The sequence below is a fragment of the Diabrotica undecimpunctata genome, chromosome 2 (genome assembly GCF_040954645.1).
Source record: "Diabrotica undecimpunctata isolate CICGRU chromosome 2, icDiaUnde3, whole genome shotgun sequence".
In the NCBI taxonomy this organism is placed as follows: domain Eukaryota; kingdom Metazoa; phylum Arthropoda; class Insecta; order Coleoptera; family Chrysomelidae; genus Diabrotica; species Diabrotica undecimpunctata.
This window is the reverse complement of record NC_092804.1, coordinates 135934269-136407297: the sequence shown is the minus strand read 5'-3', so window position 1 is coordinate 136407297 and position 473029 is coordinate 135934269. Positions and strand designations below refer to the sequence as shown.

General features: G+C 32.6%; 10 protein-coding genes and 1 long non-coding RNA gene across 17 annotated transcripts; 6 read left to right on the top strand and 5 right to left on the bottom strand.

Moving 5' to 3' along the window:
- Positions 1-8700: 8700 nt before the first annotated feature.
- On the bottom strand, positions 8701-34168 carry LOC140434926 (uncharacterized). The gene is made up of 3 exons (XM_072523560.1): positions 33793-34168; positions 22500-22562; positions 8701-14918 (listed from the first exon to the last, which is right to left on the bottom strand). The coding sequence occupies exons 1-3, from the start codon at positions 33867-33869 to the stop codon at positions 12602-12604; spliced, it is 2457 nt and encodes an 818-aa protein (XP_072379661.1). The 5' UTR covers positions 33870-34168; the 3' UTR covers positions 8701-12601.
- Positions 24137-25037, top strand: LOC140433080 (uncharacterized). The gene is made up of 3 exons (XM_072521140.1): positions 24137-24501; positions 24604-24684; positions 24738-25037. Exons 1-3 carry the CDS (start codon positions 24463-24465, stop codon positions 25035-25037), a joined length of 420 nt encoding a protein of 139 aa, XP_072377241.1. The 5' UTR covers positions 24137-24462.
- Positions 34169-47556: 13388 nt separating the features above from the next.
- Positions 47557-65111, bottom strand: LOC140434927 (asparagine synthetase domain-containing protein CG17486). Its single transcript, XM_072523561.1, has 5 exons — positions 64955-65111; positions 61335-62516; positions 53834-54075; positions 48258-48436; positions 47557-47877 (listed from the first exon to the last, which is right to left on the bottom strand). The coding sequence occupies exons 1-4, from the start codon at positions 65015-65017 to the stop codon at positions 48259-48261; spliced, it is 1665 nt and encodes a 554-aa protein (XP_072379662.1). The 5' UTR covers positions 65018-65111; the 3' UTR covers positions 47557-47877; position 48258.
- Positions 65112-66769: 1658 nt separating this feature from the next.
- On the top strand, positions 66770-147023 carry Klp98A (kinesin-like protein 98A). 4 transcript variants are annotated; one of them, XM_072523555.1, is made up of 21 exons: positions 66770-66912; positions 73591-73660; positions 73736-73954; positions 77467-77720; positions 78080-78209; positions 78635-78899; positions 81720-81925; positions 85461-85637; positions 88145-88371; positions 92022-92147; positions 97994-98201; positions 103886-104023; positions 107104-107238; positions 109636-109752; positions 112688-112914; positions 119103-119349; positions 123429-123617; positions 130031-130192; positions 132890-132953; positions 138907-139085; positions 144423-147022. In XM_072523555.1, the coding sequence occupies exons 1-21, from the start codon at positions 66866-66868 to the stop codon at positions 144651-144653; spliced, it is 3618 nt and encodes a 1205-aa protein (XP_072379656.1). In that variant the 5' UTR covers positions 66770-66865; the 3' UTR covers positions 144654-147022. The 4 variants fall into 4 exon arrangements, with proteins under 4 accessions (XP_072379656.1, XP_072379658.1, XP_072379659.1 ...); XM_072523557.1 differs by lacking the exon at positions 107104-107238 and having other exon boundaries at positions 144423-147023; XM_072523558.1 differs by lacking the exon at positions 123429-123617 and having other exon boundaries at positions 144423-147021.
- A 22187-nt stretch (positions 147024-169210) lies between these two features.
- LOC140434924 (uncharacterized) lies at positions 169211-190480 on the top strand. Of its 3 annotated transcripts, XM_072523553.1 has the most exons (4): positions 169211-169481; positions 187544-189246; positions 189303-189505; positions 189672-190480. In XM_072523553.1, exons 1-2 carry the CDS (start codon positions 169241-169243, stop codon positions 188938-188940), a joined length of 1638 nt encoding a protein of 545 aa, XP_072379654.1. In that variant the 5' UTR covers positions 169211-169240; the 3' UTR covers positions 188941-189246; positions 189303-189505; positions 189672-190480. The 3 variants fall into 3 exon arrangements, with proteins under 3 accessions (XP_072379654.1, XP_072379653.1, XP_072379655.1); XM_072523552.1 differs by lacking the exons at positions 189303-189505; positions 189672-190480 and adding an exon at positions 178933-182281 and having other exon boundaries at positions 187544-187636; XM_072523554.1 differs by lacking the exons at positions 187544-189246; positions 189303-189505; positions 189672-190480 and adding an exon at positions 173232-174712.
- Positions 190481-194923: 4443 nt separating this feature from the next.
- kra (basic leucine zipper and W2 domain-containing protein kra) lies at positions 194924-258058 on the bottom strand. 2 transcript variants are annotated; one of them, XM_072523550.1, is made up of 8 exons: positions 257797-258058; positions 232415-232485; positions 219116-219292; positions 217160-217320; positions 213730-214044; positions 209674-209901; positions 201162-201488; positions 194924-195251 (listed from the first exon to the last, which is right to left on the bottom strand). In XM_072523550.1, exons 2-7 carry the CDS (start codon positions 232473-232475, stop codon positions 201162-201164), a joined length of 1269 nt encoding a protein of 422 aa, XP_072379651.1. In that variant the 5' UTR covers positions 232476-232485; positions 257797-258058; the 3' UTR covers positions 194924-195251. The 2 variants fall into 2 exon arrangements, with proteins under 2 accessions (XP_072379651.1, XP_072379652.1); XM_072523551.1 differs by lacking the exon at positions 257797-258058 and adding an exon at positions 239757-239775.
- Positions 258059-266865: 8807 nt separating this feature from the next.
- Positions 266866-279424, top strand: Stoml2 (stomatin like 2). Its single transcript, XM_072523549.1, has 5 exons — positions 266866-267011; positions 267065-267169; positions 269414-269857; positions 273935-274288; positions 279086-279424. Exons 1-5 carry the CDS (start codon positions 266970-266972, stop codon positions 279275-279277), a joined length of 1137 nt encoding a protein of 378 aa, XP_072379650.1. The 5' UTR covers positions 266866-266969; the 3' UTR covers positions 279278-279424.
- Positions 279413-281292, bottom strand: LOC140434921 (uncharacterized). The gene is made up of 2 exons (XR_011950095.1): positions 280201-281292; positions 279413-280093 (listed from the first exon to the last, which is right to left on the bottom strand). It is a non-coding gene; the product is annotated as an uncharacterized lncRNA (long non-coding RNA).
- Positions 281293-283757: 2465 nt separating this feature from the next.
- LOC140434919 (maspardin-like) lies at positions 283758-310811 on the bottom strand. Its single transcript, XM_072523548.1, has 5 exons — positions 310537-310811; positions 306035-306275; positions 298939-299168; positions 293166-293414; positions 283758-290190 (listed from the first exon to the last, which is right to left on the bottom strand). The coding sequence occupies exons 1-5, from the start codon at positions 310633-310635 to the stop codon at positions 290116-290118; spliced, it is 894 nt and encodes a 297-aa protein (XP_072379649.1). The 5' UTR covers positions 310636-310811; the 3' UTR covers positions 283758-290115.
- Positions 310812-312438: 1627 nt separating this feature from the next.
- Positions 312439-313853, top strand: LOC140433464 (uncharacterized). Its single transcript, XM_072521463.1, has one exon. It carries the CDS (start codon positions 312594-312596, stop codon positions 313788-313790), a length of 1197 nt encoding a protein of 398 aa, XP_072377564.1. The 5' UTR covers positions 312439-312593; the 3' UTR covers positions 313791-313853.
- Positions 313854-413827: 99974 nt separating this feature from the next.
- On the top strand, positions 413828-470084 carry LOC140434918 (uncharacterized). The gene is made up of 3 exons (XM_072523547.1): positions 413828-414072; positions 445001-445230; positions 462763-470084. The coding sequence occupies exons 1-3, from the start codon at positions 413967-413969 to the stop codon at positions 463216-463218; spliced, it is 792 nt and encodes a 263-aa protein (XP_072379648.1). The 5' UTR covers positions 413828-413966; the 3' UTR covers positions 463219-470084.
- Positions 470085-473029: the final 2945 nt, after the last annotated feature.

Below are 473029 nucleotides of genomic sequence, written 5' to 3'. Positions count from 1 at the left end.
CAAACTTGTTACTCGGTGGTTTTTGAGGTCGTTGAACACTTTTATCATGTCGGTGATGGTGTGCGATGCATCTGGTGCCCAAGACGGATTCGTCTCCTAGAGTTTTCTGTACATTCGTTACAAAATGAGTGTAAACTCGTTACTCGAGAGGTTTTGGGTCACTGATCACTAATATCATGTTAGGGATGGTCTCCGAGACACCTCGATGGCCTCGTATCTTGGAGTTTGTGCATCGGAGACTGATTGTGTATCGAATTTCCACAAAACTCTAGGAGACAATTTATGTCTTCGTGCATCATCGCCGACATTACGTTAGTCTTGCTGAGTAACGAGTTTGCATTGCTGTCATGATATTCGTGTTCAGTGACCTCAAAACCCCCCCGAGTAGTGATATTGAACTCTAATCCGTTAATCATTTCCAAATTACAAATTTATCATTGAGATTCATCCAACTGTAAAAATTTGGTAGGTTTTGGGCTTTTTACTGCATCATCGCCTCGCCTATTAGTCACACAATTGGAAGTTCATGGAACAGAGATAAATGCTCCCACAACCACAAAATCATATGAACTGCTCTGGAAAAATTTTAACAACCGACAGGAAACATAAAAAGATTGCATATAAAAAAGGTAAAGTAGAATTCTAGCGAAGAAAACTAAAAGAAAGGTTTATCAGGATAAAAAATGTCACAAAAACTTCTCTCAACAGAAGTGATGTTCTGGAGAAGAATGCCTAGTTTAACTCTTTTTTGCTAAGCTATGGTCTCTGACCTACTGAAATTTGCCGAAAACCGTCGATCCGTTTCGATCCAAAGGCGTTGCATCTTGCAACGCCTAGCTTCTTGGAATGACGTCTTCTGTTTAGTATAAGAGCGGTGTAGACAAAGTGTGCGTATTTTTACATTTTACAACGGTAGACGAAATGTTGTTAAGATTTCGTGGCAGATGTGGGTTTCGGGTTTATATGGCCAACAAACCACAGAAATATGGCATAAAAGTATATAAGTATATGGTCTTGTACACGGGAAAATGTTTTGTACCTCGTCAATGGAAGTATTCGTCGGTAAACAGTTGAATAGACCTTGTGAAACAGATAGTGCTAACATTGCCTTGCTTCCCGTTATGGCGGCACCACACTTCGATATGTGTTATTCGTTATGCACCATATTCGGCCACATAAGACGAAAAGTGGAGGGTACATTCGTTAATTATTTACTTTATTCCTACGCATAAGCCAATACCCGAATAGCAAATACGCCTGTCCGTCCACTTGTCGGTTTTTTTGACACATTTGAAAGGACACGAATAAGCCGAATGTATGTGTCGACTGCCCACACTTCGCTCGTACGACCATCAATACGTCCACGTCCAGTTTCGTTCTGGCAAACACGCATGACGCAAATATTTGGCATGTTTGGCCCGCCGGCACAACTGTGGCGGCGGGCCAAACTTTCTAATTAAATATTTTCTCTATAAAAAGGAATATCTTTTCGATTTAATTTAATTTTAAGAGGACAAGCTCTATATTGTTATATTGTCTCATATTTGTATATATTTTTCAATGCCATAATAGAGATATTGTACTCATTATGATTTTTGCTTCAGGGCTACTTTCTTCTTTAAGTGCCATTTCCGAGACGAAGGTTGGCAATCATCATGGCTATTCTGACCTTCGAGGCAGCTGCTCTGAACAATCGCCTTGAGCTACAAACAAACCACTCTCTCAGGTTCTTCAACCAGGAAACGCGTCTTCTTCCTACGCTTCTCCTACCCTCTACTTTTCCTTGAATTATGAGTCTCAAGATGTTGTATCCTTCGCCTCTCATCACATGTCCGAGATATTGCAATTTCCTTTCTTTTATTGTATTTTCCATTTCCCTCTCTCTGCCTATTCTCCTTAACACGTCTGTATTCGTGGCGGAGCTATTCGACACACTTCAGGGCTACCTACAAAAAAAATTAAAAAACACACAAAAAACGGCCTCGGCCACCAAAAAAATACTAACAAAAACCGGCGCAAGCCAACAAAAAAAAACTAATAAAAAACCCCAAAAACCCGGGCACATAGGGCTCAACACCTTGAGCACCAAGTCGCCGAACTGAGCCTAGCTCAGAGCGGAGACTTGAGGCCCAAGTAAGCAATTTTAGTTCGCGGATAAGCCACAACAATGCGCTGTCCTGATTTTTGAATTCGGTTAGGAAACCATGTTGGGGTTCTATTACCCAGGACCTCCACATGTAGAGCATTTTTCTGATAGTTATGCCCCTATCGAGCATCAGAGTGTTATAGGGAGAAAGGAATGGTCTGGAGCATTGGAGTGCGGTGGAGTGACTCCTGTTTTACTCGAGTTAATACACCTCGCTTCAATGAATTTTTACACCCGAACGTAATTCTTAGAACTTATGTAGTGAAGTTTAACTAGTATTTATGAGACCCCTCTCAAAGGGTAAGATATTCTTTATACCTTTCGTAATTCTTTTTATTTTTATCTTGTTTTCTTCACCTATTTACTTTATTTTTTATCTCATTTAATTAGGATCCGAGTATATCGTGGTCCAGAGTTATTTCCTAAGTTAGTCCTAAGTCAACCCAGAGTTAATTCGTAAGTAAATCCGAAGTTAACTCAAGTTAGCTCCAAACTTGGTCTCAGTATATCTCACATTTAGCCCTGATTGAGAATAAGTCTACACAGATTAACGTAAATTATTAATCAACAACAAATCTACGTATTTATTGTTTATTAATAATTTTAGAACAAGTCTCTATTAAACATGTTTAATCGGAATGGATTAACGAATCAGTAAATTTCTTTATTCTCTTTTGCGTATCTATCATTTAATATTAGGTTTTTATTTGCACAGTTAATCCATTGCAAAGAGAAGGTTAGTTCTCATTTTTCCTTACGATATTTGATATAAATTTATTGATTGATATATGCTATATTTGAATTAATTTTAATTTAGCTAAGTTTACCATTTTTTATTTAATGATATTTGTTGTATGAATATCTCATTTCTGTTTTTTGAGATTCAAACATCGAAAATCCCTTTTCTTTTGAAGTGTTGTTCTCTTCTCTGTTTTCTTTTTGTTGTTTTATATCTATTGTTTGTTGTGTTTCTCAGCTTTATGAACGACGCCACACATAATCTACCAGTACTCAGCACTGTGTTCTAAGTATACCGGTGTTCTAAGATTAATTTTTCATAATCTAGTTCACTCGGTATGGTACACTATTATATACCAACTGAACGATCGAGCAGATTTATATAAAAAAGTCCATTGTCGGTACCATAAAAAAAGTTAGATTAAAGATAAAACAGGTAAAACTATTTATTTTTACAATCTAGTATAATAAAGATGAAGTATTGTTTTAAGAAAACGAATACATATTAGTTAAAATTATGCAAGATTTAATGACAACTATTTTAAATGCTTTAATTACACCTAAATAATTTAAATTAAATCTACTACTTAAAATCAATGGAGAGACTATTAATAATATAATACATGCCGTCATAATGGTTTTCGCTAAACATTTGAAAACTTATAAAAACATATAGACCGAAGCAACAAGTAGTGGAAAATATCGGTTAACGGTAAATAATATAAAAAATAAATATGGTTATACGAAAACACAACCACCTACCTAATACGTGCACTAAAATACACAAACAAAAATAAATTACAAAAAATCAAGAAAGGAACTGTTAAGGTTAAGGAAGTACTACCAGTCTCAATAACATCGAGATACCGAGATATCTGAAGTATCTCGTTAATACTTATTAAAAAATAAAAAAGGAAGCTTGGTAACATGGTAACTTGCCACTAGGGAACATAGGGTGGTAAAATCACAAAAAGAACAAAACTGACAGAATAGTACCTATGAAGAAAATAGACCCTATGGTAGATGTCTAACAAAACTTATCGATAAAGCTCCATGTGCACCTCGTCATGAAAGATGTCGACTCATGAAAAGGTTATTAGACTTGACAGGTACTGAGAAAGAATCCTTTTATATCAAAAAATAAAAAATGAGTGGAACGCCATTACGGTTGGATAACTTCCTACATTCATATATGTACTGGTGTAATTCAGTGACGGCTGGTGTGGTAAAATTTTGGATAGGCCAAGCCAGCAAATTACATATTAATAGCTATGTGTAATCAGTAACGGATTCAGAGGGAGGGGTCACGGGGTCATGACCCTCCCCTAACTAATTTTTTAATGATTTTTCTGTTCATTTTAACTTCTGCGTTGTATCTAATTTTTGCGATTTTTCCTTGAGTGATTTAGTACATTTAAAAGTTATTTACATGCATTAACATAATATTTGAATATATGTTTTTCAATTTTAAAGCTCTTAAAATTATTGGGTAGGCCCGGCCTATCCTGCCTACCCCCAAAAGCCGCCACTGGTGTAATTTCCCGACAAAAAAATAGAGATTTCAAGGTGAAATTAGCCCGTCTTCCACGCAGGAAATCGAAGGGGAATTACGCAAACATCCAAATGATCAGGAGACCAAAATTTAGGGGATATGACCTCAGCAATAAAATTAATACTTGTGACTTTTGTTAATCTGATCTGGGAAACTAATAGAAATCCTTAAAGTCCCCATAAGAATGTTGGTGGCTTTATACTACAAGAAGAAGAAACGTCTCGGTGGCTCATAGGTGAGTATATGGGGCCTGTAATTCCGAATTATGTGGGTTCAATTTCACCAAAAACAGGAACCAAAAAGCAGTGGCGGCTTTTGGGGGTAGGCAGGATAGGCCGGGCCTACCCAATAATTTTAAGAGCTTTAAAATTGAAAAACATTTATTCGAAAATTATGTTAATGCATATAAATAACTTTTAAATGTACTAAATCACTCAATACATTAGCGTTCGTTAAAACAACTATGTTATTATATTACCACATAAAGCATCGAATCGTATTCAGGCATTTTAAATATCAATAATAGGCCCGATCGGAACTGGCCGACCCAGCTCACATAAGATCCCGTACAAAAAGCGTTTGAAGTTAAGCAGCTTGCCGGACAACGATTTATATTGTCGTGTTTATGCTAGCTGTTTAGGCACCAGACGATCGGGCCTAAGCCGACCATCACTGGCAACGTAATTATCGAATTATAATGTAAATTTTCTTTTAAATTATGATAAAAAAATATGTAACATAATCTATAATTGTAACATATTTTTAAACAAACAACACAATTGCAAACAAGTGCACGGTTGCCCAAATAAATTTTAAAAAATTCGTAAAATTCGAAAAAAAAAAGATTCCCACTCTCACACAAAAAAAATATGCATTAGACACACTGGCGGCTACAGAAATTTTTTTGGGGAGGTCATGGATCTTGAGGGTGATTACTTTTCTCTGATGCAAGGTCACCTTTAGTATTACCACGAATAGGATAAGTGGGTTTTCAAATATTTTTAAGGGGGAGTCATGACCCACCCCGTGACTCCTCTCTCTGGATCCGCCACTGATTACACATAGCTATATGTAATTTGCTGGCTTGGCCTACCCAAAATTTTACCACACCAGCCGCCACTGCCAAAAAGTATTGCCAGTGTCAACTCTCTGAAGGAAATAGCAAACATATAAGCTTATCTACAATATATAATATTCGATGGGTACGGATCACAATGCAAAATTATTATAATCAGTAACATCTGAAACAGATAGGACCTCACAAGAGGATAAAATAAAAAATAAGACATAATTTTTTAATCCGAAAAATAATTTCGTTTTCAGTGAGAACTCTTAAAATGGTCGAAAGCAGTAATAATACGGTTTCACGTTGTTATTGTTATAAATAGCATTTTTATGAAAAGGTTTGCATATCAATCTTTGATGCTAAGAATTATTACGGAACGAGGTCCACATACACATGCGATTAAATTATCCAACTAATACTATTGCGCATGTGCAATTGTACAGTATATTATGGTGTTGGATGTGCTGGCGGAATTCAAAATGTTTGAAATTAATTGCATAACGTGCAGCATTACGAGACGATGACCAACAATTGCAATTTATTTTGTATAGACATTGTCAAAAATCTTTTGCTTTGGTGACATTGCTTCTTTCTATATCTTTTTTTATATAATCCATTTTGCCAGAGCCATTAACTCATCAACTTTAATAGGGTTCAATTGTAAATATTTTTGTGTTCTAATCGTTAATTGGCGTGAAGTTATTAAAAATAGTTGCATGTGCACAGTACACGACAAACACAATGAGTTCTCATAAATATGGGTAGTGTATGGGTGGTCCGTTTGAACAACAATTTGTAGCGCAACGAGAGTTGCGTTGCGTTGCCGTCAGATAATTAGATTAGATTAGGATTGGTTATCCCGTACTGAAATAGAAGCATATATGTTTACTATTGAACTGTATTATTTGTTTATCTCAATAAAAAAACAGCATTAATTGTTTTTTAACTGTAAGTTGACACGATACGTATTGACTAAAATGATAGTAGCCATGCGACTCCATTGATGTGCTAGTAATATTTTGTCGGTCTAATGTTTATGTAAAAAAAAAATTACATTTATTTATTAAAAAAACTGGAAAATTATTCTCAGTGCAAGATCAAGTTTGGTTACCAACAAAACGCTTTGGTTCCAACAGGAAATCAAATTAAAATGCAACGAAAAACGAATATTTAAACAATGGACGACAACAAAAACCGGAAACTTACAATAAATACAATAAAATAAGGAACGAAACTAAAGCACTAGTACAGAAAACAAAAGATAAGTACTGCCAAGTTTACTCTTCAACAATAAAAGTCAATCCCTAAGGACTGCAAAAGCACATACGGTGATTTATTACAACACAGAGAAAAGAGAAATAACTGAGCAAATAAAATAGACTTTAATACACATTATTTTGTTTAAAATTTGCTGTACAAATCATACTTGTACGTCATGAATATTTTACGACGACACAGTACAACCAACTGCTTAGTAATTTCCTAACAATAATTTTGGAATTGTTGTAATTATGTTAATTTATACACCTACATTATCTTTTCAATTTATAAAAATAAAACGTAAATACTTAAAAAACAATAATTAACATTACATAATATCTTTTGAAAAATAGTAAGCAAAATACTTTTAATTTATTAAATACAAATTATAAGGTACGGAACTGTTGTAATTAGTTGCAGTGTTGCCAGGTACAATTTTTATTAATATTGGCAAGTTTTTTTAAATGTAAACAAACTGCGAATAAGCATTATCTAGTATTTAACAAACAAAATGATAAAAGAACTCAATCAATTTGTTTCTTAATTAATTCAATATTCTGAAAAAGAGCGTGCTAATGAAGGGGTACTGTTACCAGTAACTTCTGTGTTTCATTTTTGCAACTTTTCATAAAATATTAAATGAGAATTATCTCTACGTCCTACCAGCAACCCCATCTAAATGCGGGAGGTATGAATCAAGGAGACGGAAACACTACCAACTGCAAGAATTAAGCGACATTGGCGCTAATAGTCTCCCCACAGTTTCCGGAATGCAGTCACCCGAAGATAAACTACCCGCAATCTCAACTCTTAACTTTGTTCCTGAAGCTCGCCGAAGTAGGAGGTTCGCAGTTCCATGCTACCAAAAGCCGCCTCACGTGGTATAGTACAAAGTCATATACATTATATTGTTGCTGTTACACGAGTAGATTTACTTCAGCAAAATTGTTACACTATTTTACACTTATTCGTTACAATTATAAGTTTACAATTGTTGGTTACTGAGCTATTTTTCATTTGTGTTAGGTTTTTCAACATTTAATCTATAAAAGTGTGTATGAAATCTTACTAATTTAATAAAAAACTATTTATTCACTTAGTTTTGGGTACCTGATAAAAGGTTCACGGCCTGTGACGGTCATTATTCCTTTGTGGTTTAGTTTGATGCTTGTTATTCGTCATTGAAGATTTTACCTTTTTGTATTATCGTATTGACCCTAGTATATTCCGTTGGTTAATTGTCGCTTTGTATATTCACCTTTGACACTGCCATAATGGCAGAGAGTTTAGAAGATTAGATAACAAAATCCTGGTAAGGGTGGAACCCTTTAGATATCTGGGTAGTTGGATTGAATTGATTGAGTTGGAGAGAATTAAATGTATATGTGATATTTTCTTCTTTGATTTCACTTGTTATGTATATTTCACCACAGTCCACTATAGATGCCCCCATATGTCATATAGATGCCATCGCATGTGCTTAAAACAACAATCTGTGACTGTGAGAGAGATAAGTAAGAATATTGAGATGTTTAAAAATATGAAATATTTTGTGTTACACCGTATTGCAGCAGCCGTAAACTTGAATTTTTCTACTCTAGTTAATAACATGTTTCAAGGTAATAAAATACGGAACTCTGAAAGTCACCTAAAAAACGTTGACGCTAAAATAAAGTTATTGATCCCACAAAACTGAAAGTAATTGCTAGATCTTAAAATAAAACAAATTACTTCCAATAGTTAAAAGTTACTTATGAAAGCACTGCTCTGCCACGTGTTTTTTCATTATCCAAAACCAAAAGAGAGAGACACAATTACTTTCGCCACAGAAATATTAAAGTTAAATAAGTAAACGTCGCGTCGTACCTAGTAAATGTGACAACTGAAGTCTACTACTTTAGTAAATAAAGACAAAACATCTGAACAAAGGTTATTTTACAGAACAATGCCATTGACTATCATAGCATTTTCACATGAAACATTTTTGAAGTCACCAGCTGTCAAGAACAAGCCTTTTTCTGTGTTTTCCACAATCTGGAAAGTGTCTTTTGTGGTAATCATTAATCCACCATAATTTTTTTTAATTTACGAACCTGCTAAATTCTTCAACAGAAGCATATGAATGATCGGATTGTGGTTTAAATAATATTGAATACTATTTTAACACTTCAGTTTGGGAACGATGTTCCTAATAATAAATCCACACATATAAAAAGGAAACAATCCTTTAATTTAGATTTTTTACCTACCAACCCAATGTTGAATTCTTCCGGAAGCAGATCTATGCCAGTTTCTATTTCATTATCTTCAAAGAATATTCTTTTCCGTCTTCTCCACTCTATTTGGAAGACATTTTCCTCATTTTCAGTGTTATTTAGTTGGCAACAGGAGAGGAAGTAATATTATTATGATTTAAAATATACTAGTATAAGCAAAAATGATAATTTTTCGACCGGGAGATTATTTTACTGAAAATCAATCACACAAAATTCCATATAATTATCGCAGGAAGTGAAGTGAAATTTCAAACAATGTTTACATTTTTTGCCTCCCTAGCGGACAACACGCGGACTAAACTTTAAAAAAACAGCTTCACTTATTGTCCTCCTCTTCAATAGTTATAGATTATTATTACTACATCTATGATTGTAATACTTACTATTTTTTGTTTTATAATAATATATTATTTTATTCTTAAATTTATTACATAAAATATATTAACAAACATCATTACACTTTTAAGAGATTATTCATTATGAATAATTAGTCAAGTACAAGTTGGTTTTGTATTTAAATTTAATACACAAATTCTTCATTATAATTCATCTTCTTTTTTGTCGTTGCAATTTTTCATCATATATACCGGCACACCGGCCGCACGTCCTAACGACAAGATCTCTTGCGTTTGTATGATCTGTCTCTTTCTAGCGCAATGAAACTTCTCACTCTCTCTCTACCCACCAAAAAGAGATACTGCAATACTTACTTGATGTAAGACAGAGACACAACGAACAACGAAAAAAAGATGGTGTCGTCACTTAGTTCCACAGACTGCTCAGTCTATGTTAATATATACGTCTAGGATACTCTCCTGAGAATACGGCAATTCTGTTTGAAAATGTCAACGTCAAAATTACAGAAAGTGGGGATGGTCTGAAGAGGTTCTATGCTCTATACATTTAATCTAACAGCAAGAAAATGTAATATGGTAAATCAATATCAACAAACAAAACAAAATCTATGGTAACTTTCCAAAATCAAATAAAATGTAAATTAGAAGTGGATAACAAAGTAAATCTCTAAGTTTAACTACTTAGGATTACTGATGCACAGCTATGGAGATTAAAAGAGAAAATTGCCCCACAGATAAGTAGTCAACAGAATAGCGGGATGTCTAAATATACAATGTCACAGTAAATAACTACGAATAGAGATAAATGCCAATATTTACAAGGTAGTAGTAAGGCCGGTTATCGCCTATGACCCAGATACAAGACCCGATACCAAGCAAATAAGATCAGACATATCACAGGAAGAACACTCTGGGACAGACTGGATAATAGAGATCTTAGATAAAGTTGTAAAATACAAAATATAAATGATTGGATAAAATACACAAAAAAGGAGTGGAAACAACACCATAACTAGAATGAAAGAGCATAGACTAGTAAAAATAGCACGAGATTTACCACCAAATCACTGAACAAGTACAAAAAGGCCAAGAAACAGATGGTGTGATAACCTGTATATGCAATAAGAACGCATCCGAAAGTGTAACAAGCAAAAGCCTAACAGGGAAGTAGAAATAATTGTAGTTTACGTAGATTTAATATGGTAATAGGCACATATTCTCAAGCCAATAATGAAAAAAAAAGTGAGCTGATATGTTGATTATACATTGAGGATAAAAATAACGTCGAAAATTAGTTGGTCCAGTCAAATCTCAGTGTCAATCTCCGATAATAATCCATAAAACGTTTAGCCCATAAAAACTAGACTTCTCGGAAAAAACTTGACAATAAAATTTTTACTAAAAAATCCTATATAAAAAATCGGTTGCCTGTAAAGTCGGTTTTACGGGCGAAGATTTTACGTGACAACGTCTTTTTCTCGGTAGAATATTTATTGATATGAATATTATTAAATTGCACAATAGGAACAAGGAATTGAATGAAAATAAGAATTGCACAAATTTTAACTATAGAAATATATTTTGTTTACTAAAACATTGTACATGTAAACTTAAACTTAACTAATTTCTATTTGAGTGATTTTGTTGAGGATAGGACGATGATAGGAGAAATATGAAATGAAAGGAAGTGTTTCTGCTGTAATGTGTCTTGAACGCCAAGAACGCTCGAGAAAGACAGAGACACAAGCACGCACCGATTCAACGCGCCTAATTCTCTAATGCTGCGCGCGCAGCGGACCGATCATGTTTGAGTGGGAGAGAGACGCAAGGCATTCGCCGGTCCGGCGGGCCTCTCTCTCGTTCGGTGACTCATCGTAACAGACGTGAGCGGGCGTTACACTTTTTCATGAATGACTCCGAGCCACAACCTAATTTAAGACGTTGTCACGTCAAAAATATATTTATTTAAAAAGGATCCTTACGGGTTAAAAGCAGAACGGTTTCGGAATAAATATTCCATCTTCAGTGCTGCTATTAGGTATACACGTTTGAAGCCAATAAATGGGCGAAAAACCTTTAAATGTTTATTTAAATGGTATTAGATTACAGGGTTGCTGATAATTATGTAGGATGTTAAAATTTCAAGATTTACTGGCCAGGAGCATAGTCTCTAAAAGGACTTTAGGTAGCAACTAATAGCAGCACTGAAAATGGAATAATTATTCCGAAAACATTCTGTGATTGCCCGTAAGGGTTCTTTTTAAGCAAATATATCTTTTATAAAGGATTTTTTAGTAAAAATTTTTGTGATAAATGGTATACTGCCGACTACAGGAAATAAACTCTTTCCTTATGGAACTTAACAATAACTTGACAAGATAATAACAATGAAACAAGCTTAACTTACATGCCAAGTGAAACATCATTTTATGTGGGATTTAGGGGTATGTTAAAAGAAGCCAAAAAAGTAATTATACATGGATTTCCGGGTTTACATGAAACAGTTTAGTATTATATATTGTAGTATACATTATCAAAAGTGGTTTGACAACGGTCGTAATTGTCTACCTGACGTAAGAAATCATTCCAGACCATTATTCCGGTCTATGAAGCCGGAAAACAATGTATCATTATAATACCGGCTGTTTAAGTCTACACTACTTGTTTCGCTAAGAGTCGAAAGATCTTGTGATGCTTCCCTAGCTTCTCGTGGGTCAAGAATTGATCAAGAATTAACAGAAAAAACCGCGATGAATTTCAATGTTACAAAAATTAAGTAGCTGCTGTAACACAAGCAATACATTTTGATACACAAGGTATGATGGATTTAAACAGATACTATAATCAAATTTACCAAGAATCTGAAAACACTAAATCTAATTGTAGCATGCACATATTTTGTATATAACAGGATAAATGCTGAATCTTAAGAAACCTGAAGTATTCTAAATAGAAGATGATACGCTCAACCTGAAGGCATACACCATGTGGAGTTTCTGAATGAATAAACTAAAATAGAAAAATGTACCTACTGTAATCAATGACAAATTAGTAAAATACTAGCAGGGAATGGACTATAAGTATATGCTACCTAAATCTATGTACATGCTGACTAAGGTTACTCGAATCTTATAGAGATGAAATTTAAGTTCTTAGAAAAAGAGTAAAATGCCGACTCCCTTAAACCGTAAGTAACATCCTAATAAATTACTGACTGATGCTGAAATCACTATCAGATACTTTACTAACATTTTGTTGCAAGCTCTCCGTATCAGTATCGAGCATTTCTAAAACTTTACTTTTACTAGTCTGATTAACAGTTGCAGCATCTTGGTCTTGTAATGTATTGTCCACATTTTCGGGTAGTACCACCTCCCCGAAGGTTTTGTCTTCGTTATTTTGCTCTATGGGAGTTTCGGCAGTATAATTGGATACTGCTTGGCCGTTTTCATCATATTGTCCTTGTTCGTCGTACTGAAGAGGCTGCCCATTGTCATCATATTGCTGAAGTGGTTGGCCCGTTTCGTCATACTGAGGATACTGATAAATTGGCTGTCCGTTTTCATCGTACTGGAGAGGCTGACCGTTTTCGTCATACTGAATGATTTGACCATTTTCGTCATAGGCGATTTGCTGACCCGACTGGTCAAAGTAAATTGGTTGTCCGTTTTCATCCAATTGAGTGCTTTGTATTGGTTGACCGTTTTCATCGTATTGTACAGGCTGAATATTAGGATCGTATTGAATCGGTTGTCCGTTTTGATCGTATTGAATTGGTTGTCCCGTGGAATCGTATTGGATTGGTTGTCCATTTTCGTCGTATTGAACTGGTTGATTGTTTTCGTTATACTCTATTGGTTCAATTTGTTGGTCATATTGTATTTGTTGACCTTGTTGGTCATATTGTATTGGATGACCTTGTTGGTCATACAGTATTGGCTGACCTTGTTGGTCATATTGCACTGGTTGACCATGTTGGTCATACTGTACTGGCTGGCCTTGATGGTCATATTGTATTGGTTGATTTTGTTCGTCATAACGTAAAACTTGACTGTTCTCATTGTATGGAATGGGTTGTCCGTTTTCATCATATTGAATAGGCTGTCCATTTTGATCGTAAGATACTCCATTTGGATCGTATTGAGCAATCTGGCCGTTTTCATCATACTGAAGAGGTTGACCATTTTGATCATATTGAATTTCTTGCTCATTTGATTCATATGGCAGGGGTTGGCCATCCTCATTATAATGTGGTTGAGGGTCGTAGTTACATTCACCTGTAGCCTGAGTTTCTAAAGGATTTGAATTGGTTTCCTGTTGTTGCTGAGCAGATTGTGTACTTTCAGATAAGTCAGGGTTTTGTTCTACATATTCCTGAGCTGGAAGCTCGTTTGGTGAGATATCTTTAGATATGTCAACAGAAGACACATTGTCTTCGTTACCTGATTGATTATCAGCAAGACTTTGTTCAAAAACAGTCTTTTTATTTTCTAAATGATCTTCACCATATATTTTTTCTTCATCATTATCATTGTTATTTTCGTGTTGATTGTTGATAATGCTGCTGTCAATTTTTTTAACTTCAACAAACTCGTCAGTTTCATTAGTAATGGATAAATTGTTCGAAATATACTCAGGTTTTTGTTGGACATCTTCAATTTCGTTAAGTGTGGTATTATTTTTAACTTGACTATAATTTTCCTGTAGATTATTTTCCTGTTGTGTGTCATTTTGAAAGACTTTATTTTCTTTAGATATTGGTTTAAGCTGTATTTCCTGCTCATTCTCCACAAATACACGCTTTTCTTTCTTGTTGGCGTCCTTATCTATATTGTTCTGTACTGTATCGGGTTTAGTATGCTGTGTTATACATTCGGTACCATCTTTACTTTGAGTCAGGTCACTAAAATCTGATTTGTTATCATCATCTACATCACAAGAAAATTTCACATTTGCTTTTCTACTAGGTAGCCGGTCGTCTTGGTTCGGTTCTTTGTTATAATGTCTACTGTATATTGAATTCATAATATCCTCTGCTATGGATTGAGCTTTATTGGAATCAAAACCGTATTCTAATTTGTGTTTTAATACTTCCAATTTATCAAGTTCAGCATTTTCCATTTTTCGTTTTTCTAGAAGATCCTTACATTTTTGTGATGAAATACTTTGTAAATATCTATCAAGAATTTCCATTTTTTCGTCGTTAAGTTTCTGCTCACCCTCGCAATTATTATTAGTAGGGAAAACACCTTCATTATATGTAGTTGTGTCTTTTGGTATTGTACTATATTGTGGAGTATTTATAACAACTTTTGGAACTTGTTGACCGGAAACCCTTTGCAAATAATTGTGGTAATGTTTTCTCAAATGTTTAATGCGTTCCGTTTTCGATGTCAGCATATCGATGCGAGTTTCTATTCGTTCCAATGTTCTTACTATTTTTTCATTTCGTTCTTGTCGCTTACGGTCTTCTTCTAAAAATTTCTTGTACTGTGATCGTAGTCTTCTGTAGTAAACTTGTTCCCTAAAACAATTATCATTTTTAAAATATTTGTCTATTTTTGTATTAAAAAATAATCAATATTTAGACTTATTATTTATTATTAGTTCACTAGAATTAGAACAGCGGTTCTCAACCTTTTAGCACTGGCGTCCTCTTTGAACACTGAAGATAGCTCACGCCTCCCCTCCAGTCAATAACTAGTTAGTTCAAGTTAGAACAGTGAAATTATGAAACTGACGATGCTAACTCTACGTTAGCAAAAGCTGGGATGCAAAATAAAAATCCAGATATTTTTAAATACGAAAGTTTATTTGATGTCTCATTAAACTTAACATTGTTTATTTATTTGAGAACAAGAATAATCAAAAAATCAAATACGCATATAAAGTTGAAAGTCTTATATGACTGTTTTTGCACTTTCAATGAAAGGGTTGGCATTGTCTGTTCTTGACAAGGTTTTCGATATTCGGTTGAAACTGTGTCAGAGCACACCTTAAGTCACTTTCAACGACCAGCCTTGAACGGTATTTTGATTTTATATACGCCAATGCAGAAAACCCATATTCGCAAAGATATGTGGATGAAAACTGGACTAATAACTTCGCAGATACTAAAGCCACTCCTGTATAAACAGGAAAGTAAGTTAACCAAAATTCTTCCAAGTCCATGTTTGCAAAATCTGCTTTTGCTTGTGAAATACATTTTAGGTCAATTGCCTGCTCTTGAAGGTTAACTGGAAGAATGTCAACTTCGATATGAAAAGGATCTCTTGTCAACTTAAATTCCCAGTTTTCCGAGATAACATCTGGAAAGTACTTTCGAATTTGATTTTTCAGTTCTTCCAAATGCCGTGATATGACGTCTTTCAAATCCGAAACTAGATGTAGTGGAAGGGTTTGAATATCATCAAGGAAGTCGTTCAGTTTAGGAAAAGAGGAAAAGTTTGACTTGGAACTGTGAAGGCGGCGTTGCCAAAGCGATATTTTTTCTACAAACCCCTTAATTGCATCATAAGTGTTTAAGAGGTTCTTGTTTTGAAGTCATTAACAAAATTTCAACTTCTGACTTTAAATTGAATAATCTTGCAGGCATATTTCCTTTGGATAAACACCGGACTTCTGTGTGAAACAGGAGGGTTTCCTGATCACTATTCTAGTGTTTAATGCGCTGGATTTGATGTGGCTAACTATTTTAATTGCTAAGTTTAATGTGACGTTGAGAGGTTCAGGTAAAGTCTGACTAGCTAAAGCTTGTCTGTAAATAATGCAGTGAGAATAAATTATCCTAGGGTTCTTCTTGTTTGCCAATTTCATAAATCCAGATCGACATTCTGTCACGGCTTGGGCCCCATCAGTACATATGCCAATTACTTTCTCCCATGGAAGTTCATTGATTACTAAAAAATCTTCAAGAGCAGAAAATATATCAATGGCTTTAGTTGTTGTTTCAAGAGATGTTGAAAACAATATTTCCTCCAGGAACCGTTTTCTGTCAATAAATCGACAGTAAAACAATAACTGTGCATGCTTTGAAATATCAGTTGTTTCGTCACACTGCAAAGAAAAAAACGGTGAACCTTTTAATTTTTGCAATAGTTGACTTTTCAAATCCAGAGCCATGTCATCATGTCATCAATTCTACATTTTACTGTGTCGTTTGATAGAGAAATGTTTTCTACTTTCTTACAACTGTCTTCACTAAGTACGGTACTACAAGCAGTAAGTAAACAAGGTTTAATTAGTGACTTACCAATAGTATGTGGTTTCTTGTCTTTAACTATCAAAAGTGCTATTTTGTATGAAGCTTACACAGCTTTCTCATTTTCAACACGAAAATTTGCAGTAGAGTCAAGTTTCATACGTTTTAGGCTGATTTTTTTTTGGCAATAAAAAATTCTGGGCCTTTATCTTTCAAAGAAGAATAGTTTGTAACTGGATGCCGTTCCAAACGTACGGGGCGCATTGCATCATTACTAAGAACAGCATGGCAGTTAACACACTGAGGTAAATGACCGCCGTTTTTCTCCATAAAGGTAAAACTATACTTGATATAATCGTCTGAATACAATCTTTTCTTTGGAAGTGTCACTCTCTTATTAAATAACGATTACACTGATTGCTACCAATAGCATACAGACGCTGTCGACCGAGACTCATGCGTGAGACGGAGTCACTGAACTGGAGCCAAGAGTGCTTGCAATACAGTGTTGGTAAATATACTTTGCTCTCCTGTGATATTTACATAAATACTTACACGACAAGACAGTCGTGTTTAACTCAGGTTGTGTGTTTGAGTAAAACGATTTAAATCACGTTTAAATAAAGAAATATTTGTATATTGTACCCTCACGCCCCCCCGGTTGAGAACCACTGAATTAGAACATAGGTATGCTCCATTATCGCCATGGGCGATGATTAAATATCTATATAATATTTTAGTACGTGCTGATCATGCGCCGCAAAGAAATGAGTTTCAAATTTATTTACTGAGCATGATCTCGACGTTCTATAACGTCCTATAATAGTTTTGGCGATGAACGAACTTTATAAAGCACAACTGACTATACATAATGGAAACCAGTATTTTTTAAAATAATCCTTTGTTAAACAAACGACGCAATCTTAGATATCGTAGACGAACTACAGCAAATGGTAGGAATATTCAGAACAGCGGCGAGACATACAACATGAAAATAACGACGGAATAATCTAACAAGTCTCGAGATCCGAATATCTGGCAGTAGAAGTATCCAGCTACGAGAACCTTAAAGAGAGCAAATTAAGCTTAAATATGAGGATGTCTAAGGGATGCTATCTGTAAGAATAAGAATATGAGATTAAATGATACGTGTATATTATAAATTATGCGTAAGAGCAACAATGATATATACGATAGAAAAGATAGCAGATACTGCAGAAAGAAAAACAATACGTAGAAATGCAAAAAAATACAAAATATCAAATAAGAGATCTCTGTAAAATATCAGATATTGTACAATGGGAACAACAGACAAGAATGGAACTAGTACATTACACGAATGAATATTGAGTAACTAGCCCGAATAACAAGATATTTAAGTCCAACAGGCACCAGAGCACCAGGAACACGAATTGCAAAATATAAAAGTAGCTCGTTCCTCAAAATCTGGTTTACATAGGCGCTCAAAAATATTCTCGAACTCTCTGGGGAGCTGCAGTGAGTGGCTTATATCGTGCAAGTTCGTCCCAGGCTTCAATACCTTATCTACAAAATGTGAAATCGCACAATTTTTGGCCCCTTTCTTAATTAAAATCTTCCAGAATAAACTACTATGTGGCTCATCTACTTTTTTCTTCTATGTTACATTATTCTGCTTTAAATATTAATTGCTACATCGATTCAAATTTTAGAATAGTACCTCGATTAACATTTATTAAAACCGTTGTTAAGTTAAATGAGTCTATAAACCTATAACGCTCACAATGGGTGCGTTCAGACGACCTCAGCAGCTGACATAGACACAAAGCCGCTTAGTGGTTATAACCAGCTGCTTAGATCCAGCGGACAAAAACTTATGAACGTATTTGTCTCGACATTTTATTTCATATTTGACGTTTCGACAAATCTAACCTCAATACTTACTACTAAATACTATAAATTAGTATTATTAATTAAAATAATTAAAATAATACAACAAAACCGAATTCCTCAAGAATGGAGATCAATCATCCTAATACCTCTCTTCAAAAAGGGAGACAAATGGAACCAGGAAACTAATAGAGGGATTAATTTATTAAACACAGCACTAATATTAACGACCAAAGTGATAACACTCGATGGAACACTCAATGCTGCTATAAAAGACAGAAACATACAGGGTAGAAAAGCCATATCCATGATGAACGGCATTCTGTGGGACCAAACAATATCTAAAGCGAACAAACAACTCATATACAACACCATACTTAAAATTGTAATCACATATGGCAGTGAAGTTTGGCCAATGAAACAAAGAACAGAGAAACTGTTACTAGCAACAGAAATGGACTTCTGGAGAAGAGCAGCAGGCAAATCAAGAAGAGATCGGATACCAAATGAGAGAATACGAGAAATGATGGGAGTCAAGCATACAATAGTTGATGACATAAAAACAAAACAGTTAATATGGTACGGCCACGTACAGAGAATGCCAGATGACAGGACTCCGAAACATATTTTGACGTGTACACCACAAGAAAAAAGAAAAAGAGAAAGGCCGAGAAGAAGCTGGAGAGAGGGAATTGAAAAAAAACTAGAGGAAAGAGAAATCCCTCCAGGCCTATGGTTAAATAGAGAAGAATGGCGGTTAGGAGTCGGAAGGCGTCGGAGAACGCTGTAAACCGATAGTAGTAGTAGTAGTGATAACAAATAAACTGAATGAAATTATAACACTAGCAGAAGAATACCAAGGTTTTAGGTGTACACAAGAGAGATACCTTTAGGAATAATCAAAACGATCGAAAATATATTCTAAAACAACACAATAAAAGTAAAAGTAGAAGAAGAACTAACTGACCCTATTGAAGCTGGCAATGGGATAAGACAGGAAGATTGCCTGCGTCCTCTATTGTTCAACCTGATTATGAATGAAATATTAAAAAAAGTAAGAACTTAGCAATGATACCAAATGGGAGAAAAACAACTTAAAATAATCTGCTATGCAGACGACGCAATACTACTCTCTCAATGTGAAGATGATTTACAACGTATGCTGCATCAATTCAATATAAACACCAAAAAATTTAACATGTTAATTTCTCCAAAAAAGGCAAAATGCATGGTAATAACAGCAAATTTACTAAGATGTAAATTAGAGGTGGAAGGTCAGATAATAGAACAAGTGATGGAGTTTAAATTTCAGCTACGGAAAGCTCGAAACAGAAGTGGAAGGTCAAGTGAATAGAGTAAACAGACCCGCAGGTTCCCTGAATGAAAGAAATGAAAGACAGAATTTACAAAACTGTCATCAAACCAATAAGGACATATGCGGCAGAAACACGACCTGGCGCAGAGATGACGAAAAGTATGTTAGAAACAGCAGAGATGAAAAGAAAAATGGAAAAATGTAAGACTTAGAAAAAGAAAAAAGACCTAGAAAAATTAATGGTAAAACGACATAGATATACGACATAGGTGTAAGGTGGAGAACATCAAGGGCTGGGTAATAAATAGAAGAGTAGAATGGAACGATCATATAAGCTAAATGATAACAAATAGAGTAGCAAAGACGACAAGAGACGGTTCCCCAATAGGAAGATGATCAGTAGGAAGACCACGAAAACGATGGAACGACAACTTGCTGGAGGCATAATGAAAAACAGACAGAGCCATGTCTACATAGAAAAAAGAAGAAGAAGAACCAATCTGTACTTTCATCATTTCATTATAAATCTATTTTTTAAATCAATCGAAATTTTTAATTAAAAACTGTTATAAAATTAAAACTCATTATTGCGAACAACGCATGCCCAAGCAATTTCTGAGCTTATCCAGCGGAAAAAAAGTACGTAATTTTAACATGTAAATACCTAAATTTAACAGCGACTGACTTCCCGCAGCTTGCGCTTGTCTGAACGCTACCGCTTAGTTCACCGTCCAGCAGTTGAGGTCGAAACGTACCCATTGTTTTCTAACGTTTCCCCAAGTGTTTAGTGGCGACTTACTTAACCACCCACCTTCTGGGGTTCAGATCCCAAGTACATTAGTCGCCTGAAAATGATCCTAATTATCACTGAGCGTATCCCTAAAAGTTTAGTGTCAAAACTACGTAAACATTTTTATGTTTATGGCAAGTTGAGGTATGTGTATTCAGTCGGATAATGACCACTGAAGAGAGAACAATTGTTTGGAAGATAAAAAACATGGTATTATTTATAATAATATCAAAAGAAGTAATTTACTTATTTATAATAAGTATTACCATAAAAAAACAGAAAATTGGCTTACTTCGGCCACATCATGCGTAATGATAAATACCGACTTCTACAGTGGATTCCACAAAGCAAGATTGAGGGTAAGAGAGGCCCTGGACGTAGACGTATATCCTGGCTGGCCAATCTTAGGAAGTGCACTGGTCTAACGTCAACTGATCTATTTCGAGCTGCCGTGAATAGAATAAGATGGGTCAATGTCGTCGCCAACATCTCTAGAAGATAGGCACATTTAGAAGAAGATCAAAAGAAGTAAGTAACAAAATATATTAAAAGCAGGCTTTACTTCCTGTGATAAAATAAATCAAAACATATTTTTCATGTAACTTAAGTTGTAAGCACTTGATTACTATTTTTTTTTTTTCTGTGAAAGAAAAAAAATTTTTTTTCTTTTTTTTTTAATGAAAAAAATTGTAGTTTCCTTAGCGATTGTTCTACAGGGGTTTTACATAAAAAATATAAATTTTTCCTTTCCGCTCTCGAATAGCAGGCCTTTTTTCTGCGTTGGTTTATAGTAATTTAGTGAAAGTTTTTAATAAAAGTTGTAGTATACCTAGTTGTTCACGATTACCTTATTGTTTATGATTAACAATTCTTTTTGTACGATGTCCAAAAAAGCATACTCAATTAAAGACCACGAAAATATGAATACAGAGAACTTCAATAGTATCTTTGAAACAGATGACGAGCGAACAGTAAATTCAGACTTGATACGGATAGTGATTGTGAGGATTTCCGACATTTTGATATAAATGCAACATCAACAAGAAGTAATTCTGTAAATATATACTGGACTTTGACAGTAATGATTCGATTCACGATCCTGAATATGAACCTCATATTAAAAAAATTAAGAAGTAGAAAGTGATACGGAAGAAGATAGTGAAGACGAAATTCATCGTTTTTTGAAACAAGAAACAAACATTAAATTTGATTCTTTGAATATAAATATGCGTTTGGCACTACACACCTGTAGATGTGGCAAAGCCAATGGCGATATTCTTTACAATGATTGCAGTTTTTTTTAGAAAAAGGTACTAGAAGAGTCTAACTTATACGCATATCAAAATGGTATTCAGTTTAATATTAGTATGGAAGAATTCAAAGCTTTCTTGGGCATACTCATCATACTGGGGTTCCACTAGCTTCCAACACAACGATTATATCGGTCTGCTAATGAAAAAATTTTCAAAGATTCTTCGGATATTAAAATACTTACATTTCAACTACAATACAAAGATACGAGCTAAAGCGGAACCAGGATTTCGTAAGTGACCGCTGTCATTAGTCACTGTAACAATAAAGGCAGTGACAGATGTTAACGAAGCCCTGATTTAAATTTCATATCGTATATCATTAATGTTTTTGATTTTTTGTTTTGTTAACAAATACAGTAGGTGTTTTTCTTTCCATTTTTGCTTATTAACTATATTAACAATAATAGCACTGGAATCAAACTGTATATTACGTTGCATGGAGATACTATCCGCTCAGTTACCTGCCAGTCCTACCACAAGTTTAACGAAACTAATTCTGGTTGTACACGAAACATGTACACATAGCACGGATTAAGCGAATTCACAATAAATTCGTGTAACTTATCTTGATAATAAAATATATGCAACAACAATTTAATATTTTAAGATATACTTACTCTTCTCGAGACTTTTGTACCATCTCGTTGAACTTCATTTCCAATTTCAGTCTTTCCTCTTCGCTAAAAATAAAAGATATTTTTATTTACACTGTAAAATATTTAGATATACAAGGCGAAAAAATAGTTTTAGCAAAATGGGACCTGGGAACGACAAGTTATGGGACGTTTTAAACCGGACACCATGGATCAGAAAATAAGATGTCATCAGAAAAAGAGTAGAAGACTTTTTTATTATTTTCCTGATTTTTTTATTTGTTGTAAGAGATACCACATGTTTGCGTCTTATTTGGAGTATTGGAATTCTTTAATTTGTAATAAATGTTTTACTTCAAACTTATTTTATTTATTTATTTATTTGGTTTATGTGTGTATCAATGTTGTTATCCTGCTATCCTGCCCAGACCAATATATATATATATATATATATATATATATATATATATATATATATATTTATATATATATATATATATATTTATATATATATATATATATATATATATATATATATATATATATATATATTTATATATATATATATATATATATTTACACGACCCGACTATAGCTCCTCTTTTCAAAATGCGGTTATAAGTCGTCTTCTAGAAGGAGTGAATATCTTTAAAATATTATTCGTGTATATTAAATTTTTTGCAATTCTTATAATGTATCGAAAATAAAAACATTATAATTTTTTATACAATTACCAAATTAAAACCAATTGGTCTTCCATCTAAAATTACTATACATACCTCCTCCAATGTATATTAAATTAACAAAATAATTCTTTCTGCTATTCAAAATATACGTCAAAACTACATTACAGTGGTTTACTCCTCCAAATATAAATCAGAGACTAAACGACGGTGGATACGTAAACCAAATTAGAGTATATTTGGCGCGAAAAAATCTGTAAGCCTAACGATTTCTAACGTTTTGTTTTGTAGTGATAAAATATTCTTTATTCATATTACACGTGTAGTGCACTGGAAACTCTAGGTATGTACTTATATAATTTTTATTTTGTTACAGAACGGGTAATAAATACAATTTAATATTGTTTCAATTTAATAGGTAGTTGGATTGAACAAAACTACTAGATAATTATGCAAAATAATATATTTTCTGTCTTTTCCACATTACACATCAGATATTTTTGTACACTTTACAAATATATCTGAATGCATCTGACATTTCTTCCGTAAGTTTAACATTTAAGAGCATTTTATTCTCAAATATGAACGGTATGCGGCAAAATAAACAGTACTAAAATGCGTATGCCTCAGATTAGTATGTGTCATGCGCCGAAACGTATTAAGTGATTTCTGAACGACGTTATAACTTATGTGAATGACATGATAATTTTAGGTGCTTCAGGATGGTTCTCAGTTTTGCAGAAATTTTTTTTATCGTGGAGTACTATTTTCGATCATACGGAAAAGGTCGCGAAATCGGTCCAAAAAGCTTAAAATCAACAATAGTTTTAGCAGGACGGGCAATCTGTCACACGGTCAGTGAGTCTCTTCGAATACTGTTCAGTGATTTTCCATACCCATCGCAATTATCATGCCTAACCTAACTAACACCACATGATACGTACATGTATCTGTACATTCCGGAATAACAAACTCCAATTAGATTTTTTTAGTGCCAGAGGGCATCTTTAACATCTATTTTATCGGAAACGTCGTCGTGAATAATGTTGGTAAGGCTATATCATGTATACTAAATATATAGATATTCATATACATTTCAATATTTATTTCAGTACTGTTTATTTTACCGCATACTGTATTTCCCTACTTCAGTCACTTTTTACTATGAAAAATAATTTTAGGAAATATCCTTAAGTTCCACTCAATTTTATTGTTCACCTGACAGTATCTTCACACCTGAAGAAAGTGATAAAGATAACACAGATTCTCCAGACTTAGAAACTCCATCACCAGCTTCTGATAAAATGTTAGATTCCAATTATGTTCCCTTCGATGATTCTTCAGTAAGTGCAATAAAACTTTTAAAAGAATAAAATGTGTTGTGTACTCTGTAATATTGAAATGGATAACGGAAAAATATAATATTTTTTTAATTGGGTTTTTAGGAAAAGTCTTCAGGTTCTCCAGAAATAAATAATTCCCACTTTTGTCCAAAACAAGTTAACAAAGATGAGTTAAATATTGAGGTAAGTTTATTTCAAATATTTTAGCAATATAATTCAAAGCACATACTTTTTAGGAACAATCTAATTCACCTTCGTCTTCTGTCAGCCTAAATATCCATCAACATGTGGAAGAAACTTGCAATATAAATACGAAGTCTTTAAAAAAATCTGTTTTTTGTTACTTTTGTGAATCAGTTGTATTAAATTTTCCTAGACATATACTACGAAATCATCAAAGCAAATTAGAAGTTAAAAAAATTTTGGTTTACCCTCCAAGAAGTAAAACGAGAAAGCAATTGTTATTTGCTTTGAGAAAAAAGGGAAACTATTTGTTAGGTTCTGCAAATTTAAAACCAGTTAGAAAAGCGAGTTAGAAAAATGAGGGAATTACCTAAAATTGTTATCGAACTAAGAAAAAATAGTTCCTCAATCAAAACGCTTTTTGACTCATTGAAACCAGAATATTACGATTCTTTAGTTTTTGCTACTAAAATAGTTTCAAAATATGATAACGAGAGCAAAACTTTTAAAGCTCCATCATTTGCTAAAAATATTGGCACTACATTAAAACAGTGTTGTGATATAGCACTTATGCTTAATGCGAAAAAGTCTGAGTTTACAGTTAAAAGTGCCAGCGCTAAAGCTGACTTAAAATCTTTAATACAAATAATAGAAGGAAATTGGAAATATGATATTTCCAGTCAAGCTGCAAATGATTTAGACATGAAAAAATGGAACAAAGTGACGTTAATACCACTAGCAAGTGACCTTAAGCTATTGAAAAACTATCTCGTGCGAAGGGCAAATGAATCTTGTAATAAATTACAGAAAAATAATAATGATATTAGTCCTTACATGTTTCTGTTAGAAACTATATATTGCCGTCTAATCTTATTAAATAGAAGGCGCCCTGGTGAATTAGAAAGAATGACCATACAGAGTTACATTAGCGCTAAAGATAATCAATGTTATGAAGAATTTTCTGAAACAATTTCAGAAACCGAAAGAATTTTAATGAAAAGTTTTAGAAGAATAGTAATAAAAGGTAAAAGGGGACGTGGTGTACCCCTCCTAGTAAGTAAGGATGTACAAGAACACTTAGAAATGATTACAAAATGTAGAGATTTACTTTTAAAAACACCTAGTATTTACCTTTTTGTTAATCCAAAATTTGATAAACCAATTCGAGGGTATGAAGTAATGTCAAAATATGCTAAATTATGCGGAGCTAAAAATCCTAGTGCTCTTACATGTACAAGGCTGAGAAAACATCTAGCAACGCTAACCCAGTTGTTTACCATGTCGGAAAAAGACATGGAGTAACTGGCTTCATTTATGGGGCACACATTAGGAATTCATCGATCTTCATATAGACTCCCCGATGACATTTATCAAACTGTAAATATCTCTAAGTTGCTCCTGTTAATGAAGAAAGGTAAAGCAGGTCAATTCAAGGGAAAAAGTTTAGAAGAAATAGAGATAAATTTGGAAGAAGACATTATGGAAGATGATGATGGACATAATAACGAGGTATTTGGGGAACAAAAAAATGAAACCAATGATGTTATTGAATCAAAAGGTCCAAAAAGTTGTAATAATGAAAAAAGGGAATAATTGATATGAAGGCAAAAAATAAAAAAGGGTTTTAGTTCCGTGGACAGAAAATCAGAAGAAAGTAGTCAAAATGTATTTTAAAACCCACATTAAACAAAAGAGGCCCCCCAAAAAATCGGAATGTAAAGATCTGATTTTAAAAAATCCTGATATATTAAAAAATAAAAATTGGCTCAAAATAAAGGTCTTCGTTCAAAATGAATATAAAAAGTGTTAAATGTCCAAGTTTTTTTAGAAATTCAGTTTTTGCAATATATTCTGAGTTTTCGTTAAGTATTTTTATTTGTGTTTATATATTCAGTTTTGTTCATATTTTTATTATTTGTTTTTAAATATAAATAATGATTAAAATTAAATATTTATAACGACCATAGATACATGTTTTTTTTTCGTTAGCTCTTGTTAAAAATTTACAAATGATTATCAATAATATATAGCCCTTAAATATAATCAGATTTGTTTACAATATAATGTATATTCGTTTAAAAAATATATATTATATTACTTTAAATATTAAAGAAAGATTGGAAGACTATTAAGTAGTTTTCGAATCATTATTCCAGAGGAGGACTAAACCACCGTAATATAAAAATAGGAAGAACTAAGGTCGGTAAACTATAATTTGAATATACATAACGAAATATACGCCGACGCTGGCGACACAACAATTAATGCGGCGATCATATTGAACTAAAGTATTCAAACGTACAAAAACATGCAATAACTCATCCATCTGAAATTTTGCTCAATGGTTTAGAATGACGTTTAGACTTCATTTATAATGATTGCGATAAGTCCTCCGTATACGGAGGACCTACCACAGTGGAGGACCTATTATATGTAAATTTCCTATATAAGGAGGAGCTATCCACTGGTGCGTATATATATATATATATATATATATATATATATATATATATTATATATATATATATATATATATATATATATATATATATTTATATATATATATATATATTTATATATATATATATATATATATATATATATATATATAGAAAAGAAATTTAATCTTTGCAGATAAGTTAAATAGTAAACTCTTAAATATTGGGGAAATCTGCAAGAAAGACTCTAATGAGTATCAATTGTTTCGCCGAACGTTTTCGCCAAAGAGAATTAATTTGGCTTCAGGGCTGAAAGAGAATAAATTATAATTAGCTACCATATATTATCTATTAAAACATTATTGATCTTATCGTAACTTAGAATTGTAGAGTTAGAATATTAAAAAACTTTGCTAGTAACATAGTGGTGTTTTTTTGTTACTATGTGCAAAAAAAGTTTTTTAAGGTTTGAAATGTATGGTAGCTTTGAACTTAACACGCAGAGGTTTTTCGATTAACCTTGGGTAAACCTTTGCATGTTAAGTTCAAAGCTACCATACATTTCAAACCTTAAAAAAACTTTTTTTGCACATAGTAACAAAAAAACACCACTATGTTACTAGCAAAGTTTTTTAATATTCTAACTCTACAATTCTAAGTTACGGTAAGATCAATAATGTTTTAATAGATAATATATGGTAGCTAATTATAATTTATTCTCTTTCAGCCCTGAAGAAGCCAAATTAATTCTCTTTGGCGAAAACGTTCGGCGAAACAATTGATACTCATTAGAGTCTTTCTTGCAGATTTCCCCAATATTTAAGAGTTTACTATATATATATATATATATATATATATATATATATATATATATATATATATATATATATATATATATATATGGCCTAGGAGGACAAATTCATTAAACTTCCCGTGCTCGAATCGGTATCCATAAAGTATTATGAATCATTTCGGCCTATCCCAGCCTCATCAGACACTTGGGCTGATACAAATTCAAACTCGGACAGTACAACGAATGTCTTCTAAATCTTCACCACTTCAGTGGTAAGTGTACAGAGGCGCCACCTGCTTTGGCGTCTATGAACGAAAACGATATAATCTGTGGCGGCTCGTGGCTTTAGAGATAAGGCCGGCAAGGTATTTTTTGTCTTCTCAGATAGGTATACCGTGTAATAAAGACTTCAATCATCATAGGAAATTTTTGGTTTTTTTTTTTGTTTTTTTTTGTTTTTTTTTGTTTTTTTTTTGTTTTTTTTTGTTTTTTTGTTATAAATTTACAACCTAAACATGTTTGTAAATCAACTCCAGTCTACGTTGTTTGGAAGTAGCAAAATGGGTTAAAACGTCATCCTAAAATTTATTAGAGTTTTGGAGAGATTTTAATAGTTTTTTTTTCTATTGACATTTGAGACAAGCTTGACATTCTCTCTTGTTTCATGGTGTTTCGACAATACGTTTTGATTCTTTTGAGACAATAGAAATCTCGTTTATTTGAAGCAGACGTTGATGGTAATGAGAGAATTAATGATAATAATTTATTAATTTCGGTAAGAGTTTGTTGTAATGAATTGCAGTATACAAAATTATACATATCTTGTAACTTATCCCACCTTCCGAAAATATTTGGATAATTTTTATTTAACCTGTCTAATAAATATCTTGGAAATTCATTGATGTAACTTTTAAATTTTGAATCGTCAAAGAGGTAAAAATTTGCAAATCTTCAAAATTCGAAAAACGAGTATGTATTTGCATAATAATAGTATCCAAAATTTCAAAATATACTCGTTTCTCGAGATCTGTTTCTGTGTCATGCCTTTGTCTTTTTGTGGGGGTTCGGAAATACCAAGCGAGTCCAAAACGTCACTGCGTATATACTGGAAATTACTATCATTACGAAAATCTCTGAGATTTTGCACCAGTTTTGTTATTCTATTTTTGGAATGAATAATGTCAGTTAACTGATTTTGAACAACATTGAATATCAAATCGGTTTGGGTAAACACTTTCTTAAAAATATTTAAAAGTATGTTAAAAGAGTAATCATTTAATAAAAATTTTTTATTAAAAATCCTTTATAAAAGGTATATAATTTAAAAACCCAATCGGGCTATATCACAAAACGTTTTCGGAATCCATATTCCATCATCAGTGTCTAGGTATACATGTATTGAGCCATATACCTAGACACTGATGATGGAATATGGATTCCGAAAACGTTTTGTGATATAGCCCGATTGGGTTTTTAAATTATATACCTTTTATAAAGGATTTTTAATAAATTTTTTTGTGATATATGGTATACAGCCAACTACAGAAACTTAAATTCCTTGTGGAATTTAATAAAGTTTTCAAACCGATTGCTTCACGGATCGAGATATCATCACTTTAAAAATCGTAGCATTCAATAATAAAATCAAAAACTTTCAAAAGCTATTCACGAAAATCTGCTACAGTAAAAACTAACCGAGATTTAAAATTTCATGGCGTCTGACAAACTGTTGGCATTTTTTTCGAAACAAACCGTTCTAAAACATTAGTTCATTTAGGCGAACTTAAGAAAAATGAAGCAAATCCGCTTAAACTGTCAAAAAAGAAATGACATTCTTTAATTTTTTTACATGTATACTGCAAAACTAAATTCATTCTATGCACATGACAGTGAGTAAATAAAGCTTGCGGTGCAATAGTTTTAACTTTTTCCTGGAGACCATTCAATTCACCAGACAACACGGCACCGCCGTTATAAGTTTGCCCTACCAATTTATTTTTGATATCAAAAAATTTTGTTCTGTTCTTTAAAACACCAAACATTATATTCTGCCTTATGGCTTTTACTCACGTCTGTAAAACCTAAAAACCTCTCATAAATATTACCACGTAACGCGTATCGAACAACAATTGATAATTGTGAATGACATGATATGTCGGTAGTTTCATCTACTTCTAGTGAAAAGCAAATGGTTCTGATTTTTAGATTCAATAACGTTACTCAAAATGTAACTAATTGATTCTATTAATTCATTCTGGATTGTTTTAGATACACCGCTAAATGTCTTCGAATCAGACAGTAAATTAGAAAATTCCAAATCGTATTTCTTAAACATTTTTATTAGTTCTGTATAATTACCTTGATTTAACGAATGCTCCGATTCATCGTGTCTCCTAAATAATAATTCCTGACAACTTAAAAAAAAATTAAAATATCAGTTAAACGACGTAAAACTGCGTGATTGTTTTTTACAATTTCGTTATGTTTAATAGCATTTTCACGTTGGGCATTATCTAATGAAACATAGATATTTTGTTTTCCAAATAAATCTAATTTAATCTGGCTGTATGTATGATCTTTTGAAATATCATGTTTATGTAAAGCCCTAAATAATTCCTTTAAATTATCGTAACCAGATTCACACCACGGATTTTAATGTTTGCCCTATTTGTCGAAAATAAAATGCAAGGCCAACAGAAAAGTTTGATTTTTATTTCACTCTCGGTAAGCCATAGGTACTTGCTGTACCAATTATCTGAAAATGATCTATTACTTCCCTTATCCTCCGCACTAATATTTATAAGCCGGGACATTTTAGGTAAAGGATGCCCCTTATTTTTAATAACAATTTGTTCTTCGTATGGAATAGATGAAAACCCATTTTGCAAAATATAATTTACAATATCAGATTTATCAATACTTACACTTTCTTCCATAGCTTGCATTTTTTTGGTAAATTTGCCTGAATTTGTTTACACTTTAATTAAAAAAAAAACTTCTAATATATCAAAAAACCCTTTAACCTTTAACTATTTACGGCACACGTAACGTATCACAGTATTACTTTAGAAAATAAAAATAAATCCCAGAAAGAAAAGCTAGTTCGTGCACTCAATATCACTTCACTACTTAACTTCTACAGTACTTATCCATCCGGAAATAACATTTCATCCCGCGTAAGAAATGTATGTTGGGTTGCTCATCAACTAATATTCCGTTGATTTTTACAAGTAAGTCGTCAAGCTTGGGATCGGCATGCCGAAACCCCGAAACGTGTCTTTTTAGGAATTCACACAGGCGGATGTATGTCTTCGATTTCGGATCATTAATTTCAAAAGTGTCTTACGCAGGGATCACTTAACGCTCAGATTGGACGAATTCTTTTAAAAACCATGAATAAAATTTAGTCTTTATTATCTCACAGATATTTTTTTATTTCACAGAAACAAATGACATCAACTGATTACCTGCCACAATTAATTATCTAAATACTGATTAAATTAAATATTACAAAAAATCTATAATATCTATAAAAGTGTGGGTCGGCACTACCGACCCTGACCAGCCGCCACTGGATATAATAATATCGTTTCCTGCCCTCTGGACTATGCGAAATGTGTAAAAGATTAAATTTTCTAGCAAAAGCTGCTATCGCTTTGTTGAATTAAATGGCTAAATATATGGCCTAGAAGGCCATATATTTCTAAGGCAACATCTAAACTTCTCATAACAACAGTAAGCTCACCGTATGATGAGCCAGTTGTGGTGCGGTGTGTCTGGGGATTTGCGAAATGAACATGTAGCATGCGTATATGTGTATTTTGTGATTATGTATGTTTATGTGCATGTGTCATGTTCAATCGACTCTGCTATAATTAATGATATAGCTGCAGCTATTTCATTTTCTCAGTTGGCCTGTGAGATTTTATCTGGTTGTAGCTTATTCACACCTGCCTTATTGTTCTAATATCCATATGACGTTGCCTATTAGCCATTGGGATAAGGACTTCCAATTCTCATGCAGTTATTATATTTTATGCTACCCCAAATTAAAAAAAAAAACATTGAAATTGGTCCAGTATTAACGGAGATGTTGCAAATTTTTCTGGTGATGTGGATTTGAAGTCTTGCGTTCAACTTTTTAACATTTAATCTATTTTCCCCACTACGTTTCACACAAAGTTTTTATTTAAGGTCGCTAAAAAACTCATTATTTTTCTAAATATTCCACAATTTTTACTATATGTATAAATGTCATTGTTAAGTAATAGGGTTTTTCGATGTGCTCACGCAATTTCAAATGTTAATATTGATAAATAAACAAATTATGAATTTTTAAAGTTGAAAAAGCTATCTCGGCAAAAATTGTCCTAGAAAAAAACTTTTTTTTAAATGTGAAAAATTGTCAGTAAATACTAATGTAAACTAAAGGTGCCTACAGAAAAAATAAGGGCATAGGTACACTACAAGCAGCCACAATATATCCAAAAAATCACATATAAATAGAGACAGTTACATATTGGAAGTAGACTCTAACAAATACACTAGAATAAATACTAATGCAAATACAGACTAATTTTTTTAAGGCGCCTACAGCGGACAGGACATCTGATCAGAGCAAAAGCTCCCTAAAATTGTACTCTATTGGCGAAACTCAAGGCAACTGGACGACGGGGTAGACCAAGGTTGAGATGGACGAATGGTATGTATAAGGATGCCAGAAAAATCGGTGTGGTAAACTGGCCCCAAACTAGACAAAGAATCGGACTAAATACAGACTAATGAACAGCAATCCTAGTCTAAGAAGAAAAGAAAAATGTCTACACGGCTTACAGAATTTAGTTTTTGATTTATTTGCAAACTGTATTCTTTTGCTGTGTCAATTAGCCTATTATCAAATTATTCCAGGTCCTTTTTTTCCTCTTCCCAGTAGCACCACATCATCTGCATATGCTAAACACCTGTGGCTTTTGGTTAGTAATGTTCCACATCTGTTTGTCGCTTTTTCTTATGATTTTTTCTAATACAAAATTAAATAGTGTTATGGATAAGGGTCACTTGACTTGTCCGTTCGTCCAGTTAGGAATGTTTTGTCAGATTCATTACCAGAACCATACAACACAAAAATTCATACCGCCCACTATTAATAGCTCAAATAAACTACTGTTGGAAACGTTCCATTTGTAAATACTAATCTATAAATGATTATAAAAATTCAAAAATAAAATTTTGTTTTAATTTATGCAGTTTTATTTTGTTAATAAACTGATGTGAATATTTTTCTGTTTAAATATTAGATATGAGCACGTATGCTTATCTGTATAGTAATTTCCAGTCCGTCAAAGTTTAACTAACGTAGCAAAAACTAGCGAACCGAGTTTACTACATTTACTAGACAGTTGTGATTGGGATCAGCGATTTTATTAACTTCGCAAGTTTCAGATTTTATCCCTAATTTTGTATTTTTGATCTTTCTACTATTCAAGGTCGGATTAGTTATTACTAATACTTGTATGTATATTGTTGTAATTTTTAATTCTGCTAAAATAATTATTAACTTTCAAATTGTCACACATTTTTTTTATTAAGTTACCACAATTGGAAATTCTTTGTTTGAAAACAAAACATTATTATCCACTATTCAAAATAATTTCAAATTGATCGAATAAAGGGTAATGAAATAATTATTTTATTCAGATAGATAAAAAGAATGACTTAAAAATAAAAATGCATTGGTAAAAAAATCGAAAATGCATTTTTCTAGAACACCAACATGTAAAATTTATACACATATGAACGAATTATTCAATATATTAGTACAATACAAACATTGGAATTTCACAGGTTGAATTTCGATATAAGTATTAAAAACCTTACCTTTTTCTTAATTTTTCTTGTAATTCAATAAACTTCTCGTAATATTCAGCCATTCTAGCATTTACAGAAAAATCCATTTTGACTTGACAATAATTATTTTAAAAAATATTTGATCTGTTTTGTCAGCTACTACTCGATACAAACTTCCGCTCACTAATGCCGCAGCTGCAATAGTTTAATGTATTTTGAGTTGTATACTCAAAGGGGTAGTAATTATGATTTCTAATCAAACATGGAACTATTACCAAACCAATTACTTAAACGATTTCAATGCAATTTTCTTCAACATTAATCAGTGATAACACACGCACACGTGATTTAAATGTGTAATTTAGACCTCAGGAGGAGGTCCGAGATTTAATGCTTTTGTTTGTTTTCTAACGTCAGCAGACGAATGTGAATAATGGATTTTCTGGGCTCGATATGTTAGAAGGGATGATACTTGGAACATATCTGCAGACGTAATTTCATAACAAGGACACACGCGATTTGGTAGCGGTACCAGGATAACAAGGATACGAACTTGACCTTTCAACGTAAATCAGACGCAAAGTGTAATAATAATTTTAATCCGGGAGGTAGCATTTAAAATTTCAATGAATTTTTATCCTACTTCATTAGTATTGATAATAATTATTCTTCTCGAATATCTAGTTAAAGGATTCAACATCAACTTCTTCATTATTTTAAAGGAGCTAGTTATGTGCAACAAATAACAAATACCTACACACTAGAGAGTTCAATATATCTGTTTAAGAGGAGACACAGAAAATGCTTTATAGGAAAATTATAGAGAGAGTATAAATAAATATTTTAAAATTATTTTCAAATATACAGAGTGTCCCGTAAAACCAGAAAAAAACATCCTGAATATTATTTTAACTTACAATTCTAGTTTTTTTTCCGTTCGATAATATTGATTTTTATTAGTTTTCCAGCCTGCTGCTTATTAGTTTGTGTAGTATGGCGTCTTACTTCACTTTCCATATTAGTTGAGCTGGATGTCTTACCGATATGTACAAATAATTAAAATTCATTGTTTGCTCTACTACTTTACCATCAACTTTCAAATTTACATCATATCGGTTATTTAGTAGTAATCACCTATTTTGTTTTTTAAATTGCTATTACTGTATTCAAACTTTTCCCATTTGCATTAAAACGATGTAAAAGTTTTTAAAGATCTTCTACTAGGACAGTATCGATTGAGTAACATAGTATTTTCACGCTCATTTCCCCTTATATATCTTTTACCTGGATTTTATATCCTTTTCATTATTACTTCATCAATAATTAACTTCATCAATAATTATAAACAAACTGGAACGCGCAGTATATGAGGGTCCATTCGGAAATCGGAATCTTCTGTTGTTCCATAAAACATCGTTTAAAAGTTACACTGAGATGGTGAGGACTATTTAGGTCCTGTGGTAGGAAACAGACTTCTAAATAATATGCTCAATGATCCTCACTCGCGTTCCCGAGAAAGAGGCTGATAAAACAATTATCAGTACCCGTCTAAGGAAACAATTATCAGGACCCGTCTAAGGAAACAAAATCAAGACCTTAAGACGGAAGACTGGTTATTGAAAAATCTGAATGTCGGAGATGTCAAGCAAAACCTAGTCTACACGATAGACGAGGTCTCCTATAAAGCATTGAGAGCTGTTCATTTCAAGGCGTATTATAGACTTGAACAATACTAAAAAGGTATCCTTCAAAACCATCAGAGGCCTAGATCAATCCAATCGCAGTCCTCCAGGGAAACCTCCGATCTGTCAAAGTCCCGAGGACCTGTGTAATAGTCCAAAGACATATTGTTGTCATACTAAGTAGATTGAGTAGCTCAGTAACTACAAGTACCGGTTCGAGGCTCAGGTGAAGGAGATGGGTTTGCGTCTTTGCAAAAACCTTACTAAAACCATGAACTATACGAGACGAAGGAGAGAGTTGTTAGAAGTTGTGGGAAAGAGAGGTAGAGGAAAACCGAGGGGAAGATAGTGTGTGGCAGGAGACTTAAGAGAAAAAGTTTAAATGAAGGAAACACGATGGACAGAAATAAGTGGCGAATAATAGTAAGGAACAGCGACCCCTGAAAAGGGAAAAGCTGAGGGAGAAAAAGAAGAAGACGTTAAGCCAACATAGTTCATAGTTTTAATCTTTGCTTTATATATAGTCCAAATTCAATAGGTAGTCAGGGTATCGCTTTAAAATGATAGACTCTGGACGGGCAAATAAGGGAAACCATTGTGAGGACTAATTCGAAAGGAACACTTTACATTAGACTTCTTTAAACGTACTGATATATTGGAATAGTGATCTTATGTACCTATTGTTATTTTTAAAATAAAATTCGTATTTAAATATAAATACCAACTGCTTTACAGAAAATAATAGTAATAATAGACCCTGCAGCATAATGTAAACCTTAATTTTGAGAAACAAATTTGCCATAATAATAATAAGGTTATTAGATAAGTACTTACAATATTATAACCTCGTAGGACGAAGGATCTCACATGTACTTTTCGAATGGCAAAACAACAACAGCAACAAATTCACTAGGACTATATTCACTAGTTATTATTTAAAATAAATCTGTTTATGCTAATTCACTTCCAGATGTTAATTCACCATCACTACTGTGATTTGTTCTCGTTGAGTAATAACAATGGGCTTGATAAGAACATCAACACGTCTGTCTACATCCCACATTCTATCTTCCTCTTTCTGTGCATGTTTAATGCATGACTGCCAGTTGGAACCGGATATATTTTGTATGGTTTTTTCTAATAATAATTTGACATCTTTTAATTTGAAAGTTATGTTTTTTTGCGCTATCTCATTTTTTATATGTGCCCATGTCAGCTCGATAGGATTCAATTCACAATGATACGGTGGAGTTATTAATACGGTGATGCCATGCTCACGTGCCATTTCGTCTACTGCAAATCAGATGTAGGAAGTCTTATGTTTGCGCACTATATCAAGTAATTGAACTTTTATAATGGATTCATCAAAGTCTATATTTTTGCTTCTTAGCCAATCTACTATATCTGCCTTTCGAGACGCAGAAGTCGGTATTTTTTCCATACGACGACTGTGATAAGGTGCATTGTCCATTATAATTATCGATCCAGGTTCTACAAGAGTCAGTATAGAAGAAAACCACTTTTCAAACACATTCCAATTCATATCCTCATGATAATCGCCCGTTTTGATAGAGGTAAAGACATTTAAACCACCTTGTAAGAAACCTGAATCACTTCATATGTGCGTAATAAACGACGTCCTCTATAAACATATCTTGATTTCTTCTACGTAAACCCTCATAAACCGATTTAATCATTTGTTTTTCTTTCACAGATAACCACCTCCTTTTATCCGGTTTATTAACAGATGTACTGCACGTTGGTTTTGATGCCATGTTATAGGTAAAACAAACACTCCTGACCATGGAGCTGCGCGAAGGCGGAGTCAAATTCACGTAAAGGCAGAAAGGTTCTATTGTAAGTGGAATTATACAGTGCACAGTACAATGCGTTTTGCATGGAAGTGGGAACTAAACCAAATTTCGTCTACTGCGCCGTGGTCAGGAGTGCTTGCACTATCTCTACCCGACTGTGCGCTCAATTAATACTTCTGACCACCTGATTTTAATATTTATTTCCACTATTTGCCGGCGAGTTTTAACAATGTTGCCGTATTGCAATAACAATATTACTTTCGAAAAAGATAACCGCCTGTCCCTCTCTTGACATTCAGGTATAGCTCAACGACACTGAGAAGCTGCACGCGGTACTAAATAATAAATTTCGCAACAAGGCGAGTATACTTTATCCAGTTCGGACTTAAATTAGATGTAACCGGCAAAAATGATAGTTGAGAAGTAAATTTGTGTGCAATAGATAAATAAATATATAGTCGCTTACTATCAAGTGTTTACGAACTACAAAATGTCTGTCCTGACAATCCTATTGAATTTGGATTATAGATAGGTATATAATATTTAATCTCAAATTAGTATTTGGTTATCGAGCCCCTCAACTTTTCAAATTTATGTTATTACAAATGTACAACGTTGCCTAATCGTTGGAGTAGTAGAAATATGTAGAAAATTTTTAAAATAATAAAAATGTGAGGTTATTTTCTTGATATGGGGATGTATACAGCACAAAATGATATACCTAGGGTGACCAAGACACACCAATCCAAAGTTTTACCTCAAAATAATGGAATATTTTGGAATTTTATTTGTATAAAAAGAAATCTATCATTTTTATAAAAGCAGTGAAACATAAAAAGTAAATTTTGTTATAAATAAGGGTTTACCTTTGGTAAACATGAAATCACACATGGCAAATTGATTAAAACGTGTGAAAGCAAAACTGTTTAAATAACTAGCAAAAATTTAGTAGAAATATACTTCTAATACTTTGTAAAGAAGCGCTGCCTCCCAAACTATTATATTTCTACTAAAAAGTGAGAATATCGAAGCTATAAATATTATTTTGCGTTGGCTGAAACAAAATAAGGACTGCAGTTTCTTAGGTTTTCACAATAAATACTCATTGTTTTATGACTGAAAGCCATGAGTTAGAACATGATACGTCAGGTATTATAAACTTTATTTTATTTTTTAAATGCTGATAGTAATAATATACAAATATGTACAGCTGTGTCAATTTAATGGATAGTATAATAATTTAGTGTGCGGATAATGGAGTCAAATATACATATGTATGTATTTATAATGTAAATAATTTTCCTGGTTGTTCTAATGATCATGACTTGCTGTCATAGACAGGTTTTTGAAGTGTTTGTAATAACAGCTTTATCATCAATTAGCCCTGGCTTGTCCACTGTTGAACATCAGTCTCCTCTAGATATTTCTATCTTTTTCTGTTCTGCGCCTCTGTTATCCAGTTGATCACAATTCTTTTAAGGTCGCCGATCCTTCGTGTTAAGGGTCTTCCCTTGTCTGCCCGTAGTCTCCGCTGAAACAATTTTTTGTACATTTGTTGTTCTTCATTCTTGCAACCACTTCCACTTAATCCGATTTTGCGCCATCTGAATCCAATTTGTAGTCACTCTTTTTATGTCATCTGTTGGGGGTCGACCTCTATTTCTGTTAGCTTGTATTCGGGGTCTCCATTCCAAAATTCTTTTTGTCCACATAACGTCTGCTACTCCTGATCTTTTGCGTATATTAACATTGGGTATTCTATCACGTAGAAAAATCCCTAACATTATTCTCTCCATTGCCCTTTCCGCAACTTATAGTTTACTCACTGTTGTTCTTGTGAGTGTTAGGATTTCTGCGCCGTAGGTTATCACTGGCAAAATACACTGATTAAATACTTTTCTTTTCAGACACATTGGAATCTTGGACCTAAAAATATCCTTCATCTTTCCAAATGCAGCCCAAGCGAGGTTTATTCTTCTTTTCAGTTCGATTGTTTGGTTGTCTCGACTTATTCTGATCTGAGCGAATAGAGAATAAATAAGGTCATATTATGTTAAACATATTAAGATTGATAAAAATAAAATATTCATGTAACCATTAATACTTCAATAATGTAACTGAGATCATTTCGAACAAAAATGTTTATTAGCATTTTTTGTGTAGAATGAAACGTTTTCTCAGAAATAACGCTTGAAGCGATCGGCGATTTTGAATGTCAGTTACGCGTGCAAAATTAATTTTTTTATAAATAAAAGTTGTATCAACTCGACCGTAACAACTCGATATCTTTTGAGCAAAGTGTCCTATCGACCAAAATCAAAATGTCGGTTTCCATAAAACTGTTATAAATAAATAAACGTTGCGCGATTTTTGTCATTAAACAACTTTTTCAAACAGTATCTAAGTATTAAAAGCTTTCACCAATATAAACCACAGTAAACTTATCGATATTCTCAGAAAAAAAGTATACCAAATAATGATCTGAGATCCGAAATAGTTAATATCCAGAGATGAGTTCGAGAGGATTGTGCTTTGTCACTTTTATTGCGCAATATTTATTCTGAACAACTTTTATAAATAATTTCCTATATGCTAATGATACTGTTCTTGCTGATAGTGCAGAAGACCTTCACAGAAGGCAAGATTATTCTATGTAGCCAGCTAAGGAAACAGCAACACAGATACCGTTTTGTAAAGAGTAACGGTAAACTATAACCATTTGAAATGTCACTCGTTGCATCACTCACAATGGAAACAAACTTTGAAGAGGCAATTTCTTTTTTGTTTTTGATATGGTCCTGAGACACTGAAAGCATACAATCGAGTAAATAATTTTGAATGTCTTTTGGCGTTACTTTAAACACAGTGACTTGCGGCAAAAGGTCCAATTTGAGAGCTAAATCCAATTCGGCAGAAAAATTTATGAGACCTCTAAATATACCAGGGTTTAATGAATCCTTTCTTTCATCATGACCGAGAAGAGCAAGTTCAAAAGCACTACAACATTTGACACAGTTTATAATTTTTGATAAGACCTACAATTCTTTATTTATTAATTACGTGTTTCAATATTTACTCGGTATGTATTATTTAGTTGTTGCCGAATATCTTGTTTATCTAATAAATTGAAACCTAATTTAGCAGATATGTGTGGCTTTAAATGTTGCTTTTTAATTTTTTCGGATAAGCGAACTTTTTACTTTTCATTTTACTGATTCCTCATCTCCAAAGAGTAAACATGGAAAACGGCAAAGAGTATTGCTAGTAGCACACCCACACAACCAGTCAGTTTTTTTATAAATCTAAATTTTAAATGATCTTATAGAATCCTGACTGTTGCATTTTGTTACATTCGTAAATAACAAATTTGCTTTAGGACGACCGGCCCTTTTAATTTTTAATTTTTCTTCTAAAAATAATGAAGAAATTTTAATTGATTTTTCATATTCTACTCTAACATTCACAAATCCCTCCATTCTTAAAATATTTCGAACTCTATAAGCAACACAGCAAAATTTAAATGTATATGTGCCGTACACGTTACAATCACAATGGAAATGGGATAATGGGATCACATTAAATTTGTGTACACGGTGGGTGGTAATTGGACCTATGAGAATTCACTGCTAGCTGAGCAGTTCACTGGAGATTGTGTCTCATGTCTCGAACCTGTGTAGTTTTCGCATGTCGAAATAGAATAAAAATAAAATTACTTATTACTTATAAACTGCTCGGATCTGTGATTTCTGATTTCAAGTACTGTATAGTTAGATAAAAATATTATTTTTAGATAAAAATAAAATAATTGTGAGAGTACACATTATACCAAAGGAACCGCCACTGACTGCAATATTCTTGGTCCATCATTTACCTTCTTTTCCAGATCAAAGGCGTTATCTCTTTGGTCTTCAAATAGTTTCTCTAGGTATTCTTTCCTTGTTCTTATTTTAGTCTGTTTCTGTTAAAGCTTTTTACTACTTCAAAATGCTGTACTCTGTTAAGGCGATGATAATCAGCAAAAACCCTAAAGTTAACTAAATGTCTTTATAAACGAGAAACTAGAAAAAGTCCAAAACTTCACATATCTATGGTGCAACTTAAATGAAGATTTAGATCACTCTAGACTAATTCGTGTTAGAATTGAGAAAGCCAGAAGTGTTTTATACAATGAAAGCTGCTCTTTGTAATCTGAGCCTCAATATAATGGTTCGACTTCAAGTACTTAACTGTTACGTGTCCTTAGCTCTCTTATATGGAGTCGAGGTATTTACAGAAACAATCAGTAAGAAAATAACAGCATTCGGAGGGTGGTGATACCGAAGGATGATGTGAATCCTGTGGACGCATCGAGTAACCAACAAAAAGTTTTATAAACTCTCATAGTTTGGTCATGTGATAAGAAACTATAAATACCACATTCAACAAAATATCATGCAGAGAAAATTAAAAAGAAACAGAGGGCCGGTAGAAGACAAATCTCTTGGCTGAAAAATTTGAGACAGTGGACGGGTAAAATATCCTTAGAACTATTTAGAACCGTTGTACACAAACGTATGTGGGCCAGAATGATCGCCAACGTACAATGACAATATTACATGGGAAGAAGAAGATCAAATACTTTCAGGAAATCAACAAAAATAAGGACCAGGCGTCTATTATATTTGATCAAGTTATTTTACCCGATCGATTTTGCGACTATTTTTTTTATGCACTGCAGATGGTCATTTGTTTCGTGGCATGCTCGAAATCCGGTTTCTTTTTCTGATTGCTAGAGATCTAGTTTTGTTTTCAATCTGTTTGCCAGTATCCAAGTAAAGCATTTCTATGATTGGTTCAGTAAGCTAATAGGCTTATATTTTTCAAGATCTAATATATCTTTATGAAGTAGATGCTCGATTCGGTAACTGAATGTTTTCATTTACTTGAGATGTTTTCGTTATCCATATGTTAAGAGTTTGAATTCTTGACATCAGAAGTGGACCTACCACTTTTATTGCCTCAATTACTACAACATTTCCCCCAGGGCCTTATTTTGCGTTCAATTTTCTCCCTTGATATATCTGGTAAATCATATGGTTCTACATTCTGCAAATTTTGTATGGGCTGTTCGGTGAGCTCTGGAATAACTTGGCTTTGATATAATATTTCATAGAAAGTTTTTACAATCTGTGATATGCCTGATCTATCTGAAGTTTTATTTCTATTTTTGTCTTCAAGTTGGAAGATTTCCTTTCTGCTATTTGCGATTGTTCTCAATACTTTCATGATTTTGTTTGCTTCTACAGCTTTTTATAATTTTTTCGTTCTTGTATTTTCTGATTTCTCTTTCTATTGCTTTAGAGATTTCTTTGTTCATTGTGTTTATATCTTTTAGGTAAATATTTCCCCAGATTTGACCCGAACGTGGTAATACGTTCTACGTTCTTCTTTTTTTGTTTTGTTCCTTTTTCCGATTTTTTTCCTTTTTATGTTTGTGACATAAATTTTCTTGGGTTTGTGCTATTTCAGCTATTTGCTTGTGTCATTGTCGAAACAGAATGTCATCTCAATAAAACAAACGTTTTCACATAATCACGTTTCTCATTTTTTGATCTGACTCATCATCATCACTGGCTCGATAACACTTTTTGGGTCTTGGTCTGTTTCAGGATGCTTTTCCATTCTGATCTCTTTCGTGATTTTTTTCTTCAATTTTTTTATTTTTAAGGTTGTTTTTCATTTTCTATTTGTTTAATATATCTTAGCTTCGGTATTTCTTTAATTATTTTTCCTACATTTCTTGCTTATTTTGTTTGATATTTCGCTTTATTCCATTTTTTTCTATGTGTCCCACCAAACGCAGCCGTACCATTTTAATTAATTTAAGCCCTAATGCTGATTGGCTGTAAATAAAAGAGTGAAAAATATGTGCATAAATATTTACCCAAAAATAGATATGCAAGGATATAAAAACAATATAAAAAAACGGGATGTGGCACTCCGAGAGTGACCGAGGGAAGGAAGCGTGGCTTTCTTATCGTCAACGCAGGGAACGATGGTTTTTAATTTAATCTAATTTATTTTATTAAGAAACACACATATGACTGCGTTTACTACTCCACGTAGTGTGTGGTCGCGCGATCACTCGTTACAGTTTGTTTGTAGCCGCGATAAGAAAGCTATGCTTCCAAAGAATCTTAATATAATAGGTTTATTGAAAATACCCTATTATTATAAAATATCTTCTTATAATACATTAATTATTAAAATAATATATGGTTGAATGCTCGAATGCTTGAATATTCGAGTAAAGTACATTAATTATTATTTATTTCATTAATAGAGAAAAAATTGAGTAATAGTAATATAATAATTACGTAATTAAGAGATTAAATGGCATTCTCTAGAATTATGATTACATGTTCAAAATTTTCTAACCAAAAACTTGTGGTTTCTTCTTCTTCAAGTTTTATCTTTTATCGAAGGTTGGAAATCATCATGGCTATGTGGGTTCTGTTGACCGCCGCCCTAAATAGTTCTGCACTACTGAATTCAAACCATTCCTTCAGGTTTTTAAGCCCAAATATTCTTCTTTCCAAATTTCGCTTTCATCGAATTTTGCCTTGCATAATCAGTTGTAATAATAAGTATTTTAAGCTCTCATCATAATATGTCCATGTACTAAAGTTTTCGTCTTTTGATAATAATTAATATAATTTCCGCTTTATTTCCTATTTTTCTAGTTACTTCCACGTTTGACATTCTCTGAATCTATGATATTCGTCACTTGTTTTAGAATCCACGCTTTTTATATCCAAGCCAGAAAGGAGAGTAGAGAACACGTAATACCGAAGAATTCTTAGTTAACTCTAACTTTATATTTCGACTACAAAGGAATTTTTTAAGTTTAATAATTGATGTACTCGTACGTGCTATTTTAAGATTTGTGACTTCTGCTAGAATATATATAATTGTAAATAGAAAAACATTTTTCGACGACAACGGATGCAATGGTGTATTTTTCAAATTTATTAAAATATTTATCTTTAAATTAATGTTTTCGAAAATATTTCTAACTAGAACCTTAGCTAGTTCCGAAATAATCTAGAACCTTTTTTTTTTTAATATCTGTTTAAAATTTTTGGAAAATATCTTTCTCTATATTACCTAGAACCTTTTGTACTATAAAAAAAATTCTTTTCAAATTCTTATATAAACACTGTGCTTTCTGGCAATGGCAATTTTGATAATTCTAATCGAGTAATAGTCGTTTTTTAAGGAAACTATAATATAATTTTATAAATGAAAGTTGCTATTAGAGAATGTTATTTTTAGTAATTTGTATAGCTTCCAAAATAGATTGGGAACTCTTGGAGAAAAAAGTTGCCTCCTACCACGTTCACCATAGTGTTAGAACGGACTGTGGGTGAAATGGAATATGAAGAAGCATTTCTTTATAAGTCTTCTTGTAAAAAGCGTGACATCGATAAAACATTTTTCCTTACTTTACACGCAATTAAGTAAGATTTTAGTAAGATCTGATCGTTAAGGATTTTTTTTTGAGCCCTTCTCTCTATTCGGATTGCCGAATATAGGCCGCTCCTAATTCTCGCCATTCATCTCTGTTGTTTGTAAGACGTTTCCACATTGGTCCTGCAGTTCTTTTAATATCGTCGCTCCAGCGCATTTGCGGTCTTCCTCGTGGTCTTTTGGCTTCATATGGCCGCCAATTCCCGATTTCTTTATTCCATCGGCCATCCTTAAGACGTTCGTTATGTCCAGCCCATTTCCATTTGTGTTTAGCTGCCTGTTCGACAGCATCTTTTACTTTTGTTCTATTACGAATGTCTTCATTGGTTTTATGGTTTTTGAGTGAGATACCCAGCATCTGCCGTTCCATAGCTCTCTGAGTTTTTCTGATCTTCTCCATGTTTGTTTTAGTGAATGTCCAGGTTTGTCCAGGAATTAAACACTTTGGTTCGCAGTCTTTGAGGTATATTTTTATTTTTAAGTACGTATGAGAGTCTTCCGAAGGCTGCCCATCCCATTTTTACACGTCTGCTTATTTCGGTAGTCTGATTTTCTTTGCTTACCTTGACAATTTGACCCAGATATGTATATTTATCTACGTGTTCTATCTCTGTCCCTTGGATGTTTATCATAGGTTTGTCATCTTTGTTTGACAGTAGTTTAGTTTTGCTGAAATTCATTTTCAGTCCTTTTTTTAGGGATTCTGTGTGTAGCTCCTCAATCATCGTATTCAGTGCATTCTACGTGTCGGCTATTAGTACATCATCTGCGTATCTAAGATGGTTCAAGTATCTTCCGTTAATAGGGATTCCTATTTTCCCAGTCTATTGACTTAAAGATATCTTCTAGGGCAGCTGTAAATAATTTTGGAGATATCGTTAAGGATACCAATCAATAAATATACAATATATCTTGATGACGAATCAGCGGCTCCGTCAACCCATACGTAGAAATAATTATGTCTAATTTCGGTTTTTATATTATCTAATACTGACGAGCACAGTACGACCAGCCATATCATCTTCGCGTAAATTGAAAAGAAAGTTTCCTGACAGATATAATAGGCTTATAGTCATGCTTGACTGTTACAGTGTATATTAAATATTATTTTAGACAATATTCATTCAAAGGTTGTAGTTATGGTTGATTTTAAATTTCAACTTGTAGAATACAAACCGAACAGAAACTTAAAACCTTACTTCAAGCCAAAAAATTATTATCCTTGCGTGCTACATAATCCATCCCAGCTATTTGCTCACACAAACACAAACAAACGTATCCTCAATTGAAACGACTTTATCATTTTTTTCTATTATTTAACAGGAAATGTATCAAAAAACTCATAAGATAATTTCATAACAGCATTTAATTTTAAGCTGACATTTCTTGCGTCAACGAAATTTTTGTCCAGCGCAAACCAGTTCAATCGGATTTAAATCCGGACGGTACGGTGGCAGTCGTAATACTTCATGTACAAAACTTCTAATGATAGGGTCAATTGAACACTTAACAAATCGAGGCTTACGTACTTTAATCAATTCGTATAACTGTACAAAACATTTCATCATTGCATGCAATATTTCTTACCCTAAGCTATAGTTACATTCTACTTTTTTACATGTAGAAGTTGGATGTTTATCCTTTAGTTTATTCTGATATGCCTTGTCTAATATAACGCTGTAAGCAGGTAGTAAAGTGTCTGCTGAAAAAATTCTCAACAGACTAATAACAAGATAAGGAAGACGAATCGGGATCTGAAAAGGCAGGACTGGAAAGTACTCCACTATGAAAAATCTGGTCCAGAATACTTGGACTTTCTCAATAGATCAACTATGAAATCCTTGGAGAAATTAAACTTCAGGCCCTTCTGCGGATTTGGTCAGATCAGTATCAGACCAAAGGGTGCCAGGAGGGAGGAGATATCTTCTTCCTCTGTAAAATCAAGGCTGAAGAAAATAGAAGCAAGGGGAGAACAGTCAAACTATCCGAAGAGTTTAAGCGGAACGGAAAAAGAGAAAGAGGAAACATCCACAAGGCCAACAACTGCAAAAACGAAATGAGTGACAAATGATAACCTCTCTAAGGGCCAAACCTCCTAGAGGCAAAGGTAAAAGTGGAGCCAATAAAGATGGATCTACCAAAGAGTCTGGGGGGAAAGACCATCCAAGAGGGAATAGTGATTAAGTTCATACAAGCGAATCTTCAACATGCCAAGGCTGCTTCATATCCCATTGACAGAAGAGTCACAAATGAAGTTACATATGTAACACTAATCCAGGAACCTTGAGTTACTGGTATAGGCCGAAATGGCGGCTTAGGATCCGTCTCAATTAAGGTACTGTATTGCTCAAATGGGACAAAATCCAGAGCGTGTATTGTAGCACAGCTAAAATAACAATATAGGACTGGTTAGAACGGATGAAACGTGACCACTTGTACGAACAAATGGGTATCAAACAGTCGAAGGCTTTTATACATGCACCTTCGAAGAAGAAGATCTACTAGATAAGAATAGGAATGATCTGCGAATTATCGTAGGTCTCCTAACAGGACACTGTCGCCTCAAAGAGCACGAACAGAATCGGACTGACAGAAAATGCGAATTGCAGATTATGTCAGGCTGACGATGACACGGTAATAATAATGTTTAAGTATTTCCGCTATTCAAATCCTATTCCGCTATTCCGCTATTCATATCTAACATAACTTTGACTAACGATTTTTAGTTATCTTGTTTAATTATTGTAATTAATGTAATGTGTTTTGAAGTATGTATTAATAAATAAGTATTAACCTACCGCAAAATTGTTGTTTTTATTTATTATACAACTCACAACTGGAATTAAATTACATATTCATAAGTAAATCGAAAAAAGATTTATATGTTACAAATTAGCTAAAAAAAAGTTTCAATGATTACATCTCGATGGAGGCTTGCGATTACATCTCTTGACTTTTCTTTAGCTAGACAGTATCCCACCGCGTTTCTTACTCTAACTGTTGCTTGACGTCTATTTTGGAGTTTTTGCAACATTTTGAATAGATCATCTATTGCCGTGGGTTAGCGTTTTCTGTCTTAATTTTGTCAGCTAGCATATTCTCCAGTTTACCTACAACATGTAGGCAACATCACTATGATATCGACTACTTCTGGCTATTGCTACAACTTTAGCGACAACAGGTGGTGCTAAATCACCTATTATTGACTATTTTACTATTAAGGTGGTAACAGCAAACAAAATTAAATCAAACCTAAGTGTGTAATGAAGAACAGCGTACAAAATTTAATGAATAGAAAAGAGTTTTTTCAAGTTTTAAGTCTTTACTGTGAAAAAAGTAGTGTGTTCAAACTAATCAAAGCTAGTGCTAATTAAACAAAGTAAAACTTCGATTTGCCTTACATCTATAATTGTGGCGGTTAACAAAATAGAACAAAAAACTTACAAAAAAAATTTAAATAAAAGACTGGTATCTATAATAATAGTCTTACCTTAACATAATCTTGAAGACACTTCATTGGCGACTTCTTTACTATTTGCTATTCTGGAACCAAATTGTAAGGCTCGTTTTTTTAAGAAAGCTGCTTTTTTCAATCCCAAATGATATGCTAAAGATCTAAGAAGGATTTTGTCTCCAAACCCATGACGTAATTTATCAGATGGACAAGTTCTAAAAGGGCGTAAAATTACTTTAAAGTTTTTTGTAGATGAATTTATAAGCTAAACACAGGTAAAAGGATGGTTCCATCGGTTTAAAAACAACCGCACGTCTATTGACAGTGACCCGTACGGCTGCCCCAATGAAAAACACAGTATCTGCAGACATATACTTTTCGAAAAAAACGCAATTAACTTTAAAAGTTTCGCCGTATTTATCTATAAACACTATTTAAGTGAAATATTTTTTATTTAACTGTAAATACGTTCAAAATATTTTGTGAGGTTGCCGTTTTTACAAATTTGTAGTTTAACCAAGTTTAAAGAAAATACTGTGTTTTACATTTTACCGGAGGTTAAATTCATATTTAAAAAAATTGTACAAAACCACAGTATATATTTAGAAAAACTTTTATTTTCAAAAAAAATCATATTATCGTTCTTAGTAGTTAATCTTCTTCAAAAGACGTTATTAAATCTAATGAATCATTATTTACAGAAATATTTTCCCAAAAATATCTTAGGTTTATCGGCATTACAGGTACGAAAACCTTAAGGATAGCTTTTTTCTTTTCTTCTGGAATTCCCCTAGTAAGTGTTAGAAGTTCGGGTAAGTAGTGCTCAGCCGCATATTTTTTTTGCAAAAAGTCAAGTTCGGTGTGGTCTTCGGTAAAGTTTGTTTTGAAAAATAGTGTTTTTGATCTTCTTTTAAAATTCACTTCTACAACCGAATTTATTTGAAAATTTTTTAAGACATCGTTATTTTTTCTTGTGGCTCTTCTTTTTTTCTCCCATTTAATGATTTTTCGAACTTAGCTTAGACCGAAGCCTTTCTTGAGGATTTGATAACATCTTTCAAATCATTAAAATCGTATACGTTCTCAACTTTATGTATTTTCTTTTCAATATTTTCATGGACCCCTTCTGCTGACATATGGGTGTGACCTTTAGTTAAATATTTTATAGTTATTTCGTTTACTGATAAATCTGGACAGTTGAGAATCACAGTCAATGCCAAAAAAATCGTCCAATTTTGTTTTGAGCAGTACAACTGTGCCCAAAAAATAAATTTTGTAAAATCATGCTCTCTATTTATAACTGTAAAAATGGAATCAACGATGTTGTGTGCCTTTCGACCAGCCATTCCCTCGTGCCAAACTACGCAGTAGCTATTTAACCCAGATTCCTTATAGATAGGAGCAAATGTTTCGTTAAAACATACTAATCTTCTGGCAAAAAAAGTATCTTTAATCCCTGGCATTATGGGAAGCAAAATAACTTTTCGTAAGATCATTGAGAAAAACTTTACATGTGCTGGTGAGGTTTTTGCAAGAACAACATCGGATTTATAAAATTCGTTAGCCTTTTTTGCTTTATCAATGTTAGTTTTATAATTGTCTAGACTTTCCGGAGGTATTTCTTTATTTTCCTTGTCTGCTTCCTTTTTTAAGTTTTTGAAAACTTCACATTCTAGACATTTGTCCAATTTTGGCACTTTTAAAGAAATGTGCATTTCCTTAATGGTAGATCTATACATTTCTATCAAACAATAGCCAATTTTTCTAGAGAGTTTGAAAACATTAAAGTAATTGATAAGTCTCTGGGTAAATACCTTATCTTCGGTGCGTTATGTCGTCTATAATGACTTACAATTGGATGAAAGCTTTCAATTTGTGCTTTAATTATATCCAGGGGCGGCTGGTCCTATGAGGCAGGTGAGGCAGTGCCTCACCAGTATCAATCGACTATTTACGTTCTTTAACTACAATTTAACTTTTTGGAATTTTCTAAATAACTTTATTTTCATTATGATAAAAAATTAAAATATGTACACCCCTGATGTCTTATCTTTGTATATTTCTTCATAATCTACGGGCCGGACAAGGGACAAGCTTAAACCACAAAATATTAAATAAACAACGGCTCCATTTTCCGCGCCAGCTTCTAATATATCATCTGTGCATCTCATTCTCTCTTTAAAAATTATAGCCGCCGAGGCAAGCCTCACGGCATTGCTCTGTCTGACATATTAGACATCACATTATCTAGCGAAATTCAACATGATTTATTTATTTTCTGCCCACGATTTCACCGAACAAGAGAGGCATGCCGCTCTGGTTTGGTGTAGTTCTTTTAATTAGCAGCGTTGCCGTTTGGGTACAAAGGTACCCAATTCGCTACATTTTTTCCCTCGGGGTATAAAAGTACATTTTAAATAAAACATAGATTTTTATTTGAAAATTGTAACAACATTGTTATGTTGTAGTAGAGTATTTTCCTTTAGTAGATGGTACTATACATATTGTTCTATTGTTTTCCGATTTAACAAAAAATATTTTTTTTCTATGCATTTACCAGATTGGCAACATTGGTACATTTTGGAACATTTCTGCAAAATTGTTGTAGTAAGAGTAAGTAGTAGTTAAATTACTTCCTGTTGACCTCTTTGTGCGGCAGGATCACGTTTGACGTATCTCGTGTTGTTTTTCATTAAAAAAACAGTAAGATTACATGTTATATAATAAGTGCAATTCTAATTAAGTTTTTTTAATAATTTTGGTGGGTTTGTTTTTGTCTGCAGGATTTTCGACCATCGACCTTCCGACTAACATCTTACGACGAGAACGATCAATGGAGATATGCTAGACCGAAGCTTCAACTGAAGGGATATGTGAGAGCGTGAAGAAGATGGCACTAGATTAGCAGTCGCCATTTATAACACTTACTAACAAATCTCCCAGATAAAAAATACCTACTAACCCCCAAAAAAATATAAAAATCCCAAAAAAATTAATAAAAAATATAAAGATTAAAAAAAAATATAAGTCCTTCTCACGCCAAGTCATTGTTTGCTGGCGCGAGCAATGCCTCCTTAGCCGGGTATGACTGGAGCAAAGAGAAGCTAACCATAATAATAATAATTTTCCTTAAGTGTAGTGTGCCTCACCATCTTGTACTATCACGAGCCGCCCCTGATTATATCTCGGTCTAATACCTTTTGCCTCTATTTTCTTTCACTGCTGTACCCAAAGGAGCACGTTCCATTGCATTGCACAATTCGGTAATAACTGAATCATTTGTATAACCCAAAGTACGTAATAAAAAATTACGACAAACTTTAACAGTGTTTCCATCAACTTTGGGCAAATAAAACTGACGCGTTTTATTTTTTTTGTATATATTTTCTGTAGAAGTGACTGTGCGTCTATTAACTGTTTTGATACAAACATGTTTAGAGAGCCAAACTCGTCGCTGGCCATAGTTAGTCATGTTTCCAAAATTTTCGTTTTTCTTTTGTAGATTAAGAATTATCGGCCCGTCCTTGTATTTTATAAATATAATTATCCATACCTCATACATACTACATCTTAACTATTGTATATGAAAATATACCCTCTACAAAATACAATGTTTTACAGCTTGTGTCAACACATTAACTGTTTTAGGCTGAAGTTTACTGATAGTGATTGCCAGGCGGCTTAAAGTACCCACTTACCAAATCAAAAATGGTAAGTAATTGCAAGAATTTCCTTAATAAATTGCCACGAGACAACAACAGTTTTTAAAATGGGTGCCGGAGTATGAGGGGATGCAAGGGAAGAAGCAAACAGTCTCGATAGCAAAACGTGGCTCGTGAGAAATCTTTTGGTGCAACATAGGTTTCTGTGGAAGGACTTTAGACGCTGCAAGATAGGGGAATAAAAAGTGGCTGGAAAGAAGTCATAGAAATAAATGGAGAGGCACACAAGGGCAAATCCACATAAGGAAACTAACAAAAAAATTTCTAAATTTGCGCATCTCGATTTTTTTTCTCGTTTTTAACAGTATATATTTAATAAATCCATAGTTTTTACCCTAACTATTGTACGTACAAATATAAACTATAAACTACATTTGAATTGGAGTATGCAGCTAATGATGGTATGTGAATATAGGAAACGGCATTCTATGAAATAAGCATACATACGAGTACGATAACGTACTCGGTAAGCCGGTACCCGATTCCATTTTCGCTTTCAATAAACGTGCATTTATGGTTGCTTTTAAACAAAAATGGCCTTATGACAAGCATATTTTAGGAAATGCTATACGGGTTTCTTATATGGGAACAATTCGATTGTTTTGTGTATCTTTTAAAAATCAAAAAGTGAGGGACCACAACTGTATAGAAAAATAGGCTGCACAATTATCGCGCATTAGTTCATGATATTTGATCTAGAGTTTATACATTTTATATATACTATTTTATAAATATTATACATTTCAAGACGATACTTCAAACCAGCATATATGTGTCTGATAGATTTGAAGAAAGCGTTTGATAGAGTGAGAATTCGGGACGCGATACATTTATTATATGAAAAGGGAATATCACTGGATTTAGTAAAAACCATTGAGAATATATATAAAGATAACATAGCTATGGTAAGATAAAGGAAAACTATCGCAACCTATCAAATATGAAACTGGCATTAGACAAGGAGGTTCGCTGAGCTCATTAATATTTAATCTGATAATGGATGAAATCATAAAGAAAGTTAAAAAAAGAAGAGGATATAGAATGGAAGAAAAGGAAATAAGGATGATATGCTACGCCGACGACGCCATAATAACAACCGAAAATGAAGATGACCTACAAAGATTAATTAAAGATTTCGAAGATACGGCGCTCATATACAACATGGAGATCTCAACAGAGAAAACTAAAACGATAGTGATATCAGCGGAACCGAGACGATGCAAACTAGTCGTAAATAACAAAATAATAGAACAAGTGATGGAAACTGATTACTTGGGAATAAAACTGTCAAGCTACGGAAAAGTGGAAGAAGTACAAAAACAAGTGAACATGGCAAACAGAGCAGCAGGATGTCTCAACAACACAATCTGGAGAAACAAATACCTCACAACGGAAACGAAAACCAGGATATATAAATCAACAATAAGACCGATAATGACGTACACAGCGGAAACAAGAGCAGATACGGCGAAAACACAAAGACTACTGGAAACAACAGAAATGAAAGTCTTACGAAAAATAACAAATCAAACTCTAAGAGACAGAGTAAGAAGTGAGGAAATACGAGCGAGATGTAGTATAGAGAAAATAAACGCGTGGACCAAAAGAAGAAAAGTGGAATGGAATCAACACATCGAAAGAATGACAGAAAATAGAATAGTACGAATAGCAAGAGACAAATCGCCAAATAGAAGAAGATCATTGGGACGACCGAGGAAAAGATGGTCAGACAACGTCAATTGAAGCTAAAAACCGAAGTAAAACAGGCATTAAGCCTATTTATAAAGTAGGTAGAAGAAGAATACGATACTTATTGTTGTTTTTGTAGTTTTGAATTAAATTTACATTAATTTGTTAAGTAACGGTAAATAAATAACTTCAAATGCTTACTTTTCCCAACACTGAAGACCACGTACATAATTGACCACTTGTTCGTCCAAGTAAGGAGTACGTAGCTGTCTTCCATGGTCAGAAACCACCCTATCATCTCTACCAAGATTTCGGTAGGGTAAATTTTGCCAGTCTTCAGTAAGTATTTCGTGTAGACCTGACCATGACTCCCTTTTAAAAGCAGCTCTATGTTTTGTATAGCCGCCAAATAGTTCATCTGCACCCATTCCAACAAGCAGAACCTAAAAATTTAGTATTATATACTTACTAATCAGTTGTAAAATCAGTTGCAAGAAAAATCAATTTTGTAGTTATGGCTGAAGTTAGAAACCAAAAGAAGCATTTAGTTGGCTGTATTAGGTGAAATCACGATTCGCAGTAATGGTGTAATTTCAAATTGAGAAAAGTATGAGAATAAAGCCACTTGTGTCAAATATTGAGAAATATTACAAAAAATGGGTGAATCAATAGTTACTAGATACAAGACTTATTTAATCTACTTAGAATAGTTTTATAGAACTCAAAATATATAATTAAAGGTTATTATAATTTTAAAACAAAAGTTTTTAAAGAATTTTTTACACTTCATTTGGCATTGAGAGAGAGGAAATGCAAAATAGATGAAACCGATATATATGTCCTTTGGGAATGTGAATTGCTTAGCGGCATGAGGAGGGCATACACTGGCAAAACAATTATTGAGCAAAGAGAAAGCTCTTCTAAAATAAAAAATTGATAAGTCCTACTTTATTCCATAGAATGACAATTAAAAGTTAATATCTATACCAGCCCTAACAACTATTTATTGGAACAAACTAAAATACATGCATAATTCATATACGAGTAGTTGACTTTTTTCTAATAATGTTTTTTAATCTAATGCTATGTAATGCTAATTAGTTAACTACTAATAATATAGGTTCAATCAGCAACAAAAGACAAAATAGACTTACTCTAACAGAACCAATTAATAATAAAAAATGTTTATTTTGTTGACAAATAAATATTGGGAACAATATTTATTTTTAAAACGGAGTAGCATCACCCTTGACTTTATGACCACTCAAATTCGGTTGGGCATTTACTCAACTAAGGATCTGCACTATGCGTTCCATATCTGCTCTATTTTGGGTTTAAGTTCGTATAATGGGTTGCTCCTTGTGTTTTTTTCATTTTATGCCATATTGTTTCAATGACATTTATGTCATAACTTTTAGAATGCCAAGAAAGGATGTTCATATGGTGGTTTTCAAAGCAATTTTTGTGGTTCTGGTCGTATAACAGGCTACTCCGTCCTGATGAAAAATATAATTTTCGCAACATTTAATTTCACAATGCTTAGCAGAAGGCTGTTTTGAAATATTTGTTGATATTTCGCAGCATTTACGGTACCCTTAATAAATTAAACACATTTTAACCCTGAAACTGCCATAAGACCTCAAATAATCACTCCTTTAGGAAATTTTATGGTCTGTTTTAAACAGTCCTTGTGAAAAGCCTAATGCTTAGTGCAAATAACTCGTTTGTAGTAACCGTAGAATTTTAATTCACCACTAAAAATTACTCGGGACCAATCTTCTATTGACCAAGAAAGTTTAAATTTGGCCCACATGAGCCTGGCTTGCTTTTGTTTTGCTGTTAACAGTAGCTTTTCCTTAGCCTCTAAGAAAATATATTTTTTAAGATACAAATACATGTTTAAACTGTTACCTGTAATTCAACCTTATTAAACTTTAATCCGGAATTATGTATCCACTTGTGACAGTATTCCCTTGGCACATTTAATCCAGTTTCATAATTCCACTCAGCTATAACATGTCTTAGAGTATTTCTTCTGGCCTAATTTGCAAAATTTTTAGGAGTATTCTCCTATTCCTATCAGAAACTAGTTTTGAACGACTCGGGCTTTTACCTTTTCTATCTAAGATACTTCATGTTTCCCCATAATGCTTAATTATATTTCACACTGTAGTTTTAGAAATATTAAGTTCATCTGCCACTTTAAGGATTTTTTTATTGAGGCAATAATTGTTAATCTTGAACTGAATTTTTTAATTTCTAGAGATACCACGCACCATTTTATTGAAATAATACAGCGATTCACTCATTCACAATTCTGCTTGTTCGTTGGTGGATTAATACCGCTATGGAAGGTTGTCATTCCATCTTTTGCGCGGTCGCCCGATACTTCTTCTGCCGATTGGTGATTTATCTCTTCCATTTTGACGACACAGATCTCCCCCATTCTGCTTTTGTGCTTATTCCATCCTTTTTTTCTATTTAGTGTCCATTCGTTTATAAACTGTATGTTACATTTTCTTCTTCTGTATTCACTTCTCTAGCGATCTCTCAGCGTATTTCCTGTAATTCTTCTCAGTACTCTCATCTCTGACGTTTCCAGTAGCCTTTGTGTTGTGGCTGTGTCGGGTCTTGTTTCTGAGGTATATGTCATAATTGGTCTTACACTATCTTTATAAATTCTTGACTTCATCTCAGTGTTAATGTGTCTGTTTCGCCATATAGTGTTATTAAGGCATCCTGCCAGTCTATTTGCTTTTTGTACTTGATCTCTCATTTCCAGGTCCAGGTCTCCATAGCTGGACAGTGTAATTTCAAGATATTTTATTTCCATTACTTGTTCCATACTGATGCCATCTATTTCTATTTTACATCTGGTTGGTTCTTTGCTGTTTAGTATTGTTTTAGTTTTCTGAGATGAAATTGTCATATTAAATTTTCTATTACTAAGTTTTCCATTATATTCTGACTTCCATTTTATTGTTTTGTTATGTGTTTTCAATAGTTTTTATAATATTTAGGGGAACTTCTCTATTATAGATGTAATCCATCTAGAAGATGGATTACATCTTTGAGTCTTACTCTGTCAAATGCTTTCTTTAAGTCAATCAGACACAGAATTGCTGGTCTATTATACTCTAGTGATTCCTCAGTGATTTGCTTTATGGCGAATATTGCATCTGTACACGATCTTCCACTACGAAAACCCTGTTGTTCATCTGCTAAATTTATTTTCTGATTCATTAGTTTTTTTTTTTTTAATTTCAGTTGTATGTTTTAGGGTAGTAATTAACAAGTTTATACCTCTGTAGTGATAAGAAATTAATTGTAGAATATATTGACGTTTGTTGAAGAGTCCGGTTATCCGGCTACATTGTTTTCACAGCATACTTGTTTCATCTTATTTGGTTTTTAGCAATTACTTCATACTGTCCTACCATTTACTTGTCACTATTTTTTTTATATATTTTGATGACACTTAAGACAATTAATAGGTTATATCAGTTGTATAAGAAAACATTAATTTCATGACTACATTACATGATTATCGAACTGCTTATCACTAAGAATATGTACTGTGCACATTTATGTATACGATATTCTGATAGTGAAGTACCGGGATATTCCATCAGGATATCCACGTGGATATACTATTCAGGGCATCCCACTTTGTTTTGACAGGGAAATATAAAGAACGTCATTCCGATACCATATTTGTGTTTATTGGGATTCAGATGCTGTATATTGAATGTGTGACTAAAAACCGATATTTTAAAGCTTTGTGACTCAGAACAATTGATTTCTGAGTCTTAGAGCACTAAGAACTTTTGATCTGCATGACTAAAAATAACCTTTCTGCAAAATTTCAGCAAATTTAACTGAAACACTTTTACATAAGTAAATAAAAAAAACACCAGAAATATTTGCATGAATACAGCAACCAGAGAGGCTAAGAGTTACAACTTGAGTCACGTTTCAGGGAGGTAATTATGAACATTTGTTATAGCTGTGCGTCTATTTAAAATTATATTAGTGGTACTTTCTGTTATTGTTCTGGTTTAATGTTATAGTATTAGATAGTTCTTAAGAATGTAATAAAGGTATGAAAAGTATGTGTTACAATGATTTATTTTTTTGCATAAATAAATGGCGCCTCATAACAAAAAAAGAAGAAAAATTTATTGACAAAAATGATTTTAAATTTGAAAAATCTCAGTGGGGTATCATTTTTTTTTTTCTTTAAAAAAACTGAGACCATTATCTGTATGCATGCCAATGATGAATATAGAATTCCTAATTGTATGTCAAAAAATGTGCAATAACCAACTCTTAAAACTTACCAAATTTCATTTACATATCTCAACCAGTTTCAGAGCAATAAATAAAATGTTAGTTTGTAAGAAAAATTTCAACACCCCGATTCTTGGAAAAGGAAGCATTTGCGGGCCTTATTTTATATAGTAAACTATTATTATTGTTCAAGCAGAATCACTCCCTGAAGTTAGTTGCACGTATTTACTGAAAATGTATATTTTACAAATGAAGTGGATACAAAATTCACATTCTCCAATTTTTCATATTTTTAGTTATGTATATCAATGAATTCGTCTTTTAAAGGCGAATCGAACCGTAATGATATCTTGAACCAAAACTCACATTTTAATATCGAAAAACCATATTGAAAAAGACGTTCTGAAACATAAGTCACATTATCCAACACATGATTTGCAGCAAAATTAACATTCTCCAATTCGACCAATCAGACTGCGTAGGGCGCATCACGTGATTGTAGTCACTCTGGTGATGTTTTGTCAACGGTTTTTTTAACCTCACCTCACTTGTGGTATTTACATGTGCTTGTGAAGGTTGATTAACGCTTTTATGATTGTTGTTTAAATAATACGACTTTTATAACTAGTTAATAAACTAAATTATTGGTGTATAATGGATGAACTAGTAGAACCCTCGACTGGTCAAACAAGGAAAAAGAAAATAAGTCCCCAAAAGTGGAAACGAAACAAATCTAAATTAGCAAGGTTAGTTGTTAGTAGTCTAAAATATTAGTAGGTTAGTCTTATCAAAGTTGTTTTTAAGTCATTTTCACTACATCTAGAACCAAGAAAAATATTGTTAGCTCATTAGCTGTGAAAGAATAAAAAGCTAATAATACTTTTCTTGTGTAGGTACTCTGCGAAAGGTATGCCGGATTTTCCTTCTTGTAACCATGATGGAAGACAATTTCAATGCGCTATCGTTCCATTTCAAGACATTAGACGTTTTCATCAAAACTTCTACTCTCAAAAAGATAAGGTTTACCGAGATAATTTTATTCTGAAGTTTTCCTCATCAGTAGAAGTTAAAAGAAGAAGACCAACTTCTGGACGGTACAAAAGACAACCTATGAGGACCAAATATTTTATAGGCTTAAAAGATAAATCCATGATGCCTGTATGCCTTAACACGTTCATAGGTGTACTTCAGGTTTCACGATTTCGGGTAAATGGTATTTTAAAGCGTTTCAGACAAACCGGTCAGCTTAGTAAAGAAAACAGGAGGTGACAGGGTTTCTACTAAAAGTTTTCATAAGAAAACGCATGTAATGAATTTTATAAATAGATTCAAATGTTCAGAGCCTCACTACTGTGCCAAACACACGGGCAGAAAATATCTTTCTGCTGATTTAAATATTAGAAAAATGTGGAAAATGTATATCAGTTCACTCACAGAAGATCAGAGTGATTTGAAAGTAACACACTGGTACTTTAGGTCAATTTTCATCACGAAGTACAATCATGGCTTCGGATCCCCTAGGGTAGACGTTTGCTCTACTTGTTTGCAGTTAGATGAACGATTAAAACACGCAAAGCAAGGCAACGAAAAACAAGAGCTCATGACTGAAAAACGTGTTCATAAATTACGTGCTAAGGTTTTTTTTGAATCACTAAAATGCACTGACCCAAAAATTTTGATTTTCAGTTTTGATTGTCAAAAAAACCTACCCTTGCCCAAATTACCAGATCAAGCCACTTACTATAGTAGGCAAATCTACCTTTACAATTTCACTGTGGTCAAAGGGAATTCTAAAAGTAAACTGACTCCAGATAATGTGACATCCTACGTTTGGACAGAAAACGAGTTTAAAAAAGGATCTAATGAAATTGCTTCGTTTGTTTTTGATACACTTAAAACAACAGAAATGAAAAGCCCTATTACTACTGTGCGATTAGTAAGCGATGGATGTGGGGGTCAGAACAAAAATTCAATAGTCGTGGCCATGGTTTGTTTCTGGCTTTCTAAACATGCACCAAAAAATGTAAAAACGGTGGAGTTCTTTTTTCCCATAACAGGTCATAGCTATCTTCCACCAGATCGAGTATTTGGAGTCTCAGAAAAGTTTATGAGAAAAAAAGAGGTGATTTACAAACCATCAGAGTACATTGATATTATAGCCGAACATTCGAAAGTAGTAAAGGTTGGCCAAGACTGTGACGTCTTTGACTGGAAGAAAGAAAAGGATGTATTCATGAAAAAACCGGCACAATTTCATTTTCAACTGGGGACCTGCAAAAGAATTATTCTGACAAGAACTAAATATAAAAATGTTCTCGTTAGAGGTGAGTACACATACAAGTCAGACTTGGGCGTGGCAAAGTCTTTAACCAAGCCAGGAAAACTGCTTTTCAACATGAATCCAAACTTGATTCCTTTGTCAAACTCGACGAAACCAGTGAAGAAAGTTGACGTTAACAACTTGTTGAAGAAGCATTATGGAGACCAGTGGAGGGACAATGAGGATTTACTCTTCTACAAAAATGTCATCGATGGGGCTGATGACAATGTAGAACCCGAGTCAGTTTGTGAACATATCGAAGAAGTCAACATTCTTAATGTTTAAAAATACGATATTCTAAACAGTGTAAAACAATCAAAGCAAGTCTGATTTACAGAACAAATAACAATTAGTTTTAAAGAGTAAAACATTATATCACTGTAAACTAAATTTAATGATTTGGTAAAATTAAAATTGAAATAAAATAATTTATTTATTGTTTTTAATTCTAACCCACAAAAATCATCAATATAAATCACCTTATTTTTCTTGGTTTTAGTTTTTAATTTAAGGTTAAAATATAAATAAAGCAAAGTTCAAATATTTTGGATCATAACTAACATTATCCATGAGATTTTGGTGCAAAACTCACAGTTAACCATATTTTGGTACAAAACTCACATTGTCTGAATTTTAAATTAAATTTACAAAACAATCTTCATTAAATACACCCATAAAATTTGGGCAAACAGTTTCTATTACAACAAGGTTGTTACGCAAAAAAAATTGAAGCATTATTCCATGGCCTTCAATAGTAAACAGTTTTTCTCATTTTTCCGAAAGTTGAGAAACGTGGAGAATGTGAATTTTGCATCTATACCATTTAAATATGTATTATGATTATATATAATGAGAATTAACACAACTGTAAAATTGGAATTACTGTATGTGGCAGTTCAGCTTCCAGTTCACATCCCTTTTAAAATATGAAATGTAACAATACTACAATTTAATTAAAGATTCAGTTTCACATACACTATATTATTAGTAACACCTAAATGTAATGTAAAGATTATGTACATAGTCTCAAATGATGACTAGTGTTCCAAAAAATACCTACACCCACAGGTAAATAAAATTTAAATTACTTACTCGACAATTAGAATCAACAACTCCCCTACTAGCAAACCACAAGGCACAACCCAAACTGTCATCCAGTACACTTTTTAATGGATAAATTAAGTCTACTATAAGTACATGTCTCCTTTCATCCAATTCTAATTTAGTAATATTAACTTCATTAAACCTCCATTCTCTATTTGGACAAATATTTTGTAATTCTTGAAATGTTTCCAAACCTGTTAATCTATCAGGAGTTTTATAATCTTCAGTTTCATCAAAAGCTACATTAAACAAATCAATAGGTCTGTCTTTTTCAACAAACTGATCTGACAAAAGTGCCAGAATGGAACAATCTACACCGCCAGAAAACAAAACACCTACTGTACAGTGATTACAAGGTAATTTGTCCTTGATACATATTTTGCAAAATTTTGGTTGACTTGATATTCTTCTTTTAATGGAATCAGTTAATAATGAATGTAATGTTGTGACTTTTGACATCCAATCTTTATTATTAAGTAATAAAGAAACTGCATCATCTATGTTCATGTTCTCTAAAGACTTATACATATCAATGTGATTAGAACTAGGTTCATAAAATATTTGATCCTGAACAATCTCAGTGTTAAGAATGATAATGTTGTGTTCAAGAAATTGCTCTAACTCTTTTACTTTCTTTTTAAAATTATCATTTTGACTAAATGGATGCAGTGCAAATGAATTCGTTTTTAGATCCCATATAAAAGTACCAACTGATGGAAGCTCAATAAATTCAAAATCCTTTGTTCTTTGAGCAACACTGCATAATATTACATTGTTATTATTCTTCCCAATTAATAAGCTTCTTCTACCAAATTTGTCTCTTCCAAAATAAATCTTATTATTTAATTTATCGTAAAAGATAAAAGAATATGGTCCCTGTAATTTATAAAGTTCATTATGAATGTTGCCAGGTTCAACTTTTGTCAGCAAATCAAAGATATATTGGGTATCTCCTTCAGATCTACATTCATCTGGTATTCCCTTAAATATGTCTCCATTGTATATAAAAATTGCTTTATTATTTGCAATAGGTTGCTTGGTTAAAGTTTTTCCTTGAAGCCATAAAACACTTGCAGCAAAGAATAAACATATATTTTCAGCTGTGATATATGTTAGTGTTTCTAGTGAATCTGGACCTCTCCTGGAAATTTGTCCTTTAAAAATCTGAAACTAAACAATAAAATATGTAGTGCATATCTAATTGTGTAGACTGTACATCATATCTTGAAATTATTTTTGTATATGTAGTTTTTTGTACTGTGCCAATTTTGACTAAATGTATATTTTTCACTACAGTGTACATTTTTATGTGAAATTAAATTCTTTTGATTTAAATATATTCTAATCTTCCTGCATTTCTGATTCAAAATCTGGTTTTAATTGATATGAGCTCCACCCCAGTCACTTTTTTTTAAGTAATAGTATATAATCCAACTACGGTTTGCAACAGAAGTTGGAATTTGTTGCCAATCAGGTTGACCAATGGAAAAAAGTAAGTATGATGAGGTTACATGGTTAGGTGAAGATCATTGTAGATCACTAACACCAATCATGTATAATCTTTTGAATTAACTAGATAGCATGATAGTAATGTAATTGTAGCAAGGCAGTCACTTGCTTTATACTATACATGAAGCCTATGAATTTTTCAATACTTCTGGTATACTTGTTCTATTAAAAAAACTTCTACAAATGGTTAACTGTATATATATATATATATATATATATATATATATATATATATATATATATATATATATATATATATATATCTATTTATATATATAGTCTGTATGATCTGTCTTAAAATATGTAGGTATATATGGTTCACTATGTATGAAATTAGTATCGACATACAAGCTTGTTTATAACACCAATTAGATTGAATTCTTGTTTTGTCAAAGTGACATTAAGTTTTGATAACAGAAATTTCAAATATACATTTATTTTTTCATTAGTAACAATTCTGGTTTTATTCGCAAAAAAAGAGAATAAAGAAATTGATATTTCAAGTTGGGAAAATGGTAACCTATACAACTGAACATAAAATTCAAATTATTAAATGGCATTATTCTGGAAATAGTGCCAATGATATAATTGGTAGGTTTTGTTTTCATTCAAAGGCCCTGTACCAAGCAAAATCTACAATTCACAACATTATTTTTAAATTTGAAAAACTGGTTGTGTCAAGAATTGTAGAAAATGCACAGATAGTGATGAAGATGAAAATCAACCAGCTCATGTAATTAATGAAGAACAGGAACAGCGTGAAACTGGCCAATAAAGTCTAGCTGAAATCAATTGTACTTGTAGCAGCACCCTAATTTCAAGAGAAAATGATATTAGTACTAGAACTGTACGAAATATTTTTAAAAAGAAACAAGTACCATTGCTACACATTGCAAAATACTCAGGAAATTTTCCCTGTTGATTATGAAAGACAGATGGTGTTTTGTGAGGACATGATGGAACATACTAATCGTGACTAAGATTTCATGAAATAAATTTTGTTTACAGATGAGTCTTCCTTTTTCTTTAACTGGCTACCAAAATCCATCTGTTACCATAGGGTACTCTACAGAAAATAGGCACATAAGTGTTCCTTACAAAACACAATACCATCAAAAAGTCAATGTCTGGGCAGGTATTGTAGGTGACAACGTAATTGGCCCTTTTTTCATTGTGGGCACTTTGTGTCATCGTAAATACTTAGATCTCCTCTGAGAATCACCTAATTTCAGCAGTTCGAGCATTATCTATTAATATGGATGAAATTTGATTGCAGTAAGACATCTGTCCAGCTCACAATGCATGGGAGGTGTTAGATTTTTAAACATTACGTTTCCAGATAGAGTTATTAGTACAAAAGGTACCATAAAAATGCTACCTCGCTCTCCTGATCTTGTACCTGGACTTTTTCGTATGGGGTTATGTGAAGCAACATATTTACCAACATTAGCATGAACATGCCAGAAATTTAGACGAATTATGTCAAAAAAATCATTCAGGCCTTTCAAAGCATAATACTTGAAATGCTGTCGAACACTTGAAGGCAATTATACAATAGATTGGGCTACTGCTTGGCTGAACATGGGGGACTTTTTGAAAATTGAATTTAAAATAGTTTTAATTAAAATTTTAAAATTGTTATTTTTTAGAATAAATTGTTGCCATTAAGAATTTATGTTATTTTTTATGAATTGAGATTAAAGAACCTGTTGATTTAATCTAAGATATTAACCTGCTTTTAAATCTTGTAATCACATCCTTGAAATATTTCCCTAGACCATCTAAAAAATAAACTTTCTTTCGGCAACAATGTACAGACAAGACTGCCTATAGTGCTAATAGGGGTCTATCACAGACATGACAATATGGTTACATGATATTCTCTCAGACATACAAGTCTATATATTTTTTCTCAGTTCGTTGCGTGTCTTAATGCCCTATATTCAGATAATTTTTTTCCATACCTATATAAAATGCTTCTCTGTATGCATGCTCTGTCTTAAAATGTTCTGGAAGTATATTACCATTTTAAATATAATATTCAATCACATGTAATATGAGTCGTACATTTTTATATAAATATTATAAAATTAACTTACAATATCGCTCAAATTTTTATTTTGTTCCAATGTTTTACATAATATAAAAAGAATTCCACACATATTAGAATTTTACATAGTTCAAAATTTGAATTTAAAACAGATTTAAAAACATACATAACCTCTATTCTATTTTTCTTCTCTTTTTCTAATTTCTTCTTATTGTGATACAATTCGTACGACAAATACATACACGCATGAGCCTGATGTCAATAACAATAATATGGAAACAACAAAAAAGGAAATAGGAAAATATAAGTCATTTTGCGATTATCATATATTTTGTAAACTCATAAGTTATACTATTGCTGTGTATAATTTCTTTTTTACGGGCTGAGTGCCTTTGATATTTTGATAACTCGGTTTACAACAGAGAACACATAAAAAATATGTTGATCTACACAATAAGAAATAATTCTGTGATGATAAATCTATTTTTATACATGGTACAACATGATTTTTATATTTGTTCCATCGAGCAAAAAGACAAAAGAGGGAATCTAATCGTTATTAAAAGGCGACCAAAAAAGTGGCCTCTGATGGCGGACATATCCGGAAATGCGAATGCGCCAAAGTTTTCAGAATGTGTCTTAGACGAGAAAATTTTAATTAAATATTAACGATAACAGTCTAAAATGTGAAACAATTGTTAAAAAACTTCAATACAAATAAGATTTCATGTGACAGTTGGGACAAATAATAACATAACCCAACTAAATTTGATTTCTTAAACAAGGAAAGACTCTCTTTCGTTGTTTAATTTGGCCTCTCAAGATGGCACTTCCTGTCTAACAATATTTTTGCCCCCACTAACTTTACATTCCCTCTTTTGTCTTTTTGCTCGATGATTTGTTCAATGTAGAGTAGACTGTGTCCAAATTGTAACTGCGAGGGCTGTTTAGAACTGATCAGCATCAAAGATCCGGATCTTTATAATGATCAATAAAATTCAGTTCTAAAAATTATTTCGATACTAATAAAACCTGATACGAACGCGGCGTCTGTAACTATATCTAGAATAATAGTAATTTTAAACTAACTATATGTTGTGCGCGAACAATTTAATATTTCCGAGGTGGAAATTAAAACGTCTAATGTGTGTGTTTTTACTTATAATTGTGGTTTATTCTCATTAAATGTAACAGAAAATAGAATTAGTTTTATAACCGAAAGAGGTTTTATATACCTACCGAACAATTTTATTTTTTTAGGGCTTCTACCCAGTCGATCTGAAGGCTAGCACGAAATACATATAAGCGAATTGTAGAGGCACTATACGTGAAATTAAATCTTAATTCTCTTTTCTATATTTATATTTACTCGTATTTTTAGTATAAGAAACCAGTACACAAAAGGTTCTTGTCCAGATGAATCGATATGTCGTGGAGTACAATTTTAGATTCTCCATGTCAGTCCATTCATCGTCTGCTTGCTTTGAAAATTGTAGAAGGTACAGATTTAGGCACAAATCTGAATTTTAGTTTCGAACCCCTAAAGACCGATTTCTACTTTTTAATTTTATTTTTATTGCCCCTTTTACTTTTATTACATTTCATTTCACTTTCATCCACCTATAATCTGCCGAGACAATAACGGTACAGTACATTTGGCGTGGGCAATAAAGTCTTCATTTTAAAGTTGTAATTCATTCAGTAAAATGATCCGGAAAAAATATCTTAGTGATCCAGTCCCGTTCATCCGGATCTTCAAAAATATCTGTATGTCCCATGACTAGTTTTCGGATCAAAAACAAACAGTTCATGTAGATGTAACGATAACATAACGATGACATTTTGACATTGACGTTTTGAAAAAACCAAACCAGAAATCATATCAAATCAAAACAAAGATGGTTTAAGTTTTATGTTTATTTTATTGTGTTTCTAATTAAGTATAAATAATTTATGTAAAATGGCATCCGTAAAGGTAGCAGTAAGAGTGAGACCTTTTAATCAAAGGTAATTTTTGTTTTATATGGTTGAGTGCACAAAAAGTACAATGAACTTATTTAAGAGTTATACAATTTCCACTAATTTTAGAATATAAGCCTTTTATTTTGAATTAATACTCTATGTAGGAACTCAGTTTATAATTTTATCTTTTTATGCAATTTTTCTCCAAAATATAATAGTCATTTTTTTTTTAATATTTTTGCAAGTGATTGAATAGGATTATTAGTATTAAATAACAGTCCATTGATTGTTTTGAAAACTTATATCAGTATATTATAATGTTTTACTTTTTTATTACTTAATTAGTCAAGTGTTTATAAAACATATTATATAGCAGATCACTTAATTTTTATGGTCATAATAAGCAACATAAGGCAAACAGAATTAGATACAGTAATAGTACTATTTTAAGTTTTAATATGCAACTTCCATAAGATTAGGTTTTTTTTAATAATTTTTTATTAGTGAGTAAATTATATTTAATGTGTGTTTATTGTAATTTAAAAGCCCTTTTTATTGGTTTTCCATTGACATTCTTCAGTGTAATTTGCTTTTTTGCTATGGAAGCTGTCAGTTGTAAACGGGTTGTACTGCAACCAGTAAATTTATTGTATATCTTCCATTTATTGATGATACCCATTCCAAGATTCTGGAACCTTGTACCAGCTTATACAGGTCTATCTGATGGGTACCATATGTTTTTGGAGTTACTTGATAGTTTTCAAAAAGTGTTTGCTGCCTGTGCTTTAATGCTTCTCAGTCATGCAAGATATGGTTGACTGTTTCAAGTTCTCTGCTACAAAGTCTCTATGAAACAGTTCCATTATATGCAGGTATCTCCTGTATGACACTGTTATGTTCTGCCAGTCTGTGGAGTTCCTCTCAGTATTCCCACACTAGTCTAGAGTCCAGCTTCTGAGGGCCAGCATATATTGATCCTCTTCAGTTCCAAAGCCCTTATACCAACTTAATTTGTCTTGCATAGGTTAAGATTGCAATGATCTCTGCCTGAAATACAGAGTTATATAGGCCTAGTGGAATAGAAATAGAAATTTCCACCACTATCAAATACTGCTACAGCCTACCTTTCTACAGTTTTAGACCCTTCTATATACCAGCTGTAGTCTCAGTCAAATGATTCCTGTACTCCATACTTCTTGTGGGCAAATGTTTACTTGGAACAGTACTTTAGGCCTAGGTAAGGTTAAATATGAGCAGGAAGTTAACCACCCTTCTGCTTGGCCTAAAGAGGTCTATTATGGCTTATTTTTGGTGAAATTAAATTTCTTCTGATTTCTGTCCTTTGATTTCCAAGGTTGTCATTCCATGATGCTACTTTCCAATTGGAATATCTCACTATCTCACGACAGTTGTCTTTAAACACTGACATAACAACCTCTTGAAATTGTTTTTTGGTCATATCTAGATCCAATGTATGCCTTGTCATCCCTTTAAACCTGCCTAAACAATATTAATATGCTTTACAAATGTATAAATATTTCCTTTTCTATCGTAAAATTATTGTTTTTTTTTATATTCTTTATCTGTGATAAAAATAATATAGTATTTTTAATAATTGAATATAACTCCAAAACTATAAAATTTATGTATAGCAGACCCTTATAATTTTTTAAAGAATACAATTTTTTATATAATGAAATTAAACATACAGAAATTTGAATTCAGTGTGAGTACCTACTGTATTAGCATTTGAATGTGCACTGAAATCATTGTGGACACCCTATAATAGATATCTCATATATAGCTATACATATAGATATTTATAAATACATCAATATTTTCTTGTGTTGATTAGTTTATAAGTACACTCAGGTGCAAGAAATTTGATCCACGACTATTTTCTAGAGAAGATGACAAATTTTTTGAGATGCCACTTATAGATTGGGTATAGATTTAAGGAGGAACATTAAATGTAAATAAGAAACACAATTTATGCAAAAAGACTATTTATTTATAAAAACATGTGGCATTATTTGTAAATTGAAAAAATGAAAGTTGATATGAAACAATTATAACAAAGTAAGGTTTATGTCATTTGTTATTAATACCTAGTATTTCCTCCTCCGGCGCTTATGCATATGTCTTGGCATTATGTTAATTAAATTTTGAACATGAAGTTTGGTCCAAATCGTCCCATATTGTCTGAAGTGCCGCACTAATCACAGGCAAGTTGTTGAGGTGCAGTAGCTGAACTTGAATTTGTCTTCCCAGTAGGTGTTCAATTCGATTGAGGTCACAGCTGTAATCGAAGTCATTCAGACAATCCAGAAGTTTTCTAAGTATTTATTGGCAATTGCAGCACAGTGGGGACATACATTATCATCCATAAAAATAAAATTATGTCCTATGAATGGAGCAAAAGGTACCACATGCTCATCTACAATGTTTGTTATATACCTTGCTTTTGTCATATCCACCTTCATCTACAAGAACTAAGTCAGTACAGACATTGGAACTTACACTAGCCCAAACCATAACTAAGGCACCTCGATTAGGTTATTCTGTCAGCAATATTGCATTGAGTAAATGGTTCTCCCGGTCTTCTCCAGATTCATTTGCGACTGTCTGGTGACCTCAAACAAAGCCTAGACTTGTCTGAGAACAAAAACATTACCCAATCTGTGTAATACCAATTTTTGTGTTCCCTTGCAAAAGCAAGTCAAGCTCTGCAGCATTTCACAGATAGCTGTGGACAAATTGTTAGTCTCCAGTATAATAAATTCACTTCGTGAAGTCATCAATGAACTGTTCACCCACTTATATCCCCATTTTGGACTTCGTTCAGATGATTTGCCAGATCAATTAAAGTTAGATGTCTATTTCTTAAACACGAAGAACCCAAAACACCTAGAACCTGGGCAGCATGATATTGGCTATGACCATCTTGCATGGCCATAAAGCTAAGGCCTCTTGCATCAGAGTTGTGGAGAACAAAACCGCAATATCAAAATTGTGACTCTTAAAATCAGCGATTGAGTTTATATTCTCTTTTAAAAAAATATGATGCGGTTTCTAGTTTCAGGACATAATTTTGTGTCCAACAACTCCGAATTTGGGGATATAGAGTCAGTATTAAAGCTCCGAAATTTGTTGTATGCTCCAGATGATTATATGAAGGTTATTAAAATTTGCAGAAAATGAAACAAATTAACAGTTTAACTGATACAAAAAGAAGAGTTTAAAGAAGTTCGCGATATTATAAAAAATATTATAAATAGAAAAGGATAAATAGAGATTCGATTAACTGGCTTCAAACTAAAGAAATCAAGTTTTTTGTCGAACAGCACTTACACCTCACTGTTTATTCAAAGTTACCTGTAATCTTCGACGGAGAAAATATGACAGTGACACTTAGAAGAAATTCTGAAACTCCATCTTATACCCTGCCTTCAGACTCTCAAACATTCAATTTTTTAACAAGATAACGCAGGACCACATATTACGTGAGGCACCAGGGACTTCTTCAATTAGGCAGAAGTCAATAGGTCGGAGACTTCTTAAACCTCAAACTTTGGCAGTACTTTGGGAGGAGGTAATTAAGATATGGAACGTGATACCCTAGGACGATATTGACCACCTAATCAGAAGAGAGCACAGGCGCATTCAAGAGTGTGTTGCACACCAAGGTGCATCAACACATTATTAATTGATTTACCTCTGTTAGTTGTTTCATTCTATTGAAGTTTTGAACGTTTGTTTATTTTGCTACCCTGGTTATTGTACGAAATATTTTCAAAATGTAATAATTTATAATGGATGTTCGGATTTCTATGTCAGTATATTTAGATTTTACCATTTATTGATCCACATATCATTGATTAGACAAAATTGTATTATCATGTAAATAGTGACTCATCCTGTATATTTAACATAATGTAATTTTTAATTCGACATTATTGGCTAACAAGAAGAAGCATATAATATTATACAGTGTAGTAACATTCATTATTTAATAAAAAATGTTTAGTAAACAAATTAATAACAGTGGCTATTTGTATTATCCATAGAGTTCAATGTCAATCTCATAATATATAGATTCTTGTAGAATTTATTTTAAGTCTGCTTTATCTATCTTTAATTATAACATTTCTCATCATGGTCTAGATTGACTGTGATAAAATACAACTAAAAAACTGAATGGTTAAAATTAATATGAAAGGTCAAAGAGCAATTCTTTATAGATATGATTAAACTGATCAGAATCATGTATAGTTTATACTAGATATTTTATTTAGGACCAACTAAATCTTACTGTAGCTTACTGGATTTTATTTTATTTTACCTCCAAAGATAATCATTATTTAATTTGATTTTAAACATTATTCGTGATCACCAATCCTATCAAAAAAAAAAACATTTAATCAATAAGTTGGCAAAACAGTTATTTTTGTAGGTAAATTATTTATTTGTCCATTAATCATAACCATGATAGTTAATTTAATCAGATTATACCAGGAAATTGGTTCTATTTTTACAGTAATTCGATTACCCAGGAAATATTTAACCTTAATTGATATTGTTGCATATTTTAAATGTAAAGAACATAACTCCACAACACAAAACGTATTTTTAAATTATTTAAAGAAAGATGTAAAATAAATATTAAAAATTAAGCTCCTTACAAATGTCCAAATTTGTCCCTAAAATTATATATATATATATATATATATATATATATATATATATATATATATATATATATATATATATATATATATATATACAGTGAACAGCTAAATTATGGAATATTATCATTATTTCAAGAACCATCGAGTTTTGGGGGAAATCCCGAAACAGGTCGATTTTTGTTATAAAATACCCATCTTATAACGTAAATGGAGTAGGGATGACGTCACCGGTGTAGGTGTAGTGACGTAATCGATAATTTTTTTAAATAGAAATCGGTATAATGCGACACCTCATTTAAACGAGAATTTAATTCTCTATTTAACGACATTACATTTTTAACTAAAATATTTTTTTAGGGTTACAAAAACAATTTTTTTTAATTTAAATTCAACTAAATTACAACTAATGATTTAATTCATAATGTACTTTGAAGTAACCAAATTATGCATAATAATTATTTTAAATTAAATGTTCGAAATGCCATCCATCGGTTTCTGCCATGACTTTCTGAAGTAAATACTTAAAAAAACAAAAATAATTAAAAATAATAATGGACACAAAAAGTTATCTCATAAACACTGAAACATTTTGTCAAATGTTAATTTAAGCAAGTGATAGTGGCATAGTTACTGTAATATTTATTGACGTAAATGTTTTGGTTTTGTGAATTGTCATCAGTTGTCAATTGTAATTTTTACGTTTGAATACTAAATTATGGCTCACCTAAATGAATTTAGCTAGCATCGTAGTTTGGTTCAGGTTTATTGTATGTCCTGTGTTTGAAACATGTTGTGCAAGGGACGACGTTTTTTCTCTCTTTTCGCTGACATTTAGATGTTCTTCTCGCCCAACATTGATTCTTCGGTTGGCCTGTCCGATATACGATTTGCCATAGTCCCCACATGAAATCTCGTATACTCCTTTATTTTCTAACGATATTTTTGTTTTGGCGGATGGTAAAATAGTTGAGATTTTTCTGTCGGTATTAAATATCGTTTCTATTTGGTGTTTTCTTAGCATTCTCCCTATTTTCTCTGTTGTACCCTTTACATATTGTAGAATGGCTTTTGCAATCGGTTTTTCGTCATCTGTTAGGTTCTTAATTCTTCTTTGGGCATTTTGAGCTTTTTCGGTAGTATATGTTCGTCTGTCAGTCTTCCGGATCTTGTAATCAGGGTTTTAATGGCAGAATGTAATTGTGTAGATTGGTGATGTGAATCTGCGTGTAGATATCTGTTGGTATGTGTTGGGTTTTAGTATACTATGTATCCTATGTGTCCATTCTCCTTTTTATTAACACATCTAAGTCCTTCGAAGTAATCGCCCATGCTGCTTAAGTCACTGAAGCAGTTCCGACATTGTTTTCGTATTTACTTTGAATGCCTTCGTCGCTTCGATGTCGTCGATACATTACCATTTAAGTAGCAATTTCAGTTTTGGAAATACGGTTATACGGACACCGGGGAAGGTTTCTAACCATGTGTTTTGACAAAAACTGAATATGCTGGTACATTAGTGATTAAGAAACCAGTTGTCGCTCGCCCAAAAATGGGACCGTTTTCTTCTCATTACATCTCTCAATCGTACCAGAACTTTAACCTAACATTTTTTGTTGATTTCTTACCTCTTGAAGGATATTCATGAAGCCAAGCACCTTCGTAATCGAAAAAATAATCAAAATTGACTTGGTTGTGCTGCCTTTTATTTTTAAACCGATTGAACAATATTTCCCGCAACAAAGAGTTGTTGCATTATCTAAATATTGCTATATATAGCAAGCTCGTAAAGAGCTACTAATTATTAAGTAATGAGTAAAGTCGGATACTTTTGGAACGGACTTCCTATATCTAAGAGTATAAATTATAAAATATTGTTATATATCTTTAAAATAGTTTTATTCGGAACACTAACAATATTACAATACTTGTTTACAATAACTCAATGACATGACAACTATAAACTTCAAAACTCAAAATACTACTATTGTTAATAATTCTCAAGGAACTTCCGTAACAATATATTTTATTTTTTTAGGGAACTTGACATGGATGCTCAGTTAATCATACAGATGCAAGGAAAAACTACTGGGATTTTGAATTGTAAAGTAAGAGTAATAATAGACCCATTCTTAATTAACGATTTAACATTTACACAATTATATATTTTTAACCATTTTCAGGCAAATGCAAGAGACGAGAGCATTCGATATAAAGAATTTACATTTGACTATTCTTACTGGTCACATGATTCTAATTCTGACAATTTTGCATCTCAGGAACTAGTTTACAATGATTTAGGAAAGGAAGTTATAGATTGTGCTTTTGAAGGCTATAATGCTTGTGTTTTTGCTTATGGACAAACTGGAAGTGGAAAAACTTTCACTATGATGGGATCACCTGTAAGTATAAAATGCAGTAACTTTATAGAATTCCATTTTACACGTTTTCCTATTAGGTAATTAGTATCAACTGCTTTGTTACCTTATATTTTAAGGTTATACGACTAGAAACCGCATTGCTCTGCATCAGTGACCCCTCCTTTGTGCATTCAATCCTGCTATAACCTGCATTATTATGTAGAGTATAATACTTAGAATCCTACGTGTCAGCTGTCCTAGTGCTCGGTATTTAACGTAGTTATTCTGCTGCTGTATAAAAGGGATATCTACCTAAAAGAATCCATGGACATAGATATAACTGTGAAACAGTGGAAAATTTTTTAATTCCGGATAGCTGGATTTGGCAGATTTATAAACGTCAGCGAAAGGATACATCTTACAGGATCTTACATAGGTGTTTACTGTTGGTTCAGAAAAGGTTTCTTTAGAAAATACTTGCATATACTTGGTCTCCGCTATGTACCTGTGGATCCATGTTTCAACCAAGGTCACGAAACGACGCAGAAACTTTTTCGAATTGCGCTTAAACAGCATCAAACACTGCTCTGAAGTGGTTTCACAGTTGCGATTGTTGTAAGGAGTGAGTAAACACGGCACCCAGTGCGCCGACAGCTTTCTCATGCCCAAAATTTCATGCCATATATGACGCACGCGCATTTTTTAGATTCCTACTATCTCAGCTATCTCGCGCACCTCTAATCGATAGTCTGCCAATACGAGATCGTGGATTTTTGTCACGTTATTCTCCCTGGTAGACGTTTTCGGGGCACTTGGGAGGTGGATCATCAAAAACCGACGTGCGACCACGTTAAAACTCGTTACCAATTTTTAATGGTTACCATCAAAGAAAAAGAGTCACCGTACACATAATCAAAGCACTCTTTCATTTCTCTTTCGAAACCAAAAATCGAATCATCAACCGATATTGCTCTAATTTGGATGGTAGTCGTCTGTCCTACCAGATTTAAATGCTACAAGCATTGAAACTGTGCTTGGTTCATGAATTGCAACCCACCGATTTGGATCGAAGACTAACCTTAATCGCCATAATGTAAGTGATGATGCAAGACACTCATGACTTTTTAACTAGAATTTTGTAAAGTGATGAAGCTCGTTTCCATAATACTGTGATTGTAAATCGTCGTAACTCCCATTATTTGTCAGTGCAAAATCCGCACTGGTTAAGGGAAACTCGCTTTTAAACTATATGGGGAATTAATGTTTGGTGTGGGTTATTTAATGGGCGTTTAATAGTTCTATATTTTTTGAAAAATATTTAAATGGTCAGAGAAACTGAATTTTCAATGAAACATGAGCCACCTTTATTACTAAAGAATATTGTATACGTAACAACAGTATTGTAACCAATTACCTTAATGCCTCATTTCCAAACAGATGCATTGGAACTAATGGACCCGTCCGATGGCCTCCAAGATCGCCTGTGCTATCACCGTGCGACTTTTTTGTATGAGGCTATTTAAAGGGTATCGTTTATAACGAAGAACCTACAGATGTAGACGATTTAAAAACTAAAATTTGACAAGGGTGTACTCCGATTACACGATGTACACGTGAACTGCTTAGACGGTTTGACGCTTGTGTTGAAGCAAAAGGATGTTATTTTGAACACCTCCTATAAAATTATTTCACATTTTGAATGTTATTGATTATTGTTGAAAATAAACATTAAATTGAAAATTTAGTGTACTTATTTTAATTAATATCCTCATTGTGGTACACCGCTGAATTTGGGATAAAATACTCTTTCATCTGATCCAACCTTCACCCCTGATCCGTTTAATTTTTTTCATTGTAATGATGTCACAGTGTCCAGGATGACGTCACAGTGATTCATTGTTAATCGTCAATTGTTAGTAATGTAGGTCCAATTGACATTTTCCAATTTTCAAATAAAAATATTCATTACTTCATGAATTATAGGCTGTTAAAAACATCTTGAGACACCCTGTATATGGTACTAAGATATACCAATATATTCTCCTTAGACTCAACATCAATGATGCGAAGTTTGTTTTTTTTTTCTGTTTGTTTTTGTAGTATAGTTGAATTTTATTAAGCTTTTATCAGTTGCTGATGGCCTACAACATATTAAATATAGCAAGTTATCCCTCGGATTCAACTCATAAGGATTCATTTCCCTCGGTTGTCGTTTGTCTAATATTTACTTTGACCTATACTTTATGTTAAATGATCAGTTATGAAATAATGTTCCTTCAGCAGTTCTTTATTATGTTTTCTATCTAGTCACACTCCAGACAGAATTTTTCAAATGTTGTGGTATAAAATCCAAATTGGTTCTGCAACTTTGAGCTGGTAATTTCGGATGAAGCCAGTCGGCCGATGAATGAGTAGTAGATAAGAGAGATAGTCTCATAGTTCAGTGACGCTCATTCATTGTAACCTAGAAGCCAAGACTTCGAAAACCTGTAGCGTTGTTATATAAAAAATATATAAAAATTTCCTTCATTTTTTTTGCACTTTTGCGTTTCTGTTGTACTATTCCATCGACGCTGACAGGTACTTATGTGCAATATGAATGGCGTCTTGCTGTAGAGTCTGTTAGAATACCTCCATTTTCCTGTCATCTGTAAGTCCCTGTAATTCTTTCAATTTGTTTATTCTGTCAATCTCTTTCTGTATACTTTTAAAAAGGTATTTGTCAAAGTTTAACACAAAAAATGCAAAACAAGAATTGGAGCAAGAATAGCAACCTTAGGGTTGTAGTCCTACGTTGCCGTGAAATAAATTCCGTTTACCACTTAAACATCTTAGAATATTATCAGCAACAATGTAACTTCAATTTAATTTAATTATATTTAAAGGGTTTTTATTTTTACCCGTATATTTAGGGGCTTCAAACATGAAAACCTAGAAAAAGCACTGATGATTCAATAGTTATTCCTAAAAAGTTCTGTGATGTAGCCCGAAAGATTTCTTCTCTAAAGGATTTTTTAAATAAAATTTTTCCTTCCCCTAGCGCAATGTTAAAAGGGAGACACGGCATCGTGCACCCTGTGTCAGTCTACTGTTGATGTAGAATTCTTCAGAATAACTATTTTGGATTTTTAATTTTTGCCCTTTTAAAAATTGTTATCTTTACCAACCTGATCATTTTAACAGGAGTTCTGTTACGCTGCTTTGAAATGTACTAACAGGTGAATTGTATCAATATAAAATTCCCCAGTTCTTTCAAGGATGTGTCTTAATACAAATATCTACTATTCTTATCCGAGTAGGTGAATACACTTTGATATTCACCCATAATTTCTTCAGAGTATGAGGTCAGACCTGTGTAAATTATGTTAAAGAATATTATTATATATTGTATTCGAGAGGATTATCCCCCTGTATTTGATACATTCAAACTGATCGTCTTTTTTGTAGAGTTCTGCGGAGTTTGGCTAGTAACAAAACAATAATTTGTTTAATTAATAAAACATTAATTATTTCGTCTACTATTTCTTATAAATTAATTAAAATTTGAATTTCAGGAAAACCAAGGTTTGATTCCACGTATTTGTAAAGCTCTCTTTGAAAAAATGTCGGAAAATTCGAAAAGAGGGACTACGCATAGAGTTCAAGTCAGTTATTTAGAAATTTACCAGGAAAGAGTAGCCGATTTGCTCAGAGGTCGAGACAACAATTCACTCAAAGTTAGGGAACATCCTAAGAAGGGACCATATGTTCAGGGATTAACAACTTGCCTAGTAACTAATTATGGACATATTCAAGAGTGTATGGAAAGGTAACTGATTAGTTAATATTTTTGGCCCCCTCGCTTGTTCAGGAGAGAATTATATTTAATATTTTTTATTTGCATCAATCATGAAAGGTAGAAAAGGGGAATCAAAGATGAATTTGTATTGTATATTGTCTGTATTGAATAAATGCCTTATTGCTAAGTATGGCTGCTTCGCCATCTTTATAAAAGTGTAACTTATTATATCGGAACGACTACCTCTGAGGAGATTGATATTTTTTAAAGATTTTTACATGTAAATATTTATATTTTGTAGGCCGGTTAGTATACGCTGAAATTGTTGATTTGATCACTCTTGGGCTTTTTGTTATAAGCGTTTTGATTTTACCTTTTTCTTATTCTAGGGGGAATTCTCATAGGACAACTGCAGCTACAAATATGAATGATGTCAGTAGCAGAAGCCATGCAATATTTACTATTACCTTTGTGCAAGCCGGATATTGCGATGGAGTACCCAGTGAAACAGTATCAAAAGTAAGTTAACAATAAATTTTAACGTTTTCAAACCATTTCAGTTCACTGCGAGATATAATCATTATTCCCTGTCTTCATTGCTGCTCTTATCTCGATTTGCTTTCGATGAGTTCTTTAATCCATTTCCTATGATTATTTTTATCTTATTCCGCCATTTTCAGCCAAGCTGCACTAAACACTGAAGTCTACACTTGAGTTACTAACAGCTTGGAACTGCAAAAAATTGCTATTTGTTTTTCTTTTTAATTATATTGTATATAACTTGTTTTAGTTTATTTTCTTACTTCTAACTTTCTTCTTTCAAGAGTATCACCGTATTTTCTTGAACATGAAGCAGTTAGTTTGAACCATCACTGATAATACACAGCATATATTGATTCAATATGTACTTACATGCTTTTTAATTGTCTTCATTATGTTTGTAGATTCATCTCGTCGATTTAGCAGGTAGTGAGCGGGCAGATGCAACAGGTGCTACTGGACAGAGACTTAAAGAAGGAGCTCATATCAATAAATCGTTGGTTACATTAGGTTCTGTGATATCTGCTTTAGCGGAGTTATCAGTGGAGCAAAATGGTCAAAAGAAAGCTATTTTTATACCTTATAGAGACTCCGTCCTTACGTGGCTCTTGAAAGATAGTCTCGGTGGGAATTCTAAAACTATTATGATTGCTGCTATCAGTCCTGCAGGTAAGTTACTGGTTCTTTATCAACGCTAATAGAAAGAATTACTTCTGTAGATCATCACAGTATATTCTTTACCACTTTTATGAATGACGTATGAATCAGATATATACTGTATGTAAATTTATGTCTTATCACTAACGCAATGAACATCTTTTAAACAGTTTATTTTATCTTCTTACAGTTTCATGATCGTTATTGATCATTGGATATTATATGTGACTTTATTTACACAAGGTCTAAATAATGATGTCGATTTTTCGTACCATTTTCCTAGATTTTTCAGCTAGGATGTTCTTCCACCAAGATCCTGTTTACCTTGAATCTTTCCCTGAATGGTGAGATGCAACAGTTCATATTATTAGGTTGTCCCATAATGTGACCGAAGTATTGTCTCTTTTTATATTAAAATATCTCTTTATTATATTGCCAAGTTGTGTTGTTTGGTTCAGCCGTCTGTAGACCTCCTCATTTCTAACTCTATCGACCCATCTTATATTTAGTAGTCGTCTGTATACCCACATCTCAAATGCTTCCAATCGTTTAAGTATGGTCTAACGTCAGCTAAATTTAAGGAACTCAACTAGGTTGGTGGGATGTCCCATTTTAGTTATCGTCCTCAGATGGTTTCTCTCAACAAGCTCTATGTTTTCCGGGTTCTTTGTCTGCATGGACTAAATGCGATACTCCCATAGTCTCCAATATTGGTCTGCAGATGAATTTGTATACGTTCCTATCAATAAGTGTTTAGCAAGTCTAATAGGTTTCTGTTTAATAGTTTGGGATGTTTTTTGGTCTACTTTGGTATCGGATATTATTCCGAGATATTTTATATAGTTTTCTGGTTTTTTTTATTATATATAGTAACAGTAACGGTAGATCAAGTATCTTTTTGGAAGCATAGCTTATATATCGCGGGCTAAGAACGGAATGCATTGACCGATGAAATGGATCGCGCAGAGGTGTGAAAAAATAAAAATAAACGAAACGCGATAAAACGCAATGAAACTACAGATCGTACGACCACACACTACGTGGAGTAGTAAACACAGTCTCATGCATATTTCTGAATAAAATAAAATAAATTAAAACAAAATGAATTAAATCGAATCGAATGGAATCTAATGAAATCGAATCGATTCGAAGGGAATCGAATGGAATGGAATTGAATGAAGTCGAATCGTATCGAATCGAATCATAGACATAGAATACGAGATAGACTGATCGTTGCAATACCAGCCTACATGGCCAATGAGAATTTTACGTGGTCGATAAACCCAGCACATTAGAAAGAGATGCAGGGACCGCTTTGCGTCAGTTTTCTTTGGCGCATTGGGGAACGGGCTGGTATTGCAATGATCAGTCTATCGTGTATTATATGTCTATGAATCGAATCGAGTGGAATACAATCGAATCGAATGGATTCGAATAGAATGGAGTCGAATCGAATGTAATCTAATCTAATATAATCTAATCGAATGGAATCAAATGAAATCAAATCGAAAGCAATCGAATGGAATCGATGGATTCGAACTGAAACGAATTGAATCGAATCGAATTCAATTTAATTCAATTATAATTAAATTAATTTAAATTAAATTAAAAGCCATCGCTCCGTGCGTAGACGATAAGAAAGCTATGCTCCAATCCAATTCAATCAAATATCGAATCGAATCTCTTATCAAATCGGATCCATTGTCGAATCGAATCGATTATCGAATTGAATCGATTATCGAGCCAATTATCGAATTGATTATCGAATTGAATCAGTTATCGAATCGATTATCGAATTGAATCGATTATCGAATCAATTATCGAATTCTGATTTTTATATTTTTATATTTATATCATCTCTTTTTATATTATGTTTTACTTTTTTTAAATCAACATTTTTTAACACAGCAGTGTTCTGCTAACAATTGTAATTTTCTCTTAACAACCGGACATTGTTACAATTTTTCTTTTATATATAGACAAGTTTTTAAATCCATTCCAACAGGTTTTTTTCTCACATTTTTCAACATAAATTTAACTTACATTTTTAGTATATCAATATACAAAAGTAAATTGTAGGTTGTATAGTATACAATGTAAGTTGTTTGTAAAGTGTTGCAAACGACTGTTAGCAGAAAAACAATAAATACTCAGACTATTTTACAAATGCAAAAACTAGTTAGATTCTGTCTTGCTGTGAGACTGGACTCAGACTTCTAGTAATGTCAGATTTCATCGTTTCGTTCGTAGATTGACGCCGCCAAATGAGTCAGGCTCGTGAGATTTTGTAAGTAGGCTAACTGTATACATCACATTTTTCAGTTGAAGCTTCGTCGGGTTATCTTTCTACAACAGATGGCTCCGGAAGTAAAGATGACAGAATAAAATATAACTTGTTAAAACTAATCAATTTATACAAACCCCAACATTGTTAGGTTTTTTAAGTCGTGTTCCGGATTTGTTTCTGACGTTCCTCGATATGTGAGGTAGTATAGATTCCTCATATATGATATATGAGGTAGACGAGAACCCGCCTAGGTCGACTTCCGCATCACGCATTATGTCCGCATGTTCAAAGTTGGACATGATCAAAGTTGCTTCCGAGATAAAACATCGGGAAAAGATGCAGGGTTAGATCAAGAATACGTGAATTTCCCATAGTTAAGACAACCATTTATAATATTCAATTAAGTATGGCACAAAAAAGAAAAACATTAAAAACAACAGGGATAAACAGGGACAAAGTTCTGCCAAGTTCATTGCTAAAATTTTTATAAAACTAGAAAAAAATAAATTATAATATTTTTACTATTTATTATTTATTTCTTGTAGATTGTAATTATGGTGAAACGTTAAGTACACTTAGGTACGCAAATAGAGCTAAGAATATTATTAACAAACCTACAGTCAACGAAGATCCTAACGTTAAACTAATTAGAGAATTAAGAGACGAAATCAGTAAACTCAGGGCAATAATGTTCTGTGAACAACGAAGTGATATGTTAGCACAACTACAGGAAAAAGAAGCCCGAGAAAAAGTAAGTATACAAGAATCACCTTAAAACGGTAGATTTCATTTAATTCACTTTTTTTAACAGTTCGGGGATCTTAAAATAATTTTTTATGTTGTTTATGACTTCCACGAATTGTTTTATTATTCAAAGTCGCCTATGATGGCATAGTGCATATGATGGCATATCGAGTGTATTTCCGAATGCAGCCCACTTATTCTAACAACGGATGTATTAGTATATGCTAGTTAGTCGGTTTGTAGTTTCATAAAGGGTGTTCCGTAATGGAATTTAGTTTTTGAATAAATGAAACTCCGTTACCCTATATGTTAAAATAAGTTTAATTAAAAATTTTAAATCAAAAGACATGCGGATTTTAATGTTTAAATAAAATATCTTTTAAATGTTGACCGTCTTGTTCCTGGCACTGCTCCAATCTGGATCTTAAGCTAGCAAAAACTCGTTGACACATATTCACAGGAATGTTCCCAATAGCGTCTTGAATACGTTGTTTTAACTGTGCTGTGGTTGCTGGGGGGTCAGTGTATACCACACTCTTTAGGTACTCCCACAAAAAAAAGTCCAGCGGAGTTAGATCAGGCGATCATGGAGGAAAGGGGATATCACCGCTTAATGCGATGACGGTGCCTGGAAACAATTCTCTAACCGCGTTCATCGAAGGAATGGCTGTATGTGGTGTGGCACCATCTTGTTGGAACCAGGTGCCGTCTTCATTATAACCCGGAAAATTATATAGTTCGGGACGCAAAAAATGTCTTACCATGTCGACATACCGCTCGCTGGTTACACTTACATTGCGTTCATTTGGATCTTCAAAGAAATATGGCCCAATTATTCCCTGTGCAGACATGCCACACCACACGGTCACTTTTTTAGAATGGAGTTGCTTTTGGTGTAATTGTCGTGGATTCTCATTAGCCCAGTATCGCGAATCCTGCTTATTGACGTTTCCATCTAAATGGAAGTGTGCTTCGTCACTGAAAATAATGTTCTCCACACCTCCATTATCCCAAAACTGGTTCATTATGGTTTCGCAGAAGATGCGCCTCTTTTCGTAGTCTGTCGGCTTCAAAAGTTGGGTTATCTGAATTTTATAAGGATGAAAGTGAAGATCTTGGTGTAAAATACGGTGCAAACTAGTGCGGGATAAATTTAGTTCCTGTGCATGTTTCCGAAGTAATTTTCTAGGATTTTGATTTACAGCACGTTCGACTCTGTGAATATTCGCAGGTGTTCTAACACGTTTTGGAGTTGATGGTGCATCAGCTATTCGGCGAATGTTATAGTGTTCACGACAACGAGCTATGGTGAATGAATCATCGCCTTTAAAGTATGCCTCCAGCATATAAGCGCGTTGTTCACCCGACCACTGCGCCATGGCCATACTGACAATACTGACAATGAATTCTCTACAAATCCGCACGATCCTACGTGGCGACGGTAGTGGTACGACTTCATACAATTGCACAGGGTCGGCATAAGGCTCATTTGAAAACTAAATTTCATTATGGAACACCCTTTATAAAGTTAATAATGCTCTGATGCTTTTTGTGAGAGTGGGAAAATTATACATTATTCGGTTAGTCCCGTAGTAACATTACACAAAATTAAAATTTAGAATCCAATACAGTAAATAGAAGAAAAGCTTAAATAACACCTTGAATATATTTGCTAGACATATTATGTTTGTTGTGTGCGTTATTTTAAGGTTATCTTTCGATTTAAGATTTTTTGTCTTGCTTTAATAAAATGACAATTTATGCCTATGATGGTACAGTTCAGGCTATCCAACGATGGAATAGGTATGCCATCATAGAAACTGTTGAGTAAAACTACATATTTTTTCAGATATGTCTCAGAATAAACCATTTATTAAGCATAGGCAAGAATGGGAAGAAATAAATATGCATCAGGTAATACAAGCTGTACAAGAAAAACAATAGGATGGCAGCTAGCCGCCAAAACTTACAATGTTCCTGTCACGACTTTACGTCGTAGATTTAAACAAAATAACGCTACAAAGAGAGATTAGGGGGTCGTTGGACAGTGTTGCCCCAGAAAGTTGAACAAGACTTAGCTAAACCCATAATTGATATGGAAACGAGATTCTTTGGATGTACTATTAAACACTTACGGAAGCTAGTTTACGAAATAGCAGAAAAAAATAATCTTAAACATAATTTCAATGCTGAAAATAAAATGGCTGGAAAAAATTGGGCCAAAGGATTTTTATTAAGAAAACCTACAATTTCTCTAAGTATTCCAGAAAATGTGTTTAACGTTGACGAATCAGGGTTAAATACTGTACAAACGAGACCACAGAAAATTGTTGCCACAAAAGGAAAAAAGCAAGGTGGTACTTTTAGCAGTGTTGAGCGGGTAGACATTGCACTGTGGTATATGCCATGAATGCAATAAGAACTTTTATACCATCAGTTTTTATTCTCGGTCGGTCGGTCAGATAGCCAAGCGGGCTAGGCGGCCGATTCTCATTCTCTTCACTGTCGAATGGTTCAGTGGATGTGGGTTCGAGCCCCAGCTCGGTGTACAGAAAAATAAAAAGGCTAACGCAGCAGTTTAAAATTCTAGATGAATCTGCGGCTTAGACTAGAATATGCTGGTGTCTGATCGGCCTATGGTGGAGCAGTACGGCAAGAGATAAGGGCTTGCGGCTCGGTGATACTCCTCCATAGATCCCTACCGGAAGGGCGTGGCGCCTAAATACCGATATATATATATATATATATATATATATATATATATATATATATATATATATATATATATATATATATATATATATATATATATATATATATATATAGTTTTTATTCTCTCCAGAAAGAGATCCAAGATTAAACTTATAGACATTGCACCATTTGGAAGCAAAGCATTTTGCCAAGAAAAATGATGGATGACGAGTGAGTTATTTTTAAAATGGCTTGAGCACAAAATTCATACTTGGGTCATGTTTGGAGTGGTGAAAGATATGAATTGCTCCAAATCATATTGGAAGGTAAAGTCCCAGCAAAAGATCAGTTGGAAGTCGCCAGATCTCGTCGCTGATAGACCTGAGGAGATTGTTTGAATGCTCATCCGCAGAAATCTTTCGTGAAGCAGGTTCCAAAGCTACAATTGCAATTTGGATCTCCAGCCTTTAAAAGGAGACAGCGCAATAAGAAGAAGAAGAAGCAATTTTCACTGATATTCTGTTTCTGTATAAGTATTTCGTGGACTCTGTATTTAGTCCTTCAGCTCTGATATTTGTTTGTACTGGCGATAAAATAAGTATATTGTATCGGATAATAAACAATTTACTCTAAAATAGTTCTTTTACGTGTTTACTTAGCTTTATTTTGTATATATTTTTGAAACAATTACAATTAAAATTCGTATGTAGACGTATCTGGTACTTGTTCAATTTTTGGTGTAAATAAATAATACAGTTATACAAAAGTCTAACTCTTAACAACTTTTATAAAAACATATTTAAAGTTTATCAAGCTGTAGAAAAAAATATTGAGCTTATGAACTCTTTTAGGAATTGACAGAAGAATGGACAGGAAAATGGAGAGAAGCACAAGCGATTCTTAGGGAGCAGAGAGCTCTTGGTCTAAGAAAGGCAGGTCCTGGAGTGGTCTTAGATTCTGATAGGCCGCATTTGGTAGCAATTGACGACGATCCTTTGACTACTGGTGTTACTCTTTACCATCTCAAGGTAAGAAAAGCGTATAATACCCAATATAGTTAATTTCTAAGAGTATCGATAAGTCGTTTTGTTTGCAATAATGTAATCGAAACTTTAAAACGTATTTTAAATTCCTATTTAGTTACAGATTATTCCCATTAAATATATTAGATAATTTTAAAAAACTATAATTAATTTAAAACAAGTCTCATTCACTTCATGTTTCCTTTTTGCCACCTTTCGTTATTGGCAGGACAATTTAGGATTAATCCAGTTTTATTAGCAAACTACTGATATTACAATTCAGATTGCATTTATATATGATTCTCAAAACTGTTTTATCGTATTATAATGGGATTTTCGTGGTGGACATATACCGTAATTTTAATTAGAAATATAATTTATTTGCGTTAAATATAGTATTTATTATATTTCATTGAATAATAGTGGTAATGTTAAAAAACACACCATGTTATGTTAAAAAAACTGTTATAAGTTATGGATTCGACCGTTACTTGATGAAAATTCATTTTATGTAACAATAAAACACTGAAAACTTTGTTTTCGAAACTTCCACAAAATTTATTATAATATCTTATCACTACAGCAGTTTCGGCAGAGTGCCTTTTTCAAGTGATCTATATTTGTAATATGTTTACACTTTATAGTCTTTAAATAATTGATGGATTCGACCGTTACTTGATGGAAATTCATTTTATGTAACAATAAAACACTGAAAACTGTGTTTTCAAAAATTTATATTTATTTTTATCGTATATTAATTTACTTCATAGTCATATTGAATTTACAATCGAAACAGAACAAAATCAATCCATAAATTTTTTAGATTTAAAAATTATCAGACTTAAAAACAAACATGACTTCTCCATATTTCATAAACCTACCCATACTCACACGACTATACACAATTCATCATCCCATCCCACACAACATAAACTGGCAGCCTATCATAGTATGTTACATAGATTAACAAAAATTCCGATGTCAAAATACAACTTTGAGACAGAATTAATTATCATTAAGCAAATAGCAGTAAACAATGGATACAACGAACGAACAATTAATAAAATTTTAAATCAAAAACTATACTAGGAGTAAGTTATATGTGATTGTTTGTTAAATGAAAGTGATGTTTTATATTATATAAGTGTTATTATATGTTAATTAATTATATGTTAATATAAAACATCACTTTCATTTAACAAACATTCACATATACCTTACTCCTATTTCATTTGTTAACATATCTCCCCTCAAGAAACTTCCTCCTTAATTGTCAGACAGTTACAACATTAACCGAAGATCACCCATCATCAGCAATACAGGATAGTTTGAACTATTTATCACGAATCATTAACTAAAAATTCTTGTACCGGCATGTAAGTAGTATTTTGTTTCTTTCTCATTTATTACAATTCAATAGATTATCTCTTACCAATTTGAGGGTTTTCACTTTGTCTGCTAAATTAATTTTATGCATATTAATAAACACAGACATGTAATATTGACATAATTACTATAACTTTTTTGATCTTTATCTTTATAAGACAGCACCCTAAAATGGCCTTTTATAATTTCAGCATTTAATTTACTTTGTACCGTTTGACCTGAAGATGCTTTGCAAAGTGTAGAAAGCGAAACCGGTCGTTTTGGTAGTAAAATTAAATTGATTGTAAGTCTCATTTTATTTCTTTTACCTATTTCCTATTGACTATAAAGTCTAAACGGACACCAAAAATAGATCACTTGAGTATAGCACTCTGCCGAAACCTCTGTAGTGATAAAACATTATTTTCGAGTCAATATTTGATTCGATTTCACTTGACTTGATTCGATTCGTGTTGATATTCGATTAGATTCGATTCCGCTAGACTCGACTCGACTTGATTCGACTCGAATCGATTCCATTCGATTCGATTTGATATTTGATTCAAATCGATTCAATGTGATTCGATATTCGATTTGATTTGATTCGATTGTATTTTATTTTACTTTATTTTTTTCACACCTCTATGCTATCCACCGCTCCGTCCGTAGCCCGCGATAAGAAAGCTATGTTTCCAAAAATTATAACAAATTTGATAATAAAATAAATATAGGTAGACGGTTGCGTTTCGATTTAATTTGAGTCTCTTACCATTCTCTAACACGTGTTTCTGGGTCTACCCATCATTAGAGAGATTCGAGATTCGTAAGAAGACTCAAACCAAATCAAAACGCACCGACTAGTATGGCGATTATAGGAAAAATAATTACCAGAGTATGCTACTAGCGACCTCTAGTGAGGGAATATGAAGTGAAATGTCGATAGCAATTAAAGTAAACTGTATACCCAAGATTAATCTAGCCATTCAGAGCGATGCTGGGAATATTTATATTCCACTATGCATCAACAATTTACCCATATAAATTACCATCATTTTTGTACTCATTTCGTCGAGTAAGGACGATAAAAAAATAAATGTAGTATACATTTGATAATATTGTTTACTGATCATTTGCTTTTTTTCATTTAGGAAGGAAAAACTACAATTGGGACGGAGGAATCTGACGTTAAACAAGACATTGAATTAAGGGGTGCTGGAATGGAGCCACAGCATTGTACTATAACTTTCGAAAATGGCGTTGCGACATTAATTCCTCACCTAGGAGCGCAAGTGATGCTTAATAATACTTTATTGGAATCTCCTGCTAGACTTTCTCAAGGATGTATAATTTTCATTGGAAAGGCACATGTTTTCAGGTAATCTATTCTAATAAAAGGCTAGGACGACATGTCGCACGGAAATGCACTTTATCCGGGACGATAACTCCTAGTGCCACCTAGGAAAGAAATCTCAACTACCAACTGACATTCCAACCTTATTAATCCGTCATTGTTGTCTATTTACGCACCGCAAAAAAAATCAAGAATATTGTGTATTAGAAAACATTAAATTCATTCAACTTTTTTCTTACATAATATATTGAAGTATTTTCCTTTGGTTTTTTGTTAATTTTTCGTTATTGAACTTTGACATTATATTTAATCTTAAGGACGTACAAAGTTTGCCTGGTCAGCTAGTTTAAATATAATACATTGTGATATTCTTTTGGGCCGCTGACTTAAAAGCGAATTAATTAAAAGATCGAAACTCACAATTATTATATTATACAAGAAATTAAAGTTCGTGGGCGTCTTCTTGAAAATTTATATTAATGTTTTTGTTAGTAGATTGATATATTGCTACAATCAATATTCAATTCAATTCAGATCATAAAAAATGCATTTATGTTGCATTTTATAAGATGTTTGATGGTTTCTTAGGCTTATCTAGTTTTTGGTTGGGATTACTTGATCCAGAATGGCAAGTGAATTCGTTTCGTGAAATCTCTTTCCTGATCGATTCTTGTCTATTGTCGACATAGTCCTGGGTGACTTTATTTGGATTCTGCATATGTAGCATCCAAATAAAGTCAGCCAGGACTATGGTTTTTCCATTCATATGCGCATTTTTTCTTTATAAAAATGATGGTGTATGCGCATTTCTTGTCCTATCAGTGTGAGCGGTGTTGTATCATCTACTGTGCAAATCTTGCGATGTAAAGTAGATGTCGCAGTCTGCTTCTGAAAATAAGATCTTAAATTACTAACTTGTTTTCCAATTGCTCACCCATATACCATAAGTTCTCAGTCAAATGAAGAATAAACTTAATCAATCCCATTGTTACTTACATTGGCAAATGCCGCTAGCGAGATCAAGTGATATCCTTCTTTTATTTCGCTTTTCTCTCTCAATCCCACATTAATTGGAAAATCAAATCTGAATTAAACAACTAAAATGGGCGAGAGAATGTTGAAAGTCTTTTGCGCCTCAATAGAAATGTTACGTCAGGTTCCCCACCAAAATATTGAAGGTTAAGGGAATTCGCATCATAGCTAGGAACATTTTACTTTACTTCCGTTTAGATTGTCTTCGACTCACAGAAGCAGAAGCACAACTTTGTCAACATTTCGGTTCGGTTTCGGTTACTTCTTTACGTTGGGTTATTCTGACTCTGTAGGTTGTAAAGGCGTGCTTTGGTGTGATGATGGAGGTATGGCTTGGTTAAATAGCGACATTGCAGCTTGGCTAGTCGCACTGGTAAAGGATGAGGTTTGCATAGGAAACGTTGCTGTTGCAGTTTGTGCCGCCAGATCAGCTATAGTTGTAGAACTTGTGGAGTTTGTTGAATCGCAGATTTATTTGTAGGTTCGGTGCAGGCTGCTGCCGCGTGTTCTGGTTTCTTACATTTAAAGCAGACGTTCCCATCTTATGAAAAGAATATTGTGTAGTTTGGGTTTTAGGATGTTATTGTTATGGCGCTTGGGATGGTTAAATTATGAGGGCTCACAAATACTTGCCGTCAAAAGATTAGGATATGGCTATAATGGTGAAGATTTGCGGCGATTTTTATGGGAATGTTATGGGAGATACAAGGCGTAGACCGATTTTAAGTAATTTCCGTCTAGCCGTGGTAAGGTACATGCAAATTGGGTTGTTGGAAATACGGGAGGTTTTTACTAACTATCGGCGTATATGTTACTTTGACAATTAATTAAATTATTCAAAATAACGTTGTTATATACCTACTTTCATTTTTTTTAAATAAATTTCTCAATTATTCAATTTTTTATGTAGATAATACTTTTAAGTAGTATTCATGAAACGCCACTAATTTGCACTTTAATTTGCTAAAATGCATCATGAATATATCTGTTGTTACAGCTGGCTCACTGTAAAGGACCATATATTACCTATTAAAATGTTATGAACAGATATTATTATAACTTGCATTTTCTTAATAGGTATTAAATTAAATTAAAACGTATTTGATTTACCTTGTACCATTAATAGATCAAGTTACACTTATGCGTCACCCTCCCCAATTTCTTGTTGTACTATAGTCAGAAATTTATCCTAGTGTCCTTTGAGAAAGTTTCTACAGTTTTTAGTATCTGATTTAGATAGTTTCTTATGGAAGTCATTAGTTTCAAAACCTGAGTCTATGGAGTTCAGTAGCTGGGATAGAGGGTTCATTCATAGACATAACTCAGCGAGTCCCCTTGAAATAGACCTCGATTGATTGAAAAATTTTCAGTTTCGATATGGTTTTCATCTGTTATCTGAAGATGAATTTCCGTCTTCCAATTTGTCATTATATGTTCTATGTGTGGTAGAGGGCGTTAGTTCAGCGGCAAGATACTGGTCTTCTAAACCAAAGCGCGCGAGTTCACCATTCTTCGGAGAGTACGTTAAGCCATTCATCCCTCTGGGCTAGTATGCATCGACACTAGCTACTTTAAAGTGTTAAAAATATGCAATTGGCGCCGGAACCTGTCCGAATGGATGGATCTCCCCGGCAAAAATGCCATACGATATTATTATTATTATTATAATCTTATTACATGTTTTAAAAAGTTCAGTATCACCGACTTCCAGTGGCGCATCCATGGTGTGGGGTTTGGGGGGTTAACCCCCCCGGACCCTATTCCGACACTGTTACTCACACATTTTAAGGACTCAAAATGGAGGTAGCATCATAAAAAAAAATTCGGTGACCAACCAAAACCCCCCAGAGGCAAATTCTAGGTGCGCTACTGCCGACTTCATATGCTCATAGTATTTTATCTTGTATGTAGGATTATTAAAATATTCGGTAGGTTTTAAACGTTTATTACCAACCAAATTCTTACAGTTATATAGAGTGACATAAAGTTGCCAACTATCAATATAGTTCATAACACTTAGTATATTTATAAGCAATTCATGCGGCACAGAATTAAAGACTTTCTTGTAGTCATAATAGGCAGTAAAAGATTACTTTTCTTGTTGTATACCTGATTATGTCTAAGTCGATTATAAGTTAGCGCATAGCGCATTAGTTTTCATAAAGCTTTATGATATTTTTCGTGAACAGTGTTGATAGATGTGCTGTATTACATAGAATGTGACCAATTTCTATAAGTATTATTATTATTTATTAGAATATGCTGATTTTAGATAAACTGATTAGATTATATTTTAGGAAGTATTATTCAATACATCGTGTCGTTATAAATTAACAGATTTGATGTATTTAATTGACGGTTTTGTTTTCGTTCTTCGTTGATGTATAATATAGTTTTATATCACAGGAGACGTGATATTTATTTATTTACTTACTTGCATTTGTAGTTAATGTCGTAAATATTTATCTATAAATAACACAAAGTATCTCCTTCCCACCTTAATTTAATCGACAAATATAATTTATCTTTTTTGACTTCGGTCATCAACAACTTTATCTTTATTTGTCTCGTAAAGTGATCATTGATTTTTTTACAGTAAACATTGTATGATATGAATTGATATAGACTACTAAATATTTTAGATTCAACGATCCCGCAGAGGCAGCAGAGTTAAGAAAAGGCGAGAAAACACATAATTTGTCCAGACTTAGTCTTTTAAGTTGGTCTACTCCAGATTTGGCTGTATCAATGGAAAATCTACAACTAATGTGAGTATTATGTAGAGCAATAATTAGTAATATTAGAAATTAGTATAATCGGTCGATTTTTGTTTAAAATTTTCTTTTATTTAAAATAATAATCTAATATACAGAGTTAACTATCATCGTGTGATGGTGTGAGCACCAGTTTTTTATCATCTCATTTTTTTAAATTCCGGGATTTCCCTTGCTGAGCTGATTCCAAAAAGATTAAATGTAGTTAAGTTATAGGTTACTGTTTTCTGACATAATTAATGAAGAATTAACGTAATAAACAAATAAATGGCCTAAATATTGCAAATTTCTAAGTTTGATAGTATTTAGGACTTTTTTTTGTTTTCTTATTCTTTCCATAACTTCAGCTATCACTCCACAACAAATCCATTACCACATTATTACGAAGAGTCTACTATGTGTTGTGTTCCTTAAACGTTTGGGGTGGTTTAAATATTATGCCACAATTATTGGTTGTAATGAAAATCACATTTTTAACTAACTAATGTTTGACTTTTGATTTCCACTCCGGAAATCGTTTTCAAAAAAGATTATTATACAACAAATTCTGGTAAAATGTATAACCAAAGTTATTTGTTATTAGTTCATTTGTCATTTCAAAAAACTGACATAATTGACCTCGATCTTGTAGGCAAACAGCATGTAAATGGCTGAAAAAATCTGAGGATGGTGTTTTATCTCTAGGTATATCAGAACTGCTACATTCTGCTGATAAATTTGCTAAACATTTTTCTTCGTTGAGTACGATGAAGGCTGCTTCTTTGATGTTTCTCTTTTTCATGTCTGTTTCTTTCATGATTAGCTGCCTCCTTTTTTGTAAATAATTAGTTTCATCATCCTGTATATTGACATTATTTAAAATTGAAAAAACATTATACTGTATATTAATGTGTTAATAACAAAAGTTAAAATTAAAGTATTTACGTAATTGATATTAAAGCTCGTTATATAATATGTCAGTGTGGTCCAACCTAAGGCAGGCGGGCCGCATGCGACCCGAGGCTCGTTAAACTGCGGCCCCCGCAAACACATTTCAAAAATATTGCCATTGATATCTTTTACCCGTTCCAAGCCTGTCTAACTTTCCGTAATCTTAAGAAAGTAGTTAACCTTGAATACCCACTCCCGATGAGCGGGCAGTTAGCTTCAGTCAGCTGCACGTGTCAGTGGCGAATAAATTGAATGTTAAATTCAGAATGAGTAGTGCCAAAAAAACGCAAAATTTTCGAAGAGAATCGTACGTTCCAAGGAAAATGGGAAAATCCATATTTCTTCATCGAATTAAAAGGCAAACGTAGCAAGCCCTTATCTCTTGCCGTACTGCTCCACCATAGGCCGATCAGATACCAGCATATTCTAGACTAAGCCGCAGATTCATTTAGAATTTTAAACTGCTGCGTTAGCCTTTTTGTTTTCTGTACACCGAGCTGGGGATTGAACTGACATCTCTCGCAGTGAAGCGAAGGAGAAGCCAGCCGCCCAGCCCGCTTGGCTATCCGATCGACAAAAAAAAGCTTTTAAAGATGGAGAAATGATCAAGCGGTGTGCCGTTAAAATGGCGCGATCTGTGGAGAAGAAAAGATGGCCAAAAATTTTGAATATGTTTCAGTTTCCCATCAAACTGTATCTAGAAGAGTTGATGCGCTGAATACCCATGTATTTAAAAAAATGGTCGACAAAGTTCGTGATTGTTTGTACTACTCCTTAGCCCTGGACGAATCTGTTGATATTACTGACAAAAATCAGCTATTAATTTTTGTTAGATGCATCAGTGAAGATTTTTGTGTAACTGAGGAACTTCTAAAACTGCACCACATGGAAGACGGGACCAAAGATATAAATATATTTGAAGCAGTTAGTGACTGTGAAAAATATAGGCGGTTTTCAAAAGTGCTCTTGCGTTTGCACCGATGGAGCAAAAGCAATGTCGGGACGCATAACGGGATTGGCTGGACTTTTGCGGGAAAATGGTGTTAACTGTGTTATGTTTCATTGCATTATCCGTCAAGAGTCTATCTGTGGAAAGATAATTAAACTCAACGATATGAAAACTGTAGTGCAGATAGTAATCAGCTTAAGAGCAGGAAACAGAGCTCAGCGACACCGAAAATTTATCTCTTTCTTGGAGGAATTAAATACTGAATATAAGGACGTCCTCCTACATTCAGAGATACGCTGGTTAAGTGCAGGTAAATGCCTTAGAAATTTTTTTTCTTTAAGAAAAGAGATCTTACTCTGTTTTGAAACGGAAATTGTTATTAACACGGACGTATTTATAACAAAGCTTACGAACAAAACATTTCTTTATGAACTGGCATTTCTAACAGACATTACCTCTCACTTGAGCACATTAAACCTACAACTCCAGGGGAAACATTAGACAGTATCACAGTTGGTTGGTCAAATTGAAAAAACTTGATCTTTTCGAGAACTGAATGAAAATAAACGACCTCACACATTTTCTTGCGTGTTTCGAAATAAATCAAGAAGAAACCATGGTCGATTTCTCGAGGTTTGCAAAAGTTCTTACAGAAATAAAAAGAGAATTCGATGAAAGGTTTTCGGAATTTGATGCACTAAAACCCGATCTTGAGCTTTTTAACAATCCAATGGGAGTCAACATCAGTGTGAAGTACAGTCCGACTCGTTTTTTCAAGCAAAGAAAAATAAAGACATTAGTACCTTTTGGAAGTTAGTCTCCAAGGATCGTTTTCCTAAACTTCGTAACTTTGCGTTGAAACTATATTCAATGTTTGGTAGTACGTATATATGTGAAAGTACATTTTCTGCTTTGACCATATTAAATCTAAAACACGTAATCGCATGGAAAACGATTCTCTGGAAGCGTGTATTAGACTCACTACGACTAGCATAGATATAGATGTGCAAAAGTTAGTAGAGGATAAACCCTTGCCTCAAATATCCCATTGATTTTTTATTTTATGTTAAATTTTAAACGTAACATGTAAATTGTACACCATAATAAAATACTTGTAAATAATATTTCGTTTGTATATTATTTTTTAAAATAAACTTTTTTTGAACGAAACGAGTTCTCTGGCCCTTCATAATAATTTCCAATTTAATACGGCCCGCAACGTCTAAAAGGTTGGACCACACTGTAATATGTAATATGATTGCATTACATACAGTTGGTACAGTATAATTCCCGATGCACGTCATTATCTATGCGAGAGATTTAAGTTGACATTGTTCCCAAATTACAAAAAAATTCCTGAATTCATTTTAAGTCGAATATGTCACAATTATTGCAGAACTGGATTATACAACAAAACAAATTAATATTCAATGTAAATAAATAAAAAAATTAAAAATAGAAAACAAGAATTAAGTAATAATCTTACGTTAAAAACAATTTGAGCCGCTTGTGTGGTATAAAGCACTAAAATAGAATCAAAAAACAACACTTTTTTCATTACTTATTTAGTTTGAAATGTTTTTTTACAACTTGATTTTCAAATATTAATCAATCTTTTTTCTTCGACTTTATTTAAGTTTCAGTTTTCTGATGGTTTGTGCATATGATGGAATACATTGTGCACATGATGGTTTTATATAATTTGTAAACAATGTAAAAAAAGTGTGGTGCTTAAAAGTTACACACTAGTACATGCTTCTGTTTCCAGATTTTAGCCTTTCTTGGTTTTTTTAGAAAAACTTTGTTTCATCATCAGTTAAACCTATAAAAAATGCAGCCTAGTTTTAATGCCAAAACTAGGCTACCTGAACTAAACTCTCATTAGCGTACTTACTGCCCAAAAATCTGCAAAACCTCGTTTTTCAACATTGTCTCATTAAAAGGCAGTTTATTGTTAGTTAACCAATCTTTTATTTTAGGCTTGGTTGAAGACATGTTTGTTGCTTTCTCTAACAACATGCTATGGTATGGAGCGTTATCCATTATAATTAGGGATGGTTCAGACAAACTTTTTAATAATTGATTTTCAAAGGACGATAAAAAATTTGCTTGATTCAGTTCCCCATGGTAGTTGATTAAAGCCGATTTAGAGGAGAGCCTCTATACCCCATAGAAGCCATTTTCATTACCAGCATGAAGAATAATGTATCTACAAAAAATTTTATTTCATCACCTTTATGTTTTCAATATTACCGTTTTCCAACAGTTTTAGTAGATTTTACACTTCTTTTATTTTTATCTTGCCATAAGCGACATATAAATCCATTCTGAAAATCCAACTTTCATCTATAAAAACAAACTTGTATAAGTAGTTCTTCATGTTTATATTTTTGATACAAACATGGAGAACAAATATTCTGCTCTCTTCACAGCAATATGAGACTGTTTCATCAGTCCTCAGCCTTGGATTATCTTTTAGCCATTTAAAACCAATGTCTTTCAGTATAATACTGAGGCACATACGACAACCACTAAACAGTTCTTTTTCCTTCATTTGAATCCATAAAGAGGTCAAAGTCACATGTTCTTCTGAAATGAATTAAATATACACTTTATGATATCTAACGAAAAGTATACTTACTTCGTTCATACATACTATAAATTGTATTACGAATTTCGCTTGTATTTATTAGTTTAGTATTGGTCACTTCCTTAGTCCTAGTCCACTTAGACCTAGTACGTTTTTTGGGTGATAATGTTAGAAGTGTATTAGTTTTTACGGCCTGAGAGATAGAACTCACAGTCAAAATATGTAAATTTAAAGCTGCAGCTACATAAGAACGCTAAAACAAGAATGCATATATCAAGCATCAACATAAGCATATAAAAAATGCCTTATATACTTCCCTAACAGCAGTCAACGGTAGAATGGAGCCGTTATTACCACGTTCCTGTTCAAAATAATGAATCAAAGAAGCTAGCATCTCTTTACAACGACTATTTAACTTCTTATGGGACATTTGGGAATTAAATCACACTAATTTTGTTCTAAAAAGAAAAGAATTTAATTAATAGTAAATAATAAAAACAAATCTATGTCAACACCGAAACTGTCAGATAAGTGTTACCAGTTTAAGCCAAAATGTCATCTTCGTTCGATAGCGACTAAAGTGTGATCCGGACAAATGTGCTTCATAAAAACTATTTACAATCCACTTATACAAATTAAATGAAACAAGTTATGGTGTATTTCTTTAAGTTTACATTAATAGAAATCTTCAAATATTATTTTGACGCGTATTTAATAAAAGATACCTATCTAGTGGCTGTAATTCCAGTGTACTTGGCTAACAGATTCTAAGAGGGAACAGACCTACGACTTAAATATTTTGTGTTGGTATCATGTTAAGTACGTCACTTACTATGATGAGGATGACGTGCATCGGGATTTATACTGTACCAACTGTAGGTTAAGAATATAGATAATATTTTTAACTTAATAGTGAAAAGTGTAATACATATATGTTCTTTTATTTTATTTAATTTTATTAGTCATGCCTTTGAATCGGCTTCCTTTTGACAAAATTGTAAAACAAAATTAAAACAATTTGTCGTACATGATTTTCCAATGTTTGACCTTTAGGGCCCCAATTGTTTAGATATATTTCTAGTAGCGACAACATTGTAATTGGGTACCTACAAAAATATTTCTATCGTAATAATGTGAAAGGAATAGCACAAAGTTCACCAATATACTGACTGCCACCCTTCATCATTCTCTTTTTGCGAACCGCCTACTTAAGATTTGCGGCTTAAATCACATTTGTCGTATGGTACACGTGACGCGTTTGATGTTACAAAAAATTTCTAGTAAAATAAATATAGTTTGTCTAATAGTTTAGACAATTTACTAATTTGTATTATTATAGTGAGATTATTGGCTTAAACGATGTGTTTACAGGAATGCGGACGATGATAAAAATGAGATAAAAGTAGATATAGAAAATCAACGTCTGAATTTCGTAAAAGAAAAGGAACAGTTTGAAAAGGAGCAGGTTGCGTTTGAAAGGAAACAAGAAATATTTGAAAAAAGAAAAAAGAGTTTAGAGGAAGCTCAAGCGAAGTTAGAGGCGGAGAAAATGATCGTGAAAAAAGAATTTGAGGAGCAGGTAGGATGAGAATTTTTTTAATTCTTATTTAATATTTAATTTTGTAGGTGAATGTGCGGTTAATTTTAAAAAATAAAAAAAGTTTACTATAGAATTTTGTTCACTAGTTTAATATCTTATATACTAAAACGCTAAGCCCTTTTCTTGTCCACCACTTTACTCAAAAACCATATTAGATAATTAAAATATTTTTTCGGAATATTATTAGTATTACGTATGAGATTGTCAAGATATAATTTTGGTACAAAAATTCACTTCCGGTTTTGAGATGACCGGAAGTTAAAATTTACTTTAAGTTTTAGACCCCACAATGTATATATGGATCGAAAGGTCTCGTCGAGACGAATCTAAATATGTACTTCCGGTTGCGATCCGACACCGGAAGTGACCCGAAACGCGCATAAAACGTCAAGATAGAGCAAATCTGACACCGGATTCGTGATCAGCATGCAAAATTAACTGCTAAATGATATCCATGTCGACATTTGATGAACTAAAAATTGCATTCCGGTTTTGAGGTCGACTTCCGGTTTCGTTTTTATTAGTCAAATTTCATTTAAAAAACTCGATGTCGAGTTGGTCCGCTAGTAATATATTAATTGTTTTTCTACGCTTATCATAGCCAAAGCACACATTTCGTTCTTGACCCATCGTGATTTTTAAAAAGTATTTTATTATTTTTAATATTGACTGCTGTCTATCGACTTTAATAAAGACAATTGTTGATTTCTACCGCAGTTATAGCAACTTTTTTTATATTAAAATTATAAGATCTATCCGTACCTCTGGTTATCTTTGTACGATGTTGTTTATGCATTGCTTCAATTTTGATTTGTGTTTAAATTTCATTGTTTTGAGGTGGTCGTTATAAGTGTAGTTTTTTTTTTGTTTGATTTTTGAAACTGTCTATCTGTTTATAAAAGAAAATGTTTAGAACATTGGAAAAATCACCTACAGTTTCTCTTCCATGGTAGCAAGAGAAACCAAGTAGTAGTAGAGAAAGTGTAATAGTCGACAATCATTTAAGTGATATAAAAAACAACGACACTGAGACTTGATTGTAGAAAAGAGTTTACGACTTCCAAATAAAAGGATTGGTTTGAATGAATAATCCAAGAAAATTGATATGAACGTTTACAAAAATCTGCAAAATGATCCTGAAAATCATTGTAAAGGCAGTATCATAAGAAAAGCGTCCTTTCTAAGAGGAATACCTTATTCTACCATGCACGTCATTGTGAAGAGTAGTGTTAAAAAGAGAAGAACAATGGACTTTTTCGCCTACTCTCGTTTATTTTAACGATTTCTCCAATTGAGTACCTTCCACATTAATATTGAGCTTGACAGTGTAGCAGATGGTTATAATTTCTAATTCCATAGTCTTTTTCGTCGCTTGGTTCGTAAATTTAGCTAGTTTTTATTGTTTAGTATTTTGATTTTGAGTGCTTTCAAATCCAAAATTTTTGTCCGCAAAACAACTGGAGGAGGAAGTGGCACGTATTATGAACGAGGAAGAGAGTGATCCAGATCATATTGAAGATAGTGGTAGTGACTGGGGAGAGGACTCCGACAGCGAGGTGATGCAGAAAATAATTCGTCTGTTTCTCTTATTGGCCTTATCCAAGAGAAATATAACAGTCCAGTTCAGTCTGAAGAAGAGATAGAACCTAATTCAGATGAAGATGATATTACTTTATCACAAGTACGTAAACGTTCAAAATATGTAATATACTTCAAAAACAAAAGCCTCATGGGTAAAAATGGTCACAAATGGTTAACAGAGTTGCCTCAAAGATATATATCGGGTCCTAAAGGGACTGCAAAAAACTGTTCTACTCTGGATGATTATTTTTTGATTTTTTTCCTGACAATATATTTGATTTAATTCTGCAACATACAGTTCAAAATCGAAAATACAGTGGCCACCAGAATGTTACCATAACGACAAAAGACAAATTGAAAGCTTTATTTTGTGTTTTAATTATTTCTGCGACAAAGAAAGACAATAATTTATCAGCAAGGCATATGTTTGATGCCACCATTTCAGGCAAGTTTTACAGATCTTGTAAGAATTGTGATCGCTTTTTATTCCTGCTAAACTCTTTTAGATTTGATAACAAGGAAACAAGAGAAAAGAGAAAGATAAATGATAATGATGATAAATGATAAATATATGGTAGATGGGAAAAAAACAGAAAGCAACGGTTTGCTTTTATATAAAAGAGTTGACTAAATCAATTCACGGTACGCATCGCAACGTAACTATGGACAACTGGTTCACATCAGTTTCTCTTGCTGAGAAATTGTTTCAAGATCCCTACAAATTAACCGTGCATAAGAATAAGAAGGAGATTCCTAAGGAGTTCTTGAAAGTAAAAGACCGAAACTTGAATACGTCAGTGTCTTGATTCGGTCGAAAAAAACATGAGGGAGCAGAAATCGTAGAAGAAACCGGCAAGCCATCCATAATTCATAATTATAATGAAACCAAAGAGACACCTTCGACCAAATGTGTCATAATATGAGTTCCAGCAGAAAAACAACGAGATGGCCATTATGCGTATTCTATGGAATGATAAATATGGTCAGCATAAACTTTTACGTTATTTATACTCTCAATATGTTAAAGAAAAGCGAAAAACCTATCTCCAGATATCAATATATGATTGAATTAAGCCTTTGTGTTGCAAAACCATGGATGCTAAACACATAAAACACCGCGTAGCTGAAATCCTCAACATAACTAAAGATGATGCAAATATGACCCAGGAAAAGAAGAGGAAGACTTGTTTTTACTGTCCAAGAAAAATAGGCGCATTATTACCGACTATTCCAAGGAGTGCAAGAAGTCCATTTGCTTCTGGAGAAAAGAAACTGCCAACTCGGAGAACTACCGACTTTTTTCTATGTGTTTGGTAAAAACGCTCCCGTATTCTACGGTTAAGCAAGCGAAATTAATTTTGTTTCTACTTTTAAGGACAAAACAAGCAAGTTCATTAGCGGAACGTAATTCAAAATTATTCTGCACATTATATTTGAAGCATTATTTGATTAAAACGTCTCATATTTGGTGGTAAATAATATCTTAATCTGTCTGGACTAAAGGTGGTATTCGTTTGAATTTTCCAACGGACGATAGATTGCAAGAGGCAACTTTACAATGTACTTTTAACTAGACTAAACACAGACGAAATTAATTATAAGAGACCTGAAAATACGGAGTAGTTATACGAAATAAAAACAGTTTACGAAATAATATAGGCGTATCGTGGTACCATTAAAATTCAAGATAACTAGTTATTACTAGAAAAATGAAAACGCTACATTATATGGTACAGGTATTTATATTTGCGAAATTTTATGCTTATGACTAGTTCGCGTTTTGACGAAAACTAATCCTTATCTTAATTTTCATCGATTGGTTCCACTGTTCATTTAAATTTGCACCCAAATAGCGAGAGTTGTTGATTTGTTATATACGTTGTTGGTTAACTAATAATTGTCCTATTGTTATCGCATTTTTGCTTATAACCATGTATTTTACTTCTTTGATGTTGAAATCAAACCCAAACCTTATAGTTACTTTTGCTACCCTGGAGACAAACGCCTGCAGACCTCCCAGACTGTGCAAAAATGACAGTGTCATCAGCGTATCTTCTGTTGTTATATTGTTTGTAGTGTTTGAATTTATTGAATAAAATGACTGGGATACAATTTAAAGATTAGATATGTATCGTATATTTTGCCTACCACATAGGGTATTACTATAGAGGGTTGAAAATTGTGGACAGAAATTATTGGGGCAGAGATAGGACAAGCAAAATAAACGAAACTTATGCGAAAGGCGCTCAGGGTTTATTTGGAGAAGCTGGGTCGTGGATAAGTGAGTGAAACAATGGGATTGGATTGGGGCAACTACAAAAAAATGAAACAATAGGTACTTACATGAATCTCCTGGACAAATTGGCAAATAAAACACAAGAGGGTCCTCTAGCTATTTGAAATAGGTACGCCGCTTCGAGGAACTTCTTGCTGGATGAAAGAAACAGTTCTTCCGTCCTAAAAAACACAAGAAAAAGGGTTAGAATCTTTTTTTAAATAAATAGACAAAATAGTTTAGGGAAAAAATTAAACGTTTATTGATATCTCAGCACAAACAGTTACAAATATAGATAATACAAAAATATCAAAAACAGACTTACTATGTCCCATTTCTCATATATTAACAGTTACAAAAAATAAATAGAATAACAAAGAGAAACACTTACCATGTCCTATCCGTTTACAAACTCTATAAATTTGTAGCAGAAATAAATCATTACAATTAAAAAATTATATTTTTAAATAAAACTATGCATAACCTTTTTCTAAAAAAACAAAAACAATAATCTCAAATATGATTAGATATTTACCAGATGTCAAAAATAATAAAGCTAGCTGTCATATGTCAAAACTAAATCTTAAAACGAGAACAAATAAAATGACATGTAAGCTACGCCCTATGATCTACAATTTTAATTATTACTATTTTTTAAATTGTTATGAAAGCAAATTATTATTAAAAATGTTTATTCTTACTTTAAAAATCAAACACAAAAGTTACCTTGATTTCACTAAAATTTCTGGGGGTGGAAACTAGACTTACTAAAATTTCTGGGAACAAGAGGTAGGAACTGGACTTAGAATATCTGCCTTCTTCTTCTCATGGCGCCGTCTCCTTTCGAAGGTTGGGGATCCAAATGGCAATTGTAGTTTTGGAAATTGCTGCGCGAAAGATTTCTGCGGAAGAATCTCTGCCACACGAACAAAAACTGCATATCACACTGCGAATTGTGTTGAAACGGCTTCTTAATTAGGACAGAGCAAAATTTGAGGTTGAAAGATGTCACACTGGACGCAAACCTTGGACTCGGCTTCTTAAAACAACAGGAATGGGTACAACTGGACACAATGGCAACATGTGGTTATCCATCAAAGTTGTTGTAGACGCCGTTTCACAAATATCTCATATGGGAGACAGCTTACAACAAAAAATAGTGATTACTCGTTCAGAATTGACACATTACATTGAGTAAAATTCACTTTTTTCACAAATTTGCCGGTTTTTCCAACTAAACTAAACACATCTGCTTACGACGGCCAACTTTTCAAACCTCCTCTGTAACTACACATACTGCACAATTAACTGCCACTACACACTAGATTTCCATGAAAAGGGACGAAGAGCGAGAAAACATTACAAATTCGAAGTAAAATTTGGACTAACCTGAAGCCAACCGCTCTTGACAACGGCCTCAACGAGAGTGAGTAAATTTTTAAAAATCATTCGCTTAACTTGGTATAAACAAAACACTAAACGGGAATATTTATTTGAAACGCAGAATATTAAGCGTAAAACTGTAAAATGTTTTATTATCGACTCGGCGACGCAAAGAGGAATTGAAAGAATATTTCTGTGGTTTAACTTGTACGAAAGGAAATAGAAATACACCGAGATTATTCTTCGGTTGTTTAATACATATGCGAGGGGATTTCAATATATACCAAGGAATTTACAAATGCTACAGATACATAACGTAGTCTTCTTAATATAATATACATTTTTATAATGCAAAAGTCTCAGATAAGCTTTTGTTGCTTTCCAATTGGTTTAATCTGTATTCAACGCTTTATTTTATTTTTAGACTCGGCAATTGCAGGACGATTGGCGAAATCTAGCGACCCAGCAACGACAGAAAGAATTAGAACTAGAAGAGAAGGAAAAAGAACTTATATTTAAACGAGAAAAGTTGGAGAGGGATAGAAAGACTATATTATCAGAGGTTGGTCGAATTTTTTGTTTTATTTTTTGTACGTTTAATAATAAAACTAGATGTAAATAGATTTTTAGAGTTAGTTTTAAAGTCTATTGTGTATTTTTTACCTTTGTCTTACATTCGGAAATATTTAAGTGTTAGTGGTGTATTTTATAAAGTAGAGCAGCTTGTTTACCTTATCCAAAGCCATATATTGTATTTACCTCCTATTCAGCTTCATCCAAATACCTTTCCTTCGTGGCTTATCTGATTCCAGCTTCTTAAAATTTGTGCATTTCTAATTTTGTTTTTCCTGGTATTTTGTGTTACTTTAACATGCTTATGTCATTATTGGTATGTTAATCGTATTATATAGGTACTACTAATTTAGTTTTGTTGCTTTTTTCCTTCTTTCCCTATATTGTTTTATTTATAGTAGATTTTGTTGGCTTTCTTGTTTATCAGGTATCCCAAAATCGATTTTCCATCATTTGAAAAGATACTTCCTAGATATTGAAATATTGAGACCCCCTCTAGCTTTTGTCCATTTTATGTTATTGTCTTTGGATTTTTGCCGTTATCTTGCTCTTCTTGTTATTTGCGATTATCTTCAACCTCTTTATCTGTTCTATCCATATGTATAAAGTTAAAAAGTACTTTGGATGCCAATATTTAACAATAAAGCAACCACATAGTTGGATGTAACTATAAAACGACACTTAATGTCTTTGACAATTGACAGATGTCAATTGTATCGTTAGCTCTTTTTCAGGTGTAGATACGTCTTATCTCAATGCAAACTGTACAGTGAGAAATTTCTTCTTCTTCTTCTTCCTCTTTATAAGCAATTCTGCGTTTTCATTGGCGGATTAATACCTCTGTGAAAAGTTGTCACTCCATCTTTTGCGCGGTCGTCCGATACTTCTTCTGCCGATTGGTGGCTTATCTCTTACTATTTTCAAGACACGGGTCTCCTCCATTCTGCTCATGTGGTTATTCCATTCTTTTTTTTCTATTTTGTGTCCATTCATTTATACACTGTACGTTACATTTTCTTCTAATGTCTTCACTTCTCTTTTGATCTCTCGGCGTATTTCCTGTAATTCTTCTCAGTACTCTCATCTCTGCTGTTTCCAGTAGCCTTTGCGTTGTGTCTGTATCGGGTCGTGTTTCTGAGACGTATGTCATTATTGGTCTTACACTGGCTTTATAAATTCTTGACCTTATCTCAATGTGAATGTGTCTGCTTCGCCATATAGTGTTATTAAGGCATCCTGCCAGTTTATTTGCTTTTTGTACTTGATATCTCACTTCTTTGTCCAGGTCTCCATAGCTAGACAGTATAATTCCCAGGTATTTTATTTTCATTACTTGTTCAATACCGATGCCATCAATTTCTATTTTACATCTGGTTGGTTCTTTGCTGACTACTATTGTTTTAGTTTTCTGAGATGAGATAGTTATATTAAATTCTTTTGCTCTTACGTTAAATCTGTGGACCAGTCTGTGCAGACTATCTTCATCTTGGGCTATCAATATTGCGTCGTCTGCGTATAGAGTATTTTGATTTCTTTGTTTCCCATTCTGTATCCTCTTCCTTTGTTAACTGTTTTGATGATTGCATCCATGATCAAATTGAAGAGCATGGGGCTCAATGAATCCCATTGTCTTATTCCGCTTCCTATTTCTATAGATTCTATATGAACTCTGTTCTTTGACCACTTATGAAGCGCCATATTTCCTTTTGCAGACCGTAAAAATCATGTTCCGTTTCTTTCGAAAAGCGTTCCCAGTGATCATTTTTTATTTTTCTTACAAGTGCATGTGTTTCGTTTCTAATTGTCTTGTAATTATGGTATGCCTCTTGTGTTTTGGTTGACATGTATTTCAGGTAAGCTTTTTTCTTTTCTTTACATGTTTCCTTCACTTCTGTATAGAACCATGGAGTTCTTCGCCTTGGGAACAGAAACTGTGAGAAGTTTGAAAGGGACAAATAACAGATTATACTCAATAGTAATATTTATTAAATATAAAGACAACCAAAATTTAGTAGACAAATCTTGCGTAAGCTTTACCTACAATAAAATAAATGTAAAAATGTACTTATAGCTAATAGAGAGATACTTTCACTTTTGGAGAGAGCTGGTTGTAGCTCCACATGGAGACAAATGTAGACTGTAGTAGCAGCAGCATTGATGTTGATGTAATGGCAGCAGCTAGAATTGTAGCTTACTACATCCCTTCAATAAACAGTTGTGGTGAATTGGGTAATCCCACTAAGAAGAGGTACAACAAGAAAGACTGTTAAGTCTTTCTATATAGTTATGTTCTTTATTTAAGTGGTTTCGTTGTTTTTTCTTTTGTGTATCTTCTGTTCTTCTGTTCTCTTTTTCTGGTAATTCTTTACAGTTATTCTAGTTCATCGGGTAAGCATCTTTCTGTAGGTTTCATGTTTTTCCTTTTGTTGCATTCTTGCATTCATCGTCAAACCCTTGATTTTTACGGGTACAAATTTCTGTTCCTATTTCATCTTTTGCTGCTGCTTCAGTATCTTCCTTTATTCTGGTCCAATAGGAGTCTATATCTTTCTGGCCTTCTTCATTTACATTTTGATTCCTTCGACTGTTAGTGATGTTTTCCGAGTACTGTTCTGCAATTGTCGCATATCCCAAGTTTTCAACATTCCATTTCTTTTTGTCCATTTTATTTTCTTTGCTGATGTTTAAAATTCTAGATCTCAATGTTAAGATCACTAGGCAATGATCTGAATCTATGTTTACGTCTCCATAACTTCTGCAGTTTATTACGTCTGTTCCAAGTCTTTTAGGATACCAGCTTTTTGGTGTAAAATATGCTCAGTGTTGCCTCTATTTGAAGGAACAACATTCAGTCAAATGTTAAATCGTATATATTCAGATTATCGAATTTCGAGGCTGTAAGGTTTGTTTAAAAATATATAATCCTAACTTTGAAAGTATAAAATAGTGTAAAGCATTAAACAAAATAGTTATACTCGCTTCTACACTTATTTAACTGCTGTTTAAAATTTATTTAATTATAGTTTTGCACTGCTTTTATTTATTTTACTTTATTTTATTTACCCTTAGATAGAAAACGAATGTGCGAACCTGCAGGATGTTAAAAGTGACATTTTAGTTAAGTTAGCGGGTACTTGTGAAGTAGTTGCTTCAAATGCTAACGAAATATTATTTCCAAGTGCCAAAGCTAAGTCTGTATTTCAGGTATATTGTTTTTGTTTATTTTTTAGTTTTAGTTCATTTTGTAGAAAGTACATTTATTTTGTAATATTTCTAATAACATTATTTCTAATAATTAAACAAGTATGGACAAAAATAAACACAAATTTTAACAGCAACATTTAGCAAAAAAGGGGGTAACAAGAAAAATTTCAGTTAAAGCCAAAAACTAAAACAAGAGATCTTGTATTAGCGGCAGCATAAATTTTAAACATTTCCTTACCGTGAGGTTTTTAAAAAGAAAATACTTATCAGATGGCAAGAATTAGCTAAATATAATCATTATTAAAATAAATTAGTTAACGTAAATGAAAGATTCTACATACATATACAATTAATAAGGTTGAAAAGAAACGTGACTTGGAATTTATGTATAAAAACAAGTCAAAAAGAATATAAGAAAGATATAAAAAATTATCAACTACAGATATGAAACGATATCAATATCTACTCACCCCAAGATAGATTTACTATCAACAATATAAATTAATTTATAAAAAAATCCCACTTTAAATAGGTGAAAGATATTAAAAAAAACATTCCCATTTCTGCATTGAAGTAAAACTTGACATGACAGATCGTAAATCAGAGTTGCCAACTGACAAATATTTTATAATTATTATTATGGTCATCTTCAGCATCTTCAGGCTCTAGGAAGCGAAAGTACTTGGGCAAGATTTAATTAATAAAACTGTGCTCGATATCTGCCTTTTATTTGATCAAAGTTCATTTATTCGAGAATTCAACCTTATATCAATTTAAAACTTAAGTGATCATGCGTATCTCATTTATAGCAGGATACATGCTATAAAGTATTAAGTTTCAGTGACAGCATTTGGCCCTAACTCGTGGGAATAAAATGGACAGAGAGACAAACGAATAGGAGGCTCAGAAATTATTGACTTTTCTGAGTCTAAAAATAAAAATATAATGAAAACGAGAAGAGAGGTGACCCCAGTCGCGGAGCTGTGTCTCTACTGAGGCAGCTTCGACAAAATTTACTGCTGTGATGAGAAGGTTCAGTGTCACCGTAATACAAGAGTCCTGGGTATATTAAATAAAAGGATACATTAAAAACATCTGCTGAGAAAAAATTGAAAGAATATCAAACCGGTTTAAGGAAGGATAGACTAACGGGACAACGTATGGACACAAGATAAAGCTTCACGTGTTCTTCAAAGACAAAACAAAAAGTGTTATCATACAATAATCAAAAAAAAGTGTATCAAGCACTGACATATCTGGGTATACCTGAAATATTAATAAAACTAAGATGATTTTAACCAACACTACAAACAAAATTACATGGAGGGGATTAATTCAGAGGAAATTGAAATAAAATTAGTTCTAAGAAAAGCCGATTTCCTATTTACTATCCTGAGTAATATTATTCTGTAAAAAATATTAGAAGATGCAAAGTTAAAATTGAAAATACCATTTTCAACAACCAGCTTTACGATCAGTATTTTGCGGACAATGTAGCTATTTTAACTGCTTAAAAAAATTAAGTAGAATTTTAAAAAGATTAAATGAAGGATTTTCAAATATAAATAAATCAAGGAAAACAAAATATATGACATTGAGAGATACCCAACAACTAACAAATACACAACTAATAATTGTTAGAGCGACGGACAATAAGAGATAAAATCTAACATAGTTTTAAAGAATCTTTTTATCGCGTAAAACTATAACACGAATCTATAAAACTATCTTGAGGTCTGTTGTTATCTATGCTAGTGAAGCTCGGGTTATGAGAAAGTTAGATGAAGAATTTGACCATGACATTAGACCGATGGGAAAGAAACATTTTAAGATCTATCGAAGATGGAAAAGGTTGCTGGAAGTATAGAGGTACATAAGGAACGGGCTCTTAGTACCTGCATTAAAACACAAAGACTAAGGAGGATGGACACCTCTAAGGATGCCTAAAATGTCTTTACTGATATGTCCAATTCCCAAAGGAAGGAAGTCAAGATCAAGAAAAAGATGGTTAGAGAGTGTGCGAAAGGATTTATGAAATGTTTGCGGACTGGAAAGAGAAAGCCTGCACTATCATTAGATGTTTTGAATCCACTTTTTTATGTTTAAAAATTGTTAGATTTAATTTTATTTGTGAACTACAAGACCTGTTTGCTTTGCAGACAAAGATATGAAGAAAATCTAGGGATCTAAACAAATGGGAAGAAGACATAAACAAGCTTGTGGTGAAGGGTAGTTAACAGTTAGACAGAATTGTTTTAAAGAGTAAATATTGTAATGCTAACGGTGATTATGAAAAAGAAACTTCTATACTTAAATGATTCATATTTCCCATATCTCTTTGCAAAAAATATTTTACTTTTTAAAATACTTTTTATACGTAGATTTTATTGTTTTTAGGATCTGGTTACAAAAACAAAACAGGTTACTTTACTACCTCAAGAAAATGACCAACTTGTAGAAATATTTAATAGTGTTTCTGGATCTTCTATTATTAAAGATATAGTTGACAAACACGTAAGTCAGTTTTTTTGTTTATTTCGTTAATCATATACCTTTTCTTATATACAGACTAACCATGTATCTACGTAAATATACAGTACGCAAATCTTTCAGCTAGACATAGGGAATATACATTGAGGTAAGTGTGACCACTGCGCTTTCTCGAGTCTATGCCAATATCTCACGACACTAAGAGACAGCCTACAATTACTCTGACAAGAAATTAAAAAATGTGACCAATACATGTAATACGATATTCGAATTGTACGAGGTGTAAATCAAATACGCCGTTTACTAATAAGAAAATCAAAATAATATCGGTTCACAACATTTTTATAGCTCTCGAAACATTTTAATGGGTAATATGCGGTCTTTTGCATTGAGCCAGCTGTAACAACAAACGAATTCACGATACGTTTTAGCAAATTAATATTAGGTTAGCACAATTTATGAGAATTCGTAATTATTTACTGTTTATCCGTGGCGTTTCATAAAGACATCTACATCCTACAATAAAAATTAATTTATCTTCTGTGATTTAAAATTATTGTTATCATACCTAGCATAGTCTTGGATAAAAAATATATTACTACAATAAAAATATTTATAATAAACATTAAACTTTTTACTTACAGCTTGGTTTATAAATCATCAGAATATATCAGATAGATTTAATTTATAATAAAATAATTCAATTCTAAAAAAAATAATGAAAAAAGCGAAAAAGGGTTTAAGAAAGCGCAGTTGCCACAATTACCTCAATGTATATTACCTATGTCCAGCTGAAAGATTTACGCACTGTATCAAGTGAAATATATGCAATGAAATTCGAGACATATACGCTATAATCATGTGTCACAGGATATGTTTATGGCTCTATCATGAATTTAGGTCAAGTTGTTTCATTATTTTTTTGCGTATTCCAATACTTCTGTTTTTATGACCCGATCGATATAGTACGGATGCATTTTTAACAATATTTCCATGTACCTTTTCACTAAGCTAACGCAATACTCGTTAATTCCAAAACAACACTAAAAAAACTGTCGACTATAACCCCTCAAACAGAAAAATCAATAACCAGTAGGCAATACTAGTTAACACATAAATGTTTAAAATTGAACTGAATGTTAAATCCAGATCTTAAAAGCTAGAAAAATAAATTTTATGGCCCGCTTACCATTAAGGAATTTGTACCCTATTTATATGTCTTAAGAATGGTCGAATTTTATTGCCCTTTGAGGTTTTTTTATCATTGACTGGTACTAGGAAATTTGTAGGAGCTGGCTGTCGTTCAAGAGAATTGTCGGTATAAACAGATATAAAGAACGGTGATTTCCATTTCCAATGGCCGAAAATTAAGAATCGGTCTTTATAAGCAGGTGGTAACTTTATAGTAGTCCCTTAGAGATAATAAAGCTAAAACTAAGATTAATATTATTATAAAAATTAATATTAAACTCAAAAGGGTTGAACCGCGTCGATTATCACTGTGCCGATATCGTCGCCGACTTTCGTCATACTTTCTGGTGTCTTCTTTTGGGCTTCCTGGTTTTCAGTGTGCTGAGCCCCCAGACACTACTGTTCACTAATCACTGCACTATTGCTACTGGCGACAGCGGACGGTTCATTTATACGGTTTATGATGACGTGCTTTCGGTTGGCGCGAAGATTCTTGACGGCGGGATTTTGATCGGAAGGTGGAGCAGACTACATTTTGTTTATGAGAGATCTCCATTTCGAAGGTAACCGGATGCCGTCATCTCTTTTATCGAGACAATTTGGCCTTTTTTTTAAATCTCTATGGCTTGTCGGATAATTCTTGATTTATAGAAGGGGATGGGAGCTATGGTTCTGGAGTTTTCAAAATCAATTTTGTGACCTGTATAAAAATGGTGTTGCCCAAGTGCTGAAATTGATTCGAAATTTCGAACAGAAATGAAATGTTCATAAATCCTAAGTATTTTAGATTCTACGATTTGTTTGGCCTACATAAAATGGCACAAGGAATTTCATAAACTGTGTGTTGTTCATTTGGAATGTTGTCTTTGATTCATCGGACAAGAGATGAAAGTTTTTGATGTGGGGTAAATATTGTCTTTGATTTAAGGAAAAAAACTTTCGTATGATGAGTGTCTGAGTCTTTGGGTTGAGATTGAGTGGGAGATTGATGCCTATGGATGTTCCTATTGATGTCATTTGCGCAACATATATATATATATATATATATATATATATATATATATATATATATATATATATATATATATATATATATATATATATATATATAATATGTACGGTTATTGAAAAAAAAATTCTTGGAGAGAATAAGATGTTCTTGGCTTTTATTTTTATTATGTCCAATAGCTGAGATATATTATTGAAGTTTGATAAAGAAAGTGCAAACACTCCTGACCATGGAGCTGCGCGAAGGCGGAGTCAAAATTCACGTAAAGGCAGAAAGGTTCTATTGTAAGTGAAATTATACACACCAAATTAAAACGTTCTACCTTCGATTTTGCATAATACAGTGCGTTTCGCATGGAAGTGGGGACTAAACCAAATTTCGTCTACTGCGCCGTGGTCAGGAGTGTTTGCACTATCTCTACCATCTAAAGAATCAGATACTATACCTTGCTCTTTTGATGGAAAAGTGGTGGATTGTTTTTCGTGTGGTGTTTTTCGGATGTAATTTATCACCCTTCACCAACACTTTTGCTATCCTGTGATATAAATTTACAAATTAGTGAAACTTTTGGTGCTGAATAACAAATGTATTTATCGCACTGTAACTAAGATTGGTCGGCTATACTTCCATTATTTATTATTTTTCTTGTTTTTATATGAACTCTAGGATTTTATTATATGTGTTTCCGACTCCAAGATCAGTGAATCAATTGTATTAGTGTATGTGTGTTTTTTTAATAAGTTGTTATTAATATTTTAGCGGAAAGAGTTGGCAGAACTTCAAGCTGAACTAAATAGACGGGTAAAGACTTTATGCGAACGACAAAAAAGTGTAGAACTATTGGATAAAAAAATTGTCGATCTAGTTGATGAACAAAAGTCTTTATCAAAGGATGAAAACAAAACCGAAGAATTGGAAAATTTGAAACAAGAATTGTGTAAAAGAACCGAAGAGGAATTAAAAAAGATAGAAGAAAAGAAACAAGGGTAATTTTTATAATAAATAGTAGTATTTTTGGCTGATGATTATAATAGATACAAGTTTGTTGTGGAGTAGCAGTCAATGGTTTTCGCCTGGAAATTTAGAAAAATCTTGGACGTTTTGTCTAGCTTTCGAATTTATTTAATTCTTCTTCAGGGCATCTAAGAAAATATTTATATTAGTAAGTATATTTACTAATATAAAATTACTATGAACTTACTAGTGGTGATATTGGGTTTTAAGCTGTGACTTCTACATGTCTTATTAGAATTAAGTTTTTATTATACAATTTTTGCATCATTTTGGTTGCAGTTGAGCTCCAAAGTACTCATATTTTGTAAATATTTTTAGGTGATCATTGTATATTCATTGTTGTCCACAACATTCAAATGTTGTCAGAGGAAACTGATAAATGACCCACATTACTTATCATGATTACTGATTGCCTAGGTGTTCGCTACTTTTGAAAGGATATCATGTACCAGTAACTGTTATTTAATTTTTCGTGTCAAATTTCTTGTTAATACATTTTATTTATATATTTTCCATAAATAAACGTTTTTGTTCATTTCTTGCTTTCTGTAAAAAGATTGCTTCATAAAAATTAAATTCATGCTTGAGATTGAATGATTACATGATCTGTTTGTGTTTGTGTCACTTTTGTGTGATATAATGTTCTAGAAGTTTCTCCTATATATATATATATATATATATATATATATATATATATATATATATATATATATATATATATATACTAGACAATGCAACAAATAGTGTAATAGCAGGATTTCAAATCGCTACAAAAAAATGTTAACACCATCTCCAATTTTTACACCAAAACTCAAGATCCGTTGATACTTAATGAAATTTCAAGTGTTGTGTATGAAATACCATGCTCAAATTGTGACAAAATATATATACAGGGTGGTCCTTAAGTAATTGTACAAACGAAAACCGTAAATTCTACTCTTTAAAATATTACGATTTAAGCCAAATTGCTTTAATAAAATGTTGATATTAAGAAAGATACAGGGTGTTAAAGTGCAAATTTAAAATTCTATTTTTCGCTATAACTTTCATGTTTGTAAAGATTTATGCATACAAATTTACAACTGGGTACTCTTAAATATGAGAAATTATAATTTGATGCACACTTTGATGCAGCTGATAGAGGGCGCCACATATGTGGCATAAATTTGCACTTAACTTTTTTGCTATTTGAGTTACCTGTATTTTTGATAAAAAATATTAAAGATACATTATTTTAACAAAAAAAAGGTATACTTCTTAATAACTTCAAAACTTAACAGTTTTCGTGATAATCGCATTTTACAAATCAGCTGCATAATTCTGATTTAAGGCAATTACTCCAAGCAACGAATGAAAAATAGACAAAAACATTAATACATCTAAATTTTGGTATAAAATACCTTTAACTAAAGTCAATAGTTAACGAAATATTAAATAAAATAAATATATCAGCAGGATAATTAATAATAGGATTTGACAAAAACAGAATAATAGGGATTTTACATAAAACATTTTACGTTTTATGTTATAATAAATTAAAGTCATAATCAAAACATTTTGTTTACAAACCAAATTAAGAAATAGTTAAACTAAATAACATAACTTTTTGTCAACGTAAGTGTTCGATATGTCCACCATTTTCTTTAATTCATTTGTCAATATATTACATAAAAGATCGTCTCATGTCAAATAACATCATTGGTTCTAAAGAAACTGCTGCAGTATTTATTTCTTCCCATAGTTGGTTGCGAATGTTTATGGAATTCTTATAGACACGTTGTTTTAATACGCCCCATACACCAAAATCAAGCGGATTAAATTCTGGGCTACGTGGTGGCTATAATGTATAATGGATAAATATATTCTTTGGATACATATCCAAACCTTATGGTATATTATGGAACTACATCTTATTTGTGGCAGAGGTTAAACTGTGATGTATTTGATTCATTGGTTACTAACATAAACACAGAATGACCTATAGATGTCATTACTTATTTATATGATTACGTTACAGCTTACGAGTAACTATAATTACATCTCGAACAAATGGTCTATTATGATTAACTAACGAACTAATATTATGCTGAACTAAATTACCTGTGTGTTTACTATATTTATAACAATATCGGTTATTAGGCCAACGATGATGTTTTTGTAAATATGCTGAGTCTTTAAGGTTAGATTGGTAGCAAAAGTATTCTGAAACAAGACACATATGTGTTATTTAATACCTGGGCTTTAGTTTCTAATTGTCCTAATAAAAATGGTTAAATAATTTACGTAATAAATGATAAGTATTTTTGGGATTTTTTATAAATTAAATAATTATATATCATAATTATAAATAATTATATCAATATCTCACCACATTGCAAAGGAATATGACTGCCACGATAAATCCAACGTTCAGAACAGTTATATTTAAGTATGTTCTCACTGCCTTCTCTCTAGAATGTGGTGGTGTATCATCTTTCATAAACCACATATTTTGTTTTTTCAGCATTTTACAATAGGGAAAAAGTAATACAACTCCAGTAGGTATGGAAACTTAAGAAGCGATATAAAAGGGAAATTGTAAATATGATGACGGCCAACGTCTGAATACGGACACGGCACCTAAAGAAGAAGATAAAGAATATTTTCATAAGACATTTAGCAGCCATAACAAAAATTTTGTAATGTTATATTATCATCTTTGAGTTGTTGTAATAAGAATAAACTGTGAATTATGCTTATCTACAGGTATTCAGTGCTTCACCGCACAAATATTACAACTAAGAATTATTATGCAGCTGACTTATAAAATGCGAATATCTCGAAAACGGTTAAATTTTGAGGTTATCAACAAGTATACCTTTTCCTTGTAAAAATAATGTATCTTTAATATTTTTTAACACAAATAGAGCTAACTTTAAGAGCAAAAAAATTAAGCGCAAATCTATGCCACACATGTGGCATATGTGGCGCCCTCTATAAGTTACATTAAAGTTTTTATAAAATTATAATTTATCCTGCTTTAAAGCATCCAATTATAAATTTTTGTCCAAAAATGTTTACAAACGTAAAAGTTTCGTTAAAAGCGAAAAATAGAATTTTAAATTTCCACTTTAACACCCTGTATCTTTCTTAATATCAACATTTTATTAAAGCAAGTTGGCTTAAATCGTAGTATTTTAAAGTGTAGAATTTACGGTTTTCGTTTGTACAATTACTTAAGGACCACCCTGTATATATATATATATATATATATATATATATATATATATATATATATATATATATATATATAGGACAAACTTCTAGAACATTGTACAGTATGATTGATTATATCACATAAGTGACAAACACAAAAAAAATCAAAAACTTGTGCATTAACAGCTCATGTAACCAATCTCAAGCATGAATTTAATTTTTCTGAAGCAATCGTTTTACAGTTTCCTTCCAAAAGTAACAAACACATAGGCAATCAGTAATCATGATAAGTAATGTGAGTCATCTATCAGTTTCCTCCTGATAAGCTACATAACCTATCTGTTTAGAAAGCACATGCAGAGGTAAACAATGATCACCTTAAAGTTTTACAAAAAGATGAGTACGTTGGAGCCCAACTGCAACCAAGATTATGTCAAAATGTGTTTAATAAAAAATTAAATCTAATAAGACGTGTAGAATTCACATCTTCAAAGTCAACCTCACCACGAGTAAGTTCTGAGTCAAAGCTAGACAAAACGTCCAAGAGTTTTTCTAAATTTCTAGACCAAATCCATTGAGTGCTACTCCACATAAACTTGTATCTATATATACAGTGTGTCCAATTAAGCCGGCACCATATGGTAAACTTTTTGAAGCGAAGCTTCTATACTGGCGTATTACTTTTTTCTCCGCAGTAAAATTCTGAGGCAAGCGTCACGGAACTAGCGCCACAAGATGGCGTCGTCACGGGTAGCTTCATAGAACAACGGTTCTTGACATCGATGAGTAGAAACGAATTGATCGAGAGTAGTAAATCGAGCATGACAACATCGTAAGAAATCAAATTGATTTTATTGATTAATCAGAGATACAGAAATGGATTGCAAGGAGTAAAAACGTACCCTGGAACAGATATCGGATCTGATCACAATCCCGTAGTAGGAAAATTGAAAAATTAAGCTTAAGAAAATTAAAAGAAAATCCATAAAGAAAATTGAAATAAACAGCTTAAAACAGCCTAACGTTAAACTAAAAGTCACAGAAAAATTAAATGAGGCAATAGCGGATATGACGGCAAGATCTAAACAGCCGGCCAGTATAGAAGACAAATGGAATTGTATTAAAAAAGCTTTCGTAACCACCACCAAGTCTCTGATCGCTTCCCAAAAGTACAAAAAGAAGAATTTAATGACTGACGAAATATTATCAATGATGGACGACCTCAGATCATTTAAAAACAAAGACCGAAACAAACATAATCAGATTAACCGACAAATACGAAGAGTGTCGCAAAGCTAAAGCACAGTGGCTGCTAGACAGGTGTGCAGAAATGGAGGAATTAGAAGAAAAAATGACCACTTGAACATACATACGCTCGTTAAAGAAGTGACAGGTCATACAAAACCTTGCAGTTTTAACAGTATTTTAGCAGTTTTAACAGTATTGTGAAGGACAATAAATTAATCACTGATCCCAAGGATCTACTTAAACATTGGAGAAACTACACACATCAACTATACTCAGACAACACTAGAAGAAACTCTGAAAATGAACCCTCCCCCAAAATATTGAAGTCAGAAGTTGTAAGGGCAATCAAACAGAGCAAATGGGGAAAAGCACCAGGCCCAAATACCACAGGATTGGCTTCAATAAACCTTTATACCAATCCCAAAAAAGCCAAACGCTAATAGTTGTGACCAATTCCGAATTATCAGCTTATTGAGCCAGGTCCTAAAACTCTTCTTAAAGATAATTCACACAAGAATATACAACAGATGTGAAAGAGACATTAGCCCCACACAGTTCGATTTCAGACAAGGATTTGGCACAAGAGAAGCACTTTATAGCTTAACTGTCCTACTTCAGAAATGCAGAGATCAGCAAAAAGATGTCTTCCTATGCTGTATAGATTACCAGAAAGCGTTCGATTGTGTTAGTCATTCAAAATTAGTAAGATTGCTCCAGGAACGTTCGATAGATGAGAATGACCTTAAAATCATAAAGAACCTTTATATGAATCAAGTGACATCTGTGAGAGTAGGAATGGAATCTACATCATATTTCTCAATCGAAAAAGGTGTACGACAGGGTTGTGTTCTGTCACCCCTCCTTTTTAATCTTTTCTCTGAAACGATTTTCGATAGAGCCTTAAGTGACACTGAAGATGGAAACAATAAGAACATCCAAAAGGTCCCCAAGTTCAGATATCTCGGTAGTTGGATAACTGAAGATCTAGATCCAGACATAGAGATACGTAGCAGGATTGAGCAAACCAGAACAGCATTTAGTAATATGAGAACCTTGCTAAGCAACAGCAGCCTTAACTTAACGCTTCGATATCGCTTTGTAAAATGTTACATTTACTCCGTACTGCTATATGGTGTAGAAACCTGGACCATAATGGCCAATGTGATGAACCGATTGGAGGCCTTTGAAATATGGGTATTTAGAAGACTACTTAAAATTTCCTGGACAGATCACACAACAAATGTCGAAGTATTAAATCGAATGGGCAGAGAACTTGAATTGCTGAAAATAATAAAAAGAAGAAAAACTGCTTATCTGGGTCATATATTTCGAAATTTTAAGTACCAGTTCTTAAAGCTTATTATGGAAGGGAAGATAGAAGACGGGTCATCGGAAGAAAGAAATACTCATGGCTTAAAAACATAAGGGATTGGACAAACCTCGATGCCCATGCACTCTTTAGAGCCACACAAGACCTAGAGGAGTATACCAGAATTGTCGCCAACATCCACTAATTGGATTGGGCACCATAAGAAGAAGAAGTAAATCGATGTCAAGAAGCGCTATTCTTTGACGCTACCCGTGACGACGCCATCTTGTGGCACACGTTCCGTGACGCCCGCTTCAGCATTTTACGGTAGAGAAAAAAGTAATACAACGCCAGTAGAGAAGCTTTGCTTCAAAAGTAATATATGTGAATATTTAATATGTATTTTAGACTTACTCTTAATTTAAAAAGAGTAAACTCCGTTGAAAGCCCTGATTCGTGTGAAGTCAACTATACTAGTAGTCCGGAAGTTATTCCAGATACTTTAAGTAGTGACACCTACCACACCGCTCCAAACACATGTTCTCCTCGTTTTTCGGACACGAAATTGGATGCTCTTATGAGCGACAGTGGTGTAGAATTAAGGTCTTCTTCTCGACCCCAAGACGACAGCGATCTCTCTAGTAATGAAGATAAGGTATCAGTTTTTTTCTGTCTATTAAATATTAGATCAATATTTTGCAAAAGTTTATATTAATGTATTATAAATATTGCGGTAATTTTAGTTAAATTTATGACAAATCGAAGCGAAAATTCCTTTCATAGGGGTTAAAGTAAGGGGTAAAATTGAGCATTTAAAAAAAATCGATGACATTTTGCTTTATCTCAAGAAAAGAAAATATTTGTTAGGATACCATCAACCCGTACATTAGATGAAAATGATACTTTCAACTATAAATTTATCAAAAATCATCCTGTAGAGAATTTTCCTTTATCATCCCTCCACTCGCGGGGTCAAAGGTGAAACAATTTATAAACAATTTTCATTGTTTGCGAAAATGATTTTGTCAACCATGATATTATTACAATTACTATATACAGTGTTTCCGTTCATCGCCACTCCACTTCCACCCCTGGAGAGGAGGTGAGTCGCCTGAAGTCCAGAAAATTCGCTGAAAAACTTTGGAAATGTTTTTTGTGGGTGGTGAAAACAATTTTGGGATGAATTAATATATAAAAAATCATTTTGTGGGGAGTTTCTTATTATCATCTTACTTCAGGGGTGCAAAGGATGGGTGAGTAGCTAAAAACCAGAAAATTTATAAAGAGCTTTTGCGGGTGGTTAAAACGATTCTGCTAATCATAACATTACCACACTTACTATTTGTAGTGTTTCCCTTTAAAATCCCCTACTTTCACTCTTGGAGTGATGGCAAGTAACTGAAATCAAGAGAATTCACTGAAAAACTTTGTAAAGGTTTTCGGGGCTAGTGAAAACGATTCAGTGGACCATAACTTTATCAAAAATCATTGAGTTGAGTTTCTAGAGGGTGGAAAGGGTAACATAGTAACTAAAACCACAAAATTTACTAAAAAACTTTGTAAAGTTTATTACTGGATCAATCAAAAACTCAGTATGATAACATATTGTAAGATCTTGAAGTGTGTATACAAAAATATTATGTTTTTAAAACATGTATTTTCATGCTGTTTCAGCGTTGCTCATGTAAGCAGGCAGCATATCCCTCCAATGGCACTACAGCCCAAAACGAGCCTGGGCCTCCTCCAACCTTGTCGGTCCCGCGCCGATCTTCTCCAAGTTCTCATGTCGAGCAAATTTTGCGCGTCCTTCCTTTTGGTCTAGGGCTCTTTTCGACAATCTTTCGATCTCCATTCTCACTACATGATCCGGCCATCGGCCAAGTCTCTGAAGTTTAACAAATTCTGAGATCGGTGTGTCTTTAAACAATTGGTAGAGTTCATGGTTGTACCTGGAAATCCATAATCCGTTTTGGTTAATAGGTCCAAATATTTTTCTTAGGACTTTTCTTTCGAAGACTTCCAGCTTTCCTTTTTTATCTTTTGCCATCACCCATGTCTCGCATCGATAACATACTATTGGTCTGATTGTTTTGTAGACCCTGATTTTCTATCTCCAGTGTGTTTTTGGGACAGAACACATGGACGAGTGAAAAATAAGCTTTGTTTTTATTTACTATTCTTCTGTGAATTGCTGGTTCTTCTGTACTATCCGTGTTTAATGCAACTCCCAGATATGTGAAACTTTTTACAGTTTCAATATCGTCTTCTAATTCAACTGTGCGTCTGTTTCCCCTAGCTCTTGCCTGTGTTAGCTTTTTTGTCTATTGAATGTTTATTTCTAGTCCGGTCTCTTTTGCCTGGTTTTAATTGTGAATATGTGAACAATTAAGGCATGTATATATATACATATATATATATACATATATATATATATATATATATATATATATATATATATATATATATATATATATTAATCTCGCACTAACGCACACCAATTGTAAGCCATGTACCCAGTGGCTCGCGGCAAAGCCTTCAGGGACGTGAGAGTTGTTAGCAGAAGCCGAGTTCTATTTCTAGATCCTCCGACTCTTTCGTCGGAAACAGTGGACATTACTCGGAGTTTTACTACAGTATGAGCATCGGTAACCCATACTGCCTTCGAGATCCTTTACCAACCTTAAACAATTGAGTCATTTCTCCAGTGTTATGATTTATGGCCCTAATATTCTTACACATTTCTTAAAAAGGTGTCTACAATAAACCTTAAATTGCATTATTTAATTTATCGCATTATTAATTGTCGATCGGATTAGCCAAGCGGGCTGGGCGGCTGGCTTCTCCTTCGCTTCAATGCGAGAGATGTCAGTTCGATCCCCGGCTCGGTGTGCAGAAAACAAAAAGGCTAACGCAGCAGTTTAAAATTCTAAAATGAATCTGCCGCTTAGTCTAGAATATGCTGGTATCTGATCGGCCTATGGTGGAGCAGTACGGCAAGAGATAAGGGCTTGCGGCTAGGTGATACTCCTCCATAGATCCCTACCGGAAGGGCGTCGAACTCCTAAATACCGGGTATATATATATATATATATATATATATATATATATATATATATATATATATATATATATATATATATATATATATATATATATATATATATAATTTATTGCACACCTTCCCTAGTAAGTGGCGTGACAATTATATCGGTGTTTCAAAAAGGGTGACAGAGATAATGTAAAAGATTATAGGCCTATAAACTTTTTTAACTTATTCTAAACATATATCTCACTTGGCATTTTAAAAATATCTTGTATAATGAGTAACATGGAATTAGGCAGTATAAATCTACGTCTACAAATCTTCATAAAGGGTTCACCTTCGATTCCTATCTTGGTCAGTTCAAGGTTTCCACAAGGTTCACATGTGGGTCTTCTTTGTATAACTTGTTTATTAATGGTATTTCTGAAAGGTAATAAAGTTTTGACAATTTTTACTATTTGCTGATGACATTAAGCTATACTTCAAAATGTCAAACCTATCTGACTGTCTAAGGATCTAAGAAGACCTGACTTCCCTATATAATTGTTTTTTTCCAATGGTCTCCAGTTGAATGAAGTCAAATGTTTTGTTACATCCTTTAGCAAATCTAAAAATAATGTTGTGTCTTTAATACAAGCTTTCTCTCAAGAGTTACTGAAATAAGAGATTTAGAAGTGTTATTTGACATTTATTCCTTCCTTGTTCCTTGTCATTTATCCCGCAATCTCAAGTTTTATCACAAAAAACTCTCGAGATCTTTCAGTCCCCACATATAGAATTTTATATCTTGTTTGCGTCCGTATCATCCTGTCTTATGCTTCTATAGTATGGTCACCATACATATTCATATTTACACCCTTGAAACAATTAAAAAAAAGTTTCTCCAGATTTGTGCTTATAGATTAAACTTGGAGATCATGTCTTTGGTGGAACTAAGGTCAAGGTTAAATATCAGTTCCCTAGAAGGCTACAGAACTAAATGTGATCTAATTTTTCCCTATAAACTACTTGACCATATCACTGACCGTTCTTATTTTTCAAGTTTTATCAACTTCAGATGTAGTACTAGAATTATTAGAGACATACCTTTATTTTCTGTAAAACGCTATCACATAAACTATGGCAATTTAATACACATTACACAAACATTATTTAATATTGAATCATCATTTAATATGTAGGTTTTAGTATTTTTGTTATGGTTAGGATATTGTATTTTTGTTAAATTTTGGTAAAAATGGGAACATCTTGTGAATATATAAAATAAAATAATTTTATAACCAAAAATAATAGGGAATTTATTTTACATTTTGTGGCTTATGCCTAAGATATATTCAAAAAAATGGAAAGATTAAGGTACCTATTAAAAAATTTCTACGGTCTGATTAATACCTATCTATTTTTATCATTCTATATTCTAGTTTTTGGGTGATTTGTTTTCGCTCCTGAACTTTTTCGTTTACTACATTGATTTGTACGTTAAACCATTGTCAGGTTGTAATAATATAAAACACTTCCTACAAGGTTTTAGTGTTATAATTTCATTTTAAAGTTAATAAACTACGCGATGCATATATGATCTGTGTAAAAAAGCACGTAGTACTTCATGCTTTCTCTTTAGTTAATTCTTTTGATTTGCTAATCGTATGCAATATTTATTTATCTGCATTATGTGTTGTCTTTGCTAAAAGGTGGTGGTTAGTGACTCACAGTCTACTAGTTCAATAGAAAATAGATCACCGTCGAATAAGAAAAATAAACGAAGGGAAACGGAAATGTGTTTGAGAAGACTCGCCCAAAGAATAACACAGCAAAAACTTCTTATCATGAGAAATTTGGATGGAAATTGTTTGAAAGTACATATAGATAATCAAATCGCAGTAAGTATATTATTTTCTATTGACCTAAGAATGTGAGAAGTGTATATATCCGATTACTAATGTTAGTGTGCATGATTGTATAACGTTGTCTGGGTTTAATAAGAATGTGTAAAACATGTATAGAATCATTTCTTTGTTTACTTGATTTCATATTTAATATACTTACCTACTTTTTATTAGAAAACACCTAAACAAAAATCGTAGATGGGCACCGAATACGAGCCCATACTCGTATAAAATGGACGAAAGCCAATAAAAAGCATAATTTTATCTTTCACAATTAGAATTTATTTAACTACTAGCTGTACCCTGCGCGCGTTGCTACACCACCAACTAAAATAAACTTGAAGAAATCATTTTACAAATATTTAATTCATTTTGAGTCATTTTATTGATTCTGTTCATTTCGAAAAAAATGACATTGAGGCGTTTCGTTTCAATTCGATATTTATTAAAGTGCTGTAGGATACACAATATTTATTGTTTTTCTTTCTGGTGCGTAAACGAATAAATCAGGTTTCTCGACGCGTGAGCCAGCCACCTAGAGCTACCCATGTTAAAAGCATGAATTTTCCAAATTTAATCCACATACTTGCAACGATTGTCTTTGTGCTTTCATTATCTTCTTCTTCTTAAAGTGCCTATCCGTTCCGGACGTTGGCGATCATCACGGCTATCTTCACTTTGCTTATTGCAGCGCGGAACAGTTCAGTGGTAGTCGTGTTATACCACTTTCGCAAATTTTGAAGCCAGGAAATGCGTCTTCTTCCCGGTCCTCTCTTACCATTTACTTTCCCTTGGAGAATCAGCTGGAGAAGGCCGTAACGTTCTTGGTTTCTCATTACATGACCTAGATATTCCAACTTTTTAGTTTGGAAACTAGCTTTCTTCCAGCTTTCATTATAGTCATTGCGAAAGCTAGTCGCACCTGGAACTATAAACATTTGAATTAGAATGGCATATCTTTCGGGATCATTGGGATACGTGGCAACAGTACCTTTGAAGTTTCCAGTCAAAATTGTTGCCTCGATAACATTGTTCATCATTTTCTAGACTGAGAGTCTTGTTCCGTTACAAAGTCGTGCTGGATTTGTGTTTCGAAGAAAAATGATGGGTACCCCAATTTTCAATGTAAGAACGTGCGGTGGTATGCCTGGCAAATCAAACAAATTCAAGAATTCATTTGGTTAGTTGACAATTTCGTCTTGATTCACCACAGTATCTATGGACGTATATGTTGTCGTTCCGACGGGTATTCCATTCTGAAGTTGATGGTATTGACATCGATGTTTTTGGCCGCTAATATAGCACGCGTATTGAGCCTCTGATGATTTTTGTAGTTCTGTGCAATGTTTGAGAAAACTTTTTGCACCAATTCGTCTACGCTTTCTGTGTGATCTTATAGATGTTTGCTAGCAAGGTGATACATTACGTAGATTCATCAATTTGCATTCACACATTTCCAATATCCATTAATTGTTTTGCAAAATTTCCAGTCGATGCATCCCGTTGTACTTGTACACGCATGTGGGTTTTTAAAGTCAATTTCTGTAAATGACGCAATAAAACTGCGCGTGTTGAAAGTGATATAACCGGAAGTATTGGTCGAAAATCACTAGACAATAAAATGAGTGCGCCACCGAAGATCCGTGCGCTTCCTCTCAAATCTCGCAGTGTACGTTCAAGCGCTCTCAATGCTTTCTTGTGAGACATTGTACATTTGTTACATATGATAATTTGGCACGTTAGGAGTATTTTTTCCATTCCATCTTTAAAAGAGTCGTTGCAATTCCAGATGATGCAATGGCCAGTGCAATATTATTTTGTTATCGTATGGTTGCCAAAATAAAAGAAGAAAAGTCTTGCCTGTACCACCTGGATGTAATTCTGGCAGTTTAACTTTTCCACTGGCACAGCACATTCCTTGCGTTTCGTTTTTAATTTGAGAACGCTACAAATACATGCAAATTTTATCCATTTTTCCAATGACGACATTTAAATGAAGACTGTAATCATTATTACTGCCATAATGGAATGCACCAAGATTTAAATCAGCGTGCAGTGTTCGTCTTGATCTTCTTCTTCTTCATGTACCATGTCCTTTCAGAACGTATGTTACCATCATTGCTATCTTAATTTTATTCACTGCCACCCTAAATAGCATGCTTGTATCAACACCATACCAATCTCGTCTTGATCGAGAGATGCTTATTCGAATATCCTTCACATCCGAAACCTACAGTGTGTACAATCCAATTGAACCGGCTGTTCACGCACAGGATTGACGGTGATCACCAATTCGCTGAGAAAAATTTAAAATGAAAAAAATCAGCATTCGAGCAATTCGATTGAATTATTTATCTAAATTAATTTTACTCAAAGTAAAATGCACAAAACTAATCTAAAAACGCTCTCAAACGTAAAAAATACAATATTGTCTATTAAAAATATAATTCCTATGTAACCCACAACTCGAAACGTCATCAACGTCACATCGTCAATTCAAATCAGCATTAACTGTCATGGGGTCATGCACATTCAGACAAAATTCATATATATATATATATATATATATATATATATATATATATATATATATATATATATATATATATATATATATATATTTATCACGGATTTGGTGATGGTCCAATTTTTTCTGGAAATTATATTATTAAGTAAATGCGCATTGAAAAATAATTTATAACGGTAGGTGAGGGATTTAATTTAGTTACTTGTCAAAATGGTTCGCGAAAAGTGTTTACCTAACGATTTACAAAATTTCATTGTTGCGGCACATAACAAAGGACTTTTTGGGCATAAAATTGCTCAAAATTTAAGCTCAAGGATCTGCGAGAAATATAATTTCACAATTAAAAAAATGGAAATATTGAAACAAAAATTAAAATTCAAAGATTACCGAAAGAAATGAGGGTGCTGTTCGGCTCTCGGTGTAAAGCTCAAGAAATTTGGAATCATTTTCAACCAGATTACTGCCAAACATTAGTAGGCACTATGCCAAAGAGAATTGATGTCGTTTTCAAACTTAAGGGTGACTCTACACAGTGGTAACATACTACAGACTAAATATTTGGTTACTTTTTCTTTTTGTTTATTTTATAATCTTCTTCTTCTTCTTCTACTTCTTGGAGATCTTTCGATGTGTTTAATTCTGAAGCTGTCTCTGGTTAATTTCCAGGTAGATTGCCAACTATCCCTCCATCTTTTAGGTGGTGTTCCGGGAGATCTTGAACCTGGCGGGTTTTGTAGGGCAATTTTTGGGAGTCTATTTTATAATCATTGTAGGTAATAAAAGTATTAGATATTGTTGATTAATTGACAAAACCAAATAATATCAAATAAGCTTAATCGTATCCGTTTAAGTTAAAATAGTTAAATAAATTCTAATTCAGAAAAATAAAATTGTGTTGCATATTGGTTTTGGTCCAATTCATAAGCATTTGGGCCCGTATACATGTACTTTAAATTTATTGATTTGAGATGATTTTCCTACTTTTATGAAAGTATACCTAGGAATATATAAATACCTAGATTTATAATATATTCTCCAAAATGAAAAACCTCTACTACCGAAAACTTCATAACCGGCAAAAGCTTAACCTGATTAGAAAAGCAATCTGAGATATATGTAGAACCAACGTACAAAAACTGCAAAATATTATTATAAGATGCTCAAAAATAGAGATCCTCATAACTATTTTAAGCAAAAATTCAAGGAAAACACCTAAAAATCCATAAAAAATGTTAAACTTGTTACAAGAGATACTTATGTATTTATTGTTTGCTGGTTGTGTTTGATTTGATTGAGAAAGCCAAAAGTATGTTTTATAGAAGAAAAAACAAAGAATAGATCAAGACCAAAATACTGCGCAGTAAAACAGAAAACTTTCATATTTTGGACATGGGATGAGAAACGATAAATACCATATTCTACAAGTTATCATGCAGGGTAAATTAAAATAAAGCAGAGAGCCGGGAAGAGGACGGATCTCGTGGCTGGAAAATCTGAGACACCAACGGAAAAATTATTATTTAAATGGGAATAAGCCACAATTAAAGGTTAAAGCACGTTTATTGACGTTTCAATTTCCACTTCGGAAACCGTTCTCAAAATTTCCGAAGTGGAAATTGAAACGTCAATAAACGTACTTTAACCTTTAATTGTAGCTTATTCCCATTTAAATAATAATTACTCTAACATGTCACAAGAAAATAGCTTCAGAACAATATTAAGAAACCAATGGAAACTTTGGAGGAAAAGACTTCCAGCAGATACAGCAGTAAAGATAGTTCGAAATTAAGTAAATCGCATAACACAACCAAAAATTTAAAAATATGATCGTAACAGTAAAAAACATGCACGAATTAATGCTTACTTGTATTAGAGTCAAAAGGCTTCAATTCGATTTGTTCTTGAAGTTTTGGAAGCAATCGATATAAGGAGGGTAGTCATACAGGGAAGCATTTTATCTCCGCACAAATTTTACCTGTATTCGGAAACAAATGTTTGAACGGGCACTACAAGATAACTCAATTGAAATTAAAATTAACAGTGTCCTTATTAATAACTAACGAAACACAGATAATACTCCTAGAAAGTAGAACCGTATTGGACAATGACAATGACTTGTCATTAAATGTTTGGTTAGCCGTTAACAAATTATCAGATTACATTGCAGAGACATTGAAAAATTACTGCTTAGAATTATACAAAGATACTTCAAAACATGCATTAGTCTCAGAACACAAGAAATATGTAATCAGAGAGGCAGCACCAATAATCTTACATGCAGATATAGAGAAGGCTCTCAGCCAACTAAGAAACAAAAAATCCCCAGGGATCGATGGCATACTAACGGCGACTCTAAAAGCAATGGTCGAGATTGGCGTAGATGTAATACTGGATATGTATAACATGATATGAATCACAGGTGAATGACCTGATGAGTGGTGCGAATCAAACTTTATCCCTATTCATAAAAAAGGGTCAATAAGCGTATGCAGCAATTACGGAACTATTGCCCTTATTACTTACTCAAGCAAAATCCTGTTAGATATAATCAATTAACCGCCAAAGAACTTTCTACTTCCAGAGATAGCCGAAGAACAATGTGGATTCGTACCAAAAAAAAGGAACTCGGGAGCATATACTGGACACTAGATAGATAATAGAAAACGCGAGGGAACACAACATACCAATGTTGCTTTGTTTCGTAGATTACACAAAGTCTTTCGATTTAGTAAAATGGGATCTCCTCTGGAGTATAATGGAAAATATGGGAGTACCTAACCACCTAGTTAACCTAATAAGATACCTGTGTGATAAAAACTCAGCCAAAGATAAAATAGACGGAATATATTCGGATGGGTTAGAAACAAATAAATAGGTACAAAACAAACAAATAATGAGAAAAGTATTAGACGAATGGAACGGAGGAATCACTATAGGAGGCAGAAAAATCAGTAATAAATCACGATATGCAGATGACACACTTATACTTGCGGCGAATGAAGTCGAAATGATTACCATCACCGAACGGCTAAGCCGGATAAGCGAAGAATTAGGACTTCAGATCAACACCGGAAAAACAAAAATAATGATCGTAGAGAGAGCCAATAATCTACTACACATACACCAAGCGGCGAATTTCGAAGTGGTAGACAGATTTGTATACTTGGGCTCCCTAATAACCAACAATGGCGATTATAATCAGTACTCAGAAATCAGGCTTAGAAATCAAGCGAAGACTAGCAATTGCCCAAACCGCAAAAGCTAAATTGTTAAAAATATGGAAAGTAAGGTCGAAGCCTTTGAAGTGTGGATAAATACGCGTGTCATGGGCATAACATAGAACCAACCTGTCAATTCTAGAAGAGCTTCATATAAAGACAGGCTATTAAAAAAAGTAAACCGAGCATGCTTAAAGTACTTCGGCCACATAGTTAGAAGACCAGGAACCATGTAAGTATTGGTAGTAAAAGGAAAGGTAGAAGGCCGAAGATCAAGAGGAAGATCTTCAACGCGATGGGCTAAACAAATGAAGACTCTTGTGGTACATGAAGCCGTCCATATGACACAGGATAGCAGCAAATGCAGACAGCAAGCTAACAATATTTAAAGTATCACCATGCCTTGACAAGGCTCAAGAAATGCGGAGGAGGTACTTCTAGAGATTACTGACAGAAATTTTTACCAAAAATATCATTTTTCTTTGGTATTAGATTTGCTTTCGTTTGTATGCCTGCATTGTTTCCATTATCTATCTATAGAGCCAAATTTCATATTAGCTTTTCATCTATCATCCAAATCCATTACTGTATGATTGTTCTAATAAATTTATATTAATAATGATAAGTTTATAAACCTAAAATACATCCTTAATGACTTTTAGGTATTACAAGAACTGCAACGCCAATATATGTCTTTAAAGTTTGGATGTACCTCAGCTCTTTCTCCAACATCCGAACATCCTCTACAAGATATTGATAGTCCTAGTCCTATTAGGCCGTTACATACTGGGTCTACGTCTGCTTTATACTCTCCCACATTACAGGTGATTTATTGTATTATGATATGTATCAATAAATATGTTTTTGGTAGTTTGTTAATTTATTATGTTAAATATAACTACATGGTTTTATTTTTTATTATAATTATTTCACTACGCTTGTTCAGATTTTGTAGCCAACGAAATATCAAGAGATTGGTGTAGTTTATGTTATAATTTTTGTAAAAAATAATTATTTTTTAAATTAATATATAATAATTTTTTATACATTTGCAAATTAGCAAAGTAATTTAATATTCATATGGTCAATTACTCTTTTGGAACGTGATGTGTAAAGTAACATACCGGAGAAAGTTATAAAATAAGTTATTCGCGTTTCATTTTATACATTTTAAGTCGAAGAAGTCTGCAACAGGTACCGTTCCGTGTATAGATATAGAGATAGTAGAGAATTTTGGATATCTAGTATTTAGGCAGCATGTAAAAATTACCTTTACAGTCCATCTAATTTACTTACCGTTGCACGTCATTATCATTGAGAGAGATCGAAGTTGACATAGTTGCCAAAGTATAAAAAAATCCTGAATCCATTTGAAATCAAATAGGTGACATAATTATTGCAAAAGTGGATTATACAACAAAACAAATTAATATTTAATGTAAATAAATAGAAACAAAACAAGAGTTAGAAAATAATCTTGTTAAAAACAATTTGAGTCGCTTGTATGCGTCGTATAAAAATGTAAAATGGAATACTTAAACAAAAACAACACTTTTGCAACACCGTGTCAACACCGGAACTGTCAAATAAGTGTTACCAATTTATGCCAAAATATCACCTTCGTTCGATTACAGTTACAGTGTGTTCCGAACAAATGTTCTTCATAAAAACGCTTTATAATGCATTTATACAAATTAAATGAAACATATTATTGTGTATTTCTTTAAGTTAACATTAATAGAAATCTTTAAATATTATTTCTACGCGTATATAATAAAATATGTCTAGTGGCTGTAATGCCAGTGTACTCGGCAATGTGATTCTAAAAAAGAACACACCTACCGCCTAAATATTTCGTGTTGGTATCATGTGACCTCACGAGCTATGACGTGCAACGGTAAGTAAATTAGATGAAGTATAGTAATAATCGAAGATTCGACTAAAGTTTAGTGTGGCAATAAATAAGGCCGTTAATTTTATCGGATATAAAGTTTGGTAGATGGTTTCAAAATTGCATTCTGTTTATTTCGAAAAAATATACAGTAGGTCATCAGTAGCAGTAGTAGAATATACTGGTCCCAATATTTTTTGGAACTTTGGAAAGGTGTTTACTCATCTCTAGATGCATCCTCTCTTGTTTTTACCAACTGGGCCATTTCGGTTGCTCACAATTCTTGGTTTCTTGCAACTGCATCTTAGTTGACCTACTTTGTCATGAGTCTACCGATTTGAACAAGTGTTTCTTGGGTACCGTGTCACGAATTTTTTAAACCATTTCTTTCGTGCATTTATCGTTCCGTTCGTCTCTTCTCCAGAGATTCGAGTTTGCTTGTTCGAACCAAGGAGTTTTTGGTAAGTCAAACTCACCAAATTCATGCAAATTCTTGATTTCATGCTGGTTTCTACTTCACAGTTGTGATTTGTATATTCGTTGTAGCTGAGCATATTCATAGAGTTTTTCATTCGATTGAATAAGGTGTGATAACATACCTCTTTGACCTTAGAAATCGATTATACAATGTCTGGCAGTTCGAATATCTATTGATGTGTGGATTATTCTTTGATTCATTCTTTTCTCACTATCGGACCTGGATTTATTGCGTCACTTTCTGCCTCAGTTAATGGTAGTTCTGTCGTTGGGATCCAATTAGTTATAATAATTTGAATTTATCTTATTTTCTCTTCAAAACCATCTACATTTATCTGGATTTCTTTGACATTTTCTTTATTCGTTTTAGGAGATTTTTCGATAAATGTAGAATCTTCCACTTTGTTTTAATTAATCTTTCTAAAAAATTCTTCTAACTGCTTATCGATCTTCTTTTCTTCAAACTTCTGCTACTAGAGTTTTTTAGATGTTTCATCGATTTTTTTTATGATTATGTCATTTGCTGACTGAAATTCGTATGTTTCTCTGCCTTCTCCATTGTTGATGAGGACTTCCTGCAATCATTCGCAAATAATCACTTTAACATCACTTAAACTGTTTGCGTAACTGCTTTACGGTAAGAAGTTTTAGCTGCATGTTTGATCGAAGACCTCCTAACTGTAAAATAAGTCTTAAATAGTCTGTACCGAAAGATAAATAACTCGCGCACTGAACAATTATTGTTCGTAATTATTTTGTAGTGCCGAATATACTTTAAAATCCAATGTCTGTACTATTAAAATTTTAGTAACAATTTCTAATTAGTTTATAAATTATATAAACGAATAATCTCGCTTCTGACATAACTGCAACGTTATATTAAATGCACGGACCTATTCGTATATAATATTTACTTACAACGCTTTTTTATTTGTACCATTTCTTCTTAAATATATTTATAGACTAAATATTAGAACTAAAACCACACTTTTATGTATTCGATATATTGGCTGAATCACCAGGGTACCATGCCTGTTGGCTGGTGGCACACTGTGACGTAGGCGCTGATGTAGAACCTTTGAGATATACATAATTTAAAATATATGCCTGTAGAAAGTTTTGTATATTCATTATGCTCTTTATTAATTTTTAGGGTCATCAACGATTATCACCATTAAATCAAAATTTGTACAGATCAATGCCTTCCATTAATGTTGGTAAGTAGATTTATTCATATTGTTGCGTGTTTCAATAAAACGAGCCGTTCTAATTTATGTAAATATATTTATTTATAAGTTTACGGTACGATAATATCTTAACAACTAAACTTAACTCATAACAGCGCTTCATATATATACCAAAAGTATTATCCGAGAATCATCTGGAGTAGTCTATCTCTATTCGCCACGTCGTAAGCATCTCGAAGGCAGGCACTATTGAGCCATTGATTGTATATTCTAGATTTATCCTTCTAAGAATTGTGACACGTTTCACGCGTCGGAGGTGTGCTATTTCGTTACACTGTTCCCCTCTTAGATCTGAACGTCCGATCAACAACTTTACATAAGACCCAGGATGGCGGAATCTACAGGATTCTGCAGCTCCGCATAAACCCCTCAAAAAGAAATAACAGTCTACTGCCTTTGAAGGACAGGATCTCTTCAGGTTAATGCAACACACAGTAATTCGTACGCCGGTTTCTCGGATCGGAAGATCACTTCAAGCATGCTTCTGACAATCTTCCAATCCAGAGTCTCTAGTCCGTGGCCTATCTTGGGCCTAACTTAATTTTATTGAAATTAATGACAGTTAAAACAGACAGAAGTGTATCTTTGCACAAAAGGTTACTTGGAAAAAAGTTTAATGTAAAATCTTTTTACAAAGTCAGTATTTACTATATCTTCCATTTTGTCTTACTTGAATATTTCATATCTTTGTTTTAACTGTTATACAAATTTGATGCACAAATCCATGCAGAATTTAATCCGTTAATTAAGACAAACATTTAATTATATTTTAAATTTTTACAAAATACAAATTACATTGTAGATACAATTTATTCATCTTCTGAGGAACTTGTGTTACTGTCAGCATTGCCAATTGAAATTATGAACGGTTCTATTACACTATCCATGATGCCATCTAGTTTACACATTTCTTCTTCCACTTTGAGGATGTGATTAACACAATTTTGCCAACGTGTTGTAGTTACATTCTCGAGAGCTTATAACATAAGTTTTTTTTATTTCTTACAGTTTAAATGTTGTGTTTTTGAATGCCACTTCATTTTTCACCTGGGCCCAAATTATCTCAATGGGTATCAACTCGCTATGATATGGATGCAGCCGTAGGACAATTTGACCATTTGTTTAAGCCATCTCATCATTTAACATATTATACTTTTCTTTATTTAAACGTATCAAATGTAAAAGTTCTAGCCTAACCATCTAAAAAATAAAAAGGAATATTTTTTATTTGTATCTATTCTTGCACATCTCTCTTTTTTGATGTTGTTGTCGGATTTTTTTTTCTAATTTTCGGATGTAATATGATGAATTATGCATTACAATGAATTTTGATATTTTTTGCAAGATATTACTAAACCAATTTTCAAAACAGATGAATTCATTTTTTCATGGTACCTAATCTTCTGTCTTTCTTCCCTCAAAAAGTAAAAGTCCTTCATTAACAAAACCTAACTCTGATCCGATATGTAAAACTATGAGGCAGTTTCCTGTCCCTGATGGGTTCTTCAAACTAGTAGACAACCCCTTAATAAATGCCTTCTACGATTTTTTATGTCAGTGTCTACCTACACTTTATCTTTGGTATAACCTTCAGTTACCCATATTTCGTCAAGGTAATAAATGGGTTTACCTTCACCTCTGTACTGTTTCATAGAAGTTAGATAATTACGTCTTCATATTTTAATATCATCACGTTCAATGAGAATATTTTTTCGACTTCTCTTTAAGTACCTACAAAATAATAAAATGTACATTTGAATAAAGCTCTTAATCTTCTGATTGCCTAACTCAGACACAATATTAAGATTTTTGTGTTGCACGTTTTATTTATTATATATATATATATATATATATATATATATATATATATATATATATATATATATATATATATATGTATATATACATATCATCATCATCATCATCATGTGCAGCTTTATCAACCGTTTCCAATTACGGTGCAGCCTCCCTTATATATATATATATATTGATATGATATAGGAGAAAGAAAGATATTGTTTAAAAAATTAATTTATAAGTTATATACTAGATAATTTTAGATATAACAAGTATTTGGTTATTTTAAGAAGTTATATACTAGAGAATTTAATAAAAATATATTTATGTGAGGGCATTTTTAATAAATTAGCATATAATAATTGTAAAAAGTTGTATTTTAATGTTGTAAATATATTTAAGTGAGCCATGTGCATAGGCAACCAACTATACAGTGAGTGATAGACAGATATACATACTCTGAAGTGACGTTTAAGAATATTTACGAATATAAAGTGGGGTTATAATAATAATGTTAGTTTAAAATGTTTAATTTATATATATGTAATGATTTAAATGTTTATTCTGATCTGAAAAGCCTAAATGTCAACAAAATTATTAATAGAAAAGAATGGAATTCTCTGGATCACCGGAGATGGCCATGTTTGCGAAATGGTTTGTTCCAGAAAATTCAGACATGTATTAAATAGAACTAAATAGAACATGATATCTTACCAGATGATTCTAGAATATCCAAAAAGATATAAATACCCGTGATTTGGATTCAAGATGGCAGTTTTTAGTCAGAAGTCAGGCCAGTTCATTATGAAAGTTAGTAGACACATTTAGTTAGTGAAGTAAATTGTTCAGAATTTTCAAGAAGTCAGTCAGAAAAGTTTAGTAAGAAATATGAAAGTTAGTTGGAGTCAGTGAATCAGTTACAAATAGTCAAATTATTCAATATAGTGAGTTAAATGAAGATTAAAAATTATGCATATATTTAATGCACATTTATAATTATACACAAATAATTATTGAAGATTATAAAAGTATATTAGAAGAATATTGGATGGACATTGGAAGGAATTAAAATTATATTATGATTGGAGATTAGTATAAATCAACTTATAATAATTGGATATTGGTATATTGAAAAGAAGAATAAATATAAATGGTGTTTGCTGGTTTGCTTGGTGGTGTATAAATGCTGGTGAAGAAAACTATATCTTAAATTGGTAGAAGCTGATAATTGGAAAAAGTAATTCCACAAAAACAAGGATAACCGAAGTACGAAGACATTCAGTGGTGATTAGAATCTATATAGTGGAAAACAGTTCATTTAGGCATTCAGTGAAAGAAAGGTACAAAATTTTGTTAATATAATTTAGTTAATGTCATAACAATTTCAATTTTGAAGATAGTTTGTTTAAATTTTACATTGTCTATAGAATTTAATTAGTTTTATAAGAGTATCAATTTAAAGATAGTTTATTTTAAATTTACATTGGCTAGGTTAGATATATATGTGTGTTTCATAATAGTTATAATAAAGATAATTTAAAAAAGTACTTACAAACTAATTCTTTGAGAACCGCGATAAAAACCCTATATATTATATTATTAAAAATACTCATTGCTCATCATTCAAACAAAAAATACATCATAACAATATATATATATATATATATATATATATATATATATATATATATATATATATATATATATGGATTTTGATAACATTAAAATTTTATGTAGTGAAAGTAATAAATTTAAAAGAACTTTTTTGGAAATGGTTTGTATTAGCAAAAATGATAAGAGTTTAAACAAAAGATCTGAAATTCAAAATTTAAGCAAAATTTATAATTATATTCTTTCTTTATGATTTATATATAAAACTTGTAAAATGTCATATTTAATTCTCCATATATCTGTCACATTCTTTCAGACATTTGTCAAGGGTGAATAAATCTTCTTCTTACTTACTTTCGAACTTATTTATAAATTCAATTATTCTTATATTAAAAAAATGTTTTCAAAATTATAAAAATTTTTCAGGGAAACATTTGTTAGATAAAAACATTTTTGTATTAAATATTTTGAACATGTAAGCAGTGATTTTTACTTACCAAACTAATTTTTATGTGGTAAGTTAACAAAAATTGTTTTTTCTTTTTAGTTCAACCTTGTAAGTATTTTGTCTTTTTTAGCTCTTGATAATAATTGTAAACACAATTGAAAGCTCGAGAATAAAAAAATAGTTAACCAATAGCCCTATTATTGACTCCAACCCATCCAAAACAGTTATATATTTATATATATATATATATATATATATATATATATATATATATATATTTGTGGCTAACCCATATTGACTTATTAAAATTGATTTGCTTCAAGAATTTATATGATAACGAACGGGAAGATCTGGGCGGTTGTTAGTTTCACTTAAAATTTTATTTAAAGTGGGCATTTCATCCTTGAAAAAGAAACTGTGTACTATCTGTCATACAGATGTTTTTCATCATATGTTGCAAGTGTAGAAGGTCGACCGCCAGATTGTTTAGAACATCTTACTGTTCCAGTCTGCTTATATTCCTTAATTGTTCTATAAATTGTTAAATTTGCAGCTGCACATTACGTAAATCTTGATTTTAACAATCACTATTCTGCAAAACTAACGTGTTACCTGTTTTGTTTTTTCTACCCTGGCTACCATTTGCATTTCAGGATCATCAATTTGTATTTGTTTATACATGGTTATAATGCATTGTTTTTCATTTGATGATAAATGACCCAAATCCACTCGTCGTTTTTTAGGTGGAGAATACCACTGGTACTTAATATTGAATTCATATTTTTAGCTTAATAACAGTAATACGTCGTTATAGAGTTCTAAAAAGAACTGTTTTTTGATATAAATGCAGACTAAAAATTAAAGGAATAACGCAAAAAACAAAGAAAAAATCGCCGAAATAATTTAATTAACTTATGAATTTTAAATGTGAATAGTGTTACAATTTCATAATTTAGTTGAGTAAACTTGCCTGCGGTTCTACCAATTACAAATAAGCATTAGGGCGCGATAAATTTGAATTACTCCTAGTTTAAAAACGACGTATATACGTGTACCACTACAATTAAAAACGACTCTTAACAATGAACTTGACAAAATGTGTAACCAAAGGGCCATTGAATCTGTTCATGAACATACAGACTAGTATTGTAATGTTGTACTATATTTTTTTCTATTTATAGTATTGTAAGAAAGAAAAATGGGAACATACGCATCTGTGTAGATTTGTCCCACTCAAATAAGAAAAACATCGTATCTGTGCCACATACTTCGATACGATAAATACTCTCTTCTGTACGTCATCACGCAAGGAAGAGTACAGGGAAAAAAGGCGTGGGAAGGAAGAAGACATTTTGGCTGAGGAATATCAGAGATTGGACTAACCTCAGTGTTGAACAGATATTTCACTTTGCAAAAGATAGGGGATCGTTTAAAGAAGTGATCGCCAACTTTAATTATAAGACAGCACATTAAGAAGAGAAAAAGAAACAAAAACGTTGAACGCGAAAATTAACCAATTGATTATCTTGGGACAATTAGAAGGTACTATAAGCGCCAGAATGCATGTCATTAACAACATTTATTACACATTTTGGTGGCTATAGATTCCACAGATTGCCATTTGGGGTGACATCAGCACCAGATATTTTTTGTAGACAAGTTAGTCAATTACTAGAAGGCCTAGAATGAATCATCTGTCATTTTGATTGGCAAATTTGTAAAACTCAATATTGTTCTGAAGCTATTTTCTTGTGACATATTTATGCAATAACTATTTTTATTGGGAATAAGTCACAATTTAAGTTTAAAATAAGTTTATTTTTGACGTTTCGATTTCCACTTCGGAAATCATTCTCAAAATAAAAAAAAATTAATAAATTTATTAATGAACATTCTGTGAATGAATATTGTAATAATGAACATTACTGAGTCCTAAGTTAAGAGGAAGACGAAGAAAAAGATATTAAATTGTTAGTATCAATCATTTGTCGTTTAGAAAGTTTTGTTTTTCAACATTGTTTTCCGATTTTTTTTCTGTTTCTAGTCTCTATTAAATGTTTTTTTTAGATACCGACCACGACGCCATAGTGTCAATAACAAGCTTTTGTTTAAGAGGAGCTGGTAGTAAAACACATTATGAATATGAAGTTAGAATAAATGCAGTCGATGAAAGGTGGACTATTTTAAGGCGGTATAGTAGATTTAGAGATTTGCATATAGCAATGAAAGCTCGATATAGAGATAAGGTAAGTTGTAGTGTAATTTTTATTAGATAATTTAGTAATTGAAATATCTTCTTAGTCGTTAACCTGATGCAGGTATCGTGATATCATGAAGCTATTAGCTAAATTTCCCAATGTTCCTCCACATTTTTCTATCTTCTGCCATTCTAGCACATTCTGACAATGGAGCGCCAATGGTAGCAACAATATGGTCCGTGTATCGTGTGGGAGATCTACCTCTATTTCTTTTGCCTTCTACTTTTCCCTGGATGGTAAGTTTTTCAAGACCATTTCTTCGAAGGACATGTCCAAAATAGCTTATTATTTGTTCTGATATTTGTGTTCTTAGTCTTTTCTTTATGTTTAGCTGGTCCAGTATGGATTCATTTGTTCTTCGGGCCACCCATGGTATTCTCAGCATTCGTCTCCAGCAGTACATGTCAAATACATCTATGTTCTTTTTGTCTTTCTCAGTAAGGGTCCAGCATTCCGATGCATAAGTAAAAACTGGAAAAACTAGACTTCTTACTAGTCTCATTTTTGTATCGGTAGTTATTTCATGGCTTTTCCAAATTTTTGTTAATTTTGCCATAGCGCTTTTTGCGATTGCTGACCGCCGCTTTATTTCTTCAGTACAGCCTCCTTTGTTGGCTATTAATGAGCCCAGGTACACAAATTTATCTACAACAGCGATATTGTTTATCATGACCAGATGATTTTGATTGTTGTTAGCTCTGTCAATTATCATGATTCTTGTTTTATCTCTGTTTATTTTAAGGCCCATCGTTAAGCTTACGTCTTCTATCCGTTGTAGCAGGTGAATCAATTCAGCTTCAGAACTAGCGAGGATAGTAGTATCATCTGCATATCTCAAGTTGCAAATCTTCTTCCCGCCAATGGTGATGCCACCGTTCCAGTCCTCAGTAGCTTTCCGCATTATCCATTCACCATAGATGTTAAATAGAATTGGGTTTAGTATGCAGCCTTGTCTCACGCCCTTTGTGACCCTGAAACTATCGGTTAGTTCCCCATTTATTCTAACTCTGGCATAATTGTTATTCTACAGGCTTTTAATTAGCAGTATCAGATGATTGGGGACTCCCATTTCAGACAAAACCTGCCACATTTTACTCCAGTTGACCAAATCAAAAGCTTTACTATAATCTATGAAGCACAAATATGTTGTGATGTTAAATTCTCTGGATTTTTCTACAATCTGCCGTACGTTTAAAATTTGTTCTCTAGTACCACGTCCGGAGACGAAACCTGCTTGTTCCTCCGCAATGTTAGGTAGTAAAAAGGGCTTTATCCTCTCGAGAATTATGTGTAAGAGTATCTTACTGCAATGCGCAATTAGAGCAATTGTGCGATAGTTGCTACATAAATCTTTCGCTCCCTTTTTATGTATGGGAATATATAGTGATTGTGTCCAGTCCTCAGGCCATTTACCTGTCTCCCACACTCTTTGACAAATTTGATGTATTATATCCACTCCAACGTCATCTAGGGCCCAAATCATTTCAATAGGTATGTTATCTGGACCGGCAGCTTTCTGACTTTTTTGCCTCATAATTGCTGCTTCAACTTCACTTTTGAGTACGTCAGGTTCCGTCGCCAAACTGGCATCTTCTTGTTGTGATGGGGCGTCTGTGCTTTCCTCCATCATCAGTCGTCCACAGTATTCTTTCCATCTGTATAAAATATCTTTTTTAGAAGTGAGTAGAGTTCCGTTATCATCTTTGATAGCAAGGTAGTTTGGTGTAAAGGAACGTGTTATCTGCTTTATTTTTTTAAACATGTCTCTGGTCTCAGTTTTGATTTTATGCCCTTCTATTTCCATGCAGATTGCATGGAAATATAACTGCGTACAATTAAAAAACTTAATGGCCATAATATATCTGTATCTCTACAAGAAATCCCTGAGTTAAAACAAACAGTTATTCTTGATTCTGATTGACATTGTTTTCGGACTTTCTTGAGTTGTTTTGTTTCTATTAAAATTACTAAAATAAATATATTTATAATTCAGAATTGAATTCATTTTAATTTATCTACTGCATGAACATTGCAGATCAGCCAATATTAATCTATTTTATGTATATCATCTCCAATATACGTCTTTTGGAGATGATTCACACAAGAAAATGATCAAAATTCTATCAATATTAAGGCCGATATAAAAGATCTCTCCAATATATATATCATTACTTATTAAATTGATAGACAATTGGCAGATATTTAAAATACGACCCTGAACCGGTCGTAGTTTTAAGATAACTGCCATGTCGCTTTAGGGTCAAATATCACTTTTGCATTTCTTTTCAAACAAGAAAAAAGTACAGACATATATCATCCTCGTCATTCTCAGCATATTCGACCGATTATCGTGCAGACTCACCTACATAGTCATTCTTCATTTTTGCCCACGATTGTCTAATATTCGCTTTTTTATGCCATGTTGTACCGACTTGTTTCCTTATGTCATAGTCCCATCTTAAATTTGAACGTCTTGACGCCTCTTGGATACCACTGTGTAATTCTAGTGGACCACCTATTTACAGTTCTTCTCGCTAAATGTCCAGCCCACTGCCATTTTAGAGATTTAATTCTGTGGATTACATCAGTAACCTTGGTTTTCTGTCTGATCCATTCTATTCTTTTTATTTTTCTCTGTTATTATTCTTTTATTCTCTCTGTTATACATTTGTATACTTTGTATGCATACATTTTGAGTTTCGATATTATCTCTTTCTTTAGTGTCCCAAGTTTCGTAGCCGTATATCATGATTGGTAGTGTACACTGATCGAATGATTTTTGAATCGATTTGAAAATAACTGCATTTCTACCAAAGGATGCCCAACCCAGTTTCATTCTTCTGTTGATTTCTGGAAATAAGAAGCCAGATTTATGTATTAATTGTCCCAAGTATACATACTCGGCTTTCTCAAGTGCAGTGTTGTTTATTATTACATCTTGGACATCCACTAGTTCGCTGTACGTGGTTTTTGTTTTTTTCAAGTTCATTTTTAGGCCAACTTTATTGCTAGCTGCATTTAGGTCGCTTATAAGCTCTTGTAGTTCTACAGGATTATTAGCAATCAGAACGATGTCGTCTGCAAATCTTAGATGGCTGAGGTATTCTCCATCAATGGATATTCCTTTGTACTGCCAGTTTATTTTGCTGAATATATTTTCTAGAGTTGCAGTGAAGAGCTTTGGTGATATTGCATCTCCTTGTCGGACGCCTCTGGTAGTGGGAAATTCTGGAGTGTTGTCATAAATTTTTATCTTAACTTTTGCTTGTCTGTATATGTTTGCTAAAGTTTCTCGGTATTATAAATATGATCCTCGGTACTGAATCAACTTCTAAAGCCAGCTTGCTCTTTTGGCTGTACAGCATCTTATGCATTTGTTAATCTGTTGTTGATGATCTTTGTGAATATCTTGTATATGATTGGTAGTCATATATAGTTAAAAAAAACATTAGACCTGATTTATAAATACAGTAGTCTCTCCCTATAACGATTCCCTATATAACGATAATTCCTCTGTAACGATGAAAATAGTAAACGTTGGTTGGTTCGTCATAAGAACAATGTATTAATTCTTTCTCTATACCGATATTCTCTCTTTATAGCGATAACTTTTTAGCGTTCAATAGTTGATGACAAATGTGTTATTGTGTTTAAAGTTCAGACTACCTGAGTCACGAGTGGCAAAGTCATTGTTCAGCGGTTGTTTTGTTTTGCGCTTAAGGAATGCGGCCACCCATTCTACTCTTCAGAGAATTAAGTGACTCACGTTTATTGTTCGGGCGGCGTACCAAACTGTTATCACACAGATGTTGTCATCTATTGACGACTTTTCATTTCCAGTTTGAGTTGTGTCTTAGTGTGTCAACAGTCAACATGTTTTCGATTGTGGTATTTTACTGCATAACGTCTTAATCGTCCTAATCATAATTTAATCAATTACTATTTAAATGGGAATAAGCCACAATTAAAGGTTAAAATAAGTTTATTGACATTTCAATTTCCACTCGAGAACGATTTCTGAAGTGGAAATTGAAACGTCAATAAACGTACTTTAACCTTTAATTGTAGCTTATTCCCATTTAAATAGTAATTAATTTAAAATGCCACAAGAAAATAGTTTCAGAACAATACATAATTTAATGTGATCCAACTTACCCAAAGTTAAATGCATATCTGCCATTTCCTGAAATGTGTAGGCCATTTTAATATCAAAATTTTTAATATTAATCTTATTCACACAATATATGATAGCTTCAAATTATTGACTATTATTGATGGAACTATTTGTAATTATTGTATCCGTAGAAACTAATTGTAATTTTATGGCCAACTAGGAAAAAACTAGTTTTTCGAAAAAGTGGTAAGAGGCAAAAAAGTGGTAAGAGGCAAAAAAGTTTTAAAAATAATGTGTTAAACTAATGATGCCACAAAATTCATTTGATTTGAACGTACTCAAAAGTTTGGGGGGATTTAGGGCTGCACACCGCCCTTAAAATTTTTCTGTGCGCTTAGATTTTGTTGTTTCTTTTGTATGAAAAATGCTTTCAGAACAAGAAAGTAACGTGTTCATTTTTATTACAAAATGTCAAGTAGTTTAGGAGATAATGCAAAAAAACAATTTTTATTTTGTAACTTCAAAGGGCCGTAACTTTTTTTTGTGTACACTTTTGTACTAAGGTAAGTTGGATTCAATCAATGTATTTTTTGTCCTCGGAATGCGTGATTGAATTTATGACATACCTTTTTGAAACACCCTGTATATAATATATCATCACCAAGATGAACATCACTTATGACATAAAAACATAAAAATATACAGGGAGTTCCTTTGTTCCATTAAACATAAAGATGGTAGACATTGCTGGATTTGGGTGAATAACCCTAAGCATTTAAGCATGTTTAAAAAGCGAAAATTTTAATTGAAAAGTCTCCCAGCGTTTTTTATAATTTTCTAAAATACGTACACAAACCATTTTATTTCATACGTGGTTTCCACACTGTATAATTTCAAAAGGAGTTTGTAAAATAATAAAAATATGTATACAGGTGTCCCATTAAAAATAAAGCTTTTGGACTATGTTTTTGGCTTGCGTGAGTCAACCTGTACAATTAAATTTATGTTTAAAAGTGCATATTTATATATAAAAGTTGACGGGTTCCAGCAGTGTGTTATATAATTTTTTAAAACAAGGACAGAAACAATTTTATTCCATAAGTGGTTTCCACCCTGTGTATATTATATTTTGCCCATAGCCTCGACGATTTGTTCATTTTGCATATCGAAACTTCAGACTGTATATTATTATCTTTATTTATATGTTTTAGGTCTCGAACATACCTTTTCCTTCAAAAACTCTGTTCTCGAACACAGAAGCGGTAGCTCAGTCTCGAAAACGGCAGCTTGAGTTATATTTAAGAAGATTAATAGATACGTGCAAAAATCATCCATCCTGTCCATTAGCTTATGGAGGGCCTGTGACCAAAGTTGCCTTGATAAACTTCTCACCTTTCTTCCGAAAAGGAATTTTCGAAAACGGAAAATACGGCACCTCATGATCAAAGGTTCCAAGTAAGATGTTAATAATTTATTGTACATTGGATCCAATGTCGTTGTTTATTCAATTTTATTTTTTTATTGTTATTTCGTTCCGTGTAAATATTTTATTAGGTGTAGATTTAATTCAGTTTTATTTAGAGCAAAGCTCTTTTATTTATTTCACTACAGCTGCAGATTAATTAAAGTACTATTGTGCCGCTGAAACGAAATTAAAGCCGCTGGGAAAAAAAAGCAATAATATTTAAATTGTTTTAACTGAAATTTTAAAATTTTAATGTTAACATTTCTATATAAACTTTACAAATTAGAGTAACAATAGAAGGTTGTGTTAAATAATAAGGTATACGTTCCACCACAGGTCTGAAAAGTGTTTTATTAGCAGTTTACCATCGGGATATCCTGCTTTCTCTCTCAGCTCTTTTCATCTGTCTCTATCTTGTGTGGCTTACATCCAGTTACTAATAACACGCTATAGGTCGTCAGTCCATCTTTTTGGTAGGCATCCTCTGCTCAGTAGTGCTTCATGTCTTAGTTTCCACTCTGCAATACGTTTTGTCCATTGGATGTCTGATAATCTGGCGACGTGTCTTGCCCAATTCCATTTTTACGACGCGATTTTTTCGATAGCGTCTGTTGTATTTGTTCTAGGACGTATTTCTTCATTTGGTGTTCGGTATCTCAGAGAGACGCCCAACATCTGGCGCTCCATAGCCCTCTGAGTCACGCGAATCTTATTCGCTACTTTTTTGTGAGTTTTAATGTTTCCGCTCCATAAGTGAGTACAGGTAAAACACATGTCAAAGATGATCTATTATAAATTTTTACCCCAACAACAACTATAGTGTAATAATTCAGTAGCTGTCAATAAAACTATATTTTACTCCATGACTTCAACATTTTATTTTATCATCGTCGATCTAGAAGAATCGGATACAGGGAATTAGAAACAATTCGAAATTATAATTATATTCGAATTTGTCCATTGGTTTTGAGACTGGTCAGTCTCAAAACGATCCGAAAACGAAAGAGTTCTTTTTTAAATAAATTTTTTTGTTAGTTTTACTTTTTTCACGAGTTTTCATTTGCACGCTCTTGAATTTTTCTACTAATTGCACAAGCATTTTCTGATAGGAAGGTTAATTTGTGAAGATTTAATTCTATCCATTCTTGTCTTATATACAGTCATGTACAAAAATATCGAATATTTTGGAATTTTCCAATTTTTTTTTGTAGTCACTATTATTTCAAAATAATTTTAGATTACTGATAATACTCATATAGTAGGCTGATGTACTCAACTGGTTTAAAATATTTTGATGCTTATTTTGATGTTTATTCAGTGGTTAGTGTCATTCGTACATTTTATCATAAAAAGCCTTCACGTAAAGAAAAAATCATACTAATTCGGTTATTTTTAGTTTAATTTATTAAGTTTAATTAAATATTGTTTTGATTTAATTAAGTTTAAAACAAATATCCCACCAATTCGACACTGCGTTGAAGCCCAAGTAGCACATATTGTAATTTTGTACGAAGAAGGATATGCACAAAAAGATATCGCACGACGTCTCAGCAGAACTGAATCTATATTTTCGAATACTCTAAAAAGGTACCGCGAAACAGGAAATTTTGTACGAAGGCCTGGTCAAGGACGCCCAAGGTGCACAACCGCAATTGATGACCGTTTTGTGCTTCTTAATTTTACACGAAATCGTTCATTGACATCGATGCACCTCAGAAATGAACTAATAAATGTTAGACAAGTTAATGTGAGTTTACAAATAGTTAGACGAAGATCAAAAGAAGCAAACTTAAAGCACAGACGCCCCGCCAAAGTTCCACGTCTTCTCCAAAATCATAAAGCTCGTCGTTTGGAATTTGTAAGAACACATATTTAGTGGAATATCGACAACTGGAAAAACGCTCTTTTTACTGATGAGACCAGAATCCTATTATGGAAGCCAGATGGTCAAAACTACGTCTACAGAAGTGTTGGAGAACGATTCGCCAGCTGCAGTCTCGCCCAGACCGCTAGTTTTGGAGTTGATGGCATAATTCTTTGGGAAGGTATTAGTTGGGAGGTACGTACCGCACTTGTGGAAGTGATTGGACAGATGACTGGTGATTCTTACCTTTAAAACATCCTGCAAGATCATGTTTTGTATCACCTAAAACGCAGCATACGACAAAGAAATCCCGTTCCAAATACGATAGAGCAGCTTTGGCTTGCTGCACGGGATGAATGGAATGCAATTTCCCAAGGATATGTCCAAAATTTACTTGAAAGCATGCTGAGAAAGATGCAAGCAGTAATAAGAGCTAGAGGGGGGAATACTCGTTATTGATCATGCACTTCTTTCAGTTAAAACGACTTGTTTAAGCAATTTAAATTATCATTTAAGTTTCGAGTAAAATAACCTTATTTATATATATATATATATATATATATATATATATATATATATATATATATATATATATATATATATATATATATATCTATATATATATATATATATACCCGGTATTTAGGCGTTCCACGCCCTTCCGGTAGGGATCTATGGAGGAGTATCACCTAGCCGCAAGCCCTTATCTCTTGCCGTACTGCTCCACCATAGGCCGATCAGATACCAGCATATTCTAGACTAAGCCGCAGATTCATTTTAGAATTTTAAACTACTGCGTTAGCCTTTTTGTTTGCTATTCACCGAGCCGGGGATTTGAACTGACATCTCTCGCATTGAAGCGAAGGAGAAGCCAGCCGCCCAGCCCGCTTGGCTATCCGATCATATCCGAATAACCTTATTTACCTACTATTAAACATTGTTAAAATAAAATCTATTTTCCAATAAACGACTTGATTGGCCAGACTTTATTTTGAAAAAACAAAAATTAGAAAATTCCAAAATATTCGATATTTTTGTCCATGAGTGTATAATGCGAGATCCTTTAGGAGACATTACTAGAAAAATCTATAGGCTGACTTACTACGATCATCCCTCAAACAGATCCCGACTTAACTAAAGGCATAGTATCTCCTCTGTTGCATTGACCTTACTTTTCCCTACTTTTGTTTATCATGAGCTCATTTTTTTGACAAAAGTTTTTCTATTATTCAACAAGTTCTTCACAAAGAACATTTCTCCGCTTCTCTCAAAGTCTTTCTTCATATGCATAAAATACTCAGCCAACCTAAGTATATAGGTGTCCCATGTTACTTTAAAATATCTAAATACGACATAATTTATTTTAATTTTTGTGATAATTTTCCCGTAGGCTTTCTTTCGTTGAGCACGGCACTTTGTAAGGAAACCATTTATAATCATAGTTAAATTTGGTCAATTGCAGTTAGTAATTTGCGTATTTGGCACAGGTGTGAATAATTTTGACCAAATATCGATATGTAACGAAATAAATAAACATAAATATTGTCTTAGAGGAGCAAAATTAAGCAAAACTTTTGTGTGACCCTTTTTTGTTTTTTTTTTTAATAAATTTAATTAAGTTGACATATTAATTCTCGAGGCCCGATAAGTTACTTTATTTCCTATGATATACCAGTAATTAATAATAGAAAAAGCATAGGAAAACATTTATGTATATATGTATTAAAATCTATGTTATAAATTTTTATATTGACTGAGAACGGAACAAAACTACAATACTTGCTAACATACTGTATTTTGAAGTTAATGCTGTTAAATACTAAATTTACTTGTATTCCTAAAATCATGCTTGCCTCTCGACAACCCTCTCTTGACAGATGACAACCACCAACAAAAGTGGCGTAAATGGGCTAATAAATACAATGTTTTTTTGAGTTAAAATTAAAAATATTTCAAACTTGTGCGTTATAAGTGTAGAGAATAAAATTCTTTTTCCTGTCATATAGAACTTGGCATGCCTGACATTTAATAAAAAATGTGCTATCTAATTGTTAATATTACGAAGTGGAAATTGAAACGTCAATACACGTACTTTAACCTTTAATTGTAGCTTATTCCCATTTAAATGGTAATTACGTTAATATTTGACTATTAAAACTCACTAGTAGCTCTTAGCTTCATTTGTACTATTTCAGTATAACAGCTTATGTAACATATCGCTTTTGGGCTGCAATAATGGCACAACTCAAAAAACACGCGTTTTAGACTAAGATGTAAATATGAAAATACACATTCTTTTCAGCAGCAATACTGTCACACTTTATAATTAAATATTAGGCCGTAAGATGGCAGAAGTATCTTTATCACTTATCTCAAAACATGATGTTTTGAGTTGTATCGATACTATACCCCATGAGCGATATCATAACACTTTTTTGCTTAACTTTTAAAACTTTTTTATGTTTGAAAATAACCAGTGGCCAAGGTGACTTAGCCTGAGTAAATTGGTTTGGCAAATTTTTTTTGGTACGCTACTGATTAGGTAAAACATTTATTGATCTAGAAGTCTAGATAAAACGTAAGAAGTTGTGGTTACTTGGCGATCTTTAGATCGCCAAAGACAATATTCTTCTGAAGCTATTTTCTTGTGACATTTTAAAGTAATTACTATTTTAATGTGACAATGATAAGTCACAATTTAAGGTTAAAATAAATTTATTGACGTAAATAAAAAACAAAATTTCTTTAAATTATTAATGTTTGTATTTTGAGAACGATTTCCGAAGTGCAGATTGAAACGTCAATAAACTTATTTTAACCTTAAATTGTGGCTTATTTCCATTAAAATAGTAATTATTCAGAGTCAAATAAGAACTAAAATACGAAAGGTCAAAGAAAATTGAGCAACTAGTATTAAGGCGATGTAGTTAAACCTAATCTAATACTTATATTCGCTTCAAAGCCTTTTTAGGTACCTAGCTAATATAATTATTTTAATTTTATAATATCTCAAATTGTGTAATCGCTAAGATGCTCACATTCATCTGGTGACATAAGAACTTTTGTTTTACTCGGTTCGCTGATCTCAGTCCCAACTGTCTAGTTTTAGTAATTATTTATACTTTGGTTAAATTTTGACCGACTGGAAGTGGCTGGAAATTACTATACAACCAAGCATACGTGCTCATAGCAAATGTTTAAACAAAAAAAATATCCAAATGCAGTTTATTAACAAAATAAAACTGCACCAATTAAAACAAAAGTTTATTTTTGATATTTTATAGTCGTTTCTGTACTAAAGAGATGCTAAAACTCTTTTCTGGTGGCATATCTAAGATAAATATTACGTCTACATGGGATTAAGCCACAATTGGTAGGAAAATTATATTTTATATTTGTTTTGACGTTTCCACTTCCACTCCGGAAATCATTAAAATAAGGAGTTACCTGTTTGTTGTGTATTATTAGCGGTTTACCAAATTGACAGAGCTTACACACTCGGTCGGCATAGTTTGAGTTGTCTTACCTTTGTTTATGTTTATGTATTGTGTATTGTGTGTTTATGTATTATGTATGTATAGATTATGTGTGTCTGACCTGCTATTAATCAATTAATCTTGGTATATCCTTGTTACCGATTTCTTCTTTTGGTATTGGCAACCAGAGCCTGCTACATTCTGCTGATGAGTTTGCTATATACTTTTCTTCATTAGCAATATGAGAGATGCTTCTTTGATTTTTCTCTTTTTCAGATCTGTTTCTTTTGATGCATGTTTTCATTGTACTTTGTGCTTATTGTCCCAGACATGTTTGCATATCTGTGATCTGTCGAAGTATCTGTTTTTGAAGTATGTTTCATGCTTGTTCATTCTGAAACTTAATGGTCTTGCAGTTTCTCCCACGTAGAAATTATTGCATTCACAGGGTATTTTATAGATGCAGTTCTTCGATCTCTTGTGTGTTGTTTAGTTTGGTTTTGGTCAGAATATATCTCAGTATATTGATTGTTTTGATGTTGTATTTATTTGATATTCCCTTTAATTTTTCTGATAAGATGCTTACATATCGTCCCCAAAGTAAAACAACTTAAGCCATGGCTATCTGCCTACAAGATTGAATGAGTTGAATCTGTCAATTTGGTCAACCGCTAACAATACACAACGGTTTATAGATTAGTATTTACAAATGGAAAGTTTTTAATAAAAATAAATGAATATACACTCCCACTATTTAATATTATTCATCTTCTTTCAATGAAAGAAGTCTGCAATAAGTTTACCTGTCAGATGAATAGGACAAGAATTTTTGTATTGTACTTTCCGACAATGGGTATCTGAAAATATTCTCAAGCTGAGCGAAAGGACTACATAAAATTTTTCCGGGTTGTTTCAAAGTTGTAAATACATAATTTTAACCAGACTTTGACCTTATACATTTAATAATATTAGAAATCTTTAAGTCGAGTCTTTGAATGTTATCACTATGCAGAAGCTATTATTTTACTCCTCTAAAACAATGTTAATAAAATGTTATTACCTGTCGGATTAATAGCTAAGTACAATGTACACACTAACGCTTATTATTTTGTAATATCCATTATTTATTAATCATCATAATCTATTTGTATAAATCGAAACTAAATCAATGAAAATTGTGGAGATATTTATATTTTTTACTGTAAGGAATTGTTAACTCAAATGTTGATATCTTCTAACCATTAAGAAAATTTTACACAGACCTTTATATCTTCGATATTATTTGAATAATTTTATATGATAGTGTTGAAAAATTCTGACATATGATTTATAATTCGAGCCGTGGGTACTGTCTAAATGTAATGATATTTAAGAAAAGGAAACCATCCAAGTTTACTGAATCTGCTGAACAAAATATGTGAGAAAGCTATTCGAACTACTGTTGGTTTTTTTATAACTTAAATATGAAATAATACGAAATATTTCTGGCCTATGGCCACCGTGGCTCAAGTCGGAAGTAGACTAATCGAGAAGTACAATTGTTGGATGTCTTTTGCAGCATTTAGGTCCATATATCGGTAATAACAAGGCGACTATTATTTTTCAATTAGTCAATCGTCTCTGACTGATCAATATCCCAAAATTGTACGATCTTGGAGGACAATTAGTGGGTCTAAAAGGAGAAATTGTTCGTACTCCAAAATGTTTTTTAATACATAAACGTTGTGTAACATGTTGAGCCATCTAATTGAAAGCACAGCTTCCCAATATCAAGGCATTTCAATTTAGAAACAAAAAAGTCATTCATAATGCCTTTACAGCGATCACCATTTACCGAATAACCATTGAATTTAGACTGGTAATCATTTTTGAAAAAAAAAAATAATGACCTAAAATAAGACATGATGTAACGGCGTCTTAACAATTATCTTCACTCCAAATGCAGCGTATTAATTTACTCAATTAACCAAAAATAAGCTTCGTCGCTGAACAAAAATTTCTTGTAATCAGGATCAACATAAATCTCATTTTAGGCCCATTAACTGAATGTATGACGTGTTCAGTGGTCGTGAGTTTTCAGTATTCAGTTCTTGTTTGAGTTGAATTTTCTAATTCCTCAAACTAAGATCTTTTCGCAAAATCATCCATAAGGTGGATAGACATAGTGTTACGTATAGAAAAGCCGAAAGTTACATTTTGTCTAATCTTCATTTATTTTACTAAATTCTGCAAAACACCCAGTAGAGCAGTGTAATTTTTACATAAATATTCTTTGCTTTATCAATTTACAACTCTCTTGCGAATTTTCTGTATAAAATACCGTTAAATATTTATCAATGGACCACCCAACTATATGTTTTAACCAACTTGCCCGTTACGGCATTAGTGTGAAGTCCGTGTCAGACGGTCAAATATTTGATCAAACTAGTTTGACCAAAAAAAATTGACAGCATATGACGTCATATCCTGAGTTTGATCAAATCCTTTAAAAATAAAGGATCTTCTATTTGTCAAGGTCAATTTGATCAAACTTTAATTTTGATTGGTCGAAATATATTATAAGGCAAATGAAAATAAGCAGTTAGACATAACGTGATGAAATTCATTTTCTTTTTTTCTTTGGTTGATAATTTGTGGTTTATTTGTCTTCCTATTTTGTTATAAAATAAAAATAAAATTTTTAATTTAATAATTTCAATAATTTCATTAACATACGTCAATTTGATCAAATTTGAATGATCGTGTGACAGGTAGATTTTTAAAATTTGAATAAACTGTAATTATGACGTCATTACGTCAGTTTGCTCAAACTTGTTTGATCAAATATTTGACCGTCTGACACCCTTCAAACGCACCGCAATAATGCCTTAAAAGTTTTACCAAAATGTCGCTAAAGGTACCTATTCTGTCCCGTTACGTTTTGTTTGCAAATATTCTAAATAATCTAGGATACCGTTAAGGGTCACCCAAGAATTTTGATATTTAGGTCAAATTCGGAAACGGAATTTTGCCCCGGCCATTTTTTGTGTGTTTTATTTTCTTTCTATATTTTATTATTGCATTTTCTCATCTAATTAGGGTACTAAGTCATCCCAGTTTCATCCTAGTTTATCCTAGGACGGAGACCATTGTCTCTAGTTCGGAACAGTGTTCCTAATACGGGACGAGATCTCAATGCGTGGACTACCGAGACTCTCAATGCTTATTTAGATTAAGATTCCTAACTGTTTATGATTCAGTATAGACTACAGTATTTTTCGCCTCTACCGGCCATCTGAGCAGAGAATTCAACGGTCTCGCAGTACGGAAGAAATTGTAATCCGATTGAGCGATTGCCCAACCTATTCTGAGTACTTTTCATCTATTCTAAGGAAACCGGATCAAGTGGTATGTTACTTTCATTTTAAGAGATCTGAATAGACTGGATTTATTCAATAGATTTATTTTAATTCTAGTGTTAATATCATTTTTTATTGTTTTGAGGGATTTGATTATATTAAGGAAAACACTTTTTAGTTTGCAAGTTCTAATACAGGGAACCGGGGATGTCAACTGCGATGTGTATGCATGTTTCATTGATTTCGAGAAGGCATTTGATGTCCCTCATGGAAAACTAATCGATATCCTAAAAACATCAGGACTCGATAGTAAGAATATAAGACTGATCTCAAACTTATATCTCCAACCAAAAGTAACAGTACGATTAAAAAATAAACTGTCCGAGATCCTGACAGTCGAAAAAAAAGTTAAACAGGGTTAGATATTGTCACTGGCATTATTTAGTATATGCCTTGGACTTAGACGAATCAAAAGATGGGATTGTTCTAAATGGCCAACTTATAAACAATATTAGATATGCAGACGATACAGTGTTGCTGGCAGATAGTGCGCATAGGCTTTAAAGGATGATGGATAACGTTTTAAAAGCTTGTAACAAATACGGCCTAAAACTAAATTGCAAGAAGGCAAAAATAATGATCATTAGTAAGAAAACCAACATAAACGCCCAAATTACAATAGGCGATATACCGTTAGAAAGAGTGGAAAAATATGCTATTTGGAAAATATTAAGGATACTTGGGATCACAGCTACGAAATAAAAACTCGTATTGAAAAAGCCAGAAGCTCTGTTAACGGTATATCATACAAAATATTCCAAAAGTGTATTTATAATTTATGTAATATTAAATCAGTTTAAACACTGAGAAAGTTCTTAATATATTTTTTAAAGTTGACGAATTGTAAATGATAAAAGAAAACATATGGTTGATAAGTGGTCAGCAAGGTATAAGGGTCTGAAATAAGATTTATAAAGCATTTTGCTTCGTGTCCATAATCATTAAAAAGTATATTTACAGTCTAAGCAATTATAATATTTTCTTATTTCTTCAGAGATTAATTTAAAGTTATTTTAATAACAATGTATATTCTGTTTTAAGATAGTTTTGATTTTAATTGTATCTTTCCATCTTTCCTGGAAGATTATAAATTTTATAGTTATTTATGCAACGAGTGCCAAAAGTAACTGTTACTGCATGAGACGTGAAATTGATCATCGTGGCCCTAGGCCGAGTTGAACCACTCCTCGAGTGCAATAAATACTTTTTGCATGAGTTACATACCATATTTTTTACGTTCATGCAGAAACCAAAAATGTTTTATTTGGCACTAACAAGAGGGTAAAAAAATAAAAAGCGTAATTTAATAGCAAAGTATTTAATAATTAATCAGTAGGTACATTCCATTAATATTGAGAAAGTTGACTTTACAAAGATGTAGCAGCCGAAGAACACGCGGTATTCAGGACAGTTAGATCAAATATTGACCAGGTATTCTGCCTTACACAGATTATTGAAAAGAAAATGGCCGTTAACCAGAAAGAACATTTACTGTATGTAGACTTGAGGAAAGCATATGACAGTATCCCACAAAATAAAGTATGGAGCATTGGAGAAAATATGAAAAAAAATATAAACATGAGTTTAATACGAGCAACGAAACAAATGTATGCTAATGCTAAGGCAAGGGTAAAATATGGAAACAGCCTATCCAAGAGATTCCAAACCAGCAAGGATCTTAAACAAGGCTGTTGTCTCTCACCGACATTATTTAAGATTTACCTTGAACAAACTCTTAAACTTTGGAAACGCAAAACAAAAATATGGGATTGCCGTTGAACAACAACATATACACATTATTATTTGCAGAAGACCAACTATTAATCGTACAAGAGTATGAAGATATTGAATATATGACAAGAAAATTAATCGAGAAATATAAATAATGGTGACTTAAAATAAACATAAATAAGACAGAATATTGATATTCTGAAATCATTGAAACGATGGAAATCATACAATAGTAGCAAATATTGGTACCTAATAACTCCTAACATGGCAAGGTCATGGTAAAAAGAAAAGAGGAAGACCTAGCGTCAGTTGGAGTGAAGGCATAAATTGGGTAATGAGAGGCAGAGAAATAGATTAAAACCTATGGATGGACCGAAAAAAATGGCGATTGGGTATCAAATTCTATTTATTGATTTGTGAATTCATAATATACCAACATTGTCATTTTCTTCAGTCCACTACTATCACGATTTCCACGTTTGAGTTCCACTATATGCGCTCTAATAACTGCATAAAGTGTTGTGGAAGACCTTCTGAAATAGGGTCCCTATTTCCAATTGGGAATTGCAATTTGAATGGCAAAACTTAGTTCTTTATCAATTTTTGAAAGTGACACTTAATTCTTATTGAGCCTGCTTTTGAGCAAGTTGGACCAGCTTACTCAACAATCAGTCATATATAAATAGTGGCAGGTTTATAGATTACAGTTTGGATTTCGCACGTTTGCAAATAAAGTATCAAGTTGTCTTTGACATAATCTACTATAAATACAACTTTTTCTCAGATAGCGCTAATAGGATTAGATTTAATTGGAGATGGATTGTCATCATTGAATTCGCTAGTAGAAACTTGCGAAAATGTCAAAGAAACAATTTCAGAAGATTCTTTGTCAGAAGTCAGCCTGGTCGGTTTGTTTATGTAAAGGAGTGGAAACTTTAGACGTCAAGGAGAATTGTATGTATTTGGAAACATTTTTACTGTCACCACTTTCGATAACACTTGCTTTAAAAAATTTTCCGGCGGTTTTTAGAAATATTTGTAACACATATTTTCATTAAGTAAGATGATGCTTCTTTGATTTTTCTCTTTTTCGTTGCTGTTTCATTCAAGACTATTGATTGATGAATCTTGGCATTGTACTATGTGCTCATTGTCTCCTGGTATGATTGCATATCTGTGATCTGTCCAAGTCTCTGTTTTTGATGTATGTTTCATGCTCCTGACACTTAGTGGTTTTGCGATTTCTCCCACGTATAAGTTGTTGCATCCGCGTGATTTTTATAGATTCAGTTCTTTGATCTCTCTTGTGTGTTGTTGGGTTTGGTTTTGGAGAGAATAGATCTCAGTACATTGGTTGTTTTGAATGTTGTTATGATGTTGCATTTATTTCTTATGCTTTTTAATTTTCCTGATAAGTCCTTCTACATGTGGTATTGTTTTCATCTTTAAATCCCTTCTTGTAGGCGTTTTTGGATTGCTTATGGCGTTATATTGTTTCCTTTCTTTAATCTTGTGGAATTCCTTGTTGATAAATGACAATGGGTAATCATTTTTTGTTAAAGCCTTTGTTAGCAGGTTTTTTTCTTCTTGAAATGCATTTTCATTCGACCAGGTGTTTCCGGCTCTATCATATAGGGATTTGATCACTTCCTTTTTGATATTTATGTTGTGATTTGAACAGTAATTTAAATATTTGGTTGTGACAAAAGAGGCGTATTTCAAGCCTTCAACAGAACCTACAATCTAAGCTTACAACACACTGTATTAGTTTTAAAGATAAGTGCAATACAAATTTTGTATTTCACTAGTCCTGTAAAGAATCAATAAAGTTTTATTTTTTGCATGAACGTAGGAAAAAGTAATTTCAATATTCGCTGAGTATTTTAAGTTTTATAACTGATTCAAAATACTAATCTATCTCTATTCTAAATGAGAATTTTTATAATTTTTTGTACTGTATCTTTTGAAAGTGCAAGCTCAGTGCATATCTATAGTTGACAAGTAGTTTAGACTGAAGGGTGATTTTGGTTGCACATATATTTATTTTTATTTGTTTATTGTTTAGTTTTTAATGTAATTATTCTCGTAGAATATATGGTTTAATTATTAGAACCTCATGTAGTAGGCAGTTCTCAAAAAATAAAATTCGAAAACATTTTCAAAAATGAAAATTTTTAATTTGAATTATTTTTTGAAAATATTAAGATGCATTACAACATTGATATTATTTTTTTGTTAATTATTTTTTAATATTTTATTTAAAGTTTTGTTTTTTTATTAAAATTTTATTTAAAGGTGCTCAAACTTTGTAAACAAATGTAATTGTTAACTCCTAGGTAATTTTATGTTTTATATTTTTAATTTTTTTTAAACGGCGTCGAATCTCTGAGCCGACATCTTAAACAAAGAATTTGTTTGGTTTTTGCATTATATTGCCAATTATACAATTCATAAAGAACTTAAATGCAACAATGAAAAAGGATCATGACAATCTCATCAATATTTTTTGTGAGCTAAATTGTTTCTGTAGGATGTATTGTGACATCTTAATATTTTCAGATTTTAATAAATGTTCTAAATTTAGTTGATATTTTCAAATAATACTTTTCGCTTTCAACTTCCAATATCGATATTAAGGTTAATAGTTAGATATGGCTAAGAGGCAAAAAAAGTGTATGTGATAAAACTTTTAAAGAATTTTATGTTGATGTGATATAAATGCAATTTTCGTTTATATGTAAGAATAAAAAAGTAACAGATGTAGGTGGTAAATTTCGGACAGCTGTCACTTTTTGCGGACGTGTAAAATTAAAGTATTATTATATTTTTAATCACATAATGTTGGTAAATATTTTCATAGTGATATATAAACAAAAATATTTTGGTTGTGTTTTTTAAAAAATATTTTTATTTTATATAATTATGTATGATTTTATACATGGGTAAATTCTTGATGTACTAGTGGAATATAAATATTCCTCCTATAAAGCTTGATTAGCTTGGGTTTACAGCTTACTTTAATCGCTATCGACACTGACTATATTTTTCCTCGTTATAGGTCGCTAATTGCATGCTTTGGTATATTATTTTATTATAATTGTCAGCAAGCCGGTGCGTTTCAATCCAAATTTGGATTTCGCACAAGTCTTCCTGATGCCTAAACTATACAATACGTGTAGAAGAATGTTGAGTTGAGAAACTCGAATTGAACCGAAACGCAACGGTCTGTATTTACTTTATTTTTATTATTAAAATTATTTGATTTATGAAAAGCATTCAGATTAAATTATTGAATCCGATTTAGCACATTGAGTAAAATTAAAAAAAAAAAAAGAAAAATCATGGATCTTTCAGAACTATAATTTAATAAAAGCAAAAAAGATTTATTAGTTTTCGAAACCAAATTTCAGATTATTGCCTAAATCTGTACCTTTAACAATTTTCAAAGAAAACCAGTCGATGAATGGACCGACATGGGGAAACTAACTTTGCATTCCACGACATATCGATTCATCTAAGCAAGAACCTTTCGTGAACTGGTCTACCCTTCTACATTGTCTAGAAGGGCTTCACATTGTCGCTTTGATGAGTCCTATACGTGAAATCAAATCTAAACTGTCTTCTGTATAATTTAATAAATACTACAACATAAAAATGCTTCGGTTCCGCCTCCGTGGCCCTTTAAATTATGAGTAAAAATGAATTACAGCTAAACCAGACACGTGATTAGAAGTTAGCTATATCGTTTCTTCAGATTATACTATTTATATTACTAACCATAGTAGATTAGCGAATGATACAGAGTCAAATGCCAACGGTGGAAAACCGTAATCATGAAAGAAGCTATAGAAGGCAGTAGAATAGGTCGTCGAGAGGTGAGCAGGACGCCATATTGGTAGAGTGCGAACATCGAAGAGCTCAAAGATGAATGCATAGTAATGAGGAGAAGGATAACGAGGGCAAGGAGCAGAGCAGGGATAAATCCTGTTGTCGTAGAGCAAATCCAGCAAATCGAAATAGAATAGAAGAGAACTGTGTGACAAGCTGGATCATCTTCGGTCAGGGATATAGGATTGCAATGAAAAAGTTCCATGCGTACCTCTAATACGAAATGCCACTAGACAAAAACTTGAAGTAACACGAGAGCTTTTTCCGTCCGGCAGATGGCATGGAATGTGGAGAGACGAAGGAGCTGAGCAGGCCGCACCCTTTACCATGGATGAATTAGTCGAGGCATTGAATGCGCTAAAAACGCATAGGTCCCCCGGACTAGGCCAGATACCGCCCGAAGCGGTAAAGGGTCTAGGACGCGCGGAGCCTGGGTGGCTTTTGAAGCACATGAATGCATTGCTTGAAGTCCAGCCATTTCCTGAGGCTTGGACGACATCAATATTTGTACTACTTCCCAAAACTGGGGAGAAGTATCGTCTCATAACCCTCCTCCCATGCATCGGGAAGTTGTACGAGTGGATGCTGCGAGGACGGATCGACGATACGATTTAGAGAAGGGAAGAGCACAATTGGCGCAATTTTGAGTGTACTCGAGACATTGCACAACACTGCGGATGAACAGCGCTGGGCAGTAACTCTGCTGCTCTTTGATGTTAGAAATGCATTCAACACTCTGCAATGGAAAAAGGTGATGCGGGCATTGGAGGAGAGGGAGTGCCTAGCAATTTGATATGACAGGGTCGTGAACTGCGAATACGGAGAAGATATAACCCCCTTCGCCTTTGCGGATGATCTCGCTGTGCTGGTAGAGATGGTTGATCCAAGTATTTTTGTGGATCAGGTCAAACTGATACGCGTAAACAAAAATACCTGTTCCAAATACCTGTTAAAAAATACGGGTTTGGAAATCAGTTTGTTTAATAGACATCTAAGCATAACGATAACATTATTTGTATTTTGTTAGATTTCTTTATAGTTATTAAAATGACTGTTTGACTACAAATACCTTAATTACTGTTATTCAGAGATTGCATAAAAAGTTCATAAAAAATGGCGACAGTCTTGCCTACTTCACGCCAATTGCCATCTGTTGGTATTTCTCTAAAGCTTTGTAAGCGAACTCAACATATTTTATGTTAAACTGATTTGTTGAATTACAAAATTGTGTTCGAGCAACTGTAGGAATTGTAAATAAAAACGACAGAAAAATGGCAAATAATCAAGGAGTTGTGTGAAATTTTGTGTCACTTTGAAGAAGCAAAAACTTCAATGAGTGGGGAATGATACATTTCTGCTTCGGTGGTGAGTATTTTAACTCGAGGATTACTTAATATGTGGGGAAAGTTACAATTAGAAAACTATAATGTACTTTAGAAAAGTGTTTTGCAAAGTCTTCAAGAAGGTTTGAGGAGTAGATTAGCAAATGTTGAATATAGTAACACATTAGCATTGTGCACCATTTTGGACCCGCGATTTAAAACATTTGCTTTTAAGAACGCCGATGCAGTAGAAAAGGTAAAAAAAATATTAATAAACTTAGTAACAGACTTGGTTACCAGTGATATTACAAGTAAACAGCAATCTGTAAAATCAACTACAAGTTCAAATAATCAAAGTAACCAATTCACCTGCTCTATCCATTTGGGACTACCTAACTGAAAATTTATCTGGACAGTCAGACAGCGTATCTTCAAATGCTAGGTCGCGAGCCATAATGGAAGTCCAAAGGTATTTGGAAGATACTGTGTTACCAAGAACTGATAATCCACTTAATTGGTGGAAAGATAATTGTTATAAAGATCCATTTCTTTCAAAGTTATTTAGACAGAAGTGTTGTGCACTCGCAACAAGTGTACCATGCGAACATCAAAGAAATGAGTCAAATACCTGGACGTGAACGCTACACCAATATGGCAGATGGGCGAGCACATACGGGTGGTAGCACGGAAGGCAGCGAAGAGTGCAACTGCGTTGAGGAGGGTGATGCCTAACATTGGGAGACCCAAATCAGAAAGGAGGAGGGCCCTACAGGGTGTTGTGCAGTCAATCATCCTTTACGCGGCACCAGTCTGGAGTGGGGCGGTAGAGAATAAGGGACTCATGGACAGAACGAGTCTGTTGCGAGTACATTCGCCTACAGAACTGTATCTGCGGCGTCCTTGTGCACTATCACGTGTTTCTCTGTATGTGTTAGCAGTAGAAAGGAGACATATCTATGAGAGAAGAGAGCATTTGACCACATCCATAAAAAAATAAGAAAGGGAAAGATCAATGTAAAGATGGCAAGAAGAGTGGAACAGTATGGAAGATGTTGCCCAGTGGACTAAGATGCTGATCCCGACCCTAAAGGACTAGGCGCGCTGTGGTCACAGGCGACTGGATTACTTCCTGACCCAAGTACTCACATGACATGGCTGTTTTAGGGTATATCTTCATAGATTTAGAAAGACAAATACAGACAAATGCTTATACTGCAAATATTCCGACACTGGTACACACACAATGCTGGAGCGTAGTAGATGGACAGTGGAGAGAAACAGAATGTATAGAGAAACAGGTATGAACCCTGTGAATGTGAGAGGGATGACCGTGAAGATGACGGAAATTAAGGAGGGATCGAATAGTGTACATAATTACATCCGAGCAGTCATAATAGTGTACATAATTACAGCCGGACCGACGACAGAGAGAAGGTCTAGATAAGAGAAGGGAGTGTTCCGAAAGTGTCTTCAGAAATACAGCGGCCATCCCACTTTTGGAGTACGGTACGTGCGACAGTAAACTGCGCACAAGTAGGGGAGGGTGATTTTAGTTGATAGGCAGGAAAGCGTCCGTTTGCAGGACCTCCTTTAGGAGGGAAATGTGCTCAGATGTACTCGTCTACCCTGCATCCAACACACGCCAGCCATCCCTTGGGATGGGTTAACTTGGTACGGTTTTTAAAAAATGTCCACCCTCATAAAAAAGAGAAAGATACACTTTGGTCTTTATTTTGAAAAACTTTCCAGGAATCTATATAAATATTCAACAATAACCAACTATTCAATAACAATTTCCTTAAAAAAAATTGTTCGCGGTCTATTATTCTCCTGATAAACGATAAGTAATACATTTAACACTAGTATTTTAAATAATATCAAGGAGAAAATATAGTTTATCTTCACTCTCAGCGCCACGTATATCCTTTAGATTACGCCCAGTGCTGTGTCAAACAGGCATTCACAGTGATATACCAAACACTATTTTTTTTAAACAGCGATGTATCTAAACCGGTACACAGTCTATTGGTTATATACGGAATAAACAATTATCGATCCAAGTTGGCTGGTATCTTGTGTAGGACTCTAATGTCCTTATTTCGAGCAGGGATCAGTATGCTCCCTTAAAGTTAAATCCTCTAACATCGACCTCGTGTCACAATATTTTTAAAATTTAAAATTTTCAATATGTAATCTATGAACGTAATTATACGTTCTGGAATTTTTAATCATTTTGGATAATTTAATTTTTATAATATACAATTATACATCAAAAGTTTTTTTCTAATAAAAAAGTATTTTGCAAATCTTTCTAAAAGCGATTCAAAAACTAAATCGAATTTATTCCTGTTGTAGCAAAATTGATTGTTTCGTCAGACGCTGAAAGTGTTAATAATAATATAATTTATCAGTCAGTGTGGTTTAACAGCTATATTTAAAGATGTAATAGCAAAGTTCATTGAAACCAAAGGTTATTATTACACCTTCCAAATATTCATAGATAAATATTGATCAATGTAATTATATAGAATGTATATTAATGTTTGTTACTGTTGGATTCATATAAAATAAGATCAATTAATATAATAAATACTTTCATTTTACACGTAATTCAAAGATTTCTTAAATAAATCATTGTTATTCTTCTGGTGTTTTATTAATTCTGTGACTATTTAGCTAAGGGATACGTTTGAATGAAATCAACATTTTCTTTACATTTACTCTATAAGAGGCATTAAACTAACCATGTAAGTAACATTCGCGTGCCAACAAGGAAATATTGATATTGGTCCGAATCTCCTCGAAGTTAAAATTGAAAATTAAGAAGCCAATAATCATCTTTCTGCTGACATTTTGACATGATGAAGAGATAAAAAAAAAGTATTTGAAATAACCACTATTTTGGAAATTAAAGTAGACATATAACTGATTTGAACTTGTGAGAGAAGTGGACAAAATGTTCGAAATATATCACTTACTATTAACCCCGAACTTTGGGTGTAGTAGCGAAAAATAAACTAGTATTTAGGCGAGTCCACAATACACAAATACCGGTATGCTACTCAAAGAATAGAAATGTGTACTCCGGTGCTCATTACATCACCTGCGAAGCAACAATACAGGGTACTCGGTGTTCGAGATGTAGGATTCCCTGTCCCGGTAGATGTATTTGTTCATCGTGCGGTAGATTGAATTGTTTTTACAAATTAATCACCCCTGTGGTAAGTCTTTAAATATTTTTGTTTTTGTATGTAATTGATCATGGTTTTATTATTGACATTAAAATAATCAACAATGATTACTTTGAAGCGCTACTAAATATATCGACTTCAGAATTGAAAATTGCGCATAAATTGACACTACATCATCTCTATTTAAAAGGCTTTATGAGGCAAAGAGTGAGACCTGCAGTTCATTTATTCTCAAATTATGAGGCAAAAGCTATTAGTTATGCTGGAGAAAATGGACTTATGCCAAAATATAGTAACTGGAAAGAAGCTGCTGTAATTGTTCAGCTATTTAATGATGGGTTTGATCTATTAAATTCTCGATGTAATTTCGTTACCAATTCTCCAACACGAAATGCATATTGTAGCGTTTTTAAATAAAACGAGCGGTTCGAATTTATATAAATATATTTATTTATAAGTTTACAGTTCGGTACTCTCTTATCAACTAAACTCAACTCATAACATCGTTACATATATACCGTACCCGCCACGCTAGTGTCATCAAGTGCCACCAATCACGCACTTCGATGTTCATCGCCCTTCCTTCTGGAACATATAATTAAATTTAATTGGTTGAGAAATGAAAAAGTTTCATATAAAAGTTAATTTATCTTTAAATATGGGACATTTTCAGATCTCGAGTCAGTTGTGATAGTAGTGTCTAACTCATGGTTTTACCCGTGTAGGGTAGCTCCCTAGAGCACTTTGCTCGAAGGGCTCTGTTTCTTTCTAAGACTCTGAAGCTGAGTTTTTTTCTTCTTAGAAAGAATGTGTTTTATTTCAACCACCTAATAAAACCACAATGGCCAACTACGCAATATTACACCATATTGCGCAATAGTTGGAGAAATTAATAAACATGGAAACTTGCACAAAGTTGCAATCAGTTTTTCATACGTTTATTAATTACACCGGAGACGACACTAGTAGACACACGGGCACATTGAGCTGATACAATCCTGGGCCGAAACACTTGTTGCACTGTTTATGCCGAAAAGGGGACAGGTGAGAAAAGTAAACATTGAGACTAGCAAAACTTGTTTAGTTAGTTTAATTCAGTTCAATGCAGGTCGAGTATTTGTAAAAAAAAATGAGTGCTATGAATATGTTTTGTTTTGATATTATTTTACTCCTAAAACCTATCAGAAAAACAATTCTAATTTAATATAATTATTGTAACTTTTTCAAAAGGCGTCAAATATTAATGATACTTCAAAAAGTTTGTATTGTGAAATATGTGTACTTTATACTATTTTAATAAAAAAACATATTTTCGAGGTGATTTATTTTATACTAAATTACAAGTAATTAATCAAAAAAATATGAAAATGAGCTTTCTGATAAGTTTATTTTTTGAAACAAAAACAACGAAATTCTTCCAAACTAAAAATATAATTCAAGAAATATAAAATAATACATAAATATAAATAAATAATACAAACAAAATATTTACAAAACATGCTCAAAAAGTCCACCCTCCTGGTCAAGGGAGTAACCCAAACGGTCATAAAAACTTGACCGTACATTAGCAAGCGTGTTGGGGCTAATATTTTGGAACACACGTTCAATTTTTAATTTATGTTCTTCCAAATTAGTAGCTCTGTCATGACCATAAATGGATGATTTGACGTGTCCCCGTAAGAAAAAATCATTGGGTGACAGTTCCGGTGATCTCGCTGGCCACAAGATAGTTCCTTGTCTTCCGCATATTAGACGATTTGGGAAGGTAGTATCTAAATATCGCCGCACCAAACCATTGTTATGTGCAGGGCACCCGTCATGTTGGAACCAGATGTCATCAAATCTGTCGCCAGCGATTCTACGAATTTCCGGAACAATTTGCTGCTGTAGTAGGTCCAAATACTTTGCTCCAGTTAGGTTTCCGTCTATAAAGAATGGCTCAATCATATTATCTCCCAAAATTCCACCCCATACGTTTAACTTTCGGGGATACTGTGTTCGCACTTCGAAAAAACGATGTAGATTTTCCCGAGACCAATAACGTACGCGGGATGAATTATGACGATTTAGTACTGGAAATGTCGATTCATCCGTAAAAACAATATTGTTGAGAAAATTATCTTCATGGTTAGCCTTTTCCATTACTGTTTCACAAAACTCCATGCGTCGAATATTGTCCTCAGGAAATATTTCATGGCTTTTTTTGATTTTATATGATCGATAACCATTTTTCTTTAAAACTCTGTTAACTGTAGTAGCACTTGTGCCTACTACCTCAGCAACTTCATTGCAGGACATTGTAGGATTTTCATTGACACACGCACAAATCATCACTTGTTTCTGTTCCTGATTTTCATCAAAAACAGGATCACGCTTGTGACTGCGAGGGTTGACGCATCCCTGCCCTTCAAAATTATTTACTACACGCGATACCGTTTTTAATGTAGGAGTTGGACGGTCTTCAAATGCACCGGCAAATAATTCCTGAATTTGTCGAAGCGTATTACCTTGGTAATACCATTTGACAAGTTGAACTTTTTCCGCAGCTGAATATTCCATGATTAAAAATGTATTTTTCTGAATGGAAAAACAATTCTGAATAGTTTCGCTACCCACTTGATTCTCCGCAGAAATCAGTCATAAATGAAATGCCACGCCCAGCTATCTGTGATCGACGACGGCTGAAGTCACATGTGAGAGCGGGCCGGATTAGCCCAGTGGATCAAATAAGCCAAGCAATTAGGTAACCGTGTATCTAGTCGCGTGGCGCTTACGGTATACCAAAGTTACTATGTTCTAGAACATTCCCACCTCTAATTCGCCTACGTGACGGGTTGTTCTCTCTCGCACTCGATATCGCTGGAAAGTTCTAGTCGCTTGCGAGATGCAGCCGTTACACGGGCCACGCTGAATACATGTTCGTAACAATATGGTACAGATTTAGATAAGCAGTCACGTCTACTGGATGAAATGTCAGAAATGGTCAATTAAATGTGGGTTAGTAAACATAAAGGACTTATTCCATTTCAAAAAAAGATTGCTTACCAATAGATTTCTGAAAGAATTACTTTCTTACCTACAAGCAAAATACAACGTTGACATATTTTAACTTCGAGGTTGAGTCAAGACGTGCTAGAGAACTTTTTTCCTATATTCGAGAAATTTGTGGTGCAAATGATCCTTCGCCAATAGATTTTAAATAATAAGTGGTATGTTTTAGGAAAACAGTCGACGGCGATTTTTACAGAATGTAGCAATACTATTAAAACTAATGAATCCTGCGTAAGTAACAGTTCAATAGGAAGTCCTCAATTGCCAAGCGATATTTTGGCGTCAGAAGATATTTGCTTGACACAAAAAATGCTGTCTAATTTGGTAGAAAAAACTGAAGGTTCGAAAGAATCTCAGTCTGAAGAGGACAAAATACATTTATAGAAGCTCACTACTTGGAGGAGGATCATATAATTGACGATGCCGTTTTGAAAGTCACAGACAATTGATGAGGTGAAAGAAAAAATTCATCGGGACTCTTTGAAGTATGTTGCTGGTTTTGTTGCATACAAATTCAAACATAAATATAGTTTAGGAAACCCTACAAAAACTTATGAGGCATATATGGAACTAGATACACAGTCTCTAGAGGTTTTCTTTTGTATCCAAACGAAGAATTGTGGGAAACTTCAATAAAAATGGAATCATTGTTTTGTACAATCCATGAAAGTCTTTATCAAAAAAACCTAAAATCTTTCAACAGCTGACACAGAAAACTTCAGCTCAGCTTGAGAATACCACGATACCATTTGAGGTAAGTACTCATAAGTATGTCTCAGTAGAACACGCAAATATATAAGATTAAGAGAAATGAACATACAGATTTGTTTCTGTAACTATTAAAGAAAATTCGACAAAAATATGTCGGTTTGTTAACTTTAAGAAATAAATTTTAATAATGTAGTATAAAATATTCAATAAATCTTTATTATGAATTGTCGGCCGGATTCATTACTTAAACATTGTAAATTAAGCTAATGTTGAAAAATGCAAGTCAAAGTTCGAAGATATTTTTTAACACATTCATTTAAAACAGTTTTCTCTAATTTTAAATATTCAGGTAACACATTCATTTAAAACAATTTTTTCTAATTTTAAATGTTAATTAAGTGATTCAGAAAGTGTTTTTAATAACCATTTTACATACTTTGTTCAAAATACACGATTTTGGAAATATTCCAGTAATGAATCCGACCATCGAAATATGTATAAAATTGAATTAATTTTTATGCTTATTAATTGAAAAGACATTATTATATTTCTACATTAATTTCTACGGCAAAAGTATAGTAGAGAAAGTGCCGATGAAGTTTAGCTGCAAATGAGGGACAGATTTGTTTTTGGCAGAGTTGCCATATCACAAATAAATCACGAAAGAGCATGCAATATAATATTAATTAATGTTACTAAATTACTAAACATTCTTTTTAAGTTTTTAAAAGAAGTTTAATTAATTTAAATTTAATTTATTATAATTTAAATTAACTTTAATTTTTTATTCGGTACCATTTCATCCCAAAATTATAAGAAAATAGTCATAAAATTGAAATCTGCTGAACATCTGTTGCAATCTGGCAACTAGTGTTTTCAAAGTTTTGACAGTATTGCCAAGTTTATTTGTTAATCTACCAAAGGCCAATTATAATTTTTTTTATAATAATTAACTGCAACTAATATCAAAAGAAACAAATATTCATTCGTTCGTGTTTTATATAAATTTAAAAAATTTAAAAAAATACCCGATTTCATATAATAATATAATAAAAATGTACTGTTTCAAAGCATATTTGAGGCATATAACATATACATAATAAGGACATGGCAATACCGCAAACACAAATTTGACGGATCGTTTGTAGCTAACTTCATCGGCACTTTCTCTATACTTTCGCCATTATTTCTACAATATGAATATACACACTTTATGTAGCGGAACGTCAAAAAAAGTTTTTTTTATTTTTCAATAATCAGAAAACCTATACCCAAGAAAAAAGTATATAGAAAGTACCGGTTAAGGTAGCTACAAATGAAACGTCAAAATTGCGTTTGCGGTATTGCCATGTCCTTATTATGTATATGTTTTGTGCCTCAAATGTGCTTTGAAACAGTACATTTTTATTATATTATTTTATGGAATCTGGTATTTTTAAAATTTTTTTAAATTTCTATAAAACACGAATGAATGAATATTTGTTTCTTTTGATATTAGTTGCAGTTAGTTATTAGAAAAAAATTTATAATTAGCCATTGGTAGGTTAGCGGATAAACTTGACAATACTGTCAAAATTTTCAAAACGCTAGTTGCCAGATTGCAACAGATGTTCAACAGATTTCAATTTTATGACTATTTTCTTATAATTTTGGGATGAAATGGTACCTGAATATCGTTTTATTATTGTATTAGTTAGTTGCTGGAACTTGTTCAGATCGTCACTATATTTAAGTTCGGTTCGGAAAACAAAATTTTAATTTAAAATAATGCATTATTTAATTAAAATTATATCCCATGCTCTTTCGTTCTTTATTCAAACGACATGGCAACACTGTCAAATACAACATTTCTTTCATTTGTAGCTAACTTCACCGGCACTTTCAACTTTCAATATACTATATACTTTTGCCTGCCTTATCTAAGCTTTTGCCATGGATCAAATGGAAGTAAAACAAGAATTTAGTGAAAAGCTGTATAAAATAGAACCAGTGGATTATAATGTGGATAATTCTGTTTCGGATATTTTTAAAATTGAGGCTATTGAAGAACCCAAGAGAGAAAGTACACATAATACATTTGATTATTTAGACTTAAACAAAATCTCCATTAAGACTGAAATAGAACAAGATCATACACCTAAATTATTGGAAGAGAAACAAACAAAGAAATCAGGTAAATAAATAAATAAAGAAAAATGGTTTGGTATAATGTAATGTGTGTCACAATAATTTCTTCATTCCAAATAAAAATATTTAGTTTTTACCCTTTAATACTGATTTAATTGTAAAAATATAATTTGGTTCGCCATCCTTTCTTCAAAGCTTCCAAGTTGCGCAAATTAGAGTTGATAAGGAAGTAACACAAAATCCATATTTATATCAAATAATATAGCCGCTTCTAAGCGTCTATATTCTTTGTTTATATCCATGGTTAAGACTCATAAATCTAAAATTTTCACATTCGTAAAGCTATGAGTGGAGTATTAATAATTATCTATTTTTCTTCTCGGTATAATTTTTTGTATTATTTCTAGCATCTCTTTGTAACTGATAAAGTTTTCAGCTTGTACTTTTTCTTTTAATTTTAATTCAGCATTTCTCTTTAGATTCATTTCTTCAACAGTTTCCCCAGCTGTTTTTGTTAGGTACAATTGCAACTGTCTCATTAATCCTCTGTATTAAGTATGTGCTTCTCTGTTTATGTTAAGTTCTTTTTAAAAAGCATGTATAATATTGTTTCTTTAGTGAATATTTACTTACCTCCGCCTTACCATCATTATGTTTCTACCATAATTTTGCTCCCACAAGATAGTGATTTGAGCCAGAATTCTGGCATGATATTTTCTTACATGGAATATATCAGTTCATCTTTTTGAAATCAGGATGTGGTCAATTTGATTTACTTCATTAGCTTTTAGTATTCTCTTTGTTCCTTTTTCCAAGGTTTTTGTCTGGAAATTAATGCTGATAACTACATATTTATTTGCTATTGGGAAATATGTTGGCAGGGTTTTTTATTTTTCTATTTTAGTATTAAAGTCACCCAATCAGTTTAACCCTTTCAGTCACTGTGTCGTCAATTGACGACACAAGAATTTTAACTTCGTTTAAGTAAATATTACAGTTAGTCACAATTTTGTCAATTGACAACATCAAAAACGGGCCCTATTTTATTAAAAAATATGCTAATATTCCTACCAAAAGTCATTACCTTACAAAAGAGTACCATAAGTGGGAATAGTTTGGAATTATTAACAAAATATATTTCATTACACTAAAAAAAGCGTGACCGAAAGGGATAATAGGCTCCTGTCTTAGAATTTTATCATATTATTGTATATCTTCCAAGAGTATTTCTATCACTTCTGCAACATTTATTGGTAATTTACCAATGTCACATTATGCAATTTGCATTAAGACTGATTCTTTGCTGTAAATTATGTCTGATACTGATGTAAACATAATAGAGCAATTTTTTGTTATTATTACTCTACTATTCTTTCATCCTTTTTAGTTTGATTTTTAGTATTTGTTTTATACTAATGTTATTCAAATTTAAACGTAAAAATACATAGAAAATATAAAGACTATAAAATATGATGATACAAGTAGGTATGGGAACATATTACTTAATACAATGCAACTACAAATTTGGTAGAATACAAAAAATATGATAATTATTATTTGTTATATTTTTATATAACAAAAAAAATTCAATATATCCCGCTTAAATGCATGTACGGATTTTTTAACACTTCCACTAAACACTAATAAGTTTTTATTTTTTATCAAAAAAAAAATGACTCTACCATCTGCCTCTATGGAAAATTTGAGCGTATAATAATTTGTTTCATTAGAAAAAAAAAGAGCATTGCACTTGGGGAGTGCCTACAGAAGTGAATACTTTTTATAGCATGTTATTGCTATACTATGTAGGTTAATGAAATTTTATGTCTGCTTATTACTGAATTGTTAATATCTTTTACAACAACATTACACATTTAAGTTATTTAAAATTTTAAAAATCTTAATTTTTTTCTTTAAAAATTTTGTTTAATGATTGTAGTAATTTTCAAAATTTGTTAAATATATAATATAGAATTTATTCATCATATACATTTTCATTATTATCTTGTATTTATGATTAATTATTATTTTTTTTTGATTATATTCTAAAAAGAATCATGAATAATGGGAGGGTAGATTAATTAATTTCTATTAAAAACTTTCCATTTGTAAATACTTATCTATAAACGACTACAAAATTTCTAAAATAAACTTTTCTTAATTTTAATTATTTTATTTAATTGTATTTAATTTTATTTAAGTTTTTTTTGATTTTATTTAGTTTTATTTACTTATATTTTTTTAATATAATTTTATTTAATTTTTAATTTTTTATGATTTTTTATAATTTTTTATAATATTATTTAAGTTGATGTAATTTTATGTGATTTTGTTAAATTTTATTTCTTTTAGTTAATTTTTATTTAATTTTATATGTTGTACTCAATATTCGAATTTGGCCAATGACCGGAATTTATACCCACAACGTGTTGTGAATTTCGTTTATTTCTCACATCGCGTTTCGGGTATTTTTGACGTGCACAGAACGCGTTGTTGATAAATTACAATGACCCGGCACTGAATACAAAACTTTGGACTCTGCCTCTTAAAAAACAGGAACAGGTAGAATTAGACTGCATACACATTAAACTGCTACCATCACCCGCCACTCAAATCACTTTCCATAATGTAAGACGAAGATTTCCATGAAAAGGGGCAAAAACAGAAAACTTTACAAATTTGAGGAATGAATTTGGATCCAGACCTAAGCCGACTGTCTTTTACACCGACTCAAGTAAGAATGACGAAATTATCTTTAAAATTCATTCCCACAATCTTGGCATAAACAAAACATATAAACTGGAATATTTATTTGAAACGCAGAATATCCTAAAAGTGGTTTCGATCAAAGAAAATAATACCCAAGAAATATAAACAACTCTAAAAATGGTTTATTTTACTGGGCGACGCTAAAATGAATTGAAAGAATTCGGTGTTTTAATATGTACGATTGGGAAATGAAATACACTAAGATTATTCTTTGATACTTTATCAAATACGAAAGGATTTCGATACATATCCAAATAATTTAGAAATGCTACAAATTTATAAATTGACGGAGTGGAATTTTCGCGCATGAGTAGAAATAGTGGCTAGAGTTGATGACCATGATACTAGGATATCTTTTTATTATTAATATTTTATAAATTATTAATTTACCGTCGACTGTAACAAATAATCAATAAAATTCGAACATGTTGATAAACAACTTTACAAAATGGCGTGCGGGTCACTTTGATTGACAGCACAAAATTCTTCCTTATGATTAGCCAGACGCAAGTAACGCACTGTAAGAGATAAAAGTTGGCCAACTCTTCCGTTCCAGTGCGTCTCACTTACGTTCCCTCGTGCGTTTACGTTCATTTATAAATAAAAGTACACAAAATTCTATGTTAATCTTCTTCCAGTACGTCTACGTTTACAGTCCGTCAAACTATAAATCCAGCTTTAGTTTCGCATCACGCCCATGGTAAAAAGTTATATGATATTGCCACTATCAGCTGATGACCTCAGAATGAGAGTGGCTGTTGTAATACAATACATATATTATTATGTTTATAATGGGATTTTTATCAATTGTTTAACTTTTGACGAGATTTTTGTGAAATTTAAGTTGATTAGTAGGCTTTTTAGTGTGAAAGAAATATTATTAACCCCTTAATGCTTTCACTCCGAAATTAGTGTTCAGACACAATAAACTAATATTTTTTTACTAACAGCTTATATTTGCCTTTTCCAATCATACACTGTTGGTTTCATTCCATAACGTTGATTTAATAGATAAATGTGATTTTAGGTTTTTCATGTAAAGATATAAAAACTGATCCGAGTAATATATTAAAACAAGATGATGATGGAAGTAGTCAATTGAACCAGTATTTAACTGCCGCTATGACAGTGAACACTACAGAAAAACCTTTTATACCAGAAATTTTTCGTAAACAGTCTACAACAGAGACTGTTTTAAAAATACATGAAAGAATGCTCAACAGGAAAAAAGGTTTAAGGTGTAAAATATGCAACAAACAGTTTTCATATCATTCCAAATTAAAAGAACATGAAAAAGTTCACACTGGAGAAAAAACATATACATGTGAAATTTGCAAGAAACAATTTAAAAGGAATTATGAATTAAAAAGACATTTAATAGTTCATACTGGAGAAAAACCATTTACATGTGAAATTTGCATGAAACAATTTCTAAGGAATTATGAATTAAAAAGACATTCAATAGTTCACACTGGAGAAAAACCATTTACATGTGAAATTTGCACCAAACAGTTTTCAACCAATTATAATTTAAAAATGCATTTAAGAGGTCATACCGGTGAAAACGCATTTGCATGTGAAATTTGCACCAAACAGTTTTCAACTAATTATGATTTAAAAATACATTTAAGAGTTCATACCGGTGAAAAACCATTTGCATGTGAAATATGCAACAAACAATTTTCATGGAGTTCCCAATTAAAAATGCATTTAAGAGCTCACACTGGAGAAAAACCATTTACGTGTGAAATTTGCATGAAACAACTTTCAAGTAATTATGACTTAAAAATACATTTAAGAGTTCATAGTGGTGAAAAACCATTTGCATGTGAAATTTGTACCAAAAAATTTTCACGAAATTCTAATTTAAAACATCATATGGTAGTACATTATGTAGAAAAACGTTTTGCATGTGACATTTGCACCAAACAGTTTTCACGGAGTTCTGACTTAAAAATTCATATAAGAGGTCATACCGGTGAAAATCTATTTGCATGTGAAATTTGTATGAAAAAATTTTTAAGGAGTTATGACTTAAATATACATTTAAGAGTTCATACCAGTGAAAAACCATTTGCATGTGAAATATGCAACAAACAGTTTTCATTACATTGCAACTTAAAACAACATAGCAGAGTTCACACTGGAGAAAAGTCTTTTGCGTGCGATATTTGCAGCAAACAATTTTCAAACAAGAATAGCTTAAAGAGACATGCATCAGTGCATACTAGTGAAAAAAACTATCAAATGGAAAATGTTTAACAAACAGTTCTCAACAAGTTCCGCTTTAAACATAAAAATCAGAAGTGGAAATCAAAACTTCAAAATAAATATGTTTTCAACTGAAATAGTAGTTAATTCCAATTAAAAATAGTAAATAAAATAGAAACAAGACACAGAGTAGAGGAAGCCCTTTGGACTATACATCAAACAATATTCGCGAAGTTCTTATTTAAAATTACATGAAATTGACGAGTGGAAGTTGTTTTATAGAAATTGTACTTAAAAATAAACAATTAATAGTACTGACAGCTTGTTTATTGTACGTGTATGAGTTTTGAAGACTACCTACGTAATAATTGATTGATTAATGATTCAATTAGGTCACTTGATTTTAACTTGTTATATATTGCTATTTACACTATTAATACCACTACACATGATCAGAACCTTCAAAGATAACTCTAATAGTACACCAGTCTATCTGAGAAAAATCATTGATTTCACGTAATAATCTTATACATATAATTGAAGGTTCTAAAAGGTACGTATATGAGGGGTAGCTGATGAAAAATTCGTAAAAAGGTACAGCTGATTTTGGTTTGTTTTTGTTTTAAACGATCTTAAAAAGTAAAAAGTCATTTTTTCCTTTAAAACCTTTCTTATGAAGTTTTGAGAAAAATAATTCAAATAAAAATTATAGATCTTAAAATGTTCTTCTAATAGAGAAGTCTATTGAATATGGATGCTTATATTTGAACGAAGGATCATGAGACGAATATTTGGTGGCATCTGTGAAAATGGTGTTTGGAGAAGGAGGTACAACTACGAGATATATCACATATATAAACATATATTTGGTGGTAAAGACGTAGTATCCTTTATAAAAATAGGAAGACTAAGATGAGCAGGACATCTGGCAAGATCAAGTAGAACAACCCTCCTAGAAGAATCCTTATGTCACAACATGTGGGAAGTAGAAGTAGGTGTAGATGAGGATGGTCGACAAATAGGCGCAGCAAACTGGCAACAGTTGGCAATGGATAGAACTGACTGGCGTAATAGACTTGGGAAGGTCGAGGCTCTTTTATAGGGCTGTAGCACCAATGATGATGATGATGATTGAATATGGAAAACCAGCATACATGTGCTTTGTAGATTTAAAAAGTGCTTTTGACAGGGTGAAGCGAAATGAGATCTTAAATTTATTACAAGCTGAACAAATAGACCATCAGATAATAAGGACAATTAATGAAATTAACAAGACCAGAGTTATAATGCCAACAGGGGAAACAGAATGCATAGAACTAAAAGGAGGAATCCGCCAAGGAGACTCGCTCAGCCCATTGTTATTCAATATGGTGAGGAATCAAATAATTCACGAAGTAAGAAAACGACACGATGCAGTACTAATTGCTGATAACGAAGATGACCTACAAAGGCAGCTCCACACCTTCAATATTACAGCAAACAAACTTAATATGAGAATATCAGTAGAAAAAACTAAATGTATAGTGATCAGTAAAGAGCCGCGTAGATGCAAACTAGAAATAGACGGCAAAATTGTAGAACAAGTAATGAAATTCAATTACCTAGGAGTAGAGATCACTAGTGACAGGGATATAAGAACAGAGACCAGGCATAAGGCAAGCATCAAAAGCGGCAAGAGTAAGTGGTTGCCTCCGAGAAACCATATGGAGAAACAAATATCTGACAACGGAAAGCAAAATGAAAGTATTCAAGACAACAGTAAGACCAATCCTAACATATGCAGCGGAGGCAAGGACCGATACAAGAAAGACGAAACAACAAATCAACAATATCGAAATGAAAGTATTAAGATCAATAGCGGGCATATCATTAAGAGACAGACAAACCAACAGAAGTATACGCTAACAATGTAAAATTCAAAATATTAACAGGTGGATAAAAACTGGAACGAACATGTAAACCGAATGGGACCAGATAGATTAGCGAACATGTGTAAAAACAACAAGCCGTATAGCAGAAAACCCGTTGGAAGGCCGCCAAAAAGATGGAAAGATAATGTACAGTCAACAACGACTGAAACAGAATAAGAAGCAGACAAACATGAGTAATCCTAGTCGCACGAAGAAGAAAAAGAAAATGTTCTTCAATTTTCGAGTTTCTAAATTAAAATACATATAGAATTCACTAAGATAGTTCCAAAAAAACCTTCAATTTTGCAGTAGTTTATAAATGTTAATACATCATGAATGTGTTGCTTGTTTGAATCCATTTAAAATAGGTAAAAGAAATAAATTAGACTTACAATCAATTTAATTTTACTACCAAAAAACGACCGGTTTCGCTTTCTGAAATTTGCAAAGCATCTTCCGGTCAAACGGTACAAAGTAAATTAAATGCTGCTATAGATCAAAAAAGTTATAGTAATTATGGCAATATTACATGTCTGTGTTTATTAATATGCATAAAATTGATTTAGCAAAGTGAAAACCCACAAATTGGTAAGAGATAATCTATTGAATTGTAATAAATTAGAAATAAACAAAATACTACTTACATGCCGGTACAAGAATTTTTAGATAATGATTCGTGATACATAGTTCAAACTATCCTGTATTGCTGATAATGGGTGATCTTCGGTCAATGTTGTAACTGTCTGACAATTAACGAGGAAGTTTCTTGAGGGGAGAGATGTTAACAAATGAAATAGGAGTAAGGTATATGTGATTGTTTGTTAAATGAAAGTGATGTTTTATATTATTAAATTATTAAAGGTATTTATATTTATTCAGGAGATATATTTTAGAAATGTGTGTCAATTTATTGAATTTTTTTACAGAAAGAGGACAGTTATATGACAATGAATGAAATTAGTTGTACTATTTTGTGGGTGTGCAATTTCTTTGACTTGAAATTATCAAATTTTTTGATAAAAAGCATTTAATTTCTGTTTTGGCAGAAAATTGTGATGTCAAATGTTAAAATTATAAAACTAAAACACAATTAGGGACAAACAGAACACAATTAAAAGGACAAAACAGAGTTTTTTTTTGTTGTCTACTAGTATTTTAAGAGGACCTCTTAAAATACTAGTAGAGAAAAAAATCTCAATTTTACCAGTTATTCCTCTCCTACCAAGTGATGTAGTGCCAATAGGCCCCCTTTTTAAAAGTTTTATGTCTGCGGGGATATTCCAAGTCAAGGGAAAATGTGTTGGGTCGCCCAGCGTGTATATATATATATATATATATATATATATATATATATATATATATATATATATATATTGTATATATATATATATATATGTATATATATATATTTGTATATATATATATATATATACATAATATATATATATATATATATGTATATATATATATATTTGTATATATATATATATATATACATAATATATATATATATATATATATATACATAATATATATATATATATATATATATATATATATATATATATATATATATATATATATATATATATATATATATATATATAAAGGGCTGTTACGATGGTCACATGAAGTTTGTTCTGGGTGTGAAGAAGAAGACAATGACTTTATGTGTGACGTTTGTTAATAAACTCGATGTGAAACTTTCTATTTCTACGATGGCAATAATGTTTTTATTTTGAAAATACACTTTCATTTAGTATACAAATTCAGTTTAAATTTTGTATTTTACATCGGTCAAAGTGGCCATTTGATAGGGTTAGGGTAAAAAATATGTATCTAAAAAATTTAGTGAGATAAAGTGAAAATTAAAATTGTCTTATGTAGCTAAGTATATAGGATGTCGTATGTTAATACATCGTGTATTTCTTATTTATTTTCTCCAAGATGAAAAACATATTCCTTAGCATGGCCACTTTGCCCATCCTTCCCTTACCACCATTTTAACGGGTTATAACTTTTACTCCTTCACTGTATATGCCATCTATAAGTTGGATCACAAAATTTAGATGTTCATTTAGAATCCTTCCAATGTTGAGCTTTTAATGTTAATAAACAATGGAAGTATGATTTTAAGAATAAAACGTTATGATTTTAAAAATAAAATGTTATCTTGGATCCTATTGGTCATAGAAGGTTCTGTTTTTTATTTTTTTTTACTTTTTTTTGAAAGTTTATTTTTTCACCAGCTTTTGATTGAGCCTATGTAGTATAAGTATATAAGTATAAGCTTCAAAGAATCGATTGCGATTTACGAAATACATGTAGAGTCACTGTTTGGGCAAGTACAGTTGTTTAAATAATCGCCCTCCGGGATAAACAAATTGAATAACTGATAAACTATTTGGTCGATCTATTTGAAATTTGGGTTACTTTATTAATTCGTTAACTGTCAAAATTTTAAGTAGTTATATTACATGTGTTTATGCAAAACAAGAGGTATTAACATTTATAAATTACTACAAAATAAGACATATTTGCCTTTTCCAATCATACTCTGTTAGTTTCATTCCATAACACTGATTTAATAGATAAATTTGATTTTAGGGTTTTCATGTAAAGATATAAAAACTGATCCAAGTAATATATTAAAATCAGATGATGATGGAAGTAGTCAAATGAACCAGTATTTAACTGCCGCTATGAACGTGAACACAAGAGAAAAACCTTTTATATCTGAAAGTTTTCCTAAACAGTCTACAACAGGGACTGTTTTAAAAATACATAAAAGAATGCTCAACAGTAAAAAAGGTTTAAGGTGTAAAATATGCAACCAACAGTTTTCATATCATTCCAAATTAAAAGAACATGAAAAAGTTCACAATGGAGAAGAAAAATTTACGTGTGATATTTGCATGAAACAATTTTCAAGAAATCATGAATTAAATAGACATTTAAGAATTCATACTGGTGAAAAACCATTTGCATGTAAAATATGCAATAAAAATTTTTCAAGGAATTATGATTTAAAAGTACATTTAAGAGTTCATACAGGGGAAAAACCATTTGCATGTGAAATATGCGGCAAACAGTTTTCACAAAGTTCTAGTTTAAAAGAACATATAGTAGTACATTCTGATGAAAAACGTTTTGCCTGTGACATTTGCCCCAAACAGTTTTCACGGAGATTCGAATTAAAATTGCATTTAAGTGTTCACACTGGAGAAAAACCATTTACATGTGAAATTTGCATGAAACAATTTACAAGGAATTCTGAATTAAAAAGTCATTTAATAGTTCACACTGGAGAAAAACCATTTACATGTGAAATTTGCCTGAAACAATTTACAAAGAATTATGGATTAAAAAGACATTCAATGGTTCACACTGGAGAAAAACCATTTACATGTGAAATTTGCACCAAACAGTTTTCAACTAATTATGATTTAAAAATACATTTAAAAGTTCATACCGGTGAAAACCCATTTGCATGTGAAATTTGCCACAAACAGTTTTCAACTAATTATGATTTAAAAATACATTTAAGAGTCCATACCGGTGAAAAACCATTTGCATGTGAAATATGCAACAAACAGTTTTCACAAAGTTCTGGTTTAAAACAACATATTGTAGTACATTCTGTAGAAAACAGGTTTGCATGTAAAATTTGTACCAAACAATTTTCATGGAGTTCCCAATTAAAAATGCATTTAAGAGTTCACACTGGAGAAAAACCATTTACATGTGAAATTTGCATGAAACAACTTTCAAGTAATTATGAATTAAAAATACATTCAAGAGTTCATACCGGTGAAAAACCATTTGCATGTGAAATTTGCACCAAAACGTTTTCACGGAGTTCTAATTTAAAACATCATATGGTAGTTCATTATGTAGAAAAACGTTTTGCATGTGACATTTGCACCAAACAGTTTTCACGGAGTTCTGACTTAAAAATCCATTTAAGAGGTCATACCGGTGAAAATCTATTTGCATGTGAAATTTGTATGAAAAAATTTTCAAGGAGTTATGACTTAAATAGACATTTAAGAGTTCATACCAGTGAAAAACCATTTGCGTGTGAAATATGCAACAAACAGTTTTCACTACATTGCAACTTAAAACAACATAGCAGAGTTCACACTGCAGAAAAGTCTTTTGCGTGCGATATTTGCAGCAAACAATTTTCAAAAAAGATTGACTTAAAAAGACATGTATCAGTACATACTAGTGAAAAAAACTATCACATGCAAAATATTTAACAACCAGTTTTCAACGAGTCCCACTTTAAACATAAAAGAATCCGAAGTGGAAATCAAAACTTCAAAATAAATATATTTTCAACAGAAATAGTAGTTAATTTCAATTAAAAATATTAAATAAAATAGGAACAATACACAGAGTAGAGGAAGTCCTTTGGACTATGCATCAAACAATATTCACGAAGTTCTTATTTAAAATTACATGAAATTGACGAGTGGAAGGTGTTTTATAGAAATTGTACTTAAAAAATAAACAATAGTAGTTTATGAATATATGGTGATTTAAACACTACACATGATCCGATCCTTATAGAATCCTAAATAGATCCTAAACTCTAATAGAACTCGTACAAGAAATAAATAGATTGTAACGAAATAGCGTATCTTCGAAGTATCCAGTATAATGTGTCACAATTCGAAGAAAGATCACTAATGTACGAGAATCTTTGGCTTGACATTCCAGAACATACGGCGCAGCAACGAATAGAAACAGACGGTTCGAGATGCTCTAGAGTAATGTATTTTTGTATATATACGAAAAGTTGTTATTAGTTTAGTTTTGAAAATAATATCGCACTGTAAATAAATAGTTATAAATTAGAACAATGGTGTCACGTGTGTGGAAACATTTATTAGAAAATATAAAAATAAATTAAACGATGATTTTTGAAAAGTATTGTTCGTCGAGAACATCCGTATATTCCCGTAGTAATTTTTGTAAGAAAGAACGTTTGAAAAGGTGTGCCTGACCAAAGATGCTGCTTGTAAAACTCTCAGTAAAAGAGTTACCTGAACAACTAGAAGAACGGGATGAAGACTGCAGCGAGACAGAAGATCCTTCAAGAACGACTGAGGGATGTTCTTAACAAGAATGGAGATTTCCCAGGGACATTCCATTTTCCGTCAGCAGAAAAAGTAGTTTTAATGAAAATTGACGAAACATCTAGAAAGAATGATAATATATTCGAAAATGTTTCCAAAATATTCAATGAAACTTCTCAACTTATTATAGAAACAGCTAGACAAAACGACGACGAAAACGACAAGTATTTAAAGAAGTATGTGGACAGAACAATGAGAAATTTGAAGAAGTTTCTAGAACATTCGATTAGGTACAGAAAAATGTAAACAATGTAAAATTGAAGATCAAATAATTAAAGAGCATGATAGCCAACACGAAAGAGCTGTAGCAATCAATGCAGTAGTTTTAGTTTCTGTAGTGAAAAAAGAATCACCGCGGTACCAAACGACACATCATATAAGATTTAAATTGCCACCATTTGATGGGAAGTCTTCTTGGTCCATATACCTTAGGACTATCATGGACCGAACAAGAAAAGACTGTTTCCTTGACTGCTGCGGATATTCTAAGATTGATATTTTTGATTATAATTAGCAAAAATCAGAACCAGAATTTTGCATCTGGAGTTTCTTGAATATTTTTGCCTCTGGTGCAGTAATAGCCTTTTTTAGGCTAATGTAATTCTCTAAGACTCCAAAAATTCTTTAAATGATGATCTGCGGTAAAATCTGCGAAATCCGTAAGTCCATACCTGGCGGAAATCACAGCGCAAACTACGTAACTCCGCCATTGTTCGTTACGTTGCAAGCACGAGCTGTGCTGGTCTTGTAAAATATTATTTTTTGTGCGTTGTTTTCGATCTTTTAAACTTATTTTGGGCGAATAACATAAGGTAAGTGTCCTTAATTTGTGTTTTAACTTTTAAATATAATTAAATGTAGTTTTAGACTTAAAATAAACTGTTTAAAATAATGCATGGAGTTACGGGATTTGCGTATAATTTGAATTTAGTGTATTATCGAATTAAGTTGTTGGAGTTAAGGGGTTTTTCTACTGTATATAATTAGGGATTTAGAGTCATACTTCTAGAGAGTATTCTCAGAGAATTCTTTAATAAAAAAAAATACAAAATAATAAGTAGTTATCAAAGGAATAATACTCAGAATATTGTGAAAATCAAAAATTTGTTTTATTTTTCCAATTTTGCTTATTTTTAACGGGTTTTCTGTCTTATTAACATTTACTATTGAGTGAAATGAAAATCTTGAAGTCTTCCACCACTAATTTTAATAAATTTCTTGGTCAATAGAAAAGAAATAACCTGTATAGGTATGACCAAGCAAATAATAAAATATTAAAGGGAGACTTCAAGATTTTCAACTCCACTTCAAGAATTAACTATTTTTCAACTTTTACTATTGGTTTAGCCATTACCATGACAACGGTTTTTGTTTACAGGGCATAATGGACATCTTTAAAAGCAGAACCAACAGAATTATGTTAGACTCGAGAAAAATATGGCTGAAGCCATTAATAATGAGAAAACCCTATGTGATGTTACAAACTTGTTTTCTTCATATGATGAAAAACCTTTTCAAAAATTCCTCTCTAGTGACGTTGATGATGAAATGTTACTATTGGATATTCCAGAACTTGCAGATATGATGAAGATGAACTCTGACCAAATTTTGCCAGAAAGTATCCTAGGAGATGAAGTATTAAACAATTTTTGCACTCCAATTGAAGAAAATGATACTTTAGAGTTTGAAAATAACATTCTTAGCTCATCAGAAGTAATTGCGGAAAATGTAATTATGGAAATTCAGAATGAAAGTGAAGTTGAAAATCATTCCAAATATATACCACAGAATGATGAGGACGTGATATTATTACCCTCTAAAAGTAATAACTTGTCAGATGTTAATAAAAAGAATATAATAGCAGAAGTTCGAAATGGTGTAGAGTTTGAAGATGATCCTTATTATGTACTTGAAAGTGGTCAAGAATCGTCTACTTTTTCTGAAAAGATGCTGACAAGGAAAGAGAAACAGCACAAGAAGCAGAACAAGATAAAGATGACCCACTAGAAAAAAGAAGAATGAAAAGGCAGCTTGCGAATAAAGATAATTGGATTGAAAATAAGAAACAGGCAAAATACAACAACATCAAGAAGAAAGGAGTCTATGCTTTACTACATGAAGAAGGAAGGTCAACTTATTAGAGTTTGTAAGCAGATGTTTTTAAACACACATTTTCTGAAGGAGGACACATGGTACTTGACTGGTTGAGAAAAGAAGCGACTAGTCAAACAAAAACTGACGACAATAATTCCAATGAAATCACAATGCATACAGCGCGTTACAAGGACATGAAAGAAAATTTAAGGCAGTTTTTTTCTGAGCTGTCAAAAGTTGAGTCACACTACTGCCGGTCTTCTTTTGACAAACTTTATTTGGAGACCAACTGGAAATCCAAAGCAGCATTATTTCAATTCTATACGAGCTGGTGTCAAGAAAAACAAATGGATTCATTATCAATTGCCTAATTTTCCCACGTGTTTGAAGAAATGAACCTCTCGCTGTACCGTCCTAAGAAAGACGAGTGTGATAAATGTGTGGCACACCGAAATGGCAACTTACCTGATGATGTCTTTAATGAACAATAAGAAAAAAAAGGGAAGCCAGGGAGGCAAAAAAATCGAGATAAGGAGTCAGAAAATATCGTATTATGTATGGATTTACAATCAGTTTTACTGTCACCAAAGACAAACATCTCCTCACAATATGTTAAGACTAAACTGATAGTACATAATCTAACATTTTTCGATATGAAAACTAAAAATGGCTATTGCTACCTATGGCATGAGGCCGCTGGCGGTACCAGCGCCAATGACTATGCCTCAATAATTTACAGCTTTCTCAAAGATTATGTCACGAAAGATCATCCTGATCAAAAAATTATAATTTACAGTGATGGTTGTACGTCGCAGAATAGGAATTCAACACTAGCCACTGCCCTTCTAAACCTAATTATGGAATCAGAAATTACGATTGAGCAAAAGTTTCTCAAAAAAGGGCACACGCAGATGGAGGCAGATTCCATGCATTCTACTATTGAAAGAAAACTTCGTCATAATAATATTAACGTACCTGCTGACTACGTTGAAATTTGTAAGACAGCACGTAAAAATCCATGACCTTATACAGTTCATTATGTAGACCACAAATTTTTTAAGGACTTTAGTAAACTACAGTTTGTAAAATCTTTGCGTCCAGGTAAAAGAGTCGGTGATCCTCATGTTACAGACATTCGCGCCTTGCAGTATTCACCAGATGGAACAATAGCTTACAAGCTGAGACATACCCAAGATTACCAAGACCTTCCTTTTAGTCGAGTTCCAAGGTCTACTAGAAAAGAGTTATGCTGTCAATTTAGTGAACTTCCAAACTTATATAATAATCCTATACCGATTAAAAGAGAAAAGTTTTTACATTTGCAATCCGTTAAGATGAGTATTCCAGTTGATTATCACTCGTTTTATGACAACCTGGCATATCTTTAGATATGCTATATAGCATATATTTAAATTTTTGCATTATCTTTAAGTTAAGGTTTTGTTCGTTTATGTGAGGAATAAATAAGTTAAGTTTACTCAATTTTAATTATTAATTTTTACCCACCTCTTAGAGTAATTAAATCCCCTAAGTCCCAAAAATATTTAAATAAAAATAGGAAAAACCTGAAGTCCAATTAAATATGTCAAAAGATCAAATAACTTCTTAGAAATTAAAATGTCAAATTTGTTATATCTAAACAAATGTATACCTTGGTTTTTTCTATTTGCCAAAACAAAAATTTACAGGAAGTTTTTTGTCTCCCCTGAAAAAATTTCCGTTTTGGACTTACAGGTTTAGCAGATTAAGCCGACGATATGTCATAATTTTTATGTTTTTTTTTATTTGTTTAATTTTTTTATGTGTTTCAACGGTAGAATCATTTACAATAAAATACAACAAACAGTAAAAAGTAAAGATAAACATCAAAACAAAAAAAACAATTGAACACTTAAAATTTGTACATTTAAACAGTATATCAAATCACAAAAGTTAAAAAATATCTCATATTTAGATTAATAATTAGACTCTTGCCTTTTGAAAACATTAATGTTTGGACAGAATGAATCCAATAGGAGGTCATTGCAAGATCTGAGCATTCTCGACGAGGGAAAATGACGAGCATAATCAGTCCTATGAAAAGGAATATAAAAGAGTGCAGTGTGTCGAGTTCTATGTATTGTGTGTTGGCTAATAACGGGGGACAACTAATAACGTTGTTTAGCATTTTAAACAAAAATAACATATCAGCTTTCAATCTGCGGTTCTTCAGTGTAGCAATGTTAAATCGAGACAATATTACAGAATAATCAATGAAATAATTTTCAGTATTTCTTATATTAATATGTGCTTTAAATGCTAAAGATCTTAGAAACTTCCGCTGAACGCTCTCCAATCCATCAGTGTAGACTTGATGAAATGGGGACCAAACAACAGAGCAGTATTCAAGACCTGAGCGTACCAGAGAGCAATACAATAATTTACTTAAGTTAAGCAATACAGTAACTGAATCCAAGAGTACATCATTAAGAACATATCTATTAGCTATTAGATTATTTATACGACCAAATGAAATACAAGAACATTTAGTTGGATTTAAGCTTAAACCATTTGGTTTTGACCATAAACATATATTATTTACATCATCTTGCAAGAGATCTCTATCCGATTTATAATGTATACAACAAAATAACTTAAGATCATCAGCAAATAGCAGGAAGTGTGAGTTTTTGTTAGTCTTACCAATATCGTTAATGAACAAGTTAAAAAACAAGAGACCACAATGAGACCCTTGTGGGGCATCAGAACAACAATGAAATTCTTTTGAAATATAATTGTTAATACGAACTTGCTGTGTACGTCCCATCAGAAAACTTTTAATCCAATTAAGAATGGGGTCACCAAAGCCAGATGCATGAAGTTTGTGGACCAAAAGGTTATGATTAACCTGGTCAAAAACCTTTGGAAAATCAGTGTAAATGCTGTCGACCTGAATTTTATTCTCAAATGCACCCAACAGTATTGTTGGTAATTGACAAGGTTTGTTACTGTTGATTTCCCGTTAGAAAATCCATGTTGTTCATCAATAATTATGTTTCTGCAAGCCCAGGTGAGATTTATCGATACCAATTTATCAAGAAGTTTCGAGATTGCTGATTGAATAGTTATACCTCTATAATTGTTAACATACTCACGATTGCTAGATTTATAGATAGGTGTAAGAAAACTATTTTTTCAATATTGTGGAAATACAGATGATGACAATGATAAATTAAAAATTTGTTTTAAAGGTTTACAAGGGGAAAAAATACAGTTCTTAATAAGTGCTGCAGGTATGCTATCAGGCCCTGAAGAATATGTAGTTTTTAAACTCATAATTCCCTCGAAAACGTCAGTCAGACTAAATTTCAGAATCTGGAAATCCACACCCTAGTTAAATTCAAAATTAGGTAAATTATACTCACTATCATTATGTGCCTGAAAAATAACTGGCAAATAGATGGACTATTTCATCACCATTCTGAGATATTACATCCCCACCTTTATTAGATATTACATTGGGATAAGCACTAGACCCACGTGTAGAACTAACATATCTCCAAAAAGAGCGGGGATTACTTGAAAGATTTGCTTAAATAGTCTCTAAATAGTTCTTATGACATACTGCTTGTAATGATATACATCTTTCCATTAACACCGAAAATTCCTCATATGAGTTGCCTGATGCTTTAAAATTCCTGTGAGCTATTTTTGTCTGTATGACAAGCTCAATTAATTCTCGCGAAAACCAAACTGGAGAGTTTAATGATTTAAACCGTTTGATAGGAACAAACATATTGATGGTATCATAAAATATGGTAAACATTGTCTATGCAGCAATTTATATCTGATTCATCTAATACCTTGTTCCAAGGAATTGAGGCTAAATATTCATTTGCAATTGACAATAACTTTTTACTGGCAGCTCATATTTGTCTTTTCCAATCATACATTTTTTTATTATTTTAATACACTGATTTAATGGATAAATGTGATTTTAGGTTTTTCATGTGAAGATATAAAAATTGATCCAAGTAATATATTAAAACAAGATGATGATGGAAGTAATCAATTCAACCAGTATTTAAATGCCGCTATGAAAGTGAACACCAAAGAAAAACCGTTTATATCAAAAATTATTTCTAAACAGTCTACAACAAAAACTGTTTTAAAAATACATGAAAGAATGCTCAACAGGGAAAAAGGTTTAAGGTGTAAGATATGCAACAAACAGTTTTCACAACATTACAGATTAAAAGAACATGCAAAAGTGCACACTGGAGAAAAACCTTTTATATGTGAAATTTGCACGAAACAATTTTCAAGGAGTTATGATTTAAAAAGACATTTCAGAATTCATACTGGAGAAAAACCATTTGCATGTAAAATATGCAACAAACAGTTTTCACAAAGTTCTCGTTTAAAAGAACACACAGTAGTACATTCTATGGAAAAAAGTTTTGAATGTGAAATCTGCACCAAACAGTTTTCAGGGAGTTCCGAATTAAAAATGCATTTAAGAGTTCACACTGGGGAAAAACCATTTACATGTGAAATTTGTCTGAAACAATTTTCAAGAAGTTATGAATTAAAAAGACATTTAAGAGTTCATACTGGCGAAATTTCATGTGAAATTTGCATGAAACAATTTTCAAGCAGTTATGATTTAAAAAGACATTTGAGAGTTCATACTGGCGAAAAACCATTTGCATGTGAAATATGCAAAAAACCGTTTTCACGAATTTCTCGTTTAAAAGAACATATAGTAGTACACTCTATTGAAAAACGCTTTGCGTGTGAAATTTGCACCAAACAGTTTTCACAGAGATCCGAATTAAAAATGCATTTAAGAGTTCATACTGGAGATAAACCATTGACGTGTGAAATTTGCATGAAACAATTTTCAAGGAATTATGAATTAAAAAGACATTTAAGAGTGCATAGTGGCGAAATTGCATGTGAAATTTGCATGAAACAATTTCCCAGTAGTTATGATTTAAGAAGACATTTAATAGTTCATACTCGTGAAAAACCATTTCCATGTGAAATATGCAACAAACAGTTTTCACGAAGATCTAATTTAAAAGTACATATGGTAGTACATTCTGTAGAAAAACGTTTTGCATGTGAAATATGCAACAAACAGTTTTCACAGAGTTTTTGTTTAAAAGAACATATGGTCGAACATTCTGAAGAAAAACGTTTTGCATGTGAAATTTGCTCCAAACAGTTTTCAAGACATTGCAACTTAAAAGAACATAGAAAAGTGCACACTGGAGAAAAGCCTTTTGTGTGTGATATTTGCACCAAGCAATTTTCAAAAAAGTATCACTTAAAAAGACATGTATCAGTGCATACTAAAGTTGGGCCGCCGAACAGATATCCCAAGGTCGCGTGATCACTGAGTGTCGGAGAGTTGCAGGGTTGTGATTGGCTGTCTGCAGACTTACATGCGTTTGAAACTGAACGGGAGAAGCCGTTTACACAACGCACCGTATTAAATAAAATCAGTTTGTGTTAGATTATCGTTAGTTTTATATATGGATGGAAATACTCTTTCGCCTCCAAGAAAAAGGGCAAAAAAAAACAAAATTTACTGTTGAAGAAAAATGTCTAATTTTAAATACATATAAAAAAGCATCTGAGAAGTTAAACGCAGAGAAGGGTTACGAAGCTGTTATTAAATTCACTGCTGAAGCTACAGGTAAATTGTTGATATTGTTATGTTATTAATAATAATAATAATACAAATAAATTTAGGTATTAACAAATCATCCGTTTATAATATTTTAAAAGAACATCACCAAAATAATGGTGAATTTGACGAATTGTTCACAGTTTTTTTTTTTACCAAATGAGCTTCCAACGGTTCAGAAAAGTATGCAAAAAATTTCAGAAAACCCAAACATTCCAAATTTAAGGAACACTACTTTGAAAAAAGTTTTGAAATTAATTAATTTTTGGTGAGTACAATATTAATACCAACTAACTAATATTAAATCTCATATAAATAATAATAAACTGGCTGAAAGACTTCGGTCGATGCCCTTTTGATACACAGTATCAATAAAGTATAATTCTCTCTCTAATAATAAACCTTTTATCTGGACTGATTCATTCTTGTTTTAGGTTTAAGAAAAGATGTCGAAATGGTGCTTTAAAGGAAAAAAATAATGAAATTATATCATGGAGGCGACGATACTTGCGATGCATAAGACAATATCAGGAAGACCGTACCATTTATTATTTGGATGAAACTTGGGTGAACGCTGGTCACACATACAGTATATGTTGAAGGCCTTTCTACAGCATTGAAACATCCTTATGGGAAAGGCAAACGACTTATTGTTTTACATATCGGATTTGTGGAAAACGGACTGCTTTTGTTTGAATCCAAAAAGAAAATGGCTACTACCATGAAGACATGAATTCCAACCTTTTTGAAGAGTGTCTGCAAAGGATTTTGGCAGCTTTAGCTAAAACGGCAGTTATTGTCCTAGATAATGAGTCCTACTATAGCAGAAAATATGAAAAGATACCAACTAGTGCTATGCAAAAAGCTAATATTCAGGAATGGTTGAGACAAAAAGTCTTCGTAGATGTGTGCTTAGATTGCCCCCTTATCACTGCGATCTAAACCCCATTGAGCTAATATGGGCACAAGTAAAGGCTGAAGTTGCAAGAAAAATTACCACATATAAATTAAATGACGTAAAAGTACTTTTCAACGAAGCACTGAATGTTACATCGGATTCCTGGAAAAATGCTATCAACCATATAGATGGCATCATACCCAAGATGTGGGAACTAGATTTTATTGTAGAACAGTTCTACAATACCACTGATTATTCATTTAGGTGACGACGAATCTTCATTCGAGGACACCGATAGTAATTAATTTATTATTAATTAAGAATAAAGGTAACCTTTTATTGTCATATTTTATTTTTTTATATAAAAAATATACAAAAAAAACTCCCAATTCAGTCGAATTCGGGTCAAGGCTAAAAAACAATACCTGAAACCCAGGACTTTTCAATAAAAATCGGGCCATTTTTTTTTTAAATATAGAATTTTAATATCATCATCTTATTGATGATTTAACTTGCATTATTTGCGGCTTCAAACTGATTATTAACATAAAATCATATTGCATTGCAACGTACCAGATTTGATTTTGGTTCAAAGCCCGTAATGGTTTGGAAATGAATAATTCGGTGGGATTGATTTTAAATAGCGCGAACGAAACCAAGAAGTTTTTTTACTTAAAAGGTTGACAAAACCGAAAAAAAAAACATTGATCAGCAATCATTACATCGTTGTATGCAGCATGCCTCGTAATACAGATGATTCATGTGTATACATAAATTGTTATTGTTTTTGAATCGTCTTTTCAGAAGACGATAACTAAAATACATAAATTTCAATTTGATATGATTTTTCAGACTAGTTGGTCACACTATTCATACTAGATAATCAATAATAAATTGTAAATATCATAACTCCATTATTACAGCGACAAATAGAATTAGGTTTTCAATATGTATATTATGGGTTTTACCGCATTCACTGTGATAATTGTATCTCTCTTCTTGAATCAGTGTAAATTTAACTTGTGACGTTGGAAACTGCAACTCGTAACCAGCGCATGGCGTTCACGTGATAATTCTATCTGTTCGGCGGCTCAACTATAGTGAAAAAAGAAATCACATGAAAAATATTAAACAAATCCGAAGTGAAAATCGAAACGACAACATAAATGTATTTTAACAGTATGTTACTGTTTATTTTTGTTTCAATCATTTGATTCCTTTTATGTATTTTATTTCTTTTCGCCTGTTTGGCGAAACAATTCACAACATATTTCCAATGGCATCTTGAGGATTCCCAATATTTTATTGAAAATCGATTAACTCGATAATTCAAATGTTGGTGATTTGACATTATTTGTCTTTATTTTGATGTCGACTATGTATACAGATGTTAAAATACGTATCCCCTGGGTGCTCGTTATTCCATAGAATTATGTAGCATCTTCTATGTCGGTATGGCCTTAACGAAGGCGTTCCTTTGTTTACTTTGTAAGGTATGATTATATGGGGTGTGTTTTCGCTTGTGCAATGGATTAAGGTTGATGAATAAAACTTCTCGAGATTCGAAGATCCAATGGTAACATCAGTTACAGAGTTAAGTGTGAGGCAGTAAGCCTGTAAGGGCTGGGGACTCCCATCATGGGAGCCAGAAATGTTTCACTAAAATTAAAGAGGACGGCAGAAATGAAATATTCGACAAATTTTACAAACTAAGGCTAAAAGATGAGCTGGATTTATATCTACAAGGACTTCTAGAAAAACGTAGTGTTGGTAGGAGAAAAAAGACCACTGAAAATGAAATAATGAAAAAATCATGTACCTATTTCCATTTTGTTCTTGTTGATAACATGGGGGTATGTGTGTCAAAAAGCATTTCTTAACTTAAATGGTGTTTCTAAAAAGAGAGTAGAACGAATAAAAAATTTGTTATCAAACAACCAAACACCATGTGACAAAAGGGGCCACAATGTGAAGGTTCATGCAATTCCTGAAGAAAACAATATTTTAATAAGGCAACGTGTTAAATCTAGTAAATTACTCTGGTAAACCTGTCATATCTAGATGCACGATTTAACGTCAAGCTTATGCATCACCTTTTTAAAGAAAAACACCCAGATTCCTCTATAAAGTATGATTATTACCTGAAATATTTTAAGGAACACTAACTACCCGTTTGGCAGACCTCAGGTAGGTGTTGTCAATGTGAGGAACTTGGGAGTTAAGATAAAAGTCCTTCACTTGGTGATGCGGCCAAACGGACTGCTGCTGTTGAGCTAATTGTCCACTAACGTAGAGCCAAACAATTTTATACGTATCTCAAGGAGGAGGAAATTCATAGCAAAACTAATGAAAGTGTATTAGCCTTATCGTTTGACTATATGCAGAACGAAAACAATATAATGGAAAAATGGATGTCACTAGTAGTAAAACATAAGGAGTCATTAGTACCAGAATATCTATTTTAAGACAAAGCATGTTTCTTCAACTAGTGTACCTAATTAATGCGCATGCCCTGACAGAGGAAAAAGAAGATGAAATTAAAGGAGAGATTCATGATTGAATTAGATTTCGCATATTTCATGCCCAAACGATGATCTACACGTTGTTAATATAAGGACAGCTTCAGATGGCATCCAGCCACCAGACATTTAATCTGATATATGATCTTATTTAATTATATATTTTAACTACTAAAATCTACTTTCATATTTTTTAAATTCCTCCAAAAATTGGCATGGTCATATTTATTGTCAAGTTCAGTGAACTACTTGTTCGTAATTATCCCGAAAGTATAAACCGTTTTTAAAGGATGAAATTTCTTCAAACCCTATCTAAATTATTGCATTTCAAAAGGGTGATACATGCGCAATAAAGAGGCTTTAATTTATTACCAAATAATATAGACGCTTATAGAAGAGCAGTTCAAATGGGCGATTTGGTTACGGTTTATACTTCAAAACTCTCCTCCTGAGGGTGGCTGCATAAACTCAAAGCGTGGCGCTGTGGCGAAAATTTCATAATGAAATATGTAATTATGGGGAAGTGGGAAAGGAGTACGAACGGGTAACTGCATCTACGCCTAAACAAATTTCGATGCCATTGATTTGCAAACTGTCTTTTTTTTGTTGTTTCACAATAAAAATTTTATTTTGAATATATTAAATTGTTAAATTTTTAATTTTAAAACTTAAAAATGTATGATATTTACAATATTCAAAGTATTTATTTTTTTAATTGTATAACTTTTGAATTAAAAATAGGTTTGTTCCAACACAACGAAAAACCGTCACATAAGTTTTTATTATACTGTTTTTCTGCCCAGAAATTAACGAAACATTTTTAAAAAATTTCAATTAAAAAAAAGTATTCAATGAAAATTTTTACTAAATTATGAAATTTTCCATTTCGCTGAACTTCCAAACTTCCATTTCATCCATAATTTTTTAATAACAACAAAAAGCATTCCTGATTTATTTTTGAAATATTTAACAGTACCTTTTAATGAATAAATAGTATATGTGGAAGTTTTTACGCTGTATGGGTATTATTTAATCTGGTTTTAAAATAACAACTAGTAGTATCTAAATCATCATTTTCACAATGAATGAATATTGGTAAAATTATTACAATATAGTCTTAAACTGATTTATACTTTTCAATTAAAAATTTGAATCATAATAATTTTTCTAAAAAGATTAATTTATTAAAAGTTAAAATATTTTCTCTAAAAAATTTTATAAAACGCAAAAATTTAATCCTATTCTACGACCACGCAGCATCTACATATAAAAATATCTAAAGTTTCATTTATTGCCCCACTTTTTCATATTTTAGAAGCAATAATAGAGCTGACATGACCGCTCCTTAGAAGTAGGTGGTACCACGTGCGTTCCACCCGACTCACTTTTTGCCGACTTTCAAAAATAACAGTGAACAATTCTATAAGCGTCTATATTCTTTGTTATTGCGGTACGCTCATTCTGAACCACCACGTAAGAGGGTTTCGCTCATATCGAGAGAACGAGCAGATTGACAGAAGACGTCGTGGTGCGTACATCTTCAGTGTAACGCAGAAGAATTCTCCCTTAGCGTCATGATGCCAAGTGACGCGCGCCGACGTTGAATTTCTACCTGCCAATCATTACCAGATATGTAGATGATTTATCCCATTTCTATATTTTATTTCCGTATTTATTACTTCAATTAATTAACCAGCGAATTTTCAATTCGTCCTAATTTAATCACTGAACAAAAGCAGACAATTTAAACCGAGAACAACGATGTGTAGTGATAAGGCGGCTAGCTAGACAAGCTTTTACTGTGTCTTTGCTTTTGTTTGTACATTTAAGCATGTTTATTTCCCACCTTTCCAATTTCTTCACATCTGATATTTTGTTGTCCATGCTGCACTGTGGATCTGACTAAGGTCTTATCAATTCTTATCTACAATTTTCTTGATAAATATTTGGATTTCGTAGTTACCTTCAACTACATTTGCTAATTGGATATTCAGCTTTAATTATTAATATCCTTTCTCTTCTATAATCACCCACAGATCAGTAAAACCGTTCACTTTCTCGAATTTATATTCTTATTCTTCGTTAGAAGCGAAATTATTATTTAAGGTATTTTTGTTTCTGATACTGTTAAGATGTACGGTTTAGGATGAGAAAATTTGAAGAGAAACATTGAAATGTTAAAAATTTAATGAGTTCCAACGGTTTTCCCTTAAATGCAATATTTTCCCTCAAGGAAGAATAAAATAGCGGTTTGATAAAATAAAACCCGTTTTATTAAAATTTCTTGTATATTAAAAAATTGACCATAAATCATTAATATATAACATTGAGTTGTGATTTTATTGGCGACGTTTCAGACAAATATCATTTTTTCCCTTGTACTAATACTTTTTTTATATAATTATTGAATACATTTTAGTGAGGTCAATGTTACATGTCCCCAGTCAAAACTATTGCCTGCCACTCACCAACATAGTAAGGCACCTGAAAATTTTTATACATTATAATTTGAATACATTGGAAAAAATGCTACTTTTTAATATTTTACAATGATAGGTGGCACTGATATTTATTTAAGACCAACAAAACCCATACTCCTGAAACAAAAGAAAATATATTAGTTTATGTATACAAGACAAATTTATAGATTTATGATTACAGTAAAATTGATCAATTTTTGAATACACATATAATATACAGTTTAATTGTGTAATATACTTTTGATTTATAAATCGGTTTTAAAATCATGAATGAGTCAATTGGTCTTAATTTAATGAGTGAGTCAACTAAACTATGGATGTGTTTTACCGTACACGCTAATGTGTCATAATTAACATTTTAACATTATAATTTTGAAGCTATTTTATTGTAGCAATTTATTTTCATATTGTATTCGAAATTAACTCTAAATGCAGTTTTATTTCACATTTTGATTTCCAGAGCGGAAATCGTATTCAAAACACATTTTTTTTTTTAAATCAAGCAACTCATTTGGTACTTTAGTACTAGGAATTAGTAACTGTTTAAGTCTAAAAGTGTCGTCTATGTAGAGATCTGCAGAACGATCGAAAATCAAATCTCCCATCTACAATGGAAAATCTTTTTGGGGTCAATGATCTATGACAGTTCAATGCAATATAGGTTGCAGATGGCTGGATGAAGCTGACGTTGGTGCTTTCGGTGATGCCCTTGAAATTCTCCAGAAAGTACTTAAAGAGCAAATTAGCGTAACCACCTTGACGGAAAGTTCGAAGACAAATACACCATCGCTCTGTATAACAACTCAAAACCCACCAACAGAGCTTTGGTACTTCGTTCTCGTACGCCTACTTCAAGCTCCTTCAGGAAAGTATCCTGGGAACAATGGTCTCTATTCTTTCCTAATCAGAAAATAATCAAACCTATTTTTTATTTATCCATTAGTAAGCTATTTTCAATCTTATTTTTCTGTAAAAAAAATGTAACAACATTAGATAACATCAAAAACAATGTAAATTATTTGATGCCAGTATTGTTGTTTTTATATATTCCAGTATTTTGCAGAGATAAATATTAATTCATTTATCTCAAATTCTACTGGAATAAAAAGCTCTCCAGTATAAATAAGGATGGAATAAAAACTTATACCAGACAGGTTAAATGATAAGTGATAAATTTTGGATAATATTGAAAAAAATGTATTCAAATATGCTAACATCTGGTGACAGAAATCTGTTATGAGGAGACAAAAAATTATTTACTATTTTTATTGCAAATTAACCACATTTTCTAAACTTAGGATATTATTCGAAATTCCGAAGTGAATCTGAACGCCACATAAACGTATTTTAAACTAAAATTGTGGTTAATTCACAATAAAAATAGTATATAATATTAAAAATGTCACAATAATATAGCTTCAGAACAATATTGAAAAAAAAATTCATGTCTTCATTCATTGCATTTCTTTCACCAAAGAAATATCGACCGGTGACGCTGCCAGCTCAAAATCCACACCAAACACCGACTTTTTCGGAATGCAAATTCGACAATCCTGTTTTTTTGACGTACAGTAGAACCCCGATTATCCGTGCGCGCTTTATCCGGGCGGTGGATTCTCCGTGCCGCATATTAAATTGATCATCCGTGGCTAACGGCCAGAGGTTGGTGACGCCCATGAACGCTGAATAATGCACCGTGTAAACATTCATTTTGGGGAATCCCCAAGTTTTCTCGTATTTTCGTCAACTGCTGACCGGTTCCCGGTTCGTTAGTTGAACGTAAACAGGCGCACAAAATGCAGCGTACGGGTGCTAATGAAAAGCGTAAACGCAATGTTTTAACTATTGAGCAAAAAATGGAAATTTTGAAACAATTTGAAAATAAAATAAGTGTTGCTATGTTGGCTAAAACAAACATAATATTGGGAAACAAACAGTTCGTGACATTGTGAAGAAAAAATCCGAATTACAGAGCTTTGTAGCTAAAGCGGACAGTGCAAAAGCAATTTCTGACAGGAAATCTCTAAAAGGGTCTACGTTTCGAGAATTTGATGAAGCTATGACCAAGTGGTTCTTGCAGAAATGATCAATGGGGGTTCCTATATCAGGACCTATGTGTGCTAGGCAAGCTGAAAAGTTTCACGAGCAGTTGAAAATTAAAGGCACCTTCTCGGCATCTTCTGGTTGGCTTTACAGATTTAAAAAACGTCATGGAATACGAGAATTAGCTGTTCAAGGGGAGAAATTAAGTGCTGATGATGTAGCTATGGTAGAATTTTGCTATGATTTTGAAAATCTCATAATGGAGCACGACCTAAAACCTGAGCAAGTGTATAATGCAGACGAAACTGGACTTTATTGGAAAGCAATGCCGAGAAGAACCCTTGTTGCAGGCTCAGAAACTAGTGCACCAGGTTAGCTTTAATTCTTTTTATGTATAAAGTATTTTTCAAAATATTTTTTTTAGGTTTCAAATCAAGCAAAGACCGTATAACAGTTGTATGCTGTGCTAATGCCTCAGGAACCCATAAGCTTAGGTTAGCCGTCATTGAAAAATCCAAAAATCCGAGGGCTTTTAAAAATATAAAAACACTGCCCGTTGTTATTATAATCAAAAGGCAGCTTGGATGGATCGTGTAATTTTTAAACAGTGGTTTTTCCAAAAATTGGTGTTATCGAAGCCATGAAAAGGCTTTACAGGAAAGACCTTATGCTTCAACTGTTGGGAGAATGTGATATTGCAGGATTTTGGAAACGCCTAAATTTAAAAGAGGCCATTTATGCTGTAGCTCGGGCTTGGAGTGAAGTGAAAACGGATCATATTAAAAAATCATTTTATAAAATAATGACCTTAGAAGATATGGAAGATGAAGACGGTAATCACGTAAATGAAGGTGAGCTATCTGTCGAAAACATAGCATCTATAGTCTCACAAATCAAAGGTTTGGAAGAAACGAACAATAACGAAATACAGGAATGGATAGAATGTGATCGCCAAGAAACAGGGTATCAGATTATGAATGATGATTATCTTACAGAAAGTTCTGACACAAGTAGTGATGATGATGAGAATTGTGCTGACAATGATTGCGTCATTAAGACAAGTCATCGGGAACCAAGGGATGCAGTAAATGTACTTATTCAATATTTTGAAGAACAGCTTGGAGCTGATGACATTCATGTACTTCAGCTTAAAAACATAAAGGAAATTATAAAGTGTACAAGTTACGAAGCTCAAAAACAAACCAAAATTAGTGATTTTTTTTAAATATGTAATGTTTATTCATAGCATATACATTATGTAGAAATAATAATATGTATGTACTTTTATTTTTTGTTACATGTATGTTGTATGTATCACGTTTCCGCTCTTCGTTTGACACATGTATTTGTCTAAATAAATTATTAAAAAAATAAATTGAGGTCTTTGGATTATCCGGCGAAGGCTCGGTCCGAGCTGGCCCGGATAATCGAGGTTCTACTGTACTTATCTAAAAATTGGCTCCCAACGTAACACCCATTTTTCTAAAAGTATCTTTTCATTTGTTTTTTTACGCTATATCCACCCATAGTGATTTAACAAAACATACTAAATAAATGACATACAATTTTGACAGACGTAGCTTCAAAAATACGACCGCTCCAACTGTCGAAGTTCGAAAGTCTCTATTGGAAGACACTGAATTTGATAAATCGATTTGAAAATTTTACTACACTGGACCTACACGCCCAAACTTTTCAAGTAATAGCAAGTTTTCTGAGTAACAAATAAGTATATCAACATTCAGAAAACGTCATTCTAAAGTTTTTTACCTAGCTGGACTATTTAGTAATAATGTTTTAAATGCTTTACTTATTTACTCTCAAAGATAGGGTGAAGGTTGGTGGGGTGTTGTCGGCAGAGAGTGTTAAATATTCCCAGAGTTCAATACTGTGCCCTATTTTACGTTTGATTTATATAAATGATCTTCCAAACATGGAACATACTACACTCTTTGCAGATGACACTATAGTGGTCTTTGCAACTGATATTGAGTGTGTTGTTGGAGGGTTCTATGGTGGAACGACAGAGGACGGAGCAATGGTTTGCTGCAAATAGGTTGGTTCTGAACAACAATAAAACTAAACAATTGATTTTCACAATGAGAGATGTGGATAGATATGAATGATGGGAGTCAGAGAGATTGGAAAAATTCCTTTTATACAATTTAAGAATATCTACAACATAGTTTTTATTTTAATTCATGTTTTGAACATACATGACGTGTGTGAGATTTTATATTTTTAACATGAATAAATAGTATTCACTTAGATTTTTTACTTCTAAGTTTATCAATTCACTGCAGGAAATGTACAGTTTCTTGTCCCACAGCTCATAGATCCATTCAGTTAAAAGCTGATTTAGAATCAGAGAAGGAAGATCAAGGGTAACAAATGCCGTGGAAGATCGGTTTCTTGGACTGTAAGTGCTTTGAAAACGGACAGATACTGCTACAGCTTTGACGTGGAGACTGACAGATGTTCATGGTACCGTAGTTTCACCTGATACCATATATGCAGAAGATTAAGCGACCAAAATTTATCATCATATGTACCTGCTACAGGCCATTTATTGGATGGAGCTCATCGAAGACAATACTTGTAATTCTCTCGTGCTCATGCAGATTGGGATATGGAAGATTCGAGAAACTTTCTGTTTACAGATGAGCATCGTTTTAAGAGATATTCACCTAGTGGTGACCAAAGGGTGCAGAGAAGGCTTGGAGAATGCTATGCCCAACACTGCTTTTGTACAGTTTGGTGTTGGAGGTATTTCTTTGGAAGCACATACATATCTTGTTATGTTAAGTAGAGGGGGCTTTAATGCTGATGTTAGCTGATATTAAAGATTTGAAAATAGAAGAATTTTGATTTTTTAGGTTCTTACTTCTATCAAACTATTAAATGTAAACACATGTTTTGTTAATATTCTCAGGCTTATCATTCAATAAACTTTTTACTAATCGACCGTCGGGTTGTTTTATTCATCAGGTTATGGGCCCAGACACCTTATTTTAAGATTTAAAAAGTAGACTCTCGAGTTCCGATAAAAATTTAAGTTGTTGTCACGTTTAAGTCGTCAATGGTCCTCGTCTTTATTTTCGCTACGTTCGAGTCGTATCAGTTACAAAATAAACATTTAGTGCAGTGCAAACAATCGCCTCAGCTGTGAAAATTGATTTTGGAAATATCACCAAGTTTGATAATTTCAGCTATGGAAATTTAGTGTAATCATTTGTTTTAAAACAGAGAAACTTCAGTTGTGAATGAATCAGTTACAGAACCCGAAGACCAAACTAACTGTGATTGGAAAGAACGCGATGACAAGTATTCAAAGGCACAGGTAATTTTGTTATCTGCTATATTTCAAAATCAAATACAGCATTTGATAAACTATGAAAATGCTGCCGAAATGTGGTCAAGACTGATCACAATACATGAACAAAACACAGAAATCTCAGAGAGTTACTATGGCAAAAGTTTTATGAATATGAAATGCATGAGAATGCAAAGATTGCAGAGCATATATCAACAATAGAGCTATTAGTTAGACAGTTAAAAGATGTTAAAGAAAATTACTAATAGTGCTGTTTGTTACAAAGTAATTAATAGTTTACCTCCTAGATTTAATACCTTTCATACTGACTGTGACTCTGTAGCTAATAATCAGCAAACTTTTGGAAATTTAGCAGCAAGTGTGTTTAAAGAAAAAACTAGAATGAATATGACTTTAAAATATCCCATCTTGCTTTACAAGCAGAGGCTTTACAAAGTACAGTGGAAGCCACTGGTAAAAAGAAAACAAATCTACAGGACTTAAAGAAGAATGCTACTTGTAATTATTGTAAACAAAAGGAACATTGGGTTAGTACGAGAGTGTAGAATACATGATTCCAAAAATGAAGATAAAAATACTTAAACCAAAAATTAAAAACCATCCAAATTCGGATATTTTCAAAACTGTACTAATAAAATGACTGTACTCACCTATTCACTGTCACCTTCAGAATCACTCTCTTCCTCTGCATTCTGTAACCAATTGATGAATTCTTTCATTTGTTCGACAAACATCATTTTACCCTTTACATTGTAATCTTGTTTATACCATTTCAAAATGGTCTGTTCTGAGATCACGTCGGTCTTGTAAAACAACATTATGATTTTTTGAAAAGCCTTCATAAAGGTCATGTTTGAATAACAGTAGTCCTGGACTTTTAACAACAGATTGATTTCTGAACGAGCTGATTCTGTGAATGCGCCAAAGAGATTTGTGTAGTACTTGAGGTGTCTTACAGCTTGTTCTGTTACCAACTCCTGTAAAAAAAGTCTTTATATTAGATAAATTAAAAAAACAATTAACGGATGATACAGTGAAAAATTTAAACAAAATGAAAATCAAAAACATAATGCCCGATAAAAATGAAGCAAAGAAATTTAAGTTGCAATTATTAATGTCTATATGCCTAATGTGGCTGTACAACCAATACAATGACTATAGAACTAATCCTGTGCTGCAGCTTTAGGAGATTATTTTTCATCTCCCTTAATGCTGAAATCCCTAATAAAAGATAAGATGGACTTCCTCCGTCCTCCGCAAACTTTAGATAAAATAATGGAAACGCTATGTGTCATGAAAAACAACAAATTTGGTAATGATTATATTTTGGTTGAAATGTGGAAATTCGCCGATATTGACACGGTAAAGCATATTTACATTATTCTTAATATATGGTAATCAGAAACTTTACCCTTTGATTGGACAATAGCACTTATTCATCCACTGCGTAGAGATAAAAATAAACAATTATCATGGAATCTCTGCTTTCACTAACATACAAAATCTTATCTAGACTACTATTTAATAAAACAGAGCCCATTTTGGGCAAGTACCAAGCATTCTTTATAACATCAAGTTCCTGCGCGGAATACATTCAAAAAGTTGAAATCAAGATAATGTTACGATAGATAATGACGTGTCATATGACTCAAAACTGTAAACATGTTTTTCTAGTAAGTATTTTTTACACCCCTAGTAAATTCGCTGAAAGACCAGTCCTTGAGTCACCTTCTCGTCTATTCGATGGAATCCCGTTCTAATAGATGAAAGGTCATCGATTCATCGGCAGAACTTCGAGAATAACGGCATTTTATATTTAAAGAAGGAATTTTGTTGTAAACGGACAGTTAGTTTTTGAACATCGCGTCGCGTTTTAAAATGTAACGCACGTATTATAATAAATTATAATTATTAGTGTAAGATAAATTAGTAATAAAGACTTTAATAAACTTATAAGTGTTATAAGTGTAGAACCTTTAATAATAAATAAAAACAATAAATTAGAATTATAATAACATAACAATAAAAATATTTTGTTGTGACTTTTGTTGATTTCGAAAAAGCCTATGACTCAATCGATAGAGAAACAATAAAAAATACCCTTTACGAATTTGGCTAGATAAAAATATAAACTTAATCGATGCCACTTTAAAAAATACCATATCAAAGGTAAAATTCAGAGTTCAGATCCATTTGAAATCTGTACCAGACTATGTGACCTGATTTCTTCTCTACTGTTTTAATTTGTCTTTGGAAAGATTATTAAAGAGTGGATAACAACCATTACCATTTTTCCGATGACTTGGCTCTTTTCCTGGCTAATTTCCGCAGAAACTGGCCTGAAAATAGCATTTAATAAAACTGAGTTTATTACAAACATCAAGAATGTACCCACTTATATGAAAATACAACACAAGAAAAACTTTAAATACCTTGGAGAGTTTATTACACCTGATAGTTGTTCAGAGAATGATGCCATTGAAAGTAGATGTTCAACATTAGAAAGTGCATTCCATCTATGCAAAGACCTGTACAAAAGCGGAAGCTTATCTTTAAACTTACAACTCTATCTATAATACGGTGACCAGGCCGTCAGCCCTATATATATCAGAATGTTTGTATGAAAACTTGAAATAAAATATATTAAAATTTTGAAGAAAATATTGGGACCAATAAAAGAAAATGAATAATTTCCGCTGAAGACACAATCATTAGATATATATGAACACTTAGAAGACGTTGTTATCAGTGTAAAAAAAAACTAAGAATGATGTTTTCTGATCACCTAGAACCTATGAATCCTCAAAGACTTACCAATAGCATTCACTTGTCAATCGCAAGACCATATTCTTATTCAAAATGGGCAAGACAGGTATAAAAAAGGTTTGCAATAAGTTGAAATTCCTTTTGGTAACCTCCCAGATCGTTAAGGTCTCAGATATAAGATGAAATCTACTAAGGACCTTATCTCTCTCACTATCCCACGTCCTCGCCACGCTAGCAAGTGATCACAAGGAAAGAGAAACATTCGATTAACATGAAAATACACTGGCAGAGGAGGAAAACTCGGAAGAAAGATTAAAAAATCTTCGTAGTCCTAATAAGGTCTAAACGGCGGCAAAAAATGTACATACATACATATACTCTGACTTATATAACACAAAGTTACTAAATGTATATGATAGCAATAGAGTACATAATTACTTTTACGGAATTTCAAAATTAGAACATTGTTAACGTTCGCAAATTTTTTCTACACCTTATGTTGTTTTGACTATTTTTTTTCTTTTCTATACTCTTTCCTAATCAGAAAATGAGCAATCTATATTTTTTTATTTTCAATCTTATTTTCTGTCAAAAAAAAATGTAACAACATTAGATAACATCAAAAACAATGGAAATTATTTGATGCCAGTATTATTGTTTTTATATATTCCAGTAGTTTGCAGAGATAAATATTAATTCCTTTATCTCAAATGCTACTGGAATAAGAAACTTAACAGTTTAAATAGGGTGGGACTGAAAAATTAAGTGAAGCAAATAATATGACTGGTAAAGAATGAATACTCAAAGAGAATGTGTAGAGAAATAGATAACACGAATGACTATAATGTGTCAACAGGAGCTTAGAGAAAAAAATAAAATAGAAGAAATAAAGAAGAGTGTGGCACCTGGGTAGTGCCGTCAGAAGTGAATACTTGTTATAGCGTGTTATTACTTTATGTAGGTTAATGGAATTTTATGTCTGACTATTACTGAATTGTTAATATTTTTTATAAGAACACTACACATTTAAGTTTATATCATTTTAGGTAATTTTATATAATTTGATGCTTAATAATTCTTTGTAATCTTTTCAATTTTTTAATAATTTTTTATAATTTTATTCAATTTTTTATAATTGTTTTGACTTTTTAATAATTTTATTTAGTTTTATTTAATTGTTTCTAATTTTGAATAGTTTTTTATAGTTTTATTCAATTTTGTATAATTTTTTTACGATTTTGTATAATTTTTAAAAAAATGTATAACTATTTTTTTTTTAAATTTCATGTAATTTATTTTATTTTATTTCATACAAACATTTTAAAATCAAAATTAGCCAAGTCGTTCTCGAGTATAAAATATAATCTCCAAGGTTATTACACGCGTCTCGATTTTTCGAGTCACGCTAATTTAGGGCCCGTGCAAAGGGCAAAAAAATCTATTTTGAAAATCTCCCAGGGACGTAAGAAAATGAAGAGGGAGATCACATTGAGGGAGACAACAAAAATATAGAACCGCCAACGACGGCGAAAGAGGTAAATCAATCAATACAAGTACGAAAGAATAACAAGGCTCCAGGCATTGAAAGCGTCCCCTCTGAGCTATATAAATTAGGTGGCGAACACCTAGGACAAATGCATCTGCTTATGAACAAGATTTGGAATGATAAAAAGATCCCTAGCGACTAACTGGGATTATATGTCCAATCTATAAAAAAAGGGATAAACTGAAATGCGAAAATTACCGCGGTATAACCTCTTGTGCACAGCGTAAAGTTTTTACTTACATACTAATCAAACGACTCCAACAACTAACTGAAAATATTGTCGAGGAATATCAAACCGATTTCCGACAAGGAAGATCTAGAACTGATCAGCTATTTACAGTGAAACAAATTCGAAACAAATCATGGGAAAACGACATTTAACGTCCACAGCATATTCATAGATTTCCAACAGGCCTAAGACTCAATTAATAGACAAAAGTTTATCAAATATTGCATAGCTTTAACATCCCCCAAAAATACATCCAACTAGTAAAAGCAAAAATGGTCTCGTCAACAGCAACTGTCAGAGTATAAAATGACTCACTGAGACCTTTTCAATAGTCAAAGGATTAAACTAAGAAGACGGCCTGGCATCGACACTATTCAACATGACTCTCGAATGTGTGATAAGACAGCTGAATATAGGAAGAGGTAATCTCCTAACAAATAAATCAATTCAGATTGCCGCCTATGCCGATGCCATTAGCATTATGTCTCGCAGAACAGAAGAGGCGGCAGAAATATATTCACAATTAAAAACAAGGGCAAAAGAGACCGGACTAGAACTAATATTCAAAAGACAAAAAAGCTAACACAGTCAAGAGCTAGGAGAAACAGACGCACAGTTGAAATAGAGGACGATATTGAAACGGTAGAAAGTTTAACATATTTAGGAGTTACATTAAACACGGATGGAACAGAAGAACCAGAAATCCAAACAAGAATAGTAAAGGGAAACAAAGCTTATTTTTCAGTCGATCATGTGTTTCGCTCCAAAAACACACACTGGAGATCGAAAATCAGGGTCTACAAAACTATTATCACACCAATAGTACGTTATGGGTGTGAGACATGGGTGATGACAGAAGACACGTAAGTATTCGAAAGAAAAGTCTTAAGGAAGATATTTGAACTGTTCAAAGAGGCACCGATCTCAGAATTCGTTAAACTTCAGAGACTTCGATGGGCTGGTCATTTAGTGAACATGGAGACCGAAAGATTGCCAAAACAGTAAAATACATGGCGCAAGAGCAAAAGGAGAGCCACGGAAAAGGTGGGAGGATGAAGTGGCAGAGGACGCGCAAAAGCTGCTAGACGTAAGAACCTGGAGAAGATCGACGCGGGATCGGCAAGGTTGGAGGAGGCCAAGGCTCGATTTGGGTTGTAGCGCCATTGGAGAGAGAGAGAGAATGGACAAAACAGTATACAACGTTACTACAAAAATAGATCCAAATGTCAGACATGATATTACGACAACTATGAATGGTAAGCTGAAATCACAGAAGGAGATAGAATCAAAGCATTTAAAAAAGCCAGAAACAACAAAGCACACGGATCAGGAAACAAAAATTGAATTGTTGAAATATAGAGGAGAAAGGTTTTATCCTCTATTCGAGTGAAGAGATAAAGAGATCGACTAATAACTAAATGGGGATTAGTGCAATGCTTTCAATTATTACAAGAATCTTTTCCGCAGTAATGAAAGATATAATAGAACAACACATGGAAAACTACAATAAAGAAAAATGTTACAGAAAGCAGATCATGCCCCGAAAGTAAATTTATCATGAGACAAGATATCGAACAAAATAAAGAGAAAAACATTGAAATACACGGCCTTCATAGTTTTAAAAAAGCGTATGACAGTGTATTCAGGTAACAATTATGGGGAGCAATGAGAAGAATGAACATCGGTGAAAAATGGATAAATATAACACAAAGATTATAATAAGGTGACAAACACAAGTAAAGATATTCAATAAATTAACAAAACCAATCGCCGTGACAAAAGCAAAGAAATTAAATATTGCATTCACCACTTTTCGCAGAAGATCAGGTCATTTTGCACGAGAAAAAGATAACATAAATATATGACAGCAAAATTAAAAGAAAATCAGGAACATCTGGCCTAAAGATAAATAAAGTAAGACGTAATATCTGTGTACAAAAGGAGAGGTTGGAGATCTAAACTTAAGCTTAGAATAGGAAACCATCAGCGGAAGTATGACTAGTTACAACAACAATACGGAATTAAGAACAGTCGAATTGGATTTCTGAGAAGATTTTTTCACATTACTAGAAGGGGAAGAATAAGAACTGGGGAAATATGGAACCGAATGGAAGCAGAATGGAGAGGAAGACCAGCTATGCGATGGAAAACATATATAGGGAATGTGATTATGGAGGGGGATCTCACAGAAGGTGACTGTGCGGATATAAAGCTGTGGAGAGTTAAAACAGCGAATAATATTTTCCACCTAAGAAGACCGCTTTGCAATTAAATGCTGGTAACTTTAATACTAGCGGACTAGATAAGCGGCGATATATTTTACAATACCTTTATGAATAACATTTTACTTCTATGTTGTTTCAAACAGCACTGCTCAACAAGTTATCGTTTATTGGTTTTAATATTTTATTGCAATAGTACGAGTACGGAATATTTATTTATTTTAATTTCTTCTGACTTATCGTATAATGTAGGTTTACCCAATAATCAAAGTTATGCCTTTATAAGAAAATATTATTTGAAAAATAAGGAGTACCGTGTGTCATAATAATTGTAATCTCCTTTATACACTCATTTCTAAGAACAATAGTGGGCAAAACAAGAAGATACAGGGTGAGAAATACAAACGTTAGAGAGCATTGCAATTCAAGATATTGTAAGATGGGGAAGGCAGCATAAAAGGATGTGGTACAGTCATATAAGACGAATGGATGAGAATAGACTCCCAAAAATTGCCATGAAAATAACCCGCCCGGTTCAAGACCTCCAGTAAGACCACCTAAAAGATGGAGGGATAGTTGGCAATCTACGTCCCAGGAAATTAACCATTAGCTTCAGAATTAAACAGATCAAAAGATCTCCAAGAAGTAGAAGAAGTAGAAAAAGCATGGGCTGTTAAGTTCGATTGTTTCATCTGTTGTACAATCCTCGTCCTTTTTAGGGCGTAGTAGTTGTATATAAGTACCTATTTTTTATAGTAGTGTAATGAAGCGGTACTTTTTCGTCCACAAAGAATACAGGTGATTACCATGGAAAAATGGATGCAAATATTTTTACTGGATTAATTAATTAATTACTGGACTACACGTGTTTAAACATTTTGTTTTGCCGAAAATTCAGAAGTGATTTAGTGAGAATTTGTTTCAAGGTTATATTTAATACAGTGTCTGCAGAAAGTATTTTCCAATTCCAATATTATTGCTGAACATAATATACAGGAAATTAAATATTTTTACTTTTCAAGCGATCGGAATTAAATATTAACGCCCCACTGTTTGAGGCCCACTGATCATATCTTAATTACATATCGGCTGTCATAGGGTAAAAGGATTATAGTAAAATTATATCCTTCCCTACTTTCGCTTTTTTTTGCTATTTTTTATTATGTTTAATAAAAAAAGTATTCAGCATAGTACACAGTTTCCTATCATCTATAACATTGATTCACATATAGCAATAAACATAAAATATAATAACTAAAACGAATGTTGTTAAATAGAAATACTGAGAATTTTTTATCACCCACAAAATTAATTGCTATATCCACACACACCACAACGTATAATGGTTCTAGGAATCTATTAAGATAATTTGCTTTTAATGCGTCTCAACATATTATTTAACTGACATTAAAATATTGAAAGTAATATTTTAAGTATGCAATTATTCAGTTGCTAAATAAAATGGCAATCTAACCTATTTCTTTATTTTTTTTTAAGTCTTTAGGTCTTTAGTTTTTAAACACAATAAATTTATTGTGTTTCAGTTATTTATTGCTCGTTTTTATGTTGTTTTAGCTTGTAATTTGGCCTGATGATGGGGCAAATATTGTAAGCCTTGAAACCAGTAGCACAAAATATACCAACTTTATTAAATAAAAACTACATAATATTGCGAGTATTGGCTCATTTTCCATATACTAGTATGTATATGGCAAAAAACATCGAAAAACGCTAAAAACACGAAAAATGCTGAAAAACGTAAAAAACACAAAAAAACGTTAAAAACACGAAAATTGCTGAAAAACACAAAAAACACCGAAAAACGTCAAAAACACGAAAATTGCTTGAAAACGCAAAAAACACCGAAAAACACGAAAATTTCTGAAAAAAGCAAAAACACCGAAAAATGCGAAAAACACCGAAAAACGCTAAAAACACGAAATATGCTGAAAAACGCAAGAAATACCGAAAAACGTTAAAAACACGAAAATTGCTGAAAAACGCAAAAAACACCGAAAAACGTCAAAAACAGGAAAATTGCTTGAAAACGCAAAAAACACCGAAAAACACGAAAATTTCTGAAAAAAGCAAAAACACCGAAAAATGCGAAAAACACCGAAAAACGCTAAAAACACGAAATATGCTGAAAAACGCAAGAAATACCGAAAAACGTTAAAAACACGAAAATTGCTTAAAAACGCAAAAAACAGAAAAACGCTAAAAACGATAAAAACTAGTAATATTTTTGTGCTTTAGAAGAGCTAATATTTTCTGAGACTTATAAAACGAAACATATAAAACTTGATATGTTCCTAGCATGGCAATGAAGCAAGGGCAAACTGATTATGTGGATTTGGAAGAAAAATGTTGTGGTATTTAATGGATAAAATATAACTTACCTCCTTTTTAGACCATTCTGGAATGTCCATGACAGTAGTCCATATAATACACGCTATTTCGTGTTCTTGTATATTATCTTTCAAGGCAATCTCTTTGATTTCATTAATTATATCACGTAGAGGCTTATTCTCACTGAGGTTATCAGCTAATAGCACCTGTAGCTCTTTCTTGGCTAATTGTTGGTGCTGGTCGTTGTACAGTTTGAGTATTTCCTCTAGACCGTTATCCTAAACAAAGAAAGAACATTTAATATTGTTTGGTGATTCAACCAGTTAAAAAACATTTTGTGAAAAAGAAATCATTTTCAAATAATATAGGCAAGAAATACACAATTACATATACCGATATGGCAATTTTCAACTACCGTATACGTTATTCAGTATGTGGAACAAAGATAACACTTAATTGTTTGAATATGAGTGAGACACAATCCACGCATGTTGGAGTAGCGAAACTTTTAACCAGTGTTGCAAAATTTCTGTTACATCATTCCTTCTAAAATATTAGTCGGATACATGAGTGTAAAATAATATTTAAATCCGCTACAGTTTATTGTACAATGAAAATTAATATTGCCTCAAAAAAATGTACATAAAGTAATTACGTAACTGTTATTTTTTAAACGATTATATCATTACTTGATAAATTATCAAAGAACACTGAATTGAGAAATTGATATGTAACAACAGCGTGAACAACGCACTTCAGTACACAAACAAATGGTATAAACGGTGTTTCCCTCTACGAGTGCATGATTTCCCCTCAAAAGAATAGGCGGTGTTTTATCTGTACAGCAGGTTTATGGTCTATCTATTTGATTTTTAGCTGTGTTGGTAAAAGGTTAAAAACAAATAATTAACGATATTTTTCAGAAGAAAAGATTCAGATGGTGAAATGATATTATGGGAACCATTCTATTATAGAAATAATACAGTTATTTATTGCTGCTTTTGAAAATCGCCCAATTCCGACAGAGAAAACAGTTCGATCAATTATAAAAACTTTCGGTTGCATAAATACCTGTATGAAATGTCGTCCAACGGATCAACCACGATCGAAACAAATTTCTGTTGAACGCGAAATGCAAGTTTGTTTAACTGCTGAAGAACCACCTTGTTCGAGTAGACAAATTGCAGAAGAAGTTGACCTAAAGAAGATGACTGTAAAGAATATTTTAAAACGAAATGGATACAATTGGTATAAAGTACAATCCACCCAAGAACTTTTCCAGGCGATCATTTTAAACGTATGGAATTTTGTGAAACTATGATGGAAAAATCAAATCAGAAAAATAACTCTTTAAAAAATGTTATGTTTACCGATGAATCTTCATTTATAAACGCCATAATCCATCTGACGTTCGCTATTGGTCTAGGGAAAATAAACATTTGAGTATTGCAGTGAAAACAAAAAACCCAAAGAAATTAAATGGTCGACTGGACTTTATAACGATAATATAATTGTCCATTTTTTATTACGGGAAATCTGAATGGACGTAAGTATCTAGATTTATTGCGCAATCAGATTATTCCAGTAGCTCGAAACCTTGCAGTCACCTTCGACGAAGTCTGGTTTCAACAGGATGGTTGCCCAGCACATAATGCAATCGAAGTTACAAATTATTTGGAACAAACATTCCCTGGACGATTAATTTCTACACGAGGAACAATAAAATGGCCCCCTAGATCACCAGATTTAGCACTTTTGAATTTTTATTTCTGGGGAATGCTAAAATAAAAAATTATATCGACATGAATTCGAACGAGCTACCAATTTAGCAGAATTGCAAGAAAAAATTGTTCAACTCTGTAGTCGGGTACAGCCAAATCAGCTGAATACAATGAGACTTGCTTTAGTTGATACATTCGGATTTTGTTTAGCGCAAAATGTGGTTTGTTCAACATTTAATTGGTTAGAGATTTTTTTAAAAATGCCTCTAACTTGAATTTAATTATTTAGAATAATTTTTAGTTGTTTTATTTTCTTATAAAAATAATATTTATGTTTAGTTAATGTTAAGTTAATTATTGTTTTATTATTGTTTTTCGTCGATCGGATAGCCAAGCGGGCTGGGCGGCTGGCTTCTCCTTCGCTTCAATGCGAGAGATGTCAGTTCAAATCCCCGGCTCGGTGAATAGCAAACAAAAAGACTAAAGCAGTAGTTTAAAATTCTAAAATGAATCTGCGGCTTAGTCTAGAATATGCTGGTATCTGATCGGCCTATGGTGGAGCAGTACGGCAAGAGATAAGGGCTTGCGGCTAGGTGATACTCCTCCATAGATCCCTACCGGAAAGGCGTGGAACGCCTAAATACCGGGTATATATATATATATATATATATATATATATATATATATATATATATATATATATATATATATATAATTATTGTTTTATTTCCAAGCTACCACAGCTAAATATCTACAAGAATTGCATTTTAAGCTCAAATATAAGTGTTCGAGTTTAAGGTTTACCGACGGAAAGTTGGCAACAAAATAATTTTATGCAAAGAATTGCACACTACTCGTCAGTGGCTGATTTTTACTGAAGCCGGATGTATCTTGGCGCCTTGCACTATGAACGAAGGCGTTGCTTAAAATTTTACAACTCCTCAGGGGAATATGCGTTCCCCTTAATTTGAATTTTCTATAAAAACATTCCCATGCCTTCCAGGATATCTGCCAAGGGACAGCAAGATGCACGACCATGACATATGTGACTTTACAGTCCTGTCATCAAACCGATAACCAAAAAACAACAAAGTTTTTAAAAAACCCCCATTTTATATTTTTTAATTTAACACTGTCAGACCAAATATGGGGTAACGACGTACATTCATATAAATTTTAATGTAAAACTTTTTATTTTATATTTTTCATATTTGTGTTGTATGTTTGTGTATGTTTTTGTTCCGAGAGTACCTGGAAGGCAGAGGTTATGCAAGAACAACTTACTAAGATCTATAACAACGATAACATTATCACGTTACATTGGATGTATAGATAAGAATTGTACTGATATGTAAGAATTTTCATTCATGTTCATTCATTTATCGTTTATAATATTTTATTAAAAATGACTCAACTTAATATCTAATTTATATTTAAAACACATGAACATATTTCTATTTTATTTTATCTACTCGTCATGATTGACTGACTATTGAGTCCTCTGTACTACTGAAATAATAAATGTTTGTTTGTTTTGTCATATAATATATATATATATATATATATATATATATATACATTTGTTTATATACACTATGTATTTTAGCCTTAGTTTCTTGAGGACCTGAAGATGCTGTAAAAGTTTGTAAACAGCGAAACTGGTAGCCCATTCTCTTTTTTAACAATAAAATCTATTATGGATTGTAAGTAGAAGACTTATTTCCCCAACATTCATACATAATATATAAGGTCCATCATTGTATGTTCAAGGAAGGAACTGTTGTCATATGTATCATAACAAATAATATAATTTTGTATTTCTTTTTGTGATAATGCAATATATCTCAGATTATAACTTTTTTCTTACAGTTTTACTGCTACCTAAAGTAACTTTATCCTTGTAGCAGAAGATTCAATAAATCAAAAGGGATATAGATAAATTCTATGTTTTAAAAATCATAAAAAAAAATAATAGAAAAAGGCTGGCAAGTTTCAGATTTTTATTTGTATTATTTCTTGTAGCGGTTGAAAAGGCTATACTAAGATAAAATTAGCAACAATTTATTTGATAATGATAATCTGTATGTTGTATTATTTTATTGCTTATTTAAAATGTAATTTTTAAATAAGCAATAAATTTTTAAAATATTTTAAATGTAATTAAGTCATATTGTATTAGGTCGTTCGTGTATAATAATCGATTCTTTGTACAGACAATGAAGCCAACTTTACATGGTAACAATGCAATTACTTAACACACACTACACTACAAATTGAGTGATATATGTTACTGGCCGCATGACTAACGATCCAAGACAATAAAAAACAATAATAGCCATATTTGCAGGAATCCATAAAGTTTATTAACATTGATACTTCACTTACCTGAAAGGCATTTCGAAAGTACAGCTGCGATTGCTTTGTATCAGGTATGAAGCTCGTAAGATGAGATTCAATGTTGGATTTCTTGATAGCAGAATGCAGTGAGTTGACACCTTTTTCTTGACGCCATGCTTTGAATATGTCAATAAGGAAGTCTAACGCTAGGTGATCTTTCACCAGATGAGAATTGTTCAGGACAAGAACGGCTGTGAAAGGTATGCTGCCATTCGCTATCCATATGTACAGCATCACAGACAGTTTCTTGCGATCGGACGGTAGGAAATACTTAACAAACAATAGTATTTTCTTGATTTCGTCCTAAAAACAAACAAGAAGATTTAAGAAAACTGTGTAATTCGTGTGCAATTTATAAGTTAACAAAACCGTTAAGCTTGTTGCAAAGTTTTATGTTAAAAGTACTCAAAGTGATATACTTTTAAGGTAAGAATTTGCTTTAATCTAGTCCTTTATGAACTACCAAACGAAGTAATAGTTCAGTAGCTTAATGAAAGGACATGGATAAAATAAAAACAAAATGGAAAATATAGAGAAAAAACCCGATTTGCTGTAAATGAAGATGAATATTTAGATGTATCAAAACTAGAGGCGAATTCGAAAATAATCATGAATAAGTTAAATATATATACTACGGATTTGTGTAAAGTTAGCATTAACTTTTAAATTTCAAGCAATATGCTGACGATTTAAAAAAAAATGTAAGGCTGTATTAATATATGGTTCTATCAAAACGGATTTGAAATTGCTCCAAACAAATCTACTGTCTACATTTTCACTCGTCACAATATCCCTAAGTCAATTGATTTAATTACATATAGAGTTTATGTTAAATTGGTGCAATAAAGGTTTAAATTTTCTTAAATCAGCAGTTTCAAAACCGTGATGGGGAGCTGATATTGAAACATCTCTTCTTTTTTATCGATCAAATATTAGATCTATAATTGATTATAGAGAGTTACAACCCATTTAAAATCTTAACGGCATATATATGATGATGATACAGCATATAAATACTTCCAACACTAACCAAATTCAGCATATTTATTTTATTTCACTGCTTATCCGGACCAATACTCACATTAATCTACAGCAATTAACAATAACATTGGATACACCAAATTGTCTATAGGTTATTCCACGAATATACGACTGTTTGGGACTATTGCGACAACGAATATTTTACTGTGCAAGTAGAAGTATGAAAGTAAATTGGTCTAATTATTATTCCAATAAAAAGGGTCTACTGTTAGTATGACATCTGAACTCAAATTATTTAAGTTAATAGATGTTCAGATAGACGCAAAATTTATTGTGAAATTTAATCCGAAAATAACAAAAATTTTTACGCAAACGCTCATTTTTACGCAAATGTGTTCATCAGACATTTGGGTTGGATTTCGGTGAAATGAATACACCAAAGAGGCGTGCCGGGTTTCTTTGATATTACACTATTTTATTACTTTATTAGGTACTACAACTATAATAAAAATAAATGTACTATTTTTAATATAAATGAAAAGAAATTGAAACTATGGTTCAGAAACCAGAAAAAGAATCTATATAATATTTCACTTTGTTAGTTTTAAATATTTGTTTGCTTTGAGTGGATGTACTCTTAAAAGTTCCGAAAGTAACGGGTATAACATACCGGCTATTGATAGTTAAAGTACCGAGTCGTTACAGATATTAAAAAGTAACGAAAATTTACATACAGTTTCATATATCGCCAACTGATTTTAGTTTTAAAAACCGTCCGTATAGAGGTTTCCGGTGAAGAGTGTCCGTTAAGAGAGAGTTTAGTGTAGTGTATTTGTTTATTGAAGCCAAAAATGCCGAGACGTGTTATAGATGTAGACAACTTTATATTTAATGTACTTTTTTATTTTACTGCTGAGAAAACAAACGGGGGCCCTTTGCAACCTGTTCAGTCCGTACATAAACGTGTGTGTGATGCACTCTGAATTAGTGAAACAAAACTTAAGTCGGTTTTGCAAAAAGCAAAAAAAAAAAAAGTGGACAAAGTGAACAAAATATCGCACAATATAAATCTCGCCGACAACCAAAGACTATAGATCTTCCCGAAGGTTGAAAATTTGAAATCCGTGAGACAATATATAAAATGCGCGAAAAGAAAGAACATGTTTCTTTAGATTCAGTGCTACAAAAATTAAAAGACAGAAATATATTTGAAATTTCCAGAACAAGTCACTGGAGAGTTTTAAGGCAGATTGGCTTTAAGTTTAAAAAGGAAGACAAGAGAAAGGCTTTATGTGAAAGAGCTAGTGTCCTTCACAAAAGAATAGAATTTTTAAGAAATTATAAAAAATTTAAAAAAGAATGTTCTTCGTTCGTTTATTTACACGAAACATGGATTTTTGCTAAAGGCGGTATCAAACGAATTTGGCAGGACGAGAGCATAAAATCCATAAAACACATCGATAACGAGGGAAAGAGATATATTATAGTGCATGCAGGTGGAAAACATGGTTTTATTGAGGAAGCAGATTTTGTGTTTTCATCAAAATCAAAATCAGCCGATTATCATAACAATATGAATACGGAGATGTTTGTGAAATTGTTGAAAGAAAAACTGTTGCCAAGTTTACATGGACCATCCGTTATAGTACTGGATAATGCTGAGTACCACTCAGAAATTTTAACTAAGCAACCAACAAACACCTGGACCGTAGATAAAATAAAAGAATGGTTAAAGAATAAAAATATTACATTTCCTCAATACTGTTTTAAGCCTCAATTACTAACGTTAGCTAAAAGTCATGCACAACCAAACATATATATATATATATATATATATATATATATATATATATATATATATATATATATATATATATATATATATCCTTTGTTAACGGTTTTGATGATTTTATCGATGATCAAATTGAAGAGCGTGGGGCTCAATGAATCCCCTTGTCCACAAGGAATCTAAGTTCCTGTAGTTGGCTGTATACCATATGTCACAAAAAGTTTTATTAAAAATCCTTAAATTATACATAGCTTTGGACATCGTGTGTTAAGACTACCGCCCTATCATTGCCAATTCAATCCAATTGAATATATTTGGAGGATATGCAAAACATATTATGATAACCATATTGGATACCAGGGTTACAGTGACGAGGCAGTCTTGGAAACATGGCAACAAGCATTGGATATTGCCACTCCAACTCTATATTTATATCATGACTTCATATTTAAATCTAAGGTTTATATCTGCCATAACAGTATTTTAAAAATGAGGAGAATTTACTATTTTACAATTCGGCACATTGGACCATTTAAGTCGATACCTTAAACCGAATTTAAAACCGTCGTATATTCGTGGAATGGAGTATACATTCCTTTATGTTACATGTATGATTATATTAGTGTCAGTTTACCAGTTTTTACTAACCTGGAAAAGTTTTTCCAAATACTTATAGCGACGCATCAGTTTGATGAACACCTGTTCCCAGTTCTTCATTATGTCCATATTGATTTCGTCCGGTGTGTTAAAAATACATGCCTCCGTTCGGTACGGACCATCACCTTCCTGTGATAGTGTGCCTCCTGGAACTAATAGAAGATTGACATTAATATAAGTTACGAGGACAAAAACGGCGTTAAAATATGTACACACATCAAAATTATTTAGGGGGCAAAAACAAAATGCGAGATTACAGAAGGATTTCAAATATTTTTAATAAAAAGTTAAAAACAAGTATACCGAATAAAATAAACATGTTTTCTTAGAAGTATCGCAATAACTTTTATAATAAAACATAAAACCATAAAACAAAAAATGTAACAAAAAAAAATAAAAAAATAATTTGTTGCCTCTCAACTCCCAACAAAGTAGTCTTTAGGTTAAGTTAGATAGTGTATGACCTCCACGGTTGTTGATTACCGTCCTACATCTGTAAGCAAACTCATGATCAGATGGCCAATGCCTAGCTGCAGTATTCTGTTCCACTCCATTGAAAAACCCTCAATATGTCCCATATATGCTCAATATGTCCCATACATGTTCAATGGGGTTTAAATCTGGCGATTGTGCAGGCCATGGTAAAACCTCAATTTCATTATCTTCGAGGAATGTTCGCACGACCCTGGCAGTATGCGGACGCGCATTGTCGTGCATTAATTGAAATTGGGAACCAGCTTGTTGTGCAAATTGTACAACAATAGGCTCGAAAATAATATCGCTCTAGTCTGTTGCATTTAGAAACCGTTCCAGACAAACGAGATAGGTTCTTCCACCAAGAGTGATGTCATCTCATGTCTAGGAAACTCCTGCACGGTGGCTAATCGTTCATCATTGCCAGATCGTAACCAAATTCTTGTCCGTCTTGTATCTGCTGCAAATCCAAATCGTTACTAATCTGTGAACAAAATTGGAACCCAACTTAATTTGCGTGTTCTTGTGTCCACTGAAGTCGATAAACGCAATTTCATTTGGATAACACAGGCACTCTCACAGGTCTTCGAGCTTTTAATCCTACTTCATGCAGACTATTTCTAATGGTTTGGCCACTTACAGATACCTGATGAGTCTCTTGAAGCCTCATTTGTAATTGTGATGCAGTTACAGTGCGATCTAGCAAAGCCTGCAACCTAATAAAACGGTCTTCAATCTTGTTGGTTATCTTTGTACGGCTTGTATTACGTTCAGTAACATTACCAGTTTCTTGACACCTTAACCACAAACGATTAATGACACTTCTAGTCGTGTGGAAGACCTCAGCAACGCCTCTTTGACTTCTGCCAGCTTGGAGCATCCCGATAGCACGCCACTGCGTTTCGCGATTTAAATGGTGTCTCTGCATTATTGGCAATTGCAACACTAAACAAAAATCAAGTACCAATAAATAAATATTACTTTTTAGCTTATATTGTAATATATATTTGTATTGTAATTATATTTACAAAAAACGCATATTTTGTTAAATATTTTTATTTTTGTGTTTTTCTTATAATGTTTAAGCTATTTAATTAAAAGAATATATTGTCTGACGGAACTTGTCTTCCGATTTTCCTGTCTGACGGATGAAAATTTTCGACCCAGAACCAAAAAAAAGTCGCAGAGGGAAATCGTGTCAGATTCGGGCCAATGAAGCGATACTCAAAGTTTTGAGAGAGTATCTTATCACTTTTTTGCCGACGGGCACTCTAACTAAAATGTAACTATAATTAATTTGCAACTATGATACGGAACAAAACCATGTTGATCAATAGTTTCAGCTATTCTATTGAAGTAATAATAATGCTTTTTTTATGGTCATACAGAATTGTTTGATCTAAATTTCCTTCAAGTATATACTTCGAAAAATAAATATAAATAAATATAAGGCCAATAAAAAATTCAACTTACCCAGGATGCCCCCAGCGATGAGTACATCGAAGAGACATTCGCCATAGCGACGATAATCTAATTTGTTACCAGCACTGTCCAAATATCGAGATATAGCTTCAAAATCGTTAGAACATTTATCGAGTCCAGAGATTATTGCATCCCTAAACCCAGTTGGATCATACCTCTCTTTTTCATCTGAAAAACAAGCAACATCCAATTAATTATTTTATTTATATTGGATTTTGAAATAAAAATCATAATTTTTACATTTTATATTTTTATAATGCTAATTTAGTTATATCAGATTTTATGCGACAATTTGAATTAGATAGAACAGGAATTAATTAGTAAGTAAATGGTGGATCTTTCGAGTAAGTAAAATAAGTAAGATTCTTCTTTGCAGTTAATGTCATTCAAAAATTTGTTCAGTGCAGTGATCCATGAGGCCAAATGGAGGACACACCATCTACATATTTCCACCATACTGTGGGTTTTTGTTCATGTTTGTATACAGTATTTTGCTCAAATTCTTCCATCAATATATCAGCTAATAATTTTACTTTTTTTTTATTCAAAAAGTAGTTGGCGCCCTCTTTCTCTTTCTGTTCCGTAGAATAAATATTCGCCCTCTCTCTATTTCTGTCCGGTAGAATAACTATTCGCTCTTTCTCTTTCTTCCAGATAGAATAAATATTTGCCTTCTCTCTCTCTCTCTCTGTCCGGTAGACTAGATATTCTGTTCTATGTTGACAGAAGAGCTAATTCCATCATAGGCATACATCCTATGACATCTGTGCATCTGCAACTTCATTGCAGTCTCCCACTGACTTTCTGTCAATCTGCTTTTCTGACATGGTGGGATATTATTTTTTTGTCTATAATTGAAATTTATAAAAGAAGGCAAAATTATTATAAGGCATAATAATATAAAATAATATAATAAGGCATAAAAATATCATTTTATCGTCTTCAGAATTCTCTTAGGGTGAGTACTTTCAGTGTAATCTATATTCTATAATTCTGACAACATTTTGAATATTCATAACCTTACTTCTTTCAAAGCCACGTTTTCAATCCTTGTGCATGTAGGAATCTAACAAAATTTAACTAAGTTCAATAGTAATCCTATTTCATTTTATCCTTGCCATCTGCTATTTGTTTCATTGTAATTTTGGTAAAATAATTGGCAAGGAAGTTAAACCCCCTTTGATGTTTCTCTAATACAGGCTGTTATTGTATTTTAAATAATTGGCTGTATTGAAGATTTTATTGGTTTTATGGGATATTTCTGTAACACTTTATTGGAGGACCTAATCACCTAATTGGGCAAATCGATACCTAAACTCCAAAACCTCTCAACTGAAAATCTGGGTTTCTGGATGTATGTTTAAAAACTCTCAATTACCTTAAATAATTTTTGTGAACTAAAATTCAGTAATGTTTAACTCAAATCACATGGAAAGTTGTGACAATAATAAAACAAAGAAAAATAGATATTCTTCGTCCATTTATTGTTATAAACAGCTTTTTGTCCATACTGTAAAATTTGAAGATTTTCAGTTGAGAGGTTTTGGAGTTTAGGTATCGAAATATAATATGGAATAACTGCAGCTGTCAGGAGCTAACTGGGAGGCCACAGAAATATAATAGCAAGCAGCCCATCGATCCCATAAGTATCGTTCAAATTTATTTAATGTAAAGCATTGGCAGGGTTGTTTTTGCTATTTAAATATGTTTTATGTGTTCAATAAACATGATTAGTTAAATAATTGTTTTATTTGCTACCAGCTAAGTAACTTCATTGTTTAATTAATAGTTTAAGACAAGACGGATTCACACTTGGGAGACTGAGCTAGGCGAAGCATAGACGATAAGCTCCCATGGTTGATTGAAGTATTATTTTTATAATAGTATTTTAATTCTCTTTGGTAGTCTTATCGTTACAATAGCTGATATATTCAGTTTTGTTTTTGTTCTCAACGAATCATCCTTTTTTAGATTAGTTTTTATTATTTTTAAGTTTTTTTTTCAGAGGTTGAATAGGTTGGTAATATCAAAACTGACTAGCATGTTGGGATTGCAATATATTTCTGCTAGTTTTTGAAGAAATTGTTGTGAGTCCTTTATAAATTCTATTCTGATTTGTCTCGTTTGAAATATGGCTTACTGCTGTTGTTATTAACGGTTTAACATATGAGTTTTAAATATTTCTCAGACACGTTAACATCTCTGTTAAAATAATTATTGTTTACCAACAGTTTAGATTGAATAGTTAACTGGTTATTAGCGTTTAATGGTTTATAATTTTCAAATGAGAAACGTGTGTTCTATTATTAAGTAATTGAGAGTAAATAAATGTTTTAACAACAAATAATTATTGTTAATGAATTATTATAATATAACAGTATGTTATGCTTGTTAAAACAAAAATATTTTATTTTGTACTGTAAAGTTTCAGCTGTATTTTAGGTATCAAAATAGCATAAGAAAAATTTCAGAAGATGTTAAGATAAAATTCCAGCGATATTACACTATATAATTTAACCAACTAACGTTTTAAATATAAATAAAATAAATCATTTACAATTCGCCCTTGATAATGAAATTGAAGGTTCCAATTGAGTGATGAATTTGTAATTTGCAATGATTAATGGATAAATGAGCAATGTTAAAATGGGCAAGCACGGTAAAAAATATTGTGCTTATGAAAGAATAAATAATTTGTTGAGGAAGCGATTTTTAAGAGAAATTCCAAAATTTATAACACAAGGCACTTAATATTTTATTTGGATGAAACATGGATAAACGAAGATCTTTGTAAAAAAAGTTTGGTAGGAAAAAAAGGTTACAAATGATCGTCAGGAGTTTACTGAAGGCTTGTCTACGGGATTAAAATTTCCAACTTATAAAGGTCGTCGTTTGTTTATCAGTGTTATTGGAGGAGGTACGGAATTGAACCCGATAGAGAATATGTTATTAGACAGAAGAACAACAACAAACTTAATGGATGCGAAAACTAGGAGGGGAACAGTATACAGTTCTTATCGAACGAGTCCAAAACCAGCTGAAAGATCCCTTTCAGATATTTAAAGAGCAAAACAGGCAACGACTCTGTTTAATGTATCTTCTTCTTAAAGTGCCTATCCGTTCCGGATGTTGGCGATCATCACGTTTAATGGCGTTTAATGTATATATGGAATATATTATACGTTTATTAGTTCTAAACTTATTTCAATTTAAATAAATATTTTCTATTTGATCATGGCAGAAAGTAAGACAAGGATATTTAGACCATTTTACATTTTAATTTATACAAAGTGTCTATCTACATATGTATATGTCTAATTATATTAACAATATCATGTTATGTTCGGTTTATCCATGTGCGTATTATAACTATGTGCGATTTATTCCCAATATTATACCTGATAACTTTCAATCCAGCAACTTAAAAAAACTAGTCAATTATATTGGTAATTATGTCTTACGTAATTTAGTTAAGTAATTGCGTACCCTACACAAATGAAAAATAATTGATTCTATTCACTTTGCAAAATTATGCCTCTTTTCATCATACATAACTAATACCACTCAGAACTAAATAAACTGAAATTTTATATTAGTCACATGTGAACTTTGGATTGAATGTAGACACTAAAATATCTATGAGATACTACTATTGAACAGATAAGAGCCTAAATTCAGTATAATAAATGAACAAGTCAAGGACAAGTTTACTGATAATTTAATTACTTTCCTTATGCGACGTCCAAGTAACTTTGTTAAGAATCATATATGTATTAACATTTACATTATACTCAATTAGTCTTTTAATGTGGTAATGGTACTAAAAATATACGCTAGTTTTAAAATTAACTTTTGAACTAATTCTAAAAATAGACAATAATAGAGATTGAAAAGGGTAATCTCGTGGTAATCAAACTATTGAACACATTCAATGAACTAAACGAATGAATATGTTTCGGATGAAGAATGGAAGTATATTAACATAACACCTGTTCACTTAATATAATATCTATAGTACCGTATCAATATGACTAGTTCCAAAACATTATAGTTTTTAATAAAATGTAATATCATTGACTCTACAAACTTTTAATAGTATTTTGAGGTTTTTTAGGCGGCCAATAGTGATTCTTAGCATTTTTCTATGTATATGTGTTTATAAATCATAAAATATTTTTAAAACATATCACCTCAACACGTCAGAACAGAAAACAATTGTTATTTGTTCTGTCGTATAATTGACTAGATATCGAGTAGAAAACAATTGAACATATTACAGAGGCATGAGAGAAATCAAGAAGGGTGGCATAAAAGAAATCCTGCGGAATTATTTGACGTACTCGGAAAGCAGGAGATGGGTGACATCAATTATTAATATCAGACAATAGAAGAAAAACTGGCTATTTATTATGCGTTGTCCTGTCTTAGCTATGAATATTAAATTTCAACTGGAATATCTTACTTTAAAAAAATAATTTTATTTTGAAAATACAAAGAGCAAAGTAACGTGTTATAATTTTAATTATAATGAATGAATATAATAAAGAACGACAAGTTATTTTATAATATTAATAACTGCTGACTCAGTGGGAACATGTAAAAACCTCGGGTTTCGCTGACTGCTGATACTGCAGGTGTAGGAATCCTTATCGGCTCTGATAGTTAAAAGGATTTGAAATCGGATACCTTGGGAGTCGTCGTTATAAGTCAAAGCCTAACTGCAATGCAACACTCATAATTAAAAAAAATCTTATTACATCCGTACGGCAATAATTTAGTGCCTTAACCCTTAGCTGGTCCGGCGTCGTCTGACAGACGATTCCATATTTTTAATTATATTTTATTGGAAATTGGCACCGCCCACAGGCAAGTACTTCTATCTAATCCTTAAACTATTGGAGCTTGACAAGTGAGTGTATTTGCGACAAGTTTCTCTCAGTTCCTAAAAAGTTATCGCAACAATTAGGTCGAGAGTAGTTCCTCAGATGTGTACAATGAGGAATGTGATAGTGACAGTGATGTAGACGATATTTTGGAAGACCATAACATTGAATCTGAACACGATACATGTTCGGAATTTTCTGATTCTGACGAGCCTGCAGATTGATGAATTAGCGATAAGTGATAGTGACAAAACCTATGTTTATGGTAAAAATCGACACAGGTGGTGTACGTCAGAAGTTATCCCCTCATCTAGAACACGTAAACACAACATTGTCATAAAAGTGCCAATTCTAAAAACAAAGGCAAAAATGCTCGGTGAGGCTGCGATACCCTTGTCTGTTTGGAATATGTTGTTTAGTGATAACATTCTACAACATATTGAGCATAATACAAACACAAAATTACGATCAATGCATGAGAAATATTCTGCTAGTTCTATCCATCATCTTAGAGAAATGGATGTTATTGAGTCAAGAGCATTTTTGGGAGTCCTTGTTTACACTACCATTTTCAACTCCAGTCACGAAAATATAGACCGTTTATTTGCAACAGATGGAACTGGAAGAGAAATATTCAAAGCAATCAGGAGCAAAAAAAGATTTGCTGTTCTTTTACTTGCTATCCGATTCGACAATCCTGAAGACAGGGAGGAACGCAAAAAAGATGATCCAACTGCAGCTATTTCATTTATATTCAATACTTTCATAGAAAATTGTCAAAGTGTATACGGACTTGGTCAATCTGCCACAATTGATGAAATGCTTGTAAGTTTTCGAGGTAAATGCCGGTTTAAAATGTACATGTCTAACAAACCGGCTAAATACGGACTCAAAATACAGTGTCTTACAGATACAAGCAATGGTTATTTATTTGTATAATGCTTATATCTACAGCGGAAAAGACTCAGATGGATTTGGTATAAGTGATGAGTACAAAAAATTCCTAAAGCCTACACAAGCTGTGTTGCGCTTAGCTGAACCGCTGTTTGGTAGCAACCGAAATATCACAGCTGATAATTGGTACTCTTCTATTCAATTATTAGATATTTTACGAACGAAAAACTTGACTTATGTGGGCACACTGAAAAAAAAAATAAGGCTGAAATACCTCCATCTTTTCTGCCCAACAGAAACAGACCTGAAGGGTGAACAATTTATGGATTTAGGGAAGAATGTACCTTAATTTCTCATGTAGGAAAAGTGGGAAAGGCTACAGTACTTATATCTTCAATGCATAGTAGACGTTATAGTGAGTGATCCCTCTACTGAAAAACCAGAAATTATTTCTTATTATAATGAGAATAAGGGAGGTGTAGATTCCCTAGAAGAGAAATGCTCCAAAAGCACCTCAAGCCGTTGAAACCGAAGATGGCCCTTAACGATTTTTTCCGCATATTGGACATTTCTATAGCAAATTCATATATTCTACATCAGTGTTACAAAAACAATCCAGTAATAAAAGAAAAAAGTGTTTTTGCTTTGGAGTTGGCTATGCAGTTAGTGCAAGATCACATGAAAAGACGAATGACAATGACGAACATTCCACGTCAATTACGTCTTACAATTAGCCAGATACTTGGGAGTTCAAGAAGAACAAGATGACAATCAGACGGATGTTCATATTTTAGAAAACGCAAGATTTGCAGTTTTGTGTCCTAGCAGAAATCGCAGGATGACAAAATACCTGTGCTTGCGTTGCAAAAAGCCTGTTTGTTTGGGATGTACAAAACCACTATGTTAAAATTGCATTTAAAATTGGTAAAGTTTGACTGATGCTGGAAACAAACATTTTTGATCGATTTTTATTTTACCTAGTTTTTTGTTTGGTGCGCAGTTTGAACATTTATGCTAGGAATACATTTTTTTTTCATAGTGGTTTTTATATATTTGTTTAATTACTTTACAAAACTATGTACTTTTTCACAAATATTTGTATGGATGTCAGTTTTATTTTAATATTTTTTTCTTAACCCAAATAATGCCCAAATCTAATACGTTCACTTTTATATAAATATATCAGGGTATGTGGTAATGTAAAAAAATTGTTACAAATGTTTTACAAGGTTTTTGACAGTTAAATAAACAACAAAAAAACTAAACTAAAAAATGTATACTGTCTATTTATAGAATAATTGCATAATAGGGGCTAAAATTAAAATGTTACATTCTTGTTACATTGATTGGAAAAGGGTTAATCAAATTAATAATCGTTAAATCCTTTTTTAATATATTTCTTCATATCAACAAAATAAAAATTTGTAACACCAATTTGTTATTGTTTATATATTTTCTAGGCTACATTTAATGTAGAGCAAGTATGTGGATTTAAATTGTCTACACGTCTACCTGCGTACATATGTTTACAACATAATGAACAAATAATATAAAAGTGTGATTTCTACGTGCAGTTTACTTATGAATGATGATAATTAACGAATACTACAAAACTTTTTAAAGCAGCTGATAATCATGCAAATTACTTTAAAAATGCGCCTAATCACCATGTACTAAAAGTCTGGCGATAAATTCTTACACCAACAAAACTTCAGGCAATAATAATTTGATTAAATCATATCTGAATTGTTAACAAGTGTTGAAGCCAACTTTTTAATAAAACCATTATTCCTAGAAATTTTACTGTTTCAAAATTGTCAAATCACGAAAATATTTATTTGCATGCTTCAAAAATTTCACCGAAAGACGTGGATGGTTTTTATAACATATTTCATTACATTTCAACATTTATTTTGCAGCGAATATCAGAACTACAAGATGTGGAAAGTTATACTTTGTTTATATTTAGGTGTTTAAAGGGCAATGTATAAGGTAATTTTAACACTGATACGCAAACGTATAACGGCAAGATCTCGATTAGTTTTTCAGCGTAGAGAAAAAATTCAGTAGAAAAAATCCTAATCGAATTTTTTATATCAACAGAAACAAAAATCATAAAAATAATCAATTACCAACGATGTAATATACTAAGGATGGAACCTATGAATAAATACTTGCGTCCAAAGTAGCTATAATCTATTTCTAATGAGTGTAGAGTAATAAAATCTCATGAAGTATTCAAAAGCGCTACAGGGTAATCCGTCAATAATCCGTCAATAAATTCCGTCCGCATTGCAAAATTCTGTCGTTTCATAAAGAGCAGGTAGTTATCACCCTGTTTTAAGGGATTAGTCCATTGTTATCGACAGATAAACACTGAGCCAGAGGCGCGCTAGTGGGTTAATTGACAAAAGAATATGCATTCTTAAAAATCATATTAAAGGAAATAAAAATGTAATACAGCAGAACAGTGTTATTAAAAAAATATAAAATGTAACAATAAAATATATACGAACCGAAATCGGGAAATACTCACAAACACACACGAATGAACTTTACATATTGAAACACTTGTGGGGAGTTTAAATCAATTTATTCACAAAAACTACAAAAACTTTACTGGATACGTTATTACAATTCTACATCACTATAGTCTTCATCCGAAGAACTGTCATCATCCCCTGGTGTTATAATTATAGGGTCAACCACCTGATCGACCAAGTTGTCCAGTTCCCACATTTTATCTTCCTCTTTTAAAACATGCTGGATTGCTTTTTGCCAGTTTTCTGATGTGATTTCCATAATGGCTTGATCAAACAATACCTTGACATTTTTCATTTTAAATGTGGTATTGTGCCTTGCAACATATCCTTTAACTTGTGCCCATATAAGTTCTATGGGATTTAATTCGCAATGATATGGCGGTAGGCGTAGCACAGTTACTTTATACTTTTCTGCTACATCTTCTACGGCATATTTTATGAAGCGAGATTTATGTTGTTTTACTACGGCTAGTAGTTCCTTCTTTATTGAATTCGTCTCAAACTGCATACCTTTATTTGACAGCCAGTTAATAATTTCTTGCTTTCTCCAAGCTGAAGTTGGTACCTTCTCTATGCGCCTTGAATGGTAGCTTGCATTATCCATAACCACGACCGAATCAGCTGGAAGAAATTTTAACATTTCCCCGAAGTAGTCTTCGAAGACATCCGAATTCATGTCCTCATGATAATCTCCCGTCCGACACGACTCAAAGCTTAACAAACCTTCTTTTAAAAATCCTTCTTCGCTTCCAATGTGAGCAATTATAAGCCTCTTCCCTTTTCCCGAAGGCACTTTAATACCCGTCGAAAGGCCTTCTATGAAAGCTTGGCGAGCACTTGTTAAATTTTTATCTTGCCACATTTTTTGGACTATATAACCTTCGTTTATCCACGTCTCATCAAGATAAAAAATTTTCTTGTGCTCTCTGCGGTACTGTTTTATAGTTCTCAAATATTTTCGTCTCCAGCAAATGATTTCATCACTTTCCAGTAATAGTGCCTTTCGATTGGGCTTTTCCCAGGAAAAATTCATACTTTTTAAAGTTTTCCATAAAAGTTTTCTGGATATCAAAGGAATATCGTTATCTTGGCTTATCTCCATTAGTATTTTGTTAAGGGTGGGTATTTCCTTTTTAAAATAAAACGAATGAACTTTTCTTCGAATGTCACGTTTGGTGTCTTCACCTAAGATTTTTATTGGTCTTCCTGATTTTCTCTTGCATGGACTTAACTGGCCTGATATCTTTCTTTCTCGCAATAATTTAAAAATCGTGGACTGTCCAATTCCAGTCATTCGGGCACATCGCTCAACACTTTCTTGCACAGACAAACTAGGGTGATCGTGTTTTATGCAATCATATACATTTAAAATTATAACTTTTTCACTAACAGATAGCGGAGAATTTTTTACACCTCTTTTCTTTGGAGTAAATGTCGCCATTTTATAACTTTTTCACTATTTCTATATCACAATATTACTGTACGTTTAATTGGTGTAGTAACAATTACTAACTCGAATGTCGAATGATAATAATAAAATAAAAGAGGGATTATAATGAAAGTGTAAGTAAAACCTCATTACGCGTTATTAGTCTTCATGTTGATTTATTTTAGTTCTTAGTAATATTAGGAGGTGCGTCATACCCTTATCAGTTTCTTCTAATGCTTTTATTCGTTCAGTAAGGAAGTGAATTTGTTTTTATAAATAAAAATGTAATTAGCTTTAATGACCATATAATGGAATACGAGTTTGAAGAATAAGTTAATCGAAAAATTAAATAAAATTGGTTATCACAAAATATCCAAAATATGATATTTTGAGGTACATCAATTTTTGACGACGAAGTTGACATCCGTCCATTTGCCTACGCCCATGACGACACCGAAATTCAGGCAAATTTTATGACACTTCATGATTTATTACTCTACACTCATTTGAAACCAATTATAGTAACAATGACTGACTCTTGTTTCCGGAATGTCAGTGGTTTACGAAAGAAATTCTTTTGGTACATATATATGTACAATAATTATTTATTTTCACATTTTATTACATTTATTTACATTTTTTTATTTACATTTTTGAATAAAAGATATAATGACGTTTAACGAATTTATTGATTTACCAAAAAGAACAGATTAAATTATTTACTTAACATATATTATAATGGTACCTGTTTAACTTTAAAATATCGGGGATAACTATATTCACATTAAGAGGGTAGGCGCAAAATTTTGGGCCAATGCTTTTTAAATGCATTCATTTTTTTCGAATCCTGAGAAAACTATAAGTATTTTTGAAAAATTTAAACGCAGAATAAAAGAATACATTATTACCGAGGGCCGAAAGTCCCTGAAAACTTCTATAATGTTTATTTTAATAAGTTACAGGGGTGAAAAAGAAGGGTGATTTTTATTTTCAAATATCCCATTCAAAAAAACATTTTGTTTATTCTAAGGGACTTTCGGCCCTTGGTAATAATGTAATCTTTCATTCTGCGTTTAAATTGTTCAAAAATATTTGTTAGTTTTTTCAGGATTCGAAAAAAATGAATGCATTTAAAAAGCATTGGCCCGAAATTTTGCTCCTACGCTCTTAACCATCTGTCAAATTAACGTCTGACATTGTAGCCGATAATAAGACGTCAGTTCCGTCGTTGACCAGCTACATGTAAAAATATCAACATGTGCCATCCTTGAATATTACATCGTTGTCAATTACAAACAACCAAGGTATAGTAAATATTTTAAAAATGAATTAATAAGGCTGTGAAGATATTGTCTTGTGACGTTTTAATGTTATTTCATATCTCAATGGGAATTGAACACAATTTTAAATTACTTAAGAATGTGGCGAATTTCACAAAACCTTTTATTAGTGGAATTATAATGCAGTTGTAAAAAGAATTAGGACAGCTTCCATTCAACAATTAAAAATTGTGCACCAACTTTCATGACCCCGACCGAAGACTAGAACTGTGCAAATATGCCTAATAAAATTAACCAACAGCCCGATTATATAAAAACAATTTGTTTTGGTGACGAAAGTACTTTTTCTCTCAATGGAAATGTTAACACACACAATGTGAGGTATTGGAGTGATACAAATTCTCGCGTCTTTTGTGAAACGCATACTCAATTTCCAAAAAAAGTTAATGTTTGGGCAGGTATTTTGGGAAACCACATAGTTAGGCCTGTTTTTCTCAATACTAACTTAACCGATGAAGTATATCTGGAGATGTTACAAAATACAATTGAACCGTTAATACTTGAAATTTCTGGAGGATAATCCAGATGAATTCGGTAACTTGGAAAAAACGTTCCAACAAGATGGTGCTCCTGCACACCATTATGGTGCAGTAAGACGTTACCTAGATGAGAATATCGTGGTAGATGGATTGGACGACGTAGTAAGATAGAATGGCCAGTTCGGTCACCGGACCTCATAGCATTAGATTTTTTTTTGTGGGGATACTTGAAATATTAAGTTTACGCTACAGCACCCGACAATATTGAAATTTTGAAACAACGGATTGTTGAAGAATATAGGGCAATTTCCCCCGACACATTTGAATGAGTACGGCAAGAGTTTAGAAATAGGATGCATTACTGTCAGGAAGTAGATGGAGCACATTTTGAACACTTACTATAAGAACTAGTTGTTAAATATTTATTAATTAAATGAGAAGCTACAATTTTAGTATTTATTTACTTTATTCATCAAAATGAGCTTAAACCCAAACAAAATTATTATGACTGAATAAGTATTTTCAATACCTTTCAAACGAGGTATCACTTGTCATAAGGTCCTATGTAAAATTAATTGTCACCGTGGCGCTGTAACGTCATCTGTCACTATTACGTCCCCTGTTATGATTAGTTGAGAAGCCTACGTCTGTTTATTACCTCCCTCCAAAGTTCACTATCATAACAATAACCGTTCAAAAGATACGAGGAGGGGATGGACTTTTGACTAGCACTATATAGTCCATATAGGATATAACGGTAAAAGTAGTAGAAAACCTCTGAATTTTTTTATGTGCATCGATTTGTTGAAATTTTGACAGTAGTTAAAAAATGCTCAAAGATCAAAATCTACCCCCATGGCCATATGTGCTTTTTCTCTGGGGGTGGTTACCACCCCAATTCGGGGGGTTGGAAATAGTTTATACATATAAAAAAAATCATGGTTGTCGCTGGAATAGTAAATTTTAAATCAAAATATTCTCTAATCCAAATACATTTGAATAATTAATTTGTCTTTATTACTACAATGACCGTAAAATAGTACTCAATATTTGTATTGTAACAATGTACGTACAATTCTCCATATTGAAACAAAAAAACTTTCATAATAAAAAGGGCAATACGACTCCCTCTCGGTCCCTTCACTGTTGGATTCTTGCGAGTCTACTGCATGTTATAAAATTTTAGATCCAAAAAGATATTAACATATTATAAGATTGGAATGTCGTGACAGTATAACAATATTGTACAAAATATGATCGATTAAAGTGTTCAAATAGCACCTCTTTTATTATAACGATTTAAACTTTATATTGTTTTTAAATTCGATCCATATTTTCGTTGTAATATCTATTTTCTAAAATTCTATTTGAATTTTTTCATGCTTTATTGTTCTTCTGAAACTAGTTAGGGCTCAATTTTTTATATGAATTATCTTGTTTAATAATTTTTTCTCCTTATTTTTACGAAAATATTATTTTCTTTGTGAATTATTGATACGTTTCTCTTACAATGCATTTCTTATGAGTAATTCGCGTTAGATATAGCCAAAATGTAAAGTAAAATACAATTTATATAATATTCTACAAAAATCTTTTAAAGTATTAATTCCACACATGAACGAAAAGCTTGTAATGTACAATTATTAAAAATATTTATAAATTATTATTTTAATAAATATCTTTTAAAAAATATTTTTTTATTTGAATGTTTCCACCACCTACCTCTTTTTCTGGTCTTGATGCGTTGACCGGATAGAACTGGTTTTTCTACCTTCTGACTCATACAAAAAATTCTGCAAAGAAAACATACATTTATAAAATATCCTGAAAATCAAATCATCAAATTAAAGTTTCATTTTATTTATTATTGAGAATCATTTAAAAATTTAAGGCAATCTTTGCTATTGTTTTATTACCCGCAAGAGACTTCAGAGTGCATGAGATAATGACTGAAGTTATTATGAAATTAATAATGCTTTAAATTTGTATTTTCATCTTAGTCCTGTCGGGATAGCACTTGATCTTGCATGTCAAGCTGCCCCAAATTTTATTATTTTAACCTTCAGGGGGGAGTTGATAGTAGTGTAAATTTAAAATCCTTACTGAATTTCGCCGTTGCGTCAGCCGCCATATTGATTTTAAAGGAAAACCGTTTTTGTACCGTAAGGAAAAAATAGTGAAAGGGAGGGAGGCAAGAAACATAATTATCTAATTATCTCGTTTATTATTAACTTTAAAAAAATTAAAGAGATCAAAATTTTATAAAATATAATTCTCTCCACTTTTGCTTATATACAAATATACTTATACCATACGGTCCATATGTATGGAATAAATTCGTTTTTGGCCTTATTATGTACTATCTGAAAAAAACCTGAAACAGGTCGATTTTTATTCTTAAATTGACAATTTACAGTATGAAAATATTATCCCTTTCCAGTACCCCCTTTGAATTATAAGCACTCCCTCGAAAATTTTAAATAACAAAGGAGGTCGTGTGGCACCTTGTTAGAAAAGGATTTTAGTCCTCTGTTCAGAAATATAAAGTTTTTTAAGTTTGGTGCAATTATAACTAAAAAAATTGATTTTTAAGATGTAAAATTTTGACAATGTCTCGATCACAAAACTTTAGGTTGAATAAAGATAATAATGTCACATAATATTTAGAATCTATTTTTCAATGTAATTTTCAATTAAATTAAATGTTCAAAATGACCACCATTCACTTCTTGACAATAGTCGAGGCGATTTTGGAATTCTCGCACAACATTTTGTACGACTTCGGGGATTATTTTGTTAATTTCTTCCGTTATCCTAACTTTTCAATCAGCAATACTGTTTGGTCTATTAAAATATACTTTAGATTTTAAATAACCCCATAAGAAGTAATCGAGAGGAGTCAAATCTTGGATCTAGCCGGCCATTTGATCGTTCCACGTCTTCGAATCCACGTATTGGGAAAAACCTCGTTAAAATAATTTCTAACTATACGTGCAAAATGCAACTATTTTGTTTTGAAATATTCCGCACCACACATTTATTGATTTTCTTCCTGACTTTTTTATTTGCTTAATTTTTCTTTTTCCAGTTATACTTCGCCGGTTAAGTTAGTATTGAGAAAAACAGGCCTTTCCAAAATACGTGCCCAAACATTTATTTTTTTTTTGGAAATTGAGTATGCGTTTCACGAAAGACGCGAGGATTTGTATCACTCCAATCCCCCACATTGTGTGTGTTAACATTTCCATTGAGAGAAAAAGTACTTTCGTCACTATATGTAATCATCTTCATTTAACTCCTGAACCAACTGAACTTTGTAAGGGTGGTAGTTTTCTTTATGCAAAACTCTCAAAATAGATGATTTACTTACATCATTGACGGCGGCCAGTTTTCGAGTTGTCTTATGCGGATTTTCCACAATCTCTAGAAGTACATCTAACTTTTTTTCATCAGTAAATTATAACGAAAACTTCTTTTCAATTTTTCTAACTGTAGACTGCGAAACTTGTTGACCAGGGTATTTATTATTTAACATTTCACAAACCTCCTTTTGAGTTCTTGTTTTATTACCAAAACCAATCATAATTAAAATTATTCTATTCTTTGAGCCTAGGATAAATGAGACATAATGACATAATTCAATTTAATACGCGCACAAATATTATACTGACGTCTTTTAGTAACTTTAAATACCTAAATGACAGCAGCAGCCTACTAGATTCATATCAATTGTTTATTTTGCTTTTTTACTAATGTTTTATTATCTTTAAAGTTTTTTTCCTAATATTTAGCAGAACAGATACGAAAATACCTGATTATTTCTAAAGTATATTTTAATAGACCAGGCAATATTGCTGATTTAAAATTTAGGATAACGGAAGAAACTAACAAAATAATCCCCGAGCTCATACAAAATGTACGAGAATTCCAAAATAGCATCGGTTATTGTTAAGAAGTGAAAATTGGTGGTCAAGTTGAACATTTAATTTAATTGTAAAAATCAATTTTCTCAGTTATGATTGCACAAACTCAAAAAACTTTAGATTGCTGAACAGAGGATCCCTTTCGAACAAGGTGCCACACAACCCACTTTGTTATTAAAAATTTTCGAGGGGTGCTTGTAATTCAAAGGGGGTGCTGGAAGGGGATAATATTTTCATACTGCAAATTATCAATTTAAGAATAAAAATCGACCTGTTTCAGATTTTTTCAGATAGTACATAATAACGCTAAAAATGAATTTATTCCTTACATATGGACCGCATGGTATATACATACTTCACGTCGTGAAGTTAATAATAAACGAGATGATTCATAGGAAATCGCATTTGCAACAATTTCAATCCCTACCTTTTTGGTCAAAAAAGAAGAGTAGAACTATTTTTTTATCGAACGAAAACGATATATTTTTTAACGATATACAATTAAATTACAAACAAAGAGGTTTTTATAATAAAAATTAAATTTTTGCTGTAAAAATAATTTTATAATTTTTATGTAATAGTCGGAAATTAAATACTCAGTGGTTATGATAAATTAAAGAAGGATGCCTAACGACAATATGTATGTGTTGCCTTCTGGTTATTAGATAAGCATGAGCTTATCATTGTGACAGTCAAAACGAACCACAAGAAATAAATATAGTGACAGAAACAGAAAACATCCGAAAGCTATACAGGAATAATATTCAGTGGAATTTCGGTATACGACAGGATGTTTTGACTTTACCGAACACTAAACCAACATTTTCCATAAGAAATAAGTATAGAGAACTTAATCCGGTCTCATGCAAAAAATTGTATTCCTGATATCGGATCTTTGATTAATGAAGAAGGAACTTCCTGTAAAACTTTCTGATCTGCGCCAGGAGAGGGACTATACATTCTAACCGAATGCTATTGTGTTACAGTCCAGTGATTAATTCTTGACAGTATCTTTCCATATCATTACCAATTTTCATTAATGTACTTGGCCAGAAAAACAATAACTTCCTCTCTTTCAGTTACCGCTCGATTACAAATGTATCCAAGGTTCATTATTTTGTCGATAGGAAACTTCCTGTCAGGCTTTGAGTGAGCGATATTAAAGTTATTTTTCCAGAAATGTCATGAGGTAATTATGTCTCTGAGGAATAGGTAGATTTATATTTTCTGAATATCCGTTTGCACTTCGTCCAAACACTAATCTATACGAAACAGGATTATTGGCTTGTTCGCGTGCAATAACTTCCTCGTGTGATATAGGTCCTGTTTGACATTTTCTTCCAGAAAACTTCCTTTTCTTCTTTCTTCATTAAAATTGAAAAATTATTGGGGAATAGAACACTGAATTTCAACAAACTCTCAAATCCAAAATGTTTAACTAATCCATATGCGACATCAATTAAGTCGTATATTGGGTAAAACGATTCGTTCAATCAGGGTTTGATTGAACATCAAACGACATCGAATTGCGACAGCGGACGTATACGAATATACCACTATATTATTAAATAGTGGTTATACAAATACATCAAAAACATTGTACATATTTTTACTATCTTCTAGGTAATAATGCCACATAAATTTTATTTTATGTCACAATTTGCGGTATTTTAGATAATAAAAAAGCGGAGATGTCATATTTCGAACAATATGAAAGATAATTAAAAACAGTGGTTATACATTTGAAGAAAAAGAAAGAAAAATATGTCCGAACAATCTCTAAGATTATTTCGAATTAATTTTTAGTTAATAAGAGTTATTATTTAGAATGAATCTAATGAAATAGTACATAATATAAATGAAAAAAATCAACTTGCTAAAAAATTTAAATATTTTAAATGTGCTATACTTAATTGAATGCAAAAGTCGTATAAATATAGACATTATATTCCATTGTTTACATATTTATCCTTACACAAGAGATTATTGAGCAGTAAGAGATTTAAAAAATACAATTTTTCAAAATGTACACACAAACAAAGCAAACAGAAAGCTAAAAGTTAGGTTAGGTTTAATTATAATAATAATAAACGTATTATGCATCAACTCTGCCTGGGGGTTATGAGCGCGAGGACTGGGTGGACTGAGTAGCTCAGAAGCCGCGTTCATGCCCACAGCCGGTCCCAATACCGGATAAAAGAGGAGGGTTAATGGACCAGGTTAGCATCCTACCCAATGTAAAAGAAAACAAGGCTCAAAGAACCGATATAAAGCTTCGGACGCAGACGGCACCTAAGATGACGAACCACGCAAAGAAAAGGGAATCGAGAAGGAAAAATAAGCCCACAATCAGATTAGCAACATGGAACATTACTTCTTTCAACAATAAAGACCAATAGATAATAGAAGAACTGATAAATAAAAACATAGACATTTGCACAATCCAAGAAACCAACAAGAAAGGTAAAGGCCAAAGAGACTATAACCAATATTTTCTAACATACAGTGGAGTGAAGAAAGAAAAACGAGCACGAGCAGGCGTAGGTATACTTGTTCATACAAATTTTAAAGATAGCATAAATAACTGCCGTTATATCTTCGAAAGATTAATACATATGAACATCACAATGGGCTATCAAAAATTAAATGTCATATCTATCTATAGCCCCGAGGACTGCAAACCTAAGGAGGAACGAGAGGCATTCTACGAACAATTGTAAACCATCCTGGATGAAATACCTCATGAAGAACCCGTAATTCTTATGGGTGACTTTAATGCACGAATCGGAAATAAAATAGTTCCAGGAGTAAAACAAAGATTTAATGAAAACCATGTCAATGCAAATGAAGAACTCATGGTTAATCTCAGTGCTTTTAAAGAACGAAGAATCAATAATACACTTTTCGACTAGGAGCTCTAGTATATATATTTACATTTAAAAACTCCAGGGGGCACAAATCTATGATTGAATTTATAGTCACTAATAGAAAAATCCACCCAAAGCAGATTCTAGACATCCGAACTTTAAACTCAGTAGACAGAGGGAGTGAACACAAACTAGTACTAGCAAGACTAAGAATGAAAATAACATTAAAACATTTTCTACAGGAAATCACCAAGGAAAAATTCAATGTAGAATCACTGTGTAACGACTTTACAAGAGAAATGTACCAAAGGAGGCTAGCACAGAAGATAAAGCTGAAACAAATAGACGAAATCGAAGATATAAACGCGAGCTGGGAGAAAATTAAAAACAACATTGAAGAATCAGCAACAGAAACTCTAGGAAAACGCAAAGTCATACTGAACAAAAGAAACAACAACAATACACCATGGTTTAGAAAAGAAATAAAAGAGACATGTAAAGAGAAACGAGAGGCCTACACGAAGTACAAAACATTAAATACTCCAGAATCCCGAGACATCTATAGAAGAATATGAAATGAAACAAAACAGTTGGTAAGAGAAACAAAAAATGAACACTGGGAACAGTTTACAAAAAGGATGGAAAGCGACTTCTATGGTATACAAAAACAAATATGGACAATATGGTCAATAAACTAACAACTTTATCAGATGAACAAGGATTCAGATCAGGAAGATCCTGCGTAGACGCCGTATTTGTACTAAGACAAATAACAGAAAAGGATATTCAAGTAAAATAAACCAGCATATCTATGTTTTATAGATCTGACAAAGGTTTTCGATCGCATTTAAGTCGAAGACATCTTACACCTACTTAACTGTATAAAAGAAACATATCAATCACTATTATACAAACCATCGAAAACATCTACTTCCATAATCGAATAAAGGCAAAGATAAATGGAAATCTAACAGTGTGTATACTAGTACAAAGCGGAGTCAGACGGTGACTCGTTAAGCCCACTTCTCTTTAATATAATAATGGACGAAATAATACAAGCAGTACATAAAGGTCATGGTTACAGAATGGGAAAGAAAGAAATCCAAATATTATGTTATGCAGACGACGCCGCATTAATCGCCGATACAGAAAACGAGCTCCAAAGATTAACACACATCTTCAATACAACAGCCAAGAAATATAATATGATAATATCAGCAGAAATAACCAAATGTATGACTTACATACCCACTACGATGTAAAATCGAAGTTGATGGGAAAATAATAAAGCAGGAAGCAAGGTTTAAATATCTGCGGATAGATATAACTAGTTACGGAGACGTTGAAGAAGAAGTACGACAAAAAAGCTTAAAATCAAGTAAAGCGGCGGGATCTCTTAATAACACAATCTGGAAGAACAAACACCTAAGACAAGACACAAAAACAAGAATCTATAAAGCAGCAATTACACCTATATTAACATACAGGCGGAGACAAGACCTGACACATCTAAAACGAGACGACTACTAGAAAAAACAGAGATGAAAATACTTCGACGAATATCAGGGAAAAGTCTATTGGATAGGGAGAGTAGCGAAAACATAAGAAGAGCATGCAATATAGAAGACATAAATGGATGGGTGACAAAATGGAAACAGAAGTGGAACGAACACATTCGTAGAATGGCAGAGGATAGGATTGTACGAATAGCACGAGATAAGTCACCACATGGACGAAGAAGTATTGGCAGACCAAGAAAAAGACGGTGCGATAATTTAAACAATTTAGGAGGCTAACATTGAAGAAGAAACAGGCTTTAAACCTACATACAAGAAGGAAGAAGAAGGTATTATGTATCCTGTCCTGTGTTGCTATGCGTAAAATGACCAAGGTACAGCAGACAATTACATAAAATGTTATTTATTGTTCGCCCATATCATGAAGTTCTTTCAGTTAATCAAAATTAAATTTTTAGCTTTGTGTTTATATTTTGAAAAATTGATTTTGTAAATCTGCTATTAAATACGCAATGGACTCTTGTGTTAGGATTTAGTTTTAAATTTAATACAGTTTTCCAGCCTTTTAATTCATCAACTGTCTTTTTATTATCAAAATAATCGGTTAAAACCACTGAACCTTTTTTGGAGCAGGTAAGCAATGAAATAGGTGTTTATTTATACGACTTTTAATGTAGCATCCAATTATAGCACGTTTAAAATATTTAAATTTCATAGCACGTTTATTAAAGTTTAAAACGTTAAATAGTTAACTTACTTGTACAACTGTTTTCACAAAAAAAAAAAGGAGAAACACTTGTAGAGACTTGTACTTTCGACACGAATACTGAATTAAAACTGAAAAGTTGTGTGCAATACGACAAATATTTTAAACAATGGAGTGACGGCATTAAATAGTAATTTCCAAATTCCAACTAGTTCCTTTGTATTCGGGGGTTATTTATTTAACAAAAGATATTCTTCAATTTTGTCAGTAATAATGATGGTTAATGTGCCCAGTACCGAACTATTGAAAACTCATTAGAAATCATTTACATAAATATTAAATCTGAAATTTGTAAGTTTCTATTCTTTGTATTTCCGCAATATCGAGAAACAATTCATAATATACATAACCTACTGTCTGTTCTACAAAAAGTTTATACAATTAGTAATTGACGGGACAAAATCAAATATAAAAAGGTGTAAACTTTCTTATTCGTCGCTTTATTTGTATTAGTTTGATGATTAGTTTTTTCATTATTATTTATAAGTGAATATTTCGAGCAATTTTGTAAAAAAAAACTAATCATGAAAATATGAGAAATAATGTATAAAGTAATGAAATGTTAAGGGTCTAAGCAGGGAGACCCATTGTCAACTGCACTTTTTAACATATAGTCTAGGCGGGATCTGTTTTGGATTGTGACATTTTCCATAGGAAGCTATTTTTTGCTGGAATCCCTTCAGGATGTGCCCAATATCGATAATCACGATATGCGCCAGTCGAAAACCCTGTGCTAAATTTTTTATTTAACAAAATCTGAAAACAATTAAAAATTTCTCATTTTTTTGCTCCTATTTTCGTTTATAATTCGGAAAATATTTATCCTAGAGAAAAAACTATAAAAGTTAAAAGTTTCTTTATTCAATTTTACACAATATTTCGTTAGCTAGAAATTGAAAATTTAATGTTTATTGTTGAAAAAATAGCAATAATTGGAAAAAAAGTACAAAAAAATGAAGTTAATCCTTTAAATGTTTTCGACTTTCTAAACTTGACTTACAAGCTCCATATTCCGCCTAGAAAAACCTTTTAATATGTTTAAAACGTGTGCTAAATTTTGTTAAGATCGGTCAAATAGGTTTTGCATAATAATTTTGCAATCCAGCCTACTGGAAAAAAATCGCAAATTTTCAAATTTATAGTAGGCCCTCAGATAGTTGCATATTTGTTTAAATATAAAGGAAGGCTCAAACTTTCAAACGTTTTTTGTAAAATTCAAATCGGTTTACTAGGAGAGCCTAGAAATTTTTTTAAAGTTTTAAACATTTTTAGGCTTATAAACAAGTTGAATAACTTTACGAGCTTTAAACATATCAATTTCAAAATTTTTACACTTAAAGAACATTAAAAGACGCTTCTTTAAAAAAAAAGATACATTCGGCTTACTGGTTGCCGAGATATTGAAGGTCAAAGTTGGCATTTGCCGTGTAACCATAAGTGATAGAGGGCTCGTTTTTAAACAAATACCCTCGTCTTGTTTAGTACTTTTTATATGAAAATTTTACGTAATGCGCTTCATGGCAACATCCATAAAAAAGACAAATAAAAAACCGTTTTCGCGTAAAATGTCGCTCGGAATGCATGAGAGGTGGTGGTGGGGGACCAGGTGGTGGAATATCTCGGCAACCAGTAAGCCGAATGTATCTTTATTTTTTTTAAAGAAGCGTCTTTTAATGTTAAGTGTAAAAATTTTGAAATTGATATGTTTAAAGCTCGTAAAGTTATTCAACTTGTTTATAAGCCTAAAAAATGTTTAAAATTTTAAAAAATTTTCTAGGCTCTCCTAGTAAACCGATTTGAATTTTACAAAAAACGTTTGAAAGTTTGAGCCTTCCTTTATATTTAAACAAAAATATGCAACTATCTGAGAGCCTTATTGAGGGCCTACTATAAATTTGAAAATTTGCGATTTTTTTCCAGTAGGCTGGATTGCAAAATTATTATGCAAAACCTATCCGACCGATCTTAACAAAATTTAGCACACGTTTTAAAAATATTAAAAAGTTTTTCTAGGCGGAATATGGAGATTGTAAGTCAAGCTCAGAAAGTCGAAAACATTTAAAGGATTAACTTCATTTTTTTGTACTTTTTTTCCGATTATTGCTATTTTTTCAACAATAAACATTAAATTTTCAATTTCTAGCTAACGAAATATTGTGTAAAATTGAATAACGAATCTTTTAACTTATAGTTTTTTCTCTAGGATCAATATTTTCCGAATTATAAACGAAAATAGGAGCAAAAAAATGAGAAATTTTTAATTGTTTTCAGATTTTGTTAAATAAAAAATTAAGCACAGGATTTGCGACTGCGCATATCGTGGTTATCGATATGGGGCACATCCTAAACAGATTCCAGCAAAAAATAGCTTCCTATGGAAAATGTCCATTATGGTCTGAATTTCTACAGATCCCGTCTAGTCTAATAGTCTTAGCTAATATAATACAAATTATGCCACATGCAAATGACAGAACTGACGGGCAGAATTTATAAAACAGTCATCAGACCACTAATGACACACGAGGCAGAAACACAACCTGACACAGAGAGTACAAAAAGGATGTTAGAAATAGCAGCGATGAAAACGCTTAGAAAAATTAATGGTAAAACACTACGGGACAGAGCTAGAAGTACACACATAAATGCAAGGTGGAGAACATCAAGGACTGGATAAGAAATAGAAGATTAGAATAGAACGATCATATAAGCCGAATGACAACGAATAGAGTAGTAAAGACGGTCCCCCGATAGGAAGACGATCAGTAGGAAGACAACGAAAGCGATGGAACGACAACGTACTGGAGGCACATTGGAAAACAGACAGAGTCATGTCTACATAAAAAGAAGAACAAATCACTTTATAACTTTGACGACGAGTTAATAATTTCTTTTCTTTTCTTATCCCCTGGAGAATAGTTATGTTAGTTGTGTTGTCCCCTTAACATACGTCGATAGCACCACATTTCAAATGCCTCTATTCGTTTTACGGCATTTTCTGTGAGACTCCAGCTGTCTATTCCTAGGAGGACACTAAACACTTAACATCTAACAATTCTTAAGCGCATATTGATTATGCGTAATGAATACGTTAAATAGTATTAGTTGTAGAGAATCTTACCAAGGCCGTTAAAATGGCTTCTGGCTTTTTTACGAGTTTTTATCTCGTAGCTATGATCCCAGCTATCCTTAATATTGCAGCCCAAGTAGCATATTTTAACTCTTTCTAACGGTGTATCCTTTATTGGTAACTGGTATCGTTTATTGTAATTTGGGCGTTTATGTTGTTCTTACTAATGATCATTATTTTTGCCTTCTTCCCAATTAATTTTCACTACGAACAAAAGGAAATATAATAGATGACGGACAGTAAAGGGCCCTGAGACATGTACTAAGAGCTAAGGATGTACAAACAAAACAAAATTAAGCATCTATTAAACCATCACAAGACCAGTAGTCCTCGTGACGGTGAACTTTGGCAATTACACCAAAACGAGAAAGGAATGTTGGTAAATGACCAGGAAAATATTCGGAGGAAAGAAGAAAGGCAATAGAAGCTAAGGAGAACCAACACTGAACTGTAGTTGTATGTCCAGCTTTCAAAAAAAAATTTAATAAGAGCATGTACAAACACTTCCAGAACAGAGAATAACAAAACTGTTAGTTGCTGATATGAGATATCACCGACTAACTTTTTGGGCCTTTTCATAACCACCGATAAAATCTGGGTCATCCATAATACTCGCAAAACCAAACAGTAGTCTAACAATAGACACACAAAGATAATGCGATCCCAAAGAACGCAAAAACATCATTGTCAACAGGAAATTTGTAATGTCAAAAAATGGAAAAATAAATGGCGAGCATTATTCAAACAGCTTACTGATGAAGTCAAAGAGAAATTGCCTCATTTGGTAAAGAAGAAAACGTTTTTATCCACCAAGATCACGCACCTGAAGGTAAAGATTGCAGTAGCAAAAATTAATTAATTTCATTATTACTTAGGGCTTTAAACGCCCTATTCTTCATATTTGGCTTTAAGCGATTATCGTGTTATCAAACCTGAAAAAAGGTAAAAATTTTCTTCTAATTTTGCGTATAGTCCCAACCATATATTGTTATGAAATATATACTTTATTCAACCATATCAATAAATTTTTGTGGCATTAGTTAAATAAATTATCTTTATATTGATAAATTAAATTGGCAAGCAAATAGTTTTCCTAAATTATTCAAGGAGTTACTGAATTAAACATTTACTCCTTTCTGTATAAATTATTTATAATTATTGATAGCGTTGAATGATATTACTGAAATTTGAGAGGACGTTTCAGGATGTTTTAGAATGTATTCGACGATGTTTTCCCTAAACTTAGTAGATGTGAAATAATTTTTCCGTTCGTGCTGTTTCCCTTTAACGTGGTAATGGAGCTTGAGCTAGGCAATGCCAATAAAAAAAGAATGGTCAGCCAATTACGAAATAGTTACCAGGTCCACAACATCAGGTCAGAAACCAGTATTAGAGGAGGATTTGTGTACCCTTACAGAACAAACCAAGCAACTTAAGATATCTCAGCAATGTTTATCTGGAACTCAAAATATAAAGTTCAGGAACATGAGTGAACGCACAAGTAAGATCAGGAAAACTTTCAACTAGTTCTCGAGGGAGAACTGATGCAATACAGACTGCTAAGCGGATCAAGAACACTACAACGAGAAACTTACAAAAAAAAGCAAACCTGCAACTTTCTCCTCAAAAAATTGGGTTGATACACTCTTTATATCACGAAAGACTGAAGAAAAAACTCATTGTAAAGGCTAAATAACTTCCTAAATAGTGCTGGCAGTTATACTGCAGAGACAGAAGTGGGGATCTGAAGGTGATATCTAAAAGATCAAAGCAAGAGATCGAAGAGGAAGAAAAGGCATTCTCAAAGTTTGGTATAAGGGTCTCGCAACCATGTGACAGGAACAAGCAGTTTCTCGCCCAAGGCGTGAAGAATTAATTTCGGTCCTGACAAATTTGGCAACACCTTGTTGTTTTGGCGCGCTATTTTCTTCCAATGAAACTAAGAAAAAATTGTATTCGTAATAGGCTATCGGATGACCAGCTTTTTCCATTACTAAAAATGTCATCCTCACAAATGCAGCCGAATTATGACGAAATCATGCAAAAACAAAAACAATTCCACATGTCTTATATCCCCACAAAGTCTTTTATTTAATAGATAACATAAAATTTTAATTAAGTTACCTACGACTGTTTTGGTATCTCAATCGTTTATTTTGTAATATTGCACAATAAAAGTATTTCCGAAAAATCAATATTTTTATTTCAGCCAAACAACATAATCGAAAATGCAACAGCTTGGTCCGCATTTATTTCTTTAGTAAATATTGGCACGCGAAAGAAAAAAATTCCCCATCCCTGCCCTAATTTATCGACAATTTCCTAAAACTAAGAGCCCATCCTACCGAGTTCTCTAATATCTCTAATATAAAACTAATGTTTATTAACAGCTGAACACGCAACATTATATCCTATTATGCTCTGGCTTCCTATTAAATACAAAAACTAACCCGAAAGCGTTTTGTCCCTTTTTATTCCAGGTGTCAAGGAACTGGATTGTCACAACATTCACATGATTATGGATTCTCCGCCCGTTACTTGTTGTCTTTTTATCAACAGTCTCCACAGTTGAGAACCATATACTCGTACTGGCCTTGAGTATTTGTAGATAGACTAATTGACAATTTAGAATTATTTCTTATCATTTATCCAATACTTTTTTTGTATCGAATATTAGTCCGGTCGTCAGAGATACCTCTAAAAATCATACAAACAAACTGAATTTTGCAGAGAATGTCAATTTTGGGGCCTCAAACAATATGCAAAAAAGTTTGCCACTTTTACGCCCGGCTTGCCCCTAAAACCCCTTCGTAGGGGGATAAGCCCCTCAGAGCTGAATTTGAATCGGAATTGCGAACAGAAATGGAATGTTCATAAATCCTGTTTTGGATTCTACTATTTGTTTAGCCTATATAAGATCGGGGGCAGTCTGCACAAGAAATTTCATAAGATCCATGTTGTCCATTTATGTATATATCATTTATAATATATATTTATATAAAGAACCTACTTTATCTGATTATGTCCGCCTACAGTGTCTTCAATGGGCACGCCATAGTAAGTCCGGGAGAGATGGACCACCGGGAGAGATGGACCAGTCCATTATTTCCGAACTGTGACGCTCGAGCGCTACCATCGTTTGTTGTGAGTATGCTTCAGTTACAGTGAAGACATGCTGTTCGTTGTGTGGTGTTGTTAATGTCAATGTTTAAAGTTTAAACCTATATGTTTATGTCAATAAACATATAGGTAGTAAGTTAACCTAAGAAGGCTAAAAAAGGTTAACCTGTGTACGTAAAAAATGCGAATTATGAGGTGGTCCATCTCACCCGGACTTTTGGGAGAGATGGACCAGTACGTTTTGGTAGAGATGGACCACGTATTTCAATACGGGAGAGATGGACCAGTAGCAACGTTTTTAAATGTTACTTTTATTAAAACGACTGGTATTAAAACGTAGCTGGCATTTTTCTGTTTCAGAAAAATGCCAACTAACTACGTAAGAAAGAATACCCGTAGAAGGGCGTGGACGGAAGATGCATTAATATAAGCGGTTAATGCGGTGGAAAATAAAGAAATGGGTATCAATGCTGCTGCTAAAGCTTATCAAATTCCTAAGACCACTCTTAAAAGAAGGATTAAAAAACAAAAGTTTACGAAGGACAGCTTAGGGTTTTTTCCATTTTAGAAAGAGTAAATGAACAGAAGATTGTAGGTCACATAAAGAAGTTACAAGCTCATGGGTTTACTCCTTGCAGGGATTCAGTGAGAAGCATGGCGTTTGAACTTGCCGAAGAGCTAAAACTACCTCACAAATTCAACAAGGAAACTAGAAAAGCTGGTTATGATTGGCTAAACTCTTTTCTTTTAAGAAATCCTACTCTTACCATTAGAAAATCAGAAGGTGTATCTGTATCCCGAGCTAAGGGAATGAACACGAAGTGTGTGGAAGAGTACTTTAAGTTACTCGAAAGTGTTATTTTGGAAAACAATTTGGTTGAAAAGCCTGGGCACATTTTTAACATGGACGAAACCGTTCTTCAACTGAACAACAAGCCACGAAATGTCGTTGCCATTAAAGGTTCCAAAAATTGGCATAACTTTGACGTTCCCCTGACGTAACTTACATTACGTCAGGGGAAAAGGGTGAAACCGTTTCTGTTCTAGCTTTTGCTAGCGGTGAAGGTACATTTCTTCCCCCATACTGCATAATGAAGGGCAAGAACTTGAAAGTTGAGTTCATGGACGGGATGCCTCCTGACTCAGTTGTAAAAATGTCACAAAAATCTTCTTATGTCACTAGTGAAATTTTTCTGCACTGGTTAAAAAGTCATTTCCAACCTAGAACACCAACTGGGAAAGTACTTCTCTTACTTGATGGTCACACTTCACACCCAAGTTCCTTGGAAGTTTTAGTGTACACGGAGCAAGAAGGACTCAAATCACACAATCTTTTTCAAATCACGTAAGTCCTACTTTTATAGTGATTGTAATTATTTCATTACAAACAATCCATCCAGAAAGATCAATCGTCTGCAGTCTGGAAAACTTCTCAACTCTGCATGGACCAATGCTGCAGGTGTACAAAACGGTGCGAGTGGATTTCAAGCTTGTGGCATAGTCCCTCTAGATATGTTTGTAATACCAGCCTACGCCTACCTAGAGCCCGATTCCTCCGGTGCAGTGCCCATTGTCCAATTATTGGCGCACACTCTCGCTAGTGCACCAACCGGCGAGGTTGATCCTGTTGCCTCCAATGCAGAACTTATCGGTCAACACGTCAATGCTGTAACTAGTGTGCCAACAAGTGACACTGTTGATTCTTCTGTCTCCTGTGCAGTACCAAGAACTAAATTTGATCTTGCTAGTATTCCCAGTACTTCTAGTAGCCTTAAACCGTCAAAAATGACTCCTTTTAAACTTCTAGAACATATATCACCCGTCCCTTCTCTCACGCAGAAAGTAACCGTTAAGAGATGTTTGAACATTGTTTCAGAACTATTAAATTCAGCTCAGAACATTGCTGTTGTAAAAAGGAAGGCAGTTGAGCAAGCCATGAAAGATAAACAAAAAAACAAAAAGAAACAAGATCAACTGAGAAAAAAATTGAATCAAAAAAGAAGTTTCTCAAGCCAAAAAAGGAACCATCTGGCAAAGAGACACAGTTTGAAAGTTCAGAATCGGAAAGCTATGATTCTACAGATCTAGTCCAAGATGACGGTATGTCAGTAGAAGAATGGGATGAACAGGAATGTGTGGGATGTGGAGAGGCTTACAATGAAACTACAAAAAAAGAAGACTGGGTGAAGTGTGTACAGTGTTCTCGGTGGTTTCATGAAGGTTGCTCTAGATTTGAAGTAAAATGTGACTTTTGCGGTACCAGGGAAATAATGTCACAGAAAGGGAAGTTTCCCATTAAGATGAAGATTGTGGTCAAGAAAGCAAAAGAATAGACTTGTTTGTTTTTTTATTTGGTTATTGCAACATTTGTTATTATGTAAAATATACATATTTTTTACTTTATACTTGGTTTGTAGTCATTGATCCTACTTTTTACCCCTGGTCCATCTCTCCCAAGCTACTGGTCCATCTCACCCAGACACGTCCGGGTGAGATGGACCATGCAAAGTTTTTGGAAAAAATGCAATCTAGCCTTTATTAATAATATTCAATTAGAAAGTAAACTCTTAAGGGTATAAAACTAAATTCTTTACCAAACGCTTAAATAATAGTGTTAATAAGTTGACAAATATAATTTTAGCGAGCGTCCAAAAAAATGTGGTCCAACTCTCCCGGACTTACCTATATTTAGGATATAAGAAAACAGGTTTCCGAACAAACTGTTGTATGCAAGAATGCAGGGGAAGAACCCTATTGGAAGACCGAGAAAGCCATGAGAGGATGATAGTATCAGACTTGACATCATAAAGTGCCGGATTATCGAGTGTGCTGGGTCGTAGGATGTCCGATTAAAGGAAGTTTACTATATATAGTAACAGAATGGTTTAAAATGAATTCTCATTCTTCTCAGACCAGGTTTTTCGGCGAAGCATGTCAAATTGTCTATATTTTGTGGAAAATAACAGCGATTTTTATTATTAATTCAGTATTCAAAGACAACTTTTCGGAGACAAAAAGAAACAATAAGAAATTATGGATTTCTCTCAAATTGAGTTCGCAAATACAGAAACATGGAAACCAACAATGAAGGCATTAATTAAATCATGGAAAAATTAAGGCTAAAAAATATTAGATATTATTATCAATAAAACTTTCTTTGATCAAAGGACAATCCAAAAGGACAAGATCCTCGATCAGATTACGAAGAGTATGCTGAAATTACAGACCCAAATTGTCTTTGAATTATCGATAATTTGTGTATCGAATTATGATTGTTCTGAAACATTTCATGAAAAATCATAAAAAAAAGGAAACGGTACTTTAATTACTCCTTTATAAAAAAATATTCAACATCGTATTATAACAAAACATTCTGTTATGTGACTACACCTCTTTTAATTTGACCCTGACTATTTTCGTACCCACACAGTTCTGTAACTTACGAAATTGAAACTGGGTCGACATCATGATTAAGTAATCATCAACTACCCTTATCACTGCCCTCATACTATTTTTAAGAATAAAACTTCACCACTCAAGGACTTTTATATATATTAACTGTCTGTCCCAATTCCCACCGAAATCAATACAATATTCTAAGGTCGAAATAATTGTAGTTTCAAAATTGAATTGCACAACTGATTGGAAAATTTATAGGAAAGTATTGTATGTTTTTACGTTGCATACAGAATGTTAACAATGGTTTAAAAATATTGCATATACTTAACATTGAAATTAAACTGTTATTAATATTAACTTTTTTCAAAGAATATTTCTTAAGGAAATTAATGGACGTCGTTAAATTTTATGTCATCAATACCGAACAGTGTTAAGTAATAATCGGAATACTGGGTATAGGGTGAGTTTAAACAACATGAAAATGAAAGCTGATTTTATATTTTTTGGTGGTACATGGCGGGAAAAGGTATTCAAAACCTCTGGTTTATCATGTAAAGTAATTTACAATTATATTAGAATGTCCATTGAAATTTTTAATAATTAATAAAAATTAGAACATCTTCTACCTTTAATATTTGAACAACTCTTATATCCGCCATTCTACTGGTGTAATTGTTCCATTCTTTTTCTATTTAGCGTCCACTCATTTATACCACGGACATTACTTATTCGGATTCTCAGCGTGTCTCCTGCAATTATTCTGAGTATTCTAATTTCTGCTGTTTCCAGCATTCTGTGTTTTGGTTGTGTCAGAGCTTGTTCCTGATGCGTACATGATTATTGGTCTTATACTAGCCCTACAGATTCGTGATTTCATTTCACAGTTAATGTGTCGGTTACGCTATATAGTGTTATTAAGGCATCCTGCTAATCTACTTGCTTTTTGTACCTGATCCTTACTTCTTTTTCAACCATTTTCTCCATTCAATAATTAATAAAAATTAGATTATGTTTGAATATTAAAAGTCCATTGAAAAGTTACATTGAAATTACATTTTTGAGAGGATGCAATTTTATTTTTTTTTAATGTGGGGGTGGTTAGTATAAGATTAAGTTCAAGTATGTGGAGACGCCACCCTTGACCCCCGTCCGACATCTTGGAAAAACGGGACAAAGGGTTTTCGCGATTTATCTCCTAAATTGGCAATCCTACAGAAAATTTTATAAAACATTATTTGTAGAAAATTAAATTTTCTACAACATTATTTCTATTACTTTTTATCGTAAAATTGAAAATAAAAAAGTTATAAACAAAAATAACTAAAAAATTTTTGAACAAATTTTCTTTTGTGCCTTCTATTTTTCTGGTCATTTTACAATAAAATGACATCAGAGCAATATTATAGAGGGTTTTACATAGAGTAATTTTCACTACAAATTTGTTTAATTTCATTAATTTTTAATGATATATTGATAATATTGAGCATAATTATATATTTAAAAAAAATTTTCCAGCTATTGTTTTTTCATTTTCTTTGATGATCCAGGCTGCGGTTCAGGATCTAATTCAGTATCGAAGGAGAATGTTTGCAAAAGAACGGAAGTTAGAAATGACGTCATTGTGGACAATTCATCTTCAAATTTTTCGATTAATTTTAATATTTCCATAATGTCACTGCAGGTTTCTCCAGAACAATTGAGGCACACTGTAGAGCATTAGAGGCCTACTTGTCGGCAACCACACATACTTTCAGTTTCCCTTGCATCTGAAGAAAATTAATTTCAGAAGTTCGGGGTGTGCTGGAGTTTTGAAAGTTTTGATTGGTGCCCAAATTTTTCCATGCTTTTTCCAGCCCCAATCTTCAGGATTGCAGTCATCATCATCCAGCCCCATTTTCACATCCATTGTTGGATATAGGCCTCCTCCAAACGTCTCCAGTTCTCTCTATCTCTAGCTGCTGCAATCCAGTTTGTTTCTACTCTCCTTAGGTCGTCGGTCCATCGGGTGGGTGGTCTGCCTAGACTTCGCTTGTCGGCTCTTGGTCTCCACTCCAATAATCTCTTCGTCCATCTTCCGTCTTCCATTCTAGCAACATGTCCAGCCCACCTCCACTCTTGTGTATTGATCCGCAGTATAATATCGTCTACGCCACTTCGCCGGCGTATCTCCTCATTTCTCACGCGATCTTTCAAGGTCAGGCCCAGCATTGATCTCTCCATTCGCCTTTGTGTTACCCTCAGTTTTTCGGCAGTAGTTTTCGTTAAAGTTAGGGTCTCTGCTCCGTAGGTCAAGACTGGTAAGATGCATTGGTTAAATGCCTTCCTTTTCAGGTGAATTGGGATATTTGTTTTAAAAATGTCTCTCATCCTTCCATATGCCGCCCATCCCAACGTGATTCGTCTATTTAGCTCGCAGGTTTGGTTGTCTCTGGTTATTCTAATTTCATGACCCAAGTATGTGTATTTATCGATTAATTCTACCTTGTTGTTATTGATCTGTATCAGGATTGCAGTGCTTCCTGGTAATAAACTCTAACGCTGTGGAAATGAGCTGCACCTTGTATTGGCGGAAGCGATGATAAGCTAAATGTAATTTTGGTCACTGTCTTGGGGAATTGTTTGTATCTCATGCTATTAGAGAATCATCTTTATGTCCAGCATATAAAGAGAAGAAAAAACGTTCGCCAACGATAGTGGGCAAATATGGGTCGGCTTTCTCACTGAGAAATAATACTGTTCAGCTACTTGCGATTTTGTAAGCTACCAATGTTTTGTCACATCCTGAAAGTGCATGGAGAAGCAGCAAATTCTCTGTAATGACGTCACCATATATAAAACTTGAAGAACAGGATAATTGATGCGACTTATGCTCTTAAAGGTTTAAAAAAATTGGACACTTTGGACTGCTCCCTTCCTAATGACGTGAGCAAGACAAGAATGTCAATGTCTTCTGCTACTACAGTCACAGACTTGGAATGCAGCAAGAGCAGAACGGATGATGACTGTATCTGCATCAGATTCAGCCTGGTCGACACTAAAACCCACTTCTGATAGAGCAGTTTTGTTCTTTTCATTTCCAAGAAATTTATCTTGGAATAATATTGGTACAGTGCTCTTATTAAACTTTAATTGGTGCTTTTTCGTGCGACGCAAGCGCACGAGATTGGGCAAGTTTTGTGGTGGCTGAATGGGTGGATAATAAATTAATAATAACAGGAATATTAACAAAATAATAAATTAATTTAAAATGATATGAAAACCCTCTATGATATTGCTCTGATGTCATTTTATTGTAAAAATGACCAGAAAAAAATTATAAGGTCCAAGAAAATTATTCCTAAATTTTTAGTTATTTTTGTTTATAACTTTTTTATTTTTCATTTTACAATTAAAAGTAATAGAAATAAAGTTGTAGACAATTAAATTGGCTACAAATATGTCCGATAAAATTTTTTGTAGAAGCTAGTTTACGGGATACAGCGCAAAAACCCTTTGCCCCCTTTTTCCAATTCCAAGATGGCGGACGGGGGACAAGGGTGACGACCCCCCATACTTAACTTTAGCTTATACTTACCCTTCCAACAAATAAAAAAAATTGCGTCCTCTAAGAAATACACGCTAAGGCATAAAAATGTAACATTTCAATGGACTATAATGATTAGTTTTACTTTTATTTGCATGTACAAACCCTCGCCGGACCGAGTATAATATGGAAATTCCACAAATACATCCCTTTCAGCTGTTCAACTGTGGGTGTCAGGGCCCCAGGGCTTAGAATTTTTCCACGCTTTTCCCTTTTTTTCTGTCTATGGCAGTTATCCAATTTTCAACACTTGCTCTTTATAAGATATTTTTACGTGCCTCTTATTATTTCATGATCATCCTCTTCTACCTTTATTTCTCAACAACGCACTTTTTGTCAATCTTCCCTCTATAATTCTTAGGATATATTTATGTTCTAAACAAAGAAGTCTTTTTTCTTTGATCGATCTTGATTTTTTCTGTCTATCTTTAAATTATTTATGTTGATTCGTCTTTCTAATATTTCCCCCATGTTACTACTTTACCTAGAATATAATTGTTATTCTTTATATTTTCTATGACTCGTTTTATTTCTTCTGAGCCTGGAGTGACTCTTTACTATATCTTCCATTGTTCCATTTTAGTCGTCTACCTTTTCTATTTTATACTCATCATTTCCATCCAGTTCCTTCTGGAGCAGCTTTTCAAAATGATCCTGCCATCTTAGTAACTTTATCTTTCTTATCAAATTGTTCACCACCATAGAAGCCAGATGTCAATACATTTGAATACCTTGGCGCATAGATAAACCAAGATATAGACCTGGAAGTTGAAATCTAAGCTCAAATTGAATACTCAAGATCTGAATTCCTTAAAATGAAACAACTTTTGACTAATACAACTCTTTCACTTGATACTAGGTATCAAGTCATGAAAACATACATATATTCCATTCTCTTTTATGGAACAAAGACATGGACAATGAACCCAAGTGCTATAAAAAGGTTGGATGACTTCTTGTGGGTGTTTGGAAGACTCCTTAAAATACCATGGATGACAATCAGTAATGAGGCAGTATTGCATAAAATAGACCATGATAGAAAACTTCTTGACATTATCAAGAAGCACAAATCCAGTTATCTACGATATGTGTACCTGGGAAGACATTATGAGCTCTTGAGGTTGTTAATGGAGGAAAAAATTGAAGGATGCAAAGATCCGGGTATGAGAAAATGTTCATGGTTTCAAAACATCAGACTGGACAGGTCTCACTACTCAATCCTTATTGAGACCCACAGAGGATAGAGAAAGATTTATCAGACTTGTTGCTGACCTTCAAAAATGAAGAGAGCACTCTAAGAAGATCTTCTGTCAGGTATCCATCTTTGCCTCTATATTGTTTTATTGTTGTACATTGTTCTTTAGATTTTTTTGTCTCTTGGTACAGTTTCTTATATTCTTATTTGTATTGTGTCCTTCAATTTCTTGAAGGGTTTTATTCACATGCTATTATTTGCAAACCTTTTTTGAGTTTCTTCTCTCAGTTTTATATTTATTCTTATTATCATCACTTGGATCTTCCAGTATTCTTTGTCTTGCCTAGTTTCTTTAATCCAAAGTTTGTGTATGCTCTTCTCCAAACCATTATCTTTCTCTCTCCCCTCTAACTTGTCCCATATAATTTTAGGATATTTCTCATGGTTTCCTTAATTACTCTCCATTCCATTGTAAGTTTTGGTATTTTAGCTTGCCAACACCTTTGGTGAAAATATGTTTGTTATTCTTGATTTCGTATTCTTTCGTTTAATATGGTTATCAATAAGTCATCAATAAGTGGCCAAAATAAGTCGATAGCTGTTGACATTAATTATTTTCCTTGAGTGCTTGCTTTCTACTAAGCTGTGTACAATTTGATTTCATATTCTTTTATCAGGAGCTATCCGTTAAGGGGACATCCCAAGTCATTTTACATGCAGGAACACCTAAATCGCGGTTGCCATTTGAATGTTTCCAGTTTGACAGATGACAGGTCATTTTTTTTTTTTTTGGTAGAACTAATACACTCTATGACCTAGGTGATGTGGTTAATGATGGATCTCTAACATTTACAAATACACTGCTCAGCGTTTCAGATCCATTAAATAACTCATATCACATCCATATTTTTCCATCTATGAGCAGGATGCTCTCCAACTTTATTATCAGCAGTATCACCTATTTAAATTTCTGATGATCGCAGCTTTCTTCTTGTGATGTCTTCACTTACTCACTGTGAATACATATATGATTGAGATAGGTTTGCAACTTTCCCAATTATTTTTCTCGGCTTTTACTGATGTAGGAGCGATGTTGACTGGTTCACTTGAAATGTCTGGAGAGAGTCAAATACCTTTTTTTCTCTTCATTATTGCTTATGAATTTATTTTCTAATGTATTTGGAAATAGTGAATCAAAATCAATGTTATTATTATTTACAGATATGTGAGTGATATATACATAATTGTTGTACTTCACTGTTTTTTACATACTGAGCTTATTAGTCATATATTCATTATTAATATACTATTTAATTAATGATCACTCAAGTAATTAATATCATAAAACACTACATTAAGTATTAGCCACTTGAATCTGTACATCAGCAAGTAGATGACACTTCAATGAAGTATTACAATCATCCTTTTTTTATCAAATTATTAGTATAATAGCAAAAAACTAATCTTAGAATAAGTCAAATAAAAAGAGTGGTAAATTGTTTAAACCAATAATAAATCCATCATACCCCAGAGGAGTCATTAGACAATCAGTTGAAAGACATAACCTTCCAACAAAAATTTCTTGGTTAAACATTTTCAAAGAATTTTTAAAATAATCTTTTTTTGAAAACGATTTCCGGAGTGGACATCGAAATATCAAACAGTAGTTAAAAATGTGATTTTCATTACAATCAATATTTGTAGCTTAATCCTACATAAAAATAATGTTAATAAAATATAAAAAATACAGTATTGTCACCAGATATATTGTTTTCAAATTGGATTGGGAAAGCAGACAAAAATGAAAAGAACCAAAATAAGTAATATTCTGATCTGTAATCTAGATCTTAATCTTATAAGACAAATAAATCACAGATAATACAGCAAATCCCCATTCATGCAAGCTGAATCTTTATATGGAATTCATTGCAGTAAGGCGATCTAGTAAATGAAAAAATGGTAAAAGTTATATAAAACAACACCATATACTGGGAATATTGGAATCTACAGTCTACAATATTTACTGGCCTTCTTCAAATAAATAAAAACATAAATATATTAAAATATTATAAGAACATAAATATTCACAGGGCATTGTTGACTAAGAAACACCAAATACTATTAAAAATAGTTAGTGGACAGTATGCAAATTATGTGAAGATAATGAAACATCTATATATCTGCTCTTAAATTTCATGTAATATATCCCAAGGTACAATGCTTGATAACACTACAACTAGAAGAGGATTGTCTTAATCTGAAGCTACACAATATCCAAGAAAAAATAAAAATGAGCTACTATAATCGAGAAATTCATCAGGAAAGTTGCCAGGAAATAGAAACAATATATGATAGACTGTAAATTCTATTCTTGTAATATTTTCTAGCCCTTCTTCATTTGAATGCTGTTAATCCATGATACTCTCAAGACTACATATAAATTATATCCTAAGACTCTGATTTTTCATGTCAAGATTTACATGTGTAAGTGTACTATTTATAATGCAGAACAGTAAATATGTAGCAATCAATCTTCAGATATGTTTCTACACCTAGAACACATTAAAAACAAAGCACCAAAAAGGTAAGTTATCCGAGTCCTACCATACTACAATAATTTCAATATTGCCATATTATTATTTCACCCATTCACAAGTATTTTTTAATTATTTTCTACTCTTTGGAAATTAATTATTTACATAAGTTTAATTTATTAGATGTTCTTTATCTAGATTTACAATTTTTATAAATACCAAATTTATAGCAACTTGATAATTTCATACATTTTTATTTTGAGTTTCCTGGGTTATAACTCTCCAGAGGTATTCTGCAGGCTTATTTTTTCATTAATGATATAGCTTACTTTGTTAATAAATACATTTATAATGAAAAGTAAAAACAATAATACATTCTTACAACTGCTAAAAATCATTGAAATCATAGTCCTTTTTAAAAATAGTAACAAAATAACAAGGCTACACACTAGTTAACTTGGAATTATATTGTTTTGCGCAAATACATAAATAACTTCTGATAAATACTTCTTTATTGAAGAGTGACTAATGCAAATAAATCGTTAAATGTTAAAAACAATAGCAATGAAGAATTTTACACACTTAAAATGATTCTGAAATATGATACTAATTTTCACTTAAATGCTATAGAAAATAAAATTAATTATCTGGTAAAAGTATTAATTGGCAAATCTATCTATTAAAAGTGAATATGACGTGTAAAATTTCCAAGAATGAGTCAGATTTGTGCAAGGGAGAAATTAAAAGCATGATAGGTATGTGGCGAATAACGGCACAAAAGAACACGAAAGCAGGTCATCGACATATCTACGTATTCAATTTTGCAAAAGTTTTTCAAAGAAAATGACTTTCTTTCAATTAACTCTTATTTTCATTTATCATCATAAAAATATTTTAGATATTTTATTCAAATAAAAACTCAAGGTGGAATCTCAACATTTACAAGGTCTTCATTATGAAATAAAAATTCTTTAAAGTACATTGTTTTTGTAATTTTTGGAAGAATCTTACATTCTGTTATCGATTTCTGAATATATTATTGCTTTTTCAACTATAAAAAACACTAAACTTACGTGTATACTTTTTTTGAAGAAGCACACTTCACAACAGAATAAGCACACTCTCAGAAAAGAGACTGGTGCTCCGCTGCGCCGTGGTGATCAAAAATGAAAGGCAGAACCGGAATCGATATGCGTTCAGGAAGCGGGAAATTTTAATTTTAAGAGACCGAATTTGGTTAATTATGTAAACTTTTTACTCCAAAGATTTTACAATATAACGAATTCAAATTAAAATATTAATTCTTTGAAAACTATGTACGGCACAAGTCAAAACAAAAAGAAAATATGTGACTAAAAATTTGATAGAAGTTTACTTGATGCCTTCTTCCGCTGTATGTCGTTCGTTACTCATTTAAGTCAGTTGACAAGATGACAAGTTCCTTTCGTATCAACAAGTATAACCAACATAAATTATAAACAAGAAATAAGCTCAGAGAAACATTAACATATAAAAATACGGAGTCATTATACTATAAAATAATAATTATCTATTATTGATCTGACCCGTAGGTACTGCCTAACATTTTGTTACAATTTTTCTACAATTTCAGTTCTAAAGATAGGCAACCAATAATTACATAATACAATGTGAATACAAAGCGTATTTAGAACTTATTTTGAAGTATCATATTGGATAAGATTTAGAATATAATACAAAGTAAATAGTACCGATAAAAAGGTAATAATAATAAATTACGGGAGTTTTACCAGTTCTACTATCAGGCACGGTCCTTGTGAATGCTCACTGGGTATTCGCAGCACTGATACCCAGAGGGTAGCAGGAATACCTGGGATATAACATACACTGACACCTGACAGGAGGTACAAAATTCATACCCATGAAAATGTTGGAAAGAAGTATTCGTATAGACTCGCTGCCTGTACAACGACGATAACTAACAACAACAATAACAATCATAAGCACTCTACTCGACGGGGTGCTGCAAGCCAAGCAGCACATAAAATGGAGAGCGTTCTAATAAATATATTTTGCGCATAACCTGCATATTGACTTCGGTCAATATGATATATAAGAAATCCTAGAGGCTAAACGCAATACTATTAAAGGCGACGTCGAACGGGAGCTTAATAACCAGTAGGTAATGGCGGATCAAGTCGATAACCAAAATCCCGAGCGGATACCTGAGCCTACCACACAAGAAACTCCACCTGATAATTTACAGCAGACCAACAAACGGTCACATGATGATCTGATAAGCAAAAAGGCATGTGCTGTATAAGACTTAAATGGGGTAAACCCATTTCTTCGACCACCGCTACCAAGAATAAACACTATTGTAAGAAGCTAGTTGCGCTGTTAAAGAGTTTAAAAATTGCCAATAAACGTCATAGAAGCTCATATATTTGAGTATTTGCATATATTGATCTATTGTGCAGCAAATACAGTCATTGCTAATGTCATGGACTTTAAGATCAGAACACGAAGTGACTCTAATATCGGAAGAATTGATACCAGAACACCACCCTGGAAAAAATGATTGGTAAAAAAAAATTAATTGCCGCATAGGGCTATTGGATAAATTACAGAATATATTCGAGGAGTAAGGACTAGAAAAATAACCAAGCGAGTTGGTTATAGTTATATTTAGTTATATTTTTTATATAATTCACTGAATTTTGTCTCTGATTCTTGTTTCAAGGAATGGCCCCATTCCGATAAATCTAAAGGTTCCAATTTGTGGAGAGGATCGATTACTATTAATTATGTTTCATTAATATGAATTATTAAAACAGAAATCGTTTTAATTTCTATAAAATTTTTACATTGCAAACATAATACAGATACTTGATATATTAAAAAGTTTTATTGTTTTTGCGGGACATGCGGAAAGTCCTGCAGGACAAAGCGCCAGTCCGTCAAGCAGAAAAATTTCCGTCCCGCAGCAAAAATCGCTGTCTCGTCTCGTCCGGCAAGACAAAGTGCGGGACGCGATGTCCAGTGTGCATCCCTAGGTTGCGAAGCTTAATTATCTGTTGCATATACATTACACAGAATGAACTATGGCAGTCATAAGTACCCCCCTAATTGCATTCGTTTAGAACCTTTGGTTTTATTCTATCAATTGTGCTTAAGTGATAACAAATCGAAAAATTTAATGGAAAAACATAATACTCATTCCTTAATACTGACGTTTCTTCTTCTTCTTCTTCTTAGGCTTCTATCGTCCAGTTTTGGACATAGGCCTCTCCCAACTCCTTCCGTCGATCTCTATCATGAGCAACACACTTTATTCCAATTTATTCCGCACTTTGGTTCTCTTTTTCAAGTTTCAGAATTTGGCCTAGGTAGATATATTCCTAGACTTGTTCTATCTCACTGCCTGTAGAGTAACTATTTAATATGTTTATTTAAAAAATTCCTTAATCAGCGCATCGTCTCTTCAGCTGAGTGCTGGAGTAGGGCAATTAAATTTTACTACTTTTTCGTCTGGGAATGTAGGGAGTATCGAATATCATATTAATATTATTATAAGAATATATACAATTGTGTAGATATAGTTATGGCTAGTCAGTCGAATTTGTACCACCGAAGAAAACTTTATTAAATAAAACTTTAAAGTCAAATTTGTGTATTTTAATAAAAAAAAGTAATTTTTTTGTACTATAGTAAAATTCATTAAGCGGTGCAGGGAGATGTAAACATTACCACGTGTAGGCCTGCAACAGGGCCGCATTTGGGATTATCTTTTTGTTTAGTCAGAATACATATCTTATAAAATACGAAATTTATATTTTAATTTTGCAAAAGTGCTCGACAAAGAACCTGATTGTTTTAGTAGAAATCCGATAATAGGAACCATTTATACAGGGCGAAAACCACAAGAATTTATTTTTTTTGCCAACAATTTTATGTACAGAGTGCCTGCAAAAAATATAAGTTTTATTTTTAATTTTTACTATACTTAGTTGTTTGTACAGTTCTAAAAAGTTTCATAATAATTCATAAATATTATATATATATATATATATATATATATATATATATATATATATATATATATATATATATATATATATATATATATATATATATATTATATATATATACAATTATATAATTATTAATATGTCGTGACTCGTCACTGTTAAATTATCTAAATTTGAAAATTTTGGAGAATGCATATGTAGGTACTATAAATATGTCATCAGAACTAAACGTAAAGTCAAGCAATAAGGCATGCAAGTCATAGGTTTAATGATAACTCACCGGTAAAACATGACGGCAAACAAATTCAACAAATTGTTTCTCATATATTAGTTTTTTCGTTACCGTTAAGTTTGGCAGGAAAGCGCTGTTGCCAAATAAAAACATGTATTTATTACAACAGCTACCGGCCAAACCATGCCATCATGAATTGCCATCAATCAATGCCATTACTTGCCATCGTGAATTGGTGTCAGCATATAAACATTACGTTTGTTTTTCCAGTTCACTGCTAAAATACTGTCTTTGGTGCTCATGTAGAACGTTCCATGCGGTACATCTTGCGAAAACGTTGGAAAATATTTTCGGTTTCATTTCACCGTACTGCATACACAATGTTTTTGTTACACAAATACTTGCTAAATTTGGACTTGCGTACCAATTGTCCGTCTAGAATATATGTCCTTTATTTTCATATTTGGTTATAAAATATTTTACTACGCTACCACTAAATATTAATAAATTGTCTCGCACTGATGTAGCACTGTATAAACTGTTAATAAATCTGATACTATTCCAATTTCACCATCACACAGCACAAACATTTTTACTCCAAATCGGTGTCTTTTCGAGGGGATATATCTAAAAAAGGAGATATGTCTAAAAAGGAGTCTGTCATGCTCTGCTTTATTTACATTGTCGACGAAGTGTAAATATCGAAGTAGTTGAAGAATGCGATCTCTGGTCATATATTTTGTAAAAAAGTCCGTTTTTATCAATTAATCTGTTGTCCAGAAGTTTTTTCAATATTCGGTAAAATGTGGTTTTCGAAAAATTTGTCAAATCAGGGTCATCGTTCACCTTCTTTAAAACCTTATCAACGGTGGGTATTTCGTTGCTCATAAAAAAATTATGAATCAGTCTTCTAATGTCATTTTTGTCAAAATTATCAATTTTGTCAAACTTCTTTTTCCGGGTCAGACATACTTTTGGTCCAGCGAATTGATGATTCGTTTTGTATTCCTTTATCACCGTAAACACACTTCTATCACAAACTCCAACTTTATTAGCCACTTTTTTCACAATATCTTCAACCACTAACCCGGGATTTTCTTGTCTTTCACATTTAAAAACATTTAAAATGATTTCTTTAACTTTAACAGAATCAGTGGATGACATTTTTGGTTTCAATATCAGTTATTGAAATACGTGGTTATTGTTACAGTAATCATAATCACGTATAGATAGGGTCGTTATAATAAAAATATATACTTAAATAGTTTTAAATCGCACAACAAATAATTGCTAATTCAACATTAACAGCATAAATATAATGTATTGTCCTTTAACCATCAAGATGACTAAAAATATACTCACAAATCGATTCAAATTACAAAATTTCAATACCGAAATAAAATACCTACTTAAATCGTGTCCGAACCTGTATGAGTTCCGACGACGTCGGCAATAACGAAATAAAGATGGACATTTCGGTTCATTTTTAAACATTCTTGAAGAACTGTTACTTGCATGTATGCATAAAATATTCAATAATTTTATAAATCAGATTATTTTGTTACTTACTATGTATTCAGTGATAAAAATAATTTATACACTATGCAATAAATACTAATAGTTAAGAAAATAAAAAAAATAATAAAGTGTCATAATTATTCTGTTACTTATCGGAACGAGTAGACTCATTTGGAACATCTTTAACAATCATCTGTTAAATTTATCTTTGTTTATACGCCCTGCATCGCTTAATGAAAGTAGGTATAGAAATTTAATTTTGTATTTTTAAATTAACGTAACACTGCCATTTCTAGTTATACGTCTGGAATCGTTTGTGTTGTTCATTGTTTTTATTTTTATCATATTCATTTTAAGGCCGACCTATTGGGAGCTGTCTGCAAGTTCCTTCATCATAATTCACCGTAATTCCTCGAATGTGCTCACTATAATCACGATGCCGTCAATGAATTTGAGGTGGTTTAACTTGTTGCCATTAGCGTTGATGCCATATGTTCACCAATTTGTAGTTTTGAAGACGTCTTTTAGGGCTAGATTAAAAAGCTCTGGATATATTACTTCGCTTTGTCTAACACCTTTCTTTATGGGGATGGGATTTGTATTTTCGTCTAGGTGTAAACTATCATACTTGCGTTTTCATATAATATATTATGTATTAGTTGATAGTTGGTATTCATTTGCCTTCTCTATCAGTGTTCTCATTATCAGCAGATGGTGTGATGTACTATATCCTTTGCGAAAGCCAGCCTGTTCAGATGGCCTGGCCTGGAAATCGTTAAAATCCGAAGTGGAAATTGAAATGTCAATAAACTTATTTCAACCTTTAATTGTGGCTTATTCCCAATAAAATAATATCTACTTTAAAATTCCACAAGAAAATAGCTTCAGAACAATATCACATATCTATTTACATGCCCCTACCAGCTATAAAGAGCAACCAACGATGGAAGTAGCAGATGATACATAGTGTCTAATGATCCTAAAAGCGGAAGAGCTGATCTCTCAAGCATAGCAAACCGGCCATTCATCGGCAAACGTGATCTTCTCACTCTGTCAACCTCATCTTGTCCTTAAGATGAGAAACCACCTCAAGAGGCATATGAATGTAATAAGTCAACCGCATAAGGATATGAAAGGCAATGGTAAACCACCATATTGGAGGCCCACATAGATATTCCAACAACCTCAATCATTACACATTCTCAACAATCAACAATCCCTAGTCTGCGCATACCTTAAATGGCCAAGTAAAATGGCCTGTGGTGGTAAAATTAAAAATAAAATTAAAGAAAGTTAAACGAAAGTTCTTGAAGAAAATCGATACAAACAATCTAACGTATATAAGAAAGTACATAAAAAAGTCAAATAGAAAGACCACTCAAAAATTAAAACAAAATTAAAACAATTGAACAACAAACCATTCAAACCATTCGTAAAGAGATTAGTAAAGCCAAAGAACAATAGTTAAAAGATAAGTTCACAGAAATTGAGAAACTTGAAGAAAAACATGACCACTTCAACATACATGATAAAAAAAGTAACAGGCAAAAAAAATCTTGTAGCATGACAAAATAGTTAAATACAATAATATTATCTACAGTAACTTTAACTTAACATTAACTCTAAACAGAAAATAACCAGCGAAATATTGCAGACGAATATAAATAAGAACCTTCTCCAAAAATACTTGAATCAGAAATCCTAAAGGAAATAAAACAAAGTAATCAAGAAAAGGCAACAGGAACAGGTAAATATACATAGAAGTAATAAAACTGTTAAATAACAAGAATATGAATGCACTAGTAGACATATTTTTAACAACATCTATAAGACGGGCAAATATCAGTTGCGGATCTAGACATTTGCCTTGGGGTTTGGGGAACTTTCAACTTGCGGGAGGGGTTAATTTCCAACGGAATACCAACCAAAAGACATAGAAAAGATAAACTTAAACTACATAAAGGACATAAATAATACGTTTTCTTTAATTTTGGACCATCTTGGGGAATGGGGGAGGGGTATTTCCCTTTTTTTACCCCCGTGTATTCGCTCCTTGCGTAAATAGTTGTGACCAGTTTCGAATGATCAGTCCATTAAGTAAGGTCTTAAAACTGTTCTTGACGATACTTCATACAAGAATATATATATCTCTCTCTCTTTAATCCTGACCCCCTGGAGGAAGTGTAGTAGTCATCGTGATATCGTGTACTGTCCGTCTCCAAAGATCTCTGTCTCTGGTCATTTCTTCTAACTCATACATAGGTCTTTTGCATATTCCTGTAATTTGATCGATCCATCTTGTTGGGGATCTTCCTCGTGATCTTCGATCTTCTACCTTTCCCTGGATAATAAGTATTCCCATGTTTTCTGAATCTGCTCTGATAGCATGTCCAAAGTATTTTTATTGTTGGAGATGGAGAAAGCAGCGGAGAACTTAAACTTCACAGAGTTTCTACTAGAAAAAGGCGTAAGAAAGGATTGACATTTTGTCTCCTCTACTATTCACAACATGATCATTACCAGAAAACATAACAACTCAACAATACCTGGATACAATAAAACAAAGACTTTAAAAGACTCAAAGACAAAGTTTATTTAGGCCGCCTAGTGAGATACAAAATTGGTACGTAACGACTAGAAATGCGACGGCATTCAGTATTCATAGACGGCTTTCTATAGAAAATTCAATTCTACTACATAAAGTGCCAATAAATCGTATCCAGTCAAGAATAAATTCATTCGAGTTCTAATATAAATTAATAATCTTATAAGAGTTCTATATTATCTCAAATTAGGCTACGTATGTATCTTATATTAGGATATTTTTTATGAATGGGAATCGATTTTAATTAGACTGTTGATTATTTCATGGATTTTATGCTCTCTGAGAAGCAGCTAGAGAAGCAGTTAGATTAATTGTTTATAATCAATTATTTGAAATATTAATTGGTTGTAAGGGTTTATTCGTCAGAATTCTTTTTTAGCCTCATTATATAAAAAGTATCTAATATTCGGAGGCGCTAGCCTACATATTCATGGCATTCATGCTGACCTAAAGAAAGACATTTAGGGGCAGATGTCCCTGGATGTACCCCTGAGATGAGAATTGCCCTCCCCCCAAAAAGGTCAAAAATTAAAGAAAACCTATTGTTATGTCTTTTATGTAGTTTGGTTTTATCTTTTTTATGTCTTTTGGTTGGTATTTCATTGGATTTCCCTCCCACTCCCCTAAGGCAAATGTCTAGATCCGCCACTGGAGACATCAGGTGTTATTAATCTCAACAAACGTAATGTTTTTGAATACTCTAAAATTATCATCTATATAAACATATATAGTACACATACTAATACTAATACTAATACAGTAAACATACTAATAGTCCAGTCGTCAGAGATTTGACCTCTAAAAATCACACGAACAAGCTGCATTTTGGGACTCCAATAAAGATGCAAAAAATTTGCCACTCCTACCCCCGGGTTTTCAAGAATCTATACGCCGTAGAAAAAATGTTTCAAACAAGAAGTGTAGCTGAGATAATTTTAAACAAAAATGGTGATTAGAAATTTTCGTTTAGAATGAACCGTTCTCCCAGATACAACGCTTAAAGCGACCGGTGATTTTAAATATCAGTTACGCACGCTAAATAAAGTTTTTAAATAAAATTTGTATCAAGTCGACGGTAAAATTTTGATATCTTTTTTCGATAAAATCGATATTTTGCCGCAAATGAAGTCAGTTTCTATAAAGCTGTTAAATAAATAAGCATTGCGCGATTTTACCAGTTTTTACGATGCTCATGAAATCAATAAAATTTATCACTTCCGTTGACCGGTTGCTATAGAATTTCCATTGTTAGAGCCTAATCTTCAAAATTCATAACATGAAATTTCGATTTTGAGTTTTGGCAACAAATATGACGCATTTGAAATATGCTTGAAAAACGCCGAATTTAAACATTCACGTGTAACTGACAATAAAAATCGCCGGTCGCTGCAAGCGTGTTTTCTGAGAGAACGGTTCATTTTACAAAAAAAGTGTTAATAAACATCTTTGTTTAAAATTATCTCAGCTACATTACTTGATTAAAACATTTTTTTCTACGGGCGTACAGATTCTTAATAAATCGATGTTTTCACCCCATTCGAGAGAATTTTCGGGAGAAGCAATTGGCAATTCGGAAAACTTTTTTGAATCTTTTTGGGGTCTCAAAATTGTCATTCCCAGCAAAAAACAGCGTATTCTTATGATTTTTAGAGAATCAATTTCATTATAATTTGCAAATAATGACACTTTCAACTTTTTTATCATTTACAAAAAATGATTTTATTTCTTTTTCTGTCTAAAATGCTTATAATAAAAGTCTCTCAGTGTTTGTCGAAAAAAGAAGTAGAAAAGTGATGATTTTATAGGTTATGTTTCAATCAACCAGGAAGAAATTCAAATTTAGGTAGAGGCTGTGTTTTTCGTATATGTTAGTTATATGCAATGATTTCAACTTCCAGAGGTTTATATAAAGTTGTTGTACAAGTAAATAGTCACCTACATATTTATTTTTTTCTTTTTAACAAAATTTGTTTCAGCAAAAATTATTTACAAATGTTAATAATATTACTCGAAATATAACTGCAAGGCATAAGTCCTATACACCAATTAATACCGTAGTTATGTTTGTACCACAACAAGAAGTAAGTACGTTTATATTTGACTCCAAGGTATTCATTTTGATATTTTACAATAAGATATAGCCTTCTACCAAAACAACTAATATAAGTTTTTTCTTTGACAATGAATTCTTTAAATTAACATTAGACTCCTAGCATACATAATTTAACACTTTGAGTAATTACTAGTCACATTATTGTGTTCCGTTTCCAGTTCAGCAGTCAATAATGTCTTATATTTGGATAAATTTAGGATTGTATGCTTCTCTAATTAGTCCAGTGTTCTAGAGAAAAAAATCGTATTAACTAGCAATTTTTTTTTGAGAGTATAACATAGCTTTTCAAGAAAATCAGGATTTGTGCTTCTTTAGGGGTGATAATTACCACTTAAGACAAAAAATACAAAAATTAAAGATTTAAGCTTTTTATAAGCTGACATATTATTTTATAATAGTTTTCAATGTGTAAATTGTTAAAAACAACAGCTCAAGAGAAAATTTTAAAGAAAAATAAGCATTTAACCAAGCATTTTTATAATGTAATTATAAAGAATAATAATAATAGAGGCACCCTACTAATTTATATTTTATTTCAATCAATTAATTTCAAATTTTATAATCTATTTTAAATGTCAACCCTGAAGAACTCAATCTCATTACACAAAAGTTGTGAAAATTATACACTTAAGTGTCATGTATGTTCTCAGATATTTTCTGCCCAAGAAAAACCTGGATAGCATCCTCCTCCTTTTAAGGATTAGATATCTTCTCACTAGATTGTTCATGTCTTATTTTATCATACACTATGTTTATTTCTATGTATATTTTAATTTGTATTTTAAAAATGATACCCTAGGTGGAACTTGAAATATCAAATATAACATTTTTAACTAAAATTGCTGTTTATTACTATCAAATATATGTATTAGTTACTAGGAGGGATGTAACGGTATTTAATTAAGCATCAGATTTAAGTAATCTTTTTAATACTGTGACACACATTTGCAAAATATATTATTTGTTTACAACATTGAAAATATCGTTGTAACGAGGACACACTCTGACCTAGTGAAATTTGCAATGTAGTCGAAAGATTATTAAATAACGTGTATCAATATAACAAACGTATTATGATAACAAACTAACGTGTGTTAAATAGCTGGAAATCACAGGATCATTGGTATTATTATTATCAATATAGTTAAGAATGAAGAATCAAGAGAACGGTCTAAGTTAGTCAACGTCAACTGAGTACTATTTAGTATTGTACTTGATTCTAATAAACTAAACTATGAGTATCTAATGTATTTTAAATAAATCTACCATACAAGACGATAAGTGAAGATTTACCAATCGTTCTCGTTCTCAAAATACAAACATTAGTTTGTATTTTGAGAACGATTTCCGAAGTGGAAATTGAAACGTCAATAAACGTATTTTAACCTTTAATTGTGGCTTATTCCCAGTTAAATAGTAATTAAATAGTACCCATACAGCATAAAAACTTTCACATATACTATTCATTAAAAGGTACTGTTAAATATTTCAAAAATAAATCGGGAATGCTTTTTGTTGTCATTAAAAAATTATGGATGAAATGGAAGTTTGGAAGTTTCGGTGAAATGGAAAATTTCATAATTTAGTAAAAAGTTTCATTAAATACTTTTTTTTTAATTGAAATTTTTTAAAAATGTTTTGTTAATTTCTGGGCAGAAAAACAGTATAATAAAAACTTATGTGACGGTTTTTCGTTGTGTTGGAACAAACCTATTTTTAATTCAAAGTTATACAATTAAAAAAATAAATACTTTGAATATTGTAAATATCATACATTTTTAAGTTTTAAAATTAAAAATTTAACAATTAAATATATTAAAAATAAAGATTTTATTGTGAAACAACAAAAAAAAAGACAGTTTGCAAATCAATGGCATCGAAATTTGTTTAGGCGTAGATGCAGTTACCCGTTCCTACTCCTTTCCCACTTCCCCCTAACTACATATTTATGCAGCCACCCTCAGGAGGAGTGTTTTGAAGTATAAACCGTAACCCAATCGCCCATTTGAACTGCTCTTCTATAAGCGTCTATATTCTTTGCTAGTACATACAATAGTACAAAAGAGTAGACACTCATATATTTTATACTCTTTTGATTTCTAGAATTGTCTGCTTTTGCTGACTTGTAGTAATTTTTTCACTATAGTTCATAATCTTTTTTTAGTTTTAAGTGTTTGTTATGTGTATATATTAATACATTAAACTGTTTTAGGCTTGGGTTGTAGAAAGAATGGGTAAATTTCACAGGATACTTGAACCTGGATTAAATGTATTAATTCCCATTGTAGACAGGGTAAAATATGTGCAAAGTTTAAAAGAAATTGCTGTAGATATTCCAAAGCAGAGTGCAATAACATCTGATAATGTTACATTGGCTATTGATGGTGTTTTGTATCTTAGAATTATCGATCCGTATTTAGCAAGTTATGGTGTTGAAGATCCTGAATTTGCCATAACACAACTTGCACAAACTACTATGAGATCAGAATTAGGAAAAATATTACTGGATAAAGTGTTTAGGGAAAGAGAAAATTTGAATGTATCAATTGTTGATTCAATAAATAAAGCTAGTGAAGCATGGGGTATGACATGTCTTAGATACGAAATTAGAGATATCAAACTTCCTCCTAGAGTCCAAGAAGCTATGCAAATGCAGGTTAGTAAACTGTTTATTAATAATATTCACCTTCAGGCGAACAGTCAGGTGACACAGGTATAATTTACAATTTAAACAGAAATCAATCTTAAGAAGCTTTAAATCTCTAGTCTTTCTTAAGATTCCTTTCTTATATCTCTTGTCTCTCACCAACTTTGTCTAGGTCTTCCCCCCTTTTGCATTCCAGAAGTTTCCATTTTAGAAATTGTTTTGGTAGTCTTCCTCAGCTATGCATACCAAGTGGCTAAATCACACACTGTTTTGTTTTGATGAATTTTGTTACTGTTTGTTTTGTACTCAGGAAATTTCTTATACAATCATTTGTCACTCTCCCCTGCTACAATATTCTAGCTGATTATCAAATGGCACAAGCAATGAATGTTTCATAAAGTTAAAAAACCGGTTCATACAGATTGCGCCCCCGCTATTAGCCCTTTCGTCTAGGAATCAGTCAAAACCCACCAATTGTGTGTAACACATGGATTAATCCTAAAACCAAAAAAAAAGTCTTTGTTGTTGGCGCTTTCGATTATTTTACATATTTCTCTGTGTTAATATGTCGTCATGTGGTGTATTACCAGAAAATTTCTTATTAAATATAGAAGTTGAAGGTATGTATTTCTTCATTTTCAAGTTTCAGCATTTAAACTGATGTTGGCCAATTTTCATTTTAAAGAATGTGGTATTTTTACTAAAATTTTAAAACATTAGTGTTTTTGTTTGGGCCAGACTTTGTCGCACTACATTTTAATTATGGTAATAAAGTTTGAAGTGTTTCTTAACCGAAACAGCAATAAAATTGTTCTCCAACTCACCCCATTACAACGTTTCAAATTTTTTTCATAGTTACTCCAGAAAAGGTGAAAACTATCACCCGATGGGAACTATGTGATATACTAAAGGGGTTTGAAGAAAAGAAAATTAACAAAAAAATTTCCTTGTTGGAAGATAGACTTGCACAGATGACATGCCAAAGGAGGATAGAAATGTTTTGTCTTGTTCTTTGAGGTATTTCACGATAAGTTTTAAGTAGAAATGATTGGCAGCTAGTAACACTGATGAACAATTTTTGAAAAACAATGAAGAATCACTTAAAACATCATTAGAAGTTCCTTTGTGGTCATCGCTCAAGCCCAGTCACCCAGTTGTGACTGGGCTTCATGCATTCCAAAGTGTACCACTATGCCACTCAGTTCTATCCTTAAAAGTCCAGATGTTGTTTGCTCATACCTGCTCTCATCATCATCAACCTGTATGTGTCCACTGCTGGACATAGGTCTCCGTTAGCTCTTTCCATCTATCTCTGTCTTGTGCGGCTTGCATCCAGTTATTGCTAACACGCTTCAGCTCGTCGGTCCATCTGGTTGGTGGGCGTTTTCTGCTCCGTAGTGCTTCTTGTCTTGGTCTCCACTCGACAATACGTCGAGTTTTTCGATGGCGTCTGTTGTTTTTGTTCTACTATGTATTTCTTCGTTTGGGATTTGGTCTCTCAGAGAGACACCAACATCTTGCGCTCCATAGCTCTCTGAGTCACGCGAATCTTATTCACTACCCTTTTTGTGAGTGTCAATGTTTCTGCTCCATAAGTGAGTACAAATAACACACATTGGTCAAAGATCTTTCTTTTGAGGCATATGGGTAGGTACAATTTAAATATATAGTTTAATTTACCAAACGCTGCCCAGGCTCATCCTATGCGACGTGGGAGCTCACATGTCTGGTTATCTCTGCCCAACCGAATTTCATGTCCTTAGTACTTATACGTTGCAGTCTGCACAATATCCCTTCCATCAACAGCAATATTTCGATTTAGCACCAGATAAGTCATTATTTGCGTCTTGTTCATATTAATTTTTAGTCTGACCTCCAAGAAAGCTTGATATAATTTTTCAAACATTATTATTGCATCATCCATACGATCGGCTATAAGGACGGTGTCATCTGCAAATCTCAAATGACTGAGCTTCTCTCCATTTATGTTGATACCGTGCTCGTTCAGATCTGCCTTCTTACACGTTAGTTCTAAAAGCGTCGAGAATAACTTTGGAGAGAGACGGTGTCTCCCTGCCGTACTCCTCTCTATATAAAGAATTTATTTGTTTATTGTTCAGACAGTCTTACGTTAACGTTCAGATCTGCCTTCTTACAAGTAAGTTCTAAAAGCGTCGAGAATAACTTTGGAGAGATGGTGTCTCCCTGTCGTACTCCTCTCTATATCTATATAAAGAATTTATTTGTTTATTGTTCAGACAGTCTTGCGCTAGCTATGGCATTTTGATAGATATATTGGATTATGTTAGTATAGCGATGGTCTCTTCGTCATTCTGTCAATGCTTTTAACATTTTCTGATGACCTATGGTATCGAATGCTTTCTCGTAGTCCACGAATATCAGTGCCAATAGTTTGTTGTATTTTGTAGACTTTATCACTAGTAAGTGGTCGTTAGTGCTGTATCGCGATCTAAATCCAGCTTGTTCTTTAGGCTGATAGAAGTCTAACTTAGCGTCCAGTCTTTTTTTGATAATTTTAGTGAAAAGTTTATATATGCGTGAGAGCAAACTGATAGAACAGTAGTTTTTAAGATCTGTTATGTTTCCTTGCTCGTGTAATAAAATATGACTGCATTGTACTATTCAGAAGTAGTTTTTCCTTGGTAGATGCATTTGGTGAAAAGCTTGGCCAAAGCCTGGATAATTTTATTTCCACCTAGTTTGATCGCCTCGATCACTACTCCGTCCTTGGTTTGTGATTTTGGACAGGAGCTGGTCTTGCCTTTCGTCGGTGCCCTCATACATTTCGCGATAAAAGGATCCGACAACCTTTTTGATTCTATCCGTACTACTGTTTCCATCTTTGTTTCTTATTTTGTACATATTTTTGTTGCCTATGTTGTCGCCTCAAAACTTTTAAAATTTTGTTTTCTTGAATTATTTTAGTTATTTCCCTTGTATTGTTTTCTCTTACGTCTTTTCGGATTGACGTTTGGGCAACACTCCCGGTCCGTTTCTTTTAGTGCCTTCGTTATTCCATCATTTGCTTGATCTACATCTTCTATTTCGTCTTCCAAATCTTGTATAGGTCTGGTTAGTGTATCTTCATACAGGTCTTTGTTTTCTGGGGAATCCATTTCTTTTTTCGTGTTTTTAGGATCAACTTTGTTCTTTCCAATTTGACATTTAATGCTGGTGTAACGCTTTTTCTAGCTTTTCAATTTCTTCATCTGAGTGGATAGTCGTTGGAGCATATGTCTGGATTACCTAAAGGTTATATCTTGCATTTAGTTTGAATATGAGGTATACAATTCTCGGTCTTATGCTGATAATTTCAACTATATTTTGTGTGTGTTTTTTATGTTTAATGAATCCTACTCCATCATTTGAAGTGTCTTCTTCTCTAAAATGAAATATGTGTCCTAATTTAAGAGTAATTTAGGTTTCTCCTCTTCGTCTTATTTCGCTGAGGCCGATGAGGTCCCATTTTATTTTTTTCAGCTTTTCCTCCAGTTCCATCATCCTCTGGCCTGATATAATAATTCTAACATTGTATGAATTAGTATTCGTTTGTCGCTCTTTATAGTAGCCTGATTTTTTCCGGGGATTGCTATGCTCTACCTTGATTGGGAATGTTGGAGCCGCCGTAGACTGAGGGTCGGTCAGTAGTTTCGTCTTTCATGGAAAATAACTTTTGGGATTTTAAGCCATTAAAACGTCGCTCTTAGCTAGTGCGTGTTGGCGAGTTGGTTTGGAAGTTTGAGGAGGAAAGGGGGGAGGTGAGAATGCTTTGGTTTTGAACATGGTTCCACCTGCTCTAGCTGCTTTATAATAATTTCTTTTTCTATATCTAACTCTTCGATATTAGAACCGGTTTGTGAAACATACATTTCATATGTTTATACGGTTCTTGGTCAGAATTGCATTCTTCAATTAATTGCCATAGTTCAACAGGTATACAGGGCTTACTAGTATATTAGTGAAACTAGGAGTCACTTAATTTTTAAATTATTTAAAATCAATTTTAAATATACAATTAAATATTGTATATTTAATGTAATACGTTTTAAGTATATTTTGTTTTAGGTAGAGGCTGAGAGAAAAAAGAGAGCAGCAATTTTAGAATCAGAGGGAGTAAGAGAAGCTGACATTAATGTTGCAGAAGGTAAAAGAAAAGCACGCATTCTTGCTTCGGAAGCTGAACGCCAGGAACAAATTAATAAAGCCGCTGGTGAAGCTGCAGCAATATTAGCAGTTGCCGAAGCACGGTCCGGAGGTTTAAAACTAGTTGCAGAAGCGTTACAGAAAGATTTAGGTCCTAATGCTGCCTCCTTAAGTATTGCTGAACAATATGTACACGCATTTAATAAATTAGCTAGAACGAATAATACCTTGATTTTACCAGCAAATACTGGAGATGTATCAAGTTTGGTTTCACAGGTTTGTATAGTGAATGTTATAATATTAGTTTGTATTAGTAACGTCTTAGAGCAGCGAAAAAGGCATCAGTTTGAATTATTGAACAACTATACAGATCCATTCCTTGTAGGGTTGTTTAATAATTATTTTCCAATTCTGTACCTTAGCATGAAAAAAAAAAATGAATCATAAAAATATTAACTATTTTAATATTTTAATTTCATACTAAATTCAATATAAAGTATTAAAAACGACTGTTAAAAAAAAAAAACAATAAATACTCCAACTATTTTACTAATGCAAAAACTAGTTTGAAGCAAAACTTTATCTTGCTATGAGAACGCACTGCAGATAGTTAAATGTTTTCAGTAATGTTGGATTTCAGTTTCGTTCGTACATTGACGTCCTAAAATGAGTGAGTCAGGTTCATGAAATTGTGTAAGAGCAATACATATGATGGATCCATATATATGAGGGCGGTCCGACAAGTACTCAGCCTCACCGCTTGATCGCAAGAGTAATTTACTGTCGTAGACACCTAGTCTCAAAATTTCAGCAGAATTGGACTAATAGTTTTGTTTTGACCGTGTGTGGAAGTGTGCGTGTCCTCGGATTTTAGAAAAATGGAAAAATAGCAATATCGGTCCGTGATTCGATTCTTGATTTTGGAAGGGAAATCGCGTAGCGATATCAAAGAGTGCTTGGGTGCTGTGTATGATGACTCTTCTCATTCGATGGCGACCGTTAAAAATTTGTCTAACGAGTTTCAACGTGGTCGCACGTCGGTTTTTTATGTGCTCCGCCGAGGTGCCCCAAAAACAGCTACCACGGAGGATAACGCAACAAGAATTCACAATTTCGTATTGGCAGACCGCCGATTGAAGGTGAGTGACAGATGAAACAGTAGGTATCTCAAAAGACCGCGTGGGTCATATTCTGCATGAAATAAGTGCCTCATTTGCTTACTCCGGACAAGTGTAACCGTGAGACCACTTCAGATCAGTGTTTGACGCACTTTAAGCACAACCCGAAGAAGTTTCTACGTCGTTTTGCGACCTTCAACGAAAAATCAATTGGTACACACCAGAGACCAAGGAACAGTCGAACTTCACCCGGCGAACGTGTTCCGACGAAAGCGTTTTCTGAGATTCACAAGGTGTGATCTAAATCTACTACCTGGAGAAGGGTAAAACGGTCACAGGGCTCTGCTATGTCGAATTATTGGGACGATTCGACTCCGAATTGCGGAAAAACGGCACTATTTGGCAAAGAAAAACGTGTTTTCACACCATGACAACGCATCGGCTCACATTTCGCTCTCGCCACGTCCAAATTGGGCTACGAACTGCTGCCCCATTCACCGTAGTTTCCAGATTTGGCCCCGTGCGACTTCTTTTTGTTTCCAAACTTAAAAAAGTCACTCACCGGGCAGAAATTTGAGTCGAATGAAGAGGTCGTAGCCACGGAGGCCTACTTTGCACACTTCGAGAAAACGTATTTTTCAGACGGGTTAAAGAAGTTGGAGCATCGCTAGGTCATATATATCGAGCTAAAATATATCGAACCGCCCTCGTATTATCTGCTTGGAACATTTGTGTCAACAGTTTTTCCATAGTTTTTCCCTATCTGATTTAACAACACCTTCCCAGCGGTGCTTGAAATAACTGAAGGAGTTTTGAAATTCAATTTTTGTAATGGCCTTCAGTACTATCGTCGCATTCGTTTGAATGCGACATAATCTTGTCTGTGTAATCGGTGCTTTTTCAGCGGCATTCTGTTATCGATAAAAAAGTCGTTTTATCGATAAAAAATCGTTTTAGAACTTCAACATAAATTTTTTTATTGATTTACTGATCTCTTGGAGCGTTATCATACTGTACAATTCCTGCACAATGGTCTTTAGACGAGCTTTTTTCGGCCATGTGTCGGAATGGAATTTTCTCGAAATAAAGTTTGTTTTCGTATTTTAAACATTTAAAAAATGCAACAAACATAGCAAAGGCAAAGTAAACAAAACATGATTTTACGAACTAGACACATCCCCTTGGTAACTGAAGTATATGCCAATTTCGTTAGGCATGCTGAATGCTCGTCTACACAGAGCGTACTGGAATATTTTAGCGCAAAGTTATGAACGAAAGTAGGATACATTTGGGGCACACTTTTTATAAAGTGGAAGAACACGCAGACATATTTGACCAGAGAAATGGAAAAGTATTATACATTCTTCTCCATAGAATTCACCTTTTATCATAAGTGGGTTCTTCAACAAGTCTTCTAGAAAAATGTAGCAAATCAAATTATTAAGGGCATTTTTTTTCAACATGATCTCTTAGTCCAATATATTTTTCTAAATGCTCCTCCAGCTTTTTTAAGTCGACCAAAAACTAGGAATGTGAAAGGTATCTGCTTAGGTGATGATCTCGTAGTTTGGCGTGAAAAGCCAGTGAGGATCAAATTTCAATTCCTCAGTTTTAGCCGTTGAAACTACGCAGGTGTGAACGTGCGCATTCTCTTGATGAATGACAATTTTGCAGTTGTTTCCCGTTTTTGAAGTAATCACTGAAAATGATTCTGCGTGCATACACAAAAACTATATTTCACCGAGTTCGCCGAGGGTATCGATTCGTCCACAGTTATCTATCGACACCGAAACTCACCAACGAAAACACTAAAAGCATTTAATGAATACGCAAAAACGATCCGGATCGTTACCCTAACCCGAAAGACCAAGTTTTCGAAATTATTACGATCTGGGTCTTTTAAAATGGTCTTTTAGACTTAAACGGTCTCTATTTCTCAAGCTCCATCACATTTTTATGGAAAGTATTCTTATGGCGTTGTTCCACTGAGATGGGATTATTTCATTTTCAAGACATAGATTAAATAAGTTTTAATCAACTGTAATAGTGTTTCTCCTCCAAGTTTTACGTCATCTTTAGCCGGGACTTTGTTATTTTTGATTTCTCTTAACGAGTTGCTGATTTCTTCTTGAGGTATGCCCGGCATAAGCTCTCATCCTTGGTTGATTATTCTTCTTCGCTGATGCCATTGACTGTCCCGTATTTATTGACTATTTGTATATAGTTCAGTGTAGAAGATTGCTGTTAGTTTTCAGCAGTTTTCCTCTATTTGTTGATTGAAAACCTTGGTTGTCTTTTAGTTTAAAATTCTCTCTTTCTGTTTGAGAGCTTTCTCAGCACCACCTTCACAATTTTATGCTCATCTATAGCTTGTCTTATACTTTCTTATAGGTTTCTTTAGATATTCTTTTGTTCAGTTGTTTTAGGTCTTCAGAGTTTCTGTCGTTCTGTTTTAGAATTTTTCTTCGTAAAGATATATTTTTCGTATTTTGGGCGAGTCAACAGAAGATTTTCGTTTTTTGTTTGCAGTATTGTTTTCCCGCTTCTTTGGTGGCTTTAATTATGACAATATTTATAGTTTCAATATCAAGTTGGTTCATCGGACCATTTCATCTTTCCCTTTTCAAGACTATACCAAGCGTTACCCTAACAATTCTGGGGCTACTTCCTATTGTGCAATTATTTAACACTGTTACTACTTCTTACTACTTCTTTTTTATTGGAAATATTTAAGTCTATTTCGTTTTTTGTTTGTCCGTCCGGGGCTTATCTAAGTCCATCTTCTCTCTTCGTTTCTGACTTCCAAATGGACCGATTACTTCCTCAACTTCATCCAGTCATTCTGATACTTTGGCGTTGAAGTCTCCTATGTGGAAAGTTATACTGCATCCAGTAACTGCAAGGGCTGCGTTGACGTCCTCGTAAAATTGTCCTATTTCTTCTTCACCAGCTGCAGATGTGGGTGCATATACTTGGATAAATTTCATTTTAAGTTTGGTGTTTAGACGGAGTATTAAATACGCTACATGCTTGGAAATGCTTGCGATGCTTATATCTAGAGCATGTTTTTTATTATCAAGACACCTACACCACCTGTATGATACAGATTATGTCTTAACTTGAGAGTAATGCATTCCTCACCTTGTTTTCTGATTTCGCTAATTTCGAAAATGTCCCAATTAGTTTTTCTAATACTTCTTACAGTTTTAGTAATTTCTATTCTCTCGATAGGCTCCTAAGGTTGTATGAAACGATATTGAATTTTCGAGAGTATTTTCGTTTCTGTATTGATTTGTATGTCACGAGTTGTCTCCCCTAGAATCCGTGAGACAGACTGATATGTTATCAGTGTGAGATTCTGGGCGTATCTCCTTACTCACCTTTTGGTAATTGCATTTTGAATGGCTGGGGCCTGTTTAAACCTGGAAAATGGAGTGTAGGTGACAAACCGTAGAGCTGGGTTACCAATCCCTGAAGTGGTTTGTCCTCTAATAGGTCTGTAGAAGAGTACTACCAGCTACCGACTATCCTACATCTAGGAATTGATGGAAAGTTATCTTGAAAGTACAATTTAAAATCAACGCCATCTAGTGACCTTTAAAAACAGGGAGTACATTACTAGTGTATTGACTGATAGATTATGTATCGACCATCGATATACGAATGGATGCATTTTTCATATAATATTAGATTCACACTTGACTTATTTAGAATACATTACTTGCGTAGTGACTGATAGATTATGTATCAACCACCGTTATACGGAATGGAGCAATTTCTCATTTCCTCTTCTCTACAGTCCATGTCGATAAGATCAATACGTACAGAAATACGTATGACACGGTGCCAACGTAGACGATAAATATTCCTGCAAGTACATATTAACTGTTTGTGTTGGTTATTAACTCATTAATTGTTGATTGTAGTCTTAGCATTAATTATTTTATAATTTCAGGCAATGAGTATATACTCTACCATTACGAAATCTCAAGAAATACCAAAAAAGCGGACACTGCCGTCAAATACTAGTCACGCTGTCATAACAGCAGCTCCTGACGATGATTTAGCAGAATATTGTAGTGATGAAGAAGATAGAAAAGTACTTAAAGATAAACATATATCCCCTGACGATCCGTTAAAAAAGTAAAATGAACAGCTATCTATATACTGCGTGTTTTTTATATCGTTTTTAAGTTTTTAATGGAAGTGTAGCCAATACTTCTGTATATACATACCTTTAATAGATAACTTGTAATATATTTTTTTATATATAATCAGGTAGCTATGAATAATTGTTGTGTAGATGTTTTAAGATTTTCCAAAGTATTGTAAAGGATCCCGCTTTAGTAAATTTATTCTCTCTAGTAAAAAATTCAGCAGGAAGCATGGGTACTATTATATGTGACAACTGGCACGTAGTATTATATGGTTATTTATTTCTTCATTAACCTATTTTTTATTAGTTCAAACAAATAGTTGTTCTGTTCCCTATTTAGTGCTGTTCTACACATGTTCGTTTTCTTAAATTTTTTAGACAAGCGCATTTTTTCGCCATAGACCTGTCTTGTCATCCATATTTCTATCCATCGTAAGAGATAATGTTGGCTTGATAGCTCAGTAAATTGGCGGACTCACTTCGAAGTAAGTATCTTACTAGTTTCGTGTTTATAGCCTCACGCTAACCAGAGTAATACTTCAAACGCAATAGTATAAAATCTAAAGAATCTGTAAATTAGTCGAGCCGGCCGATAGATAAGTAACCTTTAAGATGCTAGAAAACCGGAAATTGCATAAACATAAAAGGTAATAGTCTGGATCTTTTTCTTAGATACCTATATGCTTGGTTTAGTTCTTTTTTCGCTGTGTCTGGGTATACGCTAACTTGTACGAAAATCAAAGAGTTAGATACACGCCAAAGAAACGTCATCAAGCCAGTGACGTCATTATTTAGCGTCCGCTGTGACTGTATTTTTGGTACACGCTAATTTTCCGATTTTTTGGTGTGTTTAGTGGTCGTCTGATAGACAAATATTTGTGATTAAGGGAAGAACTTAATTGTAATAAATCAACATGTATATAAAATATATATTCAGGTTAGCAAAATATACATTACAGCTGGACGATTCATTATTTAAGTTCTAAAACATACATAAAATACACATTTAACAAACGTGTGCCGAAGATTAAAAAATAATTAGGTATATTGCTTACATGCACAGATTACGAAATCAACAATAATAAAATTATTATGTAATTTTTAAGCTTTTCCACGTCTTCTTACCGCACTACCATGAACACAAATATATTGAACTTCGTAATATTTAAGGTCTTCCTTTAATTTACGCTTTAAAATCTTTTCTGCCATCTCAATATTTCTGCTAGGTGGCCTTAATCACAAAATTTTTGTTTCTTATCTTTTTAATATTGTTTTAAAATGTTGTTAAACTCATTAAAAGAATTAAATAATTGTCCACACTCCATAATAAATTCCAACAAACACTAAACAAATAAAAAAATAAGAAAACTCTTTACTAATCAATATTGTAAAGTGTAAACACAACGCGATTAAACAACACACATATTTAACCTCACTCTGCCGCTCACTGTGTGACTGTACTTAGCACAGCAGACACGCGGCACAAGTTAGCGTGTACCAAAAATACAATCGCAGCGCACTCTTAATAATGACGTCACTGGCTTGATGACATTTCGTTTGCGTGTATTTAACTTTTTGAATTGCGTACAAGTTAGAGTGTACCTAGACACAGCGTTCTTTTTTGCAGTTTTATAGTTCTTAGCAGTTCTTTATCTCTATAATCAATGATACTTAAATTTTTTAGTTGCTTACCCATTATTTACGTAGGTCCTTTGGTATTCTTTATTCACTCAATCTGAATTTTCTTTCTCATATTTCCACTTTCACAATTAAAAAGTACAAATACACATTATTCATTTTCGTTAGCATTTTAAACTAGATCAAATTAATTTAGTCATATGTATATTAAGAGATTTGCTGCATTTCCAAATAACAATAAGGTAAAATAAGAACTGAAATTATTAATTGGTTGAAAATGATTTACTTTCTCAAATGTTCGCAACTCTTCCATATATATTTATGGTTTATTGAAGTGTACATATTTTTTTAGTAAATAAAATAATGTTTGCTGATTTTGTTTTAATTATTTCTTTAAAGAAAGTCGTTTTTTTGAAGTTTAGAGGGATATAAGCTGTAATAAACTTTAAAATTACAATTTTTCAGTTTTTTGGTTTAATCTGGGAGCGTTAAAAACACTACAAAGTGTAAACAGTAGATTAACTACTAATATTTAATGAACCACAATTTTTCCACAGATCCATAATAAGGTGCCTTTCATAGCGACTTTGATAAAATTCAAAACGGGTAACGGGAGTTAAAGTACAATGACCGTTAGGATCTAGCATACCCGATCACGCCAATTCCATATGAAGCTACCGCTATCGTCAGCATCCAACATTCCAACACTAATTACGACGTACTGGAACAGCAAATTCAGCATTTCAATTTATTATAAAAAGGACATCGCAAAAGCACGGTAATTCAGTCTGATTATTATATTTTAAAAGCGTTGTACTTGATGGATGCGAAACCTGGCAACTGACTAAGAGAACTAAACTAAAACTCCTTGTTCTGGAAATTAATGCACGTAACAAATGAAGGAATAAGGCATCATGGAGAGAACAACCACCATCATAGAAGAAATACAGCAAAAACAGCTTATTTGTTACGGACAAATAAGCTGTTGATAGACGTGAATGGAGACTGGAAACCGAAAGACGCAGGACGCTATAAACCGGACATTATACATATTATTATATTTTTGAATTATATCTAAAATCTTTGCCAGTGTTAATAAAAGTTTTTTGTGAAAGATGAATGTTGATGATGAGTTAAAAGAATATTCATTCATAACTGGCGCACACCAGTAGATAGTGGAAGAGTCTTTGAAGATTCTCGTCACTGTTAAGTGTTTGTCCGTTATTCCAAGAAAAGGGCATAGGGAAACCAGTCAAAGTCTTCAAAATCGAGGAAATGTACATCAGCATCGTCTTTATCTTGCAAGCGAATTTTACTTACTTATAATTAAGATTTTTTATTTGAAAAAGATTAAGTGATGGATTCGACCGTTACTTGATGGAAATTCATTTTATACAACAATAAAAACACTGAAAACTTTTGTTAGGAAAACTTCAACAAAATTTATTATATCTTATCACTACAGCTGTTTCGGTAGAGTGCCTTTCGTTAGTGATAAATATCATCATCACCAACCTGTATGCGTCCACTGCTGGAAATCTGGAAATATTACTAATTGATGTAGTCGTGTATCGCATTATTATTAATCCAGACGAAGATTCAGATAGCGACGATTTACAATTAAATTTCGACAGCGAAAATAGTGACCTTGATGATATTTGAAAATAAACACAGGTAAATCTATTTTTATAAGCTTATTTCCACAACCGTTGGAAACAATTTATTTTAACTAAATATCGCAATTCTCAGTATGAAACAAATTTAGCTTTCTAATTTAATAGACTTTCATTCATTCAGTTCATTTTAATGATTATGACTAATACAGAAAATAACATTTTATCAATTACCTCAAACATTTTAACTTTGATATTAGTGCTCTGATAATAAATAGGTATAATTATAAACTCATTACAGTAATTATGGTGTATTAATATTACAGTTCAATGTTTCTAAAATAATATTCGATTAGGCAACACCGCATCAACCAACGTCTGTCGTGTCAAATCGTCACCGTTGCAGTTAAATCAGTTTAGCTGTAATAGCATGACCAGGTCCAGACGACATACCAATACAATTTATTAAAACACTTCCCATATAAGCAAATGAGTTTCTACTCCAAATTTTTAATATTAATTGGTCACAAAAATCATTTCCAAAAATCTGGAAAAATGTCTTTGTTATTCCTATTATTAAACCAAATAATGATAAATTACAAATAGAATCATCACTATATCATTAACATGTTCTTGATATTATGTTAATTTCTAATAAAACAAAATGTATATTTTCAAAAATACGTATCGAGGATAAACCGAAACCAAAATCTTTTCTATAAAAGCGAAATAAAATTTCTAGGAAATTCTATACAGTTAAATTTGAAAAGTCATATCCAGCAGCTAGTCCTTTCATGTCGAAATTGTCTTCATCATTTTCTTCTTATTTTGCCGTCTTCTAAATGATCACTTCTTTAAACGCTTCAACGTTTAACATCATATCATGATAAAACCGCTAGAAAAAAGCTATGGATATTTTGGTTGCTAAATTTCAAGAAGTAAAAGCGTAGGCTAATGAAGAGTTGGTAAAAAAGAAAAGTTGTCTCCATGTAGTAATACACAGTGGTGTATTTTCTTTTCTATCTAAATTAGAAGGCGCTACGTAGCGATACCACTCTTGTCCAGTGTGAAGTTTGCTTAAGTATCTACCTTTCCCTCTCCCTGTTTGTCTTCAGTTCAGGCTCTACATTGTCATGTCGTAGTGTGAACAAAGGCAAACTTTTAGAGAAAAAAGGTAGATATTCATAAAGCAAAAAAAGTCTAGGGAGAAATAAAAAATCTTTTATATAAAACAAATATTTATTACAAGTAAAAACAATTAAAAATTTGGTTTTCACACTAGCTTAACTACGTCGACAATTTTACTACCATAATATTTAGATCGTCACATAAATGAATGTACTTTAATATAAATTTACTTTTTTACAAATCATATGAAAGGTGAGTAATAGGAAATTCATAAAGCTGGCATATTAACATAAATAGATATATTTTAAATAAATAAACGCCCTTTATTGACTGCATCTGGCTATATTAGCTGTTTAAAAGCATATACAATATAGCGATATAACTTGCTCACGCAAACTCTGATTTGTTTTCTGTCACTTTGAAGGCACTAATGTTCTATTTAAGACACATTTGAAGGTGGTTCATGCCAAGTTCACGTATGGCTACAAATTGTTTTGTTTTCATTAAAACCACGGAGATCCTATACGATTTTAGTGTGTTATTGTCATCCGAGAGAACTGTCGCATTCGTACCACAAGCTAAAAGTTGATTGTCTATTGAAAAACTTTCATCATCATCACACACATTCACTCGACAATCCTTTCTGGATCTTGATTTTTTCCAGGGTTTTCCTCTGTTTTTTATTTGTTTTTCCAGTTGGTAATTTTAAAGGTTTTCAGATGTTATTCTACTTATTATACATGTCTGAGTTTGGTACTGAAGCTATTTTCTTGTGGTATTTAATGTCATCTACTATTTTTAAAGTGAATTAACCACAATTTTAACTGAAAATAAATATATTTTGACATTTCGATTTCCACTTCGCAAATCGTTATTTGAAGTGGAAATCGAAACATCAAAATAAACATATTTCTATTTAAAATTATATTTAATTCCCATTAATATAAGTAGATACCGAAGTGAGTGTTCCCTTTGATCCTTTTCGACCCACTGGTGTCTGTCTTATAATATTTCTATGATATTGAACAACTTCAGACGTAGTTAATTTTGGGGATCAAACGACGACTGGCTGGAAAAATGGTAACAAATTTTGGAAATAATTAACTCCAACAAAAACGAAATAAATAATATCAACGTATAGTTGGTTAAGTAAATCATGGCAATAAAACAGTGGCGGGTACAAGTCTGACTGAATAACGGATAAACCTAACACTTCGTTGTAATTAACATCTCGTAGGCACGCCACTGAATGTACGACGACGATCTTCCCATCGGTTCGTTGGTCGGAGAGAGAACTAGAGATGAAACTACATTGTTTCGCACACCTAATTATGAATGGCTTTTGCTGTTGGCTGGACATTTTACAACGAATTAACTTCAGTTACTTCGGAAATATGATTTTGGCCTTGCGAATATAGCAATGTTTAATTTTATTGCGAACCAGGATAACTACGGACGGTTATCTACAGGAAGAATAAACCAATGTCAAAATTTGTCAACCCTCAGCAATAAAAGCAATAGTGACGTATGTATTTCTATTGGCACTATATAGACTACTTTTGTCAATTAAATATTTAACTATTTAAATCATAATTGTTAAATATTTAAATGTATATACATAATCTCTTCTCATGAAGAATGTGAATGTGAAGAATATGAAAAGACAGTTTTGAGATGTAATTTTATTATGTGATCACCTTAAAACAATACGTGTCGATAGAATGACAAATATGAAATGGATAAGCCCGATAGAGAAAGTATTGGTAGTTATATTGACATAAATTGAATAAAACAAGAAAGCTTGAGTATTTAGGATTTGGGCCACCTTAAAAAGCGATATACTTAGATCTTTTGTCGGCATCCTGTGATACCACGCTCAAGCGTGTTATGTTTAACGTTACAGGTATAAGCGGTGACACTTAAAGTCACAGACAAGGTGTAGTCATAAAAATACCCCAGACTTTACTTAGTGATACGTCACGATATCACACGATTATTTTAATTCCTGGAAGTAAACACCCAGTAATAAATATTGTCTACAATTAAAAGTAATAGATATTTTTTCTTAACGCGATAACAGTACAAGAGTTGTGATTATCTTCCACAAGGGAAATAAAACACAAAAAAAAACACTTCCCTTGTTTATAGAAAGCTTTTGTCGTTAAACAAAAATATATAGAAAAAAATTACTATAGAAAAAAAAACAAGACAGACAAGGGCGATAAAGACCAAATGGATGGACATACACATCCAAATTCTACTAGCACATGTGAAAAAAAAAGTCATAGCAATTTCTACTCTGCCATTCAATGGTAGTTCTCTTTGGAATTTGATCTCGATTTGGCGTATACATGTGAAATCACTATTGTTGCATTCTCGGTCTATCCTATCTTACTATATCTATCTGCAATTATTTTTTTATTGTAGTACTGCATATTTTATCTCCTAATGTCACTCCATCTTCACTTAAAAATAACACAATTAGTCGCTTCATCGCCGTATATGTGTATCTTCGTATTTTTATTCCCGAAACATCGTGGCTGCACTATATTTTAAACCTTAGAAGGTACCTCCAATTATCTTTCTACTACTTGCTACTTGTGAGCCAACCTTACATCTTTTCAACGACCACAGTGATTGTATACGATGTCAATCATGTGTTTGTCTATTTTTTAATAAAATCTCCATTAATTTTTTTGTAACGTTGATCAGGATTTTTAAAGTAAATGACCGCAGGGCAGTTTTGATTTAATAATGATTTGTTAACTAATTATTTAAGAATTTTATATAAGTTTTCATTGTATGTGACGATTTAGTATTTTTCACCACACCACACAATTATTACAAAATAAAGCTATTCTTTAAAATATTCATTCTATCCAGTAATTTTCTTAAGTAGAGTAATATATATAATTCGGTTTTTAATCTCTTTAAATGAAAATACATCAATATTGGTATAAAAATAAATTTAAAAAACTTTTGTTAAAGGGCTAAATGTTTCGTTATATATACATAAATGCTTGATAATATAAACAGTATTTATTTAACATTAAAAATGTAGGAAAACCATTTATGTAAATATTGGCAGGTAGGTAGCTATTAAACAGTAATATAAAAACCTATTGGTTAAATATACATATAAGAGATGGAGTTGTAATATATGGAAGGAGCACGGGAGGTCTCGATCAACGCGTACAACGTGAGGATTTCTTGGTCACAATGGAGACTTGCACTGGAGCGCACTGCGCTTTTGCAATTGAAGCCTTTTCAGGAGTGGTAAATTGTACGCCGCAAGTTTTATTCGCGGTACAATAGTCGCCAACCAGGAGATGCTGCAAGTGTAAATTCAATAAACATGTGTCAATAAGTTCCGCCCAACGGGTTCTGCCATCAACCTATCGATTCTGACTCCTACAACTACTATTACAACCAAAGAAAATGTATAAAGTTTCAAATACTCGGCCTTTTTAGATGGATTTTATAAGAATCGAAATGCATTATAGAGTTTCAATAATTTCAAAGTAGTGGAAGCTCTGACGGAAAATTATGTTTTACGAAAAGTTTGTGCTGAAAAGATATTGTACCATTTTTCCATTCAGTGCGGATTTTATAATATTTTTAGTGATGAGGCCCATTCTCACTTAGAAGGATATTTCAACAAGCAAAACTGTAGATGTTGGTTATTAAAGGAATTATATAGTTAAAATATGACTGTATTTGCCCAATAGTACATCTTTCGTTCTATCTATCTATCTCAAAGACAAGGTAATCGAGGCTGCAAAAGACTGAGGCAGCGGTTTCCACGTGCCGTAAGCCGTGGTTATACGATAATACGTGGACTGTGATTCACCTCAGAAAAGAACATAAAACTAGATGCGGAACAAACGATGCATACAGAGCGTTATCGAAAGAAACCAGAAACAGTGCCGCAAAGACCAAGCTGATTACATCTCTCAAATATGCAGAGAGATAGAGAAACATGGCAGTCAAAATGAACCGAGGGATTTATTTCAGAAGATCAAACTCCTTACCAGAGAATTTAAATCTCAAATGTGATCTGTAATTAGACAAGGAAGGTAATCTAAAGACCGATACTGAGGTACCAGCAGAAAATCAGTGGACCTCTGACTACCCTAGAGAACCTACTAACTCGCTGAAGTCAAAGATGCAATTAAATCGCTAAAGAGAAATAAATTCCCAGACATTAATTCAATACCAGGTGAAATACTACAGTTACTCGGTAACAATGGATTACATATCATCCATTCTATCTGTGTCGCTATTTGAAATTCAGAAAAATGGCCATCTGATTGGTGTACTTCAATTTATATCTCGCTACACAAAAAAGGAACTACTACCAGATGTGAAAAATACCGCACACTGTCACTAATAACATATGCTAGTAAAAACTTGTTGCATATCATGAAAAACCGATTAAAAACCTATCTACATACACGGAAACAAATCTTGAACCTGAGACAACTCATTAAAAGTCTAGAGAATTTCAAGTATCTATAATTATATGCTTCGTTGATTACCAAAAGGCATTTAATTATGTAAGCTGGATAAATCTGTGGTCCATTTTAATTGAAATTAATGCACCACTTATTAAAAATCTGTACCAGTCCAATGTAGCAACAGTACGACTAGATCAGAAGTTCCCAAACCAATTGAAGACCGAGAGAGGTGTTAGACAAGGATGCGTGTTGTCACCTGACTTATTCAACATTTATGGTGGACATGTCATGAGGATGGCTTTAGATGGAAGGGCCGCTGGAGTAACAGTGGCTGGTAGGAAAATCTCCAATTTAAGATTTGCTGATGATACTACACTTATAGCAGCAAATGAGCAAGAAATGTTTAATCTCCTGCGAAGAGTTGAGTACAAAAGCAATAAAGTTGATCTGAAAATCAATAAAGCTAAGACAAAAATAATGGTGATCGACAGATTCCACACTATTCAACTGACTAACATGTTACAGGAATACCAGATAGTGGATAGTTTTGTCTATCACAGTTACCATCGTTAGTATAACTAACGATGGTAACTGTGAAGCAGAACTTCGGAAACGTATTGGTATGGCAAAAAATGCGATGAGTCGCATAACTAAAGTTTGGAAAGTCAGATCTATCTCCCAAAATATCAAAATGAGATTGGTGAATGCCCATGCGTGCTCAATATTTATATACGGGGCAGAGTCTTGGACTCTTCGCGGACGAGAGCCCCAAAAAATTGATGCCTTTGAGACGTGATGCTGGAGAAGAATGCTGGGCATACTTTGGACAGCTCATCGGACAAACGTTTCCATTCTAAACCAACTCGAGATTAAAAAAAGGCTGTCCACAATATGTATGTAACGTATTCTGCAATTTTTCGGTCACGTGGTGCGACCAAATTAAGAATTCAGCTGGAAACTCATTCTGCGAAGCTCTCAGAGCAGCTGAAGATAGAGAGCAATGGAGAAAAATTGTTAGGAATATTGGAAGTAATCACGATCCTCAGTAATGGGAAAACGACAAGAGAGAGAGAGAGAGAGAGAGAGAGAGAGAGAGAGAGAGAGAGAGAGACATCTTTCGTTTGAGATCAATCACCAAGACGTGAGATCCGATCTGTCACCGTACTACTCATTCATCGGACTACCATGGTGTTAACAGCGACCAAAATACTGGCCTTCTAAGCCAAAGCGGTCGAGTTCGATTCTCGACACCAACAACGACATTTTCTTTTCTAATAATGACAAGCCATCACCGCGCTTCGAAGGGCACGTAAAGCCGTCGGTTCCCCTGGGCTAGTGTGCATTTACAGTGGTTATCTGAAACACGGTTAAAGATGAAATTGACGCCAGAACAATCCGAAAGGATCTTCAAGGCAAAAATGCCATACGATATTATTATTATCGGCCGACTTACTCGCGAATTCCAATTACGAGCCACATATTCGCAGTAGATTATTAGTAGGTTACAGGTAAGCCGACTATGAAGCATATTTGCTTACAATCAAAAGAAAAGTATTCTGCAATATATTTCGGACAGTTTGTGAGAATGGATTATGGACTTGTGTTGTTGTAGTTGTACTGACTGGATACAGGATTTCCGTGTAACATAAGTGGAAGAAACCAAGCATTGCTGGCCAATACTTGATGATATATGCAGGATGTACGAACGATTGATTCTTCTAATAACAACATTAATTAAATAGGCTTGCATTCGAAAGGTTGTAGTGGAAAGATAATGTGACTAATCTGTTAGGTGAGTTCTTCTCTACTGTATTATTTGTAGTTTTCTTTGAGTTTCAAACAAAAAGGGATTGTTAATAAATAATAATAGTGATATTATTATTATTTTTCTACCAATCTTCTACAAATATTATTTAAAATAAATGTTACCAATACTGAAATATTTTTTCGTGTTCTTAATCTCTCGGATATTAAAAATATGTAAACTTAACCATTAAAATGAGTTTTTATGGATAAGTGGTTTATCAGAAGCACTGTAGGTAGTGTTATCAAACTGCCGAAGGTGAATCTAAAAAGAAAATATATTTGAAATTACGAATATTTGCAAAGATATGTCATAAAAATGATTGCCAAATAAAACTAGGTCATACAAATTGTCTATTTATAAAAAATAGCAAGTGTACTGGAATTAATACATATAAGTACATTACTATTAACAGTTCAAGACACACAAAAAAATTAATACTGCTGCTACTTTCCTTCCTTTTTTTGTTGTATTGCAACATGTACTACAAGGTTTTTATGGTCACAGCATTGACCTCTATTTTATTAAGTGGAATGGTCAGAAATATATACATTTTTTCACCATCTGTATAAGTAACTTGATATCTGTTCTGAATAAATGCATTGTTGTCATTTCCGCCCACTGCCTGATATTCTTCAACCTTTGCCTTCTATATTGTCTTGTAGAAAGCAACTGGATTAGCTGGTACTTCTACGCGTACCTTTCAGATCTTTATCCATACGTTTAATCACGGTATTGTTTGTACCATAAGGGATATATGAAATTCTGAGCATACGACGACGATAACACCTCATTTCGAAGACTTCTATTTATTTAGATATTAGTTCCGTCAAGATAGTCTATATAAAAGGGTGGAGAACACACATGATCGTCAAAACTAGTATTTCTGAGGCGATTAGACACAGTATTCACCTTTTCTATAAGATATTTAATTATCTGTGAGTAATACCATTTTCTGATCTAGGCTGCAACCTAGATAGGTAACTTCTAACTACATACAGTTTCCAAATTTTCATTATTTGCTCTAATTTGTTGCCGTATTTCATTATTTTTTATTTAGAAATTTCGGTTCCCTTACACTTTAATTTCATGCCGTTTTTGTGACCAACTTCCACCAAACTGTAAACGGAAATGCTTTCATTAAATGGATAAAAGTTGAGACGATTATATCTTTTATTTAATGCCAATGATCGACCAACCTTCAGATCAGCAGCTTAGCACGAAAAGTTCTAACTGATTTCCCCCACACAGCCAATATGGTCCTGTATTGGAAACAGGAACTCCAATCCCCTTAATCAGTTCTATCTCATGTACAAGAGGGAATTTTAAAAAGGTCAACTGGAATGAATAACACCTAATTACTATTTAACTGGGAATAAGCCGCAATTAAAGGTTAAAGTAAGTTTATTGACGTTTCAATTTCCACATTAGTATTTATCACTAATGTTTGTATTTTGAGAACGATTTCCGAAGTGAAAATTGAAACGTCAATAAATTTACTTTAACCTTTAATTGTGGCTTATTCCCATTTAAATAGTAATTACTTTAAAATGCCACAAGAAAATAGCTTTAGAACAAGAATAACACCTAATACCAAAAACCACACCAGATTTGTTTGTGCTATGTTAAGCATAACCAAACAACACATACCAAGAGGATATCGCAAAGAATACACCCCTACCTGATTACAAAATAGCGAGGAATCACACCAGAGGTTTGTTGAAACTGGCGATCAAGAAATAGCGGATGAAATACTTCACAGCCTGGATGCCGCTAGAAGCCAAAAGTGGACCGAAACAGTGGAAAGCCTTAACTTCCAAACATTAAGCAGACAATCATGGTCATTATTAAGACAAATAATGGTGCTTTTACAAAACTCCAAAAGGCAGCCGCAACCCCAGATGCTGTAGCGTCACACATAATAAAAGCACATACGAGAGAGAATAAATAGCATGAATCTTATATAAGAAATATAAGATTCATGCTATTTTATCGTAATACTAAGTGGTCTTGAATTCATCAGTTCATGCAGTTCGTTGATATTTCTTGTACATTATTGGGTTTGGTTTTGGATAAAATAGATCTTAGTGTGTGTTGTGATATTGTATTTATTTCCTATCCTTTTTCATTTTCTGATAAATCTTTTATGTATGGTATTGTTCTTTTCGAATCCCTTCGGTGTTTCAGAACCTTTTTTAATGTGTGTTGTTTCATTTCCATATTTAAGTAACAATGACAATGGGTAATCATTTTTTATTAGAATCTATGTAAGCAAGTTTTTTTTCTTCTCAAAGAGGTTTTGGCTGGAGCAGGTATTTTCGACTCTATCATATAATGATTTGATAATCCCCTTTTTATACTTATGTTACGATTTTATTGGTAATTAAAAAATATCTGTTGTTTTTCTGTATACTTTTATAACATATCCTGTATCCTCCTTGTGATTAACACATCCAGAAATTATTGTTGTCCATCTTCATAGTGAATTTGATTGATTCTTTTAAACAGATAATGAAATCAAGAATTTTTCTAATGATTCTAGTCCATGAGTCCAAATGGAGAAGAGAAATCTATCAATATTTCTTTTCTTTCACCGCCAATTAAAAATAACAATCATAGGTTATATCAATTTCATAACTTTCCAGGATTTGTTGAACACGATTGATGAATTGGTAATTGATATTGGTTATAATACGTTAGATTACGTTATAAAACATGAATTATTTCCATGTGTCAAATCTTTCGTACAAAACATGAAACAGGGAAGTGGTTTCACTTGAAAAAAAAAAACACATTTGTAAGAATCCAGTTTATTATTGCAAAATATATGGATTTTAAAGATCCTAATAAAGTTACTGTCTACGTCGAAGATAGGCAATCCTTCTGACATGCGCTGTAGCCAATATATATCGGTTGAAGTTTACCTCGTTGGTAATATAAATTTCTCATTAGGCGTAAATATTTTCATCGATATCAGATTGTGTAGTGAACAATCAGTTTGAAAAAATACATTTGTAGGAATCCAGTTCATCATTACAAAATATCTGGGTTTTAACGATCCTGATAAATGTAATCCTAATAAAGTTACTGACATGCGCTGTAGCCAATATGACAATTATATGAAAAATGGTTATGGGAAATTAATAAATCTATACAAAAGGTCAATAAAGTAACGGAAAAGAATAGACAAAATTCCACTTAAATAAATAAATAAAATTTTTTTAAATTATACCTCTTACCTGTAAATGAATGTTTACTTCTGCACATCGGCTGAGGTATGGAAAATTTCCCCCAGATTTAAGGTGAGCTAATTTGGCACTTGGGTAACATTTGTACAACTCTTCTCGCACTGAGTTCGATAACGCGGATTCGTCGTATACGTCAATAACGGTAATTGGTAAGTCTACTAATTTGTGAATCTCCACATATCCACGAAGACAATTAAGGGTTAATCTACTTGCTAGTTCAGTCTGCGGTAAAGTTTCCAGCTAAAACATACATGCACATATTAAAGAGAATTGTTGATTAGAGTTATTGTTCTTGATAAAAGTTATATTTCTATAACACGTCGCGCACTTATTTCATTGATATGATAGCCATATTTTATATTATAAATAGGCACACATATTTGTTTAATAGATTTTTATTTATATTCGAAATACAAAAAATACAACCACCAATCAAAAATTTTATAATTATTAAAAACAGTTCTTGATGTTCCCCACCTTGCATCTACGTCGTATATCTGTACTTCTAGCTCTGTCCCATAGTGTCTTACCATTAATTTTTCAAGTATTTTCATCTCTTCTGTTTTTAACATCCTTTTTGTCCTCTCTGTGTCAGGTCTTCTTTCTGCCGCGTATATTTCATTGTTGGTCTGATGTCTATTTTGTAAATTCTGCATTTCATTTCTTTTCCGATATATTTATTTCTCCATATTGTTTCATTCAGGTAGCCTGCGGCTCTGCTTGCTCTATTCACTTGATCTTTCACTTCAGTTTTGAGCTTTCCGTAGCTAAATAATGTGATGCCTAGATATTTAAATTCCATCACTTGTTCTATGATCTGAACTTCCAGCTGCCATTTACATCTTAGTAAATTTGCTGTTGTAACCATGCATTTGTCTTTTTTGGAGAAATTAACACGTTAAATTTTCTGGAGGTTATATTAAATTTGTGCAGCATACGTTGTAAATTGTCTTCACTTTGAGAGAGTAGTATTGCGTCGTCTGCATAGCAGATTATTTTAAGTTGTTTTTCTCCTATTTGGTACCCTTTTGAGTTCTTACTTTTTTTATTATTTCATCCCTAATCAGGTTGAACAACTCAGGGAATATCCCTATCATATCCCATTGGCAGCTTCAATAGGGTCGGTTAGTTCTTCTTCTACTTTTACTTTTATTTTGTTGTTTTGGTAGATATTTTCGATCGTTTTGATTATTCCTAGAGGTATCTCTCTTACGTACATTAAGTGGATAACGTCCTTTAATTTGACCCGGTCAAAAGCCTTCTTAAGGTCCACGAAACATAGATATGCCGGTTTGTTGCATTCTAATGATTTCTCTTGCACTTGACTCATTATCATCAATCAGCCAATCCCGTCCACTGCTGGACATAGGCCTCCCTCAGTTCTTTCCAGTGTTCTCTACACTGGGCCGCTTGTAGCCAGTTTCCCGCTACTCTTTTTATGTCGTCGGTCCATCTAGTCGGTGGTCGTCCTCGGCTTCTTTTATAATCTCTGGGCCTCCATTCCATAATTCGTCTTGTCCATCGTCCATCTTGTGTTCTGGCTAAGTGTCCTGCCCAGTTCCACTTAGGTCTCGTGGTTCTTTCGATGACGTCTTGAACTCCTGATCTTTGCCTGATTTGTCGGTTTGTTATGTGGTCTCGGAGGCTCACATTCAACATTGCATGACTCATTATAAATATAGCGTATTCTCGTTATGTTTTTGCTTAATTCCGGGTATTACTTGATTGCCTATTCGAGCGTTTATCTACTACTTGTTGTAATTGGTCATAAAACACTTCCCTTGTTGTTTGAGGCTTATTCTTTTCTGGGCGTATACTCCGATGATGTTCAGGTCTTCCTTTTCCATTCTTATCTTTGCTGTTACAATTCTTTCTGATATGTATTGACAATCTTTCTTGTTGATGACATTAATTTACAAGCTGCCGGGCGATTGCTTACGATTGGGCAGTATTCTCATTCCTTATGTCTACTCCTCCCAGCTTGATTAAAAAGTGACTTCTTTTACCACTTCTTGTGCCAAGCTTATTGGTGTTATAATGTAGAAAAATGATGAAAGCGTTCAAAGCACTGGCATCGATCATATTCGAAAATATGACCATGGGTCAACGTTGTCTTTTCCTTTTGACATAACAGTCGCGCAGCATTTGGTCTGCCTTATTCTATCCTAGCTTTCGTTTTATCGTACGCAACGATGGTAACTGGTTTTTTATTTGCCCCTGTCACAGCGTTGGTCAGGTGGAGTGTGCTAAGTAGAGCACAGGTGGTGTTTATTGTTTTATTTTGTTTTGCTCATACTGACGTTTAAAAGAGTGATGGTTAATCGAAGTTCTACTGCACTTGTAATACTTATTAATATTCATCATCATCCAGTTTCTCGCGTCCACTGCCTGACATACTATACGCATCCAGGAAATTCTATTTTGCGCATGAAAATCTCCATTATAGCCTTGATATTTTTCCTATAATGTCTTCTATTCCCGTTTTTCTGGTAATCTCTTCGTTGTTAATGAAGTTTGTAAGTTTCTAAATTGATCTTTCCATTTTCCTCTATGCGATTTTAAGTTTATTAACATTATTTTAGTGAGAGTTAGTGTTTCGGCTCCATTTGTTATAACTGATAGCACGCATCGATTGTATAACTTTGTCTTAAGGCTCATAGAGATTTCACTAATTATTGTGTCATTCAATCTGCCGTATGCAGCCCAACCTTTTTTTTAAGGTATGACGCTCATGCTCACCCTAGCGCATGTTCTTTGGCTTTAAGGTAGAAATGGGACTTCGAATACTCAAAACCTGACCTTATTCACTAAACACCTCTATATCCTACGGCATAGGCGGAACTACTCTTATCGAGTGTAACTTGGAGTATGTCGCTTTCATCTGTCCTATTTATTCAGTTCCTTTTATTCTTTTAGTTTTGCCCATTTTGTAACATCCTCTCATATTATACTTTCTTTTTTATAATTTCGGTAATAGTCTTTACCGTTACGTTAAAAGTATTCTTTGCTAGCTATCAGCTTACCAACTCTTCCCTTTCCTGACTAAATTGACTGCATGCCAAAACGTAATGTTCTGCGTCATTCTCCACCCCACACATTTCGCATTGGTCGTCATGTGTCTATTTAATTTTATAGGTATAAAAAATTGTGTGAAATAAAAATTGTTATGTCTAAACTTGCAGTTGAACCAGGGCTCTATGTTTGGGATGAGCGTCTGCGTAAATCGAAGGTGGTTAAGCATTTTTCCGTCGATATTCATCCCGGTCTTGTACAATTCTATACTTCTATACTACATTTAATACTTCTTGTATTAATATTCAGTTACAATGAAATGTGCTAAAATGATAGCTAAACTTTGACCAGAACCTACATATTTATAAATATGTCTCAATTTATTAGTTATTTAATATGTGTTTTATTAGAGCCTTTATATCTAAGCATCCAAGACAAGTTTTTTCTTACTGATAAAAATATAATAGCTTCCTTCTTCTCGTTTCAAGCGATATAATAATGCTAGTTTGATTATCTGATTATAACGTTATGAACGTCACATGTTTATGTTTCTTCAAATATTTATTTTATTCTAATTTCCTTTTATTTGTATCGTTTGTTAACTTTCTGTTTTGTTTTACCATTTTTCTTCTAAAATTAGTTGACGCTCAATTCTTCTATTAACTAAATATGCTGTCATAATCTTTATTCTTCAATTTTAATTTCCATTTATTTCGATTATAAACCCCGTATATATCCCATAGACTTGTATAAAATGTGTATATGATCTACTCACATGAAGATATAAGATATTTGTCAGTTGGCAATTCTTGACTTTTGTCATGTCAGCTTCACTTCTACATAATGGAGTGGCAATATTCTTTCTGCATATTTTGCCTACTTAAGCTGATATTTCAGTCCCAAAATTCATTTATATTATTTAAATCTCTTCTGGGATGAGTACATATTGATATCATTTCATATTTGAAGATGATCATTTTTTATATCTTTCTTATGAATTTTTTTTTGATAATTTCTTGTATTTCTTTTTTGACATAATCTAACTCTTCATGCCTTTTTTATTTTCAATTTTAGTAATCTTATGTGCAGCTAGAATTTTTAATGTAATTTAACTAATTCGTTTAGTAATAATTATACTCATTTAGTCTTTGCCATTAGTTAAGTATTCTCTTAAAATTATAATAATTATACACTCATGGACAAAAATATGGATTATTTTGAAATTATTATAAATATGTTCAATATGATAGGTTTAAAATACTTTTTTTTTTGAAAATAAGACTACTTAACACGTTATAAGTGAATAATTAATAAAATAAAACGCATTTTAAGTAAATAATAAAAAAAAAGAAATTTTTGGAATGTGAACAAAAAATAGCTTGAAATTAAGTGTTACTCATTCATATCGTACTTTAGTACCTATTTTGTTTAAAAGAACAATAAAATTGTACTACTACTTGTAACCGTCGTGGGATGTTTTGTAAATCTTGCAATATATGCTTGAGGAATTGCATATCATTTTTATTGTGCTGCAATCCTTAGCTTTTTTAGTGTCGTAGAAATAGGATTTCTTTTCCAAATGCGACGTTTTAAGGTGTCCCACAAATGCTCGATCGTTTTTAAATCCGGGCTGTATGGTGGCCAATAAACTCTTTCAAATTAAACCTCATCTAGGTAATCATCAAGTATTCTAGCGACAAGAGGATGTGCATTAGAACGAATATGTCATATCCAATATGGCAGGCAAATGGAAAACATGATCTAAAATGTTTTCAATGTACATGTCATCTGTCATTCGCCAAATCACCTCCACAAGTTCGGTATGTTCTTCCCAAGCAATACCACCCCATAGCACTATGCCGTCACCACCAAAAATAACACTCTGTATGAGGTGATAACTGGCATACCGTTCGCCAACTCTTCTGTAGACGAAGTTTCATCCATGTGGCTTCCATAACTGAATCTGATCGGCGAACAAAACATTTTTCACAGCAGTATTCACTGCTGGATAGTCCAATTAACGTATCCAATTAAAATATTTCATATTTTTGTGCATGAGTGTATTTAATTTTGGTAAAACATGGCAAGCAAATGTTTCAAAGTTATGCTGTCGCTAACACAAAGTTTCTCGCTTAGCTTTTTGGCCTAATTAATATTTTTCTTGTCTCCCTTGTTCGGGAGAGATTTATCTTAACCACATGGTCAACCATAGGGAGTATTAACTGTAGTAGCATGGACACTGCTATGAAAAACTCAACATCTGCCCGAAATTGTAATAAACCCAGTATCTGAAGCCAACAACCACACTAACTACATTTAACAAGTATCTACGTCCATCTAGAAAACATCCAACTATACGATGCCTACCACCCAGTCAACCATATGAAGTCATAAGCATTATTGCCATAAGTATCATTTTTAAAATTTTCTACCGCTTTAGGCAGTACTTCCTTTGTTTTTGTATTAATATTAAAATTTAATTTAATTTTTAAAGTATATAAATATGAATGGGTAATATCCTGTTTTATTTGTCCCAGCTTAAGATAAGATAACATACACCCGAGAGACTGATCTAGACGAAGCCTTAAACAACTGGCCCCCAACGTTAGTTGGAGTTTTATTGTTACACATTTGCTCCCAGGTTTCTAAAGGTAGTTAGTTATATTGTGACATGATTTGTATTTTATCAGATTTAGACTTTTATAGCTTGAGTTGATTTTTTATATACCTTAAAAAAATATCAAAGACTTACTCTTTCTACCATAAAATCTATAGCTTCTACCATTTCTGGATCGACTTTCGATGATCCAAAATTACCCATTATCATTTTCTTTAGTACTAAAGCCGGTAAAATCCAAAATATTGCAGCCGAATCATGATTGTTAAATATGGAAGTATCTGTAAAGGTATTGCATAAAATCAAGGAAGCCACTCGAGGACGATGTGCTGTGTGTTCGGCAAATTTTTGAGCTAAATATCCACCTGAAACGCAGTAATTATTCATTAATTCATAGCTGGAACATTTAAACTATTAATTATATTTTTTAGAAAGGGTTTTAGATGAACGGCAAAATTTAATTAATGAAATGAAGAATAAACACTACTAGAAAACTAATCATCTGTTCGATCTTCCAGTTTTTAGAAGCATAGCTTTCTTATCGCGGGCTACGGTGAATCGCGCAGAGGTATGATAAAATACAAACGACTTAAACGGGACTTAATGACAGATCGCAAGACCACACACTTCACGAGACCACGCTACGTGGAGTAGATAGATAATACGTTAAAGGTAAAATACATAAATTTTTAACCATGTTAATAGAACATTCGGGACTTACTTAAAAATTGGTATGCTGAAGCAGAAGTTCCCATAACTGCAGGAAGGAATCACGCACATGGAATAAAATTTATGCATTGCCATATCAATGTTGAACGTGTTTTGTGTATGGATTACCTCTATAATCGTTTTGATTTGACTAGACAATTACTTCAAGCTCAAACTTATATTACAGAGACTTTAAGAAATATATGATGTAGCTGGCTACCGATGTAGCCAGTGTGTACAGTACTGGAGGAATAGGTGTAACCAAGTGGAGAGACAAATAAGACATATACATCATTTTCAGAATTTAGTGATAAGATGTATAGAACCATTTCACGAAGAGGAATAGTATCTGAGAAACCTATTTAAATCGTTCAATATAACAAATACAAATATGGTATAGACTTAAGTGATCAAATTCTGAGCTACGACTTTTGCGAAAATAAAAGTATAAGGTGGCTCAAAAATATAGAAGCCCATATCTTTCAACTCATGTTACTATTAAGAGTCTTTTAGAGCCAAATGCAAAGGATCCATCGATTAAAAAGCTGCTGAAATTAGTTTTGGTTGTTGATTGTCATTGTGAGATAACTATTTTATTTTTTTTTATTATTATTTTGTACTCTTTGTTATTATTGTATTATTTTGTATTCTACTTTATTTTAATCTCTCCAACTTTGGCACGAATTTATAAATTTTATAATTATATAGGTAAAAAAATTACGAATTTCTTACTTGTTACTTATTAGGTTTTATTAAAAACAAATGAACGTAAAGGTGTCAGGTGCATTGGTAGATATGGTAGAAATATATAAAAATATATTTTACATTAATAATCATCATGTAACGGAAACTTATTAATTTCAAAATATTGTTGTGAGTTAGATATCTATGATTGACGTCCTGTGCGAGATCTCTCCTCGCCGCCGAAATATTCTATGAAATGATTCTACCTACGCAGAAAAAGTGGCCTTCGAGAGTTTCGAATTTCCCGAGAGGAAATTGGGTACAGCTCCATAATTGTAGGCCATAGGTCCACATCAGTTTCAATATCTATTTGTAAATCAGTTCTTTGTTCTGGATAGAAAGTAGATAGTACCTACCTATCAGCCAATACATATTTTTGTACTTTATCTTCAACTGTTCAGTTTTCTTTTTAATATTCTCCTTTCATTTGAATTTGACGTCCAGATAAAACCCATGTATTTCGCTGTTTTCTTATTAGGAACAATGCTGTTTTTTGAGATAATTGAGTTTCTTTTTTAGATTTTTTTTTCTTTTTTTATTGATTTTAACGTCGAAACTCGATAGCTATCAACCGGTAGAGCAGGCAGGATTCCGAAAGGGTTACAGTACAGCGCATCATCTTCTTACAGTCAGAACGCTAATAGAGAAAGCCAATGAATATCACTTGAACTTATACATTGGCTTCGTTGATTATGAAAAGGCATTCGACTCTCGCAATTTTAAATTAAAGTTTTAATGAGTTATTCAAGATTTTGAGCGGGGCACTGTACAAAGATACTGTTTCCAAAAGCGAAACTGGAAGTTTCTTAAGAGATAAATGTTCTCTTGAATCTGTTGCATGTAAAAACAAAACAGGCAGTCAACCTTTTTTGGAAACACTTGCAATTAAATAGCTGCCAGCTTCAAGAAAAGAAATGATTATCAAACAACAATTAAATTTTATTGCACAAGATCTTCGTCTACTGAATATAACAGAATGAAATTTTGTATATTTTTATGACCTATTTTCAACTTAACTAACTTTATAGGTAAGAGTTTCATAAAATTTATCCAAAGTTGATTTTTATATTTAAGGCATATATGGATTAAACTTAATTTATGCATTTTATATGACGTAGCTGGTGTCTCACGCATGAATCACGTATGGGGACTCAATTTTGGAATCAACGTGCGAAAAACGGGCGGGACTGAAACCGTAACCGTAAGCGGGCGAGAACGGGAATGAAAAACCACTCTCGCACATATTCCTAGCATTAACAGTGGATTTGCCTGGTTAATATCAAATTGTTCTTCATGATTGGGTAAACTTGATATTGGTAGATGTGTTCCTCGGAAATTTCTTTTTATATTTTTGAGCTCATTGTGTTGTTTTAATATTATGTTCTTTACTGCTTTAATTACCTTCAGTGTTAAAGTTAAATGGATGATGTCCTTCAGTCTGACTCTGTGTAACAGGTATTTATTGATTTATTGATTCTTACTCTTTTATCGTTATTTTGTGTTACTATTATGATGTTGAATGGTTCATAGAATCTATACTGATAATATCTCAGTTCATTACATCATATTTAACATTATAAAACACTTTAATAAAATATCCTGTTGTTATCAATAATAAACCACAAATACACTTTGTGGACGTGAATTATTTATCAATTGCATTTCCATATCCACATCCCATTTATAGAAATTATTATATTTTAAAAATGTTTACTTTATTAGTAATTGTTAACCCACATTTCGCCGCAGAGCTGAAAACCTGTGCCTGGTCAACTATGCTACCAATAGTCTCCTTAATCACCATGTTTAGTAATAAGATGAAATCCAATCTTTGAGAAATACGTAATCACTAACTTTTAAAGTCAACACGCTTATAATTTTTAGTTAGCAGTTTACTTTATTAGTAATTGTTAACCCACATTTCGCCGCAGAGCTGAAAACCTGTGCCTGGTCAACTATGCTACCAATAGTCTCCTTAATCACCATGTTTAGTAATAAGATGAAATCCAATCTTTGAGAAATACGTAATCACTAACTTTTAAAGTCAACACGCTTATAATACTTAAATACTATTACGAGACTACATAGACCATCATATGTACGATTACCATTTTTTTGATAATAATAGTTGATATAATGAGTTACATAATTAAGAAACAATGCCGCTTATGTATGCTCATGGCACAACATCTACCAACAATCAATTTTTTGTTATTTATTTAGCACTCTTTATTTTCGCAATAGGTCTTCCTATCCCAAAGGTTGTCTACGACTTCCTCTTTCGCATTGTATGAGGTTTCTTCTTCTTCATCTTCCTTTTTGTATATAGGCTTTAAAGCCTGTTTCTTCTTCAATATTAGCCTCCTAAATTGTTTAAATTATCGCACCATCTTTTTCTTGGTCTGCCAATACTTCTTCGTCCATTTGGTGACTTATCTCGTGCTATTCGTACTATCCTATCCTCTGGCCATTCTACTAATGTGTTCGTTTCACTCCTGTTTCCGTTTTGTCACACATCCATTTATGTCTTCTATATTGCATGCTCTTCTTATGTTTTCGCTTCTCTCCCTATCCAACAGACTTTTCTCTGATATTAGTCGAAGTATTTTCATCTCTGTTGTTTCTAGTAGTCGTCTCGTTTTAGATGTGTCAGGTCTTGTCTCTGCCGTATAGTTCAGAAAATTTTTATACAATGTTTTCCACTCAAAGAGATAAATTCAGCAAATAAAAAAAAATCACAAAAGTACTTTAAAAATGATGGTATAAAACATTGTAAATCTAGGCTTGATGTTTTGTTTACACTGTCTACCAATAATGTTGATTATAAAGATATTTACAGGACAGAAAAACGCAAATACAATTCTTTACTCACTCAATCTCGAAAAAATTGTTATAAAGAACCAAAAATCAAGGTAATTTCTGTTTAGAGGTTGACCCTCAGGTGCTTTCTTACGAAATAAATCAATTTATGGCAAATGCAGCACCAGAAGCTGTAAAGAAAATAAAGCATGTAAAAAATTTTCAAATTAATATCGAACAAACTAATCAATGCATGTTTTTAACTCCCGTTTCAGAGAAAGAAATAAGTCACATAATAAATAACTTAAAAAACAAGCATAGCTCTGGTTATGATGAAATATCAACCAACTTAATTAAATATGTTTCATCAGAGATTTCTCTTCCTCTTTCTTTTATAGTTAATGCTTCTTTCAGGCAAGGTAAATTTCCTTAAAGTTTAAAAGTGGCAATTGTGAAGCCACTACATAAAAAAGGTGATGTTACTAAGATGGAGAACTATAGACCAATAAGCCTTCTTCCATCATTCTCAAAAATATTCGAAAAAGCAATATATTTCAGACTACAAAACTTTTTCACTACAAACAACTTATTTAGTAGTTCACAGCATGGTTTTCTCGCAGGGAGATCTATTGAGACAGCTACCTATGATTTTATATCAAAAACTTTAGAAAAACTGGAGGCAAAGATGAAAACACTAGGTGCTTTTTTGGACTTATCTAAGTCTTTCGATAGCCTAGATCATGTTCTTTTATTACAAAAATTACATCTTTATGGAATACAGGGACCGGCATTAAACTGGATAAAATCATTTCTCACAGATAGGTCGCAAAAGGTATGCCTGGAGAAAAGGGGATGTAAGGTTTACTCTGATCCTATCAATTTAAAATTAGGCATAACACAGGGGAGTGTCCTGGGGCCTTTCCTCTTTTTGGTCTACATAAACGACCTTCCAAATGCGGTGGTTAGTAGTTCCTCAAACCTTGTAAATTTCTCTGATGACTCAAATGTGCTTTTCTGGGAAAAAACTTTAGAAACACTCCTCACAGTGGCAGAGCAAATTCTAAGCAAGGCTGAATAGTGATACTGAATACGAATACTGATAAGACAGTTTTTGTTTACTTTAGAACCAGCCAATCACGAGAGCAGTTTCCAGATACAATTAATTTCCTATCACAAAACACGGAACCTGCTAGATCAGTTAAATTTCTTGGTATTCATATTGACCAGAATCTGAATTGGGGGGAACAAATAAAAAATACGACAAAAAAACTGAATAGAGCCTGCTACTCATTAAGGGTGTTAAAGAGCTATCTAGACCAGGGGATTTTACTATCAGTATATTATGCAAACTTTTATTCTATTATGCGATATGGGGTAATCTTCTGGGGTGCTGCAGTAGATAGCTCAACTGTCTTTATAGTCCAAAAAAAGGCAGTCCGTGTGATCTTAGGATTGAAGGCGGGAGAATCCTGTAGAGGCCGATTCAAATCACTCAATATACTCACTTTCTCAGCCATCTATATATTTGAATGTATTATGTTCCTTTTTAAAAATTTTTCTTTGTATTGTCACCTGCTTCCCAATCATGAATATAATACAAGAAGCCTTAATTTGAATTTGCCACTTCACAGATTGTCTATAACAGAGAGAAGGCCTTTGTATGCGTGTGTTAAATTTTATAATAGTCTACCATCTGACATTCAACAGGAAACGCACTATAGAGCTTTTAAAAGAAAGGTTTTTCAACACCTAGTTGACATTGAGCCCTACACTGTGGCGGAGTACCTGGCCTATCCTTCTCCTTGATCAGCATATTTAATTTGTAATGTTAATATATTTTAAATGTGTAATGTCAATATATACATATTTTTTTAATCTGTAATGAATAATGTGACGTTATTTGCTCAATTATGTTTAAAAATTTATGCAAATAAAAATTTACTCTACTCTACTCTACTATATGTTAATATAGGTCTAATTGCTGCTTTATAGATTCTTGTTTTTGTGTCTTGTCGTAGGTGTTTGTTTTTCCAGCTTGTGTCATTAAGAGATCCGGCCGCTTTAGGTACTTGCTTTTAAGCTTTTATTTTCGCTCGCATTTATATCTTCGATGTCGTGTATTTGTTTCGGCTGTATCTTCTGTGCTAGCCTCCTTTGGTACATTTCTCTTGTAGAGTCGTTCGACAATGATTCTACATTGAATTTTTCCTCGGTGATTTCCTGTAGAAAATGTTTTGGTGATATTTGGTATGAGGTTTTTATTTTCGAATTTGCTTCGGTAGTCCTTTCTCCATTCCTACCATTTTCCATCCGTGCCCAAAATACACTAACTTTAATATCTTCTGTTAGTGTAGGTTATGTACCTATCATTTCTCTTTTGATTGGGGGGTTAAAACCCCCCCCCCCCACACCCTATTCCGACACTGTTACTTACACATTTTAAGGACTCAAAATGGAGGTAGACCAACCAAAACCCCCCCCAGAAGCAAATTCTAGGTGCGCTACTGGTAAGCTGATAGATTATTAAGCTGATCATCGCCAAAAACCGATAAAATCCATTTCGATTGTATTAAGGCGTTTTGTTTGTCAATTTCATTTTATATTTTCATGCATTTAGTTGTTCTATATTTATTTGTAAATGACTTTTTTATATTCTTCTATGAATTTACTTGTGATATACTCGCGAACTTTACAGCCTTAAGCCATTATTATCTGATCGTCTGCATCAGAGAGGGTGTAAAGTTCGATATCATTGAAAGGGAGTTCTATTTCATAGTATTTTCTCTTCTATGTTTTTAATTCTGTCTCTAGGTATAACTTCCAAATATCTATGTCTATTTTATATTATTTTATTATGGCTTTGTGTGGTGATGTAAGATTTTGATTGCTTTAATGGTCTCAATATTATTTTGACAATTTCAACATAGAAATTCTTCTCTTCAAAAATTTAATCACTTAACTTAATTTTTTTTTAACTTACCTAAGGAACAACCAAATATATGAACTCTATCAAGATCCAAATAATCTAATAACTTTTTAAACCCTTCACACCATTCCCTTACATTCCAATAAACAGGAGATTCCGCTGATATAACTCTAATTCCTTTAGCTGAGAGAGCCAATGCTTGTTTGAAGAAAATATCAGCTGTTCCAGAAACAGGAGGTAGACATATTAGTGGGCAACGAACTGATTTGGGGCCGCAGTCATATATTCGCCATCCCTAAAATTATTTAAATATATTTTAACTGTATAAAAAAATTAATGTGTCATTATTTGTTTTATAATATATTAAGATCTGTATATAATTTTAATCCACCATATCTAAGACCTTTTTCTGAAAATTATAGAAAAATTACAATGACGAAAGTGTTGCAGGTGTGAGCCCATAATTCGCTATCTAAAGCGGCCACTATACTACTCGCGAAGTTGATCGAAGTTCAGTGAGTACGAGAGTAGAGACAGATACTTCATGCGACTTCGCTTCGCTTCATTCTACTCCCGTTCTGTGTCGGTTTTTCGCGTCCGTGTCAAAGGGCCCGAAGTTCGAATATGTAGTGTCACACTACATTACTTGACTTCACGAGTATGTAGAGTCACTTCGCATCGATTAATTTCACTTCGTCCGAAGAACTTCGATCGAGAGTGTAGACGGCTGTTTAAGAAGAGATATTTAAATAATTCATTTGAATTGTAAGCACCTGACCCTTCTTTGATAACAAAAAATGTTATCAAAGAAGGCGTGTGCAAGCCTATTATGATAAGCGTGCATAATTTACAAACGTTACGTTTTATTTCGGAACATAATATGTTCTAAACTTTAGAATGGACAAATAAAGGAATGAAAATAGACGGTGAAAACCTAAATCACCTGAGATTTGCCGATGATGTTGCGTTAATAGCAAAAGACAGAGAAGAATTGCAGGCTATTAGACCTAAATACCTAAACTAAATATCTAATGAAGATTTAACTCGACAATAATAATATAGAAAATGTTGAGTCGTATATTATACTTAGGACAAAAAATTGAATTAACAAAGCTTAACCTAAAGGCTGGTTTAAATAGAAGATGTTCCTTAGCATGGGCAGCATTCAGAAGATTGAAAACAGTATTTAGTGCCGGTTCTGACATATGGAACTGAAACATGGGCTTTTAACAACAACATAATGGAGAATGCTTAACAATAAGCTCAGCGATCGCAAGTCCAATGAAGAAATAAGAAGACGAACAAAAATTTATAGATGTAATCCAAAAGATTGCCATGTTAAAATTGAACTGGACAGGAGGCAGGACACATAGGAAGAATGGAAGACAACCGTTGGACGAAGCGAAATATTGTATGACAACCAAGAGCAAACAAGAGAAGTATCTGCAGACCTCAAACCAGATCGACTGATGACATCAGCGAATGGCTGGTCACGGATGGTTGCAAAAAACAACAAAGAGAACAGAAATGAATGGACACACCTAACGAGGCTTACATCCGACGATGAATGGAATAGCTGTTTATGATAATATGACCTTTTAGTTGATTAAGTACATGAGTGAAACGTTGAAAGAATATATTTCATAAGTCTGTGATGAATATTTTTGTTATTTATGTAGGGGAAAGTAGCCGAAATTGTACCGGCGCCAATATTGTACCACCGCTGTATTTATACTTTATGAGGAATCCAGAGCGCTCTTAAGTCGTTTAGTCGAACTAGTCACTTCCTAGAGTTGAGTGCTGAAGTTTCAAAACGTTCACATTTGTCGATTTTGTTTTATCGATTTTTTTTGTATTTCATGATGTTTCAGTATAGTTTTCTAATTCCATACGTAAGGTTACAACATCTGTAAAGGTATGTGCAAACTATTTTTATTCATAATTACAAGAAAAGCATGTATTTAGGTGTATAAACTAAGTTGTTTCCCTTTGCCGGGCCATTTTTAGGTTAGGAATCGTAGTTTATTTACGTAAAGTGCAAGTTTCCCATATTGTACCACGCCGAGTTGCCTATATTGTACCGGTACAATTTTAAAAATCACCTATTATTTGGGCATTTAATACCTACTTATTTTCAAAAATAAATAACACACACCGTTCTTGTGTGTTTTAGATGCCCAAAGGAAAATATGGGAATTGGAATGTGGACGACATGAGCCGGGCTCTGTCGTCCACGTAATTGATCACATTTTAAAACTTGATGTTTGGCCTCACGATCAATGATGTTCGACGGCTTGCATTTAAAATAGTGGAGAGAAATCAAATACCACATAATTTTAATATAAAGAATCACAAATGGCAGGAAAGAAGTGGTTTTATGCTTTCAAAGCTCGTCATAAGGACATAATCTCACTGAGAGAACCTCAAGCAACGTCCATGATGCGCGCAAAAGGATTCAATAAAAGGAATGTTTACGCCTTTTTCGACCTTCTGGAAAAAATTGTTGACGAGAATCATATTGAACTCGCATATTTAACGTTGACGAAACGGGTGTCAGTGTAATAAATAATGCTTCACTTATCGTCTTGTATGGTAGATTTATTTAAAACACACTAGATACTCATAATTTAGTTTATTAGTTATCTAAGTACAATACTAGATAGTACTCAGTTGACGTTGACTAACTTAGACTGTTCTCTTGATTCTTCATTCTTAACAATAATGATAATAATACCAATAATCCCGTGATTTCCAGCTATTTACCTTACGTGCGCTTGTTGATATATTATTGTTTTTACTTGTTTAATTTGTACACATTATTTAATAAGCTTTTGATTACATTGCAAATTTCACTAGGTCAGAGCGCGTTCCAGTTACACCGATATTTTCAATGTCGTAAACAAATAATATATTTTGGCAAATGTGTGTCACGTTATTAAAAAGATTACTTGAATCTGATTCTTAATTAAATCCCGTTACATCAGCACTGTGCAGAACAAATGCCAAAAGGTTCTCGCACAAAAAGGTAAAAGGCAAGTTACCTATGCTTCTATTTAAGCATATGTGAATGAACAATGATTTGAGGGTTGGAGCTCCACCAGGGAGTATGTTTGAGATATCAGAATCAGGCTACATGAGCAGTGATCTCTTTGTAAAATGGATCCAGCATTTTCTGGATCTATCTGTCAACAATCTTATTAAATTAAAAAGTTGGAAATACATGCATATGATATTTTACTGTGTCCTACACCAATATTGCATGATTGATTCAAACTTGGATAATTAAAAGTATCTCAAAGAAAATATCTTATCTAGAGCAAACAAGGATTTGTTACACATTTTTGGTACAAACACTACTATCAATTGTAATTGGGGGAAATAGACACAAACAAATAAGATAAATATAAGTCAGGAAACTGAATATTACACAAATAGAGAGTAAATAAGTTATTGGAAGATAAAAATATACTTTCTTTCGGATTTTAAACCATGAGACCATAAACATATAATACAATTAGACTGCCCACTGAAATACAGACACGCTCCACCAGTGCCGCAGAGAAAACTGACGCAAAGCAATCCCGGCATCTTTTTCTAATGGTCCAGTTTTATTGACCATGTTAGAAAATTAGAAAAAACTCAGGGACTAATTTGCTTGTATTAAATGTCTATGTATGAGACATTCAGTTGACTTAAACTTTGAATTCTTTGATTTAAAAAAAAAATACACAAATGTTTAGATCAGTTTTTTTAAATTTGGTACTCAATATTGTTTCATAAATGAAACATGTATTTTAGAAGATGTCACTTTCTCAAATATATTTGTTTTTGTTTTATTCTTTATGTTACTTTAATTTTCCCTTTTTTGTAAGAATATTTTATTCTTATTATTTTTGGTTCTCAGTACTTAACAAAAAATATAGTTCCAAATGGTCTTACAGAAACTGTCTTTCCATTTCTATTAGTTTTTTTTTATCACAAACTATTCCACTCATTTCTTCAGTTCTATTTTGTTTTAACTCTACTAAAAGCATCTCAATTTATATCTCATTAGCTCTGCAGTATATGTTGATCATAGATATCTAGCTCTTTCACTGATTGAAAATCAAATTATATCCCTAAAGCTCTCATTTTCTTGAGAATTTTCAATGTTATAAAATATAATTATATGTTATACATTAAATATTCATGCTGCACTATTCCAGAGATACGAATGTTGACCTTTGCTTTGAATATTTATATAGGTAACATAAGTGTATATTTCAATTGAATTCAAAAGATTCATATTCAAAGTGAATATTAATTGTTGATGTATTTTGATTCATATTACTTAATGTATAGTTATTTATTAAACAATCTTAATATATACTCTTTATCCGAATTCAAGTAACCATAAAAATATTGCCCAATGTTGTTCTTCATTTTGTAATCTTCAACTTCAACCAAAACAAAGATAAAATGAATAGGATTTTGAAATCTGAAGTGAACAACACTTTTTTCGGACCTGCATATTTGCCTAGTACTCCATATGATAAGTTATACAGTTTTAAGCTTACCTTAGAATTTTCAGCATCTACTATAATTCGTTTTAAAGGTACATTACTGCGGAAACTTAAATATTCTTGAGATTGACTTAAATCACTAACATAACTCATAGTTTTATGCGAAAGGTTATTACTTTCTAGCTATTATAATTATGTTATAGTTAACGACAACTTAAAACTAATCTTGGTTAATTAATTATCACTAAGCAAAACTGACTTTTTGATAAGTGAATAACCTATAAAAACAAATAAACAAAAAAAACCATCAGTGTCAGTATGCGACAAATTATAACCAAAGATAATATTATGACAGCACACTGTCATTTGATCACGTCACTGCTGGATGCAAGTAATGATTAAAATTCCGTCTCGTGGAGGTTTAAAATGTTATTCATTGTCTGTGATAAAAAATATGAATTTAAAAAGTGTCGTAAAATATGTATTAAAACTATTGAAATAGTTAGTAAATATATGAAATATAAACATGATAAAACACATGAAATAAATGTTACATTAAGATAATCTAATGGATTTGTCTTGACTTAAATAAATGTCTAAATTTCACAATTACTTTTATATGTAGATATTTTTACTTTTTGAGGCGAGGCTTCTTTACTGGCATTGTATTACTCCTTTCTCTATAGTAAAATGCTTAGGCGAACGTCACGACACTAGCGCCACAAGAAAGCGTCACAAGTAGCTTCACGAAATAACGGTTCTTCACATCGATTCACTACTCTCGATTAATTAGTTTCTAGACATCATATATTTATTCTAAACAGCTTTAAATCAAAAACTGAATGAAAAATAAAATAAAAAATACAGACATTCAATAAGAAGTAAGAAATTAAAAGAATATCTGTCAATAAAATATTCAATTCCCAACAATTGTCAAAATTTAAAAGTCACAAATGCCATCTAATTAATAAAAATAATAAATCATCTGTTTAAATTTGTAACACACGTTTTATAAAGTCGTGAATCTCATCCAATGAATAATAATATTGAATCATTTGTTTAAATTTTTATGACATTATTGTTTTAAAATTAATAGTACAAATACAATTATTATTTTTAAACACAATATTTAGTTTATATAATCATCAAATTCACTATTAAATGATATTTATTTATATTTTATTGTTAATTAAATATTTCATCTGAATTTGACAGGTCTGTCAGAAGTAAACAATGTATGCTTTGTTAATACCTTAGCAGGTGGCGCTAGGGACAAACATAATAATTTATTGAAATATTTCATTATAATATAACTCGGTTAAAATATAAATAAGAAAATTACTTTTTTTAATTTTAAAAATAATATTTAAATTTTAAAAATACAGAAAATATAGTATGCAGCTTCGCGCAAGTCTACTGTATCGCCAACCGTACCACTTTTTTACTTTGTAAAATATTGTAGTGTGTTGAAAATTTTGTAACTATGTATATTTAAATCATCTGAACGCTAAACTAATTATATCGCTGCGATTGCCGTCTGAACGCTACACATTTCCTTTGATCGCCAGCATGTCGCGACCAGTATGTGCTGATTCACTTGTTTGTTTCAAACGAGTGGAATAGCGGTCGCCATCGTGAGTGAACGCAATCGCGTCGTGATTGCTTAGGCGTGTTTTCCGCTTTGTTATCTCTAGGAAGACACTAGTTGCTAATCGGAAAAAAACTATTATATTTCATTCGAAAAATTAATTCCTCTTGCTTAGATAAATCACGTGAATACGTAAACAATAAATAAAGTCAACTATATAATTTAAAGTCTCTCAGACTAGACTCTTTAAAAAGAAAAAGTATTTTTCATAAAAAAAAAAAAATGAAAAGAATACCAAACAAACAAATCTTTATTAATTTTATGTATAAATATCCGGGATCGTAAGGTTAGTCAGTATTTTTCACCTGATGTCTGTCATCGATAATTTAACTTAACCTGTCATCTTGACAACAAATTTAAAAACCATGTAGGTTTTTTATTTTCTTTTTAGATTTAAAATGGTAGTAAAATTTGATACTAGTGTTATAAATAGTAACGAAGTAAATATAATTAAGTAGAAAACATGAAGAAATACCATCGACTATTATTAATAATTGTTTCGGTAATAAGTTTAATCTTATTTTTAATTTATCGCCATGAATACAATCGCTTACATTATGTATTAGAAGTTTTCAACTTTTTTGGCCAGCCTTGCAACTTCTCAGACTTACAGACAAGTGACTATACATTAAAACAATACGATTGGGGACCGCAGCCAATGTGGCAAGAACTAGATAATGGTTATGTTTACTCTGCGTTTTTAACTGGAAAGATCGAAGTTAAAGCCATTGCCCTCCCACTGGATGTAAAAAAGGTGCCCAGAAATTGCTACTTATGGTTTGAAGACAAGAAGAAACCACTTACTGGAAAATTTACTTTTTCAAAAATGTTAAATACTAATTTAAGCTCTCTAACACCTTACTTTTTCTATTGCACAGCTCCTACTATAGATAATTCACCATATGCAGTTTCATTCACATATAAGGCAAAAAAGGAAAGTGAAATGAAAAAAATATTGTTGGTAGATGTTCAAGTAACAAACCACAAGACTCCAAATATCAACACCACAATTTGTGTTTCCCCGACAACATTTAGCAAGAAAAAAATTGTAGAGTTTTTTAGTTTTCACAGACTTGTAGGTGTTGAATCATTCATATTTTATACCAAAGATATTCCTTATCGACTTTCAAAATTGTTAATGAATTTATCTAAAAGACTTGATGCACATGTAGCTTTTTTACCTTGGAATTTTCCAAAAAATGATATTGATGTAGCCCAATCTATAATTGAATATGATTGCCTGTTCCGTACCTATGGTCGATCTAGATTTATTATTACTTTGAATTTAAATGAATACCTTGTTCCGACAACATCTTATACTATTAATGAACTTGTAAATGATTTAGAAAATCAGGTCCATAGGTTAAGTTTACCCGTCCAAAAGTTTTGTATTAATAATGTAAGTAATAACAAACCTTTGGCTTTGCAAAATTATGATGTTATAAGGGATATCAATCATAGTGATATACGCTTTATATATAAAAATGTTGAGGATAATAATTTCAATACAAATACAGTTGATAAAACAAGGGCATCAGTTCATAAGTATGTGAAATGTGGCATTTATAGTCAAACTACAACAGACTATAGCATGCAAAAGTTTTCAATTGACTTTACTAGATCTACTTTGGTACAGCTTCTTCTACATAACCAATTGTAAGCATTTTTATTGTGAATCATATCTTTACATATAATTACGAATTAATAAAATCAGTTAATTAATTGGAGATTATTTTATTATGTTTTAAGAACAATTTAAAATTCATTATTTTTGATTTTGTATTATGGGAATGAACTAGATGATAGACAAACATTAACAAAAAGATTGAAGAGAGAAGTAAAAAATCTAGTAACTAAAGCAAAAAATACCTCATGTGAAAGTAAATGCGAATGGTTCAACAAATATATAGGGTCAACAAGAATAAGAGAAGCAGAGAAAACGGCCAAAAACTTTAGAACAAACAAAAAAGAAACGAGTAAAATATATTTAATAGAAGAAATATCTTGGATGCAACATTATTTATAACTTCTGATTGAAACAAGACTGCGATTCATGAACACCATCAGAACATATGAACTGATAGATGATGAAACAACAGTCCAGGAAGTTGAAGATGCAATAAGAATTCTAAGAAATCGAAAAGCATGTGGACCATAAGGTACCTATACAGAACAAATTAATTAAACACAGCCCACGGATATTACGAGAGCATATGTTTTCATCTTATTCTTACCACCGGATTGTACAAAAGCATATACAAAGAAGGAGGTATAACAAATTGTTCAAACTAAAGAGGGCTATGTGTCTCAAGACTCTATGGAAAAATAATAAAATTTAAAAATAGATAACATAAATATGTAGCAAACCTAAATGGTTTTTGTGAATAAAGATAATGTATAGACGGCATATTTTCAATAAAGATTATAGAGAAAAGATTAGTCCACAACCTGTTAACTCATATAGTCTTTATAGATCTAACAAAAGCAAATGATAGTGTACCACTTTCAATGCGCTAGTTAGCAATGGAAAAAACAGGACTAAACTAAAAAAAATAAAATAAGTACAGTTTAATAAAAATATCACAGCAAACATTAAAACTTACAACAAATTAGCCATAGAAATTCCTATTAGCAAGGGTTTAAAGCAAGGCTGCTGCATAGCCTTCATAATATTCTTCAAAATATATCTGAATGTCGAGTGGAGAAGGAAGTTATGAACTATGGAAGAAGAATATGAGCATCCCAACCGCAGACGATAGATTGTACACTCACAATACACAATATGCTGACGATCAAGCCATTCTAGCAGAATACAAGAGTGATATAGAATATGTGTTTACTATACACTAAGCCACACAAAGTATGGCGTTACAATTAGGTACTATACAAAAAACCGAGTATTAGTTTAGAGAAAAACTAGAAAGCTTACAAATTGAAATGGGAACTATAAAATCAAATGAAACTTTCACAACAAAAGCAGGAAGTTACGAAGAAGTACCTATATTACAGGATTGGCCAAGCAAGATCATCCACTAGACAGTTACATGGACTATTGTGGAGTAATAAAATAACAAAAGAAATAAAATAAGAATTTATAAAACAATAATAGAAAGTATTTAATTAATTACTATTTAAATGGGAATAAGCCATAATTTAAAATGCCACAAGAGAATAGTTTCAGAACAGTATTTAATTGTACAGCGCCGAAATCTGGGAATTTAATCAAAGAAACAAAGCAAAAATTAGGGCCATGGAAATGAACTATTGGAGACAAATGGAAATCGGTCTAGACAAAATAAGGCACAATTGAAGCCAAAAGACTAAACTGGTATGTACATCTGCAGAGCAAGATAGAAAAATGGACTCCGCTCACTACAAGAAAACGAGATAGACCAAGAGGGCCCTGGAGGGAAGATGCCGAAGATGCAATGGCTAGAGATTTAAAATTTGAAGATTGTTTAGGATGCAAGAAATGGTGCCAGCTGTATCTATTTCGCCTACATAGATATAGAATAAGATATTTTTAAAATACAATATATTTATAGATATTGGCACATAAAAAACATATGTCGGCATCACACTTTGCTATGTGTTATTTGTTATGCAGCTTAGCTGTATTCGACCAAATAACAAATACGCTACTCCACACTTGTGCCGGAGGGCCAAAAATGCCAAATAATTTTTATCTGTCGTGTTTGACAGAACCAGAATGGACGTACCTAATTGACGGTCGGTGCAACTTATTTTTACTTAAATTCAGTTTACCAATACCTACTTGTTGTACAAACACAATGCAAGGCTGCATCTGGTATAGGAGAGGATGGGGCATTGTGGACCATCGGGGCAATGTAAACCATATCGTTTATTTTTTTTAATTGGCAACACTGCATCTGATAACTATCACAAATATGCGTAGACATCTTTACAATTTAAAAGCAGGGAGTGTCAGTTCAGACGTGTTATAAGTTGAAACACGTGTTTCGTCGCTCCTGATTTAAGGAATTTACTACTTTTGACTAAAGATTGCTCGGTAAGTAGGCATGGAGTGGACTAGGAGTAGTTCAATCCTACTCAGTTCAAACTACTGCTAGTCCACATTGCCCCATTATATTTTCTTGACACTTTTTCAACTATATTCTTCTTTTGCAGTTAGAAATGATACGAAATTATATAAAGTCTACTTTACACTACATGATTATATCATATGACAATATCTCACACTAGCGCACCTAGAATTTGCCTCTGGGGTGGGGGGGGGGGGGGTTTTGGTTGGTCACCGAAATTTGTTTTATGATCTTACCTCCATTTTGAGTCCTTAAAATGTGTGAGTACCACTGTCGGAATAGGGTCCTGGGGGGGGGGGGCAGTTTAACCCCTAAAACCCCCCCTGGGTGCGCCACTGCAATATCATATGAGATTTGTTATGATTCTTTGTTTCTATGATATTTTAAAAAATCGTGTTTACACTGAATGATAAGTTATGACTTATGATATGAGTGACAATGAGGTTTTATTGATTTTTCTTTTTGTTTATGGTCATGAGATATAAGATACAGTGTAGGTAATAACTATTAGATTGTAAAATAAATCTTTGCTTGCATTGGCTTCCCGACTTTTAATAATAATACCAAAGAATATAGACGCATATCCGTCTATATTCTTTGATAATACGGTGATAATACGCCGGCAACAACTGCGTACAGCTAATAGTAAGAAGAAAAAGATCAGGCGCCTTTGGGCTCGCAGGGGACTCTTACGAAGAAATAGTGGACAGGGCATATCAAATTTAGTGTTTATATTATACCAAATTAAAAATAATTAATAAAGAAACTAAACTAAAATTATGACTAAGAAGACTATAAAACACTAAACTAAAAATAAAATAAACTAAATAAATAATAAAAGAAAAATACGACACAATAGCACAGATTAGACAATAGGTTCAATGTCAATGCAACAAACAAACAATAAATAACTAAAGGATGTTGTCTCTTGGTAAGGAAATGTCGCTGAAATTCCGAAAATCATATGATTTTCGGAATAGGTACCGTCCATCGAGCAAAAAGACAAAAGAGGGAATCTAATCGTTATGAAAAGGCGACCAAAAAAGTGGCCTCTGATGGCGGACATATCCGGAAATGCGAATGCGCCAAATTTAAATTTTCCGACAGTTATTAACAGTAGCTATAAAATAGTTTTCAGAATTTGTCGTAGACGAGAAAATTTTAATTAAATATTAACGATAACAGTCTAAAATGTAAAACAATTGTTAAAAAACTTCAATATAAATAAGATTTCATGTGACAGTTGGGACAAATAATAACATAACCCAACTAAATTTGATTTCATAAACAAGGAAAGACTCTCTTTCCTTGTTTAATTTGGCCTCTTAAGATGGCACTTCCTGTCTAACAATATTTTTGCCCCCACTACCTTTACATTCCCTCTTTTGTCTTTTTGCTCGATGGTACCGTCCATCGAGTTAGGTCCTATTCTCCTATTACAAGTTATGACGAGCCGCATGACAGTGCTTATGACAAAATCATATGACAAATCACACAGTGTAAACATGTAAATTTCACTCCATGACCAAATCATATGACAAATCACACAGTGTAAACATGTAAATTTCACTCCATGACCAAATCATATGACAAAAATCACATGATAAATCACGTAGTGTAAAGTCGACTTAAGGAAAACTGACCAACAATCCTGTTGCCTTAAACAATGCTATCTCGGTAGTCGAAGCTGGGGAGATGGGCTATTTAAAAGCTAGTTTCTGATATTCCGAAAGCAACATTAATTCGAAGATACAAAGAAAAAATAACAAGAATTTCTTTTGTCAAAAGAGGTTTAGGTTTCTACAAAACGGTTTTTACCAAGGAACGGGAAGAAGAATTGTCTTATTATATCTTAGACATGGAAAAGCGTTTATACGGAATTACTTTACTTGATCTTCGTCACCTAGCTTTCCACTTTGCTGAAATGGGATGATATTATGATTTGGCATTAGAAAAGTTTCTTAATAACAACTCAGGCAGAGTGGTAATGGCTTTCCAAATCTCTAAAATTTTTGGTGAGGCTTTCCTGCTATTAACGCTTTTAAAAAATGTGGGTAGTTCCTTACGATTACATATACTTACAGACCTAGATTTTGCACCATCTGTTATGGCTGAAAGAGATTTCAAAAATAATAGTCTACCACTTCCAAGTCAAGATGAGACAATTGCTTCAACTTCAACTGCAGTGCCTGTTTCCATAACAATGGGATTGTAAATAGCCATAACCCCCATTATTGTCAGTGGAAAATCTGCAATGGTTAAGGAAAACTCGCTTTCAAACTAGATGGGGAATTAACATCTGGTGTGGGTTATTTACTGAGGTTTTAATAGGTTCATATTTTTTTGAAGAATATTTAAATGGTCAGAGATATCTGAATTTTCTAAAAAATGAGCTGTCTTTGTTGCTGGATAATATTCCTTTACGCGAAAGTGGAGTTACGGTATGGCAACAAAATGGCTCACCATATAACAGCGGTATTGTAACCAATTACCTTAGTGTCACATTTAGAAACAGATGGATTGGAAGTAACGGACCAGTCCGATGGCCTTCAAGGTCGCCTGTACTATCACCCTTAGGGTTTTTTGTATGGTGCTATTTAAAAGGAATCGTTTATAATGAAGAACTTTAAGAAGAAGTGTGTACCCTGATTACGCCAGAGATGGTACATGCGGCATGTACACGTGAACTGCTTAGACGGTTTGACGCTTGTGTTGAAGCAGAAGGAGGTCATTTTGAACACGTCCTATAAAATTATTTCACATTTTGAATGTTTTTTATTATTGTTTAAAATAAACACCGTGGACCTATCACAGGACAAATATTTCAATCTTAAATGTACTAAAGGTCGGCAAACGGCTCTCCAGCAAAGACCATCTCCAACAATTAAAATACTTTGGCCATGTTATGAGAGCAGACACAGAAAACATGGAAAGACTTATTATCCAAGAAAAGGTAGAAGGCCGAAGATCACGAGAAGTATCTCCAACAAGATGGATCGATCAAATTACAGGAATATACACAAGACCTATGCATAAGTTAAAAGAGAGAGGGAGAATTGTATGCCACTAATTTCTTAATATTAATCAGGTAACTGATGAGGAAGTACATGTGGCGCATGTATAAGATGAGTGATTAAATTTTTGAATCACACTTTAACAATTAATCCATGGATTTACATAGGTACACATATTTACTTTTTATTTTTTTTAAATATTTAGTGATTAACGCACAAATCTCGGACATCCAGTATAAGACATATCGGAATACTATGTCCTTTTCACACTAACCTCTTCGAGAAATGATCAACTCATACGGAGTTCCTTTGTAATAAATTGAATCATTGTGTCGCATTCGCTGTGATTTGGAGTTGTTCTCTGTTTCTCAATGGATATAATGGGGCCCTGGTAATCGGCTCATTGCGCTCTAAGTGTCTGAAAGACCGAGTAAAGAAGTGAGTATGGGGAAATGGCTCGGAATGGTGCGAGGAAGGAAACTGTTCGATCCGGTGAGAGGGAGGAGAATAAGAGTTTCGGATCGAATGAGATAATTTTCCCCTTTTCGGCTCCGCTGACAATGTTACAATCGACTTACGATAATTTTCTGTACCTTTCTTGGCATTTAAAGTGATCTACTTAACCTAAAATAAGACTGATAATAAATAATATTATAGGTAAGTACTAAAAGAAATAGGGACAACTTGGAGGTGTATCCGTTTCTATTTTGGGGCATGAATTAGACGAATACTTACAAATTATTTTTTTTAATACTTTCTTCAGAGTAAACCATAATGGAATGTCGTTTATTCTGGTACAATCAAAATTAAACATTTTTCCGGAAGTTAAAAAACTCCATTGTAATTATTCTGTCATTTTTATTACTATATAATAAATAGCAATAAACTTTAAACAATAAATGTACCTTAGTTATAATTTTGAATCTAGTTACTTTGTTAGAATTGTTTATTTAAAAAAGTTACAGCGATAAAATGAAGTAAAAAAACTATCATGCTCTGAAGTCTTCTACTGCTTTTGATTCACAAAATTAGTCGTCATCTTGTAAATATAGATATAATTAATTAAATATGGGTCTATATGGTGTACTTGGTAAATTTCATTTTGTCTCTGGCGCAAAGATCATGCTATGAGTGAACGAGATCGCACACATGCATACATATACAGGGTGTCGCAAATTGGTATGTTTTGCAGGGCATACCGAAAACTAGAGAAGATAGAAAAAACAGTATTTAGGATGTCATGACTTCTTTTTTCGTTAAAGTAACGATTGTCCAATAAAATCATCAATAGCTCCCCACATTAGCGAGATACAGGGCGATTATTGCAAAATGTCGAAAACGAGAGGATTATACAGGGTGTTTCAAAAAGGTATGTCATGAATTAAATCACGCATTCCGGGGACAAAAAATAAATTGATTGAATCCAACTTACCTTAGTACAAAAGTGTACACAAAAAAAAGTTACAGCCCTTTGAAGTTACAAAATAAAAATTGTTTTTTTGCATTATCTCGTAAACTACTTAACATTTTGTAATAAAAATCAACACGTTACTTTCTTGTTCTGAAATCATTTTTCTACAAAAGAAACAACAAAATCTAAGCGCACAGAAAAATTTTAAGGGGGGTGTGCAGCCTTAAATCCCCCCAAACTTTTGAGTACTTTCAAATCAAATGAATTTTGTGGCATCATTAGTTTAACACATTATTTTTAAAACTTGTTTGCCGTAGTTTTACTTTTTGCCGTAGTTTGCAGTTTTACTTTGGCAGTTACACCTCCGTATTTTCCTCTTATGGCTCGGGCACCATCCGAACAGCAACCAACGCATTGTTTCCAGCCTAGTCCATTTTCCACAAAAAAATCATTGATTTTCTTCTACGACGTACGGTATCATTGGATAATGGTATAATACTAAGCTGTTTACCTGAATTCTCCCCAAAAATACACGTTACAATATCTTGTGCGGCAGGCAGAACTATTATAGTTCTTCACCGATGGTATGTGCTTTTCCACACTTCGCAATTCTTAAACTCACGAGGAAGGATGCTTCTATTGCTTTTTGGTTGCTACCGGTGAAATTCGACATTAATTTTTTGTTCCTCTCATCTCCGTTAACTTCCGAACGAAGTAATCCTTAGGTTTATTTTCCAACACTGAATGTTTTGTATTGAAGTGGCGTTTTAATAGCGAAGTAATTACTATTTAAATGGGAATAAGCCACAATTAAAGGTTAAATTACGTTTATTGGCGTTTCAATTTCCACTTCGGAAATCGTTCTCAAAATACAAACATTAGTAAATGTATTGTATTTGTAAATGCATGTATTTTTTTTATGGAGTTTATGGCGATTTTCCATTGTAAACTCAATTCTTCGATGTTTTCCAACGCTGTTTGCAGGTTGTTTACTGCAATGTCTAGATATCTGTTTGGCAGCTATCGCTGTGTCATCGGCATAAAGGCTGAGTAAGGTTCCAGGTGTTGTAATATCGGCGGTATATTCTGTGTACAGTACTGTACACAGAATATACAGGAATAGAAGACAGGACCGCTCCCTATGGTACTTCAGCCTCCGAAGTTCCGAGGTCGGACAAGACTTGTCCTATTCGAACTCTGAAACTCCGGTTGCTCAGTACGAAGAGGTTAGTCTCGTCATTGCCCCACTTTATCCATAGCCTCTCATTTTGTATATTAGTCCTTTGTGCTAGACTCTGTCAAAAGCCTTGCTTACATCCAGGAAGACTGGTCCTGTGTATTAATTATCGTTGAATCCAGCTGCTATGTACTCTGTTTGAGTACTTGTAGCTCGCTGGAGTGCTCTGATCTAAATCCAAATTGTGCCTCAGATTTTATTCCTAGCCTGTTTGCCTCTGCTTGGAGTCTGTTGAGGATGACTCTCTCTACTATTTTGCTGATTTCTGGCAGTAAGCTTATCGGCCTATAGTTTTGTGGGAACGTGCTGCCTTTTCCTGGTTTTGGTATCATTATGACATGGGCCTCCTTCTATCGATTTGGAAATAGCCTTTATCTTAGCCTAGCATTTACTATATTTGTTAGAAATACTATGGCCGCTAAGTATTTCTGAGCCCTGTTTGTGATCTGGTCTGGTCCAGGTGCTTTTCTTATTGAACAGTTTTTAATTAGTTCGTTTAACTTCTCCGGTGACGTTGGAGGGGTGATTTCATTTGGTTCCTCGGGCTTTTTTTGTTGTTCTTCGACTTATTCTATGAAGTCTATATCCTCATCTGTGAATTCAAAAATCAGGATATTTGTCAATTAATATCGTCGAAAATTGGACGTGGCTACTGCTCCCATAAAAATGAAATGTCTACTTAAAAATAAATTCGAAATATTTTTAAGAAATGAAATTAAATTTGACGACAAATAAAGTATGTTACATTAATCATTGTAGCAAAGATTTGAAGCAAGATTTCTGGAAGCATGAACGCAAAATATAAATAGGAACAATTCAATTGTAGGAGTTAGTCTAATAAATATATTTGTAGAGTTGAGTAAATAAATATTATAAATTAATTGTGTTTTTATTGTTAGTGTTAGTTAGTGAAAAGTAGAGTCAGTGCTGTGCTGTGTGGCCACAACAAAGAAGTGGGTATTTCATGCCAAAAAAGCTAGGATGGTCTAGGTGACATCTAGTTTACAAATAATCTTCGAAAAATTTAAAGAAAAATTGCTGATTAATGTTGATTTTAGGTGTATTCTTACTGTTTAAAATAAAAAAAAATGTTAGTGTAAGAAGACTGTAAATAAATTAAAATAAGTGTTAGAAGATTGTAAAAAAAAATAATTCCCAGACAATTTCGAAACAATTTCTGCAAATCAATTTTTTTTCATCTAATTTTCTGTATATTCTGTACTTCATCTGGTTGTGGTAGACTTTATACATTTTTCGAAACGATTCTCATAGGGATTTTTAAAGATGTTGCTATATTTTTATTTACATTTCACAAATCACAGTTTCGCTTCTATCGGAAGCCGTTAGGAAAAATTTAAAATGTCAAATCATAGAAAATTTCTTTTAGGAATACTCACTACACTAATATCTATTACTTAGATCAAGATCTACATAGAAATCTACATAGATATTTTGTTGAAAACTTCAATGTATAGATAATTATTGTACAAATCTTACCAAAAAGAAGAAGGTATTTCATGATTTTAATCTTCGAAAATATCCCTTCAGACTTAAACTCAGACAAAAAGACAAATATGAATATTTTCCACCCCGTCAAATGAACCTTTCATATTCTTTATTAAATGTAATCGTGAAACGTGGGACTGTAAACAGGCTAAATGAAATTTTTATCCGAATCCCCAATATAACATCGGGAAAATCAATGGCGAGAAAAATGTAAGCATACCGATTAGAAGGGCAATTCATACATTCAATGTGTTTAATCCTTTTTAATGAAATGTCGCTAGCAGTGTGAGCAGTCGAGACGAACTTACAGGGGATGTATATGTATATTGATCCTTCGGAGGTTGCTATAGATTGTTGTAAATTATAAGAAATCTTCGTAGGGAAAGTTAATACATTTGGATGGATAAAAAACTGCGGTTTTCATTTTGCTAAGATGGATTATCGTGTTACTTTGTGAAAATGTTTGAGATTTTTATGTTTAAGTAAAACTTGCAATAACATAGGGATTACAGACATGGTTACATTGCTATATAAAGTTCAGAGTATCAGAGATACGAAACAAGGGACGATACCTTCATTACTCACAAGAAGGTTAAATAAATAATTATCACAGGAAAGTGTAAAATACAAATCCTAATATTGAAAAATGCAGGCGGCAGCAATATAGCTAAAAGGAAAATTTGAAATATGGAAAGAATACATAGAAAAACAGGTAAGAGACCCTGACGAAATCACTCGAAAATATAATGAAACAAGTGATTTATACCACCATCATCATCTCCTGTTAGCTCTGATCTCCACACTGTAATTTTTTGGATCCACCGCCCGTCATTTATTGTGGCCACATGGCTCGCCCAGTTCCACTTCAGCAATGCTATACGCTCTATCACATCTGTGACGCCTTTCTTTCTTGTTATTTCTTCATTTATGCCATAAATTACACAAATAGCTCAAAAACTACTGGATGAAATAACAGAACTCTCAAACTTAATTATAGTAGAAAAGTACGATGTTTGAGTAGATACCCTTAACATCATACATAAGACAGATTAATATACTTCATATAACAATTGTTGGCTTTTATGCTCTAGAGTAAAGGTTCCCAACCTTTTCCTTTCTGCTAACCACTTATAAAAATTGGAATATTGAAAAATAGTAGATCGACATGGCAAATGGAAAAACTCAAAACGAAATAGATTTCATTATCTCGGACAAAAAACACACCGTTAAAGGCATCATGGTTCTAAACAGATTTGTTACCAGTAGCGATCATAAAATGGTACGAGGTAAAATAGAAATAAGCTTAAAGAAGGAGAGGTATAAGATGATTAAAAAGAAGAACAAATCAAAATCATGGATGAAACCATCAGATGTCGATAGTTTTCACCAATGTATTTCCGACATACTTAGTAGTCCTGAAACAGAAAATAATATAAATGATTTAAGTAATAAAATAAAAAATGTCTTACTATCGTCTTGAGAAACAACTTAATTTCTACCAGCTAATAGAGCAAGCGGGATTTCGTACCGGATTTGAAACAAATACTCACCTACAAAGCATTAAAACGGTAATAGAAAAGACTATCGAATACAATCGATCACTCGTTCTGGCTTTTGTAGATTTTCATAAAGCCTTTGACATGTTAGAATTTGATAAAATCCTGAAAGCACTACAAGCATGCCGCATTGACTACCGATATACAAGGTTCATTTACAATATATACAAGAACGCAACTATGTCGGTGAAACTACTTAAAAACATTGATCATAATCGTATATCATCATATCATATAAATATCGGCAGAGGAGTCCGACAGGGTGATGCCTTATGGCCTAAACTATTCACCACAGTACTAGAATAAGCTTGTAAAAAACTTAATTGGGAAGAGAAGGACCTGAACATTGAAGGTAGAAGATTAATAAATTTGAAATTCGCAGACGACCTAATTTTGTTCGCGGACAACCTCAAGGAGATATGTACAATGCTACATGAACTTCAGTTAGTCTGTGCCAGTGTGGGTCTTAAAATAAACATTTATTACTACTACTTGTCGGTTTATAATGTTCTCTGCCGTTTTCCGACTTCTAATCGCCACTTAGACCGGTTGTTCCATAGATCTTCTTCTATGGCCCTCTCTCTCAGTTCTTTATTTATTCCTTCGCTCCAACTTTTTCTCGGTCTACCTCGTTTTCTCTTTCCTTCTGGTTGCCACTTTAGTAATTCTTTTGGCATTCGTTGTTCGTCCATTCTTTGCATGTGTCCGAACCAGATAAGTTGTTTTGTTGTTAGATCATCTATGATTATTCGTTTGATTCCCATTATTTCTCTAATGCGTTCGTTGATAATCCTTTCTCTTCTAGATCTTCCTGCGGCTCTTCTCCAAAAATCCATTTCCGTCACTTTAAGCGTTGACAGTGTTCTTTCTTTCACTGGCCATACCTCACAGCTGCATAAAATGATACTTTTTACTATAGTCTCATATATCCTCTTTTTATTTTCTTTGCTGATGGATTGGTCCCATAAAATGGTGTTTAACATTGTGATGGCTTTTCTCCCTGACGTATTTCTCTCTCTTATGGCTTTGTCTAATGTTCCATCTTGTGAAATAGTGATACCTAGGTATTTCTAGTCACAGCAGTGCTTTATCGTAGTGTTATCGTCTAATATGAGATCTTTTTGTTCTGCTCCAATGCACAGGTATTCGGTTTTCTTCTTATTTACTTCTAGACCCCATATATCATTCTCTTCAATTAATTTTCGTGCCCTATAGTTTAAATCGTCATAATCTTGAGCTATTATTACTTGATCGTCTGCAAAGTTAAGCGTATATACCATAGTATTGATGAGCGGTATCCCCATTGTCCTGCATTTTTGTTTCTATCTTTTTAAAGCACTTTCGAGGTATATTTTAAATAAAGTGGGAGACAAGCAACATCCTTGCTTTAATCCTTTTGATGTTATAAATCCTGTTGTTATTTGTGTCCCTGCTTTTATCTTTGTTATTGGTTGGTTGTATAGCACTTTGACGGCTTTTATTAATTCTATATTAATATTCGTGCTTTCCATTGATTGCCACAGCTTCTTCAGTGGAACGCTGTCGTAGGCTTTCCGTAGGTCGACGAATAACATATGAATCTCTTGATTCCTTGCCATCTTTTTTTCTATTATCTGGGTTAAGGAGAAAATGTGGTCAATAGTGGATCGACCCGTACGAAATCCTGCTTGTTCTTCTGCTTCATAATCTAAGTATTCTCTCTCGATTCGGTTCTTTAACACCTTTGCTCTACAATTTGCTCGTTCGGTACTTAAACAATTCTCCGGGTATATCTCCTGGTCCAAGTGCTTTGTTCCTCTTCAGCTGTTTACATACGTTTTTAATTTCTTCTGTTGTTAATCTTATTGGCGAGCCAACTATTGAAATTCAATCTTGGTTTTGATTTCTATGTTCCTGAAATTCGACTCTATTCTCTACCAAAAGTCCTTTGAAATATTCTTCCCAGTCTTCAGGTTTTATGCTCTGTATTACTTCTTTATTCTTTTCTTTTGTCAATTTTTTTATCAGTTTTCAGCTTTCTGTGCTTCTGGTTCCTCCTAGATAAGTATTGGCAGTTTCTTTCCCAAGACTCGTTTTTCTTCTTAGAGATTTTCCTTCGTAATAAACATTTCCAAAACAAAATTCATGACAAACCTAGTACATAGCGGAAATATGAATATTGGAGACAACGAAGTAGAGCTGCTGGAAAAATACATATACCTTGGACACGAATTAAGATCACAATCAAACATGCGAACTACGAAGAAGAATAAACCTAGCATGGGCAGCCAATGGAAAAGTCAAAGACATCTTTAAAAGCGATATACCAATTTCTTTAAAACGTAAAACATTTGACCAATGTGTGTTGCCTGTGATAACCTATGGTACCAAAACTTTTGACATTGACAGTTACAACTTTTAAAACGCTGCAAGTAGCTCAGAGAAAAATGGAAAGGTCTATGCTGAGTATATCGTTTCATGACCGAGTTAGAAATGAAGACTTAAGACGAAGAACAGGAGTTACCGATGTAGTTTCCCGAATTGCCACACTGAAATAGAACTGGGCCTGACATGTCGCCCGAATTAGTGATGAAAGGTGGTCGAAGAGATTGCTTGAGTAGAGGCCGAGATTAGACAGAAAAAGTGGAGGAAGACCCCCTACCGTTGGACTGACGATCTCAAGAAAATGTCAAGAAATTGGATGAAAAGTGTTTAAGATAGAGCACAATGGATAAAAATGAGGGAGGCCTATGTCCAGAAGTGGACAAAAAAGGCTGAGTGATGATAATGATAATGATTACTTGTATATTAATAAAAGCAGCCTGTAAATTAAAATCAGATAAGTTGTAGAAACTTTGGAAAATATTTTTTCTTTCTTTAAGATATAACAACAAATGACACTTTCATGGACAGTTACAAACTCATGGAAAAAATTGTTTCCCCGGCACAAATCTGCCACGAGAATTGAAATATGATTTTCCTGAATTTCTTTCCAACTTATACTTAGATCTTTTCCAAACTGACTTATTTTTCTTACGCTTTTTATCCCTACTTGATGCAGGTTCCACAAGTCCATCTTCTTTAAAGCATTCCCTAGTTGTAGAAGACTCATCATCAGATGGTGGATGGAATTATTACTTAATTAACTATTAATTAATTCAAGTAATCGATTGTCTTGAAGTTAAAGATTAACCTATACTTTTTGCAAGTAGAAAACGAGCTTGCTGTCTTTATTTCAAGGTTATAATTTTAAGGTTATAATCTTAAAAAATTTAGAATCCTAGTTTAAATTTTGAGCCAAAATATTAATTTAAAATCACTATAAAATACAATAATTTACTCACTGTTATACAAGATCGATTGCACAAACATAAGTCGTATAAAAGGCTGATAGTACTGTAAAAAACGAATGAACGCTAAATAAGAGTGATAAAAACACACAAGACAAGATTGAGTATGTCTAAAATATCATACTACACACTGACCCAACTGTCACTTGGGCCACATTTCCATAACTAAATCATATGAATTGTTTGCGGAGCCTCACTGTCTAACTCGCGCCATCTCTTGATATACTGTGAAATGTTAGTGAGACACTTTAAAATAAAAGATATGATAGATACAGTAAAACCTCTGTTAACCGAAATATTTGGGGGGGGCCCCGTTTCGGATAACAAGAATGTCGGTTAAAAATAAAATTGTTTTTTATAGTGTTCTTGGTCAAAGTATTAGTATTAAAAAATACTATGAGGTGATTTTGTAATGTTTTCTAATAAGTAAATACAGAATAAAGTAATAAAATTAAGAAAAATGAACAAGTTTAACATGCTTTTTTAAAGAAATCTTTTATTTTCTTTTGCGTTTTTGTTTGACAACGATGTTTTGCAGCTATATCTCTTCATCGTTCATTTGCAGAACGTCATGAGTTTGCCTCATTCGATTGTTCGACGAAACGTAAAGCAATCTGAAAAGGACAAAACTTTATGCAAAGACAACAAAAATTAAGAACCTAGTCGTGTCCCTAACTAATTAGGTCTACTGTATAAAGTTCTTACCTCTACGGCATTGAAAATCATTGAAGGCAGCGCGAGTCGGCGGTCTCGTGCTGCCTGTTGTCTGTTGGGTCGTCATCTTCGTCGTCTGATACGCTCAGGTTGTCTGAATGAAGAACCATATCAATGATGTCCTGGTCGATGAATTCACTTTCTGAGTCATCGGCTGCTAACCACTCACGTATCTCTTCTTGGTTAATTTCTTCACATCCCAGCAAAATTTTTTATTAAAGTTTTAATTTTTTCTGTCGTTTCTTTGCCATTTTCTTCTTCAGGATCTTTAATCAAAATCCCATCAAAAAGTTTGTTCCATCATTTGAAGATTTGATCTTGGCCCACGACTCAGCATACCAATAAACAACATGTTTCATTGTTAAAGATTTGAGAATCAACACTTTTGGATTCATTTGTCTTCTGTGATAACAGATGTCTTAAGAATGTTCCTCTATAATGTCTGTTGAATGTCTCTATTACTCCCTGGTCTAACTGCTGAATTAAGCTCGTGACATTCGCAATTGTCACCATTTTGTAGATTTTGAGGGTGAGTTGGCGCATTGTCAACAAGCAACAATGCTTTGATGGGAAGGTTTTTTTGATTTTAAAAAGGATTTGACACTTGGGACGAATTCATGTTCGAACCATTCTGAAAATAAAGTGGTCGACATCCATGAGCTTTTTTGGCCCTTATAAAAAGCCGGAAGTGCTTTTTCGGAAATATCTTTTAAAGCTCTTGGTTTTTTGATTTGCCAACACACATTGGCATCAATCGGTGAGTGAAATTAATGGAATTGTTTACGTTTTGCGATACAAATTTACTTTTTATTGACGAAATTATTGAAACTCGAGCCGTTTCAGTTAAACGAGGTTTCGGTTAAAAAGGTTTCGGTTAAGGGAGGTTTTACTGTACTACCTATCTGAATTATACAAATAAATCAGTTGGGCCACTCTGCTTCTGAGCGACTCAAATATACTTTGACTAAATAATAATTTTCATTTTAAAGTTATTCTAAAAATATTCTGCTTTGGTTTTTATCCCAAAACGGCGATTAAAAGTTAACACCAAAAGAAATATTTGTTAAATTAAAACAATATAATATTTTATGTATTTTGATTTAATGCTAATACCAAAAATACACTATCTTACTAGGACAATTAACAATAAACTCGATATACAGGGAGGAATAGACTAATATCTGTGACTGTAAAAGATCCATCGGTTATATATTAATTTTTTGGTTTTCCAACACTATATAAAAATATCTGATACAAAAATTCTTCAATTTTTCAATGAATTAAAATAATCGAATAAAAGTATACCAAATAAATTTGAGTAACAATTTTAATAATTTATTTCAATGTTTAATATACAGACCTAATGCCTGTTCATTTGAAAGGCAAGTGAATGAAACCGGGGCTTAAAATGAAAATCCCTTGCGCTATATTAGTTGATGTAGCTCTTATATCATTTCCTGGAGATTCAATAAAGTGGAGTTAGGTTCACACTAACAAAACACGAGATTCAATATTCTAATTTTGATCACAAAGTTGAGATTTATACGGATTACGTTCTGGAAAGCGTTTCTCGATTCTACGGTATTGCTAAAAACCAATTGGGCATTTCGAAGTTTATTACACAGGACTTTCAAAAAAATTTTAATATTTCTACCTTGAATAATATTAATTTTTATATAAAACTCGGTAAAAGGTAAGGAACAAATGGCTTCTTCTATGTGTCTTTTAAGTTAGGGAAAAACCACTGAAGATAAGTAATTTTTTCTGTTTAACGTGGTAATACTTATTTAACGCTTCGAAAACCAAAACTCAAAAAAAACAAATAGTTTTTTTTATAATATTTATTTCCAAAGATACATTTTTTCTTTCGTTTCTCTATGTTTTGATTTTGTTTCCTTTTTCTATTCTTTTTGATTTTGGTAACCGAACTTATGGAATGAATGTTAGTCTGTATGTTTCACACAAATGTGTACATCTGTATATATAAGTGTGACACTATATATATATATATATATATATATATATATATATATAAATAAATATATATAAATATATATATATATATATATATAAATATATATATATATATATATATATATATATATAAATATATATATATATATATATATATATATATATATATATATATATATATATATATATTGTTATGATGTGTTTTTTTTGTTTGAATGATGAGCAATGAGTATTTTTAATAATATAATATATAGGGTTTTTATCGCGGTTCTCAAAGAATTAGCTTGTAAGTACTTTCTTAAATTATCTTTATTATAACTATTATGAAACACACATATACATCTAACCCAGTCAATGTAAATTTAAAATAAACTATCTTTAAACTGATATTCTTATAAAACTAATTAAATTCTATAGACAATCTAAAATTTAAACAAACTATCTTCAAAATTGAAATTGCTATGACACTAACTAAATTATATTAACAAAATTTTGTACCTTTCTTTCACTGAATGCCTAAATGAACTATTTTCCACTAAGTATATAGATTCTAATCACCACTGAATGTCTTCGTACTTCAGTTATCCTTGTTTTTTGTGAAATTACTTTTTTCAATTATCAGCTTCTACCAATTTAAGATATATTTTTCTTCACCAGCATCTATACACCACCAACCAAACCAGCCAACAGCATTTATATTTATTCTTCTTTTCAATATATCAATATCCAATTATTATAAGTTGATTTATACTAATCTCCAATCATAATATAATTTTATTTCTTCCAATATACCTTTTTGTATCTTCAATAATTATTTGTGTATAATTATAAATGTGCATTAAATATATGCATAAATTTTAATCTTCATTTAACTCACTATATTAAACAATTTGACTATTTGTAACTGATTCACTGACTGTCTTGAAAATTCTGAACAATTTACTTCACTCTACTAACTTTCATCATAAACTGGCCTGACTTCTGACTAAAAACTTCTAAAACTTCTTAAAACTCTTCTGACTGCACTATCTAAAACTATTCTGACTAAAAACTTTCAAAAACTGCCATCTTGAATCCAAATCACGGGTATTTATATGTTTTTGGATTTCTAGAACCATCTCGTAAGATATCATGTTCTATTCAGTTCTATTTAATACATGTCTGAATTTTCTGGAACAAACCATTTCGCAAACATGGCCATCTCCGGAGATCCAGAGAATTCCATTCTTTTCTATTAATAATTTTGTTTACATTTAGGCTTTTCAGATCAGAATATATAATTAAATTAGTAACTTAACATTCTAATTTAATAAAATACACATTTCAAACAATATATTATTATAACCCACTTTATATTCGTAAATATTCTTAAACGTCACTTCAGAGTATAAATATCTGTCAATCTCCGCGAGTATTTTTGGTTGCCTAAGCACATGGCTCACTTATATATATTTACAATATTAAAATACAACTTTTTACAATTATTATATGCTAATTTATTAAAAATGCCCTCACATAAATATATTTTTATTAAATTCTCTAGTATATAACTTATTTAAAACAACCAAATATCTAATATTATGTAGTATATAACTTATAAATTATTTTCTATAAACCCCAATCGTCACAATACCCCAAAAATAATATTTAAAATAAATAATTTACTTATTATTTTTTTAAATATTAATTTTCTCATACCTTATTAAATTTAATAAATCAATTTTTTTTTTATTTAAAATGTGTTAAATACATCCCTGTTCGCTGTCTATATCAAAGCAGAGAACAACGGATCACAGTTCGGCTATTCTATGGTCAAACTATCATGTCAAATGGGGCAATGGATGCGATATCAGAGAATAAAATATAACCTTAATTAAAAATATAATCGATATGGTGTTCTGTTTATTTATAGACAAAATCTAAGAATTATTTCCATTCAAAATAACTTTCATCAATATAAATTGGTAAGTTTTTTTTTTTTTACTTTATTATATTAGAAAGACATTTTTATAGCAATTATAGTATCAATTTTGTGTCTAACCCCAAATTATGATTTTTAGGGTACTAAACAATTTCCATATGTACAAAATTCAACAAGTATGATGTCAAATTTATTCACAACAAAGAAATCTACCATCTATCTATGAAATGGATCTATCAGTAAGTTATTAGTGTTATTATATTTGTGTTAAAGGTATAGAAATCATTATTCAATCTCTTCATGATATTGAAAAATGTCGTTGATATGAAATATGCCTCTTAGTCTGTTCTCTGCATCTATTAACACATAACTATTTAGTCCATTCTGATTTTCAATTGTATATGGACCTTCAAACATTGGTTGTAATTTCTTACAACGGTTTTCTTTAACATTACTTTTTCTAAGTGAACGAATTAACACTAGGTCTCCTTTTTGAAATGTGATTGGTTTTTTTATATTTCGATTTTGTCTTCTGATATATTTTTCAGCTTTCCTCCTAATTCGGTTATTCACTTTCTGCATTACTTGTTCTAACATATCCTGATTATATTCACTAATCCACTTTCTGTTTCCTATATGGCCAAACATTAAATATTCTGGTACTTCCTCTGTATTCAAATTATGTGTATTATTTAAAAAATATTCTACTTGTGGTATATGTTGCTGCCAAGTTTCGTGTTGATTTTGGCACAGTATCCTTAAATATTTTATAACTTCTTTAATATATCTTTCTGCAGGATTTGCCTGAGGATGTCTGATACTTGTAAAATGAATATTGATTCCCTTTTTCTCACAAAATGTCCGAAATTTTTGGTTGTTAAAATATGTAGCATTATCTATTATGCAATTTCTAAATGGTCCTATTTCTTCGAAAAATTGATTAATATATGATTTTAATGTTTTAACATTTGTTCTAGAGCAGGGATATAGTTTAATAAATTTTGTATATAAATCAACTATCACTAGTATATGCTTTTTTCCTGTTGGACTGAGAACTAAATTTGAAATAAAATCCATGGAAACTGTATTTAGTTTTTCATATACAACATTAGATTTATATGTGTTCTGGTTTTTGAAATTCTTTTCTTTGTTTAGTTGACATATTTGGCATTGGGTAGTAATTTCTTTTGCTATACTTATGTCATTCTTTGCAAAATAATTGTCCCTAAATAGCATCCATAGCTTTCTTGAACCAATATGCATATAATCGTTATGTAAATTTTTCAATATTTTCTTTGCTAAAGTTCTAGTTATTACATATACTTCTATGCCATTTATTATTTTATAATATACTCCATCTTTCCTAAGGACTTTTTGTTTTTCACTCAAATTGATCTGATCTCTTATAATTTCTTCTTTAGAATATAATCCAGTACTTTCTACTAATTGATTTAATCCAATTTTTATTGTTCGCTGCCCTTTTTGTGATGTATTTTCTAACCTTGATAAAGCATCTGCCACTATATTGGATTTTCCAGAAATGTATTTGATTTCAAAGCAGTATTCACTAAGTATTAGACTCCACCGATGTATTCTACTGTTTCCATATTTGTTATTTAATATAGACGTTAAAGCTTGGTGATCTGTTTCTATTGTAAATTAATTACCCAACAAATAAAATCTTAATTTTGTGACACAGTGTATTATACTTGCTAGTTCTAATTCTGAAACTGAGTAACCCTTTTCATGTGGCTTTGTAATTCTTGAAATGAATTGTATTGGGTATTCGACCCCATCATGTATTTGCAATAATACCCCTGATAATCTCTCTATTGATGCATCTGTTCTTAATATGAATGGCTGTGTGTAGTCAGGATAGTATATTTTCAAATTTGACAGAAAAATGTTTTTAATTTCTTGGAATGCTAGTTCTCTTCTCTGATCCCATCTCCATTTTACACCTTTTCTCAGTAGTTCAAGTAATGGAATTTCTTTTATACTTAGATCTGGTATCATCCTTTTATAATAATTAATTATTCCAATAAATCCTCTTAAAGTTCTTAAATTGTGTGGTGTTTTATATTCCTGAATGACTTGTGTCCGTTCTGGATCCATTTCGATTCCCTTAGTGTTAAGTTTATAACCTAGATATATGACTTCTTTTTGAAAAAATGTACATTTTTCTTGATTTATTTTTAGTCCAACTTTGTCTAATCTATTTATTATAATTTTTAGGTGTTTCTCATGATCTTCAGCCGTTTTAGAAAAAATTAATATATCATCAATGTAGTGAATTACAAAATGTTCATATTGATCCAAAATATCATGAAGACATCTACATAGAGCACTGCAAGATGATTGAAGTCCAAATGGTACTACTTTGAATTGATATACTACTCCATCTATCTGAAATCCTGTATACTGTCTACTTTTTCTTTCTAGAGATATTAACCAGAAACTATGCTGTAAATCGATTTTAGTGAAAAATGACATTCCTGTAATTCTTCCTAATATTCCATCTATACTCATTGGTGCTTCAAATTGCTTTTCAGTAATCTTGTTAATATTCCTTGCATCCAAACATAATCTGATTTCACCTGATCTTTTTCGTACTACTACTATGGGGTTAATAAAACGTGTGTCTGCCTTCTCAATGATCCCATCTTCTAACATATTATTAATTGTTTTGTTTACTTCTTCTCTGTATTTATATGGTATTGGGTATGATTTTGTTTTAAAATCTTTTTCTTCTTTAACTTTTATACTATGGATATAATTTTGTGCAATTCTATTTTCTTTATTGACAAGTCCCTTGTGTTGCTGCAATATGGAAATGACTATTGATTTATATTCTTCAGGGCAATTTAAAACTTTCATCATATCTTCTTCTTTACAAATAACATTATTCTTCATTATGTACTCATTATTCCTTGCTTCCAATTTTACGCACTCCGCCTCGTAGGCATCCATCTGCTTAAAATTTCCATTCCTTAAATATTCACTACAATAATTATTCTTTACATTCTTTTGGGACATAGCCCTATCATCAAAATACATTTCTTCTTCATAAACATCATTATTTTCTTTTAATAATATCCTATCAACTCTTATTCCTTCTTCTACCTCATCTTTCTGCATAAATTTAATTATTTGCCCTTCCAAAGTTACCATTCTTTCTTCAAAATCTATCTTTACTTTCTTCTTTTCCAATTCATCATTTCCCATTAATATATCAACACATAAATCCTTGACAATAAATCCTTGCATATTAATTTCTTTATTAAGAATATTAATTTTAAAATTGGCTAGTTTATCAATTTCACCCAACTTCTTATTATTTGCACCAATAATTTTAATTTTTGGAATCTTTATTATATCTGATAGTTTTAATGTATTAAAAATAAAATTCTCCGAGACTAATGTACTTTCTGAACCAGTATCTATCATAATTTTAATCATTTTATTTTTGGCCAAAGCATTTATATAAATTAAATTAATAGATTCAATAATTTTCTCTTCATCTAAAGAAATAAATTCAGAAGGTTTTTCATAATAGCAATGGCCTAACTTGTAATTCAGAAAGTTTACTGCACAAAATTTTGATTATTAGAATTGTCAGATTGTATCTGACCACTTGGATCTGATGTCCTATGTCTTTCTCTACTATGACTTCTACTCACATTCTCCTGCCTTGTACTACTTCGTTCCCTGCCTTCGCAGCTTCTATTCCTTCGAACACAATTTACCTGTCTGTTATAGTTAGGTCGCTCTGTATTTCTTCTATTATTAAAATCTTGTCTATTATTATTAGTACTGTCATTAAAATGTTGTCTATTATAATTAGAATTATTATTAAAATGTTGTCTATTATAACTAGTATTATTATTAAAGTTCTGTCTATTTGGATTACTGTTATTATTATTAAAATTTTGTAAATTATTACCATACCTAGTATTAATGTTATATGATTGTCTATATTGTTGAATATCATTTTTATTATATTGAAAGTTATTATTGTTTTTTCTGTTGTTATTATTACTTGTCATATTGCCTCTTTGTATTCTTTGAATAAAATTAATAAAACTATCTATTGTTTGAATATTTTGTACAGTTACTGTTTGGACAACATCAGCATCAAAATGTCTAGATACATTTAAGACTGTTTCATCCTCTCTAAGTGGTGGTTCTAAATATTTTGCAACTGTTATCAATTTCAATGCATAATCTACCATATTTGATTTTAAATTTTGATTATACTTTCCAAAATATAGAATTTCTCTAAACTTTGCTTGCTCTAATTCACCCCAATAATAATTTAAAAATTTATTTTCAAATGTTTGAAAGTTATCTAAATCATTTTCAATACTAGCAAACCAAGTTGCTGCATTGTCATTTAATGTCATTCTAATATAATCTTTAATATCATTAATATTATTCACAAATCTTAATTTATGTTTTAAACTATTTATGTATACTCTAGGATGCAAATTTTTTATATTACCAGAGAATTTAATCCCAGTCTCATTTGTTAAATTTAAGTAAGGTCTCCCTATGTCTCTCATTTGTGAAATATCATCTATTCTCTGTTCCACATTTCTTATTTGATTACTATTTATTTGGATATTTTGTTGTATATCGTCTAATTTTTCTTCTGTGTTTCTCCTGTCTTCGTTAATTTTTACTTCTAAGTTACATTTCTGTAACTCTATTTTCTGTTCTATATCTATCTTATTATCTTGAATAATCCTCTTTACTTCTGTCCTCTCATTTTCTATCCTTTTCTTGTAGTCCTTCCGTATAATTTTTATTTCATTTGCTACTTTTTTCTCTGCAGCTTCAAGTTTTTTATCCATTTGTTTTTCCATTTGTTTTACAATTTTATTATTATTATCTTCTATTTTCTTTTCTAATTTTCTATAATTCTCTTCCAATTTTTGTTCCATTTTTTTCATGTCTTCTTTGACTTCTTTTGAATTCTCTTCCAATTTTTTTATGGCTTCTTTGATTTGTTTTGAATTATCTTCCATTGTCTTGTTCATCTGCATTATTAATGACATCAAAGTTGCCATATTGACATTTTCCTCTCTTTCTGGATTCATTTCTGCAGTATCTTGTGGAACTTGAACTAAACTCTCCTCTTGTATAGGTTGTGTTTCTACTTCCACATCTTCTTCATTCTTTTTGCTTCTTGTACCTTTCTTTCCTTGAGACATTTTGAGACTTTACTTGTTCAAATATAATTAAAAATAAAATCTATAATTTTTCCTTTCTACTGATAATTAATTTAATTATATGAGAGCGCTTATCTTCCCAAACTAATTCTTTTAAATAGAGAGCCACCGCGTTGGGTGCCAAATTGTTATGATGTGTTTTTTTTTGTTTGAATGATGAGCAATGAGTATTTTTAATAATATAATATATAGGGTTTTTATCGCGGTTCTCAAAGAATTAGCTTGTAAGTACTTTCTTAAATTATCTTTATTATAACTATTATGAAACACACATATACATCTAACCCAGTCAATGTAAATTTAAAATAAACTATCTTTAAACTGATATTCTTATAAAACTAATTAAATTCTATAGACAATCTAAAATTTAAACAAACTATCTTCAAAATTGAAATTGCTATGACACTAACTAAATTATATTAACAAAATTTTGTACCTTTCTTTCACTGAATGCCTAAATGAACTATTTTCCACTAAGTATATAGATTCTAATCACCACTGAATGTCTTCGTACTTCAGTTATCCTTGTTTTTTGTGAAATTACTTTTTTCAATTATCAGCTTCTACCAATTTAAGATATATTTTTCTTCACCAGCATCTATACACCACCAACCAAACCAGCAAACAGCATTTATATTTATTCTTCTTTTCAATATATCAATATCCAATTATTATAAGTTGATTTATACTAATCTCCAATCATAATATAATTTTATTTCTTCCAATATACCTTTTTGTATCTTCAATAATTATTTGTGTATAATTATAAATGTGCATTAAATATATGCATAAATTTTAATCTTCATTTAACTCACTATATTAAACAATTTGACTATTTGTAACTGATTCACTGACTGTCTTGAAAATTCTGAACAATTTACTTCACTCTACTAACTTTCATCATAAACTGGCCTGACTTCTGACTAAAAACTTCTAAAACTTCTTAAAACTCTTCTGACTGCACTATCTAAAACTATTCTGACTAAAAACTTTCAAAAACTGCCATCTTGAATCCAAATCACGGGTATTTATATGTTTTTGGATTTCTAGAACCATCTCGTAAGATATCATGTTCTATTCAGTTCTATTTAATACATGTCTGAATTTTCTGGAACAAACCATTTCGCAAACATGGCCATCTCCGGAGATCCAGAGAATTCCATTCTTTTCTATTAATAATTTTGTTTACATTTAGGCTTTTCAGATCAGAATATATAATTAAATTAGTAACTTAACATTCTAATTTAATAAAATACACATTTCAAACAATATATTATTATAACCCACTTTATATTCGTAAATATTCTTAAACGTCACTTCAGAGTATAAATATCTGTCAATCTCCGCGAGTATTTTTGGTTGCCTAAGCACATGGCTCACTTATATATATTTACAATATTAAAATACAACTTTTTACAATTATTATATGCTAATTTATTAAAAATGCCCTCACATAAATATATTTTTATTAAATTCTCTAGTATATAACTTATTTAAAACAACCAAATATCTAATATTATGTAGTATATAACTTATAAATTATTTTCTATAAACCCCAATCGTCACAATATATATATATATATATATATATATATATATATATATATATATATATATATATATATATATATATATATATATATATATATATATATATATATATATATATATATAGAGAGAGAGAGAGAGAGAGAGAGAGAGAAAGAGAGAAAGAGAGAGAGAAAAGGAGTACGACCGTTACTCCAATATAAATTAAGGATCACGTGGAGAGTGGTGGGTTTTTCGGTCAAAAGGTGGAGAAAAAGACAAAGAAGGTGGCTACTTCATCTATTTATTTGAAGACGTTTCGCTCTCTAATCAGAAAGCATCATCAATTCATCTAAAAAGAATAATATGAAAAACCAAACATCCATAGAGAGGTCAATACAAACGTGTTACCTCAAAAAGACATGTAGCAGTCAATGGTATAATATGTAAAGAAGCTTAAGATATAAGACATTAATAGTTAAGTTGTATAAACAATTAATCGAAACTACATACAGTTTACAATTAAACTCAAATTTAGAACAGCAAAAGACCATGTGGTTATTATACATGTAATTTAAGGAAGTGTGATCTTATGATCTTGTTAGTTCTCGGCAAATACTTATTTTTTACATAAGTTTTTTTTACATATTTTTTTAAATTACATTTAACCGTTTTACCGTCTATAATGAGAGTACTGCCAAAGGTTAATCTTCATGTGGGACGAGTCAATGTGGTTAAAAAAATTACCTTCTACAACAGAAGAGCAACCTTTTTGGTCAGACAACTGCTCTGGCCAAAACCGATTTTTTTTATTTTGATTGAATATACCTGTCCATAAGACCTCAGTAGTTAGAATTCATATTTGAGAGCACTGATTGAGAGGAAGGAGAAAAGACTGCCCACTATGAGTATTTCAGTACCTCATGAATGGGCCCAGTTTATAAGGACCTGCAGTTCTTCAAAACTGTCTATTAGAAACGGAACACAGACAATAAACTCTTTCTATCCTATAAAATTGTGCACTCGAAGGTCGAAAGAGAGACCACCCTGGCATTATGTTTTATAAAACAACATTTTTCCAGGAAAATTTTGAAACTATCAATTTTAAAAGAAAAATGAGTTTTCTCGATGGTCTCCTACCAAAGATATTGGAACAAATAAATAATGAAAAATCAATTCCAATTGACTCTATTTACCATTCCTTCTATAAATCTTTAAAAACAACAGAAACAATAAAGTTGTCGTTAACGAAGACAATTCTTCATGTTCCGAAGATGATTAACTGCTTTTTAATTTAAGTTTTATATTATTTTTATAATGTTAAGTTCTGATTATAAGATTCTTTTCCTAATAAAAGCATACCAAAAGGGCCGTTGTCCTATTTTTTATTAATATAGTACCACAGAACAAAAAAGGTAGCAATAAATTATTGATTATTTCAATACAAAAAAACTTAACGCTGATAACGTTACTGTAAACTTAAATAATACAAAGCATGCTTTACCACTGCCTTTAAAAACATAAAGCCGGGTATACACATGCCAGTAAATTGGAAAAGTAGCTGGCATGCCAGTTGCTGGAATAGGCCAGTAACTGGCAAGCACAAAACACATTTGCTAGTAATTAGCATGCCAGTAGCTCGCTTGCCTATACTGACAAGGCGAAAAAGCAGGGTAGATAATTACACATGCCAGTGGTAGTAAACAATCGAGTTGTTTTCATCTGAAACTAAAGTACTTGTTTTGTAATTAAAAGGTTTTGAGTTTCTAACAAAAAAAAAAGGGGGATTCATGGAAGTTATTCGGAATGAATTCAAAAAGCAAATATTGCTGATGACCACAGATATTGTTAGAAATTTAATAATGAATTCGAAGCGGAACTCAAAAAAGAGAAAAATTTGGGTGAGATATTGAATTGGTAGGTGAGAAAATCTTTGAGCAATTTTTTATTTTTTCCTTTATCTCCTCTATAGTAATATCTTTACCCATTTCCTCTTGAATTTTAAAGCAATAAATTTGATAGTTTTTTCATCACCCCGCCGAAAATTTTTTTAAATTAACAAGTTTAAAAATAATACGATTAATTTTTATCATCAATACAACAAATCTGACAATTCTCTGCTAGCTACTAGCATGCCCGTAGCGGTAGCGCGCGTTCACACATGCCAGTGACACGCCCCACGCATGCGCTTTGCATCTCACAGCATGCTACTAACAAAAAAAATCAAATTCTTTGCGATTAGCTAGCATGCCAGGAACTAGCATGCCAGTTAACGTACGCACTTGCCAGTTTGGTGACAGCAGCTGGTGGTTAAAGGCAATTTAAATATGTGTACAAATTAAGAGCACTAATTTTGATGTGCTCTTAATCAATACATAACATAACAATAAATAGTGAATGCATTCAAATGGGACTTGACATCAACACAGATAAGACCAAATTTATGATAGTATCAAGGAGTCCAATAAATAATGAACAACTAACTCTTGGTAGACAGCAAATAGAGAGAGTGACAAAATATAAATATCTTGGAGCTTACATCAACACAGAATTAGATCTAGGCCAAGAGATCAGGGTACGAATAGAAATGGCAAGGGCAGCGTTCTTAAAATTCAAGCAATTGTTCTGTGACAAAAATCTGTATACTGCCCTGAGACTGAGGTTTGTTGAATGTTACGTCTGGTCCCAACTATTGTACGGAGTAGAAACATGGACGTTAAAAGCGCAAATAGTTAAGAAGCTTGAAGCCTTTGAACTTTGGATATACCGGAGAATGTTGAGAATTCCATGGACTGCCAGGGTCACCAATGAGGAAGTGCTGAGAAGGATGGGTCGAGACAAAAAATTGTTAAGAACAATAAAAGTACGCAAGACTGCATACCTTGGACACATACTGAGGAATGACAAATATAGTCTTCTGCAGGTCATAATGCAGGGTAGAGTCGATGGCAAAAAGGGAATAGGTAGAAAGAGGAAGTCATGCCTGCGAAATATTCGAGACTGGACAAACATGACTGTAGACGAATTATTCGACGTTGCAAAAGACAGAGAAACTTTTAGAAATGTGGTCGCCAACCTCCGTTAATGGGGACGGCATAAGAAGAAGAAGAAGAAGAAGAATTTTGATGTACTGCAAAACAAAGTGAAAATGACTTCCGCCTTTTCAATTCTAACGAACAGATATGATCCAAAAGATCCGCGGTTAGTACAATAATTAAACTTAAAGCTAAGATCAATACTATTACAAGAATTAATATTAAACTCAACAGGCATCACTGCGTCGAACTTTCGACATCCCTTCTGATGTCTTTTTTAGGGCATCTGAGATCTCTGTCATCCAATCCCCCAAACACTACTCTTCTGATCACTACTCAATGCATTACTGCTGTAGTGGTGAAAAGCTTGGGTTTGTTTGGAAAATATTCCCATGAAATTTTTGTGCCTAATAACTTTCATGAGATGACCCAAAATAAGGTTCAAGAGGTCGCCCAGACAGAAAGTTGTTCAAATTTAAATTTTTTAGGTTTTTTTGGATCATTATGAACAGAAAAGGTCTATTGTAGTTTTCTCTAAAGTTGATCGTTTTCGAGTTCTTCTTCTTTTTCTTCTTCCTTCCTGTATGTAGGCTTTAAAGCCTGTTTCTTCTTCAATATTAGCCTTCTAAATTGTTTAAATTATCGCACCATCTTTTTCTTGGTCTGCCAATACTTCGTCCATTTGGTGACTTATCTCGTGTTATTTTTACTATCCTATCCTCTGCCATTCTACTAATGTGTTTGTTCCACTCCTGTTTTCGTTTTGTCACCCATCCATTTATGTCTTCTATATTGCATGCTTTTCTATAGTTTCTGTTTTCGAGTTCTAAATAATTTAAAACTGAAAAAAACGTTAAATTTTCGAGGCCCAAAAACAAAAGTAAAAAATATTATTTTTATAATAATTCTCAAGTGCTCACATTCAAATTCAAGCCTTCTTCTATAATTTTCCGACGAAAATTCTGGGCTTATTTTATTTTAAAACATTGTTTTTTAATTGTTAATGAAGCGCATATGGCAGAGCGGGCGCTGATTTGTACAATGAGAATTCAAATCAGCAAAAAATTGTCTAAACGATACACCGTTAGAAGAATTAAAGAAAATATGCTATTTAGGATTGCAATATTAAGGGTACCTGGGATCATATCTACGAAATAAAAACTCGTATTGGAAAAGCTCTTTTAACGGTGTAAGGTGCCGACGTGCCAAATGTGATGCTACCGACGTATGTTAAGGGTCTCATATATACACTACACAACTAACATAACTATTGTCTAGAGGCTAAGAAAAGTCAAAGAAATTATTAAAACCATAAAGAACAGAAAATTGACTTACTTCGGCCACATTATGGTTAATAAATAAATACTGACTTCAACAGTTGATTCTACAAGGCAAGATTGGGGACACAAAAGAATGGAATAACCACATATTATTCATAATATCCACATAAGCAGAATAGAGGAGACACGTGTCGTTAAATAGCAAGAGATAAGTTAATCGGCAAAAAAAGTATCGGACGACCGCGCAAAAGCTGAAGTGACAACCTTCCATAGAGGTATCCGCCAACGAACTAGCAGAATTGCTTATAAAGAGGAAGAAGAAGAAGAAGATTGGGGACAATAGAGGCCCTGGATGTAGACGTATATTTTGGCTGGCCAATCTTAGGAAATGGACTGATCTACGACTGATCTATTTCGAGCTGCTGTGAATAAAAAAAGATGGGCCAATGTGATCGCCATCATCACTAGAAGATACGTATCTACCTTTAGAAGAAGAAGAACACACGGTCTGTCATAAGCGCTTCATTAACGATTAATACACAGTGTTTTAAAATAAAATATGCCCAAAATACTTATCGGGAAATGACAGAATAAGGTTTAAACTTAAATTTTAGTACTTGGAGATTTCAAAAATATTATTTTTTATTTATGTTTTTGAGCTTTGAAACTAGTAATTTTTTTTCAGTTTTAAATTGTTTATAACCCGAAAACAGTTAAGTTTACAGAAAAATTACAGGATACCTATTTTGTTCAGAATGATATAAAATATTCAAAAAGAATTTGTCCGAACTGAAAAAATTGATTGAACAATTTGTTTCAAAAAAATTGTTTAAAAAAATCTGAACAACTTTTTGCCTGGCGACCACGACCTCTTGAACCTTATTTTCGGGTATCTCATGAAAGAGTTTATGCAAAAAAATCTTATGGAAATATTTTTCCGAACGAAACTGAGCTTTTCGCCTTGTCTCACTGTATTCAAGTTAGCTTGTTCTTGGAAATTGCATGCTGAAACATCCGGCTTGCTTTTTAATCGATTCAGGTACCAGTCAATAATAGTATTAAATTAATTTGTAAATTAAGATTTTAATAAGCATATGTAATAATGAATGTCATTTAAAAGAAATCTAACAATGAACAATCATCATTAATATTTATGAGAATCCAGCTTTCCTTCCCAATCCTCATTCCATGGTTATGAAGTGTTAACCTAAAGAGAACTAACTAAAATTTTCATATATCCGATCACTTTATTAGATTTCTCATATGCATGAAAATTCTGTGCCTTCTGCGTTAACAACCTGTAAATGTCTATGAGTTTCAGGCTCCGAACTACATTCAAGTGTAGTGAACCAAACAAATGTCAGGAATGTAATAATTGCGAGTACACGGCAATAAATGACATAATGAACAGCATCCATACTCTCATTTAATAATTCTGGAGAAATTAATAATAATTGTATTACATTGAATTGACGGAGCACTTTGATGTCGGCTCGTATTTCTATTCGTTCATTGTTAAAAGTTGCCGTTATTAGCAGGCGTTTCAAATCCAGGGATTATTCACGGTGCTTTTCCAACATCATACCAGACATTCCGTATCATTTGAATCATGACTATATTTTTTCGCAGCTTGTTCAATAATGTTCATTTATTTAATTGACATTTGTATAAAGAAATTTTTTACATAAAGATACAGATACAAAATTTCCATTTTTTCCAAATAATAAAAAAATAAGATTATAAAGTCAACCTTATTCTGTGTGTTACTAGATATAGAGAGTAGAACAGCCAAATTGAATAAACTCGATCGATTGGTTTTTTTAGTTATGCATTTTTTTCAATAAAATATTTTTATACAGGGTATATTTGATTATAGTTTCTCTTCTTCTTGTAGTTCTTTCTCCTACCGGAGGTTGGCTATCATCACAGCTATCCGTACCTTGCTGGCGGCTGCCCCGAAAAGATCTACTGAGCTGCAACTATACGACTTTCTTAGCCAGGAAATTCTTCGTCTTCCTACTTTTACACTTGATTTTACCTTGCATTATGAGCCTTAATATCTCATTCTTCGCACCTCTGGTATAATGTGGCCTAATTATTCCAGTTTTCTTGTTTTGATGTGCTTTATGACGTCGCAATCCTTTTGTAGCCTTCAAAAGACTTTTGCATTTGTAACTCGTTGGGTCCATGATATTTTCAAAATCCTTCTATAGCACCACATCTCAAATGATTCCAACTTCTTTATATTATCCACTTTCAGTGACCAGCTTTCCATTCCATACAACAAAGCAGAGAACACGTAGCACATTAAGGCTCTTATCCTCAGCTCCAGAGGAAGGTCTCGGTTAACAAACATTGTTTTCATTTTTATAAATGCTTGTCTTGCAATTTCTATGCGTGTTCTTATTTCTTTACCTTGGCCATAGTTAATAACTCTTTCTACTTGTTTTCCCTCGATATCTAGCCTTCCTACTGTATGTTGCTTAGAAATAATCATGCACTTGGTTTTTATAACGTTCAGTTCTAGTCCATATTTTAGACTGACTTGATGTAATCTATTTACTAAGCGTTGCAGTGCTTCTGGACTGTCTGCCAAAAAAGAGGTGTCGTCTGCGAATCTTACGTTGTTCAAGATGTTTATTGATATACCCTGTTGTTCTCTGTTATACCCTATATAGTTTTTGTATATTATTATGTTATGTATGTTAAATTTTTGGATTTCCCAAACCATTCTAGACAAATCCTTTTATATACAATGTCATATACGTATATTTAGGGTTGGGTCGCCTATATAGGACCGGCTAATAAATTGGACCTTTTTTTGCAGATTTGAGCTAACCGAATACAAGTGCTATCCATTAATACCAACTAGAACTACATCTCGAAACCAGTTTTAACATATGTGCAAAACAACGATTGAGAAAATATTAGTGTTTTCGTGATTATTTAATTTCTGATACAAAGAAACTACTACCTATCGTTCAAGTAAGTAATCACAACATTTATAATATCTTTATTTCTCAAGATTTATTAAAGAGGCCATAGTTTAGGGATTATTTTCGTGACTTAACCTCCACATTGGTAAAACCCGTTTGATATTGTTTAGCTTTAGAACAAGTTTTTCTAAATTGGACTAGCAATTGACTTGTAAATTGGACCAGTCTAATTTAGACAACCGTATTGTAAATTGAACCAGTCCCATTTAGTTCTTAATAGAATTATTTTTTATTTCAGAATGTCATCACCTGGTAAATACAGCAAATGGAGCACAGAAGATTTAAGCAGTGCTATTTTCACTTTTCGTTATGGTTGTTATGGGCTTAATGAATGTGCAAGGTTGTTTAAAATACCTAAAACTACACTAAAAAAACATCTCGAAGAGAAAAACAAACAGGCAAATAATGCAATTAAAAAATGGGCAGGTTTACTGTATTTAATAAAGAAGTTAAAACAGAAGTGGCTAAGCATATTTTGATTTTCGAAGAGCGAATGTTCGGGATGGGTATACGAGACGCTCGCAAACTGGCATTTGAATTGGCAACAAGAAACAATTTGAAACACAATTTCAACACAGATAAACGTATAGCAGGCAAAAAGTGGTATCATGGCTATGGTGTTATTATGGCGATATTATAAAGAAATATCGTTACGGCAGCCGGAGAAAACATCAATGGTAAGACCTGCAGAATTTAGCAAAGCATGAGTTAATAAATTTTATGAACTTTTACAAAGAATTTTTGAAGAGAAAAAATTGACCGCCACACGCATATTCAACGTCGATGAAACAGGCTGCTCAACCGTACAACGGCAATGTCAGAAAATATTAGCCAAGTAGGGTAAACATCAATTGGGAGCATTTCTAGTGGGGAGAGGGGGGTAAGTACTACTGTAATTTGTTGTGCTATTGCAGCAGAACAGTTTGTACCACTCATGATAATTTTTAAAAGGAAACGTTTTCAAGAGGAACTTCCATTGGGTGCTCCGCCTGGCAGCATTATCACTATTAGCGATACTGGATATATCAGTAGCGATCTTTTTGTGACACGGCTTAATCATTTCATTGAAACAGTAAGCCAAGCCCTGAGTCCTGAGATCCCTGTTTTGGTATTGTTGGACGGCTACAGCACCCACAGTAAAAACCTAGAAGCTCTACAAATTGTCAGGGATAATGGAATTAGGTTACTGAAGTTACTAAGTCACACCACGCATAGACTTCAACCGTTGGATGCTGGATTCTTCAGAGCCTTTCAAAATGTTTATGGACAATACATTCAAAAATGGTTGCGGGATAACGTGGACTACTATATCAATGTTTCAGGTTTTCGGAACAATTGGAGAGGCTTATGGACTTGCTGCAACAGTGAGAATAGATGAAAATGAAAGAGCTATAGATGAAAATGTTTTTAAAGAAACTGATTTTGCAGCTTTAATGATGTTTAACAGTGCATCAAACTCTTACCTTGAATCCCAACAGGAAGCATCTTCTTTTGAATCAGATAATATTTCATTGGAAGAAAGAACGAAGAGAGCAGCATCAACTTCCCTAAATACTATTTCAGTTCAGAATATTTCGCCGTTACCTATAAAGAAATCAAAATCATCAAAAGGTTGTCGCACTTAGGACGCAGTTGAATTGACTAGTTCCCCGTACAAAAACGAACTTGAAGTACCAGCTGAGACATCTAGAGTAAAATCCGTTAAAACTACTTTAAAATTGTCAAAAATTGGTTGTAAAGAAAAGGCAGCAAAATTAGGTGTAGCTAAATCTGGTAGATGGTATTGTGACATATTGTGCAAGTCTGAATCAGTCGAAGAAATAATCCAATATCTTAAATGTAAAATTTGGTTTCATGAAAAATGTGCCAATGTATTGCTAAGATATTTTATTGGTCAAATTGTAAAACTTAAGATTGAGATTCATAATATTACATGACAATACAGATTTGTTACATTTAGGTTAAGTTTATCAGTTACAAAACGTTGAATATTAGTTTATGTTAATACATATTATTAATATATATATATATATATATATATATATATATATATATATATATATATACAGTGGAACCTCGATTATCCGTCTCTCTATTAACCGTCACCTCTGTTAACCGTCAGGGTCCATACATAGGTTATATATTATATTATACCAACATAAATAAAAATTTAGTCATCAATTCATTTTGTTTGAGCAGTGCGGATAAGCCAAACGAAATTGGTTGAAATGTGTACGTGAAGTTATGCCACCACTGCATTTTTTATGTAAATAATTATTGTTCTTATTCAATTCTCTGTATTAAACTTCAATTTCAATAGGTAATAATAAGTGATACCGTTCTTTTAGAGTTTCATTTTTAGAATCGCAAGCATAAAATAAAAACGCAGAGCACAATAATTATTACAGTCAATATCTGTGTGTCAACATAATTCAGTTTGATTCAAATTCGAACTTTAAAGTATGATGTTCCAAGAACGACAATCAATGATTTAAAGAAAAATGCTGATGGAATTGAAAAGTATGCTTCGCAAATGGAATCGTTGGATGGCCGGATGAAACATAGTTAGACAATGAAAAAAAAAGCTACAAATGAATCACTCGACACGGCACGACCACGACACTCTGTATTTGTGGTTCGTTCAAAAAATAAGCGAAGGTGTTCCTTTGTCTGGACCAATTGTCGCCGGAAAAGCGTTGTTTTTCAACATGAAATTGAATGGCGATCCTTCATTCAAAGGAAGCAGCGGTTAGTTGGAAAAGTTCAAAAATCGCCACGGTATACGGGAACTGAAAATCGAAGGTGAAAAATAGAGCGCTGCAAATATTGAAGTCGTTGACGAATATAAAAGAAAGCTTCAAGATATGATCGATAAGACACGCGCTAACGTGCTTTCCGTTAACTACTAAGCACAACATAATGCATGGATGTCCCAGGAAATATTCGCTGACTGGTTCAAAAAGGTATGTACTGCAAACAAAAATTTGTTTGCAGTACTATTTGTATCTATTTTTCTAACATCTTGTTTTTTAAGTTTTTATACCGGACGTTCGAAAATACTTGCAAGCAAAAAATTTGCCACCAAAGGCGATTCTCATTGTGGACAATGCACCTGCCCATCCTGAAGCCGGTATGCTGCGAAGTGACGATGAAAATATCACGTGCTCTTTTCTGCCTGCGAATACAACATCATTGATACGCCAATGGATCAATCGGTCATTAAAACATTCAAAGAAGATACAGAAAAAAATTTATTTAAAACCTAGTTATGGTAGAGGAATATTCTTTGCCAGAATACTAGAAAGCATACAATTTAAAACACGCAGTCGACAATGCTGTGTCAAATTATTGTCAAATAAAACATACAAATAAAATTTGAGAGTTACACTATGACCTCTTTTTTTTTGTTCTGTTAACCGTCTTTTCGATTATCCGTCATACCCTTGGTCCAGTGCCCTGACGGATAATCGAGGTTCCACTGTATATATATATATATATATATATATATATATATATATATATATATATATATATATATATATATATATATATATATATATATGTTTTAACATCGGTCCAATTTAGGGCGCTAATGCTCCAATACTAAAAACGACCATGTATCTATCATTTGTGATTTTTCGGAATATAAACAGTATTTAGTAAATGATTTTAAGGATAAATTTTAAAATATTTGTTAACATGTGTTATCAAATAGATATTTAAAAAGTGGTCCAAATTAGGAAACCTTACCCTAAGTAATACTGTTTATTTCTTGATAATTCAAAAAAATCATTAACGTGATTATAGATGTTCAAAATGCTCACCGCGAACGTCTTGGTAACAACCTAATCTTAAATAGAAATTTCTTCTAATTTTAAGTCGATGAGGTCGTTTAGTTTTGTATACAATATTTTTGACATATCCCCATAAGAAGCAGTCTAATGGCGTCACATCAAGAGATCGTGCTGGCTATTCCATCTATCCTCGCCTCCCTATTCACCGATTTGGAAATATTCGGTTGAGACACTGCCGAACATTGATTTTGTACTAATTTGTTACTACTACTTTGGTACTTTGGTACTATCTTGCAGAAGTGCTAAATAATTATCGCCATTCAACTTGACATCAATGAAAAAAGGACATTTTCAGGATATTGTGTATGTTCTTCTCTCATCCAGTGAAGATTTTCGCTAGAACAATAGCGGCAATTCTGACGATTAGCATGAAGATCAGCATTAGAATTAGCTTGATTCGAACCACAACACTGCCGAGGTTAGAATTGTGTGCAGCATTGCTACTTAGCAGACTCATGAAAATAACAACTCAAGCTCTAAATAGCAGTGATTTTAGGATAACAGAATACAAGGACAACCAGGCAGATGGAAAATGTATGTAGCGAACAGAGTAACGGAAATAGTAGACAGTGAGATTGGATACCGAAGAAGAGAAAAACAAAAAAGGAATAATAGCAAATACAACCTTAAAGGTCACTGGCATTTGCAAGAGATTTTCAAATCTGAATAGAATGCAACGAGTACTATCTCATTGCATTAAATTTGCAGACAAATGCAAAAAAGAGAGGTAAAACTGGAACAACTCACCCTGCAAGAATAAAAATTGGATGATACTTTGCAAAGAGTAATAAATATTTCTCAAGAATTGTACTACACAGAAGAGATAGAAACGCCAAAGAGTGGAAAACCACTTAACAGAAGGAGTAAACTATTAAACTTACTACCGTATATAGATAATCATGGCACATTCCGGGATACAGGCAAGTTATTTGCCCACAGAAGCAAATTAAGTAAACCAATATTACAACATTGCCATACAAAAACGTTGCATAAAGAAAAGATTTTGGATCACGTACAGAAAAAAGAGCAGTGCGAGAAGAAATAAATACTTGTGTCAAATGTAAAAGATACAAGGCTGAGATGGCTCATCAATTAATGGGAAGTTTACGGAGAGCGAGAGTAAATCAAACTTATCCATTTGCAAATACTGGTGTAGACTACGCCGAACCAATCAAAATAAGAGCAAGCAAAGGAAGAGGATACAAGAGCTATAAAATATATATAGGAGTATTTGTATGCCTAGCCACAAAAGCTGTACACCCCGAAGTAGTAAGCGATATGATAACAGATGCATTTGTAGCTGCATTTAAAAGATTTATTTCAAAAAGAGGACAGTGCAGCTACACATACAGTGACAATGGAACAAATTTTGTAGGAGCAGCAAACCTGTTATTCTAGGATAATAAGAAGTTGAAAGCATCATTAACAGACACCTTAACAGCATTAGGAACGCATTGGCACTTCATATCATATATGGGCCACATTTCGGAGATTTATGGGAAAGCGCTCTGAAAATTATGAAATATCATTTGAAGAGAGTAATGAACTCCCGACCTTTATGCGTTGATACGGAAGATACATAGAACAGAATAATAACAATCCCAGGACATTTCCTAATTGGAAGAGAACTAATTTTACAATGTAAGAAGAAAGAGTTGAGCCCATATAAGAATATGCCACAAAGGTGGAGGCAGTTAGAAAAGGTAAAAAGAGAATTTTGGAACAGTTGGAGACATGACTACTTGTCAAATCTGCAACAGCGATATAAGTAGCAAAAACCCGTCACAAACCTAGAAAAAGAAGATTTGTGTAAGGCAAACAATATAATGAATCACTATCGAGTCAGCTTAGCATATACAGGGTGACAATTGGCATTAGGACGATTTTGAACTAAATGGTACACAAAAAATTTGCAAGAAAATACTATTTTATTAACATCAAAATGAAGCTTATATTATGCCATTTACATCTAATTAAGTATGGAAAATAATGTCATCAAGATGGTGACCATCACATTGGATGCAGTTTTCGATCCTCTTTATGAAATCCTCCATAACACGCTCTAACATCGCTTGATCAATAGTCACGATTTCCTGGCGAATTGCGTTCTTCAACTCGATTAAATTACGAGGCTTGCTAGCATATACACGACTCTTTAAATACCCTCGTAGAAAAAAATCACAAATTGACAGGTCAGGAGACCTTGGAGGCCACAGCAAATCTCCGAAACGTGAAATTCATTGAAGCATAAGCATTATGTGCCGTGGCACTATCCTTCTGAAACCAGACATTCCTTGGATTTATCCCTTTTCTGCGTAGTCCTGGAACCAAAAAATTTTGGATCATGACAACGTAGCGAATAGAAATAATGGTGACGGTATGGCCACTCTCATCCCCTCGTATTATGCCTTCTAAAAACATCATGCTCCCGATTGTCCCCCTGTATTTCTTCCCCATCTCTGTTTAACATTAAAAATGTCAAAAATTGTAATATATAATTAGATATATCGAGTATACTGGACTAAAATACACACCATTGATTGCTTTACTCAAGTAAAAACGGAAATTGCTTAGTTTATAATGGATAATTGCCGAAATTTTTTTCGTATATAGATATTTTTTATTTTTATAACTTTAGGTGCTATTTGGCTTATTAGCAAAAATAAGCATTTTTTAATGGTAATACCAAAATAATAAAAAAACAAATTTCAATACCTGCTTAATGCATTGAACATCAGTATCCCCGTAATTGAAATTTCCATAAACGACAATGTAAAATCACGAAAATATCTCCCGATAATAAGTCCCGAAGGACTAAGGCGTGGGCTGGCACTTAAAGGGAGTTAAAAATTGAATAACGCTGATTGTTGAGAGCGACCGGAATCCATTACTCCGCTATTAGGTTGCAAACGTTCAAAGAAGCGCTAATGTTCCGTAATGGCGCGCATTGTCCTTCAATACTTCAATCATTCCATCTGTGAAATAAGCTCTTTACGTTCTTCTCCGTCGTCACTTCTCTTTTCTCTATATACGACACGCGGATTTCACAAATAAAATGCGAAACAAATTATGCTCATTATAGATGAAAAAGAAGAGATGAATACGTGGTTATATCTACTCAGGTTGAAATATTCAGAGCTATTTAGTGATGTAAGCAGTAGATAGTTTTAATTTCCATTTATATCATTAACGTAGAAAACGTGAGGAAAAGGACACTAATATTTTACCACATTGTGTAAAAATGTATAATATCACAACGATGATACCTAAAGTTCACAAATAAATCGTGGAAAGCTACATGATATGGTTGTATCATGTTGTAACATTAGAATGTATTAAATTGGTCGGTTCTAGTTTATTAGCATCCGAATTAACAGATCCTTCCCGATGTTCTATTTATCAAAATTCAAAGAGGTAAATATTTCACCCGACGTTAACCAGTTTTCTGATATTTGTGTGAAACTCTTTTTAGTCAATTTGAAGTTTTCTAAAGTATTTATACCTATGTATTTACGTATGTGCATATCTTCAGAAGATAATGAATGGATCTGCAATGGGTGCAAGTATTTCTAGTGTCGTTGCTCAACTGGTTCTGGAAGACTTAGAAGAATCTGTCATGAATCACTTAGATTTTAATGTACCATTCTTCTACCGCTATATCGATGACTGTATTTGTGCTCTCAACAAATAAAATGAACGAAATTTTAGATAATTTTAACAGTTACTATCCAAAACTAAAGTTTACTATAGAAGCAGAATAAAATAATAAAATAAATTTCTTGAATATCACCTTACATCGCATTAATAACACAGTTAAAACCATGTGGTTTACAAAAGAGACATGTTAACGATATCTCAACTACAAATCTCATCATCCATTCTCCCATAAGAAGTCTGTAATTATAAGCCTTGCGGAAAAATCTATAAAACTAATGGACCAGAATACAGACCAATTGCAATAAAAAAAGCGAAAAATACCCTTATAAATAATGCATATCCCAAACATCTAATCGAAACTATTTTCAAATCAAGACTTAATAAATTTTACAGCAATACAAATAACAATAAACCCAACAGTATCAAGACTACGCATACAACTTCTATTTTTTCTGAAGCAATTAAAAAAAACTTTGTTGATAACGAAAAAAACTGACGAATGGTAAAAAAAAACTATCTCTCTGAAGATGAGTTGTCCAAATCCTTGTTCCTGGTAGCCTACACTATCTATTCTTCGCAGTTCCCTAGGTAATCCGCAATCTTACAACAAATTATTGCGAGCCTCTCGTCTTCAATGATCTCCTTCAAATGCACGTATCGTTCAAAAGACGCTAGCCTCTTCTCCTCTCAATAAACTGAATCTCTCGTTCCGGCCTAAACAGTGACTCTTGGAATATATAAGTAGAAAAGTATGACTTACAATATTTTACTGGATCAGCTTCCGTCAGGATACACTTAGTCCACGAAAACTCACAAACATTCACTTCTAATGCTTACTATCACTTGGGAACCGCCAAAGAAACACGACTGTTCGCCTTGCACCCTTGGCAAACAACTGATTCCATTTTCTCCCTCAAAAATCCAGCTAAACTCTCATTCCTACATAGCTATCTACCTCTTTTTCAATGTCCTCCAATCAGAGTTCCTCATACTTCCCACCATCTACCATTTAGATGACAAACAACAATTTTACCTACAATTATAAATTTCCTACAAACTATTAACATGCTAATCGGTTTCTACAAATTCTTAAGAACTAACGGAGAAATATAATTTCTAAATTCTACCCTATTGTCTTTATTCACTGTACAAGTCCATTTGGAAAACCCGGTCGTATTGTTCAATTCACTACGTTCACTCAAATATATTTTACAAAGAAAATAATTTATGCATATCTTAAATTTTGTTTACTACAGGTAATCCAAAGATAATGGACTTTCATTTCTTTGAAATATCTTTTATAGTTTATCAGTTGAAATATTTTGAATTGTTATATTTTATAATTTGAAATATATTAAGAGCAAACCAATATTATTTTTAATTTTACATAAATAACAACTCTCCAGGATATCTTGAAAATCTATTTAGATGGTCTATTTAGTAATTTTAATTTTATCTTTGGCGGATAAAATGAATCATAACAACATCCCCGCCTTGTTTGAGATACAAATATTTTTTTTTATAAGTGAAAAAAATATTTTCTCTCAAACAAAAAATTTCTCTTGTTATCATTTTATCCTAACCAGCTTCTTTTAATTTTCGTAAAGATTCAATTTTCTGGGAAGCCTGTTCTTGTCTTAGAGCCATATCTTTCTCGAGCAGCTTCCTCACCCCTTTAATACTACTGCCGAAGTCGCAACAACACTTTGATCCCATTTTAGGATCGTACTGCAAACTGATCTGATTTAAGATCTCTTTAGTTTCATTCGCTATCGAATCCAGTTTAGCTGATCCTGAAAAAGCTTTCCTGTATGTTTTTTGTGAGTTTTTGTAACCGATATTTTTTTTGGTATGCGCAGATGAATCAGGTATTTGAGATCCTTTTTTTTGCAAGTTTTCAAAATAAAAGCTTGATCTTAAATTCGAAAAAACAAATTTACTGGCTGTAACATAAGATTCTAATTCCCCAATTTTTCGTTTTTGTTCTCCTAAAAGTCTTAACAATCTGTCAATTATTATGTTTAAACTTTCTTCTATAAATGTAAATTTATTTAGGCGATCCATAAGTCCTTTTTTGTCATCAGTTTTCATTTCCAACAACATCTGCAATTTTTTTTTTCAAATTTTACAGCTTCCAACTCGGAAATTAATTCCGTTTTCTCCATCTCGCATACTTCTTCTTTAAACACTCCCGTTTCAATTATATCTTTTCCCTTTTCTTTTATCAAACCTGACTTTTTCTTCTTCGGCTGAACTCATCTCTTCTTTTGCGGAATTCTCTATTCCATTTTTTAATTTTGATTTCTGTTTTTCTTCTTTCTCTGCCCTTGCTTCGTTGTCAAATTCATTTCTACCGTTTGTTCTTTGTTTAAATTATCAGTTTTCCGATTCTTATGTTTCTTGTCCTTTTCCGTGTTTTCTTCACATTTTATTTTTCTTTCATCCTCATTTTGTTCACGTGTGTTCACTGTCCATAATATTTCTTCACAAAATTCTGGACTCTCGTCCATAATTGCCATTTCTTCTTTGTCCTCATCCTTTATTTCTTCTTCTGGTTTTTCTCTATCTTCAATTTCCATTTGGTATTCCGAGCACCACGTTTCTACTCCTTTCGTTTCTCTTATGATCACTTCCTTTTCTTCCTGCTTCCTTTCTGTTTTATCGGCGGTCCACCAATTCTTCTGTACCTCTATTTCCTGTTTTTCTCTTGTCTTCACCTTGTTTTCCTGCCTTCTTTTCGAACTCTTCTTCTTTTTCTTCCTTCTCTTTTTCTCTTCTGATTGATTTTTTTCTTGTCCTTTCGGTTTATCCTCTACGGTCATATTGGTTTCTTTATGTTTTTCCTGTTCGTTTATTCTTTCAAAATTTTTTGTCCTATCTGTTTCCTTTTCTTCTTCTGTGTTGTCTGGTTCTGCTCTGATTTCCAGTTTATTTTCCGAAAAATTAATGGTGATATGTTTTTCATTTAATTCATCAATTCTCGCAATCATATCACGATTTAAATCTTCGATCACCACACATTGCATAATATGGAATTGGTCTCCCACTCTAATTCGTACTCCCAAACCTTCGTTTACTGTCGTCAATTTTTTATTGTTTGCACCCACTAAAGCAGCCCTAGGAATCTTATACACAAATCTCTCCAAATTTAATTCTTTTACTAGTTTTTTATTGATTAACGATATCTCCGATCCAGAATCAATCAAAATTTTAATCGCTTTATGTTTTATAAAGGCATCTAAAAATATTAGATTGGAATTAGAATTTTGTCGTTCGTTTCCCGCCAACTGTGTAAACTCTCTCGGGTGACAAAATATACCGAAGAGTTTCTTACTTTTGTTTATTGGATCCTGTCTGGATTCGTTGCATACATCTTCTTCCTCGTTTTCTATTGCTACATGATTTATCTCCCTTCTATTTTGTCGTTGGAAGCTCTGATTATTTCTACCGTCCCTTTGTTCATTCGTATTCCTATTCGGAGGATTTTGTGCAACTCTGTTCCTGTTGTGATTTTCATATATTCTATTTTGTGTGTCATTCCTACTATCATAATTTTGTTGTCTAGTGTAATTGTGGTATTCTCTTGGCCTATATGCATTTGTTGATCGGGGATGTCGGTTTCTCTGGTCATAATTTGATTGATACCTTCTTTCCGGTCCATTATATTGGTCATGTTGTCTTCTGTTTTTCATTTCTCTTCTTTTCGCTTCTTTTAATTGAAGGAATTGGCACAAACTATCAATAACTTGATAGTTTCTCAAAATCACGTGATCCTCCAACGTTTCTTTGAAATGTCTGCTTATCATTTCTACCAGTTGTTCGGTAGAGTATTTGTAATCTAGATATTTTGAATTGTTATATATCTGCAAAGCATATCTTTCTTCAGATATTCCCATTTTCTCGTGATATTTTCCATTCTGTAGCTCTTGGTTGATTTCCCTTTGTTTATTTTTCCCCCAGAAATAATTGAGAAATTTATTTTCGAAATCTGTCCAATTTTCAAACTCATCTTCTTAAGCTTATTTTGAATTATTATATTTTATAATTTGAAATATATTAAATATTATTTTTAATTTTACATAAATAACAACTCTCCAGGATATCTTGAAAATCTATTTAGATGGTCTATTTAGTAATTTTAATTTTATCTTTGGCGGATAAAATGAATCATAACAATATATATATATATATATATATATATATATATATATATATATATATATAGATATATATATATATATATATATATATATATATATATATAGATATATATATATATATATATATATATATATATATATATATATATATATATATATATATACACTTCTAAAAACTTGGTTATTTTCCCTCATTTTTTCGCTCCCTTATAATGATTGTCTATCCACAGACAGCTTATTTGTCGGTTATTGTGTGCATGTCAACTTCCACATTTCCAGTTGTTTCTTCATGGTTCATCTCTGATAACCAATTTCACTATATTAGTTGTTTGATGTGGTCTTTACAATCTGGGATTAAAATTAACAATTAAATAATTTCACAGTCTATTATAGTGTAATATTGTATTTCATCATCATCACGTAGCGCTACAACCCTGGGTGGGTCTTGGCTAACTGTACAATTTTTTTCCAACTTGTTCGGTCTTCCATCAACCTAGGGTCAAATGGAATGTTCATTTTCCGGAGATCTGCTTGGATGTTATCTCTCCATCGCATTCTGGGACGTCCAAGTGGTCTTTTGCCTGTGGGAATCTATATACAGGATGTCTAGAAACTCTCCTGACAAACGAAGACCGAGATAATTATTCACCTAGTCCGAAAATGCTTCCTAAGGGCTCTTTGAAGATGGCGCCTTGTGATTAGTTTTTTTAAATACCTCCAGAACGCTTCTATTAAGAAAAACGAAAATTAGTTAAATCGATTTTACACAATTACACAATTTTAAAATCTTCCGTGAGTCCGTCCGTTTCTTTGCGTTAGTTAGCTGATTTATTTCATCTGCGGAGATGTGTAGTAGTCCAATTCTCCCGTTTCTTTTTCTTAATCTCCTGGCTTCTCTTTTTACATATTCTGTGAAGTCTAGGTCCTCGTTTTGATGGTAATTATTTTTGGACGTGAGCTTCCCTTTCTACATCTTCTGTGAAGTCTAGGTCCTCGTTGGGATGGTAGTTGTTTCCGCATCCCGTTTCCAGCGTATCTTTCATAACTTCCGCTTTTTCATTTTTCGTGTACACAATTGCATTTTCTCAGTGTAGAGGTGGAATTGCTTTGTGCCCGTTACTATTCGATGCGCGATCGTGCCAGTTAGGCGATCTTGCATTTAAGTTACCTATGATGATAGTGGGTTCTTCTGAATCTAAAACGATATTCAGGTACTCGTTGAAAAGGGGATCTTGGTGTCTACCATACACTGAGATGATTTGCAGCGTATCGTTCCCTGTTGTGATCTTGATTATTGTTGTTTCCATGGTGACCAGTCCATCAGGTGTCGGAATAAGTTGGCGTTTTATTCCTTTTTTTACCATGATGGCTGTACCTCCTGACAAGGCCTTGTGATTGTTTCTGTAGATGTCATAGCCCGGAAACTTGGTCTTTACTCTTTCCTTTAATTTTGTTTCTTGTAAAGCTCAACTTGTAAAGCTCCAACATCTAGTTGGAGTTTGTTGATGAATTCGTTTAGAATGTTAATTTTGGTTCTCAGCCTTCGAGTTCCATGACCCAAATTTTCAGATCGTCCCTCTGGTTGCTTGGCCAGCAAGGTCGTCGGATTTTAATCCTTGCGATTATTGTGTTTGGGGATACATAAAAGCATTTGTTTATTTCGTTCCGATAGAAAATTGTGCACAACAATTGTGTTATCTCAAATAGTTTTATTTAGGTTAGATTGGATTTCTGATTCTCCTGACTCTAAGAGTTGAGATTGTAATATTATTCAAGGAAAACTTTTTTTCAAACTTATGTCATATTTGTTATTATACTAGGTATATTAAAAGACTTATGGACATACAATAAAACAGAAGAGCAATATATATTGCAATATATACTGCATATTGTATTGCAGAAAAATATTGTCCTTACACATTTTTTTTTATATTTAGTAAAGGATTTAACGTTATTTTTTATCTCATAATATATTTATCTCTTAAAAAATTTAAAATCAGTTTAAACTTTAGTTGACTTAGTCAAAATTTTTGAAGATAATATATCCTTTGATGTACAAATAATAAGCATTTAGAACAACATTAACTTGATGTTTAATTATATGAATCGATTTTCCAGAGTTTTGAACCTAATCAACCTATCAGAGTCAGCTAGTTAGTGGTTTATACAGGTTAATTAATCTGAGTTTTTGGTTAGTTAAGGAACACATAAAAGCCGGGTATGCAAACGTCAAATCACAACATGGTAATCAGTAATGAGAGAGTTATTAGAGCGCAGATGTTGGTGACAGCCTTGATTTTGGCTCCCGCTGCGCCCAGTCCTCCTCAATAAATAGTACCCCGTTAATTATATCCTTCCACCAACTCGCTTTGAAGTATCATCTTGTTTGTTGGCAAATTGATGTCAAAATATAAACTTATTGTTCGGTTGACCATATTTTCGTACAAATTTTAATAAGTTGAAAACATGGAGACTCATCTAAGAAAGGATATTTACTTAATGCTTGTTTACATACAATTATTTAGTTCCATTGATAGTAAAGTTTCAATATTTATTGGTTAGGTACATATTACGCGCTTTTCACACAATTTACACATTACACAATTTGAAGGGTATGTGTTCTGTAGTTTTGAAACTACAGATAGAGTTTTCAATGATTTGTTGATGGTTTGAAATAACTTTCGCAAAAATACCATAATTATCCAAAAACATTTGTTTACAATCGTTTTTTTTTTAAATTTGTTTAAGAATAGGACTTTTCATCAAAAAATAGTGTCAGTCATTTTTTTCGAACAGACATTCTGTATACAAACTTAAGGATCACTTAAAGAGTGGTGGGTTTTTCGGTCAAAAGGTGGAGAGAAAAAAGACAAAGAAGGTGGCTACTTCATCTATTTATTGAAGACATTTCGCCTTCTAATCAGAAAGAATCATCAGTTCATCTAAAAAGAACAATATGAAAAACCAAACATACATAGAAAAGTTATTATAAGTTGTTACCTCAAAAAGACATGTAGCAGTCAATGATATTAAATATGTAAAGAAGCTTACGACAATGGATATTATAGGATTATTTTTTATATACAATTAATTAAAACTAAATACAGTTTACAAATTAACTCAAACTTAGCACAGCAAGAGACCATTGTGGTAATTGTACATGTATATAAAAAATATGTAAAAAAGCTTAAGTAAAAAACATTAATTTGCAGAGAACTAACAAGATCACAAGATGCAGATAACATTATTAAATTGATTAACATTGAAATATAGTAATATTTAAAAATATAATGAGGTTATCACTCTTAGCTTCTTAGCTGCTGCCGGTTAAATGGAAGCAACAAGTAGAACCCACGCCAAACAACGAGAAAAGACAGTGGCCTTGAGGTCAAAATATGACAGAACAGCAAGGCGAATCACCAACCTCTAGTACAATAGAGCGGTAAATTTAAAGAATATGATAAATTTGGGTGACAAATCTGTCAGTAAAAACCAAAGAATGAAAGAAAAAGGTGGTTAAGATCACCATTTTCCCCCCAGTGATTGGTTAATAGAGGCAATGAACAAACAAGTGAAGTCAATCCAAAATATCATATATTAAAATAGTTTACGTTGTTGCTGGATAGCCAGCCACAGGTGAAGATTGATTCAACTTCCAACAGTCCAAGGTACACAACATTTGGAACTGAGACTTATAAAGATTCAATGAGACAATCAATATATATATATATATATATATATATATATATATATATATATATATATATATATATATATATATAATAGTACTAATTGAGTCCACTTTGGTTCTGTCTAGCGATGAACCCACTATCTCAGCTATTGAACATCACTGACTCAGGATTTAGCATCAAAAATAACAATACTATTGTGGCAAAGCTTAATCTTCTGTTGTATATGGATGATTTAAATATAAAGGCTTCTACTCCTAGATCAGATGTAGAAACTTTCTCAAATGATATCAGTATACATTTTGGACTAGACAAGTGCCGTATACTAAATATAGTCAGAATAAAAGGTTCAGCCCGGAGGTTTCGAGGCAATGGGTGAAAATGATATGTACAAATATCTCGGAGTAAAGCACGTGCGGAAAATTAAACATAAAAAAATGAAAACTAAACTAACTTCCAAGTTCAAACTAAGACAACTAAATCGGTCATATCATAATAGTACAAATTTGTTTAAGGCATTAAATACGTACGCCTGTTTCACGCTAAGCATTTGGTATTATAAAGTGGTCAAAAACGAATATAGAGAGTCACGCAGTGCAGTTACAACATTACCGCGATATCAAGGGGGAAGAAGACTTATGGACATAGGTGAGCGACTGGATAAACAGGTTGCTAAGTTAAGAACTTATTTTCAGGTGGAAGCTGAGACATCTACTTTACATCGAGCAATTTGCGCAGTAGATGATACAACGTCGCTTAAACTAAGGGAACAAGAAATACGAATAAACCACCTGAATAAGCAAAAAAAATGAGCACCTGCATGAGTGCGCACCAAACCTCTACATGGCGACATATCAATGAGATCAGCCAAGAATACGTAGACAATACAGCGTAGAACTATTGGTTGACATTAGGAAAGGTTCAAGGTTTCCTACTTGCCATTCAGGATCAGGTTATTCCAACTAAAAATTGCCTGAAATATATTGTTAAAGATCCTCAAGTTTAAAATGACAAATGCCGATATGGATTCCAAGCCCAAGAAACCATCCAACGTCTTACTGGGGGCTGCCAGGCGTTAGTCGGTACTGATTATAAAGAACGTCATGACTCAGTAGGAAAGATTATCCATCACGAACTAGCTGAAAAACTGAGAATTACTAGGCAAACAACACTTATTGATGTGGAGATACCTACCACCAATAATTTGCGTGTTAAATACAACGAAAAAATCGCCAAATACAGAGATCTAAAAATACAAATCAGACGTCCGACGTCCAAATGTGTACGAAAATTTTTGGGAGATACTCCAGCATAACAAGTCGTCGAAGAACTCAATCCTTTTGATACTGTAGGTATCTGGGATGAGTGAATTTTCCCTTAGAGGTAGTGTAAGCCGTATGGCTAAATCTGGACATTAATATAAAAAATAACAAAGAAAGTCTAATTATTGAAAAAAAATAAAGTGTCACAATTAGCAAATCAATTTTGCTTCAAAGGAACAAAGAAGCGGTGTTGTTATATGTAAGAGTGACGCACGCTCTAAATAATTTAAAGACAATACATATATTATTTTATAAATTTTTTTAAGCCTTTATTTCTTTAAAAACAATGTTATTTCTTTATTAAATAAAAAATATTTATTTAATAAATATTTCTTTATTTTATAAAACAGAACGTATGAGGTATAATATTTATTATACTTCATTGTCAAATCTGTCTGTACGAAAAACATGGCGGCTGATGTAAAGTTCTATTGTTATAAATAACTACTTCCGTGGTAGACTTTTCGTAAACTTTTTAGTGTAATGATGGAGCATCATATTCTTTCAATTAAAACGAAATTTAACTTGTGGGTGTTGAATTAATACCTTAAAGGTGAGTACACATATGCGAGCCGAACTGTTTGCGAACTGCTCGTGAGCTGTTCGCGAACAGTTCTTTGAAAATATGTTTATGTTCGACTATCCAATACCCTAAGTATCTAATAACAAACCGAGAATTAATTTACTTTGGTATTTTGTTTACATTATCTGTTATTAATTTCTCTCGTTACTTTTGAATAAGCCGCGCTCATTCAGCAATTTTGTTTAACCGAATGATCTCATCGCACACTTAGCAGAAACAATTTATAGTCTCGAACACCGTCCAAATTTAATTGCGAACATTCTTTGTGTTCGTCCCAAAAACCGACAGGCCGGGGTTCCTGACGAGCAACGAACGAACAGCTCGCAAGCAATTCGTCCCGTCGTACAAATAGACGAATATAGCGTTCGCAAAACGGTTCGCGAACAGTTCTGCTCGCATATGTGTACCCACCTTTATACTTTATGGGTTTACAAGTCAAACGATCATATTATATACTAAGTAAAATTATATTTTACAATCTTATCAAATATCTCAGAAAATCAGACACGTGTCAATCAATGACAAGCTGCTTAACTAATGGTGACAGACCTGAAGTTAGCCATGTCATGTATATATCACGTAGCCCCTTGCTACGCTATTACACAGCTATATAATATTAAACACCTTCCCCCTAAGATCGATATCTATAAGGAATTTTTATATTACAACCAACTCTGGTCTTATAACCATTAGAAGTCTCAATAGTTGGGTTGACATTATGACTTAACGTAGGTACTGATTTTATATTTGATCTTGGGCACCCAATGATTTTATTAACACTATCATTTACGTGAATGCTAGCGGTATCTTTATGAACACTTTGTGACTAAATATCAGGGTACAACTCGGGTCCTAGAATGAGTCAATAAGGTAAGAATCACTACGGATCAGAAAACACCAACCAATTAGATGGACTGATGACCTGGAGCGTGTTAGCAGTAACTGGATGCAACCCGTACAGCATAGAGATAGGTGGAAAGAGCTGAGGGAAACCTATGTCTAGCATTGGATACATACAGGTTGATGATGATGATCCTAAGTGGGCTTTTTTGTGGGCTCCAATCAAACTAATCTTGTGGGCTCCAGTCTTCTGCATTAGGATTAGCATTGTATATTTGGGGTAATAACTGTTCATCTAGTGTGTTTATGGTAAAAAGGACGCTTATTGTTCTGTATTAATTACCATTTTTCAAATGTAAGTATATCTGTTTTGAGCATTACAATTATTTCAGTTGTTTTAGGATATCTAGACCAATAGACGTTTTAGTACCACATTTAATGTATAGGTTATTAGTACAATTCCTTTGTGTTTTTTTCATCGTTCTTGTATGCATTTTTCAGTTAGTTTTGTATAGTTTTTAGGTATTTTTCGTACACAAGAACTGTTTCTCTATCATTTGTTTAAGACAAAAAATATCTTTTCTTCTTAAAGTGCCTATCCGTTCCGGATGTTGGCGATCATCACGGCTATCTTTACTTTGTTTATTGCAGCGCGGAACAGTTCAGTGGTAGTCGTGTTATACCACTTTCGTAAATTTTGAAGCCAGGAAATGCGTCTTCTTCCCGGTCCTCTCTTACCATTTACCTTCCCTTGGAGAATCAGCTGGAGAAGGCCGTAACGTTTTTGATTTCTCATTATATGTCCTAGATATTCCAACTTTTAGTTTTGACGGTCATGAGAATTTCACATTCTTTCCCCATTCTACGCAGGTCCTCCACATTAGTAACTCTGTCAACCCAGGATATACGTAAGATGTGCCTATAACACCACATTTCGAAAGCTTCGAGCCGATTCATAGATGCAACAGTCAGTGTCCACTCTTCCATTCCGTAGAGCAGAACTGTGAATATGCAGCAGTTCAATAGACGGCATTTTGTTTTTAATGATATGTCTCGACTGTTGAAAATGGTTCTCATTCTAACGAATGCTGCTTTTGCTTTTATTATTCGCTGTTTAATTTCTGTTGAGTGGTCCCATTGGCTATTTAAATTGGTGCCTAGATATGTATATTGCTCGACTCTTTCGATATTCTGTTGGTTGATTGTAAGTTGAGCGTTTAGTATTGGTTTTTACTAATTGTCATAAATTTGGTTTTCTTTGTGTTAAGAGCTAGTCCGATTTGTTAATATCTGTAAGTCATTCAGATTATCGGCAAAAACTATAGTGTCATCTGCATATCTAATGTTATTCAACCATTCACCGTTTATTAGTATTCCTTTCGCACAACCGTCTAAAGCTTCCTTAAATACCCATTCAGAATAAATATTGAACAACAATGGAGACAAAATACAGCCCTGTCGTACTCCACGTTCTATTGCAATTTTATCAGTTAACTGGTGTTCTATTTTGATTTTGGCCGTTTGATTGTAGTAAATGTTTCTGATAATTCTAAGATCTTTGTTGTCAATTCCAATTTCTTGCATTAGAGTCATTAATTTGTCATGTTTTACTCTGTCAAATGCTTTCTGGTAATCTATAAAGCATACGTATATGTCACAATTCACATCCCTGCATATCTGAAATAGCACCTGTACAGCAAAAAGGGCCTCCCGTGTTCCCAGAGCATCACGAAATCCGAATTGTGTTCTTGTTAGTTGTTCCTCACATTTTGTATATATTCTTTTGTGAATGACCTTTAGAAATGTTTTAAGTAAATGGCTCATAAGGCTTATAATTCTATAGTCTTCGCACTTTCTCGCATTGGGTTTTTTTTTTAAGATTTATAAAAGTTGACACTAACCATTTTTGGGGAATTATGCCTGTATCATATAAAAATATATTTGTCAACCATTTTATGCCATCATAGTCCATAAGTTTTAAGAATTCTGAGTAAAAATTATCAGGGCCTACTGCTTTACCATCTTTGGTGCTTTTGATGTCATATTTTACTTCTTCGACTGTAACAAAAAATATAACTTAAACAAAATCTGGATATTAGTTTAAATTATTTTGGTACATTTTCAAATTTTGCTTCTAATTTATTACCAATCATTCTGTAATCTAATTCAATAAAAGTCTATATAACTGTATTTTTTTTGTTAAAAACCTGGAAGATATACTATTAAGCGTTTGTAATATTAACTCCTTTATTATATAAACTTACTTGGATCTACTTCGTGAGCAGTCAACCTAATCTCTACAATTCATCAATTTGAAATTAGCTCCATGAGAAACAAATTCATTAGATGAAATTTACTAACTCGGTATCTCCGAAATGGAAACAATTCAGGATTCACTTTAATTTACTTTGTAGGAGTCTAGGAAATTTAGTCAACCAGCTTGTAAAGTTTAAATTAAGATTTCGTTTTATCTTACTGCTATCTCCTACAATATTCCATCCGTTCTATTATCATTCACTTGCTTGCCTTTTATGAGTAGGGATTATTCTACAGTGCTACTGGTTTATTCTACGGTGACTTAAATATAATATTTGCAGAGACTATTTGCTTCTTCCCTCAATCGAAAGTTGGCTGAAAGCTGACGAATATTTTTATGCGCCTTTTATAAAATAGGAATAGGAATTCGATAAAAATATACTAAATTTTTTTTTCATTTTTGTGAATTTTGATGGTTGCAAACAAAATATTTGTATTTATTATAATTTAAAATGTACCATTTAAAGATAATTTATGTGTTTAGCGAAAAAACTGACACTGATAAAACTGAAAAACTGAAACAGGCAAAAGCTGGTAAACTTATATCTTTAAGTAGATATTTTTAGGTATTAAATATTTTTGTAAACTATATACCAATGATTTGCTACCTGTATGCTGTTGCATTCAATCAGTGCTGAACGGTGCTCAGGACCGTACCGCATATTTGAAACTGTCTAAAAAATTTTAAACATGATAGCAGAAAACAACAACAACAATAACTATGGAAATAACTGCAAACAATTCACATCCTGTTTATTCACAGCAAAAAAATTTTTAATCGTATTCTTCTGTCACCTCCCAGTGGTAGTTTACGTCCAAAGAACAAGTTATAATCTTTAGTATCTAAGATTCTAAAACTACTTTGTCATGACATGTCTAATTTAATTATTACATTTATATAGGATTAAGCTACAATAATCGGTTGTAGTAAAAATCACTTTAACTAACTATTGTTTGATCTCCACTCCGGAAATCGTTTTCAAAAACGATTATTATACAATTTCTGGGAAATGTATAACCAAAGTTTTTGTTATTGGTTATGTGATTTTAAAATTAAAATGCTAGACCTCGATCTTGTAGAAAAACAGCATATAATGACTGAAGAAAATTTGAGGATAGCGTTTTTATTACCCTAGGAATATCAAATTCTGACTGTTTTGTATATTTTGTGTTATATGTTTGTGTAAAAACTGCATCGTAAATGTGGTTGAGTATGTAAATTGAGCAAAAATAGATTTTGTATTTATGTGTATTGTGTGTTGCATATGTGTTGTGTGTAAGATTCTAGATGATGTTTTTTCGACATCCTATTACTCCGCTATTGTTGGTATATTCTTGTTATTGACTTCTTCTTTTAGTATTGGTAACCAAAGCCTGGTACATTCTGCTGATGTGTTGGTAGGATGAGGGCTGCTTCTTTGAATTTTCTCTTTTCGTGTTTGTTTCTTTCTTGAATAGTGATCCATCTTTCCATTGTGGTCTGTGTTTGGTGTCCCAGGCATGTTTGCATATCTGTGCAAGACACTTAGTGGTCTTGTGGTTTTTTCCACGTAGTAATTGTTGCATTAACACGGTATTTTATAGATGCGGTTTTTTTATCTTTCTTGTGTTGGGTTTGATTTTGGACAAGACGGACTTCAGTGTATTAGTTGTTTTAAATGTTGTTGTAATATTGTATTTGTTTCGCATCCTATTTAGTTTTTCTGACAAGACCTTTGGCTCATATGGTATTATTGTCATCTTTAAGTCCATTCTTGTGTGTGTGTTGCTAATGAAGATTAGCAATCACTTCTTTAAACGCTTGCCTACCTTTTGCAACGTGAAATATCTGTGAAATATATCAATGAAACACTGAGGCTAGTCCAATCTCTGATATTCCTCAGCCAAGATTTCTTCTTTCTTCTCAAGCCTTTTCTTCCATCTACTATTCCTAACATGATGACGTGCAGAAGAGAGTATTTATCGTTTCGAAGTATGTGACCCAGATACGATGTATTTTTTATTTTAATTGTATTCATAAGCTTTCTGCCATGTCTAACTCGTCTTAATACTTCTTCGTTTGAGACGTTTGCAGTCCAAGAAATTTTTAGAAAGCGCGTGTATAGTCACATTCCGAATGCCTCTAATTTTTTTACGGATTGTGCTTTCCAAGCTTCTACCATATATAGCAGTTGTGACCATACATAACCATATGAACCTTAATCTAATGACCATACTCAATTTCTTGTTGTTTAAAGGAGAAATTTTTGACGCTGTGCAAGAAAGCATCCAAGAGAGGTTTGGCAATAAATCAAAACAAAACAAAATACCTAATATGCTCAAGGAAAAGTACAGTTAATGTGACAAGGTTAAATATTGGGAAATACGAGTTTGAAAAGGTAGAACACTTATAAATATCTTGGAGTCCCAATGAAACTAATGAAAGAAGCATAGTAATCAATGAAAAAATTCTGACAGGAAACAGAACTTACTAGAAATACAACAACTTTCTCAAATACAAGAAGCTTACTCAGAATACTAAACTGAAAATTTACAGAACAGCAATTAGACCAGTTATCACATATAGTGCTGAAGTAATGTGCCTGACACAGAAAGATAAAGAAAGATTGAGGATCTTAGAGAGAAAAATCATTCGAAGAATAGGGCCTACTAAACTTAAGTAATAATGAATCTAGAAAACTAATGAACTGTGAGGTAAGAGAACTTTTAAAAGGAGAAGACATCGTGACATTTATCAAGGCACAGAGACTTAGATAGATGGGACATCTAGAAAAGCGAAATCCAGAAACAGTTATCAAGAAATTCACTATAATTCCACACCTTAATAAGATGGGAGTTAGAGATTGGAAAACCATAAGCAAAAATAGGAAAGAATAGAGAAATATTGCAGAAGACGCCAAATCACACAACCAATTGTAGAGCCAAAATGTTAATGCGGACTGATTTTCCGCATTTATGGAAGCATGAATGCTTAAGATCCCGTGGACTGACCGAGTCACAAATGAGGAGGTCCTCACAAGAATGAATAAGAACCGAGAGGTACTGACCACCATCAAATCTCGAAAGTTACAGTTCTTCGGACATATTATACAAAATGAATCCAGATATGCTCTCCTTCAAGCCATCCTGTAAGGAAAAATATTTGGAAAACGAGGTCCAGGAAGAAGAAGAACATCTTGGTTAAAGAACCTCAGAATCTGGTTCAATACAACATCTAGGCAAGATAAAGATTGCCATGATGATTGCATATTCGTAACGGATAGGCACATCAAGAAGAAGAAGAATGTGTTAGTTATGTTAATGTGTTAGTTAGTCAATGTGTTAGTTAGTTAAAAATGTGATTTTTATAACAACCAATAATTTTGGCCTAATCTCATATAAACATAATAATTGAATTAAACATTCCACAAGAAAGTAGTTTCAGAACCTTGTTAAATGTTCAGTTCTGTATAATATTCTGAAGCTATTTTATAATTATTCGATACGCAAAATTTCTTCTACAGTTTTGCTTGTACGAAATAATAAACAATATTTGTAACTTATAAGCATATCTTCTGTATACAGTTACTGAAAGTTAAAACAGTGCTTTGATGATTCAACAACCAAAAATAGAATGAAAGACGCACATCCTTTCCATTGAAATATTTCAACAAAGTGTCATTTCAAGCACGAGTAAGAAGAAAGGATTAAGATAACTTATTATTACCTAAGAGAAGATATTTGGAATCCAATGATTATTTTAAAGATTATCTATTGTACTGTTAATTTAAGTAGGTACCAATGGTTGTCGAAGGTTTAGAACAGTGGTTTGAACCTAAGAAAAGAATAATCTGGCTTGAATAGAAATCCATTTAATCATTATTTCAAGTAAGAACTCTTCTTTTTACAGTAGCTTAAAGTGTACCCATTTAGGAAACAGTGTTTTGTAAATTGTCAAAATGTATTTTCCGTGTATTTGAGCAGGTATTTCGTAGTGTTCGAAAAATATGACAAAAAAATCTTTAAAAAAATGTTAAAACAATTTTTTGTTTCGTTATTTTTAGGTTTTCCAGTCTGCCTAACACTTGATTGCCTAATTCTTCTTTCTTATACACTCATGGACAAAAATATTAAGTATTTTGAAATTATCATAAATATGTTCAATATGATGTGTTCATGTTACCAAAAATTGAATTTTTGGAATGTGATCAAAAAATAGCTTAAAATTAAGTATTATTTACGACGTCGACTTTTAATGTTTTGTTAAAAAAAAACAATAAAATTAATAGCGAGTATTTCATACTTGTGCGTTGACTACAGCTTGTGAACACATAAACGTCTCACAAAAGCTCGATCTGATATAAATTCGGGATGTATGAAGGCCAATAAAATCTTTCAAATTGAACCTCATCAAGGTAATCATTCACTATTCTAGCGCCATGAGGACGTGCGTTATCGTACATTAGCACGAATATGTCATAACCATTATGACCGGCAAATGGCAAACTATGATCTAAAATGTTTTCAGTGAACATGTCAGCTGTCATTCGCCCAATCACCACCACAAGTTCGGTATGTACTTCCCACGCAATACCCCCCATAGCACTATTCGCGATTGAAACTGAATGTAGAGGGCAGGTCGATTGCACTGTCATGGCCGATATAAATGGTATAAACAACTAATGTTTACCATTGCTTTTGCATGTTTAGTTTGGTTTAAGACGAGTTATTTTTATCATTTAAAAATGGAAATTAGCCTAATGATATCTTTGAGTATTGTGGTGAAGCAAAGAGACCATTGGTTGAAGGGGAAGCAGTTTTCAAGTGATGAATTCTTAAATTTTAACTTAAATATTTGGAACTGGCTTGTGTATTGATGAATCCAGAATCCTATTTTGTGTATACCTGGGAACCCAGAGTATAATGTTTTGTGTAATGTTTCTCTTACTACCTAATATATGCATTATTTTATATTATGCCTTATGTTTTTAATATTTTAATTTTTATTTTATACTATTTTTTGGCATGTAAGTACTTTATTGTATATTAACATAAATAAATAACTTGTTGAGTTTATTGTAAGATAGTTCATTTGATTATATGAAATCAACCTTAACTTGGAGAGTCACCTGTCAAAAAAGATCATAGCACATGATTTGTCTTTAAAATATTCCGTAATAAATCATGAGGAAAAAACCTCACGATACTATCCCAACATGGTAAGTATTTGTATTTCTGTTATTCAAGAAAATAAATTATGTATTCTCAGTATGTTATTGACTTAATGATAGTGGTATTTTCTTTTTATTGATTTCCTCTTTTTCCTCAAGTTTTCCAGTTTAGGAAAGAGAAATAAAGAAATATCTTTTGTCGATCTTGAATTGCATTGAGGAACAGAACAATATCGATTTGATTTAAAATACTTTAACGTAGTCACAGTATATTGCTTTATAAAGAATATTCTGTGGCAATATACTGTGACATAGTCATAATGCTGAAATTTACTAAAAAAATTTAATAACTCTATTCAAATCAACAGCTGTCTGGTTTGTTTATACCACTTTTAGTAGTTTAAATTTATTCCGCCAGAGGTCAGATACTTTGTTTTCAATCGCGAATACCGCCGCCACCAAACGCAAAGGTCTATATGAGATTATAATTGGCATACCGTTCGACAACAGTTCTGTAGGCGAAGTTTCGTTCACGTGGCTTCCAAAACTAAATTCTCGTCTGATCTGTGAACAAAACATTTTTCACAGCAGTAGTCACTGCTCGATAGTCCAATTAACATATCCAATTAAAATATTTCTTATTTTTGTCAATGAGTGTATATTCTTTTTCTTCTTATTGTACTGTTCTGTAACGAAGATTGGCCATCACTTCTTTAAACGTTTTCCTATCTATTGCAACGTGAAATATCTATTTAACACTGAGGTTAGTCCAATCTCTGATATCCCTCCGCCAATATTACTTCTTTTTTCTCGAGCCTTTTCTTACCTCTACTCTTCCTTGCATGGCGACGTGTAGAGGAGAGTATTTATTGTTTCGAAGTATGTGGCCCAGATTGGGCTTTCAGAGTCCAAGCTTGTACCCTATATAGCAGTTGCGACCATACATAACTTTCGACAAACCTTAGCCTGATAACCATTCTAAATTCCTTATTTGTAAATAATATATATAGATATAGTTAGATAGATATAGTATAGTATAGATATAGATATAACCGGAAATACGAAACGTAGCGGGGTTTGAAGTGGCAAGCAGTTTCAATTGCTTAGGTTCTGTTATCACAAACAATAGTGGATGCGAAGAAGAGATACGTCGACGCCTTACAATAGCCAGATTAGCAACGGTCAAACTTACTAAAATCTGGAAAGATACGGACATAACCAGGAACACGAAACTGCGCCTAGTACGGACGCTTATCTTTCCTATCGCTATCTATGCGTCAGAAACTTGGACCATTAAAAAGTCCGACTAACGACGTATAATGGCCTTTGAAATGTGGATATATCGTAGAATGATGCCCATACCCGACAGCACATCGCACAAATGTCTCAATATTGACAGAACTCGACATGAATACTAGGCTTACCACAATCATCAACCAAAATATATAGAGGTAATTTGGACACATTACCAGACGAATGGAAGGCATGGAGAGGTTGGTGGTTGAAGGCAAGGTAGATGGTAAAAGAACCCGAGGAAGATCGCCACTCCGATGGTCAGACCAAATAAAGTGCGCTACCGGTTACTCTCTGTCTGAGGCAGCACACCGCGCTAAAGAGAGAGAAGAATGGATAGCAACCACTCGTCAAATACCATACCGTCACCACATCCTTACGATAATATTTATTTATTGGTATTGTATATTGTATAACCCAATAGTCTAAAATTCTTTTAGTCCATTCGTCAGAGATTTGACCTGACGAACCTAAAAACGAGACAATTAAGTAGAATTTTGCTGAGAATGTCAATTTTGGGACCCCAAAACCGGTGCACAAAAGTTTATCAATCCTACCTCCGGCTTCTCCTTAAAACCTCGCTCGTAATGAGGGGGGCAGAAAAAATTGATTTATGAATTGTACGGCATTAAAAAAATATTTCAAATAAAAAATGTAGCTGAGATAATTTTAAACAAAAATGTTCATTAGCACTTTTTGTGAAGAATGAACCGTTCTCTCGGAAACAACGCTTGAAGTGATCGGCAATTTAGAATGTCAGTTACGCGCTCGAAATCAATTTTAAATAAACTTTGTATCGACTCGATGGTAAAAATTCGATATCTTTTGATCAGAGTGCTCTATCGACAAAAATCAAAATGCGTTTTAAGTCAGTTTCAATAAATCTGTTAAATAAATAAACATTGCGCGATTTTTGCCATTTTTTACGATTTTTATATTATTTTTAAAATGTATCACCTCATTGACAGGTCGTAGTGCAATTTCCGTTGTTAGAGCCTAATCTTGAAAACATGAAATCGTATGTCACGGAAAATGACTTCACGAAGTTGGTATTAAATGGAATTTGTAGCTAAAGTTGTGTACGAGTAGTTTCGAAAAACCTACTTATTAACAAAGGCTATTTGAATTTCCTAAATATGTATACCGCCTCTTTTTTCAGGATGATTTTTTCCGGTATGGGCGACAGAAATATGGAGGCAACTATACTGTATTTCTTAAAATATTGTTATTTTGTATATATTCAAATAAATAAATATTAAAATTGTATTTCAATCTTACTGCAGTATCTATACAATATATATAAAAAATATCTATTCTTCGTTCACAAATTGTTGAGAGCACGAAATATGCCTCAAACTCATAAAACGGTCGTAAATCATAGGCGTTCCTAAGGTGTTTATTCATTAAATAATAATATAATGTTTTAATACTGTTATATATAATATTGATAATATTTTAATACTAATATATTTAGCAAAAAAACAATTAAAACTTTCACGACTAATGTTGGTTATATTATATTAATAAAAATAAGAATTTAACCATTAACAATTTTGTAAATAAGAATACCTTACCTATGTCTTTGGATATTTCAATACTAATCTTCGCGTTTAATCACTTTACTAGAAAACCTGGAATTCATATCCGAAGGTACTATTCGTTGCAAGATAATTAAGATGGAATTCCCCAGATTTTTAATAATATAATTATATTCGAAACTTAACTTGAAAGGGTGAAGTTATTACGAACGAAAACAATTTTTTTGTTTAGTACGTTTTTGATCGCATGTAATTTACGGCTCGTCGGTGTTTCCGCGTCTACGGAAGTAATTAGCATCTCGAATATTTCTTTTGCGAATTATATGCAGTGCGTGAGTGATTTTTTATTCCATATACCTACGAATATATACGTACCTTTCGCTCGTGCTCGTTTTGTTGGATTGTTTGTGATGGCTTCATCATCAAGTTTTACACCGGTACTGTTGCGTACAGTCAGTAAGTCTGTCTATTCACCAAGAGAGAAGACTATTGTCCTGAATGTTCACGATGCTCTGGTTTCTCAGAATCCCACAAACACTGTTCGCAACATAGTCGAAAGTTGTGCCAACATGACTGGCGTAGGAGAGTCAACTTTATATAGGTTCCTATCAGAAAGAAAAAAACACGGTATAGCTAACCCAAACACAAACGAACACTTAAAGAGAGGGAAAAAGCCTATTGAAATTGATGAATTTGCCAAAAATGGTATTCGAAGGAAAATTCATGGATTTTTTTTTTTCAAAAAAGAAATATCAAACCTAAACAAAATTTTACAAGAAGTTAGAGACGACCCTGATTTGCCTCATATCAGACGAACTAAATTGTGGCAAGTTTTAGAAGAATTAAATTTCCGGTGGGAGAAATCAGACCAAAAATCACTTTTGATTGACCGGGAGGAGAAGATGATGTTGGAGAAGAAATTATCTAAGATTCATACGAAAATTCCGGGCTGAAGAAAGGCCCATCTTCTACCAGGATGAAACGTGGGTAAACTCAGGTCATACTCTAAAAAAAATTTGGTCAGATAAAAATATATTAAGCTCCAGGCAAGCCTTTATGGAAGGTTGGTCTACTGGTATCTCCCCACCTTCTGGTAAAGGCAGTAGATTAATAATTTCTCACATTGGCAGTGAAAAAGGATTTGTTAAGCATGGTTTGTTGGAATTTCATTCCAAAAGCACAAAAGACTATCACGAGGAGATGACAGTTGATGTTTTCGAAGAGTATTTTGAGCAAATGATTGAACACATACCACCAAATTTAATTATAGTATTAGATAATGCACCTTATCATTCACGACTAGTAGAAAGACTTCTAACGAATGCATGGAAGAAACAGGATATTTTTGACTGGCTGCGGAATAAGTATCTGCCTTACGAAGATGGAATGGTAAAAGCAGAACTTTTAAAAATTGCCCAGCAACACAAATCTAAGTTCAAGAAATACGTAGTTGACAAAATGGCGGAAAGCCGAAACATCACAGTCTTTAGACTTCCACCCTACCACTGCGAAATAAATCCAATTGAACTCATTTGGGCACAAATGAAAAGTTATGTGGCTAGAAAAAATACGTCATATAAAATACAAGCTGTACGTGAATTGTTATACGAGTCTTTATAACATATTACAAAACAAAACTGGAAAGATGCAGTAAGACATGTAATAGAAGAAGAACAAAAAATGTGGGATCTTGATAACATAATTGATGCGACCGTAGAGATTATTAACCTAATTATTAACCCTCAAGACGAATCGGATTCCGAAGTTGATCCTATTTATTTTGAATTTGAATAGTTTTCTAATTGTGATTATATAAGGTAAGTAATAGTAGTTGTAATCGTAAGGTATTAAAGGGGAAAGGCGCAAAATGTCGCCTGTCAAAATGTTCAATGTGTTTTAAATGTATCCATTTTTTTTTCAAATCCTGAGAAAACTAAAAAGCATTTTTGAAAAATTTAAAGGCAGAATGAAATATTTTTTAGAATAAATAAAAAGTTTCTTTTGCATGCAATATTTTCAATTAAAAATTATACTATATTTTCTCTTTTATTTTCACCCCTGTTACATAACATATTAAAAATTTTTCAAAAATATTTAATAGTTTTCTCCGGATTCGACAATGGATACATTTAAAACACATTGAAAATTTTGCCAGGCGACATTTGGCGCCTTTTTCCTTAATTAAATAAATGTATCTTTTACAAATGGCAAGAAACTTTTTATTTTTGAATAAAATAAATAAGTTTTATTAAAAAATACAATTTACATAAGTACAATTAAAAAAATATATTTATTTAGTTCAAATAAATATTTCAATCATATACTCTACGACACTGGTCGTTCATCTCTAACCATTCAAAATACCCCCGTAATAGAATTATAAGGTATTGTATTCCTTCAGATATAAGGTGGGTTAGTCGAAAACGTCTTAAACCGTCAGTTTTAGGTTGGTTTTTACTATTATATCGTATTACCTATCCTCTCTGTATTTCAGTTTTCTAATTAGGGTTAAACTTGTAGTGAGCTATCAACAAATTGTGAACCGGGTATATACAAAAAATATGAATTTTTAAATACTAGCACGAAAGCATTAAGATTATTATTATTATATAAATTGGTTTTTAAATGCATAATTTCTGAACAAGACGATATTTAACAACGCATATTTGCATATATTACGCATATTCTTTAAAAATTTTTGCATATTTGCGCCAATTTTGGCACATGTATGCGCATATTGGTTCTGTTTTGTGAAACATGTATTCCAGTCTCTACTGATTACAAATCCATACCAAGTATATCTTATCGTCGTTTTCAACTTATACAGAAGTGAGTATTTTCGTTCTGAGAATTTTTGCTGTAATAACTTCAAGTGCTGAATCGTAATCCGTCGTAAGTTTTTTCTATATATTAGAAATCTGATTTCGCTTTTCCAATTTAACTTTTTGTGCACCCTGTATTCGACATAAATAAAGAGATAAAGTGAAATAGAAAAATCTAAACTATACACACACCAACCACCAACCAACGCCAAATAAAATAGTTATGTGCAAAGCGGACCATGAAGCCGATGGATAATTGAGTTTTTTTCGTATATATTGAGGTCCGGTTAAACAAATTTTCTTTGTGCGCGTGAAAACGAGTTCATTGTTGTCGGGACCAAATCTGGTCGAAATTAACTGAGAATTAAATATCGAAATGTTTTTCTGCGGAGTGTGTTCGCCCCGGGATTTAATTTCGCCCATGTTTATCTCGTAAAAACCAATAACTGGTCTCATGAGTGTCTCCTTCGTTCTACGGCCAGACTGCGAGAGCAGAATAGAGCTGTGCCCCGAGGGATCCCAGAACTAACACACTATTCACGCCGAATCTAATTTTTCACTTTTGTGCAACAGACCACCGGGTCTTTAGCGACCTTTTTATTCTTTTAGTGGGAAGAATATATTTATATGCATTGTCAACTTACTGTATTAAGTACAGATTTTATGTTACGAAATATGGCATGGGTGTACAGAGTATTACGGATAAATTTAGGACATTTATAATGTTAGAAGAAGAATCAGCGGAAGAAAAGATAATACAAAGATACAAAACGTAGTAAATAAGCTACAACTGGAATTACAGAACAGAAAAAAATCTGCCGATACAATGATTGATCGACTAGATGTCAAATTGTTAAAATTCATGAAAAATACTATCGAATGGAGAGCCATAAATATAACAATAAATATGATATTATTTATTTTAATGGATATCCTTGATCAACAGCTGCACTACGAGATCATAGAGAGAGGTAGTACATATTATTTGTAAATAAAAAAATATTAGGGAAGTAGTAATTATTAATGAAAAGACTGAAATGTTTTTATACACACTATAACAAGTAAAAAGATGGAAAAGGGAAGTAGTTTTTAAGTGGATAAAAAATTTTAATTCACAGCTTAGCGCTGTATGTAGTACTAAAAAAATTGGGCAGAAAAATGGGTATAATAATAAATAGCAAACAAAACGAAGTATATGAAAATAAGCACGTCTAATACATCCTACACCCACTTGTCATAGATAACGACGTCATCGAAAAAGTTAACCAATTTGTATATCTAGGAGCGCTCGTTAACACCGAAAATAACACTATCGCAGATATTTGGACTCAATCTTCTTAGATTCCCAATTATATCGAGAAATAGAAAGGTAAAACTCTTCAAAACACTAATACGTTCGTTCCTAACATATAGTTCAGAGACCTGAACTCTAACAAAGAATGAAAATTTCCTAATATGACAAAATGTTAGGATGTATCGAAAGAAAAGTACTAAGGCGACTCTATAGAGCGTTAAATGACAATAGCATGTGGAGAAGACGATACAACTTCGAACTTTATAGAATACACCAGGACCCAGATATCATATAATATATTACGATAGGATGTCTGGGGTGAATAGATCATGTACGACGGATGGAACAAAATAATCCAGCTAGAAAATCACGCATTGATCGACCCATTTGCCAGACAAGAAGAGAAATACCCAGAACAAGGTAACCTTGTTCTTGATCACATCGATGAAGCCATGAAAACTATGGAAATACATGCTTGGCTCAGGAAGGCGATGGATAGGAACTGGAAAGCAATTCTTAAGGAGGTTAAGACCCACATAGGGTTGTAAAACCAGTATGATGATAATTGTAAAATATGTTTTAAGAGAAAGAAAGACAAAATCGCTACATAAGAAAAGGCAGTTAAATAGCTGCAAGTTGTCATAACCAAACATAAGCAAGCTTCACAATGGGAGTATTACGTAAAGAAGTTAAGGCGACAATAGAACACTTTCTTCTGTATGGTGTACACCATCAATATGATCTACTTAAAAATATCGTAAACAGTTAAAATGTCAACAGATAACAGTAAGCATTTCGATTTCTATTTTAAATATAATTTAATTTCATTTATCGGTAATTGGTATAATTATCTAGTTTTACAGCAGTAATCAATTCTTAATTTACTTAATAAAATTACGATGAACTGAGTAAGGAAGTAATTAAAGCTATATATTTAGTAATTTACCACTTAACATGTTAGGACATTTAACGACGTGAATGAATAAGTTTGAATATTCAAGGAAACGGAATTTTACCCCCTCTCCACTGTACTGGTGATACATATGTGATTTACGACACCGAACAACTTTACAATTAATACGAAAATCACCATGTGTCATGCTTCATTTTAATTAATTTGGTATAATTAGGAATTAACGATTATCAATTGGAAAATTACACAAAACAGAATATATTGTACTGTTTTTTTTGTTAATAAACTAAAATAAATTCAAAATAGTAAGCAATTAATTTGCTAAACCTGAAATGAATAAGAAAAGTTTAAGAAAATTTCTCCAAATTATAGTAATACTCCATGTAATGTTTTATATTGCTTTTTAAATATGTGTTCTTATTGTATGCCATACGATAAATAAATTCTTGCTTGTTCTTGGGCACGCTGCCTCTATTCGGATAGCCTTTCTTCTTGTTCCTTTCTCTCCAACGTTTTCTTCAAACATCACTGAATTGCTCTTCACCGATCTGACTGATTGCGGCCTACTTCCTAGCTCTCTTTTAAGCAGGCTTCTCTCGGCTATACATCTATCGCATACCAAGAAAGTGTGTGAGACTGTGGTCAATATTTTATTTTTTTCCAGTATTTTTCATTTTCTGCCTTTCCGAATCTGTAGAGATATGCGTTGAAACAGCCATGTACTGTGAACATCTGCATCACGAAGTAAAACGCCGATGCTTACAGTCCATCTATATCTCGTCAGATTAGGAATCAGCGACTTCGTTCAATGCGCTATCCTCCTCATTTCATCCCATTAGTCTTGCCATATAATAGACCTTCCTCCCCTTTCTTTTTTTTTAAACGTTCTCTTGCTATACCTTTATGCCTTCTCTCGTATACTCTTTCCATTCCCTTCACCAATACGTGCATCGCAATACATCCGGTAATAACTCCCAGCGCTTCGGCAGGGACTGTTCTGTATGCACATGCCATCCTCAACAGACTCTTTCTATATGCACTTCTGTATGCCGTTGTTAAAACTGCAGTACTCCAGACAGGCGCCTCGTAGAGGACGATCGATTACACAACAGAATGAAGTCTCTCCCACCTTCCGTTTTAACTCAGAATTACACCCAAATATCTTGCGCATTTATTTGGAACCACTCTCTTTCCTACACATTCGAATGTTATCCCGTCATTTTTCCTTGGTTCAATGAGAACTATAGCCTCAGTCTTACCTGCAGCTAGTTTAAGGCTATGCATTTTCATCTATTCCTCGACTTGGTCGCACGTACGCTGCACACTGAAGATAAGGTCCTCCCTGTCCCGCGCCACTACCAGCATAGCGAGGTCGTCCGCAAATGCGAAAGAGATTACACTGTCTTCGTATTGTTGACTCACAACCCTGTCACATGCCAGGTTCCACAGCTTGCGTCCTAGGACCGACCCCTCCAGCCATCACGTCAATCACCACTCCTTTTTCTACCACAATTTTTCTCTCTGACATATAGTCCGAAACCGAATTCATAAAGTACCTCAGAAACCTTCTCTCTCGTAAAACCTATATAACCCCTTTCCATTTTAATGTGTTAAAAGCATTCTCAACGTCAAACAGCAGTAGTATCGTCCACTTCTGGTTAACTCCCACCCCGCGCAACACCCGGAAGACTTTCATCACCTCTAGCGTGCTTCTTTTCCTTGTGAATCCTTACTGCCTGGTTGACAAACTTCCTGACTCTTCAATGACTGTGTCGATTTGCCCTCTTAGAAGACTCTCGAATAATTTACCTATGCACGAAAGAAGACAAATAGGTTGAATAATTCTACTAGTATATTAATGTGTTTCTCTGTTTCAAGATTTTATTCGGTCCCATAGCTTTATCATTTTTTATAGGTTTCAGTGCTTTTTCAATTCCCCTTTGGTAATTGTAGGTCTATTTCTACCTCTTGGTTTTATTGTCTCCATTCGTTCGTCGCCTTCAAATTGCTCTTTTATATATTCTTCCCATCTATTTATTTGCTCTCCACTTTGCTCTCTTTTTTATATAAACAAGCTGTTTCTTCAATTTTCCTGTATATTTTAAAGCTGTCGAGTTGTTTTTCTTATCTTTCTATTTCTTCACATTTTTCTGATGGCAACAATTCCTACACTTCTTTGATTTTTTGTTTGAATGTTTTGTTTACGTTTATATATTGTTGTTCGTTTTTATTCTTGAATTTTCTCTTTTCCGATATCAATGACTTTATTTGTTTATCCATTGTTTGTTTTTCGGGGGAGATATCGCCCTCTAGTTGTTCCTCAGGATCTGCTCTCACTCTCTCCATTTTTCTGAAGCGGTAAGTTGTACTTGTCTTTCTACTTTCTGGACGTCCTTGTGTATTTGTTCTTTGATTTCTTGGAAGAGATCTTCTTTTAATCTTCTTAAATTAATTCTAAGTGTTTTGGTGGCTGTGTTTATTTTGTTTACTTTGAGTTTCATGTCTTCATGAAGAAATGTCCGTCACAAAAAATTTGATTCAAAACTATGTATAACTTCTATTGATAAGGATTGCTTTAGACAGTAGAGTATTTTGATCAAATTATTTGCGTAAACATTAATCTATTCGTTCATTATATTTTAAAGATAACAGTGTATCAGTCTACTCATATCAATATCCTCTTTATCGTAAGTTAATTTCTTCGGAACTGCCTGATAAACTAATTACATTGTAAAAAGGTTTATTCCCCCTCCAATGTTATATTCGCGGTGGTACCATTAACGTTGTCTTATCTTAATTAGACCTTAACACGGCAATTAGTCAGAAGTGGCATACGTGTTTCTCTTCATGTTTATTATTAAAACGTATACGACCAGTAATTTACCAAAGGCTATTAGGTACTTTTCTTATCATTTAAGAAAATAATTTAATTTCTTCTTTATTTTATTTAATTGACTTTAATTCGAATTATGAAGGTGGAACAAGTGGGGATAGATTTTCGATGGAAAATTTGTACATTGTCTGGAAGCATTAAATATATTTTTGACCAAAATAAAACTTAAATTTTTCCTCTTAGAGCCTTATAATTTTAGTGTTATAAACTTGTTTGGTATTTAGGACATAAAATTGATGTGTCCTTTGTTTTTATAAATAACTTACGTGCTTATCCGTTCAATAGTCATTTAAAAGGTCATGAAATCATTTATGTATACGGTTTATAAGTAGCGTACCAGCATTGCCAATGTAAATTTTAGGTTTTCATGTATTTTGACAATTATTTTTGGGAAAATTAGATAAACAGGCTGCTTCTTCTTCTAGTTCCATCACCGTTATCGATCGTTGAATATCATGTTGGCTACCATATTCGCTATCGTGACTTTATTGACAGCAGCTCTAAATAACGATGTAGTTGATTTTCCATACCATTGCCTTAGATTTTTCAGCCATGATGTTCTTCTTCTACCAGGACCACGATTATCTTTCCCTGAATGATCAGATGTAAAAGATCATATTTTTCAGGGTTTCTCATAATGTGACCGAAGTATTCCAGCTTACGTTTCTTTATTATATTGACCAGTTGTGTTGTTTGGTTCAGCTGTCTAAGGACCTCCTCATTTCTAACTCTGTCGACCCAGCTTATTTTCAATAGTCGTCTGTATACCCACATCTCAAAGGCTGTCAAGCGTCTAAGGATAGCCTCAGTTAGAGTCCACGCTTCCACTCCATACAGCAGGACAGGAAAGATGTAGCAAGATGTCATTCGAACTCTAAGGTCAATCCTAAGATCGTGACTGCAAAGTACGTTTCTCATTTTTACAAAGGCAGCTCGGGCTTATTCTATTCGGCTTTTAATTTCTGCGGTTGGATCCCAGCTCTCATTGATATTACTGCCGAGATACACGAGTTTCTCTACTCTGTCCAGTGTGGCATCTCCGACTTTTATACCGTCATCCTGTATATAATTTTGTTTGTTAACTATCATATATTTGGTTTTCTTAACATTGAGTTTTAATCCATACTGATCACAAGTCTGTTTTATTTTGTTCATTAGATTTTGAAGGTCTTCTCCGCAATTAGCAAGCACTAAGGTATCGTCGGCATATCTAATATTGTTGACGGTTACTCCATTCACAATAATACCTTTGGTTGTCTCCATTAAGGCTTCGTTAAATATTTGCTCCGAATATAAGTTAAAAAGTAAAGGCGACAATATACAGCCTTGTCTCACTCCTCTTTTTATATTTATTTCATCCGACAGTTCTTGTTCAACCTTTATTCTTGCCACTTGATGCCAGTATAGATTTGTAATTGTTATGTCGGACTTTGTCAAAAGCCTTTTCAAAATCGATTGCACAAATGTACACATTTTGATTCATATCTCTGCATCTGTGTACTAGCACCTGTATACTAAACAAGGCTTTTCTTGTAAACAGGCTGGCTTCCGCAAAAGATGTTGTACATCAGACGATCTGCTGAGAATGAAAACATTAATAGATAATTACAAATACCATCGAATACCAACTACTCGTATTACCTTTTTCTTTGCAATGCAAATGAATATTAACAATCTGCCTGATGTTTTTAATTATTGACGTATGCTTGTAATCTCTTGGGCTTTGCTTCAGTGCTTCCAGTACTATTTCAAACTCTACAGAATCAAAAGTCTTCTCGTAACCGACAAATGCAAGGACCAGTGGTTTGTTGTACTCTATGCATTTTTTAATTATTATCTTATGGCATGCAAATTGTCATTTGTGCCACATCCTGCCCTGCCTGTTCTTTGGGCAAATAGAAATCAAGTTTAGGTGTTAGTCTCTTCGTTAAGACTTTCATAGAGTTTGTATAATTTATGTGCCAAGAGGCTGATAGATCATAATTTTCTAATTTAGTAATATCCACTTTTTAGTGTAACAAGACTATCACTGTATTGTTCCAGTTTTTTTTATGAATCTTATTTTATTAATCAGTTCGCTTACTGATTTTAGTAGGATTTCTCCTCTTACGAGTTTATCATCACCTGTCAATCGATCTAGTGATTATGAAATAATATATAATACAATTGAAAACGTAACTATGATCGTACATCTAAAAGAATAAACAAATATTATCCCCATTAAGGGAGGAATTCGGCAGGGCGACGTAATATCGCCATAGCTGTTTAATCGAGACATAAAATAAGTCTTCAAAACTACAAATTAGTCAACATATGGCATCAAGAGTTAATTTAACAAGTTAGGTCCGCTCAGATTCGTCGACGATATCATGATAATAGCGAGCACATTCGAGGAATTACAAACTATGATGGGAACTCGCAGACAGCTCCCAATACGTCGGCCTGAAAAATGTCGGTTAAAAATAAAACAATGACAAATATCGACAACACCTGAGTCAAAACGGAAGGTAAGAGAGCACGTAAAGGTGGTGACTCAAAGAGCTGCTGTGAGATCCGGTACATTGGCGGCATCATGCCTAATATAGGACAGCCCAAAACCAGCAGGAGGAGCGTCTTTCATTATGTTGTGCAATCGATCGTCCTCTACGAGGCGCCTGTCTGGGGTACTGCAGTTTTAACAAAGGCGTACTACAGAAATCAGCTCATCTCAGCATATAAGAAGAGTCTGTTGAGGGTGGCTTGTGCTTACAGAATAGTCTCTGACAAAGCGCTGGGAGTTATGACCGGGTGTGTTGCGATGCACTTGTTATTAACAAATACATAAAGAAAGAAGTAGAAACAAAACTATATATCTATATCTATCTATCTATAGCCCAAAATCTATTCATGTGTTGAATATAGGCCTCTCCCATTTGTCTCCATTTGTCTCTGTCTTCTGTTTGTCTTTTCCATATTGGACCTGCACTTTGCTTAATATCATCTTTCCATCTCATTTGCGGTCGACCTCTTGACCTTTTTGCAGTATATGGTCTCCAGCGGCCAATTTCTTTATTCCATCTTTCGTTATGCCCAGCCCATTTCCATTTTAATTTCAATGCATGTTCGACAGTGTCTGTTGTTTCGGTTTATATATATATATATATATATATATATATATATATATATATATATATATATATATATTGTTATGATATGTAAAATCGAGAAAAATATTGGTTTGTTTAAAATATTTCAAAGTTAAAAAATCATTAAAATAATTCAGAAAATATAACCAACAAACATTTCGAAGAAGGAAAGTTTTTAAATTTTGGGATTACCTGTACTAAACAAAATGTAAGCTATACATAAATTATTTCTTTGTTATACTTGAGTTATACTTGTTATACTTTGTTATGACCCGCATAATTTTAGGTGAAATCCAAAGACAATTGAACCGGGTTTTTCCAAATACATTAATGCAGTGATTAAAGACAATAGAAGGGATTTTAGAAAGATATCAAAAAATTAATTAGCTAATTATTGCTTGGCGCACCAAGACTTTAAATATCACAATATATATATATATATATATATATATATATATATATATATATATATATATATATATATATATATATATATATATATATATATATATATATATATATAACGTGCATTTTTGTAAATTTCTTTGATTTTAACATTAACTCTCTGCATCTGTACAATTAGTTTCTCTGGCGAGTCTTTTAAAATATCATTAATTTCAAAATATCGATACTTTTTGACAGGACGTGGACGTAACGATTTTTTGATACCATTTCATTGTGCATGCGAATGTTTTCGACATATGCACTAGTTAAATCGGAAGCGATATTAGGTGTTTCTCATAGCTGGAAGCTTACAATATTGTTCATATATTTTGCCGATTTTTCGTGTTTTTTACCTTTTCGCCCAGATGTTTTAAATCACGTACACCTTCTTTTGTCCAGTTATCGTATCCACCAAACACCAAACAAAAAAAAAAATAACGCAGTTTTCTTCACATCCGCACAAAAATAACGCCTTATCATAGACGCTTTAGCCATTTGATTGTTAAAACCAGATTGAACTTTATTTTGTTGTAATCAGTATAAAGAACCTATTACATTATAGAGGACAGACTTCTTTCGACGGGAAATAAGACTCATCTTTATAACACAACAGATGTGCCAAAGAAAGTACCATTTTTTCTTCATTGCTTTATCGTACTTTTGATAACCCAAATATATCCCATTTTAAATGTTTCAGCTCGTTTTAAGTTCCACAAGTGTCTCATCCTCCATCAATGGTCTAGTGTTATATGTTGCCATAAAACATATTTTTTGCTGTTGTTGTTTATGATGGTAGCCTGGTGGACTTCGAGGATTCTTAGCACCCGCTCCAATTGGAACAATAACAATAGAGATATGATGTAATACCCTTTTGAAAATGCCGCTAAGTTTTGTTTTTTTCTATGTCTCAACATATTTGCTATCCCCGTCCCTTTCCAACAAACGTCTCGATGTGACAGACTATTCTGCCCTTATTAAGCTTAAAATGTCACAAAAGAATTTCCTGACTATACACCCTGATTATAATCAATATATTTACCTACACACCTATTACACGTTAGCTGCCAGTTGACAAATAGTTCCGGTCTTAACTAAGGATCATGCTAGGCTGGTAATGCAGATTCAACGATTCTGGATCGTCTGGCCCCACGTATCCCATACTATGCTTTTTTTTGCTTGCTCACGGTGGTGGAAAGTTGGATTTTATGTCCGAACTGCAGAGCTGAAGGCTCCACAGAACACTGCCGGACTCGAGCTACCAGCTAAAACCATCACCGCCATACTCTCCAGAGAACGCCAAATGGAACCATCCTGTGTGGATATACCATCTCTTTGGCGCCTATACGCTGCGAGACTGCTTTCATAGCTTGGTTTCAAATAACTTTCGGAGACTGAGAGCTTTGCATTTTCTTTATTTCTCATTTTACGGGAAATCCTAGCTGTTCCTTTACAACTTTGACCTGTGCGGGTTGGTAGAAGACTGTTAGGATGAGTTAGGCAATTTGGTGTTTTCATCAAAGATGATAGGTTGGGACATGGTACCCTCCCGGTTAAAGGATATAACGATAAGACTACCAAAGAGAATTGAAATACTATTATAAAAATAATACCTCAATCAACCATGGGAGCTTATCGTCTATGCTTCGCCTAGCTCAGTATCTCAAGTGTGAGTTCGTTTTATCTTAAACTAGGAATTAAATTATGAACCCTTAGTTGATAGCAAATAAATCAGTTATTTAACTATTCATATTTATTAAACATAGGAAACAATCAATCCTGCCAATGTTTTACAATGAATACAATGTAGATACGGCCAATTAATACAGCCAATAAACTAAAATACAACAACAGCTTGTATTAGAGACACATCAAAAGGGGTTCAACTTCCTTGCCATTTTAGAAAATTACAATGAAACAAATAGCAGATGGCAAGGATAAAATGAAATATAATTATTATTACTTAGTTAAACTCTGTTAAGATTCCCACATGCATATAATCGAAAAATGTGCCTTCGAACGAAGTGAGGTTACGAATGTTGAAAATGCTGTCAGAATTATAGAATATATTACAATGCAAGTACTCACCCAAAAGAATTTTGCAGACCATAAAATGAAGCTTATAATAATTATTGCCTTCTTTTATAAATTTAAAAAACAGGCAAAAAAATATATTCCCACTACGTTAGAAAGGTTGATTGACAGAAAGTAGGGACGAGACTAATACAGTCCCTGGTCATATATTATTATGACCACCCATCATATTCAAGAAATTTATATTGTAAGATTTTTATTTTAGCGTAAATATATGCCGAATTAAGTTTAATTATGGTTTAATATGAATGTTAACATTTCAAGTACCTTATTCATCAAATATTTTATAAGAATGTAAACATTTCTCGAGTCAAGGTCTAAGGTTAGTGAAAGAGCGCGCACTTTTAGTTGTGCTACCGTTGACTCTGGATCTTAAGCAGCATTTAAAAGACGTGTTGTTTTAAATTTTTTACCAATTGGTAAGTTTTCTGAATATTATTATTATAACTTAATACTCTATTGTTTTAAATTTGAGGTTTTTTTGTTAAAATAGTTGTTTTTAAAATGGGGTATCAACTTTCCCTTGTTTTAGACATGGAGAAGAAAAAAGATATATATATATATATATATATATATATATATATATATATATATACATCGGTTTAGAACGTCTTTCGACGTTGTCCGATACCTAAACACCATCTCTTCCTATCTTCGCAGTCGTTTGTTGTTAAATTTCTTTCGCTCATGGACTTGTTTACGCCGTGTTGCCATTCTAATCTGGGTCTTCCTCTTTTCCGTCGACCTATCGGTTGCCATTCTATTACTGTTTTGGGGAGTCTTGATGCTGGCATCCGTTGAACATGCCCATACCACCTTAATTGTTTCTTCTCTATATCTTGAGTTATATTTCCTTCTATTCCCATACGTTGTTTTATTACATCATTTCTGATTCGGTCTCGTCTGGAAATACCTAAAGATCTTCTCATTGCATCCATCTCTACTGCTTCTATTCGCTTTTTGTTCTTTTCACTAATTCTCCATGTCTCAGCGCCATAAAGAAGAGTAGTTTTAATCATGGTCTCATATATATTAAATTTCCTTCCTTTCGTTATCTCTTTACTCCACAGTATACCATTGAGACATCCTAAGACTTTCTTTGCTTGAGTGATTCGTTTTTCTATTTCCTGTGTATCAGTTCCTGTATTGTCAAAGGCAACACCCAAGTAGTCATAGCTCTGACAGCAGGAAATATGTTGTCCGTTTTCGAGGTCTATGTTATCTGACTCGTTTCCAATACAAAGATATTTGGTTTTTGTTGTATTATTATTCATTCCCCAGTCGTTATATTCTTCTATCAGTTTTCTTAGCATGTACTGCATGTCTTCCCTGTCGGTCGCTAGCACTACCTGGTCATCAGCAAACTAGAGTGTATATATACATTCATTGCTAAGCTCTATACCCATCCTATGTACCTTTCTTTTTCATCTTTCCAATGCCGCTGCAACATATATCTTGAATAAGGTTGGTGAGATACAGCATCCCTGTCGCAAGCCTTTTGTAACCAGAAAGAAAGAAGAAAGGAAGAAAAAAGATCTGTCACCTAAAAAATTGGTGAAATTAAAGCACTTTTAATGCATGGAGATGGGCAGGACACATAGCCAGAATGACAGATGGGCGATGGACAAAGAGGTTATTGGAATGGAGGCTAAGGGAAGACAAGAGAAGCGTCGGTCGACCACCTACAAGATGGATTGACGATTTAAGAAGACTCAATAAAAACTGGATGAGAGCGGCGCAAGATAGATGGGGTTGGAAACATGAGGAAGAGGCCTATGTTCAGCAGTGGACTCTTAAGGCTGGATGATGAATGCATGGAAATTTTTCTCAACGCCAAATTGCTTCCAAAAGCCAAGTTTCCAAGACATCTGTGGCAAATATTGCACGAAAATTGCAGAACGATGTGACCTTAACACTGAAACGTAAAGGTAAATAAAAGAGGATAGATTACAAACAAATAAAACAATTTCAGAAAAGTTTGTCGAAAAATTAATGGAGTTGGGGTTCAAAAGCCTTTATCCAGCTAAAAAGCCTCTTCTTACAGAAAATATGAAGAAAAAACACTAGCTTGGGCAAAGAAATACGAGAACTTTACTGTAGAACAGTGGAAAAAGGTTTGGCATTTTTATAGTTTGTAAAACATGATTAAACTAAAATTTTTCATTTTTGACAGGTTTGCTTCAGTGACGAAAGTACCTTTGAAATATTAACCAATAAAGCTCAATATATTAAACGAAGACCAGAAGAAAAGTATTTAACTAAATGTGTTATTAAAACTGTAAAACATCCAACAAAAATAATGGTGTGGTCTACCATTAGCGGTAAGGGACTTGGTAGACTTCAAATAGTTAAGGAGATAATGCGACAAGATCAATACATATCAATATTACAGAATAGACTAATACCTCAAGTACATGAATGGTTTCCTAATGAGGAATGCATATTTATGCAAGATAGAGCACCATGTCATACTGCAAAATCAGTGAAAAAATTCCTGGTTGAGAATGATATTCCTCTCTTGGACTGGCCGGAAAATTCTCCTGATCTTAATCCCATAGAAAATGTTTGGGAACTTCTTAACAAAATTGTTTTAATTGAAAAACTAATATATCATTGGAACCACAACGAAAAACTGAAGCAAAGTGCCTTTAGCTGCATTGAAATATGCCAAGACGGTTACAAGCGGTAATCAAAGCCAAAGGGGTTCAACAAAATATTAAAAATTATATAAATATGTAATCTTCTCAAATGTTTTATTACTGTTTATTATTAAATATATTATAATTAAAGCATTTTACATAAACAAATTGAATTTCAAAATAAATTTCTAAACAAAAAGTTGTGAAGAAGTCGATTTTTCTAAAAAATAATAGGTGGTCATAATAATATGGCCAGGGCCTGTATGAAGTTTGCATAGATGACATAGGACGTAAGCCTATGATGGAATGACAGAGAACGCCAACTATTTTTTGAAGAAAAAATAGTAAAAACGAAGCTGGAGGTAAAGGAATTAATAAATTAATAAAGAAATTAAAATAAAATAATTATTTAAATATAAATTAATAAAGATTTGACGTTTATAACGTTACAAGGGAGTAAAACGAATCAAAATAAGATAATTTGCTGCTTTAAAAATGTTATTTTTTTCACACTTTCTATAATTAATTTTCTTTTATGGTTTATGCTGTGTGTTATGAAGAAAATATTATAATTGATTTTTTCTATTTTCTTGATTTTCTCTGTCATTAAAATCACCGGCGCCGTGTATTACACGTGTATCAAATAAGTTAATAAAATAGATTAGAAATACATGAATTAATATGAGATTAAACAAGATGTAATCAGGTGTTTTATCATTATATTATCGACGAGTAATTACAATTTTATTTGCTGATTTATTTGTGAGGTGTTATTAATAAATGATAAGAGAATTCTTTGTGCTGCAAATTAATGTTCGCGTGATTGATCTTATAATTTATTATTAGGCTTTATTAAATGAATAATTTCCAAGAGCTGAAATTAATATTGGACGGTTGTAAATCGTTATGAAATTTAATAAAGTGCCGATGTGGAAATGGTGTATTTAACGGAAATTATTAAAAAATGACAAGAAATTCTTTGTGATTTATCAACTTCATATAATAATATTTATTATTTAATTATTTTTTTGGATTTTAAATACACATAAATACATAAATTATTTCTCTGTGCTATTTTAATATGTAATACATTTTTCCAGTTCTTCCTATTTTTTGCAATTTTTTAGGACTTCCCCTTCTTTTATCAATTTTGCTTCCCATTTTCATTTAACAGCTGTTCATTTTATACAAGTGCCCCAACCAGCCAAATTGTCTTGTTTATATAAATTGGGTTATTGAAACAATATTCAGGTCTGCCATTATTATTTAATTTCTTACTTCATCTAGTCGTGAAGCATCCATATATTTTATTTCAGCTGCAAATTTTTTATTTATTTCTTGTGTTGCGATAACTGTGCTTTACAGCTATATGTTATATTGGTCTGTGTATTACCTTAAAACTGGACGTTTTTACAAAAATAAAAAGAAAGTCTTACGATGTATAACGGTTTCGCTCGTTGCTTGATTTCTTGATTGTTCTATCAATAGATATTTTGAACGTCAGTGCATTTCGACATCCTTGTGCCATTCCTTTGGTGGTGAAAATTTTATTCTCATATTTTTGCTTATCTTCTTCTTCTTCTTCTTTTTATATAGACATGACTCTGTCTGTTTTTCAATGTACCTCCAGTAAGTTGTTGCATTGTTTTCGTGGTCTTCCTATTGATCGTCTTCCTATTGAGGAACCGTCTCTTGCCATCTTTACTACTCTATTTGTTGTCATTCGGCTTATATGATCGTTCCATTCTACTTTTCTATTTGTTACCCAGTCCTTGATGTTCTCCACCTTGCATCTAAGTCGTATATCTGTACTTCTAGCTCTGTCCCATAGTGTCTTACCATCAATTTTTCTAAGCGTTTTCATCTTTACTGTCTCTAACATCCTTTTTGTCCTCTCTGTGACAGGTCTTGTTTCTGCCGCGTATGTCATTATTGATCTGATGACTGTTTTGTAAATTCTGCCTTTCGTTTCTTTCCCGATATTTTTATTTCTCCATATTGTTTCATTTAGGCAGCCTGCGGCTCCGTTTGCTCTATTCACTTGATCTTCCACTTCAGTTTCGAGCTTTCCGTAGCTAGATAATGTGATGCCTAGATATTTAAACTCCATTACTTGTTCTATTATCTGACCTTCCAGCTCCAATTTACATCTTAGTAAATTTGCTGTTTTAACCATGCATTTTGTCCTTTTTGGGGAAATTAACATGTTTAATTTTCTGACGGTTATATTAACTTGGTGAAACATACGTTGTAAATCATCTTTACTTTAAGAGAGTAATATTGCGTCGTCTACATAGCAGTTTATTTTAACTTGTTTTCTCCCATTTGGTATTCTTTTTTAGTTCTTACTTTTTTTATTATTTCATCAATAATTAGGTTGAACAATAGAAGACTTGGGAATTTCCTGTCTTATCCTATTGCCAGCTTCAATAGGGTCGGTTAGTTCTTCTTCTACTTTTACTTTTACTGTGTTGTTTTGGTAGATATTTTCGATCATTTTGATTATTCCTAGAGGTATCTCTCTTGCGTACAGTAAGTGGATAACGTCTTTTAATTTGACCCAATCAAATGCCTTCGTAAGGTCCACGAAACATAGATAAGCCGGTTTGTTGTATTCTAATGATTTTACGTCATTATAATTATAGCGTTTGACCCCTAGATTCCTCAAGTCATCTTTGATTCGAATTTTAAATCTAGATCTTGGCTTGCCTCTCTTCCTGGTTCCTACTGGCTCTCGATAAGAATAAGAAGAAGAAATTCAATAGGGTTTGACGTTGGACCAAGCTATGTATCAAATATCAAGTTTTTAGGATTTTTCCTTTATAGTTATAGTACATAAAGGCAGAAAAACAGACAGACAATAACTATTGAATCCTTAATAATAAATATTAAAAGGGTCAAAAATTTTAGTATATAGTTTGTTCTCATAAATTCTGGAGATAATTACAACACATTCAACATATATTATTGCAGCGAAAATGAATGAATTTATTCAATATGCTAACGTGGAAAAAAAAAACGAAATAACCCAAACAACTCTTTTCTGAACCTTTAAACTTGAATTACTAAATTTTTAGGTAACTGAACTAACCCTCAGTTTTATTAATAGCGTCTTGACTCCATTTTGTAAGATACTTTTAAATGGGACCATGGAGAAATTAATTATTTGAAAGCACTACTTGTCTAAATTATTAGGTCAATGGTTTTTTTTGATTCTTTGTGGCACCGTTTCAAAATTCCCACTAAATTGTGAAAATCTTATTAAATTAACTCTCGGTGAAAAAATAACTCTTTCTTCCCAGATGGATAACGTCACTAGTATCATATATATATGCCCAAAAAACCTTAATTTAAAAATAAAATCGACCTTTTTTGAGATTTACCTCCATACATATATACATACATAAAAGAAATTTAAAATAACAATCATTATATTTGTCCCTTTCATCTCTACGCCCATGACTACTATATGTACTAAATATTCAATGATAAATAAAATAGTTTGGAAAATTAAATAATGTATAAAAATATCGAAACAATATTAAAAAATATATTATGATTTTTCCATTTTTTATTTTTAAAACCGAAGTGACAAAAATCAGAACATAATAATTAAAAAAATATATTCTCTCATTGGGATCGAACTCGCGACTTCTGGTTCTAAATACCGCGCTTCAACTCATTAGACCAGTAACCTTAAATAATAAAGTGGCTAATCAATGTCATTATTTGACAAGAACATTATTAAGATGTCAGTTTTTTGGTTGTATTTTGTGTTTGTGTTTATTTATTTATTGTATTCCAAAAATGGAAAGGTTATTACGAATCATAGAAGTTCCAGGAAGAATATTTATTTGTAAAAGACTTTGGCAAATGTATATATCTACCGAATTAATATAAAATAATAATACTATTAATAAATATTAAATATATTTACAAAAGGAACCCTTTTTATTCTCGAGAGAGAAAGTGAGAGAAAATATATCTTCTGTCTCTCTCTTACCTATATCTTACATATGTAATGATTTTGCCGATTCACTCCCGTACAAATTTCCAAAGTCGAACATGCGTATAGAAGTATAACTTAAAAAAAGTAGGGCGCGATTTTCAGTATTGGAACCTAGACTAAAAAAATATGGCTACTCCTATGCTTCCATCAATATACATAGTAGCAGCTGATTTTCTTCTTACTTTGGTTTATGTTTGGCCATTTTATATATCTTTGTTTTACCTTTCCTGGTATCAAGTTGATGGTATAAATTTTTATACGCTTCTGCTTTGTAGTTTGCTACTGATACTTTCGTTTCTTTTTTGGCGACCGTATAGTTTTGAAGATCTGTGTTCGACCTTTATTTCTCTGTATAATTTTCTTGAACCTCGTTTGACCACCGCTAGATCTCTTTATTCCCAAACGTCTTTACTGAGGATTGTCCAAGTATTTCAAGAGCAGCATCTTTAATAATACTATTTGTAGAACATAGAGTATTTTTTACCCGATATATATTTTTTAAACTGGGCAAAGAACAGTCGCCCGAATAATTTTTCTTGTTGTATATAATATGACGCTGAAGTTGCATATTGTTTATTATATGATTAGTTAGGTAATCTACGTAATCTCTTGTTGAATGAACAGCTCAGAATTAACCTTTTGAACAAAATATTGTTTTAATTGTTTTTGGACAGAATATAGGTTATTCCACGAATATACGACTGTTTTGGATTACTTCGACAATGAATATTTTACTGTGCAAGTAGAAATATGAAGGTAAAGTGGTCTAATCATTATTCCAATAAAAAGATAAAAAGGATCTACTATTCTTTGGTATGACATCTAAACTAAAATTATTTCGGTTAATAGATGTTCAGATAGACGCAAAATTTATTGTGAAATTTAATCCGAAAATAACAAATTTTTACACAAACGCTACTATAAATAAATATAATGACAGATATTTGGGTAAGCTTTCCGTAAAATTAAACACCAAAGAGACGTGCCAGGTTTCTTCGATATTACACTATTGTATTACTTTATTAGGTACTACAACTATAATAAAAAGAAATATACTATTTTTAATATAAATGAAAAGAAATTGGCAGATCGATGGTTCAGAAACCAGTAAAAGAATCTAATATTTCACTTTGTTGGTTTTAAATATTTGTTTGCTTTGAGTGGATGTACTTTTAAAAGTTCCGAAAGTAACGGGTATAATATACCGGCTATTGATAGTTAAAGTAACAAGTTGTTACAGATATTAAAAAGTAACGAAAATTTATATACAGTTTCATATTATATCGCCGACTGATTATGGCTGTGAATCTGATCGTTGATGATAGTTTTAGGAGATTAGGAGAATAAGAGAATAAGTAAGTTTTTTTGTTTTTTTTTAATACTAATTGAATATTCGACTAAATAAATTACACTATTTGATCACTTAAGTATTTTTACACTTCGTTTAAATAACTTAATTCAAAAACCAACTTGTTTACGATACTAAACTCAATGATAGTAATTATATACTTCAAAATCTGAATTACTGTTCTATAAACTATTACCTCTATATTTATATCATAACTTCATATTTAAATCTAAGGTTTATATCATGTCATGAGGAGAAATGGGGAGAATTTACTATTGTACAATTCAGCAGATTGGACCATTTAAATCGATACCTTAAAGTGAATTTAAAACAGTCGTATATTCGTGGAATGGAGTATATCTACATTTCTAAATAAATTGCGCAATTTAAAAAATGGCGAATGAGCTGGGATTAACAACGGAACTAATATTCGTTCATTCATTCCCGTAAATTTCAACACATTAAGTATGAATGTGGCTTTTTTATACTTTTCGATAAAAGTAACCCTATCTTTCATCATTTATAGCTTCTATTTTTGTATATTATCGTTGTAATTAAGTAAAATATTGAGATCTTTTAGATTTTTATTAAATATAATTTACCTCTACGTTAGAATTGTTTTCTTGTGACATGTCTAAGTTAAATATTATGTATATATGGTAAGCCGCAATTGATTTTAATAAAATATACATTTTATAATTATTCGACGTTTTGATTTCCGCTCCGGAAATCGTTTTCAAAAAGACTATTTTAAATTAGGGAGATAACAAACTCCACCAAACAAACCTCTAGTTGTTTTGGTGCTTTTGCTTGCCAAATTTGACAACAGCCAATTGCCGAATTGCCTTCTGAATGCCGCCCAGACAGGATTGTTTTGGCCTTCCTCTCTCCCTTCTTTCCCTTGGCGTCCATTTTAAAATTTGGTTTGGCAGCCTGTCATCGTCCATTCTTTTCACATGACCATACCAGATCAGTTGTCTCCTTTGAATTTCGTCAATGGTGGTTGACTTGACTCCCATTATATTTCTGATATGGTCATTTTGTATTCTATCAAGCCTTGATTTTCTAGCTGATCTTCTCCAGAAGTCCATTTCCAATGCAAGTAGGCGTCGCTCAAGGGATTTAGTAAGTTGCCATGTTTCGCATCTATAGAGCACACACTATACTTTTAAAGATGGAGTTAAAGAGGAGATGCTTTCTTTGATTTAATAGTTCTTTTGACCATAGCATCGGGTTTAGGTATCCTAGCACCCTTTTTCCTCTCACGATTCTTTGCTCTATCTCTTTTTCGGTGCGCCCACTCTTGTTGATTGTTGTTCCCAAATATATATATTCCTCACAGTTCTTGATTGTTTCATGTTCGTTGACCATTAGATCTTCTACTTCATTCCCGATGCATAAGTATTGCGTTTTGTTTCTATTTACAGAGAGGCCCCATTTTTCATATGTTTTATAATTTTAAAACATTTAAATAGTAATTACTTTAAAATGCCTTAAGGATGATATCAAATTCTTATTGTTTTGTGTGTTTTGTATTACGTATAATTGTAGATTATGTGTCTCAGATTTTCTATTAACCAATAACTTTCAACTATAAACTTTTTATATATACCTAATATATCTAACCGTTTTAATGTATTTTTAGCCGTAATTTACAATGGAACTAAATGCAAATTAAAATATTCAAATTTCAAAAGTGAACCAGCAACCTACGGAACCTGAGATAATTTAATAATTTTATACACGTGGGGTTTGATTACAAACTTTCAACAGAAAATATTTTCATAATTAGTTTATCATCAAATAATACTGGTCGTAATTAATATTATTTTTAAAATATAAAGTTCAAATTAAAAATTCATTGGGTCTGAAAACTTTATTTATTTTTTGACGAAAATAGAATTTATTGTCAGTAGTAATATCCCTAGGACATTGATAACAGACGAGATAATTTCATGACAATCGAAAGCTCGTTCCTTGGTAACAGCACGAAGCCGAAGGCTGAGTGCTGTTACCAAGCAACGAGCTTGAGAAATTTGTCATGAAATTATGAGGCATTCATCAATGTCCGAGGGATATTCGGCGGATAATTTTTCGAAAAAAAAAAAAAAATCATAACGAAAGATTTATTTATTAAAAGTACAGTTAGTGAAAGTAAAATTATTAAAATTTAAGTTAACATTAGATTCGTTGCTGTTCTCTACTATAGAAGATCTATTACCACGCATAATATTTATAATCTTGTTGTGGTGTTCTTGATCGAGATTCAAGTATGGTTTTATAGAATTCCATGAATATTCCCCAAATATATTTGTGACTGTAGGTTGTATTTCTGGAAATTTTTTCTTTGATTAGCGCATTTATACTTTGAACATTCTCATTGCCGAAACGTGACATTTTGAAATTTATTTGGATGAAGTTGTCAAACTCGATCGTGTTGTCATAGGGATTGAAAATTGCACTGAATGCAATTATCAGTCTAATGTTGACATGATTTGGTGAAATTGTCCCACATGACACAAAATGACAAAATTTGAATGGTTGTTAGAACAGTCGAAAAATTATCCCAATAATTTGAAACTTTAATATGCGTATATTTGCTCAAAATGCTTTGATCTGACAAAAAGTAAAATTAAATTATTTGAAAAAACGCATTGGATGTATTTTTGATATCAGTAATATTAGCAATCTGATGATTTTAAGTTTATTAAAATTTAAATACATATCTCTATATCTAATAATCTCCAAATAATTTAATATTATAAAAATATTTAATTATATCGTCTGTTGACAAGAAAAAGTCATTAAGTACACAAATTAGCGAAACACAGCTTTTTCCACTAACTACTTTAATGTGATTATATGTTTTGCTGGAAAAGGTCACTAACTACAATAATCTACCAATAACAGAGTTATGTACCTTTAAAATTCATTAGTGATTTTTTCTTTTCTCTCTACGACAGGCAAAAATCAGTTGAACACTTAGTGAGGTTAAGCTGACAACATTTCAGTTGCGGCATGACAGTTAATGATCTATCATAAAATCGATTGCGAAATAGAAACAGTTTTTTAAAGATTTTTAATATTGTTTGTGAAATATCACTAGAGTAATACTTAAAATGTCGTCAAGGAGCCGGAGGATGTTAGAAATAGTTTATCGTAGAAAAGAATCTGAAGAAAACATGCAAATCGTAGTAAGTGTTTGAGGTTATGTTGACTGGTGAGTTATTATATATTAAATATTTTTAGAATAAAGAAAGTGCACAACAGTCCGTTGATCAGAAAGTGCCAGTACTAAATGCAACAGGTGATTTTCTTGAAACAAAACAGCCACATAAGGTGAGTGATATTTTATAATAATATTGTTTTTCTTTTGATTAAAGTCCAGAACCGGCTTAAATCAATATTTTGATGCAGTATACTTGTATGTATGCTCAGAAAGGTTGCTAAAATAGTAGAATCTGTGTTTTCTCTCTTCTTTTTTTATAGGTTTATGCTACGCAATATGTATATCTTTATAATAAAATATTTTCTTCAGGCATATTTGAATGTTGATCATTTAATTTAGTAGTGACTACGAAAAATACTTATGCTTTATTTATGTATGTATGTTATATAAAAATCATTAAAATAAAAAGATAACGAATTTCAGTAAAATATTAAAAAAAAAATTGTTTAATTTACTAATGTTTGTATTTTGAGAACGATTTCCGAAGTGGAAATTGAAACGTCAATAAACGTACTTTAACCTTTAATTGTGACTTATTCCCATTTAAATAGTAATTATTTTTTATATCGATTTCGATTTGCTTAAACTAATGGAGAAACCATCTCATATTTAATTCCTTTCAGGTGAAATGTAACCGCTTTGTGGACTATGATTGTGAAACAGATAGTGAAGCTGAGTTTTCTGGAGATTCTGATAAAGACCCAACATTTCGAGAGGAGGACTGCTCTGATATTTCTCAGATTATGAAATCTCTTTTACTTTTACCGAATAAAACCATCATTCCCAGGTTATATGGACCTCTGAAAATACACAAAACAAATATTTGTAAAGATATTCCAATCAGACCAGTTGTATCTTTTTCAGACTCTCCAACCTTTGCTTTAGCAACACACTTGAACCAATTCCTTAAAACATTATATAACAATAAATTCGATTATACAGAGCTTTTAAACATTTGCCTGAGCCAAAATTCCTTTAATTTCAATAATGAGACATTTGTTCAACCAGATGGACTTGCAATGGGTTCCCCCTATCCTCAATTCTTGCAGATATCTTTTTAAATCATTTTGAATCTAATAAAACAATGAAAAACAATTCCTTCACTAATAACATCAAATTATATTCGAGATATGTAGATGATACATTTATAGTATGTAGTGCTACTCTTGATAATCTACATTCTTTTTTAGATTGCCTTAGATCAATTACACCACACCATAAAATTTACTTTAGAGATTCAAAATGACTCAAATAGCTTAAATTTTTTAGATTTAACTTTACCATTAAGCAATAACACGATTATTCTTGATATTTATAGAAAGCCAACCCATATTGGTACAGTTATACCAGCTGATTCTCATCATCCTATTCAACATAAAATGGCAGCATTCTATATTTATATAAATCAGTTAATATCTTTACCACTGACTTTGACATCATTTAATAAAGAATTAAAAATAATTCAACAAATAGCTGTAAACCATAGTTATTCTATTAAATTAATCAATAAAATTCTACATAAAAAAAAACAAATAGAATGTTAGAACACCAGGTATATACACAGCATTCTAGTGAAATTGCCGAACAAAATCTTTACTGATCTTTAACATACATTGGTGAGGTTTCTTATTAAATTGCAAAAGTTTTTAATGATTATATCCACATCTCTTTTAAGCCTGCCTCAAATTTAGGATTGGCTTTCTTGAATAACAAGGATAAACGTAACTCATTTGAGTATAGTGGGATATATAAGTTGAGTTGCCATACCTGCAATGCTTGTTACATCGGTAGCATCTTCAGATCCTTTAACATTAGATTGAGAGAACATCTTAGATATATAGAACGTCCAACATCAGGTCAATCACATTTCTCACAGTATATTCGACGTACAAACCACATTTTTGATCCACAAACAGATTTCAAAATTCTTCATACTTGTAATAAAGGCTTCTTATTAAATAACCTGAAACATTTAGATATTTTAAAATCTCTTTTCGACTCTCAATCTATATACATATATAAGGGATCCCTTAGATTCTTGTTTCATTTGGCATCCATTATCACCACGTGGTATGTAAAAGTAGCTTGAACATTATTTTAAAATCCACAATATATTTCATAACTTCATGTATACTCAATACAAATTATTAATACATTTAATAAACCTTAATTGATTATTCCAATTTTCTATAAACTTTCTTTTTTCCTAAAACTAAATTAAATATCAGTATTTGACTGGCATGGTACCTCAACTTATTTACCACAAATTTTCTAATATAGTCCACCTGGTTTTTAATAATATATAAACTCATTGTATAGAATTTGATTTTACAGCTACATGTGGTCATAAATCCTCCAACATATCATTTAAGAATCGTTCAGACTAGTATCATTACTTAAATCAATTTATTTTATTCTTAAATCAAATACAAATTTCACGTTGTCGAATAGAGATATTAAACTTATAACCATAAGTGACTAAAACTTGAACTTGTTAAAGTGTTCAGAAATTTATTGAAAAAGTTTGTTGTTGGTGGTCAACCTCGTTTTCTTTTCTTTGGTGGTATCCATTCTAATATTTTTTTTTTGGTAGTCTTTCTTCCCCCATACGTCTAACATGTCCGTACCATGTTAATTGTTGTTTTTCGATGTCTTCTATAATTGATCCTTGTACATTCATTTGATTCCTTATGTCCTCATTTCTCATATGTTCTAATCTAGACTTTCCCGCTGCTCTCCTCCAAAAATTCATTTCAACTGCCAATAGGTTACCTTTAAGTTTTTGTGATAACTGCCATACTTCTGAGCCATAGACGATTACTGGTTTCAATATGGTATTATATATTCTTTTTTTCGTTTCCGGTCTTATATTTTTCTGCCACAGTACTGAATTCAATGCAACTATAACTCGTTTCCCTTTTGGTTATTCTGTCTTTTATGGCTTTATCAGTTCTTCCTGTCTTTATTAGTTTTACCCACAAATATATCCATTGATCGCATTTATTAATTTTCCCGTCTTCTAAGTCGAGGTCATCTGCAGTATTTTCTCCTCCTATGCAAAGATATTCCGTTTTTTGTAAATTTACTTCCAGGCCCAATTTTTTGTACTCTTCCATTAGTTTTCTAGCCATATACTCCAGGTCTTCCTTGTCTTGGGCAATAACTACCTGATCATCTGCATAGTGCAACGTGTATAACGTTTCATCCCCAATAGACAGCCCCATCCCTTTACACTTCTTTTTCCAGTGCTTGATTTGAAAATTAAATGTTGCACCGTTTAAATAGTACATCTGTTACTTGAAGTCAAATCCATATCCGGTGCTTAACTGTTATGTACCAGAATTACAACCCAAATTTTTTTTTTCTAATAATTCAGTTAATTTCTACAATTTGTTAATTAATTTGCTATCAAGAATTATCTACTTTTCTCTATTTTTCCTCATTAATATATTAAAACTAAAAAAAAAAAAATTACACATACCATTACAGATGACTCATACACACCGACAACAGTTTTCAATTTGTATATTTGTTATATATTTGGTTTAATATTTTATTACCAAATACTGACTTAAGTTTGTTTTGTAATTCTGAGTTTCCAAGTTTCTTATATAAGACATTATTTCAATTATTTCGATTGTTAAATTTAAACTTAATTCATTAAGTCATCGTCAAAAGTATGCCAATATTATACATATTAGCTTACAACTTTCCATTTAAATATTGAATTACTATTTCAGTACTATCTATTTCCTTCAAAACTAGTTAACTTTAGTTACAATACTTAGAAATAGAAGAAGAACTGTCACTCTTTAACCTACAATAGCTTGCCAAATTTACCTCTTAAATTCTAGTAGTAGACAACAAAAAAGTAAGGTTCCGATTCCTCTCCTAACAAGTGATGTACCAATAAGTGCTCCCTTTTTTAATTAAATGTCTGTTTTGTCCTCTTAATTGTGTTCTGTTTGTCCCTAATTGTCTTTGATTGTCCTTAAGTGTTTTAATTTTAGTAATTTTAATATATCTGACATGACAATTTTCTGCCAAAACAGATACCAAATTCAATTTATCAAAATTTGATAAAAAGAGTTGCACACCTACAAAATTGTACATCTAACTTCATTCATTGTCATATACCTATCCTTTTAATTTAAAAAATGTAAATAAGTTTTAATAATTTAATAATACAAAACATCACTTTCATTTAACAAACAATTACATAATACCCTATTCCTATTTCATTTGTTAATATCTCCCCCTCAAGAACTTCCCCGCTAATTATCAAACAGTTACAATAGAACAGATGATCACCCATCACCAGCAATCCAGGATAGTTTGAACTATGTTTCACGAATCATTAATTAATGATTCTTGTACAGGCATGTAAGTAGTATTTTGGATATTTACTAATTGATTTCAATTCAATAGATTATCGTATACCAATTTGTGTAATATTGGCATAATTATTGTAATTGTTATCTTTATAAGACAGCACCCTAATGTGGGCTTTGTAATTTCAGCATTTAATTTACCTGGTACTGTTAGACCTGAAGATGCTTAGCAAAGTGTAGTAAGCGAAATCGGTCGTTTTAAGTTTAACCAGTGTTTGTTATAGAAGATGAATTAGTTCATTTATTCAGCTTTTTTTTTCAGTTTTTGTTATAAAATCTCATTATAATAAAATCGCAATTCAAATCATTAATTGTTTTATTTAAGATTTTAGCCAAGTTAGTTGCAGAAAAAAATAAGTAAGTACTAAGACTCCAAAAACTTCATAAATATCAACAACAAAGGTAAGTTATTACCTTATAGTCCAAGATCCCAGAGCGATCAGACATAACTTATTTTCACACAGATGAAACCTTAGAGTCTGAGTAGCGTCTTGTGTGCTTTGAATACCTGCGTATTTATGAAACTTGCTGAGTGACACCTGGGCAGGTACCAGGTGAGAAAGGTAACTAAAAATAAGAGCTATTTAACTTAAATTTACATAACTGATTTTTATACATATTTTGTAGAATATTATTTTGAAAATACTGTAATAAGTGTCAGACACTTGTCATGGACCAGAACTTTTGTCAGACGCTTTAAAGCTCCACTAAAATTAAATGAACTTTACTTACTTTTACATGTCTGATTTTTAAATAAAGATGCAAAAATATTTAATCGGATCGAAAACAGTAAGTATTCTTAATGTATTTGAATTTTTTACTCTGAGGCTCATGCGCACAGCACTCTCGCGCTCATACTTCTGGTTAACTAATTTTTGTGTTTGAGGGATGTTTGGTCATTTTAATTTGTCTGACTGATTAAATATAACTTTATTATAGTTCCATTAATAACATATTTAAAAATCAGACATGTAAAAGTAAGTAAAGTTCATTTAATTTTAGTGGAGCTTTAAAGCGTCTGACAAAAGTTCTGGTCCATGACAAGTGTCTGACACTTATTACAGTATTTTCAAAATAATATTCTACAAAATATGTATAAAAATCAGTTATGTAAATTTAAGTTAAATAGCTCTTATTTTTAGTTACCTTTCTCACCTGGTACCTGCCCAGGTGTCACTCAGCAAGTTTCATAAATACGCAGGTATTCAAAGCACACAAGACGCTACTCAGACTCTAAGGTTTCATCTGTGTGAAAATAAGTTATGTCTGATCGCTCTGGGATCTTACTCTATTAGTAGTAAGATTAGGCAATGTTACTTCAAAACTTTCAAGTTTTATAATAATCAAAACAAAAATGAAATTTTAGTCAAATAAAAAGTGTTTAAGTCCAATTTTCTCAGATAGTTTGTAGCAGCACGTTTGACTTTTTCTTGTCAACAGACGATATACAGCACAAATTGGATAATTTTGAACCAGGCAAACAGTTAAAAGGAATTTATAAAAATTAAACATAACCAAATTTTAAAGTAAACTCCATTTCAGTTTAAAGAAATAAATATTTGATGTAAGTTTGACATCACTTAAATGTTGTTTGACTGTTACAATAATTCGGTAGGTTTACAACTAACTATTATTTGGAATTTGTCCATTTGTCCATGTCTCCATTTCAGTTTAAAGAAATAAATATTTGATGTAATTTTGACATCACTTAAATGTTGTTTGACTGTTACAATAATTCGGTAGGTTTACAACTAACTATTATTTGGAATTTGTTTTCTTATTTCTCTTTTGTTACTTTTTTAATAATTTTTTAAAATTTTTTAAGACAAAATGTTAATTATAAATGATGCTTACATTATCAATGTCAGATCTCTTATTAATACAATTTGATTTTTTTATTCACACCATTTCTTTAAATTCTCTTACGTAAATTAATGTTCCCTTCTAAAGTTGTTACTTCTTAAAAAATTAAAACATGATCCTCATTGATGACATGTTCTGTCAAGGCACACGATTTGACATTTCTCTTGATATCACTTCTATGAGAAGTTATTCTAAGAGATAAGTTACATGAGGCCTGACCGACGTAACATTTACCATACGTGCTACACGGCATAAAGTAAATAACAGAGCTTTTTATACTTTGCAGTGGAGTCTTTGTTTTGGTGTAAATGTTCAAGGTTTTATTACTACTAGTGGCAATCCTAATTTCTGTGTTTTACTTAAATAATTTTACTAATTTCGATGTTATAGTTGGTAAATATGGTAAAGAAAAATAAGGTACTATAATTAATAATATAGTTTTCTTTTAGAATAAATGTGTTAGGATCACGTGTCTTTTATATTTATTGAGCTAGATTTAAGCCTTTTAAGATGCAGTCTCGTTGGTATCTTACGTACACAGCTAATAACTTTAATCTCAGTGAACCAGCAACCCATAGAACCTAAGATGATTTATTAATTTCACACACATGGAGTTTGATACAAGCTCCCAACAGAAAATATTTTCATATAGCGTTTAATATCAAAATAATACTGGTCGTAATTAATAATATTTTTAAAATAGAAAGTTCAAATTAAAAGTTCATTCGGTCTGAATATCTGTATCAAATTATTGTTCCAATAATTTAAAACTTTAATATGTGTATATTTGCTCTAAATGCTTTGATCTGACAAAAAGTAAAATTAAATTAATTGAAAAAACGCATTGGATGTATTTTTAATATCAATAATACCTATTAGCAATCTGATGATATTAAATTTATTAAAATTTAAATACATACTTATTTGACGCAATCTCTACCAATAATTTACTATCATAAAAATATTTAATTATATACAGCACAAATTGGATAATTTTGAACCAGGCAAACTGATAAAAGGAATGAACACAAAGAGACTATTAATGGTTTTACAGGATATCTATGGAATATATATTAGATAAAAGGAAACACAAGATCAAAAAAATCGCTGAAAACTAGAAAAGCGCTGAAGACAAAAGAGATAAGAATAATAGATCTTATAAAAGAAATAAAACAGAAATGTAAAGAGAAACGAGAAGCCTACACTAAGTACAAAACATTAAATACTCCAGAATCTCGAGACACCTATAGAAGAATACGAAATGAAACATAGTGTTGGTAAGAAGAACAAAAAATGAACACTGGAAACAGTTTACAAAAAGGATGGAAAGCGACTTCTATGGTACACAAAAACAAATATGGAGATTTATAAGAAACCAACGGAAAGAAATGGCAGAATTGAAAAAAATACAATAACATAACACATAACATCCACAAATGGGAAAGATACCTGACGGAACTGTTTAAAGAAAAGAAAAATAATAATGAACACGATAACGTACCTGAATTAAGACATGAAATAGATCAGTTATCAGTAAGTAGAGATAGCTATAAATTCACTCAAAAATAGAATGTTACCAGGACAAGACAGAATAACCAACGAGCTTCTAAAACACGGAGGAGAAAGTATGACCCTAGAGATAACAAAACTTATACAAAAACTAATATTGCACTGCAAGATACCAGACGCATGGAGAAACTACATAATGATACCAATGTTCAAGAAAGGAGATAAAAGACCCCAACAATTATAGAGGTTTAAATCTACTGAACACCGGACTTAAGCTTACCTCAAAAGTAGAAACCAACAAAATCAATAAACTAACAACTTTATCAGATGAACAACAAGGATTCATATCCGCAAAATTCTGCGTAGACGCCGTATTTGTACTAAGATAAATCACAGAAAAGGCCATCGACTGTAAAAGACAGGAAGAAAACAGTAAAAGACAAGCAGAAAGAATAGAAAAACGTATAGACGAAAACATTAAGCGACAAGATCTAGGTTTTAAACAAATGGAACAGAAACTAGAACAGCATAAAGAGGAGGTACAAATGTATTTACAACGGGTGAAACATGAAATAGAACAGAAAACAAAGGAAATTAGCCAAAATTTAGAAAAACATACTAAGAAAATACAGAACGTGGAGAAACATGTAGAAGATAGAGACGACGAAATAGAGGATAGATTGGAAAAATTAGATAAGAAATTATTGAAAGTAAAAACACAACATAATACTGGAGAAAGAAGACAAGTGATTATACACCGTGGAGCAGAAAGTAAGGTCCAATTTAGCGGGGATATAAAGAAACAACACTCAGTTCCGTTTATTAGGATCCTGAAAAATAAAAACAAGGATACGAAGATTTTGAAGAGGCTAAGGATATGATAAGGAATCATTTTAAGGAAGGCGCAGCATTATGGTTCGAGAATAAGAAAAATGAGTTACACGATTGGGAAGATTTTTAAAGGAAATTTTTGAGGTAATATTGGGGAAAAGGAAAACAGATGGTCGTCAATAGTGAACTACAAAATGGGAAATATGATGAAAAACTAGGAATATCCGAAGAAGGATATGCTTTACAAGTATTCGTCAGTGGGAATATATAAATTATAATTATTCGGAAGAACAGCTAGTTGAATTGATAGCATGACAATTTGACAATACAATGGAAGACTATGTTACCTTGCAAGGATATAAAGACATGGATAGTTTATGCCAGTTCTTAGCTGTAAGAGAGGCCCGAAGAAAAGAAAGAACGAAAGGTAGGCAAACGGAAAACAATAAGAACAACCAAACAAACCGCACACTCAACTACAGACCGGCCCGCACTGACAATCCTTACCGATACAATGGATATAGAGATAATGGAGGACCAAGATATCCAAATAATATTAATCAAAATAGATATGAACAGAATAGAAATGAATATCAACAAAATAGAGTTCAAAACAATGGGAGAAATTATAACAGTCAACCATATCAGCCAAATCCAGGACGGGAACATTTTAAAATAGGAAACCAATATAACAACAACAATGGACAAGGAAGAACACAGAATAGAGAAATAAACAACCTACGTTTAATCACAGTAGGAGAAGATGAACAAGGACACCAAGACATAGACAATGTGGAAGTGGAAAACAATAGAGCAGGGCCGTCTTTTCGGGAGGGCTCTCACTAAAATCAGGGATAAAATTGAATTCGGGAATATATACTCACCCTAGGGAATCACTTTAGCGGGAAAAAAGATTGAATACGGGCGAAATAATTTGGTTATGGTACATGGATATATTATAAATAAAAAGGTTCATATACTTTTGGACACTGGTTCAGAGGTATCATTGGTTAATAAACAATTAATAAATGATTTAGGACTAAATTCTCAAAAGTATATGTGGCTATTGTTTTGACATTGAGGTTCAAAAGTAAAAAATATTGGATAAACTGTTTTACAATTGAGGACGTGAAATATGATATTGTCATTGGAGGGGATAAATAGGACAAGTATGGAACAAACATTAATTTTTCAAACAAATATATAAAATTTGTAGAGGACATAATGGAAGAAGGTTTAAAGGAGAAAGAAGAAAAAGACGCAGAAAATAAATAGATGTTTTGACAACACATATTGAATCTAAGGAAGTGAGAAGTGTGGTTTATAGTTTGTGGAGAAGAAATGACGTATGACGTAAAAAACTCATTGGCAGAACATAGGGGATTAATCAATACAGAAAATAGAATAGTTCTCGAAGAATTGGATAAAGCAGGTTTAAAATTAAACATAGGAAAATGCAAGTTCTTTCAAAAATTACTTAGGTTTCAAACTAAACATGCAAGGCATAATTCTTGAAGTAGAGAGAGTCAAGATCATAGAAGAATACACACGTCCAACAAATTTAAAGACACTGAGAGGATTTTTGGGAATAATAAACTATTTTAAGAAGCTCATCCCAGACAAAAGGAACTGCTATTGATAGGACTGTTAAAGAAACATGAGAGATGGAAATGGGGCAAAGAGCAGGAAAAAGCATTTCAAAATCTAAAGATAGAATTTGCAGACGTTCTCCTACGTCTTCCGATACCCAGCTGCCCCTCCTCTCGATTTATCTATAAGTCTTCTTCTATGTATCTGTCTTTCATTTCTCTATTGATGCCTTCTCTCCAACTAAGGCGGGGTCTTTATCTTTTTTATCTACCGTGAGGGGTCCACATTAAGACTTGTTTTGGGAGACGTTCTTCAGACATTCTCTGTACATGACCGTAACAACTGAGTTGTTGGGTACCAATATCGTCTACTTAATTATATCTTATAATATATTAATATTCGTATAATGTGATTAAATTATTTATTTTGTTTTGCCGGTAATTGCTGGTTTTCCATATTGAAAGGAATTCCATATTTTATATTTTATCATTTACTAATAATTTTTGCAAGTATTTTATAGACTTTTTCTAGTAGTGCTATACCTCTATAGTTTTCGCACTCCGTTTTGTCTCCTTTTTTATAGATAGGACAAATAAGAGCGCTATTTCATTGTTTCGGCATTTCTGCCTTTTGCCAAATTATTAGTGTCAAATGAAATATCCTTTCCTTCGATCTTTTGGGATTCCACTTTTTCCTGCACTTTTGATATTTTTTAGGTCTCTTATTATTTCTTTGACTTCATTCAAAGTTGGTTTCTCGCACGTCCCTTCTTCATCTTCTTGCCAATTCTCATTTCCCTTAAGTTCCTCTTGTTGGTCTGTATATTATAGATCTTTGAAATATTCTGCCCATCTGTTTAATTTTTCTGTTGTTTTACCTAGAAGTAAGCCTTTTTTGTTTCTGCAATACTGATGATTATTCTTTGTAGTTTCCCTGGATTTCTTAACTTCTTTGTAGAAATTATTTACCTCTTTGTTTATGTAGAGTTTTTCTATGTTTTTCAATTACTTTTATAGCTGTTTTTTTTCTTTTTTCTACAAATTTTTTTCACTTCCCTTCTTCTTGCCACATAGTTTTCAATCGCATTTTGGGTATTTTATATATCTCTTTGTAGTTTTGCCCTGTTTCTTCTTGCCAAAATATTCCTACATTCTTCATCTAACCAGTCTTGCCGCCTTTTTATATGCTCTCTTCCTATACACTTTTCCGCTGCTTCCGACATGGCTGTCTGTATAGTCTGCCACTCTTCATTTATTTTCTGTTTGACTGGATTTTCTAGATTTTTTATTTATTTCTTCCTCTAGTTTGTTTACAACCTGCTTCTGTTCTCTTAAAGGCGCTCTAATTGGTAATTTAATCTATCTCTAACAGGTTTTGGTATTATTGGTAGTCCTTGTTTTAGTTTCGCCGTTATTAATGTATGATCACTTATCGCTACTATACTTCGTGCCATAGCTGGAAAGACTCTTCTAGACAAAGAAACAAGTGGAAACGTAAAAAACACATGTGGAGTAGACAATATTAACGGTTTGGTGCTAAACAGGAAAAAAACGTGGAATGAACATATTAGCAAAATGAAAGAAAGAAGAATGGTGAGAATCACGCGAGATTAATTGACAACGGAGAGGAGAAATATAGACCTATGCCGAAAAAGGTGGAACAACAATCTGAACATTGATGTAGGCGGATAAAATTTGAACAGATTATTCGCCTAGAATAATCAAGAAAGGAGAAGAAAACAATTGTGAACAGAATCGCACTCTATAATGCTGAATTTTGGAGATGGACAGAATACTACAAAGATATTGAACATTATTTAAATCGACGTATGGGGAGAATGTGACACAACGCTAACATTGACGAGAAAGATATAAGTGTAATCCAAAGTCTCTATTGCAATCAAAAATCACGAGCGAGGCTGAACAAATCAATGAACACAGAGGAATTTGAAATTTTAAGAGGGGTGCGACAGTGCTGTATTTTGTCTCCTGTTCTGTTCAACCTCTATGTGGAGAATGTTTTTGCAGAGGCACTCGAAGACTCTAAGTGTGGTATAAAGGTCAACGGGTACCCAATAAATAACATTCATTACGCCGACGACACCGCGATAATTTCAGACAACGAACATTATATGCAGTTAATGCTAAATAAAAAAAATACCGCCCCAAAAACATATGGCTTGAAGATAAATGTAAGTAGATTTAAGAGTACAACTGCAAGTAGATAATGCTCCAATCGAGGAAGTTAAAATATTCAAACACTTGGGAATGATAGTGAATGACCGACGAGATCCTCAACAAGAAATAAAATGTCGTACCAAACAAGCAAGACAAGCTTTTATTAAATGTAAACTGGTACTATGTAACCTCAATATTTCCTATAATCTCCGCTACAGGATGGTTAAATGCTATACGGTCCATATTATTATACAGCATGAAGACATGGACGTTACAAATATCCTCCATTAACAATTTGGAGGCCTTCAAAATAGGTACCTTGCGAAAAATATTACGCATACCATGGACAGATAGGGTGAGAAACGAGGGAGTCTTAAGAAGGGCAACTCTTGAGAGAGAATTATCAATTTGATCAAGGTACGAAAAATTGGATATCTGGGCCATATCCTGAGAGGAAATGATACGCAATCCATCAACTAATTATCGAAGGAAATATTGAGGGCAAGAGAGGAGTAGGTCGCAAAAAAATGTCGTGGCTACGGAATATAATTAACTGGACAGGCGTAAATAACACTGGCGAGCTTATGCAGGCCGCAAAAGATAGACGTCTGGCTTTAAAATATTTCGCCACCGCACTATAAGAAGAAGATGGGAAGAATATGTATATCTAAACGGGACATAGTTAGAAACAAAATCATAGCAGAAATCATTGAAATAAAAAAAAAACAATTATACAGGAAATGAAATAACAACCGCTGCAATGGTATGGACCTAGTTCTAAAGCTACTACCAACAAAAGCGAAATTCAAAAGCGGAAAGAAAGCAAGAAAGACCAAAAATAAATTGGGAAGTAACATTAGAGAAAAAATGAAGACGAATGTGCACATGTGCAGAGATAAAAATATTTTGCAGACAATTTACATAACCATACCGGACTCCTTGTATAAAATCATTAAAATTATCCAAGTTCAATTGTTACGGAGAGTACCTATTTTAATAGGCAATAAATAATGTGTTTTGTAATATTCCTTTATAATAAAACAGCAATTTCTACACGAATAATAAATGCCATCTAATTAGACACTTAAACTAACAAACATAATATGTATATTATTTTGCTTATTTTAATCTAATAATAAAACACCTGATTATATCTCATTTAATCAAATATTAATAAACCTAATATATAATCTATTTCATTATCTCCTAACACAATAAAAGCTATCATATAATTGTGCATATATCCCTAACTGGCGTGGTTATACAACTTTTGAGTATGCGCGCAAGCCCCTAAGACTTGGATTGGTTCTTTGATTGGTCGGCACAACGAAAGGCAGTGTCTCCAGTCCCCTCAAAACAACGTTAGCAAGTAGTCGACACTGTCAGTTGGAACTGGAAGTTGAATGTGTGAGGGTAGCAACCAGATTTAATTGTGAGGACTGTTTTTGTTTTGTAGTAGTGTGGTTTCAATATGTCACAATCTAATATTTTGGCTGAAGAGATTAGGCCGAGAGCAGTGTACAGCATCGACCAGATATTAGGAGTTAGCAGCCAGACATCTGCAAAAAATAATATAGGTGAGTTTTTTTATTTATACTAGCTAAAATTGGGTATAAATTTCAAATTATAATTAAATTATTATCACATTAATTTAAAATATGCTATTATAACACAGACGAAATGCTTATATATATAATATATATATATATATATATATATATATATATATATATATATATATATATATATATATATATATACACATATATATAATTATGTACAACTTACATATACATCTGTTTATCTTAGTCCCCGACATCTTTTAAGGTTTCTGAACTGTTGAAATCTTAAAGGAAGCATTAAATCAGTTGTAATTCTTTATCTTGTTTGTCTTCATGGTTTTTCGATTGTCTGTTCTACCCCTACTAAGTTTTGCTTTACTCTTTATTCTTGTATTTGTAAAACTTCTTTAATTTTATTTGTTGGGGCAGTTGTTGCCACTACAAAAATGAATATTGCTTTAAAGTGTTTTATGGTTATCTGTTAATGTTTTGAGTTCTGTACCTTTGATTTTCCCTCCTGATTCTTTTCCCCTCTGTATGTGCTTGACCTATTAATAGCCATAATAGTAGGTAGTTTTTTCAAATTTTTATTTTGCAACTGTTACTTATCTCTGCTCTTTTTTCATTTTATTTTGTGTGTTATTTTTAAATAATCTATATTTCTTGCTTCCTTTTTTAGTTTTTAAAACTTTTGCCTGTTATTGGGTTATCTTTGTACGTAATTATTTGTAGTTTATCTGCTATCAAATTTTTTATTTAGTTCTGTTTCTTTTAGTATGTCTCTTATCACCATGTTAGAGCGATTGGAGGTAATTGGGTTACATCTTTCAGCTCATCATCGATTTTAAGTTACATATATTTTATTAGTTGTTAGAAAGGCTATGAAACGGTTTTATTGTGGCCGATTTAAGTTGGTAAATATTATTTTATATGGGGTTAAACCACAATTAATTTTACACTTGTATGACGTTTCGATTTTCAATACGGAAATCGTTTTCAAATATTATGAATCAATTTATCATATAAATGTTTACAATTGACCATTCATAATTTTCTTTTAGAATTTTTGAAAACGATTACCGGATTGGAAATGGAAACGTCAAAATAAATGGAAAATGTTATTCTCATTATAATCAATTGTGATTTAATCTCATATAAACTAATATTTGGCTTCTACATCGGTGTTTTAAATTATGTTTTTTGGTTATTTGTATTTTTTTAGTTACTTTAATTCTTTTCATTTATGGTTCTGAACACCATACAATCAGGTATTAACCTATATACGGTATAGAAATAGCACGTTGAAAGTTGTCACTGGTTTGAAACAAGAATTGATGAAAACTCAATTAGCATTTAGAAAAATTCTGTTTATTTAAATATTATTTAGAAGTGACAACATGATGAAAACTTATTGGATCTAAATAGACCCAATATTATTCCTTTAATGAATATACTTTTTGCGTTTTTTAAATAACCTTTTTTATAATTCACAATTAATTGGATTTTTATCATACCAGTAAATACTCGTATTTTTAATTTATATTTCAGTAAATACAAGAAGATGCTTGGTAATAATTTTGTCAATTAAAATCGGTCTGTGTTATGTGTATATATTGGGCAGTGGCGTAGTTAGCCTCACAGAGCTCCCACCCCCCCCGTATCAAAGTTTGTGTTTGTGCGACAAACTTTGGTACGAGGTCTTTTTAAGGACCTAAATGGAATAGTGCTAAAATATTTAACAAAAGAAGCAAAAATGCTTGTATTAAATTAAATATTTATTAAATATGATTATAAAGTGCTCTTATGAATTTTTTTCGGCAAATTATTTATTCAAGCGCCCATAGCTGAAGAAGATTTAAATTTCTCTAGATTTTCGGATTTTATTGACAGTAGCGATAAGTCTGTTAGTGGTTCTTGTCCGATAGAAGTCCTGTGGTAGTTTTTAATCAATTTTAATTTTGGAAAACTGTTATTACCTCCGGAAAACTGGAGGTAGAGGTATACAATATTTATCATTAATAATTCTGTAAGATCTTTAACAGATTGAATTTTTTGAATTTCAGTTTGCAAAAAGATTTTTGAAGCAAATAATTATTGTTCATAAAGATCAAATCAAATATCTTTATTGTATTTAGCAGTCAGTCTTTAAACTTGCTTTTTTCTAATTTCGTTTGGCAATGATAAAAGTTTCTCTGTTTGTAATACTTCAGATATATTACTCAAGTCATAGAGACTTGGAGACCGTTGTTTGTTTTAAAAATTCAATATCTAAATAGCAATAATATTATATTGATCCTGAAGTGCGATTCCGGGTCCGAAATCCTTTCATCTTCTAATAACTCGTCAAAAAATCGCTTTGTTTCTTTTCGCCTTTGATTTTTTAAAATAATTGTTACACCCAACTTTTTTGCTAGGTTTTTAGACTCGTTTATCAAATCATATAATTTAAAATACATTTTGATTTATTGTATCTTTCAGACTATTTAAAAGTACTTAGTGGAATACCAGCTTTTTGTAAATCATTGTTTTCGTGCTGTTGCGTTTTAGAAACAAGGCTGTAAGAAATTTATTTCATAAGTAAAAACTTTTTGATTATCAGTAAAAATTTTGTTTAGCCTATAACCAGTGACGGACTAAGACTAAAGCGGGCCCTAGGCAACATTGTAATTCTGGGCATATTTTTCAGTCATGACACATACTTTCCTTTTGGTAGTTTAGTTTTAAAGCATATAGTATGCAGTTCTATTTGATTATCGGATTCCAAGGAGAAAAAATAATAATACTTATACGAAAATTAAATGAACATAGATTATTAACACAACAACTATTACTTAAAACAAATATATCCAGATTGGTTATTTATATTACAATTTTTCTCACTTTTAATTCTGCAAACCCATCAGTTATGTATACAGCTCAACACCCCTAGAAGCCCATGGCTGAATCCGTCAATTAGTCTGTCATAATTAATAGAGTTATTTAATAACTCTTTCTATATAAAGTAATGATACAAAATATAAAATTTGTGTTGGCCTAATGTAATCTCAATTTTTTTTTTATTCTGGCCATTACTGAGAATGATCTTTCACTGCTTGAATTGCTTATTGAAAGGGTTTAATAAATGGTCAGAATTGTGTTTAAAATTGGGAATGTTGTAATATTATTATTTTCCTCAATACATAACTATAAGAGTACAGACTAAATAACATTTTCTTTACTTATAAAACTCTTAAATTGTAATACTTTATTTTTCAGTTCTGCTAGGTTTAAATTTTGTTCCTATAATTTTAATTCCTCTATTGAAAAAGTCTCTAACATCACTATCATGAAAAATTGTTTTAAATTTATTGTTAATACTTTTATGTCCCTCAGATATTTATATGATCAGTAAAGAATCGCAACACAACAAAAATATTAGCTTTAAAATGTTGTTTGTCACTGAATCTTATTTCATGTTCTGGAATTTCATCATGAAATAGTTTTCGTATTTTCTGCCCTTTTTATCATTAGTATATGCAGTATCTTTAACTTTTTCTGCTTCTTTTGAATAAATCTTACTCAATGAGTCGTATATTAATACTGCTGTATTTAGGTATTCGCCTTTTTGTAAAGTCTTGTTTGAAGCAGTTATTTTCTCTAAAATCTAGTCCCATATAAGGAATATATTTCCCATACAGTAACAGTACATACTCAAAAAAAAAAGTTTTTTATGTGATTTGGCAGATTGGGACCTTTTTAATGGTTTTTCATATTTATTTGAGGAAAAATTACGTAAACAATGTTTAATTTCTTCATAATTATTCTTTAAAAATTTCACAGCACCGGAACGAGCAGACCAACTGGTATCACAAATAGATTTAATACTTCAGTGTTTGCTATTACAAAATTTTTGTAATGCATTCCACCCATGTGTAGAACTTGAAAAAAATAAGTACAATTCTTCTTCAAAAATGATTGACGCATGGTATGAAATGGGAAGAAAAAATATAATGTTTTATTCTGGATTGGAGATCCTTATATTTACCCGACATATTTACCGTATTATCACAACTCTGTCCCCGACAGTTAATAATGGTGTTAATGTGGTCATTGGAGTTTTCATTCTCTTACAATTTTTTATGTACATTTTTCCATTCATGATAAGCACGGGAACGCTCGTCCAACCTTGTCGACTTTATCAATCAACGATTCGGTATAATTTAGACACGTTTTAGCAATAATTATGAATATTACGTTTTTCTGTTGAACAAAATCAAAAATTAATTATAAAAATTAAGAACCTAATTTTCGGGCTCCAAAAAATTACGGGCCCTAGGCACGTGCCTAGGTTGCCTAGGCCTTAGTCCGCCCCTGTCTATAACGCATCGTACCTCGAAGACCTTCTTACTTTCTTGAGAGTAATTTTATATTTTTGCGATGTATCGTTACTTAACGTTGACCAGCGTTTTAGAATATTAACAAAAAAAGTATACCTACATATACTTTTTCCAAATTATCAAAAAAAATGACACTTTGTTTGCGTTTCACAGCATCATTTAAAATCAAATTTAATGTAATCTGCGTTTTCGCATGTTTTTTAATAAGTGCTTATAATACTCCATATGCACCAGACATAACGTATGCTCCATCGTGACCCCGCTCTCTACATTTAGATAAATCAATTCCATATTCTGTTACGGTATTCAAAACAAGAGTTTTAAGCTTTTCTACACTGCAATCAGCTACTGATTTAAACCGCAAAAAAGACAGATTTTGATTTCTTTGGGTAAACACTCATTGTGTTCTACTATTGACACGTATCGAAAAACTACAGAAAGTTTGTCAGTTTTTGACAAGTCTTGAGGTGTATTCAAAATAATCGCCATAAATGGAGCTTTTTTAATTTATGAGACAATTATTTCCTTACAAGTAAACTAATAATTCCATTTTGTGGGGCTTAAATAATTTATCTCACCTTTCGGCTTTAAAATAAGCTCTTCTAAAATAGTACCATAATTTTTGATACGAGGTTTGTATTTTTAGTTTTGCGTATAGTCGCTTAGAGGGCGGCACCAATAAAACCTTCTAGGACTAATAAAACCTCAACTTTTGTTAACATAAATCGAAAGTTTTATTGCGATACAACAAAAATAGTGAAGATATCGTAATTTTTGAAGTTAGCAAGTCAGTCGAAAAATGGATCTTAGCTGAGAACATTTTCGAACAATAATTTTTTACTAGTTTCGGGGAGGATTTTCCCAACAGCAATGTCTCACTGAAATGGTTTCTGTGTTTGGGAATAAAGCATCACACCAGTTAAATATTTCCTGGTATTGCGAATTTCAACGTATTAGGTCCATTCTCAGCGATGAATTCAGGTCGGATCCGCCCAAAACAGCAGTTACACAGCAAAACATTGATGCGGTTCTTCAGCTAATTAAGGATGACCGCCGTGTAACATACCGGGAGAGAGAGAGGCATCTTGGGTCATTTCAAAGACCTCGATCTAAAAGATTCTACATGAAGAACTGGGTGTTACGAAGTTGGTTTCCCGTTGGATCCCTCATTTGCTCACAGAAGAGCAAAAAGCGGTTCGCGTCAATTGGTGTCGAAGAACATTCGTCAAAACTCAAAAAATGTTAATAGCATTGTTAATGGCGATGAATCTTGGATTTACTTCTACGAACCGGAAGTAAACGCCAATCTCCTGTGTGGGTGTTTCACGATGAGGAAAAACCAACAAAAGTGATCCGTTCTCGAAGTGTGTCAAAAGAAAATGGTCGCAACTTTTGTGTCAAAATCTGATCATGTGGCAACAATTGCTGTATAAGATCGAAGAACAGTTACTTTTGATTGGTATATAACCGTTTGTTTACCAAAAGTTATGGCGAAACTCTGACAAAGCAACAAATAACGGCGAACCATCCTACATCAGGACATTGCAAGTGCTTACACTGCCCAAAAGAGAATAGAGTTTTTGGAGCTTCAAAACATCTAATTGTTAAACCATCCACCGTATAGCCCAGACCTAGGTCCCAACGCCTTCTTCACGTTCCCAAAAATTAAGAAATCAATGCGTGGGGAGCGATTTCAGTCACCAGAAGAAGCCATCGATGTCTTTAAAACAGCGATTTTGCAGGTGTTAACTGAATAACTGTTTTACCTATTGGTTTGAACGTAGGCAAAACTGTATTGATCTTGGTGGGACATATTTTGAGCTTTAAGTCCATGTATTTTCTATCTTTATGGCTGTATGCAAAAATAAAAAGACAGCCCTGGTATTGAACGTAAAGTTGATATAAAATTTCCAGATTCAAAATCATGGCATCTCAAAGATAAATTGAATGATGTTAAAGTAATTATTACATTAATTATACGATGCAGTACATTTCGCCAGAGAGTAATTTTACTACTAATTTCACTCTGTAGTAAAGTATTAATGGCATTACCCTGTAATCCATTATTGTAAGATAAAGGCGCGTAAATATTTTGCTGTAAGTTTTCATGATCAAATGTACGTTATGTGAAATTGTTTTTAACATAAACACCGTTAATCCATGTCCAACAGTATAATTTGCTTTAACAATCTGCTAATACCCAACACAAATGATAATATGGTTTGTTAAAAATATTAGGATAATACAGCCATGGCCTCAAAATTTTTATTTGGAAACGGTCCTTTGGTTTAAAGAAAGCCACCTTTAAAAATAATTTTGTTCGTCTTCGGTGAAGCTGCTATCAAAATTTCCTCGATCTGGCGAAGAGATATTAAGAAATTCTTCAGTCTCATTTGAATTTTCGTGCGATCGTTCTCAATTTTTACCGCAGACTAAAGTGGCACAGAAGAATCTAATAAATTAAATATAGATTTATAATAAAATATTCTTCTTTTTTTTTAATTATAGGGGCTCTTTTACTTTACTGTGATCTAGCCACAAGACCTTCAAGCGATTTGTTACACTACTAGATATAAACCTGGTACTTACCATTGCAATCTAAATCACTTTGGTAATCTGGTTGATGGAAAAATGAAGAAAATTTGGGCGACTGCACAAATTAAAATGAACTCTAATAAACTAAAGTCGAACAATAAATTTAAATTGCAGAAAAAAAGGGCTGCTTGGTAGATTTTATTGTCAGAATTTAGACGTCTTCTATGTATAATAAATCTATCAGGCGTTCTCATTTCTCGATATAATAGTCCAAACCAAATCGAGTAAGAATATTATGGTAGCAGTAACATTAGTCTTCGTTTTGGAATTAAGCACCTCACAAAAGTGGCCAACAATTTTATGGCTGTTGTAACATCTTTAGAATATAGACTATACAACCTAATAGTGAAATTCTGGTCTGGAGTAATTTTTTTAAATTGAATTTTTGTTTTGATATATCGGTGCTGATACGGCGGTAGCTACGCCCCTTATGTTAGGCCAATCCTTTACTTTTCTTCTACCATTAAGAAGTTTTATCGTTTACTTATCCCTGCTATTATCTTACATCATTCTTTATTATTTCGATGTTAAATTATGTTGTTTTATTCCAATTTTCAGTTAAATTTATTCCAATTTTCAGTTAAATTTATTCCTCTTGGTCATCTTCAGCTTTTGCCAGTATTATGGTGTTGTGTGTCAACACAATATATTTTTAAGTCTCTACCATTTTATGTTTTGATTTAAAAATTCCTTTTTGACTTTTCTCATCTAATGCTGGCTTTGTGTTATAAAAGCGGCATCCAGTTTTTCTCCAATTGCTTTATTAATGTTTAATATTTGATGGAAAAATCAACGTTTGTGTTTAGTTTGGGATACATTTTTATTGCCCTTTTCCTACTTTTTTAAGATTTCTTTAGATATTTTGTTACCTGACTATTTTTAATGTGTCTGTGCCAAGACTAATCTTTCTTGGTAATTTTTAAATTTTTGTTAGTTTGAGTAAAATTATTATGTTCAATATGAGTAAATCAACGATTTTCTGTATTAAAAAATGTATAAGGTAAAATTTCTTTTGTATGTGATAAAAAGTAATAAAGTGATAATAACCACAAATATAATTATTGAATTTTCCAACTTATATTATAATGAGAAATATTAAATCTGGAAAAGTTAAGATAGGAACCCGTGTTATATAATATTGGAATTTCTAATGATTTTTTTGGATTTTACTATTTCACTTCATTAATAATTTTCCTTCACTAGTTTTAATTTTATGTTAAAAATATCATTAAAAATAATTATATATAATTATAGGTGTATCATTAATAATTAAAAATATTTTTACTGTAAATTCATGGACTCAAAATGTTAAGGTTTAACCCAAATAAATTAAATAAAATGTGGCCCCTTACTGAGTAACAGGGTGTTTTATTTAAAAATTTAGATTTTTAAAAGTTTAGATTTAAGTAATAATAAATATAACACCATAAAATACTCTTACAGTCATAACATATCTTCACTTTACTTTTTTCGAAAACACCAACGATACACCCATATAAAAATAATTATATGTTAATGACAGTAGACCATGGGATATCAGATATCAGTTTTTACTTCTATCAATGCATTAATGTCAGTGTTCCGTTTGACGTTTTGGTACGTTATTTATATACATATTTTACAATAACTTTTTGTTCATAATTTTGTACATTTTAGAATCTTAACAAAGGCAAGGGTTTTGATTTTAATGTACAATAAAATCTAGTTCCAAATTTAATATTACTTATTGAACTTAATATATATATATATATATATATATATATATATATATATATATATATATATATATATATATATATATATATACTTCTTATTCTTCCTTTTTATAAGCAATTCTGCGTTCATTGGCGGATTAATACCTTCTTCTGCCGATTGGTGACTTATCTCTTGCTATTTTGACGACACAAGTCTCCTTCATTTTGCTTAGGTGATTATTCCACTATTTTTGATGGACTTGACTTAATCTGTGTTAATGTGTCTGTTTCGCCATATAGTGTTATTAAGGCATCTTGACAGTCTATTTGCTTTTTGTACTTTATCTCTCACTTCTTTGTCCAGGTCTTCATAGCTAGACAGTGTAATTCCCAGGTATTTTATTTCATTTTATTTCCATTACTTGTTCAATACTGATGCCATCAATTTCTATTGTACATCTGGTTCATTCTTTGCTGACTACTATTGTTTTAGTTTTCTGAGATGAGATTGTCATATTTAATTCTTTTGCTCCTATGTTAAATTTGTGGACCAGTCTTTGCGTCGTCTGCGTAAGAGTATTTTTATTTATTTGTTTCCCATTCTGTATCCTCTTCCTTTGTTAACGTTTTTTATGATTTCATCCATGATCAAATTGAAAAGCATGGGGCTCAATGAATCCCCTTGTCTTATTTCGCTGCGATTTCTATATGTTCTGTAAGTTGTTTGGTAAATGTTTTCGATAGTCGTTATAATATTTAGGGATACTTCTCTATTATACAGAAGATGGAATACATCTTTGAGTCTTACTCTGTCAAACGCTTTCTTTAGGCCAGACACAGAAATGCTGGTCTATTATACTTTAGTGATTTCTCAGTAATTTGCTTTATAACGAATATTGCATCTGTGCACGATCTTCTATTACGAAAACCCTGTTGTTTATCTGCTAAATGTATCCTTTGATTTATTAGTACTTGTAAAATTTTAGTTGTTTTATCGTAGCATTTAACAAGTTTATACCTCTGTAGTTTTCTGGCTGTTTTTCATCTCATTATTAAATAGTAGAATTTGTTCGCTCGTTCTCCATTCTTCCGGTTTTTTATTGTGTTTTATAATTTTATTAATTACTGTTGTTAATTGTTCTGTTATTGCTGCGCCACAATATCTCAGTAATTATATATATATATATATATATATATATATATATATATATATATATCTTAATTATAATTAATAAAACACTCAAGTGACAACACAGTGATGATTGCCAAGGTTGATACAAAAACTTACAATATAATTGCTTCAGTCAATATTATTATATTGCACAATATATGCATTTAAAATGGTTATTTCACATAATTATTAGTGTGAAAATCGACTCATCTATTAATTTAAATACATATTTTTGTCTGCATTCTTATGTTTAAACTTATTTTTTTTAATGCATCAATCCCACGTTTAACAAATACAAGTTTTTCTCCACTGTGACATTCTAAATCGTTTTCACATATAAAACAAATACTCCTTCAATTTTAACATTGTACACAATTGTCTTCTAAAAGACATCATACAAAATATTAAAAAATATAAAGAACTCCAAATCTTTGTAACGCAACAAGAATATAACAGCATGGGCTCTTTCAATTTTTCAGGTTATGTCAGTGGCGGCTTTTGGGGGTAGGCAGGATAGGCCGGGCCTACCCAATAATTTTAAGAGCTTTAAAATTGAAAAACATATATCCAAAAATTATGTTAATGCATGTAAATAACTTTTAAATGTACTAAATCACTCAATACATTAGCGCCCGTTAAAACAACTATGTTATTATATTACCACAGAAAGCATCGAATCGTATTCAGGCATTTTAAATATCATTAATAGGCCCGATCGGAACTGGCCGACCCAGCTCACATAAGATCCCCCTACAAAAAGCGTTTGAAGTTAAGCAGCTTGCCGGACAACGATTTATATTGTCGTGTTTATGCTTGCTGTTTAGGCACCAGATGATCGGGCCTACGCCGACCATATTGTCACCTGTAACGTAATTATCGAATTGTAATATAAATTTTCTTTTAAATTATGATAAGAAAATATGTAACATAATATATAATTGTAACATATTTCTAAACAAACAACACAATTGCAAACAAGTGCACGGTTGCCCAAATAAATTTTAAAAAATTCGTAAAATTCGAAAAAAAAAAAAAAATCACATTTGCATAATTTCTATATCGCCTGATTGTATGCAACTTATATATGGCAACACTGTCGCCGAGCATTAGTTCAATTTTCACTGTTATTGTTATTACTAGTTGCACTAGTTGTTTGGCCGATCGAGGTTGATTTTTTAAAATTTTTCTTGGAATAGTGAGATCGTTTTATAACTGATACATAAAAATGAGTTTTTCTGACGCTTTACCAGGTTGCAGTAACAGTAATGTTGATAGTGTGTGTATGGACATTGTTGTTTCACTATTGGAATCGCCATTATCTAGAAGAACTAAAGTTTAGTTGGTAGGCATTGTAACACGGATGCATCCGGAGGAAAGGCCCCCAGGGGGAACTACATTCAGATGTACTCCGATTACTCTGAATCCAACACACGCCAGGTACGATTCATCTGGTACGGTCTTTAGAAGATTCCCACTCTCACACAAAAAAAAAATATGTATTACACACACTGACGGCTACAGAAATTTTTTTGGGGAGGTCATGGATATTGAGGGTGATTACTTTTCACTGACGCAAGGTCACTTTTAGTCTTACCACCAATAGGATAAGTGGGTTTTCAAATATTTTTAAGGGGGGGGTCATGACCCCATGACCCTATGACCTCTCCCTCTGGATCCGCCACTGATTACGCATAGCTATATGTAATTTGCTGGCTTGGCCTACCCAAAATTTACCGCACCAGCCGCCACTGGGTTATGTTTGTGTGCTAGGAAGCGCACGCGCCTCACCGACTCATACCGCGTTTTTATTTATTTTTGACTTTTTAACAGACACGTTCTATTTCTATGCATCATAGGTCAAGTCTTCTTTATTATGCTCTCAAATTTTCATTTCAAACAATTAGTTTGAAAAAAAATGCCATTGATTTAATTGAAACATGACCAGTTTTTGAACTTTTTTGTAATAATTGAACTTTAATTAAAAAATATTATACTTACAAAAAAGTTAAAAATTAATTATAAAGAGCACATTTTCAAGTACTCACTATTTTCATTGTTTTTTATTTATTTTCAACAAAGATATTTTGATTGAATTTCTAAAAGTCCACTTAATAATAAAATCAAACAACTTGTTATTTTTAACACAACACAAATTTTTACCCTTACAAGTAATATAATAAAATTTTAAATATAATATTACATAAACATTCAAGAATGTAAATCCAAAGGGAATTTTAATTTAATTGATTGTATAAATTTATATGATAAAAAATACTTGTTGCTATCAAAACTATATTTGTTTATCTTTTAATATATTTGTCCAAATTTACTATGCAAATTCAATCATAAAGTTAAGGTTTTTTTGTACATTATTTTTATGTTTGGTAATTGTTCCAAATTATTGATTAAAAAATCAGTTAATTCAAAAGTTGTCATTTTTTATGTGTGCGCGCGCATCCAATAGGTAACCCAAATAAGCATTTACAAAAAGGGCTGCATCTCAGACTCTACTAAAGGTATAAAAATTGTTTTCACAAATAAAGTCATGCCGATAGTAGTTTTCCATATATGAAATTCAATATATAAAAACTTAATCCTTTTTGCAAAACAGAGGTCGCTTAGGAACGTAAACTTTATTTTATTTAATAATATACATTTTCGTCTACATGTTCCCAAATTTTTTTCCAAGACTTATTTTTTTTTTGTCATAGTGTTCTTTGATCGGGACATCATAAATATCTTATCTATTAATTTAATATTTTTCATTGGGTTTTCAGTTAATATGTATTAAGAACTTAATAGATTTTTTTTAGAAATATTATAAATAAAAAAAAAACAAAACTAACGTTATTTTATATAATCTTGCAAAACACCAGAGGATTACAATACAACAGTTAGGTCCTTGACAAGGGGAACTTTTAGGGGATGACAACTTTTGCGATTCATTCATTGTTTGGTACTTGAACATTTTTAGTCTTTATAATGCCGATACATTGCATTGTTGATCGTTAGGGGATTAGTCAATATTACAAACAGGGGATTCCTAAAAAGGTTTTAACAGTCATTTGTTAAGTGAATGCTGTATTAAAAATCGTTAAAAACAAAATTATAATAGGTGAAATATCAAGCAAGCAACAATGAGGTAAGATATATATATATATATATATATATATATATATATATATATATATATATATATATATATATATATATATATATATATATATATATATATACATAGCAGAAGGGGATATCGTATCGAATTTGATATCGTCCCCAAGTAAACTAACTCGTCCGCGGAAAATAACTACCATAGAAAGATGAAAAAAAGGAAGATCCAACAAATAAATCAAAAGAATTAGGAAGACAAGACTAGTAAAAGAGCTATAATAGTATGAACATGTCATGAAGATGTTGCCTAGATAGTTCAGAGGTGAGTGTATCCGCCTATGGTATCGAATAACTTGGTTTTTCTCATAGTACAAAATCAAGTCGTCCGAGTTGACGTTAATGCGAAGGTCTTATGTACCTGTATGCATCTAATCATACACAACACAGATACATGCAGAGGAATTGTCTACCATCAAAATTGGGTACGACACATTAAGAAGAATGTGATAAGAAATGGTCAGAAAAGGGAGTAATGAATTAAAAAGGGAGAGGATTAAAACACTCTCCTGTAGGGTTGCTTTCAGAGATAGAAAGGGATGGAGGCTGAAATACGGAAAGCCGCAGGAGCTGTAAGAGTTTGGGATGAAATAAAACAGCTAAATCTGATAGAGCTGGACCAGTAAAAATTTAAGGTTGGTTAAATGTTTCAAATTGCTCGATTTACCCTGTTTATACTAAACGCAATGGGTATTTTAATTTGACAAAATAATTAAAAATGTAATTATCGAACAATGAAAGAATTTAAACTAACTTCTTGTTATATTAAAAAGTGATTATTTTCTATCCAATTTGTAAAGTTTATACAATTATTACTGTTATATAAGGTTAGCCTTAAGTTAAGTTTTGGTAATTAGTTTCAAGAATGCACAAGAAACGGCTAATGAGGAGATAGTGACAATTCTAATGAGTTTCTCGATAAAATAGTTCTAGATATTGAATAAAATATTTAAATATTTGTATGTGTAAAATAACTAAAATTTGTTAATTTAATTAAAATTATTTTACTAAGGTACATACATATATAGACTACAAGCCCGTGGGATACTTTTAATGGATCATTTGACCCAGCATGAATCACATATAAATCCATACTACAATATGTAATAACAACTTTAGAAAGTATTCCGCCAATTCATAACTTTACTCAAAGCATGGGGTTTTAAATTAATGGTTGCGTTTTAGATTTTTCACCTGTCCCAGGCAAAATGTACGGCGTTACAAAAAAATTAATCTCTATACCGATTTGAAACTTTATGTTTGACTTTGTTAAATTACCGAAAATGGAGAAAAAAAAACGCCGTACAAAAATATTTTGGCCAAAAAAACTTACCCCCTTGAGTGGTAAGTTTTTCTTACCTTTGACTCACATGTACCGATAAGAATTGACTTGTTAAAATCTACATACTTAATAAAATCTACATACAAATTTGGTAAAACGATAAAAAATAATGGCTATAATTATACTATATATAATTGTAAGACAATTTAGAGTTATACAAAAAAAGAATTAAAATATACCCCATCCCAAATACACTAATAACACTGCATTGGACAGTAATGTTACATTATTTGTGGAAAATAAAAAAATCAAAAAATGGTTTTTTATCTGTCTCCATGGAAAATTTCAGCATAATTTTCTTCAACAGAAAAACCAAAAGATTAAATGGACTTATAGTGAATCTTAGTTTCACCACAAACTAACCTTACTGAAACTGAACACTTTATTTTTTTTTTATTTTTCACCGGGATCGGGTAAGTTGGATGGTTACTGCATACTTCTAAACAAAATTCCGGAAGATATTTTACCTGCAGTCGCTATCTAACAGAGCAGAGCTCAAAACGCCCGGCTGGAACGAAGTCCATAGATCGAAGTGACTTTGTGGACTGCCTAACGAAAAGTGAAGAAAAATTTCGCTCGCAGCGTGAAGCAAGCTGCCTTAATCTTTGATATTCCTGTCTTTGTCCTAACAATGCGCATGCAGAAGTTCTTCAAATATTTGACCCAAAGCATCTTCCCTCAACCGAATATATGATTCAGGCAAAATTCCAACTATTTAGTTAACAACAACAATTTGTTGTAACAATTCTTTGTAACAATTCCGAAAAAGATATATCCCAAAGATTACAGTGACTATCGACTTACAAGTTTGGTGAGCCACGCTTTGAAAGTTGTTCCTCGAATCAAACATGCCCAACAATAGCATAAGCATGATTTGATTAGATGAAAAGGTTAGCTATGAGACGAGCTTTGTTTTAAATCCAACTATTGATTCAAAAGTGTTATGACCAACATCAACATGTTTTTTTGTATGTTCCGTAGATTATTAGAAAGCTGTCTACAAAGTTAAACACATTGTCTAACTAAATATAGTACCCAAGATCGGAATCAACAGAGGTCTATTTTCAACAGATACCTTCAATATACATATATGTAGATGAGTACGTCAAGGCTGCATCTATCACTACTACTTTTTAAAATATACGTAGATAAGATATTTCAAATGGCTCTGGAAGGAAAAAATGGAGGAACTAAAATTAACAGAATTCCAATAAACAGTATACGATATGCATCCGATAGGGCTCCAAAGTTAGAGGATCCTCAGCACATACTAAATAGGATTGATACCATGGGTAAACATTTTGGACTTGTATCAATGTCGGCGAGACCAAATTTATGTTAATAGGTTGACAGCCTGTGTCAACTGAACAGTTATGAAAACGTTAAAATTCTCTAAGAGTCAATTACGCAAAAATAATATATGCCGCACTTAGCAATTTCCTATTAGCTCTCAGTCCCCCAATTGCACTTCGACTATTTGGTGTAAAGTTCTACATATAGCCCATTTTACTTTTAGCGCAGAAACGTGATCTCTTAAGTTTAGAACACTGAACCACACTAAAGAATTTGAAATAAATGTGGACTCTACCGAGACTTTTACGAGTGTATTGGACTCATCGAGCAAAAAGACAAAAGAGGGAATCTAATCGTTATGAAAAGGAGACCAAAAAAGTAGCCTCTGATGGCGGACATATCCGGAAATGCGAATGCGCCAAATTTAAATTTCATGACACTTCACAATAATCATACAGTGGTGTAGGGGTTCTTCTTCTTCTTAAAGTGCCCTCTCCTCAATGGAGGTTGGCTACTACAATTTTAAAATCTTCTCTATCTTCAGCTGTTCTTATTAGCTGTTCAAAATTTAGCCCTGTCCATTGTCGGATGTTTCTGAGCCACGATAGTCTTTTCCTTCCTAGGCCTCTCTTTCCCTCGATTTTTCCTTTCACTATAAGTTGGGCATATTGGTACTTATTATTTCTCAGTGTGTGGCCTAGGTATGATGTTTTTCTAACTTTTACTGTGTTAAAAAGTTCTCTTTCCTTGCCTATTCTATGCAGCACTTCTTCGTTTGAGGTATGCGATGTCCATGAAATTTTGAGCATTCTCCGGTAGATCCACATTTCAAAGGCCTTCAATTTATTTACGGTTGATGTTTTTAGGGTCCACGTTTCAACTGCATATAGAAGAGTCGACCAGACGTAGCATTTTGATAAACGTAGTCGAATTTCGAGTTTTATTCGAGAATCACAAAGCAGTTTTTTTATTTTTTCGAAAGATTTTCTGGCCTGTTCTATTCTCGATCTTATTTCTAGATCAGGATTTAGGCTGCTATCGATCCAACATCCCAGGTACTTAAATCTATTGACCTATTCTAAAATGTGCCCATTTATTGTGCAAGGTTGAGGTACGTTTTGGTTTTTTCGGATTGGCATCACTTTGGGTTTTTTAATGTTTATTTTCAGGGGGTTATTTTACACTTGTTTATTTGTATTGGTTCTAATTTATCTATTTATTTGTCATATTTCATAATATTAATATTACATAATATTAATACATAATACACTTAAAATACTTTTTTTAACACTAGAACACAATAAAGTTTTAATCAAATAATAACAATAATAGTCTAAAATGTGAAACAATTGTTAAAAAACTTCAATAGAAAATACAAATAATCTTTCATGTGACAGTTGGGACAAACAATAACATCAGCAATAACATAACCCAACTAAATTTTATTTATTAAACAAGAAAAGAGTCTGTCTTTCCTTGTTTAATGTGGCCTCTCAAGATGGCACTTCCCGTCTAACAATATTTTTGCCCCCACTACCTTTACATTCCCTCTTTTGTCTTTTTGCTCGATGATTGGACTACATATACCATATTAATTATGTATTGAAGAAATTTTAAAAATTGCAGGCTGCAAGCGAAAACTACTTATCGATATGTAAAAAATAAATTCCTACATTGACCAAATTTAATTCTTAGGTAAAGCAAATATTACATTACCACATTAATTTTGCGGACTGGTGTAGCATTAAAGACGTAGCCACCATATTTCGAAGAGACGAAAATGGCGCTCTGCAAATAGTTTGAAGAGCATAGAGAGCCGTTAATGTGTGGCTAAACAAAAGACTCAAAAAGAAGATAAAAAATGATGAATTTATTGTAAATATGAGATCAACTTCAGCCTATTATCAGTTCCAAACGTTAACATGTTACTTAATCCATAACGGTTCAAAGAAGGAAACACAGTTGAAAGTTCTTGTACCGATATTGATTTTACCGTTAATTTTTTTTATTAGTTATTTTTACCCTTTTATTAGTTAAAGATAAGAGTTTCATTGCTGAACTTCATTGTTTAAAAAGAGTTACCTTTATTTTCTAATGTATCAGTGAAAAATAATTAAAATGCTATAATAAGTTTTGAAATATTCCTCTATGTTTAATTAAAAGTGATTTATATCCTATTTTTGTTTAATTATCTTATATCGTGCTTATTAGGTAAACAAGAGAGTGGGGTAAGTGGGGGAAATGTAACTAATTTAGACTGTATTAAAGTAATTTTTAATCCAATTCTGGTAATGCGTAGTCTCATTAAATCTAAATTAATAATTTATTATTAATAATAGAGAAAGTCGAGGTGGGGATTTTATAAATAAGCATATCTACTTAATAATGGAATATTTTTATATCTTAATTCAAGGTTTTAATTTTATAATATTTTAATATCTTAGTCCATAGCTACCACGATTCGAAAAATTTCTTACGCACGAAAATAATTAGGAAAAATGATTTCTACAGCGATATAGCAGCACGTATAGCGAATAACATGGCGTATTATGTATTTATTAACGTAAATTTTTTAACTATTACTAAAAAGCCAAATAAACAATAAAATAAAATAAACTATTTGCCCTTAAATATATTAGTTAGAGTACCCGTCAGCAAAAAAGTTTATAATAGACGTTTTCCCCAAACTTTGAGTATTACTTCATTAGGCCGAGTCTGACACGAATTTCCCCTACGACTTTTTTTGGTTCTGGGGCGTTTTTTCTCTAATTTTCCGTCGGAAAAAAATTTCCATCGGACAATATGAAAAGTTGTTTTTCCTGCTGTTAATGAAAGTATCCTGAACAAATTAGCTGGTTATCTATAAATTTCACCACAGTCGGTTTTACATGTTGATGAGTCGTCAGAACCGTTGAATGACCTATATTTATCATCAGACAATTTTATTTTCGTGCTTTTTTTTTATAATTTTTAAGTTATTTAAATAAAAGAATAGAGTATCCATACATTTTTGGTATGTCTTGAAATCGAGAAAATTAGAAAATTTTCGGAAAATTACAGGAAAAACACTCCAGAACCAAAAAAAGTCGCAAAAGGAAATCGTGTCAGACTCGGCCCAATGAAGCGATACCTAAAGTTTGGAGAGAGTATCTATCATACACTTTTTTGCTGGCAGGCACTCTATCCAAATTTAAAAGATAATCTCATAATATGAACGATTCTCTATCCCAATGAATTGCTGTATTATACTAGATTCCTAGAGTAAATAAATAAAACAAGCATATTCCATAATCAGCTGTAGACTATAACAGGAACCCAAGAACAACAAACATCAAATACAAAAAGAGAAAAAAGAATGGTTTTCGAACTCCTTCAAAATTTGAATTAAGTTATAAAGAGAATTAACCACAAATTCTGGACTTTTCTGTCCAATTTATTTAAATTGCTTTATTTGGCTCTCCTTCCAATGGCGCTGCAGCCGAAATCAAGCCTTAGCCTCCTCCAACCTTGCCCATTCCGCACCGCTCTTCTCCAAGTTCCCACGTCTAGCAAATTTTGCGCGTCCGCTACCAATTTATCTTCCCACCTTTTCTGTGGCCTTCGTTTTAATTTTGTGCCTTGGATTTGACTGTCTAGGGATCTTTATGCAGTCGGCACCCATTCTCACTACATGATCATCCTATCGAAGTATCTGAATTTTAACGAAGAACGGTACCTCTTAGAACAGTTGATAGAGTTCATAGTTATATCTGGATGTCCATACTTCGTTTTCGTTCATAGGTCTAAATTCTGCCTTAGGATTTTTCTTTCAGCCTTCACCCTGAACACATCTTCTTCTTCTTAGCCTTCTGTCGTCCATGTTTGGACATAGGCCTCTCCCAACTCCTTCCATCGGTTTCTATTCTGAGCAACATATTTCCAATTTCTTCCGGCTATTCTTTTAATATCATCAACCCATCTCATCTGTGGTCTCCTCTTGGTAGTTTACTTTCGTAAGGTCTCCAATGTTGTATTTTAGTATTCCAATGTTGGTCTTTTTTCCTGAACACATGGCCGAGTGAAAAATAAGCTTTATTTAGCTTTATTATTGTTATTCAATTTCAGGTTCTTCTGTTCCCTTCGTGCTTATTGTAAATCCCAGACATGTGAAACTTTCTACTGTTTCAATATCGTCCTCTATTTAACTCTGCGTGTATTTTCCTCAACTCTTGCCTGTGTAAGCTTTTTTATCTGTTTTTAATTGTGAATATATTTCTGCCCCCTCTTCCATTCCAGTTTGTATTCTGACTTTTTTAAAAATAAATTAGTTAAATTAAATAAAATATTCAACATATATATATATATATATATATATATATATATATATATATATATATATATATATATATATATATATATATATATATATACCATTAACAAGATTGAAAAGAAATGTGGCTTAGATAGGTTAAGTTATGTCAAAGAATAATATTAAAAATACCCTAAATATTGGTGAAATATTAAAATTAATTATCAACTTAATATTTGTCATACTCACCCCTAAGAATCAGATAACATCACTCTAAATAGATAGGGATATTAAAAAAAACATTCCTACTACTGTTATTTTGAAGTGAAACTGAAGTGACAGATAGGAAGGCAAACTACCAACACAAAGAATTTTATAAGACCTGGGCCCTGATTCGAATTGAGATTTCGACTCAAAACATGTTGAAATTAATATGGCGACGTCGAAATGCGACTTTGCGAACCTTGTGGATTTCAGCTGAACTAACCAAACGACATCACTAATTTTCGATTTATCCAAATTAATTTCAACTTTTTAGTGCTTCGTTTGAGTCCGTCCGTTTTCCGAGGCATATTACTAGGATTATTAGCATTTATAGGATTTCTACAAGTATGGGGGTGCTGGCCCCATGACTTAACCCCCTCCAGGAGGACCGGGTAATTTTTAATCAAGGCTTTCTTCCTCTAGACTAGTTGTCTTTCAGAACTGTAGAAACTAGTCTTCCCTTAACTCGGTTTTTCCGCTTTCGGGACCATTGGATTTCATTCGTGCACTCCGAGTCAATCTCGTTTGCTCCGTCCACCGTTGACCTTCTCCTGTAACCCTAGGCAGGAGCCCTTACAGGGTACTATCATCCGGGCCAGATGAACCTTGGTTTTTTTACGAGGTTGTTACTCCTCCCCCATCCTCCTTTATCCGGGCTTGAGATAGAAGCACTAAAACACTGGAGAAGATCATGTTCAGGAATGGGGATCCAACTTGACGACGATACAACATTATACACTCTACATTTTGCGGACGACCAAGTAGTAGTGGCAGCAGACAAGGAAGATTTAGAATTCATGACGATACGGTTGTTTAAAACATATGAAGAATGGGGCCTCTCTGTAAATAGAAACAAAACGCAATACTTATGCATCGGGAATGAAGTAGAAGATCTAATGGTCAACGAACATGAAACAATCAAGAACTGTGAGGAATATATATATTTGGGAACAACAATCAACAAGAGTGGGCGCACCGAAAAAGAGATAGAGCAAAGAATCGTGAAAGGAAAAAGGGTGATAGGATGCCTAAACCCGATGCTATGGTCAAAAGAAGTATCAAATCAAAGAAAGCATCTCCTCTTTAACTCCATCTTTAAAAGTATAGTGCTCTATGGATGCGAAACATGGCAACTTACTAAATCCCTTGAGCGACGCCTACTTGCATTGGAAATGGACTTCTGGAGAAGATCAGCTAGAAAATCAAGGCTTGATAGAATACAAAATGACCATATCAGAAATATAATGGGAGTCAAGTCAACCATCATTGACGAAATTCAAAGGAGACAACTGATCTGGTATGGTCACGTGAAAAGAATGGACGACGACAGGCTGCCAAACTAAATTTTAAAATGGACGCCAAGGGAAAGAAGGAAGAGAGGAAGGCCAAAACAATCCTGGCTGGGCGGCATTCAGAAGGCAATGTCGGAAAGAAACCTTCACCCTGGCGAATGGAATGACCGACGTAGCTGGAAACTGGGAACCGGAAGGCGGAGAACGCTATAAAAAAACCGGGATAATAAAAATTTCAACTTCAAGAAAGTGCTTGAAATTTTATTTTGAGTCGAAATTAATCTGACATGACTGGCTGGACTGGGAGAAGTGAACTTAGGTTCAGTTTAGGTAGGCGGTGTTGTGTTTTAATTCTTGCAAGGAAAACTGAGGCAAAAAGTATTAATATGGCTACCTTTTACGGACATTTGCTGGTTTTAGAGGAATTAGAGAGGATTGATATCCGACGCTCACAACGAAGGATAAGAAGAATGTTACAAGATACTCAAAATCCTTTTTCACTAAGTGATGCTCAATTTAGGCAGCAATTTCGGCTTAATAAACAAGCTGCAAATTATTTGATAAGGGTATTAGAACCATATTTGGAGGAGGGTGTTTATGCCTCTAGGATACCCAAAATGTTTAGGGTAAATATTACTAAGCTGCAGTAAATTTAAAAATATATTAGAATATAACCACTAAGTCAAATCTTAGTTTACCACTAAGGTTATATTAACCTTAGTGGTTATAACTTAAGGATCTCCCACATCGCCTTTTTTTTCCTTGCCATCTTTTCTTTCAATTCAAAATATAATTGAGAATGGCCACTATTTATTATTTAACAACTCAAACAAGAAAAAAAAGACGTTCACGTAACGTAAACAAAACAAACATTCAACAAGCGTAGTGCAGCGGGCAGCCAATAAACAAGAGGGCCAACCCAAATTTTCAGCAGTGTCAAAATGATAAAGTAAATATCTCCAGTTTTAACTACAATCGAAATGAATGAGAATCGCTAGCGATTGCGACTGTTATGGCATAGTCGCTTTTAAATTTCGACATCAAAATGAAATAGAATCAGGGCCCAGATGTAAAGAGCAGAAATGTAATATACAGGGTATGAATATGGAGATACAAAGAGTAAATTGTATTATAAAAAGTACTATTTACATATAAGGAACTGTTGCAAAAATTATGTGATAAATTCATTTATCTTGAATTATAACCTCAATAAACTCTTACTCTAATTTTGGTCTAACCTAAACCATGCAGAGATGTTACTATATTATAGCATATTATATTCTCATTTACTTTCCCCGTACTATATGCAATGTTAATTTTTCATTTATGAATGTATTTAACTAAATTTAATAACCGCATCGAGATGAGAAGAGATTGTTTGACTTTTCCTATGCTACATGTCCAGAACAAGTTACGCTAACTCGGTTAGCATTAGCATTCAATTTACATGTATAAATTTATATGCGTCTGTCGTATCAAAGAGCATTTAAACACATAGGGTAGGTCTATGAATACCAAATATGTACTCGCAGCGAAGTTGGCTGGCTATACGGCCGGACAAAAGAGGGTAGACGATTATGCCACGTTAAATACGCTAGATTACTGAATTTAATAACATTTAAGCCTATGTTTCGGTTTTGTCTCGTTGTATGTAAATTTCGAATCAGTTTAGTGTAAGTTTGCAAAAATTGGAAATTAGTGGATCAATTTAGTATCCATAGTAAGTTTTTATGCACTGTGAAATTGTAAACAATATTTGTTTTCTTTAGTTTATTTCCTTTTTTTACAGCGTTCTATGCGGTCCTCCGGTATACAATCACCATTGTGTTTTGTTGCGCAGATCTTACTGTGAATTTGTAAAATCTCAAAGTATTAATTGACTAAAAGACTGTTTTCCAGAATTCTAAAGACAAAAGCTGCCTTAATCTTGACTTCCAAACTGATATTTCGATGTCATATAGCACTTAAGTCAGTGAACTAGCGTAATCAGTTTAATTTTAATGCCTGTCGTTGCTGTAATAAGAGAAAAAGGAAATGGATATCTTGCTAAGATTGGCACTAAACGTCTATATTATATAGTATTACTCGAGATTAGATCGGGACTCAAGTAATCACAAATATTGATTATTATTCAAAATCGTTAATTAATCATATTATTAATGAATAACAGATCATATCTACGGTTATATGTATGCCTAGTGACTAGATATGTTACTGTGAGGTACCACTTCAGAAACATCGGAGTGACTAACGATAATACGACTATCTTTACATAAAGAAGGGACGTTAGAGTGTGTGCTCTTTTATGGCGACGGTGAGCTGATTGTTTGACAAAGAGTACAAAACTCTGTAAAGATTGTGTTGATATTTCACCAGTTCATGAGATTATATTCTAAGCGAGATTTGAGTTTTTTTGCAAGTTTTGTTTATGAGGAAAATAAACCTTTTATATGCATTATTCCCCCCGTTTTGTTCGATACACATTTTGGGACTAATTTCAGTTTTTGTTTTGTTATTTTTATATCTCTCACTCCTCATTTCTTGAGCACTTTCCAAGGCGTGGTGATACTCTAAATATTGAGTGGGCGCTTAACCATCCTTTCACTCGACTTAATAGGTCTATTGTGGCTCATCCTTAAATCAACTCTAAACATTATTAGCTTGCTGCCTTAATTGGTTGCGATCCTCTTTCACATGGACAAATTTCTGCAGCCTTCCCATCAGTGTCTTTATTTTGTCTGCCCACCGTATTGGAGATCTTCTTCTTAGTATTCGGCCTTCTACCTTTCCTTCTACTATGTTTATTTTTATGAACGAGAGAGTAATTAGCATAATTTTAACTGGTAGCTCCGACCACTCCATGGGCGTGCTCAAGATTAATTGAAAAATTACTTTGAATAATTGTAAAAAATAAATGAATTACTTCAGTGTTATAAAGTGTTATGTGTATGTAAACAAAAGTGACCTCTTTTATCACACACTATATTAGAACTGACTGGCCTACATTAAAAAGGGTTTTAAAAAATTCACATTTTTTTTAATTTTTAAAAATTACAGAAGAGAAAAAGAGTTTTTAAAACCGTCTAAGGTATGTTAAATAGATGAATAAAAATATTAATATAAAACTTACAGCTACTTGTTACAAATCCAAATCAGATTCAGAAGATGAACTTTCAGAACCAAGATTTATAATAACTGGCTCTATCATTTTATCAGTAATATTGTCCAGCTTCCACATTTTTTCCTCTTCTTTAATAGTGTGATTTACTGCCTTTTCCCAGTTTTCAGGTTTTACATTATTTACGGCCTCCAAAAACAACTGTTTAACATCATGAATTTTAAAAGTGGTATTTTTTCTTGAAACTTCACTCTTTATCTGTACCCATACCAGTTCAATCGGGTTTAATTCAGAATGATATGGTGGGGATCTAAGTACTGTCATTCCACGATTTTTGGCAATTTCATCAATTTCGTATTTTTAAAATTTTTCTTTATGAAGGGCACACAACGAATAAAGTTCCTTTCTTATAGATCCGGGATGGTACGTAATATTTTTTGAACTCAGCCAATTCTGCAAGTCTTTTTTTAACCACTTGGTTGTGGGCAGTCCTTCTATAAGTCTGGAGTGATAACTTGCATTATCCATTACTATTACACAGTTCTTAGGAAGAAGATCTATCATTTGTTCGAACCATTCTTGAAAGACATCAGCGTTCATGTCTTCATGGTAGTCACCGGTACGAGTTGATTCAAAAGTTAATAAACCACCTTCAACAAAACCGTCTGAACTGCCAATGTGTACTATTATCAGCCTGCGTCCCTTTCCTGATGGTGGGTTTAAACCAGTAGATAAGTTATTTACAAAAGCGTGCCTTTGACTTGTAACAGTTTCATCCTGCCAAAATTTATTTGGTGTATGACCCTCGTTGATCCATGTTTCATCAAGATAAAATATTTTTCTTTTTTGGTTTCTCATTTCCTTTATGGTTCTTAGAAAATGTCTTATCCATATGACAATATCGCTTCTTTCTAATAAAATAGACTTTCTGGGATTCTTTTTCCAGCGGAAGCCTATTTCTTTTAAAAGTTTCCATTACGTACTTCGACTCATTTCTGGGTAATCCTTATCATCTCGAACTGAGACAAGAACTTTATCCAATGTTGGAAATTCTTGTCTAAAGAAGAATTCATGCACTTTCCGTCGAAGTCCTTCTTTAAAATGATATTCTATTTGAAATTTTGGTTTCCCTGGAGCATTACGTGGCATCTGAAAACTACCACATTTCTCTTCTTTAATAACTCTGTAAATCGTAGATTTCCCAACACCAAGTGTACTGCTAACTAACTCAACGGTCTCATCAACACTTTCATATAAACGTTTGTCTGTAAATGATTTAAAACAATTAAATATTAATGTTTTTTCATTAACTGTTAGAGGACCAATTTTTCGGCGTTTACACGGCACTTCCAAACACTAGTATACACAATAAACTGCACCTTGCAACTGAAGTACCTACTTTTAGTGAACTGTTAAGAATTTTGAATACGCCATTTGGACCTTCCTATATACAAAATGGAAAAACCCACTATCACATTTTCTGTGGAATAAGTTTAGAAGGTAATTATCTAGTCAATTACTGTCGTAGATTCCTGGAATTAAAGAATTAAATGTTTGATTGTTGAAACCCTTACTTCGTGGAATGCACTCATTTCAGATAAAATAAAACGTTTTATTTTATCTAAAGAATTAAACTTTATTTTGCAAATAGGTAGGTACTTATTAAACTTTTATTGGTTATATATAACCAATAAAATAAACATCTTACATTTCTTGCAAATTCATTAGTACCTGTTAACCTACATCCCTCCGACACTGGCAACCTTATTTAGGGATTAGTAACCCTCACAACTATTGTATTCTATTCTGCTCCAACCTTTATACCTGGTGGTCACACTCAATTTAAAATTGTTTTCCTATATACTTCTGTAAACTTGTTGACAAATATCTGTTTTTCATTGAGTCACCCGTATCAACAGTTTGGGGATTTGCATACATAATTTATTGTTTTACTACTCTCTCATACATAAAAATACACTATACCAATAGCTCCATAGTATCTGTGCTCCAAAGTAATTTAGATATGCTTGGTTTACTTTTTTTAATAGCCTGTCTCTTTTTCTTCCAGAATTGACAGCTTGATTGTGTGTTCTGTCCAGGACATGCGTAGAATTATTAGTCCAGTAACTCAGGTGGAAAATAGGACCTTACCAAAATATATACAATTGATTCATCGGTTGTAAAATGATATTTCATTGGTTTCAAATTTTTAATCCCTAGAAAGTATCCCTTTATGCAAAAAATACTTAAAATGCCTATTTATACTTTAAAATGTTTTAATTTTCTACTTATATAACTAAAAATTCATTTTTCGCTTATAAAATAATATTTCAATAATGTTCACTAGCTCAGGGAGACCGACTGCTTTACGTGCCCTCCGAAGCACAATGAACGGCTCATATCATAACTAGAAATGAAAATATCATTATTGGTGCCGAGATATTTATCTTCAAAACTGTTATTCGTATTTTAGATATATGAGAGCACCAAAATACGTATATTTTTCACGCTCCAAAATTATCTCCCCCAAAAATATCATTGGGTTTTCTTCAATTTGTTAGTTAATTTTCAAGCTTTGATATATGCATACATAACCATTTCAAAGGTAATTTCTAGGGCTACAAGGCTAGATTCATTAGAAAGCAAAACTACACTTCAACTTTAAGAAATTAAGGTTTGAAGCACTTGAAACAAGAGGTGTCCACACACCGAGACATACATTTTAATCGGTAATATTTCCATTGTTTTGTACGGTACAGAAGTATATAAATAACGAGAATATTTATTGAAAAAATAACTACATTTTTGTATTGTATCATTTTTTACGTATACATTATAGGTTTTAAGTTGAAAAAAAAATAACATTTTTTCATAAATTTTCAAAATAGACATATAATTTATTATAACTTTTTTCAAAAATAATGCATTTTAAACCAGTCAAAATCCTGGATTTAATGAGAAACACTGAAATTAAAGGTAATGTAGAAAGAAAACAAATACCTAATTTTGTTGCTGATGGTGTTCAAAGAGTCTATCTTTTACGCGCTGTAACTTATTCAGTTTACACGCAAATGACTTTTGTAGTACTCATTTTAAAGGTCTTTTCATGGACTATAAAAAACTTTAATATCATTACCTCCAAAAAATTAACCCTTTTCTTACAATTTAAAGTTGAATACATTGAACCAAGCATTAAAAAAAAAGTGTCTCATTTCACTGACTTTATCTCAATTTGTATTGTATATAAAATATCTTGTAAAAAATGAATCTCATTCTTCTTTTGTAAGCTTCATTTCTGTTTTGCATAATTTTTCGATCAAAAGCATATTTTTTGAGTTATTCATAAAAAACCGTTAAAACACGTAACTTTCAATAAAAATTCGCTGTTTTCAACCATAAATAGCTCAATAGTCAAGTGTTGACTTTATGAAAAACTGTATAATACAAAAGTTGCTTATAATTCAATCCTTTATCGATTTTTTTTTATTATTTTGAGGAAACGAATGTTCACCCCCGAGAAGTGGTGGCAACCACCCCTGAGGCGGAAGCACACATCGGCGTTAAAAAACTCTTGTTATTTGAGCACTTTTCCAACAACTCACTAAAGTTCAATTGAATCGGTTCAGTCCGACAAAATTGCTAGGTGAAGAGCCCCAGTATATTCCGTATACCCATATTTCGACAACTTCGACCTTGTTTAGATCGAATTTTTTGAGAGTCTATGTTTTCGCTGCGTATGTAGCAATGCGGTCATTGACCAACCTGAGCTTAATATTCCTTGGTATGATTTGGTCTTTCCCTACTTCAATTAATTTAGCTGTTGCAGTTCAGGCCATTGTTAGTGTACGCTTGATTTTTGAGCAGCTATCGCAATTTTTGGTTATCAGGGAGCTTAAGTATGTAAATCTGTATACTATCTATAAATTCGTCGCTTAATGTATGTGCAGTATATTATTAATATTGCTCTGTCTAAGATCATTATTTTTGTTTTTCCAGTGTTGATCTGAAGTTCGAATTCTTTGCTTCTCCAGCTTAGCCGTTCGGTGGTGGTAGTCATTTCGACTTCATTCGCTAATGCTAGTATATATGTGTGCCATCTGCGTATCACAGGTTACTGATTTTTAGCCTTCTTTCAGCCTGACATTTCTGCGCGAGAAAGTTTTTTTCTGCACAGTTCTAAACTTGAAATATAAAACGGTATATTTTGTAAAATATTTATTTTTTATTAATTTAATATTTTTTATTAAGTTTGAAGTAAAATGGGTAGCGATAGTTCTAAAATTCGAGAACAAGTCAATTCGTTATCATTAAACTTACCTTTAACTTTAAGAACAAAATATCAATTTAGAAGATTTTTATTCTTAGCAAAAAGTGTGGTTGTAGAAAAAGTATAGACTATAACAGGCGCAGAAAGGTAATTTCTCACTTTTTGTACAATATACTATTGATTATAAAAATATTAATAAACGCATGAATTGCTGTTTAATTAATCTGTTTTATTTGATAACCAAATATCATACACATCGATATATTTTTGCTTTATACAGTAATACTGTTATATACAAAAATAACGAGTTTTAGTTGAAGCCGATTTTGTTATTAATACATAATCTAGGTATAAAACCTTGTTGGAAAGCACTTTATATTGTTGATTTTATTATTATTAAGTTATTCGTATTAACTGGAATTACGTTATTACCTTTATTATTATTTGTTATATTATTTATAACATTTTTAATTTTCAAATCGATAATATCTGTCATACATATATGTGAATACTTCTGTGTTTATACGATTTTATAAAAAATGATTATCGTAAACTTATCTCTAGTAAAATATGGTCTACCAAATCTACTCTACCAAATTGGTAAATGCCTTGTTGAACTTAATAGTCGCGGAAATAAAACGCAAAAATAGGCCTTACTATCGATTTTTTGCAAAGAAAGATAGATGATTATGCGATTTTGGGCATTCGTTTCGTAATAATCTTCACAAACTTATATGTGTTCACCGTATGTGATTTTTAAAGAAATGAAAAACAGCAATTGTGCCGTAAAACAATTCATTTTAAAAGTGCATTTTTAAATACAGTAGATTCGCTCGGATACGGAAAAATCTCGGCTGACACCGTGATTGGTTGTACTGATGGAAAAACACGTAAATAACGATAACTATGGTTATTTTAATGACTAAAAACTAATACAGCACTGTATATAAAAGATAAAAACATTTACCTTATCAATATTACTGATTAAAAATGTCTTTGATTTTTGCGTAAGCTTCATTCCTCTTTTTGAGCCGGCGATGTTGCGTTAACGTTGAAAATGAAGGACGTCTAGTGGTGACGATTCCTCTTGATGCTCGATGTATGTGAGAGCTGATTCAAGGGTCTTCAATACATTGGAATGAGAAATATTTTAAGTTGTCTCATCTTTATTTTCTTCTTCATGGTTGATGTTTAGAACTAGATCGACAATTGTTTTATCTGTCAGTTCCATTTCTTCATCCTCATTCATCCAATCGATGACTTCTTGGTTTTCGATTAGTTGTTCAACTGGTAATTGATTGGCAATTGGCAACAATGCGCCCGTTATTTCTTTTAAAAGGTTCATACAGTTCTCCCTGAATTCGTACTCGATATTCAACTTTTTCAAGAGTTAGTTTTGTTAAATTTACCAACTGATTTGGTATTCCTAGCTCTTTCATTGCTTTGAACATTTCCCTTCTATTCACAGAGTCGTATTCGTATTCGTAGTCGTAGTCGTATATTCCAGTGTTTTTTCTAAAATTTGTTTCATTGTTGCAATCTAATGAATTTTCGATTTACCACCTCTGAAACCAGCCTGGTATTTTCCTACTATCCGTTTTTATCCATGGTGCCATGCAGTGACATAGTACTGCGGAAAATATTTTAGACGCTGCATTTAGAAGCGTAATTTTTCTGTGGTTAGAGCATTCAAAGATATGTCCTTTTTTTGTGTATGGTGCAAAGTATTCCAATATTCCAATCATTGGGGAGGGATTTCTGTATCCATATTTCTTTTATAAGCTGCTGTAATGCCATTATGGTATCGTGGCCACCTTCTTTATATAGTTCAGTTGGGAGATTATCTATTCCGGGTGATTTATTTCTGGCTAGTTTTTTAACTGCAAAATAAATGGTAAATGTTAGATATTTTAAGATAGGTCAAAAACAACCTAATAATACTACAAAAAAAATGCTATATATAATATATAATAAGATTTCGGTCCCACTTCTAAATAATTTTAAATATTGTTCTTGTTCTAATAGTCCACATTCTATCAGTTATATAGTATTCTAATAATTATTCTGAATTTTAGATGCTGATACTTTGAAAGGAGAATCTGTGAGCGAAGGAGAAATGATAGAAGAGTCGCTAGAAGACTCTTCAGATTCATCTAGACCAAGGAAAATAAGAAGATCTAGAACTACTTTTACGACTTTTCAATTACACCAACTTGAAAGAGCTTTCGAAAAAACACAGTATCCTGATGTATTTACGAGAGAAGAATTAGCTATGAGGTTAGACCTTAGTGAAGCCAGGGTCCAGGTAATATTTAATTTTTATTTGTAAGATTGAGGTTCAATTCACACCAAGGATAAAATTTTTGTTTTACTCAATCAAAAAATAATAGAAAATATGATACATATTAGGTAAAAAGTTTTCGAAAAACTCATTATTTACAATTTATTCTTATTCCAATGTTAAAAAATAGAAATACAAAATAATTCAAATTCAATTTCAGTTTTACAGTCTTCAGTTGTGATTGCAAAATAATCCGGTTAAGACTGTTTAAAGCCAAATCCATCACTAAATTCTCAGTGTTAATATCAATTCCTCTGTACAGGTAATGATTTTCAAAACAATTAACAACATTGTAATGGATGCGCGCGAACAGCTGCCTGCTTTACAGCTAACCAAATCATCAAGCCATCAAAAATAATAACATACCGAGAAGTGTTTTTGCACGGTAAACAGAAACTTTTTATTGAAAAAACAATTCGTGAAAATGGTTTTAACGGTCGAGGAAAAAGTGCAAATTGTTGTCTGGTATGTGAATGGATTATCAGACAACATGATTAGATGTTTCCAATATGTTTCCAAATAGGCCGGCTCCAGCACGATCAACAATTCAGTCTATTATACGTAATTTTTTTACTTATGGATCCGTGTTCACTCCAAAAGGAGTTCGTAGACGAAGGGAGGTAAATCCAGATTTGGAACTAAGGGACACTTTGATTTGTGCAAGTATTGAGCAAAATACTACCCAATCAACATCTCGTCTCGGAGAAAAATATGGAATTTCAAGATTTAGAGTAGGTAAAATTTTGAAAAGACATGGATACCGTCCCTATAAACTTCATAAATTCAACGAACAATTCCCTGGGGATCAATATTAGAATTTTGTCAAACTGCAATGGAAATGTCACATCAAGATGAACATTTTTTAGAGAACGTTTTGTTCACCGATGAATGTACGTTTTCATTGCAGGGCCGTCACAATTCAATGAATGCTCGGTATTGGTCTCGAGGAAATCTCGTCAGATTTATGTCGCTCGTACCCAGCGTATCGAAAAGTAAATGTTTGGGGAGGCATAATAGGGAATCATGTCATTGGTCCATTTTTTATAGACGGTATGTTGACTGGGCGGAAATACTTGGAACTTCTGCAAAATCAAATTGTCCCAGCCCTTCGTAATTTACCAATACCTTTCGATTCCATATGGTTTCAACACGATGGTTGTCCCGCACATAATTCTCGCATCGTCAGTGAATATCTCAGTGCAACTTTTCCTAATCGATTGATTAGTGGCCACGGAGATATTTTTTGGCCTGCAAGATCACCTGATCTTGCACCTTGTGATTTTTTTATGTGGGGATATATCAAGTCCAAGCTATATGGAATTGAAGACGATAGGCCTAATTCTCTCCAGGAATTAAGAGAAAAGATCTCTGATTCAATGAGAGGTATTAGTCCAGAAACATTAACTAATGTTAGACGAAACTTTTATAATAGATTGGGTTATTGTTCTGCTGCTAATGGAGGCTTATTCGAACATTTATTGTAAAAACATTTCATTAGAATAATTTTTTTTTATTTTTATAGAATTTCTACCTATTTAAATATTTTTGGAAGTACATTTACTTAGAACGTTCTTTTATGTTTGAAGAATTATTCCTTTATTTTCGAAAGTACGACATTGTTTTTTAATAAGATTTTCATGTTTTACTATAAACACTTCTAAAAAAAAACTGAAATAAATGTCTAGTGATTTAAAGCGATTTAAAACGATATAATATATGCATAATTTCAAATTTTTAAAAAAGTAAAACCTTCATGTGGGATTTGAACCCTGAGCGCCCGCATTAGAACATCGTAACTTGAACTCTGATCCATCAAACTTTTATATTTCTTTAGTGACAGTTTGGATTATTGTTCTGCTGCTAATAAAGGCTTATTTGAACATATTGTAAATACGTTTATTTACAATATTTTTTTTTATTTTTGTAGAATTTTTACTTATTCAAACATTATTTAAACGTTCTTTTAATTTTGAAGAATTTTTACTTTATTTTCGAAAGTACGACGATACTTTTTTTTTCAATAAGATATTTGTGTTTAACTTTAAACACTTCTAATACTAGTAACGACTGACATAAATGTTTAGCGATTCAAAACAAAACAATCTCTGCATAATTTCAAATTATTAAAAAAAAAAAAAGAAAACCACATGTGGGTTTTGAACTCTAATCGTCTGCGACGTCTGTGTCGAATTCTTACCACTAATCCACGAAGGATAGTAATTATTCCGTGACAAGAGTGTATGAAACTCCTCACATCATAGTAGAAATTATTATTGGTTAATAATTTAAAACTTTAGATTAAATAATTACTATTAATTAAATTATTTTATTCACATTTTTGCTTTATTGTGGTCAATCAGTTTTTACTTTATGTGAAATTAAAAAATGGAAATACGTCACACATACGTTACACATAATAATTATGACCGAGATGATTTAGCTCGAAGCTAACGTCTACAGGTATGAGACTATCGATAATGGTAATGTAAATTATAGGTTTCTACTGATTATTTCCCACCTCTACGAGTTTCATCTCTTTTTATTTCACAAGGTAACTGTGTTTTCTATCTCTTACGTTAAAAAGCCGGGTGGTAAGACACTCATCACTGTATATCTTGCTTTATTGGTAAAAAGTATTTCGTATTATACTGCATTTCTGAATGCGTGGGAACATGGTAATGGGTAATTTTGTCAGGTTCTAACATGATTACTTATGCAAATTTTATCCATAAATTACCTAGCTAAATTTAAGCGAATTGCTTAAGATTTGACTATTCTCCTCCTGCTTTAAATAGCTCAGTAAATTAACGTGAAATACGCCGATACCCTGTCACCACCAAATTGTATGAAAATTTGGTTTTCTATTCTACTTACTCTCCAATTTACTTTTGGGCTTATGCCGTTGGATGCATTTTATTTCTAAGGGGTTAAAACTACCCTACTAAAAAATCCTATATTTGTAAATTAAAGCGTGTAATGAATTAAAAGAATCTTTTAAGGGAGTGAATAAATTAATTACAACATAATTTAAGATTTTGTCACAGTTTAACCCCTAAATCTGACCCCCTAGATTAGTTATAACTAAAACAATACCTTACTTCCTCTGATTTTCATTGAAATTTTGATTTAGGTTATACTTACCATCCAATTCAAAGTTTGACTTGTACCGTTGGTTGCTTTTTATTTTTTAGGGGTGAAAACGACCCCCATTCAAAAAAGTCATATAATTGTAAATTTAAGTAATTTGGAATTATTTAATTTACAGTGACATGAAATTTAGATTTCTTTATTGTTTTAATTTTTTACCACATAATTTCTACTCTTATAAAAACTACCCATTGCGAAGAAATTCGAATAGTGAAAGTATGTCTGTGCCTTAATAGCACATAATGTGTATCTTACAATACTCCAGTATACGCGTTTTGATATCTCCTAAAATATGTAATTGTTTTTTACTCATAACTTGGTTAGCTTTTAACCTATAAAGTTTGTACTTAAAAAACCATTTTGTAGGTTTCTCAAGAGCAATAAGATCATTTAAATTGTTTATTTTAAGTCTTTATTTTTGAAAGGGCTTGAACGAGTCACTAATCACGAGTGTGTTCAAATTTTGAACAGCCATATCTTAACCAATTTTTTGTCTAACAGACAAACAAAGAAAAGCGAAACCGATACTTTTTTACTCTTGAAGATTTTGCGTATCAATAGTACTTTTTAAGTAATTTTTAAAAGAAGCCATTTTTTTCAAAATTTAAAAATTTTTATTTTACTTTGAAACCAAACTTTTTCAAAAATAAGAACATTGAATTGGTTAATATAAATAATACATAAATAAAGTAAATTGTAAAGCAATACCGACTAATTTTATTTGTACTGATTATTAGGAGATGATTTTCACAATGTTTTTACCAAAAAAAGGGATCAACTTTATTTTGGGCTTAACCAACTCACTTAGTTTGGATGCTTAAAAACTAAAAAAGAAACAAATATAAAGCTTTTTTTAAACACTTTGAAAAAGTTTTGATGAGTTTTCCTCAAAATGTGCTTTATTTTTGGTTATTTCACGTTAAAATATTCGATTTGGAATTTGTCAAATAAGAACCTACTTTTAGTAAGCTACAACTCTGTTTCTACTGGGTCTATGGACTTCATGAGTACACGATTTTTTTTTGTGTTAGGCTTTCACGGCGATCGTCTAATTTGTTAAACTGTTTGTTCGGGCTGTTAGGCCGTTGTCTTCTGAGGTTAGTTCTCGACGTTTCGCCAACACTAGGAGTTGGCATCTTCTGGAGATGTTACTGCTTCGCTTGTAAGCTCAAACTGAAGGTCAGTTGTAAGTTGTTTGAATGAACTCCTTTATAAGTTGTCTTACATTCATGACAAATAACTCGTGTATATTTCTTTAAAGTTTTGTCAGACTCTTTAGTTTTATCTTCTTCTTTATGTGCCGTCTTCTACCGAAGGCGCTTTCCTCCTTTTAACAGTTGTTAACAATTCCACCTCTTTACCCATTCGTCTTAATACCTCTGTTTTGGTCACTCTGTCTGTCCAAGGTATCCTCAGTATGCGTCGATACAGCCACATTTCTAGAGCCGCTAACTTCTTTATAGTTGCTGCTGTTAATTTCCACCCTTCAACTCCGTAAAGTAGCGTAGAGAGTACGTAGCATTTCGTGGCGCGCCATCGGAGGTTAACGCTTAGGTAGCGGTTGCTTAAGAGCTTTCTCATTTTGATGAATTTGGATCTTGCTATTTCAATTCGGATCTTAATCTCTACGTCTGGGTTCCACTTATCATTAACTGTATATCCCAGATATTTAAATCGGTGTACTCTTTCAATAATTTCGGCTTCAATATTCAGGTCGATATGTTGAATGTTCTTTTTACTGATCACCATAAATTTAGTTTTCTTTCTATTGATCTTCAGTCCAAATTGGTTGCCAGTTGTATTTACTCTATTTAGCATCATCTGTAAATCTTCGATGTTATCGGCCAGTATAACAGTTATTTAGTTTTATCAGACTTTTATTTTCAGTTTTTTTTTGTACTTTAGCAATAAGGAGACACGTTTACATTTTAATAATATTTCTTCATTATAGTCATTAGTATTTGCTTAGGAACACTTAAAGTTTTTTACGTTTTAGATTTTTCGTTGGATGTTTTAGTTCAAAGGAGGCCCAAGTTATAATTAAGAATGTAACTTTAATAACTACCAACAACTACAAACTTGATATAGTCTATTAAATACTTCAAAAGTTCGGCAACACATGCGTTTAACTAAAAATTGAGCTAAAAGTTTTTGTCCTTATACATAAAAGCAACCTCCACCTGCTGTAAGGTATTTAATTAGAAATGATTGAATAATTACCTTTAATTATCAAAAGTGTCTGAAATGTTAAGAATCGGTACGCGATATACAAAAAGGGTAATTGAATAATTAAAAAAGTAGTCCTTGTTATAATTTCGCAACCCTTTGATACAGTAAGAGATTAAGTATTCTTATGATTTCAACGATGTTTTGTTCTATTTTAATACACTGACAAAAATAATTCACCAAAAGAATAATCTTGCATATGTAGAGAATATGAGGCTTGCCAAATGTGAATCAAAAAACGGATACAAAATTATATTTATAATACTAAAGAATCAATAACTATATACATTTAAAAGATAGACCAAAAACATAAACAGAATTCCAAATCAAAACTGAAATGGGACCGGTGATCTCTGTTTTTCTTTATTTTTAAAGTGCTCCTCACTTCTCGGTTTTTAACTAGTCATACTACTATATCTTATCCCCCACTATGTTATAAATATGTATATATTTCGGCGCGACATCTTTGTTTCTAAAAACCTTAATATTAATTCTTCTTTATCTGTATTTTAAGGATTAGGCTTACAGCCTGTTCCGTCTTTTTTCTGGCCATCTTCTTCTGGGCCTACCTATGTCTCTTCTTCCTCGTGGTCCTTAGTTACCTACAGAGTGAACAGGGTCGGTGACAAACTGCATATGTCTCATATACTGTCTTAATGTTTATTGGTTTTGTTGTGACTTTTCCAATCATTATTATGATTTCTGTTTTGCAATATAATATTTTTATCGCATATATAAGATATCTGTTTATCTGATTGAAGGCTTTTTGTTAGTATACGTTTCTCTATTAATTGTCGTACTAGGGTGATATTGCCATTGCCAGTTCTTCCTTTACAAAAGATCTTATGAACTAGTAGTAGTTTATCAGCAATTGTTTTTAGCCTGGTGTTTACAGTTCGAGAATATAATTTGTATGATTTATAATACACTTATATCTCTATAATTTCCATAGGAGTTTCGATCTTCTTTTTGATATAGTGAAATTATTTCTGCCACCTCTCAATAGATGTAGTATCCTCAGTTCTAATAATAGCCCACCATATTTTATGAGTTCTGTATTTATGGTGTATATTGTGATGAAATTTCATCTCTATATACTCCAGTCGTCAGAGACGAAAATGCCATTGAAGCTCTCAAAATTATACGAACAAGCTGAATTTTGTCGAGAATATTAATTTTGGGACCCCAAAAAAGATGCAAAAAAGTCTACCACTTTTACCACAAGTAACCCATCTGCAAAAATCAAGATGTGTTTTTAAGGTAAAGAGTTTAGCTTTCGTATGAAGTTTTTGTATTTTGCCGCAAATAAACTCAGGTTTTATACAGGTGTTAAATAAATAAACGTGGCGCGATTTTTGCCATTTTTTATGATTCTCACGAGATCAATATAATATATCCCTTTCATTGACTGGCCACTATGAAGTTTCGATTACTAGTATGTAACCTTTGAAATCTATAGCATGCAATTTTAGTTTTGAGTTTTGGCAACAAATGTGAGGCATTTGAAATATGCTTAAAAAACGCTGGATTTAAACTTTCACACAACAAACGATCTAAAACATTTAAAACTTTTTTTTTCAATTACATTACATTCAATTACTTTCAAAAGAACAAAACTTCTGCAATAAACTATACCCAAAACCGTCTTCCTAAATGCATTTACCGTGAGGTGTGATCGTTTGTAATGTAAAACATTAAATTTTGCGTTTTTTATTCATATTTCAAATGCTTTATATTTGTTACCACGACTCAAAATTGAAATTTCATGTCATAGGTTTTAAAGACTGATATCTAAAAATGAAAATTTTACTACAACTGTTCAATGAAAGTGATCAATATACAAAATACAAAACTGCATACAAACGCTGCACTGTTTGCCTATAAAACACATTTTGACTTTTGTCGATAGGACATTTAGATCAAAAGATATCGAATTTTTACCGTCAAGCTGATACAAATTTTATTTAACAATGATTTCGCGCGCGAAATTGTCACGCAAAATCGAAGATCACTTCAAGCGTTGTTTCAAAGAGAACGGTTCATTCTGCAAAAAAAATGCTTATAAACATTTTTGTTTAAAATAATCTCAGCTACATTTTTTATTTGAACCATTTTTTTTACGGTGTACATATTCTTGGTAAATCGATTTTTTTTGCGTTTTTACCCCTCTGCGAGGGGGCTTTAGGGGGAAGCTCGGGGGTAAAAGTGGTAAACTGTTTTGCATCTTTTTTGGGCCCCCAAAAATTAATATTCTCTGCAAAATTCAGCTTGTTGGTATCATTTTTAGTCTTTCTTATTCAAGTCTGCAGATTATTTTGAAATTGTTTTTAGTTAGTCTTAGATACGTTCATTTCCATATCTTTCGTGTTCTTTCTCTACTTGTTCTGTCCAGAGTTCTCTGCAATGTTTTTTGGATGCTTTTTGTCTATTATGTGCAGCTGCGCAGTGTTCTTTTTTTGTTTATTAAGTTGTTTCATAATTTTTAAGCTTCCTCCTTTTTCCATGTATGTCGCTTTGCATAAATACACTAGTAGATAGTACAAATTTCTACTTCGGAAATCGTTCTCAAAATACAAACATTGAATGTTTGTATTTTGAGAACGATTTCCGAAGTGGAAATTGAAACGTCAATAAACGTATTTTAACCTTTAATTGTGGCTTATTCCCATTTAAATAGTAATTAATTTAAGTTTCTTGTTCACATTTAAGTTGACATAACTCTTCTCTAGTTTTTGTATCTCGTTACACTTTCCTCCAAGCCATGTTTCTTTAGTTTTAGTTTATTCATAAGTATTAGCTGTATCCACTAATTTTTGTTTTAATCTTATTTTTGATTTGAATTTTCTTTGATTCGATAATTCTAGAATCGCTATAGTCATCCAAATTTTACGCCAATCTCACTAAAATTGTAGATATTTATTGCTTATATTATTCTACGTGAATTTTAATTCCATTCCATAATTTAATCTCAATGTTTTGCAGTCTTTCCTATTTGTCAATACAGCATTTCATTTTTCTCTGATATCTGTATGTGTAGTATTTTTCTATTTTACTCAGATGCCAGCGGTTTCTTGGACAATTTCACTTGATTTAAGTGTTAGTTTAAAGTTGCTGCTTTGAGCGTACGCTACCAATTTCATTTCTTATCCTTAATCAACTATCACCGACTAATTTTGCATATTTTCTGGCCAATTTTTGAGTATATAAAGCTCATGTATTAAATGTCATATAAAGTATTTACTTACTTGTTTCTTGATGATTATACCAGCTCCATATTCTTGTAGTTCATTGTTAGTTCAAGAGTAAAACACCTCATAGTTTTCTATTTAAAGTTGCTCTAAACGATACCGTCTTATTTTACTAATGTCCATTACATCACCCTGATTATCCTTCCTTTTAGAATGACTTTATTATGTTTACATAAATAGGTTATTTTACTATTTTTGATAAACAAAAAAAGTTTAAAAATATACCTGAATATAATTCTGTACTTTATGTAAAGTGTTAAATTGAAATCCTATCGACATAAATTTCAGTTAATAAGTCATGCAATAATGGAAATTGTTCTCCATCAAATAATACATACAATTGAAACTTACTTTTCACAGAAAATAATTATGTAAATCACAAGGTAGCTATTCACAATTACCTGGCCGTACAGCCAATCAACTGTAATACGTATACCCTATGCCGACCGCTTGTTCAAATCCGATTTATAGCATATTACACTGTTTTGATCGCGTACTAAGAAGGTTTATAAATGGAGAGGGGCTAACGAATTCACTGAAACTTTTGTTGCGTGTGTAGTGGAGCTTATCTAAATCGATGCTAAAAGGGCAATTATAAAAGAGACAGCTTTTCATCATTTATCCCTGATATAGAATTAGCAGTGATGTACTAGCCCATATTTCGCACTTTTCTTTATGAAAATCGTATCACAATTTGACATCGATGTATTATGTATGTAAAATGTGTGTTCGATGTGTTATACAAAATATGCGTATATACAAAACACTTAGGTAAAATTCTTTATTCTGTAACATACCATCCTTCCAAGGTGATACACTAATTCGAACATTTCTCTAACTAATCAACAAATCAATGGCCGCCAAATACGCATAATATCCGCTATTGATCTTTTCACTGGTCGCTTTGAATGGTTTTAAACTATTGCTGTCTACTAAATGATTGTCGATATGAATATTCACGCTAAAGCTCCTTTTTATTGAACTAAAAAACAATTGTATGGCTTAAAGAAAACACTACATCTCACCTTGAACATACTTTCTCATTTGCTAATGTTCATGTAAAATGGTGGTATATATTATCATTTGATTCTTACGATCATGCAGCTACAACTTAAAATCCAATCGAGCAAAATGATTTCAAAACCTTTTTTAATGTGTTCCGGGACAACTGCTGGATTGAGATGAGCAGAAGGTTGATCATCATCAAGAAGTGGAGTTGGAAATAATACCTATCAAGCTCGGATGCTTTTTTTGAAAAATTTTAAGCAGTATCACCGAAACCGCTGCAACGTTAACTAATTGTCGGATCGAGCTCAAATTTTGATTTTAGGATTTTTATCTATATACCAAGACTAGGACTTATTAAATTATTGTGTATTTTAGTATATATTAGTGAAAAAACTGCAAACTTTTGTAAACAAATCTTTAAGAAATAGATTGGCCATACTTTAAGGAAAGATGAAGGCGAAATAACCAAACAAGCACTTGAATACCAACTAGAAGGGAAAAGAAAGAGAGGAAGACCAGACAAAAGCTGAAAAAGAACTACAACGAGAGAACATGAAAAAATCGGAGAAAGATGGTGGGAAAATTAAAAACAGAACCAGAAATAGACGAGAATGGAAGAAACTATTACATAGTTTATTCAGAGAATAAACAACAAAGAAGATGCGCTGACCCTTCCAGTCAGCAATCTTACACTTTTGGCAAAGGAACGCATAAGCGCCCAACATTCCACAAGGAGGAATGGAATTAGAGAAAAAGAGAGAGATATGAATATTATAAACTTTTTTTTTTCTTTTTTTTTCTCTCCTAGAAAATAGTGTTCGAAATATGCGTTGCATTTCATAGCTACTACAAGAGCTAATTAAACTCAACTATGGTAAGCTCATTATAGTATAAAGATCGCTGTCTTCTGTTGTATTTTAGTAATACAGAAGCGTAAATCTTAGATGATAGTGATGATAAAGAATACCTTTACAATAAAAACAGCTAATACAGATATAAAATAGAAGTTTAAGACTGGATACATATATTTAATATTAGAAGTCCAAAAATGACAATAATCTTGAGAATAAATAATTTCTAAGACTACACGACTTTTCTTCAAGGAAAAGGAAAGTCATTAGACTATAAAAAGATGAAGAAGACCTGTTTCAATAATAATCGTCCTTTCTACAAAAAAAGTCTATATGTATTATCAGCTTCAAAAGTCTAGGGACTTTTTCTTTAAGAAAAAAAAATGGTATAAGATGATTAAGAAACAGAAGATTCTTTTTTTCTTCTTCTTCTATTCCTCGTCCATACACTGCTGGATATAATGCTTTTATGACTCTTATATATATTTCTCCCTTCTGCGATTTCATCCAGTTTTTCCCAACTATATTTCGAATATTATATTTATTATATTGCTTACTTATTTATACTACTATCTGTTGTAATTCTTTTAGTCGATTATTTATGTTTCATGAGTTTGGCCTTTATTTGGTAATCATTTTTAGAATATTGGTAAACGAATCTTACTATAATGTGTTTCTTCGCAATCACTCATAACGAATCTATCATTAGATTCATATATATTATTAAGGATCCTGTCCACAAACTGCACACAGACGATTCAATTGCTTATACTACTGATCACACACTAAGTCGTACGATAAATTGTAAAGAGAGATCGTAAAACGTTTGGCCCACATACGTCAAAAAGTTCCAAGTAATCGGTTGTATAAGTTCAGTTTATTTTTTTTATCATGACACCAACCGTTTCGAAAAAGGCTACAAGGCAAAAAAGGAAAAAAAAACCTATGGTGTACGAATTGGTTACTGCAAAGACATATTTATTTACATATGAATTTAGTTAACGAACTACGCTTTAGAGAACTAATAGATATCAAGAATCACCTACGAATGGACGGTAATTTATTCAAAAATTTATCAGAGTTAGTACGGCCAGAAATTATGAAAAAAAATACAGTCATCAGAGATGCAATTGATATGGAATAAAGATTAACTGTTACTTTAAGATATTTGGCAACTGGAAAAGTATATGACAAGAAGACATAGAAGATCTACAGATTGACGACAACGTAACAGTCAAAAGAAAGGATACATTTAAATACTTGGGGTTTATAATCACCAAAAAGGTAACAACAGAGGAAGAAATTAAGCAAAGAGTAGGACAAACAAGAACAAGCAATCTGGCAACTTAACTCAGTATGGTGGGATAGACATCTAACTATGAAGACAACAACACAGATTTATAAAACATTAGTGCGAAGTATTATGACATATGGGGCTGAAAATTGGATTATAAACAAGAAAAACAGCAGTAAGATAGTAGCAACAGAGATGGAATACCTGCGAAGATGCTGCAGAATCACAAGAATGGATAGGAGAAGTAATGACGAAATAAAGCAAGAAAACAAAAACAAACAAAATCAATAGAAACAGACATACTAACCTAGATATAACAAAAAAGACTAAAGTGGTATGGACATGTATGAAGAACTAGCGACAGCTGATGGATAAAGAGAATAACCGAATGGAGCCCCATAGGAAGGAGAAAAAGAGGACGACCCCGAAGATCCTGTACGATCCTGAACGAAGTAGACGATGCCATGAGTAAGAGAGGCCTAAACGATAGAGAATGGGACAACAGAGAGTGATGCAAACGGCTGAACGAGGGAAGGCAGTGAATACTGTAGAATCCCTGAATATATATATATATATATATATATATATATATATATAAAATAACGATCACAATATGCTGTACTGAACCAAATAGGAATTACTTTGTAATAGTAATAAATTTAAAGCAAAAAAAAACGAATTAAAGCTGTAACTGAAGAATCGAATATTATGTTTTGTACATGACAATTAATTTTACCAAAAAGTAGGAAAAAGTGTGTAATACCCTCAATTGTAATATGCTTTTTTCTTTATTGTTCGATGAAAATGTTTTGCAATCATTACCAGTTATTTCTTAAGCTCCGTTTTGTAAACATCTCTTAGTTGTTAGTAGTGGTAGTGTTTTTATTTTTTATAAGGCTGTTAGTCTTTTCTCATGTTTCCCAAATAAAGCTAGTTCTTATAATTCACAATTTAAATGTATCTTCTAATGAAACAGAAATTTAAAATCTCAACTGACAGCATTAAAGTCCCTCACTGTATAAGGCACTCTAAATGAGACATCAGAGAATCCTGGGGTCCGGAACCAGTTCCGATTACTGCTATTGTGGCGAACAATGGCCAATTGCAATGCTACTTACGCCGTTACAAGCCAGATTAATTATCCAAATTGTTACCAATTAAGACGCGATTCATGTCCGCTATTATCCAGTATTATGGATTCAATGACCCGAATCGCACAGACCATAAGCCGAAAGCATGCAGTGTGCTGGATACTAATTTTTAATTTTTCAAGAACTTGGGGGGAAGCCTGTGGTTGCAATTGTTTCAGATGTTGTATATGACTCGCTTACTTCAGAACAATGTGTGTTCAATTAGACTGTAACTTCATAATTTGTTTCTTGCGTGACAAAAATACTATACTTTGAGTTACTTATCTTAACACACTTTTAACAATCTGCCGATTTACTTAAACTCGTTCCTAAATTTAAATTGAATGTCTTGATGATCAAAACACAATGAAATGAAAATCTGTATTTGTAATATACTTTTTAATTCCCAAATTTCAGATAACATTAACGTAGATACTATCTCATATTACTGATAAATAAGATCTATATTTCAATAACTTTCTTAGAGAACTAATATAGAGATTTTCGAAAGTAAGACGATGATAATTTTTTTTCATTACAACACTGAGGTAATTTATCACGTTTCATATAAATAGGTCTTTATTCTAATTCTATAAACAAAGTAATTAAGTTCTACTGTTTTATATAATCAATTTCTTTTTAATACTTTAGATCTATTTCACATAATACCTTTTATTTTAATTTGACCGTAACCTTCATTCAGAACCTGCTATGATCGGTCTAAAGTTTTGTAAAGCCCTTTTGTTTTTGATATACTTAGTGTTTATACCCCAGATATATCAGAGACAAGAAAACAAAACAGAAATGTATGACGAACTACATAATATAACAGATCAAAACGAATGAGTCAGATAAAATTATTTTTTTGGGGATTTGAATGCCGGAATAGGTAATGATGAACAATGATTTAATGATAGTGTAAACAACGAAAACAGTTACCATTTGATACAATTATGTACCAGAAATAAAACTTATTTGAAGCATAAAGCATGCTATCATGCATTTCCAAATCGAGAATAAACATTAAAAATCTACCAAATACTACATAAAAACAAACAGAACACTCAAAGCCACAGATATTCTAAACGAAGTGCACTAACTTACGCCAACATCGGGAATCATAATCGTCCACTTGACAAATATTTTAGAAAAATCCAAAAATTTTAGTTTTACGATGGTTTCATCTTCGTTGGCGGACCATAAATCTTCGAGGGTAAACCGATGAGAACAGTTTCTGCATGTAAAAAGATATTCCATATTTTGTATTTCTCCATAGTCACAATTTACATCATCTTGGTCTATTTTCCTCCATTTTGCCATGTTTGATTTTACTAAAGCGATCATCGTTCTTATCATATTACAGTTTTCCACAATTTAAAGTCTAGAGATTGGCTGGTTCATTGAATCGTTGGAAGAGGAAAATGTTCGTATCCTGCATTGTTCCAAGAAAGCTTTTCCTGAATTTTAGTCGCTTTCGTGGTGTTCGAGCAATGTATAGCGCATGCCACACCTCCGCGATTTATTTAATTTTCCATGTGCTCTGCTACATCTGTGCTTATTGACGAATCTGCAAAACTCGCTATTTTATCTAGATTTGAGAGTGGCGTCATATTGGCTACCTAAATGGCGGTTATTGAGAGTGTCGTATAAATTATAGAGCAATGTCTTGTGCCGTACTGTCTCATAGACTGCTGTCAGATCTACGAAAGCAGCCCCTTCTTCGAAGCCTTCTTCAATGTGTTCTATTAGTGCGAGGACTTGGCCGGTGCAAGATTTGCCGGGTCTGAATCCTCCTTGTTGTTGGATAAGGTGCTTGTTGACATTTTTTTCTATTCTGGCCAGAATAAGTCTCTCGTATAGTTTGAAAAAGTGACACAACAGAGAAATAGGTCCTTTCTTAGTTTTAACATGGCTAGCATTTGAGATTTTTTCCCTGATCCATAATTTTCTCCAGCTTCTCCATTTTTTAACCTGCTCTTGCCGTTGTGGAGTTTTTTTAGTATAAATGGGGTTCCTAGGTGGATTGCCTCCTGATTTAGTCTTCTAGTGTTTGGGTCTTTATATCGGTTCATAGTTCTCTCTCCATTACATAATGTTGGAGATAATTACAAAAATATTTTCTATCTTGAGCTGTTTTTGTCAATTAATTTTCTTCGTTTTAAATATGTTCTAGATAACTTCTTTTGGTTGAGTTTCCGAAAGTACAAGCTGAATATAGCCGCAAATGTCAACCATGAAATAAAATATTTCGGTTTGGCACTGTTGGGATGTTTTTATAATGCATATATTGTAAGCTTCAAATATAAAGAGAGAAAGATAATTTTTTGTTCCTTGATTGACATTTGCGGCTATAATCAGCTTGTACTCTCAGTAAACTCAACCCTCGTTTTTTGATTTGTTTTTCAATGTTTAGTTCTCTCTCAATACCCATCCTTCTTAGCATCTCTTATTGTTGGTCACGTACTGGAATCTTTTTACCGGTTTTATTTGTTGGTTACAGATATATAAATTATCTCTCTAGGCCTAGAATGCTCATGGCTTGGTTTACTATTATTTACCATTCTTTCCTGTTTGCTGCTTTCTTTCTCCAGACTGCATGTTTTTGTCAACATCCTTGTACCTGGTCTTTGATCTACGTTTGTTCTTCTTTCCTCCTACTCCTCCCTTTAATACTCTTTAAAATAATCTCGTGTTTGGCATCGTTTGGATATGTCCTAACCATCTCAGTCTTTGTGATTTTACGATCCTTACGATATTCGGTTCTCCACACCTCTTCTTTAGTTCTATATTTGGTATTTTTATCCACATTCCATTCCATAGCTTTCCTTCAAATATTTTCTTGAGGACTTTTTCCTACTTCTCTTTTCCACACTTGGAGCATTACTTGTTCGGATTTGTCCATCGTCCATATTTCACTGGCATATAATGCTATAGATCTTATCACTGTCTTATATATTCTAATATTAGCACTTCAAGATACGTTTTCAGTTCTTATTAACCTGTTTAAAGCAAAGACACAACGATTACTCGTCATAACTTGCTTGGTATTGGAACCTTTCTACTTCTTCGAATTTATATATTTTTTCTTCTGTGATTATTGTCAAATTTTGTTATTGTATGTACGTATGTAGTCTTTTTAGTATTTCTTTTAATTCTTGTGCGAGTACTAGCCATTGGTGCTTTCGTTGATATACAAGTCCTGTCCTGTTGATTCCGGTTTTTTTGACGACAATTTCAAGAATGATACTAAACAACAGTGATGATAGTGGATAACCTTGTCACATCTCCTCACTGATTTCAAACTTATCTGTTTCTTTTCGATTTATTTTAACCCTATTCTCTGTTTTTATGAGTCACTTTTATCTTTCTTACTAATTTTTTACTAATTCCAATTTTACGTAGTGCCTTATATATTTCTTTCCATTTTAGTCTGTCAAAACCTTTGTCGATGATCAGGGCCACTGTATTTCCCATATTCGTAGCTTTCTGTTTGTATTTCATGCAGCAGGAAAATTTAATCTACAGTGCTGCGTCCTCCTCTGAATCCACATTAATTTTCCTCTATGTTATTATCTATAATAAGAGCCACATTGCATATGAGTTTTATGTGTTTTACTCGATTAAACGATTTTTCGTAGTCGATTAAAAGTTCGTAGTCTTCTGGGAAGATTCCAGTCGTATATATTTTGTTCAGTAATACCATTAAGATCTAAAGATTTTTTCATAGATAAGTTTTATTATCTCCATATATATATATATATATATATATATATATATATATATATATATATATATATATATATATATATATATATATATCATCTAGACCTGAGGCTTTTTTTGTTGTAGTGAATTTTTTTTCATATTTGTAACTTCTTTTATAGTTTTGTATGCCTTAAAGTAGTCACGTTCTCTTAGTAAATCCCCCAGTTCCTTATATCTGCTGTTCATGCATACTTCTTTCGCCTTCTTGATTTTTTTCCGGACGATTCTCTGGGTTTCTGTGTATTTTACTTAATTATGTAAAATCTTCGTATTTTCATTGGTTCTAAAATTTCTTCTGTCTTCCATGTATTCTCTATATGTATTTCTTATGTTGTCTTGTAGTTGTTCTGTTTGTATGGTTGTAATTGTTGTTTTGAAAATATGGTAAATACTTTCAAGAATGAGCGGGCCATATATCTCAATGGAGAAGGAGAAGCCATTTTATGTATAACACATTGGTAGTATACTATTCCTAAAAGAAATATTGTTGTAATGACAAAGTAATGAAGAAAAACAGAGAAATAGAATGTTATAAGGAAACAATCCATTGCAGAAATGTATAAATGGGACACTCTACCAATATCAAGTACAACGTTTACTGGACGTTATGTTTTTTTTATTATAATTTTTCGTATTTTATATCTAAAATCCAAATATCAATACTCGTATCATATACTGTGTGCAAAATTTAAAATATTGTGTCTTATCAGGTTTCCTTTTTATATTATTATAAAGTTGCAATAAAGAAAGTTTGAAACTGTAAAATAAAACGACTATAGAACGCTTGAACTTAAAATTTGTTATAAACGAAAATGTTTCTATTCCAGGTCTGGTTTCAAAATAGACGCGCCAAATGGAGAAAGCGCGAAAAGGCTATGGGAAGAGAAGCAGTATCATTCATGCATCCCGGAGACCAACCTGGACTACCAGATTTCGCAATCCACGGTCCAGTTGGCATACCCCCTGTCTCCAATGAACACTTTTGGCCATCTGTCCCGTTCCCGCCAATTCTTAGCCCAGCGTTAGGCCTTCACTGGCCCCCCAAGACACATATGCCCACATTTCACGCTTTTCTGTCACAGTACATGTTGGCAGGAGGGGGAGTACCACCTCTTAACCTTGTAGGTAATGTACATATGCCAGAAGAGCGCTCGAGGAGTTCTAGTCCTGAAATCCACAGTCCCTCCCAGTTATCCCCTAATGCCTTAGATGCTCTTAGAGTAAGGACACAGGACATGTCAATACCTCCCTCGTCACCACGAAAAGTCCACGCTAGCTCGTAGACAGGATTAAATAATAAGTGTAAATATTTTGTAGTTTAGCTTTAATGTAGGCAGGGGATTTTTTTCCCAAGTTAGATCGATAGTATTTATTTGACTGATTTTTTAACAGTTCGTTCATCGATTAATAGTTAGTTACAAATATCTGATATATGTATATAAAGCACTTAAATTTTCAAATATACTTAAAATAATAAATAAGCACGTTTACTCAACAATACATGACTTCCGGATTAGGATAAAGATCCCCTACCTTTTTCTTTTATAAGTAAATGACTCTTTTCGATAGAATCTTGTTATTTCTTAGCTATTGTGATGTCGAGTTTGTAGAAATATCCTCGATATTTTTTAATTATTAGATTCTTGAAATCCATTATCCAAATCCTGTAATTGGTAAAAGTTTTTCAAAATGTAAATATACCATAAGTTATATAGAATAATATACATATAGGATTTTTCGTACAAGTATCGTTGTCAAGCATTGATTAGCTCATTTTAAAACATTAAAGTTCCAGATAATAGTTTTCAGGTCACTTTTATGACAAATTTAAATAAAAGTTTGGCAAATTATAAGTAATTGTAAATATTACACTCGCTTGTAATTATTGATGTACAACGGAATTTGTAGGAAGAAAATATAAGCTGGTTTGACGTACTGTTTGGGAGACAGTAGTTGCTGATTCTATCGAAAGTGAGCAAGTATTACTCCATCATTCCTATCTATTTATATTGTTTCGTTTACCGAGGATAGTGAGTAATAAATTCCGAAAAATATGCTAGGAGATAATCTAAGGATATCTATCTTTGTCTATAGTGTATTTGATTTTGCACAAAAAATGTTTTTTTATATACAATATACGAATATTGTTGTTTGATGTACAAGTAATACGCATACAACCTTAAAAATAAGATATCAATAAACTTATTGGATAACTATTGTACTAGACATCATAGTATAATTATTTACGCTTTCCATCGTAACAACTTTGTTCAATATGGTTCTATTTGAAATATTTATGCATGTTTAATAACTGGTGGTTTGATAAGTAACCAGAAAAACAAACATTATTTCCAGGAATTTTATTTAATATCGTTTCCTTTAAGCTTAATACAACTATTCCAGCGATTGTACAACTTCTTCATGCTGGCGTTTGTTTAATCAAATATCTCCTCATTTTGAGCTGAATTTTTCTTTATCAGCCATCTCTCTAGATTTGGGAACACAATAATCAACGAGGGCCAAATCAGGAGAATAAGCCAGACAAAAAACAATTCGAAGCCAAACTCATCAATTTTTGTCATTGTCATAACAATTCTGTGAGTCGATTAATTATCTTGTAGAAACAAAACTTTTTTTTTTCTGCATATGGTCCGTTTCCCATTGACTTCTTGATTCAATTTGTGCAATAATGCCCAATAATATTGGCTATTGATAGATGGTCAATATTATTTATATATGGATACTTTTCTTAAGATGATCAATTAAAATTATGCCTTTGCAATCGCAAAACACAGTGGCCATAACCTTTCAGACCTATTGAGCCAATCTTATCTTGCCCGCTTTGGAGCAATTTAGCCAGCTTCAATTCACCGCCATGCACTCATTCTGTTCTCTGGTGTGTAGCAGTGTATCCAGGTTTCATCAACGGTTACCAATTGATGTCAAAAGTCCAATGGATTGCACTTCGAAGGTTCAAACACTGCTGAGAAATAATCACACAATAATGTTTTGGTCAACGGCCAGAAAACGCGGCACCCATCGGCAGGATACATCAGCTTCTTCAGGAGAATGACAAATTTAGTTAAGATAATTTTAGATAACTGTAAAATTATCATTCTTTGGAGGAAGCTGTTGCTTTAAATGAAATAAGTCCAAAGCGAAATAGTATTTTGTTTTATGTTTGCGTTTGACTTTCATATTTATATCAAAAATTGCTCTTGGTCTATCACTTTAAAATTTCATCTTACTTTACCTACTTGTACATTTGTTTTATATATCTTGAGACCATAAATTTTTTCTTGCATTGTTTCTTCATGGTCTCACTTTTTTTTCTTTTGTCTTTATAACACTGAATGGGTCTTTGAGTCTCTTGCTAGGTCGTTCCATTCAGATCTCTCGTGTGCCATTCTCCTCCATCGTAGTGCTATCATTCATAGTTTTCAACCATCTCGTTCTGGTTCTTCCCTTCTTTCCTCTTCCATTGTAACATGTTCGAGCTATAGTGTCATTCTATCGTGATATAGTCTTTCACTACATGGTATCCCACCACATGTTATATGCCCAATTTATAAAAAAGAAGATATAGCGAAATGCAAAAATTATCGCGATGAAGATCCAGGTACAACCATGATCCCTACCAAGTGTTCAATGAGGCACCGATTTCAGAATTCATTAAAATTCGGAGAATTCGATGGGCTGGTGATGTAGTAAGAATGAAAGTTAATAGATTACGTAGAAGAGTACTGGTTAGTCAAATTCAAGGCGAAATAATAAGGAAGGACAGATAGGATAAAGTGACAGAGGACGGGTAAAATTTGCTAGACGTCAGAACTTTTAGAAGAGCGGCACGGGGCCGGCAATGTTGGAGACATAGTTTAGAGGAGATTAAGACTCGATTTGGGCTGTAGCTCCATTGTACAGAGAGACACATATTATCGCAAAGTACCACTAAATAAATAATTTAGTTTTCCTCGTTTTGAAATATTTTATTCATTGAAAATTGAAGAGAGAAAATACATTTTCTCTCATAAGTATCATACTCTCTCTGTAAAGTATCATATTTGATACTTTATAATATTCATTATTTATATCATTTACATATTCACTTTTTTGACATTGTGCAGCTCTGCCTTTGCGTACAACAAACAATTAATTTATTTTTTTAACCTGAATTCCAGCGAGTGTTTTTTTTTCGATTAATTTGACACGTTTATTATTTAGTTTAAAAATCAAATACTACTATTAGACATTTGCGTAAGTACAAATTATAACATTTTTAAAAAGACATCACCACTTTGTTATTCGCAACCCTGTGATATTCCTAGATTATTTTATTTTATTTCGACATTGCAATTTATATTTAAAAATACCGTTACTAATGGCGTTATAGGTAAACAGCTTATAACTTTCTTTTTGGGTCTTTTGAAAACAAAGGAACAAATGAACTAAACTAAGAAGTATTTATTACCAGGTAACAAAATATATTTGAGAACAATATGTTAGGTAAGAGGATTAGAAAACTTCTAAAGATTTGGAATTGTTATTAGTTGTTATGTGTCAAGGTAAGATATTTATTTAGGAAACAATAAAAAGGAGGATTTGACAGTGTTAATGTGTCCACTAGATACCTTGGATAAGGCACATTATCTTTGTTAAAATTAATATTATTAAATGCTCAGCTTAAAATCAAATTTTGAAGTTTAGTTTGATGTAATTAGTCAAATTAAATTAATACTCTGACTGCCGAGACCCTATTTTTTTGGTATTTAATTTTGTGCTGTCGCTGTCAATCATATGAGGCTGACTGCCTACAGTATAAGATTTTGCAGTGGCAGTCATTTATGATTTATTTCCGTATGTCTATCGAAGTCGAGGCGCTTGTCTATAAATATAAATTCAGATGTTTAAAATATATTAAATTGTGTTTTAAACTTTAGTAGCAATTCAAAAAAAAGTAGTTTAGGATATAAAAAGGCTTTAAAATATCACACACGGCTTTAAAATATTACAATTTTATTACAAAATAAAACGTCAAATATTAAAAAAAAGATTAAATTACAAAAGCTATTATTTTTCATGTGACATTCCTGGTTTTTCATCACAAATTCTAAGTTTTCTCACTTTTCTTCTGGCTTCTGATCTGGATATTTCTCTTATTAGATCTATCTACATTGTCTACCGGTATTATCGGTGGTCTTCTTCGAAAGCGTGGTCCGGTTTTTAGTCCGGAACTACAAATTATTAAAAATAATTTGTAGTTCCACGCTGCGCCGTGTCAGTACTGTCATTTGTTTTTTTGGAAACAAAAAATCACGAAGTACAAGCTTCCTAATAGTATTATTAGTTTTAATTTCAAATTCACATTGTCGTGTTTTAAATAATTTGGACATTTGGATGGAAGCTACTCTGGATTTTTCAGTTATTGATTTTATTTCGTGGAAATAGCGTACTGTTCATTTAATACTGTACCCAGACACGGATTTGATGACACTCGTTTTATCATTTTCTCACTGGTGGTGAATTGTACTTCCAACACAATTTTTGCTTTGTTAATTATAATGATTTATGTTGTTTACCGTGAAATTTTCGCCACATCTTTTAACCCTCACTTAGTTAGCCTGCAGACCATTGCAAATCCCGGGGTGTGGCACGTGGAACCATAAGTGAGAGTTAGGAATCTTATAAGGATCAGTTATCAAGAAATCTCGTCTATTCAGAGAATTTATTTATAAGCAAGTTTCTCAGTCATCTGAGAAAAATATGGCAAAAAGTAGTATTTAACGGGTAAAGTCGTGAAGTGGTAGGATGATAAAGATCAAGTTAAACTGAAATTGCAAGTCGAATAATATTACGATTTCTCCTAAACTAACCAAGATTCTGTTATGTCATGACAAACTCTCTCTCTCTCTCTCTCTCTCTCTCTATATATATATATATATTTATATATATATATATATATATATATATATATATATATATATATATATATATATATGGTTTGACAGTTTCACCGCGTCTGTTGTCGTGTCATCTAGACTTCGTCTCTATCTCTCCCTATCTCGGCGCATATTTGTTCTCCATTTCTCACACTCAGCCCCTTTCTGATGTTTGTTTTATAGCTTAGAAATATTCGAGTTAGCAAGGATGGATGTTTTCATTGAAAATAGAAGATTGCGAATGAAATAGTCTTAAAAGGATGGGGATAACCTAAATGTTGGGCTTAGGGCTTAAACCTAGTAATTTAGCAACATTAGATGAATGATTAATTTCAGCAAAATTGGGTTTTTAATTAAATTTTTCAAAATAGGGTGATGAATTATGAATCTGAATTTTGACTTTCCTTTGTAAGGACGCCAAGGATTGATCACATGTGAATTTAAATTGTCTTTGAAGTTGATGGTTGAAATTATTAATAATATGGGAGAGAATTCATAGCTTATCAACAACGCATCAATTTGGCAGATGCTTTACTTTTAATCATGAGGAAGAAAGTGTATAAAAAATTAAGGAGGCTACTTTTATCTCAGGTTATAATTTTTCCACTTTATTGGATCTGTTTTGGCACCCTTACTGTTTAATTTATACATCGCGGACCTACCTGGGACAGCTTCGCAGAAATTTGGCTACGCTTACGATTGGGCCATTGCAGCAAGATGTAATAACATGGATATTACAGAAACAATTTATGGGAGAATACTTTCGCAAATGGAGGCTACGGCCCAATGCAACGAAAATCGAAGTGTGCTGTTTCCATCTGAATAATGCCCAAGCTAACAAGAAACTCTCAATTTACTTTGAAAACAGACTGATCACTCATAACTCAACACCAAAATATCTTGGAGTGACTCTGGACAAAACATTAAGTTTTAAAGAACACCTACATAGAACGGCAGCAACACTGAAAACGTGAAATAATCTCATCCAACAGCTACGTGGCACTACATGCGGGTCCTGAGCCTCCGTAGTAAGATCATCCGCTCTCGAACTTGTATACTCGGTGGCTGAATATGCTTCACCGGTATGGCTCAATAGCAAAACATGAAGATTATTGACACCCAATTAAACCAGACAATGCGATCTCAGGTACAATTAGACTCAGACTGAACTATTGGCTTCTCATTCTGAGTCACATTGCACCGCCAAAACTGCGAAGAAGTCATTCTCTTCTCAGAGAATATCAAAAAATCGATGCTAATTATCAAATACCCGTCCACCATGATAAGCTTGATATCGAAATAAACAGACTGCGCTCCAGATATCCTCCATTGTTAAGAGCCAACTCCTTACATTAGGAACATTTTAACCTCACCAACGCCTTGAAAAGACAATGGGAGAGCGACTTACCACAGGAAACACATCAAATGATCTGTATCGATCAGAAACCACCAGGCTTTGAACTGACCGGCAATACATGGACAACGCTAAACAGAATAAGAACAAGTAGCGGTAGATGTGCTGACAGCCTATATAGATGGAGAAAAGCCCTTACTCCTGAGTGTGACTGTGGTGCACAACGACAGACCGTCCGTCATATTGTTGAAGAATGCCCCCGAAGGCGATTCCCTGGAGTTTTCGATGAGTTCCTGAATGCGACAGAAAATGTTTCACATTATATTAATAATACGCTAGATGTTCGTTTGTAATACTTCATTTAACGTTTTATATTGATTTTTAATTATGTGTTCGTGTTGTATGCCATAAGATAAATATATAAATTCTCCACCCTATGTCTGGCAGATCCAGGGTGGTCTCGGATATAGTAACAATTTCATCGTAGTGGTTTTCTAATGGCAAGCTGAACATTTATTCTAATACAGAAACGCTGGACACCTATTCTAAGTTGTAACTTGTATTATATCCCTTAAATTGCAATGTCGACAAAAATTTATTTAAAACGCAATAATCGAATAAGTTATATTATTGTAAATATGTGATAGCAATCGAATTGCTCGTGGAGCATTAGAGATTTTTTTATTTAAAATAGACAATAACTGCAGTTAATATACGAACATTATTGTTTATGTTCATATTGTCGAAAAGTTGTTTGTGAAATCCTGTATAAAATAATTCACCCAATATTTATTATACTACCCATAGACATGTTTTAATTATTCAGTGTCATACTTGATAATAAATTTATGAATTTAGATATTGAAATTTCATTATTTTTTCCTATGAGTCCAATTAGAAACTGTTTACATAATATGATTGTGGCATACAATAAACCAAGAAAAAATATTCAGTACTTTAACCTAAATTAGACAAATACATCCATGTTTAAAGTAGTACTGAATGCTACCGGCTGCTAGGTGTCTCTAGTACACAACGGCGAACTTTGAGAAGTGGGTCAAAACACTCTCCGACCTGGGCGCAATTTTGTGTGACATCTCTAGTGAGGAGTGGATAGAAAAAAGACGACTTGATATACGTAAAACGGTTGGACGTATAGGAACTCATCACTTTATAGCCCCACATAAAATTATTAGACCCTCCGAGATACAGTAAACTGATCACTGGCATCCTTTGAAGATAGGTAAACTCATCACCGCAGATAGGTAAACTCATCAGCAGCATTTTTGCGCCAAGGCGCTGGTTTTTCATCCGGAAGATTGCCTGTTACCTGTTACACTTCTTGTTTATGTGTTAATTTTATTAAATTCAGATTTTTTTTAACAAAATTGCTTAAAAATAGTTATTAATATCGGGTTTCTTACGGTGTGGCCTATACGACGTATCTGCCAATCTATACAGTTTTAAGATCTGATAATTCAGATGCATAGGTTTTCGATAGTGAACTTTATAATGAAAATATTTATTAAAAATAGTTGGAAAAATGGGAATGAAAGGATTCGCATGCATTTGTGGTGAAATGTATATGGCTAGACCATGTAATCGGTCATTTTCATAAATGAAGGCAGGTTAGGGATATCCGCATGAAATGGTTGACAAAACAGTCGCCGACTCGTTCTGGATCCAAAAATGGCAAGCAAAATAAGTGGTGCAGCCACTTGCCGTTGGAATATCCCCTCTTGTAAGTGGTTACCAAACCAAGTTTTTGGATTTTGCGAAACTAACATTGAGTCAAGTGAAATAAATACCCAATTCGCTTCGCATATGGCCAAACAATAATTACGGGCTTGTGAATCGAAATTTCAAAATCAGCCACAAGTCTTGATGTACTTCAAACGACATCAACTTCTTTGGAACAACGAATTAATTGAGTAAAGATCATGACGCAGGTTTTCTATGCGTTTGTCGGTAAGAATACTGAATATAAGAAGCATATTGAAATGTACCATCCATGTTATATGCCTCTGTTTTCACCAAGGAACTTAAATTATCAAGAATACCGAAAATAATATTTTGTTGCGAATCGTTATGCAACACAAAACATTTATCGCGGTCCGTATTTAGATTCTTCTGTAGGATTGCTTGATGCGCTTCCTCATTGTCTTCGGTACAGATGGCATAAAAGGCAAATGATCATTGCTCATATTTCTCCGAATACAAGAAATGTCCGTTGTTCTCAGGTGTTCTTTGAAAGAAGATGTTGCAATCTTTTTGGTGAATGATTTTTGATGGACTCTTCGGTAAGTCCTCTTGAGTTTTCATCTTGCAGGAGTTGCAGATGACTTAACGACCTAGTTTTCAAAGATCGCTTAAGTAATTGTGTTCTAAGTCGCAGTGCAGCATATCTTCTGCAACTAAAATAATTATAGAAATACAAACACACTGGTCATTTTCAGACAAATGGACTTTATTCCATAAAATAAAGTCTTCTTTAGTTAGTAAATTTTCAGCTGGTATTGTAAAACTTATTATAAGCATACGATTGCAATTCTACACAGAAATTAGTTATTTATACTAAATAATTTTCCAATCCTGGCACTTTGAATTTTTATTAAAAATATCTAACAAGAGAAATGTAGAGTATTTCTTAACAAATTTGAAAAAACAATATTGACATACATTTGTGTTTAGATTTAAACTTCTAAATTATGCAGGTTGTTTTACTCTATACACCACCCATCACGAAACATGAAAATTGTGACAAGTAAGAAAAATAGCGAAGTTCTGTAGAATTAAGTGTTCTATCACCAAAAATTATTTTCCCATTATATAATAGACCACCATCTTCAATATTACACCGATTTATTATTACCGTACTTTTCTCAAATGGATAATGCATACAGTCCATCTAATTTACATACCGTTTCACGTCATTATCCACGTCAGAGATCGAAGTTGACATAGTTGCCAAAGTATAAAAAATTCCTGAATCCATTTTAAATCAAACAGGTCACCTAAATATTGCAAAAGTGGATTATACAACAAAATAAATTAATATTTAATGTAAATCAATAGAAACAAAACAAGAGTTAAAAAATAATCTTGTTAAAAACAATTTGAGCCGCTTGTTTAAAAAACAACATATTTTAATTAATAGTAAATAATAAAAACAACACTAAAGTGTCAACACCGCAACTGTCAAATAAGTGTTACCAATTTATGCCAAAATGTCACCTTCGTTCGATTACAGTTACAGTGTGTTCCGAACAAATGTTCTTCATAAAAACGCTTTATAATGCATTTATATAAATTAAATGAAACATATTATTGTGTATTTCTTTAAGATAACATTAATAGAAATCTTTAAATATTATTTCTACGCGTATATAATAAAATATGTCTATAGTGGCTGAAATGCCAGTGTACTCGGCAAAGTGATTCTAAAAAAGAACACACCTACCGCCTAAATATTTCGTGTTGGTATCATGTGACGTCACGGGCTATGACGCGGATGACGTGCAACGGAATGTAAATTAGATGAAGTATAAGTAACATACATATTTTATATACATACTTTGGTTTGTATCTAACAGTTTCGTAAATATTAATTTTCTTATTCTTATTGCAATTAAAATCCAGAAAATTTAACCAACAATCAAACTTAATTATTAATCGAAAGGTGTATGATGTAAAACGTCATAATAAAAAAAACCAAAAATCTTGTGCGTCACATCCGTAGGTGAACAGTCTACGTAATATCTGGCATACTTTTTGAGATATTCAATGTTTTAGAATAATTACCTA

Bases quoted from the DNA above. Each gene is read 5' to 3' on its own strand.
- LOC140434926 (XM_072523560.1), bottom strand. From the start codon at position 33,869: ATGGATTTTTCTGTAAATGCTAGAATGGCTGAATATTACGAGAAGTTT. The intron at 22,563-33,792 runs GTAAGGTTTTTA...TTTTATTTTTAG, and splicing joins CAAGAAAAATTAAGAAAAAG to CGAAGAGGAAAGACTGAAAT. The intron at 14,919-22,499 runs GTAAGTATATCT...TAATTGTTTTAG, and splicing joins GTACAAAAGTCTCGAGAAGA to GGAACAAGTTTACTACAGAA.
- Stoml2 (XM_072523549.1), top strand. From the start codon at position 266,970: ATGATTTCAACTTCCAGAGGTTTATATAAAGTTGTTGTACAA. The intron at 267,012-267,064 runs GTAAATAGTCAC...AATTTGTTTCAG, and splicing joins TATATAAAGTTGTTGTACAA to CAAAAATTATTTACAAATGT. The intron at 274,289-279,085 runs GTTTGTATAGTG...TTATAATTTCAG, and splicing joins TATCAAGTTTGGTTTCACAG to GCAATGAGTATATACTCTAC.
- LOC140433080 (XM_072521140.1), top strand. From the start codon at position 24,463: ATGTTAGATTCCAATTATGTTCCCTTCGATGATTCTTCA. The intron at 24,502-24,603 runs GTAAGTGCAATA...TTGGGTTTTTAG, and splicing joins TTCCCTTCGATGATTCTTCA to GAAAAGTCTTCAGGTTCTCC. The intron at 24,685-24,737 runs GTAAGTTTATTT...CATACTTTTTAG, and splicing joins AAGATGAGTTAAATATTGAG to GAACAATCTAATTCACCTTC.
- LOC140433464 (XM_072521463.1), top strand. From the start codon at position 312,594: ATGAAGAAATACCATCGACTATTATTAATAATTGTTTCGGTAATAAGT.
- kra (XM_072523550.1), bottom strand. From the start codon at position 232,475: ATGAGTCAGAAGGTAGAAAAACCAGTTCTATCCGGTCAACGCATCAAG. The intron at 219,293-232,414 runs GTAGGTGGTGGA...CTTGTTTTTCAG, and splicing joins CATCAAGACCAGAAAAAGAG to ATGAAAAAGAGAGGTATGAT. The intron at 214,045-217,159 runs GTTAGTAAAAAC...GTTTGTTTTTAG, and splicing joins ATTTGGAAAAACTTTTCCAG to GACGAAATCAAGAAAATACT.
- LOC140434919 (XM_072523548.1), bottom strand. From the start codon at position 310,635: ATGAGTTATGTTAGTGATTTAAGTCAATCTCAAGAATATTTAAGTTTC. The intron at 299,169-306,034 runs GTAAGTTAAAAA...ACTGCGTTTCAG, and splicing joins TATATTTGGTTGTTCCTTAG to GTGGATATTTAGCTCAAAAA. The intron at 293,415-298,938 runs GTAAGTCTTTGA...TGTATGTTTTAG, and splicing joins TAGATTTTATGGTAGAAAGA to CTGGAAACTTTACCGCAGAC.
- LOC140434918 (XM_072523547.1), top strand. From the start codon at position 413,967: ATGTCACAATCTAATATTTTGGCTGAAGAGATTAGGCCGAGAGCAGTG. The intron at 414,073-445,000 runs GTGAGTTTTTTT...TCTGAATTTTAG, and splicing joins ATCTGCAAAAAATAATATAG to ATGCTGATACTTTGAAAGGA. The intron at 445,231-462,762 runs GTAATATTTAAT...TTTCTATTCCAG, and splicing joins TTAGTGAAGCCAGGGTCCAG to GTCTGGTTTCAAAATAGACG.
- LOC140434924 (XM_072523552.1), top strand. From the start codon at position 169,241: ATGGATCAAATGGAAGTAAAACAAGAATTTAGTGAAAAGCTGTATAAA. The intron at 169,482-178,932 runs GTAAATAAATAA...ATTTGATTTTAG, and splicing joins GAAACAAACAAAGAAATCAG to GGTTTTCATGTAAAGATATA.
- Klp98A (XM_072523555.1), top strand. From the start codon at position 66,866: ATGGCATCCGTAAAGGTAGCAGTAAGAGTGAGACCTTTTAATCAAAG. The intron at 73,661-73,735 runs GTAAGAGTAATA...AACCATTTTCAG, and splicing joins CTGGGATTTTGAATTGTAAA to GCAAATGCAAGAGACGAGAG. The intron at 139,086-144,422 runs GTAAGTTGTAGT...TATATGTTTTAG, and splicing joins AAGCTCGATATAGAGATAAG to GTCTCGAACATACCTTTTCC.
- LOC140434927 (XM_072523561.1), bottom strand. From the start codon at position 65,017: ATGTGTGGAATTCTTTTTATATTATGTAAAACATTGGAACAAAATAAA. The intron at 62,517-64,954 runs GTAAGTTAATTT...TTTATTGTTTAG, and splicing joins ATAAAAATTTGAGCGATATT to TTTCAGATTTTTAAAGGACA. The intron at 48,437-53,833 runs GTAAGCATTTGA...ACGCCCTTTTAG, and splicing joins GGTCTTCAGTGTTGGGAAAA to AACTTGTCCATCTGATAAAT.